Below are 557,563 nucleotides of genomic sequence, written 5' to 3' on the forward strand. Positions count from 1 at the left end.
GACACCATTAAGAAAATAGACTAGGAGAAAATAATTGCAAATCTGATATAGGACTCATATCCAGAATGTATAAAGAACTCTTAAAACTCAATAATAAAAGGGCAAACCCCAATTTAAAAATAGGTTGAAGACTTAAACACAAATATCTACAAGCACATGAAAAGATGCCAACATCTTCAGTCACTGGGGAAATGCAAATTAAAACCAAAATGTAGTATCACTTCACACCCATTGAATAACTATAAGATAGACAATAATAAAGTGTTGCTGAGAATGTGGAAAAACTGTAAATTCATACATTATTGGAATATATAAAGTAGAAATATAAAATGATATATTGTACTTTGGGGGAGGTGATGGAAATATATTCAATATTAAAATTGGATTGTGGTGATGGTTACAGAGCTCTGTAAAGAATACCTCAATAGAGCTGTTAAAAAGAAAAATTAACTTTACCACTAAACTAACTTCCCATTTATAGTACTGGAACAAGTTAGACAACACCACAAGGAAACAATCAGATATAAAATGTGGGACATTATGTAAGACAAATGACTTACAATGTTAAGGACAAACAAGCAGGGGATTATTCCAGAATTAAAGACTAAAGGTACACAGCAATCAAGTATAATGCATCATTCTTGATTAGATTTTGCATCAGAAAAAACAAAGACATTTCTGGTGTTGTTGAGGAAGTTTGAATTTTGACTATTAGATGATACTATGAAATTATTGTTGAATTTTTATGTGTGATAATGGTATTGTTCGGTTGCAGCATGTCCTCATTCTTACGAGATATATGTGGAAATATTTAGGGATGAAGTACCATGATGTCTGCAACATACTTTCAAATGGTTCAGCAAAAATAAGTATGTATTTATAAAGATAAAGCAAATATGGAAAAATGTAAATAAGTGAAACTAGTTGAAAGGTATCCAAAAAGTTCATTTTACCTCTTCAAACTTTTCTATAGGTTTAAAATTTTTTTAAATAAAAAGTGGGGAGGAGATCTTCAAGATGGCGGAGGAGTAAGACGTGGAGATCACCTTCCTCCCCACAAATACATCAAAACTACATCTACATGTGGAACAACTCCTGCAGAACACCTACTGAATGCTGGCAGAAGACCTCAGACTTCCCAAAAGGCAAGAAAATCCCCACGTACCTGGGTAGGGCAAAAGAAAAAAGAAAAAACAAAGACAAAAGAATAGGGACAGGACTCACACCTCTGGGACGGAGCTGTGAAGGATGAAAAGTTTCCACACACTAGGAAGCTCCTTCACTGGCAGGGATGGGGGGTGGGCAGGAGGGAAGCTTCAGAGCCACGAAGGAGAGCACAGCAACAGGGGTGCAGAGGGCAGAGAGATTCCTGCACAAAGGATCGGTGCTGACCAGCACTCACCAGCCTGAGAGGCTTGTCTGCTCACCCGCTGGGGCAGGTTGGGGCTGGGAGCTGAGGCTCAGGCTTCAGAGGTCAGATCCTAGGGAGAGGACTGGGGTTGGCTGCATGAACACAGCCTGAAGGGGGCTAGTGCGCCACAGCTAGCCGGGAGGGAGTCCGGGAAAAAGTCTGGACCTGCTGGAGAGGCAAGAGACCTTTGTTTCGGGGTGTGCAAGGCAAGGGGATTCCTTCCCAGTTTTCCCACAGAAGGCAGAGCACTGCCCAAGCGAGCTCCAGAGACGGGCGTGAGTTGCGGCTAGCAGCTTGGACCCCAGAGACGGGCATGAACCTCTAATGCTGTGGCCGCTGCCACCAAGAATCCTGTGTGCAAGCGTAGGTCACTATCCACACCTCCCCCGCCCCCACCGGGAGCCTGTGCAGCATACCACTGCCAGGGTCCCGTGATCCAGGGACAACTTCCCCAGGAGAATACACAGCGTGCCTCAGGCTGTTGCAATGTCAAGCTGGCCTCTGCCACCTCAGGATCGCCCGGCATTCCAATTATGACTACTGTACTCCTCCCTCCCCTGGGCCTGAGTGAGCAAGAGAGCACTAATCAGCTGCTGCTTTAACCCCCTCCTGTCTGGGCGGTGAATTGACTCCTGAGGGCAGCCTACACCCAGAGGCGGGACCAAAACCAAAGCTGAACCCCAGGAGCTGTGCGAACAAAGAAGAGAATGGGAAATTTCTCCGTGCAGCCTCAGGAGCAGCAGATTAAATCCTCACGATCAACTTGATAAACCCTGCATCTGAAGAATACCTGAACAGACCACAAATGTTCCCAAAATTGAGGCAGTGGACTTTGGGAGCAACTGTAGACTTGGGTTTCGCTTTCTGTGTCTAACTTGTTTCTGGTTTTATGTTTACCTTAGTTTAGTATTTAGAGCTTATTATCGTTAGTGGATTTGTTTATTGATTTGTTTCTTCCAGTTTTTTAAAAATTTATATATATATATATTTTTTTTTTCCTTTTTCTCTCTTTGTGAGTGTGTGTGTGTATGTTTCTTTGTGTGATTTTGTCTGTACAGGTTTGTTTTTACCATTTGTCCTAGGGTTCTGTCTGTCCGTTTTTGTTTTTTGTTTTTTGTTTTTTAATCTTTCTTCCTTTTCTTCTGAGCCCTGTGGTCTTGGTGCTCTGGCCGGGTGTTGGGCCTGAGCCTCTGAGGTGGGAGGGCTGAGGCCAGGACACTGGACCACCAGAAACCTCCCAGCCCCACTTAACATCAATTGGCGAGAGCTCTCCCAGAGATCTTCGTCTCAACACTAAGGCCCAGCTCCACCCAACGACCAGCAAGCTCCAGTGCTGGACGCCCCATGCCAAACAACTAGCAAGACAGGAGCACAACCCCACCCATTATCAGAGAGGCTGCCTAAAGTCATACTAAGTTCACAGACACTCCAAAACACACCACTGGACGTGGCCCTGCCCAGCAGAAGGACAAGATACAGCCCCACCCACCAGAACACAGGCTCCAGTCCCCTCCACCAGGAAACCTATACAAGCCACTGAATCAACCTCACCCATGGGGGACAGACACCAAAAATAACAGGAACTACAAACCTGCAGCCTGCGAAAAGGAGACCCCAAACATAGTAAGTTAAACACAATGAGAAAACAGAGAAATATGCAGCAGATGAAGGAGCAAGGTAAAAACCCACCAGACCAAACAAATGAAGAGGCAGTCTACCTGAAAAAGAATTCAGAGTAATGCTGGTAAAGATGATCCAAAATCTCGGAAATAAAATGGAGAAAATACAAGAAACGTTTAACAAGGACCTAGAAGAACAAAAGAGCAAACAAACAGTGATGAACAACACAATAAATGAAATTAAAAATACCCTAGAAGGAATCAGTAGCAGAATAACCGAGGCAGAAGAACAGATAAGTGACCTGGAAGATAAAATAGTGGAAATAACTGCCGAGGAGCAGAATAAAGAAAAAAGAATAAAAAGAATTGAGGACAGTCTCAGAGACCTCTGGGACAATATTAAACGCACCAACATTCGAATCATAGGGGTCCCAGAAGAAGAAGAGAAAAAGAAAGGGTCTGAGAAAATATTTGAAGAGATTATAGTTGAAAACTTCCCTAACATGGGAAAGGAAATAGTCAATCAAGTCCAGGAAGGGCAGAGAGTCTCATACAGGATAAATCCAAGGAGAACACAACAAGACACATATTAATCAAACTATCAAAAATTAAATTCAAAGAAAAAATATTAAAAGCAGCAAGGGAAAAGCAACAAATTACAAGGGAAACCCCATAAAGTTAACAGCTGATCTTTCAGCAGAAACTCTGCAAGCCAGAAGAGAGTGGCAGGACATATTTAAAGTGATGAAAGGGAAAAACCTACAACCAACATTACTCTACCCAGCAAGGATCTCATTCAGATTCGATGGAGAAATTAAAACCTTTACAGACAAGCAAAAGCTAAGAGAATTCAGCATCACCAAACCAGCTTTACAACAAACGCTAAAGGAACTTCTCTAGGCAGGAAACACAAGAGAAAGAAAAGACCTACAAAAACAAACCCAAAACAATTAAGAAAATGGTAATAGGAACATACATATCGATAATTACCTTAAATGTAAATGGATTAAATGCTCCAACCAAAAGACACAGAATGGCTAAATGGATACAAAAACAAGACCCCTATATTTGCTGTCTATAAGAGACCCACTTCATACCTAGGGACACATACAGACTGAAAGTGAGGGGATAGAAAAAGATATTCCATGTAAATGGAAATCAAAAGAAAGCTGGAGTAGCAATTCTCCTATCAGAGAAAACAGACTTTAAAATAAAGACTGTTACAAGAGACAAAGAAGGACACTACATAATGATCAAGGCATCAATCCAAGAAGATATAACAATTGTAAATATTTATGCACTCAACATAGGAGCATCTCAATATATAAGGCAAATGCTAACAGCCATAAAAGGGGAAATTGACAGTAACACAATAATAGTAGGGGACTTTAACACCCCACTTTCACCAATGGACAGATCATCCAAAATGAAAATCAATAAGGAAACACAAGCTTTAAAAGACACACTAGGGACTTCCCTGGTGGCGCAGTGGTTAAGAATCCACCTGCCAATGCAGGGGACACAGGTTCAAGCCCTGGTCTGGGAAGACCCCACATGCCACGGAGCAACTAAGCCCGTGCGCCACAACGACTGAGCCTGCGCTCTAGAGCCCGAGAGCCACAACTACTGAAGCCTGTGTGCCTAGAGCCCATGCTCCGCAACAAGAGAAGCCACTGCACCACAACGAAGAGTAGCCCCGCTCACCACAACTAGAGAAAGCCCGTGTGCAGCAACGAAGACCCAATGCAGCCAAAAATAAATAAATAAATAAATTTATATTTAAAAAAAGAGAAAAGCTGCCCATTCATTAAAAATCAATCAATAAATAAGACACATTAGACCAGATAGACTTAATTGATAATTATGGACATTCCATCCAAAAACAACAGAATACACTTTCTTCTCATGTGCTCATGGAACATTCTCCAGGATAGACCATACCTTGGGTCACAAATCAAGCCTCGGTAAATTTAAGAAAATTGAAATCGTATCAAGTATCTTCTCTGACCACAGTGCTATGAAACTAGATATCAATTACAGGAAAAAAACTGTAAAATATACACATGGAGGCTAAACAATACGCTACTAAATACCCAAGAGATCACTGAAGAAATCAAAGAGGAAATCAAAAAATACGTAGAAACAAATGACAATGAAAACACGATGACCCAAAACCTATGGGATGCAGCAAAAGCAGTTCTAAGAGGGAAGTTTATAGCAATACAATCCTACCTCAAGAAACAAGAAAAATCTCAAATAAACAACCTAACCTTACAGCTAAAGCAATTAGAGAAAGAACAAAAAAAGCCCAAAGTTACCAGAAGGAAAGAAATCATAAAGATCAGATCAGAAATAAATGAAAAAGAAATGAAGGAAACAACAGCAAAGATCAATAAAACTAAAAGCTGGTTCTTTGCGAAGGTAAACAAAATTGATAAACCATTAGCCAGACTCATCAAGAAAAAAAGGGAGAAGACTCAAATCAACAGAATTAGAAATGAAAAAGGAGAAGTAACAACTGACACTGCAGAAATACAAAGGATCATGAGAGATTACTACAAGCAACTATATGCCAATAAAATGGACAACTTGGAAGTAATGGACAAATTCTTAGAAAAGTACAACCTTCCGAGACAGAACCAGGAAGAAAAAGAAAGTATGAACAGACCAATCACAAGCAATGAAATTGAAACTATGATTAAAAATCTTCCAACAAACAAAAGCCCAGGACCAGATGGCTTCACAGGCAAATTCTATCAGAGAGGAGCTAACACCTAACCTTCTCAAACTCTTCCAAAATATAGCGGAGGGAGGAACACTCCCAAACTCACTCTACAAGGCCACCATCACCCTGATACCAAAACTGGACAAAGATGTCACAAAAAAAGAAAACTACAGACCAATATCACTGATGAACATACATGCAAAAATCCTCAACAAAACACTGGCAAACAGAATCCAACAGCACATTAAAAGGATCATACACCATGATCAAGTGGGGTTTATCCCAGGAATGCAAGGATTCTTCAATATAAACAAATCAATCAATGTGATACACCATATTAACAAACCACATGATGATCTCAATAGATGCAGAAAAAACTTTCGACAAAATTCAACACCCATTTATGATAAAAACTCTCCAGAAAGTGGGCATAGAGGGAATCTACCTCAACATAATAAAGGCCATATATGACAAACCCACAGCCAACATCGTTCTCAATGGTGAAAAACTGAAACCATTTCCTCTAAGATCAGGAACAAGACAAGGTTGCTCACTCTCACTACTATTATTCAACATAGTTTTGGAAGTTTTAGCCACAGCCATCAGAGAAGAAAAAGAAACAAAAGGAATCCAAATCGGAAAAGAAGAATCAAAGCTGTCACTGTCTGCAGATTACATGATACTATACATAGAGAATCCTAAAGGCACTACCAGAAAACTACTAGAGCTAATCAATGAATGTGGTAAAGTAGCAGGATACAAAATTAATGCAAAGAAATCTCTTGCATTCCTATACACTAACGATGAAAAATCTGAAAGAGAAATTAAGGAAACAATCCCATTTACCACTGCAACAAAAAGAATAAAATGCCTAGGAATAAACCTTCCTAAGAAGACAAAAGACCTGTATGCAGACACTGATGAAAGAAATTAAAGATGATACAAACAGATGGAGAGATATACCATGTTCTTGGATTGGAAGAATCAACATTGTGAAAATGACTATGCTACCCAAAGCAATCTATAGATTCAATGCAACCCCTATCAAGCTACCAATGGCATTTTTCACAGAACTAGAACAGAAAAATGTCACAACTTGTATGGAAACACAAAAGACCCCGAATAGCCAAAGCAATCTTGAGAAAGAAAGATGGAGCTGGAGGAATCAGGCTCCCTGACTTCAGACTATATTACAAAGCTACAGTAATCAAGACAGTATGGTACTGGCACAAAAACAGAAATATAGATCAGTGAAACAGGATAGAAAGCCCAGAGATAAACCCACGCACATGTGGTCACCTTATTTTTGATAAAGGAGGCAAGAATATACAATGGAGAAAAGACAGCCTCTTCAATAAGTGGTGCTGGGAAAACTGGACAACTACATGTAAAAGAATGAAATTAGAACACTTCCTAACATCATATACAAAAATAAACTCAAAATGGATTAGAGACCTAAATGTAAGGCCAGACACTATCAAACTCTTAGAGGAAAACATAGGCAGAACACTCTATGACATACATCACAGCAAGATCCTTTTTGACCCACCTCTTAGAGAAATAGAAATAAAAAGAAAAATATACAAATGGGACCAAATGAAATTTAAAAGCTTTTGCACAGCAAAGGAAACCATAAACAAGATGAAAAGACAACCCTCAGAATGTGAGAAAATATTTGGAAACCGAGCAACTAAGAAAGGATTAATCTCCAAAATATACAAGCAGCTCATGCAGCTCAGTATCAAAAAAACAAACAACCCAATCCAAAAATGGTCAGAAGACCTAAATAGACATTCCTCCAAAGAAGACATATAGATTGCCAAGAAACACGTGAAAGGTTGCTCAAAATCACTAATCATTAGAGAAATGCAAATCAAAACCACAATGAGGTATCGCCTCACACCGGTCAGAATGGCCATCATCAAAAAATCTAGAAACAATAAATGCTGGAGAGGGTGTGGAGAAAAGGGAACCCTCTTGCACTGTTGGTGGGAATGTAAATTGACACAGCCACTATGGAGGACAGTATGAAGGTTCCTTAAAAAACTAAAAATAGAACTATCATGTGACCCAGCAATCCCACTACTGGGCATATACCCTGAGAAAACCACAATTCAAAAAGAGATATGTACCACAGTGTTCATGGCAGCACTATTTACAATAGCCAGGACATGGAAGCATCCTAAGTGCCCATCGACAGATGAATGGATAAAGAAGATGTGGCACATGTATACAATGGAATATTACTCGGCCATAAAAAGAAACGAAATTGAGTTATTTTTAATGAGGTGGATGGACCTAGAGTCTGTCATACAGAGTGATGTAAGTCAGAAAGAGAAAAACAAATACCATATGCTAACACATATATATGGAATCTAAAAAAAACAGAAAGGTTCTAATGAACCTAGGGGCAGGACAGGAATAAAGACGCAGACGTAGAGAATGGACTTGAGGACACGGGGAGGGGGGAAGGGTAAGCTGGGACAAAGTGAGAGAGTAGCACTGACATATATACACTACCAAATGTAAAATAGATAGCTAGGGGGAAGCAGCTGCATAGCACAGGGAGATCAGCTCGGTGCTTTGTGACCACCTAGAGGGCTGGGATAGAGAGGGTGGGAAGGAGATGCAAGAGGGAGGGGATATGGGGATATATATATACACATAGCTGATTCACTTTCTTATACAGCAGAAACTAACACACCATTGTAAAGCAATTATATTCCAATAAAGATTAAAAAAAAAAAAAGACACTAAAAAGACTTAAATAAGTGATACAACATGTTCATGGATTAGAAGGTCCAATATAATAACATTAATTCTCTCCAAATGCCCTGCAGAATCATGGCAACTCCAATCAAAATCTCAATGTGTTTGGTTTGTTTTTTTAGTTTTGGGGAGGAAACTGACAAGCTGTTTAAAATGGACATGGAAGAACAAAGAACCAAGAAGAGCCATGAGCTCTTGAAGAACAACAAGGTGAAAGGACTTGCTATACTATATATCAAAACTTTTTTAAAAGATATAGTAATGAAGAGAGTGTATACAGCACAGGAGAAGACCAATAAAACAAAATTAAAAGTCCAGAAATAAATCTTTGCATATATCAATGCTTAATATATAACAGAGAAAGCACTTCAAAGCAGTAGGAAAAGGAAGGTTTTTTTCAACCAATGGTGCTGGGACAACAGACTAACCATATAAAGAAGCAAAAAATAATAATAATAAATTACCTCATACCACATGCCAAAGACAGTTCCAAGTAGGATGAAACTTCTGTGAGAGAGGCAAAACTAAAAAAGCATTTAAGAAGAAAATATCAGCCATATTCATAACCTGGAGAGAGAAAAAATTTGTAAGTGAAATATAAACCATGCTACCCATAAGGGAAAATTGATGTATTTGAACATATTCAAATTAAAATGTTAATCAAAACATTGTGAAAAGACAAGCCACAAACTGGGAAAAGATTTTGTAACACCACTCATAAAGGAATAGTATCCAGAACATATAAAGAACCCCCTGCCAATTATTAAGAAAAATGGACAAAATCTGAACACACATTTCACTCACCAAAGATGAAATCCAAATAGCCAATAAACTTATAGGCATTCTCACATGCTATGAGGTGGAAAGTAAATTAGTGAAGTCTTTTTGAAGAACAATGTGGCAATATATATGAACATATAAAAGGTGTCAGCCTCATTTGATATAAGGAAAATGCTAATTAAAATCACAAGATAACATTATACACTCGACAGATTGGTAAAACTTAAAGAGCCAATGCACTCTTGAAGGAATGTAAATCAGTACAAGCCTATCTGGGAAATAGTTTGGCATGATCTAGCTAAGTTGAATCTTATAAACCTTGTGCCTCTGTGGTTCTGCTTTTAGGTATATATCCTTTTAAAAATGCATACTCCAAAACACACATACAAAATATCCAGAGCAGCACTGTCTGTAATATACCCAAACTGGAAACAACCCAGATGTCCAGAGTAAAATGGCAAAATAAATTGTAATATATTCATACAATGGAATAAGCAAATCATAGCTTATATAGCAAATTATAGGGATGAATCTTATAATGTTTAGAAAAGGAAGCAAAAGTATACAGTATAATTTGATTCACATAAATTTCAAAAACAGGAACTAAATAGTGTGTTTAGGAATGTATACATGGGTGGTAAAACTATAAAGAAATGAAGAGCAGGGATGGTGTTAAAGACGACAGCAGGGGTTATGACGGGAGGATCCTGTGGGGGAACTTCTAAGGTATTAGAAATGTTCTCTTTCTTGACCTGGGTAGTTACATGGGTGTTCACTTTATGACTGTCTGTTTAAAAAATATCTATGTGTGTGTCTGTGTATACATATACACATAGATTTTTCATGTATTTTCTGTATATCGCACTAGAGTAATAAGATACACAGATAGTAAATATGGAAAGACATTTTGACCTCACTAGTAATTAGTAAAATGAAAACTAAAACACCTATCACGATTTGCCTAAAATGTAAAAGACTAACAATATCCATTTTTGCTGCGGTTGCAAAGAAATAGGCGTTCTCCATATGCTGTCAGAAGGAAAGTAAATTAGTAAAGCCTTTTTGAAGAACAATGTGACAATATATATAAAAATGTAAAACCCATTATCTCGTGAAGTACCAATTCCAATTTGAAATATCCATCCTAATGAAATACTAGCACATGTACTCAAAATACGTGTACAAAGATGTTTACTGTTCACTGCAGCATTGCTTGCAATAGTGAAAAAAATGAATAAATGTCAATAAGGTAGTTTTTGTGAAAAGTATCATAACCCATACACTGGAATACTATGCAGCTGTTAAAAATTAATCTTTGGGAACTGACCTGGAAAGATCTTAAAGACTTCAAGTGAACAAAAGCAAGTCACAGAACAACACATACATAGCATAATCCTGTTTTTAAAATATAAATATGTACATATATTTATATACATATATATGTATGAAAAACAGACTACAAATTTATACTCTAACCTGTTAGCAGTGATTACCTCTGGGGCAGGGAGGGTAAAGGGAGAAGCAGGGTAAAGAGGGTACTTTCACATCTTTCTCTCTCTCTCTCTCTCTGTCTATATATATATATTTTTTGGTTTTTTTCCTGAATCTTTTGTAAGAACATATCCATGGACTACTTGCTTACTTTTAACCAGTGGTAATAGCAAAACAACTGTATTGCTATTTATTCCATTCCAATGAGAACAGCTGAATACATTTGGAAATAACTTGCTTTCAAAGCTAATTCTTTTGTTCCTGGAGGGCCTCGAGAGAGCCTATAGTGTGTTACAGGTCTGTCAGCCATCAATTGATGAACCATGTGTAGGAGGTCCATCTCCAGGCTCACCCCTTGAAAATATTTGCATACATTCTCATATGCCGGCTCACTGGCAATAGCAATAATGTTTTCCCAAAGCACTTTGCTAAAGTAAATAAATTCTGATGCTATACATCAAATCACAACCAGAGCAAAGTGTTGATGTGGCTGTCAAGATGCATGTTTAGATCTAAATTAGTAATCACACCCTTGGTGAGTGACTTTTGGAATAAGTTTGTATTTGGATTCATAATGAAGAGCCTAGACCCCACCAAATTATGAGACAGAGCTTTTCTCTTTCTTCTGCACTCCTCTCACTCCACCACAGCCCTTTCCAAATCAAACGATTTCCTATAAAAGTGGGAAAGAGGGAAACCTGATCATTAGTTATTGGGAATCGGTAGTGAATCAAAATAAAAAGTACTATTGGTACCTTTATGAAGGAAAATCCAACTCCATGCATACATTTTGGTGTGCACTTTATTTTTGACTGGAATCATATCCATATGAATGAAAATTGCCAAAGTATTCTTTACTCTTTTGCAAGCTAGGCCCTTGCCTTGCTGTGTCAGAGGAAGGTAAAACTAAGCCAGTAATGCTGGAGACATCCCTGTTTCCATATGCACACTGACAGGAGAGGAGCTGTCTAGGAAATGCCTTTTGATTGATGAACAGAGGAGGATCTATACACACGTGAAGTATAAATGGAAACATATCAGCACACACACAAGTCATTAACCTGGTCCTCCGGCATCCACTGGCATGCATCTGTTCCAAAGGGTCTCTTCTTCAATGGTCTCAGCACTTTGTCTCATTATGCCTCTTATCAGCAAATACCTTTTTATTCCAGAATGGAAAACAAGCTAGGAATTAAATACATCCAATACTGAATGCTTTATTTCCATAAGTCACCAATAAGAGAATGAATTTAATTTTAATACATTTATTTTTGTATGATTCTTAATAAAGCACTTTCAAAACATTCTGTACATCTCAAGCCACTCAGAACTGCATTACATTCTATAAATGTGATTTGTCGGGATGAGGTGCCAAGATGTCTCTGTACAAAGATGTACAATATGTACAGTCACTATAAGTGCAAGCTGTGCAAAGCAGTCTAGGACAGTAATTCATGCCAAGGCTTAGAAAACATTTCAACACATAAAACTAAAGATTCAAACCGCGTTGTATTTTTTTTTTCCTGGGCAAATGATTAGTTTATAAACAAATATATGTATATGTCATATAGAAACAATAGTTTGACCCCTCAGCTCAGTCAGCACCATGCAGCTGACTGGATGCATTACGGGGCTGCTCTCCTAGGCCTCTCTCTAGGGCACCATTTTGCCGCACTCGATGGTTGTCTCATCACTGAGCTGCCGCTGCTACCTTTGGCTGAACCACAGCAACACTAGGAGGTTTAAATTTGGGGAGATAAAGGCCAAACTTGTTTTCGATGCCAGCAAAAGTGGCTGTGGCGAGTCTGTATCCGCCGATGTGGTCGGGATTGGCAGGAGGAAGGTCTGCGATGCGCGACTTAGGTGTTGGTTCTGAGCCAGAGGGTTTGCTGTTGATAGGGAAAGCCAATGGTTAGTGGGCTCGAGACTGATAAAGATGGAAAACTACTGAACACTTTCAATCTGACCCACGTGCCTCAAAGAAGAGTGTCTGTCCAATGAGTTCCTTGTCATTTATGCTGCGTTAGTCATTATTTATAGCTACTTTGAAAGCAACACATTCACATATTTGATTAAGAAGAGAAATGGCCTCAGTTTCATATACATATATAGATCCACAGAAAAGAGACCAGAAAAAAATACACTCAAATATTACCACTCTGGGAAGTAGGAATAAGGATGATTTTCTCTTTTCTATTTTCCCAATTTTTTTACACTAAGCATAAATTAATCATAGAAAATTTACATCTTTCTTTTATTTTGACATAATTTTAAAAGCTAACTTTTTAGGTAATAGACTCATGAAGGTTATTACTAAAATTACTTAGAGAGAAATAGATATAATTCTTACTTTTCCAGGATGTAAAAGTATAGAAAAGCCTGGAATTGTGAGATTGCTGTTCTTACTTTCTTTGTGTTAAGTCCCTCTACTTCTTGGTTCAACAGCTAATTCCCTACTTGGCTTCTGAGCGGGAAAGGGGTTCACAGGTTTATGAGGCAAAGACTCAGATACAGAATTTGATCTTCTGCTGAAAAGCTGGTAATTGCTTCCTTTGGGTACAACCTTCGCCAGCAAATTCAAGTGATTCCTCTTGTCCACAGCACAAGCTTCAAGTACTAAGCTTCAAAAGGCCCAATTTCTGGCCTAAATGTCACCAGTGATTTTGTCCATGGGCATAACCTCTCTTTGAACTTTTTTTTTTTTTTTTTTGCAGTAAATCAGTTCTAAGAATGTCTATACCTATCTAATAATAAATTATGGTGAATAATGAAATCTTGGGGGTGTGAAAGGGCTTGACTGAGTCTTAGAAAGTTTACAAAAGTGTAACTAATACAACTTTATATTACTTCTGGAGAAAAGGCCATATATAATAAAATCCAAATAAGGAGCTAAATCCATGAAGCTCAGTATCTGCTTACGCTTAGAAGACAATTATTCACATTACATTTTAATTTGCTGCCTCCCTAAACTTTCCCCAAGTAGCTGCTTAATACTTGTACAACGTCACCCTGCCAAGGTCTTACTCCTCCGACACGGAAGCTTCTCAAGTCCACTGTCTGTTTTAAATGTGTTGGTCCTGCAGGATCCTCTGTCCTGTCAGTTTCTGTTCCAAAACTGCCTTAGTAGGCTGAACAAAGACCTGTTTTGGGTTTTGGTGCTTTCTTTATAAGGGAGTTGAAAAGCTGCACTTACAGGCCTCCAAAATCAATGTAAAACCACCGCTGGAGAAGTTCATAGGTGACCAAAGTAACACCAAACTGGGGAGAGGATCGAAACACTCGAGCTGAAAGAGAAAGATTGGGGCAGTTAACAGCAGGATGACTATGGCAAAGACAACCAGTGAGTAATGGGAGCAGAACCCCAATGCCAGCCTTTCCACATGGCCCCAGCCCCTACCTGCGGTCCCTTTCCAAAATGCAGAGGGCCCTTCTTCCCGGAGTATCTTCCTGAAACAGTCGATGACACCACTGTAGGTCGTTTGGCCAGCGCGGGCGGCCACCTGCAGTCTTGTCTTGATGACATCAGCAGGGGTCACCAGAGAAGCGGCAGGCACACCTTTCAGGAGAAAGGCACATTTAATTCATCCAAAGTACCTTAACAAAGGATAGACATACTGCTAAAACTAACAATACAATTAGCAGCTTTAACTGGAAGCTTCTTAAATAGATACCTGGGCGCTAATGGAAAAAGGATCTATAAGCCTATTAGCTGCTTCAATGGGGTCAGGGCAAAGCTCTTTTTTTTTCTTTCTGAATTAGGAAAATCACTCTATATTGCATGATCCTGAAGAACTGTGAGAGGAAAAAATGCAGCAATATTACTAGGACAATCCCCAAGTGTTCTCCTTTAGGTTTCAATTATTTTACCTCTTTTCTTTTCTTAAATAAGATACAGTATTTTCATGTATAATAGAAAAAATGATAATGCCAATTTAATGAGCTGCTAAATATATCTGATACCAAGCTATAGTGTCTTTTGCTGATTCCTGTCACCTTACTGTGCAAGGTGAATATCAACACTCATATATCCACTCACCCGTTTGAGGGGCTAACTTGAGAGTTGACTGTGCCCCTTTCAGACATGCTTACATGACAGAAGTCATTACAACTGAAGCAGAGGAGGCCAGGCAAGCAGTTAAGGAACGTAAGGGAACTGATCATCAAAAGGCCTTGTCATCCGTCCCCTGTGCCCCAGCTCCCCGGGGCCATGTTAAGATTCATCAGCAGCAGGACACACGAGATGGATTTCACAACCACACCTTTCACTTATAAAACAAAACAGGGAACAAAGGAGTAACATAATCTTCCTCAGGGGGAAGAAATTCAATTTGGCCTCAATATCACCGAATGGTCACTAGGCAGATGGAGCCGGCGACTCTGCGGGGCGGGGGTTCTGTTAGAGACGATGCAAACATCCCCCCCCAGAGCCCTCGACATTGTTCAGACAGAACTAGGTAAACTGCCGCCTTTGGAATGTTCTGAATTCTGAATGTTCTCAGTGCCTGCCAGCAAAGCATTACAGGTAAAAATTAGAACAATTCATCTCTCATTCTGAAAACTGACATCGAATGTCTGTGGGCAAGAAGCTGGTGCTGACAGTTCCATGAAAATGTTTACTTGGTTCCATCAAACACTGGCAAAACACCTGTCCATGATTAGACTGTTCTTTGCTGCTGCCTGGACAGCAGAGAGAAAAGACTGGGGGGAAGATTTGCTGGCCCTCACTTAAAATGGGGAGGCTTTGGTGAACACCCAAAAGGAACTGGATGAACACTCGGTGCCAAGACTGAGCAGGCAGCTTTACTGGCTTTCAAATTATAACTGCAAGTGACTGCCCCAAATAAGGGCTCAAGGCTCCCTGGGAGAGTTTCTTGATCATCACAAGTCATTCCCTATCATTGTGGATGAGAAGAGTAACATGCCCACCCGACACCCCTGGAAGCAAGGGCTCCTGCCACACACCACACTCCAGGGAGTGCTCGGGCTATCCTGCTGTGCTTAGCCAGCAAACCAGAGGAGAAGGTACCCAGTGAGCCACACAGCAGTGCCAGAAGCCAAGTGGTAAGAGCCACTCTAAGCACCTGGGGACAGCCCTGGGTTTGTGTTCATTCACCTTGCCCGTTTCTCTCCCTGACCAGCTGTAACGGGGAGCAAACATGCGCCCTTTCCTTCTTCTGTCACATCTGAGGGCTGGTGCAATAAAGGCCGCCTGGTCCTCCCCTTCTATCCCGAGTCAGCTCCCTCACAGCTCAAGAGGAAGCCTGGAGCATGAGATCAGGAGGAAGCGTCTTAGTACCTTCCTGCACTTGTTAGGCTCCTCTTTCAGATGGAATCTCTTCTGTGCTTAATCTGGTATCTTAGACCAGATGAAGATTTTCATTCGTTCCGTTAACATTTACTGAGCTCCTATTATTACTATGTTGGCCACGCAGGGAAGGCAAGGATGAACAGAATGAAACCCCTGCCCTCAAGGAGCTTCCAGTCCAGTACAGAGAGTAAAACTTATGCAAACAACCATTAATAAAAGACAAAAAGTGTTAAGGGACAGAGAAGAGATGCCAACGGAGTGCAGGGTAGTGTGCTGGGGACGTACGGCTCACTTCGGTCTGATGAGGACGATGGCAGAAGGAACAGGAACAGCTTCCTGAAGCAAACTCAATTTTGAGCCAAATTGTGTTGATTCCAATATACAGAATTAGGAAGTGAGAGCATGCTTAGACCTGTGCGTCAGGATGAGGTACAACAAAGCAACTGATTTGATGAAGAATTTTTCCACCTTAATGCTTAGCTTGGCTGCACCCAAGGTTTCAGGGGCAGAGGAGGCTAAGAAACATGTTACTGATGAAAGCCCAATTGAGATGGGCAGAGCTAATTTGGCTCTGAGTTGCTAAGCTGCATTAAGCTGTTTATCCACATTATGCAAATGTAATTAACTCTCATCAGAATTACAGCACACCTCGAAAAGGAGAAAAAGCGATCATATTTAAACTAAGTCAGATACAAACAATAACCTTTCCAGAAATAAAGGGGGAAAGCACATACAGATTCCGTACTTCTTAAAGAGAATGTAGGGGGAGGCGGGGACTCTTTTGGTTTAAAAAAAAAATTGTAGTTACCTGCCATGGCTCCAGCTGCAAGGAGATATATACCTCCCACGTGTCCGTTTTCATCAGCCAGAAGTAGTTTGCAGTGAGCATAAACAGGAAAATAGATTGCAGAGAAGGGAATGTCTCGGAGGAAGCACGCTTTGGCACCCTGTCACACAGTGAGGAAACAGTGCAAAACAGTTGTGTAAACAAGGTGTGAATGCCCACGAGGGATCCAGGGTGACAAGCCTGAGATGTCCCTCAAACAGCATTGGGACTGATGTGGAAGGGAAACGGGAGAACCAGCCGGGCACAGGGAAATAGAGACATGGCTCAAAGTTTGAGAAACACTGGTGGACCCAGGAGTCCTAGAATTAGTTAACTGGGTAATGATGGTATTCTGACAACTAAGAATTTTCTGGCATTTCCAGTATAGATTCAGATTTTAAGGTTAATAAAAATTCAGTGCTCAAATCTCTAGGCTGCTTGTTCTGTTTGGCTTTGGTGAGTGCCAGGGGGAGGGGGTGTGGGTGGGAACAGACTTAGAAACCCAATATTAATAGCCTGATTTCAAAGCAACCAGCAAAGGCAGCCCCAAAAACTAACAAATTACCAATTCAACCCACCTCAGCTTTGAGTCCCTGAAGTATCAGGTAAGAAGCTATGGACAGGAGCAGTGGAAAAGGAAAGTGACTATTTTAGGGAAGGGGAAAAAGAAACCACCAATCTTCCCTCCTCATTCCCCACGTCCTTAAATAGCAGAGGACGGGGGAAACCCAGACAAAATATTTGAGCAGGAAATTTCCCTGGGAGTAGAAATCCAGCCAGGGACAGCTTGTCTCAGTGACTGGGGTTGCAATGAACACCTTCCCCAACCCCACTATTCTACTCCCCAGGCTTTAGCTAGCCGGGCAAAAACTCCGTCTTTGGTACTTGTGTCCCCGATGGCTCTGTTTTTAAAAGACAAACTCAAACATTACAAAAAAAATTCCTGGGACTCTCTGAAAGATGATACAGAGAGAAACAACTTTAATAAAATCAGCTCTCAAAGGGAATTCCAAAAAGGATGGAAGTTGGGGGTGGAGGGGAGGGAATATGTACAAAACTCTCTCAGGATAGGCATCATTGGTTTCCTGGTCTCCTAAGAGCCTTGTAGCTGTGTGATTCTAATCTAGAGAATTTCTAATTTCCAATTTGTAGCTACAGAAGCCAATTTACACACTTCTACTGTGATGGATCTATAAATAAATCAGATGCTGTGGAAACACAGTTGTCTATAAAAGCTAAATTTACGTATACCCCCTTTACACCAGGCAAAAGAATAGAAAGAAATATTCTTCCTTGTTTAAGAAAAATAATAGCTTCTGCTCCATTACATCTGATCTGTAATGATGGGAGTAAGTACACCTGTGGGGAAGGAATCTGTTGACTGGCATTTTGCTAAAGCACAGTACACTCTGGTTTTGTTTTGTTTTGTGTTTTTAAATGGAATTCATTATTGACAAATCCCACCACTTAACTTCTTAAAGACCTGAATCCTACCAAACTCTACTACTGTTTCACTGTGGTCAAATTATTAAGACAAAGAGAAGCTCCTACTGGGAAGATAACAATAGAGATAACTCAGACTCAAAATAAACGTAAGACTATTTTGAAGTCCTAAACCAGCCCAAAAAGAACACCAAAGAAACTTCCCAAACCAACCGTCAAATAAAAGGCTGTGAGCCTGCAGCCAGCGGGTCTGCAGGGCTGGCATCCCTGCTGGCAGCTTCATAAAGGCCTGAAGATGACAACAGGAGAGCGTGTTTGTATATCCCACTGCCTCTAATAGAAGTGTCCTGGTTTTTCCTTTTTGTTTGATTTTCTACTCCAGGGACTACCCTGCTGGACAAGATTGCTTTTCCATTTGGCGGGGGAGAAGTCTGGCTCCACATTTTTTCACATTTCTATTGAGTACATTACAACCTCTCTACTGAGATAACCCAAGGGAATCTACCCACCTTATACAGACCAAAGAGTCCCAGGTCCCGGAGCACATTCAGGGCACTGACCCTGGGTCCTGTGGTGATCTCTCCAGCTACCTGCAGGCGAATCTTGACTATCTCCAGAGGGTTAGTAAAGATGACCTGAGAGCCACCAGCCTGCAGGCAAGAAAGGAGAGATAGAGCAGATTTCCAAATCAGCCCCACCGGAAGTACAGGCAAGAAAAATCCGGAGACGCCTCCACATTGTACCACTTTACGCTTCCCTCTTCACGGGGGAATGAGAGTCCGATGCTTTGGCCTATGCGGGAGGGGCTCACAGCGATGGCCCGAAACTCTGTCTCAAGCTTTGTTTCTATTTGAAATGTCAGGAGTGTTTCCCAGAGCAGTCTTTCCAGGGTTAACCCAGCCATATGCAAAATGGCAAAACTAATAAACACATTTGGAAAACAAAAGTGAAGCCAGATGTGGCAGCACGAGAGCCAATGAAAGGGAAAGAGATGGTAGAAGACTGATTGGTATCTTTTACCAAGCTGGAGCTAAAATTCGTATCTACAACAGTTTCTTTCCTCTTCTTAGCAAGCGTTCTCCTTAGCTCAGCCACCCGCTTCTGCTTCACTGGACTGCAGAGCAATCAACACAGAGGTGTTTCTGCCTCACAGAGGTGCCTTAAGTCAAAGGGGAAAAGTCTCCTCTGGTTCAAATTCTAAAATGTACTATCCTGAACAAAACTCTGAGACAGATCTACAACTACACCCACACAAAAGAAGATAATTTGGAAGGACAATTGCAGTATCATTTCAAGACCAAACCAGAAACACTGTTCAAAGACAGAGCTGGGAAATGGAACATCTAGTTACCATGAGAATGAGAGGGCAAATCAAAGCCACACTCCACACTCTCTAGCGGTGGGTGACTGACAGAGATATTTGAATTTGGCTAATGAAAGTGTATTTGCACCTGAAATCTGTTAACTAGTGGGGGGGCGGAAAATGTTTAACAAAACTGCTACCAACTCCTTTTTTGGTTTCTGTAAGAAAGAAAAAAAGTGTTTATGTGTATGTGTGTACATATGGATATATAAAAATAAATAAAAATTTAAAAACATAAATATATATACATCTCCATTCATGAAGTGAAAAAAAATCTCATTTGCACATCTTCATCTCAAGTGTAGCTGTTCACATTATATAATCAGAACCACATTCGTATAATCATATTACATTATATAATCATAACTTCACTGTAATAGCATGTCACATGTGAAACAGGAAACGGGTACCTCACTGGTGATTCTAACTCCACAGGTATGGGTGGACTACAAACAACACCCATAGAACTCACAAGCAGGGGCTTCCCTGGTGGCGCAGTGGTTAAGAATCCGCCTGCCAATGCAGGGGACACGGGTTCGAGCCCTGGTCCAGGAGGATCCCACATGCCGCGGAGCAACTGAGCCCGTGCGCCACAACTACTGAGCCTGCGCTCTAGAGCTTGCGAGCCACAACGACTGAGCCCGCGTGCCACAACTACTGAAGCCCGCGCGCCTGGAGCCCGTGCTCCGCAACAAGAGAAGCCACCGCAATGAGAAGCCTGCGCACCGCAACGAAGAGCAGCCCGTGCTCACCGCAACTAGAGAAAGCCCATGTGTGGCAATGAAAACCCAACACAGCCAAAAATAAATGAAATAAATTTATAAAAATTAAAACAAAAAGTTATAAAAAAAAAAATACTCACGAGCAACATTCAATGCCACTTCAGTACTCTACCTTCACCCACATTCCCGTTCATTTTTTCTAAAACCCACAGCCCTCCCAGACCCCCTTTTCCAAGGGGGAGCAACAAGTCCCAGCCCATTCTCCTAACTGGCCAGGGGCTATAAACCAACTAAATACTCCTGTTCCAATCCTGATCCCTTATTCCTATCAACATCCACAACTGCCAACACTGACACAAGATTCTTTTCCTCTTTGTGAGACGCATACCGTCTTGGATTCCTCAGGGCCCTAATCCTCTTTTTGTCCACCAAGCACAGAGGGTGCAGCAATTTGCTGTCTCTCTGTGGACTTCCTGCGACTCCCAACTCGACACAATCCAGACCACTGGCACACAGGCCCCTGAACGACGACTGACCCAATTTTACATGTTGGTTTGCCTGTGTTTCTCTCTCTTTTAATCTAGCGCACTGCCGGCAGGAGGAAGTATTTCAATGTTTCAATCGAAGCAAACAATACTTTCAAAAGGATTGCTGGGTGAAAAATTATGTCAAAATGATAATCCAAGTAATTGCTCCCCGTAGCTAGCATTAAAGACCAAACCAATCGAAAAAGTTTACTACTTCCCTGAAATCTCTTGTTTAAATAATTGTTGCAAAGGCTATCTTTGGGAAAATGCGCTTTATGTTCTAAACTAAAGCAGATTAAATTTAAAAAAGCACCAATTTTTATTATAATCCCCCAAATTTGCCACCACCAGATGATGTCAACCCCTGGGCGCTACTCATTAAACATGGACGTTATGTTTAAATAAATACAAAGTTCTTTCATGTTTTTAACCATTAGTAAATTATAACATCCTGCAGAGCAGGAATACTCCAACTAGCACTCCCCCCAGCCACAGCTCCCTCCTCCCCCTCCTCCCTCTCTCACAGACCCTTTTGGAAATAACTGCCAGTTTACTGAGGTTTGTATTTCTTTAACAACCCTGCAAATTTCTTTCTATGGGTACATGTAATAGGCTTTCAATTAAAACAGTACAACTAAAAGAAGGAAATACAAACACATTAACCATTGCATGCTTTGAAGATCTGTTACCCAGCACATATACTAAGTCCCAGCAACGCATTGGAAACAACCACAAAACTAAACATATATATATATATATATATGAAATATGACAAATGAGTGTGTAAACAATGAAACAATGACACTATGATCAAGGCACACACCCTGAGTTTGTTTCACACCTATGCATGTACTCTACTATGATTGAAGGAGAAAATTTCTACCAATTTCATAGTCTGTATATGCTTTTAAAATTAATAATCATTTTTAAGAACTTTATGATAGACCTAGGAATGTGTAGACAAATACTATTCCAGATGAAATGGAACAACACCCCGTGGGGCACTCCTAGGTACAAATCCTTTCTGGGTCCCCTGTTTCTAGTTTGTAGGAAATAGGCTTCATTCAGCCTCCTTGACCTTCCCTTAGTTCCAAAGGGCAGATTCAAACAGTTGCTTTTCAGGGAAGGGAGGGAACACAGAAACAAAGCAGGAGCAATCAAGAAACAATAGTGCAGCCATGGGGCAGGGTCTTGGTGCCTCCTCAAGGAATATACGTAACAAAATACCTTTGAGTTCTTCTGCGGGAACTAAGGCCCCTACCCAGGTGGAGGACGGTAACATCAGGTTGAGCACAGGATTCCTGGAACACCGCCTGGTTACCTCACCACCAACCAATCAGAAGAAAGGTACACAGTGGAAGATAAGGAAGACTCTGACCCCTTCCTCAAATGATTCTCCCTTTAAAAACTTACATGGTTGAGCAGAATCTTTGAAGTTGGTTTTTGGACAGGAGTCCACCTTCTGCCCAGACTGCCGGCCTCCTAAAGCAACCTTTCCTTTTCCAACCAACACTTGCCTCTCAAGTACTGGCTTTCAAGAGGCGAGCAGCTGAACCTGACTTCAGTAACAGAAACACTGAGTAATAAAGACTGCTATCTAATTTGTCTAAAACTTTGGATATTTTATAACACTTGAAGGAAAACATACAAGGCAAATACAGACTGTCCTTTTTTAAACGCTGAGGTTAACCACTCTCATACATATTAAACTGGGAACAGGGGGCAGGGGGAATAAGATCTGCAATTTATTCAATCACTCTGGTAAGGAATGTAGTGACAAAGAACGAGGATTATGATGTTATCACATCCTTAACTTTTTCCCCTCTGAGAAACAAACACACCAGGAAAATATCATTTCTCCTCTATATTAAGATGCTACTGATTGTAAGTGATATCATGAATTTAATAACAGCTTTCCACAGGGAAAAAACTAAATATAATCACTGAATATACAGAATTTCAGAAATGTTAAATTGTGAAATAAAAATATAGTAACTTTTCAATAAAAAAATTACCTGTATTTTTACAAATATGCTAATGTTTGCTATTTTAAAAAACAATAAAATTAAACAGAAAAAAAATTTTAAATGCCCATAAGTAAACAGTTAAGTAGAAATAATTATATGCTCTTAATCAGGCAATAAGATTAGGTAATAAAATCATGCCAAGTGACATAAACAGAACATAAAGTATTAGGTACCCATTGATTACAAATATATCAAAATTTACCTAAGTTTATCAAAACCAGAATAGCTTAGAGATGAAAACATTGGTTGCTCCCCTGGAAGGAGAAATAAATAGCTAGGAGAAAGAATTTGCAAAGCATATGCTATTATATCTTTTAAATTCTGAATCATATGAATGTATTAACTATTCAAAAACAAAAAACAACCCCCCCACGAGCACCACAAATAAGAAACAGAACTGGCCTTAGAAACAATGGGTCTTTTTACAGAGTAGGTCCTCTTTCACACATTCTTCCCCATGGTAAACTTGGTAATTCATACACTTTAAATGAATTTTTAAAAACTAGTTAGCACTAGTTATCTGTGGATCCAAAACTTTTAAAAGGCTTATCAACATACACATATATGAACATCAAAAAAATCTAACCAATTAAAGCTAGTGATCTGAAATAATAGACACCAAGATAAATAAAATTTCAGGTTAAAGCATGATGATACGCAACTATGACATAAATATATATGGACGTTTAATGTGTGTGCATATGTATGTGTGTTCACGTAAGTATGCAAGCATAAAGTTGAGACCACACTGGTTCCTGGGGATGGGAGTTGGAGAAACTATTTCCAAACAGCTCTTTACAGAGATGTGAAAGCTCAGCTTGCCAAGAAAGACATGGCTTAGGGAGCTGGCTAGCTACCAACTGTGGCTCCCAGGATTAGTAAATGCTCCAACTAACAAGTGGACCTCTTGCTGCACCTATACGGGCATGGGTATGGGTGTGTGTGTGTGCCCATGTGCACATATAGGCCAAAGACAGAAGAGTAGAAAGATTCCAGGTTTGGAAGGCTGTTGACCTATATGGTCGTTAACTTTGTAACCTTAGATAGGTCATAAGCTTTCCATTCCTTGGTTTTCTAATATGACAACAGAGATTCCAACAACCTGACGGAGTTCTTGTGCACTAACCTAAGGTGAGAGTGCTACGCAGATTGAAAGCAAGATACCAAGGGAAGGGATTTGTTCTCCAGGAGGTATGTTCATACAGGGCTATGAAAACACCTGCAGCATAATGGGGTTACATCAGTCCTCTGGTGAGCAATAAATACATTTTGAGTTTTACGACTTATCCCTTCAGAAGTATCTACTCCCTGAAAGAGGTAATGTGATCAGTCAGGTAAGTGCTCTGGCTAAGTTTAACAACATAAAAACCAGAGAGATGATTAGAAAATACATGTAGGTCAGTCCCTTTAGACTTTTAAACTTTCTGCTTTGTTGACTCAGAAAGACATTAAATTTTTTCCCACTTAGGTTTATGAATGTGTCTAAGAAACTCCACATCATCTTTTTCTTTTATAAAACCGACACAGAGACTATTAAGATAATTAATAGGCAAGTCACAGCCTGGGAAAAATATTCATAACACATACACCTGACAAAGGACTGTATCCATGATTTATAAAGAACTCCTACAAATCAATAACAAAATATGAATAACCTAATAAAAATAGGCAGAAGACTGGAACAGATACTTCACTGAAAAAGATGTAAAAAGCCAATAAACACATGAAAGGATGCTCAATATCTTTAGGCATCAGGGAAATGCAAATTAAAACCACAGCAAGATATCACTTCACACCAAGCAGAATGACTAAAACAAAAAGACTAAAAATATCAAACATTGTTGAGGATGTGGAGTAACTGGAATATTTGTACACTGCTGATGAGACTGTAAAATGGTCCACCCACTTCAAAGAACCAAGAGGCAGTTTCTTTTAAATTGAACATACATCTACCCTAGTCTACTCTTAGTCACCCAAGAAAAATGAAAACATATGCTGACAAAAATACTTGTACAAGAATGTTTATAACAACCTTATTTATAATAGATAAAAACTGGAAACAACCCAAATGTCCATCAATAGAAGAATGGACAAGCAAATTGTAGTTAATTCATACCATGGAATAATGCTCAGTAAAATTAAAAACAAACAAAAAAAACCCAATACTGATACCCACACAATAACAAGGATGACTCTTGAAAACACTCTGTTAAGCTAGAGAGGCCGACCATAAAAGAATGCATTTCATGCGAGTCTGTTGATATGAAATCCAAGAAGAAACAAAACTGTTGACAGAAAACAGAACAGTGGCTGCCTGGGGGAGGGGAGGAATGATTGACTGGAAAGAGGCATGAATTAATTTTCTGGGGTGAAATGTTCTTTATCTCACTCTTGAGTGGTGATTTCATGGGTGTATACAATTGTTAAAACTCATTAAGCTGACAGCTAAGTTTTTTTAATACATTAATTATACCTAATAACATATATATGTATATATATTCAGATATATGCTAAATTTCTATGATATATATCTATGTAATATTTTAAAAAAAGAAAGAAAAGCCACTACAAAGTTGAATGGGCTCATCTAGATTTATTTTGACACATGGAGAAGGCCTTGATTTGATTCCCTAAGACAGCATTAAAGAACAAAAGGAGTTGGTCTTTTCTTTAAAATCAAAATATTTGGGAGTACATGAAAACTGCAGCATATATTAGCTGTGTGATTTGGGGTGAGAGTTAGCCTGTCTGAGCTTCTGTTTCTCATCTACCCATTTTATAGGAGGTGGTAATAGTGCATGTTAAAGTAATTGGAAAAATTCTAAGTTGATAACAAAGTATTGATATTATTCCTGTACACAACAGATATCATAATTAAACACTCAATTATATATATATTTTTAATAAATTTATTTATTTTCATTTATTATTTTTGGCTGTGTTGGGTCTTTGTGGCTACCCACGGGCTTTCTCTAGTTGCGGCGAGCAGGGACTACTCTTCATTGCGGTGCGCGGGCTTCTCATTGCGGTGGCTTCTCTTGTTGCGGAGCACGGGCTCTAGAGCACGTGGGCTTCCGTAGATGCAGCTTGTGGGCTCTAGAGCACAGGCTCAGTAGTTGTGGCACACGGGCTTAGTTGCTCCACGGCATGTGGGATCTTCCCGGACCAGGACTCAAACCCATTTCCCCTGCATTGGCAGGCGGATTCTTAACCACTGCACCACTAGGGAAGCCCTAAACACTCAATTATATTTATGTCTGATATGGACATGTAATATATGTATGTGTAACATATATGTATACATTTATACATATATAAAGGGAGACTTTCTAATAGAAAAATGAAAACATATGGCCTGATAAGAATGGCTTACCTATGAGAACAATGAGAAAAATTATTTGAAACCTACTGTTACATATACATTACTCATAAGCATCCATAACAGATATTTACTGAGTAACTGTATCCACATGCATACACTCTTATCCCATCCCCACCTAAAGAAGGGTGGAGAAATTATTAAATCTAAAGTTCGAGTTATAGATACAACAACAACAAAAAAAAGTATCACATCTAAATCATAAATTCTGAACTATTAAGTCTTTTTTGAGAAGATTTTAATACAGATATAAAATAAGTTTGGTTAATGCTCCCAATGAAGATTTAAAATTTGAAAACGCACACTCTGTTTATAATTCTCTGTTTATAATCCCAAAGGTTATATCTATTTCCAAAGTGAGAAGCTCTGCTGTGATTTTCTGCTGCCCTTAGAAAGTGAGAGCTGCTTGCATTTCTAATCGGGAAGTCAGAGCCAACAAAACTTCCATCTGGTTTAAAAAATAATGTGCATCATATGGTCACCTTATCTATGATAAAGGAGGAAAGAATATACAATGGAGAAAAGACAGCCTCTTCAGTAAGTGGTGCCAGGAAAACTGGACAGCTCCATGTAAAAGAATGAAATTAGAACATTCCTAACACCATACACAAAAATAAACTCAAAATGGATTGAAGACCTAAATGTAAGGCCAGACGCTATAAAACTCTTAGAGGAAAACACAGGCAGAACACTCTATGACATAAATCACAGCAAGATCCTTTTTGACCCACCTCCTAGAGAAATGGAAATAAAAACAAAAATAAACAAATGGGACCTAATGAAACTTAAAAGCTTTTGCACAGCAAAGGAAACCACAAACAAGACAAAAAGACAACCCTCAGAATGGGAGAAAATATTTGCAAACCAAGCAACTGACAAAGGATTAATCTCCAAAATTTACAAGCAGCTCATGCAGCTCAATATCAAAAAAACAAACAACCAAATCCAAAAATGGGCAGAAGACCTAAATAGACATTTCTCCAAAGAAGACATACAGGTTGCCAACAAACACGTGAAAGGTTGCTCAACATCACTAATCATTAGAGAAATGCAAAACAAAACCACAATGAGGTATCACCTCACACCAGCCAGAATGGCCATCATCAAAAAATCTACAAACAATAAATGTTGGAGAGGGTGTGGAGAAAAGGGAACCCTCTTGCACTGTTGGTGGGAATGTAAATTGATACAGCCACTATGGAGAACAGGATGGAGGTTCCTTAAAAAACTAAAAATAGAACTACCATATGACCCAGCAATCCCACTACTGGGTATATACCCTGAGAAAACCATAATTCAAAAAGAGACATGTACCACAATGTTCATTGCAGCACTATTTTCAATAGCCAGGACATGGAAGCATCCTAAGTGTCCATCGACAGATGAATGGATAAAGAAGATGTGGCACATATATACAATGGAATATTACTCAGCCATAAAAAGAAACGAAATTGAGTTATTTGTAGTGAGGTGGATGGACCTAGAGTCTGTCATACAGAGTGAAGTTAAGTCAGAAAGAGAAAAACAAATACCGTATGCTAACACATATATATGGAATCTAAAGAAAAAAAAAAAAGGTTATGAAGAACCTAGGGGCAGGACAGGAATAAAGACGCAGACGTAGAGAATGGACTTGAGGACATGGAGAGGGGGAAGGGTAAACTGGGACAAAGTGAGAGAGTAGCACTGACATATATACACCACCAAATGTAAAACAGATAGCTAGTGGGAAGCAGCTGCATAGCACAGGGAGATCAGCTCGGTACTTTGTGACCACCTAGAGGGGTGGGATAGGGAGGGTGGGAGGGAGACGCAAGAGGGAGGCGATATGGGGATATATGTATATGTAGAGCTTATTCACTTTGTTATACAGCAGAAACTAACACAACATTGTAAAGCAACTATACTCCTATAAAGATGTTAAAAAATATATATAATGTGCATGCATGCGTGTGTGTGTGTGTGTGTGTGTATGTCTGTTCATGCACGAAAGCATGTCTATAAAAGCATTAGGAGGAAATATACCGAAATGTTGACAATGAAAAATAAAACTTTCATTTGGTAATATCTCTGCTCAAAGCAAAACACCGGAAAAAATTAAGGTTAAAAATTTGTGTGAAAGATCAAAGACCTAAATGTAAGATCTAAAACTATAAAACCCTTAGAAGAAAATAGAGGTATAAATCTTCATGATCTTGGATTAGACAAGGACTTCTTAGATATGACACAAAAAGCACAAGCAACAAGAGAAAATATAGATAAGTTGGACTTCATTAAAATCAAAGTCCAGTTCTTCAAAGGACACAGTCAAGAAAGTGAAAAATATTTGCAAATCACGTATCTGGTAAGGTACACTAAATATATACAGAACTCTTGAGTGTATACAGAATACACTAAATACATATAGAACTCTTACAATTCAATAATAAAAGACGAACAACCCAGCTAAAACATGCGCAAATATTCTGAATAGATTGTTCTCCAAAGATAAACAAACGCCAGTACATTCATGAAAAGATGCTCAACACTGTCAGTCATTAGATCACAGTAAGATACCACTTCATACCACTAGGATGGCTATAACGAAAAGACAGATAATAATAAGTATTGGCAAGAATGTGGAGAAATCAGAACCCCCATACATTGCTGGTAGGATTGTAAAATGGTTCAGCCACTTTGGAAAACAATCTGGCAGTTCCTCAAAATACTAGTTAGAGTTACCATATGACCCACCAATTCCACTCCTAGGTATATACACAAGAGAAATGAAAACATATGTCCACAAAACTTCTTACATCAATGTTCATAGCAGCATTATTCATAATAGCCAAAAGGTGGAAACAACCCACGTGTTCAACAACTGATGAATGGATAAAAAAAAATGTGGTATTATCTATATAATGAAATATTATTCAGCAATAAAAAAAGGCCTGAAATACTGATACATACTACAATGTGAATGAACCTTGAAAACGTTACACTAAATGAAAGAAGCCAGACACAAAAGGCCATATATTGTTTGATTCCATTTATATGAAATGTCCAGAAATGGTGAATCTATAAAGACAGAAAGTTTACGAGTAGTAGCCTAAGACTTGATGGGGAGAGGGTGGGAAAATTGGAAGGCAATAGCTAAAGGGTACTAGGTTTCTTTTGGGGATGAGAATGCTCTAAAATTGACTATGGTGATAGTTGCACAGCTCTGTGAATATACTCAAAACTGCTGAATTGTACACTTTAAGTGTGGGGAATTGTATGATATGTGAACTCTATCTCAATAAAGCTGTTATTTTAAAATTTTTTCTGAAACATAGCAAGCATTCGATGAATGAGAGAATGAATGAAAGACTGAACGAATGGAAACATAAACCAAGTATGAAAGAATATAGATTTAGAGACAGAAGTGGTTTGAATCTCAATTTTTCCATTTACTAAGTGCTTGATTTCACTGAGCTTTTAGTTTCTTCGACTCTAGCTGGGAATAATAATGAGATAATGCCTATAAAGTGTTCAGTCCAGTGCAAGATGCTCAAGAAACGGTAGCTATTATTACAATGAATTATAATCATAAGCATGTATTTTCTTTGGTGACATGTAGAAATGAAGCAAATCACGATAAGGAATTCTACTTTCAAATTACCACAGTGGAATATGATTAGATTTAAGATTAGGTTTTATCTGGTGAGAATGGTCAGAACTACCCTTTTTCTATGAGATATAAACATTTCCTAAGTCTAGTTCCTTGCACAGGAAGAAACTCTAAATCCTTCTCAGCCTTGATAGCTTGTTGGATGAGAATGAATAAATGGAAGAAAGAATGAATGAAAACATACCAAATATGAGTCAATAGAGATTTGGAGACAAAAGTGGTTTGACTCTCAACTTTGCCATTCACTAAGTGCTAGATATCTCTCAGGTTTTATTTTCTTCAACTCCAATTGGGAATAATAATGAGAGAATGCCTATAAAATGTTCAGCCCAGTAAGAAAAGTCCCTACCGCTCATTAGCATTCTAGCAGATTAGAGCTACAGTAAAAGCAAAAACCAGCATCAATGATAATAGTAATACTGTAGTTAGGTTGAGTGGTAGGCTCATGGATGCTCATTTTATTATAACTTTTTGTTTATATAATGTGTTCTCTTTTGCATATATCTAATATCGCATACTTTTAAAAACAGATCACAAAATAAAACAAACAACAAAAAAACACATAATGCTTAAGGACTGGATATTTTCATTTCTTGGTCACCTCAATGATCTAGTTAGTGTACATCATTTTTCCTAAAGGACGGCACAGTCATTTTCAGAGCAGTAGAATTTCCCTCCCATATGTAGGGAACTCAAGACCCCAGTCCTAGCTGATTCTTCTGCTATGGAAAAAAAATCTATAAAGTCAATACTAACTGCTCAGTTTGAGACATTTCTTCTCAATTAATCTGCATTAGGTCAACACATTAGGTATTGGGTTGGCAAAAAGGTTTGTTCAGTTTTCTCCGTAAGATGGCTCTAGTAGCACTTAGTTGCCTCTAACTTCATTCAAAATAATTTTGTTAGATTGTATGTGACAGCTGTCATTATCAGCATGCATTTAAAAAAAGACTTATCAAAATTGGTGAATTTTTGTGTAGGTATTTTAATATTGAAGATGGAAGAAAAAAAGCAACATTTTCGACCTATTATACTTTATTATTTCAAGAAAGGTAAAAACGTAACCAAAACGCAAAAAGAGATTTGTGCAGTGTATGGAGAAGTTGCTGTGACTGATTGAATGTGTCAAAAGTGGTTTGCAAAGTTTCGTGCTGGAGATTTCTCTCTGGACGATGCTCCATGGTCGGGTAGAGCAGTTGAAGTGGATAGTGATCAAATCGAGACACTGAGAACAATCAACGTTATACCACGTGGGAGATAGCCGACATACTAAAAATAACCAAATCAAGCGTTGAAAATCATTTGCACCAGCTTGGTTATGTTAATCGCTTTGATGTTTGGGTTCCATGTAAGTTGAGCGAAAAAAACCTTCTTGACCGTATTTCTGCATGCAGTTCTCTACTTAAACGTAATGAAAATGTTCGTTTTTAAAACAAATTGTGATAGGTGATGAAAAGTGGATACTGTACAATAATGTGAAATGGAAGAGATTGTGGGGCAAGCGAAATGAACCCACCAGTCACACCAAAGGCCAGTCTTCATCCAAAGAAGGTGATGTTGTGTATATGGTGGGATTGGAAGGGAGTCCTCTATTATGAGCTCCTTCTGGAAAACCAAACAATTAATTCCAACATGTACTGCTCCCAATTAGACCAACTGAAAGCAGCACTCGACAAAAAGCATCTAGAACAGAAAAGGCATAATCTTCCATCAGGATAACGCAAGACCATATGTTTCTTTGATGACCAGGCTGGGATCACCAACTGGTACAGCTTGGCTGGGAAGTTCTGATTCATCCACCGTATTCACCAGACATTGCACCTTCAGACTTCCATTTATTTAGGTCTTTATAAAATTCTCTTAATGGAAAAAATTTCAATTCCCTGGAAGACTGTAAAAGGCACCTGGAACAGTTCCTTGCTCAAAAAGATAAAAAGTTTTGGGAAGATGGAATCATGAAGTTGCCTGAAAAACGGCAGAAGGTAGTGGAACAAAAGGGTGAATTCGTTGTTCAATAAAGTTCTTGGTGAAAATGAAAAACGTGTCTTTTATTTTTACTTAAAAATCGAAGGGACTTTTTGGCCAACCCAATACATCTTTAAAATTGAGTGATGTTTGGAAGAACAGCTGTACTCCTCTCACCTGGTGGCACTGACAGCATTCAGCCAAACACCCACAGGACACTCCACATTCTATCACCACCCGTACCCAGGATCCTGAGGGTTGGGTTCTCCTGATCAGCCTCACGGGCAGCCACTCTTCCTAGTGTTTATCTGGTGGCTGCTTACCATGTTTCATTCAGCAAAAAGAGTATTCCTATATTCCACAGTGCCTGATATTCTATCAGTAGAGACTCATCCTTTTTGTTTAAGGTTATTCTCTGTTGAAATATGTAGACTTTTGGGAGAAGTAGCAGATTGTTCTTTAACAATCATTTATACTGTAGTGTGATCGAATTCATCAGTAGAAACTCAATAATTATACATTTTCTTTCCTCCCTGAAATGAAGAGATGTAGAGGAAAGAGGGAAGCAGAAAGTGTTTGTGGTGAAGAACTGCATACAACCTAATTATCCTCCTAGAGCCCAACCTGTTTTTCACGCTGTCAATTTCCAGCTAGACAATCCATCAAAGCGTCCAGAAATGAGTCATGATTAAGGAAGAGATTTAGACTGTCAGCACAACCCTCGAGGCACCCCAGACTTCAAGAGAAATTCCCAAAGTTCAAACCTAGAAACAGGGTCAATACCTAGGAAGAACAAAGGAACCAAATACCTGATTATAATTTAACCACTTAGGTCACATGTCAGACAAGGGAACAAGTCAGGTTCATGGGCAAAAACCTCTGGATATTACAAATGGAAACAAATAATTAGCTACATGGAACACAGAGAGCATGACTTGGAAGATTTCTGACAAATGTACACACGTGTTGCGGCAAAGCTGAGTTAGGAAATTTCTTAACCAAATTAAAACTAAAACCACTGAGATAAAGAATATTTATGATATGCAATGGTTCTTTCATTAGAAGAGAAACACTTACAGCATCTAATTGGGGTAAAGGAAGAGGAGAGGGACTTCCCTGGTGGCGCAGTGGTTAAGAATCCACCTGCCAATGCAGGGGACACGGGTTCGAGCCCTGGTCCGGGAAGATCCCACATGCTGCGGAGCAACTAAGCCCGTGCGCCACAACTACTGAGCCCGTATGCTGCAACTACTGAAGCCTACGTGCTGAGAGCCTGTGCTCCGCAATGAGAAGCCCGTGCACCGCAATGAAGGGTAGCCCCCACTCGCCGCAACTAGAGAAAGCCCGTGTGTAGCAACGAAGACCCAACGCAGACAAAAATAAAAAGATAAATAAATAAATAAATAAATTTATAAAAAAAAAAAAAGGAAGAGGAGAAACAACAGTAAGAACTAAGCAAAGGTCTTAGTCTATGTCCATTATTTGTCCTCCATGAAAAAAGTTAGCCAAAGACATGAGTTTTCTCCCTGAGAATGCACTTGGACATGTATGCAGGTATAGCGGCAAATGCACATAAGTACACATGCGCACGCGCATGCACACACACACAAAGGGAGTGCGCCAAGCTACCTCTTCCATAAGAACTTTGGTTGCAGAAAGATGAGGACCCAGGTATGTGCCAGGCTGACAAATATCAAGAAGGAGAATCCAGAGCACCCTCTCTCTCTGACCCTCAGGGAATCTTCTCTGAATTAAAAGCTGCAAAGGTCACTCACCTCATCACCTCAGGTTCCACAAGCAACTGAGGAGGGTTTAGGCAAGACTGTCAGCCAAGTCAACTGGAAGTCATTAAGGGTTTCAGGGACAAAATGGACTAAATAAATCTTAAAAAAAATCATGTACTACCAAATGTAAAAGGAACACCACACATAAGATGAGTTGAGCTGCAAACTTAGATTTGAGAATTTGTCTAAATCCAATGTCATGCTCACACTTTAAAGACAGAATCTCTGAGTTCAGAATTGTCAATAGCTTCAACATAGTTATGGTTGTTTGCTCTGGTCCCTAAAAGGAGGAAAATTATAATTATACCACAATGGCTTACTCAATCCTACACCTAAAATACAAGGGCCCAATTAATCAGTCACCTCACACTTATTTTAAAGTTCCTGTCAATATAAATATAGGGTAACTCTACCCACTACTCTGTTTTCTGTGGTATTTAAAAAGAAACAGAATTAGAACTCTAAAAAGTGTAAAAGGTAATGTTTTAGGAGCTTCTAAGAATACTATGTCTACAAAAATACTACCTCTTTTCTGCCTCAAAACCAGTGAGATTATGCAATGAAATTTAAAAAATCATTCCTTATGATCACTGAGAAAATCTGCTTAGAGTCCCTTGAGTTCAGGCGGCATGTCACTCAGATAGTATATCCAGTGTGCAAAAATCCTAAGGAACATATTTGCCATGAGAAATCATCAGTATTAATACTTACACAACCTCCAGCAAGGACTTCTGCTAAAAGTGGAATGGAGCCGTCTCTCCTGGTAAATTTGTCCCGGACAAAATCATTGACCTAATTAGAAAGACAACATCAGTTAACCAGAATTCCCAATCATTACCTTTAGTGGTACATTACTGGTTTTCCCAAATCAGCAAAATATTTGTCTCATATAAAATTTAAAATTAGCAAATGACTACAAATAAGTTTAAAATTTTACAAGTGCCTTAATAGTGTGCTAGTCTTACAAGCATCAGTTTTCATTTTTGGCTTAATGATAATCTAAACAAATGACAAAAATTCAATGAGAAAGAAACTTACAGTCAGTTTAATGGCCTTTTCTGGAGCAACCCCTATAAGTTGTGGTATCAGACCTAGGTAAACAGAGAGAATTGTTAGCGGTATAGATGTACTAGACGTGAATACACAAGCCCAACAAGGTGGTTTTCCCCATATTATTTACCCATCAAACATTTTAGGGTTTTATTAAAATGGGAAAAGTGGCTTATCCTAAAAACTATGCATATGTATATAATAATTATTCATGTCAAAACAATGTTATACTTCTTGAGGCTATAAATCCTTTTCTTAAGCATGCCTCTTTTAAAGCCTGGTTATTTAACACCTCCCAAAAAGTATGAGGAAGGAATGGAACCCATGGATCTTGTCTACTCCCAGAACACTGCCAATAGCAATGAAACCAGATTCCCTCCCTTTACAACCAACAACGTACTAACATACATAGACGCTTTAGAGAAGCCAATGCTGTATGCTTGGAAAAGCTCTGCAAAGTTTCTGTTAAGTAGACCCAGATTTTGCCACAAATGATGCTACCTGCGTAATAGCATACAGTGGCTTGGCTATTACAGAAAACCAACTCCCATCATTTTCTCTTTACAGAAACCCAGAATTCAGTATTTAAAATTCTTTCATTTATTTAAAAGAAAGCCAAAACTGCAAAGAAAAATGCAGTTTTAAGTAACATTTAATGGGTATCTTCTACAAGCAAAAACAGCCCATTGTTAGCCTATTTGCTAATATATGTCAAACTTAAGACATTTCAAAAGAATTCTCCTAAAACAAAGGAAATCATTATTCTTAGAAAGTTAAATTTTCCAGGCTGGCTGCAAAAGAAAAAATATATAAACAACTCAACATCTGTAGCTATTCATAGGGCTCAACTTTCTAAAGCACACAGATTATCCAAATCGTTAAAATACATTTTTTGCATACATCTTTTAAAGATGCTAACAATAAACATACTATATCCTTTAAATCACCCAGCCAAGGGGAAGTTATGTATGTGTTTGCATGCTCGCTGCTGATCTTAAGCCTACTTTGAGGATACTGCTGAGTGATTTTCTACAAGTTGAGAGCCAGCAAGTAATCGTACATACAGCCTACTGTCAGTCAAACTGAATTATCAGTGACAAACACAAATCTGCACACACCTTTAATGGGTAGCAAACTGATTTAAAAGAATAAATCAGCAGATGGCAGTCTTAACTTTCTAACTCTCATGATTATCAGGCCCTATTACTTTTAATCTGACTCCCATACAACCGTGTCAGCATGTGTGTTTGTTTTACTACTTGCCTCAATAAGGCTCACAGAATTTTAATAAAGTGCTGATTTATGTCATTTTATCATTGTTGCCTATAAAGAAATTTAGGCTAATCTGTCAACAATTTTGTCAATCATCTGACAAAATAATGGACCACTTCTAAGCAATATATGACAATCTCAACAATCACAGTGTTCAGATACAGGACTCCTACAATCTCTCACTTAAAGGACTGATTTTACCAGCTCACATTCTGAATCAAGCTAATGATCCCTCCACACCCTCCACCCCCAACTTGCTATATTGGACCCATTTAATTAACATGACATCTCTCCCAAATGAAATCTTCTGTAAGCATCCATCCATTGAGAAGGCTAAACTGTGCGGTGTATATCTAGGTTCCTTCTCTTTTAAAGTTCCTTCCAAGGAGGAAGAAAGATTCTTACTCAACAAAGAAAGATTGGAGATGTCAAAGAAGAAACCCACCGTAGCGCCACTTAACCCTCAGATTCCCTATTAAATAAAATCTAGATATGCAGTGTTTAATATAAGTCTAAAACAAGCACTCACATGCACAGATCTGCATTCTAACAATGCACACCTCTTCCCATGGAGTAAATGTCGTACAGCTAGAATTTAGACGGGCTAGAGTTCTGCATATCTGAATAAAATTCATCACATTCTTTCTCAGAAGCAGGGTATTGAGCCTAGTTTGATTCCAGAACAACTCTCTTCTCTTGTTCTATACACAATGCCAAAAATGAACATCCTCATGACCCTCTCCTTCAAGTATAAGTATATTAGAACTACATTTTCACTTGAGTATCTGCACATAATGCGAATCAGAAGTGTTTTTCCTCCTGGCCACGAGCATAAAGCTTTGCTCAGGCCCAGTTTTTCTTTCCGAGGAAGAGGTTCTAAGCCAAACAGTTCAGCAGAGCTCAGAATGAGCTCAGGATTAATGGGACTGTGTGTGCAAACAAACAAGTACAGTAAGTTACATAAATGCCCTGGAATTGAGCATGTAGAGAGTTTTTCAAAGAATTCCAAGTGGCGCCCAAAGGGATTAAAAAATTAATCTCCCTCCCAAAGGAAACCCTAAATTCTAATGTGAAAACATGTACATGAAAGTCTCCCTCTCCTAAGAGAACAAGTTCCTACAAAGCCGATGGGGGTGGGGAGAATTCTGCATGGGGCTTGCTGCCTCTGATGCCGACAGCAGTGTGCTCAGCTTAGGGTTGGTGGTAACATTCCCTGCAAAACAAAATCTCTCTGCTTCCACTCAGTGCCTCTGAACTACAGGGAGAAAAGGAGCAAGAATGAGACTTGGAGCAAAAAGGTTTTCTTTTCTTTCTTTCTTTTTTTTTTTTTTTTTTTACCTTCAGATGACTCACTGGAAAAGGCTTACGAATGGTCTCCTTGGAAGAGACAAAAACATGCAATATTTCTTTCAGTTGAAACAGAGTGTAAACTCACCTTCAAGTGGCAGCCTGGTTTCTATTTCACAAAGGAGAGACACATTTCTCCTCTCTAATTCTTTGAGAAAAGAAGCTCTCTATTTCTTAGCTGTCATCCTCGTACTCCACCTGCAGACATGTGCCTTAGTTTGTAAGAGCATGGTGACCACCATAGACCCATGCTGGGGAAAACGCAGGCTTTAGACTGCAGGAATAAAAAATAAAGACCTTGTCTGCAGACTAATATTGCTAGCTACCAGCAAGAATGTAAAAAGGGAAATGAGCAAGGAGGAAATAAAAAGAGAGAAACAGCCCTAGTCTGACTGAAAAGGCTGCGCCCTGATTTTCACAATCAGTGAGTCTGAAACCTGCTGCTGGTGAGATAAACTCACTAACTTCAGCAGCTGAGATCTGCTTGCTCACCCCGGTAGAGTCCAAAGAAGCCCTCGTAACGCAAGACTTTCTTAAAACAGTCAAAGCTGTTTTTGTACATCAGCTCCCCGACAACAGAGCCGGTGCCACGCTGATTCTGCATGCGGGTCTTCACCAGGTCTATAGGGTACACCGCGGTGGCTCCCACAGCTACAAACGAAACAATTGTTAGGCTTAAAAGAGAGCACAATTAAACGGAGAATCTGTAAGGACAACAAATCTCAAATCAAAGGACTAGAAAACAGAACACGGTATATATCCTCACAAAAGAGATTTTACGTAATTTTCCCTTCTTCCATACACAGCTGAAGGATCACAGGCTAGCAACCACTGGGATCCATAAATACAGCTGCTTCGGAGAGCAACTGCAATGGATTTTCAAGTCATCACCAACATTAGATAATCAACACTCAATTTCCTTTAACAACATTAAACTCATATATAACATATTTCTTTATATTTTCCATTAAATGCCTACATATTATACCAGTTACCTCTTAAAATAACTATATATCTACACATAGGTGGCTGCAATTTTAAAATTTAGTTTACTACAGCATTTTGGTAAATTAACCTTAGTTACAACTATAATATTGGAACCAAATCTCAATGACCCTACCCCTACTTACAGCATTCGGTTTATAAAAAAAAAAGCCCAGGCTTTAGAATTTCTCAGGGACTGAAAAATTTATAACATGAATTAGAGTATTATATTTTTCAACTGTTGAAAACCAAAACATGCTTTGCAACTTCTAAAACTGAGACTGAAAAGAAAAAATAAGTTCCAACAGTTTAGGCTTCTTTTGAAAAATCGTAAGTATTTTAATCACACTACTAGGTTCTTCTCAATAAAGCAACTTCAGATTTTATACATTTTCTATGGAGAGATTTAAGCAAAAAAAGCCTCTCAAATTTTGCCCAGAAGCAGGGAAGAGAGGTTCATTTTAACAAATAACCTTCAAGTCTAGATATTCTTCAGCCAGTAAAAGATGAGGTAGGGGGGGAAACAAGCAGAAAAGCAAAAGCGAATCACTTTGAGAGGTTGTTTTATTTCATAAGGTTCTGGGATTTGTACCCCAAATCTTGATCTCTTACCTGCCCTCACTCCTAACACCAGAAACACAGTCTTATTCTCCTTTTCTTCGTACTGGCTTTAACCAGTATAATTAAGGGGAGTGCAGCACGCATCCAAGACTTTCACATGATTACAGAGGTTTTGTCTTGAAGACAGACTGGAGCCAGAGGGGCCATGGCCGTGCTATGACAAGTCCTCTGATTGTAGGTAAAAATAAAGAATACTTCAGAAAGCCCTGCAGTCGTGACCCTTGGGAACAATGAACTGAACCTTTGCTGATCTGTCCCGGTCTAGTGAGATAATATTACATGAACGCAAGCTTGAAACAGCACATAGACATGTCACTCACCTCCAGCAACTGAGCCCAGAGTGAATCTGTAAGCAGACTCGGCAATCTGGAGCCAGATAGGCCTGCCTAAACTGTGAGATTGCTGTGGGGAAGAAGAAAACATGTAAAAAATTTTGGAAAAGCATACGGCGAATGAAAAAAGCTATAATTTGGCTGTGTTAAGATTTTGAAATAGATACTTCTATTATTAGCATTTAAAAACCATATCTGGCCAAATAGACACAGTAGCTTTTTCCCCCCATTTGCACGAGCCTATTAATGCCTCATTTATCTGCTACTACTGGGGAATACACTATCATTCTACAGAAGTGAATCTTTCAGGTAAGTAAATATTTCAGGTTTAAAATCATTTCCCCCTTCTTTACTTTAACCAACTTAAAATTTTAAAATCTTTCTAAAATGTATAAAAACTATCACGATTCCTAAATCAGATAATATTGATCATAATTTTCCACCTCTAATGACTGAAGGTCAACATATTCATATGTCCATCAATTTCTGCATCGAGATCTAACACAGCTGTTTGTGCTATCTTCCCACGCTTGACAACTATTACTTCTTTTACCAACAGCCTCCTAGTTTGATTTTGCCGCTTCTCATCTATCAGGACTGGAGAAACCACATAACTAGAATTGTTAGGATTATATGTAAAGCAAGGTCAAGGACTTCTCTTTTGGGCTAAAGTGAAAAACTTTAATAGCTGCTATTTCAAGGGTTCAGAGCCTTTGCCCCTTTATTTGTGGCTTTGAAGCTCAACCACTGAGGTTATCAATAGATAAGTATAGTATTTCTCACCTATGCTACCGAGCATTTGCTCTCCTAGACCTATGTATTCCTCAACTCTGCCTACGCAAAGAAAACACCTGAGGGACCTTAAAATATATATCCCTGAGGCCTGGGGTTTATAAATTTTTAAAAGGCTTCAAATCATTCTGCTGTGTAGTTAGGTTGAGAACCACTGTCCTAGCCACATTTGTAGTTCTAACATAAAATCTATGTTGAAAATAAAGCAAATGGGAAAAACCTATTGTGGTTCAGAATGTTATTTCATTGGTATCCCACAGCATAAAGGACTTGAAATAATTTGTCTATAGTAGTGTGTCAGTCTTGTTCTTTAATATTTTCATTATGAAAATAACAGTTATGTGTATAAACAGTCTGAAATGAAGGAATAAAATACTGCTTTATCATAAGAAAACTTGAAAAATAGCAACTTGAATGAGCTTTCAAAACACAGCATAATAAAAATGTTTAGATACTCTCACTAGAATAATTTAGAATAATTTAATGGAGAGGGACTCCATGCCTAAAATCTAAAGGAAAGAAAAAAGTAAGCTAGTCTACTCTCATTTGCTTTCATTTGTACAATCTCTTCAAAGTTCAATTAAGGAAGCTAAATATGGCAAAACCAGATATTTATAAACAATTTGGGAAGCAGCCTATAGAAAGGTTTTATCTGTCTTCCTGTTTTGTAAATTTTGCACCACAGTAAGCATCATTTCTGTTTGAACAAAAGCATCTGATATCTAAATATTTAACGTTTGATTGTGATCTCTGTAGGCAGAGATCTTTAAAAGCTCATTAGGCTTGTCATAGTGTTGTGGTTCAATATATTCTATAGTGAAGGAAAATAAGTAATGTTTGATGAAAAGTCAATAAGAAACCCTTGGAAAATCTGGCAATTAGTCAAACACCATTACTTCAAACAAAATCACTACATATTTTATAAATGTCAACTGTCCCAATATACCAACTTTATTATAATGAAATTAGGTGAAAGCATACATCTATTACATCCAAAACTGAATTTAATACATGGAAGAAACCATCATAAAAAAGGCGAAAAACTGTACAAAGACATAATCATGATTTTGTAGGGAATACATTTTTTCCTAGCAAGTTAGCCCAAGCAACTGCATGGCCATCCATTATGTTTGATTTACATGCTGTAACAAAAGTAAGCAATTAACAATTTAATATTGATATTTTATTTGAAATCTAATAAAGGAAAGAGTAGAATATTTTAACAAAACCTTGAGTATAAGCCTAATTTTGACTCATTCACAAAACAGCAAACAATATGCCATCCAAAAAGATATTTTCTGTTCCATTTATTACTATGATAATAATACTAACTTTAGACTGTTTAGAGATTTGTTGTTCCCCAAAAGGTGAAAGTACTTTACCAAGCACTCAGGACTGTTGCCCTAATGCAGCCCTCAGGGGTCCAGTGTTTTTCAACCTTCTGTAAATAAATTCCCTTGTGAGACCATAGAAGGATGCTTACTCTCAGCAATTTCTACCCACAGTGAGACCACACTGTACTATTTTGCCAGTCAGTCCACTCTACATACAAAGGTAAGATGGCCACACTATGGACAGGACAGGCGACTTGCCAAAGGTCTCACTGTGAAATAGGGAATAAGCAGAGCAACGGCCCTTGTCACTCCACTGCATTCTCCATTATAATTGAACACTCCTGCCAGGCAAAGACTGTAAGCACTTAACTCCAATATATGATTTCATTTATAAATTATATGCATGTTTTACTGTACTAATTATATACATAAAAATCTAATATATATTATTAAATTACATATAATACACATCTAAACATACAAAAATAGAAATTATAAAAGAATGATGAAATAAAATGATTTTTTAAAATTTTATTTTGCATTTATTAATGCAAAACCCTTCTCAGTATCACTTTAAAATATTATATTAACAGAATATGCTTCAGTTAGTTTTTCAAATATTGATTGAACACAATGAGGGTAATGAGTTAATTCTGATTCTCTGTTTCAAAAACAATCCAGTTGAAAACAAACGCATTCTGTATCTCTGAGGTAAAGTTGATGTTCAACATCACATATTTTAAAGAAATTCAAGTTATGGCATTTTGGCTTAGATTTTAAAATCTTTTATAACCAATGTGGCTGTTATACTACCTATATAGCATATATGTTTTTAACTTCTAAAAATGCACGCATAAAGCTTTTTTCCAAAATCGAAGTTTCTCAGTCACAAAACTGGGTGAAAATAAATCCATTCTCATAGATTATGAATTACTTTCAACCATGACTCCTTTCAAAAGAATATGTTAAATTTAAAACTCACTGACTAAAAAGAGCTATGGTCCCAAATATGAATCAAGTACTGGGGAGGGGCAAGATAAGGGTATGGGCCATATGATATCACTGATATGTGGAATCTAAAATACGACACAGGGCCTTCCCTGGTGGTCCAGTGGTTAAGACTCCATGCTTCCACTGCAGGGGGCACAGGTTTGATCCCTGGTCAGGAAAATAAGATTCTGCACACCGTGCGGCACAGCAAAACAAAACAAAACAAAAAACAAACAAAAAACACCCGACACAAATGAACATTATCTACAAAACAAAAACAGACTTACAGATATAGAGAACAGACTTGTGGTTGCCAAGGGGGCCAGGGGGTGGGGAGGGGGGACAATTGGGAGTTTAGGATTAGTGGATGTAAACTATTATATATCAGATGGATAGAGTGTGTGGGATAGTGTGGTCTTTGTGAGCTTCCACCATGGCGTACCGGGGCCAGGGCCAGAAGGTGCAAAAGGTGATGGTGCAGCCCATCAATCTCATCTTCAGATACTTGCAAAATATATCTCGGATTCAGGTGTGGCTTTATGAGCAAGTGAATATGCGGATACAGGGCTGTATCACTGGTTTTGATGAGTATATGAACCTCGTATTAGATGATGCAGAAGAGATTCATTCTAAAACAAAGTCAAGAAAACAACTGGGTCTGATCATGCTAAAAGGAGATAACATTATTCTGCTCCAAAGTGTCTCCAACTAGAAATGATCAATGAAGTGAGAAATTGTTGAGACGGCAATGCAGTTTGTTTAGGTGTCCTTTGTTAGAAGTGTAATTCTAAAGCATTTATTCATATTGTTTTGCTCACCTTTATGTTATTACCAGATGACAATAAATACTGTGGGATTGTTTTTATTTAAAAAAAAAAGAGGATAAACAACAAGTTCCTACTGTATAGCACAAGGAACTATATTCAATATCCTGTGATAAACCATAATGGAAAAGAATATGAAAAAGAATATATATATGTGTAACAGTCACTTTGCGGTACAGCAGAAATTAAACACAATGTTGTAAATCAACTACACATCAATGAAATTTTTTAAAAAACTAAAAACAAAGGGAGGGTAAGTGATTAAGAGACACACGCTACTATGTATAAAATAAATAAGCAACAAGGATATATTGTACAGCACAGGGAAATACAGTCATTATTTTATAATAACATTAAATGGAGTATAATCTATAAAAATACTGAATCACTGTTATACACCTGAAATTAATGTAATATTGTAAAAATCACCTATACCTCAAAGAAAGAATCAAGTAACCACTAATTCCCTTATTCATATAAAAGCTTTCTCCTGTGTTCAAGCACATATATATTCTTTATATGCTCTTCCTTTAAAGAATGTTTGTAAGCCCTACAAAATCCGATGAAAACTGTAGGATTATACTGTCTTTAATTCTTAGCTAAAAACATCTCTAACTATAAATACCCAAATGCCTTTTGAAAATGTCACCTCTGCCCTTATTAAACTGCATTCTATCTCTTAAAAAACATACAATATACGGTTACTAAGGGGTTTTTTTTTAGGCTTAGCTATCACTATAACTTATGGTTCACTTATATTCAGGTATGTAAATTAATATAATTAATGCTATGGATTTCATTTCATGAATATTCATAAGTAGAATGCTACTGTAGCTGTCATCTCTATTAATGACTGTGTACTGAATTTTTTAGCATTTAGGCTGAAAGAAAATCTCAGCACTAAGAAGATCACCTACCGTGAGCAAATGGGCCAAAGCAAAAGGCCCTCTTTTCCTTAAGGTTATGATTATGATCATGAAGGTGATATTTAACAAGATTAATTAAGTGTTTTTCAAAGCAAAATAAGAGTTGAAAATCTTAAATGATTTTACACCTGCTCCCTAAGCGTATGTGTATGATAGGAAATGAGGAAATGGCTCGAGAGCTCATTGAGAGAGGAGAAAGTTCTTTTACTTTGTTGTTAAAAGTACCTTATCCTATAAATGAGAATTAGATAAGGCAAGATCATGTCAGTTAACAAGTCAAGCACCCTGCCCAAACCAAGCCGCTTCATGGAGTATGCCAACCCAACGAAGAGAACTGCCTCTTCCAAATGGCACACTATTGACAGACAGAAGAAAAGGAAGGAAAAGCTGAAGTCTTTTATACTGAGCATGGGTTGTAGCGGGAGAGGGGAAGGCTAGACTTTACACCAACTAAAAGGTATGACTGTAACAGCAAAATAAGCTTAGGGAAAATCAAATTCTTTCGTCTGCAAATCACATCTATGAATTTAATACGCCTGAATTTGAATTCCATACTCTTGGCCTCATAAAACAAGATTAAAACCCAAAGCTGTGACGATATATACTTTTTTCTCAGTGAGAGGTGAGGTTAAATTGTGTTAGAGACTGTAATAAGTCTTTAATTCTAATACTTTAAATGAGGTAAATGGCTAATAAATACATAAATAAAATTAGTATAGAAACCCAATCTCCTCCTTTTTGAGAACAGACTTCCATTTATGGTAAAACTATTGCAGATGACAGAGGTTAAAAGTTCTAAAAAAAAAAAAAAAAAAAGAATTAGTAAGTGGATTGTAACGCTTTCTCGTTACTCATGAAACCAAAGTTCTCAAGAAGGTCCATTGGAATGCAAAACACACAAAGAGACAAACTCCTATTGTCTAAGAAATGCTATATAGAAAACGGAGAGAAAAATCATTCTAATAATGTTCTGATAGAACACAAGCCAGCTTATATTCCAAAAGTTCTTTGTGTGAGTGGTCTGTAGCTTGAATATAATTTCCCAAAGAAACAAAACTTTAAAAAAAAAGTATTTATATGCCCAAGCAGGTCCATCATAGATAATTTACCCCATATAGTTGAAAAAGCAATTACATGGTATACAGTAAAGAAAAAAAAAAGAAGTTGCCTACCCATTCTCACATTGGGCTAGATAGAATTGGTCTTTAACCTCCAAACACTTCATGCTTCAAAAATGTCACATCCTCTTGTCTCTGCAACCCACCTCCTTTTATTTAACCCATTTTACCCAATTGAAAATTTCCATTTTTCTCATTGGTCATCTCTATACCACAACATATTTACCCATTCTACTATGGACACTTATTGCAAATAATGCTGCTATATACATTGTTGCATGTTCCTTTTAATCAACATATGTACTTATTCCTGTTAGGGACTACACCTGGGAGAGGAACTGTCAGGTCACAGGATATATGTCTCTTCAATTGTAGTTGATACTCCCAAATAGTTTCCAAAGTTGTGATGCCAGAAGTTTCTGACAGTTCCCATTCCTCCACCTCCTAAACCACACTTGCCATTGTCAGAGTATAATATTGGCCAATCTGGATAGTATAAAACAGTATCTAATCGTAGTTTTAATGTGTATTTTTTTCTGTTTACTAATGATGCTGAACTAACCTCCCCTCCCCTCCCCTCTCCTTCCCTCCCCTCCTCTTCCCTTCCCCATTTAGATATCCTCTATCTTTCCCTTTTGTGTAGCCTGTCTTTTCACCCTTTCAGTGATATGTTTTAATGAACAAAGGTTCTTAAATTTAATGAAGTTCAAGTTATTAATCGTTTTCTTTATGACAGGTATTTTGTGCCCTGTTTGTGAAATCTTTGCTTATCTCTCGATTATGAATATAATCTCCTATGTTATCTTCTCTAAGCTCTCAAGTTTAGAACATCCCAACTGGAACGGACTTTTGTGTATGGTATGGGGTGGGAATTTTTTTCTGTACGATATACATCAGTCATAATTTTTAAAAGAATACAACGTAGAATTTCAGCTAGCACAAAAATTTTAAAAGCAAAACATTTCAGGCAACAAAGAAGAAAATACAAAGATATAATTCTTCCTCACTTCCCATCCCCTTCCACCTAAAGAAAGTGGATGAGGGTGGATGAAGGAGTTGTGTCATGTCTATATTTGAGCCCAACTTTGAGTTTGCTCAGATAGCTTTCTCATATTTAACAACAATAACAACAACTATAATAGCAGTTAACATTTATTGCATGCTTAGTAGGTGTAAGTGCATTATCTCATGTAATTCTCACAATAACCCTATGAGATGGATATTACTGTCTCTTCTTAATAAATGAGGAAACTGAGAAAGGAAAGATGTTACATAATCAGTCCCCAAGTTCTTAACCTCTGCCTCTCTCATAACTTCTATTTCTGAACTCACAGATTCTCCATCATGCACATGTTTTCATAACAACTTTCATAGACTGAGATAACTACAAAACATGGCTTCCTTCCTATTTTTTATCTAAGTTTCAAGTAAATTCCTATAGAGGAACACTCTACATACAAAATGTAAATAATCATGTATTCCTAGTTTGGTAGTATAGATAAAATAAGAGAATCAAAAATGTCTTCTGGAAGTGACATGGAAACAGTTATGGTTAGCACTCATGTAATTCTGTGGCTTAGAGAATTTTAAAAAACAAGTCAGTCACTAAAATTGAAGTCTATATGGCTGCCTTAGAATGCCTCATAAATCTAAAATACATTAACTGAAAAATCCTGTTTCTAGACTGAAAACTGCAGAAAGTTTATTACTTTGTTTGCTATAATAACTTAGGCATATTTTTATATTATTCTACTTGGGTCCTAGCCTATATTCCTTACATAGCTTTTAATGCTACAAGGAAAAGGGAAGATACATTAAAATTTTTGAAAAAGAAAAAAATCTATTGATTCACATAACTTTTACAGAATGCAAGAACTTAAAGGATTCTTAGAAATATCTGCAGGTACTAATTTTACTAAAGGAGAAAGTGAGGCCCACAGAAACTTGTACCAGATCCCAAGGACAGTAAAGGTCAGAATTACAATGGATGTAACTAGGGATATTAACTTGAATCCCTCTTAAATAATCTTCATAAATCTATTTCTATGAAATTCTAAAAATTATTTACGACTTCTTTGAGTTTTATTTTCCCAGGTGTTGTTTTTACCCTAATTTACAGGGAAAAAATAGATTTAAAATCTTCATTTTATTTCTCTATTCCTAACCCTCAGCAATAAGACTACCCAATCTAGCTGATATGTGAAAGGAAAAATAATACAGTCTCTGACCTTCCTCCTTTGAGACCAGTGTAAGAACACCCAGGATCTCTACATGCTCTCTGGAGACTGCAGATCCCTGTGCCATCCTACTGTTAGAGAAAAGGCAGAAAAGGCACTCTACCACCATCCTGGATGCCAATCAGAAACACAGGGTAAGACGAGATAGTAGTGGTTTTTATCACTGCCCATTTTCTAAGTATCTGACAAGAGCTTTGAGGCCATCCATGCCAGCATAAAAAGCACCAGTGCTGCCACTGAAGGCAAATCATCTTCGAATCTGTCTTCAAAACAATTTCCAACAGTATCAGAATTACATCACCTTCCTAAGGAATCAGAAATATGAGCGATGCAGACTTAGGGCGCCAAAGATTACAAAAGCAACTTTCATTTATGGCCTCCAGGAAAATCGCTAGGGGCAAGAAAGGCGGGTAAAACAAAAAAGAGAGGCAGAAAGGCTTAGAAAGGAGGAAATGAGTGGGGTTTTTTAATTCATTACACTGTTTTTAATAAGCTAAATGAGATATTCCCCAGTTACAAATATTAAGGACACCCCCAAGGAAAGCTCTATTAATAGACCTGTAACACTAAAAAATATCTCCTTTTGAAATGCAATTTTTCAAACTTCAAGAATAAATTTTTATAAATGTGTACTACAAAATATAAAATTAAATTCAGTAAGAACTCTTTAAATATTTCAATACATCTCAAATTTTAAATAATTTTATTAAATTTTACTATAAATCAATGAATTGGAATAAATCCATCTATTTTTTTAAAGGATCTGAGAACATGTAACGAAAAGAAACTTTGATGTCAGCAGATAAGAGTTTTTTGCTACTAAAGAGGCTAAATCACAGTGGGTTACAGATATATTTTAATTTACAGGAAGCTTTATTACACACCAAGCAAAGTATTAACATAAAATGTAGATATAAAAGCAATTATTTTCCATTTTCAATTTACTTACCTGACTACAAAAATTCTTGTTTATTATACAAAGAAAAGCTGGAAATTCTAATTCGTTTCAGAGGCAGAATCATCATTCCATGGAGTTCAAGTAGAAGAAAGATTTGCTACTGAAACTTCCCACAGTGAACCACACTTATATACCTAGATCTTTCACTAGCACATGTGGCTATTCACCAGTGTGGTAGCAGTAAAGAAAAAGCAGACTTGGTCTCTTTCCATGGCATGCCCATGTAGCTTTTTTCTCTCTCTTCTTGTCTCCTGTCTTCATCCCCCCTCTCCCCACACCCTCTCCATCTCTCCTAGCCTCATAGGGCATCACAGCCTCCTAAAGAATCATGACGGACACGGGTCTCATGTGTATTAGACAAGGACTAGCCCTCCTATAACCCTCACCCCCTCCCCACCAAAACTATATGACCACTGCTGCAACTGAGGCTCCCTCCAAATGCTCCAGAAGTAGGGCTTCAGTTTAAATAAGATTTTTTAAAAACTGCTCCATTCCACTATTCAGGGTAATATCATGGGGTTTATTTTCCTACCAAGACAGTATTTTTGCAACCAGAAATAAGACTGCATTAACTTTATAGGACTCAGAGCTATTGTTTTTATCACTCAAACAAAAAACTAATATTATCAAAAATGTAATAATAATCAAGGTTTTCCTTCTGGTTCATTAATTAGATAGTTTTCCTGTGTTACTGTTGTAATCTATAAGACACATTCTCAGTGAAAGATTTATTTCAGTAAAGGAATGTTTTGTATTTTAAAAACCCTATAAATATCAGTTTAATGATACAAAATGAACTTAACACTTATCTTTAAATGTCACTAGACAAATGAAAGGAAAAAACTGCTACTCCTAGAGGGAGGGAAGCCAAGCCCATGTATGTCTGCACTCTTATTTTCCTCATCTTAATAAGCGAAAAGAAAAAAACCACAAACATAAATCTAGTCACTCCATAAAATACTCTGTGAGGGTAGGGGTAAAAGTTCTATAAAGGTAGTCTTTGAGCTAAGTAAAGTCTTTCTGTAAAGCAGTTTTTAATTTTCATAGATTCAGGAGCCTGAGGCTGTCATGTACATATTACTTCGGCATTTTTGAAGGTGATTCTGTTTATGATACTCCTCCTACCTGTCTCTGAAGTTCTGCCAGGTTGTAAGGTAAGGCCGCCTCAGCCAATGGGGCTATTCTCTCAATATCTGCCAAAGTCAAGCGCCTTCAGGCAAAAACACAGGAAAGAAAGAACTGTTAGATACCAACAAACTCCTCATACTAAGATCATCTTTCTTCAGAAAAAAAGAGGGTAAAAATGAACTATGGTTTAAAAGTAGTATTTCTCTATTCACACAGATCATTTTAGTGAGAGAAAAAAAAAACTTCAGACCCTGCTTGCCACACAAAAAGCAAAAGACTCTAAAGAAATAATGTGGAGTACACAAATTTAATGACTCCAAAGACAGATAATAAAATTAAAGAAATAATTCTTGCCAGAAGCAAAGTATAAACATTGACAGTTCATACACACTAAATATATTCCTATAGCATACATATTTAATGCATAAGTGCAAAGTCTCTTGAGAAGGATAAAAATAAAAGTGATAAATACCGGTTGCCTTTAAGGGGAAAAGGAAGAAGGGTAGAAGGGAGACATTTTTACGGCACGCTCTTCTATAAATTTATTTATTTTTGGCTGTGTTGGGTCTTCGTTTCTATGCAAGGGCTTTCTCTAGTTGTGGCAAGCGGGGGCCACTCCTCATCGCGGTGTGCAGGCCTCTCACTATCGCGGCCTCTCTTATTGCGGAGCACAGGCTCCAGACGTGCAGGCTCAGTAGTTGTGGCTCACGGGCCTAGTTGCTCCGCGGCATGTGGGATCTTCCCAGACCAGGGCTCGAACCCATGTCCTCTGCATTAGCAGGCAGATTCTCAACCACTGCGCCACCAGGGAAGCCCCGGCACGCTCTTTTAAACTCTTAAGAGTTTTGAACCACGTGAATGCACTACTGTTTCCAAAAAATTTTACTTTAAAATAAGTACATTCCCTGAACTAGCTAGTATGTCACGTCAGATCCAGTTTTGAGAAGCACTTTTTGAAAGCATTTATTATCATGGAGGTACAATACCTTTACTAAAAATGTGAATTCTAGATGGATGAGACATGGCCTGATAGTTCATGTCAATCACCAAAGACTGGCTGGCTTATCCAGTATCATCTCCAGCTCAACAATTCATTATGTAGCATGAAGGTAATAAATCATCTATGTACACTCAATTTCTATTAGTCTTCAGTTCTAGGGTTAAAACCCATTTTTTCAGATATGCCTACACTTAAGTAACTACTACAGGTGACTAATAAAATCTGATCACTTAGCAGATCACACAGGTCCTACTGGGTGCCCACAGACAAGGGTTTTTCATCTGGATTTGCATGAGACTTTGCAAATTAAATACTCTCTATGTGCTTTGGGTTTTCTCAATCTATAAAACAGAGGCATAAAACATCTGAACTTAACTATGATGATAACTATGATGATAATGTCACAGGCATATTTCAAGAAAATGATACTCTCCAACACAAAATGGTATATACTGTTTAGTAAAATCCCCATTCACAATGAATCAAAAAGATTATAAGATTCCTGAACATGTACTTCCATTTATTTTATAAATTTAGGCAAATGTCCACAAATCACTAAAAATTCCTAACACCTCCAGAGTCCAGATTAAATCAATTTTTCTGTCCCTCTCTTACTTCTTGTCACTTTCCTCTCCCCCTCCTCTATCATTTTCCTTCCTTTCCCGTTTCCCTCTCTCACACCCTTCAACCCCTTACTCCCTTTCTTTTTACCTCTCTCTCCATTTCTTCCCTCCCTTTTTCCTTCCCCTCCTCTCTCTCTTTTTTCCCCTCTTGTCCTCTTTCCCTTTCCCTCCCTCCATCTCCCCCTACCTTTAGTCTGTCTTCATCTGTCTCTCCTTCCTCCCCTGTTTCTCATATCTGCCTGTCTCTCTTTCTTGAAATGTATATACTGAATAAACTATTGTTTAAAAGAACACCACTGCTTCACGTTAAAATAACTGTCCTAAAAAATATCATGAAGAATTATTGGAATAGTTACCCTGTAGCATTATATAAGTCTGCAAGCTGGTACAGGATATCAATTTCTAGTGGGGTGACTTGTCCATAGCGTATGGCATTCTGGGCAAATTCCTCTGGAAGAAAAAGAAAATATTTTAAAATCTTAAAAGATTCTTAACATATAACAAACTTCTAACTTAACCAACTATTATCTGAAAGCTAAAAACATTTCAGTATTATTTTAAAAGTCTAAAACTGAATTTCAATACCTAAGTTCAATTATATAGAAATAACCACAAAAGTATGAAAGCTGGCAAAAGATAAAATGTTAAGATGATGAAACAGTAAAAGCAGATAAAGATAAATTAACTTCAGAGATAAAACAATCTCTTTAGGATCCTCTCTCTTGTCTTGTTTATTTGATTTGGTCTCCAGAGTTACAAGACAAAAGAATTGGCTCTTCTCCAGTCACCTAAAACTTCCCACTACAATTCAGCAAAAGGAGTAGGCTTGCCCATCTTTCTGTGGCAACTCCTTCCTCATACAAACAAGCCGCTGCCACTAACCTGTTTGACAGACTGGGCCAAGGTTCTTTTCAAAACTGTCAAAGCCACTTTTCCATTCCTGACCTCAGCATCCCATTAAATCCACCTGGATTTCTGGAGACCATTATGGCCCAAGTGAAGCATACACACATGTTAACATACTTTCTAGATCTGGCTTCAGAGTAGTAAACTTAGACCAACCTCATTCCCTAGATAAGGAAAAGTGAAAATGCTGAGATTCGAATCAACGTATATTTTTAAAATCTTACCCTTTGTGACTTCAACATCTTTCCTTGTGCCAGCTAGAGTGCTATATATCTTACGAACAAGCTCCATGTTATTCAGTAAGGAGTTAAATGCATTGAAGTACGAGAAGCTAACCTGGTGTGAGATACTTCCTCCAGCTGCCTAGGAAATGACAACACAGAAAGTTAAACAAACAAACAAAACCAAAAAAATACATTTATGGACACTGAACTTTTCTCAAAGAAGATCCAAAGGAGTCTTCATTACTAAAATGATTAACAGCCAGGCCATAAATACAAGGAAGGTATCGTGCTGAAACACTGTCAGTGTGTTTCATGCCCTCAAGGAAGTCTATGTAATTTAGGTGTTAAGGAAGAAAGCAACATCTGGAAGTTGGACTTCATGGTTCATCTACCTATAAGGTCAAAACCAACAAATACAATTATCACAGATCAAAACCAATGATTATTTAAACAGGATTTTCAAGACCTTCAACTATGGAACTCCTGCTAGTTCTGGATAATCCAAACCTCAATGTACAATATAAGGAGCATTTTTTAAACTTGCTTTTTTTCCCACACACATATACAAAAACCAGTGGTAACTGTAAATTTTAAGGTTATTTCACTATATCAACTCTCCTAATCTTTTCCTTTTTAAGCTTATTGTTATAGTTAAGATATAGAACAGTCCGTGCTAGGTTCTGAACCTCTATCACAAAAGGTACAACTACCAAAATCTCCAAAAGATGTAGAGAAAATCTAGAGATATAAATCATGTCTTTAGTAGAATAGTGCTAAAGAGGCTCTCTCATGCCTGGGGAAGGATGGGGGACAATATGGCCTTCATTACCTCTACAGGGTGAGGAAGTAATTTCTCCCTCTGTCCAACACTTGGACATAAACTCAAAAGTGAATATTTTTCATAGCTTGCAAAAGCCTAATTTCTAAGCCAAGAGTCAGAGGAACTCAGATGATTAAAAACATTTTCTATTAAAAACTCAAAAGAAATACTCATAGAAATACCAGTGTGACAACCTTAATCATAAAGGTCTACATTAAGGACAGTATAGGTAATGCTGGGCATATGTTCCCACCCCCACCATCCCTCACACACATGCATTAACCCAAATATATATGATATTTGTATTAGCCTGAATTTGGATACCAGCGACCCAAAAGCCAGACTCAAATTATTTAACACATTCCTCCAGAAATTGAGATGGCATTTGGTAAACTGAGGCTATAACAGGTCTATCTAACCCAACTGGAAAAGATTAAATGGGTCCCCTCACCCCAAGGCACTGAGTCCTTCTCTCTAGGATTTTCTTTCCTTCTTCCCTCCTTCTCTCCCTTTCTTTCTTTCCTTCCTTTCATTTTTTGGCTGGGGTACGAGGTGAGGGTAGGGGAGTGGGAGATGGGTGTCAAGGAGGTGAAATGTGTAGGAGAAAGTGACATGCTCCATGTTCAAATTCACTGAAGAAAAAGAACAGAAGTTGATCTTTCTACCCCCAGTCTGAATCAGGGATAATGATCTTCAGCTGAAACAACAAAATCCCTCATTGGCTTCCCTCCATTTAAAACAAGCAGCAATCAAAAATTGATACATAAGTACAACACATGAACAAGAAAACTGATAAGTGAGGACAGTTTCACCATTCTTTGTGAGGAAGTGGATGACATCAGTTTGCTATTGGTCCAGATGATTGCTTTACAGAGATTAGCAGTTTAGAGAACAAAAAACTGTCTGGTCCATGCAGACTGAATGCACAGGTGAAGGGGCAGAGAGAGGAGTGAGCCACAGAAGCTGACGCCCACGTATTTCCTCCATACCTTCTGCCACAGCCATGGTTATTAAAACAGTGTAGAGGCCAGTGATGATCCCTCTAGCAAACAGCACCCTGCTGGCAACAAAGGAAGGAGCCATCCTTATAGCAAGGCTTTGGGAGCCTGGTGGGATGGAAAGAGGCCAAAGGTGAAGGCAGTAGTGTCTGAGAGAAGTACTGCTCACTGGAAAAAGTAATTGCACACCCTTGTCTACAAACTCCCCTGTTTTTTTTAGGTGGACTCTGTAAATGGAAATAAACAATTTGGAAATACATGAGAGCAAGATGGCAGTGCTGAAAAAAGCAATTATGATCTGGGGAAAGACTATTCACTATCACCCCCCCACCTCCCTTACAGACACCTGTTTACCTACTACCAACTAAGCATAAAGTTAGAATAGTTGAGAGTGAGATAGGCCCAGGGATGCAATCCAGAACAATGGTTTCAAAGGTTTAAGGAAACAGAGAGTTGAAGTGGTTGCTTTTTACTTACTGAAACTAAGTTCTCCTCCACGAAGGGAGTAAGCATGTGAGACCGAATGGTAACCATGATGTCACTGAAATCCAGACCAGAAATCATGCCACTTTTGCTTTTGTCTTTCAGTGCAAAGGCTTGTCTTGCATGTTCCAATTGTAGTTCCTAGAGGGAAAGTTAGAAATGGGGCCTTAGGTTAACTAAAGCACATCCCGAGTGTGTTTTAGAAAAGAAGGATAGACATCCTTCCCCTACATGCATTTACTACAAAAATGAACAATATACAGCTCTGATAGTACAACAAAACTCTTCATTTCTTTTTAAAAAGCACGTTTTCCTGAAAATGTACTACATGTTACTCCTCAGGAAAAGTGAATCACAGAATGTCAATAAAGAAAAGGGAGGGAAAAAAACCTTTGTTTACTTGAGAAGTTTTCATCACTGAAAACCTTTCAGAGTATCTTTTCAGTGCTTTAAGTTCTACCTTTAAAATAACTAGTAACTCTCCTGCTTGAAGGCATTCTTATCATCCAAGAGTACTTTCTGAATTACAGCTGGCTCTCCACATCCGAGGGGTCCGCATCCGCAGATTCAACCAACTGCAGCTTGAAATTCTAACGTGCAAGTTATGAATAACAAACTGCATAAATAGTGTTCAGCTATCACTCTGTGTGGCTTTGAGTGATACTCATAAACTGTAGAACAATACAGAAGATCTCTAAACTTTTAAACTACTGGGCAGCTGACTTTTGTAATAGGTGATATCAAAAAAAAAAGGTGCCAGTAATACCCTAAGGACTATATAAAAGTCAAAATTTAGAGCATTTCTGCCCTGAGGACATATGACATAATCCAAATAAATCTGTTATCACAACATAATAATAGTGCTATTAGATGTCATTTTCACACTATTTGCAACTCTGGAAATAATATTCCTATCTAAATATATAAATATTATTCACAGATAAAGTTAAATATTGTAATTTAATATTGTAAATATTGTAATGGCAATTTGCATTGCCATTCATTTATAAAAACCTACAAATCAATGTTGATTTACCCTTTTCTGACATTTAAAATAGCTTTTGATAGAAGTTTCACCCTTTTACTAATTATATTTTTCTATATCTCAATAGTAATTCAGAGACATTAAGATTGCCTTAGCAGGTGTTTGTCTCATAATTCATTAAGTTATACATTTGTTTTATATGGTTTTCTGTATTTGTATGATATTTAACAATAAAACAAGTTTTTAAAATATTTTTTCTTAGCAGGTTGATAGGCTAGAGACAAGTATATCAAACCTACTAAATCTTTCAATAATCTTAACTTTTAAAAAATTTAATAACATTGTGGAAAACATCTAAACATATTAACATCCATCATCACACATGTAAATATTTGAATTTGAAATATTTATAAATATTCAAATATTCTATTGGTCTTGAAAAGACCAATAGAAGTAGAGAAACTAAAAGTCAACTGGTAAAAATGTATGAAAGATAGAGTACAAAATAAACAACCAGCATGATTTGACAAAGTTTTCTTTCCACCCCCTTCTGCTTTTTAAAAATTTCAACTTATTAAGGTATAATTGACAAATAAAATTATAATACATTTAAAGTGTACAGTGTGATGATATATGTATATATTGTGCAAGGACTCCCACCATTGAGTTAATTAACACATCCATCACCTCACATATTTATCTTTTTTCTTTTTTTTTTTTGATGAGAGCACTTAAGTTCTACTCTCTTAGCAAATTTCAATTATATAATACAGTATTATCGTCAGCATGTTATACATTAGATCTTCAGATCTTATTTATCTTATAACAAAGTTTGTGCCCTTTTTCCGGCCTCTTCCTATTTCTCCCACCCCCTAGCCACTATTCTACTCTGTTTCTACATGTACAACTTCTTTTTTTTTTTTTTCAATTCTACATATAAGTGATAACCATGGAGTATTTGTCTTTCTATGTCTGGCTTATTTCACTTAGCATAATGCCCTCCGAGTTCATCCATGTTGCTGCAAACGAGAGAATTTCCTTTTTTTTAAGTTGAAAAATATTCCATTGTATGAATGTGGAATAATATACATACACACACACACACACATGCACACACACACACACACACATATATATACACACACCACATTTTCTTTATCCATTCTTTTGTCAATGGACACTTAGGTTGTTTCTACACCTTGGCTACTGTGATAATGCTGCAAAAAACACAGGAGTACAAAAAAAAAAAAAAGTAAACACAGGAGTACAGATAATCTCTTTGAGATGATGATTTTATTTCCTTTGGATATATACTCAGAAGTAGGATTGCTGGATCACAGTAGCTCTATTTTAACTTCCTGAGGAACTTCCATACTGTTTTCCATAATAGCTGTACCAGTTTACTTTCCCATCAACAGTGTACACGGGTTCCCTTTCCTCCACATCCCTGACAGCATTTGTTGTCTTTGGTCTTTTTAATAACAGACATCCTAACAAGTACAAGGCGATATTTCATTGTGGTTTTGATTTGCATTTCCCAGATGATTAGCAATGCTAAGCAACTTTTCATGTACCTGTTGGCCATCTATATGTCTTCTTTGGAAAAATGTCTATTGTGGTCTCTTGCCCATTTTTTAATTGCGTTTTGGGGGGTTTTTGTTTTGTTTTGCTACTGAGTGGAATGAGTTCCTTGTATATTTTGGATATTAACCCCTTATCAGATATGTAGTTTGCAAATATTTTCTCCCATTCCATAGCTTGCCTTTTCTTTTTGTTGATGGTTTCCTTTGCTGTGCAGCTTTTCAGTTTGATGTAGTCTTACTTGTTCATTTTTGCTTTTGTTTATTTTGTTTATTTTTTAATTTGATGTCAAATTCAAAAAATCATTGCCAAGATTGAAGTCAAGGAGCTTACTCTCTCTGTTTTCTTCTAGGAGTTTAAAGTTTCAGGTCTTACGTTCAAGTTTTTAATCCATTTTGAGTTGATTTTTGTGTATGGTTTAAGACAGGAGTCCAGTTTCATTCTTTTGCCTGTGGCTGTCCAGTTTTCCCAACACCATTTATTAAAGAGACTACCCTTTCTCCACTGTGTATTCTTGGCTCTTTTGTCAAAAATTAATTGACCATATATGCATGGGTTTATTTCTGGGCTCTCTATTCTGTTCCACTGATCTATGTGTCTGTTTTATGACAATATCATACTATTTTGAATACTATACCTTTGCAATATAGTTTGAATTCAGGAAGTGTGATGCCTCCAGCTTTGTTCTTTCTCAAGATTACTTTGGCTATTTGGGGTCTTTTGTGGTTCCATACAAATGTGAGGATTGTTTTTTCTATTTCTGTGAAAAACGCCTCTGGAACTTTGATAGAGATTGCACTGAATCTATAGATCGCTTTGGGTAGTATGGACATTTTAACAATATTAACTCTTCCAATCCATGAACACAAAATATCTTTCTATTTATTTATGTCTTCTTCAATTTCTTTCATCAATGTCTTATAGTTTTCAGTTTACAGATCTTTTACTTCCTTAAATTTATTCCTGTTTTCTTCTTTTTAATGTTATTGTAAATGAGATTGTTTTCTTAATTTCTCTTTCCAATAGTTTCTTGTTAGTGTACTGAAATGCAACTCATTTTTGTATACTGATTTTATATCCGACAATTTTCCTGAAGTCATTTATCAGGTCTAACAGTATTTTGTGTAAGCATAAAGTCTTTAGGGTTTTCTACATATTATGTCCCTTACAAGCAAGGACAATTTTAATTTTAATTTTTCTCTTTCCAACTTGGATGCCTTTTATTTCTTTTTCTTGTCTAATTGCTCTAAGGACTTCCATTACTTTTTGAATAACAGTGGCAACAGTGGACATCCTTGACTTGTTCCTGATCTTAGAGGAAAAGCTTTCAGCTTTTCACTATTGAGTATGACGTTAGCTGTGGACTTGTCATCTACAGCCTTTATTATGCTTAGGTATACACCATCTACACCTAATTTCAGAGTTTTTATCATGCAAGGATTTTGAATTTTGTCAAATGCTTTTTCTGCATCTATATCTATTGAGATGATCATGATTTTTATCCTTCATTGTAGTGTATTAATGTGGTGTATCAGCATATGTTGAACCATCCTTGCATCTCAGGAATTAAGTCCCACTTGATTATTGTATATGATCCTTTTAGTATACTACTGAATTCAGTTTGCTAATATTTGGCTGAGAATATCTGCATCTATCTTCATCAGGGATACTGACCTGTAATTTTCTTGTAGTGCCCTTGTCTGGCTTTGGTATCAGGGTAATACGGATCTTGTACAATGAATTTGGAAGAAGTATAGCCTCCTATTTTTTGGAAGAGTTTGAGAAGGATTGATATTAATTCTTCTTAAAATGTTTGGTAATACTCATCAGTGAAGCCATCTGATCCTGGACTTTTCTTCATTGAGAGGTTTTTGTTTACTGATTCAATCTCCTTGCTAGTAACTCGTTGTTCAGAGTTTCCATTTCTTCACGATTCAGTCTTGGTAGGTTGTATGTGTCTAGGAATTTATCCATTTCTTCTAGGTTTTCTCATTTGTTGGTGTATAACTGTTTATAGTAGTTTCTTACGATCTTTATCAGTTGTAAGGTCTCCTCTTTCATTTCTGATTTTATTTGAGTCTTCTTTTTTTCTTAATCTAGCTAAATGTTTGTCAGTTTTGTTTATTTTTTCAAAAAAACCCGTTCTTGGTTTCATTGATCTTTTCTACTGTCTTTCTAGTCTCTATTTCATTTATTTCTCCTTTGATCTTTGTTATTTCCTTCTACTGGCTTTGGGCTTATTAGTTTATTCTCTTTCAAGTTCCTTGAGGTATAAAGGTAGATTGTTTGAGATTTTTCTTTTTTCTTAATGTAGGTGTTTATCACTATAACCTTCCCTCTTAGAACTGCTTTTGCTACATCCTTTAAGTTTTGGCATGCTGTGCTTCCATTTTCATTTGTCTCAAGATATTTTTTGATTTTCCTTTTGATTCTTTCTTGGAACCATTGATTACTTAGGAGCGTGTTGTTAAATCTCCAATTTGTAAATTCTCTCCTCTTCCACTTTAGTCATTCTCCCTAACATACTCCAACTTTCTATCACCTCAGCTCCAACCACATCACCCTTCAAATGAAGCAGGAATTTTTTATCCTTATTTCAGCCTTAAAATATGGTTGAAAGTGTTCTCCAAGGAAAGGATATTCCTAAGCAGCATCAGAAGCACACACAGCTCCACTCTATCTTACATAGGCTTTCCCTTCCTCATTCTTTTTTTTCCTCCCTATTTACGTCTTTGTTATGTCTTTGTCTTTTCGATGCACGTCTTAGACTCTCAGAAATATCCAGTGGCAACCATGGGCATGATTAAGCCTTATTAATGACATTCAGTACTGAAGAAAAGCAGAATCCTCACTGCAAGAGTAATGCAAGAGTAATGCTGGAAGAACAGATTTTCTATTTTCTATTTTCTATTAGGTCAACAGTTGAAGGACTCCCCTGTATCTTTTAAAGATATATATTTGAAGTATCACATATGAAACTATAGAGTGTATGGGATTGGCTTCCAAATGCTCCAGTAGGGAACAGAGTGGAGAGTATAGATTAAAAAAAGACTGGCCAACATTTAATAATTGTTGAAGCTAGTTGATGGGTACATGGGGGTTCATTATACTATTCTATTTTTAAATATATTTGAAGTCTTTCAAAATAAAAAATTAAAATTAAGGACTTCAAAAAGAAGCAACCAAAGGATAAAAGTTCTACATATAAAGCTCTCCATTTATGTAGTGTAATCAAAACATCAGGGTAGAATAGATACTGTGATCACGCTAATGAAAAAAACAATACTCTGGACCTATAAAAGATAAAAAAAAGATATTCTAAAGAGATAAAAATACTCTAATAAATAAAAGATAAAATAAAATAAATCTGCTTCTAGATTGAAAGGGTGGGAAAAAGGGGAACCGAGGGAAAGGGTAAATACAGGAAGTTATGCTAAAGCTAAAGATCTTGTGTTTTTAGAAATGCATCTCATCTAACTATGAGATGAAAATAGCAGGGGTTCAGAAATACTGTGGCTTTGGATGAGACTGAACTAGTACATTTAGCTCTGTTGTCTTTCAAAACTCTACTCTTCACTAAAAATCACACTAAAGAATGAAAAACAAAACAATACAGAAACTCAAGGACAAAGAGAACAGAAAAGAAGACAGAAACTACATTTTTAAGATTAGAGGGACTTCCCTGGTGGCGTAGTGGTTAAGAATCCACCTGCCAATGCAGGGGGCACAGGTTCGAGCCCTGATCCAGAAGATCCCACATGCCGCAGAGCAACTAAGCCCGTGTGCCACAACTACTGAAGCCCGCATACCTAGAGCCCATGCTCTGCAACAAGAGAAGCCACCGCAAGGAGAAGCCCACACGCCACAACGAAGAGTAGCCCCTGCTCACCGCAAGTAGAGAAAGCCCACGTGCAGCAACAAAGACCCAAATCAGCCAAAAATAAATAAATAATTAAATAAATAAATAAATAAATTTACAAAAAGATTAGAGGGCAAAAGAGCAAATGACAACTGGCTTAGCAGGCCCAAGAAAACTAGAAGTGAGGAAAGCAAAAAAGCAATCCAGTGTACATGACAGAATTTGCCAAAGACTTGTGAATTGGCTATACTAGTACCCCCAGAAGTAATGGTGAAGGTGGAGCTGAGAACAGGAGGCTTAGATGGAAGCCTGTTTATACAGCAATTAGTTACCTGCTATACTCCACCACAGCCAGGCCACTAGCCCTTTCCCAACTCTGGAAGACAACTAGGTGAGTCTAACAGAGGATCTCCGGACTAAGGGAGACCAGGCACAGATGAAAACAGGTAATTAAATGAAAGTCCATCTCCATACTGAATGTTGCAGACCTCTAACCCTTTTGTCTTACTCAGGAACCAGAATATCAAAAGCCAGATCTAATACTCCAGATGGGAGGCCAAATGATTATTCTGATTCCCCAATCCAAAGTAAAAGACCTGAACATACAGACATTAGAGAGTCCCCGGAAAAAGAGCCCAGCCAGAGAACTTTACAGTAAGGTCCAGTTAATAAATCCTGCCATGAACCCAAAGCTCCCAATAAGCCTCAATCTTGATTTTAATATGAGCAGAGGACCAAGAACCATCAGACATAGGAGAAGAGCTACTAACATGAAAAAGAGAGACCCAAACAAAGAGAAAGAAAGTAACTTGACAGAAACAGACACTTTGCAGGGAGAAGAAAATTTAAAAAAAAACAAAAAAGCAAAAAACCCTGCCTCTAATATGTTTGGAGAAGTGAGAGAAAATACTACATCCATGAAAAAAGAACAGTATGCTATATTTAAAAGAAATATTTAGAAAACCAAAAAGAACTCTTGAAAATTAGAAATATAACAAAAGAAACAATAGAAGGTTCAGAAGGAAAACAGGAGAGAAAAGAAAACTAAAGGATCATACATTTATTATGTTTACTAGTTCTAGACAGGAAAAATATAGAAGAAAAGTAGAAAGAATATTTTCAAGAATTGAAGTACATAAGCTTTCAAATTAAAAGAGCCCCTGGCCTCCCTGGTGGTGCAGTGGTTAAGAATCCGCCTGCCAGTGCAGGGGTCATGGGTTCGAGCCCTGGTCCGGGGAGATCCCACATGCCATGGAGCAACTAAGCCCATGAGCCACAGGTACTGAGCCTGCTCTCTAGAGCCCACAAGCCACAGCTACTGAGCCCACGTGCCACAACTACTGAAGCCTGCATGCCTAGAGCCCGTGCCCCACAGCCAGAGAAGCCACTGCGATGAGAGGCCCGCGCACCACAACGAAGAGTAGCCCCCGCTCAATGCAGCTAGAGAAAGCCCACGCACAGAGACGAAGACCCAACGCAGCCAAAAATAAAATAAATAAATTTATTTAAAAAAAAAAAAAAAAAAAAGAGCCCCTGAATGCTCAGCACAATGAATAAAAATAAACTCACATCAAGGAATATCATCATGAAATTTCAAAATGCTGAAAAGAAAAAAATCTTAAAACCCTCCAGAGTGGGAAAAAAAAAAGTTTCAAAACAGAATCAAGATTAGAATGGTACTGGACTGCTCAGTGGCAACACTGGAAGCTAGAAAACAAAAGAGATATATTTTCAAATTAGGAGGAAAATAAATTACTAAAATTCTATATCCAGCCAAACTAAAGGTAATGATAGAGCAGAGGTTTTCAGATATCAAAAGTCTCACAAAAAATTATTTTACTTTCCTTAGGAAGCCCCTGCAGTAAGTATACTACCGAAAAAGAGGAAGTAGGGACTTTCCTCGTGGTCCAGTGGTAAAGAATCCGCCTTCCAATGCAGGTGACGTGGGTTCAATCCCTGGTCGGGGAAATAAGATCCCACATGCCACGGGGCAACTAAGCCCGCCCACCGCGACTACTAAGCATGCGCGCCTCAACCAGAGAGCCCGTGTGCCGCAGACTACAGAGCCCGTGCACTCTGGACCCCGCGTGCCACAACCAGAGCGAGAAAACCCACATTCCACAACTAAAGAGAAGCCTGCGCGCCACAACGAGCGCCGCAACGAAAAATCCCACATGCCGAAACGGAGACCCGACACAGCCAAATAAATAAATAGATCAAATAAATATTAAAAAAAAAAAAAAAAGAAAGCAAACCATAATAAAGGAAGAGATGAAATCCAGCAAATGGAAGGTTCAACATAACAGAAAAGCAAATGGACTCCCCAGGATGAAGGTGAAGGGAGATCACAAGCTGACAGCTATGTAGTAAGTACAAAGTCCAGTATCAGAAAGTTCCAGGAAAATGGTGTAGGGGCTGTGGAAAACAGACTGGCAGTTCCTCAAAAAGTTAAAATTACCATATGACCCAGTAATCTCGCACCTTAGGGATATACTCAAAAGATTTGAAAACAGGTATTCAAAAGCATACATGTATACCAATGTTCATAGCAGCACTATTCATAACAGCCAAAAGGCAAGAACAACCCAAGTGTCCATCAACTAATGAATGGATAGACAAAATATATGTCCATACAATGGAATATTATTCAGCCATAAAAAGGAATGAAGTACTAATATATGCTACACACAGATAATCCTTGAAAACACTATGCTAAGAAAAAGCCAGACACAAAAATTCATATTGTATAATTCCACTGATATGAAATATCCAGAATAGGTAAATCCATAGACAGAAAGTAAATTGGTGGTTTCAGGAGCTAAGGAAAGGCAAGAATGGGGTGTGACTGTTTACCTGGTACAGGGTTTTCGTCTGGGGTAATGAAAAGGTTTCGGAATTAGAGCTGGTGGTTGCACAACACTGTGAATGTACTAAATTGTGCACTTTCACATGGTTAATTTTATGGTAAGTGAATTTTACCTCACATGTTTTTAAAAAGAAAGCAAGCTCCTGGATTGCTCCAAGAGGATGAAATTGACCAAACACCTACTCTGTTTTAAACATATTAAAATGAGATTTTTGTAACTGAGGCCAAGTCTGAGAATGAACTGGCATTAATATACAGAAAATGAAATAATAAAAATTAGAATCTCTAAGAAAATCATTTTAGTCATGCACAGTGTTTACAAAATTGTGGTGATTCAAATATGATTACCGATCTAAGCAGAATCATGACGTAATTATATGGAGGGTGGGGACAGAAAATGTCCAAGTCTGTGATAGAGAGGGAAAGGTGAAAAAGCTAGCTCCTAATCTTCCATAGTTCAAATTAAATAAAAAATACCTGGGCTTCCCTGGTGGCGCAGTGGTTGAGAATCTGCCTGCCAATGCAGGGGACACAGGTTCGAGCCCTGGTCTGGGAAGATCCCACATGCCGCGGAGCAACTGGGCCCGTGAGCCACAACTACTGAGCCTGCGTGTCTGGAGCCTGTGCTCCGCAACAAGAGAGGCCGCGATAGTGAGAGGCCCGCGCACCGCGATGAAGAGTGGCCCCCGCTTGCCACAACTAGAGAAAGCCCTCGCACAGAAATGAAGACCCAACACAGCCATAAAAAAAAAAAAAAAAAAACCTAAAAGTGAAAAATTAAAAAGTAGAAGTGCCAGCACATGTTTATTATTTAAAGCTATGAAAGTAAACACCAAAAGAAACAAATATGAGAATTTAAATAAGTTGCCTCTGGGAGTGAGAAATGAAAAATGGGGGTGAAATGCCACAGAGGATTGCTATTTTTTGTAATAAACCTAATAAAGCTAAAAGGGAAGGAGGTGGAGGAGGAATGGTATATATTTACGCTGGTTATGAAAAACTAAGCTCACCTGAAGAAATTGTGTGAATTCTGTGTAGTTAAGATGCTTCTTCCGATTATGCCCAAAATGCAGCCGGATAAATTCACAGTCCCAGTTAAAAGCGATATGATGATGAATAGTAGTCTGTCCAAAAATTTCTTTGACATTTTCTTGAAAGGGAAAACAAAAATAAATAAATTATATCTGGAATAAGTAGTTTAGTCCACTGCAATGTTCCTACAGAAAGAAATTAAGAGAAATTTTAAAAGTCAATATTATCTGCTCCTACTAACATTAGCTGCAAAATTTTTTGTGCTCAGAAACCCATGCACAGGAGCACAATTGATACAAAATATAATTTTACAGTTAAGATTGTGTACCATTACATATAAGGCCATGAGATTCTTAATTTCTCTTGATTTAATTTTAATTAGGAAGTGATTTATATCTTGCATTATAAATGGCTGCTACTTTGCATTCCAGTATAAAATCAATAGTGTTTTCCCGGTTCCTCAAGGAGTCGAATTAAGCCCTTTATCAGAAGCATGAATACCTAAATTACAGTATAATGCAATATTTGTCATACTAAGTATGGCTTGATTGAGGCTTGATTATTACATTCACACTAGCCTGAATATGTCTATTGAAGATAGGTATAAGAAATACTATCAAAAGCATATCATTAGCTCAGCAGCAAGCACCTTATTAAAAGCTTCTGATATTGTCAAAAATATGGTCTTGACACAAAGCTTCAAGATCCCCATAAAAACCATGATTATTAGTCTCAGCTATTAAAATATTTTAAGATAAGTGAAATTAGTGATTCACTTTTAAATAAAGAAGGACTAAACACAGTATACTAACTTTTAGATAGGAACCAGTCACACTGTGTAATATACAACCAAAACCCTCTGACAGCTTGTCTTCATGCACTAACAATGTCATTCACTTTCTTACACCGTTCTACACTTACTATGAAAGTCAATTCACAAATGACTGGTACTTTAACAAGCATAGACTGGATAGACTAATTTAGAAGCTCATGCCAAAAAAAAAAAAAAAAATCGTTAACAAAGCTAAGAAAGCAGGAAGCCCGTTTTACTGATGTCTTAAGAACAAAATTATTTTCAAATTTCAGCCAATTATATTAGTGAAAGGATTTTACTATCTATAGCTATCAATTATACTAAAGAATTAGTAAATACAAGCTTAATGTTTTATAATCTCCAACTATGCTATTTTATCTAATTTCTGCAAATTCTTTGAGTAAGATATAAATCTCATATTGTAAATGGTTTAATGGATTCCCTTTAGTTTTAATATACTTTTTTTTTTTTTTTTTTTTTTGATAAAAGCATTGCTATGCTGGGGGAGCAGGAGGGAGTGTAAGAATCCTGAACTGGAAATCCTACCAGTCTGGATTCAACATGACAGCTCTGAATAGGTCACAGTGATTAGTCAGTTGGAAGGCGGCATTGGATGTCACTGGGGAGATGGGATTCTCATCTTTTCTTTCAAATGGAATGTAGCATTTATTTCTGGCCTAAATAGCAACAGTATTTCAGAGTTTTCAAATCATGTCAATTATTTTCATCTTCCATAAACACAAATTAAATATATGAGTTTTTGTTTCTGAAAGCAAAGAATTAACGCAATACAGCAAGTCATGGGATCCTAACCAACACAAAGGATTACCCTTGAATCTATATGAAACTTCAACAAGTTGTAAAATATGTTAAAGTTTACAAAATAATTAAAATAATAAGGATGGCAAAAAACTATTTAGAGTTAAAAGTATTATGGCCGTTTAGCAAAGATTTTTTTAGGATCCTCCTAATTCAATTAATTAGTTGCTTCTCTTTCCAAATTAATTAACTTGATTTCTTATTTTAAGTGTTAAACTAAGGGAATATGAAGAAATTAATGGAAAGCATATTAGGATAATTTAAATTACTACATACATTTAAGTAACATTAAGATAAATTATTAAAGGGAATGAGTTATTTTATAACCTTTATTTTAAAGGTCACAACTCCCAAAACTCAACTATTTGATAAGAAATATACGTATTGCTACCTAAATAAGTTTTATATAATAGTGGAATAAAACTGAATTCCCTTTGTATGATTGGAAAATATCAGAATCTCAAGTGCGAAACTATATCAAATAAAGCCAAAGATTCAAAAGCTTTCAAACTTATGAAAATGTAATGAACCATGAAAATTGTTTTCTATTATCACAAAAAAGATATTTATAAACCAAAATTACAATGTATAATTTACATTCAGAAAAATAGCTCTAAAATAAAAACTTTTAACTAAAATCCTCTTTTGTAAACTACTTAGCAACCTTTAAATAAAATCTTACAATACCTTTGAAACAATTAAAATGATGGCTTAAATTACTCATAATAATTTCCCCAAATATAGAAGTGTCATTTTCCATGAATATTTGTTTAAACATTTCTCCCTTCACCCAAAGTGGTCAGTTGACAGCTTTGTATATGGTTTCATTATGACATTATGTGCTGTGGTTTATTAACTACCCCCAGACACTTTTAATTATTTTAGCCATGTCACAGGCTACAAAATTTCAAACCTACTTTGGCACCTCTTGAGGTATTCCACTTCCCTTCTGTTATTATTTCCACTACCAACTGCCTAAGGCTAAATCAGGAAGCTTACAGAAATAATTAGTACAACTATTGTTTTGAAGTCAAATTCATAATTACCACTTTACTTTTACCAGGATATGCTTATCAAAAAAAAAAAAAAAAAAGTTATGCAAAAGCTCCAGACCTGGAGAGCTTATACTTGTGTGAGGCAATAGCCCAAAGAGCTGATGATCTTCTTATCTTACCCAGTTTTATCAGGTTCTGTACGACATGAAAGGGAGCACCAATAATCTCAAATATACCCAATATATCTAACTGAAACTACATAGCAAGTTTCCCCCCAGAGAGAATCCCGTCTTTCCAGTGGCAAACAAGGGTCTTTAGCTCTCCAAGGAGTGCTATTTCAGTGGCCACAGTTCTGGCTTGGATGAAAGGGATATGATAGTCACATCTTATTGGCAACAAGATCATGATCGAGTGTTTTATACTACGTTGGCACTGCTAAGGGAAATAGGAATCCATTTGTTTTCTGACATATAGAAAACAAAAGACCACTTTTTCACTTCCTGCAGAGCATGGGCTCATGAAAGAGATGGTTTATAATTCCTCTGAAAAGGGAATCGGGGCCAGATACAAAAGTAGCCTGTCATTATGTTCTCTTTGCTTAAAGGAGAGGAGCACAATGATTTGTCAGGAGGGCAGGTAATGGTGACAACTGTGATTAAGTAAAAATGTTCACAGACATATAACATTAGTCAGTTTAGCTGTATCAGTCACTTATGATGATTGCACTAGATAAAATACATCGAAGCATATATATCATAAATATGTAAATATGTCTTAACAGAGGTTTTAATTTCCCCAGCAGCCCACACTGTGTCTCCCCATCTCATCCACCCTCATCCCTCCCCTGGTCCTTATGGGAGCTTCCTACTGGTCTTGTTCACCTTTCTGCAGTACAAAATTACCTCTGACCGGGGCTGGCACTCTTCTCCAAGACTGCCGCCATGCCTGTTCCATGAATGAGCCTGGAAGGAGCTGCTGTACCAACGGTGTGGCCAGAGAACTCCTCCTGTAGGTATACAAGCCATCAGCCCTGTGACACAGCCCACCTACCATCAGCCCAACGACATCCTGATTCCAAGGATTCCAGCCCAGCAGGAGCCACTCCTTCCAACTTATAGGCTTGAGATCAAACATTTTTATTGTCAGGGGAAAAAATAAGTCCTCAATAGCTGAGTTTCACCTGCATAGTTCTTAAAGTGAAGTCAGAGAGGCTTTTAGAAGGACTCCCACCAGGAACAATGAATATCCTTGTGTATAACTGAACAAAAACAATGGCAAGACTTGCAGAAGTAAAGAGTTTCTCAGTGAGGGAAAACTTGGGGGGAAAGAAGAGGAACAACTAAGAAACTAAAAAAGAAAGAAAAGGAAAACAAACAACAACAACAAAAAGATCAACAACAGGAGCTTGTAGAAGAAGTCCCAGCCAACACAGCATGTCAGGCCAGACTTCTAGGTTCTATTTCCAGGTGGCTCATTAGTTTCCGGGGTGACCTCCTCTGTTTTACTGAGGGAAAAGTATTTCTATTAACCCTCTACCTACCTCCAAAAGGGACTACTGTACAATCAGTCAACAGAGTAGTCCTGCTGCCAAATATATGTAAAGGTCCACTTCTCAGGAAAAATGAGTTTACATTTAAAGAGCATCTATTACTATAGAAGTTAGATGCTTCAACAATCACCAAGTGGCATAAAAACAAGTAAAACCATGTCCTCTTTTTACCTCAAATTCTAAGCTACTCTATAGCCTTGAATATTAATGTGACCTCTGCAATATCTGAAAGGAGTCGCAAAAAGTCTTCCTGATTTAATTTGAACACCCAAGTGAAGCTCTCATTCTTACCAAGTTAAACTAGGTATTTATTACCATTAGAATTTCATATTATACCATGTCTATAGCTTTGTTTCCACTGAGAGAGGATATGACATTTTTCATATCTAGACTTCCATCTCCTAAATCTTTTTAACAATAGCAGTGGTCATGCCTAAAACAGCCCAATTAGATTATTATTCCCTTTAGGGTAAAAGAGTCTGTTTTAGAGGCACAAATGGAACACATTTTTATTTGTTATACATAATGATGGTCAAACACGGTACAAAATCAAAAGGAATCCCTACTCTTTGAGGGTTCTACAGTCGGGGTAAAGATGTGCCCCTGGAAAAGTTTTCTTCAGAGAGTTCCCATTCCCAGGCAAACACTTTGGAACACAATGTTGATGAGATTTTTAATAGAAAGTTTAGAATATATAACATGTTTTATATTCATTTATTAGTTAATAGGTAAGAGTGTTGTTGGGTTTTTTTTTTTTAGAATGATTACATCCTTGTTAAAGCAATAGGCTTTTTTTTTTTTTTTTAAACTTGGGACAAATGCATGGCAACTATTGACAACACAATGTAGAATAGCTGGTTATCTAGGGTACCTCAATCTAATTCTATTGAGCAGAATATCCAGTACACTAGTGGACAACAGTGAGACCAAGGCAAGTTTACACGATATCTAGCACACACCAGTCATGCAATGGCCCCTATAAGGCTCATGCCACCAGGCAGAAACAGATATACAAGCCATTAAGTAATCATCCACAGCATGCATTAGAACTTTTACTAGAACAACACCAAAGAAGAAACAACTAATGATTTTATTCACTCTTTTAAGAACTCCAAAACCCTCTCTTGAGCTTGTACATTCTAAAATGGATGACCAAGGTCTCAATGTAAGTCCTCTCGCCCAGAGCAGAGGTATCTCGAATTAAAAAAAAAAAAACTTGTCCAGCATTCAAGTAAATGTTGTTCAATACTGATATATATAAATATTTGCAAAGATACACACAATTTAAGTACACAATTTGATGTGTATAAAAAGCATATCTAAAAAAAAAAGCATAGATGAGAATATACACAAGTACACAGATAACATCATCATCACAGTCCGTGAGATATACTGACGGCGTAATAGTCTTTCCCCACTCCATTACACCTTGCATCCAATATTCTCTCCCGCCTTTCTCTCCTGATGTGCACGAGAAAAATCTATACTTTAAATAAGCTCCAAACTAGAAAACATAAGGCCATCTGGTGAAAAGGATTTAGAGTTAGAATGGATCTAAATTTTCCTTTTACCTAAACATACGTCTATAAATACATAAGCACAATTCATTTTATTAAGTGAGTACAAACATGAAAACTGACCTTTATCACAGATCCAAAATCCTATTAAAACAAACTCCAAGTTAATTATTTCCTTATGTTGAAATTCTGTAGTCTCGAATACAGCCTGAAATGAGTGGGCCTTAGAAATTTTGTTAAATGGCATCTGTAACAGTTTCAATGCTTTTCTTCTTTTCTTAAGAATATAAAATTAAAATTTCTCTCCTTCATTATGATTCTTTTCCTTTTAGTTAAGAAAGTTTGTCTAAAAATGAATCCTCAAAATTAGGGATGTAGGGCAGGGAGGGGAAATGGTCAAGGTCCCCAGCAAATAGGTGAGCACCATCAAGAGAGCCATCCAGTTGGCCAGGGACCACAGGAACAATGTCGAAAGGGAGTTCAATTTTATCTCATTCCGTAAGAATCTTCCTAACTCTAGATTATGGAGCGGCAGAATGAAGGATTCTGGAGGGTTTATATGCTCTTCAGTTCATAACAGGTGCTATAAAAACTAAAACTGATTTGTTCTGCTTTTAATCCTAATTATATTTTCTTGAAATTTTAACTCATAAATCATAGTCTGAGGGAAAAACAAAAGATCTATAAAATGCTAAAGTTGGAGTCTAATAACTACAAGCTTTCATTTGCATGAAATAATGTGTGTATAAACCACTCAGCTACTTCCTACACATTTTAATCTGCTAATCAACCATGGCATGAGTCTCTATTGTTAGTCTGTTGAATAAACTGACTTGAGTGACTTATTTTTAAAATAGAAATTGGAAAAAGCAATCAAATGGAGGAGACACAAGGAATCATGATACCAAGGTAAAGGGGACCAAAAAAAATAGAATTTGGTTTTGGGAAATCTAATTCTTAAGAAATGGACACATGACAGAAGCACGGGTATATTGTCACTAAGGCAGATATTTATATCAAGTTATTTCCCAAGCATCTGTGCATCGTATTTGGAAATAAGGCATATGAGCATGTGTGATACCTATTGAAAACAGAAAATGCAGCATTCTCAGCAGTACAGGGTTAATGCTGAATGATGAGATGATAAAGGCTTTATGCTTTAAACTATAAAATCTAGGTGTTTCTGAGGAAAATCAACATTCTTTAGGAGGCAAAATGGCCAGAGCTTGCTCCAAAGCAGAGAGAATGCCAAGATAAACACAGACACCTGAAGAGCTCTGCATAGGTATTTATTTGGGAAAATCTTCTGATAACAGAAGACAACTGGGTCAGTGGGCAGAAGGAAGGAAACAATCAATGCCAAGCTAGAACATGTGCCCACTAAGATGACAGCAAAGGCACCACTGGTCCTTTCAAATACCTGTACTTTCTCACCATTCTCACCATAGCAGCGATACATCTTCCTTTGGGTTTAACTAGAGGATATTTGTTTTATAACCAACACTACAGTGAATAAATATTTAGCACTGTGGCTCAGGGGAAGCCTGATTTTCAAGAGTTTCTCTACCACATATTGATTCCAATTCACACCCCTAAAGGGGTTCAAGTTCAGTTTTACAAGATGAAAAAGTTCTGGAGATCTGTTTCATTACAATGTGAATATACTTAACACTACTGAACTGTACGCTTACAAATGGTTAAGATGCTAAGGTTTACGTTAGGTGTTGTTTTACCACGATAAAAAAAATCCAAATATATAAAAAAAAAAGGGAGGAGTGCTCTAGGTCCTTGATAACACTACATTATTTTTATTGAAAAGCTTCTTGCAGGAAAAATTAGCTGATACTCTTACTAAACACATACTAATTTCTGCAAGTAAGCCTCTTCAAAAAACTAATACATGGCTATAGATAGAAATCCTAGCTTGTATGCTTTGAGACATCCAAAATGTGCTAGATTATGTGCCTACCAAGGATTTAAATTGATTTCTACATCCAATTCAAATGGCAACTTTAATATTCTAGCCTTGTTGCCTAAAACCAAAAATCTAAAATGGGGGTTCAGAGAATGCTAACTATTCTTGCCGTAACTCCCTCCTTCAGTTCCATTCTTAGGTGTTAAAATGACATAGCAGCAATTTTCCAAAGATGCTCCAGAGAAGCTCTGAACTCTCTCCCCAAAAGTTCCTGAAGGTATGAGATGATTACTCCACGTTGTTCAGTCTGTTTCATAAAAAATGTTGCCCAGGCTGGCCCAGAACAAGATAATTTTACACCACCTACTTTAGGAATGTGAAAGTGTCAGAGAGTCAATGAGTTGAAGCAACAACATTCCTAAATTCCTTAATTTTTTGCAATAGTCTAATGCTTAAAAGAAAATAAAGCCATTTTAATTTTATCTATGTAAATCCTTTTAGGAAATTAATACTTCATTTTTTGACTAGCTCTTAAATAAGCAGCAATCTATATGCAGTTACTAAATTTAGCAATTAAAAACTGAACCAGCCTCACTAACTTCACTTAAACATATAATCTTTTTTTTTTCTTACCAAATGTCACCTCTCCATTTCCACTCTTGTCAAACAATTGGAAAGCGACTATGAACATGGAATCTGGAGCACATAAAACAGATTCAAATGCCAAAAACTCTTGATAGGAGATCAACCTGGAATAAAATATAAAATATTATCGGCTGGTAACCTGCCTTACAGTATGAATTGTAGCTCAGGGTAACCAAATAACTGATGAAGGGAAGTGTCTCTTTATAGTGGTATTCCAGATAAGAAAGAAAGAAGGAATGATAGAATGTTACCGTTTTGTAAACCCTTAACTCATTAATGGACCTGGGCAATAATCAATAGCCTCTAAAATCGCAAGAAGAAAGAGACTAGACTGAAAATAATTGAACCTGAATCTGATCAAGTCTCTAGATCAGAGTTTCTAAAGCTTGGCCCTCAATCGTGCCATTTGAAGCTGGATAACTCTTTGCTGTGGGGGCCTCCTGTGCTTTGTATCACGTTTAGCAGCATCACTGGCCTCTGCCCACTAGATGCCAATAGCACCTGCCCCACTGAGAACCACTGCTTTAGATGTAATCAACAATTTACAGAAAAATACAAAGGACAAAGGAACATGTCAAATTAAACATTACCACAGAAACACAATCAGCAAAAATGCAGACTGTGGGAAACTACAGAGTGAACATTCTATATATGCAAAAAAAAAGAACTTTTAAAGAAGATATGGAGGAGAACCTCATTAAAGACCTAAGAGATGTAGCAATTAATTACAAAGATACATATCTTATTTGGATTCTGATTAAAGCAAAGTAAAAAAAATTTTTTTTTAGTTTATAAGAAAATCAGGAAATGGAAATACTGTTACAACACAAATGCTTGATGACATTAAGACATCAATGTTTTTGAGGAGGTTTTGTTTTGTTTTTGGTAATTTTTCTTATCTTCTAGAAATACACACTGAGATATTTAGAGATGAAATATGTCACCTGGAATTTGCTTCAAAATACTCCAGAGGATGGAGGAATGGGTGGAGGTATAAGTGAAACAAATTTAATAATTATCTTAATAATTATTAAAAGTGGGTGTATTCACTTCATTAAAGTGAACCCTAAGATGAACTGGGGACTTTGGTGATTATGATGTGTCAGTGCAGTTCATCCTTGGTTAAAAAAAAAAAAATCTTAAAAAAGAATTAACACTCAGGGTAGACATTTTTGGCAAAACTTTTGTTTCACTTTTATATATGTATACATATTATACATGTGTGTGTGTTTGTTGGATTGTGATGTAAACTGTACTTTTTAGATCAAAAAAGTTTGCAGGCCACTGTGGTTAAATTATACTGGCAAATAAAAGCACAAACTAACCTCAAAAAAAAGTGGGCGAAGAGTATATTGAATTTATTGTACTACTCTTTGTTTTATATATGTTTGAAATGTCAATAATAAAATTTTTAAAGGAAAGTTCAAAACAAAAAGGAAGAAAACTAAAACTTATTTCATCCTATAATACTCAAGGTTGTGAAATTAGCCAGTGGCCAAAACTACACTGAAATTGCATTCAGTGATCTTATGGAGTAGGCATATGCTAGTTTAGAGTCATCTTCCACAACAAATCTTGCTGCAAATATTTCATACCATGTTGCTGCTACTGATAGTGACTAGTATCCAAGTGACAGTACATATCCAAGAAATACATATAACAGTATATATCCAAGTAATTATACACACACACACCAGTAGTGCCACATTTTATTCTCAAATGGGCTGATTTGGACAATACATGTACAGTCACCCTATCCAAAGGAACAGACCTAATTCTTAATGTAGCTTCTAGGCCCACAGGATCTGACTTCTCCATATCTCTTCCTTGCTCTCTGCACTCCAGGCCACTCATTTTAAGCTCCTAAAACAATCCATGCTCCTTCCACTCAGGGCCATCATTCCGCAATTCATTTTCCTTGGAATGATCCCACCATCTCCAAACTTTTGTCCATTTAATTTCCACCCAGTCTTTACATAGCTCATCTCAAATATCATTTCCTCAAGAAAATCATCTTAAAGTCCCCAGATGACTTCGCATCCCCTTCACACCTTACAGCAGTACTGTACTTTTTTAGTGCCCCTCACAGAATTCTTGTTAAAGTAATTATGTAACTCATTGTTTAAAGTCCAATTCCCCGCTAGAAGGTAGGCCTGTCAGAGCACAGGCTTGATTCAGGGTAGGAACTCATAAATCTTCTTGAATAAACCCAATTTAGAATACACGACTTTTTAGAGATACCTGTTTTCCAACACGGTATTAAGAAAGTGACTACATTTTACTTTTCATTTTATGCCTTCATTCATCTAAGACATATTTTACATTCAAAGTTACATTTTCTATTACTTAAAATACTTTGAAGTATGTTTAAATTACACAGATTACATTATATCCAAAGCAACGATGTACACTATGCCTTTGCCCTTTTTTGAGGGAAAGAAAGGCTTTGTGGTGGTAGTGTTCAGGGCACTGAAGACTATGCCCTCACTGTGCCCACACTGAAGAATCCTTGGTGAAATTAGGAGCTTGAGTGCCTAATGAATCCTGGGAGGAACAATCGAAACTGTTTATCAGGCCACATGTCATAACACACCTTATGCATTACTAAAAAACATAGTAAAACTCAAAAGTATGATTATCAGTACACAAAGAAGTAACAATATATCAGGTATCATCATGACTATGCACACACTCCTAAAAAGCAATGAGCAATATGTGGTTTTAAGCTCTGAACAAAACTAAAGATCAATGAGAATGTGTAACACAAATACAATAGTGATCTAGGAAATGAGTTACAGTAGACTTTCACTTTCTACATTATGTAATTCAGAAACATTTGAAATTTTTATATTTATAATAAAGAATTAACATTATTTCTTCTGCTCATAACATTAATTTTAAAAATAAAAATTAAAAGTAGCTAGGCTGATTATAGGAGGAAAGAACAATGCCCAGCATCTTGGTTTTTCCAAAACAAGTCTCAGGAATTAGACATCAAAAATACAATTACCCTGAAATACAGACTATGTAGCTTTAAAACATATTTCATGCTCAGTAGTAAAACTTTCTGTATTTATGAGAAGAGGTCAAAGACCTTTTCCTTAACTAGCAAAGGTCATAAATGGTTGGCTGGCAGACTGAATTTGACCCACACATGTGTTTTCTTTAGCATGTAAAGCATTATTTTTTTAGTTAGGTTTGTTGCCAACATTAGGAAATCCTAAGATTTCACATAAATATCCAGTTTTCTGGTTTCTCTTGATAAATTATGAACTTGGGCAACAGGTTTCTGGTTCCAAGTAGCACCAGCTTCCTGGAGCCTAGCAGAAGCTGCCTTCTTCAGAGAGACCAGGGCTTGCCAGTTATCTACACCTGCCCCTGCAGATTTGAGACTCCTGCAGCGTAGATTTCCAACTAAGTACCACTTTGTTTAAAATATAAATTCTATGGACTTTATTAAATATGTACATTTTTATCTACCAGTATATTCAAAAAGGCAAATCCTATATTCATGCAATGTAGAGTCAGAAGGACCCTCAGAAAATCTGAAGAAGTGATCTGTTCAAAGACATTCAGCAACCCAGTGGGCCACGTCAAAGACTCAACTCCTGCCTTCAACCCAGTGTTCACCATCCTGCCCCCCAACCCCAAATTTAAAGTTATAGTTGAAAAATAGAAAGGGTATCTGGTATCTATAGAAAGTAGAACATTATTATAATACTCAGCCAACCCTCAATACTCAGAGTTACCTTTGTTATACAGTGATTTATTTAAAGAAAGAAAAGTCAATTAAGAAACACAAAAGCAACTTAAAAATAAGTCACTTTATATTATTCAGCCTTAAAAAGGAATGAAATTCTGATACATCCTGCAACGTGAATGAATCTTTAAAACATTACGCTAAGTGAAATAAGCCAGATGCAAAAGAGCAAATATTGTATTGTCCCACTGCTATGAAGTACCTAGAACAAATTCATAGAGACAGAAAGTAGAATAGTGGTTACCAGGAACTGGGTGTTGGGGGAGAATGGGAACTTGTTTAATGGGTATGGAGTTTCAGTATGGATGATGAAAAAGTTCTGGAGATGAATAGTGGTGATGATAGCACAACAATGTGAATGTACTTAATGCCACTGCACTGTACACTTAAAAATGGCTAAAATGGTAAATTTTATATTATATATATTTTAATACAATAAAAAATAATAAGTCACATGGGGTTTTCCAGGTGTGCACATTTGTCAAAACTCAGGAAATGTACCTTTAATATTTATATTTTTCACTGCGTGTAAATGTTACATCTAAAGAAAAAAGAACTCAAAACAAATATTAAAATCTAGTTAATAATATGCATGCTGAAATATTTACGAAGAAGTGTATCAATGTCTGCAATTTACTTGAAATGTGTAAAAAAAATAAGACAGACTGATGTAAAGATAGACGGATAGATACATGAAAAGAAGTAGAGAAAGATGTTAATGGTAGAATACATGTGGTGGGTATATGGTGTGTTCACTGTAAAATTCTTTCAACTTTCCTGAATGTTTGAAATCTTTCATAATAAAATATTGGGAAGAAATGGGGAGTGGGGATAGGCCACTTATTCTCTCTGATATGCTCCTTATCTATTTTTAGCCCACAGGCATTTTATACCACATTGTAATGTAACAATACTTTTCAGAAAGCAAGAAACAGTCTGCTTATCTGGCAACATAAAGCAAACATGTTCCAGAATAATTTTTAAAGCTCTTTTTCCTTTATCCTGCCATGGATTCTCCTATCTATAAAAGAACCTGATCAAGACTTCAGCAGAACAAAGGCAAACCACAAGCCACTAACTGTGGAGTGAAGAAACCGTTGCTTACTTCACACTTTGATAAATAGTTTGTTTTCTTTTCTTTTTTTTTTTTTAAATTTATTTTTGGCTGTGTTGGGTCTTCTTTGCTGCGCGTGGACTTTTCTCTAGTTGCTGTTGTCTTCGTTGTGGTGCACGGGCTTCTCATTGCAGAGGCTTCTCTTGTAGTGGAGCACAGGCTCTAGGCACGTGGGCTTCAGTAGTTGTGGCTCGCGGGCTCTAGAGCGCAGGCTCAGTAGTTGTGGTGCACAGGCTTAGTTGCTCCACAGCATGTGGGATCTTCCCGGACCAGGGCTCGAACCCATGTCCCCTGCATTGGCGGGCGGATTCTTAACCACTGCGCCACCAGGGAAGCCCATAGTTTGCTTTCTTTTAACGAGGATGAGGGGGCACCTTCACTTTTTATCCTACCTGCTGTTTGACTTTTTTCAAAGAACATGTATTCATTTTATAACTTTGAAATAATATATTTTATGAATTTGATGTGTTTTAAAATTTTCCTAAAGAGTTCCTTTTTAATTTACTGAATGGAAACTAATAAAATTTCAAAACATTAATATGATAATTTTGTAATTTTTAAAACAACCAAGATTTCTTCATTAAAGGTTTTTCTATATGCATGTAGAATATTAAACGAAAACACTTGTGAAAAAGAAAGGAAGGAAAACTAGAGTTTTCCACATTATAGGAGAATAGGGCCTCCTGATGAAATTCTGACTAGAGCTAAATATAGAAACTATGGTTCTAGAAGTTACAGTTTCAAACAAGAAACTGTCTAAATATTTTAGATTAAATCACACAATAATGGTCCCTGAGATCTGCAATTAATGCACAAAATCATTTTGCTTTTCATTATACAGCCAGAACTTCAAAGTTTAAGCCACAATCTCACAAATAATGTTTGGCTAATGGCTTTTACTTTTAGACAACCCATCATGCTATTTATACTATACAATGCTGTTCTACATGGCTCTCCATAACAAGCACCTGTATCAAAACACTCCTGCTTATTTTACTATCTGTTGGAGGAAAGGGAGCGGGGAAGAAGAGAAAGGGGGCAGTTTACATGCTAAGAAAACATGGGGGATAAGGGCAGAGCATGGGGCCACATTTGACCACTCCCAAACCTCCTTTTCCGATACACTTAACTAAATCACTCAAACTTGTTTATGCTAGTTCTATTAACTGAGATTTGGTCTGGGGTAATTATAAACAATATCATGTGATTCTATTTCAAGTTATATATCTATAGGACTCATCATCAAAAAAGTATAATAGAATCAAGGAATACCTCTTGGAGCTGGAAAAAAGATGGACCAACTGAACTATTCTAACTTTTCATCATTGCCCTGGGTAAAGGGGTGGGAAACAGAACAATGGAGAAAAGATATTTTTTTAAATTAAGAGAACTAATCTTGTGTTATTGGGGAGGTCAATCAACCTCTCCGGGAGCTCATTTTCCTTAAACGTTAAATGAGGAAGGGTTGGCTACTTCGAATAAGTTAAACATTATCAAAGCCTCTGATTTTCTTAAAAGTATTAAAGAAACTTTAACAATGATATTTAACTTTTTTTTTAACATCTTTATTGGAGTATAATTGCTTTACAATGGTGTGTTAGTTTCTGCTTTATAACAAAGTGAATCAGTTATACATATACATATGTCCCCATACCTCTTCCCTCTTGTGTCTCCCTCCCTCCCACCCTCCCTATCCCACCCCCCTAGGTGGTCACAAAGCACCGAGCTGATCTCCCTGTGCTATGCGGCTGCTTCCCACTAGCTATCTATTTTACGTTTGGTAGTGTATATATGTCCATGCCACTCTCTCACTTTGTCCCAGCTTACCCTTCCCCCTCCCCGTATCCTCAAGTCCATTCTCTAGTAGGTCTGTGTCTTTATTCCCGTCTTGCCCCTAGGTTCTTCATAACCTTTTTGAAGTCATAGACCCTTTTGAAAAACCTGTGATTTCTCCCCAGAAAAATGCAGATACAAATTCACTCATTTCGCATTATATTTCAGCAAGTTCAGGAAACTCTGAAGACTATCCAAGAACGGGAGGTTAAGAATCACTGTGTTTCTAGGGCTTCCCTGGTGGCGCAGTGGATAAGAATCCGCCTGCCAATGCAGGGGACACGGGTTCGAGCCCTGGCCCGGTAAGATCCCACATGCTGCAGAGCAACTAAGCCCGTGCGCCACAACTACTGAGCCTGCGCTCTAGAGCCCGTGAGCCACAACTACTGAGCCCGCGTGCTGCAACAACTGAAGCCCAAGCACCTAGAGCCCGTGCACCGCAACAAAAGAAGCCACCACAATGAGAAGCGCGCGCACCGCAACGAAGAGTAGCCCCTGCTCACCGCAACTAGAAAAAGCCCATGCGCAGCAACGAAGACCCAACGCAGCCAAAAAATTAATTAATTAATTAATTAAAAAAAGAAAAAAGAATCACTGTTTCTAGAAAATTCCACCTTTCTCTGCTTTTAGAAATAATCTTTATGTTTCATAAACATATTTATCATATATTTATAATTTTTATGACCTAACTCTATGAATCAGATTTCCTACCCAATCTCAATCTGATTTATTCCAAGGAGAGAGGGGGAAAAAGGAAGTTTAAGATGTTTTTAAAATTTGAAATAGAACAGATTTACCTTTTCAAAAGAGAAACAGTTTTTGGTTTTTTTTTTTAAGTAAACACTATTCAACAGTATTAGATTCTTTACTAGCCAAACCCATTTTTGATCTATCCCACTCTGGCAACTTAAACACTTGATTCCACTAGACCACACTTTAACAACACAACTGATTCTGGCAGAACCACATGAAGCTTCAAATAAGATAGACAAGTAGGATGGATCAGAGCAGACGGTCACAAAAGGAAGCATCTGAAAAGATATGGATATCTGAAAGCAAGTCTCAGGCCAAATTAATGACAATAAATACTCTAAAAGTTTCTAAAAGAGCTTTAATAAATTTGAAGAAGGAATTCTGATTAAATATGATTAATTTTTATATGCCTTACTGTCTAATCGCTATTGAGAGACCCAATGACTGAATGGTCCACAGTAACTCAGCAGTTCATTTGACTTTTTTTTAAGAGACCTGGTACAAAATGTATACAAGTTCCCTGATATCTGCCATTGATAAATTATATAAAATCTTTCCAAGATATAAAGTACTCATAGTAAATTTCATGCACTGTGCTAGATTCTGTGAGAAAATACAAATGAATACAATAACCCAGGATTCAAAGAACTTAGAAACCAACACTTCTACTTTAACTATTACAACAGCCTTCTAAACGAATTTCACTGCACGCAAGTCTTGTCCTACTCTAACCTTCCATTTTTCTAAAATCTGATCATATTTGTAATAACAGAAATAAGGTTTAAAGACTTAAAACTAGTTTTGCCTAGTTTTTCAAAGTTTTTCACACAAGCACCTCTACAGGTAGGATAAAGAAACTGGGCCCTTGGAGGCCTGGGGCTGTAGCTTGGAACTCACAAAGCAAGGCATATAAATATTCCATTCCCTCCATAATACAGTCATACTTGATTTTAATATAAAAATGCTGTTTCCCCTTGATTTGAGTAAACTGACACTCTAGTAAGATGCACCTTGTAACTTCTGTGACTGCACACGTGTATACACTGCCAGGCTAAAAATACCTCCAAGTCTGAGAGTCACAAGCCTACAGGATACAGTCAAAGCTTAGCACATGAGGTCCCCAGCTGCACTCCAACCACTACTCTGACAACAACAAAGTAATGCCACAGCCCCACCAAAGTACTTATAACACAACCTCCTCAATGTGTATGCAGCAGAGACATGCAAGTGGCCTTTGATGTTTCGTGCCACTGTTGTTCCCTTTCCTGGAATTCTCCTCCCTATTTGTCCAACCACCAGCAAGCTCCTTTTTGTCTTGCCAGATTTCACTCAAGCATCACTTCTTCTAAGATGCTCTCCTGACCACCCAAAACAGAGTTAACCATGCTTTCTTGGGTGTCCTTTGTATGTTTCATATGGTTCTACTATAACACCTTATTCCCAAAGTGTTACTTTTTTTTCTTTGTTTACTCATCCTCTTTCTCACTAAGCCATGATCTTCTTCTTATGGTCAGGAACCTCATTTAATTTGTTTGTATTTCTAACGTCCAACAGTGCCTGGCAAATGGTGGTTGTTCAATAAATATTTGTCAGATAAATGAGTACACAGATTAATGAATAAATACCACTCTCTAAATTCTTCCCTGATTTATTTTTCTTCATAGCAGTTATAACCACTTAACATTATAATTTACTTTTAAATTTTGTTTATTGGTTTTCTGTGATTTATTCACTGATGGAATTCTAGTACTTAGAACACTGCCTAAAATATAGTAGGTACTCAATATTTACTGAATGAATGAATGAATGAAAGACACTTAGTTACCTGAAAACCATTCTGCTCAGATTATTCAATATAAAATACGGCTTTTGCACGTAATTTTTTTTCAAAAAAAGAAAAAAAAGAAAGAAATGCTAGTATGTTTGATAATGGCACTAAATAACAGTTTTTATAAACTTCTAAGAAAAGATATGGTTTATTAATATTAAAATTCCAGATGGTCATGGGTAAATTCATGGTTTTCCTATTTTTTAATATAATATGGAAGAACATTAGTTTTTAAAAAGTGCATAAAGGTTCTTACCCATCCTTGGTTTGATCAGCTACTCCTGCCAAGAGCTGCACAATCTTCGGATTGCTATTTGGATCATTATACAGTCCAAGGTAGCGCTGGACAAAGTCTTCCGGGGTCATGTAATGTTCTCCATTGACCTCAGTACTGGCATACTAAAAAATAAATAAATAATGTATACTTAAAATTGAAAGTATTCAATATCATTTTGTAGCCAACAAATGTTTTCTGAAAAGGGAAATTAAAGGCCAGTATCATAATCAAAATAAGAATAATAAATGCAGATTTTTCTCTGGATAGTCAAAAAACAAACACCCAGAGCCTGAGTTAAGAACATCAGTAAGGTACTGATACATGCTACAATATGGATGAACCTTGAAAACATTATAAGGTAAAGAAACCACACAAAAGGCCACATACCACATGATCCCATTTATATGAAATGTCCACAACAGACAAATTCAGAGCTTCAGAGAAAAGAGTAGTTGCCAGGAACTAGGAGGAGGGGTGAATGGAGAGTAACCACTTTACGTAGGGGGTTTTTCTTTGGGGGTGATAAAAATGTTCTGGAATTAGATAGTGGTGATAGTCATACAACATTGTAAATAAACTAAAAAACACTGACTTGCATACTTTAAAATGGTAAATTTTATGTAATGACTTCTATGTCAATCAAATGTATGTGTAGATATATATGAAAAAATATGAGAAAGACGAAGAAAGGTGAAAGGGCAGCCAAGTGAGCAAGATGGAAAGCGAGAAGATAACATCTGGAGACTTCCTGCCTGCAAGAGTCGGGGGGTGGGGATGGGGACACAACCTGCCAAACCTTGAATGACAACAGCATAGCAAACAAGACCTGCCATCATAGGTACTCATTCTAAGTTCCAGGAGCGAGAAAAAACAAAAACATTCTGCCTTTTACATCAATAATTTTAGAGAATAAAATAATAATAATACCTGCCTATCATATAAATGCCTCTTTATACATTCAGGGTTTTATGTACTATGGTGTGACCAAACATGAACAACCAAAGCCTTCATCTTTGGGTTGTAGTTGATCAATTTAGCTACTTCAGTCAACTATCAAAGTAGTAACATCAGAAAATTTGCCAGAATTGAGGAATACAAGGGCCCACTAGTGCCAAGCACAATAAATTCAAACAAACAAAACAAAAACCCACACCAGAGCCTGGCCCATCATCATAAAATTGCAGAACATCAGGAAAAAGAGAAAATCTTAAAAGTTTTCAGAGAGAAAAAATAGGTCATATATAAAGAATTATGAATCATGGGCCTCAATGTTTCCCAACAGAAACAGTAGAAGCTTGAAGACATTGCAGTAAGGCACTGAAAATTCTAAGAGAAATGATTTCTAACCTAGAATTCTAAACTGATTCAAACTTTCAACCAATTGTTAAGAGTAGGTTAAAAGTACTTTGAGATATCCAGGTTCTCAAGATTTTTTTTTCTTCCTTTATGTACCCTTTCTCAGGAAGCTATAAGATAATTCGCTCCATCAAAAAGAGAGCATGAACCAAGTAAGAGAAAGACAGGGGATCCAGGAAACAGATAATCAAACCCAGTAAAGTGGCCAAGGGAAATCCCAGTACAACATTTGTGCTGGCGGTCTCTGGAGTGCCTTTCCTGGCTGGGGCAGACAGAGGGCTCCAAGAGGGCAAGCCACTAGGGAAACTGGAATGTCAGGGTATCCAAGGCATTTGGCACGTGGAAAATAACATAGGGAGGAGCTTAAATCTTTACGCAAATGCCCTCCTCTCAACGAGACCTACTCTTCATCAGCCTATTTTGCATCACCACCCATGCCTATATCATATTCCCAATTCCCCCAGGGTGCTCTGCTTTTTTTCCCCCTGGCACCTATCACCTTCTAACATACTATATATTTTACTTCTTTATTATGTTTACTGTATCTCCCAACTAGAATGTAAATAACACAAAAGAAGGAATTTTTGTCTAGTTTGTTCTCTGATGTATCCCCAAGCACCAAGAATAATACCTGGCACATGGAGGGCACTCAGTAAACATTTGTTAATGAATTAGTACTAGGTACACAAATCACTAAGTAAATGAAAAGTTAGGTAATTTTTAACTCTATAAAAAAATTAAATTATGAATAAGTACTTCTTTTGTGTAAAAATAGAAAATATTATAATACATGACTTGGCTGAAAATAAACAGAACTTAGTCATAATAATGTAGATACCAAATATTAATTTAATAACAATTACAAATATGCTCATAAGAATGGAGGTAGAAGAATGGGGGAGGAAGTAGTATAAAGAAGCTAAGTCCTCAACTGCTATAGAAGAAAGTCAATAGTGTCTAGATACAGCAGTATAGAAGTATGAAGGGAAATATCAAAATGAATAGCTAGAAAAGTTACAAGAGGTTGCTTCTAGGAAACAAGACGAGGATGAGAAGGATAAGAGCAAAGGACTGTTGGTCTGCTGTCTGGTTAAGCATTTCAAATGTCCTCATTTGTGAATCTGTCTAAACCAAGCCACTAGCTCTTTCAATAAGGAGAGAATTAAATTTTTAAATGTTTCCTTTGTTGTACTCTGAAAAATACCATAGAGGCTATCACAACAAATGCTCTATCAGCCTGCACAAGAAGCAGCCCAAAGGTGGACACATTTTTACTAGCTGGTACTACCAAAAGCACCTAACTAATATCACCCCAAAATAAAGTCATGTTCTCTCTACATGCTATAAAAGTCATTCCTGAAAGGGTCCTGGGTTTATATCCTGGCTCTACCACTAACTCGCTGTGAGTCCTTCAACGATGCCATTCTCCTCCCAGGCCTCTAGATATAACACACATTTATAAAATGAAAACTAAATAATCTTTGAATTTTAAAACAATACACATGCAAACATAGGATAAAGAAAAAATAAACTGAATGGCATTGATAGTGATAGTGAGTGGATTCTACTAATTCTAATCAACTGCTTCTTCTCCTCCTTGAAGTTCTTCAATGTATAGCATAACATTGTTATGCTATACATTGACATGTATACCCTGACATGTTTACCAAGATACGAAAACCACCAGAGTTAAGGACAGGCAGGAGTGGGGAAAGGCACAATGTCAGGGAGACTACTGCAACTGGAAAGAGGGATCAATACAAGGAAGTATAAAAATAGAATTTTAAGAGACTGACAAGTCAACAACTAACTAGAATGAGGGCCAAAGGTATGAGAAACATACACTGGGAACCAAAAAGAATGATTCATTTTGCGGATAGGTGGGAAGGGATTGGTGGGAGGGAAAAGAAAATAATGTTTAGAATAGGCCTTGAAAGTAAAATTTAATTTCAACTGCAAATGGAGAGAAAGGGTATTTCAGGCTTAAAAAAAAAAAAAAAAAAAAAAGCAAACAAATACAGAAATTTAAAAAATATATTTATTTCTTTTTGGGGGGAGGAGGAGTTAGTTGGAGAAAGAAATGGTAACAAAGAGAGGGTATACAAAGATATGTAGAAGAAAGTGAAGCTGAAAGGCAGTTTGAGACCAGATAGTGGAAGACTTGGAATGCTAAACTGAATAGTCTGTCTGTACTTTATCCTGGCCATGGGAAGCCACTGAAAATTTTACGACAGGAGAGAGACATGATCTGACCTGTGCTCTCTCTGGAGGCAATGTAAAAGATGGACTGGAGAAGAGAGAAACTGACTGGGGGCAGGGAGACCAAGCAGTGGCTACTGCAACGATCCAGGTAAAAGAGATTGAGGCCTGAACCAAGGCAATGGGAGTGAAAATGAAAAACAATGGGGACTTGCACCCACTGCTAGCGGCTTTTTGTTTTATTTATGATTTTAATACTGTCAATTCATACCATTCAAAATTCAAAAGGATATACAGTGAAAAGTCTTCCTCCCACCTCTGTCCCCAGTCACTCAATTCCTCACTCCAGGGGCAATCAATTTCTTGCATATGCTTCCAGAGATGTTTTGTGCATAAACAAGTAAATTTTATATATAAGATATATATATATGCCAATATATATACATACAAATATGTATGTATGAATATTCTTATCCACTTCTTTTCTACACAAATGATAACATACTGTTTACATTGTTCTAGACACCTTGCTTTTTCAAATTCAGTCCTTTTTAAAAAGTGATTTAGGGACTTCCCTGGTGGCACAGTGGATAAGACTCCGCGCTCCCAATGCAGGAGGCCCGGGTTTGATCCCTGGTCAGGGAACTAGATCCCACATGCACACCACAACTAAGAGTTCACATGCCGCAACTAAGAAGCCAGCAAGATGCAACTAAGGAGCCCACCTGCTGCAACTAAGACTCAGCACAACCGAATAAATAAATAAATATATATTTTAAAAAAAAAAAAAAAGTGATTTAGGGCTTCCCTGGTGGTGCAGTGGTTAAGAATCCGCCTGCCAATGCAGGGGACATGGGTTCGAGCCCTGGCCCAGGAAGATCCCACATGCTGCGGAGCAACTAAGCCCGTGTGCCACAACTACTGAGCTTGCGCTCTAGAGCCTGCGAGCCACAACTACTGAGCCCACGTGCCACAACTACTGAAGCCTGTGCACCTAGAGCCCGTGCTCCGCAACAAGAGAAGCCACGACAATGAGAAGTCCGCTCACCACAACTAGAGAAAGCCTGTGCGCAGCAGTGAAGACCCAACACAGCCATAAATAAATAAATAAATAAATAAATAAATTTTTAAAAAGTGATTTAGCAATATATATGTACATACACACAAATATACATACATGTCATATATAAAGAACCATAGATATGCTCATATTCTTTGACAAAGAATCCTGGGCCAACTTTTAAGAGAAATTTAAAAGAATTAAGAACTTTTAAATATAAAATAAGAAAATACAAGAGATGGGTTATGGTGATCTTTGTTCTCTCACTTCACAATTTGAGTGTTGCTTTCTTTAATTAGCAGATGTCAATTTTCAAAAGAAACAATATGAAAACATTTCAGAGTTAGTATTAACAAAATACAGCAACTAATTGTTCATTTCTTTTGTCACCGAGGTGTCTAATATCTGATACTAATACCTGAATTTGATTGCCAGGACTATCACCACTATATACACAGAACACACACACACACACACACACACACACACACACACAGAATGTATACTGTACTTACTGAATCACCAGGATTTCACAACATTCTTGACTTTAAAACTATCAGGAAATAGAGCAGCCTTAGCACAAATCACCAAGGACACAGTGGCCAACAAGGAAAACAAATGCTTTTGTTGACATGTACTTGGAACAGGCTTTGCCAGTATCTTAGGTTATAAATGATGCCAGAGAATCACTTACCCTGAGGTATTTTGCTAGTGTTTTCCCCAACTCTCCTAGTCTATTTTAACTTGATTTTAACTGAAAGATAAAGTGCATAGCTCAGAGGAAAAAAACACAAGTCTTCTCATCTACAAGGAGTCAGTACTTGACTTCTGCAGGAGACAGTTAACTAATTAACTCATTAAATTAGAGACAATTACTTGGCAATGTCAGTGAGCCTGCTGCCTGAACAGACAAAACAGAAGAGGGAATTTAGAACTGAAACTAGAATCTACCCACGGTCAGTCAGGAGACTAAAACATTTTAGGTATTATGTTAACAAAGAAAAGCAGGTACCTCAAAAACAGGTGATACATTTAAACCAAAAAGTATTTTTTAAAAGAAGACTGACCTGTTTATTTTAAATAACTTCATTGCTTTCAACACTTATTTTAATTGACTGGATAATAATGTTTAAACAGACCAAAAAAAGGAAACAAGGCCTAAAGTAACACAAACAGCTAGAAATAGGAAAAGGTTAAGTGGCCTTATTGAGACCTCTTTCTGCTAACCAAAATGACTTGCATGTTTACACTAAAAATGATAAAAAGCAATTTAAAAAAAGTTTTGGATCTCCTAGGCTAACACTTATGCTAAAATTTTAATATATTAAAGTAATTTAGTAGTTTCACAATATCATTTTTTTATTTTTTTTTAAGTTTTTTTAAAATTAATTAATTTATTTATTTTTGGCTGTGTTGGGTCTTCATTGCTGCAGGCAGGCTTTCTCTAGTTGCGGTGCGCGGGCTTCTCACTGAGGTGGCTTCTCTTGTTGCAGAGCACGGGCTCTAGGTGCACGGGCTTCAGTAGTTGTGGCGTGTGGGCTCAGCAGTTGTGGCTCACCGGCTTAGTTGCTCCGTGGCATGTGGGATCCTCCCGGACCAGGGATCGAACCCATGCCCCCTGCATTGGCAGGCGGATTCTTAACCACTGTGCCACCAGGGAAGTCCCACAATATCATTCCTATTTTGTTCCTATCATTTCAAAGACTGAACTAAAATGACTTTAAATGAAATTAACCAAATATTATATCCATACTCCAAATAACTTTAGAGTTAATCATTTGTCATTTCAAATATGTTTCTTAAGCAGTCATAAATCCCTCTTGGGCAAGAAGTCAAGGACACACAAAAGACATAGACAAGAAGTAGCTGACAGTATCTGAATAAAAATAGGTAGACTATTCTCTCGATTAAACTTTTTCCTAACCTAACGCAAGTATTTTAATGTAAAAGTGCACATAGCTTTGACATTTCCAGAAATATTTGAATTTACTTTGAGTATAGTTCATGTGTTTGAAAAAGCCTTGACATTCTGAAGCTTGAGAAAGAAAATGAATCTTAATGAAAAATTAGAATCTTTATACATTTAATCAAAATTATTGCTGATAAAAGACAGTAGGGTTTCATATACAGATTTATGTTGTACTTGCACTGAACTACCTCTAGCACCAAATGATAAGATCATGTTATCTAGAAATGTTTTGCCTATCAAGCCTACAGATCAACACATCAAGACCTCACTTGACTGTAGTAAATTGGATAACAGTAACTCCTTTGCAATTTACCAAATTTAACCTTAAGTAACCTTTAAGAATGTATGCAACCTACATCACAGGTTAACTATAAAGTAGACTTTACAAAGAGTCTATACACAACCCTAAATTTCCATTGAGTAAGGAAAAAAAAAAGGTTAACTTAAAATTCAATGACATGAATGAGTAAACCCAAATAGTCTAAATGATATTAAATTACCTGTTTAAATGGTTTAAGTTCAAAAACAGATTTTATTTGATGTTTGATATTTCTAAAAGATTTTCCAGAGATTATAAAGGAAAATTCTGACAGGCTGTGACTAGAAAGTTGGTTACTTTTTAAAAAATTATACAGTGTGTCAAGATAAAGGATTTTCTTTTTTCAGTAATACCAAAACAAGGTAATATATCTAGAAGCACTACTTATTAAGCCGAAAATCTGCTTAAATCAAATCTTTCAGGTTACTTTGTTTTCACTTGTAAAACATTTATCAAGCACCAACTTTGTGCTGGGCATTAGGCCTGGTACTAGGGATGTAGAGATCAAAAAAACTTAGCTCCAGCCCTCAAGTTGCTCAGAGAGGATGGCATGATGGACACTGAAACTAAGGTCAGAAAACAGGAACTAAGTCTGGGTCGTAACTAGTAGAGATTTCTTGAGCAAACACATAGCTTCTCAGAGTTTCTTTAACAAGAAGTTACAGAAAGATAGATATTTTTGTAAGGGAGAAAATGAGATCTTGAACACCAAAGTACTTCGAAATTGTAAAGCTAATGCATATTGACATAGTTATTCTAAAATGCTTAGAAAACACAGAAAAGCAGAGGATCCCAGTTTCCCTCCTTGTGTATTGAATTTTTCTGCTTCTGCTCGAACATGAAGGAGTTACTCTTCTAACTCCTCACCTTTATCCAAACCAAGGTTTCTTTGGGGTTGACTTCCACTATTCTTGGGTTTACCAGAAAATCAGTCCTGACTGGTCTAGGCAGCTTCATCTCTGCTCAGCCAACATGTGGCTGTAACATGAGTCAAAACACACTGTTCCTCCATGACTTTGCTCCAATTAAGATACACTGACATTTTCAGATCTTAACATCCTTGCGATTTCAGTAATTCTCAAACGACAACGTCACAAAGTTCAGTAACTACAAATATCACGTAGAGCATTTCCCATATAGAAAAACGAATTACATGAACAGTGGAGGAGAAAGACAGGTTCCAAGGCAAGAGCTGAGCATATGAAGCTAATCCTCTTGCTGTCCTTCACTATTATTACTCCTCTTACTCCTAATGGAAGCCAAATTTAGTCAGGAATGCATGCCCTTTCACTACACAAGCACTCTATGCAACAAGCAAAGACCGCAACAGATCCAACAACACAAACCCTGTTACAATGGTACAATGTGGAATTCATCTATCATAAATAATATTTTAATGAGAAAAAATAATTTTTAACACATATGGTCACATAAATTTTAACTACTCTATTGAGCCGCATTAATTTTTTTAAACAGAGATTTTAATTAGTGACAAAATTTTTCTGATATTTACTAAAATCTACAAATGCATTAGGAAAAGGCAGTTTTATACATCTAATTAGCACTTTCAGTTGCATATTTCACGTATACTAGAAACAAAACCTTCTATTTAATTTTGCAAAGAAAATTCTCCAGAAGTCTGCCTTTCTCACTCTGATTGCTTCATGAAATACTATTCTCTTTTTGCTTTAATATATGTATTTTTTACTGTCCATTACAGCAAGTCCTACTGTCAGCTACTAAACAATGCAATTTCTAACAGAATGAGGAGGTGTAAGACTCTCCTTAATCACTGAAATCAACTAAAGCTACCATAATAAACTAAGTCTATCAAAACAACCCCTAAAAATGGCCGAAAACCTTGGAAATAAAATAATGACCCCAGACAAGTCAATAACTGGAACTAGAATGCTTCTCAGGGCAGATTAAGTTGAATAATTAATTTGCATTGTTTTTAAAATAAATACTTCAATCTCTTGGTCTAAGTAACCATGGGAACATACAAGGAGCGTATATACTTATAAGCCGGGGCAAATCACGTTTGACAATCAAGGTGCAGCTCCTAGGAGTACAGAATGCTTTACTGTTGGTAAGCCTTGATTAAATAGCAAGATTTTTGCCATGGAGAAAGAAGGCCCTTTATCCTGGTAGGGAGCAAAGACAGATCAACAAAATGCAATGTAGGAACCTGGCTTGGGTCCTGATTTTAAAAAAGCAACTTTAAAAAAATCAAACAAGGGACTTCCCTGGTGGCGCAGTGGTTAAGAATCTGCCTGCCAATGCAAGGGACACGGATCCGAGCCCTGGTCCGGGAAGATCCCACATGCTGTGGAGCAACTAAGCCCGTGTGCCACAACTACTGAGCTTGCGCTCTAGAGCCTACAAGCCACAACTACTGAAGCCTGTGTGCCACAACTACTGAAGCCCGCTCACCTAGAGCCCATGTTCTGCAACAAGAGAAGCCACTGCAATTAGAAGCCCGCACACTGCAACAAAGAGCAGCCTCCGCTCGCCACAACTAGAGAAAGCCAGCGCATCAGCAATGAAGACCCAATGCAGCCAAAAATAAAAATTAAAAAAAAAAAAGTTACCTTTAAAAAGAAAAAATGAAACAAGCATGGAAATTTCAACAGTGAATGGAAATCCATGTGGTTAAGGAAAAATTTTAGGTGTGACAACGTATTGTGGTTTGGTTGGTTTTTCAGAGTCATCATCTTTTAGAGACAGACACTAAAGTATTTATGCATGCAGTGATAGGATGTCTGGGAATTGCTTCAGAATAATCCAGTGCAGCTGCAATATAGATGAAGCAAAATTAGCTATGATAGTTGGTGAAGATCAGTGATGGGTACATAGCAATTCATTATGCTACCTTCTTTAAATTCATATATGTTTGAAATTTTCCATAATAAAAAAGGCTTTTTAAAAGGTTACAAAAAAACAATGAGATGATTATACACTTACTACCATACCTGTATTGCCATACAATACTACGTAAAAAAGGCATGTTGTATTAACATACATAAAGCAAGTCTCTTCCATTTACCATACAACCTTGAGGAGGTTGCTTAACTGTTCTGGGGCTCAGTTTTCTCATCTATAAAATGGGAATATTAATGGCACCTACCTTATAGAGTTGTTCTGAGGATTGCATATGATTTGTATAAAACACTTAAAACAGTGCCTAAGACATAATAGTAAGCAAACAATAGCACAGTTCTAGAAGCCCAATACTGGCCATGGCACTGGTTTCAGTGAACGATGTTTCAGAAATTTCAGCAGCACTAAGTAAAAGAGAGCTGGACAGAACAGGGAGATGATGATTTTTTTTAAATTACACACATAAAGAATGAATTACAAGTCTCTCTTTCACATCTGTGTCTTGGTATTTCTTGGTTGGACTATTTTTCCTTCTCTGATTCAGAAAGAGCAACTGAAGGTTCAAAAGAAAACTGCATATATCTTCCACAGTCTCCCAGTCTTAGACCATGGCTCTACCCCTTCTCAGAACCTACAGACTGGTGAGAAATTACCTCTTACGGTGGTATTTCTGAATGTGGGGATTTGTGAAGATCTTCAGATGTATATCTCAAGAATGTGAGTAGGACTGCCCTGGCGGTGCAGTGGTTAAGAATCCGCCTGCCAATGCAGGGGACATGGGTTCGAGCCCTGGTCCGGGAAGATCCCACAGGCCACGGAGCAACTAAGCCTGTGCACTACAACTCCTGAAGCCAGCGCACCTAGAGCATGTGCTCCGCCACAAAAAGAAGCCACCGCAATGAGAAGCCTGCACACCACAACGAAGAGTAGTCCCCGCTCACCGCAACTAGAGAAAAGCCCGCGCACAGCAATGAAGACCCAACACATCCAAAAAAAAAAGAATGTGAGTAATTAACTGATTAAATGTACATAATCATAAACACTTATTAGCATCTTAGTCACTTTATAGGTCCAGCACAGTTACCTGGGGAACACAAGGGACTGAGATCCTTTTCAGGAAAGAAAAGTCCTCACCTCAGAAGAAAAGGAAGGGGACAAAGAACTAAGCTTTACTAGATTCTCCATGTGTCAGGCACTATTTACACATTACCTTATTTATCTTTATAACATCCCTACATGCTAGATATTGTTACTCTTTCTTAGACAGATGAGGAAACAGACTCCAAAAGTAATGTAAACACCTAAGGTCATATAGCAAAAAGGGATCAAATAAGGATTCAAGTTCTGGTTAGATTACAAAGCCCATGTAGGTTCCAGCTACACTCTGTTGCCTCCTGAATGAAAAGGAGTCAACCAAGGCCCAGCTCAAGATATTCTAAGAATGCTGTGGACAGGAGGAAATTAAACTGAAAGAATCACAGTCTACTCAAGGCAGTCATCCACGAGAAAGTACAGAAATGTATGAGAAAGCTTACATTTCAATACGATCTATCTAAATACAATGTATTTAAAATATAAATTGAATCATTCCACTTCCAAAGTGAAGGACCTTCAGCGGTTTCCACGACACTCTATAAGAAGAATCCAAACTCTTCTTCATGGCCTACAAACAAGGCCCTGCTTGGTGTGGCTCCTTCAGCCTCATCTCTTACTGGCCACGCACCCCCTCACTCACTGATGCTTCAGGCACATTGGCCTCATTTTTGTTTGTTGAACATACCAAACCCTATCAACATCTAGGCCCTTGTACTTGCGGAACTCTCTATACCTACCTTTCAGTTCTCAGCCCTAATATCACTTCCTCAGGGGCCTTCACTAGCCACCATCTTGAAAAACAATCACCTTTTCCATCATTCCATTTATTGGACTTGTCACAATCTGTAGTTGGTTTTTATTTGTTTGTTTGTTTCTCAGTGTGTGGGCTTTGTTATTGTCTGTCTCACCCCTACCTAGAATGTGAGGTCCTACCTTCACTAAACTCCTCTATCTTATCTACAAAGGTAGAACCACACATATGCCTAGCCTATCACATAGAAGACAATTAAAAATGTATTGATTGGTAGTAGAACATAGATGGCATTTAATAACACATTTCTTCATCTTTTCAATTATTTTTAATCTGTCTAGTTGATTCAAGGATAAAGTCTTCACTATGTTGCTAGTATGCCCTTAATGCCTAACACTTTTTTATTAATGAGAACTCTACATAGTTTACGGCAAATACTTTATAAACTAAAGATAAAGGTTATCATCTTCAATTCCTATAGTCTGAAAAACTGGTGAAAACCTGTTAATCGGTGTGGCTAAGAAAACTATATATCCCCTTCTGTGTGTCTCTTACTGGGTTCTACAACCCAATTTACACTGCGAAGTCCTTTTTTAACTTCAGGTTCTGAATTACTAAGTTCTTACTTTTTAAATTATTCACTTGCTCAAAATTTAATACATATACATTGAAATTTTGTTTTTATTTCCCCCGAATTCTTTCCCCAACCAAGTTAACATTATCTATCCTTCCATACCTTTCTTAATGCCCATTAAATCATATCAAACATATGTTTAAATATACATACAACATATATGAAGTAATGTTTAGAAAAGTAGAATCATTCTACATAAACTTTTTTACATCTTTCTATCCTCATTTATAGTACATTGGAAATCCCTCTAAATCAGCTGGAATAAGCCTAACTCATTCTTTCTCGTATCTGCATAATTTTCCATGTTATGGCTATTTCATAATTTTTCTACCGCTTCCCTTTGATAGCATTTATTTTGTCCCCCCCCTTTTTTTTTTCTATTTTTTGAGGGACAATTGAGTGCTGCCACTAACAACCTTGTACATATATACTCTTATGAGTATTTTTATTTCTCTGGGATAAATATCCCAAAAGTAGGATTGCTTGTTTAAGTGGTATCTTTTTATTTTAAACCATTGCCAACTGCTTTGCAAAGAGTCTTTGTTTCCACAAATGCAGTATGAGAGCACCTTTCTTCTCCACATTTGGCCTCAGTAGATGTTATCATCTTTCAATACTTGATAATCTTATTAGAACTGTAATATTGTGGTACACATTCTACACTTTGGAAAACATAGTCCTAACTCATATTTCGACAAAATAGAAAAGTCTCCTGCCAAAAGCCCTGCTTAATTCCCTTCTCAGCCACAGGTTACTGCCAAAAGTAAATAAATATGTAATATGTAAACAAATATTTACTGAATGAAGGACATTTCTTTCAATCAAAAATTTATATGTTATCATAAAAACCCTAAGGAAGAATCACTCTTTGCTTTACATTAGCAGCAGCATCTTCTATACCTACTTTCTAATGTAAAATAAACAAGATAGAAAAAATGCATTTTCATAATTTTATATGGGATATGATCTTCATTGTTACATTGGTGATAATAAAAAAAAAGGACAGGATCAAAATAATATTTGGTTTCTACATTGCGATACATTTTTGGTCTAGCATATACAACGGTACAGTCTCAACATGTATTGCTTTTATCATAGAATACATTGGTAAATGAACAACAGAAAATCTATCAACTAAAAAACAGACAGAGGGCTTCCCTGGTGGTGCAGTGGTTAAGAATCCGCTTGCCATTGCAGGGGACACGGGTTCGAGCCCTGGTCCGGGAAGATCCCACGTGCTGCGGAGCAAGCCTGTGTGCCACAACTACTGAGCCTGCGCTCTAGAGCCCACGAGCCACAACTACAGAGCCCACGTGCCACAACTACTGAGCCCGCGCACCTAGAGCCCACGAGCCACAACTACTGAGCCCACGTGCCACAACTACTGAGCCCGCGCACCTACAGCCCGTGCTCCGCAACAAGAGAAGCCACCGCAATGAGAAGCCCGCGCAACACAATGAAGAGTAGCCCCCGCTCGCCACAACTAGAGAAAGCCCATGCACAGCAACGAAGATCCAACGCAGCCAAAAGTAAATAAAATAAAATAAATAAATTTATAAAAAAAAAAAAAAAAGACAGAGATCTTGAGAAATCATTCACTTAAAACAGTTTTTTGGTTTGGTTTGGTTTGGTTTTTTCGGCCCCACCGCGCAGCTTGCAGGATCTTAGTTCCCAACCAGGGATTGAACCGGGGGCCACAGCAGTGAAAGCGCCAAGTCCTAACCACTGGACAGCCAGGGAAGTCCCTTAAAACAGTTTTTTGATAAACCTACTTTGCCACAAAGCACAGACCAAACCAGATTAACTCTTCATTTTGAAATTCATCAGGCTTATAACAAACAGCCTGTGACATTCCTGTTGTCCTCACCTCACCTCCCTCTTCATTGCTTCTATTGTCTCCTTTTGCTACTGTATACCTCTGATGTAGCAAATTTGGGTCAATGATAGTGTGTGGGTGAGAGAGGTAAAAGAAGGCATAAATCAAGAAATGACAGTTGTAAGGGTAGCAACAGTAAAATATTAGCTTGACAGCTGGCTGTAAAATTATAGCAGTCTAACACATAAGAATTCATAGCTTTGCTCCAATTTTATGAACTTGGGTGGCAGGAAAAAGCAGAATCCTAGTGAATATTATTGTTCTTTTTTAATTAATAGAAAACATAGCTCATCAAAATTTGAGAAACAATGAACACAGACAAAATAAACCTATTTCTCTATACTCAGAACCATAATGCTTTACTCTCATGAACTTGCACACATGATTCCATTAAACATAGATATAACAGCACTTTCAAACAGGAATATTTTGCTGTTTACAAAACAAATGATTTTTTGAGCCACACCGACTATTTGTGAATTTAGACAGTTAATGCCACAGATCTAAATTTTACAAAAGAGAGCTTTCAACTGCATTCTAAAATTCAAAATTAAATCTTCTCTTTAAGTAGCTCAAATGACCCTGAACTCAAGTGACCCCCAAATCCTACCAAAACCAAATTATACTAATAACAGAATAATCTAGAATAATCTAGAATAATAATAATCTAGAATAATCTTTTAGTCTTTGACTATAGCCTTTGACTATACCCATTTTGTGAAACTCTAAACTCCCATGGGATCATTCTCCCTAGTTCTCCTCCTCCTCCTTCCACTTCAATTGAAGATATCACTTACAAATCAGTCCCTTATTCCCTGTCTGGTTTCTTTTATAATTAAGCCCCCTAACCCAAGGATTCATCTACCACCTGTACAAATTTGTATGACTTTTACTTACTGGGACACATTTATTTAGCAACCAAACTTCAAACCGCCCCCCCTCAAATTCCCAAAATAGATGCCTTATAAATTAACATCCATTCTAAAAATGCCAGATTCACTACTCCTTCCTTTACTTTCATATTTAATACCAAATTCAATTGATTCATCCCTTCCAAAGTCCCTGGTATTGCCCTTCCATTCCATTTCCTCAGCCATCGGCCACTCCAGGTCATTATCTCCAACATGAATTATTTCAATAGCCTCTTAACTGATCTCTCTACCTACTTCCAACCTCTCCACACTTTATCCAACATACACAAAGAGCTGCCAGAATTCACCACTTCAGTTTGCCCACTCAGAAACCCACAGTGCCTTCCTACTGTTGCAAATCCAAACTCCTTGGCCAAATGTTCTAGGTAGTCACAGTGTAAAGGTACTTTTTTTCATCACCTAGGTAACCAGATTTTTTTTTTCTTTAACTTCTTAACAAACACAGCTGCTGTTAGACCCTTACCTACCTCTAGCTTTCAAAAGTCAACCCATTTCAAGATCCCACAAATGGTAGAGTGTAAGGGTTAAGAAGATGGATTCTATAGTTTGATCTGAATCCAGTCTCTACCACTTATGAGCTAAGTGACATTAACCAAGCCAATTAACTTCATCTGTTTAACAGGGACAATAATGCTACCTCCTAAGGTTGTTATGAAAATTAATAAAATACCCTTACCTGAAATATTGTAAATCAACTACATGTCAATTAAAAATTTTTTAAAAAGAAAATTAATATAATACCCTTAAAGGACTAGGTCAATACCCAGCATACTACAGAACGATCAGTAAATGATAGCCACTGTCATTATTATTACATGACCACAATTATCTAGACAAACCAACTTGACTGTCATACCAGAGGCTATGTATTTGCCTTCATTATTCTTGACTCCCTCTACCAAAAACTGTGGGAGACTGAACCCGTCTCAAAGAGGAGCTAGTCACATGTCCATTACCATTCAAGTCTTGGCTCAATCCTCCCCTGTAATTATTCAATATACTAAACTAAACACAAGTGCATACATGGCACACAAATAATCCTCAGTAAATATATGTAGCAACATTAAGTTGTAAAGAAATGCATAGTTAGTATGTATTTTTGCCTGCTATTACCTCTAAAATATTTATAAACCATATGTATCTAAAACAAAACTTTCTAAATAATGTCCTACAGCTTCAAGTAACTATAGTTTGAAGTATTTAAGACAGAAATTTTAAAATCTATGTTACTTGCTAACTGCCCTCAAACTGATTCAACTAAAGCTGCTTCAGCTACTTGAAGGTAAGTATCTCCTCTGTCTCTTATCAATAACTCTTGGGTCAGTGCTTTACAGTTAGTGCTAAACATACAATTATAAATTCCACAAATTTTCAGTATAAAAAATAAGGGCATCATCAAAATAATGTGTAAAAAGATAAGATTTAAAAGTTTTCAAAAAGCTAGGCACAGTCCCAGCTCTCTCTATTTGCATCCTCCCCTCTCCCCAAAAACCAAATCCATACAGAATCACAGATTTTTTCCATAGGATTTTTAAAGCTGAAATGACTTCAGTTCACATTCCCTTATGGCCCACTGAGTCCCACATGAGAAAATGAAGCCCAGGAAAGCCAGATAATTAGCTTACAGGTACCACAACCAGATAGAGGCAGGGCTGGCAACTGAACCCAGTGTTCCTAACACCTGGGTCAGCGCTCTGTTCATCACCTCCTGCAGCATTTCAAATTATTTCTTCCATGCCTACCGAATTTAGAAAATAAAATTAACTATATCACATGAACTCCTCATAAAACAATTGAGTACATGGTGTGGTTAACACTGACATATTTTTGGTTATTTTCAAGAACAACTGTGAGGAATAAAGGTTTTGAACCATAAATAGAGCATTTCTATCACAATTACTTTTGTTCTGGAAATGATGCTTCCCTTCATCAGATTTTATAAAATTTAAGATTCTCATTTTCACTAATTGGTCATCTGTGAAGCGTGCTCCCCAACAATAGCTTAAGCAACTCACATGTCTCAGATAAAAATGTCATCTATTCCAGGCTGATCTGTATATGTTAGAGTCTGTTCCTAATATAGAATCATAGACTTTTGCAGTTGGAAGGAACCTTGGAGATCACCTCTCATTTTACAGAGGAAACTAATACCCAGCAGGGACCTGCCCAAGGTCAAAGTTTCTATACGAGAACCAGGTCCAGAATAGAAAGTTCTTAAAAGATTTCAGAGAAAAACACAACATTTGGTAGAACACCTTAGCTTGTCTCCCTCTATACGTACTTAGGTACAATTTCCTGCACGCAGAACTTTTGAAATTTAAGAAAAGAAAGCAAAACAAAAAAACTAAGCCAATGTTTTAGAAGTCTACAGCAAGTCACTGATCCTAAAAACTTAGCAGAAGTGAAGGTGGATCCTTGCAAGAATCCCAAATAGTAACATTTTGTAACACAACCCCCAATGCCCATGGATATAATATAAATAAACAGAGGGAGAAAACACACACAAATTAAGAACAGCTATAATATTCTTATCTCTGTAACAAATTACACAGTTGCTTAGAAGTAGGAAAACTTTATACACACACAACTTTCAAGGAAAAAAGAATTTTAATCATCATACCTATCAATTGCACAAGAGTATCAATATGTTTTGAAATTTTATTTTGGTCACAATGGTTAAGAGAAGCTGGAAATTCTTTTTAGTGTTTTTTTACATGTCTTAAGTCATGTTAAAAAAATAATGTGAGGGAAATCTTTTTATAAAAACTTAATAAGAGACATATAATCTACATTATCTATTGTCATGTTCTTAAGAATACATGAAAATAGAACATTCCTGAAAGTTAAGGCCTAAAAAGTACTAGACTTACATCTCCCCCACCAAGAAAAAGCACAGCACATAAGCCAATTTACCTGTAGGAATATGTTTCTTAACTCCTGAGGATCACCTCGCTTGGTTGTCTGCACCTGTAAGAAAAAAAAAAGCCAGTTAATGCTTCACTAGAGACCAAGCAATCTCTTGAGATTACGGTTCACAAATGCCAGCAATCAATGCTCTTATCTTTTATAAGGGCATTTAGCTTAAAACAAACCAAAAGCACTAATACTGATAACAACTGTCAAATTGGAGCTCTGTGACCACAAGGTGGAAAGACAGGTGTGAAGAGCCTAAAATACAGCAAATCTACCAGACAGATTTCCCCTGGACTGGAAAGGGAAGGCCATGAGGATCAATCCCCGACCTTACTCCACATCCACCAGCAACACATTTGGCAACCACCCACCTTCACATCAAGAGGCCATTAAGAGTAGAGACAACAGGAAAGTTGAAACTCCCAAATTAATCCCATGGCCTACTGGCCTTTCTTCCCGTGGAAAGCAATCCAGAATATAATTATCTCCACGCCCCTCTCTTTCTCCACCCAACCTAAAATAATGAAAACTGCTGCAACGTTTCTAAATACTTTAGCCATCCTGCCACCTGCAGCTCAAATGCCAACCACTGCCCCCGGCTCCAGAGCCCCCAAAATACTCAATTACTCACCCCCTCCCCCACCGCGGTACACAGATGCCTTAGGCATCCCCGGCTATATATGCCACTTCCTCCCACTCCCTTTCTGATGCCCTCCAACCCCTGGCTCACAATCCCATGTACCCAGGGCAGGATAAGACGCTTCCTTCACCGACCTGTGGTCCTTACAAGCCCCTCCAACTCACAATCCCTCCTCCTTCCCCTCCCCCGGCCGGGCATCCTCTCCCTCCGGTCCAAGCCCCGCACGGCTCTCCCTGGAGCCCCAGGACACGCTATCTAACAATCAGGCAAAGAAGTAAATAGGAAGAGGTGAGGGGCTGCAGGCACGGTCCCCGGAATGTCTCTTATGAAATAAAGGCAGCAGCAGAGAGTTAGAGTCACCTTGACCGCCATGCTGTGCTCAGAAGCCGGGGACGAGCGAGTGAGCGAGCAGAGCCGAGCTGTCAGGGCACGCGCGCGCCGCCTTCCCGGCCGCGCCCGCCCTCCCTCCCTCTCGCTCGCCGGCGCTGCGCGCGCCTCTATGCAAATGAGCCCGGGGCGGGCGGGGCCGGCAGAAGGCCCGGCGTCCCGGCCAGAAAGAGCTGGCCCACGGCGCGGAGGGGGACGCGCCTTCCGCCGGGGAGACTGGAGGACCAAGCCGTGGGATTCCGACGTGCCGCGTGGTTGCCGGCAGCTGAGTAGCCGCCAGGAAAGCCGCAGGTCTCTTAAGGCCTCTTAGTGGGTGTGGCTTTGGGAGCCGACTTCAGCCAAAGTCGTTTTCTCCTGAGACTTAGAGCAACACTTGGGGCCTAGATTGAGCAAGATTTCGAAGGATCAAAGAACATGTCCCATTTAAAAGAATAACAGCAAGTGAATTGATGACAACTAAAGGGAAATACTGACAATAAAACAGATTGGGAACCACTCACTCTGGGAAAAGCCTAAGTAAACATAACTTGAGAAATAGGCCCTTAAATTGGCATGCGATGAATACGCCTAATATACTTGTGCTTCGTGTACTGTTATAAAGCTTTATTAGTAGACTCCACATTCCTAATCACCCAAATCCTTTGTGCATGAGGTGGGGCACAAATGCCTAGGGGGAAAAAAAATCCATTTGACAGGGCTGGCACTGAATCCTGGCCCAACTTGCCTCTACATAAACATTTCCAGCCCTGTCTAAGAAAGGGTAGCTCTACTTTGAACCAAAATAATGTCTCTCAAACTGAGTCTTGCCATTATGACTATATTGAGCCGAATATTGAGTCACTCAACAAACGTTTGCTGGGCATCTATTATATGCCAGATACAGTCCTGCTTATAAAGAATACAAAGATTAATAACATATAGCCCTTACTGTCTAGGAGTTTACAGATGGTCAGTGCTTCCCCACAACCCCAAACCTAAGTGTATTTTTTTTGTTGTTTGTTTGTTTGTGTTTTTAAACCAAGCAAGCTCCCTGTTTAAAAAAGAAAGTCTAACAACTCCAAGGTTTAGCTTATCTCATTTAGCGCTATAATCCCTCTCCACCCTCTTCCATTTCCAGTGTTGACTCTCACAGGAGGCTTCCCTTTTCTCCAGTCTCACTAATCATAATATTTGTGTTAAGTATCCAAGTTAATATTGTAGAAATGAGGCAAGTGGACTGGCAAATGGAAATTGTTGATAAGGAATGATATATTACTAGTACTCCTAAAGTGAGCTTTTCTGCTGCAGTTGCTTTAACTGTCTGCCACCATCACATCTCTTTCTTCAGTCCGTTCAAAGTTCTTTTAACAATGTAATTGGACATAAAGATTTACAAATTCATATTTTGTTTTACCAGCACCTTATGTCCCTGATACTCTGCTCTCTTATTTTATGAAGTTTCTCTAAGTAGGAATCTCAAGTTGTTTATTTTATGCTACTTTTCAAGGGAAGGATGTCTGTTTGTAGCCCAAAGTCCCTTAGTTTGAATAAAAGTACTTAAGGGAAAGGAAGGCATTTATTTTAAATGAAGGGATTATTTTCTATCGGAACACATAGTTGTTGACCAAATCCATACCGTTGGAGTGAAATTTAGGGACAGACTGGCCACTCATAGAGAGGAAGACAACACTACGTTTAGACAGAACCCACCACAATAATTCATAGGTATAGGCAGGCACCAGGCCACAATAACAATTTTCTTGAATAAAAAATAGCTGATCTTTGAGCAAGCTCTAGAGTTTCACTGATGCCAATCTAGTTGCAATGGAGATGATATAATAATTTAAAACTAAGGCTGCCAGCTACCCTAAATAAAGAGAAGTTAGGAGAGCTCAGCTACCCTAAATAAAGGTGAATTTTGGGACTTCCCTGGTGGTCCAGTGATTAAGAATCCGCCTTCCAACGCAGAAGACGCGGGTTCAATCCCTGGTCAGGGAACTAAGATCCCACATGCTGCAGGGCAACTAAGCCTGTGAGCCGCAACTACTGAGCCCACGTGCCACAGCTAGAGAGCCCGCATGCCACAACTACTGAGCCCACGTGCCATGACTAGAGAAGCCCGTGCAACAGAAATAGAGTAGCCCATGCGCCACGCGCCGCAACAAAGACCCAGCACAGACAAAAGAAAGAAAAGGTGAATTTTGCTAGGTTTTTCATCTATCCAAATATAACAAACAATAAATTGGACAAAGGTATTAAAAGTATGTCCTGTGGGATGAACTAAGTACGGAAATGAATACAAAAGCCTATGAGTTAGAGCTTCTGCCCTAAAAAACTTTGAAATCTGTCGTTCTGTTATGATGATTGGCTAATAGTATTATTAGATGTTAAAACAAACTACAACTTACTTTTTCCTCAATTGTAGATGATCAGGGTTGAGGGAAAACTTATTAGTTAATGGAATAACAAAAGAGAAACCTGTCAAATAAGATTCACAAAATATTTGGGAAAAGGAGGTAGAAATAATTCAAAACTTTTTATAATTTTTTTTTTTTTTTAAAAAGGCAGAGGGAAATAGATTTCTGTTTACTACATGGGGCATTCCTATTTTTATTTATTTATTTATTTATTTATTTATTTATTTATTTATGGCTGTGTTGGGTCTTCGTTTCTGTGTGAGGGCTTTCTCTAGTTGCAGCAAGTGGGGGCCACTCTTCATCGCGGTGCGCGGGCCTCTCACCATCGTGGCCTCTCTTGTTGCGGAGCACAGGCTCCAGACGCGCAGGCTCAGCAGCTGTGGCTCACGGGCCTAGCTGCTCCGCGGCATGTGGGATCTTCCCAGACCAGGGCTCGAACCCGTGTCCCCTGCATTGGCAGGCAGATTCTCAACCACTGCGCCACCAGGGAAGCCCCAAAACATTTCATAATTTTTAAAAATAGAATGCCAGTATAGAAATTTATAACTTTCTTTAGACTGCAAACGATATTTGTAAACAAGAAATAATTTTAACACCTTGGCACAACTATAAGTTGAAAACTTGATAACTGAGTCTAAAAAGAATGACATTTCAGAAAGTGAAATTGGAAGTTAAAGGCTGAGACTAGCTGCAAAGGTACTGTCATTAATAGTCACTTTTTAGAGTTGGTTTCATAAAATATTTAATATGAAGCTTGACTGAGCTGGAAATTTAAATGTGCTTGTGAAGTCCTTGCCCATGAAAATAATATATTACCCCCAGATGCAAAAACGAAGTATGGGCTTACTAGACAAATCCACAGAAATATGTCTCCAACTCCCAGGCTGCTGACATTGCATTAACTTTGTGGGTGAAAGTTGGAATTATCCTAATGCCTAGCACCCTAATAAACTAAAATGTTATTAAAACAAGAGGCAATTTCCAATGAGCCTGTTCTGCCACAACTCCTGGCCCTCCTTCTATCTTTAATGACATGTTCTTTCTGTTTATATTCTAGCTTCCTCTGATTATTTTACTAACATGAATACATTTTTGTTCCCATTTCCATATCCCACACAGCTACGATGGATGCCATCTTGCAAGAACTAAATCAAGGTGGTGTACAAACATGTAGTAGAGCATTAGGATATCACTGACTAATTAAACCAGGAGTGGGGCTCCTCCTAGATTAAGGGTACATACACCATCACTATGATGAGGAATAAGCTGGCATTTATGCTGTCGCCACATCAAGATGCTCACTTAAAATATTTGAAATAAATAGCATAATGAAATAAATGGCACTTACACACAAAGTTATTTGAACATCTGGAAATTTTAAGTGTAGATTGGTTTGAGCCTACACCTAGAAGTATAAAATGGTTCTTTATATTTTATTGAAATATTGCAAAACCTACAAACTTTATAAGTTGTGCTTTTAACTTTTTCCTTGCTAAGAGTCTATATGGGGAAACGGCAGGGGTAGACTGGGGAGAAGTATGAATGGTTAAGTGTCCAAGTTTGAGCAAATTATGTTTCAGTTGGTAGGCTGACCTGGAAATCAATAAATCAGAAATTATTTCAACCCAAGCCACTTATAGTTAGATACTAGATAAATGACACATTTTAGGACTTCTCTATACTGTACAAGTATTATACTCCCTGTAGGAACATTGGCGCTAATTGAAATAAATTCTCATTTTGGTGGAGAGGGAGGAGTGGCATATCAGAAATCAGATGAAATAGCTGTTCTCTTGCCATTGCATCTTCCTAAACTGCTCTTCCTCACAGTCTGACTCTAAGTCCTATAAATTATGCAATGCAGATAACAGTGATCTTAGTTTGAGACCACAGTCTTCTTTATGCCCTTGTGTAGGCAGTAACAGCCAGTTTTCTTTTCAATAGATTTTGTAAGGAATTCATGGAATGAGCTGCTCTAGATGTTTAAGGCTGTGAGTGCTCTATTACTGTATTAGTCATGTACAAGCTGGTATTTAGTGGGAAACCTTATGATCAGATGGAGGATTGAACTAGGTGAGCTTTAATGCTTCTTTTAACACTCTAATGTTATGATTTGGAATGACCCAAATTTTAGTTAACAAACATTTATTAAGTGCCTTGTGTTGGTACTAAACTTGCTGTTGCAGCTATAGGGAATATAAGAAAAATAAATAGCATGATTCCCAAAGTATGGAGAATATTTTATTGCGGCAACTGCTACGATCATTTTTTCAATGAATAAAGCTGAAAGAATGATACCAAATCCTTTGCATATATCAAAGGCCAAGGCAGCTTTAGGTGAAAATTGGGTAAAAACTCTGTGGTTTATCACATATTCCCATTCCAGTCAAAAGTATATAACTGGAAGAGCAAACATCCTGCCCAGTCCCTCAGCCGCTCACCCCTCCCCTCCCCTGGGGATTTACTTGGATCTGGTTTTTGCCTCCCTTCCACTCAGAGGTCAGTAAGGAAGGATGCTTTGGGTCTGATCCGAAGTAAAGAAAAAATTTCCACTTTAAAAATCGTGGGGCTTCCCTGGTGGCGCGGTGGTTGGGAGTCCACCTGCCAATGCAGGGGACGCGGCTTCGGGCCCTGGTCCGGGAGGATCCCACATGCCGCGGGGCCGCTGGGTCTGCACTCTGGAAACCGCGAGCCGCGGCTGCTGTGCCCGTGGGCCACAATCCCCGAGCCGGGAGCCCGTGCTCCACAACTGGAGCAACCGCCGCCGCGGTGAGGGGCCTGCGCGCCGTGGCAGGGCATGCCCCCCCCCCCCACCCCGGCTCGCAGTGGCAGGGCAGGGCCCGCGTGCAGCAGCGGGGACCTAACGCAGCCAAAAATAAATAAATTTTTTTAAAAATTGTGCTGGGAGAAAAACAAAGGCCCCAGAATATCCAAAGCAAACTTGAAAAAGAACAAAGTTGGAGGACTTTCACTACCTGGCTTCAAGATTTAGTATAAAGCTAAAGAAATCAATATAGTACTGGCTGGCAAAAGGACTGGTAAATAGATCAAAGGAACAGAATAGAGAGCTCAGAAATAATTCCAAAATTATAAAGTCATTTTATTTCTAACAAAGGTGCCAATGCAATCCAATGGGGCAAGGAGTCTTTTCAACAAATGACACAACTAGCTAGATATGCATGTGGGAAAATAGAGAAACTTCAACCTCTACCTCAAAACATATACTAAAATAAATTTGAGATGAATCATAGACCTAAATGCAAAAGGTGAAATCATAAAGCTTTTAGTAGAAAACATTAAAAAATATCTTCATGACTCAGAGGTAAAGGTGTTTTAGTCAGAACATAAAAATCAATAACCATAAATTAAGAAATTGACAAATTAGATTTCACTAAACTCAAAAATTTCTACTTATCAAAAGACAGCATTAAGAAAATTAATAGGACAAAAACAAAAAAAAAGAAATAGAAAAGAAATAGGCAAGCCACATCTAGGAGAAAAACTAGGAAACATATATAAAACAAAGGACTGACATCCAGGATATAAAGAACTCCTAAAACTCAATGGTAAATAAACAGCCTAGTTTAAAAATGGGCAAAAGACGCAAACACTTCACAAAAGAATATATACAAATTGCTAATATGCACATGAAAAACTGCACAACATCATTAGTCATCAGGGAAATGCAAATCAAATCACAGTAAAAAGATAGTACTACACATCTGCTAGAATGGCTAAAACTAAAAAGACTGAAAACACCAGATTCTGGCAAGGATGTGGAGCAACCAGAGCTCTCGTGCACTGTAGTGGAAGTGTAAATGATATAACCACTTTGGGAAAAGATCAAGCGGGTTCTTATAAAACTAAACATATACCTACACTATGAATCAGCAGTTCTACCTTTCAGTGTTTACCCAAGAGAAATGAAAATATGTGTGGATAAAAAGACTTGGTCAAGGATGTTCACAACCACTTTATTCATAAAAGCCAAAAACTTCGGACTTCCCTGGTGGCTCAGTGGATAAGACTCTGAGCTCCCAATGCAGGAGGCCTGGGTTCGATCCCTGGTCAGGGAACTAGATCCCACATGCATGCAGCAACTAAGAGTTCGCACACCACAACTAAGGAGCCGCGTGCCGCAACTAAGGAGCCAGCAAGCCGCAACTAAGGAGCCCGCCTACCACAACTAAGACCTGGTGAAACCAAATAAATAAATAAATATTTAAATAAATAAATAAATAAATAAAAGCCAAAAACTGGAAATAGCCCAGTCGTCCATTAATAGGAGAATGGATAAACAAACTATGATATATTCACAGAATGGAATACTATTCAGCAGTAAAAGAGAGCAAACTACTGATACACACAATGACATGGATGAGTCTTAAAAGTATCATGCTAAATGAAAGAATGAAAGAATGGAATCATACACAAAAGAGCATATACTAGGTGATCACATTTATGTGAAGTTCTAGAACAAACAAAACTAATCTATGGTGGGAAAAAGCAGAACCATGGTTGCCTAGGGAGAGGAACTGACTGGAAAGAGGCATGAGGGAACTATCTGGAGTAATAGTAATCGTCTATGTCTTGCTAGGGGTTTAGGTTACAGATGTATGTATTTTCCAAAATTTAGGGAATGTACACTTAAGGTTTATACATTTCACTGTGGGTCAATTTTTCCTCAAAAGAAAAAGAAATCTGTAAATAAATATTGAACTAGGTAGGTAATGACATGAAGTATTTAAGGAGAAGAGTACTGGTATATTAAATTTACTTTGAAATCCATAAAAGAAATAAGATGATGGATGGATGGATAGATAGATAGATAGATATGTTATACCTAACTTGGGGGGGGGGTGGGTATTTGGGAATTCACTTTAAAAATTCTTTCAACTTTTGTATACTTTTGAAAATTTTCATAATAAAATGCTGGGGAAAATCATGCTGGGTCTTTTGATACTGAAGATGGCTATCCAGTTATGTAATTCTGTTATTTGGCTAGAAATTGTAATGGACCTTGTTTCTTAAACACTGACAGGTCTCCGTGCATTGTTGCAGGGTAGGGAAAAGAAACTGAAACTGCTTGACAAATAATATATATCTAGTATGGGCAGCGAAATCTATGAAGACTATATTGCATTGAGGGAAAAAATGTTTTCCTTAACATGGATTCAGACAGTAATTATATGTCCTTGGGAGTTGTGTGTGTTTGTGTCTATGTGTCTGTTTGGTCTAATAGTTACCCACCGGAAAATTAGAGGAAGAATGTGGAGGTATATTTGCATAACATACTGACAGAAACCTTGGAAAGTACCAGACTTGGAATCTGAAGCCTGCCCTGGAACTCTCCCGTTGAAATGCACCTAGAGTGTAAATCTAGGCTGAGAAACTCAAGACTTTGGTGGGAAATATCCTGCAATGGGTCATTGTGTCCTTGGACTGCCCTGTTGGGGGAAGGAAAACTCATCCTAGGATGAAATCAACCCCAGGGGGAAGGGAGTTTCAAAAAAGGGGAGGGCAGGTTTGTAATGGGAGACCTAAAAAAAGGACTCCTTAAGGAAGAGAGGGCCAAAGATCTCAAGACAAGGAAGCTAGGAACCAGGGTATGCCCAGGAAGAAACTCCTTCTGAAGAATTGCTATAAAGGAATAATGTAATGCAATGTAGTATTGATCAGCATAAAATTGTACTGACCAGAAGAATAATCAGGAAATTTAAGTTAGAAAGTTCTGGAGAAACAACATGAAAAAGCTGAAACTTGAGGACAGTTAGACCTTGTGGAAAGAGACAAATCAAGGAGAAAAAGTGGGCAGAATTGTGGAATGATTGGCATTCTTTTGATTGGAAAAGGTCAGAAGCTGAGAACACAGAAGGAACTTGACCAAGAACTGTTAAAAGGTCTCAATCAAAGTAGTATTCTGCACTTTCCATTCCCAGTAGCCCTGACAATAGTATATATAGCACCTTAAGGTAATGACAATATGATAAGAAAAAACTACATGAAAATGAAATAAATAATTATGAGGTCTTCACCATGGTATAAGGTCTTTGTACTTCAAAAGATGTCACAGTGGATAAGAATAACCTTATGTATAAAAAGGGTTAACTAGGGAGTTCCCTGGTGGCCTAGTGGTTAGGATTCAGCACTTTCACTGTGGAGGCCTGGGTTTGGGGAACCATCCTACATGCTGCATGGTGCGGCCAAAATACCAAAAAAAAAAAAAAAGGGGGGGTTAACTATATTTTGTGCTTTTGAGGAAGCTTCTGGGTAATGCTGACCTGCTGCTTCTTCCGTGACTCTGGTCAAGTCAGCATGGGAAGAAATCATGGAGTAACAGATCTCCATGGTCTTGCCTGTATTATCTCTCACTTTTACTCCTTGGAAAGAAGCCCCAGAAAACATTGTTTGCTCATCCTGTTCGTCCATCAGCCTGGATGGATAGATGGGCTTACCTGGACAGTTCAGGATGAGGATGGGTAATAAAACAGTCAGCAATTATACCTCCTTTAATCATCCCCAGCCCCTCAATAAAGCATTTTATGTGAACTAGTTTTGTGTTGATGGTGTGGAAGGAAAATTAAGGCGCAGTAATGGGAAGTGTAGCCTTCCTCATATCACTCCTTCACTGAGATCCATGTGGCAGTAGCAGCAACATCATTTCATCAAAGACAGTAGGCTCAAAGTTCTAGGTAGGGAACAGCAGCCAAGTGAGTATAACCCAAGGCATACTGGGTGGTAAAGAGGGGACATGGATCACAGAGAAGAAACTGCTCAGTAGTAGATGAGACAAATTCCCTTTTGTTCAAACATACTAGAGAACCATGAAGGGATGAAAGGACATTTCATCGTATGAAATTCTATATGGCTATGAAGTCCTACTGCATCTCTTAGACATAGTGTTGGCTTATTATTGATATCCATAAGCAGGAAATATGAAGGGAACATAATTATTCCTCTCCATAAAGATCTTACAATGTATTAAGACAAAACATAGGTAAAACCATTAATTAACAATGCATATGCTTAACGGTGTGGTAAATTTATGCAATACAGGTTTAGGAAAGAAAAAATCAATTCAAGCTGGGTGATATACAGAAGGTTTCACGGAAACCGTAATTTGCCACTTCTTGAATTCATGATTTCTCTGTTTCATCCAGGATATATCTTATTACCCTTAACTTAACTAAATGCTTGACATTAACTATGTAGGTACTACTTAAATGTTTATTGATTATTCTTACCTGGTTGTTCAACCACTAGCCATTAGTCCTGTTATATTTCCTAAGTAAAGACCATTACCATTGTCTTAGTGGCTCAAGCCAGAAAGCTGGGTATCAGACTCTTCCTTACCCCTCACATCCAAATAGCTACCCAGTCCTGTGTTTTCCATCCTCTTCAGTCTTTTTAAAATCTCTTCTTTTGATTATAATGGCCTTCATTATGCCTCCTAATTGCTCTCCAGTTCTCCACTTTCTGCCTCCTGTCACTATCCTCAAATCCATTCTCCACAGTGCTGTCAACTGTTCGATATAAAACAGATACTAAATCTTGTCACTTCCCCATCCTTTAGTGGCTCTCTAGCGACTTCAATATAAAATCCAAGCTCCTCAGTATGATGAAGAATAAAAGCTTCCTGATCCGGCCCCTTCCTCTTACTTATATCTTACTACTATACTTGTTCCTTTAGTCACAAAGATTTTTGAGTTTTTATGCTACTTCCTTTACTGGAGATATTTTACTCCACATTTATTACAATTGGCCTATCCTTTAAGATACAGATCAAGAATCTCTTCCTCCAGAAAACAATCCTTAACCCCCCTTTTTCACCCGTCATAGACCTCCCCATCATATTTATCACGTTGTGCTGTAAATACCTCTTTGCTTATTGTCTTTTCCACTGGTGGCTTTCAAACTTTATTGCCCCAGACCTAAATAGTAAAAAATACATTTTTTATCACAACCCCAGTACACACTGAAGTAAAAACTTCATGAAGCAATATTGAACTTTATTACATGCAACATACTTTGGTACTTACTATTCTGTACTATTCTTTTGTTTTTTTTTTTTTTCTAATTCTATTTTCAACATTCTGAATTGATTTCACGACCCATACTTTAAAAATGCTGCAGTAGCGGCTCTTGTCTTTTCTGGCTCTCCTTGTTATCTCCTTTTCTCTTCCAGAAACATGGCCTCTGGTGTGGCTGTCTCTGATGGGGTCACCAAAGTGTTCAACGACATGAAGGTGCGTAAGTCGTCGACACCAGAGGAGGTGAAGAAGCGCAAGAAGGCGGTGCTCTTCTGCCTGAGCGAGGACAAGAAGAACATCATCCTGGAGGAGGGCAAGGAGATCCTGGCAGGTGATGTGGGCCAGACTGTAGACGACCCCTACGCCACCTTTGTCAAGAGGCTGCCAGACAAGGACTGCCGCTACGCCCTCTATGACGCAGCCTATGAGACCAAGGAGAGCAAAAAGGAGGAGCTGGTGTTCATCTTCTGGGCCCCTGAGTGTGCACCCCTTAAGAGCAAAATGATCTATGCCAGCTCCAAGGATGCCATCAAGAAGAAGCTGACGGGGATCAAGCATGAATTGCAAGCAAACTGCTATGAGGAGGTCAAGGACCGCTGCACCCTGAGAAGCTGGGTGACACCCTGGCAGCGCTGTCATCTCCCTGGAGGGCAAGCCTTTGTGAGCCCCCTCCAGCCCCCTGCCTGGAGCATCTGGCAGCCCCAGACCTGCCCATGGGAGTTGCAGACCGCCCCCTTCCTGCCAGACAGTAGGGGCTGTGGGGAGCCCAGCAGGGGGGGGGGCAGTCCCTTCACCCCAGTTACCAAACAGCCTCCCCACCTCCTGGACCTTCCTCCCCCTCCTCCCTCCATCCCTGACGGTTCTGGCCTTCCCAAACTGCTTTTGATCTTCTGATTCCTCTTGGGTTGAAACAGACCAAGTTCCCCCCCAGGAACCCCTGTTTGTGGGGGGACCTGTATTTTTTTTAACAACACCCCAGTTCCCCACTTGTTCCTCCCTTTTTCCCTGCTGCCAACTTCTAACCGCAAGAGTGACTCTGCTTGTCTGTTTAGTTCTGTGTATAAATGGAATGTTGTGGAGATGACCCCACCCTGCGCCGCCTGGTTTCCCTCCCCTTTTCCCCTGGTCACAGCCACTCATGGAAGCAGGACCACTAAGGGACCCTCAATTAAAAAAAAAAACAAAAAAAAACGCACAACAGTGAAAAGGTTCACTAATGGGAAAAAAAAAAATGCTGCCGTAGACTGTGAACTCACATAGATTCTCAAGCATAGTAGATGCTCAATACAAGTAATTAAGAAAAAGATAAAATAAAAATCTCTGTATCCCTAGCAATTAGCACAGCGTTAGACACATAGCAGTGTTAAATAAAGATGCTTAATAAAAGAATAAATGCACACTTCTGGGGCAGACCATCTTCATGAATTATCATGTTTCCCTCCATCATTTCCCTTTTTAAGAATAAGAGTTTCTTACAAGATATTATATGTAATTTTACATTACAAAATATACCCATGTAAGCACAGATACAGAGACAGGCAACAATGGAGAAGGACTATAAAAATTGTTGCATTTGAAGGACATAATGAGATAGAGAGGCATGATTGCCAAAGGCCAACTGTTTGGTCCTCTCAAAAAAGGCCTGATGTGGTAAAGTCACCAAGGTCAGGATCTGGTTAGAAATTGTCTTCTAAATGGCCCAAAGATCACTTACACTAACCAAATTCACAAGATACTGGTGAATACCTAATATTAACTAATATTTATTGTAGAGTACTTACTATGTGTCAGACAATATTCTAAGCATTTGTATGACTCTATCCTCAAAAAAACCCTGTGAAGTATGGTTATTTCATGCTATTATCTCCATTTCAAAGATGAGGAAACAGACTGAGATAGTAAGCAACTTTCCCAATGTTATACAGCTAGGAAGTGGTAATAAAATGGTTAGTAAAAGGATTGTAATAAAAATGTTGTGAAAATCTCTCAGAAAATAGGGCAATACACAAAGAATGGCAGAAAAATATTTAAATATAGAGAGCTAAACCAGGGGGCCTAATAGTTGACTACTAGGATCTCCAGAGAAAATAGAGATTTTAAATTATGGGGAAGAAATTATCAAATAAAAATAAGAGAATTTTCCAAATCCAAAGGATGAGTTTTGAGTTTCAAAGTATCCTCTGTGTATCCAGAACAATGAATGAAAAAGGTTCAATACCAAGGCACATTATAAAATATCAGAACACTGGAGATAAAAAGAGGATCTCATGTAGCTGGAACACACAAATCCATGTACTAAAAGAGGAAGTAAAATTGCCCTCTCACTATCACACCAAGTAACCCACTGAAGAAATTTTTGCCTTTCTTCCCAACAACATTGGGCTCAAGGTTTTTGAGGAATTTTTGAGGAATCCAAAGGAGGAATGCTTCCATCAGGAAACACCATCAAGGTTCAGATGAATTGGAAACTGAAACTGCCCACTGGCTATTTTCGGCTTCTGGAGATGTAGAATTAAAAGCAGAAAAGAGTCGCCATAGCCATGTGGTGATTAATCCTGATCATCAAAGGGAAACTCAGTTGCTGCTATACAATAGGGCAAGAATGACTATGTCTGAAACCCAACTGAGGCAACTCAGTAAAGATAGCCAATATAAGATAAGTCCAAAGATAAGTCCATAGTGGATTCAGATCATTTGGGAACTAAGGTTTAGGTGCTGGACTAGATAAAGAATCAGACCCAGTCGAGGAGCTTAGAGGGATAATAGGACATGCAATGAAGCGTTGAAAAATGAAGTTATGATTATCAGCTTAGGCCTCAAGGCCACCTACAGAATGGGGGTTCACAAGATGGCAGAGTAGAAGGACATGCTCTCACTCCCTCTTGCAAGAACACCAGAATCACAACTAGCTGCTGGACAGTCATCGACAGGAAGACACTGGAACTCACCAGAAAAGATACCCCACATCCAAAGACAAAGGAGAAGCCACAATGAGATGGTAGGAGGGGTGCAATCACAGTAAAATCAAATCCCATAACTGCTGGGTGGGTGACTCACAGACTGGAGAACACTTATACCACAAAAGTCCACACACTGGAGTGAGGGTTCTGAGCCCCACGTCAGGCTTCCCAACCTGGGGGGCCGGCAACGGGAGGAGGAATTCCTAGAGAATCAGACTTTGAAGCCTAGTGGGAATTGATTGCAGGACTTTGACAGGACTGGGGGAAACAGAGACTCCACTCTTGGAGGGCACAAACAAAGTAGTGTGCGCATCGGGACCCAGGGGAAGGAGCAGTGATCCCAGGGGAGACTGAACCAGACCTACCTGCTGGCGTTGGAGGGTCTCCTGAAGAGGCGGGGGGGGGGGGGGGGCGGCTGTGGCTCACTCTGGGGACAAGGAAACTGACAGCGGAGGTTCTAGGAAGTACTCCTTGGTGTGAGCCCTCCCAGAGTCTGTCATTAGCCCCACCAAAGAGCCCAGGTAGGCTCCAGTGTTGGGTTGCCTCAGGCCAAACAACCAACAGGGAGGGAACACAGCCCCACCCATCAACAGTCAAGTGAATTAAAGTTTTACTGACCTCTGCCCACCAGAGCAATAGTCAGCTCTACCCACCACCAGTCCCTCCCACCAAGCCTCTTAGATAGTCTCATCCACCAGAGGGCAGACAGCAGAAGCAAGAAATACAATCCTGCAGCCTGTGGAACAAAAACAACATTCACAAAAAGATAGACAAGATGAAAAGGCAGAGGGCTATGTACCAGATGAAGGAACAAGATAAAACCCCAGAAAAACAACTAAATAAAGTGGAGATAGGCAACCTTCCAGAAAAAGAATTCAGAATAATGATAGTGAAGATGATCCAGGACCTCGGAAAAAGAATGGAGGCAAAGATCGAGGAGATGCAAGAAATGTTTAACAAAGACCTAGAAGAATTAAAGAACAAACAAACAGAGATGAACAATACAATAACTGAAATGAAAACTACACTAGAAGGAATCAATAGCAGAATAACTGAGGCAGAAGAATGGATAAGTGACCGGGAAGACAGAATGGTGGAATTCACTGCTGCAGAACAGAATAAAGAAAAAAGAATGAAAAGAAATGAAGACAGCCTAAGAGACCTCTGGGACAACATTAAACGCAACAACATTCGCATTATAGGGGTCCCAGAAGGAGAAGAGAGAGAGAAAGGACCAGAGAAAATATTTGAAGAGATTATAGTCGAAAACTTCTCTAACATGGGAAAAGAAATAGCCACCCAAGTCCAGGAAGCGCAGAGAGTCCTATACAGGATAAACCCAAGGAGAAACATGCCAAGACACATAGTAATCAAACTGGCAAAAATTAAAGACAAAGAAAAATTATTGAAAGCAGCAAGGGAAAAATGACAAATAACATACAAGGGAACTCCCATAAGGTTAACAGCTGATTTCTCAGCAGAAGCGCTACAAGCCAGAAGGGAGTGGCATGATATACTTAAAGTGATGGAAGGGGAGAACCTACAACCAAGATTACTCTACCCGGCAAGGATCTCATTCAGATTCGATGGAGAAATCAAAAGCTTTACAGACAAGCAAAAGCTAAGAGAATTCAGCACCACCAAACCAGCTCTACAACAAATGCTAAAGGAACTTCTCTAACTGGGAAACACAAGAGAAGAAAAGGACCTACAAAAACAAACCCAAAACAATTAAGAAAATGGTCATAGGAACATACATATTGATAATTACTTTAAACGTGAATGGATTAAATGCTCCAACCAAAAGACACAGGCTTGCTGAATGGATACAAAAACAAGACCCATATATATGCTGTCTACAAGAGACCCACTTCAGACCTAGGGACACATACAGACTGAAAGTGAGGGGATGGAAAAAGATATTCCATGCAAATGGAAATCAAAAGAAAGCTGGAGTAGCTATACTCATATCAGATAAAATAGACTTTAAAATAAAGAATGTTACAAGAGACAAGGAAGGACACTACATAATGATCAAGGGATCAATCCAAGAAGAAGATATAACAATTATAAATATATATGCACCCAACATAGGAGCACCTCAATACATAAGGCAATTGCTAACAGCTATAAAAGAGGAAATTGACAGTAACACAATAATAGTGGGGGACTTTAACACCGCACTTACACCAATGGACAGATCATCCAAAATGAAAATAAATAAGGAAACAGAAGCTTTAAATAACACAATAGACCAGATAGATTTAATTGATATTTATAGGACATTCCATCCAAAAACAGCATATTACACTTTCTTCTCAAGTGCGCACGGAACATTCTCCAGGATAGATCACATCTTGGGTCACACATCAAGCCTCAGTAAATTTAAGAAAATTGAAATCATATCAAGCATCTTTTCTGACCACAACGCTATGAGATTAGAAATGAATTACAGGGAAAAAAATGTAAAAAACACAAACACATGGAGGCTAAACAATATGTTACTAAATAACCAAGAGATCACTGAAGAAATCAAAGAGGAAATCAAAAAATACCTAGAGACAAATGACAATGAAAACACGACAATCCAAAACCTATGGGATGCAGCAAAAGCAGTTCTAAGAGGGAAGTTTATAGCTATACAAACGTACCTCAAGAAACAAGAAAAATCTCAAGTAAACAATCTAACCTTACTATTTGGCATTATGAAAAGAAGAATCAATAAATGTAAATAACTCCCAGGTAAAAAAAAGGAAAAAAAATACAACTACAGTTATGCAGAAAAGAGTCATTTCTTCCTTAGTCCCCTCCCAGAAAAAAAAAACAAAAAACTATTTTTAGACCTCTCATAATAATAGGCTGCTTCTCATTGACTGTGGTATGTGCTAGATCCTGTGCTAAGGACTTAACTATCTCATTTAATCCTACAATTTCTTTTTTAAGGAATGTATTACTTTATCCATTTTATGGTAAAGTAATTCACAGTGATTAAGTCACAGAACTCAATGTCTTAGAGGTAGTAAATGTTATATTAGGATTTTAAGTGTGATTCTATGTAAAAAGCCTTCACAAAAATAAAGGGATAATTTTCACAAAGGAGGTTGCATACAACACTACCAAATGTAAAATAGATAGCTAGTGGGAAGCAGCCGCATAGCACAGGGAGATCAGATTGGTGCTTTGTGACCATCTAGAGGGGTGGGATAGGGAGGGAGGGAGGGAGACGCAAGAGGGAAGGGATATGGGGATATATGTATACATATAGCTGATTCACTTTGTTATACAGCAGAAACTAACACCAAATTGTAAAGCAATTATACTCCAGTAAAGATGTTAAAAAAAAAAACCAAAAACAATCTAACCTTACACCTAAAGGAACTAGAGAAAGAAGAACAAACAAAACCCAAAGTTAGCAGAAGGAAAGAAATCATAAAGATCAGAGCGGCAATAAATGAAATAGAAACAAAGAAAACAATAGCAAAGATCAATAAAACTAAAAGCTGGTTCTTTGAGAAGATAAACAAAATTGATAAACCATTAGCCAGACTCATCAAGAAAAAGAGGGAGAGGACTCAAATCAATAAAATTAGAAATGAAAAAGAAGAAGTTACAACAGACACCTCAGAAATACAAAGCATCTTAAGAGACTACTACAAGCAACTCTATGCCAATAAAATGGACAACCTGGAAGAAATGGACAAATTCTTAGAAAGGTATAACCTTCCAAGACTGAACCAGGAAGAAACAGAAAATATGAACAGACCAATCACAAGTAATGAAATTGAAACTGTGATTAAAAATCTTCCAACAAACAAAAGTCCAGGACCAGATGGCTTCACAGGTGAATTCTATCAAACATTTAGAGACGAGCTAACACCCATCCTTCTCAAACTCTTCCAAAAAATTGCAGAGGAAGGAACACTCCGAAACTCATTCTATGAGGCCACCATCACCCTGATACCAAAACCAGACAAAGATACTACAAAAAAAGACAATTACAGACCAATATCACTGATGAATATAGATGCAAAAATCCTCAGCAAAATACTAGCAAACAGAATCCAACAACACAATAAAACGATCATACACCATGATCAAGTGGGATTTATCCCAGGGATGCAGGATTCTTCAATATATGCAAATCAATCAATGTGATACACCATATTAACAAATTGAAGAATAAAAACCATATGATCATCTCAATAGATGCAGAAAAAGCTTTTGACAAAATTCAACACCCATTTATCATAAAAAATCTCCAGAAAGTGGGCATAGAGGGAACCTACCTCAACATAATAAAGGCCATATATGACAAACCCACAGCAAACATCATTCTCAATGGTGAAAAACTGAAAGCATTTCCTCTAAGATCAGGAACGAGACAAGGATGTCCACTCTCACCACTATTATTCAACATAGTTTTGGAAGTGCTAGCCATGGCAATCAGAGAAGAAAAAGAAATAAAAGGAATACAAATTGGAAAAGAAGAAGTAAAACTGTCACTGTTTGCAGATGACATGATACTATACATAGAGAATCCTAAAAATGCCACCAGAAAACTACTAGAGCTAATCAATGAATTTGGTAAAGTTGCAGGATACAAAATTAATGCACAGAAATCTCTTGCATTCCTATACACTAATGATGAAAAATCTGAAAGAGAAATTATGGAAACACTCCCATTTACCACTGCAACAAAAGGATTAAAATACCTAGGAATAAACCTACCTAGGGAAACAAAAGACCTGTATGCAGAAAACTATAAGACACTGATGAAAGAAATTAAAGATGATACCAACAGATGGAGAGATATACCATGTTCTTGGATTGGAAGAATCAATATTGTGAAAATGACTATACTACCCAAAGCAATCTACAGATTCAATGCAATCCCTATCAAATTACCAATGTCATTTTTTACGGAACTAGAACAAATCATCTCAGAATTTGTATGGAGACACAAAAGACCCCGAATAGCCAAAGCAGTCTTGAGGGAAAAAAATGGAGCTGGAGGAATCAGACTCCCTGACTTCAGACTATATTACAAAGCTACAATAATCAAGACAATATGGTACTGGCACAAAAACAGAAACATAGATCAATGGAACAAGATAGAAAGCCCAGAGATAAACCCACGCACCTATGGTCAACTAATCTATGACAAAGGAGGCAAAGATATACAATGGAGAAAAGAGAGTCTCTTCAATAAGTGGTGCTGGGAAAACTGGACAGCTACATGTAAAAGAATGAAATTAGAACACCTCCTAACACCATACACAAAAATATACTCAAAATGGATTCGAGACCTAAATGTAAGACCAGACACTATAAAACTCTTAGAGGAAAACATAGGAAGAACACTCTTTGACATAAATCACAGCAAGATTTTTTTTGATCCACCTCCTAGAGTAAAGGAAATAAAAACAAAAATAAACAAATGGGACCTAATGAAACTTAAAAGCTTTTGCACAGCAAAGGAAACCATAAACAAGACGAAAAGACAACCCTCAGAATGGGAGAAAATATTCGCAAACGAATCAACGGACAAAGGATTAATCTCCAAAATATATAAACAGCTCATGCAGCTCAATATTAAAGAAACAAACAACCCAATCCAAAAATGGGCAGAAGACCTAAATAGACATTTCTCCAAAGAAGACATACAGATGGCCAAGAAGCACATGAAAAACTGCTCAACATCACTAATTATTAGAGAAATGCAAATCAAAACTACAATGAGGTATCACCTCACACCAGTTAGAACGGGCATCGTCAGAAAATCTACAAACAACAAATGCTGGAGAGGGTGTGGAGAAAAGGGAACCCTCTTGCACTGTTGGTGGGAATGTAAATTGATACAGCCACTGTGGAGAACAGTATGGAGTTTCCTTAAAAAACTAAAAATAGAATTACCATATGATCCAGCAATCCCACTACTGGGCATATACCCTGAGAAAACCATAATTCAAAAAGACACATGCACCCCAATGTTCATTGCAGCACTATTTATAATAGCTAGGTCATGGAAGCAACCTAAATGCCCACCGACAGACGAATGAATAAAGAAATTGTGGTACATATATACAATGGAATATTACTCAGCCATAAAAAGGAACGAAATTGAGTCATCTGTTGAGACGTGGATGGATCTAGAGACTGTCATACAGAGTGAAGCAAGTCAGAAAGAGAAAAACAAATATCATATATTAACGCATGTATGTGGAACCTAGAAAAATGGTACAGATGAACCGGTTTGCAGGGCAGAAGTTGAGACACAGATGTAGAGAACAAACGTATGGACACCAAGGGGGGAAAACCGTGGTGGGGTGGGGATGGTGGTGTGCTGAATTGGGCGATTGGGATTGACATGTATACACTGATGTGTATAAAATTGATGACTAATAAGAACCTGCAGTATAAAAAAACAAACAAACAAACAAACAAAAAACTAATACTAAACTTTCTTTGGTTTATTCGTATGGAAATATGTTAATATAAATGTTTCAGACATTACATGAAATTTCTAAAAATCTTATATGTTCTGGTATAATGTTATAAGTCATAATTCTAGTTATTACTTTAAAATGTATATCTCAGAAATAACTAAATTTCCTTGTCAATTGCATTATTATGAACTTTCATCAAATCTTTAACCATGGTCATGTTTAAGTCTTTTGTCATTTACAGACAGTTCTGGGTGTACTCGGATGCTTTCGCAAAAATGTTCCTATAAAAGGGTTTCATCTTCAAGGAATTCATGGAAAAGAGTCTGACAAGCACAGGTTTCTGGTAACTGACTATACCGCTGTACTGAATGAATAAGCATTTTCAGAACTCTAATGGAAAACTGATGAATTCATAAAAGTGCTAACAAAAGATCAAGATGAAAAAAAAAATTAATTACATGGGACTGAGAGAATTGATGAGGATGATTATAATTTTTGTGACTTTCTGTTTGAATAAAAAAAAAAAAGAATGGGGGTTCAATAGCAGCTATACTTTATATTATTATCACTCCCCATCCCACCCCCACCTTATATGAAGAGCAGTGGCACTGGCTAACATTTTAAATTTCATTATCCTGTGATGATATGATAGCTGATAAGACTATGTGTGTCCATTGCATTGGGGACATTGGTTGCACACAAGAGGTGATACATGAATTTCTTGTAGGTCAAGTGACACCAGGAAGATATTGGGGCTTGAATTGCTTTTGCAGCGTTCCACCCAAAAGGGAGGACTACTAACAAAGTAAATAACAGCAGCAAGTTGCCGGAGTTTCCTTATCAGGGAATTGGTACAATACGGAGGCCCCTTTCTGCTCACTGAAGGAATTAAGAATGTGTGCTATGGGAGAGGCAGTAAGAGCATTGAGAGCAGTCAACGCCAGCCAGAGAAGCAGAGATGACCAAGACAGAGAGCAAGATTCATTTCTCCTCTATTCCTACTTCTAGCCCCCAATACCAGAGGAATTAGCCTTGAAAAAGAAAGAAGAGAACATATCCTAGAACCAGACACTCTCCCCAGCCCAATCTTTAGGGGCTTGATGAGGGAGAACGAGTGAAAAATTGGTTATATTCCCTTCCTCATTTCACATCCCCTGTGGCTACAAGTCTGGCCCACAATGGAGGGGGTTTTAAAACACCAAAGTTTTAAACTAGGCCAGGCTAGACTTTGAGTAACTTAAAAGAGCAGAAAACTATGGAACCTGCCTGGGGGGAAAGGGTATTCAACATAGTACAGTGGGAGCAGTGACTAGAGGAAAAATACAACATTTTATGTTTATATCCCCACGAAGTTCAGATTCCTTAGTAACTTGGTCTCATAAAAGTAAGAGTAGTATGCAGTTTATGATATAATGTTAAGTGAATGAATCAGAACTTGAAACTGTACATATATAGCAAGTACAATTGTATGAGTAATCTGAATATATTAAACAAAGCCAGGAGCAGATAACTGAATTTTCTCTAAAACATAATTTGGCATAGGGTCAGCAATGATCGTGTATCTAATCAAACATACTATTATACATACTTCTTTTTGCCATTTATTTGTTTTAAGAAGTAAAATAAGTTTATTTAGCAAGATTGCTTTTCACAAATCCATGTTAGACAATGGATACTTGGTCACCCTCTGTGGACTTATAAATCATGTTTTTTTGTCTTTTGGTTTTTTGGTTGTTGTTGTTTTTCAAAGATTAACACCATAGCATTTCAAAGAAGACTAAACGGAGTGTGATCTTTCAGTTCCTCCCCTTTCCATTAAAAATTGAGTATTATGCTTGTCTTTTTCCATTATCTGCAATCATTCCAGTTTGCAGGGAGTCTATACATATAATTGTTAATAGTGCAGATATTTCAGAGAACATGTCTTTGAGCCCTCTAGTGAAGATTCCTTTAGGCCCACCCAATGTGAAATCATCTACCAAAACCTATTCTAACTCCAATTTCTATAGCATCATTGCTATATTTATACAAAGATTCTAATTTATGAAGTCTTCCTCCCACATTGGAATATTTTAGGACACTGGAGCAGGGTAAGAATTTCCTGTGGCATATTGATATCATACCTAGGAATTCCTTAACCCCTTCTTAACCCAAGCCTGGTAAGAGATAAAAAGTTTATGCCTATCTTTTTAAAAATCTCAACTCTATATAACCCCAATGAGAAATATATATGAACTAGATAGCATAAAAATAAAGTAAGGATCACCAAAGAATGACCTTTCAAATTACAGCTATTATTCTTATCTGTCACAATGATGATTTAGATAAGTATTTATCTACCTTTAATAAATGGATAACGTGTTGTAATGTACTAAATGTATAACTGTGCAATTTTCATTTGTGCTTAGATATGGACTCACATACAATTAAGTCTCCCAATAGTAAATAAAATTGTCATTTAGCATTTAAACATATTATCTAATTTATTTTATTTAACAGTAAGCAAAGCAAAACCTAAGATAATTAAATCATACTGATACTATTTAAATGACATTTGCCATCTCCCTGATGCAGTCCTTCTGTGTATTTTACTCAAAAGAACAATGTGAAGTTCAAAATCTGAGAATAAAATAACTTGAAAATCCACTTGAAAAGGAAAAAATAGCAAAAATCTTTACCAAATGAAAGAAACATACAATTTAGCTCAGCAGGGCTTCTACATATCCAAGGACAATGTAGATGTGCAGCCACAATTTTTTGAAAAAGAAAATTTCGTCCTGGTTTTCCTTGTGATCTTGGTCTAACACAACTTATATAACATAAAATGTTATAATTATTTGTTAATATTTTTAAATATCTTAGGAATCCCTCGAGATTATTCTTAAAACTTTTTTAAAGTGGAAGTTTTCATTTTTCCAAGTATTTGTCCTTAATTGAAAATATTACATGTTTTTTTCAAGTTAACATTCAGATTTTTAGATAAGATTTCATAAAATGAGAATATAACACAGTATTTCAGTAAAGAGATAATTTCATTTATATAGGAATAGTCCTTAAGGGCCAGGCAGAGGAGGGGAGGGAGACAAACATGAGAGTGGGCCTAAGAAGACAGGATATAGGCAAACTTAAATGTTAAATGTATTCAGTACAACAGTTAATCTGAATAAAAATCTTCAGTAAATGTTAGTTAAAAGCATTTGTTCTCACTTCAAGTAAGAACTCAGGGATGAAGATAACACAGTTCCAGCTCTGGAGGAGTTATCAATAAGAGGTAAACAGGCTTAAGACTGGCAAACGTGATGATTCATAATTATCCCCTAGGAGGACAGATCAGAAAGTGAGGCAATCCTTCTGTGATACACAGGCCCACTTTGGTGAGTCAACACAGCAGGCCCCAGATACAGCAGGCCTCAATGAAGCCAAATGGAGAGACGTGAGAGAAGAGCATGCAAGTGTCACTTGGGGTGAAACGTGGGGCCGCTGCAAGTAACAGCCTGGCCTCACTCCTGTTTGTTGCAGGAAACCCAGGGAGAAAAGGAGGAAGAGACGTTATACCTACTGTACCACTTACCCAATACCTCTCTTGGACTCTGTAAGTAGACTCCAAATAGGGCCTGGGTTTGGGGAGAATGCAGCATACATTTAGTCCTAAACGTTTGGGTGCCTAACTGACTGAGAGATGGAGAAGGAGGTATAGAGAAGGAGAGTAAGCTCTGATGAAGGAGGGTAAGCTAGGCTTTCTTAGAGCTTTGTAAGAAAGCTAGAATTTAATCTGGGTTAAAATTCTCTGGGGAAAGCCGGGGCTACTGATGATCTGGGCTTGCTACAAGAACACCTGTGTCCCATGGAATTTTGTCTTTGGAGCCATTGTACCAGGGATAAATTTGGCAAATTATCTCTGGCAAAAGATCATCTCTTGGCGATTGTATTGATGACACACCCTACTCCCTGATGACATCCAGAGAACAGTTTAATAGAAAAATACTTGTGTTATACACATGTTGGTAGTAATGGGTTAAATATGGATAAGGTAGTTTTTAGTCTGATTCTAATCACATTCTCAAGGATGTTTATTTTAAAGCAAGGAAACAGCAGTTTCCAATACCAGGAACCATGAAGTGCTTGAACAAAAGCAGAAGCTTAGTTGTTTTGGGGGTTAATTGTGTTCTTGATGGTGTTACTGCAAAGTCATTTAACAAATACTTATTAGATATCAACCTTGTGCCAGACATAGTGACTTTCTCCCCAAAGCAATGTATTTCACGAAGGAAATTAGCCCTTTCTACAGCAAGAAAGGAAAAAAAAAGTGGGAAAACATAGGACCAAACTGAGAGACTTAGACCACAGTATCACCTTCATCAGTTACTTGCTAAAAAACCTCAAGCATACGGTTTTTTAAGTCAGGGATCTCAGGGGTGCACAGGTGATTGACTGGGGTAGAAAATATTAAAAATGAGTATTCATATTCTTTTTTGTCTAAAAAATTAAAAGTTAACAATAGCAGGACTTCCCTGGTGGTGCAGTGATTAAGAATCCACCTACCAATGCAGGGGACACAGGTTCGAGCCCTAGTCCGGGAAGATCCCACATGTCGTGGAGCAACTAAGCCCATGCGCCACAACTACTGAAGCCCGCGCTCCTAGAGCCCGTGATCCGCAACAAGAGAAGCCACCGCAATGAGAAGCCTGCGCACCACAATGAAGAGTAGTACGCGCTCACTGCAACTAGAGAAAGCCCACGCGCAGCAACGAAGACCCAATGCAGCCAAAAATAAATAAATCAATCAATAAAAAAGTTAATAATAGTAATATTTAATATAGGAGTTAACAGTAGTAGAAATATATTGATATATAGAAGAGGAGATATCAGCAAAAGTTTTTATGCATATGTATACCAAATAAACATGACAATGACTAGATTACCTGATTTCTAAAATCACTTTGTTCTAAAATTCCTGATTCTGTATTATTCAAAGTACCTTAGTTGCTCTTAAAATCTGTTAAAAAATAACACCATATCTATAGTAACATAAACTGCCTCATATACAACAAAATTTAACTTTATAAAGATATGTAAAAGTAAACCTTTTGTTCTTTAAACGCATCCTAACCCTACCAACACACCCTTCTTATCTGATGAAGCAGGTTCTCTTTGTATTATATTGTGCTGGTTAGCATGACAGTTTCTTTCTCTTAGATCATTAAATTCTGGATTCCCTCTAGCAAAATTTTCAGAAAGAATTCTTTTACTAATTTGCACAGTGATTTGTTGGTTTAGCTTGTTAACAACTATATATATTCCCTCAAAATTCTGTTTTGTAAAAAAGTTTAGAAGAAACACTACCATAAAGCTATTTTATTTTTTTTATAATTCTTTTAAGGAAGAGGTTTATGAACTAAACACTTAACAGCACTGTAGAGCAGGTATAAAAGCTCTTCACTTTGTGTGTCCAGATCATAGGAAGTTAAGAGTCTTGTTTTGCACAGTGATATGGGTAAACAGGTTACTACGGGAGTGCCTGAAAACCAACCCATTAGAACGACAGCTTTCACAACAATGTGAATATACTTAATGCTACTGAACTGTATGCTTAAAAATGATTAAGATGGGACTACCCTGGTGGCACAGTGGTTAAGAATCCGCCTGCCAATGCAGGGGACGCAGGTTCAAGCCCTGGTCCGGGAAGATCCCACATGCTGCGGAGCAACTAAGCCCGGGTGCCACAGCTATGGAGCCTGAGCTCTACAGCCCACGAGCCACAGCTACTGAGCCCACATGCCACAACTAAAAAAGCCCGCGCACCTAGAGCCCGTGCTCCGCAACGAAGAGTAGCCCCCACTCACTGCAACTAGAGAAAGCCTGCACGCAGCAACGAAGACCCAACGCAGCCAAAATTAAAAATAAATAAATAAATTTATTTTTTTAAAAATGATTAAGATGGTCAATTTTATGTTATGTATTTTTTTACTACAATCAGAAAAAAGAAAGACAGAATGACTGAAACAATATATCAGTTTAAAATATTTCTAGGGCTTCCCTGGTGGCACAGTGGTTGAGAATCTGCCTGCTAATGCAGGGGACACGGGTTCGAGCCCTGGTCTGGGAAGATCCCACATGCTGCGGAGCAACTAGGCCCGTGAGCCACAACTACTGAGCCTGTGCTCCGCAACGAGAGGCTGCGATAGTGAGAGGCCCGCGCACCGCGATGAAGAGTGGCCCCCGCTTTCCACAACTAGAGAAAGCCCTCGCACAGAAATGAAGACCCAACACAGCCGAAAATAAATAAATAAAATATATCTAGTCATAATTTTCACCACTTTTTAGTCTTATTTATTTAATATCAAAGTAGTTTTGATAAAGTTTTCTTCACCCTCCTCCTATCCTGAAGCTCTTCTACCTTGAAAAACAACACAAAACAACAGCAAAAAAAAGTTTAAAACAGAGGAATAATGGTCATTTTTCTGTTGGCTAGAATGGAAAAAAGAATTAATATTTGAAGTAATATTTTAACTATGAAATGTGAAATATCATAGGCATTATTGTGTTAGTCACCCTAAGTAGACATACATAATTAAAGCCATTTTTACAAACTATAGTTTCAAAAAGTAAAGCAGGCATCACTGGGTGGTCATTTTGTAAACAAAAATAAGCAATTATAGTCCTCTTCCCTCATTTTGACCAGTCTTCGCTTGTAAATAATGACAGAATGCAAAACTAGAAATATTAATTTTCAACTAACTGTTCCTTGTACCAATTAAGCTGCTTCTCTTTAATTCTATGTATCATAATTTATAGAATGTAGAGTGTAGAGTTAGCCACCATGTCTAAAAACTTCCAAAAGATTGATAAGTTTCTAGTTATGAAAGAAACCAATACATCCTCATTAAAAGAAGCAAACAGTATTTTTTTTTTAAATCCCTGATTAATCCCCATCTCCAAATTCCCTCTCCTAGAAGGAGCCATAGTTAAACTAGTTGGTTATGCTTCCAGATGTTTTCTATGTTTATATCAAAATACACTTTTTTATACAAGTAAAATATAATGTTGTAACTTATTTTTTAACCTATTATATAGTATTTTCCCAAGTCAGTACATATTAGCCAGCCCCCCCCCTTTTTTTTTTAAAGAGTGGGATTCTTTTTAAATGTATTTATTTATTTATTTATGGCTGTGTTGGGTCTTCGTTTCTGTGCGAGGGCTTTCTCTAGTTGTGGAAAGCGGGGGCCACTCTTCATCGCGGTGCGCGGGCCTCTCACTATCGCGGCCTCTCTTGTTGCGGAGCACAGGCTCCAGACGCGCAGACTCAGTAATTGTGGCTCACGGGCCCAGTTGCTCCGCGGCATGTGGGATCTTCCCAGACCAGGGCTCGAACCCATGTCCCCTGCATTGGCAGGCAGATTCTCAACCACTGCGCCACCAGGGAAGCCCTAGCCAGCCCCTTTTGATGAATGGTTAGGCTATTTCCAATGTGCCAGTAAAATTAATGCTGCCTTGAACATCTTTGATCATTTATCTTTGCATTCTTGTGCAAATAGTTTTGTAGGACAAATACTTTTAAGTGGAACTACTACCTCAAAGGATGTACAAATAGAAACGTGTTAAATTTTTAAAATTGCTTCTCAAAAAGTACTAGTTTACACACCTATGGGTAGTGTATGAGAATTAAAATATGGAATGTGCAAACTGTTGGTACTGTGCATCTTAAGTTATTCCTCTAACAGTAGTTTTCAATGTGAGCTGGCCTATTTTTATTTTCTTTCTTTTATCCCATATGAAAGTCATCTAGCTGGATAGGGGATTCTGGATAATTGTTCTGGGAACTGAAACTCATACACCACACCCCCACCATTTGCACTATGAGCTAAACAAATGAGTTAACTAGTTATTCTTATTTGTCTGTAGAGACGTATGTATTTTGAAATAAAGACACATCAAGTACCTGCATTTTTCTTTTGGATCTCAAATTTCCTACATCCACTTTCTGATAACCATCTTTTTAATACCATGTTTTTAAAAAAAAAAAAAATCCCTTCTGGAGGTTTCAAGACACGATGGCAAAATTTACTAGTCCATATGCAGTTGAACCTGTACCAAACATACGGTTGCTAGTTCATTCCTAACAGTGTAATATGGCCTTTTTCTATGGAGAAAAATGCCTTTTCCAAATTTCCTATTCTAGAATGAATGGTATCATACTAATACCACCTCATATTAATATAGAATTTTACAGTTTACAAACCTCTCTCCTAAATTTTTCCATTTGATTTTCACAACAACTCAGTGTAATGACTGGGAAGGTTATTATCTCCACTTAATTGATGAAACAAGGTCACACAATCACGAAGTAGTAGAACTGAGACTAGTAGGGCATTGAACTTTCCACACCACTATGCTGCCTCCTTCCTATACATGAGGACAGCAGATTCCTTTTGTAGAAATTGTATTCTATGGTGGTAGCATTCACTTCCTAAATCCCGTTTAGAATAAGGTACAATATAAATTGAAAAGAGCAGGAAAACCCTACAAAAATATTTTTTCCTTTTTGGTAATTTTATTATTACCTTTCTGAAAGAAGTCATTCATTTAGGTTTTAGGTAAACTAGCTAAACATGTATTCTGTGACATTTTTAATAAATATGTGTGAACAGTTCTAAGACAAGGACAATTTAAAACTGTAACGTCAATTCTGCAAGTAGATCATATGAAATATTAGTCATACAATATATAGGTTTCATCGTATTTCTTATTCATATTCATCTTATTTCTTATTCATATTATCATATATGTTTCAACATATTTCTTCCCTACAACCAACCGTAAAGTCACATAAAGTCATAAAATCTGTTTCAGATTTGCGGCAGTTAAGACAAATTCCTCTTGATTTCTTATTTTAAGGATCATAATTGCCAGTCAGCTATTGACCAATCTACAGGTAAGGTGGTTTTGGAAAGAAATGCTGAATCTTGCCATTTTGAAAGAACGATTATATAAAAAGATTGTTTTCCGTTTTTGATCCATAATGTCATTAGTGACAACGATTTCAGTTTTCTTCTTAACATTATGATCGTAATTTCTTATGTTTCATTAAAGCTTAAAGAAAAAGGATCTGAGGATTCTCAGTACCTTTTCTGATCTTTATCTTCAGGAGGGCCATCTCCATGTAGTCAAATACTGAGCTGAGTATCTGGAGAACTGGGCTCTTGTGTAGGCTGTACACTGAGTATGAATTTGGGTAATTTCTCTTTTCTGGGCTTTAGTTTCCGCATCTCTAAAACGAGGAAGTGTGTTAGTTCTAGATTATCATCCCAAGGGTCCATTTTAGCTCTAGTATCATCATTGTAAAACCTATTAACCACCATTTGTTGAGACAAGGCATTCTAGTGTACAGACATCGTGGGAGTATTTGTGGATACCTAAACAGTGGCTTATCCTCTGGGACAAACAGTTTCAGCAGCTACTAAACACTAACAAGCCCTATGGCCCAAGTCAGGTAGCATCCTGTTATGTGGTTTACGCCACTAGGACTTGAGAGATGTAGAACCAGAACAGTTCTGGTCACCTAAATTATTACTAGGTAGCAATTTCCTTACACTAAATTGTTGCCTCATAACTTTAAAATGCGAAAGCAGAGCACCTAGATATCACACCGTATACATACTGTTTAAAAACATAAAAGAAAAACGATGTTAAACAACTATTTACCGCAAAAATAGAAACAAATAAAATACGGGAAAATTTCTCCGGCAACTCGAACTCAATCCCTATATTTTACCTGTAAAACTGGGGATCAGGTGTTTGGATCTACTGTCCAGGCCAAGGGAAAAGTTTTTCTAACAGTCTCCAAAACATCGTTAAGGGGGAACAGAAAACTGCCAGAGGTATGTATATTATGCAAATCAACCCCAAAGAAACTCTCCTCGAGCCGGCGGGCATCTCAGCAGAGAATATCCCTTTGCGGCCTCCTCCTCCAATTCAAGCCTCAAAGAGGCTGACGGTGCTGGCCGTGGCTAGGCAACCGTCCGAGCCTTCCCGGCCGTGTTAGCCCCGCCTCTCGAGGCGCTTCCACCACCCCGCGCCTCGAACCTCCTCCTCTCATTGGCCAGCACCAGGCCAGGGGTGGGCGGGGGAAATGCGTCAGAAAGTGTGCTCATTTCCGGCCAGGGAGCGCGCGGGTTGATTCGTCCTTCTTCGGCCGCGGGTGCTCGCAGCTCGGAAATGGCGGGTAAGTTCCCGGGAAAAGTTTACCAAGGGGAGGGGGCGGGCAGGTTTGGGAAAGGACGCCGAGACGGTGGTGACAGTGCCCGCCTGGAACTTTCGGGCTGCAGCCTGGGTTCTAGAAGGCCTGTTTCAGCCTGGAAGCGCGGAACTCTCAGCTCAGCTCCTTGTCCGCCGAGGTTCGTGTCCCCGCCCCCAACGGCTCGGGGTTCTGCACATTCTGCGGGGAACTCGGCCCTTAGGAGGGCCGAAGAGGCCAGGAGAAAGCGTCATGATTTGGGCTTGTAAGGTGCCAGGTGCCTGGACGCCTGTTTCTCTTCTCGTTCTCTTTACCTACTGCTGCCTCATCCACTAGTCTGGTTCTGTTCCCGCCAGCTGATTTTAATGCTCAGACTTCTCTTCCAGGTCTCTCTCCGCCTTCCACTACAGTCAACTTCTGAGCTAGCGCATTGCTGTCTTGCCCTGCACTAGGGCTCTCATTTGAATCTTGATTGACTCCGTAATAGTCTCCTTAATCTCTCACACTTTAGTATTACTAAGATCTATTTAGATTTCCTTTGAGAGAGAGACAGTGAAGCATTCTTCCTTAATCTAAACTTCTCTTTTAGGGGGTGTCTATTTTAATTTTCTTGTGTATTCTATTTACCTCTTCTTTATTGAGTCTCTTCAGTTCACAACATTTAATAACTAATAATTGCCATTATTCTGTACGTTTATAAAGATTGTTTTGGGTTGAGTATATGCTTTTTTTAATCCAGTTACATATCTTTTGAAGTGATGGACAGTTTCTTTTTCTTTTATCTTTTCCCATTGACTTTATAGTAGTCTCAGTACACTTTTATGGATGTGATGGATACACAGGCTATAGCATGAGCTCTACAGGTGTTTAAGGAAGGGCTCTTCTACCAGATAGAGACTGTAGGATTTGGGGGTACACTGGTACTATAAAAGAGGGGGGACATGTGTATTGCACAGGGTGTAGTGTTATAAGAATTACACCTAAATTCGAATCTCAGTTCCACCGTTTAATAATTGGGTGCCCTTTAAGCAGTCAAACCTCTTTCTTTTTTTAAATTTTAATTTATTTAATTTATTTATTTTTGGCTGCGTTGGGTCTTCGTTGCTGTGTGTGGGCTTTCTCTAGTTCCTGCTAGCGGGGACTACTCTTCTTTGCGGTGTGCGGGCTTCTCATTGTGGTGGCTTCTCGTTGTGGAGTACGGGCTCTAGGCGTACGGGCTTCAGTAGTTGTGGTTCGCGGGCTCTAGAGCACAGGCTCAGTAGTTGTGGCTCACGGGCTTAGTTGCTCTGCGGCATGTGGTATCTTCCCGGACCAGGGGTTGAACCCGTGTCCCCTGCATTGGCAGGCGGATTCTTAACCACTGCGTCACCAGGGAAGGCCGACCAAACCTCTTTCTAACTGAGCTTTTGAATATGAAATGGGGCTGATAAAGTATCAACTTGTCTTATAGAATTGTGGGGATTAAACTAATATATGATTTGTTGCTTAGATTATTCAGAAATGCCTTGAGGTGGGTTCTATTATCTCATTTTTATAGATGATGTTTGAGATGGGTTCTATTATAACATTTTTATCCATTAGGGTCAGAGAAACCAAGTAATGTGCTCTAGTTCACAGATCTAGTAAGTAAATAGTGAAGCCTGGATTTGAATCCAGCAATTCTGACTCCAAACCATTAATCTATACTGCTTCAAGTGTTCCCCATATTCTGTATATGTGTGTTTTAACCGCTTATTGAAGTTTGTGGCATGTCATTGTACCCAATTTTTCATTTCTGCTCGTGACCTTTTTTCCCTGAATTTTTCCTAATTTTTATGATCATTTTGTCAGGAGATTTATTGTCATCTTTGCTTGAAAGTTTCTCTTCATAATGGTTTTTTCCATTGTTAATTATTATATACATTGATGGGTAGCCACGTTGTACTAAAACCATTTTGTTATTCCAATAGCCTATGACTTCATGCACATGGTTACAAAAATTTTCCTAATACAGTGAAAATTTTCTTTCCTAACCCTGTCCCCGTTCCTTCTCTTTATCCTAGAAGTAACAGTGGTTACTAGTTTCTTGTGTATTCTTCTTGAGATAATCTTTCTATGCATTATTAGTTGTTTTTTTTTTAACATCTTTATTGGAGTATAATTGCTTTACAGTGTGTGTTAGTTTCTGCTGTATAACAAAGTGAATCAGCAATATGTATACATATATCCCCATATCCCTTCCCTCTTGCACCTCCCTCCTACCCTCCGTATCCCACCCCTCTAAGTGGTCACAATGCACCGAGCTGATCTCCCTGTGCTATGCAGCTGCTTCCCACTAGCTATCTGTTTTACATTTGGTAGTGTGTATATGTCAGTGCTACTCTCTCACTTCGTCCCAGCTTACCCTTCCCCCACCCCACATCCTCAAGTCCATTCTCTACGTCTGCGTCTTTATTCCTGCCTTGCCACTAGGTCCATCAGTACCAGTTGTCTAGATTCCGTATATATGTGTTAGCATACGGTATTTGTTTTTCTGACTTACTCTAGGTCCATCCACCTCACTACAAATAACTCAATTTTGTTCCTCTTTATGGCTGAGTAATATTCCATTGTATATATGTGCCACATCTTCTTTATCCATTCATCTGTCGATGGACATTTAAGTTGCTTCCATGTCCTGGCTATTGTAATTAGTGCTGCAATGAACATTGTGGTACATGTCTCTTTTTGAATTATGGTTTTCTCGGGGTATATGCCCAGTAGTGGGATTGCTGTGTCATATGGTAGTTCTATTTTTAGTTTTTTAAGGAACCTCCATACTGTTCTCCATAGCGGCTGTATCAGTTTACATTGCCACCAACAGTGCAAGAGGGGACACCCTCTCCAGCATTTATTGTTTGTAGATTTTTTGATGATGGCCATTCTGGCTGGTGTGAGGTGATACCTCATTGTGGTTTTGATTTGCATTTCTCTAATGATTAGTGATGTTGAGCAACCTTTCACGTGTTTGTTGGCAACCTGTATGTCTTCTTTGGAGAAATGTCTATTTAGGTCTTCTGCCCATTTTTGGATTCGGTTGTTTGTTTTTTTGATATTAAGATTCATGAGCTGCTTGTATATTTGGGAGATTAATCCTTTCTCAGTTGCTTCATTTGCAAATATTTTCTCCCACTCTGAGGGTTGTCTTTTTGTCTTGTTTATGGTTTCCTTTTCTGTGCAAAAGCTTTTAAGTTTCATTAGGTCCCATTTGTTAATTTTTGTTTTTATTTCCATTTTTCTAGGAGTTGGGTCAAAAAGGATCTTGCTGTGATTTATGTCATAGAGTGTTCTGCCTATGTTTTCCTCTAAGAGTTTTATAGTGTCTGGCCTTACGTTTAGGTCTTTAATCCATTTTGAGTTTATTTTTGTGTATGGTGTTAGGAAATGTTCTAATTTCATTCTTTTACATGGAGCTGTCCAGTTTTCCCAGCACCACTTATTGAAGAGGCTGTCTTCTCCATTGTATATTTTTGCCTTCTTTATCAAAGATAAGGTGACCATATGTGCGTGGGTTTATCTCTGGGCTTTCTTTACTGTTCCATTGATCTATATTTCTGTTTTTTGTGCCAGTACCATACTGTCTTGATTACTGTAGCTTTGTAGTATAGTCTGAAGTCAGGGAGCCTGATTCCTCCAGCTCCTTTTTTCTTTCTCACGATTGCTTTGGCTATTCGGGGTCTTTTGTGTTTCCATACAAATTGTGAAATTTTTTGTTCTAATTCTGTGAAAAATGCTGTTGGTAGTTTGATGGGGATTGCATTGAATCTATAGATTGCTTTGGGTAGTATAGTATTTTCACAATGTTGATTCTTCAAATCCAAGAACATGGTATATCTCTCCCTCTGTTTGTATCGTCTTTAATTTCTTTCATCAGTGTCTTATAGTTTTCTGCATACAGGTCTTTTGTCTCCTTGGGTAGATTTATTCCTAGGTATTTTATTCTTTTTGTTGCAGTGGTAAATGGGAGTATTTCCTTAATTTCTCTTTCAGATTTTTCATCATTAGTGTATAGGAATGCAAGAGATTTCTGTGCATTAATTTTGTATCCAGCTGTTTTATCAGATTCATTGATTAGCTCTAGTAGTTTCCTGGTAGCATCTTTAAGATCTCTGTGTATAGTATCGTATCATCTGCAAACAGTGACAATTTTACTTCTTCTTTTCTGCTTTGGATTCCTTTTATTTCTTTTTCTTCTCTGATTGCCATGGCTAAAACTTCCAAAACTATGTTGAATAATAGTGGTGAGAGTGGGCAACCTTGTGTTGTTCCTGATCTTAGAGGAAATGGTTTCAGTTTTTCACCATTGAGAACGATGTTGGCTGTGGGTTTGTCATATATGGCCTTTATTATGTTGAGGTAGGTTCCCTCTATGCCTGTTTTCTGTTGTTGGTTTTTTTTTTTTTTTAATTTTTATTTATTTATTTATTTATGGCTGCATTGGGTCTTCGTTTCTGCGTGAGGGCTTTCTCCTGTTGCGGCAAGCAGGGGCCACTCTTCATCGCGGTGCGCGGGCCTCTCACTATCGCGGCCTCTCTTGTTGCGGAGCACAGGCTCCAGACGCGCAGGCTCAGTAATTGTGGCTCACGGGCCTAGTTGCTCCGCGGCATGTGGGATCTTCCCAGACCAGGGCTCGAACCCATGTCCCCCGCATTGGCAGGCAGAGTCTCAACCACTGCACCACCAGGGAAGCCCCGTTGTTGGTTTTTTTAATAGTTGATCTGGAAGTACTCTGGGTGGAATTTTTTCAGTATTAGAAATAAAACGCTATCTTGTAATTATCAAAGGACATTCTCACCTTGATTCTTAGCGGAGCAGTAGCATTCTTTTTATATTTCTTTTAAAAAGGCTACTTAGGTATAAATCCTAGCAGGTAATTTATATTAATATTAAATATTCAGAAATGTCAGTAGTCTGTCATTTTAATTATCAGTTTTAGTCATTTATGTAAAGCAGGTCTAGTTCACAAGCCTCTATCTCAAAAGTGATTTTTTTTTCTGTTTTATTTATTTTTATTTATTTATTTATTTATTTATTTAATTAATTTATTTTTGGCTGTGTTGGGTCTTCGTTGCTATGTGCGGGCTTTCTCTAGTTGTGGCGAGTGGGGGCTACTCTTTGTTGAGGTGCACAGGCTTCTCATTGCGGTGGCTTCTCTTGTTGCGGAGCACAGGCTCTAGGCACACAGGCTTCAGTAGCTGTGGCACGTGGGTTCAGTAGTTGTGGCCTGTGGGGCTCTAGAGCACAGGCTCAGTAGTTGTGGCACATGGGCTTATTTGCTCCGTGGCATGTGGGATCTTCCTGGAGCAGGGCTTGAACCCATGTCGCCTGCATTGGCAGGCAGATTCTTAACCACTGCACCACCAGGGAAGCCCTTTTTTCTGTTTTATAATGAGACAGTCATACTCAGTACATTTAAGCAGGAGTATATGGAGATCTATGATCTATTAGCATGTTATAAGTCTTACCTTTATTCCAGTTCTAATAAGAACCCTATTTGTAGGTTTGACTAATTAAACCACTTCCACCTAGACTTTTTAAAAACCTTTTTTCTTAGGATTTGGTGCTATGGAGAAATTTTTGGTTGAATACAAGAGTGCAGTTGAGAAGAAACTGGCAGAGTACAAATGTAACACCAACACAGCAATTGAACTAAAATTAGGTATGTATGCCTTTTCTAAGTAGTATTACGTGTGTATTGTGTGTGTATATATAATGTTTCTTTTTAAATTTGAAGTAGAGTTTTATGTAAGAGCAGTTTATTGCAGTCATTTGTATAGTTATTGTATTGTTTTTGCAACTTAATGTTTAGTTTTCTACACTTACTGAACGCATTCAGATTTTATTAAGTCTTGGTTTATGTCATGGTGTGGGTAGATGTTTGAGAGATGGCAGAGTTTACATATAGAAAGTTCAGTGTGGCAAAAAGTGACAGGTATAAGTGGTCTCAGCCTCTTAAAAATATTTACTTTTACTTATTTGCTTATAAAAATAATAGAAAATAAGTGTTGGGGAGAATGTGGGGAAACTCGCATATGTTCCTGATGGGAACATAAAATGAGGCAATTACTTTGGAAAACAGTTTGGCAGGTTCTTAAAAAGTTAAACATATATATTTGCCATATGACTCAACAATTCAACTCCTAGGTGTCTACCCAAGAGAAATGAAAATGTTGTCCATACAAAAACTTGTACATGAATGTTCACAGCAGCATCATTCGCAATAGCCGAAAGAAATGGCCCAGATATCAATCAGCTGGTTAGAGGTTAAACAAAGTGTGGTATATCCATGTGATGGAATACTATTTGACAATAAAAAGGAATGAAGGTCTGATACATGCTACAACATGGATGAACCTCAAAAACATTCTAAAGTGAAAGAAACCAGACAGCCCCCCTCCCCGCCCACATACCATATGATTCCATTTGTATGAATGTTCAGAAAAGGCAAATCCACGAGACAGAAAGATTAGTGGTTGCCTGGTTCCAAGGGTGGGAACAGAGAATGACTACACATAAGCATGAGATTTGTTTTGGGGGTGATGGCAGTGTTTTAAAATTAGATTGTGGTAGTGGTTGCAGAATTCTAAATTCACTAAATATCATTGAATTATACACTTAAAGCAATTGAGTTTATGGGATGTAAATTATAACTCAATAAAGCTATTTAAAAAATAATTATAAACTCATGAATTCTGGTTCCATCACTTTCCATTCCTTACGTTTCTCATCTTTAAAATGGAGTTAATATCACTTACTGTATAGTGGTTGTAAAGATTAAATATGAGGTTAAATACAAGTAAAGTGCTTAAACAATTTGATTTAGAAATTCACAATAAATGTTAGCTATTATTATTTAAAACAGTACAAACATAACAGAAATACAAAGAAAGTGACAGATAATGGTGCCCTGACGCCTCACTAAAAAGGTAATACTGGTCTAAGTTTTTTTTTCTTGTACATACATTAATTTTCTAAAACCAGGATCCTGTTGTAAGGCTGTTTTGTTATTTAGCTTAATAGTATCTTGAATATCATTCCTTGTAACTATATAGATCTACCTCATTCTTTTAAATTATTTAATATAGTATGACTGTATCATAACTTAAGTATTCTCTGTTGGGAGATGCCCTTCTCCTCTTTTGCTATTAAAAGTAATTCTCCAGTAAATATCGTTGCATATGTATGTACCCACTTGTGTGAGTGATCTGTAGAGTGTGTGGCTAGAAATTGAAATGCTGGATCAGAGTTTTTCAGCTTCAGCACTATTGACATTTTGGGTTAGATAATTCTTTGTTATTCTGTACTTTGTAGGATGTTTAGCAGCATTCCTTGTCTATTAACTAGATGCCAGTAACATTCTCCTTCAGTTGTGACAATCAAAAATGTCTTCTGACGTTGTCACATCTCCTGAGGGTTGTGTGTAAAATTGTCTGTTTAAGAACCACTGTGCTAGGTCAAAGGGTTACAAACATACTCTACTTTAGTAGCCGTTGCTAAATTGCCTTCCAAAAAAGTACCTGTGCTTACACCAGAATTTGAGATTGCCTTTTTACCTATACCCTGGTCAGTGTTGCATATTATCATTAAAAAAAACAAAGCAGAACACCCTGCCCCTGTGATGGGTGAAAAATAGCTTCTTGTTTTAATTTGCAATTGTAGTGAAAAACATGTAACTTAAAATTTACTATTTTTTACCATTTTTAAGTATACAGTTCTGTAGTGTTTAGCATTTATACTCACATTGTTGTGCAACTGATCTCCAGAACCTTCTCATCTTGCAAAATTGAAACTCTGTATCCCTATTTTCCCCCTCCTGCTAGCCCCTTGCTAACACCTTTTTACTTTCTGTTTCTAGAATTTGACTACTTTAGATACCTCATATAAGTGGAAGCATGCAGTATTTGTATTCTTGTGACTGGCTTATTTCACTTAGCATAGTATCCTCAAGATTCATCCATGTAGCACGTGGCAGGAATTCCTTCCTTTTAAGGCTGAATAATATTCCATTACATGTATATACCACGTTTTGTTTATCCGTTCATCCGTTGATGGACGCTTGAGTTGCTTCCACCTCTTGGCTATTGCGAATAATGCTGCTGTGAATAGGGGTGTGCAAATATCTCTTCGAGATCCTGCTTCAAATTCTTTTGGATATATACCCAGAGGTGGGATTGCTGGATCATATTGTAATTTTAGTTTTAATTCTTTGAGGAACCTCCATACTGTTTTCCACAGTGGTTGCTGCTCCATTTTACATTCCCACCAACAGTGCAGAAAAATTCCAATTTCTCCACATCCTTGCCAACACATTATTTTCTGAGGTTTTTTTTCCCCACTGTTTTTGACCATTTTTTGATTTGATAATTAAAATTGATTTTTAATCCTAAGAGAAGTATATCCTTTATATTCTAAAAGAATCAGCCCTTCTTTGGTCATATGTTGCAAGTACTTTTTCCCCCGTTTTGACTTTTGGTGAGTTTGTTATGTAGAAGTTAAAATTTTTTATCTAAGGAAATTTCTTTTTCTTTTATTAGTTTTCACTGTGTCTTATAAAAAGGTCCTTCCTGCTCTAAGATTATGAAAAGATTTATCTATTGTTTCTTTTAATAATTTGTTGATTTTTTTTCTTTTTTTAAATTGAAACCTTTGAATCTTGATAAGGCATAGGGTAGGAATCCAGCTTTATAATTTTCCAGATGGTTTAGTCAATTATCTAGCTGCTGATTTGTTGTCTTCAACAATTAAAATTTCTTTTTTAATCATACTAAAGTATTATATATATTCTTGGGTTTACTTTGGGGCCTTTTTTTTTCCCTGAGCCATTAGTGTACTGTTACAATAAACGTTGTGATTAGTATATGGTGTGACTAGGTCCCACTCATTTCTTTAAGAGTTTTCCTAAGTTTTCTCTAATGTCTTCTTCTAGAGGGACATTTTATCAAGTTCCAAAGAGATCTTTGGTTGATTTCTTTAAAATTGAGATCCTATTAAAATTTAAGTTTAATATGGGGAGAATCAACATCTTTACATTGCTGAATCTTCCTTTCTAATAGCAAGAATATCTTTCTATTTATTCAGGTCTTTTTTTATGTCTAGCTGTGGAGTTTTAAATTTTATGTACAGATGATAAACATTTCTTAAGTTTATTCCAAGGTATTTCATCTATTTTACTGCTATTATAAATGGGATCTCCTCGTCCATTATATTTTCTATCTTTATTGTGTATGGGAGAACTATGGAAAATAATTTTTAATATATATCTTTTTCCCACATCAAAATCTAGTTTACATAAATTTTATACATATTTGACAGAACTAAAATTGACTGGGTTATTTGGTCAGTCTAATCCCTTACAGTCAGCAACAATAATTTGCTTCCCTCAAACCAACCTTTCTTCCTATCTCCCTCTTTCCCTTCCCCTTCTACTTTCTCTGGAGAAATGTTTATTGAAACCTACCATGTGACAGGCTTGTACTAGACACATGGGATAACTTTAACTCTTGACTGCATACCAATAATTCCACTAAGGTTTATCCCAAGATTCTTCTCCCATAGCAAGCTATTTTCACTTCGTGTGTGAGGGATTGATAGGCACACTTTTCCCACACGGGTCCAGTGCTCTAGGGATACTGTAGAAAGAGTGAATCTTTTTTTCTATATGTCATTTTAATTATGTTTAGGTATACAATTAGGTGGCATTAACTACCTTCACAGTGTTGTGCAGCCATCACCACTATCTGTTTCCAAAACTTTTTAATCACCCCAAACAGAAACTCTGTATATCTGTTAAGCAGTAATTCCCCATTCACCTTTCCCTCCAGCCCCTGGTAACCTCTAATCTACTTTCTATCTCTATGAATTTACCTATTTTAGATATTTTTTTAAGTGGGATATTTGTCCTTTTGTGTCTGGCTTATTTTACTTAGCATAATATTTTCAACTTACTTAGCAAATGTTTCATGTTGTAACATGTATCAGAACTTCATTCCTGTTAATGGCTGAATAATATTCTGTTGTATACCACACTTTGTTTATTCATTCATCTGTTGATGGACACTTGGGTTGTTTCCACCTTTTGGCAATTGTGAATAATGCTGCCGTGAACATCAAGATATAGTTGTCTGTTGTCCTTGTTTTCAGTTCTTTTGCCATATAGCTAGGAACAGAATTGCTGGGTCCTATGATAATTCTATGTTTAGCTTTTTGAGGAATTGCCAAATTATATTCCATAGTGGCTATACCATTTTACATTCCCACCAGCAATGTATGAGTTTCACTTTTTCCACATCCTTGTCAGCACTTCTTATTTTTTTATATATAGCCATCCTAGTAGGTGTGAAATGACATCTTACTGCAGTTTTAGTTTGCATTTCCCTAATAACTGAAGACATTGAGCATATTTTCATGTGCTTATTGGCTGCTTGTGTATCTTCTTTGTAGAAGTATCTGTTCAGATCCTTTGCATATTTGTTAATTGAGTTGTTTGTCTTTAATATATTTTTGTTGTCGTTGTTGTTTTAATATATTTTAGAAACAGATAATCTTACTGGATTCTTCTACTGTTTTGGAGAGTGGTTTCAGTTGATTTTCTTTGTTTTTCTCAAGCATGCAATCGTAGCATCTGAACATTTTAGTAAATTCACTTTCTTTTCTATATATACCTCTTACATTTTTCAATTTCAATTGCTAGCGTTGGCTAGCACGTTCAGAACAGTGTTAAAAAATGATAGCCGTCATTCCTCTTCCTTAAATTAATGATAATGTTTCGTTATTTCTCCACTAAACATGATCCTGGCTTATTACATTGGAGAGTATTTTTCAGTTTGCCAAGAGTTTTTATTCAAACATGCATATTAGAGTTTACTGAGTGCCATTTTGGTTTCCCTGGAAATAATTTTGATTATATTATCTTATATACAATGTAAAACATAACATTTAAATAATTTTATTTTTTAATCTTTAGATTTTGAACCATCCTTGCATTTCAATACCTCGAGATATTTTGTTTTTTTTTTTTTTAAATTATTAGCACCTTTAATTATTATTTATTTATTTTTATTTGGCTGTGTTGGGTCTTCGTTTCTGTGCGAGGGCTTCCCCCAGCCGCGGCAAGCGGGGGCCACTCCTCATCGCGGTGCGCGGGCCTGTCACCATCGCGGCCTCTCTTGTTGCGGAGCACAGGCTCCAGACGCGCAGGCTCAGCAGTTGTGGCTCACGGGCCCAGCCGCTCCGCAGCATGTGGGATCCTCCCAGACCAGGGCTCGAACCCGTGTTCCCTGCATTAGCAGGCAGACTCTCAACCACTGCGCCACCAGGGAAGCCCGAGATATTTTGTTTTGATGAAGACTATTTTATATTATCTTTAAATATTTTTACATTATTGTTTATAGATGAGCTTGGTCTGTGTTTTTCTCCTCTTTGCTTTCTTTTTAGGGGAGGTGAAGGTCAGCTTTTGTACTCTTTGTAACTATTTCTCATGGCCTTCCCACTTTACCATTCCTACTCTCAACAGTTTTAAAGCATTAGGTATACTTGTTCCTTAAAGGCTTGAAAGAATTCACCTTAATCATTTTGAAGAGGTTGTCCTCTTAGGCCATTTAATGCTTTTTTTGCCTTAATACAATTTAGATTGCATTTTCAGGTTTTGTGGTTTACATGCTACATTTTTTTGTCCTTCCATTTACTTTTAACCTGTCATTCCTTTTAGGCATGTCGTTTATAGAGAACATATTGGATTTGATTTGTAAAATTTTTTTTAATCTAGCCAGTTTATCTCCATTACATTTATTGTTTGTTGCTTTTGTCATCTTTTTTCTGTTGCTTCCTTACACTTTCTCATTCCTCTTTTCCTATGTAGTGTGTGTTTTGTTTTCCCTTATCCCTTACTCTCCAGTATACTCTTTTAAATTCTACTAAAAAGCCCTATAACCAATTACAAAAATACAGTGTATTGTTAGTTCTACTGAGATGATCTTTGTTTTAAGTTTACTACCATTCAGCAAATACTTATTTAGGTGTACTATGTGACAGGCACTTATCTCGGCACTAGAGATAGAGCAGTATACAAACAGTCCCTCTTTTCATTGAACTTACATTCTTGTTATGAGAAACAGACATGTTGAATACATGACACATTGTGATATGTGTTATGGAGAAAATAGAGAGTGATCAGGCCTTACAACTAAGGTGACGTTTGAGTAGATGCTAAGTAAAGTGAATCTGTGAATCATGTAGATATCTCAAGGATATCTCAAGGAGTGTTCCAGGCTGTCTCTTTTGTCTCCTTCAGACTGGAACAGTTGTCAGTCTTTTCTTGACTTTCCTGACCTTAACACTTTGAAGATTACAGGCCAGTTATTATGTGGAATGTCCCTCAATTTGGGTTTGGCACATGTTTGCTTATCGTTTATTTCGGATTGTACATCTTTGGTAGGACTATCACAGAAGTGATGTGCAGATCTCATTGCATCCTATCAGTTTTTCATTAAACTTTCAATTCTTTCATTTATTTCCTATTTTATTTAATGAATTATAACCTGTTACTATCATTTATTTTGGTGGTCAATTTGTCCCTGACTTGACCAGTGGGAGGCCAGATCAAGTTGGCTTCTGTGTCTTTTTTACATGTCCTCTTTATTATTTGATTACTTTGTTTTTTAATTACTTTCTGGAACGAGATGTTCTAGGCTCATGTGTTATTTCTGCCATAGCTCTGGAATTTAGTATACTCAGGAAAATATATGTTGGCCAAAGCACTTAAGATTTCAGTTATTTAAAGAACACAGGGTTATGAATAAACTTATAGTCTAGAGTACAACTAGATACAATGGGGAATATGTGGCATCTCTGAAGCTGCTTGAGAGCTAGAACCCATTATATCTGCAATATGAGCAACTGTCAGTGGGTTGTACATATGTTAAACGCCTAAGTATTTAATTAAACTTTAAAAATTGATTAACATGCATTGGTGATTTCTTAATTTTGTTTTTGGCTAATAAGACATATGTGGAATGTATCTTCTTTTATGCTTCTTTGTCCCTCCAAAAATTACAGAAGTGATTCTGAGAACTGGGAAATATAGGAACTATATATATAGGAGTAGAAACAATAGGATGTATATTCAAAAAGAAAATTCATTTCAGGTCCTATGTTGGCAATAAGGTGCCATTTAGTATTCCAGGCCCAGATCTTCCATTTTTCTCCACAGATGTGAGTGACATAATTTTTCTTGGAAAGAAGATTTTTAGTGCTTATTTTAAATTACTTCAGTTTTTATATTGTCTGTTTCTCTATTGGAATAATGCATATTTTGCAGAAATTTTGAACAGTGCTGAAGAATATAAGAAATTAAAATTAAACCTGTAATTCTGTCACCCAGAATAACTACTTCAGTATTGTAATTTGGGATATTTCTTTCTAGTTTTTTAAATTATATTATTTATTCACTTATATTATTTCTCTTTTATAAAATTCAGGTCACAGTGTCATGTTCTGTTCACTTAACTGTAGGTACATTGTGAACATTTTTCTCTGTCACCAAATATCTCAGTAACATGATGTTTAATGATTATATAAACCATTTCACATTTATATAATTTATTTAATCATTCTCCTATTGCTTGATATTTGGTTTGCTTGCTTGCTCTCTTGCTTTAGTGACATAACAGCACTTCGTATGTGTTCTCATGTACATATATATGTCAGATTGAGTCAACCTTAAACTCACTATTACCAACTTTGTAACCTTGAGCAAATTATTCTTTTTTGCATTATTCATCTGTAAAATGGAAGTAGTAATGTTACCTACCTTGTATAGCTCTTGCAAGGATTAACTACAATAATGTTTATAAAATCCTTAACAAATTGCCTGGCACACAGTAAATGTTCAAGTGACAACTAATAATATTATTAATAACATATTATTATTTTGTGTGTGACTCCTCCTTAATTGTATATCCAATAACAATGTATTTCACACAAAAACTTGTGCACATATGTTCATAGCAGCATTATTCAAATAGTCCCAAATGTTCGTTAACTGATGAGTGTATAAACAAAATACAGCATCCTCGTACAGTAGAATAATATTCAGCCATGAGAAGGGAATGAGCTACTAGTACATGCTACAACATGGATGAACCTTGAGAACATATTAAGTGAAAGCAGCCAGACACAAAAGCCCTCATATTTTACGATTCTGTTTATTTGATATGCCCAGAGTAGGCAGATTTAGAGGTCTGGTTTCATTCCTTTCGTAGTAATTACTACATTTGTATAAGTGTTGAGGGTTTTTAAAATGAGAATAGAAAACTCACATTTGTCACGTCTATTAAAAGGACTAACCTCCATTCTTTGTGCCCCTAGCACCAATTGTTGGTTCCTTTTGTCTAAGGCCCAGGACTTTTTACCTTAAAAACCCTCTTTTGAGGAGATTACTTTCATTCTAATCTCCATCAGGTTTAACCCATGGTATTTTCTCAATGTGTAATCCCAGGAATTTATAGGCAACTTTTTAGAAATCTGCCCAGTGTGGTTAAAGGTCGTATGGTGAACAAGTTTTCATATTTCAAGTTTCACGATAAGGACTGATACAAAAACTTCACTTATTGGATAGTAAAAGAATCCTTTATTAACTACATAGCACTGGTTTTAAAGAGTTTCTCTTGGATTCTTATATTTAAAATCTAATCAAATCTGCTCAAGTCAATAAATATTTAAGTATATATTTGCCTTAAGCTATTTGAGTTTTACTTCATTTTAACTAAAAGATTCATCACTTTACTTTTTCTTTTAGTTCCTATCTTCTGTGGACTAAATTCCATGCTAAAATAGTAAAACCTCACTAATTTGGATGACAGGAGTGGGTATTGGAAGAAGGCCAATCCAAATTATAGAAATAGTTATCATAACTAACCTTACGACACTTTTCCTATTCATTACTTGTCTTTTTCTCTATCCATGTCTCTTTACCCATCATTACCAAAGTGCTATATATGTTAGAAGCAGTAGCTTGAAATTAATTTTTAATAATTTCTAGAGACTTCCAGACATTTTAAAGTATTAGAGATGCAGTAGTTGGGAACTTTTAGGTTAATGAATCTAGACATATTGGACTACTTTATTTTTTTATTATGAAATATTACAGACATGCAAAAAATATAAGCAACTAATGAATATCTGTGATTCCATCACTCAGCTTTTTCAAATCTTAGCATTTTGCTGTATTTGCCCAGGCCTTTTTTTTCTTTCAATTTTCGTTACGAAAATTTGCAAACACAGAAAAATTGAGGGAATAGGATTATACCTGTATATCCTACACCTAGATTTAACAATTAACATTTTCCATATATGCTTTAATGTGTGTGTATTTTTGCTGAATTATTTGAAAGTAGCTTTCTGAACATCATGCATTTGCTCATAGCACATGTCCTAATATATGAATATGCACATATATAACCACAATACAATTATCACACCTAAGAAAATTAGTGGTAATTCTTTGGTATCATGAAATTTTCTGGTTTCCCTGGTTGTTCTGGAAAGTCTTCAGTGGCTTAAAAAAAAAAAGATTTAAACCAGAATCCACTCAAGAATCAGGCATTGTGTTGGGTGTTTCTTTAATCTCTTTTAATCCAGAACAGTCCCTCCTACCCATGGAACTTTTCCCTCCCTATGCCATTGATTTATTTGGAAGAATAAAGTCATTACATAGAATTATTAAACAAATCTGCATTCTGGATTTGTCTGTTTCCTTTTGCTGGTATTTAATTTGTTCCCCTACTTCTGTATTATAAATTGGAGTATATAAAGCTGGATTAGAGCTAGGATAAAATTTTTCAGTAAGAAAACTTCATAGGTGATACTGTATGCATTATGTTGCATTGAATCAAGAGGCACATATTGTTGGTCTGTCCCACAATGAGTGATTCTAAGTTTGAGATCACTTGGAAAGATGGTGACCACCAGATCTCTACAGTGAAAAAGATTGTCTTTCCTTTTGTAAATCAGTAAGCTGCTAGATGATAACTTTGGCACCCTGTGAATGACCTGCTCTATGAGGACAGTGTTAGAAACTTTTCATCTGCAGTTATCTTTTAATTCTTCAATTGCTTAAGGGTTTTTTTTTTGGTAGTTTTTCTTCATAAGATAAATTATATTGGGAAAAAGTCCAGTAATATCAGTACTCATAATAAATGCAAATAAAAATAACAGGATACCCATTTCCATCTTAGATTGGTAGAAATTAAAGTTGAGGGTACAGAGTATTCTCAGGGATATGGGAGAAACAAAGGAGTTTAAGTAGCTGCTGGTGTGTATTTATGGTATTTTAAAGGGCACTTAAGCAGTATTTGCAAAAATATTTCAGTACTTTTTTCAGCACTTGTACTGCCAGGAATTTACCCTGTGTATACTTGTAAAAGTATAGCACGGTTAAGGATGTCATTGCAGCGTTACTTTTAATAGCAAAAAATAAAAGGAAAAAAACTAGGAACAACATAAACATCATCATCTTGCAGTCATAAAGAATGATGTGATGCTATGAGCTTCCTCAAACTCAGATTATTCTTGTTCTCAGAATGTTTCCTGTAGCACTTTGTTTTTGTTTCCTTTGTACTGTAGCTTTTCTCATCTCAAAGTGCTTTTGTGGTTTTGTTTTCTTTTACTCTTTGCATTGTGTATAAACATACCAGAAAAGTAAAAATTAAATCAGATGCCTCTGTCATGCCTAGTTTTCTAATTCTTAGAATCAGTAAGGTTTTGACGCTGAAGCACTCAAAGTAATATTCTGATTTTCATTGTTTGTTTTTCTCATGAGAATCCAGTGTAAATCATATAATGGAAAAGTGACATTTTAAGTAAGAAAAATGTTGACTGTATCCTAGTTATACTGAAATTCTCAAACTGGAAATACCTGTCATCTTTAATATTGTTAATATCTTTATATTTTTTATTCTTTTAAACAGTTCGTTTTCCTGAAGATCTTGAGAATGACATTAGAACTTTCTTTCCTGAATATACCCATCAACTCTTTGGGGATGAGTAAGTAACTTAGTAAGATATTTGTCAAATTAGTATGGCAAAAACATTTTTTTTTTTAATTTAGAAATGAGACTTTATTTTCTTTACTGTTATCTTTCATGTAATTTATTTTAAAATATATATTAGAATGGCATTTTTTACATTGAGACACCAATCTACTATATAATACCTATCATTTAGTGCTATAGGTACATTATCTCATTTAATTCTCATAATCTTAGCAATGGTATTATCATTTGTAACATTAACATTGGTGGGATTGGATAGTTGCCTAAGGACATATGAATGGCTGAAGTTCAGATTTAGTCAGTCTGTCTGCAGAGCCCATATTCATAACTACTACTCCTTTTTTCCTACCATTTTGCTATACTTCTTTTAGAAAACACTCCCCTAAATCTGGAAAGCTCAGGTTTATTCTGTGACAAATAAGCAATTAAGAGAAATTTATTTTCAGAAGCAACTTTAAAGATACGTCCTGGGCTATTCAGCACAATTCTTTAATTTCCTATACCTTCATTACATTATTAGAATAGTCCGTCACCTTTTGTTTTTTAAACTTTGATTTTGAAGAAAATTTCAAATCTACAGTAAGTTGCAAGAATAATATTCTGTATATCCTTTTACAATCATCAGTTGTTAACATTTAGCTATATTTGCTTTAATCATTCTCTTATATAAATATATTGATAGGTTGTTGTTGAACCATTTGAGAGTAGGTTGCAGATATATCTTCTCTTACTCCTAAATTCTTTAGTATGTATTTCCTAAAAACAAGGACAGTAACCATAGTAGAATTATCAAAACTCAGGAAACTTAACATTGATACAGTACTGTTTTCTAAAATATAATCCACATTTCAAACTTTGCCAGTTGATTCCTAGTAATTCTTTTATAACAATTTTCCCCATCCTGGATCCAATCTAGAATCACGTATTGCATTTAGTTGTCATCTCTCTTTAGTCCCTTTAGTCTGAAACAGTTCCTCAGACTTTGTTTTCCATGGCATTGACATTTTTGTAGAGAATAGGCTAGTTTTATAAACCATTTTGGACTCGTTTGATTGTTTCTTCATGATTAAATTCAGATAATGCATATTTTTGTAGTACCACAACAGAAGTTGTATATGTCCTTCTCAGTGTGTCATATCAGAAAGTCCATGATGTCAGTTTGTCCCATTGTTGGTTAAGCTAACTTGGGTCATTAAGTTTAGAGGTATCTGCCAGGTTTCTCCACTAAAAGGTTAATGGGCTTTTCTTTGTTATTTATATGTAATCTGTGGGGAGATAGTCTGAGAGTGAAAATATCCTGTTTCCCATCAAACTTTCGCTCAGTAGTTTTAAAACTGTTAATGATTCCTGTCAGTATTTTACTATGATTGTAAAATGGCGATTTTCTAACTCTACCACACCTTCAGCAGTTATTAGTTTGCATTCTACTATAAAAAACAGCTTCTCTTCTTCCCCTTATGTATTGTTTATATCAGAATAGACTCAGGGATTCTTTTTTTAACTTAATGGGTTATAATCTTTTACTGTTATTAATTTGATGCTCAAATTATCCCAGATTCAACAAGTGGCTCTTCTTTCAAACTCGCTTTTGAGTCCTTTTGATATATCATCATCATTTTGAGGACATGTTACCTTGTGATACAATAAGGTGTTCCACATTCACCTTGTACTTCCTCTGCTAGTTCTGGAGTCGGGCATATTCTCAAGGAACCATGGTTTTTTTTGTAGGAAAGGGTGTTTAGACATAGTTGACATTTAAAATATTCCCTCTTATTGCTATTTTCTCTATGCATTATTTCAACATTTTGGATATATTTATTTAATGTGTTTTTAACTTGACAAATGTCTCTTCATGGAACAAGTTTCTTGAGAATTTCTTATTAATACATCAGATTAGGCATTTTATGTGCTTTTAAGTATTAATAACTGAATTTTATTATATATTGATTTGTGCCAAAATTTGAGCCTTTCATATTTTAAACAGGTTTTATTACACCATAAAAATAAGAATGCTTTCTCTTTGTATCTCTATCTTTAAGGAGCTTTTTATTTTATTCTCTTCCTCTTACTGCTATTTAAAATCTCTTCCTATGGTAATATCTTAGTGAGTAGGATCTAGTTTCACAGGTACCGCTTCTTAATGGCATTTTGCACACTCACTTTGCATGTCATTAAAAGTGGTGTGCTTGCATACCCCTCCTCTAAGGTAGGCAGATGACAATCACATAATCGTGATAACTCTATCTTGGGACCCATGACATTGATCTTGATCCTAGCGTCATTGCCACTCCTTTCTACTACATATAATTTTCAGAGTCCTAGAATGGACACTGCTCATATTTTGTTTTGGTAGCCTAGACAGAAACCTGGAAATGACACTGCTTCTTTTAAGCACTCTTTTTCAGTATTCACCTTAAAAAAAAAAGCCTCTATCATACAATTCAGCTTTTTAAAGTGTAAAGTTCCATGGGTTTTAACATATTGAGAGTTGCGCAATCATCACCACTGCCAATTTTGGAACATTTTCATCACTCTCACCAGAATTCCTATTGTGACCAATTAGCAGTTGTTCCCTCTTTCTCCTACCCTCCCTAGCCCTGGATAGTCACTAATCTACTTACTTTCCCCTACCCTCCCTAGCCCTGGGTCTTTATAGATTTACCTATTCTGGATTTTTTTTTGGCCCAGTGTGCAGGATCTCTGCCTACCAGGGATCAAACCCATGCCCCCTGCATTGGGAGCGTGGATTCTTAATCACTGGACCACCAGGGAAGTCCCAGAAGACTTTTTTTAAGCTGAAAAAGGGAATAGCAAGGCGTAGATGGGTAGCGGGGAGCAAGGTTGGGAAAAAAATAGCAGCAGCTCCAAATCTGCTTTCTGAGTTCATAAGTGGGGTGTGATCAGACAGGTACTATCACTCACCACTTTCAGCAGCTCTGGATGTTGGTGATGGATGCAAGTGGTAAGTTGGAAGCACTGGGCTAAGGCTACGTCTTAGCTGCTTGCCTAGCCAGGAATCAGTTTAACATTACTTGTCTCTGATTTGAAATGCCTCCTAGTAGTAGCAACAGTAAGAGCAGCAACAGTAGCTGTAGTATACTTGTACAATGTGCCAGTCAATATTATACACAGTTTACATGTATTAACTTGTTCATTTAACCCATAAAACATCCTTGAGGTAGGTGTTATTATTCTCTCATTTTATAAATGAGGAAAGCGGAGGCACAGTTTCATTACAGTATGCTTTGTTTGTGTGTTTGTTTTTAATAAGTATAGTTTAAAATCTTGAAACTACCCATGAAGTTAAACTTGTTTATATGTAGGGTTAATACTTTGTCATGACTTTGTAAAGATTCATTTTCGGGTCTTAAATTACTGCTGTTTTTCCCCTTTTAGTGAAACTGCTTTTGGTTACAAGGGTCTGAAGATCTTGTTATATTATATTGCTGGTAGCCTGTCAACAATGTTCCGTGTTGAATATGCATCTAAAGTTGATGAGAACTTTGACTGTGTAGAGGTAAGAACAGAAATAAATTTATTTTTAACTGTTTTCCAATTGAGTATAAAACAGTTTATAAGATGTAAAGGTTTGAGGGAGGAGAGAATCTGTTATATAGCAGCTTTAAAACCACATATTTAATATTTAGTTATGGAAATGATTGTCTGCCTGTCATTCCAGTTAACCCTGTGATCATGGTTCTTAGCCTGATCTGTTTCCTGAGTGGACCTTTTCCATAAAAACCTTCACTTGATCAGAGCTGCATTTTATTTAACAACTTTCGTTTTTTATTTTGGACATTAAAAGTACTTATTTTCCCAAAAGTTAAATAAGATGGAGGGAACTAGCTAAATTTTCTGCATTTACTTCATGTACAATTTTCTTATTAAAATTTCTCTTGCTATATTTCTAATCCCAAATTTCCTAATATATATTCCTTTATGAACATGGATAATTAAGCTGATTACATTATAAAACTATTTGAAGCAAATGAACCAAAAGAGGGTAAAGGCAGAGAGTATGAAGCGTATGCATCTGTGGCAGGCTGAATTATGGCTCCACCAAAGGCAGCGTGACCACAGAGGCCGAGTAATGTGGCCACAAGCCAGAGAACGCTAGTAGCCACCAGGAATTGGAAGAGGCAAGGAACAGATTCTCCTTCAGAGCCTCTGGAAGGAGTGTGGCCCTGATGACACCCTGATTTCAGCTCAGTGATATTGATTTTAGATTTTGCCTCTAGACTGTGAGAGAATACGTTTCTGTTGTTTTAAGCCTCCATGTTTGTGATAATTTAGTACAGCAGCCACAGGAAACTAATACAGATTTTTGTACCAGGAAGTGGGATACTATTGTAACAACTAAAACTGTAGAAATGTCTTTAGAAATGTGTAATAGGTAGAAACTGGAAGAATTTTGAGACACATGATAGAAAAAGCAAATTACCTTGAACAAACTGTTGGTAGAAATATGGATGTTAAAGGCTCCGCTGGTGAGGACTCAGAGCAAAGTTAGGAACATGGGAGAGAAAACTTTTTTATCGTCTTAGAGAATACATACTATATCATTATAAAAGAGAATGTTGATAGAAATAGGAATGCCTTCTAGTACTAGTAACAGTCCAGTAAAAGGTACCTCTGGTGAGGGCCCAGAAGGAAATGAGGAACATGTTATTGGCAACTGGGGGAAAGGAGATCTTTGTTGTATAAAGCCTAGCTGAATTGTGTCCTGCATTAATGTGGAAAGGAGAACTTGTAAGCAATGAACTTGGATACTTAGCTGAGGAGTTTTCCAAACAAAGTATTGAAGCTTTGGCCTAGTTTCTTGCTTTTAGTAAAATGTGAGAGGAAAGAGAGAAATTGAGGGAAGAACTGTTAAGCAAAAAAGATCTAGGACTTGATGATTTGGGAGATTCTCAACCTGTTCTGAAGACACTAAAATTAGAAGATTCATTGTCAGGGAAGTGTGCTGTGGGGAGAAAGCCAAGAGTATGGCTAAGTAATCTTGTTTTGCTGAAGAGATAGGCATGTGACTCACTGTTCTCCTCAGTAATCTCAACAAAGCCAGGAGTAGGGATTGAATTCTATGATATGAATTCAGGGAACATCTGTGGAGGACTGTCTTGTCTATTGACATGAACCTTCATGGTATACACAGATTACCCACAAGGTTTTTCGAGAGTGTTATATCAGCAGAAACACGGCCAGTTTGGACTGACAGAATGAGGGAAGGCTAATGGACTTCTAAAATTCTATAGGCAGGAAACAGGCTGATAGCACTATTCAGCTGCAAACATGTGCTACCTTTCAAGAAAAAGGAAGAACAGTTTTGAAGGTGGAGCTTCAGGCTCAGAGGGTGGACCCACAGGCCACAGTATTCCCAGGTCTAATGGAATATGGATTAGATGAGCTGGATTTTGAAATTGTTTGGTACTGGTGACTTATTTCTTCCTACCATTTTCTCCCCCTTTTTTTTTTTTTTTATTTAATATTTGTGGAAAAGACACTTCTTTTTTTGGCTGCCTTGGGTCTTGGTTGCTGCGTGTGGGCCTTCTCTAGTTGAGGTGAGCGCGGGCTACTCTTCATTGCGGTGCATGGGCTTCTTGTTGCGGTGGCTTCTCTTGTTGCGGAGCACGGGCTCTAGGCGCGTGGGCTTCAGTATTTGTGGCACGTGGGCTCAGTAGTTGTGGCTCGCGGGCTCTAGAGCACAGGCTCAGTAGTTGTGGCTCATGGGCTTAGTTGCTCCACAGGATGTGGGATCTTCCCGAACCAGGGCTCGAACCCATGTCCCCTGCAGTGGCAGGCGGATTCCCAACCACTGCGCCACCAGGGAAGTCCCCATTTTCTCCCTTTCGGAATGACAGAGTCTGTAACTTTTATCCTATGCTTGTCCTGCCATTGTGTTTTAGAAGTGATAACTTGTTTTCTAGTTTCACAGGTGGAAAGGAATTTTAATTTTGCTCCATGATGTATCATACCCATGGTCTCACCTATACCTGATTTAGATAACTTAAATGATGAGATTTTGGACTTGAGTTGATCCTGGAAACTTTGGGGGATGTTGGGATGTGGTGAGTGTCTTTGGCATGTTTGGGATGGACGTGAATCTCTGAGAGACCTTCAGAAAATTATGTGTTTTATTTTTTAATAAATTTATTTATTTATTTTTGGCTGCAGTGGGTCTTTATTGCTGTGCACGGGCTTTCTCTAGTTGCGGCAAGCAGGGTCTCCTCTTCGTTGCGGTGCACGGGCTTCTCATTGCGGTGGCTTCTCTTGTTGCGGAGCACAGGCTCAGTAGTTGCGGCGCACGGGCTTAGATGCTCCACGGCATGTGGGATCTTCCCAGATCAGGGCTAGAGCCCGTGTCCCCTGCATTGGCAGGCGGATTCTTAAACACTGCGCCACCAGGGAAGTCCCAAAAAATTATATATTTTAGACTTGTTCTGTTCCTGGGCATTCCTATTTAAAGATATTGAAGCCAACTTTATCAAGGCTTTAACTAACTTTAAATTTCTGACTTAAGCCTTTTGCCAACCTTGTGCCCCACCCTTTTATTGTAAAACCTTCTCTCATTACTTGCATTGGTTGATTTGCCCCCTTTTTATTATTTATTTTTTCTTTTTGGTTTTCTTTTATTGTAAAGGACTTGCCCAAAGTCCCACAACTAGTATCAATAAATGATTCGTATTGTACATGGGAGAGAATCACTTAGTCGTAGTATGCATAATATATAGTAATACCCTCTTAAAAGATGTGATTATAGAACTGTTTATGACCTGTTCTAAATGGGCCCAGGCGCTTGTGCTTATTAGTTTTTATTTCTGTTTTTTACAATGTGTATTTATTTTTGCCTGCTCCCATACTTTTATGCTATTAGCTCTCAATTTACTGCTGGTGTGAGGGACTTTCCTCTTGCAAACAGTCCCCTTATGGGTAAAAATACCATATTAGTAAACTTAATGGAATTGCAACATGAATCGTATATAGCATAAAGAGGTCTAAAATAGTCTCTTATATCTGTTATTCAACTTCAGTGTCAGAAATACTTGGAGCACTTACTTTTTTTTGTTCCCATTTCCCACTCTGTTTGAGATGACTAAGCTTGTCAGATAAATAATATGTAACTGCACTTAATATTTGTTTTATTCAGTGGTTTGTGTCCCTTGGAAATTTTTGAAAATTTGCAGATATAAAAGTGATTCTGAATAATACTGTAGTTGTGGTGATTTGATACTTGAAAAGATTTAATCTTAGATAAACTAGCATTTAACACAGACTTAGTAAAATGGAGCTAAACTAGCATTTAACACAGACTTAGTAAAATGGAGCTTTTTATAATCAAATATTTCTTATTAGACTGTTAAATTTTCAAGCCTGGCTAGATACTCTTTAAAAATGCAGTGTTGGGTTTTTTTTCTTGTGTTGTACAAAATTCACTTTTGTTTGAGGGGTTTGCTGGTTTTGGGTTTTTTGTTTTGTTTTTTTTTTTAAGTTCCGGCTGGTAGTGCTGAATCGATTTCTTCCAAAGGAACTATTGACTTAGTTATTGATGAATCTTTCAAATATTATGTGCAGTGAAAATAGCTATGTATTTGCATTGACTTCTAATTGTTCCATTCTTGAAAACCAGCTTTCTCCATTTAGAAGTACTATGTTAGGAGTAAGGAATCAATCTTTTATAATGCCTTTTTGTAGGACTATTTATTTGCTTCATGGTCGAAGATCATTTATTTAAATTACATGTTCAAGCAGAAACCTCTTTTTCCCCTTATAAAAAAAGAATGGGTAGCAGATGTGGGAGGAATGGGCTTGCCTCTTCTCAGTTTGCAGTGAGAATGTTCATTTCACAATGCCTTCTGTGTTCTTGATGCCAGGAACCTAGTGGCAAACAAAGCAAAGTCACTGCTCTCATGAAGCTTACCTTCTTGCCAAGAGGAGCAGTCAGTGAACAAATATTAAATAAACAAATTAATATGTATGAAAATACATTAATGTATGAAGAAACATTTTGCTGGTTTCTGAATGAAGAGGAGACAGCCATGTAATAATCTGAAGGGATCAACGTATGCAGAGGCCCTGAATGAGAACATTGCTGGCATTTTTGTTGTCCAGAAAGATCACTGTTGTTAAGTCGTTGTGGTGACGGAGAGAAAGGTAGGAGATGGTTGAAGGGGGTTGGCAAAACTAGGTCATATGGAGTAAGAGTAGTTGATAGGCTTTGGAGGTTTTAAGTAGGTGGGGGTTATATGATAGGGTTTATATTTATAAAAGATGATTCTGGCTGCTATGCAGAGAGCACACTGTAGGGGGCAAGAGTGAAAGAAGGGAGACCAGCATGTTGCAGTGGTATAGGCCACACTGCATTAATTGTCTGGTTGAGGATATATCTTTGGAGGTAGAGCCAATAGCATTTGCTGTTGAATTAAATGTGATTGATGAGGGAAAGAGGAACGAGGAGGATCCCATTGCTTAAGCAGTAGTGGTACTATTCACTGAGATGGGGAAGATGGGAGAAGTAGATTTAAGTGGGAAAAGCCCAAGATTTTTGTTTTAGATGTATTGTTTTGAGGTTATTATATATCATAATTGAGTTTTGCAGGCTCTACTATGTAGCATTATTTTTGCATATGAAAAATATACCCTTTTAGGTGGTCAGAAGCCACAGCAAATCTGCTTAGAAGTTATTTGCTTGTTAGAATTTTGCCATTATATTAATCTTTCGTCATCCATTCTTTTTCTTTTACATGCTCTCCAGTGGCACCTGAAATTTTTTAGTTACAATTAAGATGCCTGTAAAACATCTCCACTAGCCATCCTCTTTTAAAGACAACATAATTATTTTGAATTTTGCGATACAATAAACTTGATTATTCAGACACTGATGGTTTGTTCATCGTATGGTTGTCCCTGATCTTTGCCTTTATCAATACCTCCTGCCCTCTCTTGAGGTAATTTCATTGCTTTTTAGTGGAAGGGTATGTAACTAAGATTGTTCAGTCTTTCTAACTGCTAACATTTTAGGGAAAGTTTTGTTGGAGAAAGTTGAAATACATGGATAAGGTTTGTATTAACTGAATTTCAGTCATCTATTTTATTCTTGTCTCTCATTAATATGGATTGAATTTGAGAGTAGATGAGAGCAGATTTTTAAAATTTTCTGGATTCCTTAGGGCTTTTTTAATAGAAAAATCCTGTGTACTTATAAAAATTTCATCTTGAGGAAGTGAAAAAATAACTCTTTGGTAGACTAATAATATTTCAGTATATTCCACTATATTCTTTTTTTGATAAGGGTGTCAGCATTCTTAATGAGTAATTTTTTTTATGAAGTATCATAAAAAGCTTTAAAATTATGTATTTAGATTTTTATCTTGGAACTTTGTTGTGAGTTTAGGTTGCAAAACACTAATGCAGTATAAATTAACATAATGTGACCTTTGTTTTTCCAGTAGTTGAAATATTCACGCTTTTTCTCTACTTCTCTAACAATACGGAAACTTCTACAGCTTAAATATTGTCAGAGAATGTAAGATTGAGCACATTATTTAGATATGGAGTGTTTTTGCTTGTTTTTGTAGCATATCTTGAGCAAATTATGTAGATATGGAGTTTTTTTGCTTGTTTTATAGCATATTCTTAGAATTATAGTTAATGTTAAGTCTTCACCACTTTAGCCAAGTAAAGGATAGCATGTACTACTATTTAACATGCCTGTAAAATTGCTATTTCAAAACTAAAGCACCATAGACAAATTTAGACAAATGCTGCTGTTTAAGATAAGACACTAAAGAGGTAATTTGGTTTTCGAATGTGATAAGTACACGTGTACAAGTGTAAACATATTTGTATTATAGCAGACTACCAGTTAGTCTCAGGTACATTGCTTTATGCAGTGATGAAGAATAGTAAAAATTGCTTCATGGAAACATCTCATGTGTAACAAAGTACAGAACATTGGAAATTGAGATGACCATAGTCAGAAAGTATACAATCTAAAATATTTCATCTTGAGTCACCTAAGAGAAGACCTGAATAGAAGAGTTACTTTTATGCTTTCCTTATTAGAAAGATATTGCCAAGGGTTAGGAAAACATTTGTAAGGCATATCCTTATTAAATATATCAGGTTGTAATCTAGATTCTTGATCTAGTCAGCTTAATTTCTTATCCTTTCTAGAACTGTATTTTTAAATAATTTTAATTAAAGTTTAGAATATTCTTGAAGATAGGGAATTTTTCAGGGATCTTCAGAAACAGAATCTAAACTTTTAGCCACTAGCATTGGAACTAACAGGTTTCAGTTAATCTTTAATTCTAAATTCAATTGAAAATGAGTATATGGGGGTTTTCTCTAGTGGTAATTTATTGTCTGGCCAGTAATCCAATATGAAAAATGAATATTTAACTGAACTAAAATATATTTATTCTTTTAGAAAAGAGTACAGATCTGTAAGACATGACAGTTATAGGATTTTTTTTTCTTAAAGCAGAATCCATTCAATAGAGAAATGCAGACATTTTTCCTTTAGTGGTGCAAAGTCCTGAATTCTGGGTTTGAAGAGCTGTTTGGTTTTATGTTATGTATTTTATGTAATACATATACATTTTCTCTAATGTATTATATGTAACAGAGTCCTTGTTTTTAAACTTGGCCTTTTATTCCCCTGTAAAAGTTCTTAATGTGTAAACTTGCCCAGAGCAAAATATTTATTTGAAGATATTTATTACAATAAATAGGTATCCTTTGAAGGCTGAAAGTTAAACACTTTCTTTCAACTTCGTTGAGCTCAAATCTTTGGCTGCTTTATCTTCTATCTGAACTGCTACTTGAAACTTAGAGTTTCTGAGAAATCTTTGAAGTACATTTGGTGCCTGATATGTGAAGTTATTTGATCATGCTTTGCAATGCCTTGTTGAGAAGACAGGACATAGGGAAAGTTTTTAAAAGTTAAAATTATATACACTGTACATGCCTTGAAGTGTTTTCTTTTGAAATTGATAGATTGTAAACCTCTTCATTTAAAAGTAGTGTTTCTTGACTTTTTAAAACTTGAATTAATACTACTTTACCCATCGCTCCTTTGGATTTTAATTGCCACACAACAGACCTATTAAACCTATCTCTTATTATTACACTTTCCTCTTGTAATTATTGAAATTGTACAAATTCTGTAAAATATGCTTAAGATGGTCTCTTCACATTAGATAGCAGTATCAAGGAAAAATAATTTATCAAATAGTACTTTAAAAATAAGCAGAAGTGGTCCTGTCAAATGCAGTTTATTTGATCTTGAGGGTGAATGGATTGTAAGGACTGGTGCACATATTAGAAATAAGCTGTTGGGCAAAATGTCAAAGAGCTATATTTTTAAATAATAGCTTTTTTTTTATAGCTATAAACAAGTTATATATAAATGTTGGTAGTACCAGAGCATTGAAAATAAAACTTGTTTGTGATAAATTCCATCCTTCGTTCTCTATCCTAAAATGTAACTGAATGATAATAAAGTGCTATTCATCTGCAGGTGCATTGCTTCTGCTTAGTTAAAAGATGGTTGAAAGGACAGGAATTAGTAGCATGTTGTATTAGCCTTTTGTAGTGTATTTTGTCCTAAGCATCTTAATTTCCCTGTTTTGAATGCTAAGTAGCAAGGGTCTTGGTTTAGAACTAATACCCATCATGCATGTAAACGGTATGAAAGAGCTGCTTAGTAAGTTAACACAAAGTGTTCTTGTGTCAGTCCTTGTGGAAATAGATACAATACAAACATTACAGCTGAACTCACGGCAAACTCCATTAAGTAAAAACCTGGCCTCATTGTTCAGGAAAAAGTTTGAATAGAATGCAAGCTCATTTTGTTGAATGTAATGTCAGGCTTTTAGGGACTGTATTGAGGGATAAGGTTTTGTTAAGTTGAGACCAATTCATTAAGTTTTATTGCCTGGTGAGAAGCAGTAATACTTTATTGTAAGACTTCATCAAATATTCATGGTTAAAGAGAAGTAGTAAATGTATTCAATCAAGTGGTCTTTTGGGGTTTTGAAAAGGATTATGAAGTCTGCTCAGCTGATAGTTTAACATTCATTGAGGTTATTTAACAAGGATAATTTTAATCTCTGAGTTTAATTTTGTTGTCCAGGCTTGCCTCTTTTTACTGTCACAAATCCAACTCTATAAAAATTGTGTCACATTATAGGATGAGTGGATAATATATCCATTCATATAATTTATGTATTTCCTAAGTGGGTATATTTTTTAAGTTATCTTAATTTTGAGTTTCGTGTATGAGGGAGTTATGACCTACTTGCTCATTGTGAGGTTGCCATTTGTTTGGTCAGACTCTAGCCTCACCTCACTACTGCTGGTGATCCTTTCATGTCTTGGATAATATACTCTCCTTGACACATGTAACATAATAAGCAGCCATGTAAAATAATAAGCAGCCTTTTGTTTTGGCCAGTTCAAACTGTCTTGAAGGGACATGGTCAGCATTTTCTACATGATGTTAGAAATTTCTATAGGATTGCCCTCATTCTTGTAGTTGATTTCAGGCTACCCACCTCCTCTTTTTTATTTCTGTGTTATACTTGTGTTCATCTGACATTTTTGTGGCAGCACCTCGTACACATGAAACTCATCCTTTCCCAGTTCGCTGTGTGTTTGCATCTTTAGTTTAACAGTGAATTGAAGTTTTGTGATTTTTGTGGGTTTTGTCCATTTCAGAAAAACTAAGCATATTCAACTAAGTCAAATTTATTAATTTTTTTGTGTCCTTTAATCTCCATTCCTTAGGCAGATGATGTTGAGGGCAAAATTAGACAAATCATTCCACCTGGATTTTGCACAAACACGAATGATTTTCTTTCGTTGCTGGAAAAAGAAGTTGATTTCAAGCCATTTGGAACCTTACTTCATACATACTCTGTTCTCAGTCCAACAGGAGGAGAAAACTTTACCTTTCAGATTTATAAGGTAAAGATAAATCTAAGTATTCCCTGGGTGAAAGTACCTCATTTGCCTGAAACCTGTATCCTGTTTTGATGTGTTTTTTTCAGTGATTTATTCTAACTTCAGGAAACAAGTCTTTGTCAGCATTAAAAACAAAGATCTGTTTTGTATGTGTGTCTGTGTACACATCTTAATCTGAGACTTCTAAACACTTTCCCACAGAATAGTTTTGTGTTCTACAGACTTTCACTTACCTCTGTGATGAGTTTCACCTGACTTTTCCTGGCTTTTTCCCTAGGCTGACATGACATGTAGAGGCTTTCGAGAATATCATGAAAGGCTTCAGACCTTTTTGATGTGGTTTATTGAAACTGCTAGCTTTATTGACGTGGATGATGAAAGATGGCACTACTTTCTAGTGTAAGTACAGTTCTAAAGCAACAGTAGACCTTATTACCTCCACAAAGCCAGCATTTTAATTGTGGCGGCCCAATTATTAGGACAGTATAATGATATTTTTCCCAGGAAAGAAAAACTATTGTTTATGAGGCTTGAGTTTTCCTTCATTATGCTTTGGGAGACCTTGAGAATAGAGTTGAATAAAATGCTGTTGTCCGTTAGGGCCCTGAATGTAGGCTTAAACAGTAAAACGAGCTTTGCCTGTGTTTTCTTTTACTTGCCACCTATTCATCTTTATAATAGGCAAGTGCACTGAAGTGATGTAAAGAGGTCTGATTTATCCAAGTTGCTGCACACCAATTAAGTGAATTGTATATTCAGAACATAGCAGGTGTACCCATTGGGCCCTCACAGAGTAGCTTGCTGACACTGAAAATTCAGTCAGAGAATGGAAAAGAAAATGGACACTGCATGGGAGCGCGACTGTAATTGACCTGCTTGGCTTTCTGTTTTATCTGCAGATTTGAGAAGTATAATAAGGACGGAGCTACACTCTTTGCGACCGTAGGCTACATGACAGTCTATAATTACTATGTGTACCCAGACAAAACCCGGCCACGTGTAAGGTAATTGGCAGTATAACACGTGCCTTGTCTTTTATTTCAGAAGAAGGAACTGCTGAAGTTTCCAATACTTGTTATAATAGTGTTGATTTGTTTTTAAAAAATCACCATTATTCATTGGCTGTGTACTGATTTATTTCATTGTTCCCTTTGAAACAGTGTGGAAGATTAAATGTTTACAGTTTTGAGTATCTCAGTAATTTTTGGAATTCTTGAAGGTGGATTGAAAAAAAGATCACACAAACTTTAAAGTGTTTATATTACTATAGTGACTTGCAATTTGTAAACCGGTCATGTTGTGATATTTTAATATAATTTCTTTACTGTAGTCAGATGCTGATATTGACTCCATTTCAAGGTCAAGGCCATGGTGCTCAACTTCTTGAAACAGTTCATAGATACTACATTGCATCTCCTTCTGTTCTTGATATTACAGGTATGTAAATTTTGATTGGTTGTTGAAAGAGCCTTTCTAAAAAATCTCTTCTTTACTAATCTTGGTTTTGTCAGAAATAACTATTTTATTTTAAATAGCAGCAGTCTCCTGAGGTCTTTTTGGAACTGTTTAAAGATGTCTTAAGGTTACATTTTAAATCATAAGCCTTTGTGGGATTGGATTGCATCTCTGAGCATGAAGTGCTCATTAATTGAACAAATTGAGGATAATGAACTGAATATATAATGGGAAATCTTAGGCATATATATGTTGCAAGTGTGGTGTGACTTATTTGTTCAGTTTATTTGGCAAACAGTTTATAAAGTTGATGTATCTTTTCATCTAACTTTACTGCTCCTGTTAAATGATTTGGAAACTTGGGAGATACAGAAGTAATTACTAAAGTTAGTTTATATCAAAAGTTATAAATTGTTTAAGTGACACCTTCACTAGCTTAGTGACTTGTAAAATTATAGAAACATAATACAAACAATAACACTTCTTTTTAGCTAAGCCCAAAATTGTTTAGCTTCTGTTTACTTATAGAGCTTGGACTTGGTACTACATGAAGGGACTTTTTTGGTGATTTTAATCTAGAGACTTAGAGTTCACATAAGTAGTCTTTGTCTTCTCTAGTGGGTAATGTGCCAGCAGGGGTTGTTTCTGTGCAGCCTCTTAACCACTTTCTTCTGTCTACTCCAACCAATAAAGTCCTTGATACTTAGCACCAATTAGCAGATAAAGAATTTTATTTCTTAAATCTCAGTGAAGAGTCATCTATAATGGTAGCCTTTATTCATTGCAAACTGAAGTCTCTAAAGAGAAAATGCTAAACATGCTAAAGGACTTGTGAATTTGAAAACTGGGTATTGGCCTTTATTTTCAGTGTTAACATTTCTTAGCATTATAAATTACTAAAAATGCCTTATCAGCTGTTCTAAGATATTTCTCCTCAATTTCCATACCCAGTCCTTTAAAAAAAGAAAAGTACAGAATCTTCTACTCTTTGGTTGTTTTAGTTGCCTATAGCTCCATTATTTTGTATATTTTTTAAACTTTTTGGATCTTTATCAGGCTCTGGATTTCCCTTTGCAATCCAGGATATTCTTTATATTGAGATGGCCTTTTGCTTACTTGACATATAGCCAGATATAGTAAAAATTAAAACTTAACCATCAATGGCCTATGTTACAGGATAGATAGGTGTTTGTGGTGTAATTGCCACCCATTTTTTTTTTTTTTAGCACTTTTTTTTTTTGGCCGCGCCTCTCGGGTTGCAGGATCTTAGTTCCCCAATCAGGGATTGAACCCGGGCCCCGGCAGTGAGAGAGCCGAGTCCTAACCACTGGATTGCCAGGGAATTCCCTTTTTTTAAGCACTTAAAGTAAAATACTGGAAAACAGTTCTTTATATCATGTGCCATCTTCCTTTTGAGGATGTCGGTATCATAAGATATACAGGGTTTGAATACATATTGGTTGTATGACCTTACATATAGAATTGGTGATTTGTTTCTTCCAGAATTATGAAGAGAGTTGCATTTGGCAATAGAAATTGATCTTGGGCTAGAATATATCTCAGTATTATTAACCTGTTAGTTGTATATTAAGAACTAATTATATCTGTCCTTTAAATGTTCCTTGTAGTACTGGAATATGTTACATGGCTTTTTAGAATGTTATCTGTAAATTTTTTATAATATGAAGTTTTTTTTTTAAATGATAGAAGAGCATTTATGTTGGTAGATGATGTATTTAACTTGGGAAAAAACTCAAGTTTTGATCCCACGTATCACTATAGATTTATATCCAAGCAAATTTCATCTTTTAAATGCATCACTCATCTGTGAAGGATGTCACAGATTAATGGGTGTTACCATTTTAGGTTCATTTTCAGGCTGACACCTTTAGTTAAAGTGCTGAAAGACTGAGTGGTGACTTGGCCCCTTATATTAAGCTGCAAACAAAATATTGTTAGTCTATAATGGCTTATTTAAAGCTAAGTGGAAATTTTTTTTGCACAATTTTCCAATATATGTGAAAATTTCAGATAAGAATGTGGCATGAGATTTTTTAGATTTTTCTCAACTGTAATTCTTTTACCTTTGATGTGTTTTTTCCTAAAATTCTGGGGGTATATAAGTTACTTAAGTTACTTAAGCTTTCACTCATACGAAATTTTATTTTAAACTGATATTAGCAACACAGTTCTTTTTTCTAAACCAGTTCAAGAAGAGGTGGACTTGGAAAAGCTGACATTGAATAAGCATGTGCCTCACTATTAGCACTTAAAAACATTTTTTTAAGAGATGCTTGCTTAAGAGTTTGTCACTTAGTAGAGATTTAATTAAAGCAGCTTTGTTGAGGTATGATATACATAGCATTAAATTCATGCATTTTAAGTGTACAGTTCAGTATTCTTAGTACACTTGCCTAGTTTTACAACCTGTTTTAGAATATTTCTGTCACTGTAAAAAGATTCCCTCCTGTCCATTTGCAGTCAGTCCCCATCCCCAGTCTCTTGTATTGAGGTTTGTGATCCATTTTGAGGTAATTTTTGTGCATTATGTGAGGAAAGTTTCTAAATTAATCTTCTTTACATATGGCCATCCAGTTTTCCCAGCAGTTTGTTAAAAAGACTGTCCTTTCCCCTGTTGAATTGCCTTCGTATGTTTGTTGAAAATCAGTTGCCCGTAAATGTAAAGATTTATTTCTGGACTCTTTAATGATCTATGTCTATCCTTCTGCCAGTACCATACCATCTTGATTTTTTTTTTTTTTTTTTAAGAAATAGAGGCTGTTTATTCAGAACGCTGTCTTAATTTTTTATTGTAGCTTTATATATGAGTTTTTTTCGTGTGTGTATGTTTTGCCTTAATGATAATGTCAAGTTTAACCTGTTAAATATGTAAGTTGAATTTGTGGAGCATGTTCAGCCTGGTTGCTGTAGAATAAATAGACGTTTCTTCAAATGACTGATGAGTAGAGTTAGAAATGGGTACTGGCCCTGGCCAGGTGGGTGGGAATGGAGCAGAGAGGAGAGGCCTCAGTCAGAGGGGCCTGGCCTGGGACGAGCCATGACCCTCAGGGACCCAGAGGCACTGGCTCCCAGAAGATAGTCCCTCTCTGAGTGAGCACCCAGACGACACAGACTAGGGCTGGTTGTCGCAAACTCATCAGCAGCTGACCCTGGTACAGCTGCCCCGGAGATGCAATCTATGTGACCAGTGGAAACGCTTCTTACCCCACCTCTCAGACACACAACGCCCCTCCCAAAAAGGTTCTAGATTCTAAAAGCAGCAAAAACATTCAAATGGTTCCAGAAGAAATAGAGTCTTCATCTTTTTGTCTCAAAGATAGCAGCTGTTCCCTCCCCGCAGCACAGTCCTCCTTTTCCCCCAAATGATTTTACATGCAAGATAATGAAGAGGAAGCCCCATGCGGTGAGGGGCTCCTAGCTGTGAGGGCCTGCTGCAGTGGTGCCAGGGTATAGGGTGGGCAAGACAGGGCAGAGGTCCTGGCAGTGGGACCCAGTTGCCTGGTATTTCTTCCTACAAGCCATGCTTACTTGTTCAGGGTGAGCGACTGCGTTCATTTCCTGACAGAGTTACATTATCATTTGTTTTCCTTTCCTCTTTCTTCCTAGCATCCTCCTGCCCCTCTTGCTTTCTGCTCTTTCTGAATGATCGATCACTAGCCAGGCAAGGTGGCCTTGGCCTGCTCCGTTTCCGCCGCTAAATACATTTTCATGTAAGGCTCTTCTGCTTTTTCTTCTCAATGTCATCTTCTTCTCTCCTTGAAAGCTCCTTTGGCCTATCTAGATCTAGTTGTGTGAACTTTCTGATCATCTGTGCCACCTGGTTGGGGTTCTTGATGTTAATGAGCCCTCCTACACCTTTGCTGGTGGTCAACTTCATCCTCACTGTCTTCTGAGGCTAGAGATTTCTTCTTTCTGGAGTCACCTGCAGCCCCATCTCTACCCTCTTTCCTTGGTCCTCTTCTTCCCTGGCCGCCTGCTTTTCAGCTTGGAGCTCTTTGTCGGTCTCCTTGGGACTCAGATACTGCCTAGCCCAGCCTTTGTGGGGAATCTGTACATTCCTTTGTGTACATTATCTGTACATTCCTGATAGATCATAATTTCATAACAAACTGATGCCATGACAGAATTTCACTTCTTTACCACCTTAAAGCCATGGTCATATAATGTTTACCTAATAATTGCGTGTATATGAAGTGCTGCATAGAAGCATAAGATGGTATTTAAGTACATATGGATTGAATGAATAAATAACTCAATCATAAAACATTACCCTTAGCTCAGACCCTTTTATAAACAGCTTTATTGAGATATAGTTAACATGTCATACAATCCACTTATTTAAAGTGTACAATTTTTTTAAAAAATTTATTTAATTAATTAATTTATTTATTTGGCTGCGTTGGGTCTTCGTTGCTCTCTGCGGGGTTTCTCTAGTTGTGGCGAGTGGGGGGCTGCTGTTCGTTGTGGTGCACAGGCTTCCCATTGCGGTGGCTTCTCTTGTTGTGGAGCACGGGCTCTAGGCACACGGGCTTCAGTAGTGGCTCGCGGGCTCAGTAGTTGTGGCTCATGGGCTCTAGAGCGCAGGCTCAGTAATTGTGGCGCACTGGCTTAGTTGCTCCGCGGCATGTGGGATCTCCCCGGACCAGGGCTCGAACCCGTGTCCCCTGCACTGGCAGGCGGATTCTTAACCACTGTGCCACCAGGGAAGTCCCAAAAGTTATAAATTTTGTTATAGCCCTGTTTATCTACTTTTTCTTTAGTTGCTTATGCTTTTGGTTCGTTGTCTAAGAAACGATTGCCTAACCAAAAGTCATGAAGATTTACTCCTGTGTTTTCTTCTTTGTAGTTTTACCTCTTACACTTAGGTCTATGATCCGTTTTGAGTTAATTTTTGTGTATTGTGTGAGGAAAAGGGATCCAACCAACTTCATTCTTTTTGCTGTGGAGATCCAGTTGTCCAAGTGCCATTTGTTAAAAGACTATTCTTTCCCTCATTGAATTGTCTAGGCACCCTTCTCAAAAATTAATGGGTCATAAATGTATGGGTTTATTTTAAACTCTCAACTCAGTTCCACTGATCTACATGTCCATCCTATGTCAGTACCACACTGTCTTGATTACTATAGCTTTGTAGTAAGTTTTGAAATCAGGAAATCTGAGTCCTCTAACTTTTGTTCTTTTTCAAGGTTGTTTTGGCTATTCTGAGTTCCTTGCTTCTCCATATCAGTTTTAAGATGAGCTTGTTAATTTCTGCAACAAAAAAAGCCGGCTGGGATTTTGATAGGGATTGCATTGAATAATTTGTAGAGTATTGCTATTGTAACAAAGCTGTCTTGTGACCTATGAACTACCTCAAACGTTAACATTGTTTCAAGTCTTCTACTGATCAGAAAATGAGGGCTCAGAGAAGTGAGGTAATTTGCCTGAAGTCCTACATCTGTGAGTGACAGAACCGGGACTCAAACAGATGTTCTCTGACTGCAGTATTTTTTCTGCCTATCATGTTTTGATATTTTCCTTGTCCACTACTTAGTCTAATGTAGCTAACATAGACAAACATAAAGGAACATCTATGCTATCCAGATGCAATGAAGAAAGAATCAAAATCATATTTTCATTTTATTCTCTAATTAAAAAAGATTTGTTTTGTAAAAGGAAGAATTTTTTTAATTGGGTGAAAGAAGCCTAGCAGACTATAAAGGTTATTAAAGTAAGGGAGTTATAAATTGAGCTTTGGAACCCTTAGGTATCAGAAAATACTTGCTTTTGGAGTTGATTATCCAAACTTGAATCTCTTGTTTATACAGCTACGTTAACTGAAAATAAAACTAAGGTACATATATATGATAACAAACCAGTCAAAAAGTTTACATTTTTTAAAAAATTTTATTTATTTATTTATTTATGGCTGTGTTGGGTCTTCGTTTCTGTGTGAGGGCTTTCTCTAGTTGTGGCAAGTGGGGGCCACCCTTCATCACGGTGCGCGGGCCTCTCATTATCGCGGCCTCTCCTGCTGCGGAGCACAGGCTCCAGACGCGCAGGCTCAGTAACTGTGGCTCACGGGCCTAGCCGCTCCGCGGCATGTGGGATCTTCCCAGACCAGGGCTCGAACCCATGTCCCCTGCATTGGCAGGCAGATTCTCAACCACTGCGCCACCAGGGAAGCCCAAAAAGTTTACATTTGAAAAGGAGTAGCTCTGATTTCACAAATAATATATATGTATTTGCAAAAGGATTGCATCTATAATTTTATTTGACTAATAGTGCTATTGTTTGATTTATAAGGAATAATCCTTTCACATTGTAACTTTTGTGTATATATATATATAATTCTTTTAAGAATATTTGCCTTTCTAAGCTTAGCATGTATATTGAGGTTGCAAATGATGAAGAAGTTATGTTAGGTAAGGGAAATGTTATTCTGCTTTATTTCTTTAGCGGAAGATCCATCCAAAAGCTATGTGAAATTAAGAGACTTTGTGCTTGTGAAGCTTTGTCAAGATTTGCCCTGTTTTTCCCGGGAAAAGTTAATGCAAGGATTCAGTGAAGATATGGCAATAGAGGCTCAACAGAAGTTCAAAATAAATAAGGTATTTTTAGTCTGTAAGAGGAAAACATTCAAATTTTGAAAAAAAATTTTTTTAAGTACTTACGTAATTTAAACATTGCAAATACATTAAGAATACAGGCCCTGAAGCCAAATTGCTTGGGGTCAAATTTGGCTTCACCACTTGCTCTTAGGGCAATTTAGTTTACCTCCTTGTGCTTCAATTTTCTCATTAATAGAATGGAAAGATAATTGATTTCATGGCTATATTAAGTGTAACAAGCAGAACGGAGATGGATAGTAGGATCTTATCTTTGCTTTCTAAGAAAATGTTTATCTAAACTGGTAAAGTAGTTAATGCCCCTGGAGACTGTATTGGTGGGGAGGAGGGTTGGAATAAAACACTTAACTTTCACTTTTTATACTTCTATAGATGTTTGTTTGAATTTTAAAGTAGTAAATATCTTAAGTACAGAAAAAATAATATGGGAGTTCAGAGGAATTTGTTACATTTACGTAAGCAAGAAATCAGAGTATTTCATAGAAGGGATGCATTTGATCTAAGCCTTGAAGAATGGGTAGGTTTTGGATTATAAACGTATGAGGGATGAAGAGTATTCCAGTAATAAGGACTAGCAATTAGTGGTGGTGGTGGGATGAATTGGGAGATTGGGATTGACATACATACACTAATATGTATAAAATAGATAACTAATAAGAACCTGCTGTATAAAAAAACTAATAAAACAAAATTAAAAAAAAAAAAGGACTAGCACTTGATACTATTGACCTCCCCTACCTTGGTTTCTAAGGTACTACAGTTCCTGGTTTTCCACTTAACCACTGTGCTCATCTTTTTTGAGATACTGTCTACTAGCTTCTACTCTTCCGTATGCTCCCTAAATATAATTCTTCCCCAAAGTTTTTTATCCAATCCTCATTTCTTCTCATTCTACTTAATTCTACCTGGGAGAGCTCGTCGAAATCTTCAATCCAAATTTTCCTCCTGAGCTCCAAAACTGTATACCAAAAGTTTACTAGTCACTGACCTTCAAGAAGCAACTTAATTTGAATTGAAACTTTCCATCTTCTCCTGCATAAAAACACTTTAATGGCTTCCTGGCTTTAAGATAAAATGTGATTTTAGAAATAATTTATATTTCCAGACTGTATTAAACCTTTATTAATGAGAATTTATTTAATAGCTCAGCCTTTAAAAGACAGAATATGAGCACATTATTGGGATTAAAACTCCTTAGTATGGCACACAGATCCCATCATAATTTGGCCCCTGCCTGCCTTGCTAGCCTCAGCTTCCTACCGCTTTCCCACACGCTCTGGCTTTGCTGAACTTCATGTCGTTTCCCAACTATGCTACAACTTTCCTCCTTTTATGTCCCTGCATATACGCTGTTCCCTTTGCCCTTATACCCCCCTTCTCCTGTTCCTCCATCTTTGCTTGGCCAGATAGTACTCATTTTTTCAGGCTCAGCTCAAGTGTTTCTTCCAGAAAGTTCAATGTTATCTTCTCAACCTCTGTATACCTGACCTCTTCCCCACTCCCAATAAATAGGTAAGTGAAATAACAGAAATAGGAGAACTATAGGCCTACTCCTTTGGTTTCAGTGTTACCCAAACTTCCTGATTCTTCTCATATTTCTTTGACTGTTTTTCTCTGTTCTTTGTCTGCTCCTTAACTGTCACTATACTACAGGGTTCTGACCTCTCCCCTGTCTTCACTGTGTATGTTTTCCTTGGGTGATCTTAACCATTAACTAGTCTTATGGTTTAAACTCTTGCCCTGTATACTGATATTGCTTAAATCCTTACCCTTAGACTAGAATTTTCTTCAGATTTATATGTTCTGCTGCCTCCTAAATCTCTCCTACTCTGAAAACTGTCATTCCATACCCTCCTCCACAGCCAGTCTTTCCTCTTCTATATTTCTAGAATCCTTGTTCCCTTAGTATTCTTATTTGTGCTATCTCAGTTCATGCCCTCGTCATTTTTTTTTTTTTTTGGCTGTATTGGGTCTTCATTGCTGCATGAGGGCTTTTCTCTAGTTGACGGGCTTCTCATTGCGGTGGCTTCTCTTATTGTGGAGCACGGGCTCTAGGCACACGGGCTTCAGTAGTTGTGGCTCGTGGGCTCAGTAGTTGTGGCTCATGGGCTCTAGAGCGCAGGCTCAGTAGTTGTGGCTCACGGGCTTAGTTGCTCCGTGGCATGTGGGATCTTTCCCTGACCAGGGCTCAAACCCGTGTCCCCTGCATTGGCAGGTGGATTCTTAACCACTGTGCCACCTCATCATTTTTTGCCTGATTTAATAACTGAGCTTCCTAATTGGTCTCCCTCCCCTTCTTTTGCTGCCATTTTTATGTAGCTGAGAAAACGCTTTATTTAAAACTCAAACCTGTTACCAACTAGATAAAACCCAGCTCTTTCGCCCAGTATGTATGGCTCAGTGCTCTCACTCCATCCTCACTCTGCTGCTACGTCTCGCTTTGTTTTTTTCAGTTTGTGCTCCAGCAGTGTCAGACTGCTTCTGCATGTGTGTGCACGCGACATGCACACACACATAGTGCCCTCCCCTCTTTCAAGTATAGCATGCTCCCGTTCCTTTAAGATTCACTCAGGTTTTATTCCCCTGGGAATCCTCTTCTAACGTTTCCCCCATTCCCAGGCTGTGCTACCATAATATCCTATGCATATTTCTATCATTAAATTAACCATACCTTAGTCATTTGTGTTACCCACTAGACTGCTAGCTCCTTGAGGACAGAGATTATATCTTTTATTGCTCTTTGTCTGGCACCTAGCACAATTTCTGGCCTATGACAGATATTCAATATATGCTGTGTTCTTTTGGGAAAGTGTTACTATTTTGTAATTTGAAATGTTCATATTTTTCTTTTGTTTGGTTTATTAGCAACATGCCAGACGGGTTTATGAAATTCTTCGACTACTGGTAACTGACATGAGTGATGCTGAACAATACAGAAGCTATAGACTGGATATTAAAAGAAGACTAATTAGCCCATATAAGGTAGGACTTTCAAGAGTCTTAAACATTATATTCTTGTCACTGTTTAAAATAAAGAAGAAAATCTAGCAAATGCCAGTGCATGGGAGAGTCCAAATCGTTTTGCTAAGTTAACTTTTACAAAAGTGAAAATATTCTTCCAGTTAGTTATAAGAATTCTCCCTGTCGTAATTTTCCAATGTAAGCTATAAATCTGTTTCCATTCACTTAAAAACTAATCCCAAGGATAGTCTACTCATGGTTATTTTTTTCTTTCATTTGTATGCATCTTTTTAAAAACTGAATGCCCAGAATCTTCCCTAACAAAGTTATCTTGTTAGTTTTTTCTAATTGTCTTCCCATTTGTCATATATATTCTGTTTACCTTTGCTCCTTTCTTCCTAAATATGGCCTTGGTTGCCATTTGTAACCTCTATACTTGACCATAGCTGAAATTGCAACTTCGTGTTGTTTACCTCTTTTTTTGTTGTTGTTGTTGTTGTTATTCTTGCTCCATTCCCCCCGCTTTTTTTCATCTCCTTTATTTTCCTCTAGCTCAAAAATCTCCCCTCCTAGATCAGGTCTGGCCTCATCATCATTTGGCCATTATTAAGGTAGATATTGTCCACGCCAGCTTGTGTGGAGGAGGATTTGCTGTGATTCTTGTAGCTGGACAGTAATCTGATTGGAGAGAATATTCATTTATTTATTCAACAACTAATTATTGAGTACCTGAGATGTGGTTGCTGCATTTGAATACACTATACCTAGAGGCTTATACAGCACAATAGCTGGGAACATAAATGACAAATTCGAATCTGTCTTAAGATTGAAGGAGAAAGTCAATTAATAATGAGTACTATGCGGCCGCATAGCACAGGGAGATCAGCTCGGTGCTTTGTGACCACCTAGAGGGGTGGGATAGGGAGGGTGGGAGGGAGGGAGATGCAAGAGGGAAGAGATATGGGAACATATGTATATGTATAACTGATTCACTTTGGTATAAAGCAGAAGCTAACACACCATTGTAAAGCAATTATACTTCAATAAAGATGTTTAAAAAAAAAATAATGAGTACTTAATATATCAAGTACACATAGTTCTGATTTTTCTTTGCTTTAATATTTATTTATTTATTTATTTATTTTATTTGGCTGTGCTGGGTCTTAGTTGCGGTATGTGGGATCTAGTTCCCTGACCAGGGATCGAACCCAGGCCCCCTGCATTGGGAGCGCAGAGTCTTAGCCACTGGACCACCAGGGAAGTCCCTGATTTTTCTAAATTAATCCAAGTTTTATTTATCATAGATTCTGCTTTATAGAGCAGTCTTTTGAATGTTGATGGTATATAGGTCGTACAACGCGTTGAATCCCAGCTCTTTTCCTTTATCACATCTTGTTTGCAGTGCAGCCGTATTTCCTAATTTGTTTTTGTAATTCTAAACATATCACATTCTGTATATAAAAATAATTATTTGCTAATGACTATACATCCTTGTATCTCGAATTCATATATATGTTTTTTTCTTCATAGTGCCATTTTATTAAGCAATTTAATGGATTGATTTTCTAGCTTATGAACTACCATCTGCATATAACAGGTTGTAATAAATTATAATGGTCTCTGTTCCCAAAAATTGTCTGAAGTAACATTTTATTCTTTTATCAATCCTTATGTTTTATCAATTCAGAAACATCAGAAAATTGGTAGAAATGGTACTTTCCAAAGATTTTGATCTTTAATATTAATTTGTTAGCTAGAAAATTTCTTTATGATGAAATTAGGCATGTAGAACAATATAATTAGGTGTTATCATGACAACATTTAAGAGTATTAAAACTGTTTTAGTAAAGTAAAATAATTTATTGAATTATGCATCTCAGATACTTGTGATATTTTATATAGGCAGATGTAGCAAATGAGAGAGGATGAATTCTAAGTATATACAGTAGTCATGAAGTTATGCCAAACAGTGGGAATTTCTGTAGTTCATAAAAGCAAGTATTGTCTACTCTTAAAGGATGATGATTTTTTATATTAAGTATCCTCACCTGTCCAGCAAGTTCACCTTATCTAAAAGACAACCAAAGACTGGTTATTAAACTCTTTAAATTCTTAACAGCCAAAATGGGTATCACCATCCTTGCACTAAAGCTCATACACAAATTATAAATTCTTCAGATACTTGCTCGAACCCTAGTTATAGTACGCACATTTTAATGAGTTTAGTTATCCAGTATTCTTTCTCATTGAGAAAACCAAGAAATCTTGAGGGTCCTCTCCCCTACTTCGGGTTGATAGCCACAATGTGGTTGAAAACTTACCACAAACTTAGTAAAAGCCTAGAAATAGTTGAATGCCCTATAGGCATGGGAGGAGTTATAAGATTTCTTTGTTGAATGTACGCAAGTGATTTTCTCCAATTTGTCATTCCAAGTTGATACTCATATACTTTGTTGTGCTATCACAGCATTCTCAAATGCAAAATTATATTTAAGAATAAAGTAAAATTGCTTAATATTGAGTGTGGTTTCAAATTTTTTTAGGTCTTAAAGTGTATGCCAAATGGGGAAAGTTTGGAGTTTAGAATTTACATTTTTACTTCAACATATTTTATGAAAAGAAATTCTAATTTAGATTGTCATAAGTTATTACTGAGGTATGAAATTATTTATTGATAGCAAAGTCCACCAATTCTGTGCTGCCTTTATTTGAGGGCTCAAATTTCCGTATCAGCTTAATCACACTGTTCCACTAAGAAATTTTTTGGGTAGCTATTAGAAGTAGTTGTACCTTACTTTAAAAGTTCTCTAAACGCTGATAATTCATTTGTATCAGTGCCAAGAAGGGATAAAAATAACCTATATTAACTAGAATCATTTTTTAAAAGCACAAAAAGAAACTCTGTAATACAGAAGTAATTTTCAGGTGTTCAAAAAATAAATTTGAACAATTTGGCTAAAAAAAGAAAAGTTGGTGCAGCTGCTTGGTTTTAGCATTAAAGTTTTTATATTGTTTCATGGGCATATTTTAATTCATAATTGGTTTACAAGTATAAAATTTAGAATCATTATTATAATATCATTGGATTTGGAATCAGAAAACTCCATCTTGAGGTCTAGTTCTACCTTTTACTAATTGTGTGAATGTCCACAGCTTATTAACGTCTGGGTATTAGGCTCCTCTAAAATGGAAATGCCTCCATAGTGAGGAACTGAAGAGAAAGAAATACAATGCATTGCACATGTTTTTAAAGATAATCTTTTGAGAAGTCTTAGGACTCGTCAATGCCTCCACACCATTATTATTTTTAAATTCTTACAAAAGAACCTTATCTCTTTAGTTTACAAAAGAGACTAGTTCAGCAGATAGAAATTAAGGAACCCTTAGAGGTAGTGGCATTTTTGAGATTATATTTGTAAACCCTCTTGGAACCTGTGAAAACTAGGCAAGAAGAAAGAATTGTTTTCTGGACCTTTAACACATTACATGTGTTAAAGCCAAATGTTAACATAAATAAATTGACACTAATACCATCTTTAATTAACTTGTCTGCATTAATTAAAATTATCAACAGCCCTAATCTGTGAAGGAATTAACTTTTTGTTTTTGGAGGGTGAGAATTATTCTGAGCCTACAGGAGGTCTATTTCAATCTTAAGGAGTTCTGTCTTTCAGTATTTAATTTGTACTCCCAATGTATGTCACTTTGCTGGATAGAGGTGTTCCCCAAATCAGTTTTTTGTTTGTTTGTTTTTGGGGTTTTTTTGGCTGTGTTGGGTCTTCGTTGCCGCGCGTGGGCTTTCTCTAGTTGCGGCGAGCGGGGGCTACTCGTCATTGTGGTGTGTGGGCTTCTCATTGCAGTGGCTTCTCTTGTTATGGAGCACGGGCTCTAGGCGCTTGGGCTTCAGTAGTTGCAGCATGTCGGCTCAGTAGTTGTGGCACACGGGCCCTAGAGCGCAGGCTCAGTAGTTGTGGCGCACGGGTTTAGTTGCTCCGCGGCATGTGGGATCCTCCCGGACCAGGGATCGAACCTGCATCTCCTGCATTGTCAGGCGGACTCCTAACCACTGCGCCACCAGGGAAGTCCCAGTTTATTTTTTTAAGGTTTTTTTTTAAAACACATTATTTAAAAGATTAATTTTTAATATTTCATACATATACAAAGTGTTGTGTATATATAGTTTAAAGAATATTAAAATTATTTTAATATTCCTGAACAATAAACAAGTTATTTTAAAAATTGAACCACAGTTTACATGCTCATGAGGAGCTTCTATATAATAGTTGCACATTTTTCCATAAAGCTAGTACATGTATTTTTTATTCCAAGGTACTTAGAACTCTTAAATTTAATTCAGAGATGTACTGCCATGCCCATAAAAATTATAATAGAGATTAATTCTGACATCCATCTGAAAAAAACTGACAATGAAGAAATTGAAGGTGGCAAGGAAGGGGGAGATAAATTGGGAAAGTAAGCACTCTTAGAGATTTAAAAACAAGATAATTTAAAACAGTATGTTACTGGCACATGATTCATTCTATAGGTTATTTGGAACAGAATTGATAGTCAAGAAATATTTAAGAATTAATATGGTTCTATTGTATATAAGAATTTAATATGATTGGAGGCATATTCAAGCAGTATGGTTAGATTATTTCATAAATGTTATAACTGATTAGCAGTTTAGAAAAATAGCTTTTATTCCTACCACATACCACAATAATTTTTGGATGCATGACCCTTTAGTTCCTGAGCTGTTTCCTTAACTTAGATGCTCTTATATAGGGCAGTTGTGCCTCTTGGCAGAAAAAATAACTTTTACAGCAGAAACAAAGCATTTATCATCCACATGATTGAAGAGTAAGAAATATACTGTCCTTCCAGGCCTTGGGAGCAATAAATTTGAATTTTCATCACTTCTCTAGAATATTCAAAGTGTGGTTAGAAGATCAGCAACATTGGGAATTCCCTGGCAATCCAGTGGTTAAGACTCTGCGCTTCCACTGCAGGGGGCACCGGTTCTATCCCTGGTTGGGGAACTAAGATCCCCCAAGCCGTGCTGGGGGTGGGGGAGTGTCGGGGGCGGGGGGAGATCAGCAACATTAACATCACCTGGGAACTTGTTAGAACTGCAGAATCTCACCCCACCCCAGACCTGCTGAATCAGAATCTGCATTTTAACAAGGTTCCCAGGTGATCTTTGTGCACATTTAAGTTTGAGAAGCACTGTATATGTCTATATTCCGGAATTATTAGGGTTTCCTTTAAGGGGACATTTATTAGTTTTTAGGATGGATTTAAGATATCGTTTTTAGGGTTTTGTGTTGTTTTTTTTTTAATGTCTTTGGAAGTCAGTTAGATATAGGGACTCAGAATACAGACTTCCAAGCAAATCATTAGGAGCTGAATCCTGGCTTCTCAGCTTACTACCTCTGTAAGTTATTTAACTCCTGCATCTTTTTTTTTCTTTATCAATTGAAGAAAATTATAGTGCCTATCTTATAGAGTTGTTAGGATTACATGAGTTAATATATGTGATTTCTGATCTCTATGTAGAATTAGCTCTTCGTTATATGCTTTAATAAAAGAGGATTGATATAATCTAGAACAGTTTATCCAAAATGTATGAAGGTTTCATATATTACAGTGTTTTATATAATGCAGTGTTGCCACCCACCCAGGAATCTTGGAGTCCTTCTTCATTCTTCTTTCCCCACATCACCCAGTGTTTTCTTCCCTAAATCTGTTCTGTTCCTTCCATCTCTGCTGCTACTGACTTGGTCTGGACTTTCATCATCTCTTACTTGAAGCGCTGCAGGAGCTGCTGACCTGGCACCCCAGTCCTGTCCTCAGCATTACTAACAGTATTGTTCTGATACAGTGTCCTGTTTAAAAGTTGTTACCAGCCCCTCAGTGTGGTGCAAACTCCTCAGCATGGTGGTTTCCTTCTCAGTAAAATGGAGAGGGTTTAAATAAGATAATGTATGTCTGTACAGTAGAGACTCAATAAATGCTAGTTAATATTGTTTTTTAAAATGTGACAGTTTTGGGCTCATCTTTCTGAAACTCTTCCAACAGTTTATGTTGAAATTAACATGTGATCCATAAATACATCTCTGGGTAAGGGAACTCAAAAATGAGCCTAGTGGCAGAAGCCAGTTTGGAATGAAAATTAATGTAATTAATGATTAAATAGTGAGATGAAACAATAGCACTTAATCTCAGTTGTCTTTCTTCAGTTAATATTTTTTTTTAATTAAAGAAGTATTTGAGTGTCTATACTGGCCAGTTCTTTATTATGCTTTGGAGAGGGGGCTGTTAGTCACATATCTATATTTACCATTAATTGACACAAATTACATGTCTTCTGGAACCTTCCTTTTAGAGAGTTTATAATTCACGGTTAACATTATGTTTAGGCTTCCTTAAGAAAAAACTGTATGGGACAAATTCGGGCATATTTCTACTACTATTATTTTTAACATTGGAGACTTATATTTCTTTATATTAGAATTTTATTAGCTTTCTTAGTCTAACCAATAATTGTGTTTGTTGCTTAGAAAAAACAGAGAGATCTTGCTAAAATGAGAAAATGTCTCAGACCAGAAGAACTGACAAACCAGATGAACCAAATAGAAATAAGCATGCAACATGAACAACTGGAAGAAAGCTTTCAGGAACTTGTGGAAGATTATCGACGTGTTATTGAACGCCTTGCTCAAGAGTAGAGGTTATACTTCTCTGTACAGGAAGTTTGAAAATTTCTGTACATGTGTTGTGAAAACTCAGATGATGACTTTAATTTTAAAATCTTGTAACATTTTACTTACATTAAAAGTTATCTTTAGTTAAATATTTTCTTTTGCAGAGATTGTATATTTTAAAATACTGTTTAGAGTCTATGAGCATATATTACATTAAAAAAAGATACAGCTTCTGAAATACCACTGCACTTGCTTCCCTTCTTAAACAGTGTAATAAATGCTTAGTTGTGATATGTTAATGTGTACTGATATGATTCTTAAATACTTATGATAAACTTCTTCAGTCTTGTTAAAAAACGTTAGGTTTTAAGCTTTTACTATCATTCCTCCCACACTTTGCTTCTAAGATTTTACATCTGGCACCTTTAAAACACATTTCTTGGGGCTTCCCTAGTGGCGCAGTGGTTGAGAATCTGCCTGCCAATGCAGGGGACATGGGTTCGAGCCCTGGACTGGGAAGATCCCACATGCCGCGGAGCAACTGGGCCCGTGAGCCACAACTATTGAGCCTGCGCGTCTGGAGCCTGTGCTCCGCAACCAGAGAGGCTGTGATAGTGAGAGGCCCGCGCACCGCGATGAAGAGTGGTCCCCGCTTGCCGCAACTAGAGAAAGCCCTTGCACAGAAACGAAGGCCCAACACAGCCAAAAATAAAATAAATAAATAAATAAATAATTAAAAAAAAAACAACAACATTTCTTTAAGGTCTTCCTAGTAATCTTGGTCTCACTATGTGAGTTTTCTAAGTAGGAAATGTTCCTAGTATAGAGTTGTTTTAAATAAACTATTAACCACTTGTTGGGAGTAGTGCGGGTAATAGAAGGGAAACTAAATACAGCCTAAAACCTAAATGTTTGGCATCAAATATTAATTGAAGATAATTTGGAGGTTACCATAAACATTTTATAAATAATAATATAAGATAGAAATCAGTTCATAAATCCAGTTTACACACCATTGTTGAAATATATCTTGTGTAAAATGAGGTATATATCTGTTGTGATTTGATATAAGGTTACCAAGATGTTGAAGTCCAACAAGGAAAAAAACAAAGTAATGATAAATTGCTTAATATAGTCTTTATTTTATTGAAGTAGAGCTAAATAAGTTGCTTGATACAGTCATTAAAAGTAAAAGCTTGATTTTTTAATGTGTGCCAGTAAGCCACATATTGTATAACATCAAAAATGAGATGTAAGTTGAACTTTACTTTTAAAATCTGATGTGTTCAATGCTCAAGGCAAAATCCCAACTTGGACAAGCACTGTCTTATCCTTAGATCAGCTTTCCATCAGTAAAATCTGTCAAACATAGGAGAAGGAAAGTGACTAGTACCCTCTGGACACAAAATAGCTGTGGCCAGCAGCATACCAATGGCACTAAACCATCCCCTTAAAATGAGAGTGTTGCAAACGTTTCAGCCAATCTCATCTCAGAAGCTTACATATAGATTAAATTTGTTGATTTCTGAAAGTATATGCATGTACATAACTTGTACAGATAGAATGAACCAGTTCAAAGTCCTTCTGAAACTATATGAAAACAGTTTGTTTTCCATCTAAATTAGCAGATTTAAAATTTTTTTATTGAAAAGTCACGATACCTAAAAATGAGCTCGGAGGAAGAAAATCAGTACAATCTAAATAAATTATCTTTCAACATCCTTTTTTATATAGAAACCAGAAAAAGCCAGTGTGATACCAATTTCTGTACATTGTTTTTAAACAGTGTTCTATGTTCCATGGTTAAAGATCTCGTTCAGCATTAATCTTTCGGACTTGAAAGGCTGTACCTTCATTTTGAGTTAGAAGAGTACGTGTTAGATCTGCACCTTGTGCAGGCTAATTAAATACCAGCATAGATGTACAGGACCGTGTGTGAAACCTAACACAGCCACCTTCTAGGTCTTAGCAGTCACTTTTCACCCTGTGGTAGTAGCCTTCCTCCGCTTTATCACCCACGTACACATTGACTGTATTTACTTGCTGCCTTTACCTTTTTCCCTTCCCCCGTCCACCACTCTTATTTTTTTCCCCTGTCTTCTCCAAGTTTCATTTTCTCTACGTGTAATATCATGTTTTCTTTCTAAGCATCAGTGTTTTTCATCTGTAAAATGAGGTTGTACTAGAATTATCTCAAGGCTCCCTCCCTGTTCTAAGATCTGTGCTTAATCCTTTTTACATCTTTTCTCATCACTCTTAAGCTTTTCTACTCAGATGTGGGTGTAGGTGTAGTATATGTCTAAAAGTATTTTTATAAATCACACAAAATTCAGTTTATACGTTAGTTTATGTGTGAGAGGAAAAAAAAAACAACCCACTACATGTCCCTGTCTCCAAATTGCAGGGGCCTCAGCTTGCTGTACCAGAGTCTTGTCTATTCTGAAGATTTATCTGATCTGTTTTCTTGCCTACTAAAGGAAAGCTCACAGCAAAGCCTCCAGTGCCGTATCAGAGAATTATTAGAATCACAGACCTCAGAGGTCAAAGTGATTTACTTCCTCAAATTTATTCTTAAGTTCTTTTTATTAGAATTGAAAAGCCAGTTCGAGAATATTAAATACTGATTAAATAATAAGGTACCCATAGTTCTTCCTTCTAAATGAAATTATTTTATATTTATATATTATCTCTATATACATTGAACATAGTAGCGTTTTCTTTTTAACAAACATTTCTAGTGTTCAAAATAGTTCTTATAGACGTACAATATTTCATGTTGATGTGCCCATATTAAACCATTTGCCTAGGTTTTTTTCTTTTATTATTACAACATTCAAATGAATTAGTGTCTTCGTGTATATATATTTTTGTATTTGTTAAGTATTCCTCAAGATAAATTCCTGGGAATTGCAGTTACTGAGTCAAAACGTAGGAATATCTCTATGGCTCAGTTATATAAACATGCCATATTTTCCAGAATGCTTTGTAAATTACTAAGAGATATTAATGTGTATACTGGTTTTAACAGAATTCAGTGGTACGGGATGTTGATTTTGTTGTTGCCTCAATAGGTATAAAGTCTCAAATTTATATTCCTTTTGCTTAATGGGAAGGCTGAATATTTTTCCATGTTTTTGTGAAATTTTTTCCCTGATAAGAATTATCCATTTGATTTTTTTTCTCTTAGAATTACTTATTCAGTCTCCCAAACAGAATCTGTCACTCCCTCTCCTTTCTACTTCTTATTGCACTCCTGTAGTGACTTGGAAGCCGTAGACAAAACACTCTCACATTTATTTATTAAGCTCCTTTGAAATACCTTAGCATATCAACAAAGTATTTCAAAATGTTATAAGGTATATTTTAAAACAGGAATTTCATAAGTTGATTTAGCTTGGACACAATTGTAGTTATTAATCCAACCTTTCCATTTGATTTTTTAAATTTGTCTTTTAGGATCTACACTCTCATTTTATAGATGGACAATAGATCCAGAGGTTCACTTGCTTAAGGTCACACTGTGAATTAGTGGCAAAGCTAGGACTATATACCCTAGGCTCCTGGCTTCCACTCCTCCATCTCATCTTCCATCAAGTAGGCCAACCAAGTCTTAAGCATGCCAGGAGGGGCTTTTCTTTCATCACCATCTGGGAAATACCTCACTTGCATGTTTGCCCTAGTCACTAGACAAATACCCCAACTGCCCTCTTGTTTTTATAACCTATAGGAAGAGGTATTAGGAAAAAGGATGTTTATTTGTAATGACAAATTATTGGTGCCTCATTTGAAGTATGGCTTGAAGTTCCTCGTTTCCTCTCAACATTTTCAATTTTTCAACATCTACAACTTCTCTGTGTTTCCATATGCCTTTACATCTTTATTGTAATACATATTTCATTCTCCTTGTATTATGCATTGCAGTGGTGGTACACAGTGCATTAATTCATTGACTTAGGCAGAGCTGTCTATATATGTAAAAAGTAGTATGTGGGCTTCCCTGGTGGTGCAGTGGTTGGGAGTCTGCCTGCCAATGCAGGGGACACGGGTTCGAGCCCTGGTCTGGGAGGATCCCACATGCCGCAAAGCGACTGGGCCCGTGAGACACAATTACTGAGCCTGCGCGTCTGGAGCCTGTGCTCCGCAACAAGAGAGGCCGCGATAGTGAGAGGCCGCGCATCGCGATGAAGAGTGGCCCCCGCTTGCCGCAACTAGAGAAAGCCCTTGCACAGAAACGAAGACCCAACACAGCCATAAATAAATAAATAAATAAATAAATTTTTAAAAAGTAGTATGCATACAGTACAAAAATGCAAAAAGGCATGCTGTGAAAAGTTCCTTGCCCCAGTCCTCTAGAAACAACCACTATTTCTGAGAGCTTACATATCTTTCAGAGATATATGCATAAATGAGCATATATATCTTTTATGTATCATATGGTAACCTCCTACAGATATTGTTCTCTAACTTGCTTTTTAAACTTAATGATATCTTGGTTTTGGGGGTTTTTGGTTTTTTCTTTTTTTTTTGGCTGTGCCATACGGCTTGGGGGATCTTAGTTCCCTGACCAGGGACTGAACCTGGGCCCCCTGCAGTGGAAGCTCAGAGTCTTAACCACTAGACCGCCAAGGAATTCCCTAAACTTAATGATATCTTGGAGATCATTAGAGCTATGGCTGCATGGTATCCATTGTATGGATATACCATAAGTTACTCTACCAGTCCCCTATTATTTAGGTTGTGTCAGTATCTTCCGTTACAAACAGTGCTGCAATGCATGCATGTTCTTGTACATGTGCTGTGCATACATGTGCAAGTATACTTACAGATTAAAGTCTAGAAATCATGGACTTTAGTCTGACCTCATTCTTAAAGTGACCATACTACTGTTCACAACAGTTAAAATTATTAACACCAACTAAGGTTACAGAAGCATAATACTGTATCAGTCTGGAATCAGCTATGCAAACGAGCATATTGGACTTCTCCAACCATCCTCCTATACTACTAGAAATATGAAGTACCTTAAAGGCACGATGATAACGCTTAGGCATATGCACATGACTTTCTTTTTGTTTATTCCTTTAGTCTTGCTTAGCTCTTCTCAAACCTTATCATCCAGAAGAATTGCTCTAACGCAGGGTTTCTCAACCTCAGCACTATTGGCATTTTGGGCCAGATCACTCTTTGTTTTGCCAGGCTGACCTGTGTATTGGCTGGTTAATAGCACCCCTGGCTTCTAGGCACTAGGTGCCGGCAGTACTATCCCCACCTCCAGCTGTAACAACCAAACATGTCTCTGGACATTGCCACATGTCCTCCGGGGGGCAAAATCACCCTTGGTTAAGAACCACTGCTATATGGGATTGAAGATTCACCCACATTAAGCACTGACTGTTTTTTATTATGTAACATGGACATAGTACAAAATTCAAAATGAGTAAGAATATTTGATAAGAAGTAAACTGCCCTCCCTTCCACCCAGTCACCTAAGTCACTTCTCCAGAGGCAATTACTTTTCCCAGTTTCTCTTTTGTCCCTCAGAGTTAATTATCAGTTTGCAGACAGCCATCATTTTTTGTTTTAACACAAATGGTGATAATACTACATGCAGTACTTGGAATCTTTTCCAGTTAAATTTAACTCATCTTTATTAGTGCATATCAGAACACTTCAATTCTAAACACCTTGATTCTAAACAGCTGTTGGATATTTATTCCATAGTTTGGTTTCAATGTATTTAGCCCAATCCTATATTGATGGACATTTAAGGCAGTTTCCTATCTTCTGCTCTTACAAGCAGTGCTGCAGTGAACGTTCTTGTGTACACCTCATTCTGTACATGTGGTGGGGGTATGTATGCAAGATAGTGATGGAATCGCTGAGTGAAAAGGCATGAACATTTTTGGGGGCTTCCCTGGTGGCGCAGTGGTTAAGAATCCGCCTGCCAATGCACGGGACACGAGTTCGAGCCCTGGTCCGGGAAGATCCCACATGCCGCGGAGCAACTAAGCCCGTGCACCACAACTACTGAGCCTGCGCTCTAGAGCCTGCATGCCGCAACTACTGACGCCCACGTGCTGCAACTACTGGAGCTCATGCTCCGCAACAAGAGAAGCCACCGCAATGAGAAGCCCGTGCACTGCAAGGAATAGTAGCCCCTGCTCACCGCAACTAGAGAAAGCCCATGCACAGCAACGAAGACCCAATGTAGCCAAAAATAAATAAATTAATTAATTTTTTAAAAAGGCATGGACATTTTACGTTTTGGTACATTTTGCACACATTTGAGACAACAGAGAAATTTGAATATGGACTCAGATGATATGGAATTTTGTTAATTTTCATCATTGTTATAATGGTACTGTGATTGTGTAGAAGAATGTCTTTATTCCTGTAAGTCACATGCTAAACTATTTAGGAACAGAGTCATGACATCTGCAACTGACATTCAAATGGTCCAGGAAAAAAGTATGTTTGTGTAAATGGCATACACATACATACATAGACATATGTACATAAACAGAAATGAAGCAAATATGACAAAAGTTTTAAATTAGTGAATCTAGGTGGGAGGGATATACAGGTGTTCACTATGTGATTCTTTCAACCTTTATGCTTTTATGTTTTCAAAATAAGACTGGGGAAAGATATTGCATATGTGAAATAAAAACAATACTATGGAAAAGGAACAATCAGTGAATAAGAAAGAGTTCTTAGAAATTTAAAATGATTGTTATAATTCAAGCAGCAGAAACTTGGGGTATAAAGTTGAAGAAATTCCCCAGAACATCAAAAAAGAGAAAATATGAGAGAAAAGAGAAATCAATGTGGGAAATCTGATAGCTGGCTTATTTTCAGACAGGAAAAGCAAACAGAAGGACATTATCAAAGAAAGGGAGGACAATTCCTCAGAGTTGCAGACATGAGTCTTCAAATGAGAAGAGTTCACTGAAGGTGGAGCAGGATTAAATCATCACTAACATTTATGGAGCACTTACTATCTGCTAAGCACTTGTAACAGTCATCTCAGTTTGCACAACAACCTCAGAGGCACACACGGTATCCTCCTCGAGTGAGGTCGAGGGAGATTATTTCGCCCAACGTCACACAGCTAGTAGGTGGCAGAGATAGGATTTTAGCCCAGGCAGTATAATTCACTTGCGTTTTTAACCACTATACCACTTATCTAAAAGGATCCATGTGTAGACTACATTATTAAATTTCAAAACACTGAGCATAAAATAAAAGTGCTAAAAGCTTTCAGAGGGGGAAACTTGGGAGAGGAGGGGGAATTTAAACAGCACCAGACTCCTTATCAGCCATACTACATGCTAAAATACAATGGAACAATGACTTCAGAGTTCTGATGGAAAATGATTTTGAATCAAGAATCCTACACCCAAGTGTGAGAGAAAAGAAAGGTAGTTTTGGAAATCTATGGAATCAGAAAACTTACTTCACACCCTTTCTGATGAAGTTACTAGTCAATCTATTTCAACGACATGAAGGTGAAATCAGAGCATGTAAGATGTGGAGTACAGGAAATAGTAAAACTATTCTGATTCCAATAAAAAAAAATCTGAGGATGGCAACTGAATAACATGTCTACAAAAGTTAATTGGTCCAAATTAGAATAGGAAATTACAAAAAAAGTGTAAAGAAAGTCAGAGTCTAAATATAATAAACTATAATTGGCATGGCTTTGAGCAGTAACTAGAAACGAAAACAGTTCAGATTGGTTGAGTCGGGTCAAACTGGGAGACAGTAGGATGGGAGACTACTGCTTTTCGTTGTAAACCTTCTTATAATTGCATGTTTTTTAAAACCAAATATGTGTTACCTTGATATAAAATTTTGTTTAAATATTGTTCAGCAACTGAAGCTCCATATAATTGTCAAATAAAATACAACTGTAAACTAAGGAAATTTTAAAAACAAGTTTATCTGAAGCAGGTAAGTGGCACCTTTAAACAGTGAGATTGTGCTCAGCCTGACTTCCACAAAGCAGAATTTGCCAAAAGAAAAGACAGTAAAGAGCTTTCTTTAAAAAATTAAAAAAAAAAAAAGGGCTATACTCAGTTCTTTTCTTTGAAAGTGATTCTCCAGGGAACCATAGTTTACCATATACTTTATTTGGCTACCAAAAGCAAACTGTCCCCATCTTTGACACACTGGCCCTACGAATCAACAGACACTAAATGTAAAACCAATGCTTTGAAATTTTTCATGTCATAATTTGGGGGGCTTTTCATTAACCCTGTGGAGAAATATGCAGTAAAAGTATAATGCGGTCTCATGAACATCTGAAGAGCTTTTGTGTGTAAAATGCTACAAGAAATGCCTCATAAATGTCTTATAAAACAAAAATTTTTAAGACCTCCAGTGTTACAATGTACACAGGCTGGAAAAGGGGCGAATCTTCTCTCCTATGACCTTTCCGGGCCTCACTAGCTTTACCTTAAAATTGGAAGGGGTAGGGTTCTAGTTGGATTAGGTGATCTTTAAAGCCCTTTCCAGTTCTTCAACTGTATTCTCTCTCTTCCAACTCCATAAAAGACCAGTTGGAAAACATGCTTTGCTTTGGTTAGACTCTCAGTTCACCTGGACAGTTCTTTAGATCTTTAATGAATAATACTGGCAGGTGAATCTGTGCAGAAGTCTTGGGCTGCGCAGTGTGTTTGCCTAGCTCTCTGAATCCCCTTTGTGAAGGCTGTGGGACCACCACAGTGAGGCTTGTTTGCTCTTTGCTCCTGGAGCAGCTGCCGCCTTTCTTCCTTTATCCTTTCTCCAGCAAAGGAAAACGCGGTGACGTCTGTGTGTGCCTCAGATGAGGAGAATGCTCTCCAGACAGGTTATTCTCGGGTTAAAGTGGATGGGGGAGCACAGAGGGGCTCAGCTCAATGGGAAGAGAGGTCGAGGCAGCATCTGCCCCCTTGTTTGTTTCAACAGCTTCCGTCTTGAATACAGAATCTGTTGAGTGAGAGGCGAGTAGAAGAAGTTAAGAAATGCAATTTAAGCAGTAGTGCATTTCTGCTTAGTTTGTCAGCCAGTTTGGGGAGTGGAGGTGGAGAGTGGGAGAGGGAAAAGGGACACACAGGCTAGTTTTCTTTTTCTATTATTAAATCCCTTGTTATTTCATAATCTCCACTTTGGAGATTCTTACTGCAGTGTAGTCTGCATAACTGTTCACTGACCAAGGAGTACTGCTTCATACTTCTAGGTAGGAAATGTCAAAATCACAAATATTTTCAACCTCTGATCTTAGTGGTCCAACTGCTTTCTATATGAACTGGTCTCACATAACCCTACAGGACACTGTTTACTCAAACACACTACAGTAAACACAGAACCATAAACCCAGCAGAAGGGTAAGCAAAGACGAAAAAATAGGAGAAGGTAACCAGGAATGTACCATCATTTCAGGAGGGAAAGGGAAAAAACAGTAAGAGGAGTAATCTTATAGAAGGGTGGAAACATTGGAAGAAGAGAAACGAGGGCAGAGTGAAGGCAAAAGGAGAAGAGAATGTACAGTAGACAGCAACAAAGACATAGGTAATACTATGCATTCCTGTCCTCTCACATGTGGTTTACCTAGTCTGTCTTTTATTCTATATAGATGTGTGACTAGTCACAGTAAAACAGGTTAACTTCCCTTAGAAAGTTCAGCAAATGGTATATGCACAGAAAGAACTCTGGATGAATACATATCAACGTATTAACAGTGATTACCTGGCAAGAGCTTTTCTGGGGAACTTCTACTTTCTATATTTTACACTTCCGTATTTTTAAAATGTTTTTAAAGAGCACATATTACGTACATGTGTAAACAAAAAAGAAAAACCAAAACAGACTTAAAAAAATTCTAACAATGAGATCGAGAGCGTTTTCCTTTCTCTTTTTTTACAAATGTGGATTAGAGATGGTAAAGGAAGCATTATTTCCCTTTCACCTTCATCTTTGCAGGAAGGACTTTAACAGGTGCAAGTTCCTGGGAATTTATATAATTAGAGTTCAGCATTTTTCTCAGTTCTTGGCAGCCAGGGATAGCCAAAATCTGTGACCCCTCACACCTGGTGTTGCTCCTAAGAGGCTTATAGTCTCAAGGGTACTTGGTCTTTCTTTATGGACAATTTTGTGAGCATGTTAGTCTCAGCTTTCCAATTGGCTTCCTAAGAACAAAAGTAGTATCACATCTCCTTGGAGCCTAGAGTAGGCACTTAAGTATTTATTGATTGGCTGATTGATCACTAAATTCTCTTGGAAACTTTTTGCCTTTCTTCCTTACTCTGCATGGAATTCTTCATTCTCCAGAAGTGTGTAAGCAGGTGCTACTTTTCCAGGGCTTAATAACTGAGAATGGATGATAGTCGATAACGGTACACGTTTTTATTTAGATTTCATGGGGCAAATACACCACTTCTGCTTTAACCCAGCTTCCCTTAGAGCCAGTGCCAAGAAATGAGGTCAGGGAAGCCCTGTCCCTCAAGATAAAACTCAACAGCCACTGTGGAAAATAGTTCGGAAGTTCCTCAAAAAACTAAAAATAGAACTACCATATGATCCAGCAATTCCATTCCTGGGTATATATCCGAAGAAAACAAAAACACTAATTTGAAAAGATACATGCACCCCAATGTTCATAGCAGCATTATTTACAATGGCCAAGAAACAACCTAAGTATCCAGCAACAGATGAATGGATAAGAAGATGTGGTATATGTACAACAGAATACTATCAGTCATAAAAAAGAATGAAAGTTTGCCATTTGCAACAACCTGGAGGGTATATTATATTTAGTGAAATAAGTCAAACAGAGAAAGACAAATACTGTATGTTATCACTTATATGTGGAATCTAAAAGATAAAACAAACTAGTGAGTATAACACAAAAGAAACAGACTCACAGATACAGAGAACAAACGAGTGGTTACCAGTGTGGAGAGGGAAGGGGAGAAGGGCAAGAGATAGGCGTAGGGGATTAAGAGGTACGAGCTACTACGCCCAAGGTAAATAAGCTACAAGGATACATTGTACAACACAGGGAATACAGCCAATATACTATAATAACTATAAATGGAGTATAATCCATAAAAATTTTGAATCATTATGTTGTACACCTGCAATTAATATAATATTGTAAATCAACTATACCTCAATTTAAAAAAAAAAGATAAAACTCAGATGCATCAGTGAGTGAGGTCTGGGACCACCCTCATCCTCTTCCTTATGGCCTTCCCATCTCTTCCCTCCCTTGGCCCCTGCCACCATTCCAGGTGGCCTGCTGCTCCAACAATGTACAGGCTGTTATGCTGAAGCACTATTTCTGCCTACAAATCTCCCATAATATCTTTCAAGCCAAGAGGTTGGAGCGGCTTTAAATGAATGTGAGCCAGACTGTGCCTGAGAGCAACAACTCCCTTGGGACAAAGTTTGGTCTTACCCTACAGCTAAGTTAGCCCTATCTGATCCCATTCCACTCTGCTTAATCACAGTGACAGGCTGCACGGGGGAGGGTGCAGCATGCTACTTGCTGAGCCCACTTGGATTAGGCCTATAAATGGCTGGAGAGCCACAGAATCTTCAGAATTTCAATGTAGGAGGGGCTCAGGTAGGGCAATCTTGTTAGAAGGGGGTGGAACTTAAAGTTTCATTTGCCTAGGAATTACATGGTCTAGAAAACATCATTATACAGATCAAAAATGGGGAGGCAGGAGGGTCACACACGATGCCAGCCCCCCTCCCCTGCCTCCTGGCTTCCTCTTGACACCGCTAGAGACGAAGGAAGCAGGGCACAAACAGCACAGACAGATCCTCTTGCACGTGACACTACTTTTCCTCAAGAAAACACGGAGCATTTACACATTTTCTCTAAGGGTCCCCCTAGATTACCCAGTAACATCTCCATCATTATCTCAAGTGATTGGTATAGGAAACAACATTCTACCAGCAAGTTGGCTGAGAGTGCCCTAGAAACTTTCTGCCTGAACATAGAATCATTTGAAGCTGGACCTTAACTTTAGAGGGGTCCAGTCAGCTTAGACAGCTCCTTGTTATATGTGCAGATTATGTTTATGCAGGACTCCAAGTTCTTGGAAAGAACGTTCATTTGACTTAAAAAAAATGTAGAGTAGCCCCTGCTCACCGCAACTAGAGAAAGCCCGCACGCAGCAACAAAGACCCAATGCAGCCAAAAATAAATAAATAAATAAATAAAAATTTTTCAAAGCTTTAAAAAATGTAAATAAATAAAAGTATTTCCTCACACTAAAATCGAACACATTGGAGGGAAGGATGGGAAATATTCTTCTCAAGCCATAGAGTAAACTGCTAAGAAACGATCCTGATATTAAACCAAAAGGCTAATTTTTCTGATTCAGATGGCAAAACTGAGAAGCAAGCTCAGGAAGGGAGAATGAAGGCACCTGAGGCTAAATGACAGCCCTACTGAAGCTGTGCAGGCCCCAGGGCACCAGTTTCCCCCAGCAGGCCACAGAACCTGCTTTGTGCCTAGTAGGAAACACCACCTTATTTCAGTTAGTCTTATGTGTTCATATGTAACAAGCTTCTTCTATAGATATGTAAGCACCTTAGTCTTTATTTTGTAGTCTATGTTTTTAAGTATCTTGCATTATAAGTAATCTTCATAAGTACTTAAAAATCTAAACTGTGTAACAAGTTACAGGACGATGTATTACAAAGCAAAATTTATTTTTAAAAGGACTTACTGGGACTTCCCTGGTGGCGCAGTGGTTAAGAATCCACCTGCCAACGCAGGGGACATGGGTTCGAGCCCTGGTCCGGGAAGATCCCACATGCCGCGGAGCAACTAAGCCCGTGCGCCGCAACGGCTGAGCCTGCGCTCTGGTGCCCTCGAGCCACAAGTGCTGAGCCCGCGTGCCACAACTGCTGGAGCCTGCGTGCCTGGAGCCCGTGCTCTGCAACAGGAGAAGCCGCCACAGTGAGAGGCCCACGCACCGCAACGAGGAGTGGCCCCTGCTCGCTGCAACTAGAGAAAGCCTGTGAGCAGCAACGAAGACCCAACGCAGCCAAAAATAAATAAATAAATTTATTAAAAAAAAAAAGAGATTTACTTCATGTAGCATAATCCCTAGAGCATTTTAAATTGTTAATCTGAATTACAAATTCAGTATCTACATTATAGAAACCAATATAATTTCAATTTTATCACAAACTTATATACAGCTTTTGAAAAAGTTATGTAATATAAGTCTAAAATAAACTATCATTAAGTAGAAGAAGGAGGAAAGAAAAAAATGACTTTTTAAAAATGAGAATGTCGGAATTTATTTGATTTATTTCTTTAATAAAAGAAGATTAGATTTTAAAAGATGCTAATAAGACAATCTTTTAAAAACCAAGGTAAAAGACCTATAAAGCAATAATTAATCACAATTAGTTAAAATATTTTAACATTTAAGAATGAATTTCTGGACACAGAAACTGAAGGTATTAGGAAGTTATACTTTATTTCTTGAACCCTGGTTTTGAAAAATTATTCAACTTTTTTTTTCAAGAAACACAAGTACAAAATCTGAATAATGGTGGGAGTTCAAATCAATGAAGTGCCACAACATAATTAACCTTCATTTCACAGATGGGAAGATGGGCAGAAATGGAGTAGAGAAGTGAGTCAGTAGTAGTTACTCAACTAAATGAAAGCAATCTAATGCCCTAACACCCAGGATCATAGATGTTAGAATTGCCAGGGATCTTAGATGTCAGGGGTCCAGCCCTTTTTTATACCGTTGATCAGTATGCATATATCTCATAAATTGATGATTTTGAAGGACACATGCTGGCAGTTCTTAATCTTTCTAAGGTCAGAAGGATGTGATGAAAGAAGCTAAATCAAGAATCGGTGCACAAGCTATCACCTGTGCAAGTTCATATCTGCTTCATTTCTAGCTCATCCTGCATATCCACATCCTTGCTGAACTTATTGGAAATTTCCTCACTTCATTCCACTATGGTGGTGCCACCTGAGTTCTCATAGTGTTTCCTTTTCCTTTTCCTTCTAGTTGCAGGGGAATAAATTGTGCATTGGTTTTCCAAGGATTGGCTGAGCTGAATCACATGAACATGTGTTCTATTTCAGATGTGTTTGAAATTGGGCTTAATGCCTTCTGACATTTCTCTAGGGACTTCTAGGTTTCTTTTTTTTGCACACTTCTTGAGACTCGGTGTTCTGCTAACTCTCAGGCTCCTTTCCTGAACTCAGATTGTTGGCTTCAGTTACACTGAGGACAGATTAGCACGTTCAAAAACCCTCCCCTTGGAATTCATCTGCGTTTGAAAAAGGTGGGGCTTGAAGTCACCTGAAAGAGTACTTTTCATTCTCATCCTTGTATATTTTATTTACCTCAGTGGAAAACATCTTTTCTTTTTATCTTTCAAGGTGACCCAAAAGCATACAAAACTGGGTCTCCAAGAAGTATTGATGTGTCCTCTAATGAACTACCCAAACTCACTCTTGTTTTTCTCTTTCTGACTTACTTCACTTTGTACGACAGACTCTAGGTCCATCCACCTCACTACAAATAACTCAATTTTGTTCCTCTTTATGGCTGAGTAATATTCCCTTGTATATATGTGCCACATCATCATTATCCATTCATCTGTCGATGGACACTTAGGTTGCTTCCATGTCCTGGCTATTGTAAACAGTGCTGCAATGAACATTGTGGTACATGACTCTTTTTGAATTATGGTTTTCTCATATTATGGTACCTACATACCCAGTAGAGGGATAGTCTGTCATACAGAGTGAAGTAAGTCAGAAAGAGAAAAACAGATACCGTATGCTAACGCATATATATGGAATCTAAAAAAGCGGTACTGATGGACCTAGTGGCAGGGCAGGAATAAAGATGCAGACGTAGAGAACGGACTTGAGGACACGGCGGGGAAGGGGAAGCTGGGATGAAGTGAGAGACTAGCATTGACATATATACACTACCAAATGTAAAATGGATGGCTAGTGAGAAGCTGCTGCATAGCACCAGGGAGATCAATTCGACGCTTTGTGACCACCTAGAGGGGTGGGATAGGGAGGGTGGGAGAGAGGTGCAAGAGGGAGGGGATATGGGGATATATGTATATGTATAGCTGATGCACTTTGTTGTACAGCAGAAACTGACACAACATTGTAAAGCAATTATACTCCAATAAAGATGCGAAAAAAAAGTAAAAACATCAGGACTATGTAGTCATTAAAAAGAATCAGCTCTAAGTGTTCTAAGATTTGATGTTTATGAGTGGAAAAGCAAGTTGCAACAGTAAGTATGTGATTCCATTTAAAATCTTTACACATATTTGCCTGTAAAAGGCATGGAATGACACACACAGTGGCTGACTAAATAGTGGGATTGTGGTGTGTAGAGAGAGTGAGGAAGGGGATTTACCCTTTCTTTAAAAAATCATTTCTGAATTGTCTGGGTTTTTCACTGAGTGTGTAGTTAAATTCTTAAATATTAATTAGGAGACATCACACATGTTCACCAAGAATCCTTATCAATCTTTACTGCATTTGGAGACTGTTACATTCTTGGTTTGACTGGGTCCATGCAGAGTTCAATTCCTTCACCAGACATTCCTTGAATATCAGGTTCTTTGCTGGGTACCAGGCTACCAAGATGATTAATACCTGGTCCATGACAGAATGGAAATCTGCCCCAGAATGCAGATAAGAGGAACAGCGAATTTGGTAAAAATGGACACTGTCATCACTAGGGATACACCAGCTCCCTCACTTGATTCATAACTGGCCTTCTGTAGGCTTCATCTTTCGGCAGCGCAATTGGCAGACGTCATCCTCTCATTGTTAAAAGTCAAATTTAGGATTAAGACTCCACTTAATACCGCTGAGCTCGAGGTGTCCTTGGGGAAGGAGAAGTCCCCTGAATATACCCACTGTGGTACCCAGAATAGATTTTGCAGCTGCACACAGATCCTATCTTGTCTGTTGTCTCTGCTGAGTAATGTAGATTCTGGGACAGCAAAGGGGCAGCTGGTGACTTTGAACCAAATTTTACCTTTCAACTGAATCCAGGGAAATAATTTGCAACAAAGGGCAGACGATGCAAAGTGCTATGTTGAACGCTAGATTGTGCTTTATTTTTTCCTCCCAACTTTACGTTTCCATGCGCCAAAATGTTGATGCTACAAATATTGGATACCACGCTTACCTGACAGGCTTCTTCCATCCCACCTGGGCGCGGGGGCTCGGAGCGAGCGCGCGAACCGCGGCTGGAGCCCGTCTCTCGCGGCCGGAGCGGACTCGGCCGGCCGCGGGTTTCCCTACTGGCCCCGGTGCCCGGGCCGCTCCGCCGCCTGGGCTCCTGCAGTCAGCCCCCGGCGCGCACGCGCACTCCCCTCTGGCGGCCTCGGCGCCTCCGGTCTTCGGCAAGGCTGCGACTGGACGGCTCCAACGGGCGGGGCGGGGCGAGGGGGCGAGAGCTCGCGGCCACGTGACCGACGCCAACATGGCGGCGCCCAGCGGCGTACACCTGTTCGTCCGTAGAGGTAAGCACCTGGAGGACAGCCCCGGGGGGCTTCTCACTGTCGCTCACTGGGTACGCAGTCGGGTTCAAAGGAATACACGTCCGCGATCAGACATCTCGGCGCACACGAATGTGCTTTCAGTTCTGCGGACAGACGCAGACACACGATGACACATTGCCACAGGAACATACCCACAAGTGTTCATTTGTCACTTGCCTAGATCACGTCACTGCGTGGCATCTATTTGCAGTCCCTCCTTGAGATTTATGGGACATTGTCTGAGGTTTTCTTCGCCCACGTCAGTTGTGTGATTGCTGTAGCAAACTTTTTTATTCCTGCTGCGGAACAATGAACCTACAGTAACTGAAATGCGCCTGGACACCCAGTTGCCGCAGAGAAAGCAACTTGTATCCGTTGGCATGATACAACACGTCTTTTGGGGAACTTGCAAAATGTGATTATTCTCTTCCATTGACTTAAAGTTAAGAAGAGGAGAAATTTTGTCTGGCTAGCTTTCAGTAGGTGTTACTCTTGTGTGAGTGGTGAGATTTTAGTAAATGTGCAAATACTTTTGCAGGTGAATCTTTGTTGGATTTGAACCGGTTTCTGAATCTTTGTTGGAAAGAACTAGGAAGTTGTTTCAAGGATGGGGGAAGAAGGGAATTAAAATATTTTCAAGGACTATTTAGGTTTCAGGAATGTAGGAACAACAGTCCTGTGAGGCAAATATTATTTTCACAGTAAATAGCTACCGTTTATTAAGTGCTTTTGAAGTACCTGATACTGTGTTAAGCACCTAACATATGCTAGCTACCTTTTAAAACCCAGTGAGTTAGGCATTATTCTCTGCTGATGAGAAAAGTGAGACAAAGAGGTTAAGTAATAAGACTAAGATTGCACAGATTGTTAAGAGGCAAAATGGGCATTTGAACATGGCACTGATTTCTTTCTTTCTTTTTTTTTTTTAAGTGCTCATTCCTCTGCCCTGCGTGGCATGGTCTCTTCACAGAAGTCAGTGTGCAAAGTTCAGATGAGACAGGACAAGTATGATGAGCATGTGTGAGAAGTAAAAAGGAAGATGTTTCTAGAGAGGAAGGAGGTTGGTAGGCAGTTAGACCTCAGTCTTTCAGTGTAATACAGTGTTAGTGGAGATGACTAAGGAGCCACAGGAAGATATGAGGTGAGAGATGTGTAAAGGGAAGGTGATGTAGGCAGTATTTTGGACTGGTTGGAAGGGAGAGTGGAGGCCAGTGTGAGAGTACAGCCTTGTGAAAAGAGCACCAATTTACATCTCTTAAGATCTGGGTTCCAATCCAAACTGTTTACTAATCAAGTTACTTTTTTTCTGTTTCCTCTTTTGACAAGAATTAATGGCGTTTAGACTTCTTTTTTGTGCACTGCAGGTAATGGTGAAGAGGATCTGGGCAGATAGTCAAGGTAGAGGAGGAGCCAAAACACACACACACACACGTGTTATATACACACACATATATGTATGCATATGTATATAATCTCTTTGCAGAGTATAGAAATAACATATTCATCTTTTTTGTCACTTATGATTTTGACAAATGGTGGTTCAGACAATCTTGGAAAAAGCTATTACAGAAATAGCTATAGTAACCCATCCCACTATACCCCACAAGAGGGTTATCTTCTGACTAGAAGAGGGGGATCTTCTGATTACAAGAGGGAGGGAAAATATGTCATCAGGAAGAGATTTAGTGATAGGGAAAGGCCCCTTTATGGGCTATTCATAATTAGTTTTATTATGCATTGCAGACAGGTTGTCCTGTACCACCTGCTCTCTGCCCCCCAGGGTTGAAAATGAAGGGTAAATTTATGAAGGGTCCTCTCTTTTCTCTCTTCCTCCTTTTCACCCTTTTAGATTGATGTAAATTAATCCACTATAAGGCTTTATGTGCCAGGATTTATCATCAGCATCTATGTGCACCTTTCCCTCTTGGAAAATGGGAAGAAGAGTTGTTTTTTTTTTAATTTATTTATTTTTGGCTGCGTTGGGTCTTCGTTGCTGCGCGCGGGCTTTCTCTAGTTGTGGTGAGCGGGGGCTACTCTTCGTTGTGGTGCGCGGGCTTCTCATTGCAGTGGCTTCTCTTGTTGTGGAGCACGGGCTCTAGGCGCGCGGGCTTCAGTAGTTGTTGCACGCAGGCTCAGTAGTTGTGGCTCGCAGGCTCTAGAGCACAGGCTCTGTAGTTGTGGCGCATGGGCTTAGTTGCTCCGCGGCATGTAGGATCTTTCCGGACCAGGGATCGAACCCGTGTCCCCTGCATTGGCAGGCAGATTCTTAACCACTGTGCCACCAGGGAAGTCCCAGAAGAGATTTTTTAACCTCTTAAGAAGGGCATAAGGTTTCTCTCATGACTCTCCAGCTCATTGTAGCTTTAATCACAGTACACCCTCTATATAGTAGTTACCTACTTCCTCTCTCCATCCCCACGCCTAACTAGATTGTTAATTCTTGTTGAGCAGGAACCGTGTCTTATCTATGTGTCTATCTTAATAAGCACAGTACCTGGCTCAAGAGCTTACTGAATTGAGAGGCTGTTAAGACTTGTTCTCTTCTGAGGAATTCCCTGGCGGTCCAGTGGTTAGGACTGGGCACTTTCACTGCCGAAGGCGTGGGTTCAGTCCCTGGTCAGGGAATTAAGATCCCGCTTAGTATCCCGCAAGTCTTACAGCGTGGCCAAATTTGTTCTCTTCTATCATGGGCTAAGGGATGGGTGGAAACTATAAGTAGTGACATTGGAAAGGGGAAAGGATGGATTAGTCTCTTGAAAGGTAGAGAGAAGGTAACAAGAGCCTTTTAGGGATGAAGGTACTCCTGGTATTAGCACTGACACTAAATCCCTGATCACGGTGCAAAATCCCTACCCTGGGGCCCCAGGAGCTCTCTCCTTGCTTAATCTCTCACTCCCAGTTCCCACTTTATTAGAATCTTTGTTCCAGCTCTCGAAGCTGGCACATAAGATCCTTTACCCAGTGAGTATGGGAAGGAATGGTGAAGGCAAAGAAGGGGGCATATTTTCTCTTTTACACTCTTGTTCCTTTTATGAGCCAGTCTCTCCTGGCTTGCCTCCTGTTTCTCTGATTTTCCCAGACTTCCACTAGGCTCTTCTTCTACTTCTAGGTTTATAAATATTAGTGTTCCCCAGGATTCTGTTCTAAGCCCTCATCCCTGTTTCCTCTCTTTGTTGTCAGCAATCAAATTTACCTACCTCAATGACTGTCAAATCTATACAGTTTTTAAAAATCAACAGAGTATCCCCTGGAACTGAGCACCAGGTCTGAATGCCAGCTGTCTGTTAGGTATCTTTTCCTAGATGTCTCACAGGCCCTTTAAGCTCAACAAGTCCAATATGGAAATGAATATTTTCCTGCACATCTGCTTCTCCGCGTATATACTCTGTCTCCATTAATGGCATCGCCATCCAGGCGGTACCTAAGTGTAAATATTTAAGGGCTTTTGGTCCCCACCACTGCCTTCAGTGTCTATGTCCAGTGAGTCAGTAAATCCCATCTCTTGGATGCCTCCAGTTTTCTGCATGGTCTGGGTACAATTCTTTACCATCCCTTGTAACTGGTCTCCACCTCAGTCCATCTTCTTCCCCACAACCAGCTGTCTTTCTAAAATTCAGATCGGATTATGATGCTTCCCTACTAAAAAAACCTCTGGGGACTCTTCATTGCTGGGATAGTCTGAATCCCTTAGCATTGAAGGATAGCACCATCCCAGTCTGGCCTCAGTTTACCTTTTCAGCCTCAGGTCCTGCCAGTTTCCTAACCTCATATCTCTGCTAAGGTTTGCCATTGTGTACCTCCTTAATTGCTTTGCCTGCAATGTCTTTTTTCACCCAGCAAACCATTCATCCTTCAAGGCCACACTTAAATGCCATCTCTCCTTTGAAGCTGTATTTGCCTCTGCCCAGGCTAAACTAATCCAGTCTGCTTACATAGCACTCAGGGCATGCCTTTATCACAACACTTATTACCCTGTATCAGAGTATGCACACTTATCTGAAAAGTATTTGTTTACACCTCTATCTCCCTTGCTAGAATGGGAGCTTCTTAGAGACAAGAATCTTACCTTCTTCATCTCTGTCTTCCCAAAACCTGGCATACAATGTGTGCACCTAGTAAGTACTCAGTTTCATAACCAAATGAAAGACCTTTCAGACTGCAACCTCCTGTAGAAACATTTGTTCACAAAAGTTATATGGTAGGCCTAAAGAATAATTTATCTCAAAATGTCAGTTTTTGTCATATGACCGGCCTAGTTAGTGACTTTATTCCCTGCCCCCCTGCTTTTATAGTCCATCTCCCTCCAAGATTAATTTAAGGCAGTGTTACTTCTGTATACCTTTTTGGGCAACTGTGAGAATTCCAGGTAATTTGAGTTGTGAGTCAGACTTACTGGAGATAATTAGAAAAAAGAGGTTGGGAGGGGGAAGGGAAGAAATCTAAAAGAGAAGTGCTTAAGGCTTAAGCAGTGTAGTCATGGGAGAGATGAAGGAAGCTGATGGAAGTAAACCCTTGGACCTAATCACTATCCTGCTCTCCTCCCACAATCCATGTGGAGGGAACTGATGCCAGTGAGAGGAGAGGGGGCAGATTGTGGGCAAGTCCAGCAGAAAGTCTAAGAAAGGCACAGTTGGTGGGTGTGTAAAATAGTTTGGCCTTTCCAGAGGGCTGTGTGGCAATGTGTATCAAGGTGTAAGGTATACATACTTTTTACCTAACAATTCTGCTTTTAGGAATTTATCCTGAGAGAACAATAGGATGAGTGTACAAAGATGGATAAATAAGAATGTAACTTTATAATAATGGTAATTGGGAAATATTCACCATAATCTGAAATGTCCATTGGTAAGAGAATGATTAAATAAATTATAGTTTATCCATGCAATGGCGTGCTGTGCAGCCATTAAAAAGATGATGTAGATATACTGTAGACTTAAAAAGTCATGGACATGCATGGAGGAGAAAAGGCTGGTATAGAACAGTAAATCCCACTTGCATAAAGTTTGTATCTTTGTTTCCTTATATGTATATATGCCCAAAGAAATATCTAGCATGATGCTCACCTAAGTGTTCATAGCTGTTATTTCCAGATGGTGAGATTGTACTGATTTTTACTTTCTTTATAATTGATGTGTTTGAATTTTATACATTGAGAAGATAGCATTTTTATTTTCCAAACCTTTTTTTTTAAACTGTATAAAAGAAAAAACCAACCAAGCAAATACAAAAGATATCAAATGTTTGAATGGGACCAGACCCAAGGGAAAAATTTCTTTTACTGTGCATATTCTCTGCAACAAAGCAAAATGTCTGTGTAATTTATAATATAGGAAAGGAACACCTTTAAGATTTCCATGATCAAGGAATGGTAACTGGAAATTACTTATATATACTCATTACTGTAATTTAAGATGCATATAATGCTACTAATATTTTATTATTCTTGTCTTTTTTTAACAAATGTACAAATTTTTACAAGTGCTTTTGTTCATTTGTGACTCTAAGGCCATAGATTCTTCCACTAAGAATTTTCTTATGATAGTGGTTTTTCAAAAATTTAACCTCCAGGTAGGGGAGGGGCTATTTTACATCATAAATTAGGTACTTTAAACTTTTGTCAGCTGACCTGAGATCCTTACTGTTTTGTATAGCTTCAGTAGGAAAATGTATCCTCAGTTTCATCAAAGCAACTTAGAAATCAGCTTTTGGGATGCAGGCCATGGGTGATTTGGAAAATATCAATACTATTAATAAGGAGCTTCCTGTGACTTAAACTCTTTTCATGTTGATAGCTGAGAATGGAGACGGATTTTTGCTATATGATTTTTTTTAACAAGTACCTTAATACAAATAAACTCTGTTATGATATGGCTTGTTACTACATAAATTAAAGCATACTTAACAATCAAATCATGGCCCTGAATTCCCTAAAGTCAGACTTGTCCCTCAAGCTATGTGTGCTCTTATGTTTTCCCTCTGCTTGAAATAGCTTTCTATAACACATTATAGAAACACATTCAATGGGAGACATTCATTGTCTCCCATTGAAATTATGAACTTTAATACACAGTACAGGGCATGTAAACCCTCAATGATAAATGCTGTACAGTCATTAACCAAAAAAGAAAATGTTGACCTCTATTTGTTGACATGGAATGATATTCACAACATATATTATTTGGAAAATGCAAGTTATAGAGCAATTTAATATAATCTCATTTTGTGAAATCAAATACTGATATATCCATGTGTGTCAAAGTGTAGAACATACAGAGAGAGAGAGAAAGAGAGAGAGAGAGAGAAAGAGAGAGAAAGATAGAATGGCATTCACCTACATAAATATTCACAGTTTTTATGAAATGTTCACTTTCCCCAAGCATTGGGGATCTTTGAAAATGCAGAGTGGATGCTATGTATCTTTGGGAATTTGGCAAGATGGGAGGAGAATAAGATATATGCAAAGCTTCATTTGAACATTATCTTGTTTTTCAGTTAAAACAGTTTTTTCTTGTAGAGATTGGATTTTCTTTTTTAGCTTTTGAATGTGCAGAATTTCAAACATACAGAAAAGTGGAGAGAGCAGTACATACCCATCACCTAGTTACAATAGTCATCAATTTATGGCAGCTCTTGTTTCATCTTTACCCCCAGCCACTTCCCCACCCCAAGCTGGATTATTTTGAAGCACATCTCAGATATATAATTTTATCTGTAGATTTTTGATTATGTATCTCCAAAAGCCAGGAGCCTTTAAAATTTTCTTCATATATTGCACTTATCAGTTCTAGAATTTACATTTGGTTCTTTTCTTATAGTTTCCATTTCTGTGTTGAGGTTCCCCAGCTGTTTACTCATATCCATCTTTTCCTTTAAGTACTTGTACATACATATTTATAACAGCTGTTTTAAAGTCCTTATCTGTTAATCTGTCATCTGGGTGATCTCAGGGTCTTTTTCTGTTTTATTGACTTTTTTTTCTTGACTGTGGATCACATTTTTCTGTTCTTCATATACGTAATTGTATATTCTTCCCAAGTGGATAATACCTTGTGGAGATTCTGCTGTTCTGCCAGGCGTGGTTTTCTTCTTTGGTAGGGTGGATCTGTTTGTTTTGCTCTTAGTCCTAGAGTGTGGCTCTTACTGTAGTGCAGAGTTCAGCAAACTTTTTCTATAAAGGGCCAGATAGTAAATATCTTAAACTTCTGTTGGCCCTATCGTCTCTACTGCAGCTACTCAAGTCTGCTAATATAGTACAAAGGCAGCATAGACAGTATATAAACAAATGAGCATAGCTATATTCCAATAAAATTTTATTTATAAGAAAAGACAGTGAGCCGGGTTTGGCTCACAGGCCTTAATCTGCCCACCCTTGCTCTGCATTTGTGTGGTTCTTATTCCACTGAGGGCCCAGTTGATCTTTCTGGTCCCAGTTGAATGCCTGTGGGGCTCAGTGAGGTCCGTCTACTCGGGTTGGGCTAAGACTTCAACTTCTCCCAGCCCTGCAACCTCTGGAATCTCTATTCAGCTCTCAGCCTTGCACCAGCCTCTGTCCGGTAGGGCTTGTGCCTCTCTGTTTCCCAGAACCCTCAGTACCGCACAAATTCCAGCTGCTTCAGCAGCCAGCCCTCTGCTCTCTGCCTCCCTAAGTAAACAGTGAGGGGCTGTGCTTGGCTTGGACTCCATCTCCCAAGGCCACATTTGGGACGGTTTCCCCAGGCAGAACACTGGAGCCAATCTGGGCTCACCTTGTGTACTTATTTACCCTCAAGGTTCACTGTCCTACATTGTTCAGCAGCCAATGCCAAAAAATAGCTCCTTCACGTTTTGTCTAGTTGTCTAGTCATTTAAGGCAGGAAGGAATTCTAGTACCAGTTATGGCAACATGGCTAGAAGAGGATGTCAGTTTTTTTTTTTTTAATTCAATAAGTTTATTTTCCCAGTTTTTTTTTCTTGAAATTTATTTGTTGAAGCAACTGACTCGGCAGTCTGCCCTAATGGAGCTTTCCACATTCTGGATTTTGCTGATTGTATTTCCAGTGGAGTCATTTAAAATGTTCCTCTATTAACTGGCAGATCCAAGGCCTGACTTGATTTAGGTTACACTTTTTGTTGTTGTTGTTGTTTTGGGCAAGAATACTTCCTAGAGTGTTGCTTTTTGTGATGTTAGTGGCCACTGGTGATCATTACTTGACTCCATTAGCTCATTAAGAGTTTGCAAAATGGTAATATTTTAATTCAGTCATTCCTTCTGCGTTTATTAGCTAGAAGATATCTACAGAAAGAAACTTTCTCATCAAGTATTTGACTGCCCTGATAGACCTCATCCTGAAAAGTTAAATGTTTGCTTTGTTCTCTGTATTTACCAGTTTTTAAAATAGCAGATTTATCCTCCAAAAGTGACCAATGAGTTGTGTTTAGAACTGTGTGGATTTATGTTTAATTGGGTATCTACTTCCTTCATTTTCTGAAAGTATATGAAAGGATCACGCAGTGTGGAAATGTAATCCTAAAGCAAGATTGCAAGATTATAGAAAGAAGAGCAAAAGCAATTGACAGAAATAGCATTTTAAAAAATGAATTTAGGGAATTCTTACTATAACAATGTTAAAGTGGGAGATTATAGAGTAAGAAAGGATTGAACATCGTCCAGTGTTTGTTGCAAGTTGAGTCCCACAGTGTTAGTCCTTCACATTGCAGCAAGAGGTTCAGTTTTGTATCTAGTGAAATGTCAGATCTTGTGCTTAGAATAATATGCTTCTTAATACCTAGACAGTGATTATATATCAGAAAAAGCAACTGGTAAAGATCTGATTTTGGATCCTGTCTCTACAACTTATTATCACGTGAATTTAAAAAGTAACGTAATTTTCCACTCAACTTTTCTGTGAACCTAAAGCTGCTCTAAAAACTATGTCTATTAAAAAAAACAACTTAACCTTTCTGAATTTCACTTTCTTCACCTGTTTTCAAAAAAAGAAAGGGTATAAAATTATCTAAGTCAAATGAAAATTAAGAAATTAAGTGGGAGAACCTGTGAAAGTATCTAGCACAAGAAATGTCCCTTTCCTTTTAGCAGATGTTCTCCATTGGTTGAAACAATTACAAGGAAGCCCAGATTCAGGGAAGGGGATATAGAGTCCCTCTTGATGGGATACGTGTCAATGAATCGAGACAATCTAAGGCTGTTTCTTGAATACAATGGGAAGGAAGAAGATGAACTCCTCAAATACATGCAAAATTTTGTCTATATGGGCACTTTCCTGAAGGAAAATATGCATGACTTTCATTAATTTCTCGAAGTAAGATGATTTGAAAAAAAAATAGCATCTCCCTTAGAATATCAATATTCTTTGATACCCCTCCCATTGAGAAGTGGGGTCTCACTTAGTTGCTCCACAGCACGTGGGATCTTCCGGACCAGGGCTCGAACCTGTGTCCCTTCCCCTTGAGTCTAGACTGTCTTGTGACTACTTCAACCAAAAGAGAATTGGGGAGGTGATGCTGTGTGACTTTCAAGGCTGTCATAAAAGGAGATGCAGCTTCTGCTTTGTTCACTAGAACAGTCATGCTGGGAGCTTCAGCTGCTTTGTAAGAAACCCAACTACCCTGGGGCTGCTGTGTTGTGAGGAAGCCAAGCCACTTGAAGAGGTTCTTTGAAAGTTATCCAGTCAGGAGACCTAATCTTTGAGTCATCCCATTGCAGGCACCAGACATGTGAATGAGCCTCCAGATGGTTCCAGCCCTCAGCCCTAGAGTCATCTCCAGCCAAGTCTTCTTCTTTACTCAGGGCCTCAGATATCATGCAGCCTCAGACATTCATTTCCAAATTCCTGACCCAAATAATCCATGAGCATAATTTTCGTTCTGTTAAAACACTGTTAACTTTTGGATAACTCATTACACAGCAGTATTAACTAGAACACTATATAATATCTAAGAGCCAGCAGCAATTAATTTTCAGTGGAAAACCTAAAGAACAACTTATAGGTAGTACATGCAGGCAGGCAGTCCCAAAATGTCTCCCACAAAACTTGGAGTCACCACACACAACAAGTATGGCTTATCACCAGATATTTATTAAAAAAAATTTTTTTAGACTTCCATTGGCAGGAATCTGCCTGCCAATGCAGGGGACACAGGTTCGAGCTCTGGTCCAGGAAGATCCCACATGCCGCGGAGCAACTAAGCCCGTGAGCCACAACTACTGAGCCTGTGGTTTAGAGCCCGCAAGTCACAACTACTGAGCCTGCATGCCACAACTACTGAGCCCGTGTGTCTAGAGCCCATGCTCCACAACAAGAGAAGCCACTGCAATGAGAAGCCCACGCACCACAACAAAGAGTAGCCCTCGCTGACCGCAACTAGAGAAAGCCCGTGTGCAGCAATGAAGACCCAACACAGCCAAAAATAAATAAATAAATAAATTTATTAAAAAAGAATTTTTTTTTTGGCTGCCCACGCTGCTTTTGGGATCTTAGTTCCCTGACCAGGGATTGAACCTGCACCTCAGCAATGACAGCATGGAGTCCTAACCACTGGACCACCAGGGAATTCCCTATCACCAGATATTTATAATTTATTCATAGTCTAGATGAAGTTTATCAATCTGGAGTCATTTTTACCATAAGTGATATTACTCAGTATCATGGCTGACTTTCCACATTTGCCAGGTTTCCAAGGAGAACAGAGCTAGAAAGTTAACCCAAGGTCAAATGTGTCAATAGAGAACTATCCATTGAGAAAAACAAAGTAAGAATATTAATATTTGACAGAATAGAATTTAAGGCAAAAAGCGTCAAAGAGGACAAAGAGGTTCATGGACCTTTTCTCTTTCTACCCTCACTATCCCCTTAATGATCTCATTAGTAGTCGTATGACTCTAATAACCCATTAAGCTGTTGCCTCCCATGTTTATGCCCTCAGCCAAGACCTTTCTCATAAATTCCAGACTCATACATCCATCTGCTTACTTAACATTTCCAAATGTCGAAATCAACATGTTCAAAACTCCAAAACTGGACTTCTAATCTCTTCCCTAAAATTTGCTCCACTCCAAAGACTTCCCTACCTTAGTTGTTGGTAATTTTATCCTGTCAGTTTCTCAGACCATAAGCCTTCAAATCACCCCCAATCCCTTTCTTTCTCTCATGTATCCAATCTGTCAAGAAATCCCATTGAATCTACCTTTTTAAAAAAATTTATTTATTTATTTTTGGCTGTGTTGGGTCTTCGTTGCTGTGCGCGGGCTTTCTCTAGTTGCGGTAAGCGGGGGCTACTCTTCGTTGCGGTGCGCGGGCTTTTCACTGTCGTGGCTTCTCTTGTTGCGGAGCAGGGGCTCTAGGCGCGCAGGCTTCAGTAGTTGTGGCACATGGGCTCAGTAGTTGTGGCTCGCGGGCTCTAGAGTGCAGACTCAGTAGTTGTGGTGCATGGGCTTAGTTGCTCTGCGGCATGTGGGATCTTCCCGGGCCAGGGCTCCAAGCCGTGTCCCTTGCATTGGCAGGCAGATTCTTAACCACTGCGCCACCAGGGAAGCCCCAAATCTACCTTTAAGATATACCCAGAATGCATTTTTGACACCCCACTGTCACCACCCTGAGTTGAGTCACTATCATATCTTACCTGGATTACTGCAGTAACCGCTTACTGGTCTCCCTGCTTCTACCCTTGCCCTCCTATACTGGATTCTCAACACAGCAGCCAGACTGAACTTTTAAAAATGTTAAGTCAGATCATGTCATTCTTTCGCTAAAAACCTATTTCACTCAGAGTAAAAGCCAAAATCCTCATAATGTCCTGTAAGGCCCTACTCATAGCACTTAACACTTTCTAACACACTGTATGACTTACTTATTTGTCATGTTGTCTGTTGCCTACCTCCCCACATATATAGACTGTAAGTTTGGCAAAGAGAAGAATTTTTGTTTGTTTTTTGCCCTGATGTATCCCAAGTACCTAGAACAATGCCTGGCACATAATAAGCATTCAATAAAGAGTTTTTGAATGAATGAATGAAAAGTGGCTAGTTAATAGTGATACAATAAAGTTATTAATAATGAATCTTTATGAGTCAAATAATATGTTAAAATACATAAAGCAAGAGCTGTTAAAAATAAAAGGAAAAATGGATAAAACCACAATCGTAATAGGAAACTAGCATGCTTCTAATTTGTCAATTTAAGTAGACATAATAAGGTTATTGGATTTCAGAATGTTAAAATTAGTAAATTTGATTTAATATTAAATTTGATACCTTGGATTAGGATTTTTTTTTACAAATATACACGAAATAGGATAAAAGATGGTTAAGTTATGCCACTGAAAACCTCAGTAAGTCCTAGAAAGAAAAGTTGTATAAACTGCATCCTCTGATCACAAAGCAGTAATGCACGAATTAATGGGGAAAGAGGAGATTTGACCCAAGTATTGTGGAAACACAAAAGGAAACTAGAGAGCGGGGGATATGCCATTTACACTGTACTGGCCTTGGAATACACAGTTCTTGTCTTCCATGAGCACAGTCCTTGGTGGAATCAAACATGTAAATCAATTTTGCAACAGAATAAGAAGGATGAACAGATAGAGGTAAGCATATGATGCAATGGGATCATCCAATAGAGACCAAGGCGCCTTCACCTTCACAGAGGAGAAGACTAGGCTGAATCCTCCAGTGCAAGGAGGGCCTGGTCAGATGAAGGAGTCTAGAAACAGAGAGGCCTCTTGTCCAAACGCAGAGAGAGGGGTGAGAGCCTGTGCAGCCTTCTGGGAGCTCAGCTGGTTTAATATGGCAAGCAAGTAGGGTGAGAGCTAGGGAGTAGCCAGTTGGAGATGCTACTTTTGGCAGTAAAATGTATAGGATTTGGGGACTACCTGAATGGGACAACTGAGGCAAGTGTGTGAAAAGGGGTAAAGATACCAGATTCCTGCTCCCTTAGGGATGGAGGAAATGATAGATGTGCATGTAGATAGTTTTTCAGCTGGGAGAGGAGACAGAAAATTGAAGAAGCTCCTCGTCCCCCAATTACTTCTGTTTCTTTCTGTACATTTTTGCAGAGATGAAATGAGGTAAGGGGTTGGGAAATAGGTGGAAAAAATGATAAGGGATAATAGAAGGATTGCCCAGCAGTGTTGAGATCCAAGTGAAATTAGAGACCGTGTATCTGTAGTGACCCCATTCATTGCCACTGTGTGATTTTCTCCAAATGGGCATCATCCTGTGTGTATAAAAGAGTGAAGGTGGATAGTTGGATTGATTGGAATTTTCCAGATGGATGCACTGGAAGGACCAGGGAGTAAGAGAAAAGGGGAGTGGGGGGTTAGCAAGAGGGGGGTTGAACTAATGCATTCTAGAGTCTAGCCTAGGCTGGAAGTTTCCCAAGGTCATGGACCTTGTCTATTTTGTTTGTTTCTGGGCTCATTATTACAATGAATAATCTAGAGCGTAGAAGTAAAAAGGGAAGAGACTGATAGTTTGGGCGGGGGGGAAGGAGTTGTCCTAAGATGAGAATTTCCAGCAAGAGCAAAGAACAGGTATAATGGGAATGGGAAGTGAGGAACTGGAAGATTTGGGGGTAGTAGTCTGGAGTTTTACCATGGAGGTGACTTCTGAACTGGGTTAGATGGTTTTTAGTTTAATTGGAGAAAGAAGCCTAATACCTATAACAATGCAAAACAGTATGATAGTGCGCTGGGAAAAAGAGGAAGGAAAGATAATTTGGGACTGGAGTGATCACTTCACAGAATTGGGCCTTGAAGGATGAGTAAGGCGGTCAGCAGAGAGGCGGAGGGATGAGGGAGGGGCATTTCTAAGGGGGTAAGGCAGGGCAGCGGTGGGGAAACCATGTGAATACAGGAAAAGTCAAGACCTGTTCAGAGGGTTCTGGAATGGAGGGTTTGGCTGGAGCTGAGAGTTTGCGTAGAAGAGTTATGAAGAGGAAGATTAATAATACAGGTTAGGGCCAGGTGGTGAGAACGTTGAAGGTCGGCTTAGGGTTTATCTTATAGGCAGCAGAGACTGATGAAGGTTTTTGACAAATAAGTGAAATAACCTGCAGCTGGTGGTGCCCTGGATGTATTGAAGAGGGAAAGCTATCGTATCATTTGGGAAATATCGGTGGAAACAAAGTGATGGGGGCCTGAATTAGTGCCTTGTCTGCAGGATGGAAAGGGAGAGATGGATGCAAGAGAAATGATACAGAGAAGGAGGAATCAGGACCTGGTGGTTAGAAAGGGGACCTGAGGAAGGAGAGGAGCTGTCAGAGCAGAAGAGAGGGAGTTGGCAGAAACAGAGAACCTAGTCAGGAAAAGAGGCTCAGGAGGAAATTTCGGGATGACTCAGTAAGGGTCAGTGAAACTGGCCACTTGGAAGTCATAGAGATTTAGACCAAAATTTTAGCAGTGGAAGGGGAGATGAAAAGTGATGGTGGTGGCTGCAGAGAAGTGTGGAGGTTCTTGGTTCTCTTTTTAAATAACAACTTCATCAAGATATAATTCACAGACCATGCAATTCACCTATTTAAAGTTTACAATTCAGTGGTATTTAGTGTATTCACAGAATTGTGCAACCATCACCACCATCAATTTTATATTTTCATCACCCCTGAAAGAAACCTCTTACCCATTAGCAGTCACTCCTCAATCCCCCTATCCTCACCAGCCCTAGGTAACCACTAATCTGCTTTCTGGCTCTATAGATTTCCTATTCTGGACATTTCAAATACGCGGAATCACATAATGTGTGGTCTTCTATGACTGGCGTCTTTCACTTAGGACTGTGTTTTCAAGGTTTATTCATGTTGAAGCATGTATCAGTACTTCATCCCTTTTTTAATTGCCAAATAATATTCTACTGAATGGGATATCACATTTTGTTTATCCATTCACCAATTGTTGGACGTTTGGGTTATATCCACTTTTTGACTCTTACAAATTATGCTGCTGTGGACATACATTTTGTTTTTGACATAGAGGTCCTGGTTATGTTTAGACGCAGAGGGAAGGAAGGCAACTGGTAAGGAAGGCAACTGGTAAGGACCACGGGAAATTTGGAGAGCAGGGGGCTTCCTGGAGAGAGAGCAGACCTGAAAGAGGTGAAAAGGAATAGAAGGAGGAGAAGGGGGAAAATTCCCCTTGGAAGTGGTGAGAGTATCTCTACTTCTACAACAGGAGTGAAGGACGAGTGGGAATTTCTTTTTCTATGAATGAAAATACTTTGAAAATATATTTTCTGATTATAAAAGTAATACAAGGAAGGCTGTATAAACAGAGGCTAAGAGTGTGGGTTGTCAAGTCAGGCTCCTTAGGTTCGAATCTTGATGCTGCTGCTTACTAGTTGTGGAACCTTGGGCATGTTAACCTATCCAGGCTTCAGTTTCTTCATTTTTAAAATGGAGTTGAGACAAGTACTTACCTTACTAGGCTATTATGAAGATTAAAGAAATAATACCTGTGCAGCTGTATTAGTTACCTACTGCTGTGTAACAAATTACCCCAAATGACAAACACTTACTATGTCACAGTTTCTGAGGGGCAGGAATCTGGGTGTAGCTCAGCTGGGGGCCTATGGCTTAGGAGCTCTCACGAGGTTGTAGTTGAGTTACTGGTGGGAGCTGTAGTCATCCCAGCACTTGACCGGGGCTGGAGGACCCGCTGCCAAGCTCACTCACGTGGTTCTTGGCTGGCCTCAGTTCCTTGTGAAGGCCACTTTCTTGCCACCTGTGTCTCTCCCTCGGACTGCTCACAACATGGCAGCCTGCTTCTTCCAGACTGGTGATCCAAGGAGGGTACCAGAGTGCCCAGTGTGGCGGAAGCCACAGTCTTTTATAACCTAATTTCGGAAGTGACATCCCATCCCCCTGCTCACACAGACCAGCACAGTGTGGCAGACCAGGGTGTGGATGCCAGGAGGCTGGGTCATTGGCGACCATCTTGGCTACCACACAGTTCTTAATAATAAGCCCTTAATAACTACAGTTGGCCCTTGAACCACATGGATATGACCTGCATGGGTCCACTTATACATGGATTTTTTTTTTGATAGTAAATACTACAGTGCTACATGGTCCACAGATACTGAAGGCTGACTATTTATTTGCAGATGTTCTCCTTCGAGGAGGGTCAGCACCCTTAACCCCCAGGTTGTTCAGTGGTCAACTGTATTCATAGTGGAAGTATTAAGACATTATAAAAGTGGGGCTTCCCTGGTGGCTCAGTGGTTAAGAACCCAGCTGCCAATGCAGGGGACACAGTTTTGAGCCCTGGTCCGGGAAGATCCCACATGCCGCAGAGCAACTAAGCCCGTGAGCCACAACTACTGAGCCTGTGCTCTAGAGCCCGCCAGCCACAACTACTGAAGCTCACGTGCCACAACTACTGAAGCCCACACGCCTAGAGCCCGTGCTCCACAACAAGAGAAGCCACTGCAATGAGAAGCCCACAGACTGTAATGAAGAGTAGCCCTCACTTGCCGCAACTAGAGAAAGCCCGCGTGCAGCAACAAAGACCCAACACAGCCAAAAATAAAAACAAATAAATAAATTTATTTTTTTAAAAAAGATATTGGGCTTCCCTGGTGGCGCAGTGGTTGAGAATCTGCCTGCCAATGCAGGGGACACGGGTTCGAGCCCTGGTCTGGGAAGATCCCACATGCCGCGGAGCAACTGGGCCCGTGAGCCACAACTACTGAGCCTGCGCGTCTGGAGCCTGTGCTCCGCAACAAGAGAGGCCGCGATAGTGAGAGGCCCGCGCACCGCGATGAAGAGTGGCCCCCGCTCGCCACAACCAAAGAAAGCCCTCGCACAGAAGCGAAGACCCAACACAGCCAAAAATAAATAAATTAATTAATTAATTAAAAAAAAAAAAGATATTATAAAAATGTATAAAGAAGAGGGAATTCCCTGGTGGTCCAGTGGTTAGGACGCGGTGTTTACACTGCCGTGGCCCGGGTTCAGTCCCTGGTCGGGGAACTAAGATCCCCCAAGCTGAGTGGTGCCGCCAAAAAAAACAAAAACAAAGAAAAGTATAAAGAAGAAAGTAAAAGTCACTCACAGTCCACCATTTAGATAGAATTGGCATTTCTAAAATGACCTTTTCCCTAAGGAGGGCTACTAGTAATAGGACCATGATTTCTAAAAATTCCTTCCACATCCACAAGAGAAAGCTTATTAATTACTGAAATATTAACTTAGGAAAATTAACATTTGAGATCCTTTTATCTCTCACATTTGGAGTCTGCACATCACACTTGTTTATCCTTCTATTCAGCATTGTGATAATTCTGAATTTGGGACATCACATACCCTGTCTCTGTCATCAGTAAGATTGTGACTTTCCTATAAGATCAAATAGAAATAGGTCACGGATGAAAAGAACACCCTCACCGGACCCCCTGCCAACTGGCTGGTCCAGCTGAACACCAGCCCCTCTAAGAACTGATGTTACAAAAACAGCTCCCCTCTGTCGTCTTCTGTCATTTCTCCCCTACTTTATGCTCCGTGAATAGCAGCTGTTCAGGGTATTGCCGAGTGAGCACAGGGGTGCTGCAATCAGAAATGTGAGTGAGCGACACAGCAGGAGAAGGCTGGGGCCGAGGGAGGTGCGTTCTGGTGATACAGTGAGTAAGTGGGAGACACGACAAACCGCCAGACAGCAGTACGATGGCCCACTGGGGAGCGTGTGAAAGGTTATCAATTACCTCGATTAAAAAAAAGCCCCCAGAAGTCTCTTTCACCAGTAGAGAAAAATCACAGCTGCTGAGGAGAGTCTTGTCAAGTCTCTTAGGTGGATTGGTGCTTTGTGCTAGCTTCTTTTATAAAAGTCAGATTAATTTTCTAATACTGTTTTCTACTTTAATGTTATTGCTTTAATCATTAGACTATCACCAATTCCTTCAGGCAATAGGAAGCGATTGAAGATTTAATGAGATTCATATTGCTTGTCCTTAAATGTTGATGACTTCCTTCATGCATATTAATCATTCCGGACCTTGATCTTAAATTCCTTCCCAGCACAGATTCTCATCAAGCATACCTACTAGATCCCTCGGTGTTCACCAGGCACCTGGTTTGTTTCCAAAAGTACATTAACTCTAATGTTCAGTGTACATCAGATTTTTCAGTACCCTTGTCTGATTTGTCTTCTAGTTCTTACTATGATTATAAATCTGGAAGAATTAGGGGGAGAAAAATCAGCAACCCTGAAGAGGGGATTTAGCCTAGTTTAAAAGACTGTTCTGTTCAGCAGACCTTGAACATGCCTTAATTGGTTGTCTAGGTCAGTATGTCCAACTGGCAACTCTCAGACCCCATCCAGGCCACAGAGTGTTTCTGGGTGGCTGAAGTGTGTGTGCTCCGGCTGGCAAGCAGCAGGACTCGGCCTTTGTCCCCCTGCTTTGGCGGCCCCAGCCTTTAGTTCAGGCCTACCCCCTCCTGCCACAGGGGCCTGGGAAACCCTGGCTGACCACCTGGTCTCCTCACGCCCAGCATCCGTGCGTCTGCATCCCACCCTTGCCCCAATTATCTCCTCAGCCACCTTGGCAGATTTTCTAACCAACAGTCCTTGCCCGAACCAGGACCCAGGGAAGGAGTCGTTGGAGTGTGTGAGAGGAGAGAGGAGAGGGCTGAGGAGTCGGGAGGAAGATGAAAGTGAGAGCGAAGGGGTGTGGGGGAAAGAGGGAGAAAGGATCACATCAGTTGAAGAGAAAATAAATATGTAAGACCTTGACGGTGAGGGAGTCTGTATACAAGGAGACAGAAGGAGTAGGAAGAACTAGGTAAAGAGGTGAAAGAGCTTGCGTACGGTGATGCTGAGATGAGGAACAAAAGAGGTAAATTTGCGTGTGAAAGAGGCCACCTGTGAGAGAATGGGAAGAGAAAATGGAGAGAGCAAAACAGCTCTGCTCCACAGAACCTGACCAGGCGCATCACTGGGAAACACGGTCTGACAAAGCATTTTTTCAGATTTGTGAATATATTTATAACAAAAAAGTATTGTTATAAAAAAGTTAAACCACAAACACACCCTTAGGAGATTACATTACATTAAGGTTATTTTAGGATGTCCCAAATTCTTGCTGGCGTGTTGATTGTTTTAAATGTGGCTCATCCCAACCAAGAAGTTGGACAGTATCGATTTTGATGATGTTGTGCTTAGCATTTTTAAAAAACAAATAAATGGAGTGCTTTTTACATACAAATGGAAGTTTTTCAGCTTCTTAAGTAATCTTCTGTTGATATCATTTAACTGAATAAGTAGGAAGATATCCATTTTGTGAAGTAGGTTTCTCATATTTAATGATCAAAATCTTTCTCTTTTAAAGATAACTTTTAAAAAATAGTCAGAAATTTTCATACCTTTTAACTCAATTATTTAATTCCACTTCAAGAAGTCTATATTCAGAAAATAACTAGAGATGCTGGCAAAGATTTCGTTTTAAGGATGTCTATTACAGTATTACTCATATTAGCGAAGAACTGGAAACTCCCTAAATGTCTAATAAAATAGAGGAATGATTAAATTATGATACATCCGTAAGATGAGAGAGACTATTATATAGTCGCTAAACTACTTCTTCTAATTCATCTCCACACTACACTCAGGTGGCCTTTTAAATAGCACATTGGATCATTTCACTTCCTCTTAAACCTTTCCTTGGCTTCCCGTTGCACTCACCATGAAAATCCTGACCTCCAAGGCTTTGTCTTATCACCCCAACTCTCCAGTCCCTCCATTCCTGTCTACTGGCCTGCTTTTCAGGTGCTCTCATTCCCTAAGCCCTTTCTTCCCCAGGACCTTTGCACATGAACTTCTCTTCCCCAGCTGTTGTCTGGCTAAGTCCTGCTTGTTCTTGAGGTCTTAGCTTCATCAAAGGGATTTCCTGACCCTCTTTACCACCCCTGTACTCCACCCCCCAGTATACTCACTCACTGTGGCCTAGGCTTCTCCTTCATAACACATATCACATTTTAAAATCATGTTCATTTGTGTGGTGGTTCTTTTAATGCCCAGGTCCCCTCTGAACTTTGTCATTTTGTTCTCCTTTCTGAGAGAGATCCTCAAGTTTATTCTCTGCCCCTTCAATTGAAGTTTTCCTTTCTTTTTTTTTTTTTTTGAAGTTTTCCTTTCTGTTGTCGTATTTTTAATCTCCCAGAGTCTGTTTTGTTCCCTGAAAGTTTTGTTTAAAAATAGTATTCTGTTCTTGTTTCATGGTTGCAGCATGGTTTCTTGAGTATATTATTAATATACTCACCATGGTTTCTTGAGTACATTATTAATAGTTTTCTAGAAATTTTCTTCTCTATATATTGTTTCCTCTGAGGTTTTTTTTTTTTTTTTTTTGGTGTTTATATTTTATATAAGAGACTTTCTCAGACATCTGGAAATCCATGGTTGCTTGCTTCTGTATAAGAATGGGGGATTTAAAAATCTGAGTGGGCTCATGAAAGACAAGGAAAGACTGAGAAACTGTCAGAGACTGTAGAAGACTAAAAAGACTTAACAACTAATTACATTGTGGAATACTGGATTGGAGGCCGGCCCAGAAAAAAAGGACATTAGTAGAAAAAATGGTGAAATTCAAATAAGATCCATACTTCAGTTCATATTAATCTACTAATACTAATTTCCTGTTTTGGATGGTAAAACTCTGGTTATGTACAATGTTAACGTTAGGGTAAGCTGATTGAAGGATGTGTAGGAACTTTTTGTACCTCTGTTTCCCTTTGTACTATTTTCAAAATAAAAACAAGACAAACTGAGTGGAAGCTCCAAGCAAGGGTTGGGGACAAGCTGCTGCGGGTCAGCTCGGCCGTGGGGTGACCTGATGGGGCCATTGAATGAGAAAGTGAGAGAGATGATAAGCAGGGAGGAACAGGTTCAAAGCAGCATGGCATAAAGATCGCCCTGGCTTCAGGGAGGAGAATGATTTGGAGGAGGACTCTAGAAACTGAGAGAACAGTAGGGAAGCATTTGTAACCATGTGGGGCAAAAGATGACAGTGGCTTGGACCAGGGTCGTGGGCGTGGATAGAAGTGAATGGTTTTAGGAGCTGTTGGTGAGGTAGACTCACAGAATGGTTGTTGCTTGGATTTGGGGATGCGGATGATGGAAAGGGATGAGTGGTGGGTGACCCCCTGATTCCCAGGTTCTGGTTTAGGCAGTTGAGTGGATTATGGTACCATTCATAGCGAACACTGGAGGGAGGACAAGGTTTGGAAGAGAATATGATCAATTTACCATGGAGAGTGTTAAGTGTGAAGTGCCCAGAGAGAGCCAAATGGAGATTTCCAGTAAGCGGAGGAGATGAACAGGTCGGAGAGTTTGGGGAAGGGATCTGGGCTAGAGAGGCAGATTTGGAAGTCATGAACATGTAGTGGCTATGTGACGGAACATATGTAAGCTCCCTAGGGGAAGGTAGTAGCTTGAGAAGAAGAGGAGTAAGGACAGAACCCTAAGAAAAACTGATATATAAGGAGTGATCAGGGAAGGGAAGCCTACGAAAGAGGCTGAGGAGTAGCTAGAGAAGTAGGAAGACTTTATGGTTACTTACCTTTTAGTTAATACTTTAAAGTATCATCAGATTCTGAGGTAAGTTTCCAGATTCAGTATGGTTGACTTCTCTCCTCAGCACCAACCCTGCCTTTCCAAATACCTTCCAGATACCCTCACATAGAGTCCTGCTGCTACTTGACATTCAGTAAATCCAAACTAAGTCTTCCCCATACCAGAACCAACTTATCCTCTATTCTTTCCCCTTTCTGTTAATGACACCACTGTCATCAGAGTCATCTTTGACTCCTTTCCACTAATCTGTATGTGTTTAATCAATTATCAGGTTATGTAAATTATACCTCTGCAGTCTCTGGTGTCCATCCCCTTTCTTACATTCCCTAAATTACCACAGAGGTTTAATCCCTCATTACTTTTCATCTGTCCTCTTGTAATAGCCTGTTAACTGTGCAATGTCCTGATTCTCCATTGCAATCCATTCTACCCTTTTAACTTCCCTAAAGAGTAATTTTTTAAAAATTTTATTGAAGTATAGTTGACTTACAATGTTGTGTTAATTTCTGCTGTATAGCAAAGTGACTCAGTTTTGTATATATATATATTCTTTTTCATACATATATTCTTTTTCATATAAGAGCAATTCCTGATATTGACATTAACCTACTTAAAAACTTTAATAATTTGCTTAATTAAATCTAAACTGAGCTCTTTAAACCTTTCAGAATATAGTCTTATTTTACTCTTCCAAATAAGCATACTCAATACTTTAGCAAAAACAAGACCACTCGACACTTCATATACTCCGGCCTTTCATAACTCTACACTTTTGTTCATGCTTTACCCTCAGCCTATTATGCTGTTCCTTTGCCCTTCATTTTTGTCAAAAGCCTCTCTGTATATCAAGGGCTACATCAAGCACCACCTTCTCTATAGAGCCTCTCTTGGTCTTCCCTAATTATTGTGATCTTGCCTGCCTGCCTCCCTTCCTTCCTCTCTTCCGCCAATATTGGAACCCTACCAGTTGGGGAAGTTGCAGGAAACCGAAGTCATTCTGGCTATTTCAAGCAGAAGTGCCTTTAACATGGAAATTGGGTGTCCATAATTGTTGGGAGGTTAAAGAAACAGCCTGTTGGCGGAGCGTGCAGGAACGACTTCCAGAAGAGCTCCTCCTTTCCTCCAGAGCCAGCCCACCAGGGGAGCTAAGCTGCCACCACCTCCAACTGCTTCTGGATACTCACGAAGCCAATGTGGGATGCTAGGATGCTGCTCAGAAAACCCTTACATTTCCACATCGTGCTCACCAGCAGAAGAAAGAATAGCAGAAGCAACAAGAATGAGGCCTCCATCACACTCCCCACTTCAGATCTCCCATGAATGTTTCTAACTGGTAAGGTGAAATTCAGATGTAGAACCTTGATGTTGGGGAGTCTGGGAAACATAGTTCTCAGCTATTGAGTCTCCACAGTACAGAAGACAACTGAGGAGGAGGTTGGAATGCAGGCTGAGACGATCATTTTTTCCACGGACACTTACTGTGAGCCATGGGCTGTTATATTTGTAATAGTTTTCACACTAACCTTGTCACACCAGTGGATTATCAAGTCTGCTAGGATAGGAGTATGAATAATTCCTATACCCCCTCACAGTAAATACACAAGTTTCTATAGAGGGTAAGAACTAAATAACTATTTGCTATATGAGTGAAACGGAGTCATCTTGCCAAGAGTAGCATCATTACTTGGATATAAGGGAAAACCTTTTAATATTAACCCAAGACAAGACAAGGGAGTAATTAAAAGGAAGTCTAAAAAACTCCAGGGGAAATTTCAGTTTGTTTATGTAAAAAACAGAAGTTTAATTGAGATTCTAGCTACAAATTACTTCTTTTTTCTAACACTGAAGAGAAGAGAGCCTGTAGATGGTTCTAATGTCATTGAATAAGAAATGTCCTGTGGGGGAGGTGCAATTGGCATTGATGTTTGAAATGAGAAAACTCAGGGTAGTAGATGGAATTGAGTCCTGTAAACTTGTGTCTGCTTATTAAGAACAGAAATAGATGACTTACTGTGATGATTAAAAGAAAAAGAATAGAAGTAAAAAAAAAGTTACTAGAAAATAGATGCCTCTGGAAAATAAGGAGGACTTTCATGCCATGGATAGCCAAGGTGATCAACTTGACTTCGTGGCTATTGACAGATTTATGAGGATGTAAGGACTCTAATAATAAATTGCAGTCAGGGTTTGAAGGATAACTTATTAAGATACAACAAATAAGATAAATTGTATTAGAAATCTTTTCTTTATCTGAGATAAGAGGCTCACTTAAGAGATACTTCCCTAAGTAGTGCAGAGGTAGGACCATAAAACTAAATGAGGAGTGGTAACTTCAGCTCTGGGTATAACTTACCATGTGACCTTAGGCAGGTCCCTGAGTTGGCAGCCTGTGGCTTCAGCTGCTATTCCTTTGCTGATCGATCTCTCTGTCTATTCATTCCCCAAAGCTCACTGTCCTCTAGTTAGAGATAGGCTATCCCAGCGGTTCTAACTGTATTGTGCGTTTAGAATCACAAGAGTCTTTAATGTCTTCCCACAGTTCTTTAAACTCCTTATTTTGGAACACAAAGCTCTTCATATTTTGACCCTCAGCGTGCATCTCTAATCTTGTGATGGGCACTCTTCCCTCAAGCCATAACACCTATAGATTTTACAAAGACTACTCTTTGTGTGAAATGCATACACCACGACTATCTTCATCTGGCACTACATTTATGCTCATTCTTTAAAATTCATCTCAAGTACACTTTGATTGACATGCACCATCTCTTGGTTCCAGCAGCATCCTTAGCATACCTCTAGTGCTGTACTGTAACCATGGGTTAATCGGTCTATCTTTTTTTCCCTTCTAGGCAATAAATTACTTGAACATGGGGATTCTGAGTAGTAGGTATGGAGAGGGGCCTGGGAATCTGCATGTTCAACAAGCTCCTTGGGGAATTCTGAAGGCTCAGACCTCAGTTGTTTTTTTTTTTTAACTATATCCTCTGTATATTTTATTTTATTTTTTTAACATCTTTATTGGAGTAAAATTGCTTTACAGGGTTGTTAGTTTCTGCTGTATAACAAAATGAATCAGCTATACATATGCATATATCCCCATATCCCCTCCCTCTTGCGTCTCTCTCCCACCCTCCCTATCCCACCCTTCTAGGTGGTCACAAAGCACCGAGCTGATCTCCCTGTGCTATGTGGCTGCTTCCCACTAGCTATCTATTTTACATTTGGTAGTGTATATATGTCAATGCTACTCTCTCACTTCATCCCAGCTTACCCTTCCCCCTCCTCATGTCAGACCTCAGTTTTAATTGGTTTCTAAGATCTACTTCAACTCTGAAATGTCAAGGCTTTTCTTCCTTGCATTTTTTAAAATAAATTTATTTATTTATTTTTATTTTTAGCTGCACTGGATCTTCGTTGCTGCGCACGGGCTTTCTCTAGTTGCGTCGAGTGGGGGCTACTGTTCGTAGTGGTGTGCAGGCTTCTTTCTCATTGCGGTGGCTTCTCTTGTTGTGGAGCACCGGCTCTAGGCACGCGGGCTTCAGTAGTTGCAGCACGCAGGCTCAGTAGTTGTGGCTCACGGGCTCTAGAGCGCAGGCTCAGTAGTTGTGGCGCACAGGCTTAGTTGCTCCGTGGCATGTGGGATCTTCCCGGACCAGGGCTCGAACCCGTGTCCCCTGCACTGGCAGGCGGATTCTTAACCACTGCGCCACCAGGGAAGCCCTTTCCTTTCATTTTAACTGGTGTTGAGGAGGGGAGAAAAAGCTTTTGGGTAGCTGATTAAAAAAAAAAGACTGCCCATGCAGTCTTCTTTCATGCCCACTGTAAGATTGCTTATTATACTGAATGTAGGATAAGGTAGATAAGTAGAAATAAGATAAGTTCCCTGATTTCATTTAAGAGTGTTGGCTTAATCTGTTCAACTTTTTTTTTTTTAATTTTATTTATTTAATTTATTTATTTATTTTTTACTGCATTGGGTCTTTGTTGCTGCGTTCACGCTTTCTCTAGTTGCGGCGAGCGGGGGCTACTCTTTATTGCAGTGCACAGGCTTCTCATTGCGGTGGCTTCTCTTGTTGCGGAGCACAAGCTCTAGGAGTGCGGGCTTCAGTAGTTGTGGCACGCAGGCTCAGTAGTTGTGGCTCGCGGGCTCTAGAGCACAGGCTCAGTAGTTGTGGCGCACGGGCTTAGTTGCACCATGGCATGTGGGATCTTCCCGGACCAGGGCTCGAACCCATGTCTCCTGCTTTGGCAGGCGGATTCTTAACCACTGCACCACCAGGGAAGTCCCTGTTCAACTTTTTATTCATTAATTCTGAGACTGTTTGTTGAGGGCTTGTCATGTGTCACTATTCTAGTCGTTTGTTGCACATCAGTGAACAAAACAGACAAAAATCCCTACCCTCAAGGAGCTTGCATTGATAGGCAATAAATAAATATATTAAGTAAATCACAGAGTATTTTAAAAGGTGATAAGCAATGTGGAGAAAATGGAACAGGGAGGGAGGACTTTCTTTTACTTTGTCAGTGCTTAGTAATAAGTTACTAGAGAAAATAATTTATTTAATTTGAGCTGTTTAAATAAGCCATACTTTAAAAGGCAGAATTTAACCTGCACCCAATCAGAAGAGAGCTTGGGGTTTGCAAAATTCAAGTCTGGTTTCCGTTTATAAAATTGACAATAACTGTCTTTCCCATTATGTTATTATATGTCAGTAGGAGAGAAATAATTTAAGGAATTGCTCCCAAGGAGTCCTAGTAAATTATGTGATTTTTTTACCACTATAAAGAAGAAGGAAATAAGGAATTAAGCCACAAAGCAGTAAAAAGAAGTTTGTGTTTTATACTAGTCTGCAAGGCTGATTTAATTTTATTATTTAAAAAAAAGAAATCCACTTCCTTGCAAAGCCTCTTTTCTTATCTCTCCACTTCCCCTTTTTAATTTTTGGTTTGGATTTTCATGTTTAGATAAAAAGTATGGGTCCTTTTAGAATTTATAGGGAAGCCTTATCATATGCATGAGAAGCACAGGACTTTAGCTTTACCTGTCTGGGGTGCTCAGGAGTAGGCTAGTTTTGTGGGGAGAATCACGTATCCATCTTTACTTTCAAATAACTTAATCAAAAGATCAAACATGTCACTGTAAACAGTCTTAAAAGTCAAACTAATGTCACCGGCAGAGTCAGCTAAAAGAGTGATGAGTATTGTTTTGCACAGCAGTTGAAACTGTTTTCAAAGTCCTTCCACAATGAGGTAGAAAATGACTTTTCTCGCACTCCTTAAAAACTAGAACTGTGTGGTAATTCTGATGACTGTCAGTTCCTGTGGTGTGTTTACACAAAGGTACTTTTAAATGAAGAGTCATTTTTAGAGCAATTAGAGACAAGGCTAGACAGAGAATAGCCGGCTCAGGGGCCTGGCAGGTCGGGGTTAAGGTTTATTGACAGGACAGGGTCAGGCGTCTGCTCAGCCACCACTGCCCCTCCTACCTGCCCTCCGGATACATCCAAGACCTCAGCCAGCCGGGGCTCCCTGCTGTAAGCCAAACCCCCCTGCACAATGTGGGAAGGGAAAGAAGAAAGGAGGAAGAACAGGCGAAGTTCTGCAGAAACATTACAGTTCAGTCTTGAAACACAAGTTTGAAAATATTTATGTCTATTTTTCTGGCCCAGATGTTGTGTCACTTTAGGAAGAAGAAATTTTAAAACATACAAAGAATTGTCTGTTCTTTCAACTTTGTAGTTTGCAGTTATTGCATCCTGCAGAAAGAAATTGCCTGGCCAAAGTAGTCTTTTAATTTCATTTTTCAGTTTTGAGTTACAGGTTTCTGGCAAGCTCCCTGACCACTACTGTTACCTGGTGGCGCCTATATTTCATCAAATTTAGACGTGCAGACCACCTGGATCCAGGCCCAGATGAACTGTTGGGACTGATAAACATGATCCCACCCTGCCCCCATGCATGCTCCTGCTTTTCCCTTTAAGGGAATCTAAAACTTTGAGTCCTTGGGTCCCCAAGGGAGTTAAAAAAAAATGTGTTCTGGTATTCGGGTAGTCGAGTTTGCGCTGTGGTTTTCTGTGCTGCATCTCTGCTTGCCCAGAGGCTGGTGCACATCCAAGCCGTGCCCCACTTCTCCAGTGTTGGTGATTAATGCAGGGAAAATTTTTTGTTTTTAATAAAAACAAGCAGAGACATATGTCAGTCAAGGCAGAATTTGTTTGACATCTTGTGATTGCTGCTTACAGAAAGAATGACAGCAGTTGTTAAACAAATAAGAAAAAAACTGCTATTTATGGGTAGTTTGCAGATATCCTTGTAACATTACTGCCTTCGCTTGTATAAGTAGAAAATAGTAGAATGAACAGAATCATTAATTTTTGAAATCTGGGTTGTATTAGATTTAAAGTAATAATAAAAATGGAAATATTAAGCAAATGTATTATTTTTAGCTGCGTAATATACTAGGGGCTTTTCCTTTCATTAGAATATATTTCAAACATTTGTTTTTATGATTGCAGGGGGAGTATTAGCATTCAATGTAATTAAACTTAATTGCATTTCCTATATGAATTATTTGTAGTCTCTTTTTAAAATGCATTTATGATTCTTTTCCTCTATACTAGCTATTCCCATACGTTTGCCCTGAGAAAAGGTTATAGAAAATTTGTGTATTTGCTTGGAAACAGTCAGAAATCACGAATTAGATTTTAATTTAATTTAGAATTTTTGAAATGAAATTTTGGGATATAATCAAGTGGGAAAAGCATGAAACTCTTCAGGGTCTGAGGTTTTTGTTCTCATGCCATGTTCATGTGATCTAAGAAAAATACTTAATCTCTGTCTGGCCCAAGTTACTCTACTTGGGAAGTGTTACAATAATTTCAGTCCCTGATGATGTGGAAGTATCAGATCACATATTTCCATAGGTACTGGGTGAGAGTGGGGTTTGCTGGGAAGAGCAGAAAAGGAACTTCTGGAATGTTGGAAATAGTCTATATCTTGATAGGTATTTGGTTACACAGGTGTATGCATTTGTCAGAACTCATCAAATGATATACTTTAAGATTTAAAGATTTGTTCATATCACAGTATGTGTATTTTACCTCAAAATCCAAAAAAAAAAAGGAATTCTAAACACATATTGAAGTTTGGTTAATGTTATACGTGTTGAAATATGGGGGAGAGGGTTACTGTCTTTGAAACTTACTTTGAAATGCCTCCAAAAGAAAAAAAAAAAGATGGATATAGAATGTTTAGAAATGTGATAAAGAGCAAATATAGTAAGGTGTTAATTGTAGGATCTAGGTAGTGTGAATATTTACCATAAAATTCTTTGAATATTTTTATATGTTTGAAAAGGTTCATAAAATGTTGGGGAAAAAGTGAAGGTAAAAAAAAAAGTGAAGGTACTGGTTATTGCTCATTAAAGGATTTGTATACCTCCATTTTTTTTTTTTAATTAATTTTATTTATTTATTTATGGCTGTGTTGGGTCCTCGTTTCTGTGTGAGGGCTTTCTCTAGTTGCGGCAAGCGGGGGCCACTCTTCATCGCGGTGCGCGAGCCTCTCACCACCGCGGCTTCACTTGTTGCGGAGCACAGGCTCCAGACGCGCAGGCTCAGTAACTGTGGCTCACGGGCCCAGCTGCTCTGCGGCATGTGGGATCTTCCCAGACCAGGGCTCAAACCCGTGTCCCCTGCATTGGCAGGCAGACTCTCAACCACTGCGCCACCAGGGAAGCCCATACCTCCTTTTTTTTTTTTTTTTTTTTTAATAAATTTATTTATTTTGTTTATTTATTTTTGGCTGTGTTGGGTCTTCGTTGCTGCGCGCGGGCTTTCTCTAGTTGCGGTGAGTGGGGGCCACTCTTCATTGCAGTGTGCGGGCTTCTCATTGCGGTGGCTTCTCTCATTGTGGAGCACGGCTCTAGGCACGCGGGCTTCAGTAGTTGCAGCATGTGGGCTCAGTAGTTGTGGCTCACGGGCTCTAGAGCACAGGCTCAGTAGTTGTGGCGCACGGGCTTAGTTGCTCCGCGGCATGTGGGATCTTCCCGGACCAGGGATCGAACCCGTGTCCCCTGCCTTGGCAGGCGGACTCTAAACCACTGCACCACCAGGGAAGCCCGACCTCCATTTTTAATTCTACCCCCCGTTCATTCAAAATTAAGCCACTTGGATTAATATCAAAAGGGGGGAGGAGTGTGAATGTGAGCCATTTAGATAAATAGAAAAATGTACCCACCTCATACTCTAGTTACTTTTGAAAGGCCGTTACCAAGCATGGAAGCCAAGAGTGTCTTTACAAACAAGAAGAGCTCTGAGAAACCCACATCATGCCCCCAACCAATGACCTCTCTGGGCAGATAAAAATTGGCCTCCAGACCCCTCACCATGGAAAGGGACATGGCCTCCTGACACATAATCTTCACCATTGGTAAGCAGGTAAACCCCCTGCTGTATACCTTATACCAAGGCCCTATCAAATGAAAATGGGCTTTCGGTTTTCAGCCAAATCTCAGGGATTTGGCCATGAACACCTCTACTTTTATCAGAATGCCAAGCTATCTCTTACATCCTGATAGAGGCCTCTTCTTAAAGATATCTTATATGGGACCTCTGTGATACTTATGTTGTGTGTGTTTTAATCTTGAAGGGTCAAAAGGGTAAATTGGTTCTGGTGGAATTTGAACCAAACTTTTAAAAGCTAATGATAATACATTTTTAAATGAGGCCATGTTGCTCAGTTGGTGCTTGAACAGTAAACTGGAAAGTCAAGATTTGAGAGGCTCAAAGATCTCAATTCTTTCAAGGTCTCAAAATGAACTCTGGCCAGTTAATTTATCTACATTCATTGATTTTCTCACTTGGAAAATGAGAAATGAAACCTGGCACAAAATGCCCAGTCAGGGGTTCTCAAACTTTATTGTTTGTAAGAATCATTTATGTAAGAAACTTTAGTGTGTGTAAAAATCATTTAGTTTGTTAGGGATTCCAGCTTCCAACACCTGGGTTTTCTGAATCAGTAGGTCTGGGGCAGAGCTCAGAAATCTGCATTTTAATAAATGCCTGGTGTGATACTGATGTAATTATTGGACCACGTGAAAACCAGCGTAGGTGTGTTTTGATGGGTACTATGTTAACTGATAGAATCTTGTATTATTTTAGCTTTTTCTTAGGGAGAATTTTACACATACACTAAAGTAGAGAGAATGGTAAAATGAACTTCCATGGACCCATCACCCAGCTTCAACAGTCTTAGTTCACTTCTACCCCAATCTCCTCCCTATACACTTCATCCACGGATTATTTGCAGAAGCAAATCTTAGACATATCATTACATCCATAAATATTTTAGTAGGCAACTCTAAAATGTTAAAATATAAGTACTCTAAAAAATATACCATATTAAACCTTACAAAATTTGAGAATAATTCCCTAGTATCAAATATGTCTATGTCTAGATTTCCTTGATTCTCTCTCTTTTTTTTCCCCACAGTTGATTTGTTGGCATCAGGAACCAAACACAGTCTACACATTGCATTTGATTGATGTGTCTCTTTAATCTTTTAATCTAGAGGTCCCCGTTCCCTCCTTTCTTTTTTTTCCCTTGTGATTTATTTGCTGAAGAAACTAGGCCATTTGTTCTGTAGATTTTCTCAGTCTAGATTTTCTGATTGGATCCCCATGATGTCATTTATCATTTTTCTTTCCCCTGTATTTCCTGTAAATTCCATCACTTCCATCCTGAAGTTTGATCAGATTAAAGTTCAATCTGGGGGCTAAAATGCATCATTGGTCGTGTCATATACTTCCATCAGGAGGCATATGTCTGGTTATCTCTCTTTATGTCATGTTAGCAGCTATTGATGACCATTGCTGAGATCTGTTCTTACCTAGGGAGAGCCCCATATTTTGACTATAAGTAGTTCATGGAAGAACCTTCTCCCTCTCATCATGGATTTTTCCTTTCCTAAGTTAGGCTTTTAAAGCTTTCACAGCTTTCACAGTGAACCCATAGCTGCCTACTTAGACATTGTGTTTGCTACAAAAAGCAGAAAGGCTTTCTTGCTTTCACATCTTAGTCTCATTTTCACAGTATAGTAATCTTTAAAATTTGTCCTAGTGCCTTCAACATTTATTTCAGTTTCTGAGACATATTAAGATGAATGGATGACCACACAATTGAGCAGAAATTTGGGGGCCCTATAATGAAACCACAGTTGCAGGCAAGGTGACCTGGTATAAGTACAAGTGAGTAAGAGCCTCCAGTTCTGTACCATCATCCCATCCTGAGGGGAAGGTGATGAGTTTTTAATAACTATATTTATTTACTTTGTCCTGAAAGCAAACATGAGGTTTCCGGATCAGGGGCAGACAATTATTACTTATAACAATAACCATATTGGTTCCCTATACCCCAGTTTTCTCCTTGAGAGCAATGTGAAGGGGTCTAAAAGAATGAATTGGATATGCCAAGATCTCTCCAGGAACTGGGAATGAATGGGTTCATTCCTTCATTCAACAAACATGTACTGATGGTCGAGTGTATGCAGACACTGAGCCAGCTCTGGAGAGGATGGTAAATACTAGAGTACTCCCAACCTAATGCATAAAACCATATACCTCTGTGTCTAGAATTAGCCATCGAGTCTCATCCTATACTTATAGGTAATCAAATATATATATTTGTACATATGTGTGTGTATTTGATGTTATATATGTATGTGTATACAATTTTATACACATATAGGCACATGTATGTGTATATTTGATTTTATATATGTGTGTATATAATTTTATACATATATAGGCACATATATGTGTGTGTTACTTGATTTTCCCCTCTGACTTACCTTATAATTTCAAAAATCATTTCCTTAAATCATAGAGTGGCTCATCTTATCTTTAGTTCTTCTCAGCCATTTCTACCTTAGCGATGAGATCCGTATAAACCCAGCCCAGAATCCTGCCAAAGTGTGTTCTTAAGTCTTTGTTCTATCCTGAATTCTGTACCACCTGGAATTAAACCAACTCATTTGAAATGGCAAAAAAAAAAAAAGAAAAAATCATTTTCTTCATTTGTAATTTATCTACAGATGTCATTTGCACTGACGTTTGCGTGAAGTTTTCTCATCTCCAGCTTCTCAGGTAGCAAGTGAATTAGCTATACTTTATACCCACTTTGGAGTTTGCTCATGTGACTAGCTTTTTTGAGGAGAAAGTGAAATCCAAATTGTGAAAATTAGACTCTGAGAAGAAAATCCCGGTGCAAAGTACTAAATATTTCCTCAGGCTGAAGAGACCTACGGCAGGAAAGGGACAGACCCAACAGCTGCGGTAGGTGCTGTGGATTAGGTCTGGTGGAGCTGGCATCCTGATAGGGGAGACGCAAAGACACAATTAGACAAATGCGATAATTCCGCAACGGGAAAGTGCTTGGAAGGAAATAAACAAAGTTAAGAGGTAGTGAGTAACTGGGGAGACCACTTTAGAGAGAGCGGTCCCAGAAGGCCTCTCCGATGAAGTGACATTTGAGCTGAGGCCTGAAGGATGTGAATGAGCCAGTGACCTGAGAAGCTGGTGAAAGAGCAGATGCAGAGACGAGAAAGGACTTAGTATGTCTGAGAACAGAAAGGGGGCCCGGTGGCTGGCTGGCCGTGAGTGACAGGGAGAGTGGAGTGTGAGAGGTAGGCAGAGGCCAGACCACGCAGGACCATGTCAACTCTGAGAAGCTGGAATTAATGTTCTAAAAGCAGTTGACAAACATTGAAGAATTGTAAGCAGGAAAACTTAGTAATTATCTTCACTTAGGCTTTTTTTCTACACATGTGCAAACCTCTGTGTGTGTGTGTGTGTGTGTGTGTGTGTGTTTTGTTTTTTTAATTTTTTGGCCGCTCCTCGCAGCTTGCAGGATACGGGATCTTAGTTCCCCAACCAGGGATCGAACCCATGCCCTCTGCAGTGAAAGCGCGGATTCCTAAGCACTGGACTGCCAGTGAATTCCCTATGTGTGTTTCTAATGGTAGGTTGCTGTAGGTGATCTGCAGTTTGCTCTTTCATCTACCAATAACATCATGGGCATCTATGAAAGGAAGATTTATAAGGAAAAATAAGTTTGATTTGCTGTGAACGACATGACAAATAGATGTAGATATGTAAGAACTTGAAGCTGTGGCTAAAAATCAGTTTCCTAGGGGTAAAAAATGGACAGTGCTTGCTTTTAATGTCCATTATAGATACAAGTTCACTTCAGTAACTTAAGAACATTAAAGACATATTCTAACTTGATTCTTGATTTTCTCATAAGCTTTTCATGATTAGTATGTTACTTTAATCATGTATTTATTGTTAAAACAACTTTATAGGCCATTTTTAGTCTTCTAGATACAGCACAGCTTGAACAAAGAAGGAAGATAGAAGAATAAGAATTCAGCAAGAAGTGTGTGGTCAAACCATAACAAACCAAGAGATGATCAATAAACTCCACAGAGAATGTGTCAGCTTGAAAAGTATGGTTTACTATTGTCAACAATTATAAATGTACATATTTATTCACTTGTAAAACATATTTAATTTTTGTAAAAATAGACCTAAAAATCCTTAAACTGTAAAAACTCCGGCATCTTTTAGTTCTTGCCCATTTGTAAAATCTAAGCAAAAGCTTAAACAGGAGAAACTGTCTATATTACAGTAAAGCAAAGACAAGGATTATGTTTTCTGGTCTTAGAGTCCCCTGTAGTATGGGCTTTATGCCAAACATTTTCTAAAATAGCAGGTGAATGAAAAAACTATAGGCTACAAAAATAACTGCCTCGAACTCATGAAACCTGACGTAGCTAATTTTTAAGCCTACTTTAAAAATATATATATATATTGCAGAGGTGGAAATGAACTAAAGCAGGCAAGAAGTAAGGGGCCTGAGGATGTGTGACACAGCACTGCTATCACATTACAGGAGGGATATCTCGGACAAAACCCCTGTCTGCATTCTTAACCCATGAACCCTGGCCCCAGCCTTCAGCATTTGGAAGTATCTTTTTAAATTCAAATCGTTGATATGCTTCTGGTTTTGTAATAAAGTCACAAGCAATAGTTATGCACTCATCAGTTACCTTTCTGCCTTTTATGGCAAATTGGAGACCCTGGAGCAACATCGATTAGTGAGAAATATTCTGTTTCTTAATAAAATCTTTCACGTAACTTTCTTCTGTACTTAAAAATTGAAATATAGGGACTTCCCTGGTGGTGCAGTGGTTAAGAGTCCGCCTGCCAATGCAGGGGACACGGGTTCGATCCCTGGTCCGGGAAGATCACACGTGCCGCAGAGCAACGCTGCCTATGAGAAGAGTAGCCCCCGCGCGCAGCAACGAAGACCCAACACAACCAAAAAAAAAAAAAAAAGTAAATATATTTAGCTTCTCCAAATATTTAATTGTATGGGACGCTTTTGCTAAAAGGTATCTTTTTTTTTTTTTAAACTTTGGGTTTATTTATTTATTTATGGCTGTGTTGGGTCTTCGTTTCTGTGCGAGGGCTTTCTCTAGTTGCGGCAAGCGGGGGCCACTCCATCGCGGTGCGCTTGGCCTCTCATTATCGCGGCCTCTCTTGTTGCCGAGCACAGGCTCCAGACGCGCAGGCTCAGTGATTGTGGCTCACGGGCCTAGTTGCTCCGCGGCATGTGGGATCTTCCCAGACAGGGCTCGAACCCGTGTCCCCTGCATTGGCAGGCAGATTCTCAACCACTGCGCCACCAGGGAAGCCCTAAAGGGTATCTTAATTCCACAATTAAACACTCACCGACATGTATGTATGTGTGATACCTCAAGAAATCTTCCTGTTGCTTACTTTTAAGAAATTGTTTTATGGAATAAGTACTCAAGATAATTTAGAAATATTTTATTGTAAGTGCTCATCATTTTCAGAAACTCATAATTCAGAAATATTTCACCGGAAAGGGAGACTAAAGACATTTATAGTTTTTTTTCGCCCCAGAGCTTCATGTTTATGAAACAGATTATTAACAGTGGTGTAACTGAAAACACTGGAAGGGTCTGCTGGCCCCCAAATATCTCCACTCTACAGCCTGTTTGAATCTAAAATTTCCTACAATTAGAATCATTCCTTCGGATTAAGGGAATATCCACACAAAGCCTTTGTTTAATAGGCGTTATCATTCCTGTGTTTTGCTAAGACTGGATTCGAAGGAATGAGTTGGTATGTTTTTAATAGTCTTAGTGAAGAGGTGGAGGGGAGGGTGGGCATTCTTGGTGGGAGAGAAGGGAAACACACCAGTACCAAGGGCTCCAAAAGAGGGCTTTAGGCTGTGGGAAAGGCAGAGCCCCTAGTTCCTAAATATGAAATGACTGCTTATGTGGGCGCCGTATTTAAAAGTAGTTGTACCGTACTCATCTAAGTTGTAGAATGGGTATAATCAGATGGACCGTGGCATTCGCGAACACTTCTGTCTCTTCTGGAGCAGGATGCCACAGGGTGTGCAGAATAACTTGGCACCTTCACTGCCTCCACCGTCTGGGGGGAAAGTCCAGAAAACAGTCTAGTTGAATTCTTAGATGGGTTTTTGGCAAGAACACAAGGTCACTTTATACAGCTTGTCTCCCATGTTTTTCACTGAGTGTCTGAAAGAAAAGGGAAAATTTGTGGACCTGATTAAAACAAGGAAGTAACCCAGTGACTTAAAGAGGCACGCTGTGGAATTTGAATCCTAAAATACAGCCCTCCCTCGCTGACTTTTCAGCCATGGGAATAACCAGTTGCTTCATTGTGTGTTTTGTCAAAGTGCCTCAGCCATTTGGCCGGCCTGATGGTTACCTGCTGCCTCTTTTTATAGCCTCTGTGTCCTTTGTTGTTGCCCCGCTGGTCAAACATGTGTAACGGTGCCCTAGGGCACCAAGTGTGCCCTCAGGGAGCTAAGTGCTGCCAGATGTGGGGAGCAAGGGTTGATTCACATGGCCATAATTTCCAATAGCTAATTTTACCTGTTTTCTTTCGGTTTTGGGTTTCTTTCTTAAAGAAAAATCCATTTGGAGTTGGGTCCCCCCCCCTTTAAATTGCAGTCTTGTTACCTCTAATCTTCCAGCTCCACCCCACCCCCCAAATGAAAGTGTGAGAAGAAAAGGATGGAGGAGATATGTGATTTATTAAGCCTGGGTGACTAATGTTTTTACTTTATGATAAAAATTAATAAAATGTTTCTGTTTCACTGGACTCTGACCAGTATTTTTACTTCAAAGTGCAATTAAGTTTCACTGACTCAATCTTTCATATAGAAATTATTTACACAGAAATAGATAATATTTTAGATCAGAATCTTTTAGATAGAAATTTTATCTAATCTCTGATTAAGAACACTGAATTTATTGTTCAGAGCTCTGAGTTTTTAACTAGCTATTCTGAAAACTGGTTAAGTAGAGAGACAGAATCAAGCCTTTAGCTTGATTTCCTGTATGAACTGAACATCAGGATGGCCAAATACATAGTCTAAAAAAAGAAAGGATTTCTTTATAGAAATATTCCTGCCAACGAATTAAAAAGGACTGATGAAATATTACCACTTGGCAAACCCCTAATGAATGAATGGATCTAGGCACTGACCATCAGTGGCTGCTAACATCACAAAAAGACATCTGTCAGAGACCTCCCCTTAAATATTCTTGCTAAAAAAACTGAATTTGAATCAAAACAAGTCCCTGGGTTTAATATCAGTCTATAGGAAATATAAGGGACAGAGACACCACTAGATATAACTAGTGAATTCCAGTATGAAGAAGATGCTAAGGACAAAGAAATTCATTTCTTTAACAAATAAATTACATGGAAGAAAAAATAAAAGAGAGAGGAATTGATTAAACAGGCATAAGAGACATGTCAATCAAATGCAATGTGTAGATCTTCTTTGGATCCTATTTTAACAAACCATTTGTTTAATAAAAAATTGAATTATATATAATTATATATATATAATTTTCATATATATGACAAAAGGAGAGTATCTGAAGACTACAAATATTTGATATATTAAGGAATTACTATTAACTTTTTAATATGATAAGGTTATATTGTTAAATCATTAAAGAGTTCTCATCTTTTAGATATACATACTGAAATATTTACAGATATGATATCTGGGATTGGCTTCCAAATAATTCAGTGGGAAGGGAGAATGGTTGTAGATTAAACAAGATCAGCATGAGTGGATAATTGTTAAAGCTAGATGATGGGTACATGGGAGTTTGTTATAGTAATCTGTCTACTTTTGCATATGTTTCTAATTTTCTATTTTTAAAAAAAGTTTAAAAAAATAGGCTTAGGGACTTCCCTGGTGGTGCAATGATTAAGAATACGCCTGCCAAGGCGGGGGACACAGGTTTGATGCCTGGTCCGGGAAGATCCCACATGCTGTGGAGCAAATAAGCCCGGGTGCCACAACTACTGAGCCTGCGCTCTAGAGCCCGCGAGCCACAACTACGGAAGCCCACACTCCCTAGAGCCCACACGTCACAACTACTGAGCCCATGTGCCGCAACTACTGAAGCCCTCGCGCCTAGAGAGCCCATGCTCTGCAACAAGAGAAGCCACCGCAATGAGAAGCCCACGCACCACAACGAAGAGTAGCCCCCGCTCGCCACAACTGGAGAAAGCCCACGCGCAACAACGAAGACCCAACGCAGGCAAGAATAAATTAAAAAAAAAAAAAAACTCAAAAAAAAGAAATAGGCTCAGGTTTGAAACTCAGATCTGCCACTTGTAACTTTTGTGATCTTGTGCAAATCCCTTAACCCCCTTGAGTCTCAAGGGTTTTTTGCCTGTAAAATACATACAAGAATATCTTCCCAGTTTACCTTACACAAGTTGTTGGACCAAATTAAATAATCTGTATGAAGTTATTTTGTAAATTGCTACAAACATGTCAGCTATTTTATTATTGTTATTATAAAGCTTCTGAAAGGATACAGTTTTCCTGCTAAGAAAGTTGGGTAGGTTTTTCTGCTTCAGCAAGCAGTATAGTTGTCCCATGTACGTTATATCAATTAAAAAGCCCTGGAATAAGAATATAGTCATATGGCCATTGAGGATATTTATTAACTAGTTTGTAGTAATAGAGTAATTATAAGAATTCATTTAAATTTTTTTCAAATACAAATTTCTAATAACCTGGTCAATTAAATATAATATAGATAACTATGCTATTAATTTTCACTGTATAATAAGAATTGTGAATTATTTCTGATTTTCTATTTTACTTGATTTTTAAAAATTGCTTGAATTTAACATATTAATATTTTGAATTACTTGCATCATAATATACAGAAACCCGATTGTTAGAATGCTTTCTCATCTTTTTTTTGGTTTATTTTGTTTTCTAGTTCTGGCTTCATCCCTCCCTCCCTCCTCCTCTTCCCTCCTTCCCTCCTTCTTTCCTTTCTTCTTTTCCTGCCTTCTTTCCTCTCTCCCTTCTAGCACTTTATTGTGAAGTATAATATATAGAGAGAAACATGTGTAAAAGGATTGGGCAATTTAACGAGTGATTGTAAAGCAAACACCTATATTACTACTGTGCCAGTTAAAACAAAAAAAAAATCAGAATGTTGCCTGTACCTCAGAAGAACTCTCATTGCCTTTCCCAGTCCAAATCTCTTTCATCTCCCAGGTAATCACAATCTTGACTTTAATAGTATTCACTTTCTTACTTTTGTTTATAGTTTTACCCCCATGTATAGATTCTTTTTTTTTTTTTTTTAGTTTAAATATTATTTATTTATTTATTTTGGCTGCATTGGGTCTTCACTGCTGCGCGTGGGCTTTCTCTAGTTGCAGCGAGCAAGGGCTACTCTTCGTTGTGGTGCGTGGGCTTCTCATTGCGGGGACTTCTCTTGTTGCAGAGCACGGGTTCTAGGCACATGGGCTTCAGTAGTTGTGGCACTCGGGCTCAGTAGTTGTGGCTCGCGGGCTCTAGAGCGCAGGCTCAGTAGTTGTGGCGCACGGGCTTAGTTGCTCTGTGGCATGTGTGATCTTCCTGGAAGGGCTCAAACCTGTGTCCCCTGCATTGGCAGGCAGATTCTTAACCACCCCCCTGCCCATGTATAGATTCTTAAAGAGTATGATTGCCTGTTTTTGTACCTTTATATAAATAGAATCACAGATTCTCTTTTTTTCTGGCTTCTTTGACTCGACTTTATATTTTAAATATTCATCCGTATTATTGTCTGTAGCTGTAGTTCATTTATTTTGGTTGCTGTATAGCCTTCCATTTTATGAATTTATCATAATTTATCCATTCTATTGTAGATGGGCATTTGGGTTAGTTACACTTTTTTTCTATTACAGACATTCTTGTATGTGTCTTTTGGTGCATCTCTGTACCTCCGTATGCATTTTTATTGCGTGTATACCTGGGATTGAACTAGTGACTTCATTCTGTTTTTCATTGTGGTTGTACCAATCGATACATTCTCCAGTAATATTTGAGTGTTTTTGTTGCCCCACGTCCTCACCTGTACTTGCATTAAGTTTTAAAATGCTTTCTTTAAAACATTATTAGTGGGACTTCCCTGGTGGTGCAGTGGTTGGGAATCCACCTGCCAATGCAGGGGACACAGTTTTGATCCCTGGTCTGGGAAGATCCCACATGCTGCGGAGCAACTAAGCCCATGTGCCACAACTACTGAGCCTGTGCTCTAGAGCCCACGAGCCACAACTACTGAGCCCGTGTGCCACAACTACTGAAGCCCATGTGCCCTGAGCCCACGTGCCGCGACTACTGATCCCACGTGCTGCAACTACTGAAGCCCGTGCACTTAGAGCCCGTGCTCCCCAACAAGAAAAGCCACCGCAATGAGAAGCCCGTGCACCGCAATGAAGAGTAGCCCCCGCTCGCTGCAACTAGAGAAAGCCCATGCACAGCAATGAAGACCCAATGCAGCCAAAAAAAAAAAAAATTTATTAGTAAAAACAACATGGATAAATAAGTTTACTGTTGTCTGTTACTCATATGTACTTGTAATTTAAAAGTCTGGGTTTTATTTGAGGAGTGTGTGTGTGTATGTGTGTAGAGGAGTATTTTACTTTTATTTCTTTTGCCTTGGAAGACTGATCTAAGAAAGTATTGCTACAGTTGATGTGAGAGAATATTTTGCCTATGTTCTCTTCTAGGAGGTTTTTTTTTTTAAATTTTATTTATTTATTTACTTATTTTTGGCTGCATTCAGTCTTTGTTGCTGTGCGCAGGCTTTCTCTAGTTGCGGCGAGCGGGGGCTACTCTTCATTGCGGTGCACGTGCTTCTCATTGCGGTGGCTTCTCTTGTTGGCGAGCACAGGCTCTAGGCGCGCAGGTTTCGGTAGTTGTGGCACACGGGCTCAGTAGTTGTGGCTCGTGGGCTCTAGAGCACAGGCTCAGTAGTTGTGGCCCATGGGCTTAGTTGCTCCGCAGCATGTGGGATCTTCCTGGACCAGGAATCGAAACCGTGTCCCCTGCATTGGCAGGCGGATTCTTAACCACTGCGCCACCAGGGAAGTTCCCATTTATCAGTTCTAATAGTTTTTGTGTGGAGTCTTTAGGGTTTTCTATTTAGAATATCATGTCATCTGCATATAATGACAATTTTACCTCTTCCCTTCCAATTTGGATACCTTTTATTTCTTTTTCTTGTCTGATTGCTGTGGCTAGGACTTCCAGTACAAAGTTAAATAGAAGTGGTGAGAGTGGGCATCTTTGTCTTCTTCCAGATTTTAGTGGGAAGGCTTTCAGCTTTTCACCATTAAGCATTATGTTGGCTGTGGGTTTGTCATAAATAGCTTTTATTATGTTGAGGTATGTTCCCTTTATACTCACTTTGGTCAAAGTTTTTATCATGAATGTATGTTGAATTTTATCAAATGCTTCTTCTGCATCTATTGAGATGATCACATAATTTTTCTCTTTTCTTTTGTTGATATGGTATATCACATTGATTGATTTGCATATGTTGAAGCATCCTTGTGAGTGTAGGAGTATTTTAGAGGTACATAAACTGTTTCTGGGCATTAATGTCCACTTGCTAAATTACATCTTCCTACCTAACCACTAGTGCTCTGGAGACCAGAGGGAAAAAATAATATAGCTTTAAAAAAGGAGAGAGCATTTATGTACCTTTTTCATTCAGAGTGATGCTATACCTATAATGAATGATAGCTCAACTTCTTGATTGCTATGTGCCAGGTGCCATAATGATAAATACTTAATACATATGAACTTATTTAATCCTCACAGTTTTTTAAATTTCCCCTTTTTATTAACAGATAGAGAAACTGAGGCACAGAATGATTAAGTAACTTGCTGAAGGTTGGCAGCTAGTAAATCTTAGAGCCAGAACTGAAGTTAGACAATCCAGCTTGCCTGGCTCCATCTAAGTTATTATTAACCAGACCTCCTGCCCGTATTGGTGAACTCCAGTTAGAGTGACAGTAGTCCCACAGAGCCACCATGTTTCCTCTCAAGGTGGCTGTACTGGGGCTTGAGGTGTTCATTCTGGTGCTAAGGGTCAGGGAAGTGGGGTTGCTTGAACTTCAAAACAGACTTGCTTCCTTTCACTTGCTCTAGACGTTGGAAGAAGCTGAAGCAGCATGAGGATCCTAGCTCTGGGGCTGGTACAGGTTTTATGAGAAGGAATGAGACTTGGCCTACTCTCCTCTCTAGCATTTTCAGGGCCATTCGGCCTCCATCCCCTTTCCAGTGGGAGCTGGAGAGGAAGAGGCTGAGAATGGGAGGTAGAAGGCCATAGAGAGGACATTTCACTTTCCCTCATTGTCCATGTAGAACATGTTTTCCTCTAGAAACCACACTGTAAATGGCAGCAACATTCCCAGAAAATCCATAATGTAGCTAAAATATCAGGTGTTTGCAGCTGAATTGTTTCCTAGCTTTTTCTTTTCATTGCAAATGTGTAGTATTTCAGTAATATTATGGGCAAATGGGCTAGCCTAGAACTTAGACACATTGTTTATGTAGGAAAATGCTTTCCTAACAGCTAAGACCACATATTTATCTTGGTGTAGAACTAACTTTTTCCATAGTATGGATCACTGACTACCTGAATATCCTGCTACAAGCAAACTGTACAACATGCATTTGTTTGATAGTAAAGTGAAAAACATCTCTAATAGGATAGGGAAGCAATTTATATGGACACACTGTGATGGGGACCAAGCTTTAATAAGCTAAGATATCTTAAAATTCTAGCAATACAAATATCCATGTGCTTTTCATTTGTCATATATGGGCTTTTATTTACCAATCTACATAGAACATTGAAACATTGATGTTGCCACCTGAACCACTTTTAGATCTTCAGATTTGTATGGCAAAAGGAATGATAATTATAATCTGCTTCAGGCTACAGGCTAGAATAATTCAAAAGGAAATGTGTATTACTAATATGGCAAAGCTCATAAATTCTCAATGTCAGTTTGCCACTTGTGTCTGAAAATTGCAGTCAGGCTGGTTGGCTAGAGGCAAAAAGACTAGAGTTACATAATATTTATGAGGTCTGAATTAGCCATCACCAAACCCAAATATTGCCAGCCTTTCAGATTACTCAGTGAAGTCAGCATCATCTAGTCATGGCAATGGAGTTGAGAGCAGAGTGGATTTGGTAATGATGACACATTAATTCTAGGTGTAAATTCTGTCCATGTCAGTCCACTGCTACCCCCTTTACAGGATTTATGGTCTTCCTGTTTTATATATTATCCCTGAAATACTTACCTGAGGGGCCCCATACCATTGTGCAAAAATCTACTTGCTGCCTAAGGTTTTATGACACAAAGGTGGAAATGGAACTTCTCTCACTGCACTGTTTCTCCAGCACTTCCAGTGTTGAACTTCCATGAAGACTTCCTGCCTCTCTGTACATCACCATGATGGCCAAGCCCTAGACACTTTTCAGATCCCAGCCAGCACCTTATATCACACTGTGCTCAGAAAGAGTTTGGTGTCCAAACCTGTGCCCTCTTGTGCTATAATGTACTGTAGGAGTTTTACTTGCGTAACATATGAGCAGTTAAAACTCAACCCCAGGTTTACTCCAAAGAAGCACGCGTGGCTGTGAACTGCAAATTAGAAATGTGTGAATAACTCTGCAGTTTCTACCATCAAGAAGCATCAGTCCTGGGGCTGTTCCTAACAGGAGCAATTGCAGATCAATGCTCATTTTAAATACTTTGTTTTTTCATGTGTAAACAGCATGCTAGATTTAGAATAACTCTTCCATTTCCTACACTTCTTTGAATTCTTTTTTTTAATTTTATATTTGGCTGCGTTGGGTCTTCATTGCTGCACACGGGCTTTTCTCTAGTTGCGGTGAGCAGGGGCTGCTCTTCGTTGCGGTGCACGGACTTCTCATTGCGGTGGCTTCTCTTGTTGTGGAGCACAGGCTCTAGGTGTGCAGGCTTCAGTAGTTGTGGCTTGTGGGCTCTAGAGCACAGGCTCAGTAGTTGTGGCTCACAGGCTTAGTTGCTCCGCGGCATGTGGGATCTTCCCAGACCAGGGCTCGAACCCGTGTCCCCTGCATTGGCAGGCAGATTCTTAACCACTGCACCACCAGGGAAGCCCTCTTTGAATTCTTTAGGAAAGCTATTTTTCTTTTTTAGTGCTAGACCAAATGCTCTTTAAATTTTTTATTATTGAAAATTTCAAATATAGGTAAAAGTAGAGAAAAGGGTGTAATCCTCCATGCTATTACCTGTGGGTCAGATATTTATAATGCAAAAAATTAGTCATTTTTTTCTGCCAAATATATGTCATAGGGATTTTCCAAACTTGCAGGTGGAGTTGGAAGTAGCATTCTGAAACTCGTGGAAGAGAATACGTCAGGAGAGCATTTGCTCTAAGAGAACAGTAAGGAGAGGATTTTCCCCACACACACCCTGGCCCCCCTTCTACAACTTTAAGGAATATTTGTCTTCCCAGGGAGAAGTCAAACTGAATATGAGAGGATCCTGGCAACTAGAGCTATACAGAGACCTTGGTTGGAAAGCTGGCAGATTAGTTTTAAATTTATTTTTATTTAAAGTTCTTGATTTCTTTCACTCTTATGAGATGCGGGGAATTTTCGTAATTGTGCTGCTTGCTCAATGCAGTCAGACCTTCTTGTGCCTACAGGCACAGTTACAGCAGCATAAAGGTTGAATTAAGATGGAACCCTACCACTGGAAAGATTATGGTTCCCCCATCCCAACCCAGAGACACAACTCAACACAAAAACAAGACTAAGCTGTAAATTTAGGTAAGTGTAGAATAATAAGTCCTAAAAAGTTCTAACTCTTTCCCCCAACCCCTCATGATTAGGTCATTGCTTTTGAGGGGGAATATTTTAAATATCAAACCTTTCCCAAAAATCTATCCTTCTTTTTTGGTGCCTTTAATTTACTGGCACTTCCAGCACCTGTTAGCCTACCTCGTTTAACACTTCATGTTTGAGAGGAGGGAGGGTAACACTGGGGAGAGACAAGGTAAGAGGGGGTGAGTTGGCAATGATGGAAAGGAAAGTCTACCTAACCCCAGTCAGTCCCAACTCACTTCTTTCCAGTGGAAAAAGCATGTGAGTCTGTATGTCTGTTTGATTTTTTTTATATATTAAGGAGCATGAAAGTATGACACTGGAATATTATATTTCAACTTTTTAAAACTTATGTTTTTTTAAAAGAAAAACAATTATTGTCCTATATTTAGGCAGATAATATAATGGAAAAATCCATTTATGATAACAAACAAGAATATAAAATATCCCAGAGTAAACAAATAATAAGGAATATACAGGGCCTATGTGAAGACATTAGATGTCTACTGAGATATAGTAAAGAAGACTGCAGTAAATGTAAGGACATCTCTTAAATAAGACAACTGAATATTTTAGAGAGTCATAGTCTCCCTAGATTAATCTATAAATTCAATATAAGCCCACACTTTATTTTATTTTATTTTATAATATTTAATTTTATTTATTTTTGGCTGCGTTGGGTCTTTGTTGCCGTGCACGGGCTTTCTCTAGTAGCGGCGAGCGGGGGCTACTCTTCGTTGCGGTGCGCGGGCTTTTCACTCTCGTGGCTTCTCTTGTTGGGAGCACCGGCTCTAGGCGCGCCGGCTTCAGTGGTTGTGGCGCACGGGCTTAGTTGCTCCGCGGCATGTGGGATCTTCCCGGACCAGAGCTCGAACCCGTGTCCCCTGTATTGGCAGGTGGATTCTTAACCACTGAACCACCAGGGAAGTCCCTAAGCCCACACTTTAAACAAAGTTGAAATGCAAATGGCAAACTGAAAAAAAATTTGAAACAATATAGTACACAAATGTTTAATGTTTCTAATTCACAGAGCACACTTAAAGTAAATCCAGTAAAAAACAGCCCACAAGGCCTAAATGGGGATTTCACAAAAGAATTTAAATACATAAATAAAGAGATCTTCAACCTCAGTAGTATCTGAAGAAAAACAAGTAAAAGCGAGATACCATTTTTCATTTATCAGACTGACAAAGGTTTCAACATTAATAATAGTGGTGAGGGTGTAGGGAAATAGGCACCATTGGGAATATAAATTGCTCTTTTGTGGAGAGCAGTTTTGCAGATATGTCAGAATTTTGTATATTTTTTAACCCAAGAATTCTACTTCTGGGAATTTAAGCTAAAAAGAATAATTACAAATACATGTATTTGTAAAACATATATTGTGCAGGGCACAAAACAGAAGAACTCACCTAAATGCTCATCATCAGTTAAATAAAGTGCTATGTTACCCATCCATATAAAGGAATACTATGAAACCAGTAACCCAAGAGGATAAAAAGTATCATGTAGATCTATAGTTTTTGTTAAAGACAGGTATCTTGGGCTTCCCTGGTGGCGCAGTGGTTGGGAATCTGCCTGCCAATGCACGGGACATGGGTTCCAGCCCTGGTCCGGGAGGATCCCACATGCCGCGGAGTAACTAAGCCCGTGCGCCACAACTACTGAGTCTGCGCTCTAGAGCCCACGAGCCACAGCTACTGAAGCCCACGCGCCCAGAGCCCCTGCTCCGCAACAAGAGAAGCCACCGCAATGAGAAGCCCGCGCACCGCAACGAAGAGAAGTCCCCGCTCGCCGCAACTAGAGAAAGCCCGCATGCAGCAACGAAGACCCAATGCAGTCAAAAATAAAATAAATTAAATTAATTAATTAAAAAAAAAAGACAGGAAACTTCTGTATATTGTGGAGAGAAATTACTTGCTTTCAGAGTAGCAGTTTATAAAACTACATGTACAAACAGAATATTTATAAAATATAAATTAATATACTGTTAAAAATATAATAAAAATATATTAATGGGTACATAGAGAAATGGTCTAAAGTGTGTTTGCTGAATGTTAACAGTGATCATTTGAGGAAGCTCTTTACCATTTTTTACTTTATACTATTTATGCTGTCTCAGTATTGTTATAAAAATGTTTAATACCATGCATATACCATTTTCGTAATCAGAAAAAAAAAAAAAAAGTAGGCTTCCCATGAACTCTGGCTCATTCTGTGTGGTTTCAGGCAAGGACAGAGCACATCCACTTGGTAGGGTGACCCTTGCGAAGTGAGTTCAGAAAGAGAAAGCTAATGCCGGACACTGTCTTCTTCACAGCTGCCAAGACCCACTGAAGAGCTTCTGGTGGGAGGGAAGCGATTGCATGTGGCTTCCATACTTTTATTTGAAAGCACCTAATTCATATGGAACAAAGTGGTAGGATGGTTGTCCAGGATGGTCTTCCAGCATATTGCCTAGCCATGTAGACCAGAGCATCCCTCGGTCAGACTCAGTGGAGAGGTCAGTCATGACAATGAAGGGAAGAGGAAACTGGAGTTGCTGTTCATGGGTTCACATCTGTCTCTCTCCATGTTCCTTATCAGATTCTTTCTTTTGATGCAGCTGGCACAAGATGATTTGCAGCTGTTTCTAAAGGCCAGTTCTGCTTTTTCTTTTTCTCCTTCTCTTCTTCACTTCCTAGGAGCCATCAGCAGGTGAAGACATGATGGTTGTCCAAAGTGAGTGCTGTGTCCTCATCCATGCTGTGGTATATTTGTATAGATACCATTTGCCTGATCATACCCTTGGGGCCCTGTGTCATTTACAGCTGGGCTCCCCAAATTTTATTCTTTCTTCTCAAATGAAAAAGTTTTCATAGATTTCCATCTAATGCTTTTTTTTTTTTTTTAACTACCATTTGGTATCTCAGAAATCTGTCCCTGTGGGTGTTCACTTAGATTCTGAAAATAGAGAGCTAGGGTCTTGAAGTGGTTTCCGAGTAAATAATGAAACATGTGTTCAAAGTCTGTAACTCTTCCTTCTCCTTAACCACATCCTAGATAACCCGCCAATGGTGAGTGTCATTATGTGAATAGATTCTCTAGTTTTAGTTTTCAAGGCCATTTTATAAATTCTAGCTGTCTGAATGATTAATGTGACTAGGAAAATACTGTTGACCCATTTAGATCATGTCAAGCAACATCCATTGCTCATCTACATAATGAAATACACACTAAACATTACATCTTAAGTGTGGTAGCCAGTGAACTACAAAATAATGTTTTACTCCTGTAGCTTAAGAAATAAAATAGAAGACATTAGGACTAACTGTAGCATTAAATATTAAACTATTCAAATGGTAATTGTCAGTGAAAATCACCTATAAACTGAAACAGCTGATAGCGTTACTGCTTTAGTAGCTAATTAGAAGAAGGGGGGGTGGTTACATGCAACAGTGTGAGTTTAAGAAAAGTCTTTATGTCAAAGCATGTTTTAATATTATTTGACTATTATGAGATTTATTGTATATAGCTGAGTTTTTTCAATTGTTAATCGGTGGTTGTGAAAACAGTTTGCTGAAAAATTAGAAAAAATTGTTTGATGTTTTTATCATGGTTTCATTAAATTGGGCCATGAATAATTTTAAAGACAGCTGATTTATAGTTGAAACTATTTTGATCAATGATCAGATAACAAAGATAAGCTTTGACTACTTTTGAAATATTTAAATTTTGTAAGGACATCAGTTTGCATAGTGTTTAAATAAGTGCAAATTTTAAAGGCACTCAATTTAGGCTATCACGTTACCATGGTTACACCTTTGCATGTTATTTTGTGTATCTCATGTAAATAGATCTGTGAGTCACTGATAATTATTTGTTTTTTTGTTTGTTCTGTTGGTAGTTCTGTGTTTAGCTGAATTTAATATAGTTCACACAGCTTGCTTTGGTTTTTATATTTTAGTGTTTGTGATTGACAGTGATTGAGCATTTCTTATGGAGTGCTTGCCTTTTTTGTCATAAATGATGTATGTTGGTAGTGCTTGAAATATAAATAAGTTCTCGTATTACTGTTTAATAAACAGGAATTTTTATGCAAAGGAGACTTCTTGGTACATTTAAACAATAAGATTCGGTGAGCTCTAGAATATTTCTATTAAATAGTCAAACAAATGTGTTTAAACTTACAAACTAAGTTACTGAGGTTACCAAGGACAACGTAACAGTTTATGACTAAGCATAACATTGACTGAACACTATTTAATAACAGAATAAAAATAACAACATTCTGCTGTCTCAAAATTATTTGTGGTAAGGAGCTTTGCAGGGGATGTGTTCACTGCCAAGTAGAATGTTTCTAGAACATACTTCTCTCATCCCACCCTTTGCACAAATATAAAATCTATTCTATATACTAATGTGTTTGGAAGGATATGATTCTTGAAAAAAGCTGGGATCATTTATGCTTCTAAATGGAAGAAGAGATTTTCCTTAGGCTTTACCATCAGCTTTCTAGCAAGGCCCCACCAAGAACTCTCAGAAAAATGTCAAAATTAGGCTGTACATAATTCATCCTACTGAATTTAAGCCTTCTCTCAATACACTACAATCATGAGATGCCGTATGGTTTATAAAGTGTTTATACATCTGCAATCTCATTTGACGGTCAGGGTGGTCCTGTGATAAAGGCAGGAGACGACCAGTGCTTTGGATAGCATGGTTTTTAAGTAGCAGTTCTGGGACCCAACCTAGGATCTCGTGAATATTTTGTGAAGTACTTACTTTGTGAATTATCCAAAACATATTTTGACGTTCAGGCTGGTTTCTACCTACTGATTAGTCCGTTTTAGAGTGACCTTCTCCCATAGTCAGGCAACCAGTGATCATAATTACCACTTATCGAGCGCTTACCTTGTGCCACTCTCCATACCTCATGTCATACAGTTATCATAGCAACCCTGTGAAGAAGGTATTGTTATTCCTGTTAACGGGTGAGCAAACTAAGGCTTAGAGAATTTAACTAACTTGTCCAAGTAAACGAACTAATGCTCAGAGAAGGGAAAACAATTTAAACAAGAACTCAAGTAAATATAATTAGGAAGGCACACCTTTCAGAGGAAAATCCCATGGCACATTCACAAGCAAAATATAAAGTGTTTGAAATTCTACTATTTCTTTTTACCTCCAAATGGGCTATGTTTTGTCTTGGCATTTTTGTTTTTGTTTTATAACACTCTGGTAGAACTATACTTCCAAAAGTGTTCACATTAGACAATAGCATGCTTCAAATATTGTACACATCAAATATTTCAGGACTGTGGCTCTACTGAAGACTTTAATCTAAAAATGAGATGATGAATTTGTCATTCCACCAAGTGTGAAGAAGCTACGGATTTCAAGTAATATTGTGTTTTCAGCTATGAGAGGCAGCCTGCTTTATACAGGTAAAGAGTACACATTTGGGTAGTGGTGGCAGTGGTTTTCATTTTTAATCTTTAGTACAGAAAATAATGATTTTATAGCTGAGCATCCATATCTGAAAAAAAAAAATACAAGAGCCAATTTGTAAGCAGGCTTCTGTGGAACTCCCCTTTTAAGCCTGTACCATTTTAATACATTGTACTTTTTGCATTAATTCTTAAAGCAATGGAGCTGTTATTTATTCATGTGGTTAACTAAGGCTACATAGTTGAATTGAATATAAAGTTATTTGTGGCAACATAACTACATCACTTCAAAAAGCTGCCTTCAGATAATTTGGAACTTTTTCTTTTGCTAAAGAGGCTACTGTGTATTTTCTCTTTATTTTTTGTGAAAATGACTCCTTGATGAGTGATCTTGGCTTCTATTGTCTTGAATCTGTGTAATCTCAACTGCAGAAGCTGAAAATATATTGTTTTCCTGGAGCTTAGCTTTCTTATTTTCGGTTGTGATTATTGACCTACCTAACTACCTACCGCTTCTATTGCCTGGTTACAGGGCAGAACTCCCACAATTGTCAAAATACCACCGTAGGATTTATATTCAAATGGTTTCTTTTTGTTTCATGCCTTTCACTTGGAGCTGTACAGTGAAAGCATTCTCAGGAAAATATTAAGATGTTTTTTGGGTTTTGTAGGGGTTTTTTGGTAATGATACTGTAGTTTGGGTCAAAGCTCTGAGCTATTTTATACCAATTATTTGCATAAATAACTTTAAAGGGCTCATAAAAAGAAAGAAAAAAGGAATGCATCCAACAATATAACTAGAGCATGTTGCATATAGAATTCAGTTGACCCTGTTGTGAGAGGAAGATTAAAATTACAGTCTTTTCAAAGGCTTTAGTACAATTGAAAAATATTCATATTAAAGCTGTGCCTTTGATCATAAATTATAAGTCCCAACATCTTCTATTACTGGATATTTATATCCAAATAACTAATATTTTGAGTAGTATTTTACATGACAGTAGTATTTAAGAATAGTCTTTTTTAAAGAATTAAAGAAGGACTTTCTTACTATGTCAGTTTTTTGTAAACTCATGATATTTTTATACAGACTTTCTCTAAAATTGAATTCCATGTGTTATTTCTGTGAAACTGCTCTTTCTGATGCTTACTTGTGTGCTTTAATATAAATTTTTTTCTATTTTTTCCTCTTCTTTAACCCAAGTATGTGAGGTAATAGGAATGTTTTTTTGAGAGACTTTGGAAAGTTGAAGTTTGCCAGATGTTCTGTGCTAACCTAGAAGTGTGCATTCTCTGGGTATCAGGACTGTGTGAAATTCTTTCCTGTTACTCTGACAGAATGAATGTTTGCTTTTGGGTCATTTTGGTGTCGTACTTCTACTCTGATCAGAGCTTGACTTTTATTCTGTATTTAAATGATACTACGGCATCCAGAAAATCTGGCAAAGAAAATGATATTTTGATGACATTTTTCACAGGGCTCAACTGGAATGAATTATTACATTTTAACCACAGCCCTAATAAACAGCTTCTTTATTTCCTGTGAAAGGATACAATATTTCTTTGTCCAAGAAGTTGCCTGAGTATATGTATTGTTGAAGTGCTAAAAAGCTGCTTTTCTCTAAACTTTAGCTGAGACACAATGGGATTTTCTAAGCATATACTATTTCAGTGTGACTCAATATTTTATGATTATAAAGATGAATTTAAATTCAAATTTTGAACTAAACATTTTTCATCTTAAATGGAGAAATTTCATACAGTATTCCTAGTTCCTTTTACAGATTAATCGTTTCTATGTAACTTCCACTTATCCACCAAATGATCTGCTTTTAGATTTAGATTTTGTGTTCTTACTATAATCTTTGACACTCCTCCCCCCGTTATGATTGGGCCGGCCTAAAGGAACTTTTTTCTAGGTTCACAAACATGAGTCTACTTTATTAAATAGGTATGTTTATTGATCTGTGTTTCTAGAATAGGTTGGGTTGTTTTTGTCACCCAAGAAGAGGGGAATGCTTTTTGTTTAAATCACAGATCCCTAGGTGCTGGTGATGTAAATTAATGAATAATAACATATTATCCAATTAGCTTTTGTTAAGAAGCAAAATGAAGTATTTTTCCTAAACCCATTTCTGAACTTGTCATTGACATTATACTCTATCAGTTGCTATTGATACATTTTGTTAAAAAGGAAGAGGGATGTAGCGCGGAGCCAACTTCCTGATGGAGCCTTGGGGAAGGTCATGTTTTGCCATGACCTGGGCATCATTCTTGAATGTTGTTATTATTGGTAGAGGGTGCCCTCAGGCTGCCACCCTTCCTCTTCCCAGAAGTGCTCTATGGCTGGCTTTCCAGCTCATCTTCTTTAGAACCAGGACTCCCAGGCTCTGGTTTATAGGCTTGATGATGAGTTACATCCATAGCCTCATATGTGTGGTGAAGACTACTATCTCACCTTCCTTTGACTACTTAGTGTTATTAGTTGTAGTGGCCCAATTCTGTTTTAATATGAGTATGATAAAGTCTCATAGAAATTGCAAACTTAGAGCTTTAAGCAACTAGGACAAATTTTTATGTCTCAGCATAAAAGTGACCTGTGATTTTTTGTCACTTAAAATACTTTACACATTTCTTTTTTTTTTATTTCTGTGGAATCTTTGTTACTGTTTTAGCAATCTTAGCTATAAATAACTTCAAGGACAACCCTGTTGGATGTCGAGTAGAATCTTTATTTCAGGTAAGTGTTTATGCCGGCATACTTTAGACTTGACTATGTGCTTTATTTTGAGCATTAAAGAAAACGATCTGTTTTCCAACACCTGCATAACAATTGGCCTGTATCCTCTTGAGAAATGTTGTTTAATAAACACTGTAGCTTTATTGTCCAGAGGCTGTTGCCAAATGCTGTTGCCAAATGCTGTTAATTAAGGAAAAAAAAAGTTTTTTTTTACAGGTTTGTGAAACAGATCCACTCTTCTCCTTGTAATGGCATCTTAGTTTGAAATCCAGGAAGTAATGGTGTATGGTGTCCATATCCATGATTTTCTGAATTGGAGAAAAAGTGTGGAAAGCATCTGGGGAAAAGGAGGCTCTTTACCAGCTTGTTTCCTGTAAGCTCAATTGGAAGACCTTGTCCGTGCAAATAGATTTCAAAATAGAGCCTGCCCTTTGACTGTCTCCATAATTACATGGCTTGCTCTGTATTTTATTTGGCAGTCAGAGCAGTTAACCCCTGGAAGGAAGGGGCTGATGGCATGGGCAGCTTAGCTCCCCAGACATGTCCGTGGGAATGAATAAAGCACTGTTTGGAGAAGGTCATAGCTAAAAACACACCAGAACTCAACCAAAACTTTTAAAAAACAGGTTTAATAATGTCTGTTATGATTGGTTTAAAAACTTACTTTGTCCTTATTGTGTAGATTGTAGAGAGGTATTAATTGTTTTTAAAAAAATGCGAGTTGGGGGAGTTCCTTGTTGCTTTGATGTAATCAACATCTGTCAACAGAATGAATTTGCTTTTGTTTAGTTCCAAGGGCCCTTGTCCTTAAGCTTTGCCCAATCAGTATCTGCTTCAGCCTGGGGCATTCCCCTAGCTGTTTTGGGGTTTTTTCCCTTCTTCTTTTTCTTCTTCTTCTTCAACAGATGCACAGGTTATTTCTTGTGAAATGTGAGCTTCTCTTCTGCATTGTAGTCTCCTTGATATGGGAAGGAACTTTCTTTCTCATTTACTCTTAAAACATGTACCTCTTAACTACTAGATTATAAAAATCAATGGGAGTTACAGAGAGTGAGGCAGACTATTTAATTTTCCTTTCACGACGTTTGTGCAAGTTATCAAACCTATCAAGCAGACAGTCAATGTTTTAGGTCAGGAAATATGAGACATGGCTGCATTCACAGTGCTGTAAGAGCCTGTGTTCCTACCCTGGGTAATTGGTTGGAGTTCATGAACTGTGATCTTTCTGTGGTTCTAAATCAGCACCTTGAAAATGTTTTTCTGTGATACGGTCCCTCCTGAGCCTACTGTAGGAAGCAGTATTTCTAAACAGTTAAAAATATCTCGAACCGCTGTCACAAAGTTGCTTTTTTTTAGAGTTAATGTATTATTTTAGCAAATCCTTTGATTTAAAATTAAAATCATCAATGAGTGTAAGAGCCATATTTGAAAATGAATTAGCAAAACATTGTTGTTTTCTCTTAGTAATCATAAATCATTTAAATCTGGCAGGCATTCCTCCCTTCATCCAAAATAATTGCCTCCATTTGTAAAATCAATTAGATGTTGATATGCTATAAATAATAGTTTTGTTACTAGACTTTGACATTTGCTAATCATTATGAAAAAATACATTCAGCAAGACATTTTACAGGGTGTCTTTTAAATTACATATTATCTCTGGTTGACATTGTTGGCTAATGTAAAGTGATACAGGCTACTTTATTGTGTTGTTTTCTACCCAGATACTTGAAGCCTCTGAAACATAACATAACTGAGGATTGATGGCACTCTGGAGGGTGAAAGTGCTTCCCTGGAAATGTACAATGAAACATAGAGGTGTTGGTAGCCCACACTTGAGTACAAATGTACTTTGTTCAGTTTTACAACTGCTTAAGATAATAAGCATTAACAGGCATTTTAAATGTCTCTTTGGAAGTTCATTCAGAACTCTCTCTTAAAAATACTTGTTGACCAAAAGAAAACTTGCATTTCCGAGGGTAAAATCGGCTTAATTAAGGGTCATTAGTAGAGGTGCACATAAAAACCCAGGGCTCAGTGGGTGAAATGGAAGCTTTTCATTATGTGGTATAGAATGCACGCGCAGATAACAATTAAAATGAACCCTGAGTAAGAGGCCAATGAATATAGGGCATGTCATGTGCAGCAATATTAGTTATTTTAAATGCATTCTTCTCCCATCATACTTGAATTCTGTAGTCCCACCTTTCAGACTTAATCTGTAAAGGGAAATAAAATGCAGCTTTTAGAAATTGATGTTATTACCGAATATGAAAATATTTAAAACTGTAACCTAGATTTACATTTCAAATACAAATTTAGAATATGAAAAATGTGCTGCAGGATCCAAGGGTCATATAACAATTTCAATAGACATTCAGGCCCCACAGTGTCCTCCTCCGTGAAAGGAAAGAAGCAGTTGCTTATAATTTTTGACATTCAGCTCAAACTAGGAGCTGATAGAATTTTTATGACACTGAAAATAAATTCTTGTTATTACCTGTGATAACAGTAAGTATTCTAGTATTCATAACAAATAACGTATAGATTTACTGCCTAAGGAAACCTTTTATAGAGCTTCTGTTACATAATTGACAGTAACAACACTCGCTATGATCATGTCTTTTAAGATCAAATTAGTCCAAAGCAGCTCCTTGCTGATCTGGGGCTCTCCTCTTCTGAGGTTTCTGATGATTTCCTACTGGCATCTCCTAAACTTCAGATTAGTCAACTTAACCCTTGTTTCCTAAAAATAGCTTTAACAAAAGAGGGTTTGCTGTGGGTCCTGGGTGAATGATGGTGCCCAGAAGACCGAGGAGCCAATCCTGAGGCTGATGGAAACCTGCCTGGTGTCCCTGCCTCTGAGGATGGACATCATGCATCAAATTAGCTGTGTAACATTGACAGTAGCAAGTTGGAAGTTACATGTAGTTATTAGAAGGTATCAGCAGTTCTTCTCTTTAGTTATTTTTTAAATTGAGGTATAACAGATGCGTAACATATGTGTTCATTTTGGATGTACAAAGCAGTGCTTTTATAAAGAAAGGAAATATATAGGAAATTCAACAAACCTTTTCTAGAGTGATCTGTAGCAGATAATATAGTTTGTGACCCTGAATATAATTGGGATGGGGGATTTTAATTTTACTCACTCTGCATTTAGAAAATTTGTTAATTGCTATTTATGAATTACACTATGATAAGCAAAGTTGAGGATCTCCCCCCCCGCATTTTTTGTCATGTTTATTGGAGAGCCATTATCTTCTAAAGGCACATATTGATGTAAGACCATTTCTTCATTTCACCTGTGAAAACACTAAATTGTTTTTTTTTTTTTCTGGTTTGTAATGAATAGTTAGTAGAATAAACACGGTATGGTACCTTATTATCCTGTTACTTTGTGACAACATTTATTGGGTGTCTTTTATCAGATTGAAAGAAAAGATTTTGCTTCCAATAAAAATGTATCTTATGAAAGTGGAGTTGCTGAGAACACTACAAAACCATAATTGTCAACAGATTGGATATGTTCAGGCTGTGTTCCCAATGCTTAAGTCATGTGTGGAGGTGCTTGCCTCTATCTGGCAGTGAGCCCATTATTTAGCAGAACAGGTATGTTGGCAACACTGTTCATTCTAGAAGTGAACGTCTCAGAAGCCTCATTCAGATCTCCTAGTAGAGGCCTGATGACTTCATGCCTTGAGTTTAAGAACATTGGAAAGATTCCCCCTGTAATGACTGTGTACTTGAACTTGATAATACTGATAAAGATGGTCTCTCTTTCGTGTTATCAGCTGCATTGAAAAAAATCTTCATGAGTCCTAAAATTGATCAGACTCTACATCGTCCCATTGCCTGGGACATAGCATGACAGTCAGAAGCTGCTGAATGAAGGCACACATGTCAGAGCTGAAAGAGACCTCAGGGACTTCCCTGGTGGCGCAGTGGTTAAGAATCCGCCTGCCAATGCAGGGGACGGGTTTGAGCCCTGGTCCGGGAAGATCCCACATGCAGCAGAGCAACGAAGCCCATGCGCCACAACTACTGAGCCTGCGCTCTAGAGCCCGCGAGGCACAACTACTGAAGCCTGCGCGCCTGGAGCCCGTGCTCCACAACAAGAGAAGCCACCGCAATGAGAAGCCCGCGCACCGCAACCAAGAGTAGCCCCCGCTCACCGCAACGAGAGAAAGCCCGTGCACAGCAACAAAGACCCAACGCAGCCAAAAATAAATAAATAAATAAATAAATTTTATATTAAAAAAAAAATAGACCTCAAAGATTATGAAGTTCACGTCCTCATTTTACTAAACCTTCTGTAGCAGTTGATAGTGTCTGTGAAGTGCTCAGCACAGAGTTTGGCACCGGTAGGCTCTCAGCCAGTGTTCGCTGCTGTTGTTACTGCTCGAGGTCACACAGTTAGCTCCTGGCAGGACCAGGAGAAGAACCTCTAGCTCCAATGCGGTGTCATTCGGGCCCATTTTTCATCAGGAATATCACCATCTGATATAATCGAATGTATTTGTTTGCTTCTTGTCTGTGTCGCACCACGGAATATGAGCTCCATGAGGCAGGGACTTTTGTCACCTGGTTCACCTCGTGTCCAAAGCATGGCATGTAGGAGGAGCTCAGTAAGTAATTGTCAAATAAAAGAATAAGTAAATTTCGAGGCCCACAGGGAGACATGTAGAGTGTTGAGAAGAGAAAGGAAAAGACATTAACATTTATGGGGTGCCTACTTTTTTTTTTTTTTTTTTTGGCCGCACCACGTGTCTTGCGGGATCTCAGTTTCCCAACCAGGGATCAAACCCAGGCCATGGCAGTGAAAGCCTGGAATCCTAACCACTAGGCCATCAGGGAGCTCCCCCATGGAGTGCCTACTTTTAAAAGATGGTTTAGGGATATGTGTTATCTCAGCTAATGTTCACAACAACCTGGTGGTGAGCAAAGCACTACTATTCCCATGTAATGGTGAAGAAAGTGGGGCTCAGAAGTTTTGGTAATTCAGATCTGACTTCAAAGCTCGTGTTATTTTCACTACTACAATGCCTCCCAGTTAAATCAGTTCTAAGACTTTTCATGAAAAATACCTTCATTCTGAATGTTGGCTGGTTCCATGATGTTTATTTTTTTTCATGATTAAAAAAAAATTTCTTTGAAATTGAGTCCCTGAAAAAACACATGCTATAGCAAAACATGCCAGCTACTAGAGCCCGTGCACACTGTTGAAAGGCAGCTTGGAGCGGCAGACACAGCCCTGGATTTGGACTTCGAGGACTCTAGCTGGGGCCACCAGAGGTGTGAGCCTTTGTTCCTCATCCATAAAATAGTGACATCAACAGCTGCCCGCCTCCCTAACAGCACTTGTAAGACTTAATGTGTGTGGAGCACCTAGCACTGTGCTTAATTCAAGAAACTGGCCATTAAGTGTTAACCACTATTATTGTTTTCTATTTCTATTAGTGTTATCGTTATTAATAGTCATCATAATACATGCTTTTCTCAGAAGGGAAACACTTGGGAGCTTGTCTTTGGTCCTACCTAGGGATGCAGTTAGGGAGCCCAGAATCATGGATTGATTCCACCTGAGCCTTTTCTTGGCTTTAACTGGGACCCAGATTTTCCATTCTGTGTCCACAGACTGCCCAGCCAAACCTCTACAGCATGTATTTGGTCAGCAAAGGGAGTTTGGCTTGAGAAAGAGGATGGATTAGGTCAACCCATCACCACTTTTGCAAAAAAAAATAATAGTAGTGGTAACTTTTACTACTTTTGTGAGGGCTTTTACATTTTCAGAGTGTGTCCTTGTGTGTTGTTAGCTCATCTTTTTCTCACGCGTGGGAGAGCAATATACTTCATGAAGGCAACTGGACCTGCTTCCCCGCAGCTTTGGCACTCTGGCAGAGTTACTTACCTTTGTGTGCTTCCGTATCTTCAACTGTGGAATGGAGTAATGACAGTTTACAGTTTACAGGGTTCTCAGGAAGATTAATGAGCTACCATATGTAAAGGGCCTAGCATAGTAATTGACACACAATAAGTTCTCAGTATTAGAAGCTATAGTGAAGCCCAGGGTTTCTTTCTCATTTTACTTTTCAAGTATTCTTGAAGGAACTACCATTTTTTGAGCGTCTACTAAATGAAGGGCACTTTCACAGACTTTATTCCAATTAATTCTCACTTGAGACTCAAAACAAGACACTTGCTCAGGGCCACACAGCTAACAAGTAGTAGAGCTGAGACAAAAGTCCAGGCTTCTGCTTTCCAACCATCTGCTTCTACTAGGAAACTACCCTGCCCTTCATAGACAGTTAACATCCTGGGGCTGGTGGTGTTGTCTTTAGGGAAATATTGTACTTTACAAGCTTTAGGGAATATGTACCTGCCTCTATCAAGCAACTTTTTTTTTTTTTTAAGAAGTGATATTACTGGCAGCATTTTGTCTGGTATTTGGAATTGTTTAAAATAATACCTGAAACACCTCTGTAAGTTTGATTCAACAATGTTACTTTCAGCTTTCTGGAAGAACATAACTGAGTGAAACTTAGGACACTGAATCAATGACTATTGGGGTTTGTTTGCATCTGTGCCTTTTTCCCATTCACTTAGAGATCTTGAGTTTTGGGGCTAATAGTCACCTGCAATTTGTGTTTCCATTATGTTTCACAGCTGAAAGATTACTCTAGGCCAGTAATTCTCAAACTTTAGTGTGCATGAGAATCACTCTGGTGAGGGATTGTTAAAACACAGATTGCTGACCACATCCCAGAGTCTGAGTCAGTAAATTGAGGAGGGGCCCAAGAATTTGCATCTTTTCCCCATGTGATACTAATATGCTGGTCTGGGTACCACATTTTGAGAACCAGTGCTCTAGACCGGGAGTCGACAAAATTCTTCTCTAAGGGGCAGGTAGTAAATATCTTAGGCTTTGTGAGCCATATGTTCTCTGTCACAACTACTCAACTCTGCCACTGTCGCTCAGAAGCAGCCATGGCTAATTGTAAGTGAATGAGTGTAGCTATGTTCCAATAAACCTTTATTTACAGGCACTGAAATTTGAATATTGTATAATTTCACATTACAAAATATGATTTTTTTCAGCCATTTATAAATATAAAAATCATTTTTAGGTTGGGGCTGTATAAAAATAGGCAGCAGGGCAGATTTGCCCTTTGGGCTGTAGTTTGCCAACCCCTGACATGCAATTATGGCATGTTGGGGATTTTTAAAACTATTGTTTTAATTATAAAAATAATGCAAGTGAATGTTTTTAGAAGTCAATCAGTATAGAAGAAAACAGAAGGAATCAGGAAGTCTTCCTCCCCACCCCAGCCCCAATCAGATACCCCAGAAATAACCACTATTGATGAATATCAATTTTCAGAAATTTTATAGGCATATACAAGCCTGTATAAATATATAAGTTCTTTTTACATGAGCTTTTTACATAAGCTCCTTTTAATGAGCTTTTAATTTGTACTGCTCAGCATTTGCTATTTTCCTAACAATATATTGTGACCTCTTTCCATGTCAATACATAGAGATGATTTAGCTTATTCTCTTTAATACCTCTATAGTTTTCTGTTGTATAGATTTACCATAATATATTTAACCAGTCCCCTACGGATGGACATTTGGATTATTTCCCATTTTTTTCTACCACAAACAGTGCTACAGTTCATCTTCAAACATCCATCATTGCATACAGTAGAGTCCTAGGAGATGAATTGCTGAGTTAAAGGATGTGTGCATTTAAAATTTTGATAGATATTTCTAAATTCCTGTTGTGGGTACTTTAGGACCCTACATTCGTTTTCTTTCAGGGTTACACCCTACAGTTTTGCTATTTAGTCTTTATCTGACTTGAGCATTCATTACAATGAATTTCAGTATAATGCCTCGCTGCACATGAACTTAACACAGAGTAGTAATCCTATCGAGGGCAAAAAGTGCAGCTGGCAATTTGTCCAGGATTCGTGAAAGGAAAACGGCTTTAAAGAATATAAAGCCACCCAAACAGTGCCCTGAATCTAGGGTCATCCTGGACATGGCTGCTTTTAAGGTACCACAGCAGAAATTGCTCTTTTTATAGACCTGGTGTTTAGCAGATGTTTCTATATGTTTGTTTCCCCTTAGAATAGAGTTTTCCATTGTCAAACATTTATGTAAACATACTATTAGCTAATAAATATGCTTTGCTACTATTGTACTAGAACTCAGAATACCACTGCTTTCCTTTCTATTTGGGGCTTTTTCTTTTTGAGCCAATAAAGGATTATAATAATGATTTAATAGACAACAACGCAACATCTTAAAATGTAGCACTAAGTAGGTTTTTTTTTACTTAAGATATGTCTATTTATGCTTCTAGGTTGTCACAGGATTTTCTCTTCACCACTCAATCATATCTACTTACACAAGCAGTCAAGCAGTCAACAAAGAAGAAATTTCTTTTTCCGGAGACAAAGAGAGATTTCACACAGTATAGTTTTGCCGGCTGCAGTTTCTTCAGCTCATCCAGTCCCTAAGGTACTGTATTGCCTATTATTTGCTGCTTTTTCCAGCCAAGATAAAGGTTAACTGCAGAAGCGATCAAGTGTTTTTGCACCTTTGATTTCTGAGCTGTCTGAATTATAATTTTTAAACTTGGTCTGTGATTTAAAACTGTGGTTTGGGAAGTTTTAACATCCTGCAGTTCTATAATATTCATTTTCTTAAATAAAGCACTGAGCTTATAACTGCTTAATTCACTTAGAATTTAAGTTTCTATCATGAAAATTTCCATATTAAATTTCTACCATGAAGATAAGATTATAGACAATCTGTCCATTTTTCCAAAATGCAATGTAAAGGAAGTGTGGGGATCGTTTAGGAAGAACGAGAATAGGTGAAAGAAATATAGATTTGTCACAAAAGTCACCTGCTTTCCCTCTTTTTCTGTTTTTTTTTTTTTTTTTTTGCAGTAAACGCACATTAAGTATATCATACTCCCTGAAGGTGAGTGGCCCATTTTTGTGACAAGGGCTGACAAGACAGGCCACCAGAGCCCAGAGTATGTTTCTGGTATTTCCTTAGTAGAAAAGAAAAAAGAAGTCTCCAGAGAGGTGAATGTATTGTTTTAGAATTTCAGTGACAAGCCAACAGCCCTTCTGCCTGTGGTTGTAACCTGGCCAGATTGCAAAGAGAGAGGAGGTGGGGCTGTGGGAGACCGGGTGTGCTTTGTGGGTGCTGGTGGTAAAGCTGTAGCAGAGAAGATGCTCACCCCGAGCTCGGCTGCTGCAGCCCAAGCAATGGCGTTACTTGTGTCAGAAAGGCCCATCTGAACACGAGAATAAGTGAAGGTCCTTAAATCCTGCATGATGCAGTTCACAAAGTGCAGAGCCCTCACCTCAGCCCTTCCAGAGATGCTGTGATGTCCACTGAATAGCGTTATCTCTCTCAGCTTCCTGTCCCCAGCTGCTGTGTAGCCTTACTGGGTACTGTTCAACAAAACTTATGTAGCGGTTGCCATAAATAGTTTGTAAAGAGCTGTGCAAAACCTTGGGACCGAAAGGAGCTCTGTGTGTAAGGTAGTATTTATTTTCTGAATACTGCCCATGGATTTAAGTTAGTGGTGCAGAATGTTCTCCAAGGGTGATCAGAGTTGAACATTTTGAGTTTTAGAGGAGGGGCGAGTTTGTTTGTTTCTGACAAATGATGGAAGTGTTCAAAGTATTTTTTATGTACTTGTAAAAAAAAGAAAGGAAAAGGAAAGAGAGCTGTTTCGTTTTGTCCTCTAGTTCCTTCTTAGTTTGGGTACAGTTGCAAAGTGTAAGAGAAGTGCATATGTGATAGGCGTCCGTGAACTTGACAGTCAGCCTTTTACATATATTCATTGGGAGAGGGTGTTGTGAGCTATCCTCTGCATAAATTTTATCTTTGTGTGGAGGAGATGAAAGTGCTCTTAATTAACCATTTGGCAATTGGGAAGCTTGGTGCTATTTGTTATCAATGGCAGTAGGCTTCTAATGGGGTTGGAGAAGGAAGAAAACTCCTGTTTGTTTTGACCAGAAGTCTCCTTCAGTCCAGTGTGACTCAAAGCACAGAAAGGTTAACAGACCATCCAGAGGCAGCACTAACAGGCCATGTTAAGTTCAAAAGGGCAGGGGAAGGAACTGGGGGCAGCCTGGAGGGTCTGTTGTGCTGGCTTCAGAGGTCGGTGCTCCGGCAGGAAGGGCAGAGCTCCATGAAGCAGGAGGCTGTGTCCGAAAAAATGATCCCATTGTCATGCGCTGCGTTCTGATCTTCGTTTTCAATCCTTTTTCCTCAAGCACATAAAGAAGCCAGACTATGTGACGACAGGCATTGTACCCGACTGGGGAGACAGCATAGAAGTTAAGAATGAAGATCAGATTCAAGGGCTTCGTCAGGCTTGTCAGCTGGCCCGCCATGTCCTCCTCCTGGCCGGGAAGAGTTTAAAGGTGGCATCTCACCAAGCCTCGGAAGACTTACATAAGGGGCAACAAACCCTCCTCCCCTTTTTTCCCTTTCCCTTTACCTCTCTTTTGTACACATCTAATTTGTTAAAATTAAGTAAAGCCTTGGGATAGGGGAAAGGGATCGTATTATTTCTGTGTTTATTCAAGAGATAATTGAAAATACAAATTTGATGTTAAGTAGCAGAATTCTGGAGATACTTTGAGCACAATCGGCCTATCCAAGTTGATCCATGGCAGATGGCTTTGACTTTTCCCCTCTTACTCCTGCCTGTAGTTTCTGCTTTTATTCCCCGCATTATTTCCGTGTGCCTGAAGAGTTGCTTTGCCTCATCCTTTGTCTCTTATTTTCTTACATTGGCTCTGCAAAGAAAGATCAGACCAGATACAGTAAGCTATAGGTAATTCAGCAATGTAATTATGTACAGCTATCTTACTATAAGATTTAGGTCTTTCGGGATAATCTGAAACTGAATCTGAATCCTGCTATGTAAGGATCATAAAAGAAAATACTGTAGTTTCCAAAAGGTGGGCAGAATTTAGGAAGTGAGACTCAAAGATGAAACACTTAGTGTATCATTTGTGTAATAGACTTGTTATAGCAACACAACTAACCATAATGTGAATATAAAATAACATAAAGAAAACTCTCGAAGAAATACTTTCTAATAAAAGATTTTGTTTTAGAATTTTGCTCATGATTTATGAGTTTATGGAGATAGTCCTCATGTGCCCACAAAACTTGATTTCAGTTTTCTTCTAGTTTGGGAGCAACTGGATACCTTCTAGTAAGGGAAAAATGTTTTTTGAAAACACACTGATTTATTTAGGCATGAAAGAAATCAAGATTACTGAAGCCGAATCTCTACAAAATGTATCAGACTTAGTTTTTTAAATGATGATCCATAACCTCCATGCCATTATGGCGAAACCCATGTAATGTTTCGCTGAGATAAAAAGGTGTGGTTTGACCTACTTTTCAAGCTTTGTCATCTAAATTGAAGATCCTTTTGAGAATTTATATGCTTCGGTTAGCCCAGGGCACTAACCATTGAAGAAGAGGAAGGAATTGCCACAGAACATATTTTTTAAACCTTCAGGCTAAAAAGGAGTCATGTCATTTAATGACTCACAGGTGATTGAAAGGATCTTAGATTTTAAAATGTCCATTTCCTAATAGTCCATAACACCATCATATACCGAAACAGTTGTCAGAAAGGCACAATAGGATTTTAAGGTTAATCATAATTAATTAAAATGTTGTACCACAAGTTTATCACAGTAAATTTATACAGCCTCATCTGGAAGTGCTGTAGCTATAGGCATAGTCAATAAATACAGGAAGTGTCTTCAACTGTCGCTCCACAATTTCTTTATTTAATATTTTAGGTTGACATGACAACTGAAGAGATAGATGCTCTTGTTCATCAGGAAATCATCAGTCATGATGCCTATCCCTCACCTCTAGGCTATGGAAGTTTTCCAAAATCTGTTTGTACCTCTGTAAACAACGTGCTTTGTCATGGTATTCCTGACAGGTATTCATTGCTTAATAACATATTGTTCCTTTGGAAACTAAAACATGAAACTAAGATCTATAACATATGTTGAAAGACACTAGAGTTTAATTGAAACCTACCTGCAAACTTTTGAAGCTGATTATGGTAGAGCAACAATTTTGAAGTATTTTGCTTCTAAATGGACGTAATACCACCATTTAATGTTTGTTAAAGCAATATGTAATACAAAAAAGTGGTTCTGCATTAAGTGTTTCTTTTACCATCTTAGATTTTTAACCATCTACTATTGCTTTGGCTCTTTGTAAAATTAAGGTAACTATTAAGTATATTTTGTTGAGAATAAGTAGATTTTTTACCAGTGACAATACATGTTCATTTAGGTATTTCTAGTAAAAATTGATGTGACTAACATAAATTAAAGATTAGATATAGTTATTCCATTCATTCCTTCTCCACTCTGAATTATCATCACAACTCATTAGGCTTGTGATAGTAGTCATTAGATATTTATTTTTATATTCCTTTTATTGGGATCTGTCTGTCACCATTTTTTTTCCTGTTTATGTTTCAGTCGACCTCTTCAGGATGGAGATATTATCAACATTGATGTCACGGTGAGTAAATCATATAAAAAATAGTCTTTGATCAACTTCAGAATTGCCGGTAGCAACAAGAAGAAGAGTGGATTGAAAATGTGAACTGCACCGATGGAAGTGCTGTTTACTTCTAGACCCAGACACAAGCAGCTGGTTTCCTTTTTTGTCTTTAACTCTGTGTTTATTCCAAGTAAACCCAGGCCTGACTTGAATTTAGGGCTGGAATCAGATGCACTGAGATCAATGTTGGCCTAAGTGAAATGTCAACCCAATCCTGCTATGTGTCATGTTTTTGAGAAGGTGTAATTGTTATTGATCCACTGTGTAGTTAATGCAGAGCCCACAGCACTGGGCAGCTGCTGAAGCTAGATATGTATGAGATGAGCTAACGCGAAGAAAGCCAGCATTTTTCCTTCACTCTGCCAAGATTGATCTTCCTCTTCCTGCTGATTTTGAGTGGGGCCTGTCATTATCTTACTCTGTCATTAGGGGCTACATTGGCCTGTGTGTGTCAGTCTATTTGGACAGCAACTCTTTTGCTAGCAGTGTTCCTTAGATTTATTAAAATCCCTGAAGGTAACGTTGTATTCCATTTCTGGTATAGAGAGCCTTGAACTCAAAGCGTACAAGCAGAGTGCTTTTCTCTCTGAACTTCAGTTTTCACCAAATGGTTAACAGCCTTTCTTTTAAATAACAGCCCCAAGTAATTTAACACAGGATCTTCAAACTGTACAAGCTCTAACCTTTTCTAATTTCCTTAGCCTTTCACTATTCTCAGACTTGGGTTATTTGTGCTTTGGCAGTTCGTTTTACTAAAAAAATTTGTAATGGTACCTTTGGATTATGGAGATTGTAAATAAATTCTATACATCTGATGATTAATAAATACATTTTAAATAAATAAATATAAATTAAACATCTGATGAGAACTAGTTGAGATAGCATTCAAGGAGTACAGTTTCTATTAATGAGGAAATATTCTTAATAATAGTGATTTCATATCCAGACCATGAACCTTAGGTGGGAGTGGGAATGTGGTGGAGATTGGCATCTAGTAGTTTAGTTCAGTCCAATTTTTAGTTGTTTAAATTAATTCAGCTTTTTTTCTTCATATCAATTTGTCTGAGGATATAGCCAAATATTCTTTTATTGCTGATGCTCTTTCCTATATCATTTTGTCCTACTTAGAATACTTGAACATTTGCTCTACATATATTGTTGCTATCGTCCCAACTCAGAATATGTAGAAGGAAGTATTTTATGAAGTGTACCTGAAATGAAGTATTTTTCATGATGCACTTTTCTTTTGGATTGTACCTGATTTGGGGGCTCTTCATTTATTATCTCACCTAATCACCCCCTAATAAAATATTGCGTCTTTGAATGAAATCAGCATACTCTTCCTTCCTGTTTCCAATGTGTCCAAAGAGAATAGTCCATGCCTTTTCTAAGTTTCCTGAAGACTTTCAATAAACAAGTCCATTTTTAACAATAAAATGGTCAAAGTGAAATATTTTCAAGTGTCTAGAAATGTGAAGGGACCAAGAAAACATACAGGTCAGTATCTTAAATTATATTTCTTATGAAATATTTTATTAAGTGAAAGACTCCATTATTAGATCCTATACTTTTATCAGAAAATACTCATTGCATTTTGTAATTGTTTACATTAGTATATATCACAAGAAAATAGGCTTCTTTCCCCCTTGAAAGTTGAATGTTTAAAAAAAGATAATGTGATACCCATATTAGTTGCTCAATAAGTATTTGTTAAATAAATGAAGTATAAAACAAGAATAGTTTGTGAGTAAAAACAGTAATTATAGATAACTGCCACAGACCTTCAAAAGTATTATTTCCATATATATTGAATCTTTCAAGTAGTCATTTTACAGGCTAGCAAAAAGTAATATGAAAAGGCAAATAAAGATTTTTTAAAATACATTTTTACTTAAATAGCAACTATACAAACATTCAGAGTTACAATTTTGTTTTAATAATTACTCTTTATTAGTAAATGTTATATACTTGTGTATAAAATCAAAACTTGTACTCTCTTGGATTACAAATGGGAATAAATATATAAAACATTGTTTTATTGCAAGGTAATTAAGGTAATTTGATGTAGTAGCGAAAACACTTGATTAGAAGCCAATAATCCATCATATTAACCTGGTTCTACCTCTGTATTCTGCCACTAACCTTTGACAAGTTACTTGTCTGTGCCTCAGTTTCCTGACTTATAAAGTGAGGATAAAATAAAGACTTCTCCTGCCTCCCTCACAGAGTATACAAGAGTATATTTTTTAAGCAGAAGAGTATACATATTAATTTGGTATTAAAACAGAAAGCTCAGATAAATCTCTTTCTTATTACAGTTTCTGCATTCTATTTCATGAGAAAGAGAAATGTGAAAAATAATTACATAGGACACGTTTATGCAAAATAGCAAATTCCATGCTATATCAAAGGATCAATGTTCAACCAGTCTCCTCTGCCTTCTATAGTTATTACAGTGTTTGGTAATTATTGATTTTTATAATGAATCTGGTGTCTTTCAAGATCCTACAGGGTCTTCTGAGTCATTGAAGACAGATAAAATGCTATTTTCTGTAATTTTATTCTTAAGCCTGTTTTGTTACATTCTGATTCTCTAAAAATCCATGTATAGTGTTTTCTGTTAACATTCTGCTATCTGGAACATTTGATTAAGATTCCACTTCCAGACAGGATTTTTCTATAACATTTTTCATTCCGATATTGAGCCACTTCAGTTCTTAGAACTGAATTCTCCTTCTGTCTGTTATAACACCAACATGTCTATCTTATTTCTTCTTGCCATTATCTATCACTTCCAAGTGTGGGACTGGTAAATAAAAGATAAGTATCTTTATGACACTGAAGAAACTTTTCACTGTGTTAAATACTTCTGGATTCTCTAAACCTATTGTAGTAATTGTGGGTCAGTGTCTTTGGTCACTATTTCTGCATATATAATTTTGTCTCAGAAATAAAATGAGGACTCAAAATGTTAAAGAACATTGCTAATCCTAATGCTGAAATAGCCATACTAGTCACGAATTTATTTTAAAATTTTGCAATATCATTGCATGTCTTCCTCTTCGTAATTTCTGTAAGGCTATTTCTTCTTTTTTTGTAGGTAAACTTGACAGTAATTCTGGAAGGGTGAAACACATGAATCTACTAAATACATAAATGAATGCAATGTAGAATTTAGGAGAGTAGATGTTTAAACAGGACCTATTTTTAAATTTCTGCCTGTGTTTAGGTTTACTACAATGGCTACCATGGAGACACCTCTGAAACATTTTTGGTGGGCAATGTGGATGAATGTGGTAAAAAGTTAGTGGAGGTTGCCAGGAGGTGTAGAGATGAAGCAATTGCTGCTTGCAGAGCGGGGGCTCCCTTCTCTGTAATTGGAAACACAATCAGGTAAGCCTTACACTGACAAGTAAAGGGAGGGTTGGCAAATGGTACAAAGGTTATTGGTGGCTTGGTATAAAGTTGATGACATGTTTTACTATTCAGAACCATCATTTCAGTCTGATATCAGTATGTGAACTGCCAGGCTGCTGTGTTGTTCCCTGAGTTTTAAAAAAAAAAATTTTTTTTTAAGTGAATTATATCAGGTCAGCAAAGAAACTTATAGAAGCAGCAAGCAATATTTATGTGACTGCTTTAGTTTTAGCTTGACATGTTGGTCTGTAGTGTTCCTATATTCAAAATCACACCAAACGTGGAAGGAGTAACTAAGAAGGGGTAAGTATCCCAGCTCTTGGATAATGAGACAGGAGAAAAGCTAGATTTTATAAAGGCATGAAGTGAAACATATTCCTGTGATAGAAAGATAAAAAGCATTAGCTCAAGCAAGCCTTACCTTTCAAATTGGTGGATTAACAAACAGCCTGAAAAGGTGATCTTCTGTCTTTTTTTTTTTTTTTTTTTTTTGGTCTGGTTCATTTTTCCTATAAACCATTGTTTACTTTCCACACAGCCTTCTATGCTTGCTTTTTGAGAGTATGTGTATTTTCCAAATTCAAGACTTTTCTTTGTAATGTGTTACCTACTTTAGATCTCTTTTTTTCCCCCATAACTGTTTTGAAGTAGACATACAGAATATGTGTTTTCATTTAACAGTAACATATTTTGTTAAAGATGATCACATCAGTACCTTTTAAAGTACTGTTCTCATTAATATGAACCATTGAATACTTCCCATTTGTCTGAAGGATGGAAGGCTTAGTCACCTTGAAAAGATGCTGCCTTTTTTCTTCGTAAGCCTTCAAATACTTTAAGAAAAAAGGCAGTAAAATATCAGTTAAATGTATTTATGGCTTTAAAAATATTGTAACAGTGTCGGAATCAAACTTTAGTAAAATCTCTTTGGGTTATATGCGAGAAGCTTTTATTGAAGACTTTGAACAAAATTGTGTTTTTGACAGTTTTAAATTATAGGCTAACTAGCCTGGGAAAAAAGGATAGTGTCTCTCTGTTCTTTCATAGGAAATGTTGAATCAGACCCCTACTGGGAAAAGAAATTTAATGCATATCTCACTATCTTACTGTCCATGAATATAATAGAAATGAATTCAAAATGCAGTTTTATTTTTGCAAATGGGATGAGTCGATAGATGTACCTCATATTTTTGAACACCTAGGGTTCAACAAATTTACTGGTGGTGCTCTTGCATTTTAACAAAATTTATTCTTCAGTAGAAGGGGGCAGAGAACACTAGATTCTTATTCAAGCATTCTATCGAGCTCTGCATTCATGGCTGTGTCTAAAGGGCATGTCAGCCTTTGATTCTCTCTGAGAGGTAATTATCCTTTTCCTGTCACGGAACAACAAATGATAGCTAACTACAGAGGCACATTTGCAGTAGTCACATTCATCAACTGCAGAAAAAAAAATTCAATTTAATTGTGCAACACAGCTGCACATGGGCTTTTGAGCATTTCTGTTGTTCTCCCTGTCTCGCTATTCCTCCCTCCAGATCTATTTTTTAAACTTTTTCTGGTTATTTTTTCCCTTTTTTTGTCTCTTCTTCCATTTTTACTCTCTGTACTTTCTTGTTAAAGTAATTTTCCTTTGTGGCTCTCATTCTTTTTTCCCCATTGAAGGCTATGAATGTAGAAAATTATCACAATTACTCATATAATTGAGCCTCTTTGTAGCAAGTGCAACTCCAGTAGCCTTTCTCCATCATGAAAATGGTTTCATTATAGGGTTTTTCATATTCTCTGACACCATCTACACAGAGGAACAGGCGTGCAGATGAGATGTACTAGGAACAGGCTAGATCAGTAAGGTCACAGTAGGAATAATTAGCTCTGCTATGGAAAGAGCATCTAGGCCTTTTACTGCTACATAAATGTACTGTCCGTGGCTTTTAGTCACAAAAAAACTTACTAACAAATGGAGCTCCCGCCTACTACTTTGAAAAAAAGATTTGTATCAACACTACAATTTTCCATCATTAAGACTAATAACACAGAGCCTAGTATACATCAAGGGGAATAAAAAGAAAAATCTCACATTCAAGTGGCGGCTGGGTGCTGACCTTTGTTCCCTTTTTTTGTGTACGACTTAACTCTTTACAAAAAAGAGCCACACGCCACACCAACATGCAGGTGAACTCCAGCTAGTACTAGCAAAGCATAGCATTCAGTCGGAAAATCTGATAAATCTCCATGCAGGATAATGCATTTCATTACATATTCACTACATTAATTCTAGCTACATAAAAAAAAAAAGAAGAAGAAGAAGAGTAAAATTGAAAGTGACATTGGATTTTAGCTATCTGGATACAAAGGTCAGTTTTCGCAGAGGGTGAATTTGCATGTACAAGCTCCTTTGAAAACCAGATCAGTCCCGACAACTGCACTTACGAAACTATGTGAAAAATAACAGACAATGAACTTTTTCGTTTACCCTAATGCATTTCATTATTTAGATGGTCTATGTCTGCCACTGAGGAGGAAACTGGCCCCAATTCTAACAAATGTTTGTTCTGATGTGTTAAGGCAGTGTTTCTGGACATCTATTATTTCGCCTTTTCTCATTCAGGCAAAATCTCAAGGAAGTAAATAAACAAACAGTCTCCACCTTTAAGCCCAAAATATTCGGAATCATTACAGACCGAAGGTTGACAAACATCTTTCAACTCAGCCTCGTTTATTTTAAGATACTCACCATCTTTTGCATAGCCTCCCTCTACTGATACACCATGAAAAGAACATTCAAGCATTTTTCAGTAGTATTATGTCACCAAAAACCTGGTGATCTTTATAGGAAATTTTGAAATTTTCTGAAACTTAAAGGATAGGATGGTATCTCTGAAGAAGCATTGGCTAAAAGAGTTTAATGAAAAGAGTTCTCTCTGTGCCCTTCTGCTTCATGAGGGATAGCTAGTGATCTTTAGGTTACAGTGTTATTATACTCACTGTACTTGCATTTGCTTTAAAATATTTCTAAATCTGTATTTTTGTAATTACCTCTAGATGATATGAGCTGTACATATGAAGATATTGTGAATGTGTAGATTCATGCATCACAAATATGTGACAGTTCAATCAAAAATAATTTAAACTTATACTTGTAAATGTCATGATGAAAGTATCAATGAATGGTTTTTAATGTTTAATTCATAAGTATATGTTTTGATATTAATTTAGAAGAATATAAAGCAGATTTTTAAAAATAATCTCTTTCTATTAGATTATGCACATTTAAACAATAAGTGGCGCAGGCAAAATAAGTCATTTTAATGTCATCTGTGATGGATTTTTCTTGACAGCTACTGTAAATTACAATTACACTGCTTCTCTCTGCACATGAAAGTAAGCATTGCAATAAATTATCTTTTATTTCAATCCATCATGTCTGCTTTTCAGAAACAGAAAACCTCAAATAAAAGTTCAGCACTATTGTAAGAAAAATACAGTAATTTGTGATCCAGTTTGAAACAAAAAAATGTACCACTCTTTTAGAAAACAGTTGTTGGCTTTCAAAAATATTACTAATTGTACTTAAACGTTCCTTGTCATTAAAGGGAATCCTTGAATTTGTGCATTCCTGCATTCAAAACTACTGCTTAAAAGAAAAATCTGGAAAGATTAAAGTAAAATTCCATAACTTAGAAAATCAGGTGCCATTTGAGATCCTTTAATTAGAGATGTGACCATTTGGAAATCAGTGCTGTTTATAGAGTTCATGAGAAAATGGTAATAAAACAATTTTCATGTGCATTTTTATTTCTTTAGAAGAGTATGTACTTAAATATAGTACTCCTCTGCCCTCTTGGGGAATGTATTCTTAGTCATAAAATGTAGCTTAAGTGTATCAAGAATTTTAATTTATCTGGACAAAACTTCAATTGAGGAAAACTATCTCATGAAAGGGAATTAAATTAAGAAAATGATCACAAGATGAAATTCCTTTAGAGAGATTTTTCTTTCAACTCTAAACCGTACCTGAAACATGAACTGTAATAATACAGTATAATTTTCAGGTAAGTTCATTAACTACTTTTATACATCTCCTTCCTCCTCTCCCCTCCTCTCCTTCCCAAATATTCCATCTGAAGGGCTTCAAATCATAGATGCACTCAGGCTCATGTGAGTGGCTGTCTTAGAAAATTTTTAATTAGAGAAAATCAGAACAGAAGAGCTAATACCAGGAGCGTTCTTTTGGTAGATTTTAACAAAAAGAAGGCAGATTTCATCTGTGAAATGTCCAAGGCAAGAAGACCCTCATGCTCAGAAATGGGTCATGACCCTCGATGGCTGGTGTTGGGGAGCAGTTGTATACTTCTTGGGCACCCCTGCCCACCCAGCAGCTTCCATTTTCCCCAACACACCAGTCAAGAGAAGCACGTGTACTCCACTTTCCCATGCCACAACTAGGGATCCTAGCCACTTGATTCCATGTTAGAGTGGAATTTGCTACTACAAATTGCTTGGATTGCCTCCACAAAGTTAGATTTAAACCCTAGAATCAGGTAAATAATCTTGTGCTTCCCTTATATTCCAAAATAGAAGAACAGTATATAGTAGAATAGTAGAAGGGGTACGCTTTTCAACAGTAATTAGAAACATTAATGAGATTTTATTCCATTCAGTCCCAGGAAGTATGCGTTAAAAAGCGAACTACCAATCCAAAAGGAAAATACTCTAAAAAGCAGACAGGCGTGTTTACTTAGTTCCTGAGAATCAAGCACTGAGATGGGTGCTCAACCAAGGAACTGAGGGAAATTTGTCCTGTTCTTTTCCTCTTTCCACACAGCTGTGAAATCCTCTGACCTTTGCATCCAGGACACATACATTCTATGATCCTCGTATAACCAGAAGTTCCAGCAGGATCCAGGCAGTAAATTGTTGTAGAATGCACTCAGATATCTTTAGCCACCTAGTAATTGCACAACTTCTTTTATGAAGAGGAATGAGAGGTATCGGTGGGGAAGGGACCCCAGGTGTTTTTTCAGAGTGGCTTTCTTCCTCTCCTCTCATCGGAAATTAAAATGAAGATTGCCATTGTAACACACATTTACGATGTAGCTGTGATGCCTGCCAATCAGTTAGAGCCTTAAAAAAGAACAAAAAACAAAAACAAAAAACTAGTTTGGTTTTTTTAAGAAAAGAAAATAGAAAAGTTTATAATGAATCCTCTTAGAATTATTGAGGTTTGTTGGGACATAGATAACATAATTTACAGGTTTAGATAGAACCCCTTCTTGTAAAAAAAAAAAATACTAGATCAGTTTATCTTACTAAATAATCTCTCTTCCACCCTCTATCCACTCTCCATCCTGAGTTTCTATTCAGAAATTGTGTGGTACAAATAGGAACATCTTGGAAAAGTTGTTATACCTCCTGTCCAAAGTGCAAAGACACACAGAAATAAGTATAACCATAAAGAACAACTTAAGAGATAAGAGCATTCACTTACCATTCCTCCCAACACATGCATAGCTCACCTATTTCTGAACTGTTACATGGAAATTAAATCTGAATGAGAGGCTGCCCACCTGATATTTATAGTGACATCCTGGCCTAAGTGAAGACATTTTACAGGTCTGGAGATGAAGGTTAAAAATGTATAGAGAAAAGTATATCGACAGGAATGCTCATAAAGATGCTGGCTAAACGCCTTTGAGTTCATGTTAAACTAAACCGAAGGGCTGTTGGAACCTCTGGTTTGGGATCTAAGAACTTTGGTTTTGTTAAGAATTTAAAGAGTGGGCCTGTAAATCCCAATCCATTATTATAGTTAGGGTTAAGGCACCTTGCCCTTCATCCACATGAAAATATAAATTGTTAATGATATGTATGTTCTTGTCTTTCTGGTGCTCCCAGAAATGAACATGTTCACCTGATTGCAAAAACAACTTCTTAACCTTGCAGGTGAAGATTTTAGGGTTGGATTCTAAGATTTCACATATATGTGGGATAGATGGAACCCAAAAGATTTGCATGTAGAAGTAACTAATGAAACATTAAGAATTAGGAATTACAATACTAGCTTCACTTAAGCATCATAGCGATTAAAAAGCATTTTTTATGAATTTTGTTAATGGTGTAAGTCTTTAGTAGAAATCCCAAATAATCACAAAGTTTTGGAGTATTTCAAGAATACTGACAAAGTAGATGTGACCTTTTGTGTGAGTGTGTCTGTTTGTAAAATGTTTAATGTTCTGAAATAGACCAGAATAGGGAATTATAGAAGTAGGAAGTCACATTTCAGATTGTAATTTTTTTGTTTGGTTCCCAAATCAGTGGTAATTTGCACAGCCTTTTTGTGAAATTCCATACAAATCAGGCAGGTTTTTATGACCTGCCTTACCTGCACATGTATCTTGGTTATATTGAGCTATATATGTGTGCATGCACACTCATCATCTAAAAGTGGCCTTGTTTGAATGCTGTACTGAAGTAAATGAAGCAAATGACCGTGTTAGATACATACCTTTTTTTCTTCATTTATCCAGAGGGAGTTGTTACAAGCTGTGACAAAATTTAAAATTTTTCCAGAATAATGAAAATAAGTTGTTACCATCCGACTCTAAATATAACTTATTTTTTTCTTTTCAGAGAATATTTTGAAGTGACTTTGTCTTATCTGTGTATGCATTTTAAATGATCCAATTTAATTAAGTATTTTGTTTGGTCACTTTTAAAGCCAGATAACTCATCAGAATGGTTTGCAAGTCTGTCCATATTTTGTGGGACATGGGATAGGATCTTACTTTCATGGACATCCAGAAATTTGGCATCATGGTAAGAAAGTTAGTTTGGGAGTTTGTTTATTGAATGTAATCAGGATAAAGCAGTTTTGCTCCTGAATCCCTTGCTGCAATTTTGAATCCACATTGTCATCCTTTCCTATGAGTGTGTGGGTGGGAATGGGGGGGTCCTACCTAATCATAACCAGCACATTACTATGTTATTGAATTAGAGCCCAGCCGTTTCAGTCCCAAAATAAGGTTTGTTTTGCTTTTTGTCTTCTGAAGGGTGATGGCTGGAAGGCACAAGGGATATTTGTCTAGAAAAAGTTACTGAAAACAAAACACCACAGCATCAATGTCCCAGCAGCATGCACATATGACTGTTTTCTGTTTTTCTTTTTCTGCCCCCTTCTCAAACCGCTGACTGTTGTGGTTAAACTTCATTACATCCTACACAGCGTTGACAGCTGATGTATTTAGCAGCGTGTACTCTTAGTGATTTCTAGATTATACCCACCCTGGTTCTTTCCCCAGAATCTCCTGTTTTTCACTGCCTGGATGTGTACCCTACAGTGAGAAAGCAAGGGTGGACCAGAAAGGGTGGGGTATTTGGGTTAGGGTAGGAAGCAGTTCTGTGGAGTGCCCCCAAGAGGGGTGCACACCTGGACAGGGACCAAAGGAAAGTTGGTCCTAGAGCCTTGACCTGTGTGCTTGGGGTGGGAGCAGCCCCTGGAGGAACTACTGGCTGGAATCCATCCGCTGGAAGATCCCTAGAGACTCAGCAGGTCAGAACTCCCTTTGGGCCAAAGAGCTCCACCAGAGGCAGCTCATAAGAGGCCCAGGCTGGAGTGCAGAAAGGGCCTCTCAGGCATGTGCCCACCCAGCGCCAACACCTGGAAATATTTCAAGTCACCCCTGTTCTTGCCTCCTACCAACCTGCCTTCCCTTTGACTCAGTTCCCAAGATGTCTTACTCTTTGGGTTGGAGGTGTGGAGGGCAAGGTCCAGGACCCAGCGAAGCCAGGAGACCTCAGAGCAAGTGGCCAGGGGACAGTGGAGAGGGGGAGCCCAACAGGTGTCTCAAGCACCCAGGCTGCTTTTGCTCAGCCTTGGTGCACCCTTTCTAGGGGCCCCGACCCCAAGCTCAGAAAATGCAAAGGCTGAGGCCTAGGAGCCCTGTGCCTATTAACCCATGGGTGGTAGCTACCACCCAGGATTCTAGAAACCTCCACCCTTTCTTCCTAAAAGAAAAAATAAATAAAATAACCATGTTTTTCAAGCAGCCTAACCCCTCTAATTGCGTTTCTCTCTGTCCTCTCCATTTCCCATTCCCGCTCCCCACACCCATTGTTTTCTGTTTTTGTTTTTGTTTTACAGCGAATGACAGCGATCTACTCATGGAGGAGGGCATGGCGTTCACCGTAGGTCAGTGCTGAGCTCCTCTTCAGAGGGCAGTGGATCCCCCGCGGAAGCAGCGGTGCTGGCCTAGGCCAGGCAGTCCAGTTGAAGGACTAATAAAGCCAATCAGCATAATGAAATAATTCAGATGCATAGTAAATCTGATTAAATAATATCCTCGAGCCCCATCTTCCTAAATCAGATACTTACCGACACATTTAGGAGACGGCAGCCGTCCAACCTTTAATTCTGTTACCAGCGTAATGTGGTGTTTGGGTTTTTTGTGTTGTTTTGTGGGGTGTTTTTGTTTTTGTTTTTCATTAACACCCAGTGACTAGAGGCGATTACGTCCCTTGCTCCCTATCAGCTAGTGACATACTCTCCGGTAACCCATTCCTGGCTGATCATGTGATTGGTGTCACCACCAAATTCCAATCACCTAAGACCCTGAAGGCATCATATTTCTGACTGTGGGGCTTAATGGAGAAGCAATTAGAGTGAAATAAGAAAATTGTTATTTGCTGATTAATGAACATTTTGAGCAGGTTTTAAAAATTCAAATATTTTTAAAAACTGACTGGTATTCATAAGAGGGACTGGTGTTTGGGTGGTTATTATCCACAGGGTCCTAATTAAGGCTTGATTAAAATGCCCTTTTTTCCTCTAAAAAAATTACGAACTAGGCAACTTCATACGTTTTTGAATGCCATAGCGTTTCCTCTTCCTACTGTTTGGTTTGTAGCATACTATGTAAGCAACATCAATTATCAGCGCTTGCGAGATGACAACATGAACCCGTGGGGGGAAGCACTTGGAGGGAGGGAGGAGAACCTTTTTATTCTCTTTTTTGATAATCAGCCGAAACAATGTTTGACAAGAATCTGATTAGATCACTGCAGTAAATATTTTCCCTCTTACAGAGCCAATTATAACCGAGGGATCCCCTGAATTTAAAGTGCTGGAGGATGCATGGACTGTGGTCTCCTTGGACAATCAAAGGTGTTTGCTTTCTGCCCGGTTGCTTTTAAATTGTATAGAAAGGGAAGGTTCGTCCGACGACGCGGGCGAGCTGCTGCTCCCCGCCCCGCAGGCGCTTGAGCGCTTGCTGATCGCTGCCTTGTGTGTTTCAGGTCGGCCCAGTTCGAGCACACAGTTCTCATCACGTCGGGGGGCGCGCAGATCCTGACCAAACTGCCCCACGAGGCCTGAGGAACCACCCGAAGGTCGCAGAGACCCGGCGCCTTTTTTCTTAAATTGCTGAAATCCAGCTGGAGAACTTTGAGAAGAAACAGGCTAACGGCAGGCCTCACAGTAACCTACCCAGCACCTAGTAGCGCCTTGGGAAAACGCGGTGGGTATTGGTGGCCGTTGAGAGCTCAGATCCGAGGGCCCGATGTGGCCGTGCGGCTTCGGAAAGACGGGTCCTGGCGCCGGGCTCTGCTTCCCAACGCGGGAAACGCATCTGGAAGGGAGTGGGGACGCCCTCATTTGGAAGACGAGGGATTCCTAGAAATGCATAGCTTTCTCTCTCCCTTGTCTTGACTGCCCGAATAAAAAGCTTTCACCTCCTAAAACCGCTGTCTTGTGCTCCTTCGTCTCTGACGGTTACTAGGGGAAGAGGGTAGGTGGTTAATTTTTGAGTCTCTGAACTTTTCACACGCGCGCGCAGAAAGGAAAGCCCGAGCCTAGCTGTTAGGAATTTTTTTTAAGTCTCTTTTTTTCCCCCTTTTGGACCCCCCCATTGGCCAGCCCTGAGGGAGCTCGCGGGGGCCAGCTGCCCCCAGCCCTTCCGTTTCTTTCCCCTTCATAGCTGCTTTGCGATGAAAAGATTAGCCCGCCAGTGGAGGAGTTAGCTACAAATATTTCCTTGCCTCTGGACCCTGGGCCTGGCCCTTCCGCAGGGGTTATCACTCCAAAAACTTGACTTTCCTGGTCCCCTGTGGCTCCTCTTCCCTGCCTTCAACCCGCCCCACGCGCGCGCCCATCCCTAAGGTTAAATTTGAGAGACCCTCCCTCCAACACACAAAGGCAAGCTAGACCGTTTGTCGTCCTAGGAATTGGAGCATCGGTCCCACCCGCCCAGATGTGAGCAGTGTCTGGCGGGTCTCCTCCCTAAATTGATCTCTTCCAATACTGGCCTTCTTCAGACCTGCGCTAATGCGCTGGAGACTCAGAGCATCCCTGCAAGAAGAGACACGGGAACTTTTGAGGGCAAGGGCCTAGTTAGCCGGGATTGGAGCTGGCGAGTTTAACCCTGATTCAGCCTGCCAGCAGCTCCACCTGCTTCAGAAGCAGGAAATCCAAGGGTCCACATTCTGCGTCTCCCAAGGCTCATTACCGCCCTGAGTACCCTGCCTTTCTTAGCGCTCGCTCCTCAGGACCTCTTCACACCTGGGCTCAGAGGTGGAAAGGGCTGGGCTTCTAGCAAGCCATGTAGAAAGTAGTCTCCCCCTGGTCATGGTTTTAGGGTGTCCCGCCCATCAGTGCTTGTGCTAACTCTTGTTTCTACTGAAGTGGGTTTTACAAAGCTGCCATGCACTAAATACAGATTGGGCTCAGCTCCAGACTACCAAGGAAATGTGGACACCTGTCATTGCCATGACAGGTGGCCTCTGTGATAGGACTGGAGAGCCAGCTCGTCTATGTGACATTCAGAGTGTGGGAAAAGTTATAGGAAACTGAGGCCAACGAGCGTGCTTGGAAAAGTGGCTAGTTCCAGCTTTTCCCTGAACTCGGGGTTCTCATGGGCATCCTCCAACATTTCCAGCTCCCTTTCTCTGCGTCCAGGTATGTAGAATTTGGACAGAGGTGATTCCGATTCTAGTGGATCTGAGAGCTGGAAAAGATGAGGGAGGGGTTCAAGATTTACAAGAGCCACAGGAAAACTTTAGGGTGCCGGGGAGTTGGCCAAGAAAAGGCCTAGAGACTGAGGCTGCTGCCCCAGAACAACCCGAATTTTCTAGAGAGGAACAAGGCCCAGATGGCCTTGGGAGAGTTTTGCCAGAGAATGACTTCATTTCTCTCCTAGATTAGTCGGATTGCAGCGATTAGCCAGTATCTTATCTACGGATCCGTTTACCCGGAGATTCCCCAAGAATAATTTCATTAGGACCACAGAATTTTACCAGCCACTGGGATAACACGCTGCTTGTGCAGTAATTTTTCCGAGGTGGAGGTATTTATGGGACAGGTTTATAATCCCACTTATTAAAGTGACTAACCTCAAGTTTAAATATGATACGTATATATGTATATATACTAGCACCAGCCAATCGTCAGCAGCTCCGTAGGACACAAACTTGAATTAGAATGAACTCCGTTTAACATGCTTTGAAGTTGAAATTTGGAAGCAGATTTTAAAATATCTTGTCCACGTCCCCACCCCCAATCCCGCCAACTCAACTGGCCCCAAACCTCACCCCAGGTTGCAGGGATTCCAGCCACGCGTGACTACTGCTAACACCACAAGGCGCCCGGTCCTGTGGTGTCTCCTACAGGTCCTACTCGGAATCCGGGGCTCTCAGGATAAATGAGAGAGTTTTGTTGCCTCTCTGAGTTGGGACAGGCGAAGATCTAAGCAAGCCGGTGTTCCAAAACAGGTGTCGCCTTAGCGGTGAGGGTTGGGAGGGATCCACCCTGGGCTCTTAGAATAGAGATAAGATCACACAAGGAGAAGCTAGTCAAGGCCGGGCGTCTCAGCGCCCGAGGGCCCCGGCTCAGCCACCCCTCCCCGAACCTGCTTCTCTGGGGCTAAGAAATAATTCTGGAGTGTAGACACTCCCTCGCCCAGATATAATTCATTTTTAAAATAACCCAGGCTCTGAAATCGTTTCCCGTGCGGGTCCTTTGTTCCCTGGAGCCAGCCCCCTCCCCTGCGCTGCGGAAGGCTTGGATTCCCCCCTCCAGAAGTGAACGGCAAAGAGCCCTGGAGACCGTCGCAACCTGTGGCCGCCTCTCTCCCTTTCCCCCACCCTGCAGTTCTGTGGAACAAACTGGCCCAGGGCAGCCCAGCCGTCGGGTTTCCTCACGCCTTGCCCTGAGCACCCGCAATCGCCAGCCTTGCTTCCCTCCGTCCCAATCCCTACCCCGCGCCAGCCGCGGCGATCACTTACGTGGGCAGGGCCCATGAGGCGTGCGGGAGACCAGGAGCCCGGGCGGCATCAGCTGCGGTGCAGGGCGCACCGCACTCAGCACCCCAAAACAGGCGCTAGGAAAGAGCAGTTAAAACCACAAGTGCAACACGGAAATCAAGAGGAGTGGAACGGCTCCGGGAGTTGCCTGGTGGCGGAGTCATTAGCTGGTTGTTGCTGCAAAGCCTCACCGTGTGCTTCGGCGATTAAGGGGGGGAAAGAAAAGAAAAAAGAAAAAGAAAGAAAGAAGGAAAAATCTTTTTAAACGTTGGCAAACCCGTTATTGGTTTGGAGGATTGGTTGTTTTGCTTTGCTTGGCTTTTGTTTTTTGCTCCAACCACGCTGCCTGAAATATCTCTGCCCCCCAATATCTTACCCTTAAACCAAAGGAGAGGAAGTCCCCGGGCAGCAGCTGCTGCTACAGAAGTTAAATGAGAGAAGCCCCTTCCACTAATATCTGTAACGACAGCACCGATGTAATTTGTTTTGAATGTTCATTTTTATTGGTGTTCCCTCTGCCAAAATGTGCTTGATTACAGAGGTTTGTCCTGTGATCACTGCGCACTCTAGAAAGGGGAAGGTGCCTCGGCGAAGGTTCAGCTCAGGCCAGATCAAACCCTGGGCTGTTTAAGGTTGAAAGGCTGCATGTTGCTATTAGTGTTAAATATATGGCTAATTATGCGTATGAAAATTAAACATCAGTGTTATGCTAATGGGGCGCCTTCAGCTGCGGATCCGAGCACTTGAGACTACCATTTAATCAAATGAATCAGTAACTAATACATCTGCACGTGTGAACTTTCACAAGATCATTTCCCTGTTCCCGTCACACCGCTAAATTATGAAAGAAATAATTATCAACACTTTCTAATTACCTAACAAAGTAATTTGGGATTCACCGTGGGGCTGGCGGGATAGGGAACCAACAGCCCCTTGGCAGCCTGCGTGGTGCGCGCCACGCCTCATGGGGGTGGCTGTGTGGCGGTGGCGGCGGGGGCTTTTGTGCACTTTTCTGTACCTAGCGCCCCAGCAGACAGAAGGCGCCGCGGCAGCTTTTGCCTCCACCAGCTCTACCCCAGGCCCAGTGGCGCCCGCTTTGACCCCTGGAGATGAGGAGGATCCTAGGTGACAATGAGAGACGTTCACACACAGACAAGCAAGCCTACCACTGGCCTGGTTTTGCTGCGGGTTTTGGTGTCCTCCAGGACTCCTACACCCCGGGTACTCTCGCCAGACCCCAGGAGGCCGGAAAATGACCACCTGGCGTCCGCGGCTCAAGCAGAACTGAGCCCGCCAGCTCCTAGGCTCCACTCCGTGCCGCGCCCTAGGGGCGAGTGAGCCGGGGCGCTCGGCGCAGAGGGAATGGAGAGGGGAGGGGGGGGAGGAGGAAGGTTGGGAGGGAAAGAGGAGGTGGGTGTTGGGGGGAGGGGGCGGTGCGGTCGCCTTTCCTGGGAGGAGAAGCGCGGGTTCCTGGCTCTCCGCGCGCACTGTTTTAATCAGACCGGTGCAGCCTCGAGCTGGAGTGGCCAGCTTGGCCTGGAGCAATGCGAGCGGGCCCCTGGGAGCGGCGGCGGCGCGGCGGCCGAGTGAGTGAGTTCGCCCGGAGGGCCCCAAACCCGCCCCCAGGGATGTGGCAGAGCGGACGCAGGCCAGGGAGGCGCCGCCGGGAGAGTGCTGCGCTAGGCACGAGACTCTCGGGAGGACAGCGCTCTGTTGACTGCCTCCGGCGCCCCCATTGCGCGACTCCGCGTACGGCAGGCCGCGGCCGGGCTCCAAAGCCGCCCTAGCTCTGCACCGGACCGGGTGGCGATTGCTAGGAGAAACTGCCCTGGTCCCCGGTGTTGGGGGCGGTCGGAGGGTGGGGACAGTAGGAGGGGGTGGGCGGCGGCGCCGAACCACTGGTTGATTTCTGGGAAGTAAGACGCGCCGGGGAGGCGGGAGGCTGATGAGCCGCGGGCCGCGGAGGTCCCGGCGCGGACGCCTCAGCCCATTGTGCGCCCCACGCTGCGTGCTCTGTTGCAGAGGAGCCCCGGCCGAGAGGTGTGGATGCGTCTCTCCCGAGGCCGGGCCGCCTCGCCCGCTCTAGTCCAGCGGAGCCGGAGCGCCTCGGACCAATCCCCGGTGATTATGCAAGACAGCGGACCAATCAGCTCCGCCAGCTCATGAATATTTATGACCTTGGCTGAGTCAAAGCTTTGAAGCGAGTTTGGGGAGCTCGGCAGCATCATGCTTAGACTTTTCAAAGAGACAAACTCCATTTTCTTATGAATGGAAAGTGAAAACCCCTGTTACGCTTAAATTGGGTTCCTTCCTGTCCTGAGAAACACAGAGACCCCCAAAAGGGAAGCAGAGGAGAGAGAGAGAGAGAGACCCACACCCAGACCCCGCGAGAAGAGATGACCATGACCACCATGCCAGAGAGTCTCAACAGCCCCGTGTCGGGCAAGGCGGTGTTTATGGAGTTTGGGCCGCCCAACCAGCAAATGTCTCCTTCTCCCATGTCCCACGGGCACTACTCCATGCACTGTTTACACTCGGCGGGCCATTCGCAGCCCGACGGCGCCTACAGCTCGGCCTCGTCCTTCTCCCGACCGCTGGGCTACCCCTACGTCAACTCGGTCAGCAGCCACGCGTCCAGCCCCTACATCAGTTCGGTGCAGTCCTACCCGGGCAGCGCCAGCCTCGCCCAGAGCCGCCTGGAGGACCCAGGTACGTGCGCCTGCCAGGGAGAGGAAGAGGTGCGAAGGGAGGGAGGGAGGGGAAGAGAGAGGAGGAGGAGGAGAGAGAGAGAAAGGAGGGAGAGGAGTGGAGGAGAGAGACATGGGATGGGGGTGGGGAGGGTGCCGGAGCAGTGAAAGGTTTTGGGTATCAGTAAATGCATCCCTGTCATAGCAAAGAAATTTTAAAAATATATATCCACGCAACTTGCAACTATCCAGCGAAGGATAAATCCGAGAGCGTCCCCTGGCACTGGCTGGGCCTCTGGGTGGCTCCGTGAGCCGAGCACACAATGCCCTGGTGGAAAACAGAAACCCACATGTGCACGTATTAGTCTCGGTAATTATTTGTTGCGTAGCTCTGTAAACAATGTATGCAATTAAGGGTAATTAAACCTCAACTACTGCCTGTAAAAATAGCAAACTTTCCCTGCAAAGGCAGGAGCTGCGCGCCTGGGAACTGCCCCAGTCCGCTTGCAGCGGCCGGGGTCGGGCCCTTTGGACTTGGCGGGACCTTCCCTGGCTTTCGGAGTTTCTTGAGCGTTCTCACTCCTGGTCCTGCCTCTGCCACCCCTCTGCGGTCACTTGCTCTGGGCTCCCCGCACTAAAGGCAGTCCCTCGCCTTAACTACGGCCCCCACTTCTGCTGTCCCTCCAGGGGCTGACTCCGAGAAGAGCACGGTGGTGGAAGGCGGTGAAGTGCGCTTCAATGGCAAGGGGAAAAAGATCCGCAAACCCAGGACGATTTATTCCAGTTTGCAGTTGCAGGCTTTGAACCGCAGGTTCCAGCAAACTCAGTACCTAGCTCTGCCCGAGAGGGCGGAGCTCGCGGCCTCCTTGGGACTCACGCAGACGCAGGTACCTCGGCGCTGCCCCACTGTGGCGCCACGCAGGCTTCCCGCGGCCAACCTGCACCCGCAGCTTCATTTCTTGCTCTCTGGGCGTCAGGGGTCGGGTGTGTGTGTGTGTGTGTGTGTGTGTGTGTGTGTGTGTGTGTGTGTGTGTGTGTGTGTGTGTGTGTGTGTGTTTGTGTGTTTGTGTGTGTGTGTGGTGGTGTGTGTGTGTGTGTGTGTGTGGTGGTGTGGTGTGTGTGTGTGTGTCCCACCCCGGCTCTCGCAACGTCTCTCCTTCCTCCGCAGTTCTCTCTGCCCTGGCTCTGTCGCTGCCCTCCGTTCTTGGACAATCTGATTAGGGCACAAGAAGGATTTCCCTAGGCACTTTGTTTGGGGACTCTGAGGTCACACGTGCCCGAACAACTGGAACAATAGACGCGGGGGTTAATCCCTTCTTTGCCTTTAAAGTGTGTGGCTAATCACTGCAGGCCTGGGCCCGAGCCTCTGTCTCCCTCCTCCTCCGCCTTCTCACCGGTTTGGGTTGGAGGGGGGAATCCTTTCCTCCGCCCTCTCACCTCCCAAGTCCCAGACCCTGGAGGAGAAATGGAACCTTCCTTCCCTGGTTTCTCTAAGATTCCGGGGACCCCTTGGGCGTTCTGGTCACGACTGGTGCGGGTTTCCAATGTCCGGGCCGGGATATGGAGCAGAGTTAGGAGACGCTAAGGAAAGGTGGATTTGAGTCCAAATGAAAAGTTTAACAAAACCCTGTGGCCTCCTCAGTCAGCCCGCAACTCGCTCAAGGGCTGAAATGATGGCGCAAAGAGAAGGCGGGTCACACTGGAAATAAATTTCCTCCACTTCTTTTCTCCACTCGGTTCTTTTATTGATGTTCATACTGGAATTGAAGCCTCGATGTTATGCAGGCTCCGCGTCTTCCCCAAAAGATTGCCGGGCTCGGGCTGAGTCCCAGGCAGGCGAAGGCCTGGATCCCTGCACCGCTCACCACCACGCTCCCTGGCTCTCAGAGAGCTGCCCCTGCCGGCCACCGGCGGCCCGCGGTGGGGCCTCCCAGCCTTCGGTTCTTACGGGGGAAGGGGTGTGTGTATGCTTCTCCAGCAGGGAGCTGCCAGGTCGCGCAGGGCAGTGGCCCGCGGGGTATCCTCTCTCGCTGTCCCACGGCCCCCTTATCTCCCCAGGACCAAGGTAGGCACAATGGACCTAGGCCGAGTCACATTGTTGTCCGCTCTTGCAGGTCAAGATCTGGTTCCAGAACAAGCGCTCCAAGTTCAAGAAGCTGATGAAGCAGGGCGGGGCGGCTCTGGAGGGTAGCGCGCTGGCCAACGGCCGGGCGCTGTCTGCCGGCTCTCCTCCAGTGCCGCCCGGCTGGAACCCCAACTCCTCTTCCGGGAAGGGCTCGGGCGGCAGCGCGGGCTCCTACATCCCCAGCTACACGTCGTGGTACCCCTCGGCGCACCAAGAAGCTATGCAGCAACCCCAGCTCATGTGAGGTTGCGCGTCCGCACCCGCCCGCCTCCTTCCCGTCTCCCTCTGCCCGGGTCCCTCTCGCCTCCCGGTCCATCCGCCCCGTCCGCGTGCCGTGGGTCCGGAGGAGAAGGGCCCAGAGGGAAAGAAGAAGGAACAGTAAAGGCAGGACGCCTGCCGCCTCCTCCGAGTGCCGCGCGGTCTGGCTCGGCGACTTCCCTGGCGCCCACGCCCTTGCCCGAACCCCGGCCTCGGCCGCGCGGTGACAGCAGAGTGGCCTCGAAGCGCAGGCACAGCGGCCTGAGACAGCGGGAGCCGCAGCAAGAGCCCGCCGGACCCGACCGCCGACCCTCAGCTGTATGGGACTATCAGGAAAACAAAACAAAACAAAAAACAATGTAGAAAAAGCAAAAGCTCTTTCTGTCCTGTCCGTCTCTTGTTTCCTTTCGCTCTGTATCTGTGCGCTGACGAAGTCGAGGTTCTCGTCCGTCCGCTGTCCTCGTTCTTCGGCCTCTGAAAAAAGTCACCAGGTCGGAGGAGGCTTGGTCCACCGGGCCACCCAGTTCCGGATACTGGAACGTTTTGTCTTTTCGGACCTTTTCCTGGACCTGCCTAACCATCTGTGTGGCTCGTTCGGGGATTGGGGGAAATTGGAGGGAGGGGGTTTTATTTATTGAGAAATGGACTTCGCTTGAGGCTGAATGTTCGGTCAATTCACGGTTCTGTGGGGCACGAGGAGCGCAGGGTCCAAACGTACCCATTACTTTAAACGCACCTGGAAAAACGAATAAGGAGGACCTGATGATTTTTAATTTATATAGTAACTTTTGTACTTCGCTGGTATGGAGAGGTTGGAACCGAATGATTTGCATTTTTTACATGTCCCATATTATTTTAAAAAGAAAAGAGAGAGAGAAAGAAATGAAGCCAACACAATTTCCTCATCTCGGGAAGAACGCTTGATCGCTTTGCCTGGTTAAGAAGGAAAATCCTAATTCTTCCCTTGTGGAGAGAGAGGACCGATGGGCGGGGAGAGAAAACGTGCAGGGGTGCGCCAGTGCCCTAATGCCGGTGGGCTTTAAAGTAAGACGAAAGCAGCTTTACAACAATCCCCAGAGGCTCGACCACAGAATAATGCCAGTCACCACCCTGAATGCACAGTCTCCAGTGCAGGATCTAATTGCTGTACATATTATTGTTATTAATTATTATTGTTATTATTATTGTTCTGTAAACATGTTGCACAAGCTTAGCTTTTTTTCTGTTGTGTGTGCCTGTAAAACCCGATGCTTTGTGAAATGAGAATCTTGACATTTTACTTGTGAAATTTGGAAAATGTGATCAAATGAAATCAACCGTGTTTTGTGTTCTCTATGTCAAAGTTTAGTTTTATATTGAGAATGTTAACTTATTGCTTTGTATCTTGGGGGGGGAAAGAACTTTGTAAATAAGTTATAAAGTTTCTCTGAGACAGTAAAATTATGGTTTCGAGAAAGAGTTGCTGTCTGGTGTGCTGTGTGAGGGGTGCTGGGGCCAGGCCAGCAGACTGCCACCTCTGGGGCCAGATGAGGCAGGGGCAGCAACTCCTGTCTCCAGACATAGCAGGATTAACGGCGGAGGCATGCGAAGCCCCTGCTGGGACCATTCCTCAAGCTTAACTCCTGCCCCCCCCAAGGGTCTGATCCCTGCCTGGGTTAGAGGGCGGTGGCAAGGGTCCCTGGGAAGGGGAATCATGAACAGGTGCGGCCTGGCAGAGCCAGGGCTCAGGAACCAAAGGGACTGTGAAGGCCGTCTAAAATGAGATGAAAGCAGAGCTCACAAGCAGCCGCCCTGTGAGATGTAAGTGTCCCCTGCGCCCAGTCACCTTGCAGGGGGCCTGGAAGCCTGAAAGTGGAGACACCGGACTATGCTCCTCGAATCCGCCAGGATCTGGCCTCCCGGCTTTTGCTTGCCCGCAGGGCGCTGGATCTCGACGCGGAAAAGACAAGGCCAGACGCAGGAAAGGGCCCGGAAGGACACGTCTGTCACGCTACCCCCCAATCAATCAGTGAGCTCCGGGGGACAGTCCCAAGGCGCCACCCGGGCCCCTCCACAGCCACTCCCACCCATCCGGGCCCATCCATAACGAGAGGCCCATTCCTGCCTAATGACCCCGGGCTTTTCTCTGCGACTAGGAGAAGCGGAGGTGCGGAGGGAGGGGCAGGTGGGCTCCGCTGACTCGACGGAACCTGAGAGCTTGTCAAGCCAAGCCCCCACCCCCTCCAGCGCAGAAGTCCCAAGGCCAGGCGGTTAAGGGTCACCTCCAGTGGACCGTTTTGACCAGTACACTCCAGAAGAACGTGGGCTCTGAGCCGCTAGCATCAGTCTGGCACCCTCCTCCTGCGCCCCAGACCAGCCTCAGCCCCAGGCCCCACAGCAAGCTGAGAGAGCTCAGGAAAGCTGCGGGCCCCGACGGGCTGCTTTGAACGATTCCCGCTTCCCTCGAACTCGCCTCCCGACACTGCTTCCCGAGGGGGCTGGCGCTCCGCCTTTGGGGGCCCCTTTGCAGCGCGCGGTGGGGAGCAGAGAGGGGAAGGCAGTGATCTGTGTTATGACAAGCACCCATTTTTCAATTGGTGCTGGTGAAAGATCAGATGCGCCAGGCTTCTCCGACGCCCTTTAGGAAAGGGAGGGGAAGGGGGGAGTGGTGGAGGGAGCAGGGGATGTGGTGGGGAATGGAGCGGGGAACCTCGAGGCTCCTGCTGGGCCTGAGAGTGGGGCTCCTCCTCTCCCACAAGCCCCCAGAACCTGGAGCACTAAGGGGGGTGATGGGACCTTGGAGACCAGGATGCATGCGGGCGGGTGTCGAAGCTAAAAAGAGGGAACTGTTTTCCCGGGCTGGGCTCCGGCGCAGGGACAGGGACCTTCCTGGATTTGGTTTCCCCTGCCAAATGTGACTTTGCTAGTGGGAAGGTTTTGGCAGATTTCTTTCACGCATCCAACTCTGGTACCCCAGACAGCCGACAGGGCCCAATGCCTGAAGCCACAGGCAAAATCTGTTTGGTCAAGCAGATTTTAATACTTTGAGATATTAGCTTATACTAATTTAATAATCTCATGCTAACAGTTCAAATAGAGAAATTATTAGTTTTAGCTCAACGAAGGCGGTCTTTAGTTAGGCTCTATTATAATTATAAGCGGTTGTACTTTTAAAAAATGTTAATCTCAATATAGGTCTAATTAATGCTGCCTTGTTACTGACAAGTAGTTCATCAAATATCTGATTCAAAGATTTTCATAATGAGTATATTAATTAAACTATGAATAATCTAAAGGTGGTTATATTTAAACAATACCTCATTATAATGATTAAATACTGATTTTGAATATTATGTCTTAACAATTGTCACTTAGAAAACACAACCTTTCCTTATGTATGAGTCTGTAATGGCAAAATGCAATTTTGGGATTTTTTCCCCTTGTTCAAAAAATGTGAACCTCATTTTAAAACACTTCTGAAATAGGTTACACACAGCTTAATGATTATCAAAATGACTCTTTTCTGCAAAAAAAGACCCCAAAGTGCGCGTACAGCTGCAAACCCAAGAGGGTCAGCATCATTTCACTGTATTCTCTTCTTGATTACAAGCCGGGCCCATCAAACACAACATAATTACAGTAATTTCAGGTTTATTTATTCTAATGCAGTTTCCCCATCTCTCTGGTAATTATGAGCAATTTTTTCGCCCAGGGAATCTTTTTGCATTAACAAAAGAGATAACGCACTGAAAGCCAAATTTGCTGTGCATTGAGAAAAGAAAAAAAAAAATCAAATAGGTGCGAGCTGCCATCTCTGCAATTCTCCGGTACCGGAGCCGGCAAATTGCTTGCAGGTGTATGAAGCAAGCTTGTCAATGGCCGGGCCTCCAAATTAGCAAATGCACTGCGTCGAAGTAATGAAGACAGACTTAGCAAAATTGCCAAACAACAGATACCTCTTTAATATCTTCTCTCACACACTCGCTCTAAAAGGGGTAGGGGTGGGGGTGGAGGGGCAGAAGCAACAATCCCCAGCCCCCTCCTCACTGGTCTTGGGTTTCATAAGCTGGGGACTGAGTGGCCCTGCAAGTAGTGGTCTAATTGTGGAAAAATCAAGCTCCTAAATCTAGGCAATATTTTAAAATACAACATTGGAAACATGTTTATAATTCACAGTGTTCCTTCGTTGATTATTATGTTTTATTTTTATTTCTTTCTTTTTGAGATCTGCACTGGGCTAGGTCAGATGGCTCTCCAGACTTGCCTATTCTGCACTAGTTTAAAGAGCCACAAAAAGTTTTAGAATCCCCCCCATCTATATGCACAGAAGTATGAATTTACTCTTAGAGTCATTTGATGCAGAAATTAACTAAATCTCTCCCCTTGAAGACATTGTCAATTTCTGTCACCAGAGGAAAGGTAGGTCTGGGTGCTGGATACAAAACCTGCGAAACTCGATCCCAAGAAAAAGTGGAAGGAAAGAAGCAATCCAGGCCCCTAGCTCTATATTTTTATCCTGCTACTCATGTCTTTCATTCTGTATCTTTAAAAAACCGATTTCAAAAATCTCTAGCTTTTGTCATCCCACCGCCTGGGTTAAACACCCCGAAATCAAAGGCTAAAGTGAACTTTTCTGCTTCTCATCCCTCATGGCCATAGAAACCTCTATCAAATGCAGTAGAGAGGGTAAGGGTCTCTCCCTCCCATGACTCAAAGAAACCCTCCTTCCGTCCCAGCTCCACAACAAACCCCAATTCAGTGTAGACTGGCAAACGGCTCTAAAGGGTGCCTTCCCCAGGTTCAAGAAACTGTCACCCCCCCACCCACTCCTTTCCTACCCCCTCCCTCATCCCCCAACCTTCAGGGATTAACACTTCCTGAAACATCAAGTGTTTTTATAAAAAGGAAAAAAAATAATCCTGACATCGCTGACAAGAAGTTTTGATGGAAGAATTAGCTGGTGCATACATAATCACTCCCCCCACCCTCCTATTCCCGGAGCGGGAGCCGCTGCGGCGGGCGCAGCGCAGCCTTCCAACCCTCTGAAAAATGAAACCGGTTTCCACCCTTACCTTCTTCAGTGTCAATTTCAGATAATCTGGACACAATCTTTGCTACATCAAATCAAAAGGGTCGAAGGCGGCTTTTGGCTGGGAGAATGACAGGAAAGAAAAGGCAAAAAAGAAAAAAGAAAAAAAAGAAAAAAAAAAAAGGAAAAATAGGAAATACAAAACCGACCAAACCAGAGCAAAACAAAACCAGAAAACCAAAAAGTATCCCCCAGCCCCATCCTCCTATCCTGAGGTAAAGAGTGGAAAGAGGTCTCCAGGACCAGACGCCTCTGAGCGCCGCAGGCTTTTTGCAGCGCTGCGCTTGCAGAATAGGACTGAAAATTTCGGCTATATAGCCTCTGTCTTTATAGCTGATGAAAAAAATTGCAGATTATTAGCATAAATGTTTACTCTTCATTACGCTGATGACATTGTGCACTCGAGATCTTGGTAATCTTTGGGAAAATTATGAGTAATTTTTAAAAATTTTAAAGCAGCAGCAGTTACCATGCAATTCAGGCTAATTCTGCGTAGGCTCCGAACGGATATAATTATCGAGGAGTCAAGATGTTATGCTAAAAACTATGCATTGATATTCCCATTTATTATGTACATACAACTTTGACAATGTTGATGCTTGAAATAGCAGGAAATTGTCTTGCGCAAAAATTACAGTCCATATTAGGACATCTGAAATTGCGAAGAATTATATAGTAATTGCAGGCTTTCAGATGGGAGAGCCAGAATGCTCAAACTAGTGCAAATGTGGATAAAATTACAGATCAGAGCAAAAATTAGGGAAAAAGGGGGTCTGGGATTTTTCAGGTTGGCTATAGGATTCCGGAAGTGTCTAATGCCACATGATTGCTGCAGCTTTAGGGGAGACATTCATGCCTCAAATAGCGCCTTGGCCAGGGTGGCTTTAATTGAATTTCTTGGGCTTTTTCTTTTAATAGGGGCAAATGAGAAAATTGGCCACCCAAGGCAAATTTTCACTGTTCTCCCGCGGGAAAAGAGAATCCCCTTTCCCGCGTGCCTGCTGGCCCCAGCTGGGATGCCTGAGAGGCCCAGGACCCCGACCCTAAATGCGGCGACTAAGCAAGAAAGTGCCTGAGCAGGATTCCCACCACCCCCTCCTCCTCCCAACACCTCTTCTATTTTTTTTCTTTCCAGTTCTCCCCTCCTCCTTCCTTCGGCCCCTTTCCCGTATTCTCGCAAACCCCTTCCAAAGTGCAGCCAAGTAGGGCCCTGGAATCTGCAGGCCGAGTCCAGGGGGCGGGAGGAGGGGTGCGGGGGTAGCTGGCTGAGGAGTTGGTGTGAGGCGGTCATCACCCCTAGACAGAGTGCCGCCCAGTGCCGGCGGACACCAGCCTGCTTTTTTGGAAGCTTTGGGAAGAGGAGGGAAGGATCTGAGGATCCTCGGGGCCCGCCCCGCGAACTCCTAGGCGTTTCTTTGATCTCCACCGCAGAGAGATAGCGCCCCCGAGAAACACCCATTCCCCACTTGGGCGGTGCTTCTCTCGGGCACTGAGACAGCCTGCGACTTTAAGAAGCCAAGGCCAGGGCCGCAGAGGGATGGGGCGGGGCGGGGGCTGCCCCGGGGCGGCTTGCTGCGGCTCCGGGCTGGAGAAGCCTACGGGAGTGCGGCCACCGCTCGGAGCAGCCCGAACTCGGTCGGGTTCCAGGGCCAGAAGTCGCCATTGTTCCGTGAGCGACGATTTCATCTCTAGGGTATTTGAGCCTCCTGGGCCACAAAAAGGAGGGCAGGAGCGGGAGCGGGGAAAGCCCGCCATGTTTGCTCTGTGCGGGCCCGAGTCGGCCCCCTGGGATTACCCTGGCGCGCTCCAAGTCCAGTCCCTCCCTCTCCTTCGCCTTTTCTCTTTCCCCGGAGTTCTAATCTTCTGGCTCGCAGTCCCGACCCACCACAGGGAGCCTTTCTCCACCTTCCCGGGCTCCGCGCCCAAACCTCACCGCCGGCCTCCGCCCTCCAGCTCCTAGCGCTGGCGGGACCGGACCCGGGACACAGCCAGTGGCACCAGGACTCCTGAGGATTCCCAAAACGGGCCTCCGGAGAATCCTGGGAGCGCTGCGCAGCCCGCAAACTGCTAAGACACTGCAGTGTTTGCGGTCTGGCCCGACCGGGAGGACGGAGAGGAGTGGAGGCGGCCGGAGAAAGAAAGGTCTATCTAGAGACTCTGCCTGTGTTCTCACGTGGAGGTGGAGTGGCTGCTCCTCCAAGACCTGCCTGCGCTCTCTTTGCATGAAGCACAGCCACCCCGCGGCCCCGCCCGGCCCCAGGTCCCAGGCCCCAGGGCGGAATGTAAAGTCTTGTAATGGGGCAATCACTGCCAAACCCGTCCCAGCGAGGGGAACTCCCGGCAGGGGGGCCTCAGAGGGTAGCGGGGGCCTCCGAATCCGCCCGCGCCTTTGAGTTTGGGGGGTGGGAGACTGGGCAGCGGGTTAGGCTTGGGGGGCAGATTCCAGATGCGGAGGGAGGCTTCCCTGGGGCGGTTTTGGGTATCACGACCCTGCGAGAGCCCGCCCGTCTCCGAAGAGCCTAGTCAGACCCGGCCAGGGGCCCGCGTAATCAAGACCGCAGGATCGCGTCCCACCCACCGGCTTGCGGGGACCCCAAAGTCAAATGCAAAAGAACCAGTATTTTAGGAGGAAGAGAGAATCTGTAGTTTCATTCTCAAAGAAGTCTCTAACCCCCAACAGGTTTAAGCGACTGGTGGTCGCTGTTCCCCAGCGGGAAAAGACCCGGCTTGTGACTTTTGAGCAAGTGCTTGGGACGGGGACGGGGGAGGGGGTGTTTTGGGGAGTGCGGGAGTTGCTCCTGGGTTTTACAGTCAGTGAGGACATCTTTGTTAGAAAGGTAAGGGGTCTTTCTGCTCCCCGATATCACTCTCCTTCACAGGACCTTTTACCCCTCTTTTCCGCCCCCCTTCTGCCAAAGAACTGTTTGTAAACAAAGCTCCGGTCTTCCAGCCTTCTCTCCGCCCCCATCAAACCTGATACTTCCCCCAAACTCTCCCCACTAGTCTCGGAAATCCTTACACAGGACGGATATTCACAATTTTCACAAGTAATCCTGAAAGAAGGCGGAGGGGAAGCCTCCTAAATGGTCCCACATTGCAGCCGCGCTGATTAGGCCCGGGATGCATTCCCTTTCTTTCCTGCCTCCCGCCCCCTCCCCCCGCAGCCCGGGAGCGGCGGGGCGGGCGGCGGGAATTCGGGGCCGTGGGAGGGGTGTGTGTCTACACCCGGGAAGCACCCGGGGCGGGGTGGCCCGCGGTGGAGCGCGCGCAGGGCGGGGGTACGGGGGGTGGGGAAGGGGGAACTGCGAGGAGCAGGGGACGCGGGCTCGCCAGGAGTGCCTGCAACTGGAGTTGGACCTCAGTGCCAGTGCTCAGCCGGAGTTCCGAGCAACACTGCCAGGGGGTGGAGCGGAGAGAACCGGGCACCCCTCACTCTTCGTCTTCCCTCCCTCTGCCTCCCAGCTCTTGTCATATCCTGTCTCTGGCCTGATATTTCACGCGAGCAAATGGAAGGGGATTACAATGAAGATTTATGTGTGTTCCGAGCGCGGCTGGTTTCCCAGTGCAGGGAGCCGAGATCGCTGCTTCCCATTTCCATTTTTCATTCGCGCTTTGGGGAGTGCAGTCGGGCGCGGGGGGAGCTTGTCTGCGCGGCGGCGGCGGGCTGATCACAGGGCTCCGCGTCTCCCAGCGGGCCGCGAGACTGTGAGAAGGACTTGCCAGTGCGTCGCCCCCGGCGGGGCTGGAGCCTGCCCCCTCCTCCCCCAGCCAGGCTTTGTTTCTCCCCTCGCTCACCCCTCCTCCTCCCCGCCCCCTTACTTCTGGGACCCAGGTGCATCCTTGCGTTCCCTTCTCTTTGCCCTTCTCCTTGTCTGCGGAAACGCCCCCTTCCTCTGGCCCCTGCACCCTTCTGCTCTCTGCTTCAAGGGCTTCCCGGGGAAAGGCGCGCCGTGGCCCGGCCCGACCCCGCCGCCGCCGGGTGCCAGGTTCGGTGACTCCGGCGAGTCTGTGGGGCCTTGGCCCACCCCAGAGCTGGGGCCGCCCGCCCTCCCGGCTCCCAGGCTCGCTCATGCCAAGGCCTGTTGCGTGATTCCAACTTGGGCTGACATTCCCTGCCCCGGGCGCTTCGGCGTAGGCCTCTTAATCATCTTGTCTGCTGCAGATCCTCGACACCAGCCAATTTACTGCCCCGTCTCTCCTCGCTGGTTTCAGGAGGGGGAGGGGAGTGCGCGCAAAGGAAGGGAGGGCACAGTCAACCGCAGAAAGAAGGCTGGCACCAGCTACTGGCACTCAAAGAAAACCACGAAATTTGGAGCTGGGGCGGGAGCGGTGGTAGGAATGGGGGTCTGCTAGGCAGCAACTGCTTAGGGAAGTCAGAATCATGGGGTCAATGAGCTTCATCCCAGGCTTCCCTAGCCTGGGAAAACAATGCAGGAATGCGAACGGACACTTGACTGAATGGCCTCCCTGCCTTCCCCAGAGCCCCAACTCTGTGGACCATACTCTGCTGTAAACTAGATTCAATGCAGGCCTCAAAACAATCTGGCCAGAAAAGTGAGGATTCCTCTCAGTGATGCTTAGAAAGTCACCATTGTCCCACGTCTGTTTTTTTTTTTATTTAATTTTTTAATTTTTGGCTGCTTTGGGTCTTCGTTGCTGCACGCGGGCTTTCTCTAGTTGCGGGTAGCGGGGGCTACTCTTCGTTGCGGTGCGCGGGCTTCTCATTCCGGTGGCTTCTCTTGTTGCGGAGCACGAGCTCCAGTAGTTGCAGCACGTGGGCTCAGTAGTTGCGCCACACAGGCTCAGTAGTTGTGGCACATGGGCTTAGTTGCTCCGCGGCATGTGGGATCTTCCCGGACCAGGGATCGAACCCATGTCCCCTGCATTGGCAGGCGGATTCTTAACCACTGCACCACCAGGGAAGTCCCCCACATCTGTTTTTTGGCAGACATTAGTTGAGGACACACAAAAAGGATGGCCTGAATAGCCATCCTAGAGGACATATGGCAAACTGGGCTCTCTGGCTTGCCCCCAACCTCCTCTCCAGTAGATGCTGGTCGCTTCAGAGGGGATGGCTAAGGTTCAGCCTCTCATATAGGAAGGGGCCAGAGCTCTCCCAGCCCTAGAATGCCCTAGAATGCTGCTCTTCCACACAAGGTGAACTTGGAAAGGCCTCTGGGTAACTCTGGGCCTCATAATTGCAGGCAAAAGTAAAGCCTCACTATTTGGGGGCATTGGGATAAAACTCTATGCTACTAAGCAAAATTTATTGAGTGTTTACCGTATGCCACACCCCGTCATTCCCTTGTTAAAGGCTCCCAGCTCTGAGATATCTGTTATTATTGATTCCATCTTACAGATCTGCAAACTGCAGCACAGAAAGGTTAAGTGGGTAGCCTAAAGTCACACAGTTTGTGACTGAAGCCAAGACGTTTCCAACTGTAGGCCCCAGCGCTTTCAAGGAAAAAGACTTTTAGTTCAGGACTGCATTGCCCACCTACCCCTGGCCTTTGAAGGGAATGCCAGAAATTAGGGTCACTTCCAAAGCTGGGCGCTAGCTATGTGGGACCCAAGGTGGAAAGCAGAGCTGAATCATGTATGGACGTTTCCCCTCCGAGATTGTGAGGTGTTCACAACGCCGAAACCACAGCACTGTGCTTCGGTCTCCGTGCGAATGTACGTGAATTTTTGTCAGTGTTCTGTGTAGGAGTGTAAGTGTGATTCAGTATGTGATAGTATGGATGTGACTGTGCGAGTCACAGTGTGTGATTGCATGTGTGCTAGCGCAGCCCTGTGTGCCCGGGGTCGCCCTGCCTTCCAGAGTCTCGCGAGGGCCTGGGTGGTTCACTGAGTTCTCAGCTCAGCCAGTCCCAGAAAGGCTGCAGGGCAAGCAGTGGGGAGGGTCCAAACTATGGGTCAGACCCCGGCTTCGGCAGGTTCCCCGCGGCGGCTCGAAGGTACTGCCCTGCCAGCACCTCGGGCGCGGGGGCGGCTGAGACCTCCCAGGAGCGGGGCTGCGGCGCCGGCGCCGAAGGGGCCGGGCGGACGGAGGCCGGAGCCACCCGGCGCTGAGTGACTCACCGCAACGAGAGCTGGCGAACCTCGCGCAGGGACACGGATGCGGGCAGAGCGTGAACTCTTGTTGCGGCCCTGCGCTGAGAGCGCGGGTCCTCGCCTCGCCGCACCTCCCCGCAAGTCGCAGCCTCCGATAGATGTAAATGTCACTCTTGGCTGACCTAGTTCCCCGCCTGGGCAGCGGCTCGAGCTTCCAGGTCGTGACACCAAGGAAAAAGCGCACACATCCAATGAAAACAATAATTTATTTAAATAATCTCTTCATATTGTAAAATCAACATTAAGAGCATGTTGTTTTCATAATAAATAACCCCAAAATACCTTTCATTTCAAGAACAAAGACTTTAGGATAAGATAAAACAAATCCAAATCAGTAGCTTAGTTAAACTGAGACCATTTTTCGAAGGGAAAAATAAAACGGAGGGGTTGCTGAGGTCACTGCTAAACCGCAGTTTTCACAAGTGGGGATTTACAAAAAAGTCTGAAAAGATGAGTATTTTTATACAAATAAATCAGTGGGAAAATCTGCACAGACACCTTTATTTACAAACGCTATATCGAAGTCCAGGCTAATAATCCTGAATAGGTTTTAAAAAAGATAATTTAAACACTTTTTTTTTTGCAGTGTCCACATATTAAAAAAATCATTTTTTTCCCCAACATCAAAATGAGGTCATCCGCAAAGGCACCTAAACTTTTAAAAAAATAAAAATAAAAAAACTCCACTGGTGAAGGATGAGGAGAGAGCTGAGGGAGCGTTCCTGCGAGGAGAGCTAAGGCGGGGGAGGGACGAGGGCTCCAACGGCTGGAAACAGCAGGGCAGAAAAAAAGCGGCGGGCCGCCGGGGTCAAGGGGTCGGGGGGGGGAGGGCAGGCCGGCAGGACCGGGAGGTCAATAACCCCAGAGAACAGGAGCTGGGCCTGGGGGCGGGCAAGGAGAAAGGAGCCTCAGAGGGCCCAGGCAGCCTCGCGGGCGGGGCAGGCGTCCCTCTCCGGGACTCTGCTCGCGGCCCGGGGCGAAAAAGGCGCCGGACTGCCTCGCCGGGCGGGGCGGGGAGGGGAGGGGAGGGGAGGCAAGTCTGAGGCGGGGCTCAGGTCGGAAAGGCGGCCGTGGCAGGGTTTCTCCCGCGGATGCCGGGTTTCTCCGAGAGGTGCCCGTGGCGCGAGAAGACGCCTTCCAGTCCCTGGCCGCGCGGTGGCCCCGCGAGGGTAGCAGGGCCTGGGGTAGGCCATCCTGGGCCGCCACCTCCGGGAGAGGCGGGTGGCATCATCGGGCCAGCCGGAGGGACCCTATGGCCCTGGGGACGAGCAGTAAGGATAACTGGTCTCTGCTCTCTCAAGTCTCTGGCGCAGTCTCCGGGAGTTAGAAAATCGTCCCGGCGCTCACCGGGGCGCCCCCGCCGCCGTGGTGGTGCTGGTGGTGGTGGTGGTGCGGCTGCGGGGTCTGCGCCGGGTGCAGCAGCGGCGCAGCGGCCTGCAGGTGCGAAGCGGAGCCCGAGGCCTGGTGGTACCACGGGTAGTTGCCCAGGAAAGCCGAGGCGGCGCTGCTCGGGCTGGAGCCGGAGCTGCCTGCGCCGCTGCCGCCGCTGCCCGGGCCGCCGCCGCCCCCCATCCGCTGCGGCGCGCCGAAGTCCCAGGAGGTCGGCGCCGAGGCCGGCGGCGAAGCACAAGGTGGCGAGGCGCTGGCCCCCGGGTGCTGCTCCGAAGGGATCTCACCGCTCTTCCACATTTTCTTGAACTTGGATCGGCGGTTCTGGAACCAGATTTTGACCTTTGTGGAAAAGGGACCTGAGCATTAATGGAGGAACCTCGGCCTGGGGCAGGGGAGGGGAGGAAGCTTAGGAAGACAGCTGGTAAGAGGCGGACACCCTGGGCAGGTAAGCCGATCACGTGCCGCGGCCTCAGAGGTTCTGTCGGTTCCTGCTCCAATGGGAGGTATTCTCAAAAAACCCGAGAGAGCTGATGTGTGTGCACTTCGGTGATGGTAACAGCGGAGGCAGTCAGGAGGGCCACTTGTTTTACCCGCTTAATCAGTAGTACGCGGAAGGACAACTTGCTACCGGATTTCTGCCCACCCCTGTCCTATCCTTTTCTCACACGAGGTGGCACCCTGGGGGATTTCAGCTTCGGGCGTGGAAGTTTAGGCCGCCCAAGGCGCGGGCCTCGAAATCCTTAAAAGTACTATAAAAAATACTTTAAAAAACATAGTCCTAAACCTGCCTGCTCCCTGGCCATCCCAGGCCAGCGCCCTCCTCGTGCCTCCCAGGCCGCGAGCCCTCACCTGAGTCTGGGTGAGGCCCAGAGACGCCGCCAGCTCAGCTCGCTCGGGCAGTGCCAGGTACTGAGTCTTTTGGAAACGCCGCTGAAGAGCCGCCAGCTGGAAACTGGAGTAGATGGTTCGGGGTTTCCGGACTTTCTTTGGCTTCCCGTTTACTATCCGGATTTCAGGCTCGAGGTCCTCTTTCTCTGCAATAAAATGGAATCGTGAGAACCGCGCAACCGCGGGAGCCCAGGAGTTCCCCGCCCGCCGGGAGAGCAGCGTGGAACTTGGCCTAAGCCGGGAGGCGGGTTCTTGGAGACGCTGCGCGGCGCTCAGGCACAACTTTGCAACGCGCGGACCCGCGCCGCCAACGAACCCGGGAGTCGGTCCCTCCAGGGAAGGGGAAGACAGGCGCAAACCGGGGAAGAAAGGAGCAGCAGGTGGTAGGGAAATGAGGTTGTCGTGAGGCCACCCGCCGAGGCCACCTGGTCCCACCAGCCGAGTACCCGGGTACCCGAGGGACGTACCCGGTGACCCTCGGCCAATTGAAAGTTGAGGAGGGTAAAGGGCGCGAGGCGAGCGGGAAGCAATCAGTGTGAAAGGCCAGGGCTCCAGATGGATCCCCGTCCCAAACATTTTTATCCCACCCATCCCAGGAACTAGACCGACTTGGCACCCTTGACGCGAAAGTTATGCTTACCAGGTTCGTTGTTGGCCGGGGACGAACTGGTCCCGTAGGGCGCGTAGGTGTAGGCGGCGGTGTAGCCCAGGTCGTAGCCGCTCTTGGCTGAATAAGGGACGTTGTTGAGGCCGCTGGCGTGGTACTGGTAGGAGCCCATGTGCGCGTAGGGCGAGCCCCCAGCGCCGCCGCCGCCGCCGCTGCCCGCCGGGTGTTGCTGGTTGGTGTAGTAGCTGCTGTCTGTAGCTGTGGACACCGGGAGTGTGGGCGACTCCTGAGGCTTGTGGAGGCTGCTGCCGTTGCTGCCGCCGGGGCCAGCGCCGCCGCCGCTCGGGGGCTGCTGTTGCTGGTGGTACGTGCTGGAGGCCGTGATCTGGGTCGAGTGCATATCAGCCACCAGACTGTCAAAGACTCCAGTCATCCTGGCCCGGGACGGGAAAGAGCAGGGGTGGCGGGCGCGAGGGGGGTTGCGAGGCGCCTCCTCCGTCTCTCCCTGTTCCCTCCAGCAGCCAATGTAATTACAGTGGGGGAGGGGGGAGGAAAACAAGAAATGCGGCAATGGTCTAGGCAACTCCTCCTCCGGGGGAGGCGATCACCGTGCACTGCTCGGGACAGCTGCCTCCGGCCGCATCCTCTCTCCGCCTCTCGGGCCGCTCGGCTCCTTGCCCAGCGCGGGCTCGGGCTCGGGGCGGGCAGTGGAGGGGGCAGGGGTGGCGGGGCCTGGCCAGGGCTCCGGGAGGAGGTGGGAGCAGGTGAGCAGCCCCGAGCGGCTTTACGATTGTCTGTGGGCCGGGCTCCCGCAGGGTGGGCATTTAACACTCGTCACGTGAGCTCAGGCGACGTCACCTAGCAACGGCCAATCAGAAGCGCCGAGCCACAAGGCTTCTGGAGCTCAGGAACGCCGGGCGCGGGGTGCGGGGTGCGGGGCGCGGGGCGGGGGGGCTGGGGGGGCTGGGGGGTGCGGGTGGGAATCACAGGGCTGGCGCTGCGGCTGCTGTGGTCGTGGGTGCAGACACGCTGCTGCTGAATGTGAACTGCGAGGCGAGGGGCTGGAGGCGGGGGGCGGGGAATCAGGGTGACCGATGGCAGGAGAACAGAAGGCGTGAAGACGGAGACTGTCATTTCGCCTCCGAAGAAGAAGAAATGGGGTCTCCCAACCCATTCTGTGTACAAGTGTCGACCAGTTCCAGTGATTCGTACTTTCACGTCCGAGGTCAGCTTTCAAACATTAATCAAAATAAAGTGGTGCCGAGAGCCCGGCCAGTTCTAGCTCCGCTTTTCCTCGAAGGGTCTGGCATTTACTGTTGTCAGCCACTCGGCACTTGACATAGTCCATTGATTTAAATTATCCATAAACCACGTATAATAATAATACCTGATTCCTAACCAACCCACAGGAATATTAGGACAATTAATTCGATAATATTTAAACTATTTTCCTTGTTCCTTGAGAGAAAAGCTATATAAATACAAAGGTAGTATTGCTAATGATATATTTGAAAGCATTTTCCCTTGTACTTTTCTGACACACCGAGACTGAGTAATTACGTGTATTTGATGGCTAATTGACAACCGAAAAACGATCCCGGGGATTTCCTCTCTAGGTTGGACTGACCAGATGGCCTTCAAAGTTCGTTCTAACTTTAAATTCCATGTTTTTACGAAAAAGGAAATGGGATGATACTTTGGTGACAGTGTTGTCTCGATACTACGAATCTTGCTAAATTTACAGAGACAAAAAAGTTTTATCTCATGCACTTAACCCTATTTTACAGATTTTTCATTTTAGGACAATGTTTGGCCCTATCACTGCAATTTCTTCTTCTTTTAAATCTGAAGTGGCGACTTCCTCTATATCTCTGTTTCCTGGTGGTTGGAAACCGTGGTCCGGAGTTGAGGGACACTCTCCTTTACCGGAGTCCGCAGTTCCTGCCTTGTGGCGCCACCTGGTGGAGGTGTTCGTGATTGCGGTGGGCCCAGTAGACGGTCTAATCATGCCGAGGCGCCAGCCTCTGAAACCCCCCAAAAGAACAAAATAGTAATTAAAAGCCACAACATTGTGCTAGTGCGTGCCATCTGAAGCACCCCGTTCTAAAGACATAACACGTCGCTGAAAGAACTTGTTACAACAACTGCCTAATGGAAAACAAGTTAATACTTTGAAAAATATCTTTGGTTTTCTTCCTCAGAAAAAGCAAGTGTGTAATTAAAACTCCAGCATCCACATAGCTCACTCTCTGCGGAATAGTGAGGAAGGTAATCCGCCTTCAAATCTGCCTGGATTTAGTTTCCAGCCGTCCTTTTGGTTACAGAAGGCCCCTAGATGGAGAAGGGTGAGCTGGTTTAGAAAGCTTTGGGAGGTGGGTCTCACCAGAGGAGAGGCCGCATTGCCTTGTCAGCGCATTGCGCTCAGCCTGCTGCTTTGTGGGCCCCAGTCTCAAACTTAACCTCTTGATATGTAATCAAGATTGCTTTTTGGTGTCTTGACACCAAGTTACAAATCTTTCTGTCACCACAGTGGTTAGCTGTTTTGACCTAAGGTAAAAACTTGTTTTCCTATTGAAAACGAAATATAAAAGATCTAATTTCCATAGCCTTGCCTTCTCTCTGCTCCTTTGTTCCCACCCCAAGCATGTACTCCAGACTTGTTCATGGTGGCAAATGTGTTTAATTTTATTAACTGTGAGAACCTGCATGAATGGCCTGAAGTCCAGGTCAGCTAGATCTGGAAAATAGCATCTTCCTGGAAGGAAATATGACCCCAGTTCCCCTTTAACTGCAAAACAAGGGACTTGTGTGTATGTGGGAGAAAAGACCGGAGGCAATGAGCAAAGAGAGAGAGGGAGAGAGAGGCAAAATTTACAATTGCATTTGGAGAATCAAGTAAAGACCTGAGATGTTAATTCTGATAATCTGGGCACAAATCTGGGTTTGCCTAAATTATCAGATCACAATATCCAAACGATTTCCTCACTTTGGTCTAAAGTCAGGGAGACAGTACTGTAGAGAATTGACACTCTTGTCCACAGTTCAGAGTAGGGGGATGCCTCTCCATAGTGATTTGAGAGGAGTTTAGGGGGGGCTCAGACCGAGTTTGGGGTAATAGACATGCCTCCTTGCAGCCAAAATTCCTCCTCCACCTCAGGGCACCCTCCTTCCCCTTTTCTGCTTTCAGTTTTCTAGAGAAGGATGTGGGAAGGAAGGGGGCTCAGTGTCTCTGCTCTGGTCTTCTATGTTCCAACACCGTCGCTGAGAGCTTCCTGTTTTAGATCCCATGCCCACCAGGTTGTCGCGACGGCCCTTTATCTGTCTCCTCCCTTGGGAGCCTCGTGACAAGCCTTGCAGGAAGGACGGAATCATAGTTCCCATTGTACACATGAACAGTGAGGCTCTAGGGCAGAAACGACTTCCTTTGAGTTAGGTACCCCTCCTTTCTCTGTTGCCATAGTGTAAACCACAGGGTACTTACCGTAAGCCTTGGTCGAACAGCTGCCGACCTCTGGCAGACAGCGAGCGGTTCTGGAGAACAGGTCTGCTGCGCCTTGCTTTCAGGCCTCTTCCCCACCGCTGGCTTGGGTCAGGCGTTTAGGGCTTCCCCTGGCTCTGCGCACAGCCTCTGCCCGACCACTGGGCGTCCTCCATTACACAGAAAGCGGACGCCGAGGGGTGCCGGGATGGGGGATGGGGGGAGAGGATGACCCCTGCCGGCAGGGGGCGCGGGGTGGGCGCCGAAGTGCCGTTTGTGAGCAGCCGGGACAGGCTCATTCTCACTCGCCTACGTCACTCGGGGTCACACGCGCTGCTGCTGGACTGCCCCCTGTTCCCACTCTGCACTCTGCCGTCGAGGGTCCCAGCCAGCTAGTCTCGCTTACCATGCCACGTACTGTGCCAGGTGCTGGGAGTTCCTGTTCTCCAGTACCTTACAGTCTCGTGGAAAAAGCAGATATATTGCGACAACTAATACAGTACTAACGGCCAGCTTTTATTTCTTGAGCGTTTCCTGAAGTCCAGGAGTTCTGACAAGCATTGATCCCTGGGAACCATCCTATGTGGTGGGTTCACAATTATCCACATCGCGGAAACCAAGGCTTACAGAGACTGATTTTTTTTTTTTTTTTTGCTTCAGGACACGCAGCAGCGTCAGGACTCGAACGCAGGTCCGGGCCACAGAGGCAAGGCCGCTGCTGCCGGGGTCCGGTTTCAGGCCTGGGGGTCACGGGAGATCGCCGCGGCACACCCACCTCTCCCGGGCCAGGGGCTCCGAGGCAGCGGGACCGCTTAGGAAGGGGCCCTGCGGCCCCAGGAGCGGACTGGAAGGAGAGGCTTCTCCGGGAGACTAGCCTGCGCGGGCACTACTCGCGACCCGGGATGATCCCGGAACAGACTCGAGGGTCAGTGTTCGGTGCGGGGAAGGCGGGCGCCCCCTCCCGTTCCGCCAGCGAACCGCAGCTCCGCGCAAGTGTTTTGTCCCCGCCGAGTTGCCGCACCTCCGCTCACTGCTCGAGTGAGTAAACCCAAAAGGGCTTGGCGAGAGTGAGCCGACGCTCAGCGTTCACAGCCCCGAACCTTCCGCGGGTGAGTCATGGCGCTGGGTGGTCAGTTTAACATGCTTCTAGAACTTTCAGACCAATTTCCCTGACTACCTTCCAGGTCTTCCTGACCCAGATCCAGGCCCATTTCGCTTTACTGCCTCTTCAGTGGTTGAAGCAAAGAGAGCGAAAGCGGGGTTTCCTGACCCGCCAGGGCGCCCAGACTGGGGCGAAGGGTCCCCCGGGTTCTGAGGCGCTGCGCGGGGCCCTCAGTGTCCAGCTGGGGCTCCCGAGGCCGCAGACTCGGCAAGGCGGACAAGCTTCAGTGAGCGAGAGGGACGCGTTCTCTCTCCGCGGCTAAAAGCTTCAGAGCTCAGTGTCCGATCAGGCGGGCTAGGAACGCCGATGGAGTAAGTTACGCCCCCGCTCCCGCCCCCCCAGCTCCGAACACTGGGACCTTCACTTTGCACTTTCAGCTGCACCCACGTGGGGTGATAAGAGGTGTGCAAACAAATGGCTCTCAACAAGGTTTATTCTTGAACCTGAAAAAAAACAGTCTCCGCCCCTTTGCCCTAGGCACCGCATGGGCGGACGCCGCTGGGAACGTTTGCGTCGGGGCGAGCTCAGGTGCCTGCGGGGCGGGCGGGAAGAGCTGCGTTCCTTCTGGAACCTCCTGCCCTCTGCGTGCCCAGCCACGGTTGACTGCTGCCTGTCAGGTTGAAGGGTAACTCCTCCCATAAGAGGGGCGGAGGTGAACCCCTGTGCGGACGCCCAAACTCGATGGTCACCCCCTGAGGCTCATGGTGCTGGGTTGTCAGTTATAGCATACTTCTGGAACTTTCAGAGCCAATTTCGCCTTGTGCCTTACAGGTCTTAGACTCTAGTCAGGTCCATTTCACTTTATTGTCTATTCAGTGGTTGAAGAAACCCGCCCCACAGTACCAAACGGGAAAAGAACTTGGAAGGAACCGTTTGAAACTCAGTACCGTTTTGGGTACACGGATTCCTTTCTCTCCACCCCCGCCCCTTCCTCGTCACACACTAAAGAGCTGTGCCACCTCCTATGGATGTGCTGACTCCTAGGCTCGGGAGCCAGACTTTTCTGGGTTGAATCGCTGCTCTTACTGTGTGACCTTGGGAAAAGGACTTAATTTTTCTGTGCTTCGTTGTTTTTGCATCTGTAGAATGCGGGTAATAATAATACCTTCCTGGAGGGAGGGGCAAAGTAGGTGAAGAGGATTAAGAGGTACAAACTACTACTATGTGTAAAATAAATGTTGACAATGATGTAATGTACAGCACTGGGAATATAGCCAATATTTTATGATAACTATATGGAGTATAAGCTATAAAAATACTGAATCATTATGTTGTACACCTGAAATTAATATTGTAAGTCAACTATACTTAAATCAAAAACAAAATCAAGCAAACAAACAAAAAACCCAATACCTTCCTCCTGGGATTATTGCGTGGGAACATATCACCACGTGTTTTCTTGTCTGCTGCCCTGCTTATCCGGAGAACTGGGCATTCTCTGGCCTAGGCTCTGCAGGTTCTAAAAGGCCAAGGCGAGGGTGTTGCTCCATTTTCTTCTCCAGTGCGTAAGGATGCTTTCTCCAGGTGGCAGGCTGAGAGCAGAGGAGGCCTGCTAACTCCAGCGGACCAGAGCGGGCTGGGGATATGGGCGTAGGCCTCCCAGTCACAGTGCAGGGCCCATGTGCCTTAAGAAGAGGTCAGGAGCTGGCATGTGGGGAGTGCAGGGCTGCCTGCAGCACTGAATTTAGGAAAGGCTCTCAGGCTACTTACTACCTAACTCATGTAGCATTGCACTATCCTCATTTAGTCCCCTGGGCAGAGTCCCTCTGTGCTGAGCCTTAGGTAGTTTCCCTGTGTGGCATGCCCGGGCTGCTTCTACACCTCTCTGAAACCGTAGAGGGGGATGAAGAGGAGCCCTGCAAGTTATTCATAGGGAACTGACTATAGCTATGTCCAGCTTCTTGCATCCTTTTTTAGATAAAAGGAAACGTTGTTATTGTTAAAAAATTACAAAGTAATTTGTCAGAGAATCAAATAGTATTAGAAATATATTGGAGTGGTTAAAAGTATAGGCTCTGGGTTCAATCCCTAGCTTGGCCATTTGCAAGCTGTGTGACCTTGGGAAAATTACTTAGCTTCTCTGTGCCTCAGTTTAGTGTTTAATCAGAATAAAACTTCATCATTTGGACTAGTAATGGAAAATTGTGGAATAGAACAAGTGCTGTCTCCCAAAATCTGATCTTTTGGGGAATACAGCTAGACCGCCATTTCCAACCAACCCTTGCACTTAGGTTAATGATGTGATTCAATTCTAGGCTATGAGTGGAACAGAGTGGGAGTCACAAGTACCACTCCTAGGATGGGCCATTTAAGACAGCGTTGAGACTCTTCCCTGCCCTTCTTCCACTGGCTGGGACCAGAGTCAACTTAGACTTTGCACACTGTCACTTCCATGGCATTCTGTTGGCCAAAGCAAGTCATAAAGCCAGTCCAGAGTCAAAAGGGGAAGTAGACTTAAGATGACCAACTCATCTTGGTTTGCCCATGACTTTCCTGGCTTTAGCACTTTAAGTTCTGTGTCCCAGGAACACCCTCAGTCCTGGGTGAATTGGGATGGCTGGTCACTCTAAGTACACTCCACCTCTTTGTGGGAAGAGCTACAAAGTCACATTGCAAAGGGCATAGTTATAGGGAGGGATGAAGAAATGGGACATTTTTTGCAGTCAGTCTACTACAATGCCTATGAGGTTTCCAAGTAGAGTATCAGGTGTCATTTGACTCTATTTATTTGGCTGCGTCGGGTCTTAGTTGCGGCACGTGGGATCTCTTCCTTGCGGCAGACGGTCTTCTCTCTCGTTGTGGCGCGCAGGCTTTAGAGCACACAGGCTTAGTTACCCTGCGGCATGTGGGATCTTAGTTCCCTGACCAGGGATCAAACCCGCGTCCCCTGCATTGGAAGGTGGATTCTTAACCACTGGACTACCAGGGAAGTCCTTCATTTGACTCATAAGAGAGATCTGGTCTGGAGATAAATTTGGGGTGTGTGTGTGTGTGTGTGTGTGTGTGTGTGTGTGTGTGAGATTATCTAATATTTATTGAGCAATTGAATGACAGATACTAATATAGTAAACTTTTAAAAACAATAATAATATCTTCAAACTATTTAGTTTTAATCCTTACAAATTAAATAGGAAAATACATACTGTTTATCTCCATTTTACAAATGGACATAGGAGTTTAAAGTATTGTTTCTTGAGATAAAAGGAGAGCAAGATAAAAGGAAACTGATGCTGAGGGATGGAGATAGCAAATCTACCAAAAGCTGATATATGGTTCCCAAATACAGCAATTTGAGGCAAATTAGCACAGGGGGAATGTCTTGACATGCCTTGATTAGGTTCTGATGGACCTGGTAAATTATTGTTATTATTATTTTTTATACATCTATTGGAGTATAATTGCTTTACAATGTTGTGTTAGTTTCTGCTGTACAACAAAGTGCATCAGCTATATGTATACATATATCCCCATATCCCCTCCCTCTTGAGCCTCCCTCCCACCCTCCCTATCCCATCCCTCTAGGTGGTCACGAAGCACCAAGCTGATCTCCCTGTGCTTTGCAGCAGCTTCCCACTAGCTATCTATTTTGCATTTGGTAGTGTATATATGTCAGTGCTACTCTTTCACTATGTCCTAGCCTCCCCTAACCCCCCTGTGTCCTCAAGTCCATTCTCTACGTCTGTGTCTTTATTCCTGCCCTGACACTAGGTCCATCAGTACCATTTTTCTAGATTCCACATGTATGCGTTAGCATACGATATTTGTTTTTCTCTTTCTGACTTACTTCACTCTGTATGACAGACTCTAGGCCCATCCACCTCACTACAAATAACTCAATTTTGTTCCTTTTTATGGCTGAGTAATTTTCCATTGTATATAGGTACCACATCTTCTTTATCCGTTCATCTGTCGATGGACACTTAGGTTGCTTCCATGTCCTGGCTATTGTAAATAGTGCTGCAATGAACATTGTGTTACATGACTCTTTTTGAATTATGGTTTTCTCAAGGTATATGCCCACTAGTGGGATTGCTGTGTCATATGGTAGTTTTATTATTAGTTTTTTAAGTAATCTCCATACTGTTCTCCATAGTGGCTGTATCAATTTTCATTCCCACCAACAGTGCAGGAGGGTTCCCTTTTCTCCACACCCTCTCCAGCATTTATTGTTTGTAGATTTTTGATGATGGCCATTCTGACTGGTGTAAGGTGATAATCTCATTGTGGTTTTGATTTGCATTTCTCTAATGATTAGTGATGTTGAGCATCTTTTCATCTGTTTGTTGGCAATCTGTATGTCTTCTTTGGAGAAATGTCTATTTAGGTCTTCTGCCCATTTTTGGATTAGGTTGTTTGTTTTTTGCTATTGAGCTGCATGAGCTGCTTGTATATTTTGGAGATTAATCCTTTGTCAGTTGCTTCGTTTGCAAATATTTTCTCCCATTCTTGGGTTGTCTTTTCATCTTGTTTATGGTTTCCTTTGCTGTGCAAAAGCTTTTAAGTTTCATTAGGTCCCATTTGTTTATTTTTGTTTTTATTTCCATTTCTCTAGGAGGTGGGTCAAAAAGGATCTTGCTGTGATTTATGTCATAGAGTGTTCTGCCTATGTTTTCCTCTAAGAGTTTTATAGTGTCTGGCCTTACATTTAGGACCTGGTAAATTATTAATATTAGAATAGTAAGCCTTGAGTAATTCAAAAAAAGTTGAAATATATTCACATGTATTTCTACTTCAATTTCGTTTTGGTCAGAGATCATACTCTGAAGGATTCTAATCTTTTGAAATGTAATGAGACTTGTTTTATGGTCCATATACGGTCTGATTCAGTGACTGTAATAAGTGTGTTTGAAAAGAACCTATATTCTGTAGTTGTTGGATATAATGTTCTAAAATGTCAATTAAGTCAAGGTGGTTGATAGTATTGTTGAGAATTTCTGTTTTTACTGTTTTTGTTTGTTGCCTTCTATCAATTGCCGAGAGAAAGGTATTAACGTATTCAATAATGATTGTGTTAGTTTTTCCCTTTAATTCTGCCAACTTTTTCTTTATGTATCTTGAACTTTGTTATTAGGCACATATTTATGTCTTCCTAATTAATTAGATCTCTTATAATTGTGAAATGCCTCACTATTTCTCTGGTAATACTCCATCTTGAAGACTACTTTATATAATAGTTATATAGCTAATCCAGATTTTTTATGCTTACTGTTTGCAGGTTTTTTTTTTAAACATCTTTTTTTTAACCTATATATCTCTGTATTTAAAGTGTCATATTAGTGAAAGGTCAACTGGGGGACAGAAACTACAGTACTTTGAACCGGAAAAGTTTAATATACAGAATTATTAAGTAAAAGAGGGGATTGGAATAATGAGGGATTGATTAGTAAAAAGCAAAAAAAAAAATCTCAAGAATATAAGAAGAACAGATATAAGTAGCACCCCTATTTCTAAGGCTGAGATAGGGTGCCCAAGGAAGGGTCTCTCCCTCCACCTCCCTCTTGCCAAAGCTGATGCAAAGCTCCACCTTGTTGGAGAGGGTTGGGCCATAGCTCGCAGTATGGCAGATAAGTCAATGTGGTGCCACATCAACAAATCTTGCTGGAAATCCACCCTCTGGAACTTGCCAGAAACTTGCCCTCTAGGATGCTGAGGAAAGTTGTTCACACAGAGGTGGTTTCTGTTATGAGACTGCCCAAGGGGTTCTGGAGAATCTGCTGGATGCTGGGTGCTGCTGACCATTGTGCACTTAGGAGTTGGGCACTAGAGAAGCTGACAGTGTTGTAGGTGTCTGGTGAGAGAGCACTCTGAAGCCAGCAAAGAAAATATTTTCTTCCTGCAGTGTATCTCCAGTGGTCACCACTGACAAAGCTTAATATTGTGGCAGGTGACAAAGGGAAAATATTTAGATTCCTAACTCCATTTTTACAGAGCCTGAAAAGAAAGATGAATTTGGGGCTGAGAGGCAAAATATTGATAATTGGCACAAGTGTGTCTCTTGAAAGCATGTAGTTGGGTCTTACTTTTGTACTGAGTCTGATAATCTCTGCTTTTTAATTGGAATGTTTGGTCCATTTACATTTACTGTAAATCATTGGTAGATTTGGATTTGGGTCTACCATTTTACTATTTGTTTTCTATTGGTTCTACTGAGTTCTTTTTGTTTTTGTTTTTGTTGTTTCTTTGTTCCTTCCTCATTGTTTTCTCTTAAGTCAATTAGGTTTTTTTAGAATTCCATTTTATTTTCTATATTTTTTAGTTATTCTTTGCATTTTTGTTTTGAATGGTTGCTCTAGTGATTACAGTATACATCCTTAAAGTTTTAGAGTCTACTTAGAGTTTTGGTTCATTTAATGCAAAATATAAAAATTTTGCAACCATGCAGTTTCACTTACCCCCAATTCTTTATGCCAGAGGTCAACAAACCGTGACATTTGGGCCAAATCTTGCCCCTACCTGCTTTTGTTTTATTGCAACACAACTATACCCATTTATTTTTGTATTGTCTGTGGATGGTTTTATGTTATGATGGCAGAGTTGAGTAGTTGCAACAGAGACCATATGTCAGTAGCTTACAGAGTCTAAAATATTTCCCATCTAGGCCCTTACAGAAAAAGTTTGTTGACTCCAGTTTATGCTATGGTTGTCATATGTATTAATATAAGTATGCTAAAAATACCACAATATTATAATTTGATTTATATGGTCATATGTATTTAAATATATTAAGAGAAGAAAGATTGTCTTTTATATTTATCTACATTTTTACTACTTCTGGTCATCTTTATTTCTCCCTGAAGATCTGAATTTCCATCTGGTATCATTTCTTTTCAGCCTGAATTTCTTCTTTTAGCATTTCTTATAGTGTACTTCTGTTGGTGATGAAATCTTTTAGTTGTCATTTATCTGAAAACATCTTTATTTTGCTTTCATTGTTTTTTTAAAATTAATTAATTAATTTTTGGCTGCATTAGGTGTTTGTTGCTGCATGCAGGCCTTTTCCAGTTGTGGTGAGCGGGGGCTACTCTTCATTGCAGTGCGCAGGTTTCTTATTGCAGTGGCTTCTCTTGTTGTGGAGCATGGGCTCTAGGCGCGTGGGCTTCAGTAGTTGTGGCATGCTGGCTCAGTAGTTGTGGCTCACGGGCTCTAGAGTGCAGGCTCAGTAGTTGTGGTGCACGGGCTTAGTTGCTTCGTGGCTTGTGGGATCTTCCTGGACGGGGGCTCAAACCTGTGTCCCCTGCATTGGCAGGCAGATTCTTAACCACTGTGCCACCAGGGAAGTCCCTACTTTCATTGTTGAAGGATATTTTCACTGGAGGTAGAATTTCGAGTTGAAAGTTTTTTATTCTTTAAATGCTTTAAAGATGTTGCATCACTGTCTTATGGCCTTCATTGTTTCAGATGAGAAGTTGGATAGTAAAGGTATCATTGTAGTAATGAGCTGTTTTTCTCTGGCTGCTTTAAATAGTCTTCTCTTTATCTTTGATTTTCAGCAGTTTAACTGTGATATACATAGGTGTGTTTTTCATTTCTTCTGCTTGGGTTTTGCTGGGCTTCTTGAATTTGTAAATTTATATCTTTCACCAAGTTAAGAGAATGTTTGGCCACTATTTCTTGACATTTTGGAGGGCTTCTTCTCTCTTCTTGATGATTTTGGGGTTCAAGTTATATGTATGTTAGATTGCTTGATATTGTCCTATAGGTCTCTGGGACTCTTCCATTTTTTTTTCCTTTGTGTTTTTCAAACTGAATAATTTCTAGTTCTGACTTTCTTCTACCATCTCAATCTGTCCAGTAAGTGCAGTTTTAATTTCATATACATATTTTTTCAATTCTAGGATTTCCATTTGGTTCTTTTTATAGTTTTTATTTTTTTGCTTAGGTTCTCTATTTGTTCATTCATTATGTGCACATTTTCTTTTATATCTTTGAACATATTTATAATAGTTCCTTTAAATTCCTTGCATGCTAATTCCAACATCTGGGTCATTTTAGTGTTGGTCTTTATTGATTGCAACTCATTATTGGTTGTGAAATAAAATTAGAAAGTTGTGCCTATCATTAAATGATAAAAAAAGAATGAAAATAGCAATGTGCATAGTGAGCACCTTATTTTGTGAAAAAATTATTTATATATGTATATATAAACACATATGTGTTCTTAGTTGCTATGTAAAATGTATTTGTTATTGTGGTTATGGTAAAAAATGTATGAAAGCCACCAGCTAGAAGACAGATATGTCTGCTTTTAACAAGTTCCCTCAGGTGATCCTTAGTGAAAGGAAAGTCTGAGAACAGAGGTTTACACTAGAGCTTAGCATGTGTGAAAGAAATGATAATAATGGCCACCATTCATTGAGCTTTGACTTGGATAACTGAAGCCAGAGAGGCTAAGTAATCCATCTGAGATCACACACCTTGGAAGTGATGGACCTGGGATGCCAATGAGGATTATCTGACCTTAAGCCCTAACTCTGAACCACTGAGTGGAGTGGGGTCTAAGATACCAAGTCTGCAGAGAGGCAGGGAAGTCAGTTGCCCTAAGCAGTGGTTTGGTGGGGCTCTACTCTGTTAGCTGTGTGACCTCAGATTCCACAAGTTCTTTGGGCTTTGATTTTCTTCTCTGTAAAATGAGCGTCTAATGACACTTCCCCCTCAGGGTTTGGAGGGGTGTGGGCTGCATTACATGGTGGATGAGTGCTATAGGTCTCTGTGTTCTGTCTTTTTATCACACTCTTCCCTTTCCTCAAAAAAGCAAAGTAATGAAGGGAGTGTGAAGGAGATCATGGGTCCTTTTGCAGCCAAACTTGGGGAGAGAGGACCTCAAAGGCTCGGAGGAATGGAGGCCAGCTCTGGGAATGCAGGTCAGCCTCCTGCAGTTGGCACGCAAGGACAGGAGAATGCAAAAGGCCTGTTTGGGCCTGGAAAGGGCCTGTTTGGGCCTGGAAAGGGCTTCTGGGATGAGCTACAGACGACCTTTCTAAGATTTCCCTGTTCCAGTGGTCTTCATGACATCAGGGCAGTCTGCTTTTGACTTGGTTAAAGTGTATTTCCAAAGCTAGGGACTCCATTTCCTCATTGGGGTATTTTGAAGATTTGTGTTTTAAAGTACATCAGTTGTTTCAAGTGAAATGTGTTGTAGAACGAGGGCAAAGAATCATTTGATTATCTAATTTTCATGTTTACATAGCATTTGTTTTAAAGTAGTAAGAATCTAAATTCCAAATGTGGTTACAAAATCAGCCTCCACTTAAACCGGTAAGTGCATTTTAATGAAGCTTAATTTAAAAGCAGGTATTTGCATATTGAAATTTGCTTGAGCCAACTTGTAGAGTGTGATCTCCAGAGCACTGGTTTTCTAGTGTTCTGAGAATGTGGGAATTCTTTCAAATTACTTTTCATGGCCTGGAATTGTTAGCTCAATTGGTATAAGGCTTAGTAAAATGGAGAAGGTTCAAATTAAATTATGGTATAAGTTACAATACAATACCTTTCCAAGTCATTCTTAGAATGCTCTTGGGATTCTTTAGGACCCAAATGTCATATTTTGGAATAGTTTGTTAACTTTATTCTACAGCTCATCTGTATTTAAGTCAACAGGCATGAGAACTTAACATATGAGAATTTGCCAAGTCAGAAATAGATGGCTTCCATTTTCTACTGATACCTTCATCCAAAAGTCAAAGTGTATTAATACACTTATTAAAAGTTTAACAATTTCAGAGGGACTACCATAGTTATATAAAATGAGGCTGATTTGTTTATTCTAAACCTTTATTAATTGTGAAAGATAACACACAGAGAAAAGGTGCATAAAACACAAAGTATGATGAATAATTACAAAATAAATATAATTAGAAAAAAACACAAAAGCACCACCCAGATCAAAAAATAGAACATTGCTGTTATCCCCAGAACTGCTTCTCATGTGTCCCATCCAGATCACCTCTTTCTCAACCTTCCCCTACACCCCAGGTAACCATTATCCTGACTTTTATGGTAACCACTTCCTTGCTTTTTAAAGTTTTGCCTATTTTTGAACTCTATACCTAGATGGACTAATACTAAGAAACACCAACTTGGCTACCTAGCCTGCCCACATCCGTATGAACCTGGCTGGGTAACACGATTCCCATAGCTAATCAACCTCACTATGAGGCTTTGTTTTCCTAATATCAGTCCAAGAAAAGTCTTGGTCTTTTTGGCTTTAAATGACCCGCCCCATTTCTTGTCCCCCCAGTTTCATCTTCCAGAGCCTAGACTCTGTGCTGGATTAAGTTCCTCAGTTTGGCAGTACTTTTTTTCTACTCAGTACTCAGTCTTTACCAAGAGATGAAATTATTATTTTTTCTTTAACACTACAGAAAGTTTTCTTTGGTATATGTCTTTTTTGCTCAACTTTATAAGATTCATCCCTGTTGTAGGTGTAGCTGTTGTTTGCTCATGTTTACTGCTGTATCATATTCCATTATGATTATGTATATAATAATTTATCCATTCTATTATTGATGGACATGGGGTTGACTTCATTGTCGTTAAGAATTTCTTGTGCTTGTCTCCTGGTACAAATATATATGCATTTTTGTTGGATATGTACCAAGGAATGGAATAGAGGGGTCATAGGATATGTGTATCTTATACTTTAGTAAATAATTCCAAACTACTTTTCAAAGTTGTTGTGGTGGGCATTTGTGCAGTATAGTTTTTTAAAAAATGTGGTCAGTATAGAAAAATAAATAATAAAATAAGTCATTCTTCAATATGCATCTGTTAAATTTTGTCATTAAAAACGGTCTATGAAAAAAAACAAAAACAAAAAAAATAGTCTATGAGATCAGTATAGGTGAGCTCAGGTTCAAGTAAAGTGGTCCACTTTCATGATCGTTCCTGTTCCAGGCACTTCTGGATACCGCTGATAACATGGTGGCCCTCCAAGGGAGACTAGTATACTTGTAGATTGGTAAGACACTGGTAGCTACCCAGGTGGGCGTCTTGGAGTAGGTAGGACAAGATAGATCTAAGGGTTCTTTTCACAGGTCCTGTGTTCCACCCAAAGCAAGAGTCCCCTTTGAGGGCAGCTTTTTTTACTAGCTGCTTTCTGCAGAGTTGTAATCCCTCCTGTGATATGCTTTTTGCTCTAAGTGTATTCTCTTACCATCTGATATTCTGGTTACGAGGGAGGGCCTTGTTTAAGTTCCCTCCCGAAAATTATATGGCTTGTTGATTTGCAAATGGCTAAATCAAGAATGAGTTAGGGAAGTGGTTTATCACTTTTTTTTTTAGCATGACAACCTATTAAATGTTTTTTTTTATTGTGGACTTTTCTAAACATACACAAACGTATAAAGAATGGTATCTTATGTATCCACCTCCAAGCTTTGATAATTATCATTTTATGGCCAATCTTGCTTACATCTCTCTTACTCCCCTTCCCACTGGATTATTTGGAAGGAAGTCCAACATATTAAATGATTTTATCCATAAATACTTTAGCCTGTATCCCTAAAAGGTAAGGATTGTTTAAAAAAACACAACCACAATACCATTATTACACTTAAATAAAAGTAGCAATTCTTTTTTTTTTTTTTTTAAACATCTTTATTGGAGTATAATTGCTTTACAATGATGTGTTAGTCTCTGCTGTATAACAAAGTGAATCAGCTATATATATACATATATCCCCATATGTCCTCCCTCTTGCGTCTCCCTCCTACCCTCCCTATCCCACCCCTCTAGGTGGTCACAAAGAACGAGCTGATCTCCCTGTGCTATGTGGCTGCTTCCCACTAGCTATCTATTTTACATTTGGTAGTGTATATATGTCCATGCCACTCTCTCACTTTGTCCCACTTACCCTTCCCCCTCCCCGTGTCCTCAAGTCCATTCTCTACGTCTGCGTCTTTATTCCTGTCCTGCCCCTAGGTTCTTCAGAACCATTTTTTTTTTTTTTTTTTAGATTCCATATATATGTGTTAGCATACAGTATTTGTTTTTCTCTTTAGTAACAATTCTTTAATATCATCAAATATCTTCTCAGGATCCAAATTTCCCCAGTTGTCTCATGAGTGCTTTGTTATGGTTGGTTTGTTAGAATCAGGGTCTTATGAGGTAGACACATTGCATTTGGTTTCTAGGTCTTCTAAGTCTCTTATTTCCTATTTTCTTTGCCCTCTTTCTTTTCTTGCCATTGAGTTGTTGATTAAACGGCGTCGTTTGTCCAGTAGAGTTTTTCTATCTTAGATATTTATAATTTTATTCCTGTGGAGATGCAAATTTTATTTCTGTGGTGATAAAGGCCGTTTTAAACCATATAATAGTAGTTGTAATTTTAGTATCTTTTAAGAAAATGCATATTGATAAAAGGCTACTAAAAATTCAGTAACACTTGCAAATTAATTTGTTTTTTTCGTGCATGGGCAAAACAGTTGAAAAATTGTAAATCAGTGAGTTCTCAAACTTTGTGGTCAGGACTCCTTTACTATTGAGGAGCCATAATAAAAGTCTCTTGTTTGTTTATTGATATCTTGTATTAGAAATTAAAACTGAACAATTAAAATATTTATTTGTTAATTCATTTTTAAAAATAATAAATCTGTTAGATGTTAACAAATAATACATTTGTGAGAAAAATGACAGTGTTTTCTAAAACAAAAAAAATTAGCAAGAAGAGTGATATTGTTTTACATCTTCATAAATCTCTTTAATGTCTTGCTTGATAGAAGCCAGTTGGATTCTTATATCTACTTTGGCATTCCGTCTGTTACAATATTACACACGGAGTTGCCTCTGGAAATTTTGCTGTATATTTTTGAGAGATTGACAGTGAAAAGGGCAAATAAAGTGTTAGTTTTATTATGAAAACAATTTTGACCTCATGGAGCCTCTGAAAGTGTCTAGGGACCCCCATGGGCTCCTGGACCACACTCTGAGAATTGCTGTAGAATATTGATGTGTGGAAGACATTATTATCATTAGTAGTATGTAGACAATGCTTAGGGAAGGTGTGTATTTGAGCATCCCTTGCAAATACTTCTCAGCTCCCCCTCTCTCCCAGATCTCCACGATTTCTTTCTCCTTGCCCCAAGTTTGGGACTGGCAATACAAAAATATTCTATAGATGTGGTGATGGCATTTTAATTATGTTCTATGTTCTTTTAACAAAGTGTTTACAATTTCTCCACATACTACCCACCCCTCAATTCCATAGCAAGCTCCATAATTTTTTCCTGAGAGTGCAAATGAAGTAGTGGAGCAGAAATGTACAAATGTGGAAGAAGCTGGAAACATGGGTTCTAGTCCCAGGCCTGTTTCCAGAGAGCTGGGTGACCTTGGGCAAGCCATTTACCCTCACTGAGCCTCTGTTGCTTTAGCTATAAAATATAGGAGTTGGAGCAGGTTATTTTAAGGTCTTTTCTGGGTCCCAAATCCAATAAATGCTACTATGGCTCATAAGTTAAGTCCATCCTGATGTTTCCTTTAGCTCAGGGATGTAACATTGGCCTAATACACAGAGGAACCCACAGCAACATGAGAAAAGGGGATTAGGACCCTATTTGGTGAGTCAGAGGGAGAGCGAGGATTGAATATGCTGAGACAGACTCAGAATGGAAGAGTAACAAGGTGTAGGAGTTCCTTGTTAAGGAGTTTTGCAAGATTTCCCACACCAAGAGGTACCTGGCTCTGGGTTTGATTTAGGGTGGGGGAAACATTGGCTCGGTTGTGTGAGAGTTAGATAAAAAGATAGTTGGGAGTGTAGACTGGGAGATTGACTGGTTTGCATATGAAAGGTGTGTTCTTTGGCAAGTTGTTATTACCTTTAGGAATTAGCAAACTCTGGGAGGGGCAGTCTATCTCTGGGTCTGTAAGGGCCCCAGAGTATCAAGAATACAGAAAATAAGAAAATATAGTTAACATAATTGGCTCTGTGATGAATGGATGCCAAATAGACAAATACAGAATCTAAGGAAACACAGACCACTACAAAAGCAGCAAATTAATTGAATTTATGTATTTATTGGAATGCTGATTTTTACCATTAAAAAATAGAAATCTTGAGTTTGAACTAGTTTAAAAATTAATAATAAAAGGTATAGAAACTCAATAAAAATTTAAAACCTGTATAAAAGTATATAATGTGAAAAGTAAAAAGATTTTTCCACACCTATTCCTAATCCCATTTCTCAATTAACTGCTAATTAACATTTTTTCTAAGATGCTTTTCTTTGTAGGTGTATCCATCTCACTTAGGGTAAAAGCAGTGTTCTCACAATGTCTACAAGGCCCTGTTACTCCTGCTTGCTCAGTCCCTTCTCCCCTACCGGCTGTAACCCTCCAGGCAGGCTCCTGCCTCACAGCCTTTGCTTCTACTATTTCCCTGGCTCTTCCTCAGGACAGCAGCCTGACTTCCTCCCTCACTTCCCTCCATTCTTTACTCAAATACACCTCCTAGAGGTCTAGACTAGATAGTGGATAGTGGTGTCAAAAATCGCAACCACCCCACACTTCTGTCCCCCTTCTCTGATTTCTTTTTATCCTTAGCACTTTGTACATGGTACCTATACCTTTTGTTTATTTCTCTTGTTTATTATGCATCTTCCCCACTGGAATGTAAGTTCTGTATGGGCAGAGATTTTTGTGTAGTGCCTGATACACAGAAGATGCTCAATAAATATTTCCTGAATGAATGGATGAATATCAAGCACAATTATACAATATATATTTATTTGTATAATTTTTTTTTTTTTTTTTTTTTACTGAGTGGGATCACATTATATATATGATCTCCAGCTTGTTTTTTTTTTGCCCAGCAAGGAACCTCGGACATTTTTCTATGTTAGTACATCTGGATGCAGTTCATTCTTTAAAGTAGCTGCATAGTATTCCAGAGTACAGATAAACCCTAATCTATTTAACCAGTCATTTACTGATGGTTATTAGGATGTTGAGAATTTCACCATTTCCTGCAATAACAACAAGTCAAGGAAAAGAATGCAGATCATTCAGGTTCAGGGTATGGGACTTGTTCTAGAACTGAGTAGGAGACTATTGGTCATTTTCTGACTTTCTTGTGCTATAATTTTTATTTTTCTTTAATCCTTGCTACTCAGTTGGGCAAAAGGTTGCTCCATTGAGGTATGGGCAGAGATGGATGTTGAAACCATCACAGGTACTTAACAATAATTCTATGTTAATAGTTACTAGAGCCAAGGGCAGACCTCTGTGCAGACAGGCTGTAAGCATATGGTGGGAGGCCTGTAGCCCGCGGAGGTCTGTGGTGGGGAAATGGAGGGGAGGATCCCTTCATTTCCTTTGACCTAAGTCACCCCATTTATCCATACCTGCATCTTGTCTTATATGCCCCTTGCTGACTTGTCCATTCATCTACCATGTCCCTTCAAAACTAATACCTGACACTCCATGTGCTGGCCAATTTCTCTTCTCTGCAGTCATATCTTTCTTCTGTTTTCTATTCATTTAAACCACACTTCTCAGTCGTTTCCTCTGTAGAGCATAGTCACGTACTCTCTTTCCCCATTGAAATCTGCCCAGTCTCTGACATCTTCCATACAAAAGTTCAAGCCTCATCTCTCAGTGATGCTTAATGATATGGCCTTCATCTTGCCTTTCATTTCCTCCCTGGCCCTGGACCAGACCATCTGTTCCTTCCTAGCATCTCTGTTGCTTTAATCTGTTTCTGCCTCTGATCTCTGCTTGTTACACCTGCAAGCCCAGCCCATGTAATATGCTCTTCCTCGCAAACCTTCAGAAACCTCATCTGCTTCCCTGACTGATTCCAGCCTTCCAGGCTTCCCTGAGCGATTCTGCAGGCTACTTGAGCTGTGTTCTCTTGGGGACTGGGTGTTTATTCTCCATGCTCTATCCCTTTTAGCTCTTTTGAATGTTCCCAGTTTGGCTTAATTAGGGTGCTGTGGGATCATACTTGGCCTTCCATTGTGGAGGAGACTAGGCAGGGGCACAGGAATGATAGGAAGGGCTTGTAAGATGGGCTGCCAAGCCTGGTGTCACTGAGTTCCTGGCACCCCCCAACTCCTCTAAGGTGCCACTGGGGGGAGAGGTCACTATTTTCAGGAGGGAGGGGCAGTTGGGTTTTAGAAAATACTACTGGGTTATAGAAGAGATTTATTTTTACTATAAGTTAGTGGTTCTTAGTGGTTTGTTTTTTTTCCCCCAATAGTGGGCCTCTTGACGATAGCCATGAACCCTCCTTCCAGAAAAACGCACATACACACAAATTTTTGAAGGAGCTTCCAAGATGTACCGGGAGCCCCTGAAGGCCACTAAAGATTCCATGGTCCCAGGTTAGACCCCACTTCCCTAGATCATGTTTCATACTTGTTCTTTGCTGTCGTATTCCCCCTACCCCCTCGACCTGTCCATTGGTTGTGGCTGGAAAGCATTGTCTTAACAAGATAATAAAATAGACACAAAATGACTCTGATGGCATCTTTTGCTTTTTTTCCCCCTTATTTTTAAAGCAAGTTTTGCTTCTCTTTGGAAATGTTCTATATTGGGATTTAAAGAATTAGATAGAGTTCTTTCCCTGTACTGTGCACAAATTTAGGATTACAAGGTTCTGTCTTGTATCTTAGTTATTTGTATTGCAGTATAGGTTGGCGGGAATTCCCCTCTAAGCTGCACTGGGGATTCTTCAACACTGGTTCTTTGCTTCCTTTCTCACACAACTCTTTTTAGGACTGGTGGACTGACTAGTAACAAAGGGAATAACAGAGCAGTGGGATAGCCTAGGTGTTAGGAGCATGGTTCCGCATAGGCAGGCTGATTTGAGTTAGGTCACTCAAGGATCTTAAACTGGTGACTCAAAGGCCAGAGAAACCAGTGGGTCATTTTTGTTTTGCCTGCTTAGCGTTTGCTAAAGCAAAGTTATCTTAATCTCAGTAAAAGGCATTATCTTGATCTCAATAAAAGGAATGTGTAATTATTTGTCTTATACTGACCTTGTTAAAGTGTTATGTCAGTTGCTTGACCTGAGGCAATTGAGTTTAGGATTTAGTTTCCCCATCTGTAAAATGGGCATAATGCCTGTCTCAAAGCACTAAATGACTTATGAATGTAAGAACTAAATGAGTTAGCCTGTAAATTCTGAACAAATTGTACATCTGATTATTAATAATAATCCACAGTGATAAATGCCTTAAGAAGTGCTGGAAGTGTGGGGATGGGGGAATAGGGGCAGATGGAGCTGAGAGATGTTGAGTCAATTTGAGAATAAAACTAGGCGTGTTTGCTGGGAAAGTCACATAAAGTGGGAGAGCACAATTTGGTCCAGAAAGCTGCAGAACAGCAGCCTGGAGTTGCTGGCACACAGCTCAGAGAAGTCAATGCCCAGGGTTCCGCTAGAATGGCAGTGTGTGGATTCCACTGCTGTTTCTTGCAGGGGAAGTGAAGGCCTCTGCCCAGGCCTCTTTCCTGTCGACTCTCTCACCCTCAGGCCTTCTGTTCTTCCCACAGCTGCCTTCTTCCGCTGCCCACAGATTTCACAGCCGTTTCCAGACACAGGAATGCTTTTGATGCGGCAACATCCTCCACAGCCCTGGAAGGTAGGCCTGAGGTGCCATGGCCGCATCCTGGGTGTCCGAAGCTCATTTTAATCAGCAGCTGGGAAGCTCCCTAGGACTTTCATGAGCTGACCGCCGTGGCCTGGTTCAGCACTGACCTCTCACTGACTTGGGCTCTGTTGTTGTCTGTAGGAAGGGAAAGGGTATGTCAGGAGAGCACTTGATGGGGCAAGGTGGGCAGACTCTGCCTCCTGACTTTGGGTGGCAGGCTGTGGGTCTCAGCTGCATTATTAAGGAGCGCCGACTGCCATCAGATCTGGAGAGCCTGAGGGTGGGACTGAGGTTGGATTGGGGACAGAGAGTAAAACTTTCAGTGTTGGCATGAGCTCAGAGGTTAGGATTGCAGATCCTGGGTTCAAATCTCAGCTTTGCTGTTTACAAGCTATGTGACCTTGGGAAAGTCACCTAATCCCCTGGAGCCTCAGTTTTGTCATCTGTAAAAGGGGGATAATAATAGTACCTACTTCAGAGGATTGCTATAAAGACTGAATGTGTGTGTGTGTGTGTGTGTGTGTGTGTGCGCGTGTGTGTGCATGTGCTAGCTTACAAGCGTTAGCTACAATGATTTATTATTAGTGTGATACCAGGGCTTGGATTTCTGGGCTGGGCATTAGGGGTGGGCACTGGTCGGGGCTGGGGACTGGAATGAAGCTAAACATGAATGAATGAATGAAACATAGCATTGGGGACAAACATTAGAAAAGTTGGGGTTAGGGTTGGCTGTGGAATATAACTTGGGCCAGCACATTTGCTGCAGACTTTCATCAAGGGGTGAGAGATGGAAGCCGGGGATGGGGGCAAAGGCAGCCTTCCCTACCCCCAATCCATGAGCATCAGTATGGACACATATATATATACTCTTGCCTCTCCTACTAGACCAGGGAGCCTGTAGCCCTGCAAGAGGCTAAGAAGGGGGAAGGAAGGTTCTAAGTTATTTGAACATAGCTTGAGAGTGATGGTGGCAGTAGAGCCAGTGCCAAAGGCTGGCTGAAGGGGAGATAAAACTGCTGTTATCATCCATCTCCCAGGTCTCTTCCCCATAATGACTCTCCTGCTGCCATAGTTGGGAAAACCCAAGAGAAGTCTTGGAGGTAGTCTTGAGTGCCCAGGACAGTGGAGATGACACCAAGCTTCCCCTGTGGTTGCTCTGACAGCAGCAAAGCTTGGACAGTGGGCTGGGGAGGATGGGATTCCCTGGAGAAGACCTCCTTGCCTAGGTGGTGCATCAGGTCCATACACTTAGGTGCTGGTGCCATTGCACCTGACGGTGTATTGCCCTGTATTTGTGACCGTGGCCTTCAACACCTGGAGGCAGCTAGTGTTAGAGCTTGGTTCTGAAAAGGAGGAGATGTGTGCAGGAGATGGAGAAGGTCTGAGACCAGAGAAGGGCAGAGTCTCTCCATGAGCTCCAAAATGGTTTCCAGTTTCAGCCTGCTTTGAATTAAGTAGAGGGGATGGAAAAAGAATTTGCTCAAGCGTGGATGGGTGGTTGGACCAACGAAAAGAGCCAGAGTCCACCAGAGTCATTGTTTGGGGCAGGAGCAGAAGTAATTCGTTTTATATTGTTTCAATATGCTGTTCAATTTTGTACTGATTAGGACAAACACACAGTTAATATCTGCTTATTCATATGGCGCTGCCAGGACTCACCATGGGAATGTGCGTGTTTATGCCAAGGGTGCCAATTCTTGATGTTCTCAGAGCTGCAGGAACTGCCTTAGCCACGAGTGCTGTGGATGTGCTGGAGCCCTTGAGGCACCAGCGTTGCTCCACCGCCCTCCACAGCCCCTGAATCCCTGAGGTGGCATAGCTTGGACATGCTACATCTGCTGTGTGTGTGTGTGTGTGTGTGTTTAACAGAGGCAAAGGGATGCCCTCACATTGTGGTTTAGGGGCAGAAAGGAGACTTCTTTGAGAGCTAACCACCCTGGTGTTATTAAGACTTAGATTGTTATATTAGGCTTATTTTAAGTTGTCTGTAATAAGAGTAAAGTGAAAGGAAGTGAGCACATGGGAGGTTGCTGGGCTCCAGTTGTGAAAATCAGAATGAGGAGACACCAGAGGCCGCCTCATTAGAACCATGAATGGGTGATAGAACACACACCATTACCATTATTATTTGATGTCCTTCCCAGTTTGTCACTAGTGCAATTAAAGATGAAACAGAAACAAGATTTAGATTGTTGGAAAGGAAAAGACGAAATGTTATTATTTGCAGATGATATGATTTTATACCTAGCCTACTAAGGGAATCAAGCAAAATGAACCCCCAGCTAATGGATTTAATAAGAGAGTTTAGTGCGCTGGCTGCAAGCAGGATAGACATACTCAAATCGAAAGTTTTCCCACATGCCAGCATTGGTGGGCTATAAAATATAATGAGAGAAAGAGAGATTGCATTTTTAAAAACACATAAAACTCACAAAATACCCAGGAATAAGCTTAGTGAGAAATGTGTTCTGGGATCTACATAAAGAAAACTTAAAAATCTCCTGAAAATAAAGATGTGAATAAATAGAGAACCATATCACATTTTTTCCTTATTACAAATGTTATATTTATATCTTCTTTATTGCATTTCACTATATGCTACGGGTTGGGGATTCAATGGTGAAAAACACAGATACCTTTATGGAGTTTACATTTGAGAGGAAGAGATGATAAAATAATAAACAAAACAAATTATTTACATGAATACAGCTCACAATAAAGATCGAGAGACATGGCCTTTCTCTTTGACTTCTGTGAGCGAGCTCCCTGACAGGCCCCTATTAGCTCTCTGAAGTACCCAAACATTTTTTTTTTTTAACTACAAATACACTGACTATAGCAAATTTGTTGAATAAGCAACAGATGACAAATCTAATTTAACTAAGAAAATATGCAGACGGGTCACTATAAACCACCTCAGCTCTCAGTTGTGGCCAGAGCTCACTGAGTACTGGGTTCTTTCCTTTAAAAGGAAATCTTTTTTCTTTTCTTTTACTTTGTTTAAATGCATTCTTGTGGGAATTCCTTGGCGGTGCAGTGGTTAGGACTCTGCGATTTCACTACTGAGAGGGTGCTGGTTCAATCCCTGATCAGGGAACTAAGATCCTGCAAGCAGTGCGGAGTGGCAAAAAACCAAACCAAAACAAAACAAACTTGCCTATGTCACATGAAAGACAGGAGGGCTTGATTTAGCCTGTGGCCCTGAGAGGTAGGGCAGGCCCACTTCTGGCTTTCACGGTATCCAATCTGAACTCTATTAGCTAATCATAAGGAGGTAGTGGCTTCTTCACTCTGGAGACTATCACAGTTTTGTGGACCGCTGCTTGGCTTGAATGGTTAACCAGGGAAGGATGCTGTTTAAATAGTTTCGCATCATTATTTATTATAAAAATGAACAGGATAGAAAATACCATTGAAGCATAGGGTGGTGAACTGAATGTGGAGAAAGACCCAGTTTCCAGTATGATATTTTCTAAAATTTTTTCTTCTCCATTTATTGCCGATCTCTTATACTTTTCATCTTCTTCATCTACCCTGGTCACACCCTGGATGAAAGTTTACTGATTTCCTTTGCAATTTCTGCCCAGATCTTCCATCATCTTCTATCCTTTGGCCCTGTCAGAATTTTCCAAGGGGGCCTATAGCTGACAGATAATGTTCAACTTTAGAGAATAAAGAAAGCCGATAACCATATTCCACACAGAGTGTCCTCCTTTGATGCTCTCTTTATATAGCATGCTAAGTACATATGGAATTAATTTCTTTCTGAGGCTTACAAGTTGCCAACTGACACATTTGTTTCCAGAAGGAAGGTGAGTATAGGCCAGGTGCGGAGGTAGGTTAGTTTTTGTTTGTTTGTTTTTAAAATTTTTATTGGAGTATGGTTGATTTACAATGTTGTGTTAGTTTCAGGTGTACAGCAAAGTGGATCAGTTATACATATACATATACATATATCCACTCTTTTTTAGATTCTTTTCCCATATAGGCCATTACAGAGTATTGAGTAGAGTTCCCTGTGCCATACAGTAGGTCCTTATTTGTTATCTATTTTATATATAGTAGTGTGTGTGTGTCAATCCCAGTCTTCCAATTTATCCCTCCCCCCCTTTACCCCCGGTAACCATAAGTTTGTTTTCTACATCTGTGACTCTATTTCGTTTTGTAGCTAATTTCATTTGTACCCATTTTTTAGATTCCACATATAAGTGATATCATATGATATTTGTCTTTGTCTGACTTACTTCACTCAGTATGACAGTCTCTAGGTCCATCCATGTTGCTGCAAATGGCATCATTTTGTTCTTTACTTATGGCTGAATAATATTCCATTGTATATATGTACCACATTTTCTTTATCCATTCCTCTGTTGATGGACACTTAGGTTGCGTCGATGTCCTGGCTGTTGTAAATAGTGCTGCAATGAAAATGTTTCCGTTTTGAGAAGAGCTGAGGGTGCTACTTCACCATGGCAGCAGCCAAGAATTTGAGGACTGTTCTCAAGGAGGAGACTTAGCCCTAGCTTTGCCTTCTGGGCCAGGGAAGCAGGGACTTGAATGATAAACTGTGAGAGCTTGAAGAGGACTTTAAAAACATTCATTCCAATCACTCTTTTAAACTAATGAAGAAACAGAAGCCCTGAGAGGTGAAATGACTTTCCCAAGGAGATTCCCAATTTTTAGCCCAGTAGTGTTCCCAACATACCTTGGCATCTGTTATAAACTTTGGAAGCCACTGTTGGAATCGACTAGTGATCTGAGCAGAGGGCTGTGGGCGTGGCCCCCTCTTGCTACAGGGCAATGAGGAAGTCATATGGTATCTTTTCTTCCAGAGACTGGGAGAATGATTCATCTTTAAGTCACAAAGAGACAGTTAACAGATTCCTAAAGCTGCACACATCCATGAGAAAATGACAAACACGTGAGGTGCTGAAGCAGAAAAATGCTCAGTGACACAGCTGTGAAGAGGGAAAGCCTGTACCCTTTTGGGCAGTGGAAACCATGCTTTGCTTGGAACAGGTGTGAGTTCAGCTTCAAGTGCTTCAGGAGGGTCAGATTAGAAGGCATTTGAAACAAAAGATAATTTACAAGGACATGGAGAATGCTTTACTGTTCAAGATCATGAAGAAACTAAAAAAACACACAATTGAGATCATGTTCAAGTCTCCACCCCCTACATTTTAGTTGAAAATTTTCAAATCTACAGGAAAGTTGAAAGGATAATAAAATTAACATCTATACATCCTTTGCTTAGATTGACCAATTGTTAACATTTGGAAGTTGCAGATATTGTGACCCTTGACTTTAGCAAGCATCTCTTGAGAATAATGACCCTTCCCCTATGTAACCATAATACCATGATCATACCTGAGAAAATTAGCAATAATTCTGATGTATAATTTGTATTCAGTTTCTCCCCAAATGTCTTTTTTTATTATTTATTATTTAAAAAAATTTTTGGCCGCGCTGCACAGCTTGTGGGATCTTAGTTCCCTGACCAGGGATCCAACCCGTGCCCCCCACAAAGGAAGCGCAGAGTCCTAAACACTGGACCACCAGGGAATTCCCCCAAATGTCTTTTTATGACTATTTTTTCAGTCTGGGATCCAATCAAGATTCATGAATTATGTTTAGTTGTTATGTCTTCAGTCTCATTTAATATAGAATAACTGCCCCCTCCCTTTTTGATGACACTGGTTTTTTGAAGAGACCAAGCCAGTTCCCTTGTAGAATGTATCACATTCGGCATTGGTCTGATTGTTTTTTCTTGATTACTTTTAGGGAAACATTTTTGGAAAAAATGTTACATAGGTGAGATTGTGTGTCTCTTTTTGCATCACACCAGGAAGCATATAATATGCTGCTAAGTGTGGTCATTCAATTAGTGATCCACCAGTTAGTGAGGTGTCCCCCATATTCCTACATTTCTCCCTTTATAATTAGTAAGTCCTCTGTGCAGTGATACTTTGAGTCCGTGTGAATATACTGTTTCCCCTACATTTTTTGCATCCATTGCCTAAATTAATAATTACATCACAGGTTGCAAAATGGTCATTTTCTAATCCTATCATTCCTTCTATATTTATTAGTTGACATTCTTCTATGAGGAAAATCTCTCTTTCTCCTTCTCTCTTTTGAGTATCACCATGGAGCATGGATTATTACTATTTTTTACAAACAATCCATTATTATCATTACTCCATTTCCATTTGCTGCTCAAGTTGTTCCAAATTTGGGTAGCAGGAACCCTTTCAAGCTGCATCCTATAACCTCCTGTGACCTTTTGACATGTCCTGGTTAGTCTTTGAATACTTCCTTGCTTTCTGGCGCAACAAAATATCCCGGGTTCACTTGTATTTTCCCTATCCTAGACTTGGAATCAGTATTTTATCAAAGGATTCTTATGGAGAATGACATTTAAGCCATGGCCCAAGAACCAAGCTCATTGGTACTGTGGCACATTCACATTAAAATGAAATCAACTTACGACAAATTTTAGTTATGTATTTTCTGTTATATATAAATAGTTAAATTTCCTGATCTCAAAATTAGATAAGTCAGGAGTTAATAACCAGGATCAGTAATAAGAATTCTTGAAGAAGTCCTAAGTGTTAAAAAAACCCCGAGTACTGTATATTTGAGGGAAACTGTATTAGTTTCCTGTGGATGCTGTAACAAAGTGCCACAAACTAGGTGGCTTAAAATAACATAAATTTATAGCCTCATGGTTCTGGAGGCTAGAAGTCTGAAATCAAGGTGTTGGCAGGGCTGTCTGAAACCTGCAGTGGAGAACCCTTGCTTGCCTCTTCTAGCTTCTGAGTGTTTACTGGCAATCCTTGCTGTTCCTTGGCTTCTAAATGCATCACTGCAATTTCTGCCACCATTGTCACATGGCCATCTTTTTCCTGCATGTCTCTGTCTTTGTGACTCTTCTTTCGTATAAGGACATCAGTCATATTGGATTAAAGACCCACTCTCCTCTAGTATGACCTCACCTTAAAACTTGATGACACCTGCAAAGACCCTGTTTCCAAATTAGGTTACTTTCACAGGTACCAGAGGTTAGGACTTCAACATATCTTTTTTGGGGGATCCAATCCTACCTATAATATACACCATAATCCAGGAGTTAAATGTTCAATGAAGTGTTTAGCTAGAGTAAGGAAACATCAGTTTATAGAAAAGCACTTCCTTGCTTTCTGGTGCAACAAAATATCCCAGGTTCACTTGTATTTTCCCTATCCTAGACTTGGAATCAGTATTTTATCAAAGGATTCTTATGGAGAATGACATTTTAGCCATCACTCCTGTAAGTTCTGACAACAGCTCTCTAAATTGAATGAAAAAAATACATAAGAAATATTTATAGTATTTATTGTAATCAGTTTTATTTTATATATTGGTTAGATAAAAGAGATAGGAGAAAGAGAGAGGTGGAAGACAATGAGAGACATACTGAGAGGACAGAGAGAGCACTTTAGACAACAGGGGATAAGAGAATGAGGGGCCATGAGAGAGGGATAAGTAGAGGGGGTTAAACAGGGAGAAAGCAGGAGAAAGAGATCTTTTGCCCATTCGGCTGGATTCACGCTGTGTGACTTCACAGTCCATCCTGACTTTTAAGCTAATACCACATTTTTGACTTGTGCTTCTTTATTAATGAGGCTGAATATTAGTCTCTTTTACTCCTTGGCATGGATAGGGTGGGGACTGTGTGAAGTGTGTACCCTTTTGGCTTGAGGTGCATCTTACCTGAGAGGTAGGGGCCGTGAGTAACACCAGGACCAGAGTTTGGGGGCCAGATCTGTGCCTGGGTGAGGCCAGTGTCTAAGTTACCAAATCCAAGGGGTCAGCCTTAAACTGGACATGAGTGTGACCTGAGGAGCTAGTCCAAAGTCTGGTCGCCGAATTTGGTAGGAATTATGGCGGGAACCAGAGCTTGTAGCTAGGAATGGGTACTTAGCCAATACATAAGAGTGTGGCAAAGGGTAGGCAGGGGTACCAGTCCCCATGTGCCAGAGCAGATACAAGGAAGGTTCAACTTTGTGTGTCTTCCTTTGGGACCTCTCATCTGCCAGCCCCTTTAGCATCTGTCTGATGGAAGTTGGGGGAGTGGCACCTCGAGGACGTGCTAGTGTGAAGGCCTCAGCATTTGTGGGATACAGGCCTCCCTTGTCTCTTTCAGCAGAACCAGGTCCTGAACCCAAGGGCCTGACCTGACTTTAGTGACCACTCACCTCCTGTATTGCAGCGTCCGGACTTCTCCAAGAAGCTTGATAAACAATTACATGTTCCTGGTAGTGTTAGGGTCACTGGAGATCTATGGGGGACAAGGCAGACCAGGGCCGTGCTCTCCTGGGGCTGACATTCTAGTGCACATAACTCCTAAGCCTGAAGCTGAGCCCTACTCTACTATATGGGGGTAAAGTTACCACAAGGGCTCATTCAGTTGTGTTGTGCTTTGCTTTTCTTGTTTAGCGCAGTATTCTTTTAGGTGAAAGTTTCTAATAGTAAATGATTAAAATCATAACTACAGACTAGTCCCAGACACAATCCTTTGCTTTTGTGACCTTTTACCATAGACAAAATGAGAATAGAGTTATGAAAATATAATTATATTTTTAATATTATTCTATAACAAAAATGTTTTCTTGGCATCACTTATTACACATTAATACCAGGTTTGTTCATATGCTATACAAGGTTTTTAAAAAATTGAGGTAAAATCCACATAGCACAAGTAACCACTTAAAATTAACCATTTAAAAGTGAACAATTCAGTGGCACTTAGTATATTCACAGTGTTGTGCAACCACCAAATCTGTCTAGTTCCAAAACATTATCATCACTCTGAAAGGAAACTCTATACCCATTGAGTTGTCTCTCCCCGTTTTCCTTCCCCCAGCAACCACCAATCTGCATTCTGTCTCTATGGATTTACCTATTCTGGATATTTCATATAAAAGGAATCATACAATATGTGACTTTTTTTTTTTTTTTTATGTCACCAAGTCCCCTACTGATGAACATTGGAGTCTTGTGCTATTATAACTTGTTATGGGTGGAATTGTGTTCCCCCTCAAATTTATATATTGAAGCCCTAACCCCCAGTGCAATTGTATTTGGATATAGGGCTTTAAAGAGGTAATTAAGGTTAAATGAAGTCATATGAGTGGGGCCCTAATCCCATAAGACTGGTATCCTTATAAGAATAAGAAAGCATACCAGGGATGCATGTGCACAGAGAAAAGGCCATGTGAAGACACTGTGAGAAGGTGGCCATCAGCAAGCCAAGGACAGAGGCCTCAGGAGAAACCAAACCCGATGACACCTTGATCTTGGACTTCTAACCTCTAGAACTGTGAGAAAATAGATTTTGGTTTTTTAAACCAGGCAGTCTGGTATTTTGTTGTGACAGCCCGAACAGACTAATATATAAATTGAGACAGACATTTACAATAACTTCAGCTAGTACAAGGCAATGATCTAAAACAGCATATCTGTGATCTAAAATCAGCATAAATATCTGTTGATTTTAGGGGCTAAAAAGGGCCCTTTCATTTTCTTTTTTTAAAAAATTGAAGTATAATTGACATATAGCAGTATTTTAGTTTCAGGTGTACAACATAACGATTCAATATTTGTATACATATACTGCAAGATGATCACCACAATAAGTCTAGTTAACATCTGTCCCCATACATAGTTAAAAATCTTTTTTCTTGTGATGAGAACTTTTATGATCTACTCTCTTAACTTTCCAATATGCAAAACAGTATTAACTATAGTTGCCATGCTGTACATTACATCCCCAAGTCTTATTTATTTTGTAACTGGAAGTTTGTCTCTTTGACCTATTTTGGATCTATTCTGGATAGTTCAGATCAATGGAATCATACAATATGTGACCTTTTGTGTCTGGCTTCTTTCATTTAGCATAATGTTTTTGACGTTCATCTACTTTGTAGCATATATCAGTACTTTGTTCCTTTTTGTGGCTCCATAATCCATTGTGTGTATACACTACGACTTGTTTATCCATTCATGTGTTGATGGACATTTGAGTTGTTTCCACCTTTTGGTTATTATGAATAGTGCTGCTATGAACATGTGTGTCACATGTGTACATATGTACATGTATTTGAGCACCTGCTTTCAATTCTTTTGGATATGTTGTTCTGCCTTAAATCATTAAGAGTACCCAGGACTCTGCCTAACCTAGGTCCTCAATGCCATCAGCATTTGGGTCTGTCATCCATCGCTGATTGGGTAACTCTCTTAACTCTAAATTGCCCTTTTCCTGGGCAAGCTTCTGGTCCCCAGTCCACTCTCATCTGGAAGATGGGGTGGGCTGGGGGAGTCTGTACAGCACTTTTACATCTACATACATAGTTCCTGAGAAGATTAATTTGATTATTTGTTTAGTCAATCAACAAATTTCTTTTGAGCATCTATTCTGTGAAAGGCACTGTGCCAGAACACTTAGAGGATAGGAAGAGATCTAAATTATGATCCTTGTTCACCAGTGCTGTGCTTACTAGCCAGTGACAGATGATCTTTCACACAAAGAACTCTAAAACCAGGCACTTGACAAGTGTCCTGTGCCAAATACAGGACAGAGGGAGAGAGCCCTTCTTGCTGGGGTGACCAGGGAGGCTTTATCTAGGAGGCATCACTTGAAATGAATGTAGGCTGTTAATAGGTGAGGCATTGGGGAAGGTATTTTTCATGGGAAAAGTGTGGCAGTAGGAAATTCAGTGCATAGATCAGTTTGGCTAGAGCAAGGATTAATATAGGGCAAGGAGACTGATGGAGGATTTGGTTGCAAAGGATTGAGAGTTTGCACTTTATCCTGAACCAAAATAGAATCTGGTAGGAAGCAGTCTAATAATTGGGGATAAATCTTTATCTTATTTCATTTTTATGGCTGTAAGGTTGTGATGATCTTTAGCATTGATGCGTGGTCATAGTTTAGAATAGTTACTCTTGCCAAATCCTTGAGAGCCTTCAACTGTTCAGTCACTTATTTTTGGCTTCTCTGATACTTACTGATACTCTTTCTGAGAACTTGCCCAGCAGGTAAATTATAAGCCTATGCTGGGGTGTGTTCTGTGGAACATCCCTTCTGTGAATAGGATTCCATGGTCAAATACATTTGAGAATCACTGTATAGTGTCTCTCTCTCTCAAAGTTTCACAGTGCCCATTAACAAGTTAAAGCCTTTGCAAAATCCTGCAGCAAAAAAAAATGGCTTAATTTGTTTAGTCCAGCATTTCCTAAATTTACCTGCTGTAGTGGGTTGAATGGTGGGCCCCCCCACCAAAGATACATCCACATCAAATACCTGGAAACTGTGAATGTTACATTATTTAGAGAAAGAGTCTTTGCAGTTGTAACTAAGTTAAGGGTCTCAAGACAAGATCACCCTGAATTATATGACTGGACCCTAAATCCAATGATATGTCCAAATAAGAGAAAAATAGAGGGCAATTTGAGACAGACAGAAGAGAAGACAGACACGGAAGAAAGATGATGTGAAGACTGAGGCAGAGTTTGGAGTGAAGTGGCCATGAGCCAAGAAAGCCAAGGATTGCCGACAGCTACCAGAAAGTGGAGGCCAGGAAGGATTTTCCCCTAGAACCTCTAGTGGAAGGGTAGCCCTGCTGACAGCTTGATTTCAGACTCTTGGCCTCCAGAACCATGTGGGAATACATTTCTGTTGTTTTAAGCCACCCAGTTGGTGGTAATTTGTTATGGAAGCCCTTGGAAACTATAGGCATACCTCGTTTTATTGTGCTTTGCAGATATTGCTTTTTTTTTTTTTTTTTAACAAATGCAAGGTTTGTGGCAACCCTGGGTTGTCAAATGATGGTTAGCACTTTTTAGCAATAAAGTTTTTTTTTTTAAATTAAGATGTACATTTTAAAGACAATGCTAACGCACACTTAATAGACTACAGTATAGTGTAAATGAAACTTTTGTATGCAGTGGGAAACCAAAAGATTCACGTGACTCACTTTATTGCAATATTCGTTTTATGGAACGAATGGTCCGGACCGAACCTACAAGGTCTCTGAGGTATGCCTGTAATCCATTTGCCCATAAAACTCTTTTTTAAAAAAGCTTTTCATGGAACAACTACTGTGTATGCCCAAATATGAAGTAAGGTTTTCTTCTTCCAAATTATCCTTCATGGACATGTAAGATGGAGATGAATATATAAGATACATAAGATGGAGTTTCCTGATATTCAAGGGCTTTCAAGATCTCATATTTCAAGCCAGTTTCTCAGTCACTTTCTTTTGAACAACTAAAGCACTGTATGAGGAAAACTTGATCCTGAGGCAGCTTTCATCATTGTTAGTTTTAGTAGCTGTTAAAGGTTGTCTGATGGAATTAGTTAAAAAAAAAAAAAAAAAAAAGGCGGGAGCAAATAAATGTAACAAAAAATTGGTAATTATTCTTGAGAGTATGAGGCAGATGCTATGGACCAGCTTGCTCATCGTCTTCTCAAACTTTCTTCTGATCTGTCTTCCTATATTGGAGAAGCTGGAAAGCTAAAAAGAACGTTTTCTTAGACTCTGCAGTGAGCATTTTGGAGGTACTTTAGGTTCCAAAAGTCAGATTAACTTGCATGAAACTTGATTTCGGAACAAGGCGTTCACACTGGTTTGTGGATGGTAGCAGAGGGGATATGCAACAGCGGACTCTCGGCTCAGCTGGCAGCTTTCTGATTATAGCATAAGTGGCACAATGTTGCATGCTGCAGCGGCAAACCCAGATTTGGCTTGTGGCTTTTTGTTTTCTGGCCAGTCCTCTGGTGTGGCTTTGGAATTATTCTTGGAAGCTCAGCCTAGAGTCTGTTTCTTGCCAAACCCTCCCCACCCCCCCACTTCAGTGATTCTGGAAATTATGATACTGTTACAAATCTCCTCTTGTGTGAACTAGTCAGAACAGATTCTGTTCTCTGCAGCTAGACCCTTACTGATACAGGGTATGACCTCCCTATGCAAGTATTTGGTGTGTATGTAAAAAGCAATGATTAAAAAGCAATATAGTTAGTGAATATGTCAAAGAGATAAATCTAAACCTACAGCACAAATTTGAAAAAAAAAAACCCCTGAATTTATATAACTATGGTTAGGATTAAAATGTCCAGTGACAGCACCATACACAGATTTAAAGAAATAATGTATGTAAATAAAAGCAACTGTGTTAGATGCTTTAAGAAGGGCCTCTTGGCATGAATGAGATACTGAAACACTCAGGTGAGAGTTTAAATAAAATTGCTTCCTAAAAAGCGAGAGGAAAAAAAGCAATATTACAAAATCAACCTGCTATTTCACATGTGACTTAAACTTTAATGTGTAACTAAAGGGATGAATTCAATCCTATACACAGACATTTAACTCTCTTATCTATTGCTGAAACATTTATATTTTTAAGGTGGCCAAAAGGCCCCCCAAACCATAACCTTGTTTTTTGAGAGGGTTTTCCCTTGCAAAATGTGAGATCCCTGTATATTCAAAGTTACCTGATATTCACGATTTATGGCATTAATATGGCCTGAAACTAATATGCACAGGGCGACCTTTGAGAAATGCTGGCCTACTGGACCAAGGCTGTTATGACATAGATTCTTTCTTTCTTTCTTTTTTTTTTTTCTTCCTGTTCTTGACGTCTGCATCGTTTCTGTCTTTCCCCCACTCCTAACACAATGAATAAGACATGGTCTCGGCCTCAGGGAACTTGTAGGTCCAGTAACGAGGATGATGTGAAGATCTGATTCACAGCGGAAAGACCTTCACACAGGCCATGACAGTAAGTAAGGGGACACGTCTACTAACCTAGAGGCCGATTTCAGGAAGGAGGTGGCATTTTGGTCGAGCCTGCTTATAGTCAGTTCTACTGTCCATAGATTTTACTACACCGTAAGAGTCATCCTTCAGATAGAAATTGATAGTTCCTTCCTTGGACTTCATAAATGACCAGTCGTCCAGAATTCTGAATAAAATACCGCAGGCCTCTCAAACCAGAACTTTTCCGGCAAGTCGATTTTTACCCACAGGGTGAGTGCGGTAAGAAAGACCTGTGGAATTTAGCAACAGTGTCTTGGCAAACAGATAGACTCCCTCCGTTTACAGAGGAAGGACACTGCGGCCGCATCACCTTTCGCTGAGACTGTAACTGGCAGAAAGCAGTGACTCTCCGGGTCCTCGCCCCGCCCGTCGCCGGGGCGGCCGTCGGGCGCAGTTTCTCCGGCGGCCCGCTGGGTCGCACTGTGGCCCTACGGATGCGCGCCCGGGCCGGGCAGGGGCGCTCGGGAGCGGCCGGCTTCAGCCCCCGCGCGCAGGCTGCAGCGCCGAATCGGGGCGCAGCTGCTGCCGGGCCGCCGGCCTCCCGGAGCGGTGCCCGACGCGGAGCTTTACAAATCCCGAAAAGTTGACCTTGACAGTATATCCCAGGGCTGGACCTCGCCGACCCGAGGGGCTGCCCTGCGCCACCCTCTGGAAGGGTGCGAGTTCCGGCCGTCCTGGATGTCCCCCTTGTTCCGGGAATTTGGCGCCTCGATTTGCTTTCGCCCCCTCGGATGGCACGAAAGAGTGGTCTCTGAGAAGAGAAGGCCTGGGGGCTTCAATCGCGGTTAGGGCAACGGGTGGTCTTCGGGCGCGGCCACACTCGTTCCAACTCGCTGTATGCTGGTGCAAAGTGCTACTCCAGTTTCTTTGTTACATTGCTTTAATTTTTAAAAAAAGTATCTGCACGTTTTTAATTTTTAATTTTATTTTAAAAATTGTCTACATTTGACTTTTCATGAGTGCTCATTGATGGGGTTGGATGGGGAATCTCCTTCCTCCTGACTCAAAGCACCATGGAGTCCCCCGCTCTGCTAAAATATTAATTTAATATTTATTCAAAATAATTAGCTAGTTTTTAAAATGGAAAAATAATAAATACATATGGTAGAAACTTCAAGCAGTACAGAAGCCTCTCCCCCCTTTTATATGGCCCCAAGACCCCTTCTCAGAGGCAGCCACTGCTAATACTTTCTTTTGATTTATTCCAGAACACAAGTATATGGATATCTCCTTTGAAACGTCCTCTGTACACAAGAACTGTGCACCCCTTCTCTTCTCTCTTTATAATACATCCTGGAGATGGCCTAACATCAGCACAGGTGGATCCCGGGCATTCTTGTAGAATGGCTGCCTGGGGTTCTGGTATGCAGCACACCATAATTATTCAATCAGCCTTCCACTAAAGGATATCGAGGTTGTTTCCAGTCTTTTGCTGTTGCAAACAATTCAGTGAACATCTGTGTGTATGTGTTTGAAGTACATGTGCAACTGTGTCTATAGGATAAATTCCTAGAAGTGGAGTTGTCTTGATGAAGAATATTTGCATTTTTAATTTTATAGCTCTTGCCAATTAAAGGTAGCACCAAGTCATACTCTCCTCAGTGACTACTCCCCATCCCCCACTTTGTTAACAATAAGTTTACTGAGCTTTTAAAATACTATTTGCCAATGTGAAAGATTGAAAAGTAGCATGTCATTGGGGCTGGGGCGCAGTGGTTGAGAATCCGCCTGCCAATGCAGGGGACATGGGTTCGAGCCCTGGTCAGGGAAGATCCCACATGCTGCGGAGCAACTAAGCCCGTGCACCACAACTACTGAGCCTGCGCTCTAGAGCTCGTAGGCCACAACTACTGAGCCTGTGTGCCGCAACTACTGAAGCCCGTGCCCCTAGAGCCCGTGCTCCACAACAAGAGAAGCCACCGCAATGAGAAGCCCACGCACCGCAACAAAGAGTAGCCCCCGCTCACCGCAACTATAGAAAGCCCACGTGCAGTGACGAAGACCCAATGCAGCCAAAAATAAATAAATAAATAAATAATAAATTTATATTAAAAAAAGTAGCATGTCATTGTTTTAATTTGCATTCTTTAAATTTTGAGTGATGTTTATTCTTTTTCACATGAATAAAGCAATTTGAATTCTATGAGTAGATGGTTCCTCTCCTTTTCCTGCTTCTATTGGATTGTTGGACTCTTTCTTATGGATTGCAAATGCTTTTTATACATTAAAGAAATTAGACTTTTGGCTCTTACATCTATGCAGTCTTTTTTTTTTTTAAATTTTATTTATTTATTTATTTATTTATTTATTTATTTGGCTGTGTTGTGTCTTCGTTTCTGTGCGAGGGCTTTCTCTAGTTGTGGCAAGCGGGGGCCACTCTTCATCACGGTGCGCGGGCCTCTCACTATCGTGGCCTCTCTTGTTGCAGAGCACAGGCTCCAGACGCGCAGGCTCAGTAGCTGTGGCTCACGGGCCCAGTTGCTCCGCGGCATGTGGGATCTTCCCAGACCAGGGCTCGAACCCGTGTCCCCTGCATTAGCAGGCAGATTCTCAACCACTGCGCCACCAGGGAAGCCCTATGCAGTCTTTTGACGTCATTTACCTTTCATAAATTTTCATATTTATAGAGTCAAATTTATCAGTCTTTTACTTTATAGTTGCTGGGTTTTCTGTTTTGTTTAAAAAGACCTTCCTGACCCAAATATTGCATTCACATGTCCCCAGCTTTTAGTCTTGCAATCTCTGCAAAGAGACCCAGGTACATGAAGAGCCTCCTGGGTGCTAAAACAGAAGGGAGGGAATATTATTTTTTCCATAAGGCAAATATATGAAGTCAAACAAGTAGTTTGCCTTTAAAAAAAAATAACATTTTCTACCTGTTTACAAAGATTATGTTCATTGTAGGAAATTTGGAAATGTACAATGATATAAGGAAGAGAATATAAATCATTGATAATTCTACCACTTCGAGATAAACAACGATATGTATATATGTATATCATTTATACTGTTTATATTTTGTAACCTACTTTTAAAATTATAGCAATATTCTATGGGAATTTTCTCAGGGTATTAAGTATTCTTCTAAGCATGATTTTTAATTATTGAATTATTTTTTATTATATAAGTAAGATAATGTGTTTAATCCTAGTTTCAGGATGCTAGGGAATTTCTAATTTTTCACTGTTTTGAGCAAATTGTGATAATATGCATTTCCCTCTTTTTCTTTTCTTCTAACTTAGCCAATTCTGTAAGTGTAAAATGTACTGCAAAGAAGGGAGAATATGGATTTAGTTTCGGGATGGAGCCTTCCTGTCCTTAACTACCTTTTTCCGCGTGATCAGTTAATCTCTGGCTATAATGTGCCAGGACCTCTATAGATTCTGTGCCTTCCTTTAATATCCTTTTGGGACGTAGTCATGCTTTCTGCACATAAAGGGAGAAGCAAGTCAACAATCCAGTTCCTTATAGTTTTCATATTTCAGTGCTTGCCTGACAGACTAAAAATTGAAATTTCCTTTTTTTAATATATAACATCTCTGAGGCTCAGAGTGAGAAACTATAAGTGGTATCATTTGTGCATCTAGAAAAGATGTCAGAGACCATCTGGTTTAGCCCCTTCATTTACAGGTGAGGAAGTTGAGGCTCAGAGATGTTATGTGAGTCCTGGACTCACTCCTCAGCTGCATGAGGTGATGCAGGTTTTGTATTAGATTTTCTCTTGTCCATTATCTGAATTGTACATTCTTTCTTTTTTTTTTTAAATAAATTTATTTATTTATTTATTTATTTATTTACTTTTGGCTGTGTTGGGTCTTCGTTTCTGTGCGAGGGCTTTCTCTAGTTGCGGCAAGCGGGGGCCACTCTTCATCGCGGTGCGTGGGCCTCTCACTATCGCGGCCTCTCTTGTTGCGGAGCACAGGCTCCAGATGCGCAGGCTCAGTAGTTGTGGCTCATGGGCCTAGTTGCTCCACGGCAACTAGGAGCAACTAGATGTGGGATCTTCCCAGACCAGGGCTCGAACGCATGTCCCCTGCATTGGCAGGCAGATTCTCAACCACTGCGCCACCAGGGAAACCCTACATTCTTTCTTTAATGAAAATTTTTTTGGTGAACTGGCCTTTAGTGACTGTGATTACAGAATTTCTGAATAGGGCATACTTCTGTAGAATCCTGGCTGTGCTAAACGCTTGGCTTCCCGAGAAATCTCAACTCCACATACAGGCGTCTCACCTTCTCTTTCTGCTCTACCATTTGCACTGAAAAAGTTCCTTTATGAATTTCCTTTCTTGTCTACCATTTTCCTGCTCCAAAGAGTTTAACCAATTTTATGCTGCGTTTTTGCCTCGGTTACTCATCAGGCTTTTATTTTGCTTCTCATTGAGAACGAAGAACCTACTGTGAACTCCCATTGTTACGACTTTCATTTATACTATAAAATAATGCTTTAGATGAACATTCTGAAAGCCTTGAAATCTTTTACCTAATTGACTCGAAGGTAAGTATAGTTAAAAACAATTTACTTGGATTTTAGACACTTTCACAGTTGTGGAGAATCTTTTTGGACAAGAAATCAGCAAGATTAGTCTGATAAAGCTCAGTTGGCTGAGAATTTGGGGAATTTGAGGTTGGTTTGTTTTGGTCCTTACTGTTCTTGAATTAAGACATCATCAAGACTGCATCTCTCTTTCCCTACATTTGTAGATTATGCAGATAGTTCTCTCCTTTGCTTTTGACATAGAATAAAGGGTTTTTTTAATTTTTTTTTTTAAAGAAAAGGTCTGGGAAATTGTTTTTTGCTTTGGACTTGGCTTCTGATGAATTGTATGACCTTGGGGGAAATTCCATATAGAAAGTTCCTTGTACCTCCTTTTCCTGAAGAACAAATAGGATATCCTACCTAACAATGACATTCAGAATATTAGAATATAGACTATAATTTTGGATCTTGAATGTGGCTGGTAGTCCCAATCATGGAGTGGGTTGTTAAACCTCCAGTGAGGAAGTGGAGATGTTAATTAGTTAGGACCCTTTAGGTTGCAAGGGAGAAAACCAACAAAATCCAGCTCAAGCCACAAGGATAAATTTATTGATTCTTACAAATGGGAAGTCCAAGGGGGTAATCGTGACATCAAATGTAACTGAATCCAGAAATTGAGGTGATGTCATCAGCTGTGTCCTTCACTCTCACTTTTTCAACTCTGTTTACCTCTGCCTGGGTTTATTCAAGCCTTCATGGTCTTAAGCTCAAGATCCTAGAGTAAGAGAGACAACATTTCTCTTCTAGTGCCCACGTGTCAAATCTTAGGGAAGATTCTGATTGGTCCAGTTTAAGACATTTGCCTATCACTGGACAAATAATTGTGGCTAGGAGAATGGGGTACTGTGATGGGCAAGCCAGGATTGTGAGCCCATCTCTTTGAGGGGGGGTATGGGGATTGTGGCACCATGATAGACAACCCTACCAGGATCCCATGGAGTCAGGTGAGGGTAATTCTGCTGTTCCAGACAAAGATCAAAGGGATGCTAAGCAGGCCAAACCAACACTACAAAAGCCTTTGCATGAAGTGTGAGTGTATTAGCTATAGATTTGTTCAGTGTTTAGACATGTTTATATCTCTCTCTGAAAATACACCTTGTACATACGCGCACATTTAATTTGATTTCACTATAAAGCTTAAGCTCCATTGAACAGAAGCAGCACCATAGTAAGCCTGGCAAAGCTGTGGTATTAATACAGAAATGTATATCAGGCTAGAGAGGTACAAGTAAGAAGATAATATTTTTTACCTTCGGTTAGCATAGAGACATTATATTTATAATAGTTTTTCTTGGCCTCTTTCATCATATCATTTAGAGAAGGTTTTCAAACTTTTTTAAATTATATAAACAGCCAAAAGGATATAAAAGTGAAGCTCCCTCTATCTCTCCTACTTCCAGATATAGAATAGTTTATTTTATAATATTCCAGAAACTTTCCATGTACTTGCAAGAATATATGTATTTTTTAATATTTTATATAAACACATGGAATGATTCTATACGTCTGCACTGCAGCTTGCGTTCTCCACCTAGTGCCCTATCCTGGACATCTTCCTTTGTTGATATAGACAAAGCTTCATTTTCTTGAACAATTGCACAATTTTCCATAGTATGAATGTGTAACTCATCCCCTCATTAGAGGATTTTAAGGTGCTTTACAAAGCATTTCTCTTTGGCCTCTGCTGCCTGCAGGAAACCTGGTCTGGCTGGAGGGCCTGTAGCTTGGAGTTGGGTGGTAGATGCAGCAGAAGCAGTGATGCCATCAGGGATTTCCCAGAGGGAGCAAGCTTCCTCTAGAGCTGAGTTAGAGCTAGAATCTGGTCCTATTACTGCCCCACCTACTGCCCTCCCTGTGGTTGACCAGTAAGGAGGCCCATTGTTGAGTGGATTGGCAGGTGTCTGAGAAAATTGCAGGGGTGTAATGACTTCCTCTCTAGCTTGTAGCCACACACAAGGGGACCATACTAATTTCACAGGATTACTGGGTAGCTTGTCTTCTCCAGCCTCCTGAGTGGGCTCCTTTGTCTACTTGCAAATGTCAGCACACATTCCTGGTTATGATTGATCACAGGAAATTAATTTACATCTGGTTTGGAAGTGCTCATATCAGATGTGATTCCCCCAGTGTCTGTTTCTTGCCACTGAGTTACCAAGACTGTCCTAAAAGGCAGGCTGGGCTGGAGGGACTGTGGCCAGGATAGGTTGAGAGGACAGCTCTGAGGCAAAGGAGCAAAGGAGCCATCCTCAACTCACTTTTCTGACTAAGAAAAGGCCTTTGGTCCTCCTCGTCTCCAACCTCTGCCTCCCGGTATTCCTCCCTCGTTCCCCTTCCTGCTCACTTCCTTCAGCATCCATGTCAAAGGAAAGGCTTCCTTTCATTCACAAAGACCCTAGCTCCTGGAGTCTCCTGGTCAGATGAATGGCTACAGAGTTGCAGTGACCTTGGAACTACAATTTAAGACCAGAGGGTGTCTTGTTCCTCTCTTTTTCTCTCAGACATCTCTCTCTGCCTTTCATTGCCCTCCCATATGGCTTTGCCTATTGAAACTCTTATCCTTCTAGACTCACCTCTGATGCCACCATGAAGGTGTCTCTGGTCATCCCAGTGGGAAGGGTCCCTCACCTTTGCCGCATGGGCCAACTGCCCATTGTCTGTCTCCCTCACCGGACCCCTGACATTCCTGGAGGCCTTGTCTTGGAGGTGCTGGGATAGATAAGCTTTGTCTCTTCCATGCCAGACTGTCCCACTTTCCCCCTCAAGGCTCAGAAGGCACTGCATTCTTAGCAACTAGCATGATGCCTGGCACATAGTAGGTACTCAATACGTATGTTGAAAATATGAATCTGTCTGATTCAGGATCTGCTGCAAAGACTTGGACTTAGTTTTACAATTAAATCACTGGCATCTTTTTTTGGGTCCCTCTATTTGTTCCCTTTGTTGATGTTTGAGTTCTGGTGATGCTTTAACATTTTAAAAAATACATTTATATTTTTAAATGGAAACCCCCCGCTTCCCCTCTTTAGTCCCCTAGCAGACCTTAAAACTGTTGGATCCTAGGGGGAAGTAACTGCATGGGGACAGGTTGTATGTAACTCTAAGTTGTTTTGTAAATTCTAAAGTCAGAGGAAAAAGAGAAAAAATAAATGTAAAAAGACCCCAGGAAATAGCATCTTGCCATGCAAGGGGTTGGGCACATTTTGCATCTTGATATATTTTTGATATACATCATCGATGATGTATTTTTGGACCCTGGAAACCCTCCTGAGCATCTCTCCAGCATAAGGAGGAACCTGCAAGGACAAGGACAATGACACTACTTTACCTCCCTAGGGTGGCCGCAGCACAAAGATCTCAGAGGCTCACGTGGGTGCTGGTTTGGGGCACAGGAATGTGCTCTGAAAAGAGGTTCTGTTTATTTCTTGACACAGATGTAAATGGCAACCCTTGAGGCCTTTGCTAAGCAGACATTTACTCCTTAGGTTTTCTGTCTTGGGACACCACCTCCTTCTCCTCCCTGGATGATGGCAGTTCTGCCTAAAATATGCCACAAAAGCCATCTTGGCTTTTTATTGCCTTATGAAGACAGTTCAGTCTCTTAGTGCGCATTTTCAAGGCCCCAGAAGGCCACCTCTAGTTCTGACATATAGTTAGGATGGTAAGTCTAGAAGCTACAGGAGAATCCATTTCCAATTTTTAAGTGGAAAGGATCAGCATTTCTCCTGTTTTCAAAGACCTCTAGCAAAATTTCTGTGATTTCTATTTGATGACCAATTTTCACTTATGAGCGATCTCTTTAGAGAAATTCTGATTGAGTTTACCTTCTTCATTTCTCTTAGGAAGCCTGTCATGTGGTTTAGGGATTTTTCTCTTATTTATTCTTTTCAGACCTTATACGTACTTAAAATTTTTTCCTCTGAATAAATTGTGTGCTTGTTGGGCTACACCCTGCAGGCCTGCAAACCTTGTAATTGCCCAGCCGTGAGACCGAAGAAAGAGCCTGGAGACAGTGACAGAGACATCAATGGTTTGTTGGATAGGGGATCTTACACGTCTGAAGCAAAGTACTGAAACAACACCCCACTGTGTGCAGCAGACATCAGGCAGGGCATGGCAGCAGTCTTTACTACTGGGGGGGATGGAGGCTACCACTAATAGGGGGAATTGTCATCAGGTTGGCTCATTGGTTACCAGGGCATGTAGACAATTACTGATGAAGCCCTATAATTAAGAGGATTGGCTAGTCATATGAGTAAGGTGCAGGTGAAGCAGGGACTGGTCAAGCAGGGGATGTACAGAGTGCAAGAGAACAGCCATCTTGAGTGGCCTGACTATACGAGGCTCACTGAAGAAGATTAGAAAAACACAAAAAAGTGTAAAGAAAATAAAAGTAGTCCTAATTTTATCTGCAAGATAATCTTGCAGCTCTGGGAAATGTTCTTCTATCGTTTTTTGAGGGGTTCCTTTCTTAGATTCTCTCTCTTCTGGATGTACCCTTCATGCCTCTCTTATCCTTTTCATTTCTGGGAGGATTTCTCTATTCCACCCGTCAGCTTTCTAAGTCTGCCTTCTGCTGTGTCCATTCTGCTGTTCAGCTCATCTACTGGGTTTTTAAAGACTTTTTTGGGGGGAGGTGGGGCAGTTAGTTCTTCTCTTGTTGTAACTGATGTCTCTGTCACAGTAAGGGTTTTCTTCAAATATTTGGTGGTTTGTGATTGTGTGTTGTGTATCTGGGCCATTGAGAGGCCCAGGTGTTGTGTCTGAGAATGTGCTGTCCTCTGGTGGTAGGGCAGGAGCAGGACGTGGGGCTGGGCAGGGTGAGTCACTAAAGTCTTCTAGCCAAGACACTTGGACTCCTCCTGGGTGAGGCCAACTACTAGAAGCACCGCCTTGATTCTCTGGCACAAATTATGCCCCTTGGGCTTGCTGCTCCTACAAGTTTGGTGTGTGTGTGTGTGTGTGTGTGTGTGTGTGTGTGTGTGTGTAACCACCTGCCTGGTTGTTTTTGGCTGAACTCCGCGGCATGTGGGATCTTAGTTCCCCGACCAGGGTTGGAACCTGCACCCCCTGCATTGGAAGGACGGAGTCTTAACCACTGGACCGCCAGGGAACTCCCTGCTCCTCCAGCTCTGACGGTGGCCCAGAACCCCTCATCCACCCAGGCTCCCAATATCTTCTCCCTCTAATTTAGGGTCCCTTGGAGCCATCCCCACCACTGTCCCCTCCTGTGTCTGTTTTAGGTTCATGAATCTGATTCCATCTGTCCTTTGTCTTTCAGGGATGGCTCATTATTACTGGCCCCAGAGGCTGCCTTTCTTTGCCTACCTTCAGTTTTCTAATTCATTTATTTAAAATTATTTTCTGTCATTTCTAATGATTTGGAGAGGGAGGGGTAGGCTGGAACACATCAGCTTTCTTTATCCAATCTTCTCAGGTGATTTTTTTCAAAGTCATTTGAGGTTTTCTTGTGGACTAAGAATTCAGTATTGGTAATCACAGGAGGAAATAGCTTAATATTTGCCTCCCAGTATCTTAATAGGTGTTAGGAATTAAAAATCTAAATACAGAGAAAGTGTGGTTTGAGGCCATCCACTTGACCAAACTCCAAACTTTCTTTATCCATAGTTAAGGGCCGCTTGCTCAGAAGCTGCCCTCCTGACCCTTGGCAACCTTGTTGCTGGAGAGCTTCGGTGGCCTAACTGGAGACACAGCATCTCCTTGGCCGAGGACACTGTTTTAAAGCTTTGCAACTTTAGGGAGCGGTATGGGTGGGGTCGCGTTCCAGCTGCACCCCATAGCATTTCCCACGTACTGGCTGTATTGACAGCTGGTGCTGTCTGTGGTTCACTGTCCTGGCCCACGAAGGCAGAAGAACTGCTTGCGTTGAAAAAGCATTGACTCATCCAGCAGCCTCTGGCTGTGGTTTACTCACATTTATAGCCCTCTGGGGCTGGCATTTCTGTGAATTCTGTCAGGTTCATTCCTGTTCCTCAGGCTCACCCCTTTACAGGTGCCTGCTTGCCCTGCATGCCTAAAATGACAGAAAGACATCAGCTCCACATGATAACTTGCCAGTGACTTTTTTCTAGAATTTTCCTGCACTAGTGTGATATCATATTTATGTTTGTGCAACATACTAATAAAGGTACTTTGTTCTTCTCTAAAACCTTTCCCCTGAAGAATTTTTGAACATCTAAGGACAGTCGTTTTGTAATCCTCGTAATTTTTCAGTCTGAGGTAAATGTTCCTTTGTTAATTTTTTAGGCAATGAATATGACTTTGAAGATAGCACAGTGGGCTTTTAATTTTACCACAAAACAAAAGAACTCTGTATCCTAGGCCTGTGTAGAAATGTGGCATTTCATACTTATTAGGGGTGTAGATATACGTACAGGCATTTTTTTACTTAGTGATATTTTAGTAAAGTTGATTACAGACTGTCACAAAACTTATTCTATTTCACCAAGATTTTTTGACATGAAATTAGAGATTTTTCAATAGGGACAAATTCTAACAGAAACTGTCTAAATTTTTTTAGGCAGGACTAAGGAGAGAATTTAGCTCTTTGGTGTCTGGAATGGTAGTTCTTAACCGTGTCTGCACAAGAATCACTTGGAAGCTTTTAAAAAATATGGGTGCTTGAAGTTCAGAGACTGGAAGCAGACCAGTGGTGCCTGGGGCTGGGGTGAGAACAGGGTCTGACTATAAACTGGCACTGGGGAGCTTTTTGGGGTGAAGAGAATGTTCCACACCAGACTGTAGTGATGGTTGCACAACTGTATATATTTACTAAAAAAATCACTGAACTTACAGTGGGTGAATTTTATGGTATGTAAATTGTACCTCCATAAAGTTCTTTAAAAAACCCTGCCTGGGCATCACTTTATGCCAATAAAATCAGAATTTCCAGAAGTAGGACTCTGGCACTGACATTTTTAAAAAGCTCCCCAACTGATTTTAATATCCAGCCAGGGCAAAGAACCACTGGCCTAACCATTGTTTGTCTTGGTTGGACAATCCTGCCCTAAGGCCAGGAACCTTCCAAACAATATTACTTAGTAATGAGATTTGGTTTTTTTGCTTATCCCTTAAAGTAATAAAGGCTCATAAGATTCAGATATAAAGATGGATGATGCATCTGGATTACAATAAAATGGTTTTGATTTAGGTGGCAATGCTAAATCAGAAGAATGACTGGATGAGTTATTGCTATTTTAGGGGAAACCCCAGCATGTCTGGTGATTCTCTATGTGCCGAGTCAGTGCCTGGATAAGGGTAAGGTGAGTAAGGCACTCACCTTGGGTGAAAAATTTAAGGGAGCCCAGAAAACTCAGTAGTCAAGGTAAATACTATTTTAATGCAATTTGAAAAATAAAAATTAGTGCAAAAGTCCATGGCGAACAACATATCGAAGTTTTAAAGAAAGGTAGGATTCTCCTAGTCTCCCTCATGAGGCTTGGCTCTCTGTCCCTTCCTCTTGAGAGTCAGGACCCCATCCAGCCGGTTCCATAAGAAGGGGGGCCTGATGACTCTCTGTGCCTGAGACAGGGGGACTCACACCCAGTCCTGGCTGCTGCTGTTGCACCTGCTGGGTGCACAGATGCTGGATGAGAAGGAAGCCAGCTTTTTGGGGACCCATGGGTCCCTGAGTGTGCTGAACTGACCCTAAATGGAGTGATGAGGAATAACTCCTAACTCTCCCTTTTTCTCCCCTTGGGCACAGCAGAGCAGGAGTGGCCTTGAAGGTTGTGCTGTTATCCACATTCTGTAGGTCTCTGATTCTCTGCTTGATCTCCAAATCTGAAGCTAGAAAATGAGTCTCTGATTTGATAAATTCATGGTCTCATCCAGGGATGGATCCAGGTTATGTGGAGTCTGAAGCTTTACCATTCTGAAGGGCCTTCTTTAAGAAAAAGAAGAAAAATTTGAAAAGAAAAAATTAAATTTAGAGCTTTGGAGAGAGCACCTTGCAAGGGAAGAGCATTTAAGCTTCATCAACTGCATGGTAAAATTGTCTCCAATCTCAATTTAATATTCTATTTTCCTTATACCTTTGCAAGACTTCTCTCTGTAATTTATTAGCTCACAATGCCCACAGACTGTAGGACTATGTCTCAAGTCTTATCTTCCAATTTTATACTTTCAAAAGCCCCAGAATATTTTTTGTGAGGTAGTGAAATGATTAAGAGAATTAATTCTAGTGTTAAACTGGATGATTTTGTATCCTGGTTCTGCCAAACTAGTTGTATGACTTGGGCAAGTTAATTAGTCTTTCTGCCTTTATTTCTTGCTCTATTCTTACCTCATAGGATTTTACTGGGGCAGGACTAAATATTGCATGTGTAGGACTTAGCACGATGCCTGACACATAAAAGGCACTCAATAAATGTTATTTAGTGCATCAGCTAAGATTCTTGATTCTAAGGAATAGAAACTTACTCTGGCTACCTTAAATGGAAAAAGAATTTATTGGAAAGATGTTGGCCAGTTCACAGAATTGACACAAGAGTTTGAAAAAGCAGATGCTGTCAATAGACAGGAACTAAGGGAGGCCAGGCAGCAGAAATCATCTGATCAGGACATTCTGTTCCTGTTGCTGGACCCAGGTACCACTGCTGGATTCTGCCACTGTTGCAATCCTAATCTACTCATCCCTTCTTCCTGACATCTCTTCCTTAAGATTCAAAATCAATGGTGATCTTGTCTAATGGGCTGAGCTCCAGGTTAGGGAGAGGAGGGTCTATACAGTTTAGCTTCTATAATGGAAGTTGGGGCCTCTTACATTGGAGGATTTCACCCAAATAGGAAGAGGATTTGGATGTTGGGGACCAAAAAACTCCTAAACTAACACTGTTGTGATTCCTTTGGTGTATTCTTTAATATCTAATAGATCTGAGCTGCAGTATGTTAGCCTGCCTGTAGGTGTCACCCTTTAACACTTGAGTATGTATATACCTTAACCTCTAACTTCAACCACTCAAAAGCAATCTGCAGAAGTAATTTGTGTATAGAACAGTGGTACTTTTCCAGTAAAGTCAAACTGTGATGGTAATCTATCAGGTCACAGAAAATGGATTAAGTTCTCTCAAATGAAAGTTTGCTGTCCATAACTTTACGTTAACTCTTTGGTACTTGTTGCTATTTATCTAACAGTAAATATGAACATCTAATAAATTAAATTTAATGAAAAAACACAAAACCAGCTTATTAGGCTTGGTTTACTAATTTTTTTCATGATGTGCTTTCACAATTGTAATATTATATTGCCTCTATGTAAAATACCATTATTTTCTGCAAGAATTATTTTCCTAGAATATGATAGAATTAGATGGAGACATGGCATTCCCCAAAGGCCAGGCATATTGGTGCTGTTCCAAGAGCACTGCCAGCCCATAGGTTCCCCAGGGCCAGGTACTCCATCTTTTATTTATCAATGCATACTTAGCACAGTTCTTGACACAGGTAGTTCTTACATAAATAGAGGAAGGAAGGAATGAGCATCACAGATTGTAGGGGCAGTACTGCCTGGACCTGTTTGAGAATCACTGCCATAGTCTGAAAAGTCCTTCATCTTGCAGTTTGACTTAAGTCCTGGTTTATGGGTGTGGTTTTCTCCATTCATTTGCTATTTTTTCATATCTTTAACCAAAATACACTAACTACTTATCACACAGTAGCTCTGTGCCAGGTGCAGCTATGAGGATTTGCCAGCAGAGTGTCCTGCCCTCATGGATTTCATGTTTGCGTTTAGAGGCAGACACACAAAGAGAATTATAAAACAATGAGATCAGCCCAATGATAGAAATATGCACATAGGCAATTCAGAAGAAGGACGCCTCCCCTAGCCTGGGCGGGTCAGGGATGGTCTCCTGGAGGATGGAAGTCTGAATTGAATCTTAAAGTTCTTTAAGGAATCTAATTTGTGCTTTTGGATATATTAAATATCACTATCAGGTGAAGAATTTAGCACAGTGCCTGGAACACAGTAGATGCTCAGTAATAGATAGTTGTGGAATAGTTAATTGGTTTAGGAATACTTGTACTGTCAGGCTGGTGTGATCTATAGCATGCTGCTAAATATAGGCTTAATTTTCTAGTATCCATAAATTGAATACATGCATTTAATCCACACATTAGCTGGTTAGTTCACACATAGAAAAAGCCTCTGTTTCAGGGTCATAAATTGAACCTCAAAGCCCGCTTGATCCCAGGAAGCATGAGGAGCATGACAGTGGCTCACTTCAGATCCATCTTCATTACTGGGGAAAGTGAGGAAAGCTGTGTCCCATGGCATATGAGCATCAAAGGACAGCACACATGTCCCCATGTCCGGTAGGTTCGCTTCCAACTGGGCATCCATCTGGAAGATGTTCTTTATTTTGAAGACAGAAAACCTACCAATAGCTGTGCAAGGAAAGCTGATGAGAAAGTTTATTAATTAGATTAAGATTACATTTCTATTCCTTGCAGTAAATACTTCCACCCATCCCTCATGAGCCCCCAAAAGAAATCATTTTTTTTTCGTGTGAAGGTGACTTCTTAGAATGTGTTTCCAAAAGAAATCTTCATTCAAACTGACTGGTGTTTGGAAGTGTATTTGCCTTGCTGCCATAATGTTCAAGTTTCAGAAACTTATTTCACAAAGGGAAAGGGTTTGTCTTAAAAGTTTTCTTTTGAAATAGAAATGTAACTTTAAGTTTTATAACATTTCTATCTGGTTCTCTGCTTTGCTTATCTAAAACACTGCAGAACCTTGATTCAGGTCACATTTTGGTTTGGTTTAACTTATAAGTAATAACTGGGAGATGGGACTGGAGGTGGCCTGGGTCAGGTGAGGATATAAAGAAAGGATGTAAGATGTAAGAAAAGGTGGACAGTTCAGCCAGGGTTGGTTTATGACTAAGACACTTGCATTTTGTGAAGACAGTCATGGGTCTTCCCACTGTGTAACCAAGGGGTCAGCTTTCCTCTACTTCTTCTTCTTCTTTTTTTTGGCCACATGTTATGTGGGATCTCAGTTCCCTGACCAGGGGATTGAACCCAGGCCATGCAGTGAAAGCCCAGAATCCTAATCACTAGGCCACCAGGGAACTCCCAGCTTTCCTCTACTTCTTGAGCATTACATCTTACCTCTGATTTTTGAAAATTTTGAGTAGAAAACTTCTTGGCGTATGCAGTGAACAGTAAAGATCCACCTGCATGTATAGATTTTGCTGCTTTAATTAATTTACAACCCAATTAATCTGATGCATGTTCAGTGATTAAAAAAATGATTTTGTATTCCACTGGAGACAACACTTCCCATAAATGAAGATATTTTTAAATAGCCAAATTAACATTTTAGATGTTATTTTCTCCTTCTGTTTATCTAGGACTTGTAATATCTCTACTGCCCATCTTTTCTGTGATACTCTGTACCTTTAATGAAAACCTGCTCACACTCATTCTCATACATCTTAATACAAAGGCCCGAGGTCTCTTATTCGAAGCTGAAGCTCCAGTCTCCTGCCCCAATCCCACTCCCCAGAATTGATGTGCCTTGGGACTCCCGTCTGTATTTCTAGTATAACTTCTCAAACTTGAAGGTCGAGCAGTTGCTTCTGGTCCCCATACCAACCAAAATCCTGGTTTCTCCTGTGAGCTGAGAATCCTTCCATTGTTTTTTTTTTTAATGTGGCTCTGGGATGGTTCTCATTTGTTTGACAAAGAGCGATAAACAGCTCTTGCCTTAAATAAGTTCAAAGATTAGTGAGAGAGAGAGAGAGAGAGAGAGAGAGAGAGAGAGAGGAACCCTTAGAATTCAGGGTTATGAGTATATGATGGGGAAGTTCACAGAGTATGATGGAGCACAAGGCGGGGAGCACTAACAGACCCCAGGGAGGTGAGGAGAGCCTCCCACAGGAGGTGATGTCTCAGCTGAGTCTTGGAGAATAAATGAGAATAAGCCAGACAAAGAAGGATGGGAAAGGTATTCCAGGTGCAAAGGCACATGCAAAGGCAGGAGTTGATGGAGAGCATGGCAGGTTCAAGGGACCACGGTGGTACAGTGCAGATGGCTGACACAGGGTTTAAGGAGAGAATGGTCAGAAATGAGGCTGAGGCCTTGTCCTTGTCCTGGGGGACTTCTATGTCATTGTGAGGAGTCAGGACTTTGTACTATGGAAAGCCATTGAAGAAGTGTAGGCAAGGGAGTGACATGGTCAGATTTGGTTTTAGGAAGATCATTGTGGACAGGCTAGAGAATGGTTAGGATGCGATCGATGTCTGAAGCAAAAAACAGCAGAGGAAACAGAGAAGAGGAGAGATTCTGGAGATGTTATGCAGATAGAATTAATAGGACAGTGCATCTTGTTAGATATAGGCCACGAGGGAGAGAGAAGAGGCAAGTTTCCAGCTTGGGTGATAGGGTGGACTTCTGAATTTAGGAGGAGAAGGAAAGGCTTTTGGGGAAAGATGCTGCAGTCCATTTGGGATATGTGGGCATGAAATGTTTGTGGGAACGTATCTGGAGGTGCCCAGCAGGAAGTGGGACCTTTGAGTAGGGACCATGGGGAGGTCTGGGCTGGATGGGCTCCCTCAGGGAGGAAGTGGGCATGAAAACGGAAGGAGGCAAAACCTCTGGAACTACTAGGTCCCTCTCTCGCCATCACCACAAAGGTCTAAAGGGGACTCTGGGGCCTCCCTTGCTAATATTGGTCTGCTCTGGCGTCCCTGCCTTTGGTTCCTCCTGGCCTTTGACATGCTCATAGGGGTGAAGTTCCAGAATGTGGGAAAGGGAAATCCACTTGTGATTCCTTAGCCTGGCCATTCCCTTTGTCTGGAAATCTCCTTACTCATATACCCCTGTAGCTCGCTCCCTCAATTCAAGCTTTTGCTCAAAAGTTGAGTTTTCAGTGAGGCTGAGGTTAAAAGGGGTTAGAAAGCCATGCAGTTGTCAGGAGCCGTAAGTGACTTTGTTTATACAGTAGCTTGCAAATCACTTGGCTCTTCTGGCCCCAATTAATGTACTTTTTTGGCACATGAAGTGTTTTTGCAGATAGAGTTGTCTGAGAGGACTTGTTGGTGAGGGAGTTCTGTGAGTTCTATCCATCTGTTTCATCATAACTCAAGGGGTAAAAGTCTAGCTACCAGGTAATAGCCATGCACTCAGCTGGCAGCTGCTTGGGTCATTATAACGCCCCCCTCCCTGAGCTTCCCACCTCGGTAAACATGTGCCAGGGGGTTGGGGTGTGGAGGTTAATGGATGAGGGCAGGGTGGCCTTGTAACCCTGCCCTGAAAGTAAGCTCTGGTCCATTTTCACAGTGAAGTATTTCTACTCCAGAATAGAAGATGGCTCTCTGCTATCTCCCTTTCCACACCAGTAGGTAGGATTTAGATTGTTGAAGACAGGTTGGAATTCTGACTTACAGCCAGATATGCTTATCCACTCCAGACCTTCTCCCTGTTCCCTAATTTGGAGCTTCATGGGGGTTTGTCTTTGTAGTTTTATGTACCAGGTGACATCTTGTATGGGGATGGATTAGTAAAGCGGGAGAAATTATATCTTTCACAGTATTCACTGCAGGAATGTCTCCTTAAGATATAGCCACCTGGAAATATTCAGGGACCCCCTTTCATCATTATTTCTTTAGCTAATTCTCCTTCCAGGGGCAACACCCGCCTGCCTCATTTACAGATATCAAGGGCATCTCTGTTTACAGTTATCTCCCACACTACCTTACAGAGGCAAGGATGGGCTCATCTACTGTCTGTTTTCTCCAGCAGATACATAGGAGAAGTACCATGAGTTATCATGGCACTTTCCCTTCTGTGGAGTTCATGAAGGGGTTGGCAGACTGATCCTAGACCACCAAGAGGGATTTTGGTTAGAAGGAGGGATGCATTCTCAGTCAGGTTGTTAATCCTGAGGCAGCTGTGGACTTCATTTTCTCTAGGCCTTGATAGGTAAAATATCTTCTTATTAGTTAGGAATGTGTACTCCTGTCTGAAAGCTAGAAGGCTTGAAGGACCTCCTCATGGAAGCTGCTCCCCTGTGTCTCTTGTTTGTTTTTGTTTTTTAACTTGAGGGAGCCAATGTTGAACAAAGGCTGAGAGAGCAGAAGAATCTATTTATAGAGCTTATATTGTGAAAAACAGAGTCAGGAAAAGAGCAGATTTTCTCTTCTGGGTTGGCAGTTTTCAAGGCTATACATTGTGAAATAGCCTAAAGAGGGAAGTGGACTTGGTCTGATTCATATCTGACCCCTCTTTCCGTGTTCATAAAAGATGGTGAGCCCAGAGTCAGGGCTAAGGATGACTTTTGACTTGATGGCTCAATTGTCAAATATTTTGTGCAGGTTGCAAGGCGTGCCTGGTGCAGCTCTCAAAGTTTCCTGACCCTCCCAATTCCATTCCTCACTCTTGCTAAACAGTCTCAGAGAAAACATTGGAGTATGAAAATAATAAACCAGAGGAAGGCACACACTGCTGAGTAGTGAAATATTAAGAGTGGATTGAGTCATGAACTAATACCATTTAGAGAGTTTTTTTTCTTTTAGTATTCCCAGAGTAAACTATTTTTTTCTTTACGAAACTTTGGAGATTATTCTAGCCCTTATCAATTTTTCTAATGAATTTCTATTAGCTCTTGCTTAAAATTTTAAATTTGTGTTTATATTATAAAACTAAATGTTTGCCATGAAATATTAAACCAAGAGAATAAGGAGCAAAAGGCTGTACTTTGTCATCCATTCTCTCTCCTGGGGCCATGCTGTCAGATGGAATATTACCCAATGAACTGCCCCACAGGAAGGGCCTAATCAGTGGTGTGGGATGAGTTCAGAGTGGTTTGAAATCATCTGAGCCTGGGGTAGTCTGAGCAGGGGCAGGAGGGATTTGAGCTGGGCCTTAGGGGGCAAGATTTGGTTGGGAAGAAGTAAATAGGGGAAGGCCTTTGCAGAAAAGAGAATGTCATAAGCAAAAGCATGGAGGTGGAAAAACACAAGGCTGATTGAGGCAATGATGAGTGGCTGACAGTGGTGGAAGATGAGCCTGGAAAAGGAAATTGGTTCAGGCAGAGGGTCTCAAAGGCCAGGAATTTGGTCTTCAGCACACTGGCAGTGACAGCTAATTAGAGGTTTCTCAGTAGGGGACTGCCTCTGTGGTGCTCAGTCATTCATGTTGTGGTAGATAGTCTTCCCTGCCTGTACACATATTTTATTCTTTTCCTCAAGAGACGGAGTCTACCCCACTTCCCCTTAAATCTGGGTTGGCCTCAGTGACTTGCTTAACCAATAGAATGTTGTAGAAATGACATTCTGGGACTTCTAAGCCTAGGTCATAAGAAGTCTTGCAGCTTCCTCCTGGGTCCCTTTGAATATTCAATCTTGGGATGCTCCCTATATCTGGAGAAAAGTAATTTGAAAAGATACATGCACCCCAATGTTCACAGCAGCACTATTTACAGTAGCCAAGACATGGAAGCAACCTAAATGTCCACTGACAGATGAATGGATAAAGAAGTTGTGGTATGGGCTGGAGGGGTGCGCCTTCAAGATGGCGGAGGAGTAAGACGTGGAGCTCACCTTCCTTCCCACAAATACATCAAAACTACATCTACATGTGGAACAACTCCTACAGAACACCGACTGAATGCTGGCAGAAGACCTCAGACTTCCCAAAAGGCAAGAAAATCCCCAAGTACCTGGGTAGGGCAAAAGAAAAAAGGAAAAACAGAGACAAAAGAATAGGGATGGGCCTGCACCTCCGGGAGGGAGCTGTGAAGGAGGAATAGTTTCCACACACTAGGAAGCCCCTTCACTGGTGGGGACGGGGTGTCGGCAGGGGAAGCTTCGGAGCCACGGAGGAGAGTGCAGCAACGGGTGCGGAGGGCAAAGCGGAGAGATTCCCGCACAGAGGATCGGTGCCGACCAGCACTCACCAGCCCGAGAGGCTTGTCTGCTCACCCGCCGGGGCGGGCGGGGGCTGGGAGCTGAGGCTCGGGCTTCGGAGGTCGGATCCCAGGGAGAAGACTGGTGTTGGCTGCATGAACACAGCCTGAAGGGGGCTAGTATGCCACAGCTAGCGGGGAGGGAGTCCGGGAAAAAGTCTGGAACTGCCTAAGAGGCAAGAGACCATTGTTTCGGGGTGCACGAGGAGAGGGGATTCAGAGCACTGCCTAAACGAACTCCAGAGATGGTCGCGAGCCGCGGCTATCAGCACGGACCCCAGAGACGGGCATGAGACGCTAAGGCTGCTGCTGCCGCCACCAAGAAGCCTGTGTGCGAGCACAGGTCACTCTCCACACTGCCCCTCCCGGGAGCCTGTGCAGCCCGCCACTGCCAGGGTCCCGTGATCCAGGGACAACTTCCCCGGGAGAACGCACGGCACGCCTCAGGCTGGTGCAACGTCACGCTGGCCTCTGCTGCCACAGGCTCGCCCCGCATACGTACCCCTCCCTCCCCCCGGCCTCAGTGAGCCAGAGCCCTCTAATCCGCTGCTCCTTTAACCCCGTCCTGTCTGGGCGGGAACAGACGCCCTCAGGCTACCTACACGCAGAGGTGGGGCCAAATCCAAAGCTGAACCCCAGGAGCGGTACGAACAAAGAAGAGAAAGGGGAATCTCTCCCAGCAGCCTCAGGAGCAGCGGATTAAATCTCCACAATCAACTTGATGTACCCTACATCTGTGGAATACCTTAACAGACAATGAATCATCCCAAAATTGAGGGGGTGGACTTTGGGAGCAACTGTAGACTTGGGGTTTGCTTTCTGCATCTAATTTGTTTCTGGTTTTATGTTTATCTTATTTTAGTATTTAGAGCTTATTATCATTGGTACATTTGTTTATTGATTTGGTTGCTCTCTTCCTTTTTAAATTTTTTTATATATATATTTTTTCCTTTTTCTCTTTTTGTGAGGGTGTATGTGTATGCTTCTTTGTGTGATTTTGTCTGTATAGCTTTGCTTTTGCCAGTTGTCCTAGGGTTCTGACTGTCCCTTTTTTTTTTTTTTTTAGTATAGTTTTTAGCGCTTGTTATCATTGGTGGATTTGTTTTTTGGTTTGGTTGCTCTCTTCTTTCTTTCTGTCTTTCTTTTTTTTATTACTTTTTTATTTTTTTAAATAATTTTATTCAATTTTAATAACTTTATTTTATTTAGTTATTTTGTTCTTTCTTTCTTTCTTTCTTTTCTCCCTTTTCCTCTGACCTGTGTGGCTGACAGGGTCTTGGTGATTAAAAAATCTTCCAACAAACAAAAGCCCAGGACCAGATGGCTTCACAGGCGAATTCTATCAAACATTTAGAGAAGACCTAACACCTATCCTTCTCAAACTCTTCCAAAATATAGCAGAGGGAGGAACACTCCCAAACTCATTCTACGAGGCCACCATTACCCTGATACCAAAACCAGACAAAGATACCACAAAAAAAGAAAACTACAGGCCAATATCACTGATGAACATAGATGCAAAAATCCTCAACAAAATACTAGCAAACAGAATCCAACAGCACATTAAAAGGATCATACACCATGATCAAGTGGGGTTTGTCCCAGGAATGCAAGGATTCTTCAATGTATGCAAACCAATCAATGTGACAAACCATATTAACAAACTGAAGGAGAAAAACCATATGATCATTTCAATAGATGCACAAAGAGCTTTTGACAAAATTCAACACCAATTCATGATAAAAACCTCCAGAAAGTAGGCATAGAGGGAACTTACCTCAACATAATAAAGGCCATATATGAGAAACCCAGAGCCAACATCGTTCTCAATGGTGAAAGACTGAAACCATTTCCACTAAGATCAGGAACAAGACAAGGTTGCCCATTCTCACCACTGTTATTCAACATAGTTTTGGAAGTTTTAGCCACAGCAATCAGAGAAGAAAAAGAAATTAAAGGAATCCAAATCGGAAAAGAAGAAGTAAAGCTGTCACTGTTTGCAGATGACATGATACTATACATAGAGAATCCTAAAGATGCTACCAGAAAACTACTAGAGCTAATCAATGATTATGGCAAAGTAGCAGGTACAAAATTAATGCACAGAAATCTCTTACATTCCTATACACTAATGATGAAAAATCTGAAAGAGAAATTAAGGAAACACTCCCATTTACCATTGCAACAAAAAGAATAAAATACCTAGGAATAAACCTCCTAAGGAGACAAAAGACTTGTATGCAAAAAACTATAAGACACTGATGAAAGAAATTAAAGATGATACAAATAGATGGAGAGATATACCATGTTCTTGGATTGGAAGAATCAACGTTGTGAAAATGACTATACTACCCAAAGCAATCTACAGATTCAATGCAATCCCTATCAAACTACCAATGGCATTTTTCATAGAACTAGAACAAAAAATTTCACAATTTGTATGGAAACACGAAAGACCCTGAACAGCCAAAGTAATCTTGAGAAAGAAAAATGGAGCTGAAGGAATCAGGCTCCCTGACTTCAGACTATACTACAAAGCTACAGTAATCAAGACAGTATGGTACTGGCACAGAAACAGAAATATAGATCAATGGAACAGGCTAGAAAGCCCAGAGATAAACCCACGCACATATGGTCACCTTATCTTTGATAAAGGAGGCAAGAATATACAATGGAGAAAAGACAGCCTCTTCAATAAGTGGTGCTGGGAAAACTGGACAGCTACATGTAAAAGGATGAAATTAGAACACTCCCTAACACCATACACAAAAATAAACTCAAAATGGATTAAAGACCTAAATGTAAGGCCAGACACTATCAAACTCTTAGAGGAAAACATAGGCAGAACACTCTATGACATAAATCACAGCAAGATCCTTTTTGACCCAACTCCTAGAGAAATGGAAATAAAAACACAAATAAACAAATGGGACCTAATGAAACTTAAAAGCTTTTGCACAGCAAAGGAAAACATAAACAAGACGAAAAAACAACCCTCAGAATGGGAGAAAATATTTGCAAATGAAGCAACTGATAAAGGATTCATCTCCAAAATATACAAGCAGCTCAGTATGAAAAAAGAACAACCCAATCCAAAAATGGGCAGAAGACCTAAATAGACATTTCTCCAAAGAAGATATACAGATTGCCAACAAACACATGAAAAGATGCTCAGCATCACTAATCATCAGAGAAATGCAAATCAAAACTTCAATGAGGTAACACCTCACACCTGTCAGAATGTCCATCATCAAAAAATCTGCAAACAATAAATGCTAGGGAGCGTGTGGAGAAAAGGGAACCCTCTTGCACTGTTGGTGGGAATGTAAATTGATACAGCCACTATGGAGAACAGTATGGATGTTCCTTAAAAAAGTAAAAATAGAACTACCATACGACCCAGCAATCCCACTACTGGGCATATACCCTGAGAAAACCATAATTCAAAAAGAGTCATGTACCACAATGTTCATTGTAGCACTATTTACAATAGCCAGGACATGGAAGCAACCTGTGTCCATCGACAGATGAATGGATAAAGAAGATGTGACACATATATACAATGGAATATTACTCAGCCATAAAAAAAAAACAAAATTGAGTTATTTGTAGTGAGGTGGATAGACCTAGAGACTGTCATACAGAGTGAAGTAAGTCAGAAAGAGAAAAACAAATACCATATGCTAACACATATATATGGAATCTAAAAAAAGGTTCTGAAGAACCTAGGGGCAGGACAGGAATAAAGATGCAGACATAGAGAATGGACTTGAGGACACAGGGAGGGGGAAGGGTAAGCTGGGACGAAGTGAGAGAGTGGCATGGACATATATACGCTACCTGTAAAATAGATAGCTAGTGGGAAGCAGCCGCATAGCACAGGGAGATCAGCTCGGTGCTTTGTGTCCACCTAAAGGTGTGGGATAGGGAGGGTGGGAGGGAGATGCAAGAGGGAGGACATATGGGGATTTATGTATATGTATAGCTGATTCACTTTGTTATATAGCAGAAACTAACACACCATTGTAAAGCAATTATACTCCAGTAAAGATGTTAAAAAAAAAAAAGTTGTGGTATATATATACGTATATATATATATATATATATACATATATATATATATATATATGTATATATATATACACACACATACATACAATGGAATACTACTCAGATATAAAAATGAATGAAAAATGCCATTTGCAGCAATATGGACGGATCTAGAGATTATCATACTAAGTGAAATAAGTCAGACGAAGACAAATACCATATGATATAGCTTATTTGTGGAATCTAAAATATGATACAGATGAACTTATTTACAAAACAGAAACAGACTCACAGACACAGAAAACAAACATGGTTACCAAAGGAGAAAGTGGGGGAGGGATAAATTAGTAGTTTGGGATTAGCAGATACAAGCTACTATATATAAAATAGATAAACAACAAGGTCCTAGCGTATAGTACAGTGAACTGTATTCAATATCTTGTAACAAACCATAATGGAAAAGAATATGAAAAATAATATATGTGTAACTGAATCACTTTGCTGTACACCAGAAACTAACACAACACTGTAAATCAATTATACTTCAATAAAGAAAAATCTTGGGATGCTCCCTCTTGGAACTCAGCCACCATGTGAAAAGTCCAAGCCACATGGAGAGGCCCCATGTTTGGGTTCTGGCTGACAGCCCCAGCTGAGCTCCTCCACAGTATCAGAGCAGAAAGAAGGACAGAAGCTTGGATCCTTGATGATGTAGTAAAATCACTGAATCTGATCCAACCCTGACTTCCAGTTACAGGAACCAATAAATCAATTTTATTGTTTTTAACCAGTTTGAGTTTATTTTTCTGTTTCGTACCATGAAATGCATTCTAAATGATACAGAGGAGTACTGGATACATACTAGTTACAGCTCTCTCCTCTGAGCTCTGTGATCACATGCAGTGTCTCTTGACTGGCTTCCTTATTTCTGCATCTTTAAGAGATGCTTTATGTGGCTGGTCTTCCTAAAGTATCCCATACTTTTGCTTCAGATAAAAGCATAGTTCTCTCCTGGACCTTGTTCCATGCACACTGAGAAATTTCTCTACCGTCAATTACTTTTACATTTTAGAACCACTTCCTTTCTGTTTGCTCCATGCATTAAAGCCACTCCACCCTTAATTTCACATATAACACTTGTCATAACAATCTCAAATGTCTACCTTTTTTCAATAATGCCACTTTCACTAAAGAACCTTTGTATAGAGGAGGGTGTCCTGGTTGGAACATGCAAGTGTCGAATCCTAGGATAGGTTTTACTCAGTTTAATTCAATAAAGTAGCTCTTAATTAAAAATCAGTGTTGACAGAGTTTGGATAAAATGAATAGTTTCCCTTGGGTCTAATTACCTACGGTTAAGCCGACTTTTGAGGTTTTGAACTTACAGCTCTGGAACAATCCCCCAATCTGTGAAACCCAGCTGAGATGGTATCCAAAGACACCTTAGTCTTACTCAGGCTAAATTTCCTCCTTAACTTACTGGACTCCCTGTCTCCAGGGATTTTGAAGGAACTATCCTTCTGTTCTCAATTCTGTTCTCAATCATAACTCAAATTGTGTGGGGGGGGTCTGGGTCTTCTGAAATAAAACAAATCTCATGTCCAAAAAAGTTGGAATTACTAACCTAGAATAAATATTCCTTCAGGGCTCTGAGAAGTACTGCAATACTTCAAAAGGATGATGCAATAATCATCCTTTTTAGTCATACCTGGAGGGATAGAAACCTTCATTTTCTCATTCTCACTGGCTTTGTGAAGGTGAGGGTGAAGATGTCAATGCCATGGTTAGGAAGCTCTAGTTTAGAGACATTAACCTCACAGATATGGATGCCAACCTCAGGCACACACATCCATTCCCATCCTGCTGCAGGAGTTCTGCTGTACTCTACCCTCATGTTAAGGGAATCAGAATTACACCTTCTTTGGCATTTGACTCCTGGAAATATATTCCAGCCCAGTCTCAGAGCATTCAGGATCAGGAGACCTGAGTTCCAGGATATCTTTGAATTTATTAGACCTTTGACCTTGGGAAAGTCTTTAGAAGACATAGTTTGTATGCATGTAAAATAACTGCCACCTCAGGGCTATGAGATGAGACTAACAAGGCTATGAAACAGCACTTTGAAAACTGTGAAGCACTAGGTCTGTGCACCTTGCCCTCTTTGTTCTCTGTACTCTCTCACAGGTAAGCACTTCTGGTGGAATGCTTGAAACCATTAGAAGTGAATACCACTTACAACAAAAGCCAGGTTTGGAACATTGCAAATAAATCCTTCTGTAAATCATAGGCCCAGATGGCTTTGGAAGGGAAAAGGACAGAAGGGTAAATGGTGACGTATGGAAGAAAGAGAAGGAGCAAAAGGAGAAGCCCCAGTGGATGCTTTGCAGCTGTCTGCACATCATGTTGGAGAGTCGGCAATTATTTGGTTAATTTGATGGTTGTAGACAGACATAAGATAATTACGGGAGAAACATTAGCTTTGGGACATGATTTGCCCAGATTGACTGTCTAGAGTGATCTAATTATTGAGCTCACCATCAAATCTTCACTTCAGTTGAGGCTATAGAGAGTTATAATTAGTTTTATATTATTTGGAGCAATGCTTAGAAATATATATTTCCGGTTTAGTGCTAGAGGAGTTGTTTTTTTTTTAACATCTTTATTGGCGTATAATTGCTTTACAATGGTGTGTTAGTTGCTGCTGTATAACAAAGTGAATCAGCTATATGTATACATATATCCCCATATCTCCTCCCTCTTGTGTCTCCCTCCCACCCTCCCTATCCCACCCCTCTAGGTGGTCACAAAGCACCGAGCTGATCTCCCTGTGCTATGCGGCTGCTTCCCACTAGCTATCTATTTTACATTTGGTAGTGTATATATGTCCATGCCACTCTCTCACTTCGTCCCAACTTACCCTTCCCCCTCCCTGTGTCCTCAAGTCCATTCTCTACGCCTGCGTCTTTATTCCTGTCCTGCCCGTAGCTTCGTCAGAACCATTTTCTTTTTTTTTTTTAGATTCCATATATATGTGTTAGCATATGGTATTTGTTTTTCTCTTTCTGACTTACTTCACTCTGTATGACAGACTCTAGGTCCATCCACCTCACTACAAATAACTCAATTTCATTTCTTTTTATGGCTGAGTAATATTCCATTGTATACATGTGCCACATCTTCTTTATCCATTCATCTGTCGATGGACACTTAGGTTGCTTCCATGTCCTAGCTATTGTAAATAGAGCTGCAGTGAACATTGTGGTACATGACTCTTTTTTTTTTTTTTTTTTTATTCATACAGAAAGTCACAAAAATTATAATCATCCTCATCAGTTCACTCAGTCCCATGTAATTAATTTTTTTTCATCTTGATCTTTTGTTAGCACTTTTATGAATTCATCAGTTTTGCATTAGAGTTCTGAAAATGCTTATTCATTCATTTCTGCAGTATAGTCAGTTACCAGAAACCTGTACTTGTCAGAGCTTTTCCATGAATTCCTTGAAGGTGAAACCCTTTTATAGGAACATTTTTGCAGAAGCATCAGAGTACACCCAGAACTGTCTGTAAATGACAAAAGACTTAAAAATGACCATGGTTAAAGATTTGATGAAAGTTCATAATAATGCAATTGACAAGGAAGTTTAGTTATTTCTGAGATACACATTTTAAAATAATAACTAGAATTATGACTTATAACATTATACCAGAACATATAAGATTTTTAGGAATTTCATGTAATGTCTGAAACATTTATATTAACATATTTCCATACAAATAACCCAAAGAAAGTTTAGTATTAGTTTTTTTTTTGAATTTTTGAATTTTATTTTATTTATTTTTTTATACAGCAGGTTCTTATTAGTCATCAGTTTTATACACATCAGTGTATACATGTCAATCCCAATCTCCCAATTCATCACACCACCACCCCCACCTCCCCACGGCTTTCCCCCCTTCGTGTCTCCATATGTTTGTTCTCTACATCTGTGTCTCAACTTCTGCCCTGCAAACTGGTTCATCTGTACCATTGTTCTAGGTTCCACATACATGCGTTAATATACGATATTTGTTTTTCTCTTCCTGACTTACTTCACTCTGTATGACAGTCTCTAGATCCATCCACGTCTCAAAAAATGACCCAATTTCGTTCTTTTTTATGGCTGAGTAATATTCCATTGTATATATGTACCACAACTTCTTTATCCATTCGTCTGTCGATGGGCATTTAGGTTGCTTCCATGACCTGGCTATTGTAAATAGAGCTGCAATGAACATTTTGGTGCATGACTCTTTTTGAATTATGGTTTTCTCAGGGTATATGCCCAGTAGTGGGATTGCTGGGTCATATGGTAGTTCTATTTTTAGTTTTTTAAGGAACCTCCATACTGTTCTCAATAGTGGCTGTATCAATTTACATTCCCACCAACAGTGCAAGAGGGTTCCATTTTCTCCACACCCTCTCCAGCATTTATTGTTTCTAGATTTTTTGATGATGGCCATTCTGACGGGTGTGAGGTGATACCTCATTGCAGTTTCGATTTGCATTTCTCTAATGAGTAGTGATGTTGAGCATCCTTTCATGTGTTTGTTGGCAATCTGTATATCTTCTTTGGAGAAATGTCCATTTAGCTCTTCTGCCCATTTTTGGATTGGGTTGTTTGTTTTTTTGATATTGAGCTGCATGAGCTGCTTGTAAATTTTGGAGATTAATCCTTTGTCAGTTGCTTCATTTGCAAATATTTTCTCCCATTCTGAGAGTTGTCTTTTCGTCTTGTTTATGTTTTCCTTTGCTGTGCAAAAGCTTTTAAATTTCATTAGGTCCCATTTGTTTATTTTTGTTTTTATTTCCATTTCTTTAGGAGGTGGGTCAAGAAGGATCTTGCTGTGATTTATGTCATAGAATGTTCTGCCTATGTTTTAGGGGAGATTTTTTTTTAAGAGTTTTCCTTAGGGAGTTATATTTAGAAAAAAACCTTACATCAAATTTCAAGGCCCTCATTGTATTTCCATCCGAGATGTGTATTTTTGATGTTGCCATGCATTTAGTTATGGGTTATTTAACACTACCACATATTTTAAACTCCCCCTTCCCCTTATTTCATTAATGATGAGAAGAAGATTACAGCCTACAATCATAGTCTTCATAAAAAGGAAAAAGGAAATTGGTTGGTTCTTCTGTTATTTATTCATCTTCTCTGACTTCCTAAATCCCCCAAATTACCTTCTGCGTTGTGTGCCACCAGGGTGGTTAGCATTCTATTGATGTGGGAGTCCATTTCCTGCTCACTGGCCTTCTAACTAGAGTGCCACATTGCTTTTTAAAAATTAAACCCCTTAGAGCAGTCTAGCTAAGAGTTGGACTAATAGTACTCACGAGCCTGACTTACATTACACTTAGATTCACTGCAGCCACAGGGTCTCTGATGTTAAAATGGTGGCCTATTATCCTAAGGGCCAGAGAAAGCACATGGAAGGCAGTGACGGAAAGTAACTCTGCAGTGTATTGTTCTCAGGGCAAAAGGGTTTCAAATCTAACAGCCCAACAAAAGAGTGAAAAGAAAGTGCTTTTTGCCACCCTGGAGAATTCTTTGCCAAAACTCCCCTCTACTTGGAAAGGTTAAAGAGCTTTTACAAGGTTGGAAAAAAAGAGCAAGGAAATATGGCTCCATTCCCATGTCGGGCCTGCTATTTCTTGGTGGGTACAGAAGGGCACTTGCGCAGGTTCACTCAATTATAGGAAAGAAGCATTTACCAGCAAAAGGGTGGCATGTTTGGCAAAGGCATATAACCTTCCTTTCCCCCCAAACATAAAATGACAGTTTGGTAGAGGGGAATTTGTTCATTTTGACAGGACAATAGCGGTGTTCTAATTTCCATTGTCCTCTTGCTTGAAATTACCCTCCCTTAATAATAAAAGCCTTCCCAATACAATGAGTGCTGAATAAAATAGGTGTTAGAAATACTGTAGATTTCAGGTTGTGGGGAGATCTGGGATTTAAATTCAGATTCAGGTCATTAGAAAAATGACCAGTAATATGTGATATGTTTCACTGGAATTGGTCTGTTTTTTGTTTTTTTGTGTGTTTTTCTAGCACAGTGGTTCTCAGACCTTACCTACATCAGAATCACTTGAAGGGCTTGTTAAAACACAAATTGCTGAGCCCCACCCTCTGTGGTTTCTGTTTTAGTAGGGTTGGGTGAGGCCTGAAATTCTGCATTTCTAACCAGTTCTCAGGTGATGCTGCTGCCGGTTTGGGAACCACACTTTGAGAACCACCAGTAGATCAGGGCTGGTGAAATGTCGAAAATCGTGATCTGACTTGTCTCAAATCTGATACAACGCAAAAAGTTGAGTTTTTGGCCAACTGCTTTCTAGTTGGACTTAACAAGAAGTCTGGTATGCAGATGTAAAACCGATAGCTAGTGGGAAGCAGCCGCATAGCACAGGGAGATCAGCTCGGTGCTTTGTGACCACCTAAAGGGGTGGGATAGGGAGGGTGGGAGGGACATGCAAGAGGGAGGGGATATGGGGATGTATGTATGTGTATAGCTGATTCACTTTGTTATAAAGCAGAGACTAACACAACATTGTAAAGCAATTATACTCCAATAAAGATGTTAAAAAAAAAAAAAGTCTGGTATGGGTTGGTCAAGATGATGGACTCAGTTCACCTCTGGGTTTTAAGTGTTAAAGGACCATGTCAGAGGAATGATTCTTTTATACACCCCAGGGAAGAAATATGAAGGAAAAATGTACAAGGGTTTTGAGAATGGTAAAGATATAAATTGGCACAAAAGTTTCATTATAGGCCTTGTGCAATGGGATAATTTTTCTTGCCCTAATTTTCCCTTCATAATTCTGAATTATTTTAATCTACAAATCTACAAATAATTTATTTATAAGGAGGGTTGATTTGAGAATATTATACTCTGTGCAGCTCCTAGGATAAGCCTTGGCGTCCTTTGTTCTTAAATGCCTGTCCTACAACCTGGAAGAAATGGACAGATTCTTAGAAATGCACAACCTGCCGAGACTGAACCAGGAAGAAATAGAAAATATGAACAGACCAATCACAAGTAATGAAATTGAAACTGTGATTAAAAATCTTCCAACAAACAAAAGCCCAGGACCAGATGGCTTCACAGGCGAATTCTATCAAACATTTAGAGAAGAGCTAACACCTATCCTTCTCAAACTCTTCCAAAATATTGCAGAGGGAGGAACACTCCCCAACTCATTCTACGAGGCCACCATCACCCTGATACCAAAACCAGACAAAGATGTCACAAAGAAAGAAAACTACAGGCCAATATCACTGATGAACATAGATGCAAAAATCCTCAACAAAATACTAGCAAACAGAATCCAACAGCACATTAAAAGGATTATACACCATGATCAAGTGGGGTTTATTCCAGGAATGCAAGGATTCTTCAATATACGCAAATCAATCAACGTGATACATTAAATGCCTGTCCTATAACAGAAAACCACTCTTGGCACCAGGGCTCAAGAATTTTGGGACTTTTACCTCTGGCTAAACATAACACAGGCAGGCAGGGACTATACCACAATCCAGCCTTACACAAATGGAAACCATAGTAGTGTCAAATGACTAAAACAGTTTATTAGTGAGTTTTCTGTCCTTTACTCAATCCATGGATTAGGGGAGCACAGTGCCTCACAAGCAGTGGAGCACTCTTCCGGAGGGACTTTGGGCAAGAACGAGTTTTATAGTATATTGGAAGAGGCAACACGGAAACAGCACATGATTGGCTAGGAGGTTGGGAACTTTCTTATAAGGCTAGCAGCTCCTATTTTCTAGGGTAAGGTGAGCTAGCTAAAGCTGAGTTGGAGGATTGGTGTTAGACAAGGTACCTTGACAGGTGTTTCCCCTAAGTGCAGGCTGACTTTGGTTTATATCTGTGATGTGGGCTGCAGGGGGTGGCCTCCGTCTTGTGGGTCCCTGTATAGGAATTAACTTCATCAGTAGTGTCGTAGGATGATGGGGTGGAAGGGGACTTCGAGGTCATCTGTTTCCATCTCCGTCTGATCAGCAGACCTAGCTGGGGTGTTTGAAGGAGCTGACTCTGCAGCAAACTGCACAAGCTCACATGGCCACTGGGGGTGGGTCTGGGCGAGGGAGATCTTCAGGATAAAGGACCGGCACATCCTGCTGTCTTGCTTGTGCTGGCGCCACGCTTGCTGTGTGGTCATGCCTCTGTGACCTGGTGTGTGAAGGCAGGGGATTCAGGCTCTGAGAAGAGGAGGACATCATTGGATCTGGCAGCTAAAGCTTGACACCACCATCCCTCGGGTTTCATAGTCTGTAGTTTCACTGGGAGGCCAGCCGACTTGCTCTCTGCTGTTGAGTGTGGGCGAGGAAGTGGGAGGAAAGAACTGGGTGATGAGAGAGTAGGAAGACAAAGAGAGACCGTGAGGAGTGGAAAATTCGTTGAAGGGGTTAAGGAAAAGGCGAGTGAGACACAACAGCCCCAATTTAAAATACACAGCTTCAAGGGCTCTGCCATATTCCGCGGACCGTTGCCGTGCAGTGCTGGTTCTGGGACCGTTGGCCCTCAGATGGAGCCCCTGCTCGGTGCCACAGGACAGCCAGCTCTAGGGCATGTTTCCCAGGCTGCATCTGGATGGTGTGTCCAGTGGAAGGCGTCCATAGGACCGAAAGGTGAGGGGGTGGGAGAAGCCAGGGAGACCCGTCCCCCCCCACCTCTGCCTCAGGAGGCTGCTCTGGCAGCAGCTGCACACAAGCCCTCAGAGTCCCAGCTTCCTCAGCTGACCCTGGACTTCCATAACTTCATCTCCTCTCTTTGTCTTCCACCCCAGGGTCAGTGGCAGCTTCCTCCCCGTCTCAACTCCTCCTTCATCTGTGGAAATAATTCCCCGCATGGAGCCCTTTCTATTATAAATACTTAAAAGTAGTTTGTTTTATTGGTTAGATCCGGAGACAGGTTAGATCATTATTCCTAGTGAACAGAAGAGTAAACTGCGGCTTATATAGGTTAAATAACTTGTCCAAGGTCATCACAACTAGCAAATGATGAAATTGGTATTCCAAATGTAAGACTGCAGAGCTCACACTCTTAATACACTACTATGTGGCCTCTCAGAATGAGTTAGAAGTAATTAAGAAAAAGGAAGAAAAATCTTTTCATGTATGAAATGGTAATGATGTGAAAGCGTTGCTTTGACCTTAAGAAATTAGGTAATCTCTGTGGCAGAATAAGTGTGTGTGCCCAGTGTTTCATAGTCCTAAATCTTGGTAAATTAATTCAACTCAGGCACTGATGCTAGTCTTTTATTATTCTTCGTTTTCTTGGTTGATCACAAGGGGTTACTTATTTCCACTCATCTATTCCATCTATTCCATTTCAGTTTGTGAAAATGTGGCCCGAGCCTCGCTTTGAAACTCAGGTTGCTATAGAAACCTTTGACTGGAGGTGGATGGATCACGAAGGTTTATTAATGAGAATTTCCTCCTTCTACCTCTGGGCTCAGTTTGTGTGAAAATCCAAGAAAGGCTCATTAGTTTTTGTATTAGGGTTCTCCAGAGAAACATACCCAATAGGATGTATACAGATAGAGAAAGATTTATTTTCAGGAATTGGCCCACATGATGATGGAGGCTGACATGTCAGCAAGCTGGAGACCCAGGAGAGAGATGGTGAGGTTCCAGTCCAAATGCTGTCTGGCTTGAGACCTAGAAAGAGTGGATGTTTCTGTTTGAGTCCAAAGGCAGGAAAAAAAAGAATGTCCCAGCGGAAGGCAGTCAGGCAGTTCTTCCTTACTAGTGGGAGGGTCAGCCTTTTTGTTCTATTCAGGCCTTCAACCGATTGGATGAGGCCCACCTATGTTAGGAAGAGCAACCTGTTTTAATCAGTCTACTGATTGGAATGTTAAACTCATCCCAAAACACCCTCACAGACACAGCCAGAATAATGTTTGGCCAAATGTCTGGGCACCCTGCGGCCCAGTTGGTTGCACATAAAATTAACTATCACAGTTCTCATTACTGAAGGCTCACTTTTCATCCTGTTGGGTGATCAAAGCTGATGGTTGTCTCTCCAGTCAGCCCTACAGGATGCTGATTTCAGGCATCAGAGGAGAGTGTATCCTTGAATTGATTGCTGTTAGAAACCTGTCTTGAATTGATGGCTACCAGAGAGTCACCTAATATTTGAAAGATACTGTGCTCCCTGGAGCATCAGTATCACTTAGGGAAGTTTTAGAAATGCAGATTCTTGGGCCTCACCTCAGACCTACTGAATTAGAAACTCTGAAGGTAGAGCCCAGCAATCAGTGTTTTAATAAGCCCTTCTAGGTGATTCTGATGCATGCTCAAATTTGAAAACCAGTGGTCTAGGCTATAACAGTGTTTCTCAAACTGAGAGCCATGGAGCTTCTATTGGTCAGCAAATGTATTCTTGGGGATGTTGACTGAAAAAAAATGCACAATGTAAGAGTTGTGAGTTAAGTTTTATTCAGGGACCTTATGAGGACTATAGCCTGGGAAACAGCCTCTCAGTAGCTCTGAGGGGACTGCTTGGAAGCAGTAGGGGAGGAGCCAGTATGTATATGAATTTTTTTGGCTGGGAAATACATGTCAAGCATAAAAAGATTACTACTAATCACAAAGAACAGATATCTCAAGTTAATGATTTTAGTACTTTTGTATGTATGGAAGATGCAACAAACCGGGGCTAGTGAAATTCTTCCTTAGATAGGCATCGTAACTATCTAGAGGCTGTATATCTTAGAGCTTCATGAGATTTTGCTAAGAGAATAAAAATGAAATGTTTTATTTTGAAAAAAAATCCAAAAAACACAATATAAATGTATTCTAAGTAGCCTAAATGATCAGTTTGTATACAAATACTGCCGTACTATTTCTTTGTCCGTAATTTGTGTCTGTATTAGTTTTTGTGTTGGTATAGAGTAGAATTCCTTTGGCACAGGTTAATGAGATGCATTTGTGCTAAGTGAAGACTGGGTGAATTGTTTAGGAGTTTGAACCTAGAAAAGTTATAGAAAATTGAGGTGTCATGAGGCATGACACTACCTGCATGTCAGACTCGAGGCCCTTGCAGTCAATGCCTATTCAGGTGTGATTTAGTTGAAGCAAACAGTGTCATCTCCCATCTGATTTAGTGCTGGTAACTTGAATATTATTGGTTTTGTAGTTTTGTACCTGTTTAGTTTATAACCTTGTTTTGGCTTTATAGTTGTTTGTATATATAAGCCCAAGGACCTTAAACTGAAATTTATATTTATATATATCTAAGTAACATAATAATGAAAATAATTTATATTAACTTTGGGGTCTGTACAAATTTATTACCTTTAAAAGGAATTTGTTTTCATATCAATAAGGATAGGCACACTTATGCAACAATATTTTTAAAAAACTGTTTTTTTAAAAATATTTACTTTTATTTATTTATTTGGTTACGCCAGGTCTTAGTTGTGTCTGGCAGGCTCCTTAGTTGCGGCTTGTTGGCTCCTTAGTTGCAGCTCACCGGCTTCTTTAGTTGCAACACGTGTGCTCCTTAGTTGCGGCTCGCCGGCTCCTTAGTTGTGACATGTGAACTCTTAGTTGTGGCATGCATGTGGGATCTAGTTCCCTGACCAGGGATCAAACCCGGGCCCCCTGCACTGGGAGCACGGAGTCTTAACCACTGCGCCACCAGGGAAGTCCCTAAACTCAGTTATTAACTCAACAGAAGTTTAGGGAGTTTTGCTAATTGACCTCAACTAGACTCAGGGACCCAGGCTGACTGAGGTTTTGTTTTGACGTTAGCATTCTTTTAAAAATTATTTTTAAAAATTGAGATATAATTCACGCATTTAAAAGAATACAATCCTGTGGTTTTTAGTATATTCACATGGTTATGCAACCATCACTACTACCTAATTCCAAAACATTTTCATCACCCCCAAAAGAAACTCTGTACCCATTAGCAGTCACTTCCCGTTTTCCCTACCCATCAGCCCCTGGCAGCCACTAATCTGCTTTCTGTCTCTATGGATTTACCTAATTTGGACATTTCATATAAATGGAATCACACAGTATATGGCCTCTGCGTCTGGCTTCTTTTACTTAGCATAATGTTTTCATCCATATTGTAGCATTTATCAGAACTTCATTCCTTTTGATTGCTGAATAATATTCCACTGGATGGATAAACCACATTTTGTTTATCCATTCATCAATCAATGGACATGGGTTATTTCCACCTTTTGGCTATTGTGAATAATGCTGCTATGAACATTCATGTATAAGATTTGAGTGAACATATGTCTTTAATTTTCTTGGGTATATACCTAGGAGTGAAATTTCTGGGTCATAAGATAGGTAACGCTATTTTAACCTTTTGAGGAACTGCCAAACTATTTGCCACAGTGGCTGCACCACTTTACATTCCTACCAACAGTGTACAATTGTTCCAATTTCTCCATATCCTCCTCAATACTTGTTATTGTCTATCTTTTTGATTATAGCCATCCTAGTAGGTATGAAACAGTTTTAGTTTGCGTTTCCCTGATGACTAATGATTTTGAGCATCTTTTCATGTGCTTATTGGCCATTTGTGTATCTCCTTTGGAGAAATGTGTCTTCAAATCCTCTCTTTTTGATTGGGTTGTCTTTTTATTGTTGAGTTGTAAGAGTTCTTTATATATTCTGGATACTAGACCTTTATCAGATATATGATTTGCAAATATTTCTTCTCTTTCTGTGGGTTGTCTTATCACTTTCTTGATAGTATTCTTTTTTTTTTTAAATTTATTTATGTATTTATTTTTGGCTGCGTTGGGTCTTCATTGCTGCCCGTGGGCTTTCTCTAGTTGTGGTAAGCGGGGGCTACTCTTTGTTGTGGTGCGCAGGCTTCTCATTGTGGTGGCTTCTCTTGTTGCGGAGCACGGCCTCTAGGCGCACGCGGGCTCAGTAGTTGTGGCTTGTGGGCTCTAGAGTGCAGGCTCAGTAGTTGTGGCGCATGGGCTTAGTTGCTCCGCGGCATGCGGGATCTTGCCGGACCAGGGCTCGAACCTGTGTCCCCTGCATTGGCAGATGGATTTTTAACCACTGTACCACTAAGGAAGCCCCGATAGTATTCTTTGATGCACAAAAGTTTTTAATTTTTATGAAGTCCAATTTATCTGTTTTTTTCTTTGGTTGCTTGTGCTTTGGGTATCATATCTAAGAATCTGTTGTTGAGTACCCTAATGACCACAGCAGTATGCATGTTGTGACAAAATGTGCCCTGGCATTTAAAACTTCCACTTGAGACTTCCATGTATTACTGATGCTCACATTTCATTGGCCACAGAATGTCACATGGTTTCACCTAATTTAAGGGGGCAGAGATATACAATCTTACCATGTGTCTGAAAATGGGAAAACCAGAAATATTTGGTTAACAGCACTAACGACCACCACAGTTTAACTCACACTTGAGAAACACCAAACAACATATGTGGTATAAGTTAGAACCAAAAGCTCTGTCTTCACTGAAATACAACCAGGTCTTAGGTTCTCATATTTTTTCAAGGATCTATATGAGAACTGGTCACATGAAAAAGTTTTAACATCTTCAGCAAATTTGGGCCAAACTGTATTGTTTGTTATGTTATTTGGTGGCTTTTACATAAGGAAATGCATGGTAATTCCTTTTAGAATTTAGTAACAGGAAGACATTTATTTCTAGATAAAGTTAATGTGCTTCCTTTTTATTTTGGAGTGGGAAATGTGTTTCTATCTTTACTTTTGTTGCTAGGAAGCTCAGAGCTGAAATTCATGACCATCTCATATCTTTCCCTTTCTTTTCCAAATAGTAAGATTTTTTTTCCTGAAATGTTTATTTTAATTGTCTTGCATCATGTTTTTGTTTTTGTTTTTGTTTTTTTTCCCCTGAGTACCTCATTTTTTGCCAGGCAGTTAGGAGATAAATTGTAAATAAATTACAGATATTATTAGCTTTTTCAAATCCAGTTCTTAGGTCAATGTTATGCTTAATTTTCAAATTTTACAGATCATCCTATCATGTTCATGCATCATAATTACAATCATGAACTTTTTTTTTAAATTAATTAATTAATTTTTTGGCTGCGTTGGGTCTTAGTTGTGGCACACGGGATATTTCTTTGTGGCACACAGGCTCTTAGTTGCAGTGCATGGGCATCTTTCTAGCTGTGGCACGCGGGCTTAGTTGTCCCACGGCATGTGGGATCTTAATTCCCCGACCAGGGATCGAACCGGCATCCTCTGCATTGCAAGACGGATTCTTAACCACTGGACCACCAGGGAAGTCCCTACAATCATGAACTTAAGAATAAAACTGGTGCAACATGAGTAAGGGGTGGAGAAAATGGGTGGAGCCACCTTTACTCAAGAGTAGACACTTTGGTAATTGCACGATACTCACACTTTTGTGGGAGGGTAGTGTGGAAATCATATCACAAGCCTCAAAATTATGCATACTGTTAGATTCAAGATTGAACTTCTGGGTATTTATCCTAAGAAAATAATTTAGGAAATGGCCAAAGGTTAATAGTTATATAATATCTAATGCTTTTTAAGCTCATGGTTAGTGCCTTATATGTATTATCTCATTTAAAAGTAGGCACCACTATTACCCCATTTAACAGATGGGGAATCTGAGGCCCAGAGAGTTTAAGGGACTTGCCTGAGGTCACTCGCAGCTAGTGAGGGCAGTGTCTGGGACTCAGACCAAAGCAGTCCAACTCCAGAGTCCAGAATTTTAATTATTATTCCCAGTGCAGATATGAGAGCAAAATCTGGAAACAGTAAAAATATTCAACAATAAGAATTTGTTAAATGAATTAAGCCATACATTGGGATACCACGCTACCACTTAAAGTGTTGCAAATGATTTATTGACATGGGAATTTATTCACTATATATTGCTGAGTGAAAAAAGCAGGAAATTTTAAAAGGAATGCTAGGTATGATATAAACGTGTGTGTGTTTGCGTGTATGGGTCTGTGTGTGTGAGGGGACTGACACTTTGAAAAGGGCCTGGAGCAGTGGTTCCCAGCTTTCCTGGAGTCTTAGAATCCCTGGAGGAAACTTTAAAAAATACTGATGCTGGACCAATAAAATCAGACCAGACCAATGAAATAAATCAGACTTCTCCAGACCAATGAATTCAGAAGCTCTGGGGGTGTGTCCCAGGTTTCACTATTGTTAAAAAGCTTCCCAGGTTATTACAGTATGTTGCCAAGGTTGAGGACCACGGGTAGAGCGGGAAGTCCATCTAGGTATTGAGTGGTTGTCCCTGAATAGAATGGGAGTGGGCTCCTTTCTTTTTTTCTTTTCTGTGTACTTTTTTTTTTTATGTAATGAGGATATTACTTGTAATTAGAAAAATTTTTAATAGAAATAAATATGATTCAGAGCCTAGGAAATGAAATGCTTTGTTCCTTTTGCTTTCCCTTACTTTTCTAAACCTTGTAACTTACTCTTTTATTTTCTAGCATGTAAGTACATTTATAGCAAAGATATACAATGTGTATGTGTGTCTGTGTCTGTGTCTCTGTCTGTGTGTTTGTGTGCCTTGAGTGCTCCATGGTACCTGCCAGGGAAGGAAGGGGGACAGCTGAGTGCAGTCCCTCAGGGAGCCAAACCATGGCGTACGTGCCTGGGGGACCAAGCCAGGTACGACAGTCCCGGTTCTCCAACAGCCTGGGGTGGTGAAGTTCTACCCAGGAGCCGCTCCTGCAGTTTCCTCCATGCCTGCTAGGGTGACCAGTCATCCCAGTTTGCCCGGGACTCTTCTGCTTTTAACACTGAGTGTCTCGAGTATGGAGAAGCACCTCAGTCGTGGGCAAACAGGACAGTTGGTCACCCTGCCCTTGCTCTGATGGGCACTGTCATCCTTTGCTCTTGACTCTGTCTCTCTCTGAGCCTCAGCACTTACACCCCATTCAGGTGGCAACTCTTTGTAAACTACCTAACCCAACACAGGGAGGCAGGGATGGAGCAAACTACATTGGTATTTGCTCCAGGGCTGAAGTACAAATAAAAAATGTATTTTTCTTTTTTCATCTGTCTTTTTTTTTGAAGGAGGATATCTCCAAGCCTAACAGTACCAGGATTTACTCTCTTTTATTTTGCTCTGGGCTGTCCTTAATGGCCTTGAACATGGTGAATTTCCTAATCTATAGGAGAGCTACGGTATTCTTGCTGAGTAGTACATTTTAAAAATATTCCTGAATCATAATACATTTCTCTAGGGTATGTTAAAGGCTTGCCAGCCAGCCCTTCATTGTGACTTACCTTAGGTAGGTTTTTGTAAAAAGCTGGCCTGGATTTTGCTTAGATAACCATAGAAATGGAATCAAAACAATCTGTTTCTCCCTCTCTCTCTCTCTTCCTAAATTGCTGTTTGATCTCGTCATTTTCTGCTAAATCTTGGCCCCTGTTTCAAATTGCACATCACGCTTTTTACATGGTTTGACTGATACAACAAACCTTCTTTGAAATGTACACAGTATGTCAAACCATTTTGATTACTTATAATATTTGTAGTATAACAGCACTGCATATATATCACTCTTTCTCTTAAACTTGGTGCATCAAAAATTTTCCCATTCATTTGCATATATATCATCTTTACCCATCAGTTCCCACTGAATAATGGCTCACAGCTGACCCAAATCAGTTAAACTGAAGTGTTTTTTGATGTATTAAAAAAATATTAAGAACCAAAGCTCTATTCCCAAGCTGCGGTAAGATCTAGCTTGTCAGACAGAGCTGAAGATTTGAGGCCAAGGTTGTATTAGGGATGGTAAGGTTCTACGATCTCTTTACAAAAATGGAGACTGGACTCATTATTGACCAGAACTGGGTAAAACATTTACCCTCCTTCTGCTGTAGCTGTTCACTTAGGAAAAACTGATTTCATCAGGCAAAATTTCCCCCAGACCCCTTACTCAATTCAGATAGCCTTGGTACATTACAAAATTATTCTTTTTACATGAAACTAAATAGCTAGTTCTTCTCTAGCAATTGTAACATTTCCTTCAAAATGTGAATGGAATATAACCCCCCTGTTTATTGAGCTAGCATATTAGTAAGTATAGGGGCAACGACTTTTCTCGCTTTCTGTAAACACCTGGCTGGTTATAGACAAATAGGAAGAAAACTGGGTAAACAGAACTTTTTCCCATCCATCAGGTCATGGCAGGGGCACTCCCTACCCCCTTCAACTGTGAAGACATATTTTCCTTTCAGAAAGGTTTGCGGGATAGAGGAGCTGGTATCCGGTGTCTCTCTTTTAGGAACCTTTGGACTTTGGCTACCTTGCACATCTTTCTCCTGTGCCCTTAAGAAACACTTCTGTTCTATTTCCATTTCTTTTTGGTGAAATGTCATGTTTTAACATTAATAACTCAGCAAATGTTGGCTCCCTTCCTTAGTTGTGGATGCTTTTATTCCTTTTAATTTCTAACATTAGTATTTCCCAAAGCCTTCCTCCCCTAACCCCCATGGCAGGGATAGCTAAAATTAGGGGAAACATTGGGCATTTTTAAAATATGTAAGATATACTGCACTTTAAAAACTCTCACTGGCAGAGGACTTGTCTTACAGTTACTGAGACTGAGACCACCTGACCTAACTCCCCTCTTCCTACCCACTTCAACATCTCTGTGTTTTCACCCATCCTTTCTTCCTTCCTCATATCACAGAAGCAGAAGTGTCCATAGTTAATACTTTCCCATTGCATCTTATACCCACCCCCCCACCGCCCCCGCCGACTTTTCTGGAACCTTGCAGGTTCCTTTTTCGATTGTATCATTAGTCTGGTCTTCATTCTATTCTTTTCCACTGAGTCCTTCTTAGCCTCCAAACATACTTTAGCTTCCTCCTTCTAAAGAAGTAACCTGCTCTAGTTTCACTGCCCTTTCACTGCCCTACTCTCCTCCTCTTCATTGCTGAGCTTCTCCCTGCCTTATCTCAAAAATGCAAAGCTTCCGATCCTTCAGGACCCTGCTCAAATGCTTGACAACCGCCAGGTGGGAAGGACCTTACTCCCCTGCCCTCTGCTCCCCAAATTTCTCTCCTTCCAGAGGAAAGACCCTCATTCTCAGGATAACCTTCCTCTGTCCCCTGGTGTCCACAACAGTGTGCTAAACCAGAGGGGTGAAACTCAAGATCAAGTTTTCCCTTCGTATAGCCACCATTGAGAACAGTAGTCAGCTTGGTCACTGCATTGGTTGACCTGTTAAATTTGAGCATCTTCCAAGGACAGACATTAAATGTGGAAGAGGATGGTGAATAATTAAGTCAGAAATCACATTAAGAAAAGAAATATTTCCTCCTTTAGCTAGGAGCCTAGTCCTGTTTCGGGAGGGTACTGGGCTTCCATCATTATGTGGCATAGTACAGTTTTCTATCCATTTAGTTTCTATCTTCACCTGGTTGGGGGGAATCTACCAGTGTAAAAGAGGAGCCATATTAGTCTTTAATGGACCTTTTGTTACTCAAAGAAGTGCTCTGACATTCCATCAAATTTTAAGGCTCTTTCTGTTTCATTTAGTTTAGTGTTTCTCAGTGAGCGTCCTTTGGGTATTTCATCCAGGACAGTTATTCTTTGACTACTATATGATGTTAAGCATCCTTGCTTCCCCCCATGTTCTGATGACACCAAGGGTTGGGGGGAACCACTGTCGACAATGGTTGAAAACACACTATTTTTACATGCATATTGTGGCACGCAGAATTCTAAGATGACCCCCAGTGACCCACACACTTATCTCATCTCCTCTCCTTGAATGTGGGCAGAACCTGTGAATATGATGAGATACCATGGTTATGCTATGTGATATGACAAAAGGGAGATTAGCCTATTGGACTTGACCTAATCCGGTGGGCTCTTTAAAAGCAGAGAGTTTTCTCTGGCTGGTTCCAGAGGAGAAAGTCAGAGTTTCAGAGCAAAAGGATTCTACATGCCATTGCTGGCTTGAAGGTGGAGGCCACGTGGCAAGGGAGGGAGATGGCCTTTAGGAGGTAAGAGCAGCCTGGCTGACAGTCATGGAGGAGATGGGAATCTCAGTCTTATAACTGCAAGGAAAAGAATTCTGCCCACACTTGAATGAGCTTGGAAGAGGACCCTGAGCCCCAGATGAGAAGCTCAGCCCACCTTGATTTCAGCCCAGTGAGATCTGAACAGAGAACCCAGCCGCTCTGTGCCTGGACTTCTAACCTACAAAACTGTGAGAGAATCAGCTTTTGGTAATTTGTTAACGCAGCAATAGAAAACTAATACACATGTATTTGTCTTTAAGAAATATATAGCTTTCCCCAACAAATTATAATGCTCTCAATTACAGGAATGGCACCTACTTCATCTTGGGTTTATCACCGTGCCCAGTGATGCCTCATCATGGCAGAACTCAGTTAATGCCTATCTAGTGAATGAATGACATTTTAAGGTTCATCTTAAGGTGGGGGAGAGGGAGAGAGAAGTAATCCTTCCTATAAAGTTGTCCCAATTTCAACAGAATAACATTGCTTTAGTACCTGCTGCGTTCAAGGCACTAATCAAATGCTGTGACATACTGATTTCTTTCAGTGGCTGAAGATATTCAGCCAAACTCGATTTTGTCTTGGACTTCCCTGAAGATTTTCTTCCTTGGCAAGAATTTAACAAGAAAGAGCCAGGTCTACATATGATTTTATTAGTTTTGTCCTGCTGACACTCTGTAGCATGTGTACCGTCTACTAGGCTGTTGGAAATGGCAAGGTAATAACTGATTTTTTAAAAAGATTTATTTATTATTTATTTTTATATTATTTTATTTTTGGCTGCATCGGGTCTTAGTTGCAGCACGTGGGATCGTCGCTGAGGCGTGCGGGATCTTTCATTGCAGCACGCGGGCTCTTCGTTGCGGTGCCTGAGCTTCTCTCTAGTTGTGGCATGCGGGTTTTCTCTCTCTAGTTGTGGCGCACGGGCTCCAGAGCACATGGGCTCTGTAGTTTGCGGCACGCAGTCTATTTAGTTGAGGCCCGCGAACTCAGTAGTTGTGGTGCGCAGGCTTAGTTACCCTGCAGCATGTGGGCTCTTAGTTCCCTGACCAGGGATCGAACCCACATCCCCTGCATTGTAAGGCGGATTCTTTACCACTGGACCACCAGGGAAGTCCCAATAACTGATTTTATAGTTGTTTTTCCTGATTCTCAGTGTAGTCTCAGGTCTCTGTGGCAGGAGAGAAAGCCAGTGGTATCTGGGGCGATGGCTAAACATGAGCTGGTCCTTGGATATGATGTGGAGTGATGGTGAGGGTTTACTCTGGTGAGGTGTTGGGATCTAAGTTGCAGCCCTGGCCCTCACTGGGACATGCCTCTGTCTCCCTACTTGGCCGAGGGGCTGAGGGGATGATGATAATACTGTCTCATGGGATGGCTGGGGAATCAACCAAATAATGCATTTAAAATGCTCTGCATAATGCCTGGTGTTAGGCTGCTCTCAAATATTAGCTATTATTCTTACTACAAAATGTGAAAGATTTATTTCTGTAAATGTTTGCACTTTCTTTTCTGTAGTTTGTGTTGCAAAAATAATAAATAATTTTCCAATATAAAATGGCATACTATTAATTTTGCTTTTTTGAATAAAACATCCTGCTGGAGAGTATCCTTAGGCTCCTCTTGAGGGGCAGGCTCCCCACCCCCGGCAGGAATCACTGGTCCTAGACCCAGAGAAGAGTAACTGAAACTGCTCTAGGGTTAGCCAAGGTCACAGGTCACCCTGATCTTCCCCCAGGCCTGTAGCTCAGACACACTGAAACAGGCTGTTAGGAAACTGGAAGGGACTGCCCGTCCCAGGTGTGGGTAGCCTGGGGGCGGGGGAGGGGATTGGGCTTGTCCAGAGGAAGCCGGGTTCAGGCTGTTGGTCCTAAGCTCTTGCCAAATCAGGTGCCGTCTTTTTTTTTTTTTTTTAACATCTTTATTGGACTATAATTGCTTTACAGTGGTGTGTTAGTTTCTGCTTTATAACAAAGTGAATCAGTTATACGTATACATATGTTCCCATATCTCTTCCCTCTTTGCGTCTCCCTCCCTCCCACCCTCCCTATCCCACCCCTCTAGGTGGTCACAAAGCACCAAGCTGATCTCCCTGTGCTATGCGGCTGCTTCCCACCAGCTATCTATTTTACATTTGGTAGTGTATATATGTCCTTGCCACTCTCTCACTTTGTCCCAGCTTACCCTTCCCCCTCCCCATATCCTCAAGTCCATTCTCTAGTAGGTCTGTGTCTTTATTCCTGTCTTACCCCTAGGTTCTTCATGACTTTTTTTTTTTCTTAGATTCCATATATATGTGTTAGCATACGGTATTTGTTTTTCTCTTTCTGACTTACTTCACTCTGTATGACAGACTCTAGGTCCATCCACCTCACTACAAATAACTCAGTTTCGTTTCTTTTTATGGCTGAGTAATATTCCATTGTATATATGTGCCACATCTTCTTTATCCATTCATCTGTTGGTGGACACTTAGGTTGCTTCCATGTCCTGGCTATTGTAAATAGAGCTGCAATGAACATTTTGGTACATGACTCTTTTTGAATTATGGTTTTCTCAGGGTATTTGCCCAGTAGTGGTATTGCTGGGTCGTATGGTAGTTCTATTTTTAGTTTTTTAAGGAACCTCCATACTGTTCTCCATAGTGGCTGTATCAATTTACATTCCCACCAACAGTGCAAGAGGGTTCCCTTTTCTCCACACCCTCTCCAGCATTTATTGTTTCTAAATTTTTTGATGATGGCCATTCTGACCGGTGTGAGATGATACCTCATTGTAGTTTTGATTTGCATTTCTCTAATGATTAATGATGTTGAGCATTCTTTCATGTGTCTGTTGGCAATCTGTATGTCTTCTTTGGAGGAATGTCTATTTAGGTCTTCTGCCCATTTTTGGATTGGGTTGTTTGTTTTTTTGTTATTGAGCTGCGTGAGCTGCTTGTAAATCTTGGAGATTAATCCTTTGTCAGTTGCTTCATTTGCAAATATTTTCTCCCATTCTGAGGGTTGTCTCTTTTGTGGGTGTGTGGCCCAGATGACTTAGTGATAAGAGCCAGGTGCGAGAGGCCACACAGAAAACAGAATTTCAGGACTACAGCAGGAACTTGCGGAGGCTGCTCTCCTGGTCGGCTGGGCCTTGGATTTCTCAGGGAGAACAGAACAGGCTTTCTGTAGAAGGTGATGTGGAAACATTGACGTTTGTTTCGCTGGAGAGCAGGAAAGAAGGGAGAGAATACCGTGCCAGTGAAACCCCCTTGCTGTTCTTTCGGAATCGTGTTTTGAAATGGCATCTAGATTTCAACAACATGCTTGCGCTTGAAAAATGAAAACATTGGACAGAGCTGGTGGTTACAAGTGTGAACTTGCTCTGGCATCCAGTGTAATTTTTTTTTTGCTACGTAACCGCCATTCTTCCCATCTGCTCCTCCAAGCAAATCTTTGTGGAAGAGGAGTTTCAGCTGGGGAGATCTTAGCTGCTTTGTTAAAAATGTGCTAGCGTGGGAGAGGGAAGGGGTTTCCCTGTCGCTAGCAGAGGAGAGCCCTGAACAGGAACTGAGGAGAAAGGAACTGTGTATTTGCACCCAAAGAGATCAATGTACTGTTTACTCATCTACCTTTCTTGGGGTATTTAGGGATCCAACTGCTTAGCTTAGGCCTTTCCTGGTCGGAAGATGCTCTCATGAAGCCCCAAGGGAGGGCTCCGGGGGTGGGTGCACTAAGGATTCTCTGGGTCTTAATTCAGGGCCTAGCTGGCTTGGTTAGGTCCCAATCACCATCTGTGTGACAGTTTCTGACCTTTATTAGCACGCTTATTTTTTTGAAGAGAGTAGCGCTGTATTGGGAGCCTGTGTGAAATACAGGTAAAATACAAGACCCTGGTTAAATTTGAATTTCAGATAAGCAACAGATAATTTTTTAGAATAAGTATGCGCAAATACTGCATGGGACATACACTAAAAAATACCTGAGCTGGAGTGAAGTAGCAAATGCCAGGAAGATAGTGGGGTCATTTCCTGGAGATTTTTTGTGGTGGCTTGTGATGACAAAGTGACACCAAGGAGTTCCCTCCCCAATAAGTCTGCTAAGTAGCAGAAAGCTGTTTGCAACCAGAAAGGAGCAGATCCCCTGATTAAAAAAGTACCTCTGCATTCTTTGCTCACTGGGCAATGAAAATATCCCCTTCTCAAACCCACCTTTCCTTCTCAGAGGACAGCCTCCACTGGCTTTGGCCATCCTCTGATGGCCTGGCACCACGTCATCTATTGGTGCAGTGAGCTGTTTATCCTACATTCCTAACCTGGGAAACGACTCTCGTGCTTCTTGCTGAGGGGTGGCACCAAACTATCTTGTTGTTGTTGTGAGGGCTGATAACAGGGAGGGAAATCAGCAATCCAGTGTGAAGATAATGTAATTGGGAGATATGGCAGGCTGCAGCAACAAGGGAAATTTATAGTCAGACAGAACTGCGTTCAAAGCGTGGGACCACTGCTTGCTCGTTGTTGGATCTTGGGACTGGGGCTCAGTTTCCTCATCTCTAAAATGGGGTGGGTAGTGATATTTACCTCACAAGGTTGTGGTGAGTGTTAAATGAGATAGTATAGTCAAGGCTTTTTAGATAGTGTGTATTATTTGGTAAATGCTAAATTAATGGCAGTGCTTATTGCCCCAACCACACAGGAGTTCTGTCTACCCCATGCCACCATGTTTGTCAGAATGATCTTCTCACTTAAACCTTGCCACGTGCTAGGGAAATGGGCTGTTTTACATGCCTCCTTTTTGACAGCAGAAAGCTGGTCGGCTGGCCTCTGAAGCTACTTCTAGAAGGACTCTGGGGTATCTTGGCACCGTAATCAATGGCTGCACTTGGGCTATTAAGCCTGCAGCTCCAAGGTGGAGGTGGGGTTTTCGGGCTCCTCATGATTTCACGAGCTCTGACTCTAAACTTCGGCACGTCAACATTAAATCTAAGTAAACAGTGTGCTTGCTCCACAGAGCCAGCTTTAGACGAGTCCCTGTTCCCCCAGTCAGACTGCAGCCCCAGGCCCCTATGTAAAGACCTCAGGGGCCACTAGACAGTGAGACGTGCCTGAGAGACCGAGTGTGAGCAGCCTCTTCGTGCAGAGAGGGCTCCTAAGTTCTCGGAGCACTGACTCTGTAAGAACACAAGGAAAACAATACAGAAGACATTCTAAAGTTTCAGCATTTGGAGGAAAGCTTCTCTGTTGATAGCCTGTTGATAGCTATGTGCCTATCAGAAGGTGCGAATGTATGTGTGCTATAGAGGAAACATGGGTAGATTAAACGGAGGCTTTAGTGGGACAGATGGGCTTTTAGAAAGGGCATTAAGAGAAAGTTCCAGTGACATTTTAATGTGGTTGATTACACATAACGATGGGAGAGGCTCTTTTTGGAACGTGGAGCGTAGACCGTGGGCTATGGAGGCTGAGGCTGCCTGGGGATTTGGGCTCCAGGAGAGGGCAGAACCAACTCAGTGGCTTATTCTCCTGGAACTGGCAGCTGGGGCCAGCCTTGCCGCTTGGCCTTCCGCGGCCCCCGGAGAGTCAGCTGGCTGGTGGGTTGGCTGACAGGACTGTGTGTGCCGAATCCCTTTCCAAGGAGGAGGAGGAGATGCCAGCTATTCCATACATCATCCTCTCCACCTGCCAAGGAGGCAAGATACTGCTGCGGAGAAAACAGCTTTTACTCATTCCTTTGTATTTGGGGCTGAATAAGAGCCAGAAACAGTGGGATTTGCTTCATAAATCAGTTGCAAATCATGCTGATGGGAGTGCTGTAGCCTGGAATATCAGGGCTGGGGAGCGTGTAATTGAATGTTGAGAATCTTAAGGTGTTATCCTCCCTAATGTTCCACTTTTGGAGCTACAATCATGTCATCATGGCTGGTGTGAGCAGCCAGCTATGACAGGGAGGGACAGGCAAGGGTCAGGGTGGTAAACATCTATGATGTGATCATTGTGGGGTTAGCAGAGAGCAAGCTATTGCCCTGCTCTCTGAGTAGTGAAGATGGAGGGCAGAGACATTTTGCTTTATGCACAAAGAAAAAAGAGCAGATCCAGTGCTACCCCCAAACACAATCAGTTGTGTCTAGGTTGGGTTTCCTTTGGTGTTATCTCTCAAGATGGCCAAATCAGATATTATACTCAGAGAAAGGATCCACCATGTTCAACAGAAATTCTTTTAGTCCTGAAGACACTGTAGTTTGGCACTGATTTTCCTCCATCTGACTGTGGTGTGTCCTGGTACTCAGCTCTCACTTTGGCTCAGGTCTGAGTTTCATGCTATTGCTCTCAACTCTCCCTTCCAGAGATCCTGTTATACTCCGCAGTGTTGCTTGCATCTTCCTCCAGTAGGTAATATGTGGTGCTAATGGGACCTGGTTTCATCAGTGATGTCGGGGGCTTTGCTGAACTTGGAAGAACTCCCCACAGCAGAATGGCTCATGGAGAAGTGTGCATAGGTTATCAGAATGTTATTTGCTTGTTTACATGAGCCATCTTCACAAAAATAGGGGCTATCACTTTTCCTCCAACTATTGTCCAAATGTCTTTCATCTCCCACCTTGCCCCAAACACACACCTGTACCCCTCATTGGCCCCCTTCTTCCCTTTCCAGATGACTAGTAAGTTTATGAGTTAATTATACTTGAAAAGGCCTCAGTATTTTTTCTTAAGCCATGGTGGCGAACTAGCTTCTCCCCACCGCCTGCCTTCCTGAGTCATTGCCCAGCCCAGCTGCCAGGGAGAGTTGGGAGGAGGAGGATAGGGTGACTAATAACATGGGAGAATCTGTAGCCTGGAGAGCGATTTCCCTGCTTTCTTTACACCAAGCCATTGTGTGGAAGGAGTGTGTGTGTGTGTACGTACATGCTGGAGCCTTGTCCAAAAGCAAGTGCTTTCTCAGCATCACCTGGGGCCTTGCTGTGGGAAGGTGCTCTGAGGTCATGCACTTTTCCTTCTTGTACTCAAACTTGGAGTCCAACATTAGCTTTGTCGTTCCAGCCAGATGAGGAAACAGACCCTGTGCAAATCATTTTTAAAATCATGTTCACTGAACTTCTTGAGCTTACAAATCCTAGCACTTTCCTTGGATAGATCAAGGGTGAGCAGCCTTCACAATAGTCTTTTTTCCTTCTTTTAAATTTCTGTTTTTCCAAAACTGTGAAAATGAGCATATTCTCCTTCAAATGGAAGTCCCTCCATAAACGACTCTATCGAAAAAGAAAATGAAATCCTTCAGCAAACTCCTTGCTTCCTGGGCCCCCAGAGAAGGGATTGGTTTGGGAGACAGGGATCATGTACTCAAACATTACACCTCCATCTGCCCTGAAAAGAGGATCTGTGCCTTTATTTATAATGTATTTACCCAGCTCGGTGGCCATTGAAGAAGTCTGTTTAATGAAATGCTGCACTTGTATTTAGATGGGCTGTTGGAAATCAGTATGAGTAAACATGTGTAGAGATTTATTTTCCTCCCCCAGAGGTCTCTCGGAGGTCCCTCGAAGATAAATATTTGCCCAGAGTCTAGTTCGTATTTCCCCAGTCTAATGTGGTACTGAGCCAAGTGGATTGCCTTCTTCCACAGAGCTTGTTAACACGCACAGAACTGCTCTCCTCCCCGGGCGGCTGTGACATCTAACCCTGCCCTGGAGACAGTGTGTGGGCACCAGCCTAGAACGTTGGTGCAGGCACAGGCTTGTTGCTGTTTGAAGCAACCACATGCCACCGCTGAGGACTGGACCACTTTGAATCAGACGAGTTTTGCCTTGTGTTCAGGAAGTCCCATTCCCTCTCCTGTGTGAATTTGCCTTGCTGCCTCGGTGTTACGGAATTCAAGGGCAGTGGACATAATTCTAGAGTCCTTCGAAATGGAAATTTCTTGAATCTTAATGTTCTCTCTGGGAAGCTGATTTCAACTTTCTTTCAAAAAATTTCTTTTTCCTTCAGACCCTTAATAATATTCTAAAACAAACCAGGATATGTTATCTAAGATCAGGATTAAAAAAAATTCTTTTTGATTGGTCTTTGTCTCTTGGGTAAAAGTGAAGGGAGAAGGAATTATAGAGTATTTTATGCTTTTAACATACATTTAAAAAATTTAACTACAAATTAGGAAGATAGCCTTAATGTTACTCTGTAAAGGACATGACTGGTCATTTTAGAGTGCATTATCATTAGCATAAAATGGGGTTAAGAAGAGGTCTGGGACTATTCAGTTTATTTTATAGCTCCATGCTTGAGAATGGCACAGGTCTTAGAAATTGGTGTCCAAAGAAATTTAGGAAATATATACAGTTCACACTCAAAATATTCGTTATTATAAGGTATCTATAGTATCATAATCTAAGAAATACTATATGCTCGTGTCTGTAATCCTGAAATGGGTACACAAATGCATGGACAGTCTTGAGGAAGACTGAAGTCACCTGTCAGGGATTTGGAAAAGGCTAGACAGTTTGAATTTAGACTGTAAAGTATGTCAGTCTAAGTATATATTGCCCAGCAAGCATGCCTTCTGCATCCTACAAGATTCAGCAATTGATGTTTTTAAAATCATTGTTGGAAGTTCGGGGCTGAAAACTACTATGAAATTCTGCTCCTTGAGTAGCTAGCCATCCACTCTATGTGAATTGTCCTGACATAAGAAAACGGAGTGCTGGAGGCCAGTGAACTTTTTGAGAAACTGGCAGCCCAGCAGACATGCTGACGCCAGCAGGACACCACTGGAAACTGAAGGTCTTTGTACCAGGAAGAAAACAGTGCTTCTTCCCTGAAGGAGAGGGAGCCCTGGCAATGGAAGGCCGTTGGTAGCAACTGGGTAGTGAAGCTTGGGGGAAGGGCCTGGGGATCAGAGAGTTGCTGTGTGTATAATAGCGGGAGAGGAATTTGGAGCTCTCGGGGTTGAAACATAAGGGATGTCACCATGGGAAGGGGGTGGGGAGAATGACTGAGAGTGTCCTTCAAGAGGTGTCCCTTCTTCTTGTGGAAACCCCCTCTGTGTTTTCAGTGAAAGCTCTCAGGAACTGCTTCATGCCAGCAGATTTATTTTGGGAACCAGTGGAAGGGCTGCATTTCGCTTTAGGGTAGGTGGAGGAACTCAAGAATGGCGTGCAGATTCAGGCGGGAAGAGGACATCAGACCCCATGGGAACTAGCAGGACTCTGGGGGAGTCTTTGGACCTTCCTCGACTGTAGAATTGGTGGGTTCAAGACAATTTCGTCCAGATGTTACAGGGCAAGGAGATCTGAACCTGAATTTTGGGTCACACCTTTAAAATAAACACCCAAATGAATATTTGTTCTTTAAACTCGTGTCCTACCAGGCTGGCCTAACAAGTCCGTCCGTGGATTCTGTTTTTCTGCCCCGATGAATACGGAATGGGAAGGGAGGGTCCGGAGGAGTGAGCTTTGGAAACCGGGCCAGACCGCCCGAGGAAGGCGGAGACCACGGCCAGGCTGCCGGGCGTGCTTTGCCGGGCGGGTGGAGCAGGGCGGCGCGCCGGCCTTCCGGGCATCCCGCGCCGGGCGGCGGTGGGCGGCGGCGGGCAGCGGCGCGGGGAGGGCCGGGGGCGATGTCAGCGGTGGGCGGCGCCGGGCGCAGTGCGCTCCGGGACAGCTGGCGGCTCCGCGGCAGCGCGGCGAACGGTGACAGGTTCCGCAAATAACAGCTGCGGAGCAATCTTTATGTTTGGACAACGTGGGAAGGGCCATTGTTCACAAATTGGTCTCTTCAACAACACTTGCATGCACAGATAATAATTGACTGTCGGTCTCGGGCTTTCAAAGACAAAAGACAGCCGTGGAGGGAGGAGCGAGCAGTTACTGGAGATCGCGGAACACCTTTTGAACCACGGAGAGTGCAAACGAGGATTCCAGGTTCTGTTTCTGCCTCCGGCGGGACTGTAATTCACCGTGGGGCTCTCTTTCATTTGCCGGTAGTGAGCGCCACCTCTTTTATCCTTGCAGGCAGCCGCCGCCGCCGCAATCATCATTTCTCATGCAGAGCGCGCTCCCCTGCAAATCAGCGGTCAAAACTGGTGAAGTGGCCCTAGGAAAGGTCACACGTGTGTATGTAAATCGAAAGGTTTATGAGGCGCCCGTGGTTTACACTCCTCAGAGACTGCAGTGTTAGCATGTCAAAGCTAGACTGGAACCAAGGTATACATGCAGAGTCTCTTCCTGTGGCTCCGGGAAGGCCTGACCATGACCCTCTTGATCCTGCAGTTTAAAATCCCTTGGTGGCGCCAGATGCTGCCAGTACGTTGCTAATGCATCCAGTACCTTCCACTTGCACACTGCTTTGCCGTTTAAGGTTAGTCTTCCTACTTGCATTTCTCATCTTAGCCTCATAAGGACAGTGTGAGTCTGTAGTGAGTTAAGAGCCCCGTTTTAACAGAAGAGGAACCAAAGGACCAAGTCTGGTGTTCTGTCCACCACTTGGCACAGCTACAGTGCACATCAGGTTATTTGGATCCTATTTAATTTCATTTTTTCCTTTTTCTGCCTTCAGTGAACAGTTACTACCAGGTCCAAGACGAGGTAATAGGCACACCAAGACATAGGAAATACACTTCCTACCCTGGGTGCTCTGTCCAGTATGGTGCCACTAGCCACAGGTGGCTATTAAAATTTAAATCTTAATTAATTAAAATTAAATGAAATGTAAAATTCAGTTCCTCATTTGTACCAGCCCCATTTAAAGAGCTCGATAGCCATGTATGCCTGGTGGCTACTGTACTGGACAGGGCAGAGAGTTCTACTGGTCAGCACTGTAGAGGCTAACAATCTAGTGAAGTTTAGGAAAATTTCCCTCTTTTCTGTCCTATGTGCTATGTTCTTGAAGTTCAGTTGTTTCTTGGTGCATACATACTTCTTGCTTTCTAAAAAGTAGCCTGAGCAGTTTCAGTTTCTCAGTAAAGAGGTAAAATGTACCTACAATAGATGCATTCATTTTAATGCTCAATTCAGTGAGTTTTTAGTTTTATTTTTTTTAAAGGAACTCCTTTATTTATTTATTTATGGCTGTGTTGGGTCTTCATTTCTGTGCGAGGGCTTTCTCCAGTTGCGGCAAGCGGGGGCCACTCTTCATCGTGGTGCGCGGGCCTCTCACTATCGCGGCCTCTCTTGTTGCGGAGCACAGGCTCCAGATGCGCAGGCTCAGTAGTTGTGGCTCACGGGCCCAGCTGCCCCGCGGCATGTGGGATCTTCCCAGACCAGGGCTCGAACCCGTGTCCCCTGCATTGGCAGGCAGACTCCCAACCACTGCGCCAGCAGGGAAGCCCAGTTTAGTGAGTTTTGACTAATGTAAACAGCACCGTAGTCACCACCATTATCAAGACACAGAACTTTTGTATCTTTCCAAAATGTTCCCTCTGTGCCCCTTCCCAGGTATTCCTCCTGTTAATCCTTGGTCTAGGCAAACACTGATCTACTTTCTGTCATTATATATTAAATTTGTAGTTCCCAGAGTTTCGTATAAATGGAATCATATAATATTCATTCTTTTGTCTGCCGTCTTTTGCTCTGTTTGAAATTCATCCATGAGATTCATCCATGTTGCTGCATGTATTACTAGCTAGTTCCTTTAATCATTGAGTAGTGTTCTTTTGTAGGGATATATCACAATTTGTTTATCTGTGCACCTGTTGATGGACCTTTGGGTTGTTTCCAGTTTTGTCTGTTATGAACATTTGCATACCCATCTTTGTGAGGACATGTTTCCATTTCCTAAAAGTGGAACTTCTAGGTCATACTGTAAGTGTATGTTTCACTCTATAAGAAACTGCCAAACTGTTTCCAAAGTTACTGTATCGTTTTGCATCCTATTTAGCAAGGTTGCAGGATACAAACTCAACATATAAAAATCAACTGTATTTCTATATGATAGCTATATACAATTAGAACTGAAATTTAAAAAGCACCATAAATAACAGCATAAAGAATGAAATATTTAGGGTTAAATTTAGCAAAATATGTGTATGACCTGAGCATTGAAAATAACAAAATACTGCTGAGAGAAATTTAAAAAGACCTAAGTAAATGGAGAGAAATATACTGTGTGCGTGGATTGGAATCATGATCTTGTTAAGACGTCATTTCTCCCCAGATTTTTTGTTTTGGGTAGAAACTGACAAACTGAAAATGGAAATCTAAGGGATCTAGAATAGTCAAAACAATATTGAAAAGAATAACAAAGTTGGAAGATTTACATGACTTAATTTCAAAACTTTAAAGCTACAGTAATCAGGATGGCATGGTTCTGGTATGAAGAAAGTCTAGATAGAAGATACTGAAGTACTGGAGCAGGAAAAGATTTAGGAAAAGCTTTATGCTAAAGGGTCAAAATAAATTTGCAGTTTTGAGTTAATAAAGAGAGGCTTATAAAGAGGGATCTGTGGGGAGAACAGAAAAATCAAATGGGGATTTTATTAATTTGCTGTCTGGCATATGATATAATTCTTCCTCAGTGACAACCTTAAATCTTAAGTAAAGTTCTTAGGAAAATTTTCATAGAGATCCACAGAGGGTAGAACCAAGATGGCAGACTCACATGAAGGAGAGGATTTGGGGGGCATGAAATATCAAGAGGACGTAGTAAGATCCGGAAGTAAGTAAGTAGAATATATTCTGTAAATGTCTCAAGTAAGATCAAGCATTTTATAAAAGTATGGGGAAGACTTTAGAATGTTCCAAGCTGTGGAAGCAGGGTTCAGACCATAGTCAGTCAGATTCTCTATGTCGGAAGACTTTTCTTATGTAAAGAGAATTCCTGAATCCAGTGCTGGTATATTGTACAACTCCAGGGGACACTGTTTTCATGTTAGCTTTCTCAATGAAAGCTGGTCCTGGAGTTGTGCAGCCCAACTCAGCCGCCCTCATCAACTGAGTCTAAAAATCAGCATTTTTAAAAAGGCTATGGGAGTGTGAGGTTTGCAAAATACTCTTCAATATTATGTATTATCTCTTTTGTGTTCCTCACCTGTGTCCCTAAAAATATGTTCCTTACTTCCCAAACTTCTCACATAAAGACTCAGTAGAGGGACTTCCCTGGTGGTCCAGTGGTAAATAATCCGCCTTCCAATGTAGGGGAAGCGGGTTCCATCCCTGGTCGGGGAACTAAGATCCCACATGCCGTGGGGGAACTAAGATCCCACATGCCGTGGGGCAACTAAGCCTGTGTGCCACAACTATTGAGCTCGTGCGCCTCAACGAGAGAGCCCACGTGCCGCAAACTACAGAGCCCACGCACCCTGGAGCCTGTACTCCTCAACTAGAGAGAAGCCCGCGCGCCACAACTAGAGAGAATCCCAGCAGACCACGCGCCGTAACGAAAAGATCCCACATGCCTCAACAGAGATCCCGTGTGTTGCAACTAAAACCTGACGCATCCCCCCCCCCAAAAAAAATAAGGGAAAAAAAAAAGACTGAGTAGAAAAGACAGGCAACGGAAACAGTGAAGCCACATATCAAATGGGACCTCCAAAAGGAATTCTTTGTCTTCTTCCTTCAGTCTTCTCGGATTTAGGGATTCAGAAAAAGGAAGAAAATCTCTTATTCACACAGCCTGGATTAAACTGCATGTCTAGTTCTGTTCTATAAAGTCCTTTCCATTTGGATATTACAAATAATTAGGCATGTCTAGTTCTGTTCTATAAAGTCCTTTCCATTTGGATATTACAAATAATTAGGCATGTCTGAAACAGAAAGTGAAGCACTTTTACTGCTTTTTAACATTGGACATCCGTTTCCCCTTCTGTAGTAGTGGTGCCCTGCTTTCCCTCTGGGGAATCACCCTCACCCTTGCTCTGGGTAGAGTTGACTGTTCTCCCAGTACAGAGCCACTCCACTCAGGACAGCCAGGGCTTTTATGATTGGTTCTCAGGTGGGGCACATGACTTAAATTGGGCCAATCAAAGTGAAACTCATAACTTGGTGGAAAAAGCTTCCTTCTAAGCTATACAGGACTGAAAGTTGGAAGTGTTGTCAATAACTCCTTTTTCCCCCCTTTAAATTAGTTTAGGTAAGGTTTTATAGTACCTCAAAGCAAAACAACCCTAAATGAAACACTGAATTTATTATCTCATCCTCTAAGCCCATATCAACTTCTTCTCTTGGTTGTTAAAATGGCACGATTATTGTTTCAGTCTCAGGATAAGTTAATTGCCGTAACAAATGACTCCAGAATGTCAGTGGCTTACCACAGTGAGCCATGTGAAGCCCAGGTGGTGTTCCTATTTGGCAGGCAGACTTTCATGTAGCCCTCCTTCAGTCTTGTGGATCTGACCTCCTCTTCAGCCTCAGAGCCCTCTTCATTCATCGGGAGGATGGGAAGGAGAGTGAAGAAACACATGTGGGAAGTTTTTATGGACCAGACCTGGACGGGGAATACATTACTTCTTTTCACAATCTTTCCTCAGAGCTCAATTACATGGTATACCCAGCTGCAAGGGAGGCTGGAAAAGGTGGTCTACCTGTGGCCCCAAGAGGAAGAGGAAGCTACACTCAAGCTCCAGGATTAAAAAGTGTGGTCGTTTGTTATTTATTCCTCTCCTTGAGTTACTTTATTCAGCGAGCCACCAAGTCGTGTTAATTTTTACTTTGCAATGTCTTTCATCTCTTGCTTCTTCCCCCTTTACTCTGCCCCCATTTTTCTTCCATAATCCAGCCCCAACTCTTGCTCTCCTCTGTTTCAACCCATTTGCATTCCCCGCTGCCAGGCTCCTCAAGGGCAGCCGCTGCCTTCTCCAGCTTTGTATTCTCAGTGCCTATAGACACCTCATAAGCGTCAAGAAGTGTTTGCTTTGTGAAAAGCTGACACACTAATCTTCCTTATCACCAATTTCAGCATGTCATTCCCTTGCTCAGAAATCTTCAGGAGATCTTGTAGCTTACTTTGTCAAACTTGTATTTATATGCTTGCCTTCAAGCACTCATGCCCTTCTTTTTTTTTTTTTTAACATCTTTATTGGAGTATCATTGCTTTACAATGGTGTGTTAGTTTCTGCTTTATAACAAAGTGAATCAGTTATACATATACATATGTTCCCATATCTCTTCCCTCTTGCGTCTCCCTCCCTCCCACCCTCCCTATCCCACCCCTCTAGGTGGTCACAAAGCACCGAGCTGATCTCCCTGTGCTATGCGGCTGCTTCCCACTAGCTATCTATTTTACATTTGGTAGTGTATATATGTCCATGCCACTCTCTCACCCTGTCACAGCTTACCCTTCCCCCTCCCCATATCCTCAAGTCCATTCTCTAGTAGGTCTGTGTCTTTATTCCCGTCTTGCCACTAGGTTCTTCATGACCTTTTTTTCCCCTTAGATTCCATATATATGTGTTAGCATACTGTATTTGTTTTTCTCTTTCTGACTTACTTCACTCTGTATGACAGACTCTAACTCCATCCACCTCACTACAAATACCTCCATTTCGTTTCTTTTTATGGCCGAGTAATATTCCATTGTATACATGTGCCACATCTTCTTTATCCATTCATCCGATGATGGACACTTAGGTTGCTTCCATGTCCTGGCTATTGTGAATAGAGCTGCAATGAACATTTTGGTACATGACTCTTTTTTTTTTTTTTTTTTAAACATCTTTATTGAAGTATAATTGCTTTACAATGGTGTGTTAGCTTCTGCTTTATAACAAAGTGAATCAGTTATACATATACATATGTTCCCATATCTCTTCCCTCTTGCATCTCCCTCCCTCCCACCCTCCCTATCCCACCCCTCTAGGTGGTCACAAAGCACCGAGCTGATCTCCCTGTGCTATGCGGCTGCTTCCCACTAGCTATCTATTTTACATTTGGTAGTGTATATATGTCCATGACACTCTCTCACCCTGTCACATCTCACCCCTCCCCCTCCCCATATCCTCAAGTGCATTCTCTAGTAGGTCTGTGTCTTTATTCCCATCTTGCCACTAGGTTCTTCATGACCTTTTTTTTTTTTCCCTTAGATTCCATATATATGTGTTAGCATACGGTATTTGTTTTTCTCTTTCTGACTTACTTCACTCTGCATGACAGACTCTAACTCCATCCACCTCATTACAAACACCTCCATTTCATTTCTTTTTATGGCTGAGTAATATTCCATTGTATATATGTGCCACATCTTCTTTATCCATTCATCCGATGATGGACACCTAGGTTGCTTCCATGTCCTGGCTATTGTAAATAGAGCTGCAATGAACATTTTGGTACATGACTCTTTTTGAGTTATGGTTTTCTCAGGGTAAATGCCCAGTAGTGGGATTGCTGGGTCGTATGGTAGTTCTATTTTTAGTTTTTTAAGGAACCTCCATACTGTTCTCCATAGTGGCTGTATCAGTTTACATTCCCACCAACTGTGCAAGAGTGTTCCCTTTTCTCCACACCCTCTCCAGCATTTATTGTTTCTAGATTTTTTGATGATGGCCATTCTGACCGGTGTGAGATGATACCTCATTGTAGTTTTGATTTGCATTTCTCTAATGATTAATGATGTTGAGCATTCTTTCATGTGTCTGTTGGCAATCTGTATCTCTTCTTTGGAGGAATGTCTATTTAGGTCTTCTGCCCATTTTTGGATTGGGTTGTTTGTTTTTTTGTTATTGAGCTGCATGAGCTGCTTGTAAATCTTGGAGATTAATCCTTTGTCAGTTGCTTCATTTGCAAATATTTTCTCCCATTCTGAGGGTTGTCTTTTGGTCTTGTTTATGGTTTCCTTTGCTGTGCAAAAGCTTTTAAGTTTCATTAGGTCCCATTTGTTTATTTGTGTTTTTATTTCCATTTCTCTAGGACCTGGGTCAAAAAGGATCTTGCTGTGATTTATGTCATAGAGTGTTCTGCCTATGTTTTCCTCTAAGAGTTTGATAGTGTCTGGCCTTACACTTAGGTCTTTAATCCATTTTGAGTTTATTTTTGTGTATGGTGTCAGGGAGTGTTCTAATTTCATACTTTTACATGTTGCTGTCCAATTTTCCCAGCACCACTTATTGAAGAGGCTGTCTTTTCTCCACTGTATATGCTTGCCTCCTTTATCAAAGATAAGGTGACCATATGTGCGTGGGCTTATCTCTGGGCTTTCTATCCTGTTCCATTGATCTATATTTCTGTTTTTGTGCCAGTACCAAACTGTCTTGATTACTGTAGCTTTGTAATATAGTCTGAAGTCAGGGAGCCTGATTCCTCCAGCTCCATTTTTCGTTCTCAAGATTGCTTTGGCTATTCGGGGTCTTTTGTGTTTCCATACAAATTGTGAAATTTTTTGTTCTAGTTCTGTGAAAAATGCCAGTGGTAGTTTGATAGGGATTGCATTGAATCTGTAGATTGCTTTGGGTAGCAGAGTCATTTTCACAATGTTGATTCTTCCAATCCAAGAACATGGTATATCTCTCCATCTATTTGTGTCATCTTTAATTTCTTTCATCAGTGTCCTATAATTTTCTGCATACAGGTCTTTTGTCTCCTTAGGTAGGTTTATTCCTAGATATTTTATTCTTTTTGTTGCAGTGGTAAACGGGAGTGTTTTCTTAATTTCACTTTCAGATTTTTCATCATTAGTATACAGGAATGCAAGAGATTTCTGTGCATTAATTTTGTATCCTGCTACTTTACCAAATTCATTGATTAGCTCTGGTAGTTTTCTGGTAGCATCTTTTGGATTCTCTATGTATAGTATCATGCATGACTCTTTTTGAGTTTTGGTTTTCTCAGGGTATATGCCCAGTAGTGGGATTGCTGGGTCGTATGGTAGTTCTATTTTTAGTTTTTTAAGGAACCTCCATACTGTTCTCCATAGTGGCTGTATCAGTTTACATTCCCATCAACTGTGCAAGAGTGTTCCCTTTTCTCCACACCCTCTCCAGCATTTATTGTTTCTAGATTTTTTGATGATGGCCATTCTGACCGATGTGAGATGATATCTCATTGTAGTTTTGATTTGCATTTCTCTAATGATTAATGATGTTGAGCATTCTTTCATGTGTCTGTTGGCAATCTGTATCTCTTCTTTGGAGGAATGTCTATTTAGGTCTTCTGCCCATTTTTGGATTGGGTTGTTTGTTTTTTTGTTATTGAGCTGCGTGAGCTGCTTGTAAATCTTGGAGATTAATCCTTTGTCAGTTGCTTCATTTGCAAATATTTTCTCCCATTCTGAGAGTTGTCTTTTGGTCTTGTTTATGGTTTCCTTTGCTGTGCAAAAGCTTTTAAGTTTCATTAGGTCCCATTTGTTTATTTGTGTTTTTATTTCCATTTCTCTAGGAGTTGGGTCAAAAAGGATCTTGCTGTGATTTATGTCATAGAATGTTCTGCCTATGTTTTCCTCTAAGAGTTTGATAGTGTCTGGCCTTACACTTAGGTCTTTAATCCATTTTGAGTTTATTTTTGTGTATGGTGTCAGGGAGTGTTCTAATTTCATACTTTTACATGTTGCTGTCCAATTTTCCCAGCACCACTTATTGAAGAGGCTGTCTTTTCTCCACTGTATATGCTTGCCTCCTTTATCAAAGATAAGGTGACCATATGTCATGCCCTTCTTTTTATCCTACTCCACAGCCGTCTCTGCTCCCCAGGCCCAGCTCCACCCCAAGTGCATCCTGTTTTCTGGGCACTATGTTTTCCCTGAAATGCTCTCTTCATTTACCTCTTCCCTCTGTCTTTCCAAGTACAGATCTTCCTTGACTTTTGATGGGGTAACATCTTGATAAACCCATCGTAAGTTGAAAATATTGTCAGCTGAAAATGCATTTAATACACCTAACCTACCGAGCATCATAGCGTAGCCTAGCCTACCTTAAACATGCTCACAACACTTATATTAGCCTACAGTTGGGCAAAATCACCTAACGCAAAGCCTATTTTATAATAAAGTGTTAAATACCTCATGTAACTTATTGAATACTGTATTGAATGGTTGGGTACAGAATGGCCATAAGTGTACTGGTTGTTTACCCTGTGATCACATGGCTGACTGGGAGCTGCACCTTGCTGCCACTGCCCAGCATCAGGAGAGGGTATCGTACTGCCCATTGCTAGCCCAGGAAAAGATCAAAATTCAGAATTTGAAGTGCAGTTTCTACTGAATGCACATAACTTTTGCACCACTGTAAAGTCAAAAAATTGTAGGTTGAACTGTTGTAGGTCAGGGACCCTCTGTACCACCTTCCCTCAAGGTCCATCCAAGCCCTGGCTCCTCCATGCACCTTTCCCATTCTGCACCTGCCCTCCTTTACCTCCCCCTTCTGTGAACCCTGGCTGTCTGTATTGTTGATAACCAGGGTGACCCTATGTCCTTGCTTTTATTTCTTTTTTTTTTTTAAACACTTTCATATTATTGATCAGCTTATTTATTTATTTATTTATTTATGGCTGCTTTGGGTCTTCGTTGCTGCACACGGGCTTTCTCTAGTTGCAGAGAGCGGTGCATGGGCTTCTCACTGAGGTGGCTTCTCTTTGTTGCGGAGCACGGGCTGTAGGTGCGCGGCCTTCTGTAGTTGTGGCATGCAGACTCAGTAGTTGTGGCTCGCGGGTTCTAGAGCACAAGCTCAGTAATTGTGGCACACGGGCTTAGTTGCTCTGCGGCATGTGGGATCTTCCCGGACCAGGGCTCGAACTCGTGTCCCCTGCATTCGGATTCTTAACCACTGTGCCGCCCGGGAAGTCCCTGCTTTTCTGAGACAGCCCTGAATGCACATGATCTGTCTTTTTTTTTAAAGTACTGAAATGTGGAACTTTTTTTTTTTTTAATTGATTAATTAATTTATTTTTGGCTGTGTCGGGTCTTCGTTTCTGTGCGAGGGCTTTCTCTAGTTGCGGCGAGCGGGGGCCACTCTTCATTGCGGTGCGCGGGCCTCTCACCGTCGCGGCCTCTCTTGTTGCGGAGCACAGGCTCCAGACGCGCAGGCTCAGTAGCTGTGGCTCACGGGCCCAGTTGCTCCGCGGCCTGTGGGATCTTCCCAGACCAGGGCTCGAACCCGTGTCCCCTGCATTGGCAGGCAGATTCTCAACCACTGCACCACCAGGGAAGCCCCATGATCTGTCTTGTTGTCAGACGCATCGGCATAAAAAGTAGACAAAGCTGGAGCTGCTCTGATTGCAGGGAGGTGGGAGGAGATCGGTGCTATAGCACTACGCCTCATGCCCCAGCATCTTCTTGCAGCCTTTTGAGGAGCAGAGTTTAAAAACCATTGATCAAGTTCAATCCCTTCATTTTACAGATGAGGAAACTGAGGCAACCAAGAGGTAGGCTTGCCCAAGATCATAGCTGGTTGAAATAGTCAGAACCCACAGCTCCTGACTCCTAATGCTAGCGTTCTCTCCTAGCAGCTGCCTCCTAGTCTGTCCTGCTTTTGTCTCTGGTACACCTATATAGGAGATTCTAAACTCTACAGGGCAGCACCTGTCTGGTAGCCTTCCCCATGGCTGAGATTTAAATAATAGTAAATGCTCAATTCATACGTATTGATTTGAATCCCATTTCATATCAGTGGGTTTGAAATCTAGTAAAATTAGCCAGGATCTGCGACTAAAGCTATGAACCCATTTTATATACATGTGGCAAAGATCAGAGGGAGAACACAGAAAAATAAAAGTAATTTAATTTGATGGCTGGTAGGATTATGGATGAGTTTCTTTTATTTGTGCCAGATGTGAGGATGACAATGTGATAAAATTAACTGGAGTCCAGATAACTTCAATGCCTCTTTCAATGCAGCTGAAAAGTCTTATTTTTCCTCTCGTTTTTTCTAATTTTCTTTTTTTTCTAATTTCAAAGTTTGCTAATTCCAACATTCTATCTTCTTTGAAGTTCCCTGTAATCTCTTTTTCATTCAAAACCACCCCAGGCATTTGAGAGTGTAATTCACAGAAATTTATTATTAATAATATCAGTGAAATGAATCCTGTAATTATTTACGCCATAATTTTAAACATGGCGGAGCATTTGCAGAAGCATGGACCTTGCCTGAAGGGTTATACCGGGCACATTACACGTCGATATGCAGCATGAATAAATCCGTTTAGATAAGATGACTGTTGGATCTCAAGGATAGAGAATTCTCAACTGTGTTCAATAATGATATTAATCAGTTTTTCATAAAGAGACTATCCCCAAAGGACAGAGGACAAAGGAGGAAGGAAGCTGCTTTGAAGAATGTCTTGAAAGAGACATCGGTTGGGTATGGCATGTGGCTGGGAGCAGACCAGGCTAAAGCCACAGAGTATGAAGTTGCTGGCATCTCAGAGCTGCCATCCTTTGAAAGAGAGGATTCTGTGGCCTTTCTTCACGAGAATCAGGGAAAAGGGCCAAGGGCTGCCTGTGTGTGAGAGAGATTGGTCTGATGTTTTTATTTCTCAACTCTTAAGATCTGGGGGCCAGGTTTGAAGAGCCATCATTAGCAAAATTTGTCACAGCACAGTCTGGTACAAAGAGAGGAAATAAAATGCTGCTTTAAAATACTTTAAATCACAAGGAAATTGAAGAGTCATCCACAAGTACTTGTTATGGACCTTGTTAGGAATCTTGTTGTGTAGATCTTGTTGGATGGGGGCCAGAGCTGCCACATAAAGTTGAGCAGTTTGTGTGTTGCACAAAGGTCCAGGTTGAGGTGGTGAATCAGTCTTGGCTCTACTTATTGAGCTCTGTATTGGCATGAGGCTGCCTTAGCCCAAAGGAATGGTACTTTTTTTCCGAATTTACCCAAAGCTGGCTTGCCAAGCCAAGTGCCCAGAGGGTGTGTACTGTTCTAACTTGCACAAAGACACTGAATAGGTTCACAGTGGCCTGGGAAAGGAAGTAGGGGAGGCTGAAAAGAGAGAGGGTAACAGTAGAGGAAGAAGATAACATGGAGAATTTAATTAAGTTGGGAAGAGAAATATTCAGAAAATGTTACAAGATACCATGTAATCTATTGTGCCATTACTGCCAGGATTCCTTTCTCCTGTTTCTTCTACTCTGCTCCCTACCTTCCATCCTCATTGATTTTCTCCAAGCCCATGGCTTTTCCCTCCATGTCAATGCACAAGACTCCCAAATTTCTATCTCTAGATCTGACCTTTCTCCTTAACTTCAGGACCATCTGTCCAAAAACTTATATTGGAAATATCTATCTGGGTTGCCCTGATGCATCTTAAACTCAACATGTACCAAACTATATTCATTATCTCCCTCTACCCTAAACTTGTTCTACATTCTTGACCTTTCAAATCCATATTCTCCTCTTTATTTCCCCTGCCAATGCCTGGGTTCAAGTCTAATAGCATCATAACTGATCTGCCTGCCTCTAACCTCTCCTCAATTTAACATGTCCTCCACATTTCTGGCACAGTAATTTTCCAAAAAGGAAAGTCTTTTCATACCTCTCTCCTCCTTAAAACTCTACTGGTCCTTTTTTGAGTTATAAGGTCTCCATGATCTGATCCCTGTATACCTCTCTCCAGCCTTAATTCCTACTTTTTCTCCCTTTATATTTTATAACAGCTCTGACCTGGAGCATCCTATACTTCACTTCTTCATACCTTTCTCCTTGATGATCCCTCTGCCTGGGATGTCTTGCCCTCCTAGTCTACCAGTTAAACTTGTTATTCACAACTTTACTTGAACGAGGAAGCTTTCCCTTAGAGAATTACCCATTCTTTCTTTTGTGCTACCCAATGCCTTGTACTGTTTTGGAACATGCTTTTTTACATGTCAATCTTCTCTGCTAGATGGGGCTCTATGATGGTTAATTTTATGTGTCATCTTGACTGGGCTAAGGGATGCCCACATAACTTGTAAAATATCATTTTTTAGATGTGTCTGTGAGGGTATTTCCAGAAAAGATTAGCATTAGCATTTGAATCAGTAAACTGGTAGAGATGATCACTATCACCAATGTGGCTGGACATCATCCAATCCATTGAAGGCCTGGATAGAACAAAAAAGCAGAGAAAGGGCAAATCTGCTTTTTGCTTGAGCTGGGGCATCAATCTTCTCCTGCCCTTGGACATTGGCACTTCTGCTTCTTGGGCCTTCAGACTCAGATTAGGACTTATTCCATTGGCTCCCCTAGTTCTCAAGCTTTTGTGGCAGGACTGAATTACACCACAGCTTTCCTGGTTCTCCAGCTTGCAGATGCCAGTTCATGGGACTTCTTGGCTTCCATAATCATGTGAGCCAATTCCTATTATAAACCTCCTCATATGTCTCTCTCTCTATATATATATCCTATTCATTCTGTCTCCCTGGAGAACCCTGAATAATACAGGCTCCATGACATCAAGGGCGAAGTCTTGGTCATCTATGTGTAACCCATTCCTGTAAATTTCTGGCCTCATCAGCCTGTGCCTACTCCAAAAAGTTGTGTAGTGTGTGTCATATCTTATACCCAAATGGTATTAGAACAAGTCTTCTCCTGTCCAGTTGCCAGAAATGGGCTTTCTTTCAAATGGGGCTTCTAGGTAAGTTTCCACTCTTATTCCCACTGTGGTTTTAGAGTGAAGAAGACCCATGCAGACACTAGCCTACAACTGCTACCAAAAATAACCATCCTTAGAAGTTAAAGGTCACACATAATCTCAGAGCCCCCATCAAATCTCTGCTGGGCCTCTACATGAAGAATCTCTCAGCATCTCCAAGCTAGTGAGGAGCCATTTAACCTAAGATCAACCAAGCTGTTGCCTGGCTATGACCTGCATAGTCTAGCTCCAAAAGTTTAACTGGGCAAATCAGGTGTTCTTACTTGGGAATTTGAAGGCCAAAACACTGAAACAAGTTGCCAGTTGGTAGAAGGGGAAAAAGGTGAAAGGATGCTAAGTGGTAGTTCTGGGACCCTAGCCAGCCAAATCATGGATAAATTGCTGCAGCTTGAAGCCAGCAAAACTATGAGTGAGCAGGGGGAGGCCAGCTGGTGGAGATGGAGAGAGAAGCAAACACATGAGGGTACCAGCTCTGTTATGGGTGAGGCACCAGCAGAGGAAGCTTGAGATTTTGTGCTGCTAATGTCTCTAAAGACACTCTGAAGCTTTAGTTCCCATGAGAACTGGCTGTACCGTGGCTCAGTATCAGATCCTGTGACATCCCTGTCTCTTCCCTTACCTCTTATTTATTCTTAGAGTAACCCCCTACCACCACCCGCCCCCAGTGAATTAGGTTGAATAGTTCTCTGTTCTTTCCACCTTGGAAAGGGACGTGATTAACACTTGTTGAATTACACCATATGGATTTAAAAAAGAGAAAGAGCATGTAAGTTGCTGTGGTGAAGCAAGGCTTCCTGGAAGAACTAGGACTTTCGTGGGAGAAGGGTAGAGGGAGAGATATCCCAGGCCTGAGACAGTGCACAGTAAATAATGCCAGGTCATGCCAAGGAAAAGGCTAGTTAAAGAGCAGTCATTTGTAATTGTGTGGCGACGCTGAAGGCATGAGAGTCCTCGCGTGGTTTTCCAGGCTGCCAACAACCCTCACTTCAGTCTCCCCAAGTCATCATTTGGATTAGTCTGACCCCTAAAGCTTGGGAAAGACAAAGAATGATTATTAAAGAAATCACACTACGCCATGGAAGATGGAAAGGTAAAACTGTGCTGTAATAATCCCTCAGACAGAATAAATGTTGTACTGGATTATTATGTTGTCTAAAGACAGTCTTTGTGAATGGTGAATGACACTTGTGATATTTTCAGCTATTTACTTTGCAGTGCTTCCATTTCCATTCTATTTGGAGTGATGGTTTCTCCTTTCCAGTGCCTTCTCCCTTCCTTCATCTTGGCAGTGGGAAATAACCTGACAAGGTGCTTTCAGGAACTCTCTCAAGGTACACCACTCAAAGTTCTCCAGAATTCAGAAAAGTTCCTCTTTTCAATTGTGTTACTGTATGTGTGTGTGTGAGTGTGTGTGTGTGTGTGTGAGAGAGAGAGAGAGAGAGAGAAAACTACAAAAAGAGAACAGGCAGCACTGGCCAGCTGCCATGGAGACAGACATCCGTGGAGAGGCATTTGTGTAGAAACAGCCCAAGGGTTGGGGAAATACTTCAGGATAAAGCAAAACCCTTGAACATGCTTGAGCTTTGTAGAACAAACCTAAATGTGACTTATGTACCCTTCTAAACCTAAACTTTTCCAGTATTTTAAATTAATGTTTAATATTTCATTTACTTTAAAAAAATTTATTTATTTATTTATTTATTTTTGGCTTTGTTGGGTCTTCGTTGCTGCACACTGGCTTTCTCTACTTGGCGGCGAGCGGGGGCTACTCTTCATTGTGGTGCGTGGGCTTCTCACTGCGGTGGCTTCTCATTGCGGAGCACGGGCTCTAGGCATGCGGGCTTCAGTAGTTGTGGCACACGGGCTCAGTAGTTGTGGCACACGGGCTCAGTAGTTGTGGCGCACGGGCTTGGTTGCTCTGCGGCATGTGGGCTCTTCCCGGACCAGGGCTCAAACCTGTGTCCCCTGCATTGGCAGGCGGATTCTTAACCACTGCGCCATCAGGGAAGCCCAGCAACTTTTGAAGTCAGTATTTTTCCTGTGTCCAGGTGAGGAAGCTAAAGCCCAGAGGGCTGAGATAACTTGCTAAGGTTGCCCAGAAAATTAGTGGTAGAACCAGGCTTCCTGATTCCTAGCCTAGTGCTTTTCCTCAGATGAGTGGCTTTCCAGCTCTCTCTCTCTTTTTTTAAACCCCACATATCTCTTTCTTCAAATGAAATCATTTAAGACGTCCAACGTGTGAAACAAGTATGGCTGGAACTGCCCTAGTTGAAAATGGGGTGAATGTGGGGATTTTGATAGCTCAGCTACCCCCTCCCCAAGGGCAGCTGGGCCCTGAACTTTGTCTGAGGAGGGACTCCCAAAACACTGCTCCCGGAGCACCCGGTCTTGCCCAGAGCACAGACGAACTCCCTGTTCCATCAAAAAGGGACATTTCCCACCCAGAAGGGATGCAAGTTCATCTTTATTTTATTCTATTTTTTAAAAGATCTATCTATCTATCTATCTATCTATCTATCTATCTATCTATCTATCTATCTATCTGGCTGCTCCGGGTCTTAGTTGCCACATGTGGGATCTTTAGTTGCGGCATGTGAACTCTTAGATGCGGTGTGTGGGATCTAGTTCCCTGACCAGGGATGGAACCCGGGCCCCCTGCATCAGGAGCATGGAGTCTTAGCCACTGGACCACCAGGGAAGTCCCCAAGTTCATTTTTATCTAGGCCAGCCACGAGCACAATTTTATCTGGTGGTGATTTATTCTTTCTCTCCCTCTCCCTGCCACTTCTCTTGAGTCACATCTGCAGTGCTCTGTGTGTTTAATCTCTCACTTATCCCTTCTGTCCCGCTAGCTCCTTGAGCTGAGGTGCTTTCATCCTGGCAGGTGACCACCATAAGCCTTTAAAGAGTGGTAAAATGAGATGGAGAAGTAATCAGAGGCCCCAAGGCTGCTTTAGGTGACGTTTGTTCAATTTCACCCATTCTCCCTCTGAACTTAAGGTTTTCCATTCAGGCTCATGAGTGCTACGCCCGGGGCATTCCAGCTGAGCTGTCTGTAGCTGAGCCAGAGTTTTTAGATGGCTGGAAAAACAAAGTGCTGAAGAAGCAAGACCTCCATGCTGTCATCCTGTTGGGACTCAACCCAGTAACCTCAGCCAGGCCTCGCACAGCCAGGTGCTGAGATGGTCTGCCCCGTGTGGTGAAAAATGAGGGGGGAGTGAGCAGCACCCACGGCCCTCTGTCTCCCTCCCTCCCTGAGTTGGGAATGACTGCAGGGTGAGCAAGCATCAAGGATGCAGGGTAGACTTGCCAAAGGGAGGGAGGTATGTATAAGCATCAAGGATGCAGGGTAGGCTTGCCAAAGTGAGGGAGGTATGTATGAGCCACTGAGAATGACTCATGAGCTTTCCACCTGATACAGGAATGTCAGCCCTTCCAGGATGTGCTTTAGGAGATGATCAACTCTAGAAAGCCCTCCCCAAGTGCCACACACTGCAAACTCTACACTGTTCCTGTTTTCCAGATAGGGAAAAACAAGACTATAGAAGAGAAGCTGGATTCCAAAATGACACTTAGAGACACCTCCAAGTTTCAGGTGAGGATTCTGGTTTAAAATGGCTGTTGGCACTAGGGAGACTGTTCCAAGAGTGTGAGTCATCCTGAAACTGCACATTTCGTGACTGATGGCTATTCCCATGGCCCCTTTCCAGATGGCAGCTCTGCACCGTGATGAGTAACCATAGCTCACATTTCCATAGAAGTTTATAGTTCCAGAAGCTCTTTCTCATATATATCACTGAACAGGGTTCAGTGCAGGTAACAGAAACCACTTTAGTAGTTTAAGCAGAAAGGGCGTTAATATAGATAATCATGTGCTTACAAGGTGCAGGCTTCGGGCTGGCCTTCCATGAGTGTCTCCCAGAGCTGGATCCCAGAACTGGCCTACCCAGAGAGCATCTACTTCTGCCACAATTAGGAAGCCAGTCCCAGAAATGTTAGCTCTAAGAATATAATTCATTGTAATTTGGAGATCAGAAATATTGGCTCCAGCTCCACTTGTGATCTGTGCTAGCAGAATGCATACCTCATGCCTTCTTAACTTTGTAAATTCAAGTCCTTTGCAAAGACATCGCTGCAAGGGAGTCTGGAAACTAGGTTTTAGCCTTGCAGGCTCTGTGGTATGGGAAGGCACACTAGAAAATTGGATAGATACTTCTATTCTGTATCTGCCATCCCATACTATTTCTCACTTAGTATTCACAGGAAATCTGAAAGTGACAGGAGAAGTGATAGTCTCATTTAGCACATGAGGAAAAGGGGTGTGATGGCAGGGCTAGAGAGAGAATAACGGGGAGATGCAAGGCTCAGGGACTGTTGCTCTGAGCAAGCGAAGTTTGTGTTGAGGTCTAGAGAATGCTAGGGCTTCAACTAGATGAAGGGCTGAGCAGGAGTGATATTCTAGGCAGGAATAGCATGCATAACAGTTCTCAGGCTAGAGGGAGCGCAATCCACCTGCATCACTGAAGGGGGGGCAGCGTGCCTGTGGGGCGGGGAGAGAAGGATGTGGGATGAGGCTAGAGAGGCACCAGGGACAGACAGGCAAGCCCTGTATGCTCCATTGAGGAACTTTGCCTTTGTCCTAAGAGCAGTGGGGAGCCATTCAAGCGTTTTATGGAGGGGGATGATGTAAGCGTGTGTGGGACGTGATCATGTTTAATTTTGAAAAGGTGACAGGCTGCGGTGTGTGTCCTAATACCATGCCCGTATTCACTTAATCACTGTCTGCAATTTGCCACCGAACTCTCACTCTTCTGTAGTACTAAAGGGGTTTATTTTTGTGTCATCCTCATTCTTTCATTCTAAGCAACAGGAGAAAAACAACAGCAAGAAGAGGTCTACAAATCTGGGAGGGTATTTATAGGGGTTTTACATTTGTATAAATAAAAGCCTCTGGGGGAAACCATTAATTTCCTTTGTAGCTGCTTTAGGATGCTGGGGTGGGGGGATTCGGTGTGAGCTGCGGATTGTTCTGTGGGTGGAGCTCAACAAGGTGTGGCAGTGAATCAGCAGGCGAGGTCTCTGCTGGTGCCTCTGGTCCTCTAGAAATGGGCAGTGCTGGGCTGCCTCGGCCCCCCTCAGGGATAGGTTGGAGGAGGGTGGGTCTCCTCTCACTGACCAGCACCTCAGGGTCTTGGCAGCCCATGGTCAAGTCCTGTTTCGGAGAGATCAAAGATCAGAAACTTAAAAAACAGACGTGACTGTACACCAGAAAGACCACATCTCTTAAAAGAACTGGCCTCTGAGAGTCCCAGGACTCAACTTCCTCCAGAAACCCTGCTTCCAGAGGAACCCAGCTCTGTTAGCACCTTCCTCCGAGGAGGATTTGGTGTCCAGTAGGCAGTCCCACCTCCATGGAGACTCTGAGTCTCCTAACCAGATGTGAGCTTCTTGAAGGAAGGGATTACACTTGTCCTAAGTCTTTGTATTCCTTACAACATTCGTTGTGGTTGGTTTATGGTCTGAGTGGGAAATATTCACAAATCCCGAGATTCTTGACTTTCTTCTTTGGGTCATGGTGGCCGTGGGGTGGGGTGTTTCTAGACCCCAGGCTAGGAACCTTTGCTTAGACTAAACCTTCCACAGGACTTCTCGGAAGTGAACCTCTTTCTGATTCTCCCAAGCCTATGTACTGGAGGGCTGTCCACACCGGCCCTGAGACCAGTGACCAGGGGCAGGAAGTGTGCTTTGTGAGGTTCCCCTGGGACAGCAAGTGGAAGCAGCTGTGGTCCTTGTGGGCACGGCCTCCGCCTTCCTGCAGAGGTGTACAGAGCCAGAGCTGGTCTGCAGATGCATTGTGAAACAGAGTTATTAACAACCATTTAACTGTGTGGGTCAAAGACATCAATGCTCACTGCTTGCTCTGCTTTTCTTTTATGGGTTTCCCAGAAAAACTGCTAAGGTAGGGAGCCCTGTGTGGCTCACGCACTGAAGTGGCTCACATGCTGGCTGCCTTTCAGAGCCACTGCTGCCCACCTGGGGAAAGCACTGGATTGTGGCATTTTGGTGTCTCTTTGTATGAGCAACCAGAATGTGTTGGGTTTGGTGCTCTGAAGCTCACTTCTTTGCTCAGTTGGACCCTCCTCCCCCGACCCCAGTCATCTCTGCTTCTCCATCTCGCCATCCTCTGCTACCCAATTCGAATAGAAACTCAAGAGAATTATTTCTATTTCTATTTAGGGAATCCTTAAAGAAACAGACATCAAGAAGCCAGAGCATTACCCATTTTTTTCCGTTAAAAATCATAACAATGAAGTGATAAATGATTCATGAAGTAAAACATTATGGGCAGATAGTGTAGTCAGATTCCTAGAGACAGAAAGTAAATTGGTGTATACCAGGGCTGGGTGGGAGGGGAGAATGGAGAGTTATTGTTTATGGAGTACAGAGGTTCACTTTGGGGAGATGAAAAAGTTCTGGAGATGGATGGTGATGGTGGTTGTACAACAATGTGAATGCACGTAATGCCCCTGAAGTACGCTTAAAAATGGTTAGAATGGGAAGTTTTATGTAACATATATTTTGCCACAATAAAAGAAACCGCTGTGGACAGAATTATCTCAACGAAGAGACACTAAATGTGTTGAGTTTTAGCTTGGGGGCTGTGTGTGTGTGTGTATTTATATTAAAAGTAACCAGTTTCCCGAAAACATATAACCAGCTCCCGGCCAAGAGGCTCTTTTCCTGTGCTTTTGTGCATCCTGAAGTTGTCTCCACAGTGTGTTGGTCAGGAAGTGGGTGACTCATGGGGCATTTATGACAGATCCCTGAGTCGCGCACACACACACACACACACACACACACACACACACACGAGTCACCTCCCCCACAGGCTTCTAAGACAGGCAGTGATTTGGATGCTGCCAGAGAAGTGTGCCTGGGGCAGGCAGGAGGCGGCCTGCTGCGTGTTGCCAGGCACGTTCCTGGGCGGCCTTTCCTGTGGCTTAGTAATAGAGGGAAGCTGTGGCCACAGCTCCCAACTCCAGGCCCAGCATTACTTCTCTCTGGCTCTCTCTTTAAGTTCAACCTGAACGGTGGCAGCAGCGAGAGCAGTTGGTACACTGGAAGTGCCTGGTGCCTGCTGGCCGCCGTGGGCTGCGCCTGTTGCAGGGGCCTCTTCACGCAGCAATGGGGGCGATGCTGGGTGTAGGCACACAAGACGGCGGGTGTGTTGTGGGTGCACGGTCCGGTTAGTCACAGGGCTGGTCTGACATCTTCCTGGTGGTTGTGAATTGGTTTGGGAGCTACTCTGTTATGTAAAGACATGGAGGGCTGAGCTGGACGTTAGGAGACCCGGGCTTAGACTCGGCTCTGCCACTAGCTCCTTTGGTTACCACGGTAAATCACTTAAACTTTCCGGCCTCGGTTTCCTTCTAGATCAGGCCTGGCCGGCACACAGCTCACGGGCCGCCTACCCCTCCCGCGTCCACAGCCGACACCACTCACTACTCACGGCACTCTCCCCGAGCCCAGACGCCCACTCAGAGTCTTTCCCACACAGCCCTCATGTACCTCTTTCAGTGAATCGGAATTAGCATTTCAGGTGACACCTATTTGCCTCCTAAGGTTGGTTCTCAGTTCTCACTTAGAATCACTGAAGAGTGTTTACAAAATACAGATGTTTGAACCCTGCCCATAGGGGTTCTGATTTAATTGGTCTGGGATGAGCCCCAGGCATTGATATATTTTAAAAGCTCTCCAGGTGATTCTATTGTGTAGCCAGGATTGAGGGCCACTGGTGAGATGGTCACTGAGAGCTCATATCCAGTCACTCTATGAACGAGTGTTGGCAATATGGTGACAGACGTGACTGGGCCAGTTGGGCTACACTCTGGTGGCCAGAACATGAGGTCGAGAACCAGGAGACCTGGCTCTTGTTTATAGTGTTCACTTGTAATTCACTGTATCTTGACTGAGTTATTTATTCTTTTAGAGCTTTAGATTCCACATGTATAAACTGGGAATAATAATCTCTTGAGCTTCCTATTTCACCATATTTTAGGAGGATGAAATGGTAAAAGATAAATGAGAACAGTGCTACATTGTGTTACATAAATTACTCCATCTTAATAACCCAAGTGCCCCTAAATACTTTTTAAAAATTTTGAAATAAAACTTGAATTTATCCCTTAAGAGGATTTGGTGAAGATCAAGTGAGATAAAATACACAGCAGCACCCAGCACGCTGCCTGGCAGGTGTGCAATAAAGACTTGTTTAAAAATTTTCCTGGCGATTACTGCAACAATAAATCACACATGGAGTTTTATGTGCCTTAAAGGAAGGATAAGCTCATTTCTGTGGTTGCTTTGTTAGATATGGTTCTTTATTTGATTTTTCTAAGGTAAAACAATTATGAATGTTAATGCCTGAAATAGCCTCCTTCTAAAATATGCAAATGATAGAGAAGTAAAAAAAGCAGAATATGAAAGTCTTCCTTATCTTCCCACCCCACTACTCCCACTCCAGAAATAATCACCAGCGGTGATTGAAGTGTATTTGTCTAGGCAGGCCTCTTTCTTTGCATTTACATCACACACACACATTAAAGATTTTTTTTTTTTAAATTTTATTTATTTATTTATTTATTTATTTATTTATTTATTTATTTTTGGCTGTGTTGGGTCTTCGTTGCTGCGTGCAGGCTTTCTCTAGCTGCGGCGAGCGGGGGCTGCTCTTCGTAGTGGTGCGTGGGCTTCTCATTGCGGTGGCTTCTCCCGTTGCAGAGCATGGGCTCTAGGCACGCGGGCTTCAGCAGTTGTGGCACGTGGGCTCAGTCGCTGTGGCTTGTAGGCTCTATAGCGCAGGCTCAGTAGTTGTGGTGCACGGGCTTAGTTGCTCCGTGGCATGTGGGATCTTCCCGGCCCAGGGCTTGAACCTATGTCTCCTGCATTGGCAGGCGGATTCTCACCCACTGCGCCACCAGGGAAGCCCTAAAGATTTTTTTTTTTTTTTTTTTTTTTTTTTCTCATAGAAATGGGATCTAGATAGTATTCTACAGTTGACTTAACAATGTGTTTTAGGGGTCATTCCATGACTTCTGGCAAGTTATTTTACTCTTCATGCCTAGTTTCCTCGTCTGTAAAAGGGGGTAATAATAAGGCCATTATAAGGTTTGAATTAGTTAATATTTGTAAAGTGCTGAAAATAGTGTCTAGCACTTTTCTATGGTTAAGCTCACAGTCAGTCTTATAGAAATAAAGATTTCCCTAAAAGCTTATTATGTAACATTCTAAAAATAAAATATTATTTATCTTCATTTGTGCTGAACTTAGGGCTAATGGTAAAAAATACCGCCACCCTCCCGGCCCTGCAACCTCCGGCAAATTAAGAGGCTGTTTTGAAAGTAGGTACCCTCCCTTACCAACCTTTCATACTTCATACAATGAATGATGGGCACTGGGACCCAACCGTGGGGACTTCAGTGATTTTATCCTAATGGATATCCCGATCTCAGCCTTTTCATTCCACTTCTGCACCTCAGTTTCTCTACTGGAAAGCTAGGTACAGTATTATCCACCAGGCAAGAGGTGCCCAGAAGAAATGGACTCGAAGTGGCTATAGCTCATGGTAGTTCATGACATCCCAGAGTGTTTGCCAACATGGCTGAGTCATGGGTTATGACCTTGCCTTTAATTTCTCTTTGGGTTTTGTTAGGGAACGTAGTAGAGAGGAGAAGTTATTGGCATTTTGCCCCAGGAGGAATTTTGATCAAGGATAAACATATTCCAAGATGCCGTGAAGTTGAAGTCACATGAACGCTAAGTGATTTCTTGGCATCAAAAATCAGTCTCTTTCATGTCAGTCCTAAAAAAAAAAATAAACACTTTTACCTTCTTCAGTACCAGGAATAGCCAGGTTGGTTTCAGCTATTACAGCAAAAGCTTTTAAAATAATTACTTGTAGAATATGATAATATTAATGATTAGCTTTGTGTTAAAATTGAAGAGATAAGTAGTTAAATACTAGGAATAATAAACCTTGGAAGTGTCATTATGTAATAAGTTTGCCTTTTACAAGTATCATTTTTCAAAGATTTTGCTCATAGTAAATTGTTCAGGAAAAATTAAATCCCTCACTAAGTAACCCTTTTTCTACAATTTAGGTGACTTCTTAAAATGATCTTTGATTTTCATCCATTAGAGTCAGACCCTTCAAAACAACAGATTTTTTAAGAAATAATTACACTCTCATTTATGGAGTACTTTCTGTGTGCTGGGCACTTGCATGCACAATCTTACTAACTCTGCAAACAGCCCTATGGAGTGATAGTGATTGTTATCAACCCATTTTAGGGATGGAAAAACTGAGGCTTAGAGAGGTTAGGTAATTGATCAGATGAATGCAGCATGTAAATAGCACGTACACTGCATTCATTTTCAGGTCTCTAGCTTCCATTCATCTGGAGCAGTTCCTCAGCATTCCCCCCCCCCCACCCCCTGTTCTTTATGTCATTGACATTTTTTTTTTTTTAAAATAAATTTATTTATTTATTTATTTAGTTTTGGCTGCATTGGGTCTTGTGCGCAGGCTTCTCATTGCGGTGGCTTCTCTTGTTGCGGAGCACGGACTCTAGGCACGCGGGCTTCAGCAGTTGTGGTTCATGGGCTCTAGGGCACAGGCTCAGTAGTTGCAGTGCACGGATTTAGTTGCTCCGCAGCATGTGGGATCTTCCCAGACCAGGGCCCCGAACCTGTGTCCACTGCATTGGCAGGCGGATTCTTAACCACCTCGCCACCAGGGAAGTCCCTCATTGACATTTTTGAAGTGTCCAAGTAAGTTGTTTTGCAGAATATCTCTCAATTTGGATTCAGTTGGCTGTTTTCTAATGGTTAAATTTACAAGATCCAGTTTATAGAGTCAAGTGACTCGGCTAGCATTTTTAATATTATATTTATGTATTACCTATATTTACATGCAAATATAAATATAGAAATATATATATTATAAAAGTCATATAATTACATGATTGGAGAATTTAAATGGGTTTAGAAAATACACAATAACAAATGAAGTTCTCCTGGCCCAGTCGGTTTCCCTAAGGTGATACTGTTGACAAGTTTCTGTTTCTATCCTGAAAAACATTTATGTGTACACTGCCAGATCCATGTCCATGCTTACATGTGCCTTTTTATTTACACAAAAGGAGTCATGCAATCAAAGACTCAGATCCTTGAACCACCTTTGTGTTTCAGTGAAGGAAAATTCCCGGTGTGAAATGAATCTCTCCGTTGTTCCCTGGTTTGAAGAAAATCTCCGTGCGACTGCTCTCCATCACCTGTGTGAGAAGCTGTGAGGGGCTTGCCCTGAGACAGCAGCATTTTGATGATTAAGACAGGCCAAGGTCAGTGTACATAGTAGCTGTCTGGTGTTGGCCTACCTAATCAAATTGTTCCCTTATGGGGCTGAGTGGGAAAAATTGGTGGTTGATTAACTCAGGAAAGCTTTTAACAAGGCTGAACTCAAGGGTATGAAGGCCTCCGCTAAAGAGGATGGTTAGTATGCCTTCTTTTTCTTTGTTTTTTTCCGAGGATTCAGGTATGCTCCCTGGAAGAGTGTTTGTATGTATGTACGTACATATGTATTTTCCAGTTTTATTGAGATGTAATTGACATACAGCACTGTATAAGTTTCAGGTGTACAGCATCATGATTTGACTTAAATACATTATGAAATAATCACCACAATGTTCAGTGAATATCCATCATCTCATATAGGTAGAAAATTAAAGAAATAGAAAAAAATTTTTTTCCTTGTGGTGAGAACTCTTAGGATTTCCTCTCTTAACAACTTTCATATATAACACACAGTGATAATTATATTTATCGTGTTGTACATGACGTCCCTAATACTTATTTATCTTATAACTAGAAGTTTATACCTTTGATCACCTTCATCCAGTTCTCCCTCCCCCCATTCTCTGCTTCTGGTAACCACAAATCTGATCTCTTTTTCTATGAGTTTATTTGTTTGCTTTGATGTATAACTGACCTACAGCACTATGTTAGTTCCTGGTGCACAACATAGTGATTTGATATTTCTATACATTACAAAATGATCACCACAATAAACCTAGTTACCATCTGTCACCAGTATGGCTTCTTTTTTTTTGTTTGTTTAACTCAGGCTCTTTTTAAAAAAAAAATGTAAAATTCACATAACATAAAATTTACCATTAATAATATTTATTATATTCACAATGTAGTGCAACCATCAGTACTATCTAGTTCAAAAACATTTTCATCACCCCAAAGAAAACCTTGTATGCATTAACATTCACTCCTTATTTTCCTCTCTCCCTCATCCCTGATAACCATGAATCTGCTTTCTGTCTCTATGGATGTGCCTATTTTGGACTTTTCATATGGATGGAATCATACAACAGATGGCCTTTTGTGGCTTCTTTCACTTAGCATGATGTTTCCAAGCTTCATCCATGTTGTTGCATGTATCAGTACTTCATTCCTTTTTATGACTGAATAACATTCGTTGTATGGATGACCATATTTAAAAAATCCGTTTATCAGTTTATGGCCCATTTTTATTAATTTAATTTTATTTATTTATTTAAGAATTTTTTTAAATTTATTTTATTGAAGTGTAGTTGATTTACAATGTTGTGTTAGTTTCTGCTGTACAGCAAAGTGATTCAGTTATACATATTTTTTTCCATTATCGTTTATTACAAGATATTGAATATAGTTCCGTGTGCTATACAGTAGGATCTTGTTGTTTATCCACTCTAAATATATAACAGTTTGTATCTGCTAATCCCAAACTCCCAATCCATCCCTCCCCACCACACCTCCCCCTTGGGAACCACAAGTCTGTTCTCTATGTCTGTGTGTCTGTTTTTGTTTTGTGGCAGTTCATTTATGCCATATTTTAGATTCCACATTTAAGTGATATAATATATTCGTCTTTGTCTGACTTACTTCACTTAGTATGATAATCTCTAGGTCCATCCATGTTGTGGCAAATGACATTATTTCATTCTATTTTATGGCTGAGTAATATTCTATTGTATATATGTACCACATCTTCTTTATCCATTCATCTGTCGATGGACATTTAGGTTGCTTCCAAGTCTTGGCTGTTGTAAATAGTGCTGCTATGAGCGTAGGGGTGCATGTATCTTTTTGAATTATAGTTTTGTCCTGATATATTGATGACCCGTATTTAAATATCACTGCAAACCTTGGATTGAAGAGGCCCTTCTTGCATGGGACTTTTAAAAATTGTAAAAACCATAAACTATGTCAGTGATCTTCTTAGGTCAGGAGTTTAATATGCCAAATAAATTGTTTTAAAATAATCAGGTGGGACTTCCCTGGTGGCACAGTGGTTGGGAATCCGCCTGCCAATGCGGGGGACACAGGTTCGAGCCCTGATCCGGGAAGATCTCACATGCCGCAGAGCAACTAAGCCCGTGTGCCACAACTACTGAGCCTGCGCTCTAGAGCCCCTGAGCTGCAACTGCTGAGCCTGCGTGCTGCAACTACTGAAGTCCTCATGCCTAGAGCCCATGCTCTGCAACAAGAGAAGCCACCGCAATGAGAAGCCCGTGCACCACAACGAAGAGTAGCCCCCGCTCGCCGCAACTAGAGAAAGCCCGCGTGCAGCAACGAAGACCCAACTCAGCCAAAATAAATAAATAAATTAAAATTTAAAAATAAAAGAAATAATGTTGGCATGGCAACATTAATTTAAAAAAAAATCAAGTTCCTACCAACTAACAGCTGATAGTTTCTGAAAGGTAAAAGCTAGAAGGACTTCTTGACTGGAAATAGAGCCTCTAAGCTCTGTGATACGGTATTTGCCTCTTCCCCCCACCAACCCTTTTATGTCCCCCTTGGATGACAGGTCCCAGGACCTCTAAGCTACTCAAATAATTGCCCCAATCATGAGTCAGATGGAACAGAACAGTCGTTCCTCCCAGGGTGGTTTAAGGATGGGGCAGCCACAAGCACCACAGTTGATGCCAGCTTGCTAGTCACCATCAACAACTGCTTCCCTTGCTTCTTGTTTGCTCAACACATGAAAACGCCCAGGAAACGTCCTCCCCTTTCAACAAAAGATTTCAGTATTTCTACTGTCAATAATGTATTGCCTGCTGTTTGCTCCAACCAGAATCTATACTGTAATTGTGTGTGTGTGTGTGTGTGTGTGTGTGTGCCTGGTATCACCTAGACAGGGGTTAGCAAGAAACTCCTTAGGAATTCATTTGATGGTGAATGATGGAAAATCCCAGGATTTAAAAGGACCAGAAAAAAAATGCCCGACTTGCTTTCCAGACAGTTGCAAAATCTCCACGTTCCCTATAATTAAAATCTTGAGACCCACAGAGGGCGGGGAGAGAAGGAAGCACAGGCCCTGAGAGCAGGAAGAAAACATCTAGTTGCTGACCCCTTGGTGGCACCGAGCATTGTTTTAAGAGGTGAGATCTGATGAGGAATAGCCGATTTCCCCTCTCCCCTTTCCAGCTTCTCTTAGTCTTTTTCATACTGAACATTTTAAAGACTTTAACGAGAAAGGGCATCCTGCAGGGAGCAAACCCACATCCTGAAGGAAGGCTCCAAGGCCTGCCTTCCATATTTCCTGTGGTGTAAATCCTGTCGCTCCACAGAGATTGTTTCTCCTCCCCCAGCCAACTGAGGCCTCCTCACATACTCCCATTTTTCTCTCTTTTTCATCTATCCTCTCCTTCTTTTCTTTTTGAGTCCCTCTCAGAATCCTGACAGTCACATCCCTCCCTGGTTATGGTGTTGCACCAGAAGGTCGGGCTTGCTTTCTTCACAGACCATGGCTGTCCATGACTAACTGAAACATCAAGCCCCATATCAGCTGTCCGTCCAAGGCCTCTATGCCATGGTCAGCTAGTGCAGCAGGAGGGAAATATTTTCTTGATCACATAACTTCAGCTTTGAAGGTATTGGTACGTTAAAAACAAACAGAACAGGCTTTCCTACAGCGTGTTTTTGAGATCCACTTGGGAATTTGGGTGGGGTTGGAAGAAACCAAGTGTCTGGCCTATCCCAGGGGATATTAGTCACCCAAATTATGTTTTAGGATTTTAAAAATATTAGACGAGTTCGTACATGGTAGTAACTGTCAGACTGGCCACTCCTTGTTGAAGCTTGAGGTTTTGGAATTCTGATCTGTCTTCTCAAAGAATTTGTTTTTCAAAAGTAAAAAGGCCAGTGGAGAAAGATCCTGGGTACTTTTGGAAGGTAATTTCCTTACCAAGGTATATTAACAGTTAAAAAAAAAAGGAAGTGGGGCACGAAAAAGGTAGGCATGGTTGAAACAGGTACAAACCCCAAACGTGCTCTCTGCACTAAACATGTGCCATCTGCAGTGGGACTGCTGAGTGCTGCCCTGGTCCCTGCACAGCAGGAGAGACTGAGGACAACTGCAGAGAAAGGCAGACACTGAGACCAAAGGGGCTTTGGGATGTACAAAAGCAACTGTATTATTACCACCTTGGGTTCTTGAAAGATTGGGCCTCTTCATGAAACAGCTCGAAGCCCTCATTAGAGGGCTATAGAGCAAGTCAGAGATAACCCAAGGGCCCAGGAAGTGTTGACAGACTCTTATTCACCAAATTCCAAAGACTCAAACAAGGAAGTCCTGATGGGACTAGCTTTAGCCAGTTAAAAAAAAGTTTCTGCATAAGAGACTCCTAAAATGTAAAGGAATTATCCCAAATAATTTTCACGTTGAAAAAGGAAGACATCCAAGCCAGGGATGATAGATTTCTATCTTCTAAGGATGAAAGTATAAGGAAAAGTTGCTGTTATTTAAAAACCAAAAAAAAGCTTACATCCTCTGAAGTTAGCACTGAGAGGTGATTTGGGTATTGACCCCTCCCCTGCAGCTGACCTTTACATTCCTCTAGAGATGTCCAGTATGGAAGCCAGTGGCCACATGTGGTTCTTGAGCACTTGAAATTTATATTCGTCAATTAGTCCCAATTATTCCTCAAGGAAGTTAAAGAGAGAAATAGCAGATAGTTCAAACTGAGATAGATATAAAATGTACACTGGAATTCTAAGATTTAACATAAAAAAATGTAAAATATCTCATCAATAATTTTTTCATATGGGTATATTAAGGTGATAATATTTTAGATGTATTGAGCTAAATGAAATATATTAAGATTAACTTCACCCTTTACTTATTTTAATGTGGCTACTAGAAAATGTGTAAACATTATGTATGTGGCTTACGTTTGTGGCTCACATTCTAATTGTTGGAGAGCGTTGCTTTAGAGTCCTTTGCTAGTAATCATGGCCATGATCATGCTTAATGGGGATGCTCCTCCTTTGTTCACACTGGCCCGAGCACGTATAGCACTGACCCGTGGAATGGCTGGAATGTCCAGAAGTCAATGTACTGAAGGTCAGGAGCACACCACCAGAGCAGAAACACAGAGAATCTTATTGATGAAACAAGGTTTTTAAACCTGGCTTTCTGAAACTGCTTTAATTGAGACCCGACCTGAGGGCTTCTGATAATAGTAGGTATCTAATAGTATTGGGTTCATTTGTTTAAGGCACTTAGAACAGTTCTCATAGAAAATTCTTGAAAACATTCGTTATTATTCACCCTTTTCTTGTGTGAAAATGAACCTCTTTAAATAAACGGGTTTCCCTGACACTAATAACATTCCTTTGTTTTTCTCCCAATTTTTTAGTGTGGGGAATGGTGGCCCCTATTTGCCTATCTACCAGCTACTAGGGGATGCCACTAATTGGGTCAGTCCAACTGGGACTTGAGCCAGTGATGGAATATAGACCCTCTTTCTAGTTAGTAGGGTTTGGACATGGTCTGTGGTTCTCCGTGCCACTCTCTTGGTGTCTGGGGTGGATTTTATTTCTGGGGCATTTACTTAAGTGCTAGATGTAGTTTCCCTGCCTTCCTTCCCTAGTGTCATACCTGGGCTCCTTGTCCTTTTTTGTTCGGGACATCTTAGTCATGGGGTCTGTCATGCTTTGGATCTGCCTTTAGCTGAAAGTGCCCCCCACCCTGCCATATAGTCCCTGCTCATTTAATGTGGTCACAGCTAATGATGATTACTTACAAATGATAAAAAAATTTGGTTTTTAGCTTGCTACTAGTAACCAGGTAATATGGATCTCAAGTTGTTCAGCTACTGTTAAGATCATCTAGATCAGTGGCTCTGAACAAGGGGAAAACTTCAAAATTGCTTGGGAACATTTTCAAAGGACATATTCTTGGGGCCCATTCTCAGAAATTCTGATTTAGTGAGTTTGAGGTGTGGCCTTGGTATTTGTGCTTCTAAAAGGCTCCCAAAGTGATTCAAGTGAATATACTTGATTGAGACCACCAGCTAGACAATAATAGGAACAGGCATTTTCCTACTCTCAGTTTGGGTGTTAAGCAATTAATTTATTTGATGTCAAGATTAGATGGCTAATGTTTTAGTTCATATTTTACAGGTGTCCATTTGTAGACACACACACACGTGTGTGTGTGTGTGTGTGTGTGTGTGTAATTGCTTTTTGTATTGAACATTCTCAGCATAGCTGCCTGGCACATACAAGCTCTGACTAAATGATTGCTGAATTGATGACTCTGCATATTGTATACATATTTGTAGAGAAAATATCTTTAAAATGTATTTCATGAAAATTTTTTTGAGATATCTTTAAAATATCTTTTAAAATGTGTTGAAGGTTTCCATCACATTTCATGTGCTTTAAATAAATGAGAAATGCGCTCCAGAAGAGTCTGGCAGGCGGCCTTGTGGAGAAGGCCGGCTTCAGAGTTGTCTCTGCACAGAAGACTTGGAAGGAGTAACTCATTTGTTTTCGAACATACAGGAGGGGTGCAGCCGCAGGAGTGGCCTTTGTAGACACCCAGCTCCACTCTGCGGCAGTTCCGCCGTTTCCTTTCTAAAGGAGGCAGCACAATAGAGGAAGATTATCTGCTATTTGCATCCCCATGGCAGTGCTGAAGGTGCTGGAAATTCAAGACTGAAAGTCAACGCCCGGTTGGCCAGTGGGAGCCTGGTCTGTGGCTCGCCCATTAGCTCCAGGAATGATGTTCACAGGTCAGCTGACCCTGTGGGGCTGCCCTGGGCAGGGCCGCACCTGTGACTGCAAATACAGCTGTTGGCCTCTTCACCGACTCACCTTCCCTGACCTGGGGACCTCCAACCCTGATGTTCCTTGGTGGCTAGGTCTGATGTTTCTGCAGGCCCCTCTGTGCTACCCCTACTCCCCACCAAGCCTCCCATTTCTTAGATTTTTAGAGAAGAAACAACCCACAAACCTATCTAAAAACAATTCAACTGATGCGGAATTCTAAAAATGACTGAAGAATAACATTTATAGGGTCTGAGCCTGTGTTCAAAGCAGTGCTTTCAAGAGCCCTGTGGGAAATCCACGCCCACGTGGGTTGGCCAGTTTCATCTTTTCACCCACATTAGATGGTGGTTTTAGTTTGTTTTTAATTTAGCAAGAATTTGTCCAGTGACATCCCACTTTCACCAGCCCTTTGTCAGAGAAGGAAGAAGGGCCATGTTCTCAAGTAGTCGGTCCCTCTCACTCTTTGATAAAATTCCTGTTGTCCTGTTGTTCCCTTTCTTCCCTGCTCAGGCATGACCCCCCTCCATGCCCCAAGCCCCCAGAAACCTTTGTAACTGCAGGGAAAAGAGGAGCTCAAATTAGTCTGAGTGGGAGGGCGGCAGAGGCAGAAAGAGAGAGGAACCGGGGTGTGCAGACTTTCTGCAGGTGACGTTGCACGGCCCGAGCTGCCCCTTGCACTCCAGTCTCCACCCAGGCTTTACTGTCAGTGACAGTAGGTCAGTGCAAACAATCCAAGAAACCACGGGCTGCCCCAGGTACTGCTGCCGCCTCTGGCGCAACAGAAAGTGAGTCTCTGCGGGGAATGGACAATCCCGAAGCGTGGCTGAACACAGCTGGTCTCAGATGCAGAATCGGAGCAGGAGTGAGCAAGGAAGTCTTCACAGATGCAAAAATATTGGGAACCTGAACTTATAGATGGGACATTGGGGCTTTCTTCCTAGTTAGTGCTGGGTGTTGTCACCGTAAGAGGGACAGCTATTCAGTCAACACATATTTATTGGGTATCTACTACGTGTTAGGCACTGTGCTGGCTGCTGGGGGTACACTGGTGAGCAATTCTACTTTCACACAGCTGAGAGCAGTGGTCTCCAAATTTGAGTCATTGCAAGTCCCTATAGGAAGAAAATTGAGTCTATCTATGCTGTTTTTATTTATTCATAAATTATGTAATCTATTGCTTATTATGTACATCATAAAATATGTATGTTATAAAATGGACATACAAAATAAGATAATTAGGATGAGATAAATAAATATATACATATATAGAGAGATACATTCTAATATTTTCTTTCCACCCGCCAATGCTTATCTTGTACAACTTCTGCGGGGGCAGACACCCACTTATGGAGACAACAGATGGGATTAAGAGTGTGATCTGGAGTCAGATTTCCTGACCTCAGATCCTCCATTTGTAAAATGGGTGTTACAATAATACCTTCCCCAGAGTTGCAGTAAGTTTAAATGAAATAATCCATGTCAAGTGCTTAGACGGCTTCCCAGTATTTGGAAAGAGCTCAATAAATGTTAGTTATTGTTATAATTTGTACAGTCTGTTTGGGAAGAAAAACTAATTAACCAACTAAGTGCTTAATTTCAATTGTGATAAGGACCATGAAGGGCAAGTACGGAGGCCAGGAGGCTGTGTGTGCGGGGGACTTAACCTCGTCAGTTTTGAGCTGTGTTTTGAGTGTCGGAGGGAGCCAGGGTTAGAGCAGGGACAGAGCATTCCCAGCTGAGGGAACAGCTGGCATGGAGGCCTGAGGCAGGAAGGAACTTAACCCATTGGGGAAGGGAGACAAAGGCACTGTGAGAGGGGGGAACGCTGCCAGATGGAACGGGAGAAGCAGGCTGCCTGGAGACCATGTAGGACTCCATGGGCATTGTATCTCTCAAGGATCTTTGTTACCAGCAACAGAACCCACTCACCACAGTTTAAGCAGAAAAGGACTTTATTAAAGGATATTAAGACACTCTCAAAATCTCCAGGCGGGTCAGAGAGTCAGGCTTGGAGGTCAGGAAGCCAGAACAATGCTTACACCAGCCACGCCTCGGGTTGAATCAGCAAAGGGCCTCCGCTACTGCCACCAGGTCTAGACTCCACAGCACAGCGCATGCCGCTGTTGCCCATGAGAGCTAGACACCCACTACCACCTTTTCTAGGAAATGGATTCTGCACAGTTGGCCTCTTCCTGTGGCTCATTTTTGAATGAAGCCTTGTGTGAGAACATCTGACTGGCAGAGTTTGGATCATGTGGATGAGGCCTTAGCTGCAAGAGAAGCAAGGAAAGTGAATTTTTTGGCATCTACTGAGAGGAGGTGAGCACTCCTAAGGTGGGACATTCTCCAGGTGTAGGAATGATGTCAAGGATTTTGGACTTACCTGCTCTCACATCACCAGATGTTTGCTTTGCTGTGGTCAGTAGGATTGGAGAGGGACAGAGAGATTCAATGTTCTTCTTTGCAGAAATGGGAGAGAAAAAACAACCAACCAAACTCCGAATTCCAAACAACCAAACTCCAAGGCCAACCATTTAAGAAATGAAAAGAATTGCTACCTCCTTTATTTGCAGTAAGTTTAACAAACCCTTTTCAAGGGGCGGTGCTGAAGGAGCTAATGCATGAGTTTGGATGTCTGTGTGACCAACGCTGAACAAACATCCCTGTCTGAAGGGTATGGCACTCCAGTTTACAGTTTTTCTCAAGCCAATTGTAGGTCTTTTCTCTCAAAGTTACAAACTGGAAAGGCCTGATTCAGAATCCAAAATTAGGTTTTTCTGTGGGGTTATGAGACAAGGCCTGGAAGGACCTGCAGGGACAGAAATAGGAGATGAAAGCATTTTGTATGTCAGAGGAAGATGGGTCAAGGAAGCAAGACAAAGGTCGAACAAGAGAAGCTCTTTCTTAAGAAAAGCTGCTTTCTTTTTTTAAAGTAACCCTTAATGATATCATGATTTTTGTTGATTCAGGAAGCTGGTTGAGTTGGCAGAACTTTTTTATATTAACAGAGACAAATGACTGCTTTAGTTCAAGTAATGAATAATGTATTTCTAAACACAGCAAATATATTTTAAAAAATAGCTGCAGAGAAGAAGGTCAAAATGACACTGAGGTAGGGTGATTTCTACGCAGCTCAATATTTTCTGTTGAGTAGTCTGACTTATGGCCAAAGATGGAATTCTTGCTAAGTTGTATTATTCAAAGTAAAATGGTCCAGTACTTTAAAAGTGGAAGATTGATAACTCCTCTAGTGTTATAATAAACCATTTTAAAGAAGTCAATCTTGTCATTATTTTCATGATTTAATAATAATCATAAATTCTTAACTGATTATTTAACAAGTTAAAAACTTTATAAACCAGTTAAATGTAATAAACCCTTTCTTCATCACGTACATACAGATGCATCTTCTTTTTTAAAAAAAGAGTGTTCTTGTGGACAAAAAAAAAAAAAAAAGTTTGACTATGTTTTTGGTACGAGCAGCTCCCTGAGACCTGTACTAACTTTTGTTTCAGTGCTTTTCTCTTCAAGCAGTGGTTCTTAATCGTTTGGCAGGTGGGATCATAGATCCCTTTAGCATCTGACGAAAGCTATGGGCTCTTCCCTGAAGAAATGCTGTCTCACATTACTCCTGCAACAGCTTGGTGTGTAATTTCAAGGAGGCTCAAGGACCCCACATTAAAACTCCTGCTCTAAACCTTGGCTTCCCATAACTCATGGGGAAGGGAGACAGGAAGCTCAGGCTGGTGGTCCGTGATGATATCTTTGATGATGGACAGTCCCAAATGTAGCAGTGGTAGTAGGCCTCCTTGCGTGTCATCCCCTGAAGTACTGGACTTGGTGGTGCTGGCTTAACGGCCAAGAGGAGCTTTGCACCAGGAAATAATCAGTTGGTTTTATTAACTGCAACAGGCTAGGTAGAATAGAAGTGAAAATGACCACAGCAGTGCTGCCCCTGGCTATTCAGGACCTCACCTCCATAAACACAAGAAAAGTCTGCCAGGACCAACACTCTGCCTTCCTCACAGGAATCCTGCCGTGTTAGTGCTTTTGAATAATATGTTCTTGTTAACTTAATAAGGAAGAATAGCTTCCTTGTTGAGTTTCTGCTTCCAGGTAGACACGTACATTTTGAAAGGAAGGGGACTTTAATGTCTTAACCCAAAGGGGTGTCTTCTCTGGGTTAGGTCTGGTTGTGGGGACAGGGGTTAGGAGCAGAGTTTGGGGACAGGTCCTTTGTTGAATTCCTAAAACTTCCGAACATACGACAAAGACTTTTAATTACATAATTACACATAAGGGTGAAATGAAATACTTCTTTGGACGGGTAGCAGGAAATGTGGATTTCTATAGGGAGGAAGTGGCTGATAGCAGTTCTTTTCCAAAGAGGCTGTGGTGCAGCGTGGTGGCAAGACTTTGGGATTCAGAGTAAAAACGTCTTGTTCTAAACCTGCCTCTGAATCTTACTGACTCAGTGGGGACAGGGGAGCTTTGAGGCTCTGCAAAAAGTGATTCAACCCAAACACACACAGGCCTCATTTTGTGGCTTCAAGGTTTGAATGTTGCTGGTGAAACCATGACAACAGAATTAACCCTGCTTAGTTTTGGGCAAATTTCTCAACTTCCTGAGCCCAGTTTCCTCATCTGTGAAATGAGTGTGATAATACCTACCTCATAGTGTTGTTATGTGGAATTAAATGAAATAATACACACTATATATTTCATCAATTCTAAGACACATATTCCTCCCCTCCCCTCCCTCAAATTAAAAAGTTGCCTGAAATTAGGATGGTATCCAGGGGTGGATCCAGGTTTTATGGGGCTGAAACTTATATTATTTGGGGAACTTTAAAAAAAGAGAATGTAAAATGATGAATGCAAAATTAGGTAAAATGTGAATATTTGTTTAGATGAGAAAGGAATCACAACAAATTATAAATTTTAAAAAGCTGAAATAAATCACAAACACCTTAAAATCCACAAAAAACACCGTAATATTTATTAATTAACTGCCTGACACACCTCGATAATACCTCTTTGTCCTACATTTTTTTGGCTGTATAACAGTGATTTTGTTATGTCATTTTCTATAGAGAGAATAGGTAGGCTATTCAGTCTTCCTTCTCTGTGGTTGATGGAGAATTATTTTTTACTATAGATAATTTAGAGAAGTGTTTTCCAGCTTCACCACTTATTTTAGGTAATGTCAGATAAATTTTTAGGATTGTCAAATCTGGGGAAACCTCTATGAAGTTTCTTTCATATGGGAGCTATAAGATTTGGAAGAATTTTCCACGGGCTAGTTTTTGGCTTCATATACTTCAAACCTTGTTTTTTCACACTACTCGTGCCATATACCTCTGGTGAGCGTGGTGGGACATGTTGACACTCGGTACAACCTGGAGCCCTGCACTGAGGGTCTCACCGCAGGAGAGCTGATGGGGTGGAGGGTAGCAGAGGTGGACGCTGTTGCTGCACCAGAATGACCAGCAATGACTTGACTGCACGAATGTGACTGCGACCACGTGCCCACATCCCACTGAACCCAGACTAAATGTATCCCCAAGTCAACTTTCCCTTTAAGAAGATCCCCAAATTGCCCATGGCCACTCCAGTGCCAGCCAACACAAGGGGAAGTATGGCAGAGGGGAAGTCAGAGTGCAAAGAGACAGTGGTCTGATTGCAGCTAAAATACCTTTTGCAAATTTTACAAAAGTATGTGGCCATGTGAACACACTACTGGGGCCCCTCTGGGAACCTTGGGAGGGTCTGTGCAAGTGCAGGGCCTTGAGGCTTATTAAGTTTCCTTAGCTTCGCAATAAATACACCCTGGATGGCATCCTTCAATTAATTGGTAGTGATTTTGCTTTTCTGGTGGCACATAAAATAATGGGTATGTTACAGTTGGTGGCAACTTAGATTCCGTCTGATACATGTAAAGCATCCCACACAGTGCCTGGCACACACACCAGGGGTTCAGTAAGTGTTCCTTCCTTCCTCACCTTAGTGAAAACCCAAAAAACAGGGCTCCATCAATGGAGGGGACTATGCCCTTCAGAGGACTATGCTGATTATTGAAGAATCAGCTTTGTATAAGTTGATAGATCATTAGTTTGCCTATAAAATTTTAAATTGCAGTTTTTGAATTCATAGATCTTAGCTCAGAGTCAATAAAAAGTGATTGATAGGTAACCAGCATGTGCCCAGGGACAGATGATGTCCTGTTGCTTTGTCAGTGGTCGATAATAGTGTACTCACCTCCAGCCAATCTCTAACAAAGAAAGCCCAGCCCTAAGAAACAGGAAAAAAATAGCTACAATGTATTAAAGACACCTGACTTGTGCAGAGTAAAGGAGAATTTTCCCTGGTATCAGCCCTGATGCTGCCCCTCCATCTTCTTGAAGGGCATGTGAAAGAAAATCTGAGCTCAAGCCCAGAGTCAGGACACAATGAGAGCCCTTGTGTTTTATTTTCCTTTCCACTTCCTTCTTCATCTTATGTTTTGCTCTTTCCTTTCCTCCATTTTGCCCACATTTTCTAGACTGTTTTCTTGTTGTCACTTCCTGCAAAAAGAAAAAAGATTCCACTGTTCATTGTGTGTTAGTGCTCTTGGGCATCCTATCTGACTTTCTACATCTCAGAGGTATTTATATACAAAGGATTAAGTTGTGGAGTACTGACACAGTAGGGGTCTGGGAAGCCCATTTCTGTGGGAATGTAAGTTGATACAGCCACTATGGAGAACAGTATGGAGGTTCCTTAAAAAACTAAAAATAGAGCTACCATATGACTCAGCAGTCCCACTACTGGGCATATACCCTGAGAAAACCATAATTCAAAAAGAGTCACGTACCACAATGTTCATTGCAGCACTATTTACAATAGCCAGGACATGGAAGCAACCTAAGTGTCCATCGACAGATGAATGGATAAAGAAGATGTGGCACATGTATACAATGGAATATTACTCAGCCATAAAAAGAAACGAAACTGAATTATTTGTAGTGAGGTGGATGGACCTAGAGTCTGTCATACAGAGTGAAGTAAGTCAGAAAGAGAAAAACAAATACCGTATGCTAACACATATATATGGAATCTAAAAAAAAAAAAAAAGGTTCTGAAGAACCTAGGGGCAGGACAGGAATAAAGACACAGGCACAGAGAATGGATTTGAGGACACCGGGAGGGGGAAGGGTAAGCTGGGACGAAGTGAGAGAGTGGCATGGACATATATACACTACCAAATGTGAAATAGATAGCTAGTGGGAAGCAACCACATAGCACAGGGAGATCAGCTCAGTGCTTTGTGACCACCTAGAGGGGTGGGATAGGGAGGGTGGGAGGGAGATGCAAGAGGGAGGGGATATGGGGATATATATATACATATAGCTGATTCACTTTGTTGTACAGCAGAAACTAACACAACATTATAAAGCAATTATACTCCAATAAAGATGTTAAAAAAAAAAAAAGGCATATGTATTTTCTTTCTCTGGCACCAATTTAAATTTGCCGTAATTCTGAGGCTGCCTACACGTTTCATGTGTGACTGTGTGTTAATGCACCCCATTTGCCCCACATCGTGGGTCAAGCTGTATTTCAGAGTTGGTATAATTATAATGGTGTTATTTCATGAACTATAGGGATTGTGAATAATTAAGATTCATTCTAGAATGAGCAAGGAATTTACTGGAATAAAGGGATGTAATAAAAAAGCAAGCCTCTTTCAATTTCTAACAAGGAGCTTGGTGAGTCTGTAATCTGATTTTGTAACAATTGTTTTCCTTAAAGTAATTTGGATGCTACATTAGTTCTAATTATTATGATTTCCTGTTTAGAACCCAGATACCTTCTTGATATGTCCCCCACAGTATATTTCTGGAAATGACTTCAACCAATTACATTAGCTTTCACTCCCTTGGTTTCAATGTGGTTCACCAGACAGGAACCAGGCTGCTCTAGTGTGCAGCCCAGATAGCGTGAGGCAGTGGGTTGAAATTTAAAATTACCCGAAGGTGCTATGTGGTCTGAAGGGAGCCTAAGTGGAGGAATGTGACACAGCTGAGGGTTCTGATGGGCGGGGGTGGGGCTGTTTTGATGTCTGAAATGTCTGACCAACTGTTCTTTTAGGGATGATGTTGATGACTATTTCATCTGGTACCAAGTCTACTTTCAATGTTTGACTAAGCAAGGTGACAGTGATGACAACAATAATGAAATTTACCTTCAAAAAATTTCCCCTTAAATGTTGTAGATGTAGCAGCTTAGGACAAATCAGAGAAGAGTCCTTATGGTCTTCTTAATGTTACTACTTTTATGAATAATAATGCTTTATCATTTACAAAGACCTTTCCATATTGTGTGGCAGATATCATTGGTCCCATTTTACAGGTATTTAAACTGAGGCACAGAGAGGTCCAGGTATGTATTCAGTGTTGCTTAGAGTAAGCAGGGGAGATGGTACTTATACCCCAGTTCCCTGTTCCCACTTCTCCCCTAGTGATGTCATACCCCATGCAGCAGTGGTGGCAGGGGTTCACAGGAAGTTGACAGGGATCTTCAGCCCCCTCTGGGTACCCTCTACACTCTGTGAATCTGCCAGGGGAGCAACATGCTCCAAGACTGTCCCTAAGGGGCGTGTGCCCTCTCCCTGTACACACACTGGCTGTCAGAAGACTAAGGAATTCTACATGAGAGGGATTTTTATAACACCTGCATTGACCCTCTCAAAGATCTGGAAGCATCGTCCAGCTACACAGGGCTAGCTGGGATTTCAGGCATTTAGCATGGAGAAAACACATTCTTCTCCAGAGTCATTTTCAGCTATTATCCATATGTCTAAGTTTTATTTATTTTTATTTTTTTTTTAATTTTTAAAGAATTTTATTTATTTATTTATTTATTTATTTATTTATTTATGGCTGTGTTGGGTCTTCGTTTCTGTGCGAGGGCTTTCTCTAATTGCGGCAAGTGGGGGCCACTCTTCATCGCGGTGCGCAGGCCTCTCACTATCGCGGCCTCTCTTGTTGCGGAGCACAGGCTCCAGACGCGCAGGCTCAGTAGCTGTGGCTCACGGGCCTAGTTGCTCCGCGGCATGTGGGATCTTCCCAGACCAGGGCTCGAACCCGTGTCCCCTGCATTGGCAGGCAGATTCTCAACCACTGCGCCACCAGGGAAGCCCCTATGTCTAAGTTTAAAAAAGAGGGCAAACCTACCTTGGGCCAAATGAAGGTGTTTGTGTGAGCATGTGTTTCCCCTTTTCCCTTTCTGAAGTCAAGTTTCTTGGCACATTTGGCAGTTTACCATCAGAAAGCTAAAGGCAAAGACAGAAACTGAAGACAGGAGATGCTCTTCTGTGCTGTCTTGTCCTCCTGATACACTGAAGAAATACTCAGAAGAAAGGTAATGTGGGGCTCCTGCAAAAAGATTCAGCCTATGAGAGTGCAGAGTGACTGGGAACAAGACACTCAGAAAGCAGAGATCTTTTAAACCTCACTTGGTAAAACCAATGCTTCAGCTACTCCTCTACTCCCACTCAGTAGTGGGACGCAAGACCTGGGAGAAATTTCACCGAGAAAGAAGTGGTTGTTTACAGCACAGACAGTAGGTCGGCAGGTTTAACTTCCCCTCAGTTTTATAAGAGCATGTAACTTGAAACCAGTTTAATGAAATAACTCCTGGATTTCAATGGCTGATGACTTGGGCCAGAAAGCCTGGAACAGCCACGGTTACTAAGGATGTGGTGGACGGGGGCCAGGAGCCCACAAGCTGCAGTAACTATGGGCCAAAGCAGGCCTTTTAAAGTGATCCTCCAGTAGCGCTCTTAGGCCTGGGAGTGTGGAGGCCTTTGAGAAGGTCAGCGGGGGCCCCCATGAGTCACAGCTTTTGTGTTTGGGACTGTGCCCTCTTCTGGAATCCCAGCTACCTGTGCTCTGGATTACTTGGCCTGAACTGTTTGACAGTGTCTCCCTGTGCCAGGGCTGCCGGGGAGGCAGAAGGAATCCTTTGGGATTTGAAGCCCAACGGTTGTGGACTAGGCATGGCTAAGAGGTCTCTGGGGACGGTCATCAAGTCCAAGGTGTTCATGTGTGGGCAAGATGTTCTCGCTCTGGATGAGCAGAACCTGTGCTGAGCCTCTCCCCTGCTCTTCCAGAGGGGTGCAAAGGGTCGTTGACATAACACGCTGATAGTGGTGGGTAAGGTCAAGGAGTTTGGAGTCAGATCAACCCACTTTCATATCCTGCCAACCCTCTCCCCCGCCCACTTATTCTGTGATGTCAGCAAATTAACATTTTTGAACTATCATTTCTTCAACTGGAAAATGGGGGTAATAATAATAAACTTTATAGAATTGCTGGGAAGATTAAATGAGATAGGTATGCCACATGCCCATCTCATACATGGCCAAAGGTAGGCACTTGACCATTTTGGCCGTGGGGAAACATTACCTGCTCAGCTGGCTGAAGTTTGCCAGAAAACACCTTGATACATTAATCTTTGTGAGAGAAAATTAGGGAGCAGAGTGTAAATCTCAAATTTTTCATCAATTCAGTTCATCTGACATATACTTTTTTTTTAACATTTATTTATTTACTAATTTATTTATTTATTTATTTATTTATTTATTTATGCTACGTTGAGTGTTGCTGCACGCAGGCTTTCTCTAGTTGTGGCGAGCAGGGGCTGCTCTTCGTTGTGGTGCACGGGCTTCTCATTGCGGTGGCTTCTCTTGTGGAGCACAGGCTCTAGGCGCACGGGCTTCAGTAGTTGTGGCACATGGGCTCAGTAGTTTTGGCGCACGGGCTTAGTTGCTGACATATATTTAAAGTGTCTTATATGCCAGGTGCCGAGGACCCAGGAAAGAATAAGGTAGAGCTCTGCCTTCAGTAAAAGCACTTTCTTTCTTTTCTTTTTTTTTTTTTGGCCACATGGCTTGTGGGATCTTAGTTCTCCGACCAGGGATGGAACCCGTGCCCCCTGCAGTGGAAGCATGGAGTCCTAACCACTGAACTGCCAGGGAATTCCCTAAAAGCACCTTCCGGTGCAGTGTGTTTCAAGCCTTTGACTATGACCCATGATAGGAAATATCACAATGCAGTACACACTCATACACAGTATTTATACAAAAATTGGAACAAAAGTTTCTTAAAATAATACTTGCCTTTGCATGCAAAGCACTCTTTTTTTTTTAACATCTTTATTGGAGTATAATTGCTTTACAATGGTGTGTTAGTTTCTGCTGTATAACAAAGTGAATCAGCTATACATATACATATATCCCCATATCCCCTCCCTCTTGTGTCTCCCTCCCACCCTCCCTATCCCACCCCTCTAGGTGGTCACAAAGCACCGAGCTGATCGCCCTGTGCTATGTGGCTGCTTCCCACTAGCTATCTATTTTACATTTGGTAGTGTATATATGTCCACGCCACTCTCTCACTTCGTCCCAGCTTCCCCTTCCCCCTCCCCGTGTCCTCAAGTCCATTCTCTACGTCTGCGTCAAAGCACTCTATTTTTATGCTATTTTATTTCATTTAAAAAATGCCAATGGTGACTCACTAAACTGATTTTATCCTGCTTACGGATCACAACCTTTAGTTTGAAAAATACTAACTCTGACCTTCGCTATGACCAGGGCTGGCATGAGCCTTTGTGAAAACTGTATGAGAGTCTAGGGGGGTGACCACTCAGAAGGGGCAGGAATAGGTCTGGATCTTGATTATTCTAAGACAGGCTTGAATTCCATCCCCTTTACCTTTGATTATTAATTTAGAGATGGACGTGTGACACAATTCTAGCCAATGATACAAGAAAGGACATCTTCAGTGGGGCTCCTGGGAATGGTTTTCCCTGCTCTAAAAAAGGGGCCTGGGGAAGGGGCATTCCTTTTTCTGCCCCAGGCAGTGTTGTCTACCTGTGCTGCTTGGACCTGGGGCAGGACCATAGTTAAACACGGCAACGTAATACGTGAGCCCTGAACCTGGTCATCACAGAGTGTGATTAAAGAAAGAACCTGGGTTCCTGGTGACATTTTGGAGCCACTGAATTAACTAACTTTGGAATTGCCCTACTTCTGGACTAGTTATATGAGATAATACATTTTTCTTATTGTTTAAACTTCTTTTAGTTGGGGGTCTCTATTATTTACATCCCAAATGATGGACTGGTTTACCTGTCTCTCTTTTTTTAAAATTGAGGTATACTTGCTTTATAATATAATATTCTATAAGTTTCAGGTGTACAACATAGTGATTCACAATTTTTAAAGGTTATACTCCATTTATAGTTATTATAAAATATTGGCTGTATTTCCTGTGCTGTACAATATGTCCTTGTATCTTATTTATTTTACACACTGCAGTATGAATCTCTTAAGCCCTTACTCCTGTCTTGCTCCTCTCCCTTCCCTCTCCCCACTGGTAACCACTAGTTTGTTCTTTATATTTGTGAGTCTGTTTCTTTTTTTTATTATATTCACTAGTTTGTTTTATTTTTTAGATTCCACATATAAGTGATATCATCCAGTATTTGTCTTTCTCTATCGGACTTATTTCACTAAGCATAATATCCTCCAAGTCCATCCATGTTGTTGTAAATGGCAAAATTTCATTCTTTTTTATGACTGAGTAGTATTCCATTGTAAATATATACCACATCTTCTTTATCCATTCATCTGTTGTTGGATACTTAGTTGCTTCCATACCTTGGCAATTGTAAATAATGCTGCTATGAACACTGGGGTGCTATATATCTTTTCAAATTAGTGTTTTTGTTTTATTTGGTTATATACCCAAGAGTGGAATTGCTGGATCATATGGTAGTTCTATTTTTAGATTTTTGAGGAACTTCCATACTGTTTTCCATAGTGGCTGCACCAATTCACATTCCTACCAACAGTGTACAAGGGTTCCCTTTTCTCTACATCCTTGACAACATTTGTTTATTTGTGATCTTTTTAATGATAGCCATTCTGACAGGTGTGAGGTGATATCTCATTGTGGTTTGGAGTTGCATTTCTCTGATGATTAAAGATGTCGAGCATCTTTTCATGTACCTGTTGGCCATCTGTATGTCTTCTTTGAAAAAATGTTTATTCAGGTCTTCTGCCCACTTTTAACTGAGTTTTTTGTTTTTTTGATGTTGAGTTGTGTGAGCTGTTTATATATTTTGGATATTAACCCCTTATCAGTCATATCATTTGCAAATATTTTCTCCCATTCAGTAGGCTGTCAATGGTTTCCTTTGCTGTGCAAAAGCTTTTAAGTTTAATTAGGTCCCATTTGTTTATTTTTGTTTTTGTTTCCATTGCCTTAGGAGACAGGTCCAAAAAAATATTGCTATGATTTATGTCAAAGAGTTTCCCACCTATGTTTTCTTCTAAGAGTTTTATGGTTTCCAGTCTTACATTTAGGTCTTTAATCCATTTTGAGCTTTTTTTTTGTATATGGTGTTAGAGAATGTTCTAATTTCATTCTTTTACATGTAACTGTCCACTTTTCCCAGTTACCTGTCTCTGGCATCTGGAGCATGTGCTATGAATTATTAACTTTGAATCACTTGGGAACCAGTAGAATCAGATTAAGCCCACTTAATTAACCCCTTAAATATGGTGTTTAATTAGGTTCACATTATGCAAATGGACACCTAATTGTAAACTGTGGAATGACTAAATTGATTTTAAAATTTTAGTTAACCAATGCAACAAGTCATTCAGCTGTGTGATTTGGGGCAAATTACTTCACATCTCTGTGCCTCAATTTCTTCATCTGTTTATAAAAGAGGAACATTGGACTAGAGATTATTTTCCTGTCTAAGATTTTGTGATGCTCTAGGATAGTGCTGAGTGAATTCCACAGAGAAAGAAGTTTGCCTTTAAGTGGCTGTCATGACTATTTGTGGGGCCTTTATGTTTGAATAGAAAGTTTTATTTTGGAAGCTGGGGTTGGTAGTGGTGATGTGTTGAGATTTTATAGGGCAGGGTTAGCAATCCGAAGCTCTAGATTTAGGTCGTGGCTCTACTGTTTGGTGGCTATAAAAACCTCATAAGGGGCTTCCCTGGTGGCGCAGTGTTTAAGAATCTGCCTGCCAATGCAGGGGACACGGGTTCCAGCCCTGGTCCAGGATGATCCCACATGTAGCGGAGCAACTAAGCCTGTGCGCCACAACTACTGAGCCTGCACTCTAGAGCCCGCAAGCCACAACTACTGAAGCCCATGCCCCTAGAGCCCGTGCTCCGCAACAAGAGAAGCCACTGCAATGAGAAGCCCACACACTGCAACGAAGAGTAGCCCCCCCTCGCCGCAACTAGACAAAGCCCGCATGCAGCAACGAAGACCCAACGCTGCCAAAAATAAAATAAAATAAATAAATTAAACGAAAAAACTCTCATAGGTTACATCATTCACTGTGTACAAGGCTGCCTTGGATACTCTGTTCTCTATGAGCATCCGTTTCCCCTTCCATAAAATGGAGATAATAGTCTGTACCTTATCTGTTGACTTTTCAAGGGGATGTGAGAATCAAATGAGGAATATAGATAAAAACAAAGCACTTGGTTAGCCATTAATGTGTTATGCAAAAGGTGTCGCTGTCTTGGTGATGTAAACCATAGTGTTCGTTTAGCTTGTGAAATTCTGTGCTGTGTTTCTAACAAACTCTCAGAAAACTACTTAGGTCCCAATTTTGTGCCAGAGAAATAACCATGCTCCTTGGCTGTGCCCTCAGGCTCTCCCTTTACTCCCTTCCTAGTTTCTAAAGAACTAACTGTTTATGGCTTAATAGTGGGCACAGTCCCCTGATTTTATTCCATGACTTTTCTCACTTGCTAATAAATAACTTCCATACAGAGTGAAGTACATCAGAAAGAGAAAAACAAATACCGTATGCTAACACATATATATGGAATCTAAAAAAAAAAAAAGTTTCTGAAGAACCTAGGGGCAGGACAGGAATAAAGACACAGACACAGAGAATGGACTTGAGGACACGGGGAGGGGGAAGGGTAAGCTGGGACGAAGTGAGAGAGTGGCATGGACATACATACACTACCAAATGTAAAATAGCTAGCTAGTGGGAAGCAGCCACATAGCACAGGGACATCAGCTAGGTGATTTGTGTCCCCCTAGAGGGGTGAGATAGGGAGGGTGGGAGGGATGGAGATGCAAGAGGGAGGGGATATTGGGATATATGTATATGTATAGCTGATTCACTTTGTTATACAGCAGAAACTAACACACCATTGTAAAGCAATTATACTCCAATAAAGATGTTAAAGAAAAAAGAATGTGTATATATATATGTATAACTGAATCACTTTGCTGTACAGCAGAAATTAACACAACATTGTAAATCAACTATACATCAATTAAAAAAATAAAATTCCATAAGGGAGAAAAAGAAATAAAATAAGGGAACTGAGCAAATGACTTGAAGGGTGCAGAGGTGAGTTTTGAGTTGAGTATAGATCTGTCTGGAGTTGACTTTCTCTTAGAAAAACCCACATTTTCATTCAAATACAGTATTGGCTCAGAAAACAGAACACTTAGTAGTCCTTGGTAGGCAAGTCGATGAATTAAGCATAAATAAACAAGCATGTTGATTCGTTGTCCCCTGACAATGGGCTCTGGTTGTAAAATAAAAGAGGAATAATTAATATTCCAAACTTAATGTGAGGAGTCAGGCTCTTCCTGCCTTTTTCTCTCCAATATGAAATTCTACGGGTCTTACTCATTCTTGTTGGTGATCTAATCTGAGTACCAAGAGATTAAATGATTTTCCTAACTGGTGAGTGTCTCTCACAAAATCCGTCATTGGAGCTGGGGCCCAGTGCCTGGCCTCTGCTCCTAATAACCATCCCATATGTCTCTATAAATAGACCATTATCAAATGCTTTTTATCGGGTTTGGATCGGACAACGACCGTGACTCTTAATGTCCCTTCCTTCCCTCTCAACTGATTTTAAATTATCTCTGACAGTCAGGATGTAAGTCTGCTGTGTTCAGAGTTCAGAGTTCTGAACACAATTTCCCAACATAAGGCAGGCTGGAAATACATATTCTAGACAAAACATGGAAATCCTACCAATTGGTGGTAAATTCCCTCCGAGTTTCGCTCTTCCCTTTCAGGAAACATGGCTTGGGTCTCCCGTCCTTGTTAACACCAGCTCCTCCGGTCTGGCGATAAATCATCACCTTGGCAACACCGCTTCCCACGATCCACAAAGCTTTGGACAGCCAGTCTCTGTTTTGCCTTTGTCTCCTAGTCTTTGGCCAGTAGGGTACAGGAGCCCGTGACCCTGCTCATCCCAGCTTTGTTTTGTCCAAACTCTTTTGTGCAAAGAGGGAAACCAGGATTTTGAAGCATGCTCTGGGCTGGGCTGGCACGGTGCACTGCGAAATAAATCACAACTCCTGTATTTTAGAGCAGCTGGACATTAACACTTTTAATGGACAGAAGAGTCTGGCCAAAACAGGACTGGGATGAACAGGGTTATCCTTTCAGAATGCTGATTTTGGGGGGAGAATGCCTCTTCCCTGTTTTTATACGTCATGAGTCCCCTTCCCTTCCAGGCAGCTGCTGAGATGAAGGAGTTCCTGCAGCAAGCATCCTACTCACAACCACATGCTGACTGCACAGACTAGGCACAGTCTGTATCTTTCAAATCTGCATGCACACAAGTCATTAACCCTGCAAAAGTCAGGAGAGGAGGTTTAATTTAATAAAATGAATTAAAATGTAAACACAACACCAGTTAAAAACCAACAGTTTCATCTTCAGCTTTCAAAGGCTATACCAACTGGTTGCAAAGGGAAAAAGGATTAACATTTACTGAGAACCAAGTATGTGCTAGGCTCATTAAATTCTCACAACAGCCCTATGAAGCAGCTACTATTTTTGCCTCATCCCCACCCCTTTGGGGGTTATGCCAGGCAGTGGTGGTGGTGGTGGCTGCTGACACTGGCAACAGGAAAGGGGTTTCAGAAGCAGTGCCTAAGCCACATGCCTTTTAATTGTCCTGGGAGACATCCCTGGATAAGTAGGTAGAACCAACAGGACTTTGATGGCCAAAGGTTCCAGCATGACTTTCTATAAGCACTTGGGGAAACACACTGTATAACCCCATCAAATTATGTTGAACTAAACTGCATGCCTCGGTTGTGCGATAAGGTTGGTTCAATCACCCATGTCTCATACCCAGTGATTTTTAAGACCTGTATCTCAGTCAGTTTGGGCTGCTATAACAGAGTGCCATAGACTGGTGGCTTAAACAACAAACATTTATTTCTCACAGTTCTGGAGGCTGGGAAGTCCAAGAATAAAGCGGTATCAGATCCAGTATCCATGAGGACACTCTTCTTGGTTTGCAGAGGATCATCTTCTTATTCCATCCTCACATGGCCAAGAGAAAAGTCATCTCTCTTGTGTTTCTTCTTATAATGGTATAAGCCCATTCACGAGGGCTCCATCTCTCAAGGCCACACCTCCTAATACCATCACATTAGGGGTTAGGATTTCAACATATGACTTTGGGGGAACACAGAATTTTTTTTTTAACATCTTTATTGGAATATAATTGCTTTACAGTGGTGTGTTAGTTTCTGCTGTATTACAAAGTGAATCAGCTATACGTATACATATATCCCCATATCCCCTGCCTCTTGCATCTCCCTCCCACCCTCCCTATCACACCCCTCTAGGTGGACACAAAACACTGAGCTGATCTCCCTGGGAACACAAAATTTAATCCATGACTATCTGGTTTCAGTGTCTCTGAGGGTATCAGATTCATCAAAGGGGCTCAAATACTTTAGTATGGATGCACCTGTATGATCTGACTTTTCATTTGGTATGATCTGGCTAGTAACAGCTCAGGAGTTGGGTTAGAAGAAGGAATCTTAAAATTCTGCACCCAAGAGGCAGTAGGATATAGTGGTTACAAGCACAGATTTTGGGTACAGAGTTCGGATTTAGACTGAGGTTTGTCATCCAAATTCTCCTACTTGTTTCATGTGTGACGTTAGGCAAGTTACTGTACCTCTCAATGCCTCAGTTTCTTCATCTATAAAATAGTGATGATAAACATGACTCTTACCTCCCACAGAAATTGTGAAGATTAAATGAGTTAATATGTGTAGCATTAAAAGCAGTGCCTGGCATTTAACAAACCCTTTACAAATATTTGCTGTTATTGTTGTTATGGTGCTTGTATTTGTTTGCCAGGGCTGCCATAACAGAGTACCACAGACTGGTTCGCTTAAACAACAAACATCTATTTTCTCACAGTTCTGGAGGCTAGAAATCTGAGATCAAGTTTGGATATCTTCTAAGGGCCTTGAGGGAAAGATCTGTTCCTCTCTCCTTGGCTTGTAGATTGCCATCTTCTCTCTGTGTTTGCAGATGGTCTTCCTTCTGTGTGTGTGTCTGTATCCAGATTTCCTCTTCTTATAAGGACTTCAGCCGTACTGGATTTGGGCCCACCCTAATGACCTTATTTTAACTTACTTACTTCTTTAAAGGCACTATTTCCAAATGATTTTTTTTAAGATATGAATTTTTGAAAGACACAAGCCCACAACAGTGCCTAAACAAGGTTCTTGTTGAAAATCACTTTCAGAGTAAATTTTATTCTTACAAAGTTGACTGTTTTTTCCTTTTTTTGAGTAATTAATGTAAAATTTCCACCTTTCTCATATTATCTCCTACTTACAGACTGCTTTTTAAAAAATTCGCATAAGTATTGGATTGGCCAAAAAGGTCGTTCAGGTTTTTCCATAAGATGTGGAAAAATCCGAATGAACTTTTGGGCCAACCCAATATCTTGGTCAAAGTTCTATGGCTGCCGGACAGGATGGATTCAATGTTCCCCTCCCCCAAGGGAAAACCCATGGAATTGTAGGTCAAGCAATGACTCAGTACCTAAACTTAGGGCAGGGTCATTATAATACACTTGAGCTTTTTTGGGTACACTCAGCTTTATTATTTTGTTATTGATAACTAACCATGAGCAGTCACTTTTTTTCAACAGATTGTTATTAGTTAGGAAATACCATGTCAGTGAAGTCCCGAAATGCTGATGGCTGGCGTGAAGAGGTAGCTCTGAGTGTGAGCTGGGACTGGTCAGGCATGGTTGAGTACTGGTGGAACTCACCTGGGGTTTGACTGTCTACATACAGTCATTCTCACATAGGTCGGGCATGTTAAGTAAGATTCTCTGGGTGGCAAATGTCAGAAACCAACTCCAGCTAGCTTAAGCAGAAAAAAAAGGCTATACTGGGAGGATACTGGGAAAACTCACCAAGTCCCAGGAATCACTGAATTCCCAGGACTCAGGTGGACTGGGGACCAGGGCAGGAGTTCTAGGCCTGTGCTGGGTCTTTTCCATTTGCCTGTCCAGTCGACTTTCTACCCTTCCCACCCTGCTCTGTGCTTCTGTGGACTATGTGATGGGCTCTAGGGACTGTATCAATGGGCTCCTGTTCCCTTGACTTCTGGTTGGGTTTGGCCAGTGGTGTATCCTGCCCAGAGATCAGAGGAAGAAAGGAGAGTGAGATCAGGATGTTTCTTCCCTTGGCTTCTACCTTGGGGAATGCCTTGGGTTGGGCAGTCTCTTGGCCGGCAGTCACAGGTCATCTTAAGTTTACCTTCTCAACATGACACTCTCCTTCCAAGTTCCAGCAACCCCTCTTGCCTTTCGTCTCTTTGGCCTTAGCTGTGGTAACGGCTCTGTTTTTACCATCCCCAGGGAACTGCACTACCCCTTGTGGTTTCCCTGCACCCTGACTAGTGCTGTGCTGGGCCACATCGGAGCTTGAGGCAAAAGGAAATAGCAGTAATACTGATCCTGTCATTGTTAAAAACGTTGGTATTTTCTTCATCATAGATATTTTTTGCATTAATTTTGATTTTTTAAACTATTGCATTAAAATATAATTAAATATAAACAATAAAAGTATAATTTATCTTGCTTACTAAGATTTGTGGTGCCCCCTTAAATTTTGCACCTGAGGCCTCACTCACTTTACCCTACTCCCACTACATTTTTTTAACATATTTATTTATTTATTTAAAATTGTATTTTATATTGGAGTATAGCTGATTAACAATGTTGTTTTAGTTTCAGTTGTACAGCAGAGTGGTTCAGTTATACATATACATGTATCTATTCTTTTTCAAATTCTTTTCCCGTTAGGTTATTACAGAGTATTGAGCAGAGTTCCCTGTGCTATACAGTAGGTCCTTGTCAGTTATCTATTTTAAATGTAGCAGTGTGTACACGTCAATTCCAAACTTCCAATCTATCCCTACCCCCCACCCTTCCTCCCTCGTAATCATAAGTTTGTTCTCTAAGTCTGTGAGTCTGTTTCTGTTTGGTAAATAAGTTCATTTGTATCTTTTTTTTTTTTTTTTAGATTCCACAAATAAATAAGCGATATCATATGATATTTGTCTTTCTCTATCTGACTTCACATAGTATGATAATCTCCAGGTCCATCCATGTTGCTGCAAAAGGCATTATTTAATTCTTTTTAATGGCTCAGTAATATTCTGTTGTATGTATGTACCACATCTTCTTTATCCGTTCACCTGTCGATGGACATTCATGTTGCTGCCATGTCTTGGCTATTGTAAACAGTGCTGCAATGAACATTGGGGTGCATGTATCCTTTTGAACCATGTTTTTCTCCAGATATATGCCCAGAAGTGGGATTGCTGGATCATATGGTAGCTCTATTTTTAGTTTCTTAAGGAACCTCCATACTGTTCTCCACAGTGGCTGTACCAATTTACATTCCCGCCAACGGTGTAGGAGGGTTCCCTTTTCTCCACACCCTCTCCAGCATTTATTGTTTGTAATTAATTAATTAACTTTTATTGGAGTCTAGTTGCTTTACAATGTTGTGTTAGTTTCCGCTGTACAGCAAAGTGAATCAGCTGTACGTATACATATATCCCCTCTTTTTTGGATTTCTTTCCCATTTAGGTCACCACAGAGCACTGAGTAGAGTTCCCTGTGCTATACAGTAGGTTCTCATTAGTTATCTATTTTATACATAGTATCAATACTATATATGTATGTCAATGTCAATCTCCCCATTCATCCCCACCCCTGCTTTCCTCCTGGGTATCCATACATTTGTTCTCTACGTCTGTGTCTCTATTTCTGCTTTGCAGATAATATCATCTATACCATTTTTCTAGATTCCACATATATGCATTAATATACAATATTTGTTTTTCTCTTTCTGACTTACTTCACTCAGTATGACAGTCTCTAGGTCCACCCACATCTCTGCAAATGACCCAGTTTCATTCCTTTTTATGGCTGAGTAATATTCCATTGTATATACGTACCACATCTTCTTTATCCATTCCTCTGTTGATGGACATTTAGGTTGCTTCCATGTCCCGGCTATTGTAAATAGCACTGCAGTGAACATTGGGGTGCATGTATCTTTTTGAATTATGGTTTTCTCTGGATATATGCCCAGTAGTGGGATTGCTGGGTCATATGGTAGTTCTACTTTAGTTTTTTAAGGAACCTCCATACTGTTCTCCATAGTGGCTGTATCAATTTACATTCCCACCAACGGTGTAAGAGGGTTCCCTTTTCTCCACACCCTCTCCAGCATTTGTTGTTTGTAGATTTTCTGATGATGCCCATTCTAAGTGGTGTGAGATGATACCTCATTGTAGTTTTGATTTGCATTTCTCTAGTGATTAGTGATGTTGAGCATCCTTTCATGTGTTTGTTGGCAATCTGTATATCTTCTGTGGAGAAATGTCTATTTAGGTCTTCTGCCCATTTTTGGATTGGGTTGTTTGTTGTTTTGATATTGAGCTGCATGAGCTGTTTGTCAATTTTGGAGATTAATCCCTTGTCAGTCGCCTCATTTGCAAATATTTTCACCCATTCTGTGGGTTGTCTTTTCATTTTGTTTATGGTTTCCTTTGCTGTGCAAAAGCTTTTGAGTTTAATTAGGTCCCATTTGTTTAGTTTTGTCTTTATTTCCATTACTCTAGGAGATGGATTGAAAAAGATACTGCTGTGATTTCTGATTACATTTTTGTAAATTTTCCCATTATAAATCCCTCCTCTCTGAGCAAGCAATTTGTGTCCTGATAGGACCCTGACTGACATAGATACTTCCTTTCAAAAGTACAGATTGTGAATCATTGGCTCTCAGGGAGTATTTTACCAAAGACATGATTTATTTGACCAAAATTTAGTTTTGAAATTTAGTTGACAACTTAAAAAAATTGGAAGACCTTCACGTAAAAATCTAGATTTCTGGTTTCTCTTGAAAAAAAATCAAACAATCTGGCAACACGAGGCCCCTCTCCCATGTGGCAACAATTGGATGGAGCTTAGCAGCTGCCCCCTTCAGACTGGGCATGTCTCTCCTGTTGGACATAGTCCCCACCACTCTCTATTATCCCCCCAAACACAGACTTAGTGTTAGCTGCCATTTATTATCATAGTGGCTCTGCTACTTTTATTATACTTGCCTGCTTGCTCAGCTGAGCCCTGTAAGGTACTGATTTTGAGATACCTGCTTTAGCCCTGTGTTTTTATAAGATTCTGCTCCCAACCTCTGTGACTTTCAGTTCAAGGATGACATTCCCAGGAGATGGATCAGATTGGCTCAGCTTGAGGCAGGTAGCCACCTCAGCAGCAAGCAGCTATGACCAGAGGTCAAGATCTTGTGGTTGAGCACCTGCCGGGGACCCATCCCTGAAAACAGAGAGTGGGGATTTTTAGAGAAGAGCAGGTGCTTCCAGAGTAATACTGTACACATTTTATATTTTATTTATGCTTTAATTGTTCGGAGTAAACACCCAACAGTATCCCATTCAGTGAATTCTGCTGATTAAATGCTTTCAAAGGCAAAAATGGCAAAAATGAAGGCAATTTGAAATTGATTCTTTATGTAAACAATGTCTGTGAGAAGGCAGTAGGGCTGTATTTACGAGCCACAGGCTGGTGCTCCAAAATTCCTCTAAGACACAGATCTGTGGTGAACTAGTTTGAGGCTGATGGTCTAACACAGCTCTTGCACATCTGAAAGCCAGGCTAAGGATGGCGAATGTGGGAACCCGTGATTCTATCTCTTGCCTGGCCCATGGCAATGCTAATACACTGTAGAATTCCTTACTGCTAAGCTTAGGAATCCTTCTCAGCACAGCTCTCCAGGAAACCAGTACTGACTAAGCAGGTGGCACACGAAAAAAACCCATTTGTCACTCTTTCCCAAGAGGCTTTCTGGGTGACTTATTGTGGAGCCTCCTTGAGCTACTGGAGCCAGGATTTTATTGGCATTTGTGAATGTTTGGTTGGAGATTGCTGTTCCCAGCAGATTAGAGGCAGGATGCTCTCACTCATCAAGGTAACTCTGCCAGCTGTGGTCTTGCTAGAGACCCAAGGAAACCAGCCTAAGTCCTGCCCCTGAGGAGCATCAAACAGACTAAGCCTACTTGTTGAGTTTAAGGCAGGTGAGTGATTCTGTTGGGTCACAGTTGGGAAGATGAGTGAGTGAGCAGTCACAGGCCTCTGGCATCAGACAGCCCCTAAGGGGACTCTTCAGAGCATCTAGGAAGCATTTCTTCCTGGGTCCTGGGCAGGGACCAGCTGAGGTAAAGCCATCAGAGAAGCCTGCTTCGTTCACTGCCAGTGTCTCAGGCCTCCGTCCACAGCGGTGCCATGGTTGATGGACCTGGCAGGCTTCCAGACACAGACACTGCACAGTCCATTATGAAGCCAAACCTGATCTCCTTATTCATTCTCTCACACCCCACCCCCCTGTTTCCTGATAGTTAAGTAAATAATCAAATGCAGATTGATATTGTTTGAATGAAAGCCTCAAAATTAAACGTTTAGTCCTCCTCAGGACATTTGTGTATCCTATTATTTAGGGGTCACCTTGTGACTTTATTAATCCTCTCTTGTGTCGGCCACTCCTCAGCTTTGAAAGGGTATGAAAGACATAGATGTGAGGAGACCTGGGCTGCCTCTATCAGGCTAGGTGTTCCATTCAAGGGCCCCTGCCTCTCTAGACCTTAGTCATCCCATCTTTAAAATCTGGGGCTCGGGTTGGTGACTGAGTTCCCTTTTGGCTCTCACAGCTCTCAAGCTAGCTCTGAGCTATCATTCTAAGCTCTGATCCTCTCAATCACTTAATAGTAATAGCAAACAATTATTGAGACTTACTGTGTGCTTGGAATTGCACTAAGAATTTTATGTACATTCTCTCATTTAGTTCTTACAAAAACAGGTTGAGGTAGTTACTAATGCTGTCCTTTGTATCAGTTAATATTCATTTCAGCTGCTTATACAGAAATGTCCTAAACAATAATGGCTTAAATAGATAGAAGTTAAATTTTATCGCATGTAAAAAAAAAAAAAAAAGACATTTGGAAGTAGGCCAGGCCACTATTGGTATGGTGGCTCCATGGTGTCATTCAAGATATCTATCTTTCTGTTCCACCATCCTCAGCATATCACTTCAAGGTTACTTCAAGGTTCAAGATGGCTGCAGTAGCTCCAGTCATCACATGTCTATTTCAGGCAGCCAGAAGCAGGAAGAGAGAGTGAAAGGGCTACCTATTATTTTTTTTTTTTATTCCTAGAAATCCAAACAGTACTTCTGCTGACATTTCATTGGTTAGAACTTAGTTACACATTTATACCTAGCTGCAAGGGAGGCTGGGAAATATCATCTTACTGTTTCTCAGTCAGCAATGTAAATATTTGAGTTCTGTCATAAGGAAGAAGATGAGAGTGGATATTGGAGTAAATTCTAAGTTTCTTCACATCATGTTTGAGCAGCAAGGAAGCAAAGCCCTAAGACATATAGCTGGTCAGTGACTGTGGCAGGATTTGAACACAGCCCATCTGCATCCAGAGCCTGTGCTCTTAGATGCTGCACTATTAGATCCTCCCTGGAGTTTCCTTGCTGCTTCTTTCTCCTTCTTATCAGAAGCTTCATGCAATCTCCAGCTATAAGCTTTAGTTCTCTTTCTGTATCAGGAAAGCCCCTTATTGAAGCTACATGTGCAGGAAAGTTGGGCAGGACTGTAAGCCCAAGGCCAGACTGCCCTTCATCAGAGGTCCTCCTGTCACTGGTGGAAGGCACAGTACACCTGTGGAGTCTCCTCTCGTCCGCTCCCCAGGCCCAGCCCTCACTCCATCATCCCTGGTCCCTCACCTGAATAAGAATTTACTTATTGAATACATTGCTTGCTTTAGAAGAAACTGGACTGAGAAAAAGAGAGCAAGTAAAAATCAGGTATTGACATAAATAACTGCCATTTTTGACACAGCCATGGACCTCATATCTACCCAGTGCATCGTTCAAATGTCAACAGTTCATTGACTGATTGATATATTAGAATGGGGAACCAGACAAGAGCAGATAAAAGGTCTCATGCTTAAATTTCTTCTTAAGATTCCCTTGAAAAGTTACTCAAATCAGTGCCCTTAAGTCTCCAAATGGCTTTTGCAAACCAGATAAGCTTAGTGTTTTGGGTTCACGTAACTGGCCAGTTTTGCTAAGAGACTACCAAAACCACTGTTGTTGTCTAAACAACTATTTTAGTTTAAGGATACAATCTAGGTTTAAAAGCCAACATGAGACTCGCTTTAAAAGCTCAGAGGAGAGAGCCGTTGTACTCTCAGTCTCCTTTTTATATGTTATGGTAGTTCAGACACCTGGAAGAATAACAGAGCTATTTCTTTCTATGAGTTCAGGCTTAAATTGTGGAGAGCCCCAAAGAATTTCACATTTGGTACTTTTAAAATTCTTTCCCCCACTGTGGGTTCTTCGTGAACAGAGAGGTTCGCGAAGAGATTTTTCCTTAAGGAGGCAGCATGATGTAATAGTTAAAAGTGTGGGCTGTAGGACCTGACCACCTGGCTTCAAACATAACCTTTACCAGCTCTGGAAGGTGGGGAGAATAACCTCCTACCTTTACAGGGCTGCCGTGATTGCTGAGTTAATACGAGTGAAGGCACAGAAGAATGGCTGACATGCCGTAAGTGCTGGGTAAGCATGTGCTATTACCGTGTCTTTCTACAGTATCTAGACATCTGGCTCACCCTCTTAATCTTACAAATGAGAACATGGGGATCTGGAGAGGTTCAGGGGCTGTCTGCTGCATGGCCTGAGCTGGGGAGCCTTCCTTGCCCTCCCTGCTCTCCTGGGGGCAGCTCTGTGCTGGGTCAGCACCCAGCAGCTCCATTTCACACAGATGCTCTCAGGGACTCAGGTGAGGGTCAATGGTGAGAAGAGAATCAGAGGTTGATTCAGGTCCTGAGTTTTCCTTTGTACATTGATGTCTCCCCTCACCCCCCACTCTCAAAGTTATTTTCACCTCTTCACCCCTGGTCAGGCATGTATGGTCTAGGGTGTTGCTGGAAACCAAGACTGTGACATCTGAGAGACCAGAGCGGCTACCTCAGCTGCTCAGAACACTTTGAAATGACTACACTCAAAGCTACTCCTTCCCCAGGGTTTTGATAATTCCCCCTGCCAATCATAGCACTTTGCTAAGATTAACTAATTAATCCTCACCATATACCCGAGAGACGAAATTAAAGCTCATTTTTCCACACGTGTAAAGCACCTTTTATCTAAGGATTACTAACACTGATGCATTTGGCTCCCATGACGACAGGATGACAAGGAAAATTATTACCATTTCAAGAACTGAGAACAAAGAAAACTCCCCCTCCAGGACACAGAGTAGGAGAGGGGCAGTCGCTGTACAGGTCTGTGGTAGCAGGATGAACACTGGAGGACACCTGTTGTCCCTGGGGTCCTAATGGGAACTTCCAGGTGGGGCTGTAACCCCATCTGGTCATTGTTCTTCACATTGTTCAGGGTTCCCCAGGGATCATGTCTGAGATGAAGAATGAGAGATGGTCCCATGGGGATGTTCAAGCCTATGTTTGGCTTCCTAAGGAACCTCCTACTTCTACTCTCCTACTTGTCTCCAGAACGCTGGTTCCTCATCTCAATTTGCCAACGTTCTATTTGTGATTGAGATGAAATGGAGCCAATGAGGAGGAGAGAACCTGAAAAAGACATTACCAACTGAGGACCTCAAAGGGGAGGAGAGGTAGGCGGGTGGGAGGGAGATGTCAGTCAGTCTTCCAGGGCTCTGGAAACAGCATTTGGAGTAAAAGAAGGGAAATGCGGTCTGCACCATGTGACCCGGTGAAAGGTTTGCTACGATTTCTTTGTAATTCCTTTGGCAGTGGATTCCTTTTACTTGACTTGGCCGCACAGATGGCCAAGGCTGAGCTGCAGCCAGGGGCTGGGAACCGTATTGTCCTGCGTTACACCGTGGGTGCTCCATACGGGGTGGGGGGGGGGGGCGGTGTCTCAGAGACGATGAAGGAGACACAAGTGGTAACTTCAGAGACAGCCCTCCCATAAAGGCCAAGCAGTTGCATTTCTTCTAAGCCTCAGATTATTGGTTCAGACAACACTCCTGGAAGCAATTTTCTGGTTTCCCTTCCTGATGACAGCTGTGACTTGGACCTGCAGGATCTAGTGCCCCGGAGGTTGCTGCAGCTCCCTCCAGGCCTCTGAGGGGTAAGGGTGTCAGAAGGAAAGGCTCTTGCTTACTTCTAAATCCAAGAAAGAGACAGTGAGCAAGAACTTTACATTTACAGAGATTTAAGAGAAACTCTCATAGGTGCATGACCTTATTTAAGCCTTATGACAAGTATATAAGGCTAGACAGTGAATGGACATCTCTTATTTTGCCAGCCCAGCATCCCTTTCTTTGGGAAACTGACTTTTCTGTAATCATTGCATTCTGGTGGGTCTGCCAATCACAGGTCTGTCCCACTTTTCCAACCCCTTCTGTCCCCCACCCCCAGGGTTAGGCGTATGGCTCTAGCTAGGCCACTGGGCTCTTTATACTGGACACTTGAATCTTGTGGGGAGAGTTACTGGGGGAGGAAGGTGTTGGAGCTGTATAAAGAGAAGGCCGGTGGATTCTTGTTTCCACGATCCCCAGGATGACTCAGAGCCTGGCTGTTCAGCTATTCTTTCCATTCTGTGGGTTATTTATTTTCCTTTCAGTAAAGTTGTCTTTAGTTTATGCTAGCTGGAGTCTGCAAAAGAAGCCCAAATTATAGCACACACATACACCCCGCCCCCGCCAGGTCTTCTCACCTCAGGTCAGTGACTTTTTATCACACCAAGTAAATGCAAAGTTGCACATCAACTTTAAGGAAGGACAGAGAACTGAGAAGGGAGCAGTGCTGGTAGTAAAGCTTTTTTGTAAGCCCGGCAGGCTGTGCATCTTTCCCAATAGCGTCACATCAGGATCCACCCCTGGGAACGTACTTCAAGTTTAACTGCAGCCATGGAGCTGGCACATACCTGCATTTGCCCACAACCAGTCTCTTTTAAATTTTGTTCTGTTATATTTTCGTGGGATGTGTCTTTGCTGGTAGGCTGATTCTTACGCGTATTTGGCTATGGGTCTATCTTTGTGTTTTCTAGACCCTATTGATCTGGCAAATGATCAGAAGTAGCTGGTATAGTTCAGATGGAGAAGCAGTGAGGTTGGTGGGTGTGGTTAGTAAAAATTTAGTAGCTAGTAAATTTTTGGCAGGTGGGAGAAATCTTTTCAGGGTAGTATATATACTAAAACATATGATCCAGCATTTTACTACTTTATACCACATACAGTTCCAGAATCTATACTTATGGAAACATATAATCCCATGTTACAGCACAAGGCCCTCTCCCTCTGGAGACTGTTGTTGTACTTTCTGCAATGGCATTAAATTAAGGATGGAGGACCTCTTTCATGAGCTGAATCTCTTCTAAGTAAAATTAAGAAGTACTAAACTTCTGAATTATTAACTATTTAGAGTGTTTCTAGCCCAGGACTGGATCCCAAAGGGAGTCAGAAGTGATCCTGAGACTTTTGAATTTTCTTCTACACAGAAGTTGAGTGACTGAGTGAATGGATGAATGGAGTTAGGGGTGGGAGAAATCTAAGAAGCCTAGATCTGAAGGAACCTGGTGATCACTCAATACGACCCTGCAGTAGTTAACTACGACTGCGTAACAGATCACTCCAAACCATAGTGCCTTAAGTCAAGAACCGTTTATTTTTTCCTCATAGTTTCTGTGCGTCAGGAGCTCAGAGCAGCCTGGCGGGGTCCTCCTGGCTCGGGGTCTCTCATACGGCTGTAGTCAGATGTCACCTGGACTGCAGTCCTTGGCTGGGGCTGGAAGATCTGATTCCCAGGTGGCTCACTCACATGGCTGGCAAGTTGGTACGAGCTGTTGGTGGGAAGTTCCTCTCCACATGGGCCTCTTCACAGAGCTGCAGGAGCGTCCTCCAGCATGGCAGAGGGCTTCCCCTACAGCAAGTGATGCAAGAGAACAATGCAGAAACTCCAATGCCTGTTATGACCTAGCATCAGAAGTCACACACCATCATTTTAGGGAGGCCACTGCACAAGGGTGTGAATACCAGGAGGCCAGGGTCATTGGGACTGTCTTGGGCCCTGACTACCACAAACCCGTTCTCTTAAAACATGATTTAAAAATTTATCATGAAATATTTTCAGACATAGAAAAAGGATTAAAAAAAATTAAATGGATACTTATGTGCCTACCACCCAGTTCAAGAAATAAAATATTATCAGTTCAATTGACATCCCCTATGCACTCACGATGACTATATCTTCCCACTGCCCTTAGGAAACTAGTATTCTGAATTTTGTGTTTACCCTTACATGCATTTTTTTATATTTCCACCATAAATTTGTATATCCTAAACAATATGTGGAGTTGTTTGGCATATTCTCAAACTTTATATATGGCAGCATCCTGTATGATTCTTTTGCAACCTTCTCTTTTTATTCGGAGTTATATTTGTGAGATCCATCTATATTAATCTGCATGGCTCTAATTCATTTGTTTTAGTGACTGTACAGCATTCCACTGTGTTAATAAATCACAATTTGTTTATCCATTCTCCAGTTGATGGACATTCATGTTGCTTGTAATATTTTTATTTTGCTATTACGCATGTCATTATGAGTGTCCTTGCACACTCTCCTTGTGCCCAGGTGCAAGAGTTTTTCCACGATACCAGTCTAAAGGTGGAATGGATAGGTCATATGATATGTGCATTTTGACTTTTCTCAACAACATCAAATTCTCTAAAACAGTTGCATTAATTTATATAACTTCCAACAGTGATTGAGTCACCCTGCTCTTTATTCTGGTACTGTCAGATTAAAAATTTCGTGCAAAGCTGATGGATGTGAAATGGTATCTATTTATGGTTTTAATTTGCCTTTCCCCAGTTATTCATGAGGCTGATTATTTTTTTCACATGTGTATCGGCCACTTGGGTTTCTTCTTCGGAGTGCTGCTTGTTTACATCTTTTGCCCATTTTCCTATTATTTCTCTTTTTCTTATTGATTTGAAAGAGTTCCTCATAGATTCTAGATACTAATTTTTGTCAATTATATATGTTGCTAACATTTTCTTCCTGTCCAGTGCTTACCTTTTTTACCTTTTTGTTGTCTTGGTTGAATAGAATTTTTAAGTTAATGTAATTAAATGTGTCATTCATTTCCTTTCTGGCTTGTTTATATGGCAGAGACTGCTAGCTGGCCATTAACACTTGCATCTCCTTTCTTTTCCAGCAATAGAGCTGTGGCTGGTTGTGCTGTGGAGTGCATCTAGAAGGGATATATGCAACATTGACCTCGCTTGCTTCAGAGGAAATCTTTGTTTCTAGATGTCCACTCTTTACCCCTGCAGCAGGCTGAAGTATCATTATTATCCCAATTTTACCTACAAGAAAACCAACGCTACACTGCCAAGGTGAGCCCATCATCTCCATGCCCCGGCTCCTCCTGTGGAGCCCCTTTGCTCTGTTACCATGCCACGAGAGAGAAAATTCAGCCTAATCAAATCCAACACATATGTACTAAGCCCCTCTCACATGCACAGCTCTTCACTAAGGCCACACCAAAATGAGCTAGACACAGAGACGCAGCCCCTGGTCTGAGGAGCTTACAATCTGGCTGGGGGCAAGGCAGACTCACATAAGTGTCTGGCTGTGTGTATGTGAACACTTTCAACTCAGGGGATCAGGAGAATCCTCATGATATTTGAGATTCCATCAGACAACCTGGAGCAAGGGCTTTCTAGGCGCAGGGGACAGTTTGAACAAAAGCCCACAAGTTGAAAAGCACAAGGCGCGTTTAGTACACAGCCAGAGGTTGAGTTTGATTGGAGCGACGTCAGGTGAGAGGCTGCGGGAACTGAGGCTGATCTGTAGCCCAGCTGTTGGTGTGAAAGAGCACACCAACACAGCCCTAGAGGTGTGAGGGCTGCAGGTTACAGGAGCTGCCAGTGGCGGGGGAGCTCATGGGATCAGTTAGAATCATTCTTGCTTTAACCTTCTTTAAAATGTTAAAGCCAAGTCTATATCACTGCATTCTGGTAGGGTTTCTAAACTTTGTAGGACCTTATATGAAAGGCAAGTAAGGAAGGTGCAAAAACAAGTTACCATCTTAGGATTTCTCTTCCAGAGCCACCTTTCCTCCTGTGGAGTTGGCATGGTGTGCGCCTGTTTACTACAGGTCCTGAGAGACATGGGTGTGGGTCTCTGGCTTGATATCGACTACTTTCAGCAGAATTTCTTAGCCCTCTCTGAGTTTCTCCATCAACTCATGCTTATACACTGCTTAATGTGACCAGTCTTCTCCAAACGAACTTCAGGGGTGGAGCCCCTGCCTCATTCACTGTTATGTCCCCAAAGCCTGGCTCTGTACCGGGCACAGGGCAGGTTCTCCACACACATTTGGGGGATGAGTAAGCAGATGTTGGGAGGGAATGAGAGAATGAATTCCCCAAAGCTGTGCACAGGGGCTGTTGCAGCATCACTGTACCCTGGACAGCCAAAACAAGTGAATTCACAGGTGTCCAGAAAGAGTTCTTGACATTCTGTATTAATTAAGATACAGTCCCAGCTGCTGTCACAGAGAGCCAGCTTATATACAGTAAAGGATTATTTCTCTTCCGTGTAAAAGTCTAAGGCAGTATGTGCTCAGTGCTATAGTGTCGTCAGAGACCCAGGGTTTTTCTGATTCAGTTATATATATATATATATATATATACATTCTCATTTTTATATTCTTTCCCATTATGGTTTATCATAGGATATTGAATATAGTTCCCTGTGTATACAGTAGGACCTTGTTGTTTATCCCTTCTATATATAATAATTTACATCTGCTAACCCCAAACTCCTTCTCCATCCCTCTCTCAACCCCCTCCCCCTTGGCAACCACAAATCTGTTCTCTATATCCATGAGTCTGCTTCTGTTTAGTAGGTAGGTTCATTTGTGTCATATTTTAGATTGAACATATAGGTGGTATCATGTGGTATTTGTCTTTCCCTTTCTGACTTACTTCACTTAGTATGATAATCTCTAGGTCCATCTATGTTGCTGCAAGTGGCATTATTTCATTCTTTTTTATGACTGAGTAGTATTCCATTGTGTATATATACCACATCTTCTTTATCCATTCATCTGTCTATGGTCATTTAGGTTGTTCCCGTGTCTTGGCTGTTGTAAATAGTGCTGCTATGAACACTGGGGTGCATGTATCTTTTTGAATTATAGTTTTGTTCAGATATATGCCCAGGAGTGGGATTGCTGGATCATAAGTTAATTCTATTTTTAGTTTTCTGAGGAACCTCCATACTGTTTTCCATAGTGGCTGCACCAACTTACATCCCCACCAACAGCATAGGAAGGTTCCCTTTTCTCCACACCCTCTCCAACATTTGTTATTTGGAGACTTTTTAATGATGGCCATTCTGACTGCTGTGAGGTGGTATCTCATTGTAGTTTTGATCTGCATTTCTCTAATAATTAGCAATGTTGAGCATCATTTCATGTACCTATCGGCCATCTGAATGTCTTCTTTGGAGAAATGTCTATTTAGGTCTTCTGTCCATTTTTCGATTGGGTTGTTTGTTTTTTTGTTGTTGAGTTTTATGAGCTGTTTGTATATTTTTGAAATTAATACCTGTTGGTCACATCATTTGCAAATATTTTCTCCCAGTCTGTGTGTTGTCTTTTCATTTTGTTTATGGTTTCCTTTGCTGTGCAAAAGCTTGTAAGGTTGATTAGGTCCCATTTGTTTATTTTTGTTTTTACTTCTATTGCCTTGGGAGACTGACCTAAGAAAACATTGGTACGATTTATGGACATACATATCCCTTTTTAAGTGATCAGCCTCTCTTGTCACATTTTCTTCTTGAGGGGGCACATCATGGCTGGTATTGGTGGTTGTCCACCATATCTGTTTTCCCCTTCTTCCTGGATACAGGACTGGACTGTATTTTCCCACCCACCTTGCACATCAGTGTGGTGGTGTGATCAAGTTCTTTCAAATGGAGTCTGAGTACTGTGTGTCATTCCCAGGCCGAGACCTAAGGCTGTGTACACCCGTCCAACACTTTCTTTTCCCTTTGCCCCTTTTGCAATGTTGACTTAGAGGCAGTCTAGCTTTAACCAAGTAAACAACAACAATGCCCTAGGGGGTGACAGAGCAGTAACCTGGAAGCAACATGGGTCCATGATTGAGCTCATAGACCGGAGCTGCCCACCAGGTTGGTATGCTTATCTCTGACTATCATAGGGAGAAATGAACTTCTTTGTTCTCTATTCCACAGTGTTGTTAGGTCTTTTGGCTATAGCAGCCTAGCCTTTAAGTTTAACTGATACACACTACACACATGATCTTTTCTCCCCCCCAAGTGTGGGGCTGTGGATAGGAAGTTGTCCATCAGGGCTGCGTGCTCTAATTCCGTTAGCACAGGAATGAGGTTGTTCTTCATGATGTACATCACACACATGTCTTCTGTCCAGCTTTTTCAACTGCAGTCAAAAAAATCTACAAAAAATAATTCACAATAGCAATAAAAAGTAAGGTACTTTGGAATAAGCACCTTAAAAGGAATGTACAGAATCTATGATGAAAATGGTAACATTTTTTGAGGTACATAAGAGATCTGACTAAACTTAGAGACATACCACGTTACAAAAGACTCAATTGTGAAGATGTACGTTCTCTGCAAATTAATTTCTAAGTGTTAGGTCATTCTAATAAAATTACTCTGAGATTGTTTATGGATTGTGATAACAGTTTAAAGTTATAGGAAGAATAAATGAAAGAGAATAACCTAGAAAATGTAGAAAAATAAGAATTTGGGGGAATGCTTTCCCTACCAAGCATCAAAATTATTAAAATGCTACAATATATAAATAAATCTCATATTGTTTCAAGAATAGACTTACAAATTCATGGATATAAGATAGAAAATCTGGTAATTGTGTAAACATGCACACACATATATATGAATTTTGTACATTATAAATGTATGCTTCATATTTATGAGAAAAGGTCACACTGCTCAGTTCATAATCATAGGATGATAATTGATTGGCTAAGTAGAAAAAAGTTATATACTTATCGCATAAACAATAGGGCTGATTTTTTTTAAAGGAAATTATTTTTAAAATAAAGAAAATATAGGTAAATATCAGATCTTGCAGTGAGAAAGCAAAGGATGAAATCATAAAAGAAATACTGATAGATTTGACTACCTAAGAATTTAAAAATTTACGTTAAGGGGACTTCCCTGGTGGTCCAGTGGGTGAGACTCCATGCTCCCAATGCAGGGGGCCTGGGTTCGATCCCTGGTCGGGGACTAGATCCCACATGCATGTTGCAACTAAAAAGTCTGCATGCCGCAACTAAGAGTCCTCATGCCGCAATGAAGATCCCGTGTGCCGCAACAAAGATCCCACGTGCTGCGACGAAGATCCCGCGTGCTGCAACTGAGACCCTGCACAGCCTAAATAAATAAATAAATATTAAAAATTTAAGTTAAAAAACCATAAGCAAACATAAAAGATAATTAAGAACTGAGGAAAAAAACCCAGCAAATAAGTTAAGAGTCTTTATATACAAGAGCTCTTCAAAACAATAAGAAAAAAACTCCTCAATAAAAAATAGACAAAAGACCTGATCAGATTGGACAAAGACCTGATCAGACAATTTGCAATAAACATATGTAAAACATCAACTTCAGTAATGATCAGGCGATAATTAAAGTAACAATGTATCAATAGTACAGGTCTTCATTTATCAAATTGCCAAAGATTTTTAGAAGTTGTCATATCCAGCAGTGAAATGGAAATTCTTACACATACAGAGTTATAATTTATCAGACCCTTTCTGGGCAAATTTGGAATGTGTATAAAAACTTCTTACATATTTATATTCTTTGACTAATTACACTTCTAGGAATTTATTGTATGGACATAATCAGGGGGCTCCCAAGATTTATGTGTTAATCATCATACTATTAATAACAGAGAAAAATAATCAAAATAACCACAAAAGATATTGCTTGAATACATTATGGTTAGTCCATATGGTACAATCTTATTGTCATTACAGAGTTATGTTTTTTTAAAATATTTATTTATTTATTTATTTATTTTTGGCTGCGTTGGGTCTTCGTTGCTGTGCGCGGGCTTTCTTTAGTTGCGGCGAGCTGGGGCTACTCTTTGCTGCGGTGCGTGGGCTTCTCATTGTGGTGGCTTCTCTTGTTGCGGAGTATGGGCTCTAGGCGCACAGGCTTCAGTAGTTGTGGCACGCGAGCTCAGTAGTTGTGGCTCGCGGGCTCTAGAGCACAGGCTCAGTAGTTGTGGCGCACAGGCTTAGTTGCTCCGCGGCACGTGGGATCTTCCCAGCCCAGGGCTCGAACCCATGTCCCCTGCATTGGCAGGTGGATTCTTAACCACTGCACCACCAGGGAAGTCCTAAGAGTTATGTTTCTGAAGAAAATATAATGAAGTCAGGGAATTCTCCCAATATCACAATAGGTAAAACAAAACATGGTATACCGTGGCTTACGGGTCTTCCATAATCTGACTTCCCCCACTCAACTCCTGTTCTGATCCCATCTGCTCCACCTGCCCCTCACCCACTCCGCTCCAGCTACCCTGGACTCCTGAATGTTCTTCCAGCATGCCCAGTGTTTGTGGCCTCAGGACTTTGCACTTGCTGTTCGCTCTGCCTGAAATACTTGCATAGTTGCTTCTTCATTTTCTTCAGCCTCTGGTTGAATCTCACCTTACCAGCCACATCACCCCTGGCTGCTCATATAAAAATAATACCCACTCCTCAGCCCACCCACTACCCCATCCTTTCTGTCACCTATCCTGCCTTATTTTTCTCTATAGCACTTATTGCTTCCTAGTACATGGCATATTTTTGTATTTATTTATTTATCGTCTGTTTTTCCATGAGAAGTTCCAGATCCATGAAGACTGGGAACTTGTCTGTTTTGCTCCACACCATATTAACTGTGGTTATTCTTGGGTGGCCAGTTTCCTGATGATTTTGATTATTTCTTTACACTTTTCTGTGTTTTTGCAACTTTTTGCCATAAACATATGACATAATAAGAGAGAAACCAATGTACTGTTATTATTTTAAAATGCCATGATTTGCAAAAATCACCTGATACCTGAGCTGACCAAATATTCCAAAGTGTAGAACAATTCCATTTTTTAGAAGTTCTCACTTTTCCCATGTTACGAATCTGGTGACTCTTCCACAGGGCTCTATCTTGTCAGCCACTGACTCCTGGTATTTCCTTCTTCTGCCTTTCCCACTGCAACAAGCACCTCGATGGTGTGGAATTTCTTTGGGGGCACGTCTCAGTTAACAAAAGGAACGTACTACTGTTCTCTCTACATCCACTGTCCTCGGCCCAGCACCAGCTCAGGAATTGCCAAGATTTCCAGCTCCTCCTCCTCCCAGCCCAGCCTCTTCCTTGAGTTCCTTCCTGGGACCTGCATTGCCAGGTGCCTTGAGGCCTGGGGAAGTGGCCTTTCACAGGCCCCCTTAGCCTCCAAGGGAAAAGGAAGGTTACTTGAGGGTAATTATTGAAAACTGAGGAGTCTGATTTGGGATGATTGGCTTGTAATCCTCTTAAGAGACTTCATGCCAGCACCTACCTCCAGAGTCCCACCTGCATAGGGATGGGCAGAAGCCCTCTGAGGAAGCCGGGTCCCAGCAGCCATACTGACCAGCAGGGGTCCGAGCTGTAAGATTCTTTCCTTAGAAGGAGGGCGACTCAGTCCCAAACCTGGGAGCTCTCTTCATTTGTACTCTCATGCATCTTTCTGGCCTGGAGTATGTAGCTGCACATGGTGAATTACAGGTTCTCACCCACTGTGAACAGGCACTATTGTTTCACTTCTCACAGCACCTCCCTTAGTTAAAAGTAATTATCCAAGTACAAAATGTAGCCACCCCTTGAAAACCGGAAGCACACCCACGATGACCAGTGGGTGCACAGGCCTGGGCTTGAAGGAAGGGAGTCATCAGAGCAGGACAGGATAAGGCTCCTCCCCAGGGCCCCGATGGTGGTGAGCATTTTTAAGGTGACCTGGGCGACATTCAGTTATTATTTGTAGACTCAGTGGGGAGGGCCTGTGGGCTGCAGAGAAGCCCTCGGCAGTCCGGGACAGCGCTGGCTTTGTTTGAGCAAAGATAACTGTGTGCTGGCTGGTGGGAGGGAGCGCCCTGCCCCAGGACTCCACGCAGGCTAGCAGCTCCAGCCGCCTGTCCAGGGGGAGGGTCTCCTCTTGCTGGCACCTTAAATAGGTTACAAGTGTGGTAGTGGCACCTTCTCAGAATGTGCAGCAATGTGCTTAGCAGTCCTTGGTATTTCTGAACCACAGCTGCCCTGGAAGGAACCTAAAAACGCATCCATTGTCCTAGGTCAGTCTCTATTACCATTTAAAAATCCCCAAACCCCCAAATCGGTCCCATCCTTTGTATTTTCTGAATATGCTGGGCTTGCCTCTGCATATCACTCCCCGTATATGAATTATCTATTCACGTGCCTGTTTCCCCTCCTAGACACCATGTCTTACATGTGTCGGTCCAGTGTCTGGCCCACAGGAGGTGCTCAATCAGTATTTCATGAACCTATTTTTGGAGTCTGTCTTTGAAAGTTCATTTTAAAGCATTCCACAAAATGCTGATTCCTTGGAAATTTTTTCACTTATGGCAAGACTCATGGGGGTACTTCTTGGGATTGCCAGAAATATCTGAGTCTTCAAATGCTGAATAAGGAGGGGGTCTTTAGGGCATCAGGGACACTCAGTGCCTCAAATGGGGTTTGTTACTGTTATTTGATAGAATGATTGTTACAATGACAATCTCTTACACGTGTCTGACATCATGATTTAAAGCCCTTTCAATTTTCTTATCGCCTATTATGATGTTCTGATTTCTAAGGCATGATCTAAGGCATATTTAAAAATCTTATAAAAATCAGACACCTTTGTGATTTATCTGAAAGTCTTATTTTTAGAATCAAGCACCATTTTTCATTCATTCAACACATGTTTACTTCATATCCATTATGTGCCAGGCACTGTATAAGGCACTGAAGATACAGAGATGGAAAGTCATAATTCCTGCTCAGATTAGAGGCATTGGTACACACTGATGAGGGCTACATTCAAGGTGTCATTAAAGGCTGTGGGAGTAATGGGCAGGAGTGCTTGATTCTGCCTGGAGAGAAGTGGGGGGAGGTTTCAGACCAAGATGATGGTGATGCCAATGGTGATGATGAGGAGGAGGGTGACGGTGCTGCTATCAGCGATGTACAGTGCTCACCGTGTGCCAGGCACTTGCTGGGTGCTTTGCACAGCTTAACTCCCTTACTCCGCACAACCACCCTCTGAGGTAGGGGCTCTTATTATTTCCATTTTACAGATGGGAAAATTGAGGCATGCAGAGATTAGGTAAATTGCTCAAGATTGTACCAGTAAGTAAGTGGTGGAGATTATCTACTGTTTCTTGGGTTTCTGGACCAAATAGCAACGATAATACTGGCAAAGTACAGGGGCTTCTGCTACTGCCAAAACCCGTTTTCCTTGGCCCCCTTCCTGAGGTGCAGCCCACGTATTTCTTGAGCCAGCCCTTGAGCTTGGCAGTACATCAAGGGCCTTCCTGTCTAGATGGTGAGCCTGGTTTGTGGCCCTGGCCCCAGTACCAGCCCATGACTGATAAAGGGTCCTGGTCAAGATGTGGGATTTCAAATTGGACAGCCTTGGGCTAGACCTCTGGTCCTATCAATCCTCAGCTATTGACCTCTGAGCCTTAGGTTTCCCACCTGTAAAATGGGGAGAACAGCTGTATCCATGCCTCTGTGGCCTCACATGTTAGCTACTCCTTGCTCCCCCTCCCCCTCACACAAGATGAGGCCCCCGAACCACTCAGATGCTGAAAACGAGCCAACCTGGAAGTCTGTGGAGTTCCCCAGCAAGACTGGAGGCATTGTTCTGCTGCCAGAGGTGGGGTGGGGTGGCCCTTTGGCAGGGAGGGCCCGAGGGCTTCCGTGCCCTCGGCAGACATCTGCCTCGGAGATTTCCTCTGCCTTGCTGTAAGCTTTTCCTTCGGAGGCTGAAGCGAATGGAGTTGAAAGCAGCTACTTCATGGGAACAACAGTTGTGATGGGCTGGAGGGCTGGCAAGAGGACTGGAAGTGGGCTTCACCCGGGGCTGCGTCCCTGGGGTACACCTCAGAGAAACCTTGGGGCCAATGGCATGCTCTCTGTTTACTCAGGGGTTTCCTCACTGAACCCGCTGAGGAAACAGCTTTGTAAGGAAAGGGAAAACATGGTTTAGGCAAGGGGCTCATTGGGCCCAACGGAGTCCAAGTGGCTGCCTTCAAATTGCCTGCCACTTCAGTGTCAAGGGGGGCACAGAGTACAGCGCAGCTCCTGTCCTGCCTGGGCTTAGGGCTAGCTGCGGGCTCCACCCGTTCAGAGGGGCCGGCCCTGTGGCTGCAGCCTCCTGGGCACACCTGGTGTCTTTTTATTTTTTTGGCTTTTAATGAAATATAATTGGCTTTTATGTTACTTCAAACAGTTCATGAGCCAGAGAATTTGCAAATATAGTATTACATCTAAGGCAACGAGGAATTTAGAGGGAGAAAAAAAAGTGTGGACTGTCAGATGGTGGTTTGTTTTGCTCCGGTCTGATGCCCCCTTTTTTCCTGGCATGTGTATGTGCACTTAGTATCTCTTTTAATTGACCTGCTTCTCTGATTTCTGATGTGGTTATCAAGGAGCCTTCAGACCTTCCCTCTGCTCCTCCCAGTGGAGGGTGCTGCCTATAATGAGATGAGCACATCGGTAGCTATTTGGGAGGTAAAGACAATTAAGTAACTTTCTAGGCTTGATTTGAACTTCTGGGTCCTTTTGGTTTGTGGTCAGTTCCTTAACCTTGCGCTAACTAAGAACCTCCAAAACATTTGGAGTCCTTTCTTTCAGGTTTCTGCTTTATTTTGTCTGAGCTGAGCTCTTACAGTTAAACTATTAGTGTCTCTGGTCTCTCGATGCCCCTGGTGCCTTTTAGGGAGGGCCATTAACTCTTCCAAGCCCCTCAGGCCCCTTAAGTAATTTCTCAGGGGAAGAAATTTGCTTGTTGATGGCAGAACTATCTGTCTCTTCACTCACTTTACTCCACCTCACCCTTATCCTTGGTGGAAGGGGTTTTTAAAGCATAAAATACATCAAAATTATGCCGTGAAAGGTTATAATAGCAGCAAGAGAGAGGTTGTCTAATGAGGGCTCCACTTGGAAAAAGAATTCATGCAGCTGTTTCAGAAAGAAGGGCAGGCTCCGGAGGCCTCGTGTCTCCAGGCTTTGGTGATGCTGGTGATGGGGGTGGGTGGATGGGTAGAGGCAGAGTGTAGAAGGAAGGAGGGAGGGAAACTGAGGAAGCAGGAACTTAGTCACAGTCAGAGTGTGACTCTGTAGGGTCTGCAAGGTGACTTAACTAGAAGTAAATAGATGATGTTATCATCCTCTGGACTCTCAGCTACGAGAAACATCAGACTGTTTCTGGAATTGGATTGTGGGAGGAGAAAATAGCATGGCCTACTTTGATTCAGTGGCTGAGTATCTCCTATGTGCCGGCACCATGTTTCCTGCTGCGGAGAGACCTGTGGGTGCTAAGCGGGGGGCACTCGCTGAGGAGATAGTTCCTGCAGTAATGACCATGGACAGCAGCGATCAGTCGAAGGACGAGCAAGAGCCTCTTGTGGGTGGTGGTCGGGGGGGGGGGGCGTCACAGAGGAGGCATGGCTTCCCTTTCTTGCGAGATGGCAGGACAGAAACAAGGAGTGGGACTGGGGGCCAGGACCAGGGACACAGCATCCCAGAGCCGGCTTTTCAACCTGGCCGTGGTAGGGTCTTTGAGGGAAAACTTTTCCCTGCCTTGAGATCCTCCTTCCTACGAGGGATTACTGGCCCCTGATCAGTCAGGACCCAGGACTCCAGGCTACACTGAAGGACCTAGCCAGTCTGGGTTTGAAGGCTCGGGGAATTCTCTGGACTCTGGGCTCTTTGGCATCCTGGCAAAGACGCACCAATTATACACATACACTGGGAAATAAGGGACACCGAGGGAGACCCAGACCCTTTGCTGGAGAGGGTTCCAGCTGAGCAGAGAGCACGGGCCTGGGCTTGAAGGAGGCAGAGCACACAGGCGCTGGGCAGCCCTCAAGCATGTGGCCCTGCTCTGAGGGGTGCTGTGAGTGCCCACATGGCTTCAGAGTGCCTGGTAAACTGCTCCAGCTCTGATGTTCGGGTCTGCAAATTTCCTGGTCCCTCCTCCAGGGACTTCCACCAGATACAGCATCACATGCCCTGGACTGTTCTACCGGGGACTAATCCCCGCCCCACCCGACCTTGTTTATCTGACCCTCTCTCCCATGAGCACATTAAACCTCCTAAAAATGTGTTTGCTTTTTTCTCCCCCACCTCTGTAACTCTTTCAAAAATGTTCTCCTTTTTGCTTTTTCCTTTAAGAATCTTATAGGAAAGAAAGATCGCAGGATGGTTGGTACAGATAATGAGAAAAGCAGGATTGGGTGGGTAGTTACGATGTCAGGGGATTTGGAAGAAGAAATGCTTTTTTTCCCTCCTCATTGACCCAGGAGAGAAATAGTTTTAGCCATCCTGAGAAATGTGAGCAAAGCAGAGGGTTTTATGGACCTCAGTAGCAAAATGCATTCATCTGCAGTTATATTCACAAGAAGATTTTAAACATAATCAAGAATTATACACAGTCATTCTGAAACTAGGGAAAGGTGTCAGGGGTTGACCTTAGACTATCGCAGCCAGTGTTTGCTACAGGACCTACAGTGTACAAGGCATCTGGATGTCAGCTGAGAACTCTCCTGTCTACAATATCCAAGGGGAGGATCCATAGAGGAAAGGTTTTTCTCAGGTTAAGCGATGGTCCTTAGGATTCAATGCTTTATTCTGCTTTAGTAAGACCAGTATTGCCATATTCTCTCACACTGTAGACTGTTTAGAATTTACAAAATGCACTTTTAGAATGTTACTTAATGTGTGCTCTGATAACACATTATTCCATTTCTGGGTTTGTTTGTTTTTGAGATCTGAGCATGTTTAACTCAAATTCTCTGTTTAGAGCCTGTGTTAAGGCCTTTGGTACTTAGCATGTTTATATTTTATTTCCAACTGGAAAAGTCTTAAAAACAGAATCCTTTCCTTTCTTTTTCTTTCCTTTCCTTTCTTTCCCATCATTTCCCCTTCCCTTTCCTCCCTCCCTTCCTCTCTCCCTCCCTCTCTCCCTTCTTTTTTTCCTTCCTTTCTATATTCTTTTTGTCAAAAAGAAGCCTTCTCAGTGTGAAATTTTCAGCACAATAGTTGCATTTTCCATTGCCACATTGTACTTGGAAGATGCATACCTTGATCCTGCCCCTACTTTCAAACACACTTGGCAGCTACCATAGCTCAAATCCTTATCATCTCTCCCTTTTATTACTATAATTATATAACTGCTTTTCTTATCTCCACTCTTATTCCCCTTCTTATCCATCAACCACATGGTTGTCAAACTGAACTTTGAAAGTACAGATCTAAGAAAGTTGATGACACACAGGCCAGGATATGAGGAAGTGAGCCATCTCAGAGATGCTGTGGATGTGAATGGGTGCCCCCTTTGAAGGGCAATATGGTCATGTCTATCAGAGTTATAAGAACAGACACCCTTTGACTCAAGGTTCTACTTCCAGGGATTTATTCTGTAGTTATCCTTGTACATGCAAGGATGTATGTGTGAGGATGTCAGTTAAGGCATTGTTTACAACAGCAAGATACTGGAAACAAGCTGAAGGACCAGTGGTAAGAGCTATTGAAATGAATGATGGTAACTGGAGGATGAGTTTGTAAGAACTGTTTGCTGGTTGCTATTCCAGAATCCATTCCCTTTCGTCCCGTCTAGTGATCGGCTTGTGTTGATCCCAGTTCCGTCTCTAGGGGTGGACCCAACTGGTGGAAGCCAGTCAGTCCGTCCTGCCCCTCTCTCTGCTCTTCCCCATGCTCCACGCAGGGCACTGCTGTCATCCTCGGGGGCCTTCCTTCTTGGGTACGCCCACGGTGCTTGGTGGCGCCTTTCCCTTTCTTGCTACCGACCACATTTTATTGTAATTATTTGTTTATACCTACACCACCTGCTATTCTGTGAGTGAGCTCTTTGAGGGACCCATGTCTCCCTGGACCTAGGATAATCAGTGCTTGCGACATGATGGGAAGAGGCACCTTGTAGCTGTCCCGTGAACAGAAAAGGGAGGTTCAGATTCCAGCTGCCTTTTTACTAAACTCTTCCATCCCTTTCGGATTTCTTTTCTCTTGCGGCTGCAAATTCTTATCTGTTCTTTCTCTCTCTGCCCAGTAACAATTAGCCAGGTTGTAGCAGAGCTAGAGTTCCCAGCCCAGCCCAGATCGCATTTCCTCACTCTTAGCAGCTGGGGGGAGTCCTCTTTCACTTCACCCAGGATGTATCTGAGATTCACAGCAGGTCCAATGACCTGCTCTTTGTCTGCCTTGACATGTACAGTCTGTCATAAAGTGTTCATCCGGTTCAGAAAATTTTAAAAGCTGGGGGAGAATACAAGAGTGAAAAGAGAATTTGTAGAAATATAGTCAGTCACTTGGGCTTCAGTCACTTGGGCGTCCGTCCCATTCAGCAGTCTACTCCCTCAGGAAACCAGGTAACATAGAGATGTGTACAGGAGCTATTCCCATGGAACCATCATTCCTGTTAAATAATCACCAAGCCCAGGAGAAATCTGTCATCTGCACATAAAATCAGCGAGGCAGAGTCTTTCCAGGAAAGAAACGCAGTGAGACAATGGTGTGTTCCTCATTCACGCAGAGATGCTGACTGGCCTCGCTCAGGGAGACGCTGACCCGCCGCTGGGCCTGCCCCTGCTGGGGCATCGTTGGGCCCCAGGAAGGACCTGGCTGGCTGTTGGCTGGCTAGTGAGGCACAAGGAAAATGATGAGCCATCAATTCTATTTGTGGTTTCCAGCTTCAAGAGCAGTGACTGTTTGAGGGTGTCAGATGTTGGGGTCTGGGGAAGATGCAGTGTCCAAGGTGTTGCACAACAGATTCAGGGCTGTTGCTAGCCTATATAGTGTCTTTGCATGAATCAGAAAAAAAGTGCCCCCTCTGGGCTGACCCGGCTCCACACTAGGGCAGAAGCCTTGCATTTGGAGGCGTCTCTGTTCCAAGAAAGAATGCTCGTTACTCTGGGTGGGCACGGCTCCATGCCAGGCACCTAGATCTCAATGCCCGCTTGCCTTCTCAGCTGGGAGCCATTATGCAGCACAGGAACCACATGGCCATACTTGTGGCCGAGAAGGTATAGCTTTGGGGGTGTTTAGAAAGGAGAAGTAAGAGAAAAGTGAATTGATTATTCAGGGTTGTTTTTCTCAAAGTGCGGAACTCCGTATCACAGTCTCCTAGGTGTACTTGATAAGAGTGCATATTCCATTGGTAAGGAATGGGATATATTCCTGGGACCAGGACCTGGGACCATATTCCTGGGACCCACCCCAGAACAACTGAATTAAACGCTCTGAAGGGTGGGACCCAGCAATCTGGATATTTAACTAGCCCCCTAGAGGATTCTGTTGCCCCGCCCCCCCCCAAAAAAAACTTAAGAACTGCTGGTTTAGCACCTGTTGTGTCAGAAGTCCTTGGGATCTGTGTATTTGGGAATCTAGAACTCTGACTGGACAGAACAGACACAGAGGGTTCTCAGCTCAGCAGGGTCACCTCCTCGTGTGTCCTTGAGGTCTTCCCAAAGGCTGCTTCTCTGGGGTTTGGGGCTGATGTCATTGTTTTTCCTGGCACCACTGCTTTGTTGTTTCCAAAAAGCACTTTTAGAAGTGTCAGCTTTTGGGATAAAAACTCTAGGAATCTGAAACAAAGAGTGGATAGGACTCAGATAATTCCACACTTTTCCTTCCTCCTTGGCCTCAGGCTTCTTTCCTGCCTTCTGGTCCTGTGACAGAGAACCGTTTCTGGCTGAGTCATTTCAAGGGATTCTCCTGGAGATACTGTGTTTCCATTTTGGTTTCAATCTTATATGAAGGTTAAATTACATTGTCCTAAATTCTAAGGGTCAGATCAGTTTGCTTTGTTGAACTGGTATTTCTGTCCTTTGAGTAACGCTTGAAATATGATGTGAGTGGCCCATAATCTGGCCACCTCTCTTTTATTTAGGGAGTTTCACTGGAACAGAGTTTTAGCTGAGCCCACACGTGCTTACTTGCACCTTATATTATAGACACCCATTGCTCTGGGCCACAGGGAGGCACTCATACACCCAGCCTCCCTCCTTGGGGACTGAAGTCACTCACAGACACTGTTCCCTACTATTGATGGAATGTTTGTGTCCCCAAACCCCCAATGTGATGGTATTAGGAGGTGGGGCCTTTGGGAGGTGATTAGGTCATGAGGGTAGAGCCCTCATGCATCGGATAAAAGACACCCCAGAGAACTCCTTTATCCCTTCTGCCACGTGAAGACACAGTGAAAAGATGGCCATCAATGAACCAGGAAGCAGGCCGTCACCAGACACTGGATCTGCCAGTGTCTTGATCTTGGACTTCCTAGCCTCCAGAACTGTGAGAAATAAGTGTTTGTTGTTTAAGCCACCCAGCCTTACCCAGTGATATTTTTGTTACAGCAGCCCGAATGGACTAAGATATTCACACTGTTGCCCTTGTGCTGAGCACAGTGCAAGATATTCTAGTGTGAGGGGTTGAGACTGTGCCCTGCCTTCAAGGAGTTTAATCTAGACTCCCACTGTCCCATACAATAGCCACCAGCCTCATGTGGCTATTGAGCACTTGAAATGTCTGAATGGAGATGTGCTGTAAGTGTAAAATACACACCAGATTTCAAAGCTCTGTAGGAAAAGAAGTGCATGTAAAGTATCTGATTAACAATTGTTTTATGTTGGTTACATGATGAAATCATAATATTTTCAATATATTAGGTTAAATAAAACTTGTTAAAATTAATTTCACCTATTTGTTTTTACTTTTTTAATGAGGCTGCTAAAAAAGTAAAAATTACACGTATGGCTCACATTATATGATTATTGGACGGTGCTCTCTAGAGGGTGAGAAAACAAGTATAATTGACTATCATAAAGAAATATGATTACTGTTGGGATAGGAGAAGGACAGGGCGAGCTAGGAACTGTTTGAGAGCCCTAACTCAGCCTTGGGAGCTGGGGGAGGGCTTCCAGGAGGAGGTGATATCTAATTAAGACTCAAAAGTTGAGTAAGAGTGAGGTGCACAGTGAGATAGTGACCGGTGTTGGAGGTGACAGAGCATGGTGCATTCTGGAAGCTGGGAGCAGTTCATCAGGGCTGTCACTGAGTCGGGGGGTGGGGGAGGGAAGTGGGCAGAGCTAGGCTGGAGAGAGAGGGTGGGTTCAGGATGTGGGGAGGGGGCACTCTGCTTCTTTCTGCAAGGGAGAGCTATGACCTCCTTTTCCTGGAAATGGGATTGGAGGTGTTAGAGATGAATGGGTATTTGGTTTCCTTTCCACCTGGGGTGGGCAGTGGAGTGAGGGGGGACACTCAGCAGTGTGGGGGGGGGAGGAGAAAAGTGCTTAAATTTTTGCCCCTTTGCCAGGTGTGGAACTGATGAGTTAGAGCAACTCTTATCAGTGAGATTATGTATGCAGAAAGGCTTTGGGCGTATAACACCCCTGTATAGACATTAGTTTGTTATGTTTAATTGGACCTTGATCTTACCATCAGAATATTGAAATTATAAATCTTATCTTTGGGAAAGTTGGAATATTTGCTTCAGATTTTAGCCTGTTTTGTTCTTAGAGGAGGTGATTCTCAATAAGAACAATCTTAATAAGGATAATAATAATGATAATTTTAAAAATTTATTTATTTATTTATTTATTTTTATTTTTGGCTGTGTTGGGTCTTCGTGTCTGTGCGAGGGCTTTCTCTAGTTGCGGCAAGCGGGGCACCCTTCATCGTGGTGCGCGGGCCTCTCACTATCGCGGCCTCTCTTGTTGCGGAGCACAGGCTCCAGACGCGCAGGCTCAGTAGTTGTGGCTCACGGGCCTAGTTGCTCTGCGGCATGTGGGATCTTCCCAGACCAGGGCTCGAACCTGTGTCCCCTGCATTGGCAGGCAGATTCTCAACCACTGCGCCACCAGGGAAGCCCTGATAATTCTTTTTAAAGCAAAAGAATCTGAAGAGAGTAACAGTTCTGACACGAAGGTTCAGAATTTTGTAGGAATGGTACAGCCCAGGTCACAAACCAAGGATATTGCACCTTTTTCTCTTTTCTCAGGATGCCATGCCTCCAGAAGTGAAAGGCCAAAGATTTATATGTAAAATAATCTTCAGAATCCCTCTGTTCTTGCACAGTGCATCTTTACCCAGATGCCTAGTATTGTCATCAAAATTCCAACAGAGCAGTCAGCTAAATGCTTGGTGGTGGACGTTCAGGAGGTCTCACTTCTGTGTGTGACTTGGCTTTGCTCTTAACACGCAGTAAAATTGTTAGCATCTGAGAGTACACTTATCGTGAAGTGGTTAGTTTGCACATTGTCTTCTTTGCCTTGGGCTTTCTCTAGGGATGGGGGAAAGGCAGAATTTGTCCAGAGCAAACAATTTTCCACAGATAAATGTCCTTTGACCCCTAGAAGGCTCAGAATTGGATTACGTCCTCCTAAGAAAAGAGATTCTCCAAGGAAAGGGGATGATTTTGGACATTCGCTCGTTCATTCTTTCCACTTATTGAGCTCCTACTGTGTGCCAGGGGCTGTACTAGTCACTTTTGGAGAATAGGTGAATACAAAAGGAGCACTTACTTGGATTGAGCTCATAATCAGAGAGGTGGACATATCAGTTCCGATGTAGTTTAATGTTACACTAAAGGTGGGTACACACAGCTATGAAGGCCTATGAAGGGAGGAAAGCATTCAAGTTCTGTCTGGAGGGGGTAGGAAAGGCAGGAGAGCCCTCACCTAGGAGGGCTGGGCCTTGAAGCATGAGTAGCAGAAGGTAGAGGATATTCGGGGGCTAGAGTGGCACGGACATATATACGCTACCAAATGTAAAACAGATAGCTAGTGGGAAGCAGCCGCATAGCACAGGGAGATCAGCTCGGTGCTTTGTGACCACCTAGAGGGGTGGGATAGGGAGGGTGAGAGGGAGACGCAAGAGGGAGGAGATATGGGGATATATGTATACATATAGCTGATTCACTCTGCTATACAGCAGAAACTAACACACCATTGTAAAGCAATTATACTCCAATGAAGATGTTAAAAAAATAAAATAAAATCTTTTGCCAAAAAAAAAAAAAAGAAAGTGCATGGCCTGCTTGGGGAGTGGTGGGCTGGTGAGTGAGGGGCGTGAAGGAGAGAGTGTTGAGATGCGACAGGTGGGTACAGGAAGAACCAGGAAGAACTGGATATGGCACCTGTAGGGTGTGGACTTCTTTCAGGCGAGTGTCCAGATGGAGAGAGACAAGCTCTAGTCTGTGGTAGAAACAACTCCGGTAGTGGGGAAGCCTAGATTGGAGGAGAAAGGACAGGTCAGCAGCCCAGAGTCCAGTGATTTGGAAATCTATAACTGTCTGCGATTCCTTTCCTTCTCTCTGGAACATGTCCAGCCGGGCCCCTGGACCCCCAGGCAAAGGTGGTCTTGTCTTACAACAGAAGAAGCCTCTGACTCCTTACACAGGGAACCACGGCACATATGTCACGGGGATTCATACAGACCGATTTTCCCCTTGGCCCATGCTCCTGGCTTAGAAAGCACCTTAGCCACCAGGTGGGGATGGCTCAGTCTCAGGGCCTGGCCTGCTGTGGCAGGGGCTGGCTGGCTGGTGGTTTGAGGGCCTGGCCCTGGCCTGGCACCTGGGTCTCTAAGGCTGGCTGGGAGGCTGGACTCTCTCCACTCAGTGATGCTCGGTCTACAGGACCATTGCAGAGTGGCAGGAACCTTGGTGAAATGTGAAATTTCCGTTGGCCGCCTGCCACAGTTCCCACTGTATACTGACACTCCACCCAGAGGCAGGATGCCCTGCCCTGTGGAGCGATTGGGAGTGATAAATACATTTGTTTTGAATTAGAACCTTTCCTGGCACTGAGGAGAAATGCAGCTGTGGTTGCCTGGCCTCGCTGCTCCCCAGGCCTCCGCACAGCCTACTCTCCGGCACAATCTGAAGCCAGAGGTAATGATTACGTTGGCTTGCCCGAGCCCAAACCTCCAAGGACGGGGCGCTGAGATGAAGGGCCCTCAGACGGATTATCAACATCAAAGGTACCCTAATCACACCACACTAGGTAATCAAAGCCCAGCACGGCCTTTCCCATCATTTCCCTTATTATAGCAATGCACTCTGTTTGTTTCAACCCTGTGAGTGGAGGTCATATTGCCCTGAGTCACCTCAAGGATGGAAGCTGACTTACCCAGGTCGTGAAGCAGCATTTATTTCCTCTTCACCTGCTTAGCAAAGTTGAGCAATTGAGTGCATTTTTAAAAATGCTCCAGAGGCTTCCGTCAACTCCAAACCCCAGATGCAGCCCTGATAGAACTGCCCTTGGCAGGAGCAGGCTGGCCAGGAGAGATGCACCAGGCGAATAGGGTCTGGGGCTCCTTGGGCTGCTCCTCAGGACAGCTGGCCCCTGTGAACGTCCCTGTGCAAATGCCCATAGACAGATACTACTGCTGGGCACCTGTATGTGCCAACTGCTGTGCTGATTGTGTAAGCCAGAAACAGCAGTTTTCATTTATGCTGCAGTGTGTAATAATAACCATGAATTCGTCTGGATAGCCAGTTCTCTGTGGTTGATATGTTTTGGCTAATTTCTTAAATTAAGGTATTGTAAGTTTTTTTGCTCTTCCTTGTCCCAAGCTGGTAATGTATGTTATCTCTTGATAAAAAAACAAAACCCAAACGTCAACCCTTCTTTTCCTAAGTCATGGTTGTTCTGTTTAAGCATAACTTAAAGATGGCCTGACGGCCACGGATTTGCTGAATCAACAAACAGTATAACATTGCAGTTAAGAACATTCAGTCAGGGACTTCCCTGGTGGCGCAGTGGTTAAGAATCCGCCTGCCAATGCAGGGGACACGGGTTCGAGTCCTGGTCCGGGACGATCCCACATGCCTCGGAACAACTAAGCCCGTGCGCCACAACTACTGAAGCCCGTGCGCCCAGAGCCCGTGTTCCGCAACAAGAGAAGCCACCGCAATGAGAAGCCCGAGCACCACAACGAAGAGTAGCCCCCGCTCGCCACAACTAGAGAAAAGCCCGCGTGCAGCAACGAAGACCCAACGCAGCCAAAATAAATTAAAAAAAGAACATTCAGTCAGATGACACACCCACTAGGTCAGAAACTCCCAAAACTGTGTGATCCCGGGCAAGTTAATTTCAATTTCTTCATCCATAAAAGGTAGACACAAATGTTACCTACTTCATATGGCTGTTGTGAGAATTAAAAGGAAACCCAGGTAAAGGTACTAAATAAGTATTCAGTAATACTGTTAAGTGCCTACTCTGTGCCAAGTGAGTAGAATATAGATATCCATATTCTAGATGAGTAGAATATGGCCCTTACCAACAGGAGTTCCAAGACTAGTGTGGAAAGCAGATATGGACACATACTAAGCATGGAAATACAGGCACGTACAAAGTACTACTGAATCAGGAGTATTCATTGGGTAATCAGGGAAGACTTCACAGAAGAGACAACCTTTAGCTGAGCATTGAAGGATGATTAGGAGTTCACCAGGTAGACAAAGATGGGGAAGAATATTCTGGACAGTACCAGCAGCTTGTACAAAGAGAGGTAGGAAAGAGTGTGGCCCAATCAGAGAACCACAGGAGTTACTAAAAGATATAAAAATTTAAAAGGATAGAACTGTGACTCTCATAGAATTATAAACTGAGCATCTGTCAAAGGTTTTATTGATCTCATTAATTAATGAGAAAACTGGTAAGATGTTATAAATTGTTCAAAGGAGAATTCAAAGAACATTCATCTGTAAGTTATCAGAAATGATGAAAAGAATTTAAGAATAGATGCAAAACCGGTCAATATCCACAGGGCAATAACCTAGTGCATCTCCAGGGACACAATTTGCACTTCTGTGGCCAAGACTCATTTGCATCACTTTCACTAGTGTACAGCTTACAGAAATAAAATAGGAAATAGTCTACAACTTACAGAAATGAAATATAAAGTAGTCTACAACTCACAGAAATAAACTAGCCCAAAACCAAGGAAAGATAAGGGTAACCCAGTAGGGTGCACCAGACAGGACACCCAGTAATCTACTTTTGGCCAGTTTCAAAATTTTTCGCATTTTTCCTGACAGAGTGGGTTCATTTATTGGAGAACCATAGCGGAGGGTGGGACGTGGATGAGAGGGAGATGAGGCCTGAAGTGTAGGCAGGGACCAGACCACAAAGAGCCTAGACCATCATGCCAGGGAGTCTGAATTCTACTTTGCAGCCCACAGGGTCCAGGATGGACTGTGGGAGACTAAGTCTGGAAGACTGGGCCCAGTGGGGTGGGCGGGGGAAAAGTGAGGAAGTCCTGAAACAAGGTGGTGAGAATAGAAATGGAGACGTGGGATTGAACTGGATACAGAATGAAGGGACATCTGGGGTGACTCAGGTTTCAGGAGGACAGAGGGATGTGATGAAATAATCTGAAGACGCTTTGTGAGAAATCTTCTAGCATGTGCACCCAAAGGTGATGTTTTCTCGGGAGGCCTTCATTGTGTCTGTTGAAATGTAGACCTTCGACTCTGACCTGACTTCTCCGTTAAAGAGAAGACATTTTCAAACAGATATCTTTCTTGGGAGAGGATGCACACCTTGATTTTTCTCTGGATTTTCTAAATGCGCTGATTCCCAAGCTACAGTTTGGAAAATTCTTATAAATCAACTTCTCTCCCTAACCCATTTGGATCCCTTGAGTCTGTCATGTAAATGGGTGTTCATTTTACCCCTCTAACCTCACCACCCTACCCCCCTCCATTCTCCCCCCCTTCTCTGCCCTATCCTGGGAGATGGCTGACTTCCCCAAATTGTATCACCTGGCTCCCCTGTCCTCCGCCTTCTGATTGGCTTTTGTGCCTGGAGAGTGGGATGAGAGAAAAGGCAGAATATTAATTTCTCTGGCCCCCTCCCTACTTTGGTAGGTTCTGGCTCTGCTGTGTCCCTCGTGACAACACCATTCCCCGGCTTCAGCTCTCAACCAGGGTCTCCAACACCCCTCCTTCCTTTGCCTCTCTGGGCCTCGGAGAGTGTTAGGGGGTGAATTTTATCCCTCAAAAATTCCTAGTTTTTTTTTTCCCCCCCACAAATGTAGGCATATAATAGAACTCTAAGTGCCATGTGTATAGATATTTTTTATGATAATTAAAAAAATTTTTTTATGGGCATATAGTTGATTTACAATGTTGTGTTGGTTTCAGGTGTACAGCAAAGTGAATCTGTTGAAATCTTAACCCCTGGAACCTCAGAACGTAACCTTACTTGGAATAAGGATCATTGCAGATGTAATTAGTTAAGATGAGGTCATACTGGAGTAGGGTGGGCCCCTAATCCAATATGACTGGTGTCCTTATCAAAAGGGGAGATTTGGACACAGACATGCACACAGGGAGAACACCATGTGAAGACTGGACCTAGGCTGCCACAAGCCAAGGAACTACCAGAATCTAGGAGAGGGGCTGGAACAGATTTTTTGCTAGAGCCTTCAAAGAAAGCATGACCCTGCTAACACCTTGATTTCAGTCATCTGGACTCCAGAGCTGTGAGATAATAAATTGCGGTTGTTTAAACCATCCAGTTTGAGGTAACCTGCGTTGGCAGCTCTAGCAAACAGAGTGGTGGCAGTTTTCTGCTGTGGCTTGTTCCTTAACCCACACCTCCAAAAAAAACTATCCCTTCATTAAAAAGTCTCTTCAGAGTTCCCGGTTGAGTGAGCCATCTGTTTCTGGCCAGGACATCACTACAGACTCACTATTGTGTGACAGTGTTACTCCCCTTTCCCTTTTTGCCTTTCCTCTGAGAAATGTTATAGTCCTGGTCTTTTATGCTCTTCTGGGTTGTTTTGCATTGGAGTCATTGTTTTCGGTTAACCCTGGGAGTATTATTGTGGAGAACAGTCTGCATTTTCTTAGCCGCTACTTCTGCAAAGGGCAGCATGCAGAGGAAAAGGTGGTGGCAGGAAACACGCACAACTTTCTCAGTGTTTTCCACGACAGCCAAACTCTTGAATGTTCATGCCGACAAGCTGGGTAACTGGCTTGGCATTCCAGGCCCTCATGCTTTCATTTCCATATTGGGATCACATCCCTGTACGGGTCTTAACCTTCAACTCCAGGAAAAGCAATATTAGACCCAAATAGACACACTTGTTTGTGTCAAGCCTCAGCGCAGTAGAAGGCTTGTTGTGTGCCGTGGAGTGTGGCATCCCATCTGTCCCTGCACACTGCAAACACAAGTATCTCTTTATCCCAGCAGCCCTCTCCCCTCTTCTTCATGTGAGTCTCTGAACAAAGGTTAGCCTGTATTCTTTGGCTGGGTGTCCAGATTTCTCCTCTCACCAGCACAATGAAAAGATCTCTTCTTAGCCTAGTAGTCTTATTTATTTTCTCCAGTCAAGACAAGACACATCACCAGTTATTATCAGGGGTGATAAAGTGACACTTAAGCAAGGTCATACAGATGGCAGATGTCCATACTGTTAATCTTCTCAGACTTGAAATACCAGCATCTGTTCTTTTAAATGTGAGTGGCACTTAAGTATTTAAAAGCCTGTTAGATTTATCCCATTCTGGAATTTTATCTCTACAGAATGTGTGTCAAACAGGTAGCTCTGTGGTGGTCTGAGAATCCTCACGGCAGTACAGTAATAAAGTTTACAATAATAAACTTCTTTCATATTGCTACTTAATATTTTCCAGTAGCTTTCAAAGTAGTTCTATTCACAAAAATTATCTGGCCTATTAGAGTAGCATGGATCCTGCCCCAATTTACCAATCATCTTTTCTCTGGCCAGTGTGCTCCCTGATATACAGACAGTAAATGGGTAAATATTTATATTTTAATATTTTTGCTTTTTATTCTTGGCAAGTGATTCTGGCTTTCCGTTTTGGTGAGTGTTATAAAACTGCTTTTTAAAAAGCACAAGTGATACGTAGATTTGACAAACATTTTTGAAGATGGAATGACCAAAAAGTAGAGGAAATCATGGTTTTCAAAAATGCAAATGATTCCTCACACAGCAAGTAGATCTAGTTCCCCACAAAGATTTCAGTACAATCTGAATAGAAATGGAATAGAAAGAAAAGTCAGAGGCTTTTCCCTTTGCCCAGCCCTAACGGATCTTGTGACCTGAACACGTGTGCCAGTCCTCATGATTGTGGCTGAGACCCTCAGGCTGCACCCTGCGTCTCACAGGTGGATTCAGAGACCCCCCCCTCTGCTTGGGACACAGTCAGAGTGGCTTCCACAGAACCAGGAGCGTGCCTGGGGAGGAACTTGCTCGGTCTGTAAAGACAGCACCTCCTAGGTAAGCTGAGGCTGTGCCCGAGAATGAGCCCAACTTCATTTGCACAGAGGTGGAGAGGGCACTAGTCCACACCAGGCTCCTTTTAGGGCCGTCACATATTCACATGGTGTATTCGTTCCCTAGAGCTGCTATTACAAATTACCAGACACTTGGTGGCTTAAAAACAACAGATATTTATTCTCTCACAGTTCTGGAGGCCGGAAGTCTGAAATCCAGATGTTAGCAGGGCCGGTTCCTTCTGGGAGTTGTAAGGGAGAAACCACCCCATGCCTCTCTCGTGGCTTCTGGTGTTTGCTGGCAGTCCTTGGCGTTCCTTGGCTTGTAGATGCATCGCTCCAGTCTCTGCCTCTGCCTTCACTCGGCCTTCTCTTCTGTGTGGTCATCCAAATTTCCCTCTTTTTATAAGGACAACAGTCATTGGATTAGGACCTACCCTAATCCAGTGTGACTCCATCTTAACTTAATTACATCTGTGAAGACCCTATTTCCAAATAAGGTATCACATACACAGGTACTGGGGTTAAGACTCCAACACCTATTTTGCAGGGGCAGGGGGTGGGAACACAGTTCTAGCCATACACGTGGTAACTAGAAGCTACAACATTTTAGAATTAAAGGATGATGCTCAGGCATTGCCGATGTGGCCGAGAGTGGAATCCTGGGTCTCCACTGCCTGTGTTAGGTGCTGATGGCACTCACGGCGTTTCCTTATCAGCAGGCTGGGAGGATAAGAGCATTGCCCACCGCCAGAGTCTGTGTGAGGATTAAGTGGATAATTCATGTGAAACACAGCACCTGGCACAGAGAAAGCCCCAATAAATGTTACATACCTTTATATAGCCTCCATATATGTCCAGTCAACCTCCCATAAACTAGCAAGTGTCACAAAGGATCCTTGACAATAAAAAAATGACACCTTCTGGTCTGGAAAATACAAGTAAGCTTTGGGGAATCAAGAGTAAGTGCTTATGTATGGTTACATTTTGATTTGAAAGAATGACCCTTTTGATGGTTATATAACACTGTGGTTTCTTGTATAAACTGTCAGAATGATATCTTCTATTTGAACAAGGCTTTTCAGTTTTCTAAGTGTTTTCATTTGATTCTCACACAAACCCTGAGAAACTGGCAGGGTAGATATTGATAATCCCATTTTATAGATAAGGAAACTGAGACAAGGGTTAAGCGATGTGCTTTAGATCAGTGAGTTCAGCGGAGGGGGCTGGCTGCCCAACCAATTTGTATTCCCTCCTTTCCCTTGGTAACAAGACCCCTGTATTGTTCAGATAAGGATATGTGCGGTTAATAAAGAACATTCCCAGATTCTTTTGCTAACAGGGCTGGCCAGTGACGTGTAAGTAGCAGTGGCACATGGGAAAACTTCCAAGACAACCCTTTAGAGGAGGCCAATTCATCTGGCAGGGGCCCTTTTGTGTGTGTGTGTGTGTATTTGTGTGTGTTCATTTGCCCAGGGCTGGTTGGTTCACATTTGAAATCCCTAATCAGGAATCCACACCCTAGAGCATTGTAGGTACATTTGGAGGGTCCTGGTCAGTAGTCCACTCTCCAAAGGTGGCAGAAGACAACCACCTGCATCTTGACTAGAGGGTCTGTTAACAAGCACAAGGATTTGCAAGGACGAACTGTGGATTGGCTAGGAACGTTGTAAAGGGCGCTGTGCCCTTGCATTCATGTGGTGTTAGAGTGAGTCCACCTGATGGACCCCACCCCTACCTCCACCTTGGAGAAGCGCTAGGATGGAGGCTTTGTTGAGTTTTGTGCACTGATGAGTCCCAGGGGATTCGGCCAGCTGGGAGTTGAGCTGATTCTGCGGTTGGAGTGCTGTCATCTCTCCCTCCCTTGAGTGAACTTCCCAAGCAAGCTGATGTCAATCGCTACATCTCTGAGCGTCCAGTTCTCTGAGTGGTCTGATGTTTTTGTGCCTGCTTCTGTGTAAATGTTTGTATGTGTGGCGGAATTCTGAATGAGCCCTGCTTTCATCTGGACACCGTCCTCATAGGGAGGTAGTTGGGGAGGGGAACTAGAGCGCTCACATACCTCTAACCAGCGGAGTCGCCGTTAGCTGCTGAAAAGAACCTGATGAATGTGACTTAGGCCAAATTGACTGAGGTCAGTGTCAACGCCCAGGCAGCCACGTTTGAACGCATGACTGTCCCACTGGTTGTGGTTTCTCGGAGCAGGTGGAGACACTGGCCCGAGCAGCGCCAATCTTTCCTGCAATGTTGGAATTGAGACTGAAAACTACTGGTCTCAGGCTCTATTTATTGCTGAAATGGAGGTAATATAAACCCAGGCATGCTGGGGAAGCTGGGTGAATGGACAGGGAAGAAAGCAGTTCTGCCAAGAGAAAAGGGGGGGCACACATGCACAGAGGCAGGGCTAAGAGACCACGTGGCCTCACAGCATGAGGATGGGGAAGAGCAGGACGGTGGGGAGCCCCCTGGGTTCCCACTGACTTGCTAGTTCTGGGTTTCAGCTCCTTGGGAATGTCTAACTGATTTCTTGCCCTGAGGTTCCAGGCTCTACCTCTATCTTTGTAATAAATTACTCTTTATTATTGCTTAAGTGTTTGAAGTGCTTTCTGTTACTTCAGCCAAAAGAACCTTGATGCAATTCAATGTCACGCTGGAATGTATATAAATACCTTCTGAGAAGGTTTGTAAATCTGTAGACTCTATTAATATCCATTTCTCCCAGCCTCATTAACATCATCTTGATAAAGGACACACACACATATGCACTGCACTCACGCTCAGTTCAACTACCAGGTTACAACTTCCCACGTGCCTACATGTCTTAGCCACACACGCATTTCTCAGACTCCATAATTCACTGGACTAGATTTTAAGCAGACTGAATAAACCAATGAATAGAAAAAATATTGCTAAACTTTTCTTTGAGGTACATCCCCCTTCTTAGAAATAAATTAAGTTCAAGGACAAATTTGCAGCAGACCTCATAGCACAGCTCTTGGGCTGATTCTAGTCCTTCACCACACAAAGCACAAGAAGTGTCCTGTGTTAAGAACGGTCATCCCTTCATTCCGCAGCCCTGCCGTGTGCTCTGTTCTGCACCAGACGCCGTGAATGCAAAAGTGTGTGAGATTCAGCCCCGCTGTGAGTCATCCCCACGGCAGTTTCCTGACTTTACAGTGCTACCTTCTTTTCTCAGTTATCTCTTCTGGCTACCCAGTTTTCCCATGCCACTCTCACACCACCGTTACAGATTCCATACCTCCACATTCTCACTCTTTCTTTCTAGAAGTTTTCCTTTCTTTTTTCTCTCTGGAATCAGGAAATGACAACTCTCTCTTACTTAGGATTCTTTCCCCAAATATGTCACCCATCAGGAAGTTGTGTTACCTCAAACGGACTGGACATGCTGTCTCCTCAGGACTTCACCCTGGCTGTTCCCTCTGCTGGGAAACCTCCTGCCCAGATATCTCCTGGGCTTATTCCCTCACCTCCTTCAAGGCTTTGCTCAAATGTCACCTCTCCTGACCACCTGCCTCAGCACTCCCCGTTCCCCTTACCCTGCACTTTTTCTTTTTCCCACATCACTTCCCACCATCCAACATGCTGTATAATTTACTTTTTTTGTTTTTAATGCTTATTGTTAGAATGTAAGCACCCCAAGGGCAGGGGTCTTTGTTTTGCTCACGCTGTATCCCAAAGGCCTAGAACAGTGCCTGGCATTCAGTAGGCCTGCAGTGAACCTTTGCTGAGTGCTGGAGTGGGTGGTGATGTAACCAGCAGGACCGTATGGGGCCTTCCCAGGGACAGATCCCCCCCACTGTATCCTCTGCCTGCCTCTTGTCTGTAGAAAAGCCTCCCCTGAGTCACAAAAGCCTGACTGAAGAATTGATGATTGAAAGGATGTGAACATGTGGTGACAAGGATGGCAGTCAGACCTGGAGAGCTGGTGACAGTTTGAACAGTGGATCAGCCATGTAGCAGCCACAGAATCTTTAGTTCCTCCCTGAAGGACATAGATAACAGTGTCTGAGGCACTTTCCTGAATTGTTCTGCAGATACTAAAACCACCACCAGAGAGAAAAAGCTAACTGCATAATGACCAGACTGTAGCCATGACATAAGCTGCTCCATCTTGCACAGTTACAGGAACTGGCCTCAATGAAATGGGAACACACCTACCCTGGAATTGCAGATTAACTGCGCTTAAAGCAATCGAGATGATGCTGACCAGACCACCGCATGGCCAGTTTCAAGATGATTGTTGGAGCTGACTGTGCTGTTCTGCACGTAGCCCTCCCACCTGTGCACCCCTGAAACTCCCCTTTAAAACCTTTTGTCCCCTGATACCTGGGAGATGGTTTTGGAATGCTAGGCTGCCATCTTCCCAGGTTGGCGACTTCCCAAATAAAGCACCTTTCTTTTTGCACCAACCCTTGGCTCTCGAGCATTGATTTTTCAGTGATGAGCAGCTGAACCCGAGTTTGCTTCTGGCTCCAGCCAGTAACAGTGACGTGGGACAAGTCCATTTGCGTGAGACACAAAAGCAAACAATCAGAACCTCCTTCAGTCAGGTGTTCGAAATTAAACTCACTCAGGTGACCTTAATGAAGGCAACACTCAGCACAGAGGTTAGTTGGGGCTAGTTTTGTCAAGTTAAAAAAAGTAAAGACTCTGCAGATACACAAAGCAGGGGCATAAAATGTGCAGACCTGTGACGTGCTTTATGAGAGAATGCATGATGGAACTACTGATGGAGAGTATTTTTGATTGTGTGTTATATTTGGGTAGGTAGTTATTCATCCAATATTTTATGTCCTAACTTTCTTTCCTTTTGATGTAATTAACTATTAGTTTTATGTTAAGCATTACTGTTGTTAAAAGAACAGCATTTAAAAAGAAAAGAGAAAGTTGGGCTATGATGGGGAGAAACGGATTATTAGGTCGTGATGTAGACACGAGATACTTATGAACACCCGTTCTGGCCTGCCTGGTAGAGTGGAGGGCGCTAATTCTGAGTTGGAAGGTCCAGGTCAAGTTTTGGCTTGACCTCTTCCTCGGAGTCTTGGGTAAATAATTTCATCTTGTTTGGGCTTACTTAGATCTTCTGTAAAAGAAGGGGATTGGACCAGATAAACTTAAGATCTTTTGTAGCTCCTAAGGGCTGTGATGTGGGATGTGTGCTGGGCATTGTGTCATCTCCTATGGCCCATAGAAGAGTGGAGACGATCCCAAGCCCTCACAGGGGTCAATGTTCGGCAGGTGACATATGCGTCAAATCTTACTTAGTTTACAAAGAGGCAAAATACTACAGGAAAACATTCCACTTTTTTGAGTGAGTATTGACTTTAAAATGCATTGGGAAGTAGAGGCTATTTTAAGTTGGAAAGTGAGAAGTTGATCATCTAAGTAAAGAAAGACCATCTAAAGTAAAGATAAGGTAAGGACACAAAGGGAACTAGAATGTCCCCTCCTGCAATGGACTGAATGTTTGTGTCCCCCAAATTCATATGTTAAATCCTAACCCCCAGTATGTTCGTATTTGGAGGTGGGGCCTTGGGGAGGTGATTGGGTTGTGAGAGTGGAGCCCTCATGAATGGAAACAGTACTCTTATAAAAGAGACCCCAGAGAACTGAGTGGCTGCAGAGAAAAGACCTGCAGAGAATGCCATTTGGGGTCCCACCCTGAAAAGGCTGGCTCACCACCCGGTCTCCATCAATGAAACTTACCAGCCAACAGGCCCTGCCCACACCTCAAAGCAAACCCACGAATCAGATTTTTAGATCTTAGACTTCAATGTGGATGCACATCCAGGAGTCACCTGATTCTGGAGGAAAGCCTCCAAGATGAAAGAGTCCAAAAACATTCCAGCAGGGAAAAGATTTAGGAGGAAACAGAAACAATGCAGGGGAACAGAATAAAACTTCACAAACACACAACACATATATTTAATATTCTTTGGGAGATAAGAAGTAGTGCCGTACCCATTAATCAGAGGCAGAATGCTTTAATCCGGGAATGATAAAAGCACAAGAAAGAGAATCTCTCAGAAATTAAAAATAGAAGAGCTAAAAAAGAAGATTTGGCAGATAAAGTGGGAAGATCTCCCAGAAAGATGAACCAAAAGATAAAGATGCCCAGGAAGGAAGAAATGATAAGAAAAAATAAAGGAATTAGTCCAGGAAGGCCAACCTTCACCCAATAGGAATTCCAGAAAGAGAGAATAAAGAAAACGAGGTGAAAGAATTGGCAAAGAAAAAATACCAGGAAATTTTCCTGTGAATTTGAAAAGATCCACACCACGTTACACCACTTTGAAATTTCAGAAACTGTGGATAAAGACCCTAGAGTGATAAAAACAGGTTCCATTTAAAGGAACAGGAGTTGCAATGGCCCAGGACTTCTCAATAGCAACACTCAATGTCAGAAGACCAAGGATATCAAACTTCAGTTCATTTCTGTCCTCAGTGGCAACAACATCTAATAACGTAAACACGAACTGTTGATTTAACCAAAAATTATAATTTATCTATGTTGAGAGAATAGGGGGAGACAAAATAGGGAGGCAGATGTAAGAGTCCTCTAACATAATAGGAAGCCAATAAGTCAGGTCCCAAATGGATAAATCAGTAGCAGTATAAGCTTATTATTCAGAAATCTGGGGGAAAATATAAGAAATGGCTGAAAAGGACAGGTTGGGGAGGGGAGCAGGAGACTGTCTTTTTCATTATAAGACTTGTGTTATTAAACTTTGTGAACTACTTGTATGCACTAGATGCTAAAATCCGTGGAAGGACCTTGAAAAAAAGATCATATTTCCTTTTTCCGTCCCCTGATCTGGTTGCTTTGCCTTCTCCAAGGTGGCGCCCGACCCTGGCTGTCTTGCAAGCCCTCCAATGTTAGGGGATTTGGGTTCCCTTTGCTTGGGGGTACAGAGGCTTGTCTCATGGACCAGTCCTTACATAATGTAGAAGAAAAAGAAGTTTCCAATATGCCTTTGTGCCTGAGCTCCCGTGGATATAAAAATCATGAACATTGTTCTTTGTCTTCATGGCGATATTTATGCAAAGTTCTTTTCCCTTGTGGTGTTTATCTTTTGGCGGAGCTTGTCAGGCCTGTAATGGACTCAGGTGATGAGTAAAGCCTGAGTCCCCTTGTTCCTCCTCCTGGTGATCCCACCCTGAGCCTGAACTAGCAGTGGCTCCGTGAGCCTGTCTATTGTCTAATGGGGTAAAGCCAGCCTTGCTTTTGATGTCTTACAGGTTGGAAGAATTTTCTTTCTTGGCATTGACATGAATTTGGGTTTGCAGAAAATCAACTCAGGACAATTATGTCACGAAGACCTGGAAATGAATCCTTGAAGAAAAGTTGGGGTGAGAGAAAAAAAGCTAGATTAGGCAACACCTCCCCACCCTCTGCCCTTTAGAAGCTTTAATAGACCCCTCAGAAGTGCTACAGAATAGGGAAAAGAAAGAGCTAAAATGTATGCTGTAGATCCTTGTCTCTTTGGGGTTTGTGTTCTCACACCTAGGGGTGTCTCCTCCCTATAAATCACAAATTCCTGGAGTGCCTTACAAAAGGGACTGCTTCCCTGAACCTCTTGTTTGGGGTGGGGCAGCACCGGCAGCAGCGGGCACCGCTTGTGGGAGGGGAGGAGGACGCGGCCAGTGGATGCTGCCAAAATTCAGTGACCCTCAGGAACAAGCAGTGAGTCTGCAGACCTCCTGGCAGCAGCGGCGGGAGGGGCCCTCGGCCAGGACACAGCGCTTCCTGCCCCAAGGGGCTTCCTTCTTCTCCCTTCAGGGACTGAGGTCCATTTCACGTTACCAGGCGAAGGAGCCCACACAAGTAAACGCCCTGGACTACACTGCCCGGACTTGGCCCATCTCCCCTCCATGCGCTCCTTTTTCCATTCTCTCTCTCTCTCTGTTTTCCTTCTTTTTCTTACAGGATCTGATAATTTTTCAGCTAAATGCTGAATCTTCTGGGCCAAATAGACACACGTGTGCTTCTATGAGTTTGTTGAGATTAAGGGAGGTGGGGGAATTTATATTTCCGAAATTTGTCTTATTTAACAATTCTCCTGATGTTTTAAAAGATAAAAACACCAGGCCTGCCCTTGGATGAGATCCGGGCTGAGTTTAATCAAGAGCAAGCCAGTCTAGCTCAGCCTCAAACTAGGGTGTATGGGAGCAGAACTCTTGGTGAGAGCCACCCTTATCTGATTAAGAACACTCATTAACATTTGAAAAGCAGGTCGTGCCTCAGCTCTGCTTCTACTTGCCTGATTTCAAGAAGCTTGTCCAGGCCCCGATTTTCTCTTCCAGAAGATTCCTCCCATGGCTCTGCTCCTGTACCCGCCAATGAAATCAATAACCCTCATCTCTCGTACAACCGACTGTTTAGAAGATTCTAAAAGATGCTGGTGTTTTTGCCGTGTTTATCACAACAAAAGGCTGATGCTTTCAGTGGCTGTCCAGCCAGAGGGGGTTATGGAGTAAACTTCAACATGTCCATCCTGAATTACCCACCAGCCTCCCTCCCTGGGGCTTTCAAGTCTTCTCAGAGTAGCCTCAGCTCCTGATGGCAAGGAGGACACTTTACTGGCCCCTCCCATGGTGTAAGTTTGCTTCCTTAAGAAAAAAGGGAAAGCGAGATACTACTTTCTCATCTAAAGGAAAAAGAAACAATCAGTTTTCAGTTTGGGTAAAATGGTGTGGTATTTAAAAGAAATCTTACACAGTTGTATGTTACATTTCTACAGTATTGCCCACAGAATGCAAACGTTTCTTTGTTCTCAATTTTATGCAAAGAAACCAAGAGGAAGAGCAGTTCAATTCCATTCAGTTCATACAATAATGTTTGGTAAACATAATTGGCATCGGGATAACCTGGGGAGCTGATATGATATAGGTTAGCAGGTACCCAGGCAACCTGACTCTATGGGGCCACATTTTGAGAAACCCTGACCCTTAAACTTGTGACTTTAAATGTCACAGAATTGGACAGGGCCTTAAAGCTCCTAAGTTCCCACCCCTCTGTTGACAGAGGGGTTCTCCCAGGCTCCTACAGCTCACATAGCTCATATGTCAGAGGCAGAATCAGGCCCGGTTCTTGGTCCTGGGCTCTCTGAGGACCCTGTCCTGCTCAGCAGCCCCAGTTATCCTGGGGCCTCATATATTTCCTACTCTCTCCGTCTCTCAGCCTCCCCACTTCCTGCTTCCTGTCTCTGTTCTCATTCTAACCAACATCCTTAACTTGAATCCTTTCTTCTCTCGGGTTTTATCCTACCCCTGCCCTCCTTACCACCCTTCTTTACATTCTCTACAAAGTTCTGTGGCACTGCAGTGATGGATGGGACCTCTTGCCTCTATCGGATGAACTCCTACTCATCCTTCAAGACCTAACTCAGCTTTTGTTTTCTTCAAATCCTTCTGAGTCTCCATCAAATTCAGGTAATTTCTCCCATTTCTTAAAATGTTATATAGGAATGGTATTTATATAGAAAGTCCTCATCATATTGTATTTAGTTAATTTTTGTTGACTTGCCCACCTCCTCCACTAGAGTATGAGGTCTTTGAAAGCAGGTACCTTACCTAATAGATCTCTCTATCTTTGCATCCTCTGTACCTAGCTATTCTGGTTAACTGTTGTGGAAAATGCTCTAAAACTTAGTAGGTTAAAATAACAAAAATGATTTAATTTGCTCACAAATCCACAACATGGACAGGGTTCCACAAGGACAACTCAACCCTCCTCGTGCAGTGTCAGCTGGGGTGGCTCCACTGGGGCTCCACTGGGGCTCCACTGGGGCTCCACTGGGGCTCCACTGAAGTGGCCACTTCCACTGGAAGTCTTCCAATGCAGCTCACTCATAAGGCTGGCAAGCTGGTGAAAACCGTCAGTTCCTTTCCACATGGGCTTCTTCACAGGGCAGCTTGGGCTTCCTCACACAATGGTATCGGGATTCCAAAAATAAACATCCCAAGAGAACCTGGTAGAAGAAGCTATGTTACCTTTTATGACCTGGCCTTGGAAGTCAAATAAATAATGTCACTTCTGCTGTGGTCACAAGTCAGGGAGGGAACATAGATCCACCTCTCTGTGGGAGGAGTGGCAGAATCACACTGTGAGAAGAGCATGTGGGATGGGAAATTTTGGAAAATACAGTGTATCACACTAGCACAGGGCCTAGGACTCAATAAAGGATTGGTAGATGAACGAAGAAATGTTGAATAAATAAATGGCTAAGTAAAACCAAAAGTCTCAAACCTTTGTAGCACCACAAAGAGCAGTGGCTACTGAGGGGTTCTAATAGGTATTAGGTCGCTTGGATTTTCTCTTTTGGGTAAATATAATTTTTTTCAATTGTTTTGGATATAGGGAAGTTTTCATATAATTGGGAAATAAAATGGGTTCAGAGAATCTCAAGATACATTCCTTTCTGAATTTTAAGTTCTCATGCTGAGACATAGGGTGTCTAGGGCATAGGGATGGGAGGAAGATCTATTTTCAACTCTATCCCCTTTTATACACTTTGGGTTTTGAACCATGCACAAATCACGTACAAGTATCTGTTGTTAAAGTGCTTAAATTCTAAAATGAAATTTAAAATTAATATTATAATGGGCGTCGTCATCAACTTACCCTCAAATGATTCAGAAAAAAATAAAAAATATATACAAAGATGGAGAGAGAGAGATTGGGACAGAGAGAAACAATGATAAAGCAAATGGGCAAAATGTTGGCAATAGGTGAGTCTGGGTAAAGAGTATATGAGTGCTCTTAGCACTATTATTCCTTGTGCTTGCAACTTTCCTGTAAATTTAACATTTTCCAAATGAAAAAAATCTTGAAAATCGTGATGGAATGAACATGGGCTGCAGCTGCTGGGTTACCAGCAAAATGGCTTATTTTTTGGAAGAGTCTTCTTCTTTTTCTTCTCCTTCTCCTCCTCCTTCTCCTTCTTCGAAGTACAGTTGATGTACAATATAATATAAATTACAGGGGTACAATATAATGTTTCATAATTTTAACAGGTTATACTCTATTTACAGTTGTTATAAAATGTTGGCTATGTTCTCCGTGTTGTACAGTATATCCTTTAAGCTTATTTTATACCTAATAGTTTGTACCTCTTATTCCCCTACCCTTATATTTCCCCTCCCCACTTACCTGGAAGGAAGAGTCTTCTCAGCCATTTTCTTTGTTGCTTACCTAGTGCAAAGTTAGGTTTTCATTCATAGACCTTCTTTTGATTGTTTCCTGGAATAAATCCTTCGGTGAGTTTAATAGTAACACAAGTAAGAGAGAAAATCAATAAAAGTTAACGTAAAAATGAGTTCTCTCAAAATAGGTGGCATCAAATTTAGCAGCTGACAAAACAGAGTGACAGGTCTGTAAGCTTCATGTGTGTTGAACTTTGTATCTCTAATATTTAGATTGAAAATTCCTTAAGAAAGAAAAGGGAAAGAGAAGGTGAAGGGAACTCACAGTTATTTAGCACTTCCTGAGACAGAACTTGTGCAAGAAGTTCTAAACGCATTATCTTATTTACTGCCCTCAAAACCCGAGAAGGCAGATTGTACTGTCCTTCTTCTGTAGCTGAGGAAACTGAGACTCAGCTCAATGGTTGTGTCCATTCTGATGCCCTTGACTTCAAGTAAGGGAACTTCAACTTGACTGGCGGGAACTTCAACTTGACTGGCCGGAACAGCAAGGACATTTATTATCTCCCATGCTAAGAGGCTGGGAACAAGAAGAAAGGATTGATAATATGCCAGGGATTCTGCTAGCCCTGACAATACAAAGATGGGAAAACCCAGCTATTGCTCATGGGGAACTCAAGGTAGAAGTAACACTGAAAAGGCAGACCCACAGTCTGTGGACTTGTTCAGTGTTGGCCATCAGCAAGTAATCTGTCTTTATTTTAATAGCCACAAGGGATAATTATTAAATGAACACATGGCTTACAGATAGCTCTTAAATAGTCACTGCTTTTAAAGAGAAATATTTGTGCCTCAAACTAATGATGTATTTTCTCATCAGGGCTAGTATTATTTCTGTGTATTTACATATAATTTTATTGGCTTACATTGTTGGATCAATTTGCTAAAATCTTGTTGAGAATCCTTGCATCTCTGTGTAAAGAATATAGGTTTGCAGTTTGTTTCTTATAATATCTTTGTCTGGGTTTTGGTATCAGAATAATGCTGGCCTTATAGAATCTTGGAAAGTATTTTCTCTTCTTTAATTTTCTGGGAGAGTTTGTATGGAATTGATATTATTTCTTCTCTAAATGTTTGGCAAAATTCCCAAGTGAAGGCATTTGAGCCTGGTGTTGACTTTGTGGAAAGGTTTTAAACTACAAATCCAATTTCTTTGGTAGGGCTATTCAGGTTATCTGTTTCTTCTTGAGTAAGCTTTGTTAGGTGGGACTGAGGCAGTGTTTTAGTCTAGAGTTAATTTTCCTTACTACCAAGTTAAGACCTTTCTGAGTAGTCTATCACACACCCTGTGAATTATAAGGTTTTTCACTCTGGCTGATGGGAACAGGCATTATTCCCAACCATTTGTAAGCTCTCTGCTCCTTGTCCCCTCTAACCCTTTTAGGTAGTCTTTTCTCCAGCCTCAGGCAGTTTCCTCTCTTGCAGACACTGAACAATACGCAGCTGAATACTCAAGGGGGATCCTCTGCCCATCTCCACAGTCCTCTCTCTGTGCATCTCTCTCGTTTCCACCCTGTGGACTCTAGCCACCTCGGCCTCCCCAGTTTCCTCTACTCAGTGACACAGCCAGACTCCATCTGGGTTCCCCCTACTTGTGCTGTGGGCTGGAAGTTCTCTCAGTGCAATAAGCTGGGGCAATCTTAGGGCTCATACATTTCTCATCTTTCAGGGATCACTGCCCTTCATTGCCTGATGTCCAATGTGTTGAGAACTATTTTCATATATTTTGTCTGGTTTTTTAGTTGTCTTGGGTGGGAAAATAAATACAGTTTTTATTTTTCCATCTTGGGCCACACTAGAAGTCTCCAGGTTTACAGGTTTATTTAATGTTATGATTCTAGATCTCCAATATCACCTTCTTAAGGTGCTTTGGAACAGAGTTTGGTTGCTTAAATTCATATTATGTTTGACAGTTTCTTCATTCTAATATACTGTATCTTATAGACAGGTTTTGACATTCTGCTTGGGCAGAATATACGTCTAAAGGAATAGTAGGAAGTTTCCTATCCCACTGATGCCTAAAATTTCACCATTAGCCAGCCATTTCTTTGGGTAAAACAATCCTCTTCTAGGCTTCTCTTTCATAATCCAGATATCTGTGGGAAAATACGTTAAGTCCTTAACATTTTGATGTTAATTAATGCTATTTTTTTCTCTGATGAATCGTATGAACAGGTGAGATCCTTAATGTCAGAAAGCAGGGCATAAAAGCTGGGGAAAAGGATACAGAAGTGGAGTTACCTGTGGTTCAGCTTTATTTGCAGACTGAATGCCAACAAGATTAAGGTGTCTTGAATGCGCCAAAAGACAATTTCATGCGAAGAGTGTAGCTCAGTTTTCTGACCCAAGGATCAAGTCACCTTAATTAATTACTAGAATTCTGCTTTTACTTAAGTGCTCTACCTTGAACGTATCACATATTCCTTTGGCCGCAGAGGAGTTATTCATGAAGTAGAGTGGATAACTGCCTTCCTCCATGACAGAGTACACACAGAAATAGGTGGAAGTGCTTTGGATTATTTAGAGGCAAGATGCAAACACAAAGTATGTGTAGGATGCACTGTCAGCTTTTTGCTCATGGTTGGAACAAGGCTGCAGATCTAATATTGATTGTCACCTCTCTGTCAATAGATGAAGAGTCATCTTGGGCACAAGAATAAGATCTCATTTAGTTATCTTGGTATTTTAGCCAGCAGAAGGGAGTGGTGCCTTCTGTATTCCTGCGGGCTTCTTTTAAAAATAAAGCTGAGTTCCAAGAGGGAGGGGATGTATGTATGCATATAACTGATTCACTTCATTGTACAGCAGAAACTAAGACAACATTGTAAAACAATTATACTCCAATAAAAAAAATTTTTTAAAAATAAAGCTGAGTTGTCAGAATCTTCATATTATCTTCTAAACAGGTAGAATGGACGTCAGTGGCTCCAGAGATCTTTGCTACTCAAAAAGAAACACTGTAGATTTATGCCCCCCAGATGGTCATTAAACTTTGAAATGGATCTCACGGGATTGCGGGCAGGGACTAAATATTCTATATAGAGTAGGGGATGAAAGGTGGTTTAGGTATCCTCCGTGGGCAATTATCCTCCTACTGGGACTTGATAAGGTGAGGTCCAGGAGAAAGAAATAGACATCTGCCTCCAAGAAATGATAATCTTAGTCATTAAGTTGACATTTGCAAAGTTCTTTGTACTTTTTCTTCACAGAAGGCTCAGAAGAAAAGACCTGGAGGACTTAGGGAAGGGACCACCCCGTGCTGCCAGAGGTAACTGAGTCAGACCCACAATGGGTCAAGTGGGTCTTACCACTTTAGTGCACATCACATTCACCTGGGGGCTTGTTAAACAGTCTGATTTCCAGCCCCTACTCTGAGAGATTCTAATTCAGAAAGCCTGGGATGGTGCCGTGAGCCTACATTTTGAACAAGCACCCAGTGTTTCTGCCGCAAACCTCACTTTTAGAAACATTGACCTAGATCTCTGAAGCTAGTCAGTACTTTTACTGGCTGGTTCAAGTGTTTTCCAGGAAAGAAGCTTTTCAGGACCCAGGAGATCTGTAATAATTGAGGCACAAAAGAATAATTTAAAAGAGCCAACTGGCAGGGAAATGCAGTATGGTGATTCTGGAGAGAGAAGCCTGGCTCTGTGACTCTGGACTGCAGCTTCCCCCTCTTCCTTGTGCCCAAACCTCAGGCCTGGGTCACCCTAGGCCCTAGGTGACAACGTGTCAAGGTAGTGCAGGCTTCGAAGACAATCAGGGCAGGCGTGCCTGTGTCGTAGCAGTGGGATTTGGAACTTGACCGTGCTTATCAACCAAACAGAGGCAGGACCTTTGACTGAACACACCAGCAGCCATGCCGGTACAGCTGGCCCACAAAGAGAGGTGGCAGCAGGGCCAGCCAGAGAGTCATGGGAGAACGCTGCGGGCAGATAACGAGCCGGGTGGGGCCTGGGCTTGGCAACCTCTCTGCTGGACATTTGTGAGGCCTGTTGGCCAAACCTCGCATGCGAGGCCTGGGAGCCGGGCCAGGCTGGCCTGTCCTATTAGACTGGGAGACAAAAAATAGCCTGGTCAAGCCTAGGGGATCTTTGGATGAAGATCATTTTTTGTAACCACACCCAGCCTTTGTTTCATCTGGAAACTGAAGGAGCTGTGTTGGAAGAGGGCTCCCTGAGGTCCCTCCAAGTCACCTCGTTTTGTGATTGAACAAAGTCAAGTCATCTCCACGACCAAGTCCTTATAAACTGGAAGCTGTTCCTCGTGGGCACATCTGTAAGGTACCAGACATGATCCTTGGTCCCTGTGATGTTTAATAGGTCCATAAACTACTTAAGATGTAGGTGTTGTGTAGTGATGAGGGGAACTCTGGGAACACGCAGTAGAATATGCAATATGGTGCTTGTATCTCTGTGGGTGTGTGTGAAAGGGTGTGTATGTGAGAGCATGTGTGTGCTTATAACCTAATTGTAGTCGTTGCGGAGCTGCCAAGAGGAAGAAGCAAGGATTATTTTGCCATGGGGAAAGCTTGGGTTATACCAAGAAATCTCTCTCAATGCACTTGGTGGATTCTGTTTCCCAGGATACGGGGCCTGCCAGGCTTTGTAAGGACAGCACCAGTGCTCCCACCACCCTCCACCCCACCCTGCACACTCTCCTCAGCCAGATGAACATTCAGGCTGCTCAAAGAGTCTTCTTCCCTCTCGTTCCTGCAATGGTTTTTGTTCCTATGGATCCTTAATCAGGTTCCTTTCTACATGGCTCTTCCACCAAAACTTCTGAACCACACTGGAGACCCTCATTGACCAGGAAGCCAACCACTCACAGGTCTTCTTTTGCATGTCTTTTAGGCATTATTTATTTTATAAATTATCTGAGGTGTGATGGTAAACTTTTTCTGAAAAGAATCCAGTGGTCTTCTTGCCTCCTCTACTGTTTTCTCAGGCGGCCGTCTGTTATGCTTTCAGGAAGGGCCTTTAAAGGTTCCTCCCAAAACATGAGGTGCTCAGCTGTGGGTCTGCGGGGGAGATGGGTGGAAGGGGAGGGAAAGTGGTAATGCCTCCTCGTCCTGTGAGGACCAGAGAGCAGAGGAGAGCAGAGCCTAGGGCAGGACAGAGGAAACAGACAGGCTTCGCTGGACTCTGCCGATCAGGTTTACGTTGCTGTGGGCTTGCATTTTCGTTCAAGGTGTTCTGAATTTCAGCAATTTAAAACATACTCATTTCATGATGTCCTCCAGGGCCAAAAATGGCTTTTGGACTATTGGCTGTGTTGGATTATCTGCGTCTCTTTTATATGAGGAGGGGCATGTTAATGATCAAGGCCTAGTCAAGGTGCTTTGAATGTAGCAGCAGCCTGAGCCAGCTCGAGGAGAAAGAGGAAACTTCTCACAGGAAACAAGGATGTTTCAGGAAGATAGGAGTGTCCCTGGGGCCCCATGCAGGCCGGGTACCAGAAAGGGCAAAGCCGTTAGCAACCAAGGCAGCCGTCTTCTCAGCCTCTGGGGGTGGGAGCACACAGGGTCTCGGGCTGCTCCCCTCTGCTCTCTTTTGCCCTCCTTCTTCTCCAGAGGTATACACACCTAAATTGTCTGAGTTTACAGGTGCTCTGAATTACAATTCCAGCTTCCCAGGACAGAGAATTTGGCTCAGCTTGGTGAGGTGTCCACCGCTGGTCCAATCAGCCGTGGCTGAGATGGGGGGTGAGTGATGGTGTGTAAACATGGCTGTGGATGTGGTATCTGAGGGAAGAGGCAGCTCTCAGAGAAAGCTGGTCACTGTGGTCTGGACAGATGTCCCAGATGTGTCTACTAGAGCTGTTCGTATTTTGTGTGTAACCTATATATCCTTTTCCTTTCTCTCTTAATATCTATATTAGTCATTGTTTCTCCTCTATGCTGGAAGTTCTTGGAGACCAGGGACATAGTCTACCCAGCTCTATAAACCAGCAGATTGCCTCATACAATGTCCTGCATCTTATGAGGGTTGCAGTCGAGAATATAAGTGGGATATTTAACATTTTCTCAAACTTGTGTTTTACCAAGTTTAGGTATACTTTGTTCTGTTTGAGGACTTAGAATCAATAAAATTTTAAGAGACTTATGATGAACAGAATGAGACTTGTCCCTAATCCAAAGGTAAAATAATATTAAGAAGGATATTTTATTAATTTAATAAAATTAAAGAGGGTTCCTTTGATATTAACCTGGGGGAAAGGGGGCAGCTATTAGTAGAAGGGACTTTTCAAGATTCCTTATGGTGGCCAGATTCATGGACCCAAATAAGAGCTTGAAGAAATTAAGTCATGGAGTAATTAAGAGACATGCCCTGGGGGCAGCTGTTGGCAGAGCTGAGACACAAATCATTCCTCTGCTCAGATCCCTGGCTCCAGCCTTTGGTCTGCCCCTAGTGAGCTGCTGATGCACACGTGATTGTGCTGTGTGGTAGACACAATGTTCACAGGCAAGAAAATGACCTTTGGGACTGCTGACCTTTCCAATTCCATTCATCCAGCAAGCAATTGGAGCTCCATTTTTAGAAAAGTGACAATGCAAATACTTGCAACTTTTCTTACTGGGTTGTTTTGTGCTTGGCATTAGCAATATTATATCACTGAAGTTTACCGAAATTATTTGACTTTTAAATATTTGTTCCCTAAACCCACTTAAAAGAGCAAGATACTGGAGGGATGAGCTAAGGTCCGTGTAACTGAGAATAAACTGGTGATGTTGCTAATGGCTATTTTTTTGTCATTGAGTTTGTCATCTGGCAAGTTGCTTGTGTCTTAAAAATCTTGGTTTTGAATTGTAGGCTTGGGATGTTGACCCTGTTGAAGAGTATGAATACTTCCGTGATTCCATGGAAGGTAAATTTAGATTCATTTAGACTTAGGTCAGATCACATCCCTTGAAGCATAACTATATATAGCAAAGGCTGATATCAAACCCTTCACTGATAAGGCAGGTGTCTGCCCTGTCCCCCAACACCACTCCAGTGTCTGTGACCCCCTAGCACACAACCCTTGGGAACTGACACTTCTCACTCCTTGCATTACCCAGCTCACCTACATGACCCCGGTGGTGTTTGCTGAACAGTCATAATGAAGATACCTGCCCCTTCCCTGTCCCCGTGGCAGGCTGGAAAGTCACAGATAGGCTTCAAAGCAGCAAGAGGCAGCAGAGGAGCATCACTGGGATGTTGTCATTAGCTCCTGGTGTCTTAGGCTCCCTCCATCCTTGCCCCGCTGGTCCAGGCCTAGGTGCTTCCCACTGATTCTCATGTTTGGCCCCATTGATAAGAGCCAGAGATGTTGCTGTCTATATTCAGGCAATTTTAAAGCCTGTGAAGAGTGATTCAGGCTATTCTCCTTGACAGGAGATAGTGAGAGAGATGGTGTGACCTTGGGATGGGGTGTTGTGTGGGGTGCTGACCTTGGGGGTATCCAGAGGAGGAATGTTGCACAGCCTGTGGGCTCAGGCAGCAGAATGGGAAGATGAAACAGAGAGGGCACAGCAACTCTCCCTGATCACATCTCCATATCTTTTACACCCTATCATCTGCATCTTGAGGAGGTGAGGAAGGGCCTGAGATGTCATAGAGTCCAGGAACCACCCACCCCCATGCTGTGTCTTATCTCTTTCATCCCTGTGATGGAATATTTCCAAAGGTGGGCACCTCATTACCTTCCAAGGCACACCCTTCTGCCTCTGGATATGACAGCTAGAAAGTTCTATCAAAGTAGAAATAACCTCCATGTCCAAGAGTAGAGGAGTGGTTGAATGTGGAATAGTATAAGGATATTGTACAATTGCTGAAAATTACATTTTCAAAGAATTTCAAAATGTTATAGAAAGACACTCAAAATATTAAGTAATGTAAACTGGGAATAAAACTGTGTGCAGTAGACCTATGTGAGCATATGTGTTTATATAAACATATTTGCCTTAAAAACACTAAGACCATCTACTGGTAGTTGATTTACAGTTGATTTTGTTGTGGCAGACACTACTAAGGGCTACTAAAAACTCATTCTCTTCTCCCTTGCCAGCCTCCCACTATATAGGCTGGAAAAGCTAGGTGTTCCTTTTCCAGTCTTCCTTGTGGCTAGAATTGGCCACATAACCCAGTATGGCCAATGAGATACGTATACGAAGACATCTGAGAAATTGTTTCCTTTTCTGAAAAAGGACAGCACCATTAAGGAAAAGATCATCTTTGCTACATCCCCTTATCATCACCCTCCTCCCTTGCTTTGAAAGCTGATTTGCGTTGTTAGAGCTTCAGCAGCCATCTTCTGACCATGAGGCAACAGTTGGAGGATGAAACCAGAACTCTGAGGGTGGTGGGGGAAAAGATTGGAAAAAGCCTGAGGCCTTAACCATGGACTACTTCTAGGCTTTTTTTTTTTAAGTAATGGAATTTTTTTTGTTGTTTAAGCCATTATTAATCAGATTTTCTGTTACTTCCAGTTAAACAAATCCTACTGGATACATTTGTTTTATTCATTATACATTATTCCAGTTTCTCCCTGATTTCGCTCCTCAGAGCCATTCAATACAAGCCCAAGCTCTTTCACATGACAGCATTTTAGATATGTGTAGAGAATTCTCACTTCTCCCCTGGTGCTTCTCTTCTCCAGCTACACGGCACTGTTCCTGCCTTATGTGGTTTGGGGTTCCCTTATCACACTGGTCATTCATTTTCTGCACACGCTCCAGTTTGCTTCCTTCTTAATGTACAGCAGGCAGACCTGAAATTGACATTCCGGGGGCCTGACCAGAAAGAATGAACCTGATTGCCTGCTCCCTCCTTTGCATACTGCTTTTCTACTAGAAGAGCCTCAGTTCCATCTGCTTTTGGAGTACCCTCATCTGAGTCAAACCCCTGACTCTTTTCCAAGTGCTTTGTACCAATAGTTTTTATTTATTTATTTCCCTATCTATCATCTCAAGTGCAGGGCATTCCCTTCATTCTTATTGTTTCCTCTTATTAAATTCAGGTTGGTATTCTAGCTTCTTGAGACTTGTGGGTTCTAATTATGTATTTGCTGTTCCTTTCAGCTTCCTGTCCTCTACAGATTTGATAAGCATGCCTCCTGTGTCTTCATTTCAACTCTTTGATAACAAGTGAACCCAGACGTCAGTTGACGTCACCCTGTCCTTTGAGATCGAAAGAAAATTAGCTCAAGCCCCCATCACACATCCTGTGGGAAGTCAGATGCCCTCCCAAAGATCTTTGCAAACTCCCAGCACTTTTGTGGTCAGTTGCGTTTCCACGTTCCTCCTCCTGCTGGCCTTGGGCTCACCCACATCCCACCTCTGTGGCTGCTCTGTCCTCTCAGGTTCATGCCGACCAGGTCCTTTCCCTGATTTCTTTCAAGAAACAAAACATTTAGGAGTGTGGCAGATTTTGCGCAAGACTTGCAGAGATGGTGTGTGTGTGTGTGTGTGTGTGTGTGTGTGTGTGTGTGTGTGTGTGTGTGTGTAGGGGGGTTCCTGTACAGAATAGGTACTCAAACAGATTTAATAGATCTCTTCTTTCTGTCATTGAAAGTCCCTCAGTAACACCAACACTAGGACCTTCTTCCTGGTCTCTTTTCCCCAAGTGCTCCTCAAACTACCCAGAGAATCAAGATCCTAGGATTTCATTAACAGCCCTTGTTCTGGCCAGGGTTGGTGGAGGAGAGTGGGGCATGGGGAGAATTAAGGGCAGACCTTGGGCAAATTTGTGAGGAGTCAAAGTTTATTTAAGATGTTCCCCATACTTCCTTTTAAATTAAAATTTAAGAATATATTTTATTTAACCTAAAACAACCAAAATATTATTTCACCATGTATTATGGGCTGAACTGTGTTCCCCCCAAATTCGTGTTGAAACCCTAACCCCCCATACTCAGAATGTGACTGTATTTGGAGATAGGGTCTTTACAGAGGTAATCAAGTTAAAATGATCATTAAGGTGGCTCTAATCACCAAGGTGGGTCATCAAGGACACCTAACTGGTGTCCTTATAAGAAGAAGAGATTTGGACACGCAAGAGAGACATCAGGGATGTTTAAGCACCAAGAAAAGACCATGTGAAGAGGGAGGAAGTGGGCAGCCATCTGCAAGCCAAAGAGAGAAGCCTCAGAGGAAACAAACTCTGCTGGCACCTTGATCTCAGACTTCTAGCCTCCAGAACTATAAGAAAATAAATTTCTGTTGTTTAACCCACCCAGTCTATGATATTTTTTTGTGGCAGTGCTAGCAAACTAATGCACCATGTTACTAACATAAAAATTATTAAGGAGTGTAGTGGGTTGTAAGGTGGTTCCCCAGAATTTGTGTTCACATCCTAATCCCTGGAACCCGTGAATATGACCTTATCTGGGAAAAGGGTCTTTGCAGATGTAATTAAGTTAAGGATCTCGAAATAAAATCATTGGGATTATCTGGGTTGGCCCTAAATCCAATGACAAGCGTCCTTATAAGAGACAGAAGAGGAGGACAGAGACACAGAGGAGAAAGCCATGTGAGTACAGAGGCAGAGATCAGGGATGCAGCCACAAGCCAAGGAATGCTCAAGCCTTCTAAGGGAGCATGGCTCTGCTAACACCTAGATTTTGGATTTCTGGCTCCAGAGCTGTGAGAGAATGAATTTCTGTTGTTTTAAACCACCAAATCTGTGGTGATTTGTTATAGCAGTTCTAGGAAACGAATATAAGGAGGTGCTTTATGTTCTTTTTTCATACTTTGAAATGTGGTACGTATTTTATATTCCAACACAGCTCAATTCAGAGTAGACAAGTTCATGCTAGTTGATTTGGAAGGTGATCCCAGATAGCCAGAGTGAGGGAAGGGATAGAGGCACAGGGAAGGGGGCCAAGATGCATTCTCAAGCTGGCCACTCCTACCCCCACCTTTCCTTTCGTAGCTTGTATTTTAGTCTTGTGCCCATGACCGTCAGCACCTTCCTGTTAGAAGCTGACTTCCAGGTCTCCCACTTATGCTGAAGTCTGCTTCCAGGGCAGGGACTCTTTCATCTTCCTGGAAACTCCAAACTTCCTGTGCAGCCCCTCTCAGGGTGCTGGTGCCCAAAGCCGGGTGGAGTGGCTAGTATACTGTGAAGTTTCTGTAGCGATGTTCCCATTAGCAAGGAATCCACATCCACACTTCCCCATATCTTGCTTCCATAGCAAAGTACCAATTTCTGTTGGCTTAAACAACAGAAATTTATTGTCTCAAATCTGAAATCAAGGTGTTGGCAGTGTTGGTTTCTCCCAAGGGTTGTGAGAGAAGGATTCATTCCAGGCTTCTCTCCTTGCCTTATAGATGGTTGTCTTCTCCTTATGTGTCTACCCTCTATGAGTATTTGTCTCTGTCCAAGTTTTTCCTTTTTATAAGGACACCATTTATATTAGGTTATGGCCACCTTGATGACCTCACTTTAACTTTTACCTCTATACAGACCCTATCTCCAAATAAGGTCACATTCTGAGGTACTGGGGGTTAAGACTCCTACGTATCCTTTTTGGGGGGACACAATTCAGTTCATAACATCTCTTTTGATGTTTCACCTCATTATCAAACCCAGTGTCCCTGGATTTTACCTAGCATCTATGGGTCATTTTCTCTAAATCTAATTTCCTAATTTCTAAATATTATATATATATTATTGTTCTGCGAGTTTAAAAGTTTTATTCAGTGTCTTACTGGAGACTATAGCCCAGGAGGAAGCCTCTTAGTAACTCTGAGAGAAATGTTCTAAAGAGGTGGGAGGAGAAGCCAGTTTATATGTTTTTTTGTGGTTTTTTTGGCTAAGGAATATGTGCAATCAAGCATACATCATGGTTAAAGATTACTGCTAGTCACAAAGAATGGACATCTCAAGTTAATGATTTTAGTGCTTTTTTATGTATGGGAAAATGCAAGAGTCTGGGTTCATTAAAATTCTTCCTGAAATATACATCTAAACTATCTAAGGGGACTGCTTGTCCAAAGCACACAGCATCCTGTTAATGTCTTTTTGTAGTTGTTGTTTTGGCTTCTTTTCCCCCTATTTTTTTGTTTCCTTGTTTTTCCCCCATATATATTTTAATACAATTTTTAAAGGTTACACTCCATTTACAGTTATTACAAAATATTGACTATGTTGCTTGTGTTGTACAATACATCCTTGTAGCCTGTCTTACACCCAATAGTTTGTACCTCCCACTCCCCAACCCCTATACTGCCCCTCCCCCCTCACTGGTAACCACTAGCTTGTCCTCTATATCTGTGAGTCTGTTTCTTTTTTGTTATATTCACTAGTTGATTGTATTTTTTAGATGCCACATATCATATAAGTGATATCATACAGTATTTGTCTTTCTCTGTCTGACTTATTTCACTTAGCATAAGGCTGTCCGAGTCCATCCATATTGCTGCAAATGGCAAAATTTCATTCTTTTTTATGACTGAGTAGTATTCCATTGTGTGTGCATCTGTGTGTGTGTATGTGTGTATGCACACATCTATCTATCTATCTATCTCACATCTTCTTAAGTCAGTCATCTGTTAATAGAAACTTAGGTTGCTTCCATATCTTGGCTATTGTAAATAGTGCTGCTATGAACATTGGGGTGCATGTATCTTTTTGAATTAGTGTTTGTTTTTTTTTTTTTTTATACCCAGGAGTGGAATTACTGGGTCATATGGTAGTTCTGTTTTTAGTTTTTTGAGAAACCTCCATACTGTTTTCTACAGTGGCTGCACCAATATACATTCCAACCAACAGTGTACAAGGGTTCCCTGTTCTCCACATCCTCACCAACGTTTGTTATTTGCGTTCTTTTTGATGAGAGCCATTCTGACAGGTGTGAAGTGATGTCCTCACTGTGATTTTTATTTCAATTTCCCCAATGATTAGTGATGTTGAACATCTTTACATGTGCCTGTTGGCCATCTGCATTTCCTCTTTGGAAAAAATATCTGTTCAAGTATGGAGGTTCCTTAAAAAACTAAAAATAGAACTATCATATGACCAGCAATCCTACTACTGGGCATATACCCTGAGAAAACCATAATTCAAAAAGAGTCATGTACCACAATGTTCATTGCAGCTCTATTTACAATAGCCAGGACATGGAAGCAACCTAAGTGTCCACTGACAGATGAATGGATAAAGAAGATGTATGACAGATGAATGGATAAAGAAGATGTGGCACATATATACAATGGAATATTGCTCAGCCATAAAAAGAAACGAAACTGAATTATTTGTAGTGAGGTGGATGGACCTAGAGTCCGTCATACAGAGTGAAGTAAGTCAGAAGGAGAAAAACAAATACCATATGCTAACACATATATATGAAATCAAAAAAAAAAAGTTCTGAAGAACCTAGGGGCAGGACAGGAATAAAGACGCAGACGTAGAGAATGGACTTGAGGACATGGGGTGGGGGAAGGGTAAGCTGGGACGAAGTGAGAGAGTAGCATTGACATATATACACTACCAAATGTAAAACAGATAGCTAGTGGGAAGCAGCCGCATAGCACAGGGAGATCAGCTCGGTGCTTTGTGACCACCTACAGGGGTGGGATAGGGAAGGTGGGAGGGAGATGCAAGAGGGAGGGGATATGGGGATATATGTATACATATAGTGGATTCACTTTGTTATAAAGCAGAAACTAACACACCATTGTAAAACAATTATACTCCAATAAAGATGTTTAAAAAAAGTGTCTGTTCAGTTCTTCTGCCCATTTTTTTTTAAATAAACAAATTAACTTTATTAAGTTACCACTTCAGTCCTTACATTGATTTGTTTACAAAAATATCAGTTTGAAATGCATTATTGAAAGTGAGTACACACCATAAATAGAAAATAAGGATGCATGGTGCTGGAGACATCTCAACCAACTTATCTTCATCTACTGCCCACTGCTGTAGACAAAATTTGACACGCAAACAGCATTTTTGAAAGAGCAGTCAAAGTACCGGGGAGAGGGCTGCAAACTATGAGAAAAGTAGCTTAAAACTCTGGACCACTCACCAAAAAAAAAAAAAATCACTGTTTATCTGGAAGCTAAACTCAGTATAACACCGAATTATCTACTACTACCCACAAGAACAATTTAAGAATAAGAAAAGTGCCAAGGAACCTTCACTAACAGTATTTTTAAGTCAAAGTTTTTACTTTAAACATCTGATGATTACTCAAATATCCTAAGCCATGAGGCAGACCCTAAGACAATAAGTTATAAATAGTCTGAATTTAATAACTTAAAAGTGATATGGTTAATATAATACACACTGCATGAGTATCTCAACCAACCTCGTTCAGGTGAGGTGATAACTAAAAGGTTTAAATTTACAGTTTCAATTTCTGTTCAGAAGAGTGATGTCAGTATTCTAGCAATAGTGATGACATCCCATTATTGTAAATATGCTAATATACATATTACTCTGAATTATACTCGATTGAATTCTATGTACACGTGGTTCCATATTCCAAGTGCAAATTTTCAATGGTACGGGTTTATAATCAAAGCTGGGTTTGACAAATGCTTTCTGACTTCTGAAAGCAAATGATAAAAGTACTTCCTAAAAGTGAATAAACTAGTTACAAGTAGGTGACCATTTCCTTTTTCTCTTTACGTGTGATGAACTTCATGAAGCATTAATTCCCGAGGTATATTTGTTTCTGGACCATACAGCTTACATGCTCTTCTTTCAAAGGCAGCTACCATCTGCTTTACAACTTCATCGAAAAACAACGTGGCAAGCTGAGAGTGTAGAAGTGAGCGAAATTCAAAAGAAATTGAAAAATCCAAAGTACAAGTTCTTGGGTAGCCAGGAAGACCTGGGCTAAAACGCCATACAGTCTCCAAATGATTGAAGAGCTTCCCATCAGTACAGGATGCCTTTACCAAATGTGGTTTCACCAAGGTTACCACTGATGTATAGCACTCCAATACAGGTGGAAACCCAATTTCTAATCGTGTTTTGCAGTATCCAGATCTCCTTGATATTACATCTGATTTTTTGCACCAAGGAACAAAATGCTTGTAATCCTCCATTCCTGATACTACATCATACATTTCCTGCATAGAATATCCTATAATTCTCCTCTCTGAATATTCTTTTCTTTTGTTTATTAATGGTGCAGCAATTCTGAAGAAAGTTCTTGCATATATCTCCTTAGGCAAAACTGAGGTATGTAGTGGAAGAGTTCTGCTCATCAGTATCCCACAGGAAGCTAAATATCTGACGTTCCGCGCAGGCCCCTGCGCTGGAGCCGGGGCTCTGGCCGCTGCCGCCGACTTCGGACGGCATCGCGAGACCACCTTTTTCAGGGCCTTCTGACCGGTCTGAGCTGCCATTATCATCTCCTTCTGCCCATTTTTAAAAATTGTTATTTATTTATTTTTGACTGTGTTGGGTCTTCGTTGCTGCACGTGGGCTATCTCTAGTTGCGGTGAGTGGGGACTACTCTTCATTGTGGTGCACGGGCTTCTCATTGCAGTGGCTTCTCTTGTTTCGGAGCACAGGCTCTAGGCGCGAGGGCTTCAGTAGCTGTGGCACGCGGGCTCAGTAGTTGTGGCCCACAGGCCTAGTTGCTCCGTGGCATGTGGGGTCTTCCCGGACCAGGGCTCGAACCTGTGTCCCCTGCATTGGCAGGCAGATTCTTAACCACTGCGCCACCAGGGGAGTCCCCTTCTGCCCATTTTTAAATAGAGGTGTTTGATTTTTTGATGTTGAGTTGTATGAATTGTTTATATATGTTGGGTAAGAGAAAAATAATATTTGTTTTAAAGTGTTGTAAGGGTTAAAATTGATAACATATGAGAACATGCTATACAATATGAGCTGGTGTTATTAGTACTTCTCACCACCACCCCTGCCCTTCATACCCCCTGATCAAGGGATGGAACAGTGCCAGCTGGACTGTGGAATCTGTCACCAGCAGTAAAATAGCCAAAGGTAGGTAGAATGACATAAATCTGAGACAAAATTTGTAATTTTTCAAAAGGAACTTTACCAAGAATCAAGACAAAGCAAAACATAAAATCCTAGAAACAGATGAGTGTGTAAAATACCTGTCATGATTTTAATATAGGAAGGATGACCCTAGACTGGCTTGGCTGGGGTATGGCTTATAAAGTGGCACATTCCAGCCCTTTCTCTCACCACCCCACCCATCATAGCAGGAGTCCTTGGCTGAGCTAATGGCCCAAGATAAGCCCAGTTCTCCAATCCTGCGATGTGATTCATGGCTTCTCCACCGAAGGGACTCACCTTAGTGTGAATTGGCTCACTCCTCACTTCCTCTCCCCGACCTGGGCAGATCCCTCAGAGCCTCATGGTCCAGCCCAAGGGGCTCCCTACTCTGTATGGACCTACTCTGTCTAGGATATTTTCTTGGGTGAATGGGAAAAACAAAATCTTATTTTCTTAGTCACTGGGAAGACTTAACTCACCAGTTTTGTTGAAAATATGCTTTCATAAACTCTCTAGAGTGGGGAGGCAGGAGACATGGTTGAGTACTAATAGATGTTTGGTGGACAGTCTTCTAATAAAAGTGTTGGGGGAAATTACTGCCATGATTTTATTTAGTTATTTTTATTGAGATGAAATTTATATAACATAAAATTAACCGTATTAAATTGAACAATTCGATAACACTTAGTACATCCACCATGTTTTACAGCCACCACGTCTGTCTAGTTCAGAAACATTTCATTACCCTAAAACGAAGCCTCATACTCAGCAAGCAGCCACTCCCATTACCCTCTCCCCCCAGCCTCTGGCAGCCACCAATCCTCTTTCTGTCTCTATGGATCTACCTATTCTGGATATTTCATATAAGTGGGATCATACCATTTGTGGCCTTTCATGTCTTTTTTTTCCACTTAGCATAATGTTTTCAAGATTCATCCATGTGGTAGCTTGTATCAGTATTTCATTCGTTTTTAACGGCTGAGTAATATTTCACCGTATGAATATACCACCATGACTTTATTTTGCTAAGTGGAATATGCAAACTGAGCACCAGAACTGACTTCCTTTGGAGTTTTAGAAGCTGTGTGGAGAAAGAGAATGAAGAGAAAGTGAAATGGTGACTTACAGAGAAAATTTTTGAGAGAAATTACAGTTGTTTAAAAAAGACTTTTATGAAGGTTTCAGTGTGTGGTGTAAGATGGAAATCTTTTCTGTCTTCCTGTGAAATCGTCATCGAAATTGATGTCACTAGTGTTTGTGGCCCTAGATCTATTATTTTTTTCCGACATGACAGATTGTTAAGTGCAACCTCACGGTATGATCCGGGCAAGAGCTGAGGCTGCTGAAGCCAGTCCCAGGTGGTCTGGTTACCTGGGTTCAACTGCCTTGAGTTAGAATCTGACTTTCCTCTGGAAGGTGACTAAAGGTTTAGCATCTCAGTAGAGTCGGTATAGATGGTGATTCTGCCACAACCTGCATCCAGCCTGCTTGAAAACTAAGCCCAATTTTGGCTTATCAAGATATAAGTTTGCTGCCAAAGAAAAAAAATTTGACCGTGAAATGAGTCAGCTGATCTCTAAATTGAATTTTCATTTTAATCCTGTGCAATTGCGCCTTTTCTCCCCACCCTCAGCCCCAATATATTGTAAACGACCAAGTTGGTGGGGCTATCTGATAAGGCTTTGTACGAGGAAGGATCTTCGCTGAAAGCCTTGGGCTGCTTCACCTCCTTCCTTGAGATGGGTTAGAGAAGAAAGAACTGACTTTCTTATTTAGATTTGATCATGGGGAAGTTCACTGTAGCACAAAAGCAGAAACCTTTGGCCAACATGAAGGTTTTCTTAATCTGATTAGGTGCCTGGCATTCAGAATCGTTTAGTGCCTATTGTACAAAATGAATAAAAATGTGCTGAATGTCAGCTGCTTACTAGAAAAAATAAAATTATAAATTACTAGGCAAATACATCACAAGAAATAAGGCTGTTTCCTTTTGGGGAACCTAGAAACCTATGATTCAGCGTGCTAAGCCCAGAGACTCGTTCAAATCTGAAGAACCCGTAACAACAGATTACAGACAGGTCAGAACCCAGAAAATGGAGCCTGCCCTTCCCCAGATTCCTCGTCTGCTCTGATGTCTACCACATCTGGAACGCTCCAGTTCTGACAATGTTTTTATAGGATTGGCTCGAAAGGCAATAACCTTACAACATTTGACTTTTACTAGCCAAACTATTCCATCTAGAATATATAAAAAGACATGGGAAGCTGCATCCAACCCCACCTTCCCAACCCTAATTTCCTTCCTTTCTACGCAGTTAATAGGTCTCAAGAGGTTGCTTTAAGACAGTATGTTCAGAAGCTCTCAATTTTGTGCATTCTGTTTGAAACTTTTTCTCTCCTGATCCACAATATCACATTGTCACCAAAAAAAGCAGCAATTAAAATATGGCTATGGCTTTTCTTTAAAAAGAAAGAGGAATTATATCTCAATAGAAAAAAACAGAACAAATCAACCAATCACCTCTGTACAAATCAAAGTTCAGTTCAGTTCACATAGGACTTTTCCTTGTTGCGATAGTGTATTACCAATGAAAATCTGTCCTTGCCACTTAAAAAAAAAGAGGAATGAGGTGGGAGCAAGGTTGGGGCAGAGAGAGGCACGTGGGCTTGGAACTTAAGTGAAGACACGTGTGTGTGGCTGATACGGACCTAGAGAGAGTCAGGGTGGGGTCCACCCCACACATTCCCGTCTCTCCCTTCCAGGGCCATCCGCCTCTGAGCGATGGAGAAGAGACATGAATGCCTGTCGTGAAGCTCCTGGGAATCACACCTAAAGGGCCATCTTGGACTTGATATTGGTTAAATATTGATGTTGATTTTCCAGAATCATTCTTTGTAGAAGCTCTCTCCCAGATGCTATATATTTGCTCCATCATGTCCTTAGGTCTTTGTTCAAATGTCATCACCACAGAGAGTTCCATCCCTCCCAACTCCTTGGCACCTCCATTTTTTAAAAAAAATTGAAGTATAGTTGATTTACAATATTATATTAGTTTCAGGTGTACAGCATTGTGTTCTAGTATTTTTACAGACTGTACTCCATTAAAAGTTATTATAAGATAATGGCTATAATTCCTTGTGCTGTACAGTATATCCTTGTTGCTTGTGTATTTTACACATAGTAGTTTGTTTCTCTTAATCCCATAACCCTAATTTTCCTTCTCCCCCATTCCCTTTCCCTTTTGATAACCATGAGCTTGTTTTCTATATCTAGAGTCTGTTTCTCTGTTTATGTTTAGCATATACATTCATTTGTATTATTTTTTTAGATTCCGCATATAAGTGATACTATACAGAATTTGTCTTTCTCTGACTTCTTTCACTAAGCATAATATTCTCTAGGTGCAGAGAAGATTTTAACAGCATCACTTAGATGGTGGATTTTTTTTTTTTAATGAAAGATTCTTTAAACTCTATAGTGCTTTACAGTTTTCAACAGTTTCACACACATGGTTTCATTTAATCCCATAATAACCCTTTTTTCCCCTTAGCCCTATATTGCCCCTTCCCCCTCCTTCTCCCCACTGGTAATCTCTAGTTTGTTCTCTATATCTGTGAGTCTGTTTCTTTTATGTTATATTCACTAGTTTATTGTATTTTTTAGATTCCACATATAAATGATGTCATATAGTATTTGTCTTTCTCTGTCTGACTTGGTTCACTTAGCATGTCTTCCAAGTCCATCCATGTTGCCACAAATGGCAAAATTTCATTCTTTTTTATGGCTGAATATTATTCCATTGTATATATATACCACATCTTCTTTATCCATTCATTTGTTGATGGACACTTAGGTTGCTTCCATACCTTGGCTATTGTAAATAATGCTACTATGAACATTGGGGTACATGCATCTTTTCGAATCAGGCTTGTTTGTTTATTTATTTTTTTTTAACAAATTTTTTAAAAATTTATTTATTATTTATTTATTATTTATTTATTATTTATTTTTCGCTGTGTTGGGTCTTCGTTTCTGTGCGAGGGCTTTCTCTAGTTGCGGCAAGCGGGGGCCACTCTTCATCGCGGTGCGCGGGCCTCTCACTATCGCGGCCTCTCCTGTTGTGGAGCACAGGCTCCAGACGCGCAGGCTCAGTAGTTGTGGCTCACCGGCCTAGTTGCTCCGCGGCATGTGGGATCTTCCCAGACCAGGGCTCAAACCCGTATCCCCTGCATTGGCAGGCAGACTCCCAACCACTGCGCCACCAGGGAAGCCCTTGTTTGTTTATTTTTTCGGGTGTATACCCAGGAGTAGAATTACTGGGTCATATGGTTGTTCTATTTTTAGTTTTTTGAGAAACCTCCATACTGTTTTGCACAGTGGCTGCACCAATTTACATTCCCACCAAAAGTGTACGAGGGTTTCCTTTTCTCCATATCCTCACCAACAGTTGTTATTTGCCTGGCGCCTCCATTTGCTCTGCGTTATCTTTTACTTATTTGTTTATTATCTCTCTTTCTCCCATAGAATATAGGCTCCCTGAGGGCAGGGAGTTTTGCCTTTTTTGTTCACTGCCATATCCTCATCACCTAATTGTTGCCTGACATACAGTATACGCTAAATAAGCATTTGTACAATGACTAGATAAATGAATGAATGTCCTCCTAAAGCTCCTTTCCTTGGGAGGAAGGATATATCTTCCTATCATCAGCACATTTTAAGGAGGTTATCATCTAGGGCCTGTAAGGTACTTTACTTATTTCCGTAACCACCCCAGGCAGTGCTTTTAAAACATATTTCTTTTCTGGATGAAAGTAACAAAAAATATAGGAAACTCATTTAATCATTTAGCAGTCCTTCAATGAACGATGACTTGATTTTATTTTCTATCCTGATAGATTTTTATGATTCTTACACTGTTACAGAACAAATTAGAATAGAGCCCTCAGTTTTACAATTTACAGGATTTAATGGTGTGCACTTTCTCCATCCTGATTTTCCCCCGAGGAACTGGGGAGGTGGATATGTGCTCCCACGTGGGCACCCCCATGACTCTGACATCATCCTCACCCCCTGTAGCTTCAGGGAACCACAATACACCTTTTCCAAACCTCTGTATTCCCAGTTCAGTCTTCCCATTTCCAGATGCTATCTGGGAAGCACATAGATCTTTCTCCCCACCTCTGTAGCTCCTGACTGTGATGCAGAAACTAAATGAAGCTGAAAGATTGTCCCTAAACCAAGAAATGGAGCTTGTCATTTTCAACACCTTAATTCTTGAACAGTAGAAACATATTGTATTGCAGCCTGTTACCTGGGACTCATTGTATGGGAATCGTGTCCCAAATAGCTGGATGGACTAACACTTTAGTCTATTACCCAGGTAATAGTCCTGTCTCCTGGTAAGTCCATTATAATGGGCTCTCTCTGTTTCGGACTCGCTCTGCTTGCTCCCTCTCCCAGGCCTGGCTAACAGAAGCCGGAGTCCCCATTTTATGAGGCTTCCTGATTTTTATTCCTTTTAAGTGTTCTTCAGGGGGGAGAGCTTTATAGGGAGATGAAATTTATGTGGTATCAGCAGAATCCAGCCCCAGATGCCTCCACGCTGAGAGAATTCTATCAGGCAGGTGCTGTGATGTATCTGCTTCACTTAGGGTCTGATAAATCACAGATGTCTTAACCTCTGCAACCATCAGCAAGAAGTCCGGATACGATCTTCACTCGGGATTCCTGAACTCATCTTCTCAAAATCTTATAAAACTGCCCAACCTTCAGTACACTAAGCCAGCCAAATTAAGTAAACGGGGAAAAATAAAACTCCTTATAAGCACATTATTTTCTACATGAAAGCTCACTCTTCCTGTGAATTTTCTTAAAAGTTTCCCCCTGACATAATATGCCTGGCAGCTATGTGAGGAAGAGAAGATAGGGAAAATCCTCGCTCTCGGTGCATTCGCTAAGTGTTTGGAAGAAACTCTCAGAAGCCAGCTTTCAGACAGCATTACCAGTTGGCTCCCTCTGACAATTTTGCAGCTCCTGCGGGACCAGAACAAAGCGAGTGGGCTTCTTGGGTGCTGATGGTGCTGCAATGGGAACACTAGACCTTCTGTGTCCTGTGCTAGTTGCCCAGCAGCCACGCCGAGGTGACGACGGAGGCAGCCCGAGGCGGTTCCCTGTCCATCACCCATCAGCTCTGCGGCAGGTGGGAGCTGATTGGACGAGGAGAGGCCCCGCCCCTAGGGCTACTCTATACGCAACAGCGTTTACCCAAGAGATCGAGTGATGGAGACAAGCCGGACCAATTCTCTCAGGATTTGGATATAAAGCATAGCCAGAGAGTAAGGCTCTGGGTAAGTGAACAAATCTGAGAAGTGGAGACGGAGTGAATGGATGCATCTCAGAACTGCGGGAGTCCTGGAATAGGAACCAAAGAACTTACAAGATTGAACCGACAAAGATAATCTGGTGTCCAGAGCTGCACTGTATTCCGGTACAGGGCTGTATTCGCAAAACAAGAATAGCAAACGCTCCTACAGCACTTGTGTGCCAGGCGCTTTTCTGAGCACTTTACATGTATTACGTCTTTAAATCCTCACAACGATCCTGAGGTCAATGCTTTTGTCACTCTCTCTTTACAAGGAAGAAACTGAGACACAGATTAGGATTAGGAATTTGCCTAAAACCACACAGTTGATAAATGGCTGGAGGAGGATTTGAGGCTTGCTTTCTGACTCTGGAACCCATGCTTTCACCATTCCACAAGCTATCGGTCAGTCCCTGGAGGCTCGTTTCACAATTTTTTCCTATTGCAGAGGTACTACATACATGTTAACAGACAACATTCTTTGATTGCAAGTAAAGAAACTGATTCTACTAACTTGAACCAAAGGGAATTTGTTCGAAGGGAATGAGGTAGCTCAGAGAATATAAGAAAACACATAAGACTCAGGCTTGCGCCTCATTGAAGCCAGAGTGGCTCGGAGCTCTTGGACCAAATAGACACTGCCACAGTGGGGTGAAGGAGCCTTTATATATGCTTCTGTTCTTGCAGATCCCAGGGAGAGAGGCCCACTGGTCTAGCCTGAGTCCCATACCCATTTGTTGACTCAGTGGATGGTCCCTCCAAGACCACACACATTTGGGGAGCAGAGATTTCCCAGAAAGAAATCGGGCAGACATCTTCCCCTGGGAGGAGAATGGATGCTGTGTAGGCAAAACCAAAACATGTCCACTACAGGATTCACTATAGTGGTGAAGAAGCTTAAAATTAAGGACATGAAAATTCTTCGAAATGCTACCATCCAGAGATAATCAACTTGTAACATTTTGGTCAGTATTTTTCCAGTCTCTTAATTCCCCTGTGAAATTTTATACAAATGGTGCCCACCTCCTTGTGCCCACCTCCTTCTCTTAATCTCAACCTCTCTCCCTCTCTCTCTCTTTCCCAGGACCTCACAAATGCTGCTTATCTCTCTTAAGTCCTTCCTCATCACTTCCTCTAACTCAGTGTTTCTCCAAAGATCTGTGAGGAAGAGCCAGTTGGTTTTGGGCTTTGTTTTTTTCAATTTCCAATCTGTCCTGACTCATTTTTTTATAAAAATTTACAATAAAATTAATTACCACGGAAACTAAAGTTTTAAGAACAGATATGTAAAGTACATTCCCTAATTTTCTATAATTAGATTCAACAGACATAAAATTACTTTGCCCAAATGTTATAAAAGTTTCTAAATGTTTACTCTCAATTTCTGTACTTACCCAGGGAAGACTGTTAACAAATAGACTTAGTGGACACTTTGAGTAACTTTGTTCTAGGTAACTCCGACCCTTTCTTTGTTTCTTTTTTTTCTTTTTTTTCCGACCCTTTCTTTAATTCTCAGCTAAGACATCACTTCTTCCAGGAAGTCTTCCTGACAACCTTCCTCCAACCCACATCTGGCTGGCTGGTCTCATAGAATTCTGTGTGTCCCCCTGTCAAAGCATTTACCAATCAAGCTGTGTTCTAAATGAATCTGTCCTAGTGGGTTAGAGGTGCTTCTGGTTATCTCTGAATGTCAACCTCTTGCAAAAGTTCAGGGTTCCAGGTCATGGAAGCAACCTAAATGCCCATCGACAGACGAATGGATAAAAAAGATGTGGTACATATATACAATGGAATATTACTCAGCCATAAAAAGGAACGAAATTGGGTCATTTGTTGAGACGTGGATGGATCTAGAGACTGTCGTACAGAGTGAAGTAAGTCAGAAAGAGAAAAACAAATATTGTATATTAACGCATGTATGTGGAACCTAGAAAAATGGTACAGGTGAACCGGTTTGCAGGGCAGAAATAGAGACACAGATGTAGAGGACAAACGTATGGACACCAAGGGGGGAAAGTGGCGGGGGGGTGGTGATGGTGGTGTGCTGAATTGGGCGATTGGGATTGACATGTATACACTGATGTGTATAAAATGGATGACTAATAAGAACCTGCTGTATAAAAAAAAAAATGTTATCAAATGTATTCTATTGGAAAGAAGCAAAAATAGACCATATTTACTGTCTAAATTATATAATAATTTAATGATATTTAGCATCTATTGCAGATGTATTTATTATTGCAGATTGTTTTTGCTTTATCAATGTCTTTGCTTTGGGAATCAAAAAATAAAATAAAATCTGAAAAAAAAAATTAGTCACTATTCGTTGACCATCTACTAGTGACTAGCAAGGTACCAAAAAAAAAAAAAAAATGTCAGGGTTCCAAAGCCAGTAGGGCCACCACAATCCCTTCAGCAAGCCACTTGACCAAAGGAGGTAAGTCTGTGTAGATCCATTTGTATAAGCGAAAAAAGAAATGCCGTGTGTCATTAAATTTAAGATGCCATGAATTGTAAGACCATACTTAGTTCAGTGATGTGAAAATAAGAATTGTAAGACACATCTAGATTTCAGAAATGGTAAAATGTGGATGAACAGGTGTCTTTGAACTGATGATATGTGGTTGTTAAAATCTCAATCTTCTGTCTTTTGAGTAATGAACGTCTCAATTGTCTCTGTGGAGAGAAAAGGAAGAATAGAAAGGATATGTGTATTCTTCCTTTCTCTGTAGAAAGGAAGAATACACATATGAAGCATATTTACATTTCTGATTGTCAATAATCCTGCCAGAAGAGGTTATTTGTGGCTTCTTCTCATCCTTTGCAGATATTGTCACTAATTTCTCCTTCATTCCTCCAAATTATGTATGTACTTGGTATTCTTATTTCCTCATCCTCATTGTACCACTCAGGTAAGTAAAGCCCTAGGTGGTTGAGTAAGTTACCCAGGGTGTTGCAGTGAGTGACTCAGTGGGGAATGGAATTTCTGTTCTCCTATCCCCAGGTTACATGGCCTAGAGCTCTGCTGGGAAACTCACCCTGTAAGGCAATTCCGGAAACTTAATTAACTGGACAGGCCTGGTCCTGACTCCATTGTTTTCATCTTCATTTGGATGACCAATGAATAAGGGCTGTGACAGAGGAATCTGTGTTGCCTGGTCTGGGAAACAATTTCTTTAAAAAACTCATAAATTGACCTATGACAATTATCAATATTCTAGGACTAAAATAAAGCCACAGCCACAGGCTCCGATGATATATAAACATCAGTCTATGTTAATTTGAATGTAAAAGGGCCCAGAAATCTCTTTGTGGCCAAATTTAAATGTATTTTTTGCTCATCTGTGACAACTGATATTATAGCTTCTTTTACCTACTGGAGATCATTGTGTAGTAATTAGAGTGTATTTTTGTATATTAAAACATCCATTAACTAGAAGGATTTGGGATTTATTCAACTTGATCCAAAATCAAGTTTGGTCAGGACATGGGTAATCCATGCATACTAGGAATATTGATATGTAAATAGTTCATATTAATGTTTGAGAAGACAACAAATGGCAGTAATAATGCAAGTCTCCCAAGTAGACTAGTGATGCCAGAAGCAATGAGAGGAGGTACAGGAGCGTGGAACAGTAAAAATGATGGGTCCAGAAAATGTGTTAGTTCCTTGATACTAGAAAAAAACATGTTGCCATAAAAACATCACTAAAGAGACCATTACAGTCCCAGGCCTTCCCACAAACACCTGTGCAGCTGACAAGAAGCCACCCTCTTATCCTGATAGCACTAACCTGGCAGCTGGGACCCAGGGATCAAGGCGAGAGGAAGGAGAAAGAAGGCATTTGCTGCAGACCTTACTTTATTCACGTCTTTCACTTCCTGGAGCCCCCCTCCTAGGCAGCAAGGCTCTCAAGCTGCTTTGTAAGGATCCTTCCCAGGCTTACTCAATTTCTCCTTGGACCCCAAGCATCTCAATTACCTCATTCTTTTTTGCCCAACAAAACTCTCATTCCCTCTTGGCAGCTGGAAAGCAATCGGATTGAACTGATTGGCACCAACCTGTGTTTGATCATCCCTATACTCATCTATCCTCCATGTCTGCATTTAAAAAAATCATCTCTAAACTATGTCCAGTGGGTGGTCTGAAACAGAGAGAAGTGAAAAAAATATTCAGTGTGCAGAAGGAGGAAGATGTTTAAACACACAGCTAGAAACACAGCGTATAAGTAAATATAATCAAATATATTTGCACGGTATGTCAATTAGGATTCTTAGGTGTCAAGCAAGAGAAACGAATACTGACTAACAAACAGAAAGGACATTTATGTGACGACTGTGGAGTAACTCACAGAATCGAAAGGAAAGTTAAATAAGTAGACTTAGAACAAGCAGGAATTGTGAAGTTTGAGCAGAAGCGGAAGTGTGTTCTAAGCAGCAGGATTGATGGGTGCTATCTTAGTAGGAGGAATCAACTCCACCAGTCATTTTGTCACTTTGTTCAAAAGTCAGATTCCTGAGAGAAAGCATCTAAATCGTCTGGCTTGGGTCATTGGCTGGGGGTGAGCAAGGTGCCGTGATTGATGGTCCCGATCCAGGAGAGAAGGTAGTTCACTAGGGTAAAATAGGGTACTATTTCCAGAAGAGTGGATGGACGCAGGTTAGGAGTCTTACTGTCTGCTACGCAGTCTAGACACCAACCTCCTTGACCAACGATGCCTGGGGGTGTGCCCTTGGGTTCAGTCCACTACTCTCTACTTTTCGCAGCCTCTACCCTTTCTATGTTAGAGCCCACACTTGCTAAAAGATCCAAATCAGTTCACACAATAGCTCCTGCAATAATAGCAGTTCTAATAAAGTGCCTGGTCAGCCCGTCCTGCCCTCAGTCCCCAGTTCTTAACATGTACAGGTCATTGGAAGGTCTGACACGGTCCTGTGAGCTCAGGGTGATGGGCTAGTGTGGTTTCCAGGTGCAGCACTCTTCATTTTGGTCCTCTGGCCAGTGTTCCAGTTAAAATAAGAAAACTGGGACTAAGTCCAGTGACATTCCCATTGCCCCTTAAAACTTTTGAGTTCTTCATTTGTGACTGCCAAGTATCTGGCTTCTTAGAATTAGAGAAACCCTTGCTTTGCCTAAGGTAGCCTCCCTGGCAGGTGACTCTCAGAATTACTTATTTAAACAAAGTCTAATTAATGCCCAAAGGCAGGAACAGGGCCACAGATTAATATTTAACCAGTTGGAACAGTAGGTAACTGTGTGTACAGGGTTTAGTAACAGATCTGCCGTGCAGGTTGACTAGGTCTCTGCCTCGTCAGCGCTCCTCAGGTCTCCCTGTTCCCTAGACTACATTCTCTCCTTGCCTTTCCACCACTCCCCTCCCCCATGAAGAGCTTGGGAGGAATCATGGAAGGTGAAGTCTCAAGCCCTGACTTGCTAACCTAAGGCGTAGCTGAACTTAAGTTTAATATTTACTCAGCCAGGAAATGCTCTAATTAAGACTAGCTCTTTAAATCTTAAAGCCCCACCCTGAAAGGGCAGAATAGGATTACTCGCCCCTCAGGGCAGAGCCCTTTGGGAAAGCACTTTTCTGCCCTACACCCAGATGTCTCAGAGATTGGCTTAGGCAGATCAACCTTCCAAGCTCAAGTAAGAGTGTAACAGGGATTGTGGATTGAATTTTCATGGGATGTCCAATGGCTTCCAGAATATGAGCTGGCTGTGTAGATCTCCGATTCTAGATGACAAAAAAAGGAGTGGCCGAATATCTGGAACAAAAAAGGAGATTTTTCAGTCTAGGGAGGCAGTTTAGTATAGAAGTAGGAGCAGGAGTCAGATTTCCTGGGGTGAATTCTGGCTCCACCATCCTTTTCTGGGTGACCTTTGGGTGACTCAACCCTCTAAGCCTTCATTTCCTCAGGGGTACATTGCAGCAGTAGTATCTACTTCATGGGGTTAGTGCTTAGAGAAAATCTGCTACCATTAATTTGATCATTCATGTAATCATTCATGCAATCATTCATTCAAATAATATGCCAAGCATCCAAAATATACCAAATAACGTGCAAGGTAATGGTAATACAGGAAACTTTCACTTTCCTGAAGGAGCTCACAGCTTAGTAGGGAAACAAATATATAAATTATTCTTCTTTGTTGTAATAATTGCAATAATAAACATATTAACTCAAGTGATATTAATGTGCAGAAAGAGAGCTATTTCCATGGAAAATTTCAGGAAGGTTTCATGGTGACATTTAAACTGAGTATTTTTTTCAAGAAGAGCAAAGAGGAAAAGTGATCCTGGAGGGAAGGAACATCATGAACAGGAGAACAACAATGAGAAAAAGCCCAGTGTGTTTGGGAAACAACAGAAAATTTGGCTGGAGTGCAGGGTGGGCATGGTGGGCAATGAGGCAAGGATGCCATGGGCCATATCAAGGCATTTAGACTTTATTTTGCATGATCAGATTTCCATTTAGGAAGAGAATTCATATAGTAATATAAAAACTGGATGAGTAAAGAAGATATTAGAACCCAGAAGAACAAAGAGAAGACTATGGTCACAGTCCAGACAAGAACGAAAGAGAAGTCAACTCAGGGCCATGGCAGACAATGGAAAGGAGAGGAGGGCAGAGTTAAGAGATATTTGGATGGGATGCTCTTGTCCAGTCTCCACATTACATCACTATGAACAAACCACTTCTGCTGCTCCCGATGCCTTACATGCAAAACTTGTGTTAAGAAAGGGTTCATGAGGGCTTCCCTGGTGGAGCAGTGGTTGAGAGTCTGCCTGCCAATGCAGGGGACACGGGTTCGAGCCCTGGTCTGGGAGGATCCCACATGCCGCGGAGCAGCTGGGCCCGTGAGCCACAATTACTGAGCCTGCGCGTCTGGAGCCTGTGCTCCGCAACAGGAGAGGCCGCGATAGTGAGAGGCCCGCGCACCGCGATGAAGAGTGGCCCCCGCTTGCCACAACTAGAGAAAGCCCTCGCACAGAAACGAAGACCCAACACAGCCATAAATAAATTAATTAATTAAAAAAAAAAAAAAGAAAGGGTTCATGAAAAAAAACCTGAAAAGTGTTGAGTGTTTCAGAAGAATATTTGAAATGATTTTTGGAGGGTAATGATTTATAAAGATTTATCCTCAAATAACCACCAATCTGTTAGGCAGACCTCCTAACTACCTCCCACACATGAATTTTATACTTAAATTTGGTCCTCCCTTGTTTATCCTTCTTGTTGTTTTTTCCTTATTTTCTTCCTCCTGCCCTTCCTTCCTCCCTCTTTCTCCCTCCTTCCCTCCTTTCCTCCCTTCCTTCCATCCATCCATCCATCCCAATAATTTTAAGGTTTCTTGACCTGTTCTAATCCCTTTATTAGTTAGCATTCTTGGTTGCAAGTGACAGAAACCAACTAGCATGACTAAGAAGGAGGTTTGCAAACCTGGGTCAGAAACCCACTTCTGTGGTCAGGAAGACTGGACCAGTTACCAAAACAAGGGTGTGTGTGAAGGTTTTGGACCAAAAGAAAAATATGTGACCACAGTTCACTATGAAATAGTTGGTCAATGAGAATGATAGCAGCCCCTTCTATTATGATCTTCGATCCACAATCAAGGATATTTTCAGGCTACAAAAATACATTGTCTTTGCTAAAAATTCAGATACCATAAAAAACAAAACCACCCAAACAAACAAACAAAAACAGTGTTCTCTGAGTAACTGCTGAAAAGATTGTACTAAAATCCTGTGCTGTGAGGTGGCACCAGCCAAGGTGGACGCATCTTTTCATTTGCAGCCTGGCATTAATGTCTTTCAAACTCTTGGGGAGTCTTGAATGCATACTCTGGTTTCTGGGGTCACTTTGGATTCCTGATCCTGACCAATTTTTGTTTTGTCCACTAAGCATTCTGCTTCACTCTGGAAATCTTTTTAAAGTCAAAGAGAAGGGCTCTAGTATTGGCACACTCCTTGGCCCATAGATAGGTTTATACTTTGTCCAGGCCTCAGTTACATTCCGTGTGCACATGTGTGCATGTGTACACACACACACACACACACACACACACACACGGTGTGCTGGAGCCAGTTCCTGAGAGCCAATTGTTAACATTTTAGGAATTTTGCAAGCCAACAACTAAACACAGCCATTATTAAAATTTATATAAACTTAATAATTAAATAAATTACTTTAAAAGCAAAGGTAATAAACACTCAAACTCTGTCACTTCCTGTTTTTTTATGCCTATGATATCCATGTGCTGGGAATACTATATAATAGTATGCTACTGTGCGTCTCTTCCCACCTCTGTTCAGTGAAGTCTCATTGGGAGCTTGAAATCAGCTGTGGTGGGAGTATTTACATCATGGAAAGTGGCAAATGCTACACACCAGGGCTTTTTATTTTTGTTTCAGAGGGTTGGTTGTGAAATATTTACCAGCATACCAATGCACACATACACAGGCACGCGCACACACACACACACACACACACACACCCTACCCCAGTGTGGGCTTTCCATATTCTTTTTAGCACAGATATCATCTCCTTTACTATATGTCTCAGTACCACATATCAAGGAAAACCTTGTTATTCATCAAGATATTGTGGTATATGTGTCGTTCACCACTGAAGTTTCTTACCACGTTACGTATCTGCCTGCTTATTGGGGCAAGTAGAGAAAAATTACTAGACATCACAGTGCTTAGATTTCTCCCTGAACTCCCTTTTAGGGATTCCACAGTGAGAGGGGCCTCATCAAAACAAGATACCTGCATCTACTCTCTTAAATATGGCATTTTTTTTCTATTATAAGACCACATTTAAGAACACTGCTGGCACAGAACCAGAAGTCTTGCCAATTTCCCAAGTCCTTGAAAGTGTAGTCACTCAGTAGCCAAGGATAAATTTACATTGGATGACATTTTTGGCCTTTCTTGCTAACAGAAATGTATTTATGAATTCAGTAGTTTCGCTGTCCTATTATTTCCTTGCTTTGTACAATTAAGCCAAGCGTAAGCTCAAAATAGAACCAAGTCCTGAATAAGTACTGTTTTAAGGCTGATGTAATTTCTTGCTCTTTTGCAAGCTGCAATTGAACATACATATCTAACAGACCAGCTATACAGGAGGCCAGCTAATGCTTTAGACTTTTAATCTACTTGATGGGATAAAGGTTAGGCATAATGAAATATCTTTGAGCTTGAATCTCTCAATGCAATAAGCAAATGACTTTGAATTAAATCCATCCAGGGGATAAAATAAAAAACATTTATCAAGGTAGTGATTTTGAAGGAATAACTTTCCTTCCACTCAAACTTAAAATGGCTTGGCGCTTTGGCCAAATGCCTGAAGAATACACAACAACTTTAGCGTATTCTTAGTAACAGCACTCATAAAGAGAGTGGATGGAAGGATGAATTCCCTCATCTCAGTCTTCCCTGAGCCCCAGGATTTTCCTTTTTTTTTTTTTTTTTTTGGTTTCTATATTGTTCTGTGAACTTTCTGGAAGAATGTTGGCGGCCCTGAAGCAGTAAATATCTTAGAACGGCAAAGGTCAAGCATTCTAACTCTGACACACTAAAGATTTTCCTACATCTGATAACTAAAAGGCAGCATTGAGGACAAAGATTATCTGTTCCCTGAAGAAGAAAGTGCTTAGCTCCTAATGATGGGGATCCCCATGGTCAGTGAAGCAGAATTCTGGTGAGGTGCCCACAAGCATGACATCCTGCTGCCTTAGATCCTATCTAGAACCACTGCTCCAAGATCCTGGTTCCAGTTCAACATGAGATTTTCAGTGCTGGTGACAGCCTACATCAGTCACTCCCATTTGCTCTTTGCCTGGGAAGACAGGTGGGAACAGCTGCCTGGGCAAACATAGCTTTGCATCCAGGCTCACCACTGTTCTCTCCTGCCTGTTGACCAGAAAAGAATTCATCTACCTGCTGTCCAGTACAATAAACCAGGCAGACAGGATTCCTTGCAGATAATTCCCTGAGATAGTCCATACTGTGTCTGAGATCAGGAACATGAAGGCGAGAGGAAGGGAGTGAGTGAAGGTACAGGAGTGGAAGGGGGCTGGTAACCAGGGCCCTGTGTAAGGCAAATCACATGGTATCATGTGATAGTAAAAAGAATTCCCATTAGCTGTTCTTATGCCCTGTCTCTAACGTCCCAGAGGTTTCCTCTAACCTAAAATTTTAGTCTTGAGGATCATTTGTTTGCTTCTTAGAATTAGGAAGTAGAAGAGAGAATGGTGGCGAGAGCTTTCCCCATCTCCACCTCTCTCTCTCTTTATACATATATATGTATATATGTATGTGTATATGTATGTGTATGTATACATATGTATGCATGTACATACATACATATGCGTATGCAAATACACATGCACACACAAACCTACACTTGTGTGTATATATGTGTAAGTCCTGATATCAGCGTGTTTCTGACCATGTTTTGCTTTTAACAGATATTTCCCTGGATGTCTGCTTGCAGAACACTGTATTATGCTTTTGAATTGTGACCTAAGTTCTGTAATCTTTCACCTCCATGTTTATTTTGAGCCACTGATCCTTGGCATTAAGTTTTACATATTCTACATTTTAAATTCCATCAGTTTGATCTGTGTCACAGAACTTGTTTGGGTCCAATACCCGTAAAGATAACGTTTACTTTACAATAGAGTAAATTCTGTTTCCTTGTTGACTCACTTTGAGCCCTAGAGAGTGGAATGCCTTACTCTCACAGGCTGCCTGATAAGCATCAGTCGCCCTATTTGCCTAGGAGGATGGGGAGCAGACACAAGAAGAATATGGTACTTAAGCTGTGATGAAGGAGTTGGGCCCGAGACCAGGGGTCCTTGGGTGGGAGCCAACGGATGTGACTGCTCCTTTCACCAGCTGGGGAGACCAGTGACACTACTTGATGTCCACTCCTAGATAAAGTACTTCCTATGACCAGTGCCCTGCGATGGCACCATCGTTGAATCCCTAGAAGTCCTGCTTCTGGAATGGCTGCCCAGTTGCCTACAGCCTTGAGCATTTCCTTACCTGCCTTGAAGAGGTAACTGGAACCCCATCATTTTTCACACTTTACAGCCTTGTTTCTGAAGTAATGGAGATGAAGCTAGGAAATGTGTGTGGCTGACACGGTGCCAGAGGGTCTCCATAGCTATGAGCTCCTTTGTCTAGACTAACAGACACCACTACCCCTCCCCTGAGGCCTGAGATAGTCCTGAAGTCCAAATGGCTGGGCCCCTAAGAGACAGGCCCCAGGGGCTGAGCCCTTTAGCAGAATTCAGACACGGCAATGAGCGGAGACCCCTAAGTTTGTTAACAGCCTACGAGGTAAAGGCTGCTCATTCCCAGCTACAACTTTCCCATATCCACTGGCCTTTAAAAACTAACAGATGAAACTCAAATAGCTGGGCTCTTTCATGCCACAGTCCCCCAAAGCTGTGAAAGCCTTGCGTGCAGTTTTCCCTGCTGGTGGATTTTGTGCCTGGAGGTGATGCCCCTGAGCTTGCGTCATCTGCGATTTCTATTTAAAGGCAAGTCCCAGACAGAGGAATGTTTGTCGTAAATTATTACAGCAATGTGACACATGGCTTTTCTGCCACTAAGGTCACTCTGCCATAGGTCTCTCGCTTCCTCCTCAATTGCCGTTCATTCCAGGAGGCTTCCTCAATTTCAGCAATTCTTGTGGTGCAGAACTGCCCGCCCAGCCATTCATCACTGGTAATAACCAGGAGAGCTGTGATCTTTTACATCTCCACACAATGGTCTGAGTCTTGGAAGGCTTCCTAAGCTCCCCGGCCCCCTCTGCCTGGCCAGGGCCTCTGTTCCTTTCCAAGTGCGACAGACTGAGTTCAGAGGCTGGGCTCTCCCTCTGCTAGAATCCCGTAGATCGCCCGTTGAACAGGTTCATTAACATAGCAATCACAGGAGAGAAAAGAAGGCTGGGCCGTTCCGGTGAATGCTGAGCCGTGTTCTAAATCCTCACAGAGAATCTTTTTTTTTTTTTTCTTTACCATTGCATTTTTAAATGTATTTATTTATTTATTTATATTGGCGTATAGTTGATTAACAATGTTGTGTTAGTTTCAGGTGTACAGCAAAGTGATTCAGATATATATATAGATATATATCTATATATAGATAGATAGATATAGATATAGATATATATACTTTTTCAGATTATTTTCCCATGTAGTTTATTACAAAATATTGACTATAGTTCCCTGCACTCCACAGTAGGTCCCTGTTGTTTATCTATTAGTAGTGTGTATATGTTACCCCCAACTTCCTAATTTATCCCTCCCCACCCCACTTTCCCCTTTGGTAACCGTAAGTTTGTTTTCTATGTCTGTGAGTCTGTTTCTGTTTTGTAAATAAGTTCATTTGTATCATTTTTTTTTTAGATTCCACATGTAAGTGATATCATATATTTGTCTTTCTCTGTCTGACTTACTTCACTTAGCATGATAATCTCACATAGAATCTTGATAAACTCGTGAGCGAGAGATTTGAGGCACTGCTCTGCAAAAGAATTTCAGAAAGCCAGAAGTATGGAATGGAGCCATCAAGACAGAAAGTCATGCGTTGCAAAGCCCTACTACAATAAGCTCTGCTCTGGGGAGAGCTCTTAACTGAAAAAATAGCACACAGCCGTCATTCCAACTCCATTCCAACTCCATTCTAGCAGGTGAAAGCACTTAAAAATTTTGAATGGAAGCAAGAATTCCTTTTCTCCCCATCTGTGGTTCCCATTACTTATTCTCTCAGGACTCAATGCCTTTCTCCAGCCCTGTCTTTTGGAGCCAGAGGATCTCCCCGCATCTTGTAGACATTTCCCTCGTTTTTGATGGACCCACCCAGGCTTTGAGAGTGGGAAGCAGGGTGTGTCCATTAAATACAATCTCCCAGGGGATGCATTTCTTGAGGAAGCAGGCCTGCGTGTGCCTGCATCTATTCCAGTTCTTTCCATGGCTGTATCCTGCCTGTGAGTGGCCTTCCAGACAGGCACCCTCCGCCAGCTTGCACGGTGGCCTGTGACGTGTTGCCTGCTAGATCCAGGACTCCACGGTAGTCCACAGCCAACAGAGAGGTCGGGACATGTAGGGTCTGGACAATGGACCATCCTGAACTTACAATTACGTTTTGGGAACAAAAACTGTACGTAGAGATTTAAGGAGTTCAGCATTCAGGTAAAAGACCAATGATGCTATGGGAGAGGGAGTGCTGCTTTGTCCCCACCTACCTTTTTGGGCGACAAATTCCAGAAAACTTCTGGAATTACTTATTTAAAACGTCAATCAAAAAAAAAAAAAGTCTAAAACATTTCCCTTTGCCGGCCACTTTGCCATAAATGAGTGCACTTACAAGCACTAGATCTGGAACGTAAAACCAAAACCAACAAACCAATCACCTTTCCCTCCTTTGTGGCTGCACAAAATCAAACACGCTAATAAGGTGCATTTTTCCTTTTCAAGTTACCCTATTTCTTTCTCTTTACAATTTATTTTGGTAATGAGTCGCTGCAAAGAAATTTAACGGTAGATGTGCTTGCTCTGTACTGATCTTCCCTCCTTAGCACCCTGGCTTCTTTTGATCAAAGAGCAGACTAGGTACCCACGTAGGAGGGGAGCGCCTGAGAAGCTGCCCGCGCCCGCTCCCGAGGAGGTCGCCAATCACATGCTCCTTACTCAGAGGGAGGAAGAGTTGCCATTTGTTAGCGGCTAAAAGTCATGGTCAGCTCATGCTCTGGGTCCCTCAAGTCACAGTACGAGGGGTTGTCATGGGGGCAGGGAGAGGGGGGCTGAGCCAAGTGACTTTGGCGTTTGGAAGTGACCAAGGTGGCGCTCTCTCTTGGAAGCCCAGTGAGATGGCACAGGTTGGAGGTACGGGGGGTGGGGAGGGGCAGGCTCGGGGTCTGCAGATGCTGTGGGAACATGCCTTCCCGTCGCTGGGCCTCCTAAAGGGCTGCCAGGCAGGGCTGCCTGTGCGACTCCAGGGGCCCCATTCACCCTGGAGCTGTGTAACGCTGGCTCCTGTGGCTTCTCAGCCTTGCCGCCCAAGGGGAAGAGGTGACAAGGGCTGGGCAGACCTATGACTCCACCTGCCTGTCCCAGCGCCCTTCCATTCAGAGTCGTGTGGCAGATTGTGCCAGAGTCCATCTCTGAGGGCCACAAGGTGCCCCACGTGGGACAGAGTCTCCTCCTGCTTTGGAGATCCTCTCTGGCCGCCTCAGGTAATGGGACTGTTGTAAGGACAGACATCGATACAGAGATGGGGATCCCACAAGGGCCCGGACTAGAGGACAGAGGTCCTCATGGAAGAGGGAGTCGAGTTCAGGAACCGGAAGGATCTAAGCTGTCTCTGGGGCCTGTTCTGTTGCTCCATCGGGGCGACGTTTCGAATCCACAAAGAATCACAGTTGCCGAGCTCTTCTCGTCTTTCCTCGGATTCTCCCAGCATCTACCTGCCACCTGCATCGTGTTCCTGTACATCTTTTTTTTCTACCTCAGGGACTTCTGCTAGCCCCAGCTCAGGGGTACTCATGACCTCTGTTAACCCCTAACTCTGGTTCACTTGTGGACTCTCCCTGCTTACCTGCCAATCAATGCTCTTGTATCTCATCGTCAAGATGCTCCGAGAGACAGAATCTGACTGGCCCGGGTGTGTCACCAACAATCCTCCGGGCAGAGGCTTCCATGCTGGGTCACCCACCCGTCTGTGGCCTGCCTGCCTAGTCCTGTCCCCTAGCCTGGCGGGAGATGGGGGTCGGGGGGGGGGCGTGGGGTTCCCCAGTGGAAGACTGTGGCTTGCAGCACTTGATAGTTCCCTCTGGAATGTAGGATAAAATTTGACAAGGAGGAAAAGGAAATTTTCTCTGATTCCACAACAACCGGAAAGTACCCCTGATGCCGGGGCATCTCGGAAGGCTGCTCTTAGTAGGGTCCTTAGAACACATATGGCATTTCTACCAACAGCAGAGCCTGCAGTTTGCTGGCCTGAAAGCAACAGTCAGGCCATTATCTGCCTGCCGTTTTGTAAAAGCAAAAACCAAAAAACCAAACAAAAACACCCCCCACCCCCGCTCCACCCCCCAGCCGAAACCTTCGCTCAAGGCTGTGAATACTAAAATTTGCCAAAGGAAGTTGGTGGGAACTGCACTACTTAAATCCTTTCAAAATTGCCTGAATAAGACACTTCACTCAGACCTAAGGAGAATAGACTGGCGCTGACCCTGCAGGGCATCCATAAGATGACCTCAGAAGTTTTTTTTCCTGTGTCTGGTTTCTATGAAGGAGAAAGACTGGAGCTGAACCAATGAAACAAAGTTCATACCCCCTCTCACCCCCAAGCCCTTTAATCTTCAGTTGAGTTTTGATTCCAGACTGTCTCCACCAAAGAATTTTTAAAAGCGTCCACGCATCATGTCATCCTAAGATACTGTAAGATCATCCTTTCCACTTTGAAAAGAGAATTCATTTCAAACAGCCGTTCTTTTTTTTCATTTCTTCTTCCATAATTACTGCAAATGTCATCATGAGTGGACTCTGAATAATTCTCCAGATTCTCTCCGGTGCCTCAACAGGCCCTCCACCTTACAACCGTCAAATTGAGCAAAATGTGCCCTTGCACAGCTTTACCGCATCTGTTATGAAGTAACAGTTGTTTGCTCTTTGAGATCCAAATAATCACGAGGCAGCTTCTCAGGCAACAGCTAGAATCTGGAAAAGTAAAAGCAGAAGGAAATAGGCATCTTTTGCAGGAGGTGTAGCTTTGCTTTCTTTTTTTCTTCGTTTACTCATACTTTGTTTAGAAAGCAGATAAGGAGGTATTATTTATTGAGAAGGAAGTGTGTGCATTTGCTACCGTGGTAACTTATGTTACTATTGGCACTGTCCAGGCCAGTTAAGGTCCTTTCATAATGCTCATTTTCTTTCTAGGGGCTGGGAAAGCCACTCAAGTCAGAGACAGATAAGTATCTTCCAAGCCGTGAGCATCAGCCTTCGAAGGTCCCTCTGTTGACTTTCCTGGAAGTCTTACTGTGCACGGTGGAGTTGCATTTACTCCCAGCCTCTGGAAGGAGCCTGCGCCCTGGATGGCGCCCGGCTCTAACACTGGGCAAGGAGACCTCCTCTAGCAGGGGTCAGCCTTGCCATCACACCCTTCTGCACCTGCTGCCCTGCCCTCTGCAGTTACATTTTAAGCCTCACTCGTTTGATTCTATGGAGATCTTCCTTCCCTTTGCCCTTGGTCCCTGCTGTCAGACCTCTTTGATGCTAAAACTGCTGGTCTGCTGATACCTATGAGTTTATCCATCTGCCCATCTACCCAGACACCTACCCATCTATCCATCCATCTATCCATTTATTACCTTCCTACTACATACCAGGTGCTGTATTTTGTGCAGGGGATACTGAGATGAATAGGACGTGGTTTCTGCCCTCAAGGGACTTATAGTTAATGGACCAGGCAGACAAATAAAAAGGCCAGTGATTTTATATGTGGACATATAAAAGTCACATCATATGAAAGAATTACAATGAAATATTTCATGCCCACTCCTGCTGTGCAGAGCCCCAGTTTTCTGCCCCACTAACTTCAACCAAGTTGTTGAAATCCTTCCAGGGATATGTGCACACCCAGGTGTTCGGGTGGGGTGGGCATACGGTGGATGCCTTCTGGACCTGGGGACTCTGGCTGAAGCAATAGTATACAGAGTCACTCCAGCAGGGTCCCATGGGGCTATGTCCCACTCCTGGTACACCGGCAAAAACACTTTCATTCTTTTCAACTCTCATTCCTACAACTGTGGGTTAATCCTCCCAGGCTACTGTAATATCTGTGATGTGTGCCAATTCTGCTGATCTGGATACTTCACTGTTTCCTCAGCCACTTCTTTGGAGGTGACATGAGGCACCCTAAAACTTGCATTCCAAATCCTGTGTGAGTCATTTCCATTGCCTCTTGGGAGGCCCAACTCCATCATTTCACACTTTATCGCCCGTGATGGATATTCACTGTCACGTAAAATGGTGGGCAGGAAGAAAGGCCACATCAGGTTAAAAAGTGATTGTTTAACTCAGGGGAGTGTAGCTGAGTGCTAGTGACTTGGAGCCTGGAGAAAATACACACGAATGGAGGATTTCTAGTGGATAAATTTTGTAGGTGTTCAACGCTTACATTCATCTGGTACGTGCTGGGACACCTACACTGTTGGTTAATAGCTGGTATATTTCTGATTAGCTGGTGTCCATGCCATACAGATTGGAACCATTTCAATGATTAATAGTGTTAATATAAATAAGTACTTCATGGGATAGTTTTGAATGAAGAATGCCTGTATTTTATGTATAATCAATCACATATATTAGGTCTGAGATTTTAAAAGCATTTTCTGAGCCCCATTAACATTTCCTTGGAAATTTCTCAGGGTGACCTCCTTGGGTAAGCAATGGGGCCAGGCAGGCAGGCCTTGGGTCTCCTTCCTTCTCCTGCCCGCACTTCACCTGCTCTGAGGTTTTGCATTAGGTTCTGAGTTAAGGTTTCTTTTGAAGAAATTAGAAATAAGGCTGAAACCCTTTGAGACATACGATCCTAATACTCTGGTGGTAGTTCTGAGTTAAGATTTCTTTTGAAGAAATTAGTAATAAGGCTGAAACCCTTTGAGACATACAATCCCAATACTCTGGTGGTAGTTCTGAGTTAAGAGTTCTTTTGAAGAAATTAGAAATAAGGCTGAAACCCTTTGAGACATACAATCCCAATACTCTGGTGGTATTTCTATGGAGGCCGTGGGGGGTGTATGGGGAAGGGCACCTAATCCAGTCTTGGGGTGAGGCATGGATTAGGGAAAGCTTTCCATAAAAAGTGATTCCTGAGTGTGTGTAGGGTCGGGTAGGGCGATTATGCATCTTCTAGGCAGAGGTAGCAACACATGTGAAGTCCCAGAAGGAAGGCAAAGAGAGTTTAACTTCTTCAGAAAAGGTGTAAGCTGTTCAATATGGCTGGAGCATTTGGTTTAAGATGAGACTGAAGATCTGCCTGCCTGCCTATGCCACCTTGGTAGTTTCACATCCTTCAACCAATGCTCTGGACCCAGGCAGTGCCTCCCAAACTCTTGAACTTCAAGCCTAGTGAGGGCACCGTCTGTTCCTCCCTGTCTTCTCAGCACTGCAGAACTTCAACCCAAGCACATTCTCAGAACCTGCTTCCCACGTGACTCAGTCTGAAAGACCAGACACTGAATCCAGTTAGCTCACCTGTACATTTGCTTTTTTTGAAGTCTGCATATACCCATCAACTTTCCAGATTCCTGAGCCCTATCAAGCCTGGCACTTGATTTGTCTAAGCCAAGTGCTGAATTTCCACTGGCCATGACCTAGTTTTCTGACTCTCATTTGGTTTCTTAGTTGAGTCTTTGGATAAGAATGTTGCAATGGAATAATACAGTGATCTTCTGAATGCTCAACACCCTACAGCAAGAAGGGGCAGCCCCTTTAGGAAGCCAGCCATGGTTTCCTGAAGTCTAGCCAACCCTCAACAAATATGGTACTCTCCCTCCAGTTTGCTAAGATGTCTTTAGTACCAAATTGTAGTCCAGACTATGACATTTTAGATTAAAATCAAGTCTTTCATTTGTGGGAAATGTTCTATCCTCTTTTCTTCACATTGAACTTCTCTCAGTCAAAGGGGATCTCCAGGTTGTGAGAATTGAAAAGGCCAGCAATTTCTTCCCCTTGTGCAGAGTTGAGCACTGGGTGGGTGCCAGCAAGGGAACTTTGGGTTTGTCAAAATCAAAGAGCTCAGTTCAAAGTCTTTAAGGAACACTTTCTAGTGAAGAAACCATCAGGTCCTACACTGCTTATTATGGTCTCCAAATTGTTGATTGTGACAAAGCAAGTTTTGTGTACAGGAAGCAACCACTTCCCTTCTCCCTTTGGAGAACCTAAAAAAAAATTTGATCTTAGATAAGAAGCCATAAATAATTAGATAAACAATTACTCAGCCCTTACCTTTTTTTCTTTTAATCCTATAATGGTACTTTAGCAATAACGTCAAACACCACTTTCTCTTCAGTTTTCAGAGTGAATAAAAATAGGAATAGAATTTAAATATTATAAGTACTTGCTTTTTAAGACTTTTGTTAGTTGTGAGAGGATACTCTTATTGATGCATTGCTGGCTCCTAATTCGCTAACCATGCATGACTACACAACTGAATGCAAGTTCTCCCTAAGCAGAGAATAAGACCATTTTTACAGTATGCCACAGGGGACATAAATTTCCCAGTATATGAAGTGCTTAGATTAAAATTATGCCTTTAGATGTGAACCATAGCTCCAATGTTTAGTTTTTATTTATTTATTTATTTATTTATTTTTGGCTATGTTGGGTCTTCGTTTCTGTGCGAGGGCTTTCTCCAGTTGAGGCAAGCGGGGGCCACTCTTCATCGCGGTGCGCGGGCCTCTCACTATCGCGGCCTCTCTTGTTGCGGAGCACAGGCTCCAGACGCGCAGGCTCAGTAGTTGTGGCTCACGGGCCCAGCTGCTCCGCGGCATGTGGGATCTTCCCAGACCAGGGCTCGAACCTGTGTCCCCTGCATTGGCGGGCAGACTCTCAACCACTGTGCCACAAGGGAAACCCCAATGTTTAGTTTTAACTATCTAAACTTTAACTTCTCCCAAGCCATAAAGAAGTTAAAAGCCAGCTCACTCTCTAAACAGAGGCTGGGCTTTCCAATATACTGTTATCTTTTATGGGAAGAAAAGTGTTGGCAAAGCTCCGTAAATGGTAAGCTGGCTTATCCTATGTAGCTTTCTGGGGAAGTCAGGAATAAAAATATGACCCATCAATGTGAACAATAAATATTTGCCATGTACTTAGTGATAGGTTAGACATTTACTATTTGGAAATATTCTGGAAAAAAAAGTAGAAGTCATTTTACAATGGAGAATATGACTGTCCATTAACATGTGAAAAGAATTTCCAGGATTTGAAATCACTCAAAACAATTGATTTAATATTTAACATTGGTATTTTATATATTTTTACTGTTTTATAACCATGGCAATACCTGTTTATAATTTGAATAGTATAATATTGGATAATATGCTCTGACCAGTAAAGCCTATTTCATGAAAGTTTTCAAGGCGGAAGCTTCATTTAATGCTCTAAAGTAGTTGTGTAATTGTACCTTTTATTTTGTTAAGCCTATTTGCCTCGCAAGTAGTAGAATTGATTGCATCTACACCCTCCTCTATGCCTCCCTATGATGCTTTTGTCATTCATTCATTCACTCTACTTAAATCATTCATTATTCATTCATTCTACTTAACACCTGTTGAGCACCTACAGTTGCCAAGCTACTCAGCAAGGTGCAAGGACCCAAAATGAGTAGGACAGGGTCTTTGCCCTCCAGGAGTAAAAAGCAAGTGCAACGGCAGTGTGTGACCTGCTCTGACTCAAGTGTCAACAGAGTGCAGAGGATCAATGGAGGGAGGGGTTGGGTCTAGACAGGGGGCTGGTCTACACAGTCCTACTCGATGCAGGATTTCCCACGGAAGACAGACAAGAGGGTGTCATGAAAGGGTCCTGTGCTGGGAATTAGAAGACTTGGGTCTGGCTCCTCGTCCAGCTACTTACTAGATTTGTGATCCTGAACAATTCACTTCAACTCCCTGAGCTTTCTAACCTGCAAAATAGAAATAATAATAGCGGCTCACTCATCACACGGAATGGCGGTTTTGAGGTTCAAATGAGCTAATGCATATAATTGTATTATATAATGTTATTTACATTTTGTATCTTTCATATTATGGGCACTACTTATTATTGTGACTGCTTCTGGACTCCATAATGAGACAGGGGGATGAAGAATTTGGAGAGGACTCAGAAGAGATGGATAAGAAGGTAAAAAAAGAATAAAATGGGAAACCTGAGATAATTGTGCAGTGAACACAGGAGGGGCTCCAGGTGTTTCCTATATTTACCAAGAGCCAAACAAGAAGGAATGGATTTAAGTTGCAGCATGAGGGATTTAGGTGAGGAATAAGGATGCTTTTATTTTCTCTAAAGGGCTGTTAAAAGACTAAAATGGCCAGTGAAAGAAGGTTCTGGTTCTCCTCCTCTGGGAGTCTTTAAAAATGGTCAGTGCAGAGGATCCAAACAGAGTTCGAGTACAAGAAGTGCCCAGGTAATGCTTGGAACATGCACAACTTTAAATTATTCCTTTGGGGGAGAACCAGAATCTGGAGAACTACGTCAGGGCCCCACTTACCTTCTGGACGAAGTGGATGGAAAAGATATGCTTTCTCTTCTGCAGATTTGTTTCTGTTATTCTTTGTTCCTTACTTTGTATAACTTCAGGTGTTTCACACCTATACAGCCTGAGGGCCATGAAAGTCATTTGCTTCAGGACCAACCAAGCATGCACCTGGTTTCTCTTAAGCACTTGGGTTGATCCTCATTCTTCGCGGGATTCTCTATTTTCATCCCAATGCCACGTGGAGTGCCATACAGGCCTAGTGGACACTGGATTAACCCAAGCCACTAAGTTACAGCCCTCACCTCTGTGGATTATATTTCAGGGATTCCTGATATGTGGCTGGCAGGAAACGAGGTACATTGGGACCTAAAGACCGTACTTAACTTGGCTATTTTCCAGGCTCTGTAAAGTGAATAAAATGAAACAGAATCTTTAAAGCAACCAAGTACAGACCTAGTCCAGGCAGAAAGCAAGGGACAGTCTGCATCACTGGTGCAAACATTCTTCGAAGAAACCAATTGTCCTGTTGGAGTTCTTCTGAAATGTTCTTGAACCCACACCATGATTAAATTTGGTTTTCATTCCCGAAAGAAATGAGAGCCTGCAAATGAGCAGTGGCCTATGGTGGGTTTGCCTCTCTGGCTGTGGGTTCGCCCTGCCATTCCTTCTTGCCCTGCCCTCCCTTAGCTCTGGGAGGAAGGGTTCAGCACCAGACAACGCTCCAATGGGTCCTCTACTTTCCATGCGTGATATTTGTCATTCCTGAAATCGCAGTTCTTTCTAAAACGTATTTCCCCTCAGATTACACCATAGCTTGGAGCTACAGTGATGCTTTCTTTTCCCTTTCATGGTTGGAGTCTGCCTCCGTATTTGTGCAGTCAACAGGGAAAATGGCAGAAGTAGGAGGGAGTTTCTGTTGTAACTGTCTATTTTTAGTGGCTCGTAAACTTCCCAATATTCCTTTGGCCTGAAGCTACACATGCTTGGTCTCAGCCTAAAGGGAAGTTATCTTGGAAAGTTTGAGTAAAATTCTCTCCATTGCTGCTTGGGCTGGGTAAGGGAGACAGAAAAAAGTGGGCTTTCGGAAAATCAGGTCACTAACTTTGGGGCTGGTGTGGAATTGGCCACAGGAATTCTGCATGGTCCATCCTCCCCCAGCCCCCCATTAGAGGTGGGGCTGCTGGACTGAACACTTGGTGGGGCCCTTTCCTAGGCTGCTTCTTATCACAGGAAAGTGGCCATGCCATTGCCCCTGAGTTAAGGGCAAATAGCAGGGCAGTCAATGGGCTACACTGTGGTATGAAAGAAAAAACTAGATCAGAACTAAGGAGACTCACAATTTGCCTCTTACTATTTGTGTGGCCTTGGACAAATCTAGTCCCTTCCTTGGAGTTCAGTTCCCTTCTCTATAAGATGAAGTAGTTAGGCCAGCTCTCATTTCTAATTCTGCTCTGGAATAAGGGGATAGAAATATATTTTTTCTTGGGATGAAAGTACTCAAATAGTTGGGGGGAAATGATCTTCATCCTTTAGAGGAGCTGCTGGTAAGAAGCCATTGAGACCAAACGCTTTTCCTGTAGCTCATATTTGGGAGAATAAAAATTTGAGGCTCTGGAGTACAAATATATAGCGGATTTCTTGTTTGTAGAGGGTGGAGATGTAGGAAAGATATAAACAAAAATGAAGTTATAATTTTTTTAAATAGTCATTCCATGTAGTTCCCCAGAAGTGAAGCTATTTATCCATCAAAGCAGATGAAAGCCAAGGTCAACTCTCTTTCCTTCAAAAATATGAAAAATTTCATTTGTTTATTTATTCATCTATTTATTTCTTCAACTAATATTTACTGAATGCCCACTAATTTTTACCCTTTCCTCATGGAGTGGGAAAGGAAATGGACAGGGGGAGGGAAAGGTAAGGATAAAAAAACTGGCTGACATCTGGTCACAGAAGGTGGGCTTGGGGCCTTGGGAGTGCACTGAACATAAGAATGGTATCCTCCGGGGGGACCTAGAGCAGCACTGAGCAAACAGAGTGACCAGATGCCTAAACTGTATGTGCTTCCCACATGCTTCCGGGTTTCAGAGGCAAATCCCCCTCTCTGGCTGGCAGAGACGCCAGGGCTCTGCATTCAGAGGCAATTGGCAGGATGCCATCACACCTACAACAACCTTCTCGCTTCCTTGCTCCATCATCCATTCCCATGGGAAGCTCTGAGTTCCCACATGTCCTCAGCCAGGAAGGTCACCGTGGACACATCTGTGTGTATCTCAGGGTGGGGCTGATAAGCACCAGCTGCTGGACCCTACTTGGCCCAGAGCACCACATCCCCTTCCATATCAGCTACCGCAGCAAAACCACAGACCCCAGTCTGCTGATCAGAGCCAGCTTTTATTTTTATTTTTTTTAAATTTTATTTATTTTTGGCTGCCTTGGGTCTTCGTTGCTGCGTGCGGGCTTTCTCTAGTTGTGGCGAGCAGGGGCTACTCTTCGTTTGCGGTGCGTGGGCTTCTCTTGTTGCGGAGCACGGTTTCTATTCGTGAGGCTTCAGTAGTTGCAGCATGTGGGGTCAGTAGTTGTGGCACGTGGGCCCCTAGAGCGCACAGGTTTCAGTAGTTGCGGTGTGTGGGCTCAACAGTTGTGGCACGCGGGCTCTAGGGCAGGCGGGCTTCAGTAGTTGTGGCGCGAGGGCTTAGTTGCTCCACGGCATGTGGGATCTTCCTGGACCAGGGATCGAACTTGTGTCCCCTGCATTGGCAGGTGGATTCTTAACCACTGCACCACCGGGGAAGTCCTCAGAGCTAGCTTTTAAGAAGGGCAAAGAGAAATAGCGCAAGGAGCTTGATTGGGTTTCTTGCCAACCAGGCGAGACCAGGTGTTGGCACTGCTGCTGACAGGAGTGGCAGAGGGGGAATGGTGGCATCTGTTTTCTGCGGCTTTGACACAAAACCAAGGGAAAGGAATACCTATACTCTCACCAACTGAGAAAGTGATACCAGAGCATAGAGCAGTCCTTCTCAAGCTTTCATATACATACAAATCACCTGGGGATCTTGCTAGAAGGCAGGTTCTGAATCAGCAGGTCTGAGATGGGGCCTGAGAATTTCCATGTGTAACAAGCTCCTGGGTGATGTCTACGCGGCTGGTCCATGAACCACACTTTGAACAGCAAGGCTTTATTTTAGTCTCCCAACACTCCTCAGAGGTAGCAACATGAACATGAACCAAGCTAGACCGATGATAATATCTCAACACAGGTCAAGGGGTGGCACATAGGCCAGTCAGAGTTTTGGTTTTTTTTAAAAACTGAAGGTCGAGGGTTCAATATAGACCCAAGGAAAGGAAGCCCTCTCCTTTCTAGTTGCTAAAGTGTGAGCCAGAGCTGCTACTGGCAATGAATCCCACCTCACAGAGGAAGTGGTCTGAGAAGATGCAGCAGAGGGGTGTGAAAGTGAGCGGGGGAACAGAGAAGATCTGTGTTCAATGTTCTGGTTTCAGTTGTCCCTAAGGCAGCTCCACCTGGCCCTTCCTGTGGTTTCCTCGGTGAGCCTGCAAATTACCCTCTATTGCTTAAACCGGTGGTTTTCCACCTTGTACCCACTGGAATCTGATGCTGGGGCCCCTCATCTGGGGATTATGATTCAATCGGTCTGGGACAGAATTTGGGCATAGGTCGTTTCTAAAGGTCCCTGAGTGATTCTAATGTGCTGCCAGGATGGAGACCCACTGTCTTTTTTTTTTTTAAATTGAAGTATAGTTGATGTACAATGTTGTATTAATTTCTGCTGTGCAGCAAAGTGATTCAGCTATACATATATATACATCCTTTTTAAAATATATTCTTTTCCAGTATGGTTTATCATAGGATATTGAATATAGTTCCCTGTGCTATACAGTAGGACTTTGTTGTTATCCATTCTATATATAATGGTATGGATCTGTTAACCCCAAACTCCCACTCCATCCCTCCCTCCCCCTCCCTCCTCCTTGGCAACCACAAGTCTGTTCTCTATGAGACCCACTTTCTTAATGCTCATTCAAGTTGGGTACGTGTCAGCAGCACCTGAGAGAGTCCTAAAGTGGGTTCTTAGGAACCACTGGGCAAGAAGGCTGGGACAGACTCCTGGGAGGACAGCATCTACAGAGGGCCTGAAGAAAGGGAGGTTGAGGACCACACTCTGGCCTTTGGTGACCTCTCTGCTCCCTAAGCTCCGTGAGTGCCATGGGATACCATCTCTGAATTACGTGTAGTACTTAGTCTTGTTTTGGTTTTTAATTGTTTCCAAGTGTTAGCTCTCGTTCCAGATTGTATGCTCCTCCAGGGCAGGGATGGCATCTGATGCCTCCTTCATTTCTTCCAAAGCACCAACCACTGTACGTGCACTTACTAACATTCCCAAACACGAGGTGATAAATGGATATCCAAGCATGTGCCATGGTTGGCCTCATCTTTCAAACCCAAGTCTCCCCAGCTTCCTCCTTGATTGTGAAGAATTCCTAAGGCTGCTCACCATGTTCTCAGCCTGTGTTTTGGAGGGAGGGAGGGGAAGTGCTTATGTTATAGTCCAGACCCACATCTTAGCCCAGAGTGGATGGAACGTGCCAGAAGTGAGGGATCAAGGGGTTTGCGAACTCTCTTGCCACTTCAGGTTCAACAACTTGTTCTCTTGAAATAGAAAGAGCTGCTAGTTTTGTGGGGTTTTTTTGTTGTTGTTTTTTTTTCCCCAAGGTCAGGCCCTTTTCTCAGAAATGCAGCTGCCTGTGGAAAACCGACACTCCCTAATGGGCCCTTAACAGCTGTCAGCAATAGTAATTATTCTGCAGGCTTCCTGCTAAATTCCAGCGGTGGTCTCTGCTAGGGGCTGGGAGCACATGCACACTGGAGGTGGCGGGAGCTCCCGGAGCTCTTTGGGTGGGATCCTCTCCCTTCCTTGGGGAGGACTTGGCCTGGGCGGCTTCCAAGTGGACCTTCCACAGTGGAGGTGAGGGGACAGGGGAGTGCGTGCAGGGTTCTCAGGCGGAGCCTTAAGGCTGTTCTCCCAGAATCAAAGAATCTGAAGCACAGTTAAGGGAGTGAGCTGATAGCTAGGAAGAGACACCAGCCTTGCCAAAAAAAAAAAAAGTACAAGGAAGCTTGTTAATATATAGAAAACCTTTCACAAATGTAAATTCTATCATTCTTTCTCCTTCAGTATCATTGTCTGAGTGAGAGACATAACATATACAAGACACTTTTTGACCAAAGCCCTCGGTGAGGAGTCCAGAGCTCCGTTGGGGTCTTCTAGGCTTTTTTCTGCCACCAACTTCCTGACAATTCAGCTAGTTGGTCTGGGCCTCAGATTTCTCACGTCTGGATGTCTAGTTGTTCCAGCAACAACATTTTTACAATTGGACAAATTATTCATTGGGTAAGGCATGGACGGTCAATAGTCTTCAAATAACGTGTGGGAAAATAATTACAGTTATTGGCAAGAATAGGAAGGGGCTATTCCCAAGTGACTTGAATCGTTTGGGTGTCAATTCTTTATTTTGTGGAGCCATGGCCAAAATAAAGGGCTAATTGGGGAGGAATTGTAGCTCCCTTGTAGCCTTAGTGTATTATATGGATCCTCTTTGGCTTAGTGCGATAGAGAATTCATTTGTTTAACTCATTTGAGAATTTCTGCTGTGCTCTGTTCCTCCCTTCTCCTTTCCTCAGTCTCAGTGACTTTCAGGGGTGCTTTTTACCAGAACACCTGGGAAAGGCACGGGGACGGGGGATGTCCTAGACCAGTCAGCTGCTGCTTACAGCATATGCTAGAAGGGCTTTAAGCAAACAGTGCAGGATGCCTATCCAGAGGGTTGCCCCTCCCAGGCCATTCCATAGAGCTGGAATCCAGCCAGTTCTTCCCAGCTGGCTCTGAAATCCGATGCCTCAATGATTGATTTCACCATCTGACTCCAAAAGACTTACACGCTGGGGTAAAAGGGACATCTCTCAAGAGTGTGATAATCCACACTTCCTGATAAGGTTTCTAAACACCAGCTTCCCAGTTTTTTTCTCACTTGGTTGTAGATTTTCTCTTGATCATCTGAAAACATCATTCAATGTTATGAAGTGGGTGTTGTACTTTTTTGTTCCTAGAATGTGAAAGATCAAGAATACGCGGTTTGGATCCTTCATGCCCACTTTCTGTGTTCCGCTCTGTTGCCACATATCGGGATATATTGTAATTATTTGTGTACGTCTTCATTTAACAATGATCTCTTCATGGGTGAGAGCTGGACCGTATTTATTCTCGTAGATCCTGCAACTAACAACACATGGTTCTTAGAACACAGTAGGTGGTAACTAAATGTTTTTTGAATGGCTGCTTTGCATGAACTACATGAGGGCATTTTGGTGATTTCCAGGATGAGAGGAGACCATCAAAAGTCAAAATATAAAAAACTGCGTGGCTTTAAGGTATCAGTAGGGGAAACATATTTGACTGCGAGTTCAGAGCCTGAGATAACTTTTGATGTCAGTATAATATGATTATTAGCTAAATTGGTTTTCTGTCTTATGAATGACTCCAAAATCTCCTAAGATAACATGAAATCCTATGAGGCCTTAAATATATAGAAGTAAAAATCCTGTATCTTCATTTATCCATTCATAAGTCTTTGTCAAATGAATGAAAAAATGTCTCTTAATAAACAGAAGATATGTAAATTCCCTTTAATTTTCTTTGAACTCCATTACTTTAAAAAAAAGCTCTACCTTTAAATGAGATAATATATATAAACCTGGTATGATATGTGGCACATAAATGTCAGCTATCTTGGTTATTTTAATGTGGGTAGTGAAGTGGCATGCTCCCCCATTCAGTACGAATCACAGCTAATGCCAAGAACTTCCCCACCCTGATGTTATATTAAAAGCAAATTAAAAATAATTTTTGGAAAATTCTATAGCTAAATATACAGAATAATTTCTTGTATCCGAAGCCCTTTTTGTTTTGTAGTCTTTTTTTCTTTGGGAATGCCTCGATATAGCAAAGCAAGAAATACATCTTCAATTTGTAGATGAAAAAATGGATGGGTTCGGAGCAGAATTTGGCTAGATCTCAGGTCCCAATCTGTCTTCAGCGACCTCTGAGTTGGTAGCCCATTAGTTTTTTCCATTTTACTTCTGCCTCATTCCCTTTGCTTTGCATGGAGCCTGGTGAGGACAATCCTATACTTGGCCCCAAAAGCTCCTAGAAAATGGGGCTGGAGTAAAGGATTGAGGAGAGATGGAAAATGGGGGAAATTGGGGAATTTCATTACTTACTGGTGTCTTCAAAATTCCTGGGAAGATTTGGTTAATTCCATCAGGTCATCACTGTTCAAGAGGGTCTGATGCTGTTTTTAATAACCCTGGTTAGCAAGGCCTTCTTATAGGACACACAGTCTCCTCACCCCCTACCCAAGCCCTCTCCCTATCTCAGTAGCAAGACTGGGTTCCACGCTCCACACCAGCTTCCTTCCTCTCTGCAAGCGTCCATAGGTGGAGGGTGCATCTCCCTTCCTTTCTCCCTCTCTCTATAGGAAGCAAAGTTTGTAGGTACAGTTTCTGGCTTCACATTATCCTGTTGTCCCCAAATATGGGCACATGAGTCATGCCCATTTGGAGGACTGTTTTGCTGTTTGGGACAGGAAGACAGACAGGAGATGACAAAGCTTACGAGATGCACAGAACCCCCATCTCCGGAGCAAGGCTGGAGTTAGAGGGAGGTGAGTGAGGCTGAGTCACGCAAGTGCAGGGTCTGACCTGTCTTTATTTAAAATCTGGATATTTTGTTTACTCTGGATTTTTTTGCATTAAAATTACAATTGCCTTGATTACTGACTTCTTTGCCCCCCACCCCCCTTACATTTTGACTGAGTCAGCAGTATTTTAATCACCAGGACTGTCAGAGTAGTTAGCTGTTGAACTGTTTCCTTGAAGGTCTCAGAGCATATGGAGGCCCTGGCACTTCTGTCATGTCACAGAGCACCTTGTCTTCTGAGTTAACACAGATAGCTAACCATGCCCTGCGCAGGGTGGGAACTCAACAAGTACAGCTTCCCTTTCTTTTAATTGAGTGTGAAAGCATGTCAAAGCTAGAGGGGATCTTCTCCACCATAACTAACACGTTTCAAGTGAATGTGGTAGGTGAGCCTGTCTGCGATCTATTCTCCACTGAAAAGGAAGGGTTGTTTTTACTTCAGAGGGGAGGAAGCTATTTGCTTCCGCCTTTGGGTTCCCACAGCACTTTGTTCCTCCTGGATGACAGCTCTTACTCTGCTCACTTTCACATGTCTGTCTCCCCAGACTGTGCATCTTCCTATGCGAGGATGCCTTCTGTTTCCTCCCAACATCAAGCACAGTGCCTGGCCCCGGACCTGCTCAATAAGTGTTTCTAAAGTGAAGGAATCCATTAGGCAGATTTTATGACTCACAAAATATTTTTGGGAGATACTTTAGTGCAGTGCTTTTTGTTGGCATAAATTTTTGGTACCAGGAATTCTGTAATAAATCAGAACCAAGTGCTTTCTGTGAATGCTCTCTGGCTTTCACTTCCAATATTTCCATCTGTGAGAGTTCAATTAAGATCTAGCCATTTAGGGAAGTTCTTAGGAACTGGCCAGAATGCCTGTCACTTAAAACCATTATTTTAGTGCCTGAAAGTTTACTTGAATTAATCAGGAACTTTTCAGTTGCAAGCAACAGACTCCAACTTAAATTGGCTCAAGCAAAAATGGGAATTAGCTCAAATAACACAGAGGCCCAGGGATGGAGAGGCTGAAATGATGTAATCTAGACCCCATCTCTCACTGGTGAAGGTGGTTTTCAGCATCTCAAGGTTCACATGCAACCTGCCTCCAACTCTCAATGAGGAAGAGCTCCTTCCTTTGAACTCCATCAGGAAAGTGCTGGCAGAGACTGCCTGGCTGAGCCTAGATCACTTGCTCACCTGTGAACCCATCCCTGGGGCCTGAGAGAATGGGCTACCTTCACAGGCCTGGGTCATATTTCCACACCCGTGGCAAAGGGAGGACCAGGCGGTCAGGTCCACCTGAATCACATGGCCTGGGAGGCTCCGTTACAGAAGAATGGGGGTGGGTCAGGGCAGGCAGAAGCAACAGGTGCCTGCTATACTTGTTACACTGGATTTACTCATTTTCCATTTATTTTTCCATTTTTGCATTCAGTCTTATTATCTTTAGTTAAGTTGTGAAATAGATTATTTTATTTTAGTTATTTATTTGTTTGTTTATTCATTTATTCTTGGCTGTGTTGGGTCTTCGTTGCTGCACGCAGGCTTTCTCTAGTTGTGGCGAGTGGGAGCTACGCTTTGTTGCAGTGCAAGGGTTTCTCATTGCGGTGGCTTCTCTTGTTGCAGAACATGGGCTCTAGGCACGCAGGCTTCAGTAGTTGTGGCACGCAGGCTCAGTAGTTGTGGCATGCAGGCTCAGTAGTTGTGGCGCACGGGCTTAGTTGCTCTGTGGCATGTGAGATCTTCCCAGACCAGGGCTGGAACCCGTGTCCCCTGCATTGGCAGGCGGATTCTTAACCACGGAGCCACCAGGGAAGTCCCTGAAATAGATTATCATTGGAGCAGTTTTATGGTTCGATCTTTACCTTTTTTCTCTTTTTTTTTCCTTTGGGAAATGTTTTCAGGCCTTTCCTGAGGTAGCCTGTTTTCTTGTTTCCCACTCTCCATCCTCCGTCTGCTTTCCTTTATTTACCAGTCTCTCCCTTTTAGTGCTTGGCTCAGGGCTAGTCTTCATCATCCAAGACCTATCTTGGGCTTCTGGTTATAAACAGCAGTGTCGTGTGTGTGTGTGTGTGTGCGCACGTGTGTGTGTGTTGTTTCCAGTCCTGACTATCTTCAAATGTCACTTCTGATGGCTTCTAGATGGTTTCAACAAGCAGGCTGTCTCACTTCACAGGGCCTGATTCTGATAAGCCCCACGGGGTGCTCACCGGGGGTGTTGGGTGAAGGCACGCTGATCCTCCTGGTTATGCACTGTGCTCTCACCCCACCAAGCATCTGTGCTGTCATCTCTGTCTGAAATGACCTTGCCTGGCCAATTTCTACTTGTCCTTCAAGTGTCTAATCAAGCATCACTTCCTGATTTTCAGGAAGGCACCTGGCCATCCAAACTGGGCTAGGGACAGGGTTCTTTCCTAATCAGCTGGTATAGCCATTTATGGAGCCAATCGTTCATGGCTGGAGTCAGTTCTGATTGGTCAGTTACATATCTTGAATCGCTATGGTTGGACCTCCTTCTCTGAGTTCCACTGTATCCCATATATATCCCTATGATACCCTGTATCACATTGTTCTGTATTCATCTATTTATCTTGCTCTCCTAGTAGATGGTGAGCAACTTGAAAACCAGGACTGTCTTTTAACTCTATTCCTAGTGTTGGGAACAAACTAGGCCTTTGGTAAATCTTTGGAGAATGACCTAACCCCTCCACTCAGGATCTCTGAAGCTCTGCCATGGGTCCCCGCTGTCCTCAGGGCTCACATCTATTAGAGCACCACTGCTATTTGTTTATGTCTCATTTCCCCTGTGACATTGTAAAGTTCCTGGGCTAACCAACTGTGTCTTCATTCACTTTTGTTATCTGGTGCCTAGGCCACCACCTGGCATATACAGTAGGTGCTAAATAAGTGTAGAAAAATATTTTAAACTCTAATTTAAAAGTTTCAAAGTGGCAGTGTATTATATACCTTTTTTTAAATCTACTGAAGTGCCTGGCTAGTTTCATAAAAACTGAACCATGTGATTTTTGTCAACACTTGGTTTGGATATTCCTTAGATGTCCTCAGATACCAGACTGTTAAGTAGCATGACTAGACTTTTGTTACTCTTGATATTAGGATGAGAACAAACTCTGAGACAGTGAGCACAATCTGGGCATTCTGTGCATCCCATCGTCTTACTTACGTCCTGAAGCGTGTCTTTATTAGGCATCTGGCAGACGGGGCCCAAGCCTCTGGAAGTGAATGGGCTAGAGTTTGTGTCCAAAACTGAAGGTAGGGCTGGCATCAAGTCCACACAGGTAGAGGGAGAGCAAGAACTGGATTGCATGTAGAGAATCCAGAGGGCGAAGAAGCTAGAGAGACCCCTGAAAGGAGGTACTGGAAAGACTTCAGAGGCAATGGGATGCAGCAAGGACCTCGTTGCTGCAAACCTACAGTTGGGTCTGTGGGTGGAGAGGGATTGTTTGGGGCAATGGGTGAGCTCTGAAAGAGGCGGAAGAAGTTGGATTCTTGGTTTATGCAGTGGCGAGCCTGAGGGCCACCACAAACACACCATGTGTGTCAGAGGACCCAATGTAGACAGAACACGCTGGATGAGTGTACCCTGAATTGGTCTTAGCCAGGTGGCCTTTGGGGCGTGATGTGGTGGAGGAAACATGGGGTTTTTGCTCTCCTGTGTGTTCTGAGCAGCCCAGACTCGGACAGCAAAAGCTTTTCCCCATCCTAGACTGAGGACAAATCAGCTTAAATAAATATGATTAAAAATATGTCAGAAGAGTCCAGATAAAGGAGCTCAGACCCAACCCTGGTTACCCAGGCCATGATTCACACTGGCTCAATGGCCGTGGGCTCACAGCCTGTGCTGGATAAATGAGGGGAGACGGGGATGAAACTCCGGGGAAGAGAAAATGGGAAAACTCGCTTCTACGTTTTGATAATACCAATCAGGTGGGGCAGGATTAGGTGTGGAGAAAACAGACTCGATCCACTTTCCTCTTGGGAGGGAGACGCTTTCTTTCCTAGCCAGCTTACGTCAGAGTAGAAGATGAGGATTTGATAAAACAATGTCTTTATTTCCTATGTATATTTCTTTGTTCCAAAAAGAGCTCTAATGTGTTTTCATGTTGGGTTCAAAGAAAAGATTGTCCTGGAAAATCACAGATCCTTTGGAAGGACAACTGGGATGTGAAAGCCCTTCTGCTAAATCTTCACCCTGTTGAACTGAGAACTGAATGCTCTGGCTCAGGTGGTTTTTAATTAAAGCAATTTATATTCAAAGAATGTGCACACATGCAGGCTCACACAAAATCAATGAAGTCAAGAGAGGAAAGAAAAAAACTGATGTAACCAAGAAGTACTTACGAGGAAGGGCAAAAGAAATTTTTTTGGATTTAATTTCTGTTTAAAGTATTTGCACACATTGCCTTATTTCAGCCAAAATCCTAAATGTGTTGCACACTATTTACTTTTCTCCCCCTTCCTTGCTGCCCCCCCCTTACAAAATGAGGCTGAGTTTCATCCTAGATTGGGCATGGCTTCTTATTTTTCTTACATTTAAACAAGTACACAGTTTGAGTGATTAATAGAGCACGTGGAATAATTTGCTGCCACTCTCCTTCCGTCAGCTCAATGGGAGTGAGGCATTAATGAGAATGTCCACTTAAGCTGCACAGTTTTGTCATTTCCATGAGGTTTGCTGGCATTTGAATATAACCCCACATTCTTTTATGAAATACATAAATGTAATCAAATAGTTGCTTTGGTTTCTTTCTGGAGGCAGAAGGAGAAAAATGTCAAACTCTCATTGTTCACTGTTTCTAACAGACCTCTTTTGTATAAATGCTATGACTTTCCAGCACAAAGTTCCAAACTGCAGATAATAGCTTAAAAGGCTATCTGAACCCATTCTGTTATGTAGATGAAAGGAAGTCTTTACAATTAACCTATGGCATCTCTGAATAAAAAAAGAAGGGCACTCATCCAACTCATTTCCTTGGGCCAGGGCAGTGAGCAAGCAGAACGAAAATGCCAAATTCTCCTGCTCGAAACCAGAGTTTGACATGGCACAAGGGCAGCCGATTAGCAACCAGATTTTTGCTTTTGACCTGTCACTGTTTGGAAATCTGAAACAGTGTGTTATTATTCAATGTTATCACTAAATTAAAAGTTAATGTAAGGCATCTGACTAAATAAAGTGTAGCATAAATATTTTAGAACCTGTTACATTGCTGTTTTATAATAAAATATTTTACGAGATTTACATATTTAAAAGGAGATGAAATAATCCTAATTTAAAAATTAGAAAACTGTTTTAGGAGTTCCCTGGTGGTCCAGTGGTTAGGACTCGGCACTTTCACTGCTGTGGCCCAGGTTCAATCCCTGGTTGGGGAACTAAGATCCCACAAGCTGCGCTGCACGGCCCCCCAGAAAAACAAAACAAGACTGTCTAAACCAAGGAAAGCAAGTGAAAAACTATGTTTGTCAAATTGGAATGAACATACTGGGAAATAAGCATGACACGTCATCCTAGAGAATCGATTTTATTAATAAAATTGTTTCTCCAAATTTGTTTATATTACAACAAATACCATATTAAGGAATCAAATGCAAGAATGGCAAAATTTAAAAAAAAAGTGGCAAAATAAGAGATTTAAAGAAATTGAGTTAATTACATCAGTTAAAATGGCATCTGCCATTTGGGGCATTCAGGTGAAAAGACTTGGGATTACTCAGTTATCAGAACTAATAAGCATTTAGGGGGATCAGTTACAAAATAATTATGCAGATCAGTACTGTTCTATATGCAAGCAATTAATGGAAAATTTAATAAAAATTGAGATCCCATTCACAAGACATACATACACACAAAACATAAAATACATGGGAATAGAAATGTGCTAGACTTATATTTAGAAAAAAACAGTTTCTTTCTGAGACATGGAACGAGGATTTGAATACATGGAGAAACATTTTCTATCTTTCTACCACTGAAGACACAATATTAATAAGTCAATCTCCTCAATTAAGCTCTGATTATTAACACATTCCTAATGAAAAATGCCAATGGGATTTTAGGGAGAACTTGACAAAAATGTTCTAATGTTCAGCTGAAAAAAAAAACCATGTAGGAGTATCTAGGAAAATCCTGAAAAAGTAGAATAATGATGTAGAACTTGCCCACGTTTAAAAATATATCATAAACTTTTTTTGATTAGAACAGTATGGTGCTATCATAGGAATAGGACAGGATTAAATAACATATTTGGTCATTCCACTAATAGGGTAGACAAACTCAGAGGTGAACACGTATCGTTAGGGTTTTTCTCCCCAAAGAGGTGTCTACTGATTTCCAGGCAAACAGATTTCTACTGGGCAAACAGATTTCCACTGGGCATTTCTTAGGTTTATCAACTATGCTGTGAAGCCTGAGGGTAAAAATACTACCATATTACTCATTCTCATTCCCGCACAGTGCCTGTTAATAGTAGATATTCAATGTTGGATGAATGAATGAGTGACTGTATGAATTAATGTGCATTGAAATGAATTAATGTGCATTTGAATAACATTAGGAAGATCCACCAGCTTTAAATCTCTGCTTGAAAGTTACTGACAAAACTCCTTTATAATAGCTAACATTAGAATGAAATTTTCTATTTAATATACAAAACCCAGCTAATTCCTTAATTCAGTGTTTTTCAAATTAACGTATGGACGGCTTTTCATGGACAAAGTTCTTAGTAGCCCAAGTGATGACTCAAATTACTATTACTTTTAAGTAACATTACTTAAATATAGACACACACAAAACTAGGTATATACTTCTTAGGTTTATGACCCTTAAACAAACTTAGCACCAAAAGACATTTATCAATTAAACATCCATATTTATAAAATAAGTAAAATTTAAATGAGCAACAGATGGTATGTTATGGAAACAAAATTGCTGATGTTGGGTTTAATAACATATATGTGTTTAGTTGTTTTACATTTCACTAGTTGACTTGATTCTTTCCATCTTGAATATGATGGACCATTATTTGATGCTTCATTGTGGTCACTGCTGTTATTTTTAGCTTTTACGGTTGGGTTTCTATCCATTGATCCATTATATTGGTTGTCCAATCAATTTAGTACTTTGCCTTGTATACAATGTGTGTGCAGTGTTCTATAATATATGACACTGAGGGTTTAGCGCAGGGTCTCTTGGAGACACAAATGCAGATGCTGAATTCTGGACAGCGTTTGGTTACAAGGTGGTCATCCCAATGGTCCAGAACACTCTTATATTACTTTTCTTAGATCATAGTCTTAAGGAAAACCCCAAATCAAAAAATTCTTTCAGAACTTGTGAATCTCAGTTTGAGAAACATTACCCGAGCTTATTTCAAGTTGTAATTGATTTTTAAAAAAAATATTCCAGGATAACAGAAGGCATTGGGCAACCTTTTGTGATTGTCATAATGAGATTTTGTGACCGTTGATTGATATTTTCAACACTTATCTCAGGCTTGAACCAACTGATTCTCCTTTGGAGACAGGCACTGAGAACCCTATTCTGCAGGTGAAGAAATCAAGGCAGCGAACAGCACTCCAGAGAACGCTGTGGTGAAATTTAGATTAGAGGTCAGAGTTATATCCAATTGAGAGGAAAAGTGAAGGGTAATCACACAAATTGCTCAGCCTTTGGAGGGCTTTGACAATCATTTAGACTGTACCTGTCTCCTTCTGCCTAGGCGGGACTCATTGGTATCTTGCACCACAATGCACAGAGCCTCATCAAGCCCTTGTGCTAAATACACACTCCCTGTGCCTCACCCCCTGTGTCCTATTCAGCTACAAGGGACTGAGTAAAAGCTAATCGCTTATCTGAGACCATGAGAGCTGGCAGTCAGCTTGCAAGGTGTTATGGCTTCTACTTATAGGTCTTGTGCTCACCGCGGGAGCTACTATTCCTTCCCAAGTACGGGTGTTCCTTCTTCTTGAACAGCTGCCAGGAGCTCAGCAGCTTGGGAGCCCTTCAGATAAATAGCACCTGAATTTACGTTATCTCAATTGCAGCGTGTATGGGCACAACCCTCAGGTATTTGGGCGCGGACTTGCCTTAGTCATAGTGAGACTGGAGAGAATGTTCTTTCAAATCAGACCAAGTTATAAACCCCTCCCCAAATATCAGGGGAACATCACCCTAGCCATAGTTACTCTTATAACCAAAAGAAATCACCGAAGAACATAGAACACCGGAGAGATTGTGTCAAGTAGATTCCTAATGAGTGATAAATAAGACACCATGTAGTATAAAACAGAGCTTTCCTACACTTGAAACCTTTCTGTGACTTTATTTCTGCCTCATTCTCCCCTCTAAACTGACTACCTTGCTCTGTCTGCTCACTCAAAGCTTCTGCTCCCTTTTAGCTTTGGCTTGCCCATGACATGGCCACAATGGCCTCTTCTTTCCTTTCCTACATCACAACTTTTCACCTTAAGTTACTGTTGCCAACTGGGTCACTGTTTTCCAAAGCAAATTCCCAAGAGTGGGGATCTGATAGGCCCAGCTCATCTTTTCATTCCAGCCTGTGGACTGACTGTGACCCAAGGGTGATCCAACACCCTTAGGTCAGGTGTTCACCCATGTGCCATCATCTGTGCTGGGCATAGGAGGTGGTCATTCAAAGAACATGCAGAGGGCACTTCCCTGGTGGTGCAGTGGTTAAGAATCCACCTGCCAGTGCAGGGGACAGGGGTTCAATCCCTGGTCCGAGAAGATCCCACATGCCATGGAGCAACTAAGCCCATGCGCCACAACTACTGAGCCCATGTCCTAGAGACCTTGAGCCACAACTACTGAAGCTTGTGCGCCCTAGAGCCTGTGTGCTGCAACTACTGAGCCCGCGTGCCACAACTACTGAAGCCTGTGTGCCTAGAGCCCATGCTCCGCAACAAGAGAAGCCACCGCAATGAGAAGCCCGTGCACCGCAACGAAGAGTAGCCCCTGCTCGCCTCAACTAGAGGAAGCCCACGCACAGCAACGAAGACCCAACGCAGCCAAAAATATAAATAAAAAAATTAAAAAGCAAACCCCCCCCAAAAAAAAACCAGCAGAAAAACAAAGAGCACGCAGCGGGGAGTGCCTGATTTGGCACTGTGATTAAAAACCATCTTGGCACATCTGGCACATCTAAATTGAGTGGTTTTTTTTTGTTTTGTTTAGGATTTTTTTTTTAACATCTTTATTGGAGTATAATTGCTTTACAGTGTTGTGTTAGTTTCTGCTGTATAACAAAGTGAATCAGCTATACGTATACATATATCCCCATATCCCCTCCCTCTTGCGTCTCCCTCCCACCCTCCATATCCCACCCCTCTAGGTGGTCACAAAGCACCAAGCTGATCTCCCTGTGCTATGCGGCTGCGTCCCACTAGCTATCTATTTTACATTTGGTAGTGTATATATGTCCATACCACTCTCTCACTTCGTCCCAGCTTACCCTTCCCCCTCCCTGTGTCCTCAAGTCTATTCTCTACATCTGCGTCTTTATTCCTGTCCTGCCCCTAGGTTCTTCAGAAACTTTTTTTTTTTTTAGATTCCATATATATGTGTTAGCATACGGTATTTGTTTTTCTCTTTCTGACTTACTTCACTCTGTATGACAGACTCTAGGTCCATCCACCTCACTACAAATAACTCTAAATTGAGTAGTTTTTATAGAACTATTTTCCCCTTTTGCTGAGTGTTAGTTTGAATTTCTATTGCCTTCCGTGATATTAACAATTTCACTAAAGTCATTATCATGTAAAAATTGAGGGCATATATTCTAACTCGTTTTTCTACCTAATAAATACTGATATTGAATGAGAGAGAGTCTAAGAATGAACCCCATGAGACTCTCCTCAGAACATCACAGGTGGACCTGTTACATTGAACACTACTACCTTCTGAGTTTAATCCGTAAGCCCCAACTCTAACTCGGACCAAAATTAAACCAGAAGATAACACTTTTTCCTGATTGATAAAGAGTCACGTAATTGGTTGGGTGTGTGGGTCATGCATACAGGCTTTGGAGCCAGCCCACCTAGAATCAAAATCTGGCTCCACTTCTGATTTATGTAACTTGGGGGACTTATGTGACCCTGCTGCTCCTGACTTCCCTTATGTATAAAATGGGATTACTAAGAATATTAATGATATGGGTTATTGCAAAGATTAAATGAATGAATCAATGAAAATGTGTGCTGGGAACAGTACCTACTACAGAGCAAATATCCCATAAATGTTAGTTATTATTGTTATAATTAGTTCCATAAACTTTGTTGAATTTTAATTGTATAGCTTAAGCTAGTTTCAGGTGGGAGCCTGTGAATTTTACAACCACAATGGTCTTAATCAAGAAAATGCAGGTGCACTTCTTGTCACTTTCTACCAGTTTATGTGGCCATAATTTTATTATAGAAAGAAATCAGAGTGGTTTGTTATGCAAAGCTTTTTACAGAATCATGCTGGTAAATTTCTGTCATCTTCATATATATTATTTCATTAATTTTCTGTTATGAATATTATCAAATGCCTGGGATCAAATTGAGAGCAATTGCATGATTTTTGTTGTCTTCCAGAATAGTAGATATTTAATTTATACCAATTAAAGTTTCCTTAATATAAAATATTTTACAAAGCTAATTCTTTGAATCTTGTAGTGACATTGTTCTTTGCATTTTCCCCCCTGTATTACTTTTGGTTATAGTGACTTGAAGCTGAGAATATATTGGTGTGAGAGAGTCTACGCTGAAACAGACACGAGTCACTCTCAAATCCAAGTTTATGAACTGTGAAAAGCCTAATAAGCAAAGAAATGTGGTATTGCTCATGTTAATCTTGAGCTAAGCTGAAAAAGTTCTGCTTCAAGGTTCTGTCACACTAAATACACTCGTCTTGCTAAGTATATGCATCAGGTTCACTGCCTCTAAACAGGCAGCCTCTCCTAAACTAGTGGTAAACATTTTGATTAGTGAGAAGTGTTTTCACATCTGCTTATTTCAAGCATAAGTGCTTTTCTCCTTCTCACAGAAAAATTGAGATAAGGCAAATATCATCATCCCCCATTCATTTCCACTTGCAGTTTCAGCTAGTATGTAAATACAAGTCTTGGAGGACCAGAAAATGTCTTAAATTAACACAATACTTAAAATGCATTGCCCAATGCTAGGGAGTGATGGGAAATTGGCATTCCTGATGGAGCTGTGGTGAATATTCATTTTTCCATCTGGAAACTTAAGCACATGCGATTTAGCAGATTGAAAACTGGTGTGACTTCAGTACTGTAACTACATAAACTTTACAATCTTGAGAGTATAATGCACATTAAAAAAATAAATGTGTTGCTGTAAAATATACAGATGAGATATAGAACTGAATTGGTTGCTGAAACTAATTAAGTCCATTTTTCAGAGGTAACCTGGGGCACTGCCATGTTAAGAAAACTCTTGGGTGGGGATCCAGGACCCCACTTTGATCACTATTATGAGGGGCCAGAGGAACTTGGAGACGTTCTTTGCTCATTTTTCCACAGGATTCCAATTTCAACAAGAATTGCCAGGATCTTCTTAGAAATACAGAATATTAAGGAACTGGAAAGAAACTGAGTAACTCAAAGACATACCTTATGCCATAAATAACATCCTGTAGTTAGAGCTTGGATTGAAACCCTCCCGAGGACTGACAGCTTGTTCCTCTGTTAGAACCACTCTCTTGAAATTAATGGGCTTGGCTTTGTATCTCCAACTGTTCTGCACAAATGAACCAAACTGGGAATCAGTTGGAGTCACTGAAGCTTAACACAACTCCAGCTATTGTTTACATGGCTCCCATGAAACCCCTATGCCAAACTGATTAGATTTACAGTTCATTCGATAAGCTTGTCTGCTCATGGCACATAAGGCGGTGAACCTTTTCACAAAATGAAACTAGAGTTGGAGAGAGAAAAAACAAAGCTTTTAATGAAGAGGGAGGCTGAGAGACTTTGGTGGGGGACCTTTTAAGTTTCTAGGAAGCCTCCCTTGTGCTGAGTTTCTCCTGCTCAGTGTTGGAATGATACTCTGGGATTGGTCCTCCTGCTTAACAGAAAGTCTTTAGTGCCATTTTCAAATTCGTTGTGATGATGGATATGTGTAATGCTAATGGGAACTAGGGACTATAAAAGACTCTTAAAGATGCAGTGGGTCAGGGAGCACCATATGGACCAGTGGAAGCCATCCACCAACCACACAGTGACAGAGCTGCTTTTTGTTCTTCCCCTATCCCCATGCTAGAGGCTGGGAGAAAATGTATAAAGCCTACCGTATTTGCTCATGCTTTGGACCTCTTATTGAGTGACTGGGAATTAGTCATGGAGCCATGAAATCATCTCCCCCAAAACTCTTTCTAATCAACTTCTAAGCAAGTATAACTGATCTCATTTCTCCAGGAGCATGACTCAGTAGCTTAGTCAACCACATCCTGGCGCTGCGGACTTGCTCCCGCTGAGAAAGATGGCAGCGGATGGGTCAGCTGAGTAGAAGCTAATGCTTACCTTCGGAGGAGTCCCACACAGGAACTTTATACTACATCTGTTTTGGTTATCTATCGCTTCATCACAAACTATCCTGAAACTTAGTGGCCTGAAACAACCGTCGCTTTATTAATATCTGTGGGTCTGGAATTCAGGTAGGGCTTGGATGGGTGATTCTTCTGCTTCATAAATTGTCAGCAGGGATTACTTGGTGGTATCCAGATGGTGGCTGGATAGGTTTATAGGCTCCAAGATAGCTTCACTCCCATACATGGCACTTTGGCACGGACAGCTAAAAAGCTGGGCTCAGTCAGCCCCCTCCCTCTCCATGTGGTCTCATGGCTGCTTCACCATGGAAGGTGGACTTCTTACATAGTGGCTCAGGGTCCAAGAATGAGTGTTTCAAGAGTCCCAGGAATGAGCTATAAGGCTGCTTATGCTTTAGCCTGGGGAGTCCTAGAATGTCATATCTGCTTTCTTGACCAATTTTTATTGGTCAAGAAAGTAACTGAGGCCAGTTAAGATTCAAGGGTAAGAGAAGTAGACCCCACCTCTCAATGAGAGGAATGTCAAAAAAATCTGTGGCCATCTCAAGTTTGCCTCAAACACTTTCTTGTGACCTTATAGAAAGAATTCAGTATTATAAGTCATTTCTCAAATCCCTTATCCAAAAATGGGGGGAAAGTAAAGGAAAACTCTTGAGAAACCCTTATGCACACACTGAGTATGCACTGAATGCTTAATAATATTTAGTAAACCCTGATATGTATTGAGTGCTTAATAATATCAATATTTAGTAACAATTGGGAGATCAGTTCAATGAAATATATGATTGAGAGTAATTGCAAGGTTTCAAGTAGATAACACTTGGCTGACAGTTTTACTATCAACCTTGAATAAATCACAGAGAACATTGATGTTTATATAAAACAATATAGTCTGTATGTATTAAACTCTGGGACTCACACACTGGATGCCTTTTCCTATTGTTCACCTTGTAGTCTTTTATTGTTACAACCATACTCCTTCACACACTGCCCATGTCTCCAGGATTCTATGTAAACTATAATTGTGCCTTGGAACTACATTATATCATCTTTACAGATGCAAACAGAAGCCTATTTCCTGCAGTGTTTTTTCATTGCAATAAAAAAAAAATCACATCTGTAGTATTGCTTCAAGCTCATAAGCCTCAGCTGTGTCTGCTGGATACTCAATGCATGCTTTCTCTCAGAAATCTTTTCCTGAGAAGGTCTAGCTGGCATTAAGCATCCTCCCACGTAGGCATGTGCAGTTGGAACGGGAAGAGGGCAGGGTGCAGAGCTGACGCAGTTATGTACTATTATATACTATTGGGTGGATTGGGTGGTGGAGTGGGAGGTCAGGGAAATCTACCGCCTGAACCCTTCCTACTTCATGTCACCATGTCTTTTCTTTCTTTGGTGACTAAAGGACAAGACAGACTGAAGGTGATAACATTGTTAGCACTTTGGGACAGTAGACCAAAGAGTGAAACAAATGTGTTTTCCAATTTCAGGAGCCTAGCCTTCTTAGGACGTGGCTGCTTTCTTTGTTCAAAGGAGTTCTGGATTTGCAGCCATCATGCCCCCCTCTCCAATCCACCCTCCCTCCTCTCCACTCTCCCTCCAATCTCCCCAAAATCCTTTGCTAAGAATTTCCACTCCAGGTTAGGCAGTCCACTTTCACTTTTTCTAGCTGTCTTTGAATTGTTGGCAGGATTATCAGAGACCTTGAGTCCAAAATGGCGCCTTGTTAATTGGCTGACTTGTTGCAGGGGTTTTCCATTTCCATGAGAATTACTGATATTTAGAGGAATCTGGGTGGGGAGGATGTGCCCTTTGAATAATGTGCACTATTGGGTATGCTCGGTTTTAAGCACGTAATGCAAGGGTGACACACTTTCTAAAAAACCTCTCCAACTTCAAAGAAGTCTTCTGGCATAAAAGTGATGATTGATGAAAACCCTGAGGTACACTAGTCAGTCATTTTTTTAGTAGCTTCCATGTTCCAGGCCTAATTATTGGTACTGGGGATACAAAGATGAGTAAAGCATGGCCCCTACTTTGAAGGAACTAACAGTTTAGCAGACAGTTATATAAGCATATAAATAACAGTATTATTCAATATGAAGTAGGAGAGAGGTGTATGCAAAGTGTTGATGGAGTCTGAAAAGGGAGTGCCTGGGTAGATGGATATGGTGTCTACTTAATGCTACTCTCTCTTCTTTGAATATTTATTCTAAGTGGCTGATGGCTGGAATATATATATATATATATATATATATATATATATATATATATAACATTTAATATATAATTAACATTTGAAAATATTTCAACTTTGGAATATGTTTTAAAAATACACATAACTCTCAAACTATTTTTCCTGCATTTGAATTATTTAAAAAATACAGATTAAAAACTGTTTATAACCCCTAAAGACATCGCTAGATGACTGCAGTCAACACAAAATGAAAGTCTCAGAGAAATAGATGTATGTATTTTGGTTATTTACAGAGTGTAAATTGGGAAATTGTAATAGCCCTTCAAAATCAAAGAGCTGACTGTCTCCCATACTCTCTTACCTCCTTTTCAACCAGTACAGCATTTACCCAACCATGTCTGTAACCAACAGCAACCGGGGATGAGTTGGCTACTTGGGGAAAGTAAACTTCTGGAGCAATGGGGTGGAGCTTCTATTTCCTAGTAGGGTCCAAGGCTGAAAAAATTCACCCTGGTTCATTGGACGCGGTAGGGCACAAACCCCCCTGGTTAGCCTTTCTACGCTTTCCATCCTCCTGTGAGCAGCAGGGACAAGCAACATGTGTTCATGTATGGACACCCCAGCCTAACTGATAAAATGTGACTGCTGGCTTTTTTTCCTGCCAGAGAACAGCTTTGATCAAGATTACATTTTGTGAGCTGCTACAATTCCTTGTTTGGGAGTCAGGAAATTTGGTGTTGGTGGACTATTTGTCAGCCAAGGCTGAAAAAGGTTATGAACGTATGGTGTTGGTTATGAAATCAGAAGTCAGGATATCCTGAGTCTTAATTTGGTCGGAGACCCTGACATTCTCTCTTACGAAAAGTCCCTGCTTCGATGTCTCCAGACATAAAATAGGACAACACCTTTTGCCTTGTGGAGGTGCACTGATTTTCTAAAGGTTTTTGCAAATGAAATGTGGTGTAAGTATCCTTTTCACCAGGGAGCGTCCAGAAGCACCTTGTACAATGCAGAACCATTCAGCCCCTCACTTTGGATCACGTGATCTGGGACAGCAAAGCCATTGTTACAGGAACATTCTTGGCTGCTAGGTGGTCCAAATTTCTGCATTCTTTTTCTCCTTTATTTGCTTTTTGTTCTTTATAGTGGTGTGTTCACAGGGCAGAATGTATTACATTGCCTTCAAATGTGTTGTTAATGTGACAGGAGAATCAACTTGTTAAATATACTGAGTACTTAATTATTTGTGTGCAAATGGCTTGCTTTCCAGATTCAAAAATTTTGAGGAAATTTTGAAGTTCAGGATCTGATTTCCCTGTGAAGTGTCATGTTCTCCTAATTACCCTGACGATTCATTTTAAGTAGTAGAAGCTGCTTTAATATTAGCAGCAAGATGTATTCAATTAAGATAAAGCTTCAAACAAAATAACAATGATTTTTAAGTTGGCCATGATTTTTGATAATCTTTAGCACTGATTTTTCCCCTGGCTGATCAGATCGTGGAAAGAGGAAGATAAGGATGTGTTTGGACACATATGTCCACCTTTCACCTCTTTCTCCTACCAGGCCTCCTGGCTGGCGAGTCCTCTGAACTTTTTCTCTTCCAAACTTATGATACTGAGTTTGGAATCCATTGTTGCTTCTGCAAAGACTGGCAGGAGATAGAAGTGGTCCAGAGCCAGGGTGAAGCACAAACTTGCTTCCATCCAAACCTCAAGCACTGAGAAATTATGATAGACAGAGATTATTTGCCAAGCTATGATGGGAAGGAATGGTTTACCCTGACCACTTACATCAGGTGAATGTGGGGTGCAAGTGACCTCATTCACATGCTTCCTCTCCCTGTGTGTCCCTGATCTGAAGCCCTCCTTTGTTTTATATTCTAGTATATTTTCTTCTCCTTCATGTTCACAGCTACTATTTTATTCAGCACATATTTAATAGCAGACACTGTGCTCTGTATCTCACATATATAATCTCATTTAATCCTTACAACAACCTGGTGAAGTAAGATTTCTGGCCATTTTACAGATTTGAAAATTGAGTCCTGGAGAAGTAGAGGAACTTGCTCCAGTCCCTCAGCTGGGAAGTGGGTGAGGCTAAGCTGCCTTCCTTGAGTGCTTGCTTTGACCTGAATTGATACACTCCAGAGATCACTGGGTTAAGTCCTAACTCAGAATCAGCTTGTCTTTTTTTTTTTCCAGTTAAGATATTTTTATAGGAAGCAAGAAAAAATTTAAAAAACGTCTCCTCCAAGTTTGGCCTGTCAAGACTGCATTTGTGCGGCATGAGATACACAGAGATTCACGTTTGTTTCTGATGATGGTGGGGATGGAAAACCAAATTTTCCAGTGGGGGTTTCACCTCAGCCTTGGGAGCTCAGTTTTAAATTTAACTTGATTCATTTAAAGTTTGAGTTTATTTCTGGCTGGCTGGCAAAATGTGCCTTCTTGGCTTAGAAAATTTCCCTCAAAACAAATTTGAAAAAAAGAATCCCACCTAAAATGGCAACATGAAATACTGTACAACATTTAATGCGTTCATAACAAGCAAATTAGAAACATTCAACTTAAATTTACTCTAAAATAGATCTGGTGGGGCTTCCCTGGTGGCGCAGTGGTTAAGAATCCGCCTGCCAAGGCAGGGGACACGAATTCAAGCCCTGTTCCGGGAGGATCCCACATGCCGCGGAGCTACTAAGCCCGTGCGCCACAACTACTGAGCTACTGAGCCTGCGCTCTAGAGCCCACGAGCCACAACTACTGAGCCCCCATGCCACAACTACTGAAGCCCGCATGCCTAGAGCCCGTGCTCCGCAACAAGAGAAGCCACTGCAACGAGAAGCCTGAGCACCACAACGAAGAGTAGACCCCGCTCGCCACAACTAGAGAAAGCCCGCGTGCAGCAACAAAGACCCAACGCAGCCAAAAATAAAATAAATTTTTAAAAAAGCATCTTTTAAAAAAAAAAAAGATCTGGTGAACAAGCTAAAGGTCTATTGATGGATGAATGGATAAAGAAAATGGATAAAGAAAAAAATATATATATATCACATTTTCACATATATATTACACAATGGAATATTATTCAGTCATAAAAAAGAAAGAAATCCTGCTGTTTGTGACAACATGGATGGACCTTGAGGGCATTATGCTAAGTGAAATTAGTCAGAGAAAGACAAATATTGTATGATCTCACTTATATGTGGAATCTGAAAAAAAAACACAAACTCATAGAAACAAAGAACAGATGGGCGATTACCAGAGGCGGGTGGTGGGGGAAATGGGTGAAGGTGGTCAAAAGAAACAAACTTCCAGTTAATAAGATAAATATGTTGTGAGGTTGTAATGCACAGCATGGTGACTATAGTTAGCAACACTGTGTTGTATATTTGAAAGTTGCTAAGATAATAAATCTTAAAAGTTCTCATCACAAGGAAAAAAACTAACTCTGTGAGGTGATGGATGTTAACTAAACTTATTGTGGTGATCATTTCATAATATAGACATATATCCAATCATTATATTGTACGCCTTAAACTTATACAACCTTCTATATCAATTATATCTTAATAAAACTGGAAAAATAAATAAATAAAATAGATCTGAGTGTTAAAATAATGTAGAGCTGGCAATTTGGATTATCCTGATCCAAACCAAAGGCAGATTTGCCCCTAGAAAATGTGCTGTGACTTACAGCAAATAAAATATCCAAACAAAAAGCATTAAGGTTCAGTGTGGAAGGAAAACCCCTGAACATGTATACAGAGACGAAAAAAGCAATTGGGGAAAACTCTATTTCTTTTTCTGAAACACAAAAAAATCTGCCACTGAACAGTCTGAATCCCAGTTTGGAACAGTTTGCTATATACACCTAGTTTATAAAACTGTAGGTATACCATGGGTCAGTGCATAACTTGTAAAAGCCAAATTGTGAAAGCCTGTATACAGGTGGAAGCTCTGACACAACATTCTAAGTGCTTCAGCTCACGCTAACTTTATTCATCCTCAAGGCAAGGTGACTCTTTGAGGGTGGATGCTATTATCCCTACTTCATAGCTGGGGAAACTGAGGTGGAGAGAGATTCAATGACTTGTTTAAGGTCACCTGGCCAGTGTGGAGCAGAGATGGGTTTTGAAGTGACTTGGGTTCCACGGACCATGTGCTAACCACTCTGACAAATAGCCTTCATTAAAAGGCTGCAGGGAACATGTGAAACTGTTGATATGGCGATGTAACGCAACCACAGAAGAATAAAGAGATGTTTTAATAGTTTCTACGTTGCCTAAAAGCAGCAAATATGATATCCTCTGCTGTTGGTGACGACAAAGTCAATAGAACAGGGAAGCTGAGAGCAAAAATGATTAAAGTAGGTCCCAGGAAATGGAAAATATATCAGGCATGACATGAGTTCCTCAGACCTTTGCATGGGTGACCCATAGTTTAAAATTATTTACAAGCTCCTCTACCAAAGGTGGAATATAGAACAAAAAAATTTCTTTTGAAAAGTGTTATCGGTAAAATGCAAGAATGCAAAAGCTGTCAACTGAGCAAATGCTTCCATTCATTGCTTTCACTGTCTTTTTATTTAAAATTTTCAGTTTGTAAAATCTCTTCTGTGATTATTGTATCATTTTCTTAGGTATTCCATTTTGTTTGTTTTCTAATGAGGCTTTTTGGGAACATGACACAATTTTGTCATAACTGGATTTGTACAGCCCTTTGGTTTTTTTATACACACACACACACCCATGCCATCTAATGGTCAGCACACCTTTATCATCAAGCTATCTCACTTTTGTTCCAGACAAGTGTCTTTTTGTTCCAGAATTTTTTTCATTATAACTATGTACCTCCCTCCTCAGGTCTTTACTTCATAATTTTTAGATGTCTTGATTCTTTCATTCCTTTGACCCTATAGACTGACATTGTCCTCAGCAGATCCTGAAGGACCTCTAAACCTCCTTTTTCTAAGACACTTCTTATGTCAGCCTTAACTATTTACCACAGAAATGACAACTAACTCACAAACCTTGATTGTTACAGTTAATCAGGAAGCGCTGCCAATCTTCAAAGAGATTATTATTAAGAGCCTGGGTTTGACTCAACTTCAAGTATGTTTGGCATCGTAGCCAGAGATAGCTGGAAGGCAGGAGCGTGGGTCATCTGTGATGGGCACTTGGCACACTCCAGAACAAGTCTCTCATCCTTGTTTTTATCCCCTCCTTCTCCCACACAAGTATTACTCAATTCGGTAGCACTATATTTAAATTTAACATTATGTAAAATTTCAATTTGAGCATAATTGGTATTTGGGATCAAGGAGCTAACTCTGGCTATTCAAACGTCATCTACTAAACATATCTTTGGGAGGAAGCAAGAATTACTCTTGGAAGCAAGGGGTGATATTCGGTATAGTTAACAGTTGGTATGACATGAGCACACCCAATCAGAAGAAGCCCTTGTAGTGCCAGGCAGGGCTTAAGGGCTCAAACCTTTTAGCTGCTGAATTGTGGGGAAGTTGGCGGGTCCTAGGAAAGTGGCCAGGGTGGGGCCAGTTGAACTTGGGGAGCTCAGGGCATAGCTTTTAGCTACTAGTTCAGAAGTATTTCAGCAACCATTACAGCCCCATCAGTGGCTCCTGCTGAGTACCAGCCTGCAGTAAGGTTCGTCGTGCTCTAACTGTAATAGCTGGGACCTGTCCCTCTGGAATAGTATGCGTTTAACATGAAGAAGAAAGGCTAACTTGCATGAAAAATCATATTGCAGATGTTTCTTAGCTTACTAGATTATAGTCTCCAACAGTTTCTCAACCTTATCAAGGTTATCACGTACTGGTTAAAACAGTGTGATCTTCAAGATTGTCTACTGAACTTGAACTCACTGTACCCCACTTTGGACTATATTTGACTGGAGATATCGATTGGGAGAGAAGTGGGACATACCCCACTCCTGGCAGCTGTTACCACCTGTGGACCCTTGATGATGTTCAGGTGGCTTTTCGGTGTGGCACAGGCTGCTCCCTTGGTGTAAATACCCCTTGAGGCGAGATGGCACATGACCCCTTATCCCCCATCACCACATGCACACTCAGAGCTCCAGCTCTTCCCTGGGACTGCACTCTGCTTCTCTTTCTATGTCAGATTTCAAGGCAGGCTCCCCAAGGCATTCCAGGAGCCTTTGAGCTAGCATTTTTGGCAGAATGCTGAAGACCATGGACCCCTTTTCAGAACAAGGTTTTTATTATTATTTTTTTTTATCTTTTGGCCATGCCGCGCGCCATGTGGGATCTTAGTTCCCCTGACCAGGGATGGAACCTGAGTCCCCTGCATTGGAAGCACGGAGTCTTAACCACTGGACCGCCAGGGAAGGCCCAGAACAAGGTTTTTAAATCCATAAAATAAAATAAAATACATGGGATTACAAAGGAAACCAATTATATTGCAATACAGTTAACACAGTATTTTTTAAAAATTGTGTTATAGCACTATTATATACATTTTAATTGATATATTACATAACAAGATCTAGGTGAGGGTCTATCTGATAACTACTGTAATTTAAGATATTTGCAACAACTGTGATGTGATGTAAAAAACCTATGGGTTCTACTGGAGACTAAGTCATGGATTCTTACTGCCACCGTGGTGTGCTGCCCACCTTCATAATGGAAGGAAATGCTAAATGTCAGTTAAAGGATTAGTGAAAATAAAAATGTCATTTTTTTTTTTTTTTGCCATCCAAATTCACAGTAACCTGAATTCTCTCTCCCGGGGTTAACAACCCCTGCTGCAGGATAAAGTTACCCCAGGGGTCAACACCTCACTGGAGGCCCCACCCCTTGTGCTGGAGGCTGGAGCCTTTAGGCCACCCACACCGAACTCAGAGCGGTCTCTTGGCAGGGAAGTACTCCTCCCAACTAATTCTGGGAATTTGGGGGCAGGCAAGAAG

The 557,563-nt window shown here is 41.0% G+C and overlaps 7 protein-coding genes, 1 long non-coding RNA gene, 2 other non-coding genes and 2 pseudogenes across 17 annotated transcripts; 8 read left to right on the forward strand and 4 right to left on the reverse strand.

Annotated features, from left to right (window-relative positions):
- Positions 1–12,044: 12,044 nt before the first annotated feature.
- SLC25A12 (solute carrier family 25 member 12) lies at positions 12,045–196,005 on the reverse strand. 4 transcript variants are annotated; one of them, XM_061184870.1, is made up of 18 exons: positions 195,961–196,005; positions 100,882–100,935; positions 82,877–83,019; positions 73,321–73,436; positions 65,057–65,196; positions 54,750–54,896; positions 52,455–52,593; positions 51,681–51,774; positions 49,699–49,783; positions 39,383–39,464; positions 37,950–38,108; positions 34,827–34,879; positions 34,500–34,580; positions 18,882–19,022; positions 16,912–17,050; positions 14,193–14,351; positions 13,989–14,079; positions 12,045–12,684 (listed from the first exon to the last, which is right to left on the reverse strand). In XM_061184870.1, exons 1-18 carry the CDS (start codon positions 195,976–195,978, stop codon positions 12,486–12,488), a joined length of 2,040 nt encoding a protein of 679 aa, XP_061040853.1. In that variant the 5' UTR covers positions 195,979–196,005; the 3' UTR covers positions 12,045–12,485. The 4 variants fall into 4 exon arrangements, with proteins under 4 accessions (XP_061040853.1, XP_061040862.1, XP_061040873.1 ...); XM_061184879.1 differs by lacking the exon at positions 195,961–196,005 and adding an exon at positions 101,882–101,981; XM_061184890.1 differs by lacking the exon at positions 195,961–196,005 and adding an exon at positions 101,656–101,688.
- On the forward strand, positions 42,944–43,222 carry LOC133098784 (small nuclear ribonucleoprotein E-like). Its single transcript, XM_061201921.1, has one exon. The coding sequence runs from the start codon at positions 42,944–42,946 to the stop codon at positions 43,220–43,222; it is 279 nt and encodes a 92-aa protein (XP_061057904.1).
- Positions 112,466–113,075, forward strand: LOC133098786 (cofilin-1-like; annotated as a pseudogene).
- Positions 131,905–180,040, forward strand: HAT1 (histone acetyltransferase 1). Of its 3 annotated transcripts, none has more exons than XM_061201950.1 (11): positions 131,905–131,962; positions 137,547–137,651; positions 148,957–149,032; positions 152,437–152,557; positions 161,827–162,006; positions 162,281–162,402; positions 162,903–163,007; positions 163,334–163,440; positions 169,918–170,069; positions 172,953–173,069; positions 179,612–180,040. In XM_061201950.1, exons 1-11 carry the CDS (start codon positions 131,956–131,958, stop codon positions 179,777–179,779), a joined length of 1,260 nt encoding a protein of 419 aa, XP_061057933.1. In that variant the 5' UTR covers positions 131,905–131,955; the 3' UTR covers positions 179,780–180,040. The 3 variants fall into 3 exon arrangements, with proteins under 3 accessions (XP_061057933.1, XP_061057951.1, XP_061057942.1); XM_061201959.1 differs by lacking the exon at positions 131,905–131,962 and adding an exon at positions 132,082–132,134; XM_061201968.1 differs by lacking the exon at positions 137,547–137,651 and having other exon boundaries at positions 131,907–131,962.
- On the reverse strand, positions 167,012–167,633 carry LOC133078500 (28 kDa heat- and acid-stable phosphoprotein-like; annotated as a pseudogene).
- On the forward strand, positions 195,865–275,163 carry METAP1D (methionyl aminopeptidase type 1D, mitochondrial). Its single transcript, XM_061184912.1, has 10 exons — positions 195,865–196,297; positions 257,740–257,897; positions 259,679–259,828; positions 261,233–261,381; positions 261,935–261,977; positions 265,249–265,412; positions 272,158–272,255; positions 273,580–273,627; positions 274,521–274,599; positions 274,731–275,163. Exons 1-10 carry the CDS (start codon positions 195,865–195,867, stop codon positions 274,807–274,809), a joined length of 1,401 nt encoding a protein of 466 aa, XP_061040895.1. The 3' UTR covers positions 274,810–275,163.
- On the forward strand, positions 213,205–213,276 carry TRNAV-UAC (transfer RNA valine (anticodon UAC)). Its single transcript has one exon. It is a non-coding gene; the product is annotated as a tRNA-Val (tRNA).
- A 4,963-nt stretch (positions 275,164–280,126) lies between the features above and the next one.
- Positions 280,127–282,786, forward strand: DLX1 (distal-less homeobox 1). Of its 2 annotated transcripts, XM_061201983.1 has the most exons (3): positions 280,127–280,439; positions 281,105–281,304; positions 282,532–282,786. In XM_061201983.1, the coding sequence occupies exons 1-3, from the start codon at positions 280,127–280,129 to the stop codon at positions 282,784–282,786; spliced, it is 768 nt and encodes a 255-aa protein (XP_061057966.1). The 2 variants fall into 2 exon arrangements, with proteins under 2 accessions (XP_061057966.1, XP_061057975.1); XM_061201992.1 differs by lacking the exon at positions 281,105–281,304 and having other exon boundaries at positions 282,532–282,608.
- A 12,519-nt stretch (positions 282,787–295,305) lies between these two features.
- On the reverse strand, positions 295,306–297,302 carry DLX2 (distal-less homeobox 2). Its single transcript, XM_061202006.1, has 3 exons — positions 296,903–297,302; positions 296,224–296,408; positions 295,306–295,713 (listed from the first exon to the last, which is right to left on the reverse strand). The coding sequence occupies exons 1-3, from the start codon at positions 297,300–297,302 to the stop codon at positions 295,306–295,308; spliced, it is 993 nt and encodes a 330-aa protein (XP_061057989.1).
- Positions 297,303–301,380: 4,078 nt separating this feature from the next.
- LOC133098818 (uncharacterized) lies at positions 301,381–411,388 on the forward strand. Of its 2 annotated transcripts, none has more exons than XR_009702253.1 (3): positions 301,381–301,456; positions 318,997–319,085; positions 411,251–411,388. It is a non-coding gene; the product is annotated as an uncharacterized LOC133098818 (long non-coding RNA). The 2 variants fall into 2 exon arrangements; XR_009702249.1 differs by lacking the exon at positions 411,251–411,388 and adding an exon at positions 334,162–334,204.
- Positions 411,389–498,925: 87,537 nt separating this feature from the next.
- On the reverse strand, positions 498,926–499,808 carry LOC133098828 (coenzyme Q-binding protein COQ10 homolog B, mitochondrial-like). Its single transcript, XM_061202028.1, has one exon. The coding sequence runs from the start codon at positions 499,806–499,808 to the stop codon at positions 499,074–499,076; it is 735 nt and encodes a 244-aa protein (XP_061058011.1). The 3' UTR covers positions 498,926–499,073.
- A 41,338-nt stretch (positions 499,809–541,146) lies between these two features.
- TRNAE-UUC (transfer RNA glutamic acid (anticodon UUC)) lies at positions 541,147–541,218 on the forward strand. The gene has a single exon. It is a non-coding gene; the product is annotated as a tRNA-Glu (tRNA).
- Positions 541,219–557,563: the final 16,345 nt, after the last annotated feature.

Source organism: Eubalaena glacialis, chromosome 1 (genome assembly GCF_028564815.1).
Source record: "Eubalaena glacialis isolate mEubGla1 chromosome 1, mEubGla1.1.hap2.+ XY, whole genome shotgun sequence".
In the NCBI taxonomy this organism is placed as follows: domain Eukaryota; kingdom Metazoa; phylum Chordata; class Mammalia; order Artiodactyla; family Balaenidae; genus Eubalaena; species Eubalaena glacialis.

Bases quoted from the DNA above. Each gene is read 5' to 3' on its own strand.
- HAT1 (XM_061201950.1), top strand. The intron at 170,070-172,952 runs GTATTTTTAGTC...TTGGTTTATTAG, and splicing joins AGAAGTTCAAAATAAATAAG to CAACATGCCAGACGGGTTTA. The intron at 173,070-179,611 runs GTAGGACTTTCA...TTTGTTGCTTAG, and splicing joins GACTAATTAGCCCATATAAG to AAAAAACAGAGAGATCTTGC.
- METAP1D (XM_061184912.1), top strand. From the start codon at position 195,865: ATGTTGAACGCTAGATTGTGCTTTATTTTTTCCTCCCAACTTTACGTT. The intron at 259,829-261,232 runs GTGGCATCTCAC...TTAATATTTTAG, and splicing joins TGGCCGGGAAGAGTTTAAAG to GTTGACATGACAACTGAAGA. The intron at 265,413-272,157 runs GTAAGCCTTACA...TCACTTTTAAAG, and splicing joins GTAATTGGAAACACAATCAG to CCAGATAACTCATCAGAATG.
- LOC133098784 (XM_061201921.1), top strand. From the start codon at position 42,944: ATGGCGTACCGGGGCCAGGGCCAGAAGGTGCAAAAGGTGATGGTGCAG.
- LOC133098828 (XM_061202028.1), bottom strand. From the start codon at position 499,808: ATGATAATGGCAGCTCAGACCGGTCAGAAGGCCCTGAAAAAGGTGGTC.
- DLX1 (XM_061201983.1), top strand. From the start codon at position 280,127: ATGACCATGACCACCATGCCAGAGAGTCTCAACAGCCCCGTGTCGGGC. The intron at 280,440-281,104 runs GTACGTGCGCCT...CTGTCCCTCCAG, and splicing joins GAGCCGCCTGGAGGACCCAG to GGGCTGACTCCGAGAAGAGC. The intron at 281,305-282,531 runs GTACCTCGGCGC...CCGCTCTTGCAG, and splicing joins TGGGACTCACGCAGACGCAG to GTCAAGATCTGGTTCCAGAA.
- SLC25A12 (XM_061184870.1), bottom strand. The intron at 14,080-14,192 runs GTAGGGGCTGGG...TTTCTCTTTCAG, and splicing joins ATTTTGGAAAGGGACCGCAG to CTCGAGTGTTTCGATCCTCT. The intron at 12,685-13,988 runs GTAAGTGCAGCT...CCCTATCAACAG, and splicing joins TACATTGATTTTGGAGGCCT to CAAACCCTCTGGCTCAGAAC.
- DLX2 (XM_061202006.1), bottom strand. From the start codon at position 297,302: ATGACTGGAGTCTTTGACAGTCTGGTGGCTGATATGCACTCGACCCAG. The intron at 296,409-296,902 runs GTAAGCATAACT...ATTTTATTGCAG, and splicing joins CCCGGCCAACAACGAACCTG to AGAAAGAGGACCTCGAGCCT. The intron at 295,714-296,223 runs GTGAGGGCTCGC...TTTTCCACAAAG, and splicing joins TGGGCCTCACCCAGACTCAG to GTCAAAATCTGGTTCCAGAA.